This window comes from Lissotriton helveticus, chromosome 5_1, assembly GCF_964261635.1.
Source record: "Lissotriton helveticus chromosome 5_1, aLisHel1.1, whole genome shotgun sequence".
Lineage (NCBI taxonomy): Eukaryota > Metazoa > Chordata > Amphibia > Caudata > Salamandridae > Lissotriton > Lissotriton helveticus.
Genome location: NC_136065.1, coordinates 456,550,746 through 457,082,383, shown reverse-complemented (window position 1 = coordinate 457,082,383; position 531,638 = coordinate 456,550,746). Strand labels below are relative to the sequence as shown.

At 44.9% G+C, this 531,638-nt stretch overlaps 1 protein-coding gene across 2 annotated transcripts; it reads left to right on the top strand.

Moving 5' to 3' along the window:
* The first annotated feature begins 45,958 nt into the window (after positions 1–45,958).
* Positions 45,959–531,072, top strand: ARHGAP22 (Rho GTPase activating protein 22). 2 transcript variants are annotated; one of them, XM_078642703.1, is made up of 10 exons: positions 45,959–46,427; positions 182,842–183,044; positions 208,927–209,014; positions 441,111–441,239; positions 453,874–454,081; positions 470,574–470,706; positions 474,600–474,673; positions 488,986–489,107; positions 511,759–512,629; positions 529,894–531,072. In XM_078642703.1, the coding sequence occupies exons 1-10, from the start codon at positions 46,394–46,396 to the stop codon at positions 530,114–530,116; spliced, it is 2,085 nt and encodes a 694-aa protein (XP_078498829.1). In that variant the 5' UTR covers positions 45,959–46,393; the 3' UTR covers positions 530,117–531,072. The 2 variants fall into 2 exon arrangements, with proteins under 2 accessions (XP_078498829.1, XP_078498830.1); XM_078642704.1 differs by lacking the exons at positions 45,959–46,427; positions 182,842–183,044; positions 208,927–209,014 and adding an exon at positions 366,341–367,012.
* Positions 531,073–531,638: the final 566 nt, after the last annotated feature.

Genomic DNA, 531,638 nt, shown 5'->3' with positions numbered 1-531,638 from the left:
TTTGTATAATTTTCAAATATAGCTTACAAGTGCCAATTCTGGCAATTTGGCCAATAACACTCACAATCTGGGATTTTTTTGCCCATAATTAAAGAGTTAAAATCAAAACTACAAGTTCAACAATGCAATATGCTGTTGACTGAAAAGCCAGAAATGGCCAATGTTATTGCAAGCACAGAAATCTGGTAAACATTTCCAGAAATGATGTCACTTTAAAACTTACTTAGAGAACCTGGAAGTTTTGCGCTATTCACAGTCGATGAATCTTTGCCACTGTTTTAAAATAGAGCTTTTTACAAAAATGACATTAGAGAGGGTAGGTGAAGTTTTAAAAATGTATTTTCTCATTTTAGTAGATTAGTCAGAATTGTTGTTCTTTACAGAAATAAGAAGAAGTAAGATTGGAACAACCACAGAGGAATGAGAACAGTGTGTTCCATGCAGAGTATTGTCCCTATTCTAAACTAAAGGACCCATTCTATCCTAACAAGTACCCATAAACAGTTTCTTATGGAAAAGAGCAAGTAGATTTTAGAGCAAAGTCAGATAACTAAAAGGAAGATCGAACGCCCCATAAAGGGTAGTTCTGGAGGCTGAGCCGAGTTCTCCGGATAATTGCAGTAGAAACTGTCAATGCAGGTGAGAAGGAGAGAATCACAGCTGTAGCTGATCAGTATAAAAAAAAACAGAACATCTCCTCAAAAAGCGTAAGGAAAGAAAATAAATCACTGTAAGCAGTAGCTTATGGCAAGTCAGGCTAACACAGCAACCTGCCAAAGAGGCATGGCAGGGTAGGGATGCATAGAATGAGAACATCTCTAGCTAGGAACACGTCCTATATCGAGAATAGCTAACATTGCAAAAAAAGATTAATGTAATTTCAGCGGCCAATGGTGAGAGGTCTTTCGATGGTCCAATGCTTTCGTCCTCGGTTCCTACGGTTAACATCCATGCCTGCATGAAGTCAGTTAGAGTTGGCTACAAAATATTACAAGAAGTTACATCTACCTGTATCCGTGTCACTGCCTCCACCATGGATGGAGGAAGGGGCAAAAAACATTGTTGCTTCGGATGCCACTAGGGCTAGAGCCATCCCTGCTACTCTTTTTGAATGGGGTAACAAGATAATGAAAGCAATAGCTTAGATTCAGGAGGGTTTAAACGCAATGTCCAAATCATTCTGGTGCAATCACTTATACTTTCCAGACTAGAATATGGAAATGCCCTATACCTGGGTGCCCCCACTACTATAGTCGCTAAACTCCAGACTGTTCAAAACAGTGCAGCCAGGTTATTTACTGGAGTTTCCAATAGACAATCGGCAAAACCGGCTCTCCATTCCCTTTACTGGCTCGCGGTGCAGGAACGAATCAGCGTTAAGGCCTTGTGCCTAGTGCATAAATCCATGCAAGGGAATGGGCCTCCTATTAACTCGGCCACGATCCGTCCCTACAAGGCTAATAGGAAACCACCGTCAGACGAGCTGCATCTGGCGGATGTCCCCAGGATCAAGAAGGCTAGAAGTGGTGGACAGCTTTTTTCTTATAACGCTGCCAAACTCTGGAACTCCCTGCCACTGTGTCTTCGCAGGGTACCCAATCATCTTGTCTTTCGAAAACAACTGAAAACATTCCTGTTCCCTTAGTTCTTTCTGCTTCTCTCGAGTCTGGCCTAGCGCTGGGATGCTCCTGGGTAGCCATGCGCTTTATAAATGTCTCTTTCATTTATTTTCATAGCACTGGTTCCAGACAGGCAAAGGAGAGGAGCAGCACTCACTTGAAGAATTCTGAAGCTGAAGTTCTTTCAGGCTCAATTGACTATAAGGAGGAAGATTTGCTGCTTCTCTTGAGTGGAGTTCCTTTGTGATTGGATGACTTCAGCATCAGTCATCCAATCACAAAGCAGCTTAGCCCCAAGCCATAAGCAAGTGCCAAAAGGAAGTGTTCTGCCTCAGGGCAGTGATTCTTTGAGTCTACCTGTAAGTATGATGAGCCTGGGAGCACAGTTCTAGTGAGATGAAGAAGCACACAGGCTCAGGACTAGGCTGACTTTGACCCGAACCCTTTGCAGGCCTTGCATGTCAGTCAGGATTAAGCATGATGTAGAGCAGTGGCAACTTTTGACTTCATGGCATTATCACATTTATGGAACATATGCATGTATGAATGCATGTCTTTTTTATAGCACGCACCCAATTAAAAGGCAGCAGAGCATGTACAGGGCCAAAGGTAAGGCTCCAATACATATCTGATTGGAGTGTAGCTGGTTTCTGGGTACAGAGGTATAGTGTGAGTGCATTGTGATGTGGTGATCATCAATTGGAGCAGAGTTGAGATAGTTCTGATGGATACAGGGATGTTGTTCAATGTGGTGGATGCATAGAAAGGAAAGGTGCGTTGCCTTGTTTTTACTTCTTTATACATCTTTGTGTCCAAATAGCATGCATCAGAGGTTTGATGTTTAGGCTGCATGGGCCTTTGTAGCATGGGGCCCGAGGTAGAATCTAGGCCAGACTCAACATTGTGTGATTCTGGACAAATCATTTAATTTCCCTGTGCCTACTTGTGTACAAAACGCATTTGTGCAATCCTGCCTTGATGTACACAATCTAGTAGATAGTCTACCATGCTTCACAAGTAGGTTTGCACAATAAAAGTACCAGTGCATACATACATAGGAACTTGTTGATCTCTGCATTTGCTCAGTAGGCAACATATGATTTTCCAATGTATGCTCACAAATTATGTAATCTGGACTTTCATTTATGATGAGTGCAGTTGGAAATAAATATATTTAAGTATGATAGCTGACAGCAATGCGTGTCAGACAAGAGGCGGTGTCATGTCCTTTAGGATAGTCCCATCATGTACATACCAATTACATACACTTTGTCCCATCCACACAACATAACGGTCCTGCACAGGTGACCTTTTACCTAGTAGCTTACTTCTGTCTCTTTGACACCAGGCTCTGGGTATCCTATCTTAATCCCTGTACCTGACGTACATAAACATGTCCCCAGGCACAGTAGATTTATTATGTATAAGGGTTACTACGTTTTTCATCCATGGCCAACAGCCAGCTGTGCATGAGTATTTTGTTTAGTAAAGGATTAGAGAATGTTTTCAAAACATATGGATTCTAGAAGAACCCCTGGAGTGACTATTTTAGTATAAAAGACCCTCACTCCCCCTTACAGACAGAGAGGAGAATTCCTTCCAGGCTGCATCAAGGATCTGCAGGCTTATCCTTCGACAGGCAGAGACCTGACATCCCTTGCCCTGTGCCATCCTCAATGCAGAGACGGAGTTCTTCATTCAGAACCATCAGGTGAGGCGTTAGCACTTCCCCACGGGATTCTTGGCTCCATTAGGATATATCCTAGCACTTACATACACAGGCTTCACCTACATATCTAGGCTAGGTACATTTAGGTAGGCTACGCATCGTAGGAGTACGCCAATGCTATTGTTTCATATAATCTGCTTTTACTCATCTTATTAGCACTATGGTAGAAATGTATCTACTATTTACGATATTGGTATTAGCGATCACATTTGTCTGCTCCTTTCTTTTGATTGTCGCAGCGAACATGTTTCATACTAGACGAGCACTTGATCAATAAATAATTATTGAAACCTTTCCAATTGTCATTCATGTGTATTCTGAGAAAAGTAAGCATGTGTGACTGAGCGAACGGTACCGCATTGTTTTCCACGATACCTGAGGAATCAGGGTTGTCATGTTCAGTGGGTGGCAGAAACTACACACACCGCTGTAGAACACAGGGGGTGGTAGTGGCACTGTAGAGCTAGCTGCAATAACAGCCGACTCATCCTTTGTGGTGTCCAGAGTCTGTCTGCACACCAAGCCCTCAGTTTAGGTCATCCAAAACACACAGGTCCTGGGGGTCCTAGGTACTACAAGGCAGCTGGGGTGAAGCAGTGATGATTAAAAAAGAAAGGATCAGAACGATGAGGGAGGAGAGAACAGAGTGAAGGGGAAGGAAGAGAAAGGCACATAGTGATAGGACAAGACGACAGAGAGTGTGGTGTTAGCCTGAAAGAAAAAGAATAGAGTGACAGGGTGTAAGAGTCAGAGGAAACTGATAAGGTGGGAGAGAGGAAGGGTATAGAAGGATAGGGTGTGAGAGATGGAGAGAAGTGAGTCAGAAAGAGAGAAAAGGGAATAACAAAGTAATAAGATAAGAGACAAGAAATAAATTGTTAGGGTGAGAGGCAGTAATACAACTGGGTAAATGGATAGAGGAGAAAGAGACTACAGAGGGAAGAGGTGGGGAAAAAGGAGGAAATTGAGGATGGATGTGAGAAAGAAAGTAAAAAAAGAAAATGGCAGAGAGATGGGGTGAGAGAGATAGGGTAAAGAATGATGAGGTTAGAGCACGGTTTATGTTTATGTTTATGTTTATGGGATTTGTAAAGCGAGTGACTACCCTTGGGCATCTCAGCGCTGAGAGATTCAGAGGTAGCAAACTTATTGGGTGAGGAGAGTTTAAGAACTGAGTTAAAGTGTGAAAGAGAAGAGGAGTCCAGAGCGATGTGCAAGGCAGTAGGCGAGAACCTAGAAATAAGGTGAGAAGGAACGTCTACTGATTGATAGCGTGAAAAAGAAGGTGACGGCAGAGAGACGGGGGAGCAAGGGTACAGAAAGATAGGAGAACTTAGAACAAAGTAATATAGGGAGAATGAAGGAGAGAGATGAATTATTTAGTACAAGAGACAATTTCAAACAATAAGAGTGAGGGAAGAATGCAATAAGAGTAAAAAAAGTGAAGTGTGAACAGAAACAGATGGGTACTGATGGGTGGGAGAAAAGAGGAGTCAAACTTTGCAGACAGAAGATAGACGAGAAGATCTAAATTGAGGTGAGAAACAGCCCAAGCTAGAGTAAAGTTGGAAGTGTGTGTGAATGGGTTTGGGAAGAGGGAGGTAATAGTAGACTATTCGATTAGAGGTAAAGGAAGAGTTAGGTTAAGATAGTACAGGTCAAAGAAAGCTGAGGATGTATGTGAGGTAGAGAGCTGAGAGCGGTAGAAGAGGAGGATGAGGGGGCAGCACATTGAGTCCCAAGCTGGAAGAACCAGAAGTTTATAAGAGTGAAGAGGGATCTGCGTTTGAAGGTGATTATACTTTTTATTGGACAAATACTATTAATCAGAGTTCAGGATATTGGTATATGCTTTCTGGCAGGAATATAGCTAATATTAGCGAAGTAGTTGCAGAGGCACTGTGGATCAGTAGTGTGTATGGGGTCCTCAGCATCTCAAATGGGATTGTCTTTTAATATGTAACCGTAGGGTTGATGACCCATTTTCCTTGCTTGCATTAGGACCCATGGCACCCTTGCCACACAACTGTTCTTGCCATACCTATGCTCTCGTAATTCTTTTTTTACTTCTTCTAGGTTCTTACATTCTGCCTCTCTGTGTCTAGTTACTGTGCACCATCCACATGTTTTCCCTGTTTTTTTCCTTGTTTTGCTTAATTAGCTCCTTAATTGTGAATGAGCTTCCGTTTCTTTAAGATGTGGGTAATCGCTAAGGATTTTTATGAAAGTGCTAAATGATATTGCTCACCACTTTATTATTTTTAGGAAGCTCCTTCTTGAAGCATATACATTCTGACTCAACATTACTACAGGGATGTACATATTATTTTTCCATGTTCATTGTGTGCCATATAAAGGAAAGGAGAGCGAGGGAGTTGGCCTAATAAATAGTATGTTCCATGGTAGGTACCCAATAAGAGAAAGTAATGCCTGTTGGGGGACATTCAAGAATTCTACTTGTAAACTAATCATGGTGCATTCTGATTCTGGACCTATTACGAGGCTTTGGCAAATAACATGCAGATGTTGGTGTTTAACGCAACAAAATCTGCATGAAACTGTTAATACCATATATTTTCCCCCTGTAATATTTTGCCAGGTATCACCTGCCACAATTGAATGAAGGTTGAGGTATTTAACCCCTTCGGCGCTCATGACGAGCGTAGCGCAAAAATAGCCGCCGCACGCATGCGGTTAACACACCCAGTAATTATTGGATGCAGGTATAGATAAAATAAAAGGTTACTAAAGAGTAACTACAGGAGGCTCTTTTGTAACCTTTTAATATACCTAGGACACCACTAGAATAAAAGGACACTTTTGTGGTTTAACCTAAGGTGTTTTTAACCAGTCAGCTGGATCTGAGTTTTATCCAGATAAGATAAGTAATATCTAAGAACTCCCTTGGGTAAGCCTCAGCCTGAGGTTGAGTCGCCCTTGTGTTACCATCTTACTAGGGTGGGACGAGGTGGCAAATTATGGCGCATGTCACATTACGTGAGTGAGCCATTCTCGTCCAATTCTTGGAATTGCCTGAAAATACCTGGAAAAAAAGTAGGCAGTGACTGCTGGTAGATCAATGAATCTCACGTGCATTTATCACTAAATAATGTATTGAGTGAAACACTAGTGTGTCACGCCAATTTTGTGATTTGATCAGTTACTGGAGGCTGGCCTGAAACCACTAACACCCTGTATCTCTCTCTGTGAGATATAATAAATAATTCAGCAAACCAGGGCAGGAGCAGTATATTGGTGATGGCAATCCTAATCATGGGGTGCAACAGCAGTCTAGTCCAAAAGGAAATCGACTGCCTCTTTGAGGTCAAATCGGAAGGTAAGGCAACCTAGATGCACTCGGTTCAAACAGTTAATCTGTAGTGGTTATTTCGTAGAATCAAATTCTTAACTCAATGTTCTATTGCGTGCAAAAGGCTAAAAGGTCCTGCAAACCTTTTGTCATGAAATATAGAGATGCACCAGACGTGTGTCTGGGTTACTGTTGTATCTACCAATGCTTAGTATTGTTCTGAACAGAATTCCAAGCTTGTCATCATGGCTTAATGTTCCAATTCCAAGTTATAACAGTTGAAGCCACTCTGTGCTTGAGAGTGGTGCGGTGGCTCGTTGCTCTAAGATTAAACCAAAGGTTTAAACATACTTCTCTTCTGAATTTATTTACAACCCACAACATAATTTTGGCGACGAGGACTGAAGGAAAATACGAGCCACTGCTGCATACAATTCGTTTTTTTGGAGAAGTGACAGCTTACTGCTTTACATCTATCTAACAGAAAAATGTTGCCACCCCAGTGACCCCAGCGGCTGTTGTTTTCGAAGGGAGATTTATTTTCCCCAGCGGCAGTGTGTATTTTATCTCCGGTGAGGAGGTCATAGGGTCGGTCGTTTTTTTGTTCGAGCCATTTGCTGTTTTAACAAGTATTTGACTGTGTAGACTCACCTTCAGTTTGCTCCGTGTTCAACCAAGGTTTTGGTTCTGTCGAGATACGCAGCTGTGGCTTAAAGCAATTGTCAGTTTCCAGTCCGGTCTGATCTATTTCTGCTGTGACCGTTGAGAGGAATCCCCAGTGTTGCTCGATCTTTACTCGGCTAGTATCTTCTCTGTCTGATGTCGTCTTGGAACGTGCATGGGAAGTTGGTAATTGCACTCCACGTCATTAGAACTTCAGCGTGTCTAACGTGCTACGCAAGCTCTTGGAATTCCGGTGTGAGGCCCTGAACTATTTACGCTGCAGAAACAAAGACATCCTGACACCGTGTGGAATTTTTTTTTATTTACGCCGCTGAGTGAAAAACATTGTGACATCGTGTGGGATTTGAAGCGCTGTATTTATTACGCGGTAACTGTTTCGTGATTCTTTAACGCAATAGTACTGCCTCGTAGCGTTAAAAACCATACTTCACAGCATTTTAATTTTATTTCCTCTAGGATGGTCAGCATTAAAAAGTTTCACGATAAACATCTATTTATACCATTGTAGCTAAGCACTTTAATTAAGGTCAGTTCTTGGAGTGGTTATTTTGCATCTTTTACCCTATATATTTTTTCTTCTAACGTTGACAGAGTGCCCTCAGGCATATTTTGATTCATGAATGTAATGTTATATTAACGTAACATTTTGTACCTGTTTTTTTGAGTCAATTTTATGTCACTTTCTTATGTCTTCTACAATGCAATCTGTTAATCAACCACCTCCCTTTTTAGAAACCCCAGGTCCGCCACCAATCCATTGGAGGCAATGGTTTGATACTTTCGAGACCTACATAGGTGCGATTGGTGCATCCAGATATGGAGCTGAGAGAAAAAAAAATTGTTATTAAATTGTCTGGGATTTGAAGGAAGGGAAGTGTACAAACATTTACCAGATTTAGTTCATATGGAGGGTGAAGTACTTGATGAGTACCAAGAAACTATAAAGAAACTTGTTACTAAGTTTGATGTTCAACCTAGTTTAGTTGTCTTACGACACAAGTTTTTTAAAAGGACACAAATTCAGAGTGAAGATGTTGATACTTATCTGAGTGCCTTACGTAAGTTATGTGCTGAATGTCAGTTTGGAGAGTATCGTGATCAATTGGTAAGAGACCAATTTATAGCTCACTGCAGTGATAAACAAATTCAACAGAAGCTTCTCACTTTAGGTAATCCCACATTGGAGGAGGTTATAAAGGTAGCTAAAAGTATTGAGCTTGCTCAAACTTCGATAAAGGAATTAAGCACTGTACAAATTAGTAAAGATAGTGTGAATGCTGTTGTTGCTACGCCTCCTAAAATTAACTTCCCCAAGAAGGAAAAGTTGAATGAGAGAGGTTTTTTCAAGAAAAACGTATGTCATAGGTGTGGTTATCCTCCACATTCAAAAGAGAATAGTTTCTGTCCAGGTAAAAATTCTAAATGTTATAAATGTGGCAAGTTGGGTCACTTAGCCAAGGTGTGTCAGGCAAATGTCAGTAAACCTGATAATGTTAATTGTGTCATTGGTGAAGCACAAGTGTCGGAGCATGTGTTAGAGTCTAGCATTGTTAAAGATTGCAAGAACATGATTGTTACTGTTACCGATGGTGATGTGGTAACTGGTGACCCCTCAGAGTGCATTGATCCTTATGTGGACATTCTGGTTGGGGATGTGTGTCTGAATTTGCTTGTGGACTCTGGTGCCAGGATAACAATGATTACTCTTGACTTATTTAAGCAATCGTGGGAAGATAGGAAACTATTCCCTCCAGATAGAGCCCCTGTGTCCTACGAAGGGCATAAAATAGAATTAGAGGGGTTCATTGAAGATATTTTGGAATTTAAGGGAAGAAGGATTCATTGGAAAATTTACGTTGCTGTCCGTGGTTTGAATATTTTGGGTTGGTTCCATCAGGGTTTGTTTGGGATGGAGTTGAGACCTGGTGCAAAAGAACAAGTACTTGTGGTTCGAGATTTCCCTGATCCACTGTGTCTAGAGAGAGGATTTCCTAGTGTTTTTTCGGATTATCTTGGAGAGATTTCTGGTTTTAAGCATAGAATAAAGGTTAAGGACAATGCTGTGCCTATAAAACACAAAGTAAGATCAGTACCTTTTAGTTTAAGAGCTGATCTTAAAGCGGAACTTGAGAGAATGGAAAAGAATGGCATAATTGAGCCTATTGAGTCGAGTCTGTGGCTTAGTCCATTGGTGGGAGCTCGTAAAAAAAATGGTGAGATTCGTTTATGTTGTGACCTTAGAAGTCTTAACAAAGAGATCTGGGTGGATGCTCATCCACTCCCTAAGATTGGTGATCTTTTGGAGGAGTTGAGAGAGGCGCAGTGGTTTTCTAAGATTGATCTGGCCTCTGCGTATCACCAGGTTGTTTTGGATGCTGAATCTAGACATTACACTGCTTTTAATTCTCCTTTTGGGTCTTTCCAGTTCTGTAGAATGCCTTTTGGTCTCGCTTCGGCGGCCTCAGTCTTTCAAAGAGTTATGCAGAATGTTCTTAAGGATGTTAAGGGTGTAGTCATCTTTCAGGATGATGTGCTGATCTTCAGTAAGTTTTTGGAACAACATGATCTCATTCTTAAGTCTGTTCTTTCTAAGTTTGAAGAGAAAGGTATTGTTGTGAAGAAAAACAAATGTGAATTTTGGAAGAAGGAGGTTGAATTTTTAGGACATCTAGTTTCTGGTGGCGGAGTTTCTCCCAGACCGGGTTTGGTCAAGGCTGTGGTTGATTGTCCTGTCCCCAAGAACAAGGATGAGCTGCGCTCATTTTTGGGTCTTTGTGAATTTTATGCTCGTTTCATTCCCGACTATGCTAGCAAAATGAAAGCTCTTTCTAATATGCTTAGGTCTAGTGTGACATTTGTGTGGGATGATGTCTGTCAACAGACTTTTGATTTAGTCAAATTGGAAATGACCAATGCAAAAAGTCTTAAAGCTTATGATCCTAATGTGAGTTGTACTGTCACTGTTGATGCGAGTAATTATGGTCTGGGTGCTGTACTTACTCAAAGGGTGGATGGTAGGGATGTTACCATCAGTTTTGCTTCAAGAATTTTAAGGGACCCTGAAACAAATTGCTCGGTGATAGAGAAGGAGCTTTTGGATTGCTATTGGGCTTGCGAAAAGTTTCGTAGCTACATTTGGGGAAGGAAGTTTGTAATTCAAACAGATCACAAGCCTTTAATTTACATTTTGAATGGTGATATGGTCAAATATGCTACTCCTCGTATTGCTCGTCTCACAACTAAGTTGCTTCAGTATGATTTTGTTGTAAAACACATTCCTGGCAAGGAAAATGTAACAGCTGATTTGCTTTCAAGACTTCCTTTAGCAGACGACAAGTGTTTAGATGTGGAAGAAGATAGGGAAGATTGTTTTATTGCGGCTTTAAATGTGTGTGAGAATGTGTCTGGTAGTGAAAAGGAATGGCTGGATGCCGTGAGTGCCGACTCCACCCTTGCAAAGGTCAAAGAGTACATAGTTGATGGTTGGCCTAAAAAAAGAGTGTTTCTTTTGCCATTCAACCTTTTTGGAAAGTTTCTGGTGATCTGTCTATTGAAGATGGAATTGTAATGAGAGATGAGAGATGTGTTCCTCCTTTGCAGCTTCGTTTGGGGTTAATAGATCGTGCACATGAAGGTCATCTTGGTGTAACCATGACCAAGAAACGTTTGAGGTTACATTATTGGTGGCCATCAATGGATCGCGATGTTGAGGAAAAAGTTAAAGAGTGTTGTGTCTGTTCCAGTGCAGAAAAGGGGTTGAAAGTTATAACACCTCCTTTACAGCCCATTCCTTTTCCTTCTAAACCATGGTTGAAAGTTAGCATAGATCTAGTGGGCCCTTTTAATTTCCTTCCTAATAATTTACATTTCGCTTTTGTGTTGATGGATTTTCATAGCAAGTGGCCCGAAGTTAAATTTTGTGCCAATCCCACTGCAAGTTCTGCTGTTCTTTTTCTTAAAGAAATATTTTTGAGGGAGGGGTTCCCAGAGTCAATGGTATCGGACAATGGGGTACAATTTTTTAGCTCTGAGATGAACACTTTTCTGTCAGAGTCTGGTGTGAAGCACTTGAAGAGCTCCGTGGGACATCCTCAAACGAATCGACTTGTTGAGAGAATGAATCGAGTAGTTGTGAAGTGCATAAAATGGGCCAAGAATAACAAATTTGATGTTGAAAATGCGGTGAAATCAATGATTTGGTTTTATTGCACAATATCTCATTCCATCACTAACATTGCACCATTTGTATCTCTTAGGGGTAGGGTACCCACTTCTACTTTATATCCTGCTTGGCTTTTGAGAACTGTTAAAAAGAAAATTTCTTGTCATATTGACAGTTCTGAGTTAGAAACTCGTGTTAAGAATGCCCAAGAAAAAATGGCTCTCAGATATGATGTCAAGAATTCTGTAAAAAAAATGGATATTTTGCCTGGTGACATGGTGCGTGTCAAAAACTATAGGGTTGTCAGGAAGGGTGGTGACTCTTTTGGTGAACCTGTTTGCGTGGAGAAGGTATGTGGCAATGCAGTCATGGTGAAGGGTGGGCATTGGTGGAATCTTGGAAAAATAGTTAAGGTGAAAAATTGTTCTAACTACACGCCGCTCTCAAATGATGTTCTTTTCAGAAATGTTCCTTTTGGAAGCTCTACTGGGAGTGTCTCTCAATTGGGGTCTGTCCCTCATATTAGGAGATCAACACGTGTGATCCGCCTTCCTTTGAAGTTACCCTGAGCGTTTCTCTAGAATATGTTCATGATTTATTGCTGTTTAGTTACGCTAAATGTTTCTCCAGAATATGTTCATTAATTTTGGCTGTTTCTTATGTGCATATTTACTACCATCAGCTTGTTGTTTTTTGCTCTTGTGTTTGGTTAATTTTCTTGTTTATATTTTTCTTGTTTTTGTTTATTTTACTTTATTTGGAAAAAAAAGGTAATGTTGTATCTACCAATGCTTACTATTGTTCTGAAAAGAATTCCAAGCTTGTCAAAATGACTTAATGTTCCAATTCCAAGTTATAACAGTTGAAGCCACTCTGTGCTTGAGAGTGGTGCGGTGGCTCGTTGCTCTAAGATTAAACCAAAGGTTTAAACATTCTTCTCTTCTGAATTTATTTACAACCCACAACAGTTACCTTATGCACAGCTCGGGTCACTCATAGGAGTGTAAATCAAAGATCCTTGGTAGTAATCAAATGAGTTTTTTTCAATTTTTTAGTGAAGTTAAACACAGTATCCAAACATATACGAAGTAAAACATCTAGTTCTCTTTCTTTTTCTTTTGATTGTATATCTTTTATATGAAAACTGAAAGTTTGTTCATGGAAAATGTTCAAATTCACAAAATCCAAGCTTATAGTGCACAGTTCTTCAAATACAATTCAGTAACAAATCCCAATGCATTTCGGGCTGAAAAGGTGGCCCTTCATCAGGGGAATCTAGGGAAACAATATCACATTTTAGTGATTGAAATCTTAAGCTGCAGATTATCTATCAACATAAGAGTTGAGGCGAGGAAGGGAGGCGAAAGGTGAGGTAAATGAATAAGAGGATCAAAGTAGGAATAAATTAAAGGAACTGAGTGATGAAGATAAAATACGAAGTCCTAAAGTGAAACATGAAGAGTGAAAAAAGCGGGTGATATAGTAGTGAATAAGTCATTTATATCTGAAACGAACACGGAGAATGTTGGGTGTGAGGTGATCTGAAGTGATCGTCGGCGAGGGTTCATAAGGTGAAGTAAAAGTGACTGTGATGTAGAAAAGCCAGATTTTGTGAACATGCAGGTATATTGTGCATGCGAGGTTATGCAAGTCACTTACGGAGCTGGGTGAATAATTCAAACGGTATGTGCCATCACGATGGTCATTAGAACCTAAATAATTAGAAGGATGAAATTCTCTATGAGTAACCACGCTTCTCACTAGAGTGAGCGTGGAATCAAAAAAGTGCATGTATGGCTTACCGTAATGGTTGTCGTTAAAGAGTCTGAGATGCCATAATCATAAGTAAAACGAAGACTATAAAAAAAATTAAAATAAACGGGTTGCTTGTAAAACGTGAAAGCCAAAAGTTAAATTATTTTCGTGCAAGCGTGCTAAACTTAAATCTTCTTACCGGTGTTTTAACACGAAACGGCATGCCGGAGACACGGTGGATACCAAACAAGAAGCGTTAACGTCATACGAGCCGAGGGTTTACGTTTGTGGGTGGTAGCTAAAAAAGAGTGGAAATGAAGATAGGACTATAGTTTGGAAAAGGAAAGAAAGTGTTCAGCCATATTGAAAAGGGGAAATATTCAGTAAATTAAAATGAAAAAATAGGTTAAAGCTCAGGGTGTAGAGATCCAGTTGACAACAGATAGGTATTAAATGTTTGGGAAGAAGAAAGAAATTCAAGTTGTGATCATAATGTTTGACTCAATATGAATTTAAATGCGAAAAACAGTAAATATTTACACACAAAGTACATATCCAGTATTAAGATACTAAAAATCCACTATTTAGAGAAAACATGCTAATTCAAATTTATCATTAAGCCCTAGTGGGGTCAGTGTCTGCAAAAACCATATCCAGTGTGTTTCACGCTGAGATAAATATTTGTTGGTGTCTCTGTCCGGTCGAGGATCTATTATTTCAAGTACCCCACATTTTAGTTGTGCTATATTGTGTTTCATATTACGTCAATGTTCTGCTGTTGGAGAGCTCGTGGTTTGAGTCCTAATGCGACTTTTGTGTTCAGTAATCCGAGTTCTCAGTGTTCTTTCAGTTTTGCCTACGTAAAATAGGCCGCATGGGCATTTTATGAAATACACCAGGTGATGACTGTTGCAAGTTGCATTAAATTTGAGATGAATTGGTTTTCCTGATCTTGGGTGGTTAATAATGTTGCCTTTGATCATATTCCCACAGTTAGAACAGTCCATACAGGTTAACATTCCTTTGTGTGTTACGTGAGGAGTCGGTGACTTATTCAAAATTTCTTTTAGATTACTTGCTCTTTTGTAAGCGAACATCGGTGTTTCGTGAAACATGTCTTTGAAATCTGGTTCTGATCTCAATAGAGACCATCTGTCTGTTATGATGGTTTTTAACATTTTTGATTGAGTGGAATAAGTGGAGACAAAATCTTCTCTTTTTGGGGTGTCAGTCTTTGTGGATTTAGTCAGTAGTTGTTCTCTTTTGAGGGTGTGAGCTCTGATTTCCGCTTGTTCAACGATTGAGGGTGGGTACCCTCTTTCCTTATATTTCTCTTTGAATTTTTCAATTGTCTGCATGCCAGTCCGTTCATCAGAGTGTATCCGCTTGATACGTAGAAATTGACTGTATGGCAGGTGGCGTTTGAGTGACCAAAGATGGAAACTCTGGTAGGCCAGAGCGTTGTTGCGATCAGTCTTTTTGGTTAACAATGAAGTGGTAATTTGCTGTTCTTGAATAGTGATTAGTACATCCAGAAATGGGATACTCGTATCTTCAATTTGAAAAGTAAACTGAATGCGTGGATGAATGTCATTCAGTTTGAGAATGTTGTTTTCAAGTAGGGCGCGTGGACCTCGCCAAATGATCAAAATGTCAGCTATATACCGTTTAAACAGTAATAGATGTTCTGACCATTCAACTTTTGACAAGATGTTTTCTGTTTCGAATTTCATCATGAAGATGTTTGCATAGCTGGGGGCTCCTGGAAATCCCATTGAAGTACCGTTTGACTGTACGAAAAAAAGATTTTTCCATTGGAAATAGCTGTGAAAGAGACAAAATTGTAGGATTTCAAGTAAAAACACTCGATTAGCTCTTAAATCATCAGTTCTGAGTAGTGCCCACTCAATGGCTTCTATGCCTTCTAAGTGAGGAATAGAGGTGTACAGGGAAACGACATCTACTGTGCTTAACCAGATTTCTTCATCAGGTGGGATATTGATGCAACCGAGAATATTGAGTAGATGTGTTGAATCTTGTACATAAGTATCACCAGCTTTAACAATGGGTTGAAGAAAGGTGTCTAAATATCTTCCTAGGTTATCATGTTTCGAATCACACCCTGAGACGATCGGCCTAAGTGGGGGATCTGTTAGGGATTTGTGGATCTTGGGGAGCATATACAGGCGGGGTCTGCGCGGGTACCTGTTGAATAAGTATTCTTTTGTTTTTGAAGTAATCCATTTCATTTCTAGAGCTTTATTGAGAATGATGTCAAGCACTTTCAAGAATTCGTTGGTTGGGTCAAACGTCAAAGGAAGATATGTGGTTGTATCTTTTAACATGTCCTCTATTTTGTGTTCATATTTTTCTTGGTCCATGACTACAAGTGCGCCACCTTTGTCAGCACGAGTAAAATGTAGATCGTTGTCATTTTGTAATGAGCGTAATGCATCCTTTTCACTTTTTGATAAATTTTGTTTAGAGTGAGATGTAAGCGGTAGTTTCGCAATGTCTTGTTTTACTAGAGTCTCGAAAAGATCAATAGCCTTATGTGAAATTGGCGAAATGAATGAACTTTTTGGTTTGAATTCTTGTAGCTCAGTAGATTCAGAAATTGAAATGGGAGAATCAATGGTGGAGAAAAAGTAACGTAGCCTTAATTGTCTAGTAAATCTGAACAACTCAATCTGAGCATCTAGGCTTCTTGCTTGGTTAGTCGGTACGAAGGAGCAACCTCGACTCAATACCGCCGTTTGAGTTTGAGTGAGCTGTTTTGAGGAAATGTTAACAACTAGTGTTTCTTCCTTCTGGTCTGTTTTCCTGACTCTGTGGCCTCTCCGGGTTTTTGAGGTGCAGGTTCCGTGGGCGGTGCGTTTGCAGCTGGGCTGGTGGACAAAAAAGACTTTGATGTCGAAGGAGTACCTTTAGCTGGATCACTTATGGATATTGTAGATACAGGCGGTCTGGATATTTGAGTGTTGGTGATGGAAACTACACTTTCATCAGATGACGCTGTGTCAGATTTTTTCTGCCATGTTCTTTTTTGTGCATATACTTCGGCCCAAGAGTAGACCTCGTCAAGTTTATAGTCGATTGTGTCTCGACGAAGCTTTCTGATTTTACGCTCATGGAGGTCTTTAGCATAGGAGTCCAACCTTTTGTTGATATCTTCTAAGGGGGAAGTTAAGGCTTCTGTTTCCATACGTTGGGTTAAAGTAGCTTGCAAGTCTTTTATTTCAGTATCTAAATCTACAAGGACTTGAGAAAGTTGTTCAACTATCAATAAGATGAGATCGAGGGAGCATTTATTTAGGACAGCGTACTATCTTTCCATTAATTTTTTATTCATTTTGAATAGCATAGGTTTTATTTCTAGACGTAGTCCACGGGGAATCCTACTTACTCAATGGTATTGAATGAGCGTTGTGGCGTGCAGACGTTGATTGATTTCACGTCGCATGAGATACTCTAGTTGTTTTATCTGTTGTTGAACTGGACCGGAGGAAACATCAAATTTCCTCACCTCTTTGATGAGTCCATAAATGTCTGCAGCTTCTGCTGGGGTGTAAGCTTTTGTTTGTGCTTTGTTTTCTGTAAGGTGAGCTATGTCGTCGAAAGATGTCATGATTGCGGTTTGTAAAGTGGAATTTTTCAGGGGTGGTGCAAGGTGGTTGCGGTGCAGAATATATTGAAATCGGAAGGTAAGGCAACCTAGATGCACTCGGTTCAAACAGTTAATCTATAGTGGTTATTTCATAGAATCAAATTCTTAACTCAATGTTCTATTGCGTGCAAAAGGCTAAAAGGTCCTGCAAACCTTTTGTCATGAAATATAGAGATGCACCAGATGTGTGTCTGGGTTACCTTATGCACAGCTCGAGTCACTCATAGGAGTGTAAATCAAAGATCCTTGGTAGTAATCAAATGAGTTTTTTAAAATTTTTAGTGAAGTTAAACACAGTATCCAAACATATACGAAGTAAAACATATAGTTCTCTTTCTTTCTCTTTTGATTGTATTTCTTTTATATGAAAACTGAAAGTTTGTTCATGGAAAATGTTCAAATTCCCAAAATCCAAGCTTATAGTGCACAGTTCTTCAAATACAATTCAGTAACAAATCCCAATGCATTTCGGGCTGAAAAGGTGGTACAATCAAAAGAAAAAGAAAGAGAACTATATGTTGTACTTCGTATATGTTTGGATACTGTGTTTAACTTCACTAAAAAATTGAAAAAAAACTCATTTGATTACTACCAAGGATCTTTGATTTACACTCCTATGAGTGACTCGAGCTGTGCATAAGGTAACCCAGACACACGTCTCGTGCATCTCTTTGAGGTCAAAGCCATGCCTAAGTTACCTGTGAACAAATGATCAGTATCACCAACAATTCGGACTCTCAGATATTTAAATGTTTCAGGCTCCGAAATGGAGTAACTAGCAGGGTCCCTAGCATTGGAGGGACATTGTCCCCTGAAGGATTTCCCCCAGTTAATTTTCAAGCATGACTTGCATTGCTGCAAGGTATCTCATGAATAGCAAAGTATAATCCACATGTAGCAAAATTATGTGTGAACCACCCAAAAGCTTTATATCCCATTACGTGGCTTTCGTTTGTAGCATGACCACTGGAGGTTCCATCGCCAATGCAAAGAGTACAGAGGATAAGGGCCAGGCCTGCCTAGTTCCTCTACAGATGGGCCGTTGTTTAGAAACTGAGTCCTGCACAAACACTCATTAATCACAGTGTAAATAATAAGCAGATCCATTGCAGCATATTATCTTGGAAGCCAATCTCCACCAGGACAGCAAACAAGTATGGCCACAGTACAATGTATAACTACTTTTCAATATCAAGGGAGGTTACCACCAGTGATAAGGTTCGCCTGCAACACTCAAGCCATAAAACAGAAAAGGCGACAAATATTTAAGTGGTTATTACGATCAGGGATAAACTCATTTAGATTAGGGTCCCTACTGCCTCCAATGCTCTATTTGCAAAACCTTTCACCAGGATCTTATTCTCTGTGTGTTGCAGAGATAGCAGCCTGTAGGTTTTCACACGCACTGGACCCTTGCCTATTTTCAGTAAGACCACTAAGAGAGATTCCCTATTTGACACAGGAAAATACCTCTTTTCTAAAGCCTCTGTGTACATTTCACAAATCTCAGCACAAACTTTGCTTTAAATGGGGCATAACATTATAGTTAAAGCCAGTAAATACCCAGTGTTTTCCCATTGGGCAACTCTAGTACGGCCCCTTGTAGTTCATTGGAGGAATTTGACCCATTCATATGTGCTCCCTGATGGGGAGACAGCCTCCTTAGTGGAATAAAGTCTAAATACTCAGTAATCTTGGCTATATTAACCAGTGAGCATGGATAATATAAGCTCCAACAATAATGAACAGAGACTCCGTTTATATCAGTCTGCGAGCTCTAAATCACACCCACTTCTGAGCTCATTGCTCATATCAGTTTTCTGTCCATGTCTGATCATACCAGCCTGGCCAGCAACCTCCTTTATGAGGCCCGACCATATAGTCATTGTAATTTACAATAGACCATTGTTCAACCATCACAGAACATTTCATTCTAGCATCAGTAAATTCACCTAGACATTGTTGGTGTTTATCCTCATATGCAGCACCTTTATTTCTTGGTCAAAAGTTGTTTTATACCGTTTGTAATCTTGATGCAAACTACCCTTATTACAGCTTTAAAAGTATCCCATTTGAATGCTTCACTTGAAGCGATACACTCACTTTTTTCAAAGTAAAGCTCAATTTGTTCTGTCACAATTGTGTGAGAGGCTGGATCATAGAGCGGTTTCGTTTGTAGGAGCCATAGTGACAATGCTGGGGTTACCTTCCCTCGATTGTGATCAAACTCACTCTGGGCCAGGTACTGAGTATTTATCCTTAATCTCGCAATCCCTCCCATTCCAAGACGTTTATCAAATCTCATGTGTAAGTAATGCAGGGGGAAAATAAAAATATTCTCTTTCCTCTGGGTATGTTCTATATTGAATGTTAACCAACTGCCCTTGCTGTAACCAACACAGAAGTGTTTATGATGCAGAATCACTCTCTGTTCCTGATAGCAGGGCAGGGGACCCATTGTGATCAAAATTTAACAATGTATAATAATCTCCAGATCACTTTTTTTCTCTGCATTGAACTATGTGTGGGGATCGAGGAGTCGAGAAACTGGATCCGCCCTGTGTTAGGAGCATACAAGCTAGATATGATCAGAGGAGCACCCTCTAGTCTACCGCATTTGACAGTATCTCCACCTTCACTGTCTGCTGAATCAGCGATCCCAGTGTCTACCCATATTAAGCTCCTGCTAGAAAACAAGAAGTATTTTGACTTTCCAGATTTGTCGGTATGAGGTGGGTCGCGTGTAAAAATGCTATGTGTACCTTCCAGCATTTCAGACAAGTCCCTTACATTCCATATAATACATATGTACACTTTATGCATTATACAAGGTGTGGATGCCTTTAAGTTTCCGGGCCCTTGCTCTAAAAGGGTACAACTGTTTCAAGCAATATTTCTGAGCCCCCTATGCCTTATAACTAATATTACAATCCCAGATTTTGATATGCTGAAGTTCCAACTAACCCAGCAGAGCAGAACTGGACAAGCACACTTTGGTATTTGTAAATGTCTGGTTGTCAATCGCCTCCCTTCACTGACACTTTGATATATACATACAAACATTAGCTGAGCACAACCTCGCAATCTATTAATATTTATTAGCATGACTCTGTTTGGACCAATACAGCACTTGCGTGCAAAAAAGGGGAAACATTCCATTGTCTACGAACCCGGGGAACCTGCTCAAATCCATGACCCAGTTTAGTGACACTTCCTCACTAGCACTGCGAACCCAGCACTTGTGCCCACTGGCACTTGATTCATGACCACCACCGTAATCATATACAGATACATTATAGTCTCTACTATCATAGGGGCTCTACATATGATGTCACTGTTTGGTCATAAGAAAACAATTTTATGATACATATTAGCACTTTTTGGACATTTAATAGTGCTTGTGTTGCCTTTCAGAGGCGGAAGAGTGCCAGTGCCTACTATGAGCTGGTGGTTTCTGATGCTCAGCATCGGCACATAATCATCAACAACAGCGCTTTTCATGAGCATCAATTAAGAACACCTTCATTTACAAGGAGATTAAATAATTTGCCCAGAATCACAGGGAGTTGAGCCACGGCGAGACACGAACCTGGGTCCCCAGCTCTGAAGTCTGCAGCTCAGGCCACCACATCCTCTCCCCCACTTTCATGGTTAGAAGTTGATTCTGTGTTAGGCGGCACTACAGGAGAAATGGGCTGGTGCAAGCTGCCTCCTGATGAGAGTCCAGCACTTATTTATTTTACATATTGACCACTGCTGCAGACATGGACCACATAAAAAGCCTGTAGGCCTTTGGAAAAAATGAAAGGTGCTACTTTTAAAGTAAATCAGCATTGTAACAGTTCTCACCCAGAGGCATCGATTTAGATGCAGCTGACATGCAACATGTAGGAAGTCATGGGCTGTGTTTGTGGTGCATACACTGTGAAGGGCTTTGGTACCCTACCTGCACAATTTAAATGAAAGTGCACAGGCAAGATTGCTTGACAACTTAACTTCTGATATCCATTTGTGATGGGGGTATGCAATTGCTGGTGTGTGTCTGTGTATGTGTTAATTTAATATGGCAAGGTCAGAAATAGTAGGGCCAACTCAGCCTTTCAGACTTACAATATAATTAACTGAGTGTCTGTGAAGTGGGTAATAGAAAATTGTAATTCTGAAGCTTATAAAGCGCATGGTTACACTTATCGGTGTGTCCCCGCGCTGAATAAACCGCTGAGGAACCCGTCCTGGCCTGTTCCTGTGAGGCACCCAACTCATGGGCACCCCTCTTGTGAAGCCAGGCATCCTTAGCGATTAGGGCCGGTGTGGAGACTAAGCAAGCTATTGCCCAGAGTTGCAGCGTGGGACCCCATGATTAGAGTAGGCACCGTGCCGAGAATTATCAGGTCCGCGGACATTTGAGCTCAAGACCCTGCCACGACGGGAATTGAACCCTGGTCCCGGGCCAGACCTCAGCATCAGGGTCTGCCGCTCTAATCAGTGAGCCACACTCCTCCACAATAGAAGTAACAGTGTTTTACGGTGTAGCACGGTTACAACGAATTTTTTACAACGCACTACCATTACATCGCAACTTTTACCACGCAAACCATTACAACGCAATGCGCTGGGGGGCGCTCTAGGATAGGGAATGTATTTAATATACTATCCAACACCTTCCCTGCTATCCACGGGGACTGGAGTTGGAATAGTAAATTAAATAATTCACTATCCAGCGCCTAAAAGCATTATGCGTTGTAATGGACTACGTGGTAAAAACCGCGTTGTAAAGGCATGCGTGGTAAAAGCATGCGTTGTAGTGACACCAATCCGTGTTTTACAGCACCTGTAAATGGCAATAGTATGATTGGAATTTTCATATAGAAAGCAAGTTAGCTTGATTAGTGTCATTGTTATTATTATTGTAATTTATCTTTGGAAGTGAATGCACATGATATGCAGGAGCGGCACGTGCAGGTACGACCGGTAGGGCGGGGTTGGGGGGAGGGGAGGACTCCACATGACTCCACAGACGATGACTAGGGAAAATTAAATAAATAATTAATGTTCCCTCGTTGTCTTCTGTCGAGTCCCTCCCCCCACCCCTTCCCACCTCCCCACTGGTCTTACCTACACAAACTGTCCCTGATGATATGACTTGGACCGGCCTGGCAGTTCGGGCTTGACTGTTCCCATGAGGCACAGGGTCAGGACTGATTTGCATATGGCTGGGTTTAAACTGGAATGGCATGGTGAGCAAAAAAATGATGGATTTAGGCCCAGATCTCTGTACTGGGGTGAATGTATGACATTGTTCTCATTCAGTCCATCAACTGTTGTTTTTGCATTTGTCACCCAGAGTGGGACGGGTATGCCCAGCCATGGGTCCCGTGCTCTCCATGCCACTGGAATTAAGCTATCCTGGCCAGTCTGAAGAGGGGTGAAACCCCGAAATCGGTCCTAGGATGCTTGTTTCCAGTCCAGGGAGGACCTGGCTTGGCAGTTCGGGCTGGACTGTTCCCATGAGGCACAGGGTCAAGACTTATTTGCATATGGCTGGGTTTAAACTGGAATGGCATGGTGAGCAAAAAAATGACGGATTTAGGTCCAGATCTGTGTACTGTGGTGAATGTCTGACATTGTTCTGCATTCTGTCCATCAACTGTTGTTTTTGCATATGTACACTGAGCATGTATGGCATTACAGAGCTGTGGATCCTGTGTATTTGAGCGCCATATTATTTTTCATTAAACATGTTACACAACAAAAGCTTGTGTATCGTATGCACCACTATGATAAGCAGGGTCGGACTGTCCTATGGGGCAATCAGGTAGTGCCCAATAGGCTAGTCTGACAGATCAGGGTGTTGCCCGTTTTTTTTAGCAGTTTCTGGGCCTGTTTTATGGACAGGTGGGCTGGTTTTCAATGTTATTTTCCCCGCTATTATCACAGACATTGCTTGCAGCAAACACAAATGCATGCAGTCTCCCATGTCTTGGAAAATACACTTAATAGTGTTTTCACAATTTTAAAACTGTTCTGATTTGCAAATGTATGCAACTTTTTTTTTAGCTATCTTGTTCACTAAAGGGGGCCACTTTTTTCTTGGTGCCTAGGCCTATTTTATGTCCCCGTCTGACCCTGCTGATTCAGCAGACTTGGCCTGCTGCCAAAGGTTACAGAATGCATTGCAACATCTGACTTCACTGCAATGTATGCAAAAGAAACAATTGATGGACGGAATGCTGGACAATGCAAACATTCACCCCAGTCACAAGGATCTTATTTTAATCCATAATTCTTTTGCTCACCACACCACCCCAGCCATATGCAAATCAGATTTGACCCGGTTCCTTATGGGAACAGTCCAGCCCGAACTGCCAAGCCAGGTCCTCAGTGGACCGGAACCAAGCATCCTGGGACCGGTTTCACGGCATCACCATTCATCAGCCAGGCTAGCTGGAACCCAGTGGTGTAGTGAGCACGGTACCCAGGTCTGGGCATACCCATCACGCTTAGGGTGACGTATGCAAAAGTAACAGTTGATGGACGGAATGCTGGACAATGCAAACTTTCACCCAAGTCAAAAGGATCTGGGTTTAATCCATCATTCTTTTGCTCACCACACCACCCCATTTTGGACCCAGCCATATGCAAATCAGTCTTGACCCTGTTCCTTATGGGAAGAGTCCAGCTTGAACTGTCAAGCCAGGTCCTCTCTGGACCGGAAAGAAGCATCCTGGGACCGGTTTCAGGGCATCACCCTTCGTCAGCCAGGCTAGCTTGAATCCAGTGGTGTAGTGAGCATGGGACCCACGTCTGAGCATACCCTTCCCACTTAGGGTGACACTGAAATGTAAACTGGCACCAGTAAAATCTTGAGGAAATGCTCTCCTTTGTCTGAAACAGAGTCTTAATATAGTGCAGACACTTTGATTAAAATGACCTTTGTGGTGAGATAGAGCAGATACTCTGATTAAAATTACCTTTATCCCGGCTAAACAAGTGAAACTTTCAAAGATAAAAGACAAGCTGTTAGCTGTTTATCCGAGCAATCAGCCTGTTCTTTCATGAAAAACAGGGTGTTACAGGGAGGTCACATGTTAAAAAAGCATTAGCAAATCTTGACATTTGGATGGTGTGTGGATCGGACATGTGCATGCCGTGCAAGTGTCAAATTTAGTGCCTTTGCAAATTTTTCTTTCCTCGCAGCAGTGGGGAGCAAGATCAGAATGAAGCATCAGAAAAATTAATGGTACAGAGAAAATTAGCTGTTTTCCTTTCTTAAGCATCAGTTTTTCACATGCTTTTTTTTCACTTTTCCTCCTCAATGCTACCGGGCCACTTGCCAGAAAATCCAACAAGAATCACCAATGACAATAGGGCTTGCTTATGGGACCTATTGGCTTTGTCCCTGCTTTTTAGCCATGTTGTACAGCAACCCAGCGGCAGCATGTCTAGATGACAAAAAAAAAACTCTGTGGGAGGAAAGCAACATGAAGGGATGGCGTGAGGGGGTGTGTTGTTAAAGAAGCAGGAATTTGGTTGTGGGAAGCAACACAAAGGGAGGCTAAGTGTAAGTGTATATATTTGAGGGAACTATTCATCTGTGCTTCCTCTCCCACCTGAAGGATATATAGCTGCTGTTCCTCTCTCACATGTCCCTTCAATGAGAGAGGTGACACACTCACTCAATCACTCAGCAAACTAGTATGCTTTGACACTTTTATCATGTTGTTTACCTTCCAAACATTCTCCCTTCCCCACATATACAGGCCAGCCATTCCTCGTTACTCATTCACTCAGTCATCGCAGTCCTCCACTCCTTAGGCCCTGCAAGAGGAACATGAACTAGAGGTATGTCAGCAAGCAGAAGAAAAGCCTCACTGTGCTCCTATGTTCATACTCCTGACCTCTAGTAATGCTACACGGCAACCGCAGCATAATAATGGGAATGAAAAGAGGGCTGTACTATGCAAATACTGTCCTCCCATTCTTACTTTCTTCTGAGACAGTCACCGGTTGCACCGGGATACAGCTTCCAACATATGGTCTTCAGTCAAATTCAAAAGCAGCCTTCCTATCTTAAACTAAGGATTTTGCCACTTGAATACCGCACATGGGGACGTCACCCTCATTTAGCAAGGTCTCAAACTGCCTGCAGTCATCCACTATACAGAATTTGGGTGTTTGAGGGCATTCAAGGGCTTCCTTCAAATGAAGGAAGGGAGTGTTTAAAGCCACAGCGCCTTGCTGCGATACTTCATTCCTTCGCCTGCTATAGCAGGCATGATGCAGACCTTCTGAAGCAAAGACCTGACTTTTCTCTTTTCTTCCTCTTGAAGAAAACAACTGTTTTAGCTTTTTGTTGCACCTAATGAAGGGAGTTCCACTTGCCTCAAACTTTACCCATCATTTAATTAGCCAGAGCTCATACCTGATCTTTATTCTTAGCCAATCTCACAGCACCCCAAGCCCTGATTTGAGAGATCTTCTCACACCAAAATTAAAAACTGACCACCATCCAACCTATTTTACTATCAGCGTAGCAACTTTCTTGAATTCTTGTGCTCAGTTATACCCCCAGGCCACATTTGTGCTCTACAATGCACCAACTTTAAAGTAAAAAGAAGGAATAGATTGATAAAGAAAGATAAGGCTTTAACATTATCCCCCAGTCAAAAGATCTGGGTTAAATCCATTGTCCTTTTGCCCACTACGCCACCCCAGTTTGTCCCTATTGCACCTACTGGAGAAGAAGGAAGTTGGGGGAAGATCAGGAGGGAAGAGATTTGTTATTCTGATGCACAAGTGCAAAAATAGTGGCCACTTTCCTCCTTTGTTTTTCCAAGTGAAAATAAACTTGGAAAATGAAAATAAAATCACTGTTTGAAAGTGTTCCACCTTGAGATACCTTGACAGCATTGGTAGGATTCAAATCCTTGTCCTATGAAAGTCTGTGCTACTAGAGATACAAGACTTACCATTGTGCTATAACTCATTGATGGTCTAGACCCTTGCAGTAGTAGCTATTAGCAACATACAGGCTCTTGTGTCATTGCTTGTGACTTCCATTGCTCATGAAAAGGATGACCATGATATAGGGACGATTTGCTAGGCTACTGACGTGGAAACCAGTGTGGTCCAGTGGATAAGTTCCTGACTTCCAGTTAAACAACTAGGGTTCAAATGCCTGGTTCGGCACCAGGTGACTGATGGTGGCGTAGCAGAGGTAAGTTCAAGATGGGCCTGCCTGGCAAATTGGTAAGTAAAATGTGTGATTGTAAGTAAATGGGGAAAATTCTTAGCAAACGTCTGGCACTGCCAAACTTTACATAATTCTTAGCAAAAGGGGTTCACCTGTTTTATAGAGGGTCTAGCCATTGACATACAGGCGGCAACCACTGCACACTTTGAAAAAGTGGGGCCCACTCCAACACCTGAGTGGTGTCAAGCTATATTGGCTTGGCACATCATTGGCTTTTTGAGCCAATCTGTGTGACAAATGACCAATTTTTTCCAACATTTTCTCTGGGGAGAATCCCCCGAGCCCTCCTAGCCGGAGTCTTAAAGTATGATTGAAGCCTGCACTGCTACAGCCAAAGCTATTCATCATCTTTGTGCCTCCCAGCCATAGTTGTTTCCTTTCATGGGGTGCTGAGGCAGGCATTGTGGGCAGTAATTTGACGCTGGGTCTGCAATTGGGCAGCATAGGATGGCCATCTGTCAGATGATGGCTGCCCCTTGGGCATGTGATGGTTTCAACTCTGATATGATTGCAGCCCTGTTGAAATATATGTAATAACTAAAACAGATGTGTACTTCCTCTATCATGTTTTTTCTTATTTTATTAACGTGGTCGTAATTTTGCTCTTGTTTGTTTTTCTTTTTTTTAACTTTGGTGGTGTCGCTACCAATGATAGCATCAGGATCTAAAGTCACATGGCATCACTTCCAGTAATGCTGGCAGGGATGATAATATGTGATGTCATTTCCTACGATGTTGTCACAGGTCAAAGGGCATGTGATGTCACTTCCGCTACCCGTGGCATTTTGGTGAATCAAAGTTCATGGTGTGCTCGTGAGTATGTTATATGTATCTTTGTGAGTAGAAATAGTTCTCCAAATACCATCCTAGAATGTGGTGGTGGTAAGATTAAATTAGCCAGTGTGCTTGTTTCCTCCAGAGCTTGAATATACTACCCATAAAAAATGCCTTTACCTTTACTTTCTTTAAACGTGCCTCCCCTGTCAGCGTACAAAAGTGGTTGATCTGGTTTTATGTATGTACCCTGGTAAACTAGGCAGTTGCTTTTAATTGGATCAGCTTCTTTTGCCTTTGTGCTCTAGTGTTGGTTTGCTTCTGAGAGAAGAATCCAAGCTTCCCTGCCTTTCTGTTAACACATGTCATAAAGGCATGGTTGAACATGGCACATACTGCATGAATTCACAAAATTGAAGGACTGCCCAGAATCTGTCATAGAACTGAGCTGCCTGAGCACCCAAATACTGTCTGAAACTTGGATATAAGGATGATGCAGACTCTTCCTGTTATTATGCCAAGATTTCCTGAACAGAAGTTTGGGGTCTCACACCAATGGCGACCAGGTGATTTCTTTGAGCTCCACCATTGGGGTACTGACCCCTAAATCCCCTTCACTGGCTATTTACCTGTAACCTTCAAGTAAGCCTAGCTGAACTTGCCAGAGGGCTGCTAGCATCCTACTACGAGGGAGAGAGCTGACCGTTCAAGAAGGACATGAGAGGTGTTATGGCATGAAGAAGATCCTCTCAGATGAAGTAGAGGCTGAAACGGCTAAGGTGAGGAGACTCTGAAAACAATGACATGGGACCTGACCTGCATCAAGAGGCTGCATTGAGGCCCAGGCCATTCTTTCTTGTGAAGGTTGCATTGACACCTGTGACTGACTGTGTCCCAAAATGTAACAAGAGTGTATTCCACAGCACGTCTAAGCACCTAGAGGGGCCACAGTGCTGACGCAACTGTAACCATAGACTAATTCCAAGATTCTCAGAGTGCTGCATTAAACCCAACAATATCTGGAAGAGTGTCACACTTGCATCCTGGGATGGTCATTTGCTTGTTTGGTAGGTGGGGCTTGAGTTTGGGCTCAAAAGTAAGATCCCCATGACTGCGAGCTCTGCTGCCACCCGATCACCTCCACCAGACTATAAGCACTGCAATACATCTGCCTTTGCTTACAAGTCGGGAGACACCAGACGTGCAAAATATACCAGTTGGGCATAGGCCCTGTCTGAAGTATCCTCAATTTATGTGCCATGCTGAATGCACAAGTGCACAACATCAGAGAGGCATTGCCTACCCTGATTGTAGCGCACATAGGTAGTGCTTGCAAAAGGACTTCATGAACGTCTCCTTTATGACAATGAAAGGTATTATAACTTTGTTGTCTGCCTTGGACTGTTCGACTTTGCTACACTGAGAGTCAAGTACAGAAGGGATGTACCGATTTGATCTTGTTTGGGTCCAACAATTAAGACTAAACCCATGGACTCCAGTGGTTGATGGTTCCAGTTTATACAGCCTGAGTTCAGTGACCCCTAATTGCCCATGGACCTCTGGGAAAAGGTTCTCACACATAGACAATCACAGCACATAAGCATTGTTCGGTGACCAGCAGACAGGGCAGAGTAGAGACGTGCAGGCAGGCACATCCTCTTGATGAATGTGTGACTACAGGGGAGCTCATCCCTGTTCTGACCAGTAAAATCCTGAATCACCCTTATATAAGGGTGTCATAAATGAGAAAACAAGCAAGGTATGAGAATATTAGGCCTCATGATTTATTCATGGCATGAGTGAGTAGATCGGCAGGGATTATTGGAGCCTTGACGAAGGCCAAAGTCCTGAATGGGCTTTCTGATGGGCCGAAACATGTTGGTTTAGGTTGCTGGATAGATAAATAATTATACCTCTTCAGATATTCAAAATATATGACTTTTAAACCATATCTAAGGTACCCAATAATTAAGGATATTACCTTGGGTTTACCTCAAGATATTTTTAACCCTTATCTGGATCCCTGGCATAATCCAACATTCATTTCTCCAAACATTTCCCAGCAATTTTTGAGTTCACCAAGATAGTATACACCTACCTAGGTCTGGGAAATCACCTTTGAATGAAGCATGCTATGATAAGTTGTGGGTGAGGTGATTGCTCAAAAATATTTTAAGATTCTTGTAGGGTATATCAGTAACCTTTCAATAAAAACCTCAGCTGCATGTACTTCTGTTATTACAAGGAGGATATGCCTTGGTTTATTTCCCCTCTCTCTCTCGGAGTATATATTCACAGCACATAAGCATTGTCACAAGCAGCCTGTCGGCCATTTTCCTTCAACCTTTCACTTCATTGATGCTAAATGGTAAACCGCTTTTCCTTTGCTTCATGTGTGTTTTTACTCCCCAATATGTGGGTTACATCTTTAGGGAATTTTGTAGTGTTTTTGCCTCAGCTTGAGAATATTTAGAGGAACCAAACTTTTCTCTGACGACGTTATTTTGAAAGAATCTTGTAAACTTTACCCTGTAGGACATATTGTGACCTCCGGTCCTGGGACTGGTCCTTCAGTAAATCTTGGTGACTTCTGTACTGTGTTTTTCTCCTCAGGAATGTTTAAGATTTTTTCATATCCCATTCATCCCTTCTTCACTCCGGGCACATAATTACATTCTTCAACTTCTCCTCATTAAACGTACAGTCAGGCAGTAATAAGTCTGCCTGAATCTGTTCAAAAGAAGTTCCACTTGACTCTGATGACAACATTGCATGTGCAACTCACACCCCCTGAAGCTGCCATAAGAAGACTTGAGGTACAGATGATATTTATTTGCTCACTTGCACAGAAGAAACTGCTTCACCTACTTACACCAGATTCCACAAGCACCAATTCGTTCCTCTAAGAAAATGGCTTACTCAGAGAAATGTATGAATTGATTGCAGTGCAAAATTTGTAAAAACAAAAACATATTGCCCTGCTATGCTGCCAATTATAGTAACAACACAATGCTGCCAATGATAGTAACAACACAACTACTACCCATCAAACGACTACAAATCTGACAATTCGTCACACCTCCAAAACTATAAGAATGGCTTGGGTGGCAGGTAATAGTCTTGTTTAATTAATATAGCATTAATAATGAACTGTTGTTGTGGTCATCTCTAAATTAACTAGATAGCGCCACCTTGTGGCTGGCTGTCACAAGCGCCGGTGCTGACAATTAAGTGCTGGTGCTGAGCACCGGAAACCTCCGGCTCAAATTGAGCACTGTCATTTTTTTTTTAGAAAGAATACGTTTAAATGCTGTTTAAATTATGTGTGTGTGTGGGGGAGATCAATTTTCAGCTCATGAGATCTTCCAGAGTAACTGTTAGAGAATATGCTCAAATCACGCAATTAGAGCCACGTGCTCAAACGTGGCACAGAATTGAAATTTAGCTACAGGTTAGTACACAACGGTTGCTGACAAACAAGATTAAGATGTCTGCCAAATAATGTGTAAATAATCCATGTGATACAGCATCTACTGCACCAAAAATTCTCGACTCAGATAGCAGGTCTGATCATTGACCTTGGTACCACTCAATAACCAAGTAATGGATTTGACTTTGTGTAATGTAATCTGGTGCTCATGTAAGACGCTTACATTCCCCTCGGGCAAGTTTCCGGTATATGAAGCAGCAAAAAATAAATACAAATATAAAAAAGAGCTTGTTCACAGGATTCAAATGTAATTGTTTTCTTTTAAATGCAAGCAATTCTCTTTTGCTTTGGTTACCTTTGTAATCGATTTACCGGTAAATCATTTTTTTGTGCTCGATTGTGAGGTACATGACATTTGTTCCCTGGTGCTTTTTGGGGGAAAGGGAGCAAGGATAGAGCTGTTCAGTAGAGCAAGAGAGAAGAAAGGGATAAGAGAGAGGCAATGTTGCTGCATTGCAGTTCTGTTTTATTTAATGTACACTCAGACAGACTTATTCCAACTTCCCATACACTATCTTCTCCTCTCTACCATGTCTTGCTCTCAGATTGTGTGCATTGAAGATTGCACAGGTTTCTTTGGGAAGAACAACATGCTCAGGAGCACACAGGGGCTTATTTACAAGCCCCTTGCACCACCCATATGTCACTTTTCCCATGTTAAAAATGACGCAAAAGTGGCGCAAGAGGCTTGTAAATAAGCCCCACAGAGTGTAAGGGGAGATGCTGGTCTATGTATGTTAACCTTCTTTTCTTTGGAGCGTGAGGGTTAGGAAGGATAATGAGGATAATGTGAGGATGAAAAAGAAAACCGGTGTGGCCATGTCCTCTATGTTTCCAGTTTTTATCTCAGGCTTCGTGGCTTCAGTTCTGCTTAGCAGTGCGACAAGATGGATGCTGCATAAATAACAGTGGCTGCATTACACAAAGTGCCCCGGGCTGCAACAGGAGTTAGCACCTGTTTCATGTACTCCCAATGCATTTTGGCAGTGGCACCGCCATAAACAAAGGGTGGTGAGGTGGGAGGGGTTAGAAATGCTTTATATAAAATTTTATAATCAAACCTTTATCCGCTGCCCGCCTTCAACGTTGCGTCGCACCGCCTCTCCTCTCCCTGCCAGGTCCCAGCAGCCCATGGGACAGACTTCCATCCAATCCCGTGCTCTGCAGCACGGGGATTGGCCTGAGCGGGCTAGAAAGACGCTCTGCTCAGGCCAGGGAGTCTGTGGGGTTTCTCTCCATGGGCTATATGCGCATGTGTGTTTTGGTCGGCCTGAGACAGCCGGCAAAACACACATGAGTACTTAGGGAGTGGAGTGCACATAGCACTCCTCCTCCCCCTTCCTGCCCCTCCCAACAGCACCTGCTCAGAGTCGGCTGAACATTGTTTTTTTTTTTTTTTTGCTTGCTCCTAGCTATGCAGTGGGACGATTCTCCTCAGTCATTGCGGAGGAGCCGCCACTGCATGTTGGTATTACAGATGGGGTCGCGGATGTCTCTGTGACCCATCCCGTAACAGGGAGCATTTTGACCTGAGGGCAACTCTTAAGTTAGTGGGTTCTCTCACACTGAATATGGAGCTGCAGTTTAAAACTCCATCCTTTGCTGATAAACACTTCCTAATGCGGGATGCTGTCAGAGTTTGCGTCTGCTCTGGGAATATTGCATTATAAGGGGGAACCTTGTCTAAATAGGGTATACACCGTTTTTGGGTTGCCGGGGTATGGAGTGCGACTTTGCGTCCTATTTGTAATTCGGCACCAGGTGGCATTGGAACCTGATGTCACCAAGATGACCCTGGCAGTATCTCTTCCCACAAGCCTGGAATCTTTGGTTTTATTTAGGATATACACGTCATATAAAATTCTGATCCTACATGCATTGTATAGTGCACAGTCTGACATTTCAAATTTTTCTGAGGTTTCTGTATGGAATTATTTTAGTACAAATATCTTGGTGGGAATGTATGCCTCAATGTAGCTGTCTAAAATAGATTCAAGAGCTTAGCCTCAGGCTGTACTAACATTATCAAGGGCTACAAGAACTGAGGCGATTGCCTACTTTTAACCGCCAAATATGAGGTATGTCAGACCTTGTATTGTTCCTGCTTTGAAAAGTGAAAAGCAAGGTGTGCTGGGCCTGACTGCGATTCGGGTGTCGATTGTCGACGTCAATAGTATGCTCTCTGTGACCCAAAGGTTTTGTGAAGCGCATTTACTTGAGAGCAAGTCCAGCTTTTAGGTGTCTCTCCATTCTTATCACATTGCTCTCTCTTCTCTCTAATTATGGCAGCAGGGCCGGACTGGCCTTCAGTGGCATACGAAATTTGAGGAGGCCCCCCGGATTTTATCAGGAGCTTTCGGACTAGAGGACTGTGCTGGGGGGGGGGGGGGGGGGGCTGCAGCTCGCCCCCACATTTCCAGGGCTGCGGGGGCCTGTTACACCCCTGCTGGCCGTAGCCGGCACCAGCCGTTTCCTCGGTGGTCCGCCATGGTGGGGACTGGTTTTGGGCCCCCCAAGGGCCGTTTTTGTTACCGGAGGACGGCAATATTGGCCCATTGAAACTGGCCCTAGCAAAAAGTTCGGCTGCACCCCCCTCAGGGGGTCGGAGAGCAGTTTACCAAGGCCGGTTTCAGTTCCCAGTCTGGCCATGTATGGAAGATATAGAAATGGAGTGTAAGATTCTCTTAAAACCGATGCACATTTTGTACCAGGAAGGTTTACACTAGAGGGCCCCCGTGAGTCATGTGGATGTATGACATTACAACGCACACTTTTACAACGCATACCTTTGCAACACATTTTTTACAACGCAACATCCATTACTACACATTCCATTACAACGCATGCCATTACAACGAAATTTTAAAAACTACATTTACAACGCATTCCATTATTTATTTATTTATTTATTTTTTACATTTCTAGAACGCTCTGTTACCCGGAGGTGTCCTGGCGCTAACCGATTAAACTGGTGTGTGGGTAGGTGCTTTAATGGATGAAGAGCCAAGTCTTCAGTGCCTTTCTGAAGGATAAGAGATCGGGCAATTGTCTAATGTAGAGGGGAAGCTTGTTCCAGGCTACGGCAGCTCCTAAGGAAAAGCTCCTGCCTCCCCATCTTGCTTTCTTGACTCTAGGGACTGATACCAATGCCTGCTGACCAGATCTGAGAGATCTTGCCGGCTTGTACCAGAAGAATAGTTCCTTCATGCAACTAGGGCCCAGATCGTGCACTGCTTTGAAGACCACACAAAGTGCTTTGAAGGTAATTCGTTTCCGCACTGGCAGCCAGTGAAGTTTTGCCAGGTCCTGAGCCACCGATGCGAACCTAGGTGTATCTGTTATCAGGCGTGCGGCAGCATTCTGTAAGGTCTGGAGTTTATTTAGTACGCCAACTTGGGTGTTCAGCATAAGGCTGTTACAGTAGTCTACCGAGATAGAATTAGACTTGTGACCACTGTTTTTCTATGCTCTTGCTCCAAAAATGGTAGCACTTTCCTAATTGTTTTAAGGACAAAATGGGTGGATGAGACAAGGGCATTGATCTGAGGTTTAAAAGATAAAGAGTCATCCACCAGAATGCCAAGATTTTTCACCTTAGTCACTGGGGCAGGCAGAGTTCTCATTTCTTCAGGCCACCATCTTGGGGACCAGAAGTTATCTTTTGAGCCAAAGAGTAGCACTTCTGTCTTCGAAGAGTTTAACTTAAGACAGTTTTGAGCCATCCAAACACCCACTTCTTGCATGCAGCCTTTGAACCTGTCCGCAGTGCTGTCTATGTCCCCCGGCAGCAGAGACACCACTATCTGCGTGTCGTCCGCATAAGCTGTAAGGTTAAAACCGAAGGTTCGAATTATCGGGGCTAAAGTGGAAACATAGACATTAAAAAGGGTCGGGCTCAAGGAGGAACCCTGGGGCACTCCGCAAGGGAGTGTAAAGGGGCGTGATTCAAAATCCCCCAGTGCCATCGTCTGAGTCCTGTTGGAGAGGAAGGCCTGCAAGATCTTCAGCGCCTTACCTTGAATTCCGCAGGCCCTCAACCGGTCCACCAACAACTTGTGATGGACCGTGTCGAAGGCCGCGGAAAGGTCCAGCAGGATCAAGGCGGCTCTACCTCCTCCGTCCAGCACTCTTCTGATGTCTTCCACCGATTTGATTAAGGCGGATTCCGTGCTATGTTCTGCACGGAAACCATGTTGGCAGGGGTCTAGATGTTCTCCTGTTCTCAAGAAGGTGCTTAACTGCGTATTTAGAAAGCCTTCCATAATTTTGGCTGGAAGGGGCAGTCTTGCAATTGGCCGATAGTTGTTTAAGTCGGCTATATCCAAATTGTTTTTTTTGAGGAGAGGTAAAATTGAGGCTTGTTTCCATTTTGCGGGGAATTCCCCACTATCCAGCATAAGATTGAGGAGGGGGGCGAGTCCGGCTGCAATAGTAACTGGTCCTAATTTAGCGATGGCGGCAGGGCAGAGATCATGAGGGGAGCCTGATTTTATCTTCGGAAGTCGGCTCCTTACCTCTTCCTCACTGATTTGGGAGAAACATAGAAGTTTTTCTGGACCGTTGTCTGATTTCGCGTTGTTAGTGGGAGGCTCCACCAAGGTTTTTATTTGAGTGTCTAAAGGAGAGAAGATTTTTTCAACTTTTTCACGGAAAAAGGTAGCCAGTTTCTCACAAAGAAGAAGGCTGGGGGGTACCTCAATGGTCTTCGGGACTGCCAGAGAGGACACCGTTCGAAAAAGCTCCTTCGGGGCATTGCTGGCTTCTTTAACCTTCGTAAAGAAAGCTCGCTTAGCTTGCTGGATCTTCTCTTTATACGCTCTTTGCTCAGTGTTCAGAATTTTTTTATCTGACTCGCTAAAGGTTGTCCGCCAGATTTTTTCCTTTTTCTTGCACACAATTTTATGGTCCCTGATCTCTTCGGAGAACCAGGGGGCGGAGGGGGTAGACCGTGTGGGGAAAAAGGTTTTAGGGGGAGCCAGTTGTAAACATGCGTCCTCAAGCCATCTCGTGTAGGCCCGGGTTGCTTGTTCCGTGTTTCCTGAGAGCGGCTCCAAGGTTGACTTTAGTACACATTCCAGCTCGTCTTGTTTTATGTCATTCCATTTCCTAATCTGTCGTGGAGCGAGTCTGGCTCTGGATGATCTCCCAGGTAGGGCTAAGACAAAGTTGAAATAGACTGCTGAATGGTCAGACCAGGATATGGGCTGGACTGAAAGCACATTAAGGCTCGGGTGATTTGAAAAGATACCATCCAGGGTATGCCTGCCTTATGGGTGGGACCGCTGACCAATTGCCTCAGATCCACTCCCTGTAGCAGGTCAGTAAGATCGCATGTGTCTGGGTCCGAGCCACATTCTAGGTGAAAATTAAAATCGCCTAGTAAAGTGAACGTTTGGGCAGTGGCAGCTGTTTCTATTATTTTACCCAGAGCTAGAAAAAAAGGTGCTTTCGTCCCAGGAGGTCTATAGACTAAGCAACCTCTGAACGTTTGGTGGTCAGATAGGGTAAAATTAAAAAGAAGAGTCTCATCTGGACCTATTGGCCCCTGTTGGAAGGACCCTCTGAGTGAGCGATGGTAAATAATAGCTAAACCACCACCTTTCTTTTTCTCTCTATTACAACGTATAATACCTTTACAACGCATACCATTACAACGCATAACATTACATTGCATGTTTTGGTAAGTATTGGATAGTGTACGGGTAACATTACTATTCTAACTCCAGGCGGTGCAACAGTAGGGTAAGTGTTGGATAGTGTAGGGGTAAAAATTACTATTCTAACTCCAGGGGGTGTAACAGTAGGGTAAGTGTTGGATAGTGTAGGGGTAAAATTACTATTCTAACTCCAGGGGGGGCAACAGTAGGGTAAGTATTGGATGGTAATGTTATGCGTTGTAATGGTATGCGTTGTAATGACTGAGTTGTAATGACATGCGTTGTAGTGGTGTGCGTTGTAGTGTCATGCGTTGTAATGGTTGCGTTGTAAATGCATGCGTTGTAATGGATGTTGCGTTGTAAAAGTTTTGTTGTAATAGTAGTGCGTTGTAAAAGTTGCGTTGTAAAGGTTGTTTCCCGAGTCATGTACCTCTAGGCCCTGCAGACACGAAGGAGAAGATATCAATTGCAGCTGTTCAACCAGATATTCCTGCCTGACCTTCAAGGCTTATCAAGTAGAAATAGACTAAACATTTCTCGGTGTATCCATCTGCATAGGAAGAAGGCCGAGAACATGAATAGGTGTATTTGTCATGTTTTAACGGAGTGGTTACTTGGTCAGAGTTTAATGTGATAACATTTGAGACAAAAAGAATACATTGATTTTAGAGAAACACAGGGGCATATTTACAAGCGATTATTGCCACCAGAACACTCAGTGCAACACACATTGCTACTCTTCTTCCACAACTAAGAAAGTGCGAGCCCATAAACTGACATTTACTCTTCCAGGTGCAGCACCTACCTCCTGTTTGACCATCCAACAGCAAGCTGCGTCAGGTGGGCTCATCTCTAGCCTGTCTGATCCAACCATCGGGTCTGGACTATGCTCTCCATTTGGCCAGTGGCTAGTGGTCGGAGAGCAGTGCTACTACTAACAGTGCAGTGTTCAAATCAGTTCGACTATCCCCATGGATACTGGGGAGTTTCTGAATCTCTTTAGTGGCCTCAGGGCACTCCGCTCATCCTCACTGTCAGAGACGTGGAGAAGTGCATGCACACAGGTAAGGAAGAGGTGCTGATGCACTGCTCCAGAACTTGGGCTGGTCTACCGAGTCACATAGAGGTGGGCGCACCGTCCCTGTTGCTGTTTTGGATACATGCCGGCCAGCCATGGCAGGCTGGAGGTAAACACACATTACAACGCATTTTTTACAACGCACTACCATTACAACGGAACTTTTACAACGCAAATACCATTACAACGCATTTATTTACAACGCATGTTTTTACAACGCAGGTACTTTTACAACGCATACCATTACAACGTAAGTATTGGTAAGTATATAATTATATTTAAAATGTTATATGTTAGGTTTTTTTTAAAGGGGTATTTTTAGGGTTCAGGGTCAGTTTTAGGTTTTTGGGTAAAGGGGTATTTTTAGGGTTCAGGGTCAGTTTTGGGTTTTTGGGTAATGGGGTATTTTTAGGGTTCAGGGTCAGTTTTGGGTTTTTGGGTAAAGGGGTATTTTTAGGGTTCATGGTCAGTTTTCAGTTTTTGGGTAAAGGGGTATTTTTAGGGTTCATGGTCAGTTTTCAGTTTTTGGGTAAAGGGGTATTTTTAGGGTTCAGGGTCAGTTTTCAGTTTTTTGGTAAAGGGTTATTTTTAGGGTTCAGGGTCAGTTTTCAGTTTTTTGGGTAAAGGGGTATTTTTAGGGTTCAGGGTCAGTTTTCAGTTTTTGGGTAAAGGGGTATTTTTAGGGTTCAGGGTCAGTTTTCAGTTTTTGGGTAAAGGGGTATTTTTAGGGTTTAGGGTCAGTTTTCAGTTTTTGGGTAAAGGGGTATTTTTAGGGTTTAGGGTCAGTTTTGGGTTTTTGAGTAAAGGGGTATTTTTAGGGTTCAGGGTCAGTTTTCAGTTTTTTGGGTAAAGGGGTATTTTTAGGGTTCAGGGTCAGTTTTCAGTTTTTGGGTAAAGGGGTATTTTTAGGGTTCAGGGTCAGTTTTCAGTTTTTGGGTAAAGGGGTATTTTTAGGGTTTAGGGTCAGTTTTCAGTTTTTGGGTAAAGGGGTATTTTTAGGGTTTAGGGTCAGTTTTGGGTTTTTGGGTAAAGGGGTATTTTTAGGGTTCAGGGTCAGTTTTGGGTTTTTGGGTAAAGGGGTATTTTTAGGGTTCAGGGTCAGTTTTGGGTTTTTGGGTAAAGGGATACAGGGTAAAAATAAAATAAAATTAAATTTAAATTAAATTAATTAAATGAAATTAAATTAAATTAAATTAAATTAAATACAATTACATTACATTATATTAATTTTAAATAATATACAATTAAAAAAAAAATATATACTTACCAATACTTACGTTGTAATGGTATGCGTTGTAAAGGTACCTGCGTTGTAAAAAAATGCGTTGTAAATACATGCGTGGTAATAGTATTGGCGTTGTAAAAGTCCCGTTGTAACGGTATGCGTTGAAAAAACATGCGTTTTAACGTCATATATCCCAGGCTGGAGGATGCACCCTGGCACCTTTGGCAAGGCGGATAGGTGCCCATCCTGCCTGGTTGATGAGCGTATACCTGCAAACCTAGTGTTCTTACCTTCGGGTAAGGCCTGCTGCGCACTTGCATCCATGGTGCTGGCGGCAAGGTGCCTGGGCTACTGTTGAGGGCCAGGAGAGTGCAAACATACTCATGAGGGGGTCCACTCGCATCTGACTAGACCAAGCAGGGTGGTGTGTGCGTACTGGGACCAAAGGTGCTTGGGCCTGGGCAAGCCATGTGCACAGCCTGTCCTTGTCATGTGAAAGTGCGCTCTTCCTTCCTATCTGCGTTGAGGAATGGCGCTGGTTTCATGTTCTGAAACACAAGCCAATTTGTCATTGCAAACCATTGAGTGCACCCTAGTATCTATTGTAGGTAAATTCATGAGCAGTTTGCCAGTTTAGGCCACAGTGAGTGCACAACCGCAACTATGGTACCCGTGATCATGCCTGGGCATAGTTCATGGAGTTTCAATATGCAGAACTCCGCAAAGTGACAACAAACCTCAGCGGAGTTCCACAAGTGGCGGAGTGCAGTGCAAACTGTTATTCATACTGATCTTCCTGCCTCACCTGTAGAAATTCTACCCAAGCGGCACCTCGCGCTCACCAACTTACTGTCCGCGAGCAGCAAAAAAAACTCTGCTGCACTACGCAGAGTGAAGTTTTCTGCACTCCGCGAGCTCCAAGGAGCGCAGAGTGTGGAAAACTCCGCAAACTTTGTTGCAGCTGTTTTTAGATGGTCATCACTCGATTGCACTGTGCCCCTCTATATAGTATATTTCTGCTTTACTGACAACTCTGGGAGAATGGACTACATAGGTTACTGGGGCACCTTCTCACTTAGAACCAAGCACCCTGCCTTCAGTATTGCAAAGGCCTGCTATAGGGGTGGCTTATAGGTTTTTAGTGCAGTAACCCTTAGATTTAGTAAACCTATGTCTTTAGTAAGTGGTGCAAGCACCAACTTACACAGGTTACAATGGCAGGCCTGTAGTTCCATTTTGAATGGTCTCTCATGCGTGGCACAAAACATTCTTCAGCCCATGGAAGCCCTCCAGGGTACCCATGCCCTGGGTACATGGGTACTGTTGGGCTTGACCCTTTTTGCAGGGTCATCCCTGAACTTTTTGCCTTCCTCCTGTATTTTGTCTGACCTGTGTTTGTTGGTTTTATGACTCTGGGCACTTTACCACTGCTGATCAGTGCTAAAGTGCATATGCTCTCCCTATTATAAATGAATGTATGAATTAGTGATTCCATGATTGGCTGATTTAGCTTACTTGTCAGATCCTAGTACAGTGCACTGAGTGTGCCCAGGGCTTGTAAACCAAATGCTGCTAGTGGGCTTGCAGCACTGGTTGTGCCACCCACAGAAGCAGCCTGTAAAAGTGTGTCTGAGGCCTGCCATTGCAGAGCCTGTGTGCAGTCTGGTACTGCCATGCTGACTGGGCAAGTGCACCCACTTGCCAGTCCCTAAACCTTCTCTTTTCTTCATATCAGACACCCCTATGGTAGGCCCAAGAGCAGGGTGCATTGTAAGTGTAAGGTAAGACATGCCCTGGTGTGTGTGTCCTAATAGTGAATTACAGCAATTTTCGTTTTTAACTATTGCAAGGCTACCTGTTCTCCATAGGCCAGAATGTGCAGTTAGATTATTACATTTTATAATCCTAACTGACTCAGGGAACGTGGTAGAAATTCGAGTTTAGTATGCCTGAACTCAGAATGATAAAATACATCTTTTAGTGAAGTTGGTTTTAACATTCTGTGTTTGTTTGAAAATACCACTTTTAGAAAGTAGGTATTTTCTTGTCTAACTATCCAAGCCTGCCTCTGCTAGGTTGTGTATTCCTTGTCTGGAGTTTGAGTGACAGGGCTGGGGGATTCCAGGAGACAGGATGAGTCAGTCCAGTGGTGAATAGAGAGATCTGCATGTAGATGGGCGGGAGGAGTTGCACTTGGCACCTGAATAGGGCTGTGCCTGCCTTCCACAATGCCGGCTCCACCCCCTGTGTGCATCTGATGTCTCTGCCCTGCACTGTCAAAGGAGAGAAGAAAGTCATGTCAACAAAGTGCTCCAGGGCTGTGCCTTCCCTCCACAATGCTGGCTCCACCTCCTGTGGGGTGTCTGATGTTTCTGCCCTGCACTGTGAAAGGAAAGAAGGAGTGATGTAAACAGAGTGCTCCAGAACTGGTTTGGACTAGACAAAGGCCCCTCTGTCCCCAGAGGACAAAGGATTTTGGGGTAGAAGTATTGGGACCCCGATCCCAAGAAATTAGATCACTTTTGGACTACAAGAAGAAACCTTTGCTGAGGAGAGGAACCTGAGGAAACTGAGGAGAGACTATCCCTAAGCTGAAGTTCTGCTTGGGGGATTGGCCTGCAGTGGTTGACTGACTGCCAAATAAAGGAGAAAGGACTTTGTGTGCACCTTATTCAACTTGTGAAGGATCTCCAAGGTCTTGAGAAAAGAGCTTGCCTCCTGCTGAATTCTCAGGGACAACAGACTGCTGCTGTTTTGGGCCTTCTGAGGGACTGCGTGTCGCAAGGAGCTGGATGCGTGACTCAAGAGAAAGAAGCGTGTCACCATCGCAGCCACTGCCGTCACATCGTGGATGTCGCCGCTGTAGCTGATGCATTGCACCGCATCTCAAGAACCGTCCCGCAACCCCGGAAAAGCGTGTCGCCATCGCAGCCACTGCCGTCGCATCTCTGAGTAAGGATGTCGCCTCTGTAGCTGTCGCATTGCACCGCATCACAAAAAGTGCCTCCCATCCACGGAGAAGCGTGCCGCCGTTGGAGCTGTTGTCATCGCATCACTGGACAAGGCTGCTGCAGTTGTCGCATCGAGCGGAAGCGTCTCGCATCGTCGAGAAGAGTGTCGCCGCCAAAGCCGCTGTTGTTGTATCACTGAACAAGCGTGTCGCCGCTGCAGCTGACGCATCGAGCCGAGACTTCTCGCAACATCGGAGAAGCGTGCCGCATCAGAAAGAACTTGACGGCTTTATTTCTTTGCACCGGATCTTTGCCGCATTTCCATCGTTGCAACACTTTCGTTGTCCTGCGTGTCGCATCTTAAAGTACATTGACTCAAAGTGTCGCATTTTAAGAACTAAAGAGAACCAAGCTAAAGCTACCATTTTAAGTACAGTATTGTGGATGTGTGTTGTTTGTGGTCTTGTGATAAGTCTATATAAAGATTACTTATTTTTGATATACAACCTGTGTGGTGTCCATCTGTAGTGTTGTCACTTGATTACTGTATGTGTTCACAAATGCTTTACACACTGCCTCTGAGATAAGCCTGTCTGCTCCTGCCAAGCTACCAAGGGGGTGAGCAGGGCAGAGGTTATTTTAGGAGTGTACCCCCTTACCCTGACTTGAGGCAAGGGTCCCTATTTGTCAAAAGTACCGACATGTGCCAACTAGAGACACCCAAATCTAACAGGTACCATATACTAGAGACTTATAAGGGTACCCCTGTATCCAATCTGGGATGTACCTAAGCACTGAACACAACAATTTAGGGGGACAGAAAATAGACTTGGGTCCTGATTGGCAGGCTCCCTGTCAGAGTAGTCAAATACAGCATCACATCAAGCAAAAAGTGGGGGTAACCATAGATGTAGATCCTACTTTCCTACACCAACCCTCTTCAATGCCTTCATAACACTGCTCGAAGACATTGTCAGCACCCACGGACTTAACATCATCTCATATGCCAACGATACGCAGCTCATTCTATCCCTCACAGAAGACTCCAACACCACCCAAGCCAACCTCCGAAACACCATGTCCGACGTCGCCACCTGGATGAAGTCCAACTGCCTAAACTTCAACTCGGACAAAACATAAGTACTCATCTTTGGGCACAAGCCCTCTCCCTGGGATGACACCTGGTAGCCCACCGAGCTCGGCCCCACATCAACCCCCACCAACCATGCATCTAACCTTGGAATCCTTCTGGACAGCCAACCGAGCATGAAGCAACATGTCAATGCCATAGCCTTATCCTGCTTCCACACCCTCCGCATGCTACGTGGAATTTTTCGATGGCTCCCAGCCTCCACAAGGAAAACAGTCACCCAAGCTCTCGTATCCAGCCGCCTTGACTACGGCAACACACTCTATGCTGGGACCCCCAAACAGCTTCTCAACTGCTTCCAGACTGTCCAAAACATTGCAGGAAGATTCATCCTCAACCTCCCCAGAAGAACCAGCGCCACCCCCACCTCAAAAGCCTACACTAGCTCCCTGTCCAGAAAAGATGCCTCTTCAAACTCCTGTCACATGCCTACAAAGCCATCCACAACTCCAGACCCACCTACATCAAACACCGCTTAATACTACACCGACCTACCAGTGAGCTCTTCTCTTCCTCCCTCGCCTTGGCACATACCCCCCGTATCCGTTGGAGCTGCTGCAGAGGTCGTTCCTTCTACCTCGCCGCCAAGTCCTGGAACGACCTCCACAGCGAACGGCCCCCTCGTCTGAAGACTTCAGGAAGAGGTTCAAGACATGGCTTTTCGACAAAGTCTCACAGAACCCCAGTGCCTGTAGTCCCCCAGGGGTGACCAGTCCCACTATACAAGACTGATTGATTGATTGATTGATTGATTGATTGGTTGGTTGATTGATTGGTTGGTTGATTGATTGATTGATTGATTGATTGATTGATTGATTGATTGATTGATGACTACAACTCAAATCACAAAAAATACTCCAATTACACTCCTTTCAAGACCAGTTCTAGAATAGTGTGTTTTATAAATATAATAAATACATTGGTACCCTCGGTCCTTTGAGTGGCAAAATACCCCCCAAAAATTGGATGGAGCCTGGCAATACAGAGACACAATCATACACTCACAAGGAGAAGCTACTCTTCCCTTGAATGACAAATAGGATAGGGACTTCCCTCCTATAATTCCCCACACATAAAGGGGGATTCGAAATTTGCCCTGAAGAAAGTCCTGGACCTTTACGGCCCTTGTGGACTGAAACATGTCGGCACTTACACTAGGGTCTTAGGACCATTAAAATCCAAAAAGACCAGTTTTTTATAATTTTTTAATAACCCGATCTGACCCAAAAATAAAGGGAAACCAGGGGTCAGTTTTAGGTTTTTTATATTTAAGTCCCCCTGTCTTCATCTTACTAAGAGCTACCCAACACTGTGGTTGAGCCCACCTCGACTTTTAGGGGTCGGGGTGACCCGATGATGAAGCATGACACCACTAGGGTGTGTGAGGGTAACTAAAAAGAACTAGTTGTTTTCCCCTTACACAGCAGGGACATGATTAGTATGATCCCATTTCCCTAAGTGGCTAGCTGCATAGTCCATACCACATTAGTTGATTATTATTTTTATAAAACACACTATTTGAGAACTGGTCTTGAAAAGAGTGTAATTGGAGTATTTTTTGTGATTTAGGTCTCGTGGGGAGGATATACTCCAGTCTCCTTCCTCTCAAAACCCCCCTGACCACTGGTGAATTTATCAGTGATCCCTTGTGTAATTGACTACAACTCAAAGACATTAGTTTGTCAAAGAAAAGTTCAAACTAGGAAACATGGCATCCTGACTACATGTGCCAACCTGGCAACCATACATTGGGGTCTGACTGAGTAGATTCACACTGGGAGACTGGTCTCATCCATGGGCGCCGGAAGAAGTCTGCACCATGGGCTGCCATCACCTGAAGCTGAATTTTAAAAAAAATGGTTTATGCCCATTCGACTCGGTTTTTTAAAACTATTTGGATGGCACTCCCACAGCAATTTTCGGCAGGGGGTACGCCACACGAGGGAGATGGTGTTCGAGAGCAAAATATAATTTCACCAATTGGGACAAAAATCCAGCACCACCTTGAATGTAGACAAGCCAAACGCACTTATGTCTCACAGATACCACTGACACCCGTTCGGTAATTTGGAGGGAAAAACACAGTCCTTAGAATATTGACCAATCACAATCACACGACATACTTATTGCTAGTTGCTTTCTAAGCGCGAACAGGCACCTTTCATTCTTTCAGTGTGTTTCTGAAATGCTTCCCATTGGACAGAGACCGCCCCAGGAGTAAAAGGGTGTCTTTTAAGGACTGCGCAGGTCTGCCTGCACGAGCCATGACTTGGCTCTTTTCCTGAGCGCTGGTCCGCACCTCGGAGTCTACAGACAGCAGCTTCCCAGCAGGCCGGGGAGGGGCTGCAGGCCCAGGGCGCCCTCAGCGCTGCGCAGGCAGATTAATAACCCCGATGCAGGGCCAATTAGGAGGAGCACCCGGCCCAGCTCTGGCTGCCTGCGACCCGTGATTTATAGATAGTATTACTCAGGCACTTAATGGCGAGTTGGAGGGGAATTAATTGCATGGCTGGATAAATAATGCAGTGAGGTGGATTTAGTAGAACGCTGCACGCCACCCGCTCCCGGGTCTGAGAGTGCAAGGAGGTGCGCGCAGGGGGGCTCCCCTGAGTCTTAATGCAGTGGTGTTTGTGAGGGGGTCTAGACGCGCGAAGGGTGGGGTGTCTGTTGAGGTCTGCTGCTGGGTGTCAGAGTACAGTGCTGCTGCCTATAGGAAGGAAGCTGCCATGGGGCGGGAGTGGCAACTCCGAGGAAATGTCTTTTATTATTTGTATTTGTTTGCAGTTTTATAAAGCTTGAACTCTACCCGAAGTTATTAGATCGTTTCACGTGAGCACCATTCGCATACATTACACAAGGACACATTCGATTTTGGTAGGTGGGGGAAGATTAACTGATTTATTTGCCCACAATCCCAGGATGTTGAGCCGACGCGGAGACTCCCAAAGTCGACAGCTCTGACCGTTACGCCACATCCTCTCTTTTAGGCCTGAGAAGGGGGTGCTCAGAGTCTGTGTAAGCGATGGACAGTGGGGTGGGGGTAGGGTAGGGGAGAGTGCTTGTTCAGGGGATTTCTGTCAATAGAGTAGGGACTGCACTGAACTCCAGTGAGTGAGGATGGACGGCTGCGTAGAGGGACCCATAGATCGAGAGGACACGTGGGAGAGGCTTCTAGGAGCTGTGAGTCCCTTTCATTTGGCGTCTCGTAGTTGTACCCGCGGATATTAATTTCTCTCACGTTTGAAGGGGATAGTCCTGTGCAGCGTGCTCCTCGCTCAGAGCAGGCAGCCCTGTGCAGCTAGCGCCTGCCCCCGAGGAGAGCTGCTGGTCCCCGGGGATCCTGCCAGTGAGAGGCGCTGACTGTGTAGGGCCGGGTCATGGAGTGGGAGGCGTCTGTGGCTCTGGGGGCTTCCTGGAAGTGAGCGGCGAGCGGTGCTTCTGCATCCCCTGGGATAGAACCAGTCTCGGATTGGACGGAAAATGGCTGTGTCAGGAGGAGCCGCTGCGGAGCACATGGAGGGTGGGGGTGGCTGAGTGAGGCGTCTGGCCGAGAGCATGCACATGCTGGCCGAGGGATGCTGCTGATAGCGCACATGGATGGAGCTCGCGTTCGGGGCGCGTGGTCCTGGGTGAATTGTGTTGTCACCGGAGCATAAGCACGGAGCATGGTCGCAGCCCAGAGGAACGATACAACAGTCGAACGACTAGCGCCTGGATCTGTGATTCTGTCTTCAAAGCGCAAGGCAGGGTGGGTCAGTGATACTCATAACGGAACCACAGGCGGAGGAGCATAGCTCTGCTGTCATGGCACATGGTGGTATAGTGATGGTGCTAGCGGGGCACAGGATGTCTGAATGATGCCAAGGCGGTGAAAGCAAAGCTCAGGAAAATGCTGAGTCCCAAGATGAGGCCGGTCAGGAGAGGTAAGTGGATCCTGAGTGCAATGGCGGTGGGGTCAGTGAGTGTGGGGCGGGATCAAAGGTGTCTAAAATGAACAAAATATTCTGTAACTCTTTTGTTGGTCTTTCAACATTTTTCAGTTAATTGCATTTAAAATAACGCACACCTTAAATGGAAACAAAATGCAGGCTAACCTAACCAGTGAGAGATGCACTACTTTACATTATGAAACCTCTATTGGTTAATGTGATCACTGCACATGCCTGCATTCGAGGTGGACAAGCAAACTAAAAGCTCGAGCCAGCCTCAAGCCTGAAACCCGGCTCTGGGTCAACTCGAGGTGAGGTCTTGTTGGAACCTCAAGCCCATAACAAGCTGAACTTTCAGGTCATACCTGTCATCTTCCCTGCAACCAGGATGTGGTGGTATGACCAAAGCTGCTGGCTTTGGGACTGGGTAACCAGGTTCGAGTGTCAACTCAATATTCTGTGATTTTGGGCAAAACACTTAATTTCCTTGTGCCTATAAATCTTGTGTAATGTAACTGGTGCTCAGGCGCGCAACACCTATTGGGCTTACCGGGCTTCAGCACCCCCGCCCCCCACCCCCCTGTTGTGTCTGTCAGCCCGGCTGAGACAGCTTCCCGGGCACACACACAGGTGCACCCAAGTACTTCACAGGTCTTTAAAAGACAATTTACTTGTTAATGAAGCTTTTGTTGTGTTTTTACCCCTTCTTAGAGTCACTCTGCCTATGACTGGAAGAATTAAGCCCTCCCTTCCCCCCCCCCCGAAATCTTTTTCAGCCCTCCGCCGAAATTTGGCTCTAGTTGCCCACCTGCTGGTGCTCTTGTAAAGTGCCCCAAAACCTTTGGCATTTGGGTCAAGTTTGCGTTCTATAAAATCTGCAGAAAAATTCACTAAGGTGGTAAACACAAAGCCTTAACATATGGCAAGACAATTAGATACCGATTTAGTGGCTGATTTGTACAAAGTGAAACCAGATAACCTGGATAAATCACGGCTTCACCACTTAACATGTGTGAAGTGAGGTAAATATTTTATTTCACCAAAACTCCTTTTTTCTTCATTATTGCGCATGAAAGCCTTTCACTCATGTGAGTTCAGAGTACCAGTTGTACAAAAACCTACGGTGTTTGATTTAATAGACTATATTGTCCCTCTATAATAATCTGGACCATATCCAGGGTTTACATGACAGCTGTCTTGCCTCTTAGTTCACTAATGGTTCAAGAACTGTCACTTTTAATAAGCACTTCTAAGCAAAGTGCTATAATTTTGTGACATATAAATGCCAAAGCTTCTACATATTATATAAATACACTTTGTTGAATTCTGAGGAGACCTTGTATTATTGTATTTGATGTTGTAGGATTTACATAGCAATCATTTCAGGACTGGCTCTTGAGTGGTCTCTAAGAGCTTAGACAGACCCTTGGATTAGCTCTGGCTTGGCTCTCCGTGTTAATTTGTTGGCTCGCATACCTCTAGTCTGTGTATTTATTTATTCATAAAGTTTTATATAGCACAAACAAGATCCCGACGGATATCAGAGCGCTTTACAAAAAGGATGGATGGGGGGTAACATAAATTATTGACATTAAGTAGGAATAAAAGCAAGAATAATCACATAAATACAAGACGCATGGGCCAAAGGAGGGTAACACAGTAAGCAGGTACATAGCGGACTAAACGGGGGGCACACTATGAGATAAAGAAGAGCAACATCCAATCATGGTCCAATGGTTGTAGGATCAATGATCTTGAGCAGGTGAACCTAGCCCAATTAAGGTAGGAATTTGTTCATTAAGAATTTTTTGACTTTCAGTTTGAAAGCAATCGTTGAGGAGATTCTGCGTATTTCTGGTGGAATGGAGTTCCATATCTCTGTGGCGCCGCCGGAGAAGGCTCGCTGGCAAGTTCTCTTTTTCCTAAAGATTTGTGGTTCAGGAGGAAAGTGTTGGCGCTTCTTGAGGCTCTACCCCCGCAGGATAGTTCAAGTGTTTGCGCTAGGTACCAGGGCGTTTTCAAGTGGAGGGCTTTGTGCGCTAGAACGGCAATTTTTAACTGAATTTGTGCTTCGTTGGTCAACCATTTAAGAAATTTTAGGACTGGGGATATCTGCACATTTTGTTTGGTACCTGTAACCAGTCTGGCCGTTGCATTCAGAGATGCCCATAGTGGAGTCAAGGGGAAAACAACAGGAGTATAACCCGTAGACCAAATTGAGATCTGGGTATATATATGTTTCAAGCAACAATATCTCAATCGGATTCACTGAGACAGACAAATATACGTGTATGTACAAAACATTACAAGGTCGCAAAAAAAAGAAGTGAGACTCTCGGTATCAATTTTGGAAAGTGTATGTAGCATCATATATTAAAAACATTTTACACAGGACAGTTGTAGAAGCACTGTTAGCATAAAATGCGATGGCAACCCAAGGGGGCTTTGTGCACTTTGTGCTCGTGAAACAAAGAGTGACGGCGCGAGTGACAGGTGGGAGAACACAGCAAAGGACACAAGGTGACAAAGTTAAAGACAATATTTACAAAAGCAATGGTTCTTCATCAATAAATGGGTAATAAATATTTGTTTTGGGAACCAAAGTCGAGAATGCGCCGTGAGTCGTGCTGTACGTAGGGTCGACGGCGTTTCGATCCTATCTAGTGAGGATCTTCATCAGGACCGGGTTTGACGGATTGGGCCGTGCTGTATGGGGAAGGAGAGGAAGAATGAAGCACACAGTGTTGTTTTGAATACCCCTCACACACCAACAGGCCCCTTGGTGTCATGCTTCATCATCGGGGCCTTCGCACCCCTCTACGGGATGCGGCGTGCTGCGACTCACGACTACGTAGGAGCACTTTAGGTGAACTATGTGTTGGTGTGTGTAAGAGGCAAGATGAGTGAGTGGTGAGGTGAAAAGTGATAGTTAAAAGATACCTGGCTCGTAGGAAAAAAATAATAAAAAGTTTTTATTAGGCCCTCGGCTGGTATCATTAAAAGGGTGCAGGGTGAGGTTATCTGTTATATGTTAGGGAACAGAAACCTCAGAAGTGCGTCAACATGTTTCGGAGTGTAGGAACTCCTTCTTCAGGACGAGAATATGCACAACTATCCTCACCTTACTCACATGGGGTGTAGATGTAAAAGTGTACTCTACAAAAAATGAAAAGGTGAAATGTACCTATTGGTGTTATTTAGCGAATAAGGTCTGTTGCGCCCAATTGGCGATAGTGGTACAGAACTTATGGACCAAGGCTAGCTGGCCTCATGAGCCAAAGCGTGGTTTTGGGGGTTCTTTCTTCCTGCTCAATGTGACAACGGATTCTGCAAGACCTGGTGGGCTGCCTTCCCCTCAACGCGGCTCCGATGATCGCTTTGGCTCATGAGGCCAGCTAGCCTTGGTCCATAAGTTCTGTACCACTATCGCCAATTGGGTGCAACAGACCTTATTCGCTAAATAACACCAATAGGTACATTTCACCTTTTCATTTTTTGTAGAGTACACTTTTACATCTACACCCCATGTGAGTAAGGTGAGGGTAGTTGTGCATATCCTCGTCCTGAAGAAGGAGTTCCTACACTCCGAAACATGTCGACGCACTTCTGAGGTTTCTGTTCCCTAACATATAACAGATAACCTCACCCTGCACCCTTTTAATGATACCAGCTGAGGCCCTAATACAAACTTTTTATTATTATTTTCCTACCAGCCAGGTATCTTTTAACTATCACTTTTCACCTCACCACTCACTCATCTTGCCTCTTACACACACCAACACATAGTTCACCTAAAGTGCTCCTACGTAGTCGTGAGTCGCAGCACGCCGCATCCCGTAGAGGGGTGCGAAGGCCCCGATGATGAAGCATGACACCAAGGGGCCTGTTGATGTGTGAGGGGTATTCAAAACAACACTATGTGCTCCCCACCATTGTAGGGATCACTACCACCACTTGAGTGGATTCCATTTTGTTTATGTAAATTGCCAGGGGAGACTGAATCCACTTCCTCCTCTCCCTCCCCCCTTTTGTTAGTTTGTTGAGGAAGAATGAAGGTCATTGCCCGGAGAAGCTGGGTGGGGCTAGCGCGATGTGTCAGGGGGTAGGGGAGGGCAGGGGGAACAAAGAACCTCCTGTGGAGCTGGGGGTAATGAGGAGCTAGGTCCGAAGAGGGCAGAAAAAGGAGGAGGAAAACGATCCAGGTCGGAAGGGTGGAGAGGGGAAGGGGGTAAAAAGAAAGGAGATTATTCATGGTCAGGGGCTTTCCCAGGGTGATTCCGAGAGATTTGGCTGAGTGTATAATGAGGGGGGTGCAGTTGAAAGCCGTGCGATGATTCAACCATAGATCTAGCTTGGGGATGTAGTTCGGAGGAGAGATGAGAAGGAATCCAGTTTTGGAGGTGGTGAGCAGGAGATGGTTCTCAGTTAGTAAATTTTGAGTAGACGATAGGGTAGAGTTGAGTTAGATCATGTTATCCAGGAAGGAGATTTTTAAGTAGAGTTACGTATCGTCTGTATACATATGGAAGAAAGTGTATGTTGTATCAGAGACCCACAGAATTAAATTCTAGTTGGTGCAGTGAGGAAAAGTGATGTGTGTTTTTAGTGTTATGAGGTCACAGCCTGTGACATACTGTGTGTAATGCAAGTTTAAAGTAATGACTTGCATGTTCACTGGGGATAGTGAACATGTAAGTCATTACTTTAAACTTGCATTACACACAGTATAAAATGGATTGCCACAAAATGGACAAAACGATTTAGCTATAAGATCAAAATAAATGTGTAAACCTTTTTTCTTAACTCTCTATTAAAAGCGCACCCTCCATTGGTTAGTTGATAACACTCTTACAGTACCGCTCAAAAAGAGTACATCTTTGTCCTCACAAAACTTCAAGGGATCTCCATCAAAGGCAATACCAACTTCTAAGCAGCCTTTATATATGAACATTTTCCAATTGCTCACATTTACATTTGTTTCAGGCAGCAGATACCCTGGCAAGAAGCTTGTTTCTTGTTTAGACCTCTGTCCTTCTCTTGGCTTCACAGCACTGGAATACTCCCTCTCTTCAGCTTCAGCTGAGATCTCAAATAGTTGCAATTAACTGTCCTGGACGGTTGTCTTTTAAGTAAAAGTAGGGGACTGTTTTTGAAAATTAAAAAAGAAGGGCTGGTCGAGCTCTTCAGACACTGCCCACAACGACCTCTGCTCTGGACCTAGCTGAGGAGTGGGCAGTGTCCTGCAAAACAGAATCCAGTTTTGGAGGTGGTGAGCAGGAGATGGTTCTCAGTTAGTAAATTTTGAGTAGACGATAGGGTAGAGTTGAGTTAGATCATGTTATCCAGGAAGGAGATTTTTAAGTAGAGTTACGTATCGTCTGTATACATATGGAAGAAAGTGTATGTTGTATCAGAGACCCACAGAATTAAATTCTAGTTGGTGCAGTGAGGAAAAGTGATGTGTGTTTTTAGTGTTATGAGGTCACAGCCTGTGACATACTGTGTGTAATGCAAGTTTAAAGTAATGACTTGCATGTTCACTGGGGATAGTGAACATGTAAGTCATTACTTTAAACTTGCATTACACACAGTATAAAATGGATTGCCACAAAATGGACAAAACGATTTAGCTATAAGATCAAAATAAATGTGTAAACCTTTTTTCTTAACTCTCTATTAAAAGCGCACCCTCCATTGGTTAGTTGATAACACTCTTACAGTACCGCTCAAAAAGAGTACATCTTTGTCCTCACAAAACTTCAAGGGATCTCCATCAAAGGCAATACCAACTTCTAAGCAGCCTTTATATATGAACATTTTCCAATTGCTCACATTTACATTTGTTTCAGGCAGCAGATACCCTGGCAAGAAGCTTGTTTCTTGTTTAGACCTCTGTCCTTCTCTTGGCTTCACAGCACTGGAATACTCCCTCTCTTCAGCTTCAGCTGAGATCTCAAATAGTTGCAATTAACTGTCCTGGACGGTTGTCTTTTAAGTAAAAGTAGGGGACTGTTTTTGAAAATTAAAAAAGAAGGGCTGGTCGAGCTCTTCAGACACTGCCCACAACGACCTCTGCTCTGGACCTAGCTGAGGAGTGGGCAGTGTCCTGCAAAACAGACTCCTTGCAAGCCTCAGACATCTCACACCCACTTTTTATACCTTCACCTCCCCAGACCCGTCCTACCCTACACCCTGGCCGTCGCGGTCTTTTTCTTCTCTTTGGTCAATCCTTTGCTCATCTCCCCCTCTCATCCGTTCTGTTCATGGCGTTCCTCTCTGCTCTCTTCCTCCTCTACTGCCCGTCCCTGGATTGCTCTCACCGCGTATGTCCCTCCCAGGAAATGCTTCCCTTGACACTGTTTTCTTGTTCCAGGAGTAAGGGTTAATGTTGTCCTCGGGGTGCCTCTTATCTGTCTCAATGAGCTGTGGTGTGGCTAGACCCTTGGCCGCCCATGGCGGTCCCTGAGTTTGCTGCCCATGGTGGCTGCAGTGAAGAGCAGGGGCAGTAGCGGCCGGTGGAGGGAGTGCTGTGGGGTGGTGGGGCGGGGCAGGGGAGGAGCAGGGTGAGAGGTAGTAAACTATGGAATATGGCCAAACGGAGGTAAGTAAACAAATAAATAAATAAAACAAATTTTGTTGCGCATGCTGAATTGCATTTTGCAATGCAGCGTGCGCAATGAACTTCGTTTTATTTATTTATTTGTTTACCTACCTCTGTTCGGCCGTATGCCGTAGTTTACTACCCCCCAACCTGCTCCACTACCACCCCGCAGCACTCCCACCACCGGCCGCTACTGGCAAGGGTTGCTGGTGATTCCTCGGGAAACATCACTTACAACGCAACTTTTACCACGCGATGCTTTTACATCGCAACTTTTACAACGCAAACCATTACAACGCATTGCGCTGGGGGGCTCTCTAGGATAGGGAATATATTTAATTTACTATCTAACACCTTCCCTACTATCCACGGGGACTGGAGTTGGAATAGTAAATTAAATAATTCACTATCCAGCGCCCCAAAGCACTATGCGTTGTAATGGTATGCGTTGTAAAACTCGCGTTGTAAAAGCATGCGATGTAAAAGCATGCGTTGTAATGTCGTACATCCGATTCCTCGGACTTCCACCCCGTGACGGTCTCACTGAATACTGAAGAGCAGGGGGAGGGAGGTCTGGTGATTGCTGCCCGGATATGGCAGGTAAGAGGGTGGAGCTGGATGCCCCCAACTATTGGACCCCCTCCCATGATACTGTCAATGAGGCCCATCTCTGTCTTTCCCAGTCAAAGCCCACCATGTTCTTTCCCCCTTAGGGTGCACTTGGACCTTCCCCCGGGCTTTAAGTGAGATGAAAAAATGGGGGGGGGGGTGCCTCGGAAAGGGAAGTGGCCAAAGAAGCGTAACTATGAATCCTTTCCACTCAGCATGGCTTATGAAATTAATCGCAGGGCTTAAAACATGTAAAGTTAAATAGTGTGCCTGACACCACAACCACCTGACTAGTATGTGAGTGCCTTTTTGTGAGCTATTATCGCATCCAGAGATATCACACAATAACAAAAATGCACCTAAAAGGAGCCAATCCTATGGCTTTGCAACGTTTGTTAGCAGTACGTAACTAACAATGATATTGTTCATAAAAAGTAGAATTGGAAACATTTAATTTCTGGAAATAAGAGACTGCAAAGTAGAATTGGAAACATTTAATTTCTGGAAATAAGAGACTGCAAAATAATCCTATCTGAATGTTGGTGGAAAAGATAGTGTTGTCACAATCACTCCTGTTCTCCCCTCACTCCACTTTCCTCCACAGTCTCGCCATGATACACACACACTCCTTTGTTTCGCACAACTTCCTGAAATACTTTCCTATTTCATACATATCTTTCGCATTCCCCACCGTCATTTTACTTTTGCCTTCTGCGTTTTCTTCCTAGAATCTTCTTCACTTTACCATTCCCACACACACTTTCACCTGGGCGCACTTTATTTTGTTTTACTTTTGCCCTGTCAATATTTCAACAGGTTTGTACCCCGTTCACAACATATACTCCCAATTACAAGTGACACCTGTCAACATCACTCTGTGGATTGGATGAGCATATATTGTGAATAGCTTAATGACTCCCTGGCAGGCTCTGGGATAACCTCACACTGACTTCAGCCTCAACTCCAGAGCTGTCAATCACAGCCCATGATGAACAAGCACCACAACCTGAACTCACACAGATATCTACAAACGACCCGGTTCACAGTACGCACAATTCAAGAGTAATATGCTGTGAACATGAAAAAAACCTAAAGAAAACAACTTCCTGGAAAAAGCAAATACTATTAGGGAAGTAAATTAAGTAAAACAAGTGAAATGTAAACAGAGCTACCTTGCTGACAAGGATTATGTTTTGTCAGTCATGGTTGAGATATCACTGTTAAGAAATGGATCAGTGTTTTTCCTTTAAAGGGCAGCAATATAGGTCCACATGGAAAAACATGGACGTTATTCAGTGGTTGCCATGAGTCGCAGCTGCAACACCTGGCTTGCCCGTTGGAACCCAAGTCTTCATATATGGCACAATCAGTGCCAAGAACACAGGGACGGCTCCGCATTCCTTATTTTCTGCCTATTTTTCATTATAATAATAGTGAATAAGATTGGTGTAATAACAAGCATTGGCATAGCCAATAGGTCTCGCTTTTGGGACCTTATAAGTATTTAGTTATGCAGCACAATTTCCTTGGTGCAACAACATCAACTGTTGCATGGCTAAGCATTTATAAGGCCCAGCACTTATAAGGCCCAAAGGCGAGACCTGTTGGCTATGCCAATGTTTGTTGTGTTTCTGTGCGTTTTGGGAGGTTTGACCACGCGTCCCAGATTTGCAGGGACAGTACCAAGGTTTCACCTGCTGTCCTGACAGATTTCCGGAAATCAAATGTCCCGGTTTTTAGAGAGAGTTGACTGAAAACGGTGGCAGGTGTCTGTTTATGTTTTACAAAGCAGGGATAGTTGTCAGCTGTTAGAAGAAAATGGTTTAATTAACAGGCATGATACTGGCTTTAAAATTTTTATTTTAATTATGTTCTTATCGCCTCTTCTGTAATTCTACAATGATGAGCGATATCAGTCTGTGCGCTCAGTTATAATAAAATTGTAGCCCTTCTATTTTAGTGAAATGTCCCGGTTTTTGGCTTGAAAATTCTGGTCACCCTAGTTTTGGGGTACACAAGAGGCGTCTCGTGCCAGAGGAATGACACTTCTTGAATACTCAACTACAGCGGGCTTCGAACTCCTTCCAGGTTAGTAAGGCCTGCAGTTGGCGTTCGCACAGCTTCAGGGAGCAGTACTTTTAATCACTAGCTCCTTGTGCAAAGTTTGAGGGACACATCGCACGCTTTGGTGAACAGGAACCCTTTAATCCGGATTGTTTCGGGAGTATTTCCCTTTTTGTTGTTAACGGTTCATAGGAAACAATAGAAGCAAAAAAGCTGTATAGAAACAACACGGTCTGGCTACACGTTTACCTCTGTGTGTCTCTTAACGCAGCGCCTTGACTCTCTTCGGAGCCTTTACTGCGCTACAAAAATCCGCAAAATAATATGAGAGGTCTTGAAAGTTAACAACCAACACAGGCCTGAGGCTGATAACACACATATCTTATTAAAACTGCCCCCTTCGCCTGGCCTACATAATATCCCACCCACTCGAAAAACATGGAAGAGAAGCGAAAGGAACTGTTTCCCTGCAGGCACAGCTACCACAGAAAGCACCTTGTTGTCTCTGAATATATAACAACTGCGTGACACGGAGAAGGGGGTCACTTGATTTGCAACCGCGAGGCGCGGAAGCAGTAACCCGAGCGTGCTGGAGATAGTGTTTAACGTCAGTAGAGTCGACTATAAATCTAAGAGCACACATTGTCACCTCCCAGAAGCTGAGCGCCGGGATTACGCAGGCACATTCAAGCCCTCTGTGTCACATGACACAGAGGGCTTGTCGGTTGTCGCACCAAGGAGCCATGACGTAGACAGACTGCAAGGACACACGTCTGTCGGGTTCACGGAGTACTCCCAGGAAATGAAACGCCTGCGGACATTTACAGAAAAGAGAATTAATTGTCATATATGCGCTCAAAACCCTGTCAGTGTCTTGAAAGACGGCTTCTGTCCTGGGCGAGCAGCACAGCCATACCCCGCCCTTCACTGGCTCCTCAGGCGATGCAGAATTTTGTGTAACAAACACGAGTTGCACGAAAACATTGACCAGATTATCTTAAAGTTCGATTTCTTAATTTAATATTGTCGGAGTAGGCGTAGGCCCAGACCCATTGTTCCTGCTCCCTAAAAGCATAATTAAGGTCTCATTTCCAATGTAAAGTACTATACACAGCGGTAAAAGTACATTAAACAAGGAGGGTCCACTGCAATGCCCCCTTCCAGCAAGGAGAACAAGGCAACAATGACGAAAACCGCACGCACAAAAAAAAAAGGGGCGGAAACAGCTACTGAATCCCTCCCCTCCATGACTCCGTGACCGGCCTCATGGTTGCCATAGCAACGTTTCTGGAAATCGGTTTGCGACACCAGAAGTCAGGTCACGGAGTCCTGAAAAGGAGGGATCACAGCCGGGCAAATCATCCGGACAGGGGCATTGTCCAATGGCAGGCCTCCGTTTCGCGAGGCCGGACAATGGCAGAAGGGGCGTGGTTTCATACCCCTTTTTGTTTACAAGAACTCTCGCCTGCAGCAGCGCATGCGCTGCAACGCAGGCTTCGACCTAAAAATGGAGCTCACTTATCTGAAACAGGACCTCATGTGACAGCTCTAGTGAGCAAAAATTGTTTTAAATGCATGCTATGGGCGTGCTTGCAGGTGAGACTACGTTTAAATGAGAGAGCATGTGTATGTGTGAGCAAGTGTGTCTATATGCGTAAGGAAGTGTGTCTGTAAGTGTAAGTATGCGTGTGAGTAAAAAGGTGTGAGAGGTAGTGAATGAGACTTTGTGAGATTGAGGCCCAGTTTTGCTATTCTTTGATGCTAGGCAAAGTCGCACCAAATTTGCTGTGCTGTCCTGTGTAAAAAATAGAGAGGAAAAATACATCATATCGACTAAGATATGGTTAACTTTTTCTCACCCCCTGCACTCCCACACTTTTGTCAGTTGTGCGCCAACACACAGAACTTTGTGGCATAGTACAAGGTTGTGTAAGTTGTCTGAACAATAGGTTTTGTACTGGTAGGGCTCCCGTCTAGCACAAAAACTATACTCTAAGGCTTTTTCCACTTTGTGTGCTATACAATGCAGCACACACATAGTTGGAAAAACAAGGAAAAATTAAAGCATTTCTCTACATAACACCTGCCTTGAGGAGGTGTAAGATTTTGACACAGATTCCAGTCTGCTAATGTTTGTAGAAAGGGATATGCATCAAAATCCATGGATGGCTGCACGGAAACACCCCTGCACTACCCAAAGGACAACCCCTTGACCCAAAATAATGCAAAGCAGAGCACAGTATAGCTTTGCATCACTTCAGGATACTATCCAAAGCAAATACTGGCTTGTGTTGGATAGTAAAGTCCACCCTAACATTTTGCACCAGGTTGGCATCACAAAAGGAATGGAAACCTTGTGCAAAGCATTAGATAAACCTGGGCCTGGATGGGATTAGGTATGAGTGAGATTAAGAGTGAATGCAAGTGAGTGAAAGAGAATGAATAGCTATGAGTCTGACGGTGTGTAAGAGAGTGCGAGTGAGAATGAATGTCAGAGTGAGAGTGAGTGACAGAATGAGCGTGAGTGAGTGAATGTGAACAAGAAAGTTATGTAATGCTTGCAAGTTTATCTTACGCCCTGGCATTCTGAATGTAATTATTGTCTCATTGAGTTACCTAGGGCAAAATACTGGCATACTTGAATCAATTCTTATCATGAGAGATACCTATGACAAAATACTGGCACAGTGGGGGTAAGTCTTGGCATAATGGGCACCAGTGGTAAAATACTGATACCGAATACTCAAGGTCATTGATGGCGTATAGGGCATCGGTAGAAAAATACTGGCACACTTGAGGAAATTCTTGGCATGTGAACACAAGTGACAGAATGCTAGTAATAGTACAATGGAGGTAATTCTTGGCAGAAAGGTGGACAAGCTGATATATGGGAAATTGGCAACCGTGAGAAAATGCTAGCCCTGGCACACTGAGGTAATTTTTCACACATGGGGCACCTATGGTATAAGGATGGTATAAACTCCAAAATTCTGGCACTGGTAAATTCTATATCATATAAAGGAGCACCAATGGAATATGGGGGCACCCACAACAAAATGATGGCTTCTGCACGATGGCAGTAATGTTTCATATATGTGGGCACCAATACCTCATTTGGGGTAAACTCCTGGGGAACATCAGGTTTTATTGTCTTAGCACACCATGTCAGCTCCACAGTATAGGGGGTGTCTAAAATAGTCATTTCGCGTTATGCTGTTATATTAAACATGCTGCTATCATGGAAGTTCAACTATGTCAATTGTTGTGGTGTTAGGGTTAAGTGACCTGACTTCCTGGAAAAAATCAGGGTAAAGGTTCATATGATGTCACTTCTTGTGACGTAATGAAAGTCAAAGGGTATGGGACGTCATATCCTCTGGGTGCTTCCCATGAGCACCCAACGATTGCCACTGCTCCATTCTTGACAAAAATCAGACATCCAGCATAAAAGATTGAAAGATGCCTACTCTGGCACAACCCTGAATCTATAGAAGTGTCTCTCATTGTTCATAAGGAAAACTCCATCTTCCAACACTTTCAAACAAGCAATCAAACGTTTCTTGATTTAGAAGTAGCATCACCAATTTATAGACCTGCTGATCCTGTGATGCTGGCATAGATCTTGTATTTTATTCTGATCACTGAACTCAACTCGATATATTCTGCAACTATCCAAATAAGATTGGTTTATTTACCTTTTATATTCATAACTGTGACATATATTCTATGGTGATAGCTGAATCATATAGCAATATAATGACCTGTCACTTATCGCTACTTGTCAACCAGTCTTGACTGGTTGTTTCTAGGGTATTGTATCATTTGCATAGTGCATACTACTTCTATTTGGGGCACTCAAGTGCTTATGCGCATGGGTAGCAAGCTCCCTTGTGTAGGGAGTTTGATTGGCAGGATGTTGGTCTTGTTTTGAGTCTATGTGGGAAGTGTTTACATGTTATGAGTGATGGCCACCTAGGTGACATTATTGTATTAAAGATGTAGTGCATGATCGGGTGATGGGTGAGGGTATGTGAGAGATGCAATTACTACTTCACTTTCTGCATGCATCCCCAAGGACTCTACATTGGTTCAACACTCAACACTTGAATCATACTGTATTATTATTGTCTGACAATGTTATACCGTGTTATTATTGACTGATATTGCTTAACAATGTTGTAAGGCACTCTGATACCGTCAGGTTTAGCAAGGGCTATAGAAAACTCTTAAATAAATGCACAGCTTATAATTGTAATAACGACTAAAATATGTAGGAAGCTACACCGCACCAGTTTGGCCATGAGGGAGAGGGAAGGTCAATGTTTGCACACCAAAAAAAGAGAGGGCAATCAGAGGAATAGGTCAGTCATCTATAAGGTAACATGTGTGAGGCAGAAATAATGTCTAATGAACAAAAGGATGAAAATAGGGCAATAATTGGTGATATGAGCAGTAGATTTAACAAGCATTGGTAAATGCATTAGATGTTCCCTATGTGATTAATTATAAGCTGTTTTTTGTTGTAAGTTGTAGCTTGCTGAGTAGTTGTACAATATAAGTTACAGACAGTCTGTTAAAGTTTTATGACTTGTTTATGTACAAAAAGACAATATATTGTGCTGTTACTAGTGGTATGGTGAGGGTAAGTAATAACAACATTTTGAAAAATGAAATGAAACCGGGAAATATTAGAATTAATTAATGTATAGCATTATTATGTGTTTAGAGGAGTTCTGACAACTTTTGGGCCTGGTGCCACTGCAGTTGCTGCACCATTCAAATCATGCCTAAGGTGCATGCAAGGTAACTGCATCTGTGACTACCTGTTTAGCACAAAAATATAGCAATATTTGGCGTTTGAACCCCAGTGTCATTGCGCCTATTGCACTATTAAAATCATGGCTCTATTGCCTGTAAGGTAATTGCACTTGTGACTGACTGTTTAGTAGTAAAATATTGCAATATTTGGTGTTTAGAAAGGTTCCTAGAGCTTTGGGCCTTGGTTTCACTGCACCTGCTGCACCATTGAAATCATGACCCTAGTGCCTGCAAGTTACCCCACCTGTGACTGCTTATTTAGTAGTAACATATAGCAATATTTGGTGTTTAGAATAGTTCTGAAAACTTTTTGCCCCTTGCCACTCCACCTGCAACACTATTGAAATCAGTGCCCTAGTGCCTGCTGGATAGCTGCACTTGTGACTGCCTGTTTAGTAGTACAATTTAGCAATATTCTGCGTTTAGTCGGGTCCCTTGAACTTTTTGCCCCGGTGCCACTGCACCTGCTGAGCCATTCAAATAAAGCCCCTTTTAAATGCAAGATAACTGCAATTGTGTATGTCTTTATAGTAGTAAATTTAGCAATCTTAGGTGTTTAGAGGAGTAATGACAATGTTTGGACCCGGTGCCACTGCACCTGCTGCACCATTCAAATCATGACCCTGGTGCCTGAAAGATAACTGCACTTATGACTGCCTGTTTAGTAGTAAAATATGCTAATAGTTGGTGTTTAGGGGAGTTATGAGAACTTTTGGCCCCGGTTCTACTGCACCTGCTGAATAATCTGGATTTAGTGGGGTCCCTAGAGCTCTTGGCCCTGGTGCCACTTCACCTGCTGCACCATTCAAATCAAGTCCCTTTTAACTGCAGGGTAACTGCAATTGCGCCTGCCTGTTTAGTAGTCAAATATAGCAATATTATGTGTCTAGAGGAGGTCTGACAACTTTTGGGCCTGGTGCTACTGCACCTGCCGCATCATTCAAATCATTAACATGTTGTCTGCAAGGTAACTGCACTTGTGGCTTTCTGTTTAGTAATAAAATATAGCATAGCTCTTGTATATTACATTTATTTTTAACATGCAATTTTTATTACAACATTCAGAATTTGGTCATGATAACCAAATAGATTAAGTTGAAAAAATCAATCAGATAATTCATACAAAGTGCAAAGAAATGTACTGCGGCATGAATAGGAAATGGCACAAATGTTCTAAGGCTAATGCATCTGCTTTACACAGCTAAGTAATAAAAAGCAAGCATACTGTTAGAAGCTGTCTGCATTTTCCGTGGAAAGAGACCCTATCTTGACAGTGAATGGGGCTTAAACAGTGTGAACAGCTTTAGTAGAAGTATCATAAATGCATGCAGCCACGGGAAATTAACCAAAAAAAGTTCCAGACAAAAGCGAATGAACACAGTAATTCTTGGCAAAAATGTAATGTACACCAGTGTAATTTGCTTAATTTGGGGATTTCCCTGTTACACTTGGCACACAAAAATCCAGAAATTACACCATTACATCACTTTGCGTAATTGCACACAATTCACTGTAAAATGTTACTGAGAACTTGCAGGAATAACAGATCGTTAGTGGCTGTTGTTCATGGTGTTTTTGTTCAAATGTATCATTGTGCCTAAAATTGACGTGAGGGCTCACTTAGTGCCAAAATATAGCATAAAATGTTGGATATTCATTTCATGTAATTATAAGCAATTTCCTGTAATTTTGAAAAATTACAGAAAAGCAAATTATGCAAATGTTATACACCCTAACTCCTGACCTTCTAGAATTATCTCCCAGACAGCTCCCACTTTCATCATTTGTAGTGAAAGTCATTTAGAATGAAAAGAGATAATGTGGTTAAAGGAAACCTACACTACTTCCGTTGTTTTGGCTAGGAGAGCACTATGGTGCTGGTTTGGTAGTTCTCAATTTGTTTACTCTTTTCCCAGCTCTTTTCAGAAAAACATGTGAACCTGGTGAAAAAAACACCTTTTATATGTCCCCACAAGTTAACCTTACTTTCGATCTCCTCTGTCCGGTCTCTTCCTTTTGTCCAACCTCTCCCCAGTGGCGTAGCTGGGGAACGTGGGGGCGGTCATTCCCGGATGGCACTGTTTTCAGGGGTGGCATTCCATCCCCTCCCCCCAGCTCTGAGAGCAAGTCATCTGTCGGGTCCACTGAGAACAAGTCGGCCATTGGCTGCCACTCCCCAGGGAGGCAATCTTAGGTGCTGCCCCAGGTAAAAGTACGGCTAACTAGGCCACTGCCTCTCCCCCATTATCCCTGCTCTCACCTTTAGCAAGAGGGCTTTGATCTGAAACAACAGTAGCCATTAAGTGTAATTCCCTAACCTGGACAACTCGTAATGAGCTTCTCTGAATGCCATCTACAGGCACCATAGCGTGTTGATTGAACCAGCAGCTCACCTCTGCCCTAAGAGAGGAAAGCCCTTTCTAGAATCCTTCATTCAAGAACTGTGGCCCTGTAGACACTTTTTACCCCAAAAATAAAAATGACACTGCACCATGCAGTTTTAAGGCTGCTCTCAGTGTGCTGGCTAGCCTTGCTGATGTAGGGAATTTAGTCCCATCCTGATGATCATTCACTGTAGAAAGATATGATCCTCAATTTGCCTTTTTTGGCATTAGAAGATGTCCTGCCAGCAAGAAAGTACTTATTTAATTATGTCCCTACACCTTACTTGTTTTATATAAATATATATGTAAGCCCTAGACTACCCTAGTTCAGGCAGGACCTCAAGATCTGGCTCTTCAGATGACCCCAGCACCCTACGGAGCCATCCCCCCCCAGCACCTTGAGACCCTGACAGGTGAGTAGTCATACTTGACAAACCCTTAATTGATTGATTGATTGATATGTGTATATAAATATATACACATGTGCAGTGCAAAAACATATTATAGACAGACATATATCACACGGTTTCAGACTGTGGTTTTCTGCTATTGCACGGATCTGTCTCTGTCTTCCTACAATAGCAGTGATACTTTATTTGCCTGATCATCTTTCACCACTTTAGCTTGTAACATTATGGGGCCGATCATGATGCAGCCCGTAAAGGCCAACACTGTTGGTCGGAGCCTTTCCGGGCCACATCTTGGTTTAATTTCCAACCGCCGCATTACAATGCTGATAGTCAGAAATTAAACCGGCCGGTCATTCCAGCTGACTTCCAAAGGGCTCAAGGAGCCAGTCGGCCGGTCTGAGGCCGGCCCATAATCCCAAAGGGTGGCCTTTCTGCCCTTGGGTTTATGATACTCAGTCTCTGGCAGGCTTTCCATGTCTGGCTTTCCGACATGGAAAGCCTGCCGGAGAGCGAGTATGGGGGCTCCTAGCAGGGCCCCTTTGCCTCTGTGGCCTCCGGTTGGGGGCCAAATGGGCACCTCTGGTGCCCCCCTTTTCATCCCTGCACCATTTGGCAGGCACCCTGACATGTCTGCCAGACGGTACAGGGATGAACACAGACTTCCATTCCTCTATGGGAGCTTGTGTTACTTCTGGTTTACAGCACGAACTCGAGCTCCTATAGCAGAATGGGAGTACTGTTCAGTCGCATCAAGATGAGGGGGTCAGGACCGCCCACTGAAGGTCGGTTGGTCCCGTTTACGAGACTGTGTCGGGCAGACTTCGTAATAGACCATTTATATGTATAGATGTCTGTCTATAATGATGTTTTTGCACTGCTCGATCATCCTATGCATTGCAGATGCTTTTTCTGGGCTGCGCCTCAGTGGCCTGGAAGTCCCTGGTCCGGTATGTATGTAAATTAGAAAAAATTAAACACCCAAGTGCATGTGTGGAAAGTAAATGAAGGCTTGGGGACACATTCACAACGTGCTTCCAGTGCTTCCTTGCCACTGGAGCCAAGCTATCCTGGCTGATGAGGGCTGAGAGCCCGAAACCGGTCCTAGGATGGTTGTTTCCAGTCCAGGGAGGACCTTGCCTGTCAGTTCGGGCTGGACTGTTCCCATTGGGCGCAGGGTCAAGATTGATTTGCATATGGCTGGGTCCAAACTGGAATGGCACGGTGATCAAAAAAAGATGGATTTACGCCCAGATCTTTGTACTGAGGTGAATGTATGGCATTGTTCTGCATTCTGTCCATCAATTGTTCTTTTTGCATTTGTCACCCCGAGTGGGACGCGTATGCCCACACATGGGTCCCGTGCTCTCCATGCCACTGGAGTTGAGCTATCCTGTCTGAGGAGGGCTGAAAGCCCGAATCTGGTCCTAGGATGCTTGTTTCCACTCCAGGGAGGACCTGGCCTGGCAGTTTGGGCTGGACGGTTCCCATTGGGCACAGGTTCAAGACTGATTTGCATATGGCTGGGTCCAAACTGAAATGGTATGGTGAGCAAAAAAACAATGGATTTAGGCCCAGATCTTTGTACTGGAGTGAATGTATGACATTTACTGCATTCTGTCCATCAATTGTTCTTTTTGCTTCCTTGAGAAAAGGCACCCATTCTCCCAGCAACTATGAGCAGAATTGGAAACTTTTATCCATTACATGGGTTTTTCTCTCACCACCCTCTCTAAATAGAACATAACATATGTCTTCTACCTCATCTTCCACATTTCTGTTTTAATATCAATCAGAAGTGATAGTTCATTAGACTCCCTTGGCCAATATGTACCAGCCTAGTAAAGAAACACAAGGTCAGCCCAGAGCTTGAAATAGGCGGATGCATCAGGATCACTGATTAGGTAGTAATTAAAAATAAACATTGAAAAGGGTCCCTATCGTGTCATATATTATTGTCCTTTTAAACTTACGGGTAAAAAACAATGATCAATTTTGAATTAATGTGAAAAACGTTAAGGTAATCCATGTTTGCATTTACATACCTATTTCTTTTTATATACTTTATATTAAACAGGTGACTATCATTGACAAAGCCAATAGCCCTGGCTGTATTAAGGTTTATGTCAGTTGTTTTACATACCTGGATGCAATAACAGAAATCTCATAGAGTCAACGAAACACCAGTTTTGTGGCACACTATAGGAGTCTCGGAAATGCAGTTTATTTGTTTAAGCCACGACCGTAATTGCATGGGCCACGCCTCTTTTAGAGACCCTCCACTTTTGGCATTCTACAAAGCCCCGGGACAGCCCAATGTGCCTTTAGGAGCCTGGGATAATTAACAGTATAGGAAAACATTGGTTCACTTAGTGCTCATTTATATCACAGATTGGTGATCGTAATAGTAACTTAAATACTTAGGCAAATAATGCAGAAGAAATCAACTGAACATCAATTATGTAATCTAATCACTCTTCAACCGTACGGTGCACTCAGTAAAGGCAAGTATTAATGTGTCTATACAATGAAACAAACAACTTGGATAATTGTATAGGCACTATGTCCATTAGTTTTGGTACATCAGGAAACTTTTCAGAGAACTGAGGAAGAGGACAGTCTGTTTGCAATAAAGTCAACGTTTCAACCTCATATCTTAGTTACAATGTCCCCATCATGGCAAAACAGTGGGGGAACCATTAGATTAATGCTGGTTCTAGGGATTGTGCCATTGAAACCAAATTGAAAATAGGGTGAGCAGTGCACATCTAAATCAGCAGAAGGACTATCTAAGTGTTAGCAGGACTATCAAAAAATCAGGCAGTTCTGAGCCCGACAGCACAACGTTCACTGTCCGGTGTGGAACAGCTAACTTATTAATCCTATTCTCATATAATAACCATTTATAACTGTTGATTAGCATATATTTCCTCCCTGAAACATGCTATTTCCTTCTTGTGTTCTTACTGTGAGTCAATGCCCCCTCTGATAACTCATGTTAGTCCAATTTGGTCCACTGGAATGGACGTTTCTGGATGCAAAACAGCCCTTCCAAAGGAAACAACCTCATCAAGAGTGACCAGGAGTGAGAGGGAGAGATCTGGAGGAAAATGTCACATAAGCGGCCAATGGATAGCTGAACTGTTAGTTGTTCACAGGGAAATGACTGAGCCATGTAGCTGCTTTAGGAGGCAAAAGGATCAACCCATAGGGAGTGTTAATAAGTGTAATGCAATAAAACTGAAGATTTATGAGCGCTATCTAGGAAACCTGAAGCACAAGTGGCCTCCAGAGACTCTTCCATGATTACCAGTGTAATACCAGGTGGCAAATGTTCTAAACTCACAAACGAAACCTCTGTGCCGACATCACGTAGATTCTGGATCCTCTAACTGGAATTGAAAAATGCGGTAATGATGACGTGAAACAGAGATTCAGGTTCATATGTATATGAACATTTTATAGTTACTTACAGACTTTCTATGCTCACAAATACCAAATCTAAAATTTATAGAGGTATCAGTAGCCTTGGGACTTTGGAAGAGGCAGTTACAGAACGTTAGAGACCAGTACCTTACAGGCACAGAGCTTTCCTCTGATATTGACATCCTGACTTAGAAATCAGGAGCAAATACCATGTAGGTTGGGTCCCAGTGTCCTACTAGAGTTAGGGAGGTGGAACAATTCCTGGACCTGTTCTCTCCATGGAAGTTGCAGAGAAATGAGAAGTGGCGTCACAACGTGCCACTCAAAGGGGGTGAAATTAATTCCCCAATAAGTGATCAGCAACTGTCCCTTCTCGTGATTCAATGACAGGACCTGTACATCTTGATTAAGTACATTGAACAAAAGGTCCTGGCCACATGATAGCAGTGCTGACAAGCCTTGTGATAGGAGTCTAGGTCAAATTTCAAGCTCCTGTACATAAGGGAAGTGGAAGTGAAGATGAAAGAATAACAAACTGGGTGGCTGAGAAATGAGATCGTTCCACAGAATTAGGCACAGTTGCGAATATGCTTCTTTGAATACAGAAGCACTGAACAAGTTCAGGACTGGGTCACAGAAACTTACTAATAGCAATGTGTCAATAGTCTAGGGAAAGGTCCACAGACAAGGGAGAGTTCCCCCAAACTTTGAAAACTTCAGCGGCATTGTTTGAACTTTTGCCACTCAAGTGATAAGCTGCGTTTGAACCCTGCACTCAGGGTCTCACTTTCCTTGTCTCTATGCATCCATGGCTGCTACTGGGAATCCAGTAAACAAATAGTGATCTCTTTAGAACATTACTCTACATTATTCATTTAATAATATCTTGAGGATAAAAGACCTAGGGCCACCAAATTCTCCTATAACTTTTGTTGAACTACAAAAATCCTATATCCTTGAAAACATTGAATTCTACAATTTCCTCAAATTAAAGGTCGCGATGAAAAAGAACCCTACCCTGCACAATTCGGACTGAATCCCCTTACTTCATAAACTATCTGCAAAGCCTCAATCACATCTTCGATTAATAAATCCTTCACCAACAAAAAAAATCACATCAAATATCCAACCGAAATGGATTGAGCCAATCAAATCACTTATAATTTTGCCTCAAAGGAGCTTCCATGGAAAAGAATTTGCAAATACTATCTTAAAAACAAAATCTCCTGCAACCTTTTACAATGTAAATATTGGTTACCTCATACAGCTTATTAGACCCCTGAAAAACTCTTCAAAGTAGTGCTTCTAGATTCTGACACATGCTGGATCTGCCAAAACTGTCTAGGTACCTGCTCACATATGCTGTTCTATTGCACATCTAAACCAATCAGACATGAGTTTTATGGACCTCCTACTAACTATAGGAATCAAAAACATTCTAGGCAAATGGAAATCCTTCCACAATCTCTCATATAGCACATGGTGGGCATGAATTTGCTTCTCATGAAGTGCAGACAATATCCTCGCAAACAATGAATACACCAGCCAGTCATCTCAGAAATTATGGAACAGTTTAGACCTTTACATGCAAAAAATAAAACCTCCTTTAACAACAACTCCCACATCCTCTAGATTGTAGACTACCCTACTTCCCTACATTCTCTAGGCTCCTAAATACACTACTCTACATACTGTCACATTGCCTACAGCTTTCCAATTTAGACTGATGTCTCTTCTCTCTCTCTCTCTTTCTCTTTCTGTCTTTCCTCTATCACTGTTTCTTTCCCTGTCCCTTTCTTGGGGTGCCCTTATGTCTTCCCTCTCCCGTATTCCCTAAGCACCCCCCCCCCAACCCTCGTGGGTTCCAGCCAAATTAATATCCTTGAATTCAGAAGTGGTCTTTAGATCTACAATTGGATCTTTATATTTGGATCTTTTCTTGAATGCTATGCTGTCTCACAAGTATTTTTCATACTGTGATTGTCAATACCCCGTACCTCTTCCGGACCCCTTTCTTTGAATCACCATATTACAATAAAATAATTTGAACCAAAAAAGAACTATAATCTACATTAGAAGTGAGGGGAAGTAATATACATTCTGTGAGGTCCATCAAGTCTTCTTGGTGTCCATCTTTATGCTTTTAACATAAGGCTGCATATCAGTATTAAAACCCATCTATATTTTTTCAAGCCATAATAATGTATTGGTCCTACACCAATCTTCATGCCACCCAAACGTATAAGGCTTCGGGAGCGACACTAGAATCAGAAAGGAAATATGAACGAAACGCCAATTCAAAAGATTTTCATGATGCCCTAACCATAAATGCTTAAAGGAAAGGTAAACTTTTCTGTCAAAGGCGAATCTTTGGGGAGTAATCCTGATACCTACGTATGCTAAACTAGATATTTTCAACGCACTATTTGAGGGTTTGCAGAGACTATATGAAAGAAGCTCCAAGTTCTGCAGCAAAATGCAGTCTTTCTAGTTTCCCATAAAGAGCTTTTCTTCATTTGGCATGTTGAGTGCCATCAAAGGGATGTATTGGTTTAATGTTGGAGAATAGGGCCAATAAAAGATTTCCATCCAGAACGTTTTATGTGGCAATGTCCAAGATTGCATGAAGAAGATAGGAAAAATCTGCAATGTACCTGTACACTTAATTTTGTATGTTTCTCTAGTGCAATTCACATCTAAAAGGATATAAGAGTTCTGCACCTTGATGCAATTAAAATACAATCATATCATGGGATAACCATATCACTCGTTAAGAAGAGCAGTCAGCGTCGAAGCTAGGGAACCGGGTTCGAGTCTCGGCAACAATGCTTAACATCCTGTGATTCTGGGCAAATCACTTAATCTCCCTAACAAAAAAAATGAATGTATTCTTGTGTAACGAAACTGGTGCTATGTAAAGCGCTCTGATACCCGATACCTTCGGGCCTAGTTCGCACTACATAAAACTCTATTAAAAAAAAAGGAACTACCAGAAATATTAGATAAAGTTCAGACATTTACCATAAGGAAAGTAGGTGATGCTGCTGTCAAGCAAGGGTTTTGAGGAGCCGGGTATTGAGACAACGAGCACCATTCACCAAAAAGTCCACTTAAGAGTTTGATGTGCAGCACACATTTCCAGGATAGGAACCAAAAGGATTCAATAATCTACATGATACAAAACATTTTCTGACAGATAAACAAGTCTGCCACAATCCATACGTTTTAAATTTAGCTATTGTCATTTCTTTGGATTTTGGAGTTGTTGGGTGGAAGAGCAGCGTACAACCACCAGGGACAGACAACAAGATGCTAAAAAATAAGGCTCTGGACATACATTTGTGGGACTTTACTCAGCAAGAAATTCTATATGTGTAGGGCAAGCTGGGTTGGACGCACTGTGTCATGTTCTAAATGAACAACAGGGTCTTGGAGTTTCCATTCCCCTTCAGGTCTCTGGGCCCATTGGTTAACAGGAGAGGCCAGTGATGTGAGGTAAAGAGGGGTGCTGTTCCTTGTAATATTGTCAACAGAGGTTTTCTTAGTTACCAGCAGAAAAAGTTGATGACAGTTGTTATCACTGTTTCTTTAATGATCTTTAAAGCAATACAAGAATTGACCAAGATTGTCTCTGTTGAGATCGTGTGTTTTAGGAAATCAGTAGCACAATCCTGAGAGCTTCTGAAAGATCTCTCAACTCTATTTGACAAAGTCACCATGAGTCATTTCAGTAAAAAAAAAATTAAAATGTAATTTGTAAATGAAGTTCCTCAACCTTAAGAAGGAAAGTTTCAATAACCTAAGTGTAATTTGCTATAGGAGATACCCATCAGTGTAATGGAAGAGGTACTTGCTAATGAAATACTGGAATGGTGCATATATTCAGCAGAATCTCTGTTTAGGCCATGGGAGCCCTTGGCTACATCACATCAGATGATGCTGCAATGGTTCTGGGTCAAATGATTCTAGATCAATCAATCAATCAATCAAAGCATTTATATAGCGCACTACTCACCCGGAGGGTCTCAAGGCGCTGGGGGGAGGGGGTCCGCTACTGCTCGAACAGCCAGGTCTTGAGCTGCTTCCTGAAGGCGAGGTGGTCTTGGGTCAGGCGGAGGTGGGTCGGAAGGGAGTTCCAAGTCTTGGCGGCCAGGTAGGAGAAGGACCTTCCTCCTGTGGTGGCTCTTCGGATGCGGGGGACGGCGGCGAGGGCGTGGCTGGTTGATCGAAGCTGGCGTTTGGGAGCGTAGAAGTTGAGGCGGCTGTTGAGGTATCCTGGGCCTTGGTTGTGTAGGGCTTTGTGTGCGTGGGTGAGGAGCCGGAAGGTGATTCTCTTGTTGACCGGGAGCCAGTGCAGGTCTCTCAGGTGTCCGGAGATGTGGCTGCGGCGGGGGATGTCCAGGATGAGTCGTACTGAGGTGTTCTGGATCCGCTGGAGTCTCTTCTGGAGTTTGGCAGTGGATCCGGCGTAGAGGGAGTTGCCGTAGTCCAGACGGCTGGTGATGAGGGCCTGGGTGACCGTCTTCCTGGTCTCGGTGGGGATCCATCGGAAGATCTTACGTAGCATGCGCAGGATGTTGAAGCACGACGAGGAGACGGCGTTGACTTGTCTGGTCATGGAGAGGGAGGAGTCCAGGATGAAGCCCAGGTTGCGTGCGTGGTCTGTTGGTTTGGGTGCGCTGCCCAGGGCGGGGGGCCACCAGGAGTCGTCCCAGGCGGAGGGTGAGGATCCCAGGATGAGGACTTCCGTCTTGTCCGAGTTCAGTTTCAGGCGGCTGTTCGACATCCATTTGGCTACGTCTGTCATCCCTTCGTGCAGGTTGGCTCTGGCGGTGGTGGGGTCGTTGGTGAGGGAGAGGATCAGCTGGGTGTCGTCGGCGTAGGAGATGATGTTGAGGTTGTGCTGGCGTGCAATGGCTGCGAGAGGGCTCATGTAGACGTTGAAGAGTGTTGGGCTGAGCGAGGAGCCTTGAGGAACGCCGCAGATGACTTCGGTGGCCTCCGATCTGAACGGGGGGAGGCGGACTCTCTGTGTCCTTCCGGCGAGGAAGGAGATGATCCACTCCAGTGCCTTCTCCTGGATTCCGACGTTGCTGAGGCGCTGTACTAGGGTACGGTGGCAGACAGATTGTTACTAGAAAGGAATGAATTGCTACTCTCATTAGGAGGTTTTGAAATTTCTGTCCTAAGAAGATAAGTTTTGCGTTGTCAACTGTAAACATATGTGATTTGGATTCTAATTAGATTCAGAATCGTGGAAATTACATCATCATAATTTATTTAAATTTGTGAATTTTTCATTATGTTTGTTAGGTGAAAATGTAAAAATTACACCTTTTGATGGAAGGACACTTTTTGCACTAAATGGCAGCTTTGCATTTCATGTAATTACGTGTAATTTTACTTAATTTTCCTGAAAGTTCATGTAATTAGGCATGGAGAGCAAAGTACACGATTTTCACACACCCTTTATGCTAATTCCCGCTTTTCCACTTACGCCAGTTCCATGATCACTGTGTCCTGTGTCACAGTTTCCACATATGCCAAAAAGGCGACTAGGAAATCGGATCCCACAGAATTAATCACTATGGGCAAGATGTAGGTAATTTCTATTTACCGATTCCTAAATACCGAATTTTACCGATTCGATATTTAAGAATCGGTAAATAGTATGTAGGTAAAAAATTGGTAATTTTTACCGATTCGGTAATATTCTTTATTACCGATACGGTATTTACCGAATTGGTAATAAGGAATACCTTTCCATTCCTTCCTTTGGGCCTGGAGGCCCATAGTAATTAATGGGAAGACATTCACTATTACCGATTCGGTAAATACCGAATCGGTAATAGGGGGAGCATATTCAAGGGTGGCAGGGTGTCACATTGACACCCCTGAATCGTGCATGTGTGCACATGTGGCACACATACATGCCCTTAGGGCATGTATGTTTGCCACATGGCACTTTTTAAAAAGCACAAAATTGCTTTGTTAAAGGTATTTGATATGTACCACCAACTTGTAGTTGGTGGTAAATAACGAATCCTTAAATCAAAAATGCACTCACTTGAGTGCTCCCTACATGGGATTTAAGGATTCGGTAATTTACAGATTCGGTATTTTAAGGATTCGGTAATTTACCAATTCCTTAAATTACCGAATCTGTAAATAACCGAATCCTTAAATCCAGCCACCTACATTAGAAAAAGCTAAATACCGGTCGGTAACGGCTAATTTACCCATTTTTGGCAACCTACATATGGCCCTATATTAAATAAAACAGAGGTGTGAATTTTCTCAGATTTTCAGACTGAACTCACTCACTAAGTAGGAGCTTCTATTAACTTCTGTATATAAATAGAGAATGAAGAGTGAGCAGCACTTCTGTCTGGGCGATCTCTATTGCAAGGGATTCTGAGGAGGAACCGACGTCCTATCTGAGAGGAAGTGTGCCCTATATGCGCAAAACTGGAGATTCTGTGAAGAGTGATGAAATGTCAGTGTGTATGCATTAGGGGGTGTGGGGCAATAATCTGAAGAATGTGCATTAACTCAGTTGAGAACGTGCCTTAGAAAGTTGTGGTATCACACTCAGTGGCGTAGCTAGACCTTCCGCCGCCCATGGCGGTTCTTGCGTTTGCCGCATGTAAGAGCAGGGGTGGGGTTCTGGCGATTCCTGTTTGCCGCCCATGATGCCGCAGTTAAGAAATTGTAGGGGGGTTGGCAACACTCTGGCCACTCGGGTGGACTGCCCCCCCTTCTCCTTGCTAAGCCACTGGTCACACTGGAATGTATAGTGGCATGTTGCACATTAAGCAGTAGCACTGTGCATGGTGTGCGATATGTGTGAGCACATTTCTTAATATTGCAGAACAAAAGTAACACACTCCACAATTCGAAGTAAACACTTAGTTGAGTGTGCAGTAACGCATTGAACAGAATGCATGAATGCATTACAAAAATTACGCAATAAATTTACGAGTGCTAAAGCGGGTAACACATTACAGAGTGTGCAGTGCAGCATTGCGCAGCATGCAACTGCACAGCACATGCAGTAAATCATTGATATGTGTGAAGTAACACTGCAGATCATGCAGTAATATATAAAAAGGTATGAAATAGCCACTGCAGACTTCAAGTAGTGAGGCACCATATGGTGTGCTGTAGCGCAATGGAGATTGTACAGTAACTCATTATGCACTACAGAGAAATGTAAAGAATTGCCAGAACTGTGAAGGGACACTCTATGGATGCAGAAGCATATTGCAAATGTCTAGTAACATAATTGAGGTTATGTGGTAACACAATACAGAGTGAGTACTAGCCCAATACAAAGTACAGAAACACACTAGCGAGTGGTCAGAACACAAAAACATCTACCTTGAAGGACATTAGAGTCTTAAGAAAAACATTGGCAGATATTCAACCATTTATTTATTTATTTATGGATTTATGTAGCGCTTGAACCACCCCCAAAGGGGTATCTCAGCGCTCACGGACCCGCAATAAGAAAGCTGTCACTTAGGGGCAAGACTAGAACAGAGCAGTTTTCAGAGCCTTTCTAAACTGCAGATGGTCCGGCCACTGCCTCAGTGAAATGGGTAGCTGGTTCCAGTAGAGAGGTGCCAAATATGAAAACGCTTTTCCCCCTGGCCTTAACTTCTTGACCTTAGGTATCTTGAGGAGGAATTTCGAACCAGAGCGGAGATCTCTATGGGGAATGTAACGATTAAGTTTCTCCGCAAGGTAAATAGGTCTTTTACGCCATACTGCTTTGTGTGCAATGCAGCAAAGCTTACATATTTGTTCGTGGTCAGGCAACCAGTGAAGCTGTTGGAGAAGGGGAAGTGAGGCTGTTCTGTAAGGGGCATTCAGTGTTAAACGAGCCACCGTATTCTGCACCACCTGTAGGTGATCCAGAGAAGACTCGTTGGCTGCAATCAGCAATGTGTTACAATAGTCCAATCTGCTCAACACTAAAGTCTGAATAAGAGACTTCCGTGTAGAATCGGGAAAGAAGGGGAAGACTCTTCTTAGCAGGCTTAGCACATGTAAGCATGAGCCAACCGTGTGGGTTACATGGTTCTTCATGGCCATGGTCTGATCAATACGAACCCCTAGATTTTTTACCATTGTCTTTGGTACTGGGACAATTCCCAGCTCTTTTGGCCATCACTCTGGGGTCCACAGCAGTGGAGCCTCTCCAAATAGCATGATCTCAATCTATCCAGCGTTTAGTTGTAAAAAGTTGTTATGCATCCTTTGAGAGACTGCCAACATGCAGGAGGAGAAGGTGGCTTGAGCTGTCTGGGAAGATTTCTTGAAAGAGAAGGTAAGTTGGGTGTCATCTGCATATGATATCGGGATGAACCCACTATTCCTTAGGAGTGCGCCAAGAGAGCGATATAGATGTTAAATAAGATGAGGATTAAACAAGAGCCCTGGGGCCCTCCCTTGGTCAGTTCCTTAGATTTAGAACGATACAGCCCCAGATTAACCGTCTGGAAGTGATTTGTAAGGAAACTTGTCATCCACTGCAGTGCCACTCAACCAATACCAGATTCCTCTAATTTCCTGAGCAAAGTCTGGTGGTCGACTGCATCAAATGCGGCGGAAAGATCTAATAACACCAGGAGAGTGGAATGGCCGCTATCGAGTGCTAGCCTGATGTTATCTGTGACAGCCACCTTGGCTGTTTCATTGCTGTGTTTCGGCTGAAAGCCTGATTGCGATGAATCAAGGTAACCTGCCGATTCGATATGGTCTGACAGGTGTTTATTAATATGCTTTTCCAGCAGTTTGCTCATGAGAGGTAGGAGAGAAATTGGACATAAATTAGAGCGGTCTTCCATGGAGGCTTTGGTATTTTTCCAAATCAGAATAATCTGTGCCGCCTTCCATGCCAAAGACAGCTGTCCTTCCTTCAGTGATAAATTAAGTAGAGAGCAAATTGGGGCTGACAGCTGTTTAACAAGTGAGGAAGAGATTCTGGCAGGTATAACATAAAGCAGAGAACCTGATTCCACATTGCACATTAAGGTTTCCACCTCCTCCAGATTTAGAGGAGGGAAACTCACCAGTGAGTTTACCTTCAAGCAAGGTGAGGGTTCTAGAGCTGCGGCAATCAGCTGTGAACTGCCAGCAGAGGTGATCTTATTATGAATAGTATCTATTTTCTGTATAAAATGGTCAGCTATTTTATCACAGAGGGTTGGAGATGAAACTTCCTCTAGATCACAGGCCTTAGGAATTGTGAAAGTTTTCAGAATCTGAAAGCTTTAGGTGTATTCTCTGCCTGATTTAGCTATTGGGTAATATAGGATTTCTGAGCCAGCTTTATGTTTTTATGATACTGGGTAAGGGCTGTCCTATATTTCTCTTTATCATTCGTAAAATGAGTTTGTCGCCAGCGTCTCTCCAAATGTTTGCAATTACTTTTTCCATCGTGAAGCTCAAGTGTAAACCTGGCTGCCTGGATTTACACGATCGAGTTCTTAGTGGGGCGATCTGATCAATGGCGGCTTTAGATGCCTCACTGAAATGAGCTGGGCCCTCCTCAACATTCCTGGGTTCCGTATCCCATGAAAAGGTAAAAACCGCTGAGGAGTCAGGGGTAATTTTGTGCCATTGCCTGTAAAGGAACTGGTGACCTGGGCTGGGTAACTCCTGTCGTCACATCAAGCTCAATGTACTATATACAAAATTCCTACTCATCTCCCCACCGCAGAGATCCATTTCAGTTCAATCCTGGTTGGACTCTCTTGGAACCATCACAAAGGCAATCTAAAAAAAATTGGAAGCATAGTAGGCCTGATTCCCAAAGGTATACTTAGATCTGTAGTCTAAGTTTAGGCCTGAAGTCTAAGTGCCCAATTCACAAGGGTAAACTTAGACTTCAGGTCAGGTGAAAAAAACACTTGTACCCTCAGAACAATTGGGCAATCACTAGTCATGCGATGGCTTAGCTTTGGAAATGCCCTACTTTCCGGCATTCCAAAATTACTCTTAGTCTCCACTGAAAGGAACCCTGAACATAGTAACACTTTACACACATAACACCCTTACTTACCAGTCAAACATGGCTCCCTGTCGAAGCTAGAAATGCCCTTAATGTAGTCTGCATAACTCACAAATCCTCCATCATGGCTCCACAAGATTCCTCTCACAAAAAGGGTCTCCTCAGTGGGGAGACTGCTCCCTAAGAAGTAAGAATCCATGCTGCTGGAATCTTTTAGGTTCAAGAAAAAAAGAACTATTGCACATTATCTCAGGAAACTCTCCAACAATGTGGAACCCTATTTCCCTTTCATTGCATACAGCCATTCTTGAAAATCTTCATTAGCACAACTGATAAAGACAATATTAATGCAGGTGTCATGTAAAATACAGTAAAAAGGGAACCCGTGACTATTACAGTTGGAAGTGGTTTTGCATTTGAATTCTCGGACAAATAAAGTAGGAAGGGGTTTACCACTGTAAACTCTGTGACATGCGCATCAGGGAGGGGTTTCATATTGTGAATTATGTGACAGATGCAATTTGATGGTGCCGATTCACAAATGTAATCTGAGACAAAAGTCTCACTTTACCATTTTTTTTATTCACAGAAGTCATTTACAGGTCGTATCTTTACGTCCGCAATCGGGCCGGAATCTCAGCACCCGGGCCCTACTCTCCGCACCCGGACCGTACTCTCCGGCTGGGGCTGTACTCTCCGCACCCGGGCCATACTCTCCGACTCGAGCCATACTCTCCGGCTCGGGCCGGGTGACGTGTAATCAATGGGCTAGAATGCAATGTTTACAAAAGGGAATATTAGGAATGTTTGAGGAGGTCATGAAAAACAGTTTGGGCAGGGAAAAGGGTATGGACAGACACTATATCATAACCCAGAAAGGTTTGCTCCATTGTATCATGGTACAATGTGCACTCCTCTCAGCCTTGACTCTAGTGTAAACACTACAGTGAACACTAAGGGTGCTTCCCTTCATGTTGACTGTAGTGTTGAAACCAGAATCAACACTGAGGGGGCGTACATTGTGCACTGCCTGTACCATGATACAAAGGAGCAAACTTTTCTAGGATATAATGTAGTGTCCGAAACACCCTTTTCCCTGCCCAAACTGATTTTCATGACCTCCTCTACCATTTATTACACGTTCCTCATGTTCAGTTTTGTAAAAATTGCATTCTGGCCCATTAATTGCACTTCACCCGGCCCGAGCCGGAGAGTATCGCCCAAGCCGGAGAGTATGGCCTGGGTGCGGAGAGTACAGTCTGCGTGCGGCGATCCCGGCCCGACCACGGACGTAAAAATGCAACTCATAAATGACTTCTGTGAATACCAAAAGTTGTAAAGTTAGACTTTTGTCTCGGATTACATTTGTGAATCGGTCCCAAACTGTTTTACATTTTAAATGACTTGACAAACACTATAAGCTGGACCACTGGAATTATGCAGTGGGGAGAGCTAAATTATGTGGCTGAGTTGACTAAATTATGCTGCTAGAAAAGGTAAATGATGCAATCTAAAGCGCCATCTGTGGTGATAGTATTACTTCATTATTTTGTCTTTTTTACACTTGCTAACAGCCTGTACAAAGTTTGTACCTCGTTAGTACCGGTTTAACACCTTAATATAGCAATAAGCAATAAAAAGGTGATCATTCAACCTTTGCAAAGGCTCTTCAAATACTGAACAACACGTGTTGCTGTAGTTTTAGTAACTTTTGAAACGTTTGAACAATATACAATTTTTTTTGATCTGGAAAATAAGCAGCAGGTGATGGATTATGTGGCAAATACTGCAAATCCATAATCATGCAAAAAAACGAAGCCGCTGCACAATCACATAATTCCAGTGGCCTTAACTATAAGTAGAGCTTTACAATGTTTTACACTGAGAAACCTTCTAAACAGATCTCTAGTCCAAGGACTACTGATGGCTTGTTTTCATAACATACATTTGCATTTCTGTTATGTTTAGTATTTAAATGTGTATATTAGATTTTTTTTTAAGTAAAGGTACTGTCTTCACATTGGCTTGTTGACTTATTAAGTGTTACTGTGTGCTTTGTCGAGTTTTGAGTACCTCCTTGAGTGAACCTCGGGCTGCACTGCCTTATTAGATTGAAGTTCAAGTGCCAAAGAGGTGTATTTAATGCTCAGCCGATAGTATAGAGTCCCCAGGTTTTTGGCTCCACCCCTTTATTGATTGTGTTTTTGATGGACATTTGATTGGGCAGCAGTTGTGTTAGCCAGGCTATGAATTTGTTTGATTGCACATAACTGATAGAGACATTCTTGATGCAAATGCTTTGTCAAATACAGTAAAAAGGGGAAATCATGTGTGCACCTCCCTGACAAATACAATAGGAAGTGGTATTTATTTATTTAATTTATAAAGCGCTTGAATCACCCCTGGAGGGGTTTCTCCGTGCTATGGGGAACATAGCAGACTGTACAGACCAAAAGACCAAGACTCAGAAGAACTCTGTTTAATAAGTTTTCCAAACATTTCTGAAAATTTCTGAACATTTTCGAAGATGTATTGGGAGTTGATTCCAGTAATGGAGGCCAAATAGAAGAAGGCTTTGCCAGCTGTATGGACTTTTCTAAAATGGTGAGTCACAAGCAGGGATTTTTCTCCTGAGCGAAGGGATCTGTTTGGCTGGTAATGAATATGATTTTCATTTTAATAACCGGGACCTCTGCCATTCCTAGCTTTATGTACAATGCAACATATCTTGAATCTGACTCTCTTGCGTATCTGTAGACAATGGAGTTGACGCAAGAAGGGAAGGGAGGATGTTCTAGTTGGTAAGTTCCTTACAAGATGGGCAGCAGTATTTTGTACCTCCTGGAGTCTATTTAGAGAAGAATCGCAAGCCACAATCATAAAGGCATTGTAATAGTCCAGAAGGCTCATTACTAATGCCTGACTGAGCATTTTACGCACACACAGAGGAAGGAGAGGAAAAACTCTGTGCAAAAGGCTCAACATATGGAAACAGGAACTAGCGGTGGCCACTGAGGTTCCGTGGTTTTCGGGACCGGACTCCATTTTGTTTGCGTTGCTCGAGACGCCATTTTATGTTGCCCTCACGTAGGCTTTGGAAGTAAACGAACGAACAAAGTTGCATGGGCTTCGTTGTCCATGTACATATTAACTTGCCCTTTCTGACCTGTGAGTGAACTGCAGGACGCTGACCTCTTCACCTGAAACTGACCCTTCACGAGGCCAATTTCCCTTGGTTTGATTCTTGTCTGAGATTGCCAATCAATGTTCAGGACCTCGTTAATTTTTAGTTTCCTTGCACATATCTTATCCTAATCAGCATCTGAATTGTTTCTTTCCTTACGACTTTTCATTACATGGGTAGTGCTTTTAATTATGGGTTTGTCCGGCTTGTGGAAATTGAATTTGGGACATTCCTAATAATTAACTTTTGGGTTGGGTTACTGTAAATTGGGTTTTTGTTAATGTGATACTCAGTTAGAAAATGTGTCCTATTGGTCAGAATTGTGTGCAGTGGCTGTGCATTTATAATGAGAATATTGTGTATAAATACTGATGTCTTGCTCTATGAAAATTGAACAGTTTCTTGAGTTGTACACCGTGTTGTATTGCTGAGATTACTGTTACTAGCTGCAGCTAATAAATTTGATCTCTGACGCCACCTAGAAGTATTCCGTGTCTCTGTTTGCCAAGACAGGTGAACTCGAAGACTTCGGGTGTGTCCCTGGCACCGCTGGGTTCTAAGAAAACCCGGTTCTTCAGTTGGCGCCCATCTGTGGGGCGACTTCAGCGGTACCAGTCCAAGCCTGAGGATCGTGAGGAGCCACGTGAGGAAATTCTGGAGGAAGGCCGCCACTTCATTGACCCCTGCATGTCGACGTGGACCGAAGGTCTTTTCTGCGAGGCTTCCCGCTTTTCCAACGGCTACGAAGGACTGCTGCCCTGACTGCCGCCCTGTCTTGGACCCTTGATTGATCCTTTGTAGAGCGAGACGATAGACGGTCTTCTGGTGGCGTGACAGATATTTGGTTAAGTATAAGTGGGTCGCTCCCACGACTTTGTTTTGGATCTTGGTTTTGATTTGATATTTGCAAAAATCAAAGCCGAGGGGCTCGTAGATTTACGAGTGTATCGATAGTTGATTACCCCTTGAAGTTTGAAGCTAGATTAGTGAGATGCCTGGTCTTAGCAAAATTAGGAAATGGTTTAGTTGTGGTTGCAACAGGGATTCCCGATTGGAGGATTCGTGTCCGATACCTCCGGTTGGAACTCCGACTTATGAGCTCTATTCAAAACACGGAGTGGGTCCTATTACTTATAATGAAGTGTGGGTCCGCTATACTAAAAAAGATGGTGTCTTACGATGGCCCCAACATGGTAGTTTTGAATTAAATATTTTAGATAATCTGGAAGTTGCGCTATTTAAGAAGAAAGCCCGGCCGGCAATGTTTGACTCTTTCCGCCTTTGGCGAAAGGAAGCCAAACAGCGAGAAATTAAGCAAGCAAAGAGAGATAGGAAAGATAAGAATATGTCAGAACTACAAGCTGCTAGACAGTTTAATTCAGATGAGGAAGATCGAGTGTGTGAAGTTTTAGATAGACAGTGTTGCATGGCCATAGATAAATGTTATCCGGCCTTGCCGTCTTCTCCTCCGAAAGTGACGGAAGACCTTGAAAAAGATCCTTTGATGTCTCATTTACTGAGATTACCACCCCCTTATGTGCAGGGTGCTACTGCGCCTCCATTATCCCCGGTTGTTCTACCCTTTGTTGTTCAACCTCCTGCTGTAGTTCAGCCACCCGGTGCTCCACAGATGGTATCGCCTCCTACTGCGCAACCCACTATAGGGTCGCAAGCTTTGCTACCAGCTTTGCCTCAAACTCCTTTGCCTTCTACTTCTGCATCTTCGACTCCTACTGCTCTTGTTCCTACACCTCTTTTGCCTCTAAATACTTATTATCCTGTTCTTATGTCTGCTTCTTCTCCTACTGCTCGAAAACGAATGACTGAGACTGTTGCTAATCTGTTGTCTCCATTGTTTAGGCCACTGAGTATGACCCCTGTTTCGGAACGTAAGTCGAGACGTAGTCAGCTTCCTAGTTCCGAAGAACGAGCAGTGTTGGATTTATTGGCTCGTAGATGGATTTTGAATGCTTCTAGGTACAATTTGCCATCAGTTATGGATGTTTTCTTTCAGTGGGAGCCGCCTAAGCAAAGGTATGTTTTTAATGTAATGTGTGCCTTTTTGAGGCAGGAATGGGAAGATAATGAGTTGGGTCAGATTCCGCAGGAAGTGCTTGATGTTCAGTCAGAGTTTGCTACAGGGGCGATAGTGGTATCTGATGTTACAGATGCTGTAGAGACGATACTTGCCTTCAGGTCTAGGTTACCGCCTCAGCCATTGTATGAACCTGATCCATCTGTTAGGAGGAAAGTGAAGCAGTATCCTATGAGAGAGGTACCCCCTGCCTGAAGAGAGGCAGTTCAGGCTGATGTTAATCTGGGTATTCAGGCTGCAGAAGCCCATTTTCAGCGAGTGTGGGTACATGTTCCTTGGAAGCGAGCAGAGGTCTTGGCTCTTAAGCAGACCTTACCTGACCCCCGTAAGAATCCTACTGGTTATTACAAGGAGTTGTCTCAGACAATTGAAGCGTGTATTATGAATTTAGCTGACATAGATATGTTGATGGGTAATGTAGTTCCTCAACCTTTGTGGGCGAAGATTCGTCATGAGAATCATGCGGCAGAATTAGGAGATACGTGGGCTAATATTGTTGCTGAAGATGGTCGACAGGTTGGAGGTGCCAAACCTGAACCTTTAGTTGCAGAATTACCAGGTAGGATTATTAATCTAATGAAAACTATGATGCCTGCATTACGAGTGAATTGGGACAAGTTAGCAGCATGCAAACAAAAGAAAGACGAGAGTGTGTCTGATTTCTTCACGAGGTTTGAAGAAACGTTTATGGATCATAGTGGTCAGGACATGAGTACGGAAGGTGGTCAAAGGTTGTTCGTGGACAAATTTGTCTTTAATTTGCTTCCCGAACTTTCTAATAAGTTAAAGGACTCTGAGAGTTCATGGGCTGTTTCTTCGTCGGCCCAGATATTGGCTACTGCACAATATTATGAGAATAGGGATAAAGATGAGAAGGATAAAGCAGAGAAGAAAACTAAAGATCTAAAGACGAAAGTTCTTTTGCAGCAAGCGTATCCGCCTCGTCAGACTCAGCCTCAGTTTCAGCAAACTCCACAGTTTCAGAGATTGTACACAGAAACCTGAGCCTTATGCTCCGCGATTCTTTCCTGGACCTAATCAGTGTGCTTATTGTAGAGAGGAAGGTCATTTCAAGAATAATTGCCCGGCTTTGTTACAGCGTGCGAATGGCATATCTGGTCAGAGAGGTCGTGGTGGTTTCCAACAAGCTCCATGGGGTAGGGGACGTGGTGTGTTACCCCAGAATGATCGTTCCTCTTCCCTTCACAACTCTGCGAATTATTTTGACAGACAGAAAGTTCAGAGTGGTCAGTCTGCACAGTACTATGTTGATGAATATTATGTCGATAGTGATAGTGCTAGTTATAATGATAGTTAGGACTGCCATGGGCAAAGAGAGGGAGTAGTATCAGTTCCAGTAAATCAGAGTGGACCTTATGTTGAAGTGAATACATCAGGTGTGGTACAACCTTTTCTTTTGGATACTGGTGCGACGAAGAGTTCTATTATGCACTCTAAACTTCCTGGCGCACCTTTGTCTGGCTTGACGAATGTTTCCGTAGGATTTTCAGGCGCCCCAGTTTGTAACCCGATTTCTAATCCTTTGCCCCTTTCTATTGGTCCTTATGAATTGGAAGCTCCTCTTATTTTGACGACTGGTTGCAATGAGAATCTGTTGGGTTTGGACTTGCTGAAACGATTGTATGCGACATTACATTGTTCTCCTTCGGGAGTACATCTTACCCTAGGTAAGAAAGTGATTTCTCCGATGTATGTGTCTAAAGATTGTCTTCCACTGGAATTGCGTTCTCTTCCTGATACACGTTGGGCTACAGGTCCTAATGAGTTGGTCTTTTGCAGATTGCACCTTATGTTGTCACCCTCAAATCAAATGCTAGGCTACCTCGTATTCCCCAATATAAAATCTCTAGCGATGGCGAGAGAGCTCTTCTAGCGATCGTCTATGATTTGGTTGAGAAGGGTGTGGTTGAAGAAACGAGAAGTAACGTGTGTAACAGTCCTGTTCTGCCTGTCCTTAAGCGTACTGATGCTTCTCAGCCACCTTTGTACCGGTTTGTGATCGACCTTCGAGAGGTCAACAAGATTGTGGTGCCACAGTTTCCTGTTGTCCCTGATATCACTGCTTTGTTGACTCTGATTCCTGCTTCGGCAGCCTGGTTTTCTGTTATTGACTTGAAGAATGCTTTCTTTAGCATTCCGATTGCTGAGGAGAGTAGGGATATTTTTGGCTCCTCTTTAGGAGGATGAAGCTTCCGCTTTAAGAGAGCTCCCCAAGGTTATTGTGAAAGTCCCGCCATCTATAGTCAGGCGTTGAAAACTCAGCTTGATAGCTTTGTGTTGCATACTGGTGCTACTCTTATCCAGTACGTTGATGATCTGTTGGTTGCCGCTGATGACAAAGAGATTTGTAAAGAGGCTACTCTTTCTCTGTTGCGGTATTTGTCTGACCTTCATCATAAAGTGTCACCTTCCAAGTTGCAATATTGTCGCCAAGAAGTAACCTACTTAGGTCATCTCTTGTCGAAGGAGGGAAGAAGGTTGACCCCAGAACGATTTCAAACTATTGCGCAAATGAGTGTGCCATCCACACAGAGAGAAGTACGTGCTTTCTTAGGTATCACCTCGTATTGTAGGCAATGGATCCCCAACTTTTCCCTGCTAGCGAAGCCTCTGTTGGCGCTGACTCTTAAAGATACTCCGCATCCTCTCCCTTGGTCTGATGAGTGTCAGAAAAGTTTTTCTGAATTACGTGATGCATTGTGTTCGGCTCCGGTATTGGGTACTCTGGACTACAGTAAACCTTTCACGTTGTATGTTCACGAGAGAGAAGGTTGTGTATTGTCAGTGTTGACTCAACAGTTCAGAGATAAGCAGCGTCCATGTGCGTATTTTTCAGCTACGTTAGACCCAGTTGCTGAGGCGTTACCGAGTTGTTTGAGAGCTACAGCGGCAGCGGCTGTTTCTATCCGACAGTCTGCTGGTTTGGTATTGGATAATACGCTGATTGTGATGGTCCCACATGCAGTGGATACTTTATTGAACAGGACCAAGACACAGCACCTTACTAGTGCATGTCTTTCAGGTTACGAGTTGACACTTTTAGCTAGTCATGTTCACATTAGAAGATGCAATGTGTTGAATCCAGCTACGTTGTTGCCGATCTCTACAGAGATGGATGCTCAAGAACAGCATGATTTTTTTCTTCGTACAGAGGAAGAAACGAAAGCTAGAGTTGATCTGAAGGATACTCCTCTTGAGAATGTTGATGGTACCCTATGGGTAGATGGTTCGTGTTTTAAGCTTCCGAATGGTGAAACGACTGCAGCATATGCCGTCACAACTTTATATACAGTTATTGAGACAGCACGCATAGCACAAAATTCTGCTCAAGCAGCAGAGTTGATTGCATTGACACGAGCGTGTGTATTGTCAGAGGGAAAGCGAGTGAATGTTTATACTGATAGCCAGTATGCGTTTGGTGTTGCCCATAGTTTTGGACGTTTGTGGAGAGAAAGAGGATTCCTTACTTCCCATGGCACAAAAATTCAGCATGGGCAGTTAGTGAATGAACTTTTGGAATCTCTTGCTCTCCCAAAGCAGATTGCAATTGTGAAGTGTAGTGCACATAAGAAAGTTGTGGATGATGTAGGTCGCGGGAATGCGTTTGCGGATGAAGTTGCGAAGGAAACGGCGAGAGACATGATGAGCCGTATGTATGTGGCCGGTCCTGCAAGATGGGTTGTGGAAAGTGGAATGTGTGAAGACACAATAGAAAGTGTGAAGATGATTCAGGCTGAAGCTACTGAGAAAGAAGTGAGTACGTGGAGAGAAAGTACGGGTAGGTTGGATTCGACAGGTTGTTGGGTTGAGTTGTCAGAACACCAGCGATGGTTGTTGTCTAATGCGTATGTGCTCCCAGTGGTTACTATGGCTCATGGAATGGCTCACATTAGTTCGAAGGGAATATGCAAGTTGTTGGCTCCAGTATGGCAGAATGCTGGAATTCCGAAATGTGCTGAGAATGTTGTGAAGCATTGTATGATTTGTCTGAAGTATAATCCTGGCAAGGGAACTTCAACTCCAGCTGGTCATTTTGCTTCTCCGACGTATCCATTTGAAGTGATACAGCTAGATTACATTCACATGGAGAGATGCAATAATCTGAAGTATGTCCTTGTGGTTGTTTGCGCCTTTTCCAGATGGATAGAGGCCTACCCCCTAAAGGATAATCCTGCCTTGTCTACAGCCAAGGTTTTGCTCAAAGAGTATTTCCCCAGATTTGGTTTGCCGAGAATTGTACGGTCGGACAATGGGAGTGAATTTGTGGGCCGAGTCATGAAGAAAGTGTGTGCGGGATTGGGTATCAGGCAGAAGTTCCACGCAGCGAATCACCCCCAGTCTGCTGGACTTGTTGAATGTTACAATGGTACCTTGAAGCTGAAATTAGCTAAGGTACAAGCGAGCACTGGTCTTACATGGCCGGATGCCTTGCCGTTGGCTCTTTTGTCAACAAGGACGACAGTGCATTCTCGTGTGGGACTTAGCCCATACGAAATAGTGTTTGGTCGTCCAGCGAATGTTTGGGGTGTGCCTCGTCCTAAAAAGTACAGTGGCCTTGAGTACCCTATGTTGGTGGATTACTTACATGACTTGACTGCTAAATTACGTGTTCTCCACCAACAGGTCTATGACAATTTGCCGACAGCTACTACAGATCCAGGCCACGCGATCCGACCTGGCGATTAAGTTCTCATCAAGAATTTTCAGCGATCCAAGAACTTGGAACCGAGATGGACTGGACATTTTCTGGTGTTGTTGGTAACCCGGGCTGCTGTTAGAGTAGCTGGTAAAAAGAATTGGGTGCATGCCACCCATACTAAGAAAGTTCCTTTGCCTTTACCGTATGATCAGTGGGTGAGGGGTGGAATAGCTGACACAGATTATGAGACAATCCCTAGATTCGTGCCTTTTAGTGATGCTCATTTGACATGGACTCAGTCGAAACGCGAGGATGATGATGTTCTGCAAGCTGCTGTGCCTCCGTCTCTGAGATTCGACGCGATGAATCCGGAACTCCTCTTTAAGGATCAGACTGTGCCTGGCAAAGAGCGCTACAATCTGAGATCGAAAAAGGACGTTTGAAATGGACAAATAAATCTAAAAAAATGTATGTAGTGAATTACACCCTGTCAGATCAAGAGACTTTTTTACTTTTTCTTTTTCGAGTCACCATCCGGACTCAGCTGCAGGGTCACGGTATAAGTTCTTAAGGGGTGAACCGCGTATTGACGCAAGGTCTGCGGTTCAGGGTCGTTAGTGCGATCTTGGCGCACACTTAAGTGAAGAGGGAAAATTGCCGTGAGCAGCACGTTAGAGGATGGAGTCTTTTGAGTTCAACAAGGGTGTTAGAAGATTTGATTTCAGAGTGCAAATGCGTATATTGGTTCGTAACAAATGTTTTTTATAATGTGTTTTCTAATGATTTTGAATATTACGACAGCTTGTGTGGGTTGGATTTTCTATGCATCACAACAGACATTTGCATTAACCTCCCAACCTACTCTTTCTTTTCCTACTGTTTCCCCACATGAGTTTCATACGTTGCCTGAACATGAACAGACACGAAGATTAGAATTTGTGAACAATTCGTTTATACGGATGTTACATCAGCATCAGCTAGTTGTAAATACCACGAATTGTTGGGTGTGTGGTCTTATGCCGCATACGACTGATAAGGGAATGCCATATTTGGTTTTGCCTTTTTCGCCTAATGGGTCAGTATGGGCACTCCAGTCAATGTTTATCTATGCGAATGAAGCATCTCCTGTACGTTCCGTCAAAGATAATGCGAATAATAATGCCTTGATACAGGGAATAGTAGATATGGTCAGAGATATTGATGCATATAATGCTATCCCTAAAGATGAGGTACGAGCATATATTGGTTGGAACAAGACTGAATATAGCATTAGTTTGACTGAGAAGGAGAGACGAAAAAGGTCTCCCCCGATTTGGATTGTACCCCACCGAGGTCATTTTTGTCTTGAAGGTAATGGTCAGAATCCGAGAGCTCAGCTTGGTAAGAGTGTGTGTGCTCACACCTATGTCTATTCGTCCCAGAAATCTCCACCGTTCATGCCAGGCAAAGGCATGTATTTTGTTTGTTATGATAGGGCATATACATGGTTGCCTTCTGACTTTTCAGGCACATGTTATGTGGCATTTTTGCTTTCCCCTACCTACACAGCTGCTTTCTACTACCAGAAGACAAGATATGGTGGAGGTGTTATCGATGCGAAAGACACTGCTGCACAAGAAGTTGGAGACTTCTTTAAGGGTTTCCTCCCCTTTTGGGGTCCTATGGCTAATGGTAGGACTATTCGTCAGCTTACGAGAGTGGTTGAGGCCACTATAAATGAGACTGCAGGTGCTCTAAGTAATATTACAGCTGAGCTTCAAGCGGATCGCCTTATGACATTACAGAACCGCTTTGCTTTAGATATTATACTCGCTGAAAGAGGTGGAGTATGTAAATTGATTGGGTCTAGTTGCTGCGTTTTCATACCAGATAACGCCCTGACAGTGTACCAAGCCATCTTGAGGTTACATAAGTCCGCTGAGTCTATACATGACAGTTTTGGGAACTGCTGTCCAAATGGGGATGGAAGATTCTAACGTTCCTTGGTATGGCTTTAGCGATCCTTTTCTCGTGTTGCCTATGCATCCAGTGTGGTCCCGCCATTTGTGGCCTTTGTGCTACAATCTGTGTGAGAAGTGAGAGATAATAAGATGATGTTACAGCAACACCTTAATGACCTGATGAGAATAGATATAGACCTGGATTCAGATTGACTTGAGTTTAGGTCATTGCCTACGTAATGGCAAAAGGAGGGACTAAGGTTCCGTGGTTTTCGGGACCGGACTCCATTTTGTTTGCGTTGCTCGAGACGCCATTTTATGTTGCCCTCACGTAGGCCTTGGAAGTAAACGAACGAACAAAGTAGCATGTGCTTTGTTGTCCATGTACATATTAACTTGCCCTTTCTGACTTGTGAGTGAACTGCAGGACGCTGACCTCTTCACCTGAAACTGACCCTTCACGAGGCCAATTTCCCTTGGTTTGATTCTTGTCTGAGATTGCCAATCAATGTTCAGGACCTCATTAACTTTTAGTTTCCTTGCACATATCTTATCCTAATCAGCATCTGAATTGTTTCTTTCCTTATGACTTTTCATTACATGGGTAGTGCTTTCAATTATGGGTTTGTCCGGCTTGTGGAAATTGAATTTGGGACATTCCTAATAATTAACTTTTGGGTTGGGTTACTGTAAATTGGGTTTTTGTTAATGTGATACTCAGTTAGAAAATGTGTCCTATTGGTCAGAATTTTGTGCAGTGGGAGTGCATTTATAATGAGAATATTGTGTATAAATACTGATGTCTTGCTCTATGAAAATTGAACAGTTTCTTGAGTTGTACACCGTGTTGTATTGCTGAGATTACTGTTACTAGCAGCAGCTAATAAATTTGATCTCTGAAGCCACCTAGAAGTATTCCGTGTCTCTGTTTGCCAAGACAGGTGAACTCGAAGACTTTGGGTGTGTCCCTGGCACCGCTGGGTTCTAAGAAAACCCGGTTCTTCACCACCACCTAATCCTTCATGGTAAGTTTCTGGCCCAAACGGACGCCCAAGTTCTTAACTACTGTTTATGGGGTGGGGGCAGTGCCCATCTCAGGGGGCCACCATTTTAGAGACCAGAGCGAGAGCGCATCCCCGAAGAGCATGCTCTCTATTTTCCCAGCATTCAGTTGGAGAAAATTCTCCATCATCCAAGAAGCGATTGCTGTCATAGCTTCTGAGAAAGGAGACTGGGTGTTTGGAGTATTTCGGTCAATTACAATGTGAATTCTGTAACAATGGAGTAAAAAGGGATTTTACATTGAAAACTCTGTGACAAATACTACTGGAAAGGTGTTTAACATTATGAACACTGTGACATTAACCTTAGGAAGAGGCTTTGCATTGTTTGACAGTGGAAGACCTTCTTACCCACATTTCTAGTTTAGGAGGTGATATAGACGTTTGGTTTTCATTATGTATCTTTGTAATTTTATGTTTGTTATTTTGTTACGCGTGAGTTAAAGTATTATTTGAACTAATAGCACTGAATGTAAATCCACTTGCATGCTTTGTGGGGGTTGTTGATTCTAACTAGTTCCCACTCACCAACCCTTTGACAGCTCTGCTTCACTGCCCTTAGAAGTGGGAAAGGTGTATACTTTGTGCTCAGTTTAGATCCTGTATCAGGGAACCCGGGACTTTGGTTCTGCCCCTCTGTAGTTGTTCTTTACAGATATTATATTGGCAGCAGTAGTGATAGCCGCCTACAAAGTACTTCCATTCTTCATAGCTGATGGAGACTATATCACTGTCTTTGTTTCAAATACACTGGTCTGTACGTTGTTTAACATAGTGCCAACTGCAATAGTAGGTGCTTTGCATTGTAAACTCTCTGACAAAAGAAATGAGAAGGAATTTTGCATGGTGGAATCTCTAACTAAAGCAATAGGAAGGAGTTTTAAAATATGAACCTAATAACAAATACTAAAGGAATAGGTTTTAAATCCAAAACTCAGTGACAAAAATTGAGTATGAAGCTGCTTACATTGTGTATTCCATGACAAATACCATATGAAGAGACTTTTCATTGTTAAACACTAAAAGACCCTCTTAGTCAAATTTCCAGATCACTGGGGGCTAAAGAGATCTGTTTTTACTATATACATTTTAGTGTCATGTTCTGTATATAGTTGTGTGTAAAATAAAGTGTTTTTTTCTATTTAATAATAAAAACATTAATATAATAGTGTTATTGGATGCTTTGTAGATTCCTGAGTTTCTGACCCTCCCTACCTACCTGAATACGGCTTGGACTGTTTGGTATTGCTACCATTGTGCGAGGTCCTCAGTTTGGGTCCAATAGTAAGATGGCTTCAACACACCAGATGTTAAGGACATTCTACATACGTGACTGCCATTTGACCCTCAAACCAGTTCCCTCATTCACACATAAGCAGTCCTGGTAGTGCAATGATATTACCCACTGCCTACAAGAAACCTGCCTTGTCACTATCCATCTGCCCCTGGACCCTCTGCCCTAGCAGTCCAAGCTACTCCATCTCCAATAGTGATGGTTGCTGCTGAAAAATAGCAATTGTGCATCATGCCGCGTGTGCGAGAAGCAGCAGGGCTGGTACAACCATCTGCGGCTGGGCAGGTAAGAGCAGTGGGCCGGGTGGAGGGAATTTCAACAGATGACGACGAGGGAAAATTAATTATTTATTTAATTTCCCCTTATGGTCGACTGTCGACTGTCGAAATCCCCTACCACTCTTACCTGCATGGGCCGCGGCTGGGTACAACTTGGAATGAGTGCTCTAGATTGCCTGTTCCTAAGATGGCCACATCACCAATATGTATTGACGCAGCCATGCATGAAGTGGGCTGGTGGGCAGAGCACGTTGCAGTGAACAAACAGCTGAGACCCTATGGTATCCTCCCACCGCTCAGTGATCATGTTATGAATTGTTTTGACCCCTCATGGGCGTCCCCTAGAGACATCGCCCCTCCATCCCAATAGACGATGACAGCAGTGTGGGTAAAGTGTCTATGATGGTTATTCTGGTTTATCTAGTGTGCGAGTATCGCACTCTTCAGCACATGATTGAGCATATCGTCTTCGGCACATACTTTGTATAGTGATCCAGTCAGGTGGCTGCTCCTTTCCAGCTCACTGTACCTCAACTGTGCCCTGCACATGATGGGCCTGTATTCTAATGGATATTTATGCATATGGGTGAACCTGAGTGGCTTCAGAAGTGGTGCACTGGGAGAGCAGCTGATGGAACCTGCTGAAGTGCTGTTCATGTGAGGGGGAGGCAGAGTTCTGTTGCGGTGTATCAGCATATGTAAGCATGGAGGAGGGATATAAGACTTTTTACTACGTAACTGATGCGTGTTGATGTCAATAAAATCAACCAGTTGTGCACATGATGAAGAAGTGGTCAGCGGTCCATGCAGGGTGGTTGGGGACACTATGCAAGGTTTCAGGTAAGTAAGTCCAAAAACAATCAATTACAAACACAGATAAATGCAAATAAATGCAAGAAAATTGATGGAGCCCTGGGTCATTAATGCCCACCCTAATCTTTTACCATCCTTTTTAAGTAAAACAGACAATCAAGGCTCACAAGTGGAGGAAGAGGACATTAAAATGATTGTTTCAGCGTTGTTTCAAGAGTCTGAATCATTCATCACTATTCTATTCTATTCTATTTGATTCTGTTGAATTTGTAGGGCGCGCGGCTACCCGAAAGCACCCCAGTGGTCATTCAATAAGTGCAGAGCATGTCTTCAGCCAGTGTCCCAAATGAAATACAAGTAGAACTGTTTAAACCCTAATTTTGGAAAAGCGAAACCATAAAAATACTGACAGCAGTCTCGCTGGCTAACACTCACACAATACCAGAAGCATTCTCGCCTCCCCATACCAGCACACCTGCGCTACCAACATCACTCCCACCCATTAGAGTAGCAGTCATTCAGCACCAGAGGCATCATTAAACCCAACACACACCAGTGCTCACGCCCCGCAGACAGCACTCACATCCCTGACACAGTAGCAGCCTCACACTACCAACAGCACTCACACCACCATCACACACTAGCAGTAACACACTACTGACAATACTCTCATCTCTCACAGAGCAGCAGACGTAAACCACAGACACCACTGTGACACCCCTCATAAGCTAGCAATCACAGTTACGGAAAACACTCTCATGCCCCCTAAGAGATCAGCAGTCACATCACTCCGTTAGCACACTCACAATGAGTAGAAGTTAGTGGGCGCGAGTCGGGGTACCATGCGGGTGTACGGCGTCCCCCAATTATTTTACCAGGAGCTCGATTACTGGAGCAAATGGAGCCACACATTCACTCTTTGGCCTCTCTGGGGCGAGATCGCAGCTCATTCAGAATGCTGGTCACTCGCTGGCTTCTCTGAGGGCAATCGCATCTAAGGGGTGAGCGAGGGGAGGCAATGAGTCTGATGGTGCAAGCCACCTTTCGTGACATCACTTCCTGTCGTGACGTCAGCATCCCCCCACTTCTATTTTTTAGGACTTGTACCCTGGAAGTTACTACAGAAAGCACCATACACCTCTCACAAACTGACAGCAGATTCAATACGTCTGGCCGATAATTAGCAGAAAGTGCCACTTCAATGATATGTAAGTTTGTGTGTGTGGTACAGTGGAAGTCCAAAAGGGTGATTTCAGGTGTGAAAAGATGAATGAGTTCAAGCAGGTGTGAATGAGCGCATGGGCAGATGGATGAGTGACTGCATGGATGCACCAGGCACTTTCAGGCATTAGCTAGAATTATTTTCCTTTTCGATGATCACATATACTGTCTGCACCACAAACATTTGTCAGCCCCAGTCACATTTTAGATAATGCACAAGTTTGCCATCTCAAGAATAATAATTTCTGTTTTTATCCAAGAAGACAATTTTAATTTCCTGCCATTTCACTCAGGGGGTTGTCAAGTAGGAAGCCTGGCTTTAACAGGTTATTGATTGTAAGAAATTGCCTATTGATTGATTGGTGGTCACATTTTCAGAGCGGGCCGAACTCACTGATTGATTTCGGTTGTACTAATTGAAATGGGCCATCACTTAGATGGAGACGGTGAGAGGGAGTGAAGTGGTGGAGGGAGGAGAGGGACGCAGGGAGAGCGGGGTGCCCATGTAGGGCGAGGAGGTGGGGGGCAGTGGCAAAATCATAGCCCCCACAGCCCTTGCGATGCAGGGGGGGTGCGACCTCCAAGGGGGCCCGAGCTCCACGGGGCCCCCTCCAACACTGTGCATGGGCGACAGGCCCCTGGCCTGAGAGCTCCTTACTGGGTCTGTAGCGTGGGGGGATAGGGGGCTCAATGTAGTTTGCAGGGGGCTCCCCAAGTTTTGTTAGCTAAAAGAGCAATTACTTATCAAGCAAGCCCCTCAAGTCTGCCCCCAACCAAAAGTGACCCAATGGACCAAAATATCTCGGGAAAGTCAAGGCGATTTGGTATAGCCACAACGGAGATAATGATTTATCCCCACAATTGTTTGTCCCCCTCGGTAAGAGAGGCAACATTGATCCGCCCATCAGCTGGGGCCTGCCCACCAGTGGATTAACGAAACTTGAGGGGGACATGCAGCCCCCCCATTACACGCTATGGAACCAGTCCAGAGCTCTCAGTGCCGGAGTGGCCCTCCCGGAGGTGCCCCCCCCCCCGCCCCTGCAACGCAGGGGCTGCGGGGGCTTGAGGTACGCCACTGCTGCCCAAACATCTCTGCATGCTGTGAGTGAATGCCTCACCTTCATGCAGAGATAAAACTGTGGGGGGGGGGGGTTGTCAAAACTAAGGCGCCAGGTAGGACATTACATTACGCGCAAAAGAAGAAAGTCCTCGCTGCCAGGTCTTTCTTCTTTTGCGTGTCACCTTCATGCAGGGCATGCTGAGAAATCAGGAAGAATTTACAGCAAGTTGATTGCAAGGGAAAGCACAAGCAGTTCTCAGCTGGCCTCAATAGGACAATACCAGACCTTTTCCAGAAGCGCCTCTATACTCAGAAATATACAATACCAGTACCTCTGAGCAGACCAGAGCAGCAATTTTCTGGAACCTCGGAGCTGCAACCAATGCCGAATAGCTCTGCTGAGACAGGGTATAAAGTTAGAGATGCAGGTCTGATGGTGTAGGCTCTGTTGGTTGCCCTGGTGAGGCTGGTGGAGTAGGCCGAGGAGCTGGGGATTCAGTTTGAGTGAGTGATGCCAATCCAGAAGGTGCAGCCAGAAGTAGTGGGACAGGTCCCAGAGGGAAAAGGGGACTGAAGATGCCACAATGCTTAACTGCTGACCAGAGGAAGAAAATCTTGTGAAGTAGTCAGTCATCCGATGGAAGGAAGTGATCCTGAGGCGAGAAATCAATGTAGAAAAAGACATGCACAGCTGAGGAATAGAAGTGGTAAAGGCTAATACAAACACAGGCCTGTGTCTGTGAGGTAAGATGCTGCAGGCTAGCTGTAACCAGCCAGTGAGGGATAGAGTGCTTTGTTAGCTTCACGGAGTGGTAGCGTAAGGGACATCACATGGCCTTTGACATTCGCTTTCACTCATTCGCACATACACACAATCTGCTTACGTAACATACACATTCACTAATACAAACACTCCGGCAAGCATGCACACAATATACATTAAAAAACATTTTTTTTAACTTACCTCATCTGTCAGGAAAAGTATTTTTCTAGCTATTTGTACTCCATTTTTATACCGCTAATTGTGAATAAGGTAACATTATTTGCTATTAGTATAAAAATATTGACAGAAAACAAGGAGAGCTGGACCCTAATCGATGCCCATAAGGACAAGCTGTCCCTGCGTTCCTGGCACTGATTTCACCACCTCTGAAGCTAACGGTCACAAAGGCATTGCCAGGGGTTGCGAGGGGCCTGCCAGGGGTTGCACGAGCGATTCCTGGCGACTCCTAAATGATATCCACGGGTGTAGTGCTTGGAAGTGCCTGGAGCTAGAGACTTCAAAGGTGGGTGTCCACCCCGTGTCTCTTTACGTGGACCCATCAGATGAGTGTCTGACCTGCTTTTTGGACTCTGTATACCCAGCAGCAATGTTGGGTGCCCCCTGGCGTGGTGTTTGATTGCTGTTCCCACACCCAGAAAGCGTGAAGTACAGCTGGGCCAAGCACCAGGGAAATTTCAGGGATGGCATGCTCACCCTGGGTGTGGCTGCCTGGAAACATTTGGGGCCTTGGAGTAGATTATAACTCAGCAACACTGCCGAGCCAAGGCAGGTCTTCTTGCGGCAACCCAGTATGGCAGGCCCTGCACTAACCCTGGGCAAAGCACTACGCTACGCTGGCGTAGTTTGCGAAGTTTGGGCTACTTTGGACTATGCGTACTGCACGTAGCACAATGCAAACACTCGTAGGATAGTGGAGCGGTAATTTTTTGCTTGCTCATGGTCCTCAACGTCAAGTTGGCGACCGCAAGCAAGCAAAATGACATACCGGCGAGACTTTTTCCTCGTTCGCAATCAGCAACATCAAGTTGCCGATTGCGAGTGTGGAAAATAAACCTCCCGGTGAGATTTTCAATGCGGGGAGGGCAGGTTACTCATTGCGAGTGGTCACGTATGCTCGCGACCGCTCACAATGAGAAACTACCAGTCCGCGTTGAGAAAGCTGCCGCTCGAGTAGAAATCTACTCGAGCGGCAGAAAACGACCGCTTGCACTGTGCAAGATGCAGTTTGCACTGATTGCACAGTGCGGACAAGCATCCGGCAGTGTGCAATCAGTGCGAACAGCATTTTGCACAATGCACTACGCAGTTCGCGTAGTTCGGGTAGTGTGAAGTGCACTACGCATAGCTGCGCGTAGCACCACTTCGCAAATTACGCCCAGGCTTACCCTGCACCAGGGTGTGGGAACAGGCCCTGAATTCAGAATTCATTGCAGCTATATGCTAATGGAGAAGAGTAGGAGTAAAAAGAGAACCTTGAGTAAAGGATGTGTTGGAACAAAAGGAGGCCAAGTAAGCCCAGGATAATCAGGGCCTGGTTGTGCTTTACTCACCTGCAGATAAGTTAATGCTGTCAGACAATGCAACTGCAATCACAAACAATTTTAGGCAACAGTCCAGTACATGGCACTCATCAACCTGAGGTGAGTATGTGTATATCATGGTATTTGGTTGCTGCTGTATTCAGCAATCAAAACTGAATAAAAAGTTTTGATTCTAAAGAAAGACACCCAGTACTTCATGGGATAATGTCTGCACTCATTATAGGTGAATATAATCACTTCTCTGAAGGGCCGCTATACTCACAAAAGCACAATGGTAGCACTTCTTGGTAGGGCTTCTATACTTATAGTAGGACAATATCAAGGCTCCCCAGGAGGGCTTCATAATAGGATGATGCCAGTACTTCTTACCATGGCTTCTGCGAAAACAAATGTACAATGTTGTCTATTATTATGCTGACATACTCTCATATAATGCTGTGAAAATACCTGTACATATAGCCACCATGAACTATCTACCATATGAATAAAATACAGATTTTGTTTTATATTAGTTTGAGACTTCTTGCAATCCTGAATAAGTTTGCTCATTTTCATGATTCTAGTGGGCTTAGAAACCATGGGGTTCTGGGTTTTACCTTGCATAATTCCTTGCAGCGTAACCTAATTTTAAAACCTGGCAAATGGATGCAGGATTTTGTGAGGTTAATGGGGCTAATATTATGTATATGAAAGATTGTTTCTCTCTTCAGAGCTGGTCTATTCTTCCTTGGGGAGAAGAAGACCCTGCAACCTGCACATTAGATAGTTTCTGTCACATGATTAGGCCCCATTTACTTGTAGTAAGAGAAACCCTAAAAATATACTCATCTAATTGTCTATGTATTTTAGCTTTTGGCTACAACTGACCCTTTTCTAGCCAGAGCCTTGGTCAGTTGAAATGATAATTGTCTTTGATCTTTTGCTGTGTGGCTTTCTATTTAGCATTAAATGGTTTTTGGATTTAAGCCTTTAAACTGTGTTTTGTCTTATTTTTGAGAATTCTAATCTTATAATAGGAGACTAGCAACCCTTGTCAGAAAAGCTGAAATGCATTTTAAGAAATGGAACCAGCAATTCTTAGCAGGTCTTCTGTTCTAAAAAAAAGGACAATGCCAGCATTTCACAGCAGCACATCTATAATCATAATAGGACTATACAAACACTTCTCATGAGCGCTTCTGCATTCGTAATAGGATAGTACAACACCTTCTCAGCAGACTTCCATACTCCTAATGGAATAAAATACGACCACTTTTTAGCAGAGATGCAATATGTTTAAAGAAACAGAACCAGCACTTCATGGCAAGGCTTTAATACTAATCATAGGACAATACAGCACTTCTCAACAGTGACCTACTTTTATTTTAAGTAGTCATGGGTGTAATTCAAATTAGGCCAGCTTAGTTGGTGATGTGGTTAACTGGGTTGGCACCCCCATCTTTCTCCAAATTATTTTGCCAACACAAAGACAACAAGCTAACTGGTGGAAATCTTGAATCCTGGCAAACCCTGCCAGGTGGTGCACCACTGATCCCCGGGGAGAGTAGGAAGCTCTGCCATGCAGGCTGGCACCACTGTCCTGAGGGGAATGGCCCTCCTAGGTGAAAGCCATAGTTTCACCAATCTCTGATTGGGTATTACTGGTACAATTTATCCCGACAGGAGCCCTAGATTCCTCCGCAGTGTGATGCCACCTTACCCAGCAGGTGTGGAGCCCTGGCTGGCAGTATCGTGGCCTCTCAGCCAAAAGTCATGGCTTCGCCCATCTCTCGCTGTGGATTATTAAAGCTGTTCAGCCTGCAGGGGCTCCGGTACAACGCAATTGTTCCCCGGGTAAGGAAGGGGGCCTTGCCTGGAGCCCTGTACAGCATGCTGGATGGTGTAGTTGGAGGTGGCTTCCAATAGGCCGAGATCCCGACCCTTCCACTGACAGGTGGCATAAGGATGCCATGGGTGGAGGTACACAGGCGTCCACAGACAGAGACAAAAGCTTAGCTCCGAAGAGGACTTTAAGTATCTAACAGAGAGGTAGCTGCTTTGCTACGTGCAAAACCCTTACCCAGAATTAGGTTATCTACAAATGATTTAGCACAGTGTGCCCACAAATATGCAGTGCAATAAGGGCTGAAGAGACGGCCCTCTTCCATCTGCACTCCAGACTCAAAGCGATCCACTCTGCCCACTGGCCCATAGTCTGGCTATCCAAGGCCAATCAGCGGAAATCTGACTCGGAGGCATTCAGTTATAATCCCACAGATGGTGGGTTTGCCATCTTTGCACCTCAGCCAAGGACATACACCAAATGTTTGAACATGTGGTTCCTCTCATCTCGTACCAAGCAGGATTACTATTGCAACAACTCATCATCAGTAGGATAACACTAACCAGTCTCACGAAGATCTTAACCCAGCTCATGTTTGGACCTTAATCAACTCTACAAAGGGCAGGGACTTAATCAACACAGGTTTATGACCCACACTTACTGGGAATTCCTTGTTCATAATAAATAATTGAAATCCTCAATCCCTATCATGAATGGAGTTTAGCGTGTTACCTGCATCTGTTGGCAAAGGGGTGAAGAACAGACACATGCTGATCCGTTGAGTGTAGCGCGCATGCAGCAGCGGCTAACTAAGGACATCACAGACCTGTTACTACTTGATCTCATGCGGATGAATGCCACTTGTCCCTCTAAAAAGTTGAACGGCAAACACTGGCGGTTGTGTAACATGTTAGCATAGAGTAGTCTTGTTAGTTATCAGAATTAACCAGCCAAATTGCTACACCATCTAAGAGCGGCCATGCACAGCAGGGCGGTAAATGGAGGCAAGGGCCGAGCAGGGGGAACCTTGGGCAGGCAGAGAAGGCCCTCCTAGTTGGACCCCGAAACAGTCTTTAAGTGACACAACAGGCTGGGAAGGGAAGCCAAGAGCTGGGGATTTCCACTCCCTTGTCTACTGGAGCTTAACCCAGACAGTCCAGGGAATCAATCCCAGGCTTGTGGGACCCCATCCCAGGCTCTAAGTGACACAGAAGGCTGAAGAACAGAGCCCAGGGCTCTCACCCTCCGAGCCTGCTGGAGCTCTGACACAAGGCCCGGTCAGAGCATCTAAACCTGGGAAGGCAGGCGAAGCCCTCCTGCGCCTGCAGGACCCCATCCCTGGCACTTTGTGACACAGCGGCGAGAAAGAATGGAGCAGAGGAGGGGTCTTTCCACCTCAGTGCCAGCAAGAGCTTACAACCAGGGCACGGTCAGAGCTTCTTCACACAGCCAAGCAGGGAAACCCTTCCCGGGCCTCAGGTACCCTGTCCTTGGCACTTTGAGATTCAGCCTCCTAAAGAGTGGGACCCAGGGAAGGAGGCATCCAGCCCTGAGCCAGCTGGAGCTCTGACCCGGGGCCCAGTCAGACCTTCTTCACCTGGCCAAGCAGGATATCCTCCTGGACTCTGTGTAAACCTGCCCCAGGCACTTTAGGACACTGCGGCCTGGACAATGCAGCCCAAAATTAGGGCTTCCACCCCAAGGCAAACTAGAACTCTGAGCCGGTGCCAGGTCACAGTTGCTTCACCTATCCAAGCAGAGGAGCCCTCTCCAGGGACACTTTGTGATGCAGTGGGCTGGCACAAGGATCCCTTGTCATGGGGCCCCTTACCCTTGGCCTGAAAGAGTACTACCCATTCTTGTAATCCATGCACACCAGGTTTAAGAAGGTGACATTCAAGAAAATATATTGGACTTCCTTGTGCCCTGACTGGGCTTGAAGCTTCAAATGAGTCCTTATTGGGACAATCTGGGCAGCTCAGAAGTCTGACCACTGAGTCAAGTGAAGAAAATTACACTTTTGTGTATTAATTGTAAGCACAAAATGTCACCGGTGACGTTGCCACTGCACACTTTGCTCCACCCATGTTGGCGTAGCCAGTGACCCCTAATTATCATTTCAAACATCCCTAATTTTAAGTACAAATTACTTAGTGCAGACATTAGTCCTTCAATGGGAATATTTTATTTTGTTCAGAGGTTGTTATTGTTTTAATTCGGCATTACCTACACTCGATAGGACTTGCTGACCAGAGAGGAAAAATCATCAGATTAGTATTGCTCACTGCTGCTTCCAGACTCCATAATTATCACATGAAACTGAAGTACTTCTAGCTCCAGATCAGTGCCTGTGAGTATTGCCCACATGCATCATTGTTGGTATTTGCGATTCCTAAATTGCGAAAATTAAGGAATCGCAATTTAGAAATCGCAAATACCTATGCATTAACATTTCGCAAATATTTTTGCATTTTCTTAATTTTCCTTAATTGCGATTCATATTTTGCGAATCGCAATTAAGAAAAAACCTTCCCATTGATTCCTATGGGCCAAACGGCCCATAGGAATCAATGGGAAGGCATTTTCCGAATCGCAATTTGTTGATGCATTTCAAGGGTGCTGAGGGGGGTCCAAAGGACCCCCCCCCCCTGCACCCTTGAAATGTTTTTTAAAGTGCAAGTTTCACACACACATGTCCAAAGGACATGTGTGTGTGTAACATGACACTTTCAAAAATGCATTTTTGAGCATTTTTTAAAGAGTTCGCAAATTAACACGAGGGTCAACCTCGTGTTAATTTGCACCTCCTATTTAAGAATTCGCAATTTTTTAAACAATCATGCATTGCATTTAAGGAATCGCACACATGCGATTCCTTAAATGCAAACGCATTTTTAAGAAGTGCAAAAAATTGCGATTACTTTCATGCATACCAAAAAGTGATTTTGGAATCGCAAACGGCCGAATTTTCCGATTCGCACCGTTTGCGATTCCAAAAACCTTTGATGCATGTGGCCGTATGTGTTTAATCAGTGCCTGCAGGTGTGAATCTGTACCTGCATGTGTTTATCCATTCTGCAACTTTAAATGTGTCCTCATATGTATATATCCTTTCTCTATAACTGTATTTGTATGAGTATATCCTTCCTTCAGGCCCTTATCAGTATCTGTGTCTGTATATCCTTTCTTCATGCCTGTATATGTATCTAAATGTGTGTGTCCTTTCTTTAGATACGCGACAGTATCTGTATATATATATCCTACCTTCCTCTGTATCAATAACTCTTTGTATGTTTACACGGTACCTACAGGCTTGCATCGGTTCCTGTGTGTTTCTGCAGCCATTGCAGAATAATGGAGCTCATTCATTACTCTTATTGATTTAAGAAACATTTTCAGCTCATTTGAATCCATGACTTTGTATTGATCCTATTATTGATTGAGCTGTGAAGGCTTTGAAGACAGCTTTCATTGATTACTATGATGAGCTGAAAACATGCATCCAACAATAGCTTGATGAGCAGGAGGATGGGAAGTAGGCTGACGTCTGACCTAGAATGTGACTGGTTATATTTTGGGCATTGACACAGATTTTGTCTCAGGATACTACATAATAGCTTTTCCTGTGCTCAGCAAAAAAGCTACTCTGTCTCGGACCAAAGATTTGATGAATCATCTATGACTATGGCAGACTATGACAGATTAGCATGGGCCTCTTACTAATTTCGTCACTACAAATAAGGGCTGCATTTTGATGTCTATTAAAGTAAGAGTTTGCACAGGGATCAGAATTACAAGTTGTTTGATAATTATCTCATTCTTGCAATTTTCCCCATATAGATTACAGCAGGTCAAGTTATCAGAGGAAAAGGTTGTGAAAAATAGAAACACATCCAGAATTGTTTGTTAAAAAAAAAATCTGTTCTACCTCTAATGTCTAATTTTTAAAAACTCAGAATAGGAGGGATTTACAATGTGCGACAAATACTTCATGCTAGGGTAATGGTATTTATCACGTCTGGCAAATATCCCACGTAATTTCTCCCAACTTGTAATGCGGACACAGAGTATGAAAAAACATCTCAGCAGCTGTCAAAGTGCATGATGAATTTTCCAAACCTGTGTTACAAGATAAGATGAGTCTGCTTTCACCCCCACTGATGATACAATGAGCCACTTCTCACCTCTGTCCAGCACATGGGCCGGTCTCCTTCCTACCCACACTATGTTGAGGTAGCTTTCCTCTTACCAGGATGTGATGCACCAAGTCTCCCCCCTCCCAGGATATGATGTGCAAGCTCTCTGTAATCTCAACTCTTCCATTGAAGCTAGGTATAATGAGTCCCCTCTTTCTTTGACACAAGAGATAGTAGTTCATCTCCTTAGGTTGTGAAGAATTAATGTTTGCTTGGAGGAACAATTTCTGTACCACTGAGGCAAGTCAGATCAATTTTTAGAGTCCCTGGAGAACCATGGATAATTCAGAGAAAAGATTATTATTATGATAGTTCTTATTGTAAGGATCATGTACAAACCCTAACGATGCATTTCAAAATAATAATTGCTGACTTAGGTTTTGTTGTTGGAATCATAGACCTACTCACTTAAAGGGTCATCAGTTGAATGAAATTATAGACTTTACATTACCACACAGAGGGGCATTCTTGAACATAACTACAATGGGAAAGAAACTGAAAACAAACGAAACAATTGGCTAATACTGAAGCATTACTTTCTACATTACTGGGGAATGCCATGATGTAGCACTTTGAAACTAGAACAATGATGGTTTAAGTACACTGCTTGTGTTCTGTTACTAAAATCTGAGTCAATCTAATCCAGTGCCTGGTCTTGAATGCCAGCTTCCACGAACTGGGATAGTAAGATGGAATAGGGGACCATGTTGAATGCAGTTGACAGATCTAACAAAACCAAGGCTGTTTATTCGCCCCCGTCCTTTATCATTCTGAAGTCATCTAATACAGATAGCAATCGTGTTTCTGTACTATGTTCTGAAGGAAAGATAGATTGAGCAGCATCAAGAAGTTGGTTGCCTTCTAAGTAATATAAATGGAAATGATTAAAGTAATGTAAAATGTGCCTATTCAAAGTTTTTTCAAGTATCTTGTGGGATAGGTAAGAGAGATCTTGAGCAGCAATTACTCATTAAAGATTGATCATCTGATGCCATTTTGAGTAAAGGAACTCCCATGGCCTGTTTCCTGATATTGATATTTGCAGAGTCACAGAGAACATCTATTGATTGTACAGATGTAGCAGAGCTGAGGTTGCTACCATAGGACTTATATGAAACACTTTGGAAGGACATGGGTCACTAGGTGAGCCAAAGGAAAACCTCAGTGAGAAGATTAGTAAACTCTGGGAGGGATATTTACTCAAATCTAGTCAGCTGAGAAGAACAAAAAGAGAAGTGGAATCAGTCGCAGGGCCCGAGCGACTGAGCAAGGAGCACACTTTTGCCCTTGAAAGAATAACGAATCATTTTGATTTTATCCTCATAAAAAAGGATAGTTCATCACACAGAGCTTAAGAAGGTTCAGGCTCTGTGGAGCTACAGCCTGCTGATCGTAGAAAATTAAAAATCCTAAACACTTCTCTTCATAAACTGAGTGCTCTCTGAATTTTAGATGCATATATATGCAAACATAATTAGCTTTAGTTTTTCTGAAATTTATATTTTGTCTAAAAAAGCCTGCATTCAATGTAGTATCAAAGTTCTTTTATTTAATTTTTGTCCTGAGTCTTCCAGTTATCAAACTGACATTTATGTTGTGTCAAGTTTCTCATTTTGTACATTTACCCTCAATAAAATAAAGTATGCCTGGTGCATGTAAGATCCTTTCCAATAATGCCAATAGGTATTTTGCTCTTGGGTGATTTAAGCTAATGAGCTGGTAGGTCTTACTGTGTTAATGCATGCTTTTGTTACATTATAGTTGATCCAAACAGCAGATTCTGCAAACATGCTATTTTCAAATAATATATTTGTGCCCATTAACTCAAACTTTGTACTGCTTACCCTGCACTCTTATGTTGATCTTATGGACTCATAAGTAGGTCAAAACGTATCTCTTCAACGCCCAAGCTTCTGGTTGAGCAGGCATTAAAAATTAGAACTCCATCAGTTAAGCGAGAGTTTGCAGAAAAATATAATCGGTCAAAGCTTGGAGTAGAGTGCTGTGCACTAATAAGAGTGTAATTGGAATTGTGTACAGGTTTACACATTTGCATTGCATATTCAGCATTTGACCCTAGTAAGATTAAGTGATTTTCCCCCAGTCAGACAATTAGGTGTGAAAGCAGGAAGAAGAACCTTGCATTGAGTATTTTTTTTTGTTTTAAAAGAAGTTTATTGATAATGTATACATAACAAACAACATTGGCATAGCTTGAAAGTAACATAGAACAAAGTCATTAGTATAATATGTTAAGGAGGAGGAATTGAGACAGAAGGAGAACACGGTATGTGAGAAGTGACATTTAATATTGCAAACACTTTGATTAACCAAAATGTGTATAGAATGATAGCAAGAAAATATGCATTCTATTATAACGTATCCATATAAACAAACAATGTGAACACTTCTGTACAATATACATCAAGGTGGCTTTGGCATTAGTTCACTTTATTTAGAATGCATTTTAGAGTCTTTTGAAAGTTTGGAAAGAAATTAAGTTACAGGAGTCGATAACAATTCTTGTTTGATGGTTAGAGTCAAGTGTGCTTTATATGCTCTATATAATCTATGATTGCAACATGCTTCATACATCAGGCCACAAAAGCAACTTTAGAACTATCTTTCCGGTGTTTCGTAATTTGTTGGAATGCAACAGCAATCAAAAGATGAACTATATGAACAATGATAGGAACATGCCTGAAATTGTTCCGATAACTACCTAAAAATATATTGGTAACAGTAAACAGTATGTTGACCTGAAAGATATAGTTAATTTGATGCTTACTTTATGCCAAAAATCTGAAATATGTTTACAATAATACAGCAAATGTGCTACAGTTGCATTAGAAGCATTACATGACCAACAATTATGTTGTAGGGAGGGATTCATTTTATGCAAGGACTCTGGTGTGATTAATCATCTGTTATAGGTAAAGAAGAGAGTTTGTGTAGCTGTAGCAGTGCAGGAAGATTTTTATTTCTACCTCCAAATCTGGATCCATAATGAAGGGGACTATTAGACATTTAGATCACGTTCCCAAAGCAGTTTATTGTTGGTCATCATCACAATAGGATTTACTTAATGATTTGTAGATGATGGAAGTCTTTGAGGTGGTAGAAAGTAGCTGTAATAAGGTTTTGTTATGTGTATTTGGTGAGGGACTAGGAGAATAGCTTTCAAGAGTATCAGATAATACTTGTGTCACAATATTGTATTTATGTCTGTATAAAACAGGGAGGTTCAGTAAGTATCTGGCAGCTGAGAAAAGAATAGATGCACATGTGAGATAAGCTGGTGAGACAAGATGACCAGTAATGGGATTTATGATTAACTGTAATTAATTTATTGAACCATATAAGTGAATTAAGAAAAGTTAGTCTGGCCATTTTATCAGGTAAAGGAAGTGGTTGAACTAGCGTAGGCATTTGTTTAAATATACAGTTAGATAGATGTGGAGGGGCTTTTTGTAAGGTGCAGAAATTCTATGAAAGAAAAAGGGAGCATGAACGATTTTTCTACATCTCACCATAAAGGGTAGAAAGGGTTATCAGGGTCAGAGATCTAATAAGAGTACTGTCAGTATGGGTAAGCTTTGTGATATAAGATAAAGTTTGGAATATTAACACCACCTTCATCTTTTGGCACTTCTAATTTCGATAATGGTCGATGCAAATTGTATTGTTTCATAAAACTCGAGAAAGAAGAGAGCCCATTTGTTTAATTAAGGAAATTGGAAAAGGTACAGGAGTTATGGCAAGTGCATATAGAATGATTGGTACCATCATCATTTTTATGGACTGAAGACTAGCCCACCAAGAAAGGAAAAGGTGATTCCATCTAGAAATTAAAGATTTTAGTTTATTATAAGTAGCATCAAAATTGAGTTTAAGAGTATCTTCACTAGACTTAGTAAGCCATAAGTCTCAATATTTATTTAATTAGGATTCCGAGCAAAATTTAAAATAGCCAACATTTGCTTTAGACAAAATTGTTTTCAGCTGCAGTATCTAAAAATTGTCAGAGTTTAATTTATAGCCAGAAACAGCAGCAAAAAAATTGACATCCATAAGAAAATGAGGGAGTAAAACTTCAGGATTAGACAAAAAATAGAAGGATATCATCTGTATAAACAGATCATTTTAATTGGCTTTCTCTATATAGAATGTCTTGTTTCCTTTTTGATGTGTTTTAATAAAAAATGGTTAAAGCCTCAAAATACATAGAACTGGTGTTAATGGGCATCCTTGTTGTGCACCTCCTTATAATGAAAACGATTTAGAGGGTTTGCCCTTAACAAAAATGACAAATTTTGGTCCCAGAAAATAGTAGCGAAATTAAAGAATACATTTGGGGCCAAAACCAAACCCTTGAAGTGAGTAAAATATAGAGTCCCAGTTAATTCTATTGAAAGCTTTTTCTACATCAACGGTGACAGCAGATAAAGGATTTATAAAAGGAGGATTTACTCAAAACATTAAAAAATCTAGTATTATCAGACGTAAAGCGACCTCTAACAAAACTCGACTATTCTTGACCAATTAAATAGGGGAGCTAAGGTTCTAAACACAAGGCTATGATTTTGACAACATTTTTAATTAGCTATGTTAACTAATGAAATTGGTCAATAAGTTTTACAACATTTAGGATCTCAGTCTGCCTTGGGTATTAGACAAATTAGAGCATCTTGGAAAGTACCTTGTAAATTTGCAAAGTGAGTAAAAGGAGTAAGAAGTTTGGGTAGTAAAAATGGAGAGCAGAGGACATACAATTCAATTAAGAAGCCATCAAGCCTGGGGACATTATTCTTTTTTAAATAAATATATTGCTGTGGTAATTTTGTCTATGGAAATATTATTTCCTGTTGAAATGAATATCTGAGGGGGAACGGTTTATTAATGGAAGAAAAGTATTCATAAATTTTGCTAGCTGGGCTAGGAACCACTATAGTATAGAGTGATTAATAGTATCAACAAATTACTGTGATATTTGTCTTGGCAAGTTAATGCTTCCATTTTGGTATAAACACTCTTAATCATCGTACATTGCTTTTTGACTTTTAAATAACTGGCTAGTAATGTTCCTGTTTTATTTGGGCCTCCATAGTATCTTGCACTAGATTTAAGTAAAAAAGCAGATGCATTCTCAGAGGAATATTTCTTAAATTTAAATTTTGCATTTACTAGAGCGTTCAAATGTTGTGAAGACCAATAAGTGTAATATAGATGGTCTAGATTTTTTATGGAGGAAAGTATTTCCTTTAGTTTTGTTGTAATCAGTCTTTTTCCCAGCAATAAACCTTTTAATGAAATTTCTGACTCTTGTTTTAAAAGAAGAATACCAAATTAAATGAAATGGCATGTCAGATGTAGTGTTGATGGTACATAAATAGCCAGCAGAAGACTGAAAAAATGGTGTGAAGATATGATCAAATAAAAGTGAATTATTAAGACTCCATTTTGGGACCCTTGTGAGGAAGGAACAAAATTCATATCTACTGTTAGTCGAACATAATCTGAGAATAGAACAGGGCCAATGTTGCATGAATTATTTGCTGGGTTAAACATTTACTAAGAAACATCTATTCTGGTTTGGGAAACACAAACCGGTGATTAGAAAGTGTATTCTTGTTTGCCTGGATTGGCAAGCCTCCAAGCGTTACTTAAGGAGCGTTCGGCGATGGCTTTGAAAAATTGTTTTTGCATGGTGTCGGGAATGTATTTAACCTTAGAATGTCTATCAAGAAAGAAATCCATTAATTGACTGCAATCTCCATTGAAAATAATGTTTTCATCAACATAGTCCATTAGATTAGAGGATATGCGATTCAGAAAACAAGTAACTGGCAGACAAAAGTATAAAACAAGTGGAGATCAAATTAAACTATGCTCCTGGAACGTGCATGGCTTCAATTCCATGGAGCAGGACCATGAAACTCTAACATTTTTCGACAAGTCGGACATAATACTTTTACAAGAAACATGGAACTTATCACAAATAGGAATCCCAGGTTTCACGGACCATCATATATTAGCAGAAAAACATACGAAATATGGACATCCCCGGGGAGGCTTATCAATCCTCATCTCACAGAAATACAACTGGACCCAAGAAACAATGGATGTTGGACTAAACTGGGTTCAAGCCATAAAAATCACAATACAGCCCCGGCAACAACTGCTAATACTAAACATTTACATACATCCAGATCAGAAAACAAAAAAGGAAAAAATGGAAACACTGTTAACCCTGATCAAAACCTTACAAAAAACTAACAAACAATGCTCCATGATAATTTCAGGAGACTTCAACCAAAATTTACACAACACCAAAACGACTAGAACGAACAGAGATGAAGGGGCAGCAGAAGCGACCACTCAAATTAACCAGAGGAAAATAGAAAAAATGGGCCTATCAATATTAAAAAATAAAAAAAGGAAGGTCTGACTCAACCGTGCATCACCTATGTGAGCGGTAACGTTAAATCAGCACTGGACTTTACACTAGTAACAACGTACTTGACAAACTTAATCGTGGAATACACAATAGTCCAGCGCCTGGAAAGTGATCATTATCCGCAAATTCTCAGGTTGAATATCATTGCACCCAGAGCCGAGAGAACAAGGTCATTAAACCAAGAAACAGAAAAATTAAACCTACGAAAAATAAAATGGAGGGGCGAGGACACACAAAAAATCATGACAACGGCTACCAACTTCATGCTGCAACGCGGGAGCCTCGACAACGGTGATCCAATAAAAATTTGGGAAAATTTGTTGGAGGTTTTAATTGAAAACCACTCAGCGCATCCGAGAGGTAATAGAAATCAAACAAGAGCACCAGCGACCTGGTTTAACAAGGATCTAAAACAAGAAAAAAAGAAACTAGCAAGGGTCCAGCGAACAGCAGTAAAGAGCCAATATACAAACATTGTAGATCTCAGAAATATGAGAAAGGAATACCTGCGAAAACTATGGGCAGCAAAAGGCCTATATAAAGAACGGGTTTGGACAAGGCTACTGATTTCCACCAAAAAACCCTCCTCCAGAGAGTTCTGGGTAATCATTAATGAACTAAATCTGGGACAGACACTACAACGGGATCCCGGGATCAGCAACACGGAATGGGAGAACTACGTAAAGAATCTCTACCTAATAAAGGATCCCAAAAGAACCGAAAAAAAAGAACAAGGGAGCCCAAGGGAGAGCGAGGATTATAGTACAAACCCACTCGTCAGTGTCACCACAGAACCAAATTTTAACCAGGAAGAACCAACGATAACCCAAGCCCAAATAAGAAGGCTACTACAGAAATTAAAATCAGAAGGGGCCCCGGGTCCAAATGGCATCCCAACCGCAGTCTACAAAACAGACACGGATTTCTGGGCGGACCTATTAACTACACTATTCAATGACATCTTAAACAAGCATTAGAAATGCAATCGGGCTCGGATTTATTTGAGTTTGAGCTAATGGCATTGTAAATGCCAATGTATTGTTGCTATGTGTTATGGAGTGTGTTCATGTGGTGTGTACTGCCAGTGATCTCCTTGTGAGTGTGAGAATATTGCACCGTTACTGCCTGTGATGTCTTTCTTGTGAGTGTGAGAAGCTTGCACCTCTGCTGCCTGTGGTCTCCTTGTGAGTGTAAGAAGCTTGTACTGCTGCTGCCTGTGATGTCGTTCTTGTGAGTGGGAGAAGATTGCACCTCAGCTGCCTGTGGTCTCCTTGTAAGTGTAAGAAGCTTGCACAGCTGCTGCCTGTGATGTCCTACTCACTACTCTACTCTACTCACTACTCTACTCACTACTCTACTCACTACTCTGCACTCACTACTCACTACTCTACTCACTACTCTACTCACTACTCACTACTCTACTCACTACTCTGCACTCACTACTCACTACTCTACTCACTACTCACTACTCTGCACTCACTACTCTACTCACTACTCACTACTCTACTCACTACTCTACTCACTACTCACTACTCTACTCACTACTCACTACTCTACTCACTACTCTACTCACTACTCACTACTCTACTCACTACTCTACTCACTACTCTACTTACTACTCACTACTCTGCACTCACTACTCTCCACTCACTACTCTACTCACTACTCACTACTCTACTCACTACTTTCTACTCATTACTCTACTCACTGCTCACTACTCTACTCACTACTCACTACTCTACTCACTACTCTGCACTCACTACTTTACTCACTACTCTACTCTACTCACCTCACTACTCTACTCACTACTCTACTCACTACTCACTACTCTACTCACTACTCACTACTCTGCACTCACTACTCACCTCACTACTCTACTCACTACTCACTACTCTACTCACTACTCTACTCACTACTCACTACTCTGCACTCACTACTCACTACTCTACTCACTACTCATTACTCTACTCACTACTCACTACTCACTACTCTACTCACTACTCTGCACTCACTACTCACTACTCTACTCACTACTCACTACTCTGCACTCACTACTCACTACTCTACTTACTACTCTACTCACTACTCACTACTCTACTCACTCTACTCACTACTCTACTCACTACTCACTACTCTACTCAAAACTCTACTCACTACTCTGCACTCACTACTCACTACTCTACTCACTAATCTACTCACTACTAACTACTCTACTCACTACTCTACTCACTACTCACTACTCTACTCACTACTCTGCACTCACTACTCACTACTCTACTCACTACTCACTACTCTGCACTCACTACTCACTACTCTACTCACTACTCACTACTCTACTCACTACTCACTACTCTACTCACTACTCTGCACTCACTACTCACTACTCTACTCACTACTCACTACTCTGCACTCACTACTCACTACTCTACTTACTACTCTACTCACTACTCACTACTCTACTCACTACTCTACTCACTACTCTACTCACTACTCACTACTCTGCACTCACTACTCACTACTCTACTCACTACTAACTACTCTACTCACTACTCTACTCACTACTCTACTCAGTACTCACTACTCTGCACTCACTACTCACTACTCACTACTCTACTCACTACTCTACTCACTACTCACTACTCTACTCACTACTCTACTCACTACTCTACTCACTACTCACTACTCTACTCACTACTCACTACTCTGCACTCACTACTCACTACTCACCTCACTACTCTACTCACTACTCACTACTCTACTCACTACTCTACTCACTACTCACTACTCTGCACTCACTACTCACTACTCTACTCACTACTCTACTCACTACTCACTACTCTACTCACTACTCACTACTCTACTCACTACTCTACTCACTACTCACTACTCTGCACTCACTACTCACTACTCTACTCACTACTCTACTCACTACTAACTACTCTGATCACTACTCTACTCACTACTCTACTCACTACTCACTACTCTGCACTCACTACTCACTACTCACTACTCTACTCACTACTCTACTCACTACTCTACTCACTACTCACTACTCTACTCACTACTCACTACTCTGCACTCACTACTCTGCACTCACTACTTTGCACTCACTACTCTGCACTCACTACTCTGCACTCAGTACTCACTACTCTGCACTCACTACTCACTACTCTGCACTCACTACTCTGCACTCACTACTCACTACTCTGCACTCACTACTCTGCACTCACTACTCACTACTCTGCACACTCACTCTGCACTCACTACTCACTACTCTGCACACTCACTCTGCACTCAATACTCACTACTCTGCACTCACTACTCACTACTCTACTCACTACTCTACTCACTACTCTGCACTCACTACTCACTACTCTACTCACTACTCTACTCACTACTCACTACTCTACTCACTACTCACTACTCTACTCACTACTCTGCACTCACTACTCACTACTCTGCACTCACTACTCACTACTCTACTCACTACTCTACTCACTACTCACTATTCTGCACTCACTACTCACTACTCTACTCACTACTCTACTCACTACTCTACTCACTACTCACTACTCTACTCACTACTCACTACTCTACTCACTACTCTGCACTCACTACTCACTACTCACTACTCTGCACTCACTACTCACTACTCTACTCACTACTCTACTCACTACTCTGCACTCACTACTCACTACTCTACTCGCTACTCTACTCACTACTCTACTCACTACTCACTACTCTACTCACTACTCACTACTCTACTCACTACTCACTACTCACTACTCTGCACTCACTACTCACTACTCTACTCACTACTAACTACTCTACTCACTACTTACTACTCTGCACTCACTACTCACTACTCACTACTGTACTCACTACTCGACTCACTACTCACTACTCTACTCACTACTCTACTCACTACTCTACTCACTACTCACACTCTACTCACTACTCACTACTCTACTCACTACTCTACTCACTACTCCACTCACTACTCACTACTCTACTCACTACTCTGCACTCACTACTCACTACTCACTACTCTGCACTCACTACTCACTACTCTACTCACTACTCTACTCACTACTCTACTCACTACTCTACTCACTACTCACTACTCTGCACTCACTACCCACTACTCTTCTCACTACTCTACTCACTACTCTACTCACTACTCTACTCACTACTCTACTCACTACTCACTACTCTGCACTAACTACTCACTACTCTACTCACTACTCTACTCACTACTAACTACTCTACTCACTACTCACTACTCTGCACTCACTACTCTACTCACTACTCTACTCACTACTCTACTCACTACTCTACACCCACTACTCACTACTCTACTCACTACTCACTACTCACTACTCTGCACTCACTACTCTGCACTTACTACTCTGCACTCACTACTCTGCACTCACTACTCTGCACTACTCTACTCACTACTCTACTCACTACTCTACTCACTACTATGCACTCACTACTCACTACTCTACTCACTACTCTACTCACTACTCACTACTCTACTCACTACTCTACTCACTACTCACTACTCTACTCACTATTCACTACTCTACTCACTACTCTGCACCCACTACTCACTACTCTACTCACTACTCACTACTCACTACTCTGCACTCACTACTCTGCACTTACTACTCTGCACTCACTACTCTGCACTCACTACTCTGCACTACTCTACTCACTACTCTACTCACTACTCTACTCACTACTATGCACTCACTACTCACTACTCTACTCACTACTCTACTCACTACTCACTACTCTACTCACTACTCTACTCACTACTCACTACTCTACTCACTATTCACTACTCTACTCACTACTCTGCACTCACTACTCACTACTCACTACTCACTACTCTGCACTCACTACTCACTACTCTACTCACTACTCTACTCACTACTAACTACTCTACTCACTACTCACTACTCTGCACTCACTACTCACTACTCTACTCACTACTCTACTCACTACTCTACTCACTACTCACTACTCTACTCACTACTCACTACTCTGCACTCACTACTCTACTCACTACTCACTACTCTGCACTCACTACTCTACTCACTACTCTACTCACTACTCAACTCACTACTCAACTCACTACTCTACACTCACTACTCACTACTCTACTCACTACTCACTACTCTGCACTCACTACTCTGCACTCACTACTCTGCACTACTCTACTCACTACTCTACTCACTACACTACTCACTACTCACTACTCTTCTCACTACTCACTACTCACTACTCTACTCACTACTCTACTCACTACTCACTGTACTGGTAGTACTGGTGGTGGTGGCGGTACTGGTAGTGGTAGTACTGGTGGTGGTGGTGGTACTGGTAGTACTGGTGTTGGTAGTACTGGTGGTGGTGGTACTGGTGGTGGTGGTAGTGGTACTGGTAGTACTGGTAGTGGTAGTACTGGTAGTGGTAGTACTGGTGGTGGTGGTACTGGTAGTACTAGTGGTGGTGGTAGTGGTGGTGGTGGTGGTAGTGGTAGTACTGGTGGCTGTAGTAGTGGTAGTACTGGTGGCTGTAGTAGTGGTAGTACTGGTGGTGGTAGTACTGGTAGTACTGATGGTGGTAGTACTGGTAGTAGTGGTGGTGGTTGTGGTACTGCTAGTACTGGTAGTGGTAGTACTGGTAGTGGTAGTACTGGTGTTGGTGGTACTGGTAGCACTGGTGGTGGTGGTAGTACTGGTGGTGGTGGTAGTGGTAGTACTGGTGGCTGTAGTAGTGGTAGTACTGGTGGCTGTAGTAGTGGTAGTACTGGTTGTGGTAGTACTGGTAGTATTGATGGTGGTAGTACTGGTATTACTGGTGGTGGTGGTGGTACTGGTAGTGGTAGTACTGGTGGTGGTGGTAGTGGTAGTACTGGTGGTGGTAGTACTGGTAGTACTGATGGTGGTAGTACTGGTAGTAGTGGTGGTGGTGGTGGTACTGGTAATGGTAGTACTGGTGGTGGTTTTACTGGTAGTGGTAGTACTGGTGACTGTAGTAGTGGTAGTACTGGTGGTGGTAGTACTGGTAGTACTGATGGTGGTAGTACTGGTAGTAGTGGTGGTGGTTGTGGTACTGGTAGTACTGGTAGTGGTAGTACTGGTGGTGGTGGTACTGGTAGTACTGGTGGTGGTGGTAGTACTGGTGGTGGTGGTAGTGGTAGTACTGGTGGCTGTAGTAGTGGTAGTACTGGTGGCTGTAGTAGTGGTAGTACTGGTGGTGGTAGTACTGGTAGTACTGATGGTGGTAGTACTGGTAGTACTGGTGGTGGTACTGGTAGTGGTAGTACTGGTGGTGGTGGTAGTGGTAGTACTGGTGGTGGTGGTACTGGTAGTACTGGTGGTGGTGGTACTGGTAGTCGTAGTAGTGGTAGTACTGGAGGTGGTGGTACTGGTAGTGGTAGTACTGGTGGTGGTAGTACTGGTGGTGGTAGCACTGGTGGTGTAGACACTATAAGGTTTTCAAGCTGGTTCAGAAGAGGAGACGGGACTGGCCTCGTATCGTGTTGTTGCATGAGTGAATCATTCCAGATACGTTCTCCTTTATTTCCTTTTTATTAATAACATATTACGCGGCTGAGACATGAAAATCCACACACTGACTGGTTTGACTTTGAAACCGTAGACGAAAAAGGCTGCCCTTTTTGAAAGGCCTTTCGTGTGCTGCGCCGGAAATCCTGCATTGATGCACACACCCAAGTTTATACAGAGAACCAGAAACTACAGACAAAAATAGTGCAGCGCAGCGTGCGAGGAAAGGAAGGAAATGCCCACCTTTGGAAATGAGAGTATTCAGGAAACACAAGAACTACAGTGTGGAGGAGCACGTATGAGTCATCTTCTGTGAGCCTCGCCTGCTGCCTCGCCTCTCGTCATTTTACATTGAACGCGCTCACCGCTCAGACCATCTGGATTGCATTACACGGGCACTCTGACAGCTCCTAATTAAAATTAATGGTCTGCCGTGAGCGTAACCGCACACAATATGCCAAAAATGGCCGCCGACCATTAGATATACCCTATGGCATCAAGACTACTAAAGAAACAGCACCTGCGACGACCAATCACTAATAAGATAATAAAATAGCGCACTGAAAATGCACGAGCAAAGAAAAATGTATCCAGCATGAACGAAAAAGCCGCTACAATACGGCTCGCAGCTCCTCCCCACTTCTGACGAAGTGGTGACGTCGCCGAGCCCGTAAAAAAGGAATCCTTCCAGAAACATGGAGAGGTAACATCATCCACCCAATTCACAAGAAAGGGGATCGGAAGGAGCCTGGAAACTATCGTTTAATTTCATTAATTGACGTAGAAGCAAAGCTGTATGCCTCATGCCTGTTGAAAGAACTGCAGGATTGGGAAACCTCAACAAAAATAATACCTAGGTTTCAAATCGGATTCAGAATGGGGATGGGGACAACAACCAACCTGGTTACGCTGTGCCTACTAACCGACAACGCCAAAAAAAGAAAACACCACCTATATGCGTGTTTCGTCGACATAAAATCAGCATTCGACCACGTAAGCAGGCCCAGGTTGTGGAGCAAATTAAGAGGTTGAGGGATGCCGGAATGTCTAATAAATGCAATTTCAAGACTATACAGAGAGACATGGGCCAAGGTCAAACTAGGTAATGGTAGCAGCCTTACCAACAAAATTGAAACACAAGACGGACTAAAACAACGCTGCGTCCTCGCACCCAGTCTCATTAACCTATATCTTGCCGACATCGGAAGAAAAATAGATGGAATAGAAAGTCATGCACCGAAACTAGGCAACGTTCCGGTACCTATTATGCAGTACGCCGACGACATAGTCTTACTAAGCAAAACACCGGTCGGGCTGCAACGCCTAGTGAATACGCTGGTTAAGTACTTAACTGAGGAAAACCTGGAGCTGAACAAAAACAAAAACAAAGTGCTTCGAATTACGGAGCGCAAGAAACTGAAATACACATGGACAATTAATAATTCTCTCCTTGAAAAAGAGGACTCGTACAAATACCTGGGGATGACCATCGAGCGGGGTAATACAAAAAAGAAGCACATTCAGGTACTAAGAGGGAAAGCGCAATCCTTAATATACGCATAGAGACAACTGCAAAAGACTGTGGGTGGTCCAATCTATACCCACTTACTAAAAGTCATGGCCGCCCAAATAATCCCTACCTTGTTTTACGGACTAATCGGATGGCTTGGGAGCGAATCGGTAATCTTAAACAGCCTTCAAAACAAAATATACAAAGTGGTGTTTGGGTTGCCAAAAACAGCATCGGCAGCCCAAGTTCGACTAGAATTCGGTTTCCAAAACCAAGACATTAGGTCAAACTCCACATTTGTAAAATTTTGCCACAAGATCCGATCCGCACCCAGTGACTCCTTGGACAACTTGTGCTGGGAGGAAATAAACCTTTTAGTAGAAAAGCCTAACACCACACATTGGGGAGAATTCCTTAACCAGAGTTTGTTAACCCTGGGACTCCACGAAGTGTGGAAAAAAAACATCGACCACAAGCAGTTTTGCAAAATAGCAAATGGTTCGGCAAAAAAGATCTCCTTGGTCAAAGACAAAATAATTCTAAGCAAACGGAGACATGCCTGGAAAGTAGTAAACTCTTATTCCATCCAATAACCGCAAGTTTACTTAGCCCAACACTACTGTCAGCACTTAAAAAAAACTCTAATAGCGTACCGTCTGGGCATGCATTTCACAAAAGACCTAATGCCTTCCTGGAAACGAAAAAAAGAAAGTGCAAACTGCAGACTATGCGGATACAAGAACGAAACAGTGCAACACATACTATGTGTATGTCCTGCGCTGCAAGCCCTAAGAAGAAGATATCTGCGGGAAATCTTCAACACACTGAAAATCCGCACATGCAGACAGGCGGTCATACGATGGTTAAGCGGTGCCTCCCCCACACTATCATGTTGGGGAATCAAATTCATGTCCATGGCAACAAAACAGATATTAGAAAAGGAACAGACTTAAGGAATACATAATGACTAAACTGAAACCAACAGACTTAACACGCTGTGTCCGGGGACCATGACAACTGTAAAGACTATGTATAGACAATTTGCAGACTCTACGACATTTTTTAACTCGTATTTTAAAACTTGTTGCGGTATTGTTTTTTATTATCTGTAAACATTGTAAAGATTTTAATTAATCAAACAATAAAATCATGATGATGATGATGATGATGATATGCGATTCCCGAAATCATGACCAGCTTGAGGTGGACCATAAATGTTAATCAATGTAACTGGTATGTTATGAATTGTTAATCGTAAAAATATAAATCTTCCTTCTGTATCAATTTCCTGGGCTGTATGAACTAATTTTAGCTTTTTGTAACAAAGAATAATAACACAATTTTTCTTCTAACTAGAAGGAGAGAAGAAAACATTACGTACCCAGCTAAGTTCGAATTTGGCAGATTCATTGACATTTGTAGGCGATTCTTGTAAAAAAGAAATATCAAATATAAGTTTATGTAAATTATCTGTAACCCTTTGTCTCTTTATAGGTGAACCAAGCCCCTTGACATACCAAGGGATTATCTTGAGTTCCATATGGATAAAACAGTATTTGATAGATACAGGCTATCTAATACCTTTGATAATATTTGAGAAGTAGTTGAGGGAGCATGAAGATACAGGTGATAGCATAAAGGGAAATACAAAGCATGAGTAATGAAAATATAGGTAAATACAACAGGGAGAGGGGAAATGGAGGATAGAATAGAAGGCGAGAAGAAAGAGGGTAGAAACATGAAGCAAGAGGACAGGAGCAAAAAATAAAAAAACAAACACATACCTACTGTGTACACAAACAATTAGGGATGGTGAAACCACAACATTTAGACAGCACTTCTTCACTCCAGGAGGACCAGAAAAGGAGTAGTATTGATATTCACAAGAAAGCGATAATACAGAAACAGAAATATATTGCTGTAAAAAAGAAACCTGTTTACAAGTAAATAAAGATGAAAACAGTACAATAAGAGAAATACTTCAAACAAAGAATTGCTATATTTGAGATGGAGAAATCAAAGTTAAAGAAATGGCAGATTGTGATATTTCTATAGCGTCATTTCTACAACTATTTAAGAATTGCTTTTGTTTTAAACGATCTTCATGGGTCATACTTTTATTCTTATAAGTTACTTTGAATAGGCACAGATGAAATAATGCATATTGAGCATTAAGAGCAAGGAGAGCAGGTCTCATATCTCGAAATTTCCTTCAGCGATCAGCAGTAGGTTTAGAGAAATCTTGGGAGAAATAGATCTTATGGCCAGAGCAGTTGATTTGTTGTTTGCTCTTAACTGCAAGGATGACTTTGAGTAAATCAGTGTATTCTTATAAAAGAAGAATAACTCCTCTTGGTTAAACAGGTAAAGTAGAGGTGCAGGTTTGTGGACCCAATCTGTGTGCTCATTGGACATTTAAGATATTGAATCAGGCATATCCAGGCATTTCAGAATAAAGGATTGAAAGAAAGCAATTGGGTAATTGCCCTCAGTGTCCTCTGGCAGGCCATATATCCAAATGCTATTTCTTCTATTCCTATTTTATAATTCTTCTGCCTATTTCTTAAGGAGGTAAATTTCTTGTTGTAGAGAATACATTCTCTGCATAGAGTCTTTTAAATCACTGACATGCTGTTTAACTTTTGTCACTCTTTGATACATGTGATTCCATTTATCATCCATCTCTAATTTCTTCCAATAGTAAATCCATTGAATCTGATGAAGTAGATGGAATGGGAGAAGGAGGATCCCTTTTCGGTCTTTTAGGGGAATTGTTTGCATACTTTGTAGAGGGTTTATTTGGAAAACTGTCCTATCTCAGATTGCCTTGATCCTCCATATTGTCTGAGTGGTGTTGTCTCTTGTTGTTGGGAAGGATGAGAAAAATGTGGAGAGAAGTATTAGATAATTTAAGTTTTCTTATTTTGCCCATGTGAGTAAATAGAATCCCACACAGAAAAATTCTACTATATCTGCAATTGAAGAACACAGCAAATTCTCTGCAAAGAAAGTTTATTCTAAAATAGTATGTGACGAAATGTCGAAGTTCAAATCATGAAGAGATTTGTCAGATATATCGCGAGGACAATCCCAGTGTGACAAACAGTGCAATGAAATGGTAGCCACTATGAAGTGAAAGGAGTAATGTACTGGAATAGGGTGCAAGTGCTTCCAGTGTGTAATCATTTATAATCATTTATATGTGACTGGCAACGCCAGTGGTATCAAAATAAAAACATTGTTTATCTTGACAAAGTGGCAGCCAAAGGAAAGAAATTAAAGTTAAATGTAATGGAAAGGAGATAAAATTTCTCACGCCTCAAGATGGCAGTTTTAAAGGTTTGTTGAAAGTGCGTGTTGCAGTATACAGGTGCTGACGTTAGGAGCGACATGAAGAATAATGGAAAGCGCGCTTATAGCAAAGCACTAAAATGGCAGCTGTCTTGAGGAGAAACACCCACTATCCATGAGGATTAAAATAAAAGCTTGCAAGTAGTCTTCAGAGTGACAACTTATTTGTGGAACCTGTATGGAGGCTCAGAATTTCTGTTGTGGAGAAGTAGAGACATTTAGGAGCTTTTCACATTCACATGAAGAAAGTGTTCTAGAACTTCAACTAAGGTGGCTATCTTCGTTGGCACCTAGCCACACCGGCATCGAGTATTTAAAGGTGGCGCATAAATGACAATCATTATTTTAAATGTTTATTTAACACTAGACTGGGGTCCCCATTCCAACTTTCTCAGAGAAGTATCCCTTGGGGGAAAACTGCTCCAGGCAACTCTCAGTGGTCTGTAGTTCTAGGGGTCAAAAATCCAAGATCACTTCCAGAAAAAATACAGTTGGGAGATTGGCAAGGGCTGTGGGTAGGTGCACAGCATGGACCCCACCCACCCTCTCAAGCATTTACCAACCCCACAGATGACTTCCCTGACCCACTCAAAATCCCCACTCTCATTAGCCCATCTACATACATCTACATATATCTACATATATTCACCACCTGCACTAAACTTTATGAAAAGTGGAAAACCTATGCAAAAGGTCCAGTTAATTCTGGTTAGAGCATGTTATTCCTCCTTCCAGGAGCTTAATTCATTATCCCTGTAGAGTCATGAGGAGATAACATCCAGAATCATTAATTCCAGATCAGTGTCCCACTACAGAATTAACAGTGAACTTGGAATGCACTCCTTATAGGTTTGCCATTATATCTATATATATATATCTATCTATATATCTATCTATATATATATATATATATATAGATATATATATATATATAAATATATATCTATATATATATATATATATAGATATGAGAAAAACAAAAAGCTTCTTCTGGAGCACTTGGAACCCGTGGAAGGTGGCGCAAATACCGGCGAAGCAGTCCGGTCAAATTAATGTAACTGGAGTCTTTCACGAAGTGAATTACATGCGCTCTCGGACAAGAAGGCAAGAAGAGGGTCAAAATAGTTGGTAATGCAGTTTAATGCACAACGCGTTTCAGCAAAGAAAGCCTTGTTCACGTGCAACCCCACACTCACAGACACCAAGTATAAATAAAGTTTTGCTATGCTGTAGGCTCATAGTCAACAACAAAGTAGGACTGGCAAACAGGTGGTTATGTGGCAGACATGTTGGAATGGTCAAACGGAATATACATCGTTCTACAATGCCTTACTCGTATTCGATGAATAGTACACACAATTAATTGATAATTCATGCAGTTTGCAAATCAGTAATTATAAAGGTGTAACTTGTAAACAAAACATATTTTGCGGAAAATCCCATTTTTTAGAAAAAACATATATACAACAATATCCGAATACCGGCTACTCAGTTAGCCAAGTGGCATGAAAAGGAGAAGTTGAAGCACATAATTTGCATCTATTGCCAGGAAAATATTTTTCAGCACTTGTCCCATTAGCTATGCTGTGACACATATATGTACATGAAAACAGCCCACGACTGCGGAGCAATCTCTGCAGTGTTGAATTCAGGCTCAATGCGCTGGAGAAAACAACACACAACTCAAAACAAAGCTAACAGCATCCAATGCTGCATAGCTTGTAAATATGATGGTTCAGCCTAAAAAGTAAAATACACTTTCGTAGCATGGATCTCTTCCACCAAAAATTAAATAAATATATGTATAATGAAAGTTTGTAAAGTCCATCAGAGGCCTCTGTAATAGGCATAGATCCGGGCAACGACTAAGGAGAGTGTTGCTAAGTCAGTGTCACCATCGACCCAACCGTGAAATTCAAACAATACCTGGTAGTTGTATCTGCCCAATGCTGTTGTTTTCTCTCTCTGCAATGGACCAAAATCTTATATAACTGGAAAGGTCAAACCTTAAAGCTATGGTGTCTGGACGTGTGGTACAAACTCGAGCAGTGATTCCAGGAGTGCAAAGGTTGGGTGCGCCCGTGCAGGTGTGATCCAGTGGTGGGCCCCACATTTCACTTTTAATTTTAATTTTATTTTTGTTCTGTTTCATTCCTTAGGAGGAAAGGAGGGGGCCCACCACTGGATCACACCTGCACGGGCGCAGGTTGCCCGGATCTATGCCTATTACAGAGGCTGTTTTCATGTACATATATGTGTCACAGCATAGCTAATGGGACAAGTGCTGAAAAATATTTTCCTGGCAATAGATGCAAATTATGTGCTTCAACTTCTCCTTTTCATGCCACTTGGCTAACTGAGTAGCCGGTATTCGGATATTGTTGTATATATGTTTTTTCTAAAAAATGGGATTTTCCGCAAAATATGTTTTGTTTACAAGTTACACCTTTATAATTACTGATTTGCAAACTGCATGAATTATCAATTAATTGTGTGTACTATTCATCGAATACGAGTAAGGCATTGTAGAACGATGTATATTCCGTTTGACCATTCCAACATGTCTGCCACATAACCACCTGTTTGCCAGTCCTACTTTGTTGTTGACTATGAGCCTACAGCATAGCAAAACTTTATTTATACTTGGTGTCTGTGAGTGTGGGGTTGCACGTGAACAAGGCTTTCTTTGCTGAAACGCGTTGTGCATTAAACTGCATTACCAACTATTTTGACCCTCTTCTTGCCTTCTTGTCCGAGAGCGCATGTAATTCACTTCGTGAAAGACTCCAGTTACATATATATAGATATATATATATATATATATATATATATATATATATATATATATATATATATGGCGAATCTTGTCACACAGAACAACAGAAGTCCGAATGCTTGTAACAAAGAGCCGACCCAAAAGGTGCTGGTGAACGGTGTTTATTTCATAGGAGCCAGCGCTGCCGCCATGACGCGTTTCGCCTCCAAGGAGGCTTGATCACATGACAAACAGCGTGCATCGAGCTGGACTTTTAAAGTGACAGTGCATTACATTGTGTCATAGAAATGAAGGAAATACTTCATAACGTGATTGCTGCAGACATATACAACGGAATAGTGGATAAAGCCCTGGTGGGCTACCATGATTCAAGATTAAGCAATTTACATATTTTCAACCAATTATATATATAAATTAATAAATACAAGATAAAAACATGTGGAAATTGCAAAACTTGATCAATAAGAAACACTAGCATATATATGCACATGATAAGTAAATTCATCTATGTACATTCTGAAGTATTAAAACCCAAATATTCCGATATGTATAAAAGAATATAATATTTACAAATAGTGCAAATAATGAGAATCCGATAGCAGCAAATGGATGACACAATAAAAATATGCATTCAGAATTGAGCCCAAGTGGGCAAGTCACAAAAATAGTCATAGGCATATAAAGTGCATAATGTAAAGTGCAAAGTTTAGCAAAGTGCAAAGTATTAATCATTGGTGATTCCAAGGTTAAAATCAGAAACGGTTATATACTGAAGATAAAAAAGAGAGAAATTCATCCTATGTACATCAGGAAACAACTTTACAGGGAACAGTTCAATAATTATTAAAATATCCGGACAGGCATGGGCAGGCATATAAGTTGATTCTAGAGGCAAGTATAAAGGTCTTCCCTGTCATTGAGGCCATTCGGATTTTTGGTGTTTAATTCCAGAATATATCGAGTCTCCAGGAGACGGAGCTTGGCCTCACGGTCACCTCCTCTCCTTGAGGCCTCAACACAATCAATTAAAAAGAATAGAAGTAAATCAGGGTCACCTAGATGTTTGTCCTGGAAATGCCTGGCAACCGGATAATTTTGGTCATGTCCAGAAATTGCCCGTATGTGTTGGAGTATCCGCTTGTGGGCGGGCAGCTTAGTGCTGCCCACATATTGTAGCCCACATGGGCACTCCAACACATAGACGACATATTCTGTTTTGCATGTGAGCCACTTAGAAATGGCGGTAGGATGCTCGAAAAAAGGATTTTTAAAATGTGTCCTATTGCTGCCAAAGCGGCAGGCCTTACATTGGGGGCAAGTCTTAAAACCCTTCTTCAATGCTGACCAGGTGGTAGAAATCTTGGGTTCTAGAGTATTGTTAACCAGAGCCTTGGACATTGAGGGGGATCTTCTAAAAGTAAGAATCGGTTTAGTGTCCACCATGTGACCAATCACAGGGTCACTGCGAACTAAATTCAAATTTTTATTGATAATTTTACGAAGAGCCCCGTGTTGTCGGTTAAATGTTAAAATAGCTCTGGAGGAACAAGTTTGAGCATCCTTGATCACATCATTATTCAGTTGAGCATTCCTCATTCTGGGTATTAATGCCTCCTGCCTGCTCACTGAGTTGGAACGTATGATAGCCTTGGCCAAAATTTCAGTGGAATAGCCTCTAGCCAGGAAGCGTAATCTGCATGCCTCCTGCGCAGCCGCGCATTCGGCATCTGTGCTGCAGATTCTTCTTATTCGGAGAATTTCCCCAAAGGGAATGCTCCGAATTAAGTGTGCTGGGTGTTGACTGTTGGAGTGCAAGATGGTATTTCCTGCACTCGGCTTCCTGTACAGTCTGGTGTTAAGACTAGTACCCTCCACAAGTACCTCAACATCTAAGAACCAGATAGACTCAGTGCTAAAGTTCGCCGTGAAATTAAGATTAATGGTGTTTAAATTAATCAAATCAACAAACTTTCTGGCCTCTTCTTCACTACCCCTCCAAATCAAGAAAACATCATCAATATAACGCAAATACAAAACTATATTGTAAGAAAAGAAATCATGGTGCTGACCGACTAGGACCTGTTCCTCCCATAGCCCAACGTGAAGACACGCGTAGCTAGGTGAGAAACAGGCCCCCATCGCCACACCTCTGACCTGATGGTAAATTGCTCCATTGAAAATGAAGAAATTCTGTTCTAGGCACATCCTGGTCATGTCAACCAGCATTTTATTGTGTGCCGTGGGGAGAGGTAAGTCTTTATTCAGGTAATGGCCCAAAGCCCTGAGTCCATCCTCATGTCTGATTGAGGTATAAAGGGATGAAACATCCAAAGTCATGAGTACCATGTTGTCCTCCCAGATGAAGTGTTCAATTTTTGCAAGAAAATCAAAAGAATCCTTAACATAGGAAGGAAGATTTTTAACATGGCTTTGCAAAAAAAAGTCGATGTATTTAGACACGTGTTCCAGAGAGCTGTCTATGGCCGAGATGATCGGACGGCCAGGTGGTACATGGGTGTCTTTGTGAATCTTGGGTAGTAAATACCAAGAAGGAATGACAGGATAATCTTTCTTAAGGTATTTGAATTCCTCATGTGTGAGTAACCCCGCACTTCTCCACACTAGTAATTTTTGATATTGTGCAGTCCATGTATTCTTAACAATCTGTATGTTACTTCTGCGGTAACAAGATATGTCATTCAGTTGTGAATCCGCCTGTTGTAAGTACATGTCCCTCGGCCACAGGACCACGTTGCCGCCCTTATCGGCCTGCTTGGCGATGACATTATTGTTCTTTTTGAGTTTCACAATTAGTTGTTTATAACATTGATTTTGTTTAGAAATGTGAAACTTTTTCTTGTTGATGGCGGTATAAAGATGTTTGATGTCACGGACCACGCTTTCCTGAAATGTGTCCAGATTGTCATGAACCATGATTGGTTGAAAGGTGGATTTCGGCTTAAAAGGGGTAACTCGCTGTTCAATTGATTCTAGAGGAACATCCCTCAGATTCCCCAAGGAGGACTGATTTTGTAAATCCCAGATTGCATTAAAGTTGGCCTAGCTTTGGCTGCTGGAAAAAGTGGGACTGGATGGAATTTCAGGTTCAGTAGTCTTTTTCGGATGTAGTTCAAAGAATTTTTTAAGTTTGAGTTTCCTTGTGAACCTGTAAATATCCATGCGGGTGTCAGCATAGTTCATATTGCATGGAGGGCAATATGAAAGTCCCAAATTAAGAACCGCAGTCTCAGCTGAAGTGAGTTTGATATTTGAGAGATTGACTACTGATTTTGTTTCTGCTTCCGCGTCTTCCGTTGGTTGCGATTCCAGCGTCCCGTTTTGCCCGGATTGTTGTCGTTTGAGCTTCCGGGCACGGCATTTCCGACGCTGCCAGCGTTTGTTGTTAGCCCGCTGTTTTTTTGTTGTTGTGCACGGGGCTTGTGTGATCTTAGGGTTTCGCGTCGATCCTGGCACAAACAGTCGACCTCCTGTGCCAGGGTGAGCTTGGTAAACCCCAAAGATGTTTCACGGTTTGAATCCGGTTCCGGATCACTCTCCACAGCTGAGCTTCAGCTGGAAAAAGAGGTAGCAGGTAGCAAGGTATCATCCTTTTGTTGGCGTGATATCATGTTTGAACGTGCTTTTGCCTTAACTGCATCATACCTCTTTGCGAAGGTGAAAACTTGTCCATTTAAGTAGTCGATCCGATCTCTCTCGAATTTAAAAGCTTTTCTTTTTTTTATTGTCTCTTCTTCCTTGGCCAAACGGGTCATCATATCGGTTCTCATTTTATTAATTGTGTCGGAGACTTCTATCTTGGAAATTTCCTCCTCCAAGGCATCAATTTCGGTCTGCAATTTGATTCGGTCACTTTCAGCATATTTAACTAATATGCGCAAATAAACGCTAGAGCAATTAAGGTTCGCTTCCGCCCACTCAGCTAACATAGCTGGGTCCGGATTTTCATAACTGGGGGCAATAGTGCTTCTAATCCCCCTGGGCACTCGGCCTACTTCCAAGTAGCGGGTAAGAGACCGATGCTCCCACCACTTGGATTGCTCTGCTCTCATTGCACGTTCCAATTTTTTAAATAAGTCCCGTGTAGTGTTTGTTCCAGTTTCCTGTACAGTAGATGTAACATTAGAGGACCCCCCAGCCGGGGAATCCAAAAACATGGAATCAGCTGCCTGAGCTCGATTTCGCAGTCTGTCGGCGGCCATGATTGTAAGCGCTATAGTTGGGGCTGCTGTTAAGAACACACAAACGACACACTGGTAATTGGAGATGAATGTCCTACCAGTAGTCGCTCACACTTCTCCCTGCCGTTTCCAAGGTGTTCTCCGGGGTTCAAGCTCAGATCCAGTCTCCGTGGCAATGAAGACAAAGGAACTCCGGCTGCTATCGAACCGGAACACATCAACGGTAAGGCAGGGGTGTTGCAGCGTTCTCCTCGCCGGAGAAAGTAAACGATCCCAGGAAACCCGGAAACAGCTTTCTGCCGCGTTGCCCTGTTGAGAAGGGGTCTTGCTCGTACCTGGAAAGCATAGGTACCATATGTGGCGAATCTTGTCACACAGAACAACAGAAGTCCGAATGCTTGTAACAAAGAGCCGACCCAAAAGGTGCTGGTGAACGGTGTTTATTTCATAGGAGCCAGCGCTGCCGCCATGACGCGTTTCGCCTCCAAGGAGGCTTGATCACATGACAAACAGCGTGCATCGAGCTGGACTTTTAAAGTGACAGTGCATTACATTGGGTCATAGAAATGAAGGAAATACTTCATAACGTGATTGCTGCAAACATATACAACGGAATAGTGGATAAAGCCCTGGTGGGCTACCATGATTCAAGATTAAGCAATTTACATATTTTCAACCAATTATATATATAAATTAATAAATACAAGATAAAAACATGTGGAAATTGCTAAACTTGATCAATAAGAAACACTAGCATATATATGCACATGATAAGTAAATTCATCTATGTACATTCTAAAGTGTTAAAACCCAAATATTCCGATATGTATAAAAGAATATAATATTTACAAATAGTGCAAATAATGAGAATCCGATAGCAGCAAATGGATGACACAATAAAAATATGCATTCAGAATTGATATATTCATGAATTATATATTACCTACTGGCGATAGCCAGTAGGTATATATAGTTAGGATTGTTTTCCATAGGGAAATTGCAACATTCTATTGGGAATAACTTTGGCGCCAGTTGAGGAATCTTCCTGAAATTTTTCTTAACTTTGCCTCGCGGCGCTCTGGTCCTTCCCTGAAAGTTTGGGGGGGATTCGTCAAGCGGGGGCCGAGATAAAAGGGGGTCCCAAAACGTGTTTTCCCCATGTTAATTTCCATAGGGCGGTTGGACTCACTTTTAGCCCGAACGGCTGAATGGTTTTCCACCAAACTTGGCAAAATTGTAGGGACTGGTAGCCCGATGTGCCTTTGCTATGTCTTAAGATATGTGCTCCAGTGGTTTTTACGAAAATTAACTTTGAAAAAATATATATTGGGCTACATTGGGCTACATATATGTTAGAGCCCAAATGTAGCCCAATGTAGCCTAATGTAGCCCAATGTAGCCCAAAGATGGCCACCAGAGACACAAAAAAACAAATGTAGCCCAAATATCAGCCAGATGTAGCCCAACTATAGCCCAATGACAGAATGTCCCAGAGTCAGTGATGTCATTTGAGATGTCATCAGTGACGTCACTGACCATGTCATGAATGATCTAATATGTGACATCATCAGCAGTGGATTGCGGGTGCGCGAAATATAGTTAGTACAACTAACTATATAGGAGCAATTTCAATGGTTTTGTATGAGTAAAATGTCCAGCTAACTATAACACCACTAAAACGTATAGTTTTTTGAGTGAATTTCAAAGGTTTTTTAAAAGCTAATTCCTAACTATATAACTCCTGAAACCTATGGTTTTTTCAGTGAATTTCAAAGGTTTTTTAAATGCTAATTCCTAACTATATAAGGCCTGAAACCTATGGTTTTTTCAGTGAATTTGCAAGGTTTTTTAAACGCTAATTCCTAACTATATAAGGCCTGAAACCTATGGTTTTTTCAGTGAATTTCAAAGGTTTTTTAAATGCTCCTCTCCCATAGCTATTTTATTGGATTTCTCCAATACCGTCCCACAGTATTACCCACCTGGGAGCCACTGCTGCATCCTGGGCAATGGAGTCCGAAAATTTCTGACCCTACGCATCATCACCTGGGGATCCTTTTACTGAGGGGCGGAGCTATCATTCGCACCTATCCAGCGCGAGTAGGTGCACTCTAACTGCAGAGCGTCAGGACTTCCGTTTACTCCACCGCAGGCGCTGATGAGGCCACACCGGCCGAAATGCATTCGCCATCAATCTGTTATTAAAGGCTCTGCCATTGAATTCCCCGTTGAGGTTCCTGCTTCTTTCATTGAGAGGAGACGATTACTTCATATATATATATATATATACACATATATGAACCATTAACAACACTGGGTGACAGAAACGTCTCTGCTTGTCTCTCACTAGCAGATACACCATGCATACACAGGGGTCGGCATCTTCTCGTACCTGGCCCCTAAAGCCTGAAATGACCTTCCACAGCACATCAGAGCCTCCTCCTCTTTTCTTGACTTTCGCAAGAAGCTGAACCCCTGACTTTTGCAATAAGCCTCTAGGGCTGGGCCAACACACCTTGTAGAGCGTGCCTTGATACCCTCATGGGTGGTTAGAGTGCTATAAAAACACTGATAACATAACAACATAACAAATGTGCACAGCAAGCAGAAGGGCCAAATGCCAGAGTAGGAATCATCCCTATCTACCAACTTAAAAAGTTTGCTAATTTTGCTAAGTTGTAAATATGTCTTTATTTTCACGAAGATTGCATAAAAAAACCTTTTGCTTTACCTCTGGCCCTACCAAGAATCTCACTCACAAGAAAAACAAAAAATACCACTTTAGGTACACTTGCCAGTTGTAGACTCTGCCAGCAAAGAAGCGCAGGATAAAATTCCAACTCTCCTCATGTGAAGAAAAATAATCTGTCTTATTTTTGTATGCACATTTATGGAGCACTATCTTCGTGACTCTTGATGTCCTGATGCCACTGGAGAGGACATCGGCATGGGCGGGGCTAGGGGGTGGGCGTGGCCCTGCGGTACTTATGATGGCTCCACGCCGTCATGAGTCATGGGTTTGTGCTCATGACGGCATGGAGTCGTCATGACCCCGCCACTCGCTAATTCGCCCGCACCAGCGGGCAATTAGTCCCGTGTGGGCGGAGCAGCAGCGGCATGAAGGCTCCACGCCATCATGAGCACACGCCGCCCGTGACTCAAGACGGCATGAAACCGTCATGAGCACGGAAAGGGTTAAAAGATGAGATCAGTTTAAAGACTTTTTAACTGAACCATTCTTTTACCTTAACATGATCTATGATGTCCATGCAGTACATTGATAGTCGCTGGTCTGAGGGTGTAGGCTGGAGCTTACAACAGTGGTGCAGCAAAACATGTTCAAATGCATGTGCCTCTGCCATCGGGCTCTTTCGGGTATAAGCCAAGGCTTTCTTCAGTCACACCTTTGGAGATACAATTCTGTGATCCTGGCACACTCATCTTCTAAAAATTGTATTGTGCTGTTTAAGTTCAAACTAATCATGATCTGTTCCATGTCAACTTATGACCTGACTTTTCTCTCCCAAGATTACTTAAGACCCTCTCCTGAGCCACACCCTCACTGAACAGATCTGGTTATCATTTGAAGTTGCTCACAGCTATATAATTTTGATTTTAATTAATTAGGACATAAAATTGGCCTAGAACTAGCTGGATCAAGCCCTCCAGAATATAGTTTTTAATAGTTGTATTACTGCGGTCTTGCTCAGGTGCCCATTTTATGCATGCAGAATGTAAAGGGGTTTTGTTAATTAGAGTGGGAGCTCCCCCATGCAGATCAGAGAAATCCTTTGCCTTTGCACCTGTTCAACTTTACAGATTGAGGAATTTGGGCAAAGAGGTCGTTGGGAAACACATTGTGTGCCACCAAGAGATGGAGCACAGTTATTGCACCCACAGGACTCCTTAGGGATGAGGCACAGACTGTTCTGTGACCTCCATTGTGTAGGAATCTGACAACCCTCCAAAGGCAAATTGGGATCCACCTTCAGTGAAACATGGAGAGGCAGTTTGTGCTTCCTTCCCTAAGTTTGACTGCTGCCCTCTCTTTAGCAACAGTGCTAACTTATCCATTGTGCTGGAAAGAGACAATCTTTGTAGGTTTTTGTGCACACTGGTTTTTGGGCTGCACTGGGATTTCTGAATGCCAGTGCACACAGATGCAAACAAGACAGTGGAACTAGTTATGAAATTTGGGCTCAAGTACGCATTAGGTCTGGGCAGAATTCCGATTACACCAGAGTAATCAGAGTAATTTCAGTAATTCCACATTACTGCGTCTATTGCAACAACACATTTAGCAAGCACAATCTGCTGCATTTAACTCTGCTTCATAGCACAAAAGGCTAAAAAAGTAGTGCTAAATACCAGTTGTAAGTTGGGGAAATTTCCTACCCCAAAAAAACATTTAGCGACCGCAAGAAGCTCCTCGCTATTTGTGTTCTTTTGCATTTAGCACTTTTTGTTAAGAAAAACAGAGCTAAATGTTACTACTGTTGGCCACATAAACAAGGGGGGACAGAGAAGAACGGTGCGTGGTAAGGAAGTGGGAGAGGCTTAGCCCTGGTCCAGATAGTACCCAATGGCAATACGTTTTTTTTAACATTGTGTGTAGTATGGTGTTCTACTGTATATTAAAGCACTTTCTTACTTGAAAAGATAAGCACTCAGCTGGAAATTCTCTTATTAGTTGATCTTAAGCTGAAAGCATGAGCACCCTCACAATATCTCCTTGAAAAGCCTGTAAGTGCTCGCCATGTTAGTCACTGAGAGCTACGTGTGGAAGGGGTTGAACTTTGCCGAGTATGCAGAGCCATAGTAGGACAGACCCAGGCTCATGAAAGACAAACTACCTCAAGGTCCATGATTGAGGACCAGCATCAACTGCTTGCCTAGTGACACAGTGGGGCTGATTGATTCCTGTTTGATTGTCCATTATATCGCTTGACCTACCAGTCAACAAACATTGCTACTTTCAAAGTTCTCCAGTCTTCACTGTAAACTCTGCAGGAGGACACTCTTCAAGAACACACAAGGTAATGCCAGTTTAGAAGCTGCATTCCCCATTGCAAGGCAAATTGTACTGGATTGATTTCCAAATAATGACTCTTAGAGACGGTGGACATTAAGGGTGCAAGAAAGAGAAACGCCCCCTGACAAAAAGACTGGTATAACAGGGGCATAGGGTGCCGCTAAAACCACCGGGCCGAAATAGCCCTGCACCTGCCACAGCATTGACGGCTACAGCCAGTAGCAGCCCATGGAGGGAGTTCCATGGGGCGGTGAGGTGGGGTGGGGGAGGCACAAATGCGATGTAGCGCACGCAAAAAAATTCATATTATTTATTTAATTGTTTACTTACCTCAGTTCATCCATATTCCGGTGTTTACTACCCCCCGCCCCTCCCCTGCCACGCCTCACCGCCCCACGGAATTCTCTCCATGGGCCGCTACTGGCTACAGCCATGTAATCAGTGTGTCGTCACAGTGCACTTTATGTTCTTCTGCAAAGCCATGTTGAAAATGTATCACTCCAAGACCCACACTTGGGAATCAAAGCAGACGCCTTCGAGTTAGTCCCCACAAATCGGACAGCCTGATTTAGAGGTGGCTGTTAATGATAAATTTGTCAGAAAATAGTAGACGTATGATAACATCATGCCAGAAGAGTAAGCATCAATCATAACTTTTGAAACAACAGATATCCCGTTGGCAGTAACACCTCTGGCACTGACATCTCTTCTGCCAAGGTAAAGAGATGCCTCTGGCAGAAAATGTTTCAAACAGCACAATATACAGAGATTGATTAGCCACTGTCTGGCAGAATTGCTTCCATGAAATAGTGCTACTTGGAGGTTGCCAGACATTTATAGGAGGGTCATTGAGTGTCCCCAACATGTTGGGAAACATCTGCAACTTGTTACGAACACTGGTCATGTGGACACTACCAGTGTATACTCTAACCCCACTTCCAGAGTGTGGTTCTAGTTTTCACAAATAATGGCAGAAACAAAAAGTGATAGATTTTCCTTGAGACATTTCATGATCAATAGGCCCTTCCAAAGAGATACTATTTAGGCAGAGAAACATCCTCCTCCTTTTTGGTAGGTTTTGTTCCTCTTCTACATTGACAGAGGAGGTAAACCCACCACATAAAACAGAAATGTCATCACCCAAATTCTAAATCAGAATAACAGTCATTGTAAAAGGAGTTCTCATAAGCTACTGTTGCAGCTTCAGGCTCCATGTCTGCAATCCACAACACTGTGCAAGCGTTACTCTTTTCAGTCACACACTCATGACCATGCCAAATGCCATGGTCCTCCACACCACCCCCAAGTTCATACGGTTTCAGAATTCCAGCAGCAAAGGATGCTGGTCTTGCATTATGCAACAAATCATGCACAATGTTCCAGTACCAGAATTTTGCCATGGATATTTCCCATATGTCATGGGTGGCCTGCATGTCAAAGGTTATCTCCAGAATTTCACAACCAGCATTTTATAGTAAACAACCTTTACAACGCAACTTTTACCACGCAAACATTACAACGCCTTGCGCTGGGGGGCGCTCTAGGATAGGGAATGGGTTTAATTTTAATGTACTATCCAACACCTTCCCTACTATCCACGGGGACTGGAGTTGGAATAGTAAATTAAACAATTCACTATCCAGCGCCTAAAAGCATTATGCGTTGTAATGGTATTCGTTGTAAATACCGCGTTGTAAAGGCACGCGATGTAAAAGTATGCGTTGTAACGTCATACATCCGCATTTTATAATGTTTTTGTGTCCCCCTCTCGCCCCTGCCCCTCCCACCACCAAGCATCAGCCGCAATGTTCCATGGCTGTCATATCAAAGTCAAACAATTGCTTCCAGTGTGGCAGAGCTAAAATTTTGCCAGAGGCGTCCCCTTATTTCAAGTTTTCCAGTATTTCAAGTCTACATTTTGCAATGTATGGCCTCCCTTGCCCCAAGAAGTACTTACAATGTCCCAGCACCAGCTTTTTCCCACGGGTGCCCCATGACAAGAATGTTCTCCAGTCTGCAAGCGCCAGCATTTTTCTACAGGGGCCCCATGCCAAGAATTACGTCTAGTATGTCAGGGCCTGCATTATGTCTTGGGTCTCTTTTTTACAGGGCCCGACTGGCCGTAGCAGGCATTGGGCATATCCCCGGAGGGCTGGAAAGGTGGGGGACAATTTTGCAGTGATGGGAGCAGCAGTGCTGCAATATCGACCCCTAGTAACAAAAGCAGCAGTGCTTCACACTTGTGCCCCCTCCTACCCCTGGGGACTGGTCTGCCAAAGGTGCCAGGGTTGCTCTGAGTTCCCAGTCCAGCCATGTTTCCTTAAGCTAAGAATGATCTCCGATATGCCAGTGGCTGAGTGACAGCATGTTACCCTGAGTGCTGCCAAAAGACAAGAGTTATATTGAGTGTGCCATGGCCAGCGGCGGACTCACAGTCATAAAATACACAAACGCACTCTTACTCACACTCTCTCACTCTCACTCATACTCACTCCCTCTCACTTTTACTGTTTTCCCACTGCCTTCAACTCACACTCTCTCACTTACTCATTCTTACTCATACTCACTCACATTCACTGTTGCTCTTGCACAAACAAACTCATGGTCACTAGTTCTTAGTCTCACTAACAAGCACCCTTACATACACTCACCTTTTCACACTCATTAACTCTGAGCCCTGGTGCAACTGCACCTGCTGTACCATTAATAGCTACACCCCTGGCTCACAACTGCACCCTCTCACAATCTTCAATCACTCTGGCACACTCACTCATTCATACACTCTCTCAAACTCAGATTCTCACTTTCACTCTCATTGACCCTCTTATACACCCTCACCACATACACTCTCTCACTCAGTCACATTCACTGTCATTCACTCACAAACACATACACACACATGCACAGAGAAACCATTTTCTTTTACTGACCTTGCTTCCTTCGCCGGCAACTCAGAGGCTTCATGGCAGCAACAGAGGAGGAATCTGCAGCTTGACATTAAATCCATCACGCCATAATTCCCAATGAGGAGTCAGTCAGAGCAGCAAGGTCTGCCCCTGCTGCACTTTGTGGCTCCTCATTGGCCTGAGGAATACACTGATGTGTGTTGCCCTGACAGTCACACTGCAGCAGAAATACTGTACTGACTGAGGCATGTGCAGTATGTCTGCTAAATAAAATGCTTGACTGCTTTAAGAGCGGATTGTAGATGAATGACTCACCTCAAAAGTAAAACAAACATCCATCTACAGAGCACTGTGCTTTTAACCCCTTGCATGCGCCGCGAATTTCCGTGCTGTGCGGGCGATTTTAAAAGTGGGCGGGATTCGGACGTCCCCCGGCCGTCGTCAGCACCTGCCCACCATGACGAAGCATGCAAGGGGTTAAACAACACTCTGTAGCTGGATCATGCCTCAGTTTCCATCCTTCTGGCATCAGGAGCCTTGAGACTGGGCAGAGAGGGCTGACCTGTGCACTGTCAGTAGTCAGTTAAAGACATTAGCAGCAGAGGGCTGTAAGTGATGCCTGGCAGGAGCAGGGCTGTGCCATAAGCCCCTGATAAGGAGCTGCTACTGCATTTTGCATTTTACATAGGCTAAAGCCATCCCCTTTCACTGTGTAACCTTACAAAGGCAACACACTGTCTGGTCACAGACAAAAGTCATAGTACATATCGTTCTCAGGGCCATACATCACAATAGTTCTCATTCACTAAATCATTTATCAGTATGGCAAGTAGTTCTGTTAAAAAGTCAGCCCCTATCGCACCCGATGCCCAGGCTGCTGGTGCAGGGCGACTCTTCGTTCTTACCTTGAATAATTACCAAATAAGGAGACGGGCACTGGAAGTAGGAAAACAAGAACAGAGTTTATTACTCATGAGGAGAGCATGTCCTTTGGGACACTCGCATGGTGTCTTCGGGAGGTGCTCTAACAAGTTTCTCTGAGGCTTCGTCTTTTATACACAGGTTTATGGCACACAGGCATCCTTTATTACAATCAACACATTGTATAGTATGGAGGTATTCCAACACGTGGCTACAGTAGGGCCCTTATTCTCCATGCAAATAGGAGGGGGCTATCATGCGGCTGAGTGTCCTGCTGATTCCATTGGAATGTGTGTGCCTGATCGAGTCTCAGGGGGTGGGGTGGCCATGATCAATAGTAGCTTCTTCCAAGAGAGACGAGTGCATAAAGTAGTGGGCAATAAACCGTATCCTCGGGCTAAGGGATGACCAGCGGTCCGTGCAAACATTCAGGCTCGGAGGAAGAGGTCATCAAAGGAGGGGTATTCACGGAGGGACAGGAGGTGTTGGTCAGGCGCGGGGTGCGATTCTTAGGGACAGAGTCATGCGGGAGGGGTGGGCTCATGACTCGCGCATGTGGGAGAGGGGGCAGTCAGGGTGCATGGGGGAATGCTTGCAGGGTCAGGGAAGTGCGCTGATGAGCGATCGTGAACAGGGAGACCATGGTACCTAAAATGGCTGTCATGTACATGTGTGCATGGATCTATGCTGGCAGAATAACACACTCAGTGCTTTCGCAATATCCGTTCTGCTTACAACAAGGGGAGCTATGAACACAAATGAACGCCGCTTATGTACATACACATTTGCCATTTTTAACAGTCGCCGCTTTTTACATAAGCAAGTTCAATTTCTACCTAGTCGATGTGATTGGCGGAATGCAATACATGTTAATTTACACCTGTCGGGTCCTTCATACAAGCCTAGAGATCGGCATAATGTTTAGTCGGTGTAGAACCAAGAAAAATGTTCCGATACATAAGAATCAGCTTCACATTTTCTCTCTAGTGACATCAACATACAGGAAGAACGCTCTGATACCTTCAGACTTGTCAGTACTAGAGGGGATTTTGGAAAACTAACCACATGAGCGACCGACGAAACATTTCTTAAAAGGCAATACAAAATGGTTGAGGGAGGTATTCAATTTGATACAAGTAATTTAGTCAAGGGGCGAATAGAAAGTTCTGGAAAGGGGGGAGGGTCTTTGTCGCAATGTCTTTTAACATAGTCCGTCTTCTTTTGTTGGCGCTGCTGAGCACCGGCGGTGGAGCTATAGGTCCAGCTCGGATTCGTCCTTACACGTTGCAGGGTGCGATCAGTCCTCTGCTGTTAGATCACAGTCCTGTTTCCTAACTTATTGTCTTAGGGGTGCCTTATGCTGGGCACCTGCGTGTCTTTCCTTTTCCGTGACAAAATCCCAGTCCATAGTCAAATTTTATATGAAAGAGTTTGTTGAACAATCGAGGGAGGAGAGGGCGGAGTGGGGCCAGATCTTCGAACACACCAAGGGACCAAGGGAGCAAAGGACAATGAGCAGGCAGGCCCATCAGTCGGAAAAAGGGACGGGGACTTCAGGCACGAGTGGGTCAGCAAGTCGAGGGCTTCAAGGCAGCCCCTTATTCCTTCATCAGCTGAACTTGAAAGTTGTGCCTCGTCCCGCGTCTCGTTGCTCTGCGGCTCCACCTTTGGTCGTCACACGTGCTCCATGATCTGTGGCCAGGCTGTGCGTCACGTCCAGCTCCTCTCCTTTGGCGATTGTATCTTTGAATGGGTGAAAAACAAGTTGTTAGACAAACTGGTCGGGAGAACAGATATACATCTCAATTCCTTCCCTATTCCTGAGTAGGTGGGGGATAGGTTCATCGGTCACAGTCAGAGGTCGTTATTTATGGAGTCTGTAGAAGGGCATTGCATATTGAATTCATAGACTTGTTTGGCGTTCATTTGCGATATATGATAAGAGAAATTGAACTTTTGTACACAATGTATTACGTTACAAAAAATCGAGTCCTTAAGGAGAGACTCGTTCTTCCCTTTAACCCAAGTATCGACAATATCACATCTCCTTTCGGGGTCGGCTAATTCTTGCAAGCAGGGGCATTATCATAGGGTTGATCGGGGGCGAGTGGGTGCTTTTGGACAGAGAGCTAGGGTCGATCGGGGGAAGTGGGGTACTCTGGACATCCGCACTTAGGTGCAAGGGGGTGGGGCAATCGGGACATTGGGGATCGCATTTTCTAACGAACTGAGAAACAGAAGACCATTGACGTTATAGTTCCCCTATAAAAGGCCAGATTAGGGGACATCCGTCGTCTTACCCGTCCTTTCCTTCATTACCAACTCGGGTTCTATTGTTTGTAGAAGGGAGGGGTAGTAATATGGTAAGTCTCAATCGTTTTGGGTTTGGTCAATTTTGCTGAACACCTTTGCGTTCGAGGAAACCCAATTATGTTTGTGTCGGAGGGACACAATGCCATCATACAAGAAAAAGAGGAAACGGGGGGCTTCTGGAGAGAGGGAGAGAGAGAGAGAGAGAGAGAGAGAGAGAGAGAGAGAGAGAGAGAGAGAGAGAGTCGTACTCTAAACGAACCATTCGGTACTCGTATGCCGTGAGGAGAGAGAGACGTGTACAATAATGGTCCATTCAGTGCGCACGCAACTTAGAACGGCAGGGGTTAAGTAATGCGTAAACACAAGCGGAGGGACGACGTAGATCCATACATCACGTACACACAAACTCAGACGGGGGAGACAGTACAGGTATTACATAAAAAGATCCAAGACAAAACATAAAACAGTTATTGGCCACAATTATCCTTTTCTGTGAGCTGAGCATCTTTATCATCCTAAGTTCTTTTTACCTTTTTCTTATCTTTTATTCGTTGGTTGCCTCTTACTGGTGACTTTGATTGTACACACTTACGCCTTTGGCAACTGGTCATGGACTAACCTGGTCGGGCTAATGCTCAAGGAGGTTTATTCGAGTCATTTTTAGCAAGTGCGTTTCCAGGCTGAGACAACAGTTGGTGTCAATTGGAGAGCAATGGGGCAGCTTTTAGTTATATGCCTATGAGGATGCGGAAAAGGAGGTAGTAGGTTTTCAAATATTGGCAATATCCCTAGTCCTCTCGGCGGAGGATACTTGTGTAACCCTACCTCGAAATATACCCTAAACTTTTCCCTATTTAGTTAAGCGTGGAGTGATTAATCATGTGTGCACGTTATTTTTGGTGGTATTATTCGGAGTGCATGGGCACCATAATCGAACGCCTTTTTCCCGTCTTCTTCGTCCACCAGATCACCATTTTCCTTCTTTGTATTCCTAATCGATGTTCCAAGGTGACCTGCAGAAAGAGGGAAAAAGAAAGGGTGGGGGCAGCATTTAAGAATACAACAGCGCGCATAAACCCGAAAAGGTTTTTACTTACTACATACGCGGTCTATCTCCCCGGAACGCAGTTCTTGCCAATTCGGCATTTAAGCCCAGATGAACCTTTTAGTGTGCGAGAGATGTTTATCGGAAGCCGGTGGATAGCATAGGTCACCCAAGTGTGGTATTACAGATCGTATGTAGGGAGGCCAGATGGCACTCCTTTGGAGCGACTTAGGGGCATTTTAGTACAATCTTTCTGATACAGGTAGCATATAAAGTATAGACTGAATTCCAGGATCTTTTAGCGGTTGCTTTAAGCTGTACAAAAGTGTGCAAAGTACATACAACAAAAACTGTACCATTCATTTTTGCAGTATCTCTGCGTACTATACCTTTTTAATCTTTAAACAGTGGTCATTTATTCGAAACTTACTAATTCACACGTGACAACTACGTTTGCTTTTTCCAAAAATCTTTAATAAGAATGTCAGTGCAAAAAAAATATGGGCCTACAACCCCGTGTGCCGGCCACGGAGCAGGCTAGAACTGTAGATGTGGGAATACTTTATTAGAAAAACTTTTAGTGGAGTCCGTTGTCGTTTATTTCATAAAAAGTGCGCCAAGTGCAATAAAAATCATATTGAATCTTTAGTGTGAGCGAATATCATAAGCATCGAAATTTCGAACTTTCAATAATCATGATGCGCCAAATTCAACAACAATTCATTGTCCGAATGTTCAATTAATACCCATCTGATGTCAATTTACCGTCTGAACACATAACCAGTACCCATCCAATATCACTTCATTGTCCGAACCTATAACCAGTACCCATCCCATATCAATTCATTTCCCGAACTGACAGTATACATCCTGAATCCATTAATTGTCCGAACATATAATCTGTACACATCCTATATCAATTCATGTGGTTAAAAAACCCTTTCATACATATCTCATGACACCAGGGCCGAACAATCGGGGTACAACAAGGAGTTGAAAGTTTCATTTGCATCGGCGCCATTTTTGAGTGCAGTCAGGCAGATTCAGGCATAGTCTAAATCTCTACTAAGTCATGGTTGGCCCAGAGCTTCCTTTGGCAGTCCAAAGTTCCGTTAAAGGGAAAAAGAAGGGATCGGTGGTTTGAACCATCAGTCAAAAAGAGGGGGAGGGAGGCAACAATGTTCCTACCGGGTCATACTGTGCTTCCACCGGAACTGATCCGAACTGTGGTCTATAGGACTCTAGTCTTTCAAACTGAGACTGGCGCCAGCATGGGAGCGCCGACGTCCTGCGGCTACGTTTCCATCGTTCCGTGGGCAATCATGGCAGTCACTCCCCATCTGGGGTATTTGCGGGAGTCGGGGACTCCCGTGGCTCCTCTAGAATCTTCAAGGTTGTGGAGAACTATGACAGTGGAGTCAACAAGTGACCGGGCCATTCCTTCATGCTGGGCCCGCTCTTGCCAGGTCGATCGCCATTTTGAGAGTTTGGCAGCTACCGGCGATCGCGGGGTCAAATGAGCGGACGGGCTCCCACCTGCCGGGCGAGGCGTTGCAGCATTGCCACAGTGGAAGAACCCTTATCCGGGCGCCTGGAGCGCTGAGGGTGCAGTTGGGAAGCCTCCACCTGGGGAGGCGGGAGAGGCCTGTTCGCACCGTCTCTCCCTCCCAGTGCACCCCACGGCGTCTCGCTTGACATTTGTTATGGCCGGACCAGGCGATGAGGACGAGGGGGGGTCGGAGGCATGTGCAAGACATCCCCCCCCAGAGTTGTCGCAGCCATTATACAAGAAAGAAGTGGCGCCTGGCGTGTTGTTGCTGCCATTACGGAAGAAAAAAGAAAGAAGTGGCGCTTGGCGTGTTGTCGCTGCTATTACGAAGGAGAAAAGGAAAAAATGTCCCGTCCGTCTTTGGGCCGGGCTTCCGGTGGATGTCGGCCGGACGCCCCTTGCTCTGGCCCCATGAACGGGCTCCTTGGCTCATCGGCTGCAGCTGGATCTCGTCGGCCCCGGCCCCCGGTCGTTGGTGGCCGGGCCGGGAGAGAATGTGGCGGGACTACCTGCAACTCTCAAGGGCCACCGCGGCCGGACTGGGAGAGAGAGGGGAGGGTCGAGGACATAGACATTCCCCCCCCTGCAACTCTCCGGCATTGTCAAGGCAATCCCCTGGCCGGGTCCCTTTGGCCTCGGCCTCTCCTCCGGCTATACCCTACGTGATGATCTCCAGCCGACTGTTGGCAGCAGGACCCGCCCTATATGTGTTGTTTCCGGCTGGGCGTGGCCGTAACCCTGCTCCACTTTGGAAGTTTCTAGAGTGGGGGCGGATGTTCTGCTGACTTGCATTTTCCCCAGTTTATCGTTCTTATTGTTTTCAGGTTTCTTATTACGGGTTACTAAATAGGTTTTACCATTAAGTATTGTTATCGTTTTCCTTGTTCGTTATTTAATAAAAAGTTCGTTTTTCATCAGTGGCCTACTGAATTCGTTTTCCTATTCCCTTCTTTCCAGGTTGTTTCATGCTAAAGTTTTTCTGTTAACAGGTTACAGTGATCACTTCGTTATTATTGTATATGTCCTTTTTACTAGAGGTGTTCTCTGGTCAGGCCAGGTGACCTACCTCCAGTAAATGGTCCGGGTGAGACTGGCGTATCAGTCAGTGGGGAGTAGATAGGTATGACAGATTACAACGGGGGACAAAGGTCCGCATTACCTACCCTTCACTACTTGCAAAGACTAGAGTATGGCGACTTCTGTGCTCGTTTGCAAAATAGAGAATACCTCCAAAAGAACCAATTCCGAACAGTCAATGTTCGGTCAATCAATCAATCAATGAGGAACGAAATAGGTACGACGTGTTAAAGGTTTGCGTTACCTACCCTTCACTCTCTGCAAAGGGAGAGAGAATATTCCTATTCTTCCCCGTTTGCAGGCAGAGAAGATTCCTAAGAGAACCAACTTCGAACAATTTAATGCTCGATTCAATCAATCAATCAATGGGGAGGAAAAAATAGGCACGACGTGTTAAAGTTTTGCGTTGCCTACCCTTCACTATCTGCAAAGATTAAACAGAGTATGGCGACTCTGTGTTTGTTTGCAAATAGAGAATCTCCCAGAAGCAATCAATAGGCAATACTAGTATTTTCAAACAATCAATCAATTTCGCAATTTGTCGTGTGTCACGACCTTACCCGGACCGGACCATGTGGACAGTTCTTCGCCTTCCTTTTTCCAGCGCCCGATCGTTCTCTTTCTCCATGTTTTTACCGCAGCATTCCTGTGGGATTCCAGTCAGGACAATAGGTCACTTGAGAGAGGTCCGTTCGGAATCGGTGAAGCTCATTCAATCGGCAGCCGGACGAGGGCCCTCTCAAGGCAGGTATACTCCAATCATTTAGATGTTCACCCCATCGTCTGGACCTCTCTTACCGGACCTTATGTCGCTGATGGGCCCCGCGTTTTGGGCGCCAATTGTTAAAAAGTCAGCCCCTATCGCACCCGATGCCCAGGCTGCTGGTGCAGGGCGACTCTTCGTTCTTACCTTGAATAATTACCAAATAAGGAGACGGGCACTGGAAGTAGGAAAACAAGAACAGAGTTTATTACTCATGAGGAGAGCATGTCCTTTGGGACACTCGCATGGTGTCTTCGGGAGGTGCTCTAACAAGTTTCTCTGAGGCTTCGTCTTTTATACACAGGTTTATGGCACACAGGCATCCTTTATTACAATCAACACATTGTATAGTATGGAGGTATTCCAACACGTGGCTACAGTAGGGCCCTTATTCTCCATGCAAATAGGAGGGGGCTATCATGCGGCTGAGTGTCCTGCTGATTCCATTGGAATGTGTGTGCCTGATCGAGTCTCAGGGGGTGGGGTGGCCATGATTAATAGTAGCTTCTTCCAAGAGAGACGAGTGCATAAAGTAGTGGGCAATAAACCGTATCCTCGGGCTAAGGGATGACCAGCGGTCCGTGCAAACATTCAGGCTCGGAGGAAGAGGTCATCAAAGGAGGGGTATTCACGGAGGGACAGGAGGTGTTGGTCAGGCGCGGGGTGCGATTCTTAGGGACAGAGTCATGCGGGAGGGGTGGGCTCATGACTCGCGCATGTGGGAGAGGGGGCAGTCAGGGTGCATGGGGGAATGCTTGCAGGGTCAGGGAAGTGCGCTGATGAGTGATCGTGAACAGGGAGACCATGGTACCTAAAATGGCTGTCATGTACATGTGTGCATGGATCTATGCTGGCAGAATAACACACTAGGTGCTTTCGCAATATCCGTTCTGCTTACAACAAGGGGAGCTATGAACACAAATGAACGCCGCTTATGTACATACACATTTGCCATTTTTAACAGTTCCACAGGAATACTCTTTTACATACTGTTATGTGCCTTTGCGAATCAGTCCCAATACCTCAAGCTTCCTCATAGTAAAAGTGTAAAAAGAACATAGTCTTTTCTGTTTGTATATCCATATTTCCTAAATATTCCTATTTTCAAGAATTTGGTGTCAATTCACAAAGGCTTATAAAAGTATGTAAAAGAACACAACCGACATACTGCTTTACATACTCCATAATGCCTTTCTGAGTATGCCGCAAAGTATACACACACGATATTTTAGAGCCAACATGGACCTGTCACCCCAACCCATGGCTGTAGTTTTCAATGACAATACATCTGAGATCATCACAGCAAGGTGGCTGTGATGTAGCCCATGGCTTTGAATGTTAATGTCTTTTTTTTAATACACATGTGGATGGAGTATTTAAAAGAAATAAAATTACTATTCAGCACAACGCATATGAGTCACCAAGATAACGATCATTCTCTTACTAATAGAATTTGCACCATCAATTCACTGTTAAACCAATTTAAACGGGAAGTGTACACTATAAAAAGGAAGTAGATTGTGTGTGTTCTCGAAACAGAAGTGGATGGTTTCGAACCCTTCCTGTGTCTGTTCTCGTTATTTATGTGCTTTGAGTCTCAAAAATCCACATGCTGAGTGCAATTACAAGTGTCTGGTTTATGTTCAATCAGTGACATCACTTTGCGTTATTCTTCATTGACAACAGCCTCCTTCGTACAGCTCCTCTCTCCAGGCAAGGCCTGAAATAATTGTTTTTGCTCTAACCAAGCTGATGGTTTCCTTGTGGAAATACCATATACCAGAACAGGGAATTTCGTTGCCTTCATTGTCTCTTTATTTCAAGCAAAACACTGTTCCTCGTGCTCAGTCTTATTGGGATCTTTTGATTTCATTGCGATGTCTTTCAGTAAAGACGCCTCTCTTCTCCTCTCCTCTCTTCTCCTTTCTTCTCTCCTCTCCTCCCCTCCCCTCCCTTTCCCTCTCCTCTCCTGTCCTCTCCTCCTCTACTCTCCACCTACCTTCCCATCCTCTCTCCTCCCCTCCACTCTCCTCTCCTCTCCTCTCCTCTCCTCTCTTCTCTTCTCTTCTCTTCTCTTCTCTTCCAATTATAGTTCACTTAGATTACTAGATATCATCAAAATGCGAGGTCTTAATCATTATATTAACCATTGATAACACTAAAGGTCTGATTATGAGTCTTCCAGTTCAAGGATAAAAAGACTCGCCGGGGTGCGGCAGTGGCAGGAACTGAAGTTCCCTGGTGGTTTTGTGGTGGTCATGGGCTGCAATATGCTTGGCAGGAACACCGCTGTCTGGCAAAGAATATTACAAGTTTCTTCTCTTCTGCTGGTGTCATAGAGGTTCCTCCTACAGGGTCCCCTGTGCCTCCTCCGCATGTGAATGCACATAGCGGGCATAACATGGCCCCCCTATGTGCATGCTCACCAGTTCCTGCATGACATGGACTTTCGAGTCCATGCTGTGCAGGCATCTTATCGTGCAGTTTGCGGTGCCTTTCGAAAGAGGCACCGCCGCAGAACTGCCAAGTCTTGGCGGTGCGAGAGCGCAGAAGTGGCACACCACCCGCTCCTGCACTGCAGAAACTCGTAATCGGTCCTTATGTGTGTATTTCAGTAGGATGCAACAACAGTTGCCGCCTCAGTAGCAACTGTTTTGAAAAATCATATGTGCAATAATCTCATCTTCTCCAGCTTTGAACTTTTATGTTCTTATCGTCAAAAGAAGGGATGTCCAGCCTATTTCAAGGAGGGCTGGACTCATGCCAGATTTTAATGATATCCACATAAGATTTATTTACATACAATGAATTTATTTGGAAAACAATTACATAGTCAAATGTTATCTTGCAAATTTGACAAGGACCCAGCCCTCTAGAAATAATGCTGGACACTCCTTATACAAAGTTTCTCAGATGAGTCTGATCTTCTCTTGCTTGGCACTCTCATGTGTATTATCTTTTAAAAGGTTGTCATGCCAGTCACATCCTCTCCATCTTTGAAACTATCACCTGGATTGTCTTTTTAAAGTTGCCAAGTCACTTCTAGGTCTGATATACACGTGCACATAAGGCTGTAAAGATTGCCAATTTTGCCTCATCTTCAGCAATTTTACCTAACTTATGTGCAGTGTCTGAACATTTTTAAAAGCTGGACTCCTCAATTTCTGTCCAAGTTAACACGTCGGATGTTTATCTGTAGGTTGTAAGGCAGGGCTGGCATTTCTGCATCACTAGGAAGCATGTATGCAGGATGTCTGCAGATGTCCTTGTTAGCTTTATTTTGTTTTGTCTATTGCATCGTTGCTTAGCTACTCAATTAACTTCAAGCCAAACAAACAAACCTTCATCAAGAGTGCTGTCTGCCAGGACATAATTAGGCAGATACCGCCTTTCCTCTAAATGTACATAACTAACAGGCAGCAACATGCCTTCACCCAGGAAACAACATCATGAATGTTGTACTCTGGCCACCAATCTACACTATTACTCAGGGTCAGCTTTAGCGAGGGTGGTGCCCATTGCGACAATCAGTTTTGGCGCCCCCCATGACTTCCTCCCCGTATTCCCTCACTACCATCAGGCAAAAGGGCCCCTCATCTCTCTATAGCCCCTCTCTCACATACATTTCATGGGTATATTCATGTGGAAATCCCGCAGCACAGCAGGTCACCTTGCTGCGCTGAGCTGTGTGATAGTGTAAGGTCAGGAATGCACCGTATTTAACCCCTTCCATGCTCATGACGAGCTGAGCTCATCATGACCACACCCGTTTTTATTGCTGTCCAGCACAGCAGGGGAAACTCTCTAGCAGCGATGAGGTTAAAATAATACCGCACATTCCTGCCTTTTCCCCGCACCAGCGCACAATGAACACCAATGCAGGCACACTTGTATCTGGATGCAAGTGTGCCTGTATTGTAAGCAGGATTGTTTTTGTGCAGAAAGGGGCACCTTCCTGCACAAACACAATCCACTGAGGAATTTTCCTCTTTCTATGTGTGCAGGAGAATACAGCACTCATAGAAAAAGGGTAACATGAGGAGAAATAAACATATTTCTTCTCATTACACCTTACCTGGGGAGGTGTAGCAGTTTACTCACTCTAAATTGAATCCCTTAAAGCTGTCTTTCCCCCCTGGTATTAACACAATTACAATATGGAGCAACATGAGGATCAAACGGGATCATGCAAAGATACATCACCAAACTACCAAACAACAATACACATCATTATCAGGTAGAAAACATTGGATACAATCAGGACATGCTCTAAAATCCCTTTGAATTAGACTACAACATCATTTTGATACTGGCATACCCATACTACAGTGTATCTGACTAGCACCATGGGACAACATATGTCCGCACACACAATTCTCCAGCTAGTGATAGTAATATTGACACAAGTACACACAAGAAAGCAATGGAGGAGAGAAGACCTTCATATTGGAACACCATCAAAGATCAGTGCGTAGCCTTGATCCTAACTATGCCGCCTCATAGTGCAGCTGAGGATCGTTCCCATTTCCTAACCTGTGCACTCATAAATACCCGTTATACAGTTAAACACAGCACATGAGTAAACATCCTTGATTTAGTCACCAATTTGCAGATTGTTTTTATAACAGAGACTTGGCTGAATGACTATTTTGTTCCTGATATCTCTTCACTGTCCTAATTTCCACATAACCCCCCCCCCCCCCCCCACACACACACACACACACATTGGACTTTCACAACCCCCTAAACATCGGTTTAGGACCAAACCACAGCTTAGGAAACACTTCTCTAGCCCGATAGAAGAGTCGTAATCTCTTCCCCTGAATGTTACTCTTAATCCTAAATGTACTATTAAAGCTCTTCTAATTTACCGACCCCTGGTTCCTTCACACCATTTTACCACGCATGCCATCCAAGCTCTACCATACGTTTGTTTGGAAACTAACAACTCAATTTTGCTTCTAGATTTCAATATGAAGAACACTAAATACTCAGCTACTGAACCTCAAGAAGAAACTAAATCTTGCTCTGCTCTTGAGCTCCCAAAAGTGACTGAACCCACTGACCAAGTTATCCACTCCATTGACCTTATCGTTGGCAACATCAGATTGGTCCAATTTGTATTGATATTCAAGGTAGCTTTGTTTGTCTACAAAGCAATATTGTTTAAGATCCCTCCTCCCTCTGCAGAGAGAAGTACTGGATCAAGCATTATCATCCCAGGTTAAACATCCTTGGTCTAAACTGAACAAACATCTCCTCACCTCAATCCTTGGAAACCTTATGCATCTTTTTAATTCTGACATAAATTTTAGCACTGAATCTTTTAACCACTGGATTGTGGATGCACTAGAAGTCACCCTTCCTTTAAACTTTTGTAAATATCGTTGACACTCTCTTTCTTCCACTTGATTTGCAGAACTACCAGCAGAAAAAAAGATATTACAAAAGTTAGAGTGACTCTGAGACAAGGGGAAATACAAGACAGAGCTCCAGAAAGGCAAAACATCTTATGAAACAAACACAAGAAATGTATTATTATAATTCTGTAATCTCACCAAATAATTCTTCTGGTGGATTGCCTGGGGTCCAGGTTTTTGATGGAAGGCCTTGTGGTGTTGTTGTTGCTGCTGCCATGCCTTTTGGAAAGAGCACATTTTTTTATAATTTAGTCCTTTACCTGCATTGAGGCAGGAGGTGTGCATGAGGGAGACCCTCTGAGTTGTCATAAATTATCAGAGATAAATAAATATTTGTTATTGCAAATTTCATAATACGTCTAATGTAATCATGACAGTCCATTGCATTCGGTTTTCTTTGGGGAGGGGATCACACTAAACTGGGATCTGACTTGCGCTTTAGTGCTAAAGGTTATTTTACATGTGTCTCTTAGTCCAGTGATGTATATTGTTGGTTTTCTAAGGGCCTATCACTTTGCTGTCCCCTTTTCATCTATCAGCTTCACCCCAAAACCATGGACATGACGTACAGACGTTGCCCTGCTTTGAACAAATATGAGTATATTGTGTACCAGTGATGGGCACCGGCACTCATTTTTTAACCAAGTCTTACGTTTCAGGAGACTATGAATGTATTTGCTCGTTTGAAATGCTTCAATACCAAAATAGCAACAGACATGTTGATTGACCCATAGCAATTTTGTATGCTATGTTATATAAACATGTTTGAGTTCTCTCAGCTCTGATGTGCACACACACCCTTTTCCTGCTTGGCACAGCAAAGTGAGAATTATCTATTAAGCTAGCACAGTCTATGATAGTCACTGTTGTTTCTTTGCACTCTTCCCTTGAGAAAACCCTGCAATTATAAAATTATCTAAATTTTCATATTCTGTCACGGTTCCTGCATAAACTCTCAAGTTGACGAACAGCCATTGAGGGTGAGGAAATATTTGCGTGGGGAATGAGCATGAATTAATCATATGCTTAGGGAGGCAAACCTCTGTCTTTCCGGCTGCGATATTGCTATTTTTGCATCATAAATATGTTTTGGACTTCAAGTGGGCTCAGAGCAAATGTTTTCTTCAAAGAGCAACAAAGAGAAAGATAGAGAAAGGGGAAAAAAGGTTTAGGAGAGAAATGGGAAAGAAATGCCAAACCATATATAGAACACTTTTGTATTATAACTTTTCAACATGCTGCACAGCAGCCACACTGCTCTACAACATAGATTAAAGACATTGTCAAAGCCAATAGCACTAGCTGAACACTTATAAGGTCCAAAAGGCAATACCTATTGGCTAATCCAGTGCTTATCTACAATAAATGCTTCTTCTTTGACTCCTCATCTCAGCTTAATTTATTCTCCCCCCGTTCAAAGAAGATTGCTCCAGGAATGTAGCTATCTCCTCATTCCATAGAAGCTGAGCTGTCAACAAGTTACAACATGATGTTGACATCTGAGTCCAGCTGTTACCAGGAGGTGGACACGAATATGTCAAGTCTCACAATCAATACAAAACAATCATTCTCATTGATCGTGACATCTAACCAATCAATAAGTGAAACTCACTGCACCAGGAGGAACATCTTCCCAAGGTGAACACAAATGTGATAGATTAGGAAATACAAAAGAGGCATTTGTTCAGCACAACGTTTTTCAGAGCTCAGTCAATATTTCACGTAAAATAAAAGCTACAGCACAGTGTTTCTTCTGTAATTGCACTCGTAAATAAATACAAGTGACTAGGCCAGGTTGTCCAACATAGATGCATGCTACCTTTTCAGGGTATCTACATAAAATGAATTAAATCTAAACAGAGTTATTTTTTTCCGCTATTGGTTATTCTCAACATCAAGCTTTGATCAGTCTCCCTGGCCTACACTGCACACCCCTCAACCAGAGGCTCATATGCCCAAAGGGTTTCTTCACTTTATGTCGTAAAGTTATTTACCTCTGACATCCTGCCTGTGCCATTTCCAAGCACAAAACAGTCCATATTTTTACTCTCCCTTTGTAAAATTGTATTTGTACACTCTTCTCCTTTCACTTACAATCTGGATTCTCCTTGTTCAGTCCAGAACAACTGCCAGGCCATGTCTTCCCTGAACCGGTCCTCACTGTGTCTCTGTAACCAAGCTATGCCTGGCTAAAGAGCCCTAAATAGGGTGAAACCAGTCCTAGATTCCTCTTCTGGGTCAGGGAGGACCTAGCTTGGCAGTTCGGATTGGACTGTTCTCATGAGGAGCAGGGTCAATACTGATTTACATATGGCTGGGTCCAAACTGAGGTGGCATGGTGGGGGAAAAACAATGGATTCAGATGTGGCCCGAGTGATTGCCAGTGTCAGAGCAATCCATACATTACCTTGTTTTTGTATTTATCAAGGGTGAGCATATCACCATATATAAAGCAGATGTGTCTTCTTTGTCCAAAAAGCACCAATAACGTTAGTCAAATGTGTATTTCACTATTTCACACAATGCAATGTTAAATAAGTGATTGTTGTAAAAAAAAAAGTTTTATTTAGAGAATATAAAACCAACATGTCGTTGAGTCTTTCTGTTGACATTTTCTAGCCTACAAAATGCAATCATATAAAAAAAACAGAATGCCTTGAACCTCAGCTGAAGAGCATAGAGCTCCAGCTAACAGTGCTTTAGAAAAATATGGTAAGCTCTCCTGAAGTAATGGATTTAATGACCCAGGAGACTTACTGTTTGGTTTTTGGTTTTTTTTTTGCTGGAGGGCTGCTGCACAACATTAACAAATGTTTGGTGGTGGCCCTGTCCTGCACCGGCAAGAAAATATATATTTTAAAAAAGCACTAGGGCATTAATGGATGATCCTTGTCGGGGCAGTGAATAATAAATGAGCGGGAATGCCCAGTGCATCGGGTTGGCTATGGGGGACTCCAGGTTTCAACATCCTCAGGCCCCTGGAGGCAGCCCTGAGTGCTTTCCCCACATGTGGCTGCAATTAGCTCTATAAAGCAGGTTCTTTAACCCTGCTGCACGCGTCTCACTGGGGCTTGTGCCTGGGCCAAGAGCAAGCTCATCTGCAGCCCGACGAGGTTGGGCTGTGCTCCGTCTCTTGCCTCCGAGGTTTGGTAAAACCCTTCTTGTTCCAGCTTTACAGAATTGCTGAGGATAAGGCAGGTTTTTTCATCCTGTTTTTCTGCTCACATTTAAAATATGGAAAAAGATTACTGCAGACATGAGGTCCCAAGGGGCTAAAGGGCTCCCCCACAGAGTTCCAATTACAACCTACCTTACCTTTGCAAAGGGGACACTTTCCTCCGAGCTGGAGATTGTGGAAATCCGCATAGACATGGTACAAAAGCTTACTATTTCAAAAGAATGTACTGGTTCCTCCGAACAGTGAATGTATGCGCCTCACCTAGTAACTCTGACCAAAACCAGGAGGACTTACTTGCTACGAGACCCCCTTTAGACCCTGTTGTGGTCATTCAAAGACCTTGCATCACTTTAGATGCTCATTTAAAAAACCTGCCTTTCAGTGACAATAACCCTGAGGTTCCCAAAGGGCTCATTATGTGCTAAAAAGCCACCTACAAAGCTCAGAGAGCCCTCGCTCTGCTTTGAATCTAATATTGTTCTCCACAAAGTTGCCCTATTGGAGGTGTACAAACCTTTTTTACAAATTTGGAATCTCCCATATTGGAGCCTCAGAATGAGATCTCTGCTCAGTTCAAGGCCCTTGGGGATCAAGTCCAAGCGCTAATGACCCAAAGTCCCTCCTTACAATCAAATCCAGGCAATCTACACCAACCTCATCCTTTGCCCATGTCTACTTCTTGTTCCAACCCAAGAGACACATCCCCGCTTGAAGCCAGCTGCTCCCAAACCACAATGCCTGCCCAGCTCCATAGTCTTAGTTCGAAGGCACTCACATCATCTACTCTGAATCATGCCTTGCCAGGCCCGCCAGTAGGGGTTTACTCATCAGCGCAAGTCCCCATACGAGGAAGCTTGGACCCAATGCAAGAATGCACGGACCATTTGCAACTCCCGTTGGATTGTACACCATATGTCGTTATCCTTGTGGGAGTTCCACCAGAGCAGACAGAGGACAAGAAAGCTGGCATAGTTTAAGGAATACGGCTGTCCATTGGTGCAATAGAAATACAGGCTGGGGAAGGGAGGAGGGTCTGGGCAAGCTCTGGTTCGGGGTTGGGTAAAGAAAGGGGGAAAAACTTTATTGCAGGAAGGCAGGATTGTTTAGATGTTTACAAACTAGATTTGTTTGTATTAATAAAAAATTTTGTGTGCAGAGTATAGACAATTGTATGATTAGAGGAAATGTCCAAAATTATATTTTTAGTTTGGAATGTTGCTGGTCTCAATAACAAACAGAAAAGGAAATTAGTACAAGAGGAAATGGATATGTATAAGCTTCATTTAGCACTTTTGTCTGTAACACACATTGGTTACCAAGACAGAAAGCTACTGTCTCAAATGGGTTATGATTTGGTTGTTTGCTCCTCTTTAGGAGCTTCGATCCATGGGGTTGCTATACTTAAACAGAAAATATTACCGATGGAAATTATTAAAACCGCTTCTGATGTACGGGGTACATGGGCGATTGCACAAATTCAACTGGAAACTAAGAAATTTGTTTTTTGTTTGGTTTATGGGCCTAATATTGATGATTCGAAATTGTAGGAGCAGTTAAATATTGAGCTATTGGAGTGGGAGGGGGAAATTTTGGTAATGGGAGATTTTAACTGCGCTATGGATAATAAAATAGACACTACTGGTTTAGGCAGTACAAAGAGGATGCGTAAGGTTAGGGCTGCTATTACGGAACTGGGTAGAATTCACAACTTAAAAGATATATGGCGCTTAAAACACCCAAAATTAGCTGGTTTCACTTACTATTCTGCGCCTCATCGATCTTGTTCTAGAATTGATATGGTGTGAGCTTCTGATCATATATTCGAAAATTGTACTATAGAACTATGTCCGAGGGTTACCTCGGATCACAACCCGATATTAATGGAACTTAAAATTACTGAGCAAAGTCTGGCTGCACGACTTTTTACTTTTCCAAGGTATTTGTTTAGCGACTCACAATTTGTTTTACTTTTAAAGGAACATATTAAAGAATATATAGAAATAAACAGTAACACTGCTCAGATAAATACAGTTTGGGATGCTTGTAAGTGCACCATTAAGGGCTTTGCCCAACAGTTTATTTTTAGGAAAAATGCTGAAAGTCGTAGAGAAACTAAGTTAACTATTTCTAATATTCTGCGGGTAGAGCAACAGCTAGCAGAAGCTGCCATTCAAAAAACATCCAATATTGAACTATTAAGGATGGAGCTGCTAAAACTACAATCTTCCATCAAAAAGTCATTAAGAGAAGGATACAGCGCTAAAATCCATAAATATAAATTGGCTCAGTATGAGGGAGGGGACAGAATTGGAAAAGTACTTGCATATAAAGTCGCTGATAAGAAAGCCAGAACTAGGATTAAACAAATTAAAGGCTTAGATCTATGCAACTATGTACAAACAGATCAGATTCTTGATCAATTTACTAAATACTATCGTAAATTATGCACACCCGATAATGTCCCCACCACTGCTAAAATACTTCAGTATCTTGATGAGCATATGCCTACACCTATAGACACTCAAGCTGTGCAGCTGCTTAACTCCAAAATAACAATGTCTGAAATAAATGAAGCAACCCTTGCCCTACCCTCGGGTAAAGCGGCAGATGAGGATAGCTTGCCTATAGAGCTATATAAAGTATGCGCACAAGAATTACTCCCTCTTTTGCAAACAGTGATGGACTCTATAACTGAGACTAGAACGGCTCCTATGTCTTGGAAAACTGCAAAAATAGCCTTCTTTTTAAAGAAAAATAAGCCCCCGGAAGAATGCGGCTCTTATCGGCCGATTTCTTTGATAAACTCCGACGCAAAAATATTTGCCAAAATTCTGGCCAAACGTTTAGCTCCCATAATGCCAGTTTTAGTTAACTCCCGGCAACATGGTTTTGTGACCGGGAGAGATACCACAGCCCACGTAAATATGGCAATTACAGCCTTCGATGTCGCCTCAACTATTCTCACCCCACTGGGGATGGTAATGTTAGATGCGGAAAAGGCATTTGACCGAGTGGGGTGGGAGTATCTGTGGGAGGTTTTGAAGAAAATTGGTATTGAGGGTGCCTATTTTGATTGGGTACGTTCGCTCTACGATGCACCTAGGGCGAAGATCAGCTATGGGGGAACGGAGTCATCTACGTTTTTGATAGAGAGGGGAACAAGGCATGGCTGCCCTCTGTCCCCTCTACTGTTTGCGATATCTTTGGAGCCTTTCTTAAATGCATTGATAGCCCAGGATAGTATTATACCTGCACAACACGGGGGTAAAAAACTGAAGATAACTGCTTACGCAGATGATATAGCGATATTTACTACTGATTTGGTTACAGCAATTCCGGCAATAATACAGGAGGCTGAAAATTTTGGAGACGTGTCCGGCTATAAACTTAACGTAAGCAAGACACAAGTTATTGTTAACTATAAACCACCCGAACCAGTTCTGGGTCTATGCCAAAGCGCGACTTATCTTGGAATCAAGCTAGCAGCCAATATAGACAAGGTGATAACTATAATTATGACTCCATGTTAAAGGAAATCACGTTACTTCTAAAAAAATGGCACACGATTCCGCTTAGCCTAGTGGGGCGTATTAATTTAATTAAAATGAAGATTTTGCCCAAACTACTGTATTTATTTAGATCAATCCCCTTGCAAATTAACAAACTTTTTTTAAGAAACTAGAAGGCATCTGTAGCAATTTTGTGTGGGGCTATAAAAAAGCTTGGAGATCTATCAAATTACTGAAGCTACCTATTGAAAAGGGATTCTTGATGTTTCCTGATTTTAGATTATACTTTTTTGCTACTTTTTTTTACGCATACGCAGCTTGTTGAAAAATGACAGTTCTTTATTTTACCACCATTATATGCTGGGACCTGACTGCAACCAATGTTTACTCCGCGTACATGATCCTAACTACTTCAAAAGAGTTCAATTCAAGACCGCGAGACATATTAAGAAAATCTAGGACCAAATTATGACTCTAGAAAAAAATTCTTATTATAATGCTGAGCTTAGACTGTGGGACAATCCTGGGCTTCCTGGTATTTTTTCAGACAGTTTAGGAAAGATATGGGCTAGGCATGGAATTATTACTTTGGGAGACCTTTATGGCCCGAATGGTTTTCTAGATTTTGGCAGATTTAGGCTTAGATTTGAATTAAATGAGGGTATGTATTTTAAATATATTCAAATCAGGGATTTTCTACTCCGTAAAATGAGGATTGTAGAAGTATCACACTCGGACTCTTTAATATGTCTCTACTCAGACAAAGGTAAATCACTTATAAGCCTAAGCTATGGCTATCTGATTGCAAACAAACGGGACGATAGTGGGAATCTAGCGGCTAAATGGTCAAGTAGACTAGGAGTTAAGATTAACCCTAAACAGATCTCAGCCTCATTATGCCAAATAAACCGGGTAGTTCAATCCTCAAATTTAAGGCTCCAGCTATATCGAACAGTTACTCAGCTTTATTATACTCCACAAAGAATATCTAGCTGGACACGCGGTAAACAGACTAATGATCGTACTAAGTGTCCGAAATGTGACATGGAAGCAGCAGGTATCGAGCATATGTTTGTTTTATGTCCGAAGCTATCTATATTTTGGAAAGGGATAACTGATGCTCTGTTGAAGAAACAAATTAATACTCCACCGATTTCGCCACAGCTGATCCTACTCGATATTCAAGAAAACCTTAGTCAGTATAGAGATCTATTAACAATTGTATATGCATGTGCTAGGCTAGTTATAGCTAGATCTTGGATCTTAAAAGATCCTCCTAGCGTATTGGAATGGTGGCGTTTGATAAACAAAATTAATGTTATGGAACTTTCCTTAGCAAGACTTAGAGGACCCAATGCCTTGAAAAAGAAAGAAAAAATTTGGTGAACCTTTTTTTCTATTGAACTATAATTATGTTTGAGACCAGTGTTAAATCTGATGTTTTAATTATGTTTTGCTAATAAGTACTTTTGAAACTATATATGTCTATTCCCTGCTTTAGCTGTTAAAGGAAACATTTTACTTTTTTTTTTTCTTCTTGTTGTACTTAATATTTGATGAAGATGTTCTTCCTGCAATAATAAACATTTAAAAAAAAAAAAAAAGAAATACAGGCTGTCCAATGAAACTTGCTAATGACATTATCATGGTCAGGAGGGTTGGTGTGTAGGGCTTTCCCAGAAGACGATTAGTGGGGTAGTAATAAAATCATCCCAAAGACACTAACGGTCCAAATTCGATCTGTGCACTACCACTGAGCTATTTTTATCACACCTTGCCATCTCCTCCCTCCTTACAGAGGCCCTTGCTTGTGAAGTGGAAGTTCTACATCTGTCCCAGCCTTCACCCACTCCAATCCTTTTGCTATCTCAGAGGGGCTGTTGGAGGTAAACTGACTGGTTGAACCATTGGCATCAAACTTTAACTCCCTCCTCAGAAGACCCCCCTGGCCCTTTATCAAATACTAATGGCATACCCATCATGGATCCACTCTGCTTTATTTCCTGAAACATTGCTGGCATCAAGAAAAAATAGGACAGTCCCGACTGGCTAGAGTTCATTAAGGATTTTGATGTGGTCTGCTGTCAGGAGATCTGGTCCCAGGATGACTTCTTTATAGAAGGATTCCAATCCTTTTGTTTATTGATCTCGCCATCTATTTCAGGTCAAGCAAATGGGGCCCGGGTCTCCTGGTCCCCTTAAAAAATGGATTCCTAAAAGTGGAAAAGCTATGATGTTCATCTTGTTCCCAAATCCTGCAATTCCAGGTTTTCGGATGTTCTCTTGCTTAATTTCTATTGTAACTATTTTCTTATTCACCCTATTGATTTGGTCAAGGATTTTTGTCAGATTATCTCTTTAGTCATCCGAACAGGAAGGCAATCCTTTGTATGGGCGACTTTAACTCTACCATTTGTCCTATAGGAAATAAGCAGGTGTGTGGGATTTTGGATGGGTCAAATGAGAACTTGACCCACTTTTTACACACCTTGTACCGGGACACCTTGAGCCAAAATATTGTGAAGTTTAACTTACCTTGTAGTACTGATTTTTCTAAGAAAATCTGTCCCTGTCCCATATTTACAGGTAAAGGAAGAAGCTCCATAATTGATTTTATTTTCCTTTCCTTCCATTTAGTCCTGCACCTACTTTACTCCGACACTGTGTCTTTGCTTTTAAGTGATCACAATCCTATTGTTATGGTTCTTTCATGCCCCCTTTGAAACTTCAAGGGACGAATTGCCCATCTGATTTAAAGAGCATCCACCTTATATGAGATAAGATTGACCACGGAAAATTTGGGGAAAACTTAATTTTTAAGAGCCACCTGGACATTAAGCCATTCTTAAATCTTCCTCAGGAAAGGCCCCAGGGCCAGATGGGGTACCCATTGATGTTTTCAAACAAAACCCCTGTTTTTGGGCGCCCTTATTAACAAATGTTTTTACAGCGTAGTGAAAGGCCAGATTCCCATCTCTTGGGGGCGTGGCCATCAGCATGGCGGACTAGACGTGTCCGACCAGCACTCCGACGGTCTAACATTAATCCTGTCAAAATCCTGCCTCGTGAAACTAATCCAAAAGCCTGTTGAAGGCGACAAAGGGAGAGAAACCACTGAGGATAAGAAATCTGGTTTCAAATGAAGCAGAAGTAATAAAAAGGGGGACTTATTGAAATTGGAAGACAAGGGATGGTGCAAACCAACATGGCGGTGAACGGACGGGTTCGCCCGCAACAAACAAACAAACCGGGAGAAAAACCATCGGGGCCCCTGCATGGAATGCAGTTGGGCCTTTGCCTATATCCCCCCCCCCTCACCCCCCTGAAGAGAGGCGCTGTTGGGAGGCCCAAACGCTGCAGAGGATGGGCCCAGGAACACCAGAAGGACCAACCTGGGGAGAAGTGAGCAAGGCCTCAGCCGATTGCGGCAGGCCACCTCCTCTCTTGCCCTCCCCTGCTGGAAGCAGGGTCTACAGCATCATTCAATGTAAAGACGTGAGCGGGAAGGGCCAGGCGCAGAGACGACTAGCCCAAATTAAATTTAACGGATCTCCCACCCCACCCCATCAGAGAGGGAGCGGGTGCCTGACTGGGGAGCTTCCTGAGACCGAGGGACGGCAGGAAGGCCCGAGAGGCCCAAGGGCCCGAGAAGAAGAGCCCTCCTGGAAGCCAGAGGGACTGTGGCCCACTACACCCGATAGCACAGAGAGGCCGAGCAAACAAATGGCCCCGATCAACGGTGGGCCTCACCCGCTGTTAAAGGTGAGGCAAGGGGCCCGGTACATAAACGGGTTGGACCCAGAACATTGCAATGAACCCCTGGAAGAGAGACATTGGTCCCCCACTCAAACCCAGACACATCATAACCAGGATATCCTAGTGGGGTGTCCTGGGGACCCGAGAGAGGGAGATAGACCCGGGAACGGGAGACACCCCTGCCGGCGAAAGAGACGAGGTGACATCGGGGGCACTGCAGGACACGGACGAACTCTCTTCTCCCCCGAGGCAGGCACAGAGCATGACCCCATCGGTGGTGGGGAGGTGAGCGGAGGGGGGCCTGGCACACGGGAGATCCAATCTAGCCCATCATGTTGGGTCCTTCAACACCTCTATAGCAGCTCCGGGTGTCAATCTTTGAGACTCCTGAGACAACAAGGCCACAAGAGGGTCTGCCGAGTCCAAGGGGCCGGCACAGAGGAGCCCGCTCAGTCTTGAGTGGGGAGGCAGCAGGGGCGGAGAACATCCGGACTGCTCTGTCTCCCCATGGGCTGCGGCCTAGTCAAGAGGTCGTGAAGACACAAACCGGACTAGCTGCAATCTGGTCGGTGGCTCCCAAGTGGACAGGGAGACAAAACTCCATTGGTGGTAGAAGTGTGCTCCCCAGCAGAATATTCACCTGTCCAGCAGGAGGGAACCCGCAACTTGTAATAGATATAGTAAGGATGGCCCGCTACCCTGTTAACTAATTGGAAACATACTTACACCATGGCATGGCAGAGGCAATGTCCCTTTGACTCGAGACAAGAACATGCATTTGGCCTCAGAGAAGCTGTGCTTGACCCAGAACAGGACGGTTGTATACAGACTTGAAGGGTGATGCCCGTGAGACTTAAAGACACAGCTACACTCCTGAGTAGGTGCCATACCAGGAGTGGGTGAGAGGCAAAAGCACAACTTGTGCCTGAAAGGAGGGAGGGTATTGGGAGAAGTGACCCAATATCAAGACTACAGGGCCTCTTCACCAGACGAGAATGCCAGCTGATCCCCTCACCAAGCCACACCTACAATCGCAGCTATCTGGAAAACATCAGGGTGCCGAGCCTGATAACAAAAGACAAGGAACCAACGTTGCAAAGATAGAAAAAAATGGACAACTACACAAAGGTGATGGGTGCTCCTCCAGGAACGGCAGGGGCAAAGGTGGCGGTAGCCGATAATACAATCCTTCTAGAAGCAATACTATCTTCCAGAGAAGCACTGGAGGGCAAGATTGATGAAATCTGTACCAATGTCACGCTGTTGAGACAAGATCTCTGCAATATTTCTGAAAAAGTCACGTTAGCAGAGCAAAGAATATCTGAAGTAGAGTACACTACTCACACCCTACAAAACGAGGTCCTGTCTCTCTCCGCTACTATGAAAGAAGTTGCTTGGAAGGTAGATGATGCAGAAAATCGATCTCATAGAAATAACCTGCGATTCATAGGCTTTCCGGAAGCCATTAAAGGATCGGATGCGGGAGCTTTTCTTCATAATTGGCTCATGGATTCACTCCAAAATGCACAGTTCTTAGTCTGCTTTGTGGTTGAAAGAGCCCACAGGATGCTGGGTCTGAAGCCCCCGGCGGGGGCACCTCCAAGACCTTTAATTGCTTGTTTTTTGAACTATCAAGACCGGGACCTGATATTCCAGCGAGATGAGTCGGATAGGGGAGATCCAAATCGCCAACACCACAATATTGGTGTTCCCAGACTATTCGAGAGAGGTACAAAAACAAAGGAGAACATTTGATTTGGGTTTAGAAAAACTACAGAATCTCCAGATTCAAAATATGTTACTTTTCCCAGCCAAATTAAAGGTTATATTTCAAGCCAAAACATTGTTCCTTCAAACACCGGAGGAGGCATGGAACTGAATAGAAGAGCGCCCCCTTAGAAGACAACCAAGGGCCCAGATTGATCCTCCGAAGGGGATTTGCGTTTTGGACAACAGGCGAGGTCACAAAGATTGACATTAAAACACGGCTCGGGACATTTAGGCGAGCTTAGTAGAGACACCCTGCTTAGAAGACGAAGAACCAGGGAAGCAGCAACCCAAGCCTCGGACTCCAAAGAAAACCAACCACAAGATAGAACTGGGAAAAGTCTCGCGAAGACCTGACCGAGAAGACAGCCCACCCCGGATCCCAGAGCGGGGACTCTCGACTGACTCTGAAAGCGATCGCCCGCTATTGCAGAAAATCGCCCGCATGGAGGAACTTGACCCAGGCATAACGGTGCAAGAAATACCTCCACAGACTAGGCAAAGTGGAAGCGAGGAAGGATGAATCACTCTGGGCCAGATGAAGGCCGAAGGGACAGTAAGCTGGCATTTGGTGCCTCTCCTCCTAGTGTGTTTATTCTTTCTACTATTTTTGTTTCCTTTGTTTTCCTCTCTTTTGCTTTTCTTTCCTTACAGAGACTCTCCTTGCACAAAGAGGGGACTCAAAGTATAATCCAAAATTATAAATCTAGTTAAAGTGTATGTTTGCCTCTGGATCGCAGGGTTAGGAAGATAGAAGCACAATAAAGTTCGAGGGAGGGTGGGCGACAGGCCTCTCCAAACCACCCACGGCACAGTTGGTCATGCTGACTCATAGGGGAAGAAGTGAGGGAAGGGGTAGTGTGGGGAGTTGTGTGGGGGGAAGTTGGGGAATTGAGAAACAGACAGATAGGCTAACGTTGGAAAACAGACAGCAACACAGACCAAGAGCTTAAAAGACAGATAGGGCAATCAGGAAACTCACTAAAACATGCTTTTCGACAGCCAAACAAGCAACTGAGTGATGTTTGAGCATTACAGATACTCTGTCATGTACTGGAACATGACGGGACTGGGAAACAAGGTGAAGCGAGGTCTAGTTGCAGTATACATTAAACGGTTGAAGCTCGAGGTGATGTTCCTCCAAGAAACACACCCAAGGGGAGCGCAATGTGGATTTTGGGCCATAGGGCATATAAGACATTGGCACATGCAGGTTTCTCCTCAGGCGCCCGGGGAGTGGCAATCCTAATTAGGAAATCTCCACTATTTAGGATAGAACGCACATGGATTCACCCCAACGGGACATATATGGCGGTTAAGGGGATCTGGGACAGGCGAGATATAACACTGATTAGTGTCTATGCACCCCACGCTTACAGACACATACACTAGTAAAACTTACTGATATTCTCTTGCAGGTAGGCTCTTGTACCGCTATCCACTTAGTCCGGGGAGATTTTAACGACGTAATGGACTGTACCACGCTGAACACTGGCACATACAGAGATACGCAGCTTAGACCTGTCCTCAATACAATGGGGTTGACAGATCTCTGGCGAAGGCACCACCCCCAGACATGGGCCTACTCGTATTATTCAGGGGTGCACAGAGTCTTCTTCAGAATAAATAATATTTTAGCTCCGGCAGGGGAAGTGACAGAAATAGAAAAAGTTGAATATTTAGCTAGAGCCCTCTCGGACCACTCTCCCTAGTGGCTTACAGTGGGCAAGAGAAGATAGTTGACTCAACTGGGCTGTACACTCAATGCCTGGGAGCTTAGAGATACAAAGGTAGCTCAAGAGATTAGACTAGATATGGAATTGAACTTTAAAGAAAACAGAGCTCAGCAGCATCCATAGTAACACTTTGGGAGGCATATAAAACAGTCTTGTGGAACAGGTCACAGAACATAATTGCACACAAATAGAGAAGAGAAAAGGAAGAGATGGAAGAAATAGAAACCAAATTCCTTCAAATCGAAAGCCAAATGTCAACACCTGAAGATACCACACAACTACAGACGATGCTAGTCCTCCGTAAGGAATATCAAGCGTTAGCGCAATGAGAAGCGCAGGCAGCAATTCAGGCCAGGTACCACCACCTATATGGCGCCGGAGACAAACCAGGCAGACTGCTAGTGTGGCTAAGCAAAAAAGAAACCTAAGCATGCTGAGTAACAAAAATAGCTTCAGAGTGGGGACATTAGTATAATGCACCCACCAACATAACCAACAAATTCACCCGATATTATGAGACATTCTATGCAGAGCACCCACTAGCAAAGGCTCCACAGATAGAAAACTATCTCTCAGAGATCAACACAACTAACTTTAATAAGACAGGTCCCCAAAAACTAGAACAGGCAATTACACTAGCGGAAATAAGTGAAGCGATAGGCTCTCTGAAACCTGGGAAAGCCTCAGGCCCCAATGGCATACCTGCAGAACTTTATAAACAGAATGCGTATTTGCTGGGCCCCTACCTAGCCAGCGTATTCCTAGAAGCCAGAGTAACTGGCACCCTCTCGCATGATCTCAGAAGTGCTACAATAGTAGTAATCCCCAAGTTGGCTAGGACACCCACGAGCTGTAGCTCATATCGACCCATGTCGCTATTAAACTTAGAAGCAAAAGTCCTGGCCCTCATTTTAGCCCATAGACTATCCAACCTAGTACAACACGACCAGGCCGGTTTTATGCCCAAAAGGTTAACCAGACTAAATCTACGCCGACTACATAAATGGCTAGGAGTGACAAACAATGGAATAGACCCACACTTGATACTGTCGTTGGATGCTGAAAAACTTTTTACATGGTACACTGGCCCTTCCTGAAGTTAACCCTCCAGAAATTTGGTTTTGGATCTAAATTTCGGGAATGGATAGATTGCCTATATGAAAACCCTTTGCCCGAGTGCGAGTGAATGGGAATGTGTCAAGAGAGTTCCCTATAGGTTGAGGTACCACACAGCGATGCCCCCATCCCCGCTGCTTTTTGCACTAATATTAGAGCCCATGGCTTGTGTAATTTTGGCACACCCTGGGATATCTGGCTTTCGAGGAGACCCACATAGGGCAAAAGACAAAACGTATATCACTCTACATGGACAATGTCCTCCTTTATGTTACAAACCCTAGTGATACCCTCCCATGCATTTTTGACATATTCGAGAGATATGGGGAGCATGTGGGGTACAAAAATTATTTGGGGTAAATCCTGTTTATATCTGGCAAATCAAAGTTTTGACCCAAGTGCCACTCTCGGGCAACTTAAGATCAAAAAGGAAGGGATCAAATACTTGGTATGTATGTCTCTGCAAATAAAACAGAAAGCCTTAGCCATAACATATAGAGTCATTGCAGAATTTAGTGAAGACTTCGAGAGCTGGAAAGCTCTACCCCTGACACTCCTCAGGAAAGCGGCTATGTAAAAAAAGATAACACTGCCAAAGTTATTATGTATACTCCAAAATACAGACTACCCCCTCCCCGAAGAGGTTTCCTTTTCTCAAAGATAGATGGGACACTAAGAACGTTCTTATGGAACACCAGCACTCCAAGAATGGCACTCAATACCATGCAGCGAAACCAATATGATGGTGGCATATCCCTTCCAGACATACTATTGGGTGGCACATTTCAGTGTCGTCAATGTCTGGGAACACATGCAGGGAGATCACCCTACATGTGCGCTGGAACAAACTCATTTTGATACACGTTCACACACCCTCTACCTATACGGAGGTAGAGGCGTTAATTAACGGCTAGAGGCCCACAAGTGAGGAAAATGCATGGAAGAGGGCAGAAAGGCAGATGAAATGGAATGACAGAGTAACAAAAGAAACACCATTGTGGGAAGGAACAAAAGTGCTAGAATTTGCCAAATTAAGTGGTTTTAAGAGGTGGAAGATTTTGGGCATCTCAAAAGTAGGGGATATATTAGAGAGAAAGGAACTTATTACTTTCACCACACTGCAGAAGGAATATGAGCTGCACCAGAACCAATACTACAAATATCTACAAGTGACCCATGCCTGGAGAACTCAAGCCGTTGACACAGAGAATATCTCCTCTAGAAGGGAGATTGCTCATGGGAAAAATTTGTGAAAAGGCTGCCTTGTGAACTTACAAAACTCTCATAAATAATAAGCCGGACACTCTGATAAAATTGAGGGCAAAGTGGGAATTGGAAATAGGAACCATGGATGACCTTGAATGGGAGACTGCGCTGAGGTTGCCATTAAATCTCGCCACCACCTAATACAATTTAAAACACTACATAGGGCATATTCTGATAGGGGCCGATTACAAAAAATGGGGAAAAAAGACACTCCAGAATGCCGCCGATGTAAAAGCGAGAGGGAAACTTTTGCACATACACTATGGGAGTGCCCAGTGACAAGAATTACAGGACCACCATAACGAAAGAACATAGTGCCATACTGGTTGAAACGGTACCTATGGACCCCAAATTCGTAGTACTGGGAGATCCCACTGAAATAGACCTCCCAGAGCTAAGCTATTGTTAGCAAATGTGGGTTTTGTAGTGGCCAAACGAGACGTAGCACAACACTAAGGAACACCTGAACCACCTACACTGCGTGAATGGAGAGGAGGGAAGGCTTAAGAACTTCCTTTTTATCTAGTATGCTAATTATTCTTCTGCTTCTTTCTCCACTGGGCTCACGCTGGGACACACTCTGAGTAGCTGTGCACGCTACAAATCCCATAAACATATGACATGTTAAAAAAATGACATATTAAGCCTGTGGATGCCTGAAGAAATTAAAAAAAAACATATGGGGTCCCAGGATGCAATATTATGGACTCAGAGGGGGAGGAACAAGGGACAACACAAGCTGAAACATAGGATAATGCAGAGAGGGCAGGGGACCAATACAGAGTACGAGGGAGGACGGGCTATTTACATTACCATGTTGGATATATGCAAAAATGAGAACAATGCCTTCTGTTGATTGCGCTATGAGATCACTTAAAATCAAAGTCAATGTGTTTGCTGTGACTGTAACTAAAAATAATAAAAAAAATGTTAAAAAACGCACACAAAAAACAATTGTCCCAAAGTTTTAAAAAGGGCAATAGGAACCTGCCCTCCTGTCACAGACCCATATATCTCTTGCATTCCTCTGTTACAATTCTAGGGAGGGTAATCTTTCACCTTCTTTAGGGATGGGCCAGCGACACTACTTCTTTCTCCGGGGCGCAATTTGATTTCAGCCCAGGAGTTGGAACCGTGGAACAAACATTGAACCTCTTCATGATCTCAGGCAAATACATGCAATCAAAGGTTGAGGCAATCCATATGGCATTTCTGGATTTATCCAGCGCTTTTGACCCGGTGGACAGGGAAAAGCTCAAGGTAATGGTGGGGAAAGCTGGGATCACCCAGCATTGATTGAACTTTTGAAAAGATTACACCAGGGGACAAAGACACGGGTCCATTTTGACATGCATGAAGATTGTACCCCTCAGACAGGCCGTATTTTAGCCCCTCTTTTTTTTTTTTTTTTTTTTACATTAATGCTCTAGAGAGCAAACTGGTGTCAAGAGATAAAGATTTACCCCGGATTGGGAAACATGTCATCCTAGTGGTTCTTTACGTGGATGACACTTTTCTATTATTTCGAACTGCAAATAGTTTTCAGTCGTTATTAGAATTTTTTTATGATTTTATGAGGAAGCTAAACTTGAACATCAACCACACAATGTCTTATTCTATGATTTGAGAGCCTAAAAAGACTCTTTCTCGCCCCCATACCATCACAGGAATCCCCATTGCAAAAATCCAGAACTTTAACTTTCTTAAGATATTGCTGTCATTTGACTTAAGATCAGATACATTTCTGACCCAAAGAGTTGACAAGATGGAGGGGACAATAGAGTAAATTTTGGCCATAAACCAATTAAAGAGCTAATCATCTTGTATAGATCCAAATGCACATCACAGGGCACATATGTGGCAGGAGTAAGGGGATAAACATCACCTGGTTTATGGCAAACAATAGAAAATAAGTTCTTGTGCATGCTCCTTGCTATACCAAAGAGCACAGCCAGCTTAATTACCCACCTAGAATCTGGACTTTCTTACCTTGAAAACATAGGGGCATATTATCAAGACAGGCGATAAAATGATCGCCATTATAGCGGCAGAAAACTGCCGCTAAAATGGCGATAATGGGCTTGATAATATGCTCTATAGAATTCCAATTGAAGCCCATGTTAGATGTCCTTCACATTTAACATGGGCTTCAATTGGAATTACATAGAGCATATTATCAAGCCCATTATAGCCGTTTTAGCTGCAGTTTTCTGCCGCTAAAACTGTGATAATTTTATCGCCTGTCTTGATAATATGCCCCATAGTTTCAGTTGCCCCCCTGATCTTGTGGCTTAAGATATGGAGTCTCCATTTACTTTGTTTTCTAAAGAGATATTGGAGGACTGTGTAAAGTTAGAACATACTACCTCTATCCCTTGGTTATTCTACATTATAAAGCCCTTTATTTACCTTGGACTGACCCATTTCTTTTTCTCTCCAAATGAAATTACTGGAAGTGCAAAAAACAATGTAAAATCTGTGTTCTTCCAACATTGATCCCAAATGAGACTCTCTAAACAACTTTCCTCATCTACAGTAACATGTTATTTAGATCTTAAACAAGAAGTGTGAGTGGAACATTCCCTCCTTTGGGTAACCAACTCTGACCATAGGTTTTATCAAGCCCGATTCGGACTAGGTATAGTTCATTTTTTTGGTTGCTTACCCTCAGCAGAGCTCATGGTTTTACAGTCTACCACCTTGTCCCTGTGAAGGTACTGCTAAAAAAACCTTTGCACACTTTTTGGTTTTCTGTGTTTTTTCTACTCAAACCAGAATGTTTTTTTGTGGCCTGTTAAGCACTCATTTGGTGCCAGTTCCCACAGTATCGGTTTGTCATGTCTTTTACGTCTTGAGTCGGAACAATGTTACTTTACCGTCTGTCAAGCCCTAAAAGTGAGAAAATCCTTTAAAAGTGAGAAAATCCTTGAGTTAAAAAGCATGTTAGCTTTTAGTACGTGTATGAATTATGGCTCTTCTTTTATTATCTTTTAACTATTGCCTGAAATCTGTATACATTGTTTTTGAGTACCATCCATAGTTGTCCAAATATTCATTTTAAATGTTTTACATTTTAACATTATTACAAAAAATGCATTGTGTCATTTTTTATTGCTCTGGTACTAATGTACTTTGATCTTTTTGGCATGTTCCTATCTTTAATGGTCTCATGTTGAATAAAGTTATATTGACTGACTGGCTGCTCCTTTATTATCCACTTTTTCTTTATGTTTAATTGTTTGTCAGTCCCCCAGGGCCCATCTGGAACACTCACAGTGTAAATCTTAGTTGGGGGCCGTGGGGGGGGGGGGGGAGGGAGGCCCCATTGTGGGTGCTGGCTGGAGCCTGCATTCTTTTACTAAATGGGCATCCCGAAGCCCGCGAGGGGCATCCATTGCTAAATTTTGTTGGGGTTACTGGGGGAAGCACCATGGCTCCAAGGCCCCTACTGTCTCCCCGTCCAACACCATACTGGGTGTTGACAGGAGTTAGCACCATTCCTTTGATTCTGCCCGGGGGATCAGCATTTGTACCTGCTACTGCCAGACCAGAGCAAACTTTTGTTCCCTACCTGAGAAGTATGCCCACACTCTCCTGGGCAGGAAACCACAGTGTCCCTACGTAAGCATTATGATCTGCACTAGGGGATGGCGTCTCCGGGACCAACATCGGCTCAGCAAGAAGGTCCACTCGCCCCCCTCCCATATATTTGAAAATTGGGCCTGGGGGATGGGGTACCAAGTGTAGTGTCTTGCAATATTTTACAATTGATACCTTTTGGCTCCTAAAGGACTTCATAGTGCTCTAATGTAAGTGTCAGAGCCCTATGCCATGAAAGCTTGTTTCAGAATGTTGAGTTCGCAGTTACATACAGCAGAATAAAGATATGTAATACTAAGTTCCCTGTGTGGCATGGTCATTGGAGGGTACACATATAGTTTGTAGCTGGTGCTGCTACTACTTTAATCTGTGACCAAATGTGTTCCCCCTAAAATTCACTTCTTCAGATAATACTCCTGGGTTTTCTTTAAGGATTTGTAACTGCCAAGCAATTACACATCTTGCCTCAAACAATATCTGCTTATGAGTCATCAGGTGCTCCTGGTTAAATAATCTAATCTATTATTGGTGGGATATAGGAGGTTGGATGCACTCCAGTTTCCTGTTTGGAATGTGGTGGATAACAAGGCACTCAACTACTTGTTCATCATATGCGTTTCATCATTCTCTCAGGTGACACCATTCTATGGGTGTGGGTTGATCTCCAGCAAGGTTAACTATCAGACCCTTGCCACCAGGCTTGGCTGCTAACTTGCTTGCTAGGATTAGCATTCAAGATGGAGCTGAGTGACTTTGGTACCGTAGAATTGCTCTTTATGTGCTTTTCTATGTTGGATATTTCCTTATTTTGCAGCTATTGTGATATGCTTTGTCTATTGCTCCTTCAATTTAAGGTACATCATTGAATACGTTATGGAATGGTGTTTACTCTTCTCAAGCAAAATTGAAACAAAATATAGTATTGGGTGTATTTAATCATATTGAATTCAGCCACAGCCGTGTTTACTTTATAACATGTTTGCTTTTAAATTTGGCATGTCCCGATCTGGCGACTAATGGGACAAAATAGGTATATCCACTAGTGCAGGTTTGACTGACCATCCCAATGCAGGGGTGGATCCGGATTTCTTCTGTCACAGTAATCTGAATTTCTCAAATTGCATACTACTGCAGTGCTACATTTCTGCTCTGAGGTCTGTCTTCTCTTGTTCTTTACTTGCGGAAATCTTTGAGAAACTCACATACAAACACATCTATCACAGAACATAAATGACTGATTTACAAATTCTAAACAGATAATAAATTCCCATATAAAGAACACGCAGCAATGCTTTGATGAAACTATTAGAGCAAGTTTGAAGAAACAAGGAAGCACTGCATTACAGATTGCGCCATCAAATCAAGGACTTTAAAAAACTAAGATATGATAAAAACATGTATATCCATAAACCCTAGTGTGAGTATAAAACACTTAAAGACCATGAGATATGCAGGAAAAAAATGGCACTCTACAGAACTGAACGTCATATGTGGACAGCGGCGTAAAGAGTGGGTGTAAAGGGGTGTTTTGTTTCATAGATACAAACTCTGCACATGTAACAATACTAATATTTCTATATGATCAACTCAGGTCCTACATATGTATAAGTTGTTGGAAGGTTCATGACGGTGTTTGTTGATGTGACTGGAAATGTTTCAGTGGTGTCTGGTGTTCCTGGCAGCTTTGCAGGGTTGGTTACTGTTAGATACTAGCTATCTTCTCTTTAATGGAGATTGTTGCAATGTTGCCTTCTGTTAGACACAGTGTTGCTTGCTGCCACTGACATGGTATATAAATATTTATTTCTGTTAGATACTGTTGTTGCCTTCAGGTTCCGACACAATGTTGCAGGATTGTCTTCTGTAAGACACAACGTTTTGAGTATTTTTTTATTTTTTATTTTATATGCTTATAAAGCGCCAGACTAGACCCCCGAAAGGGTATCTCCGCGCTATAACTGCAGGTAGAGAGAGAGTAAGAGACAGTGTCCAAGGATGGGAAGACAATTAATAGCTGGGAAACAGATGGGTTTTTAGGTTTTTTCTAAACACCATGTGATTGGTGATTGACCTCAGTCCGAACGGCAATGAGTTCCATAAGATAGGTCCGGTATGGGCCAGTGCACGGCCACCTTGCCTGGTTTTCTTAATTCTAGGTATTTTGAGTAGTAGCTGGTCGCTGGAACGCAAGGAGCGTCCTGGGATGTAGGGTTGAAAAATGTCTATGAAATACTTAGGGCCCATCCCCATTAGACTCTTGTGTATAGTGCACAGAGTCTTAAAATGAACTCGCTTCTTCACAGGAAGCCAGTGAAGCTGAGACAGTAGGGGGCAGGATGGTGTCCTGGGAGGAGCATTCATGACGATCCTTGCGGCTGTATTTTGAATGACCTGCAATTTCTTGATTTGCTCCTCATTGGCTCCTTGGAGCAATCCATTGCAGTAGTCGATCCTACTAATAACAAGAGCCTGCACCAAAGTTTTCCTATGGTGATCCGGGAGATAGGGAAAGACACGTCTTAGCATCCCTATAGCCCGGAAGCAGGTGCCGGCTACTTGATTGACATGGTCCTTAAAAATGAGTTGTTGGTCAAATAAAACTCCCAGGTTCTTGACCTTACTTTTGGGGGTGGGAACAGGGCCAAGTTCCAGAGGCCACCAGTCAGATGACCAGTGTGTCGTCGCTTGACCGAACAACACAACTTCAGTTTTCCCGACATTGCACTGCAGACAGTTAGATGACATCCAGTCTGCAATGGCTCTCATCCCCTCTGCAAAAGATCTTTTTATTGCAGGTGTAAGAGTTTTAAAGGGAAAAAGAAGTTGGGTGTCGTCAGCGTAGGATACAGGGGTGAACCCGAAAGATCTTGCTAGGTTGGCAAGGGGGGCCACATATATGTTGAAAAGTGTAGGGCTCAGACAGGAGCCCTGTGGCACCCCCTTATTGAGCTCCCGATGGGTGGACTTGTGGGAGCCTAGCCTAACCTCTTGGGAACGCCCGGACAGGAAACTCTCCAACCATGCCAGAGCCTCTCCCTCTATTCCCACCTCCTTCAGGCGATGGAGAAGCACCTTTTGAGACACCGTATCAAAAGCGGCGGAAAGGTCCAACAGCACCAGAATCATAGAGCAACCATCATCCAGTGCCATTTTGATGTTATTGGTCACTGTTTGAAGTGCTGATTCTGTGCTGTGGTTTGGCCTGAACCCAGATTGGGAGTGGTCCAGGCCTTCCGTCGCTTCAAGGTGTTTCGAGAGATAGGTGTTCACGTGCTTCTCCGTGATCTTGCCTAGGTAAGGTAGGAGGGAGATGGGACGTAGGTTGGATAGGTCTGTCCAGGGAGATGATGCCTTCTTTCTTATCGGGTTCACCACTGCCTTTTTCCAATCTGCCGGGACTTGGCCTGTTCTGAGGGAGATGTTTACCATTTCAAGAATATGGGGACCTAGTAATGGGATCAAAGGACCGACCATTCTAGCTGGTACAAGGTCATTGGGGGATCCTGTTTTGATATGAGTACAGAGAGTAAGAAGCTCTGTATGGGTAATGGAAGGGAAAAACGTCAAGGAGGTTTTATTGTCTGAAACGGAAGTTGCGGTGGGGCCGATTTTAGTTTGACTTTTGCTGGTATTGTTGGCAACTAATATCTTTTCGTAGATGATGTTAATTTTGTCCTCGAAAAACAGCGAGACTTTGTCACACAATTCCTGTGAAAAGTCGTCTGAACTTTCACACGCCGTAGGTTTTATAAAATTTTGTAGAATATTAAAAAGTTCTTTAGGGCTGTTACCTGCTTCTACTATTTGTTGTGTCAATTGTAGTTTCCTCGCTGACTTAATGTTTTTATAGTATTCTGATTGGGCCTTTAGGAAAATCAAACGATTGTTTTCAGTTTTGGTTTTTCTCCAGGCTTTCTCGAAACGTCTACATTTTTGTTTCTCTGCTCTCAGTTCTTTTGTATACCATTTTTCTTGTTTTGATACTAGGTGTTGTTTGTGTCTTTTTAAGGGAGCAATGGTGTCAATGGTTTTTTTGATAGATTCATTCAGTTTGGCTAAAGCAATGTCTGCTGTATCGGATTGCAAAAAAATAGGATCTGTCCATACCTCTTGAGCCGTATTGATATTAATTTTGTGCCATTGACGTCTCCAAGAGGGGGGGGAGGGGACATTCTTTATGGGTCTCGCAGGAGTTGGTAGAGTAAATTCCAACAAAGAGTGGTCAGTCCACGATATGCTAGTAGCCAAGGAACAATTTATTTTAGTAGAGTTAGAGAAAATAAGATCGAGCATGTGTCCTCCTATATGAGTAGGTCCATGATTTTTTAATTCCAAGCCCAGATTCAATAAATCTGTAATTAGAGCCATGGATTCGGTCAACATTGGCTGGTCAACGTGTATATTAAAATCACCTAGAAGCAGAAAATCTTCTTTTGATTTTATATGTGGGGCTAAGATTTCTTGAAGAGTGAGTGCAAAATTAGGATCTGCTCCCGGGGGTCGATAGACCAGGGCCCCTTTCCAGGTGAAATGATTAGTTAGGTGAAATTTAAAAAGCAGGGTTTCTAATTGTGCGTTTGAGTGTTGTTCAATAATTGTACAATGTATATGATCCCTATATATAATCGCTAAACCGCCTCCGGTTTTAATATCTCTGTCAAGGTGTTTAATCTTATAGCCAGAGGGAATCCCCATTGCAATGGCTGTAACAGTGTGGGGTTTTAACCAGGTTTCCACAAGGAAACATATGTCCGGTTGGATAGAATGTATTAAGTCCCAGACCTGATGCTGATGTTTAGGTAAGGAACGTACGTTTAATAGAAAGCTTTTCAAACCCTTGACTAAGGTATGACGGTCTGAGGGAGACACGTTGTTGTTAGATAGATGTCGACATTCAGGGCAAGAGTAGGCAGCCTCAATGCGATGCCAGGGTATAACTGTGCTACAACATGTGGCAGGTCTAAGGCTGCGTAAAAATAGGGATGAATATAGAAGGGGTTGGGAATTCTTACCGGTGACGGTTTGTGAGGAAGGACCAGGGTCCATCGCCCCTCGCCCCGTCCTGTCGCGGACGGGCGCAGACGGGCTTTTCTTCGGCGCTTCTTAGGCGCGCTCGAAGGCGCCCCCTGCGCGCAACCGCTGCGCGCTTGTGGGAAGGGCGTGGCTAAATAGCCCGGAGTGAGGTAGCCACTAGAGCGCTAACCTCAACTCCGGGGAAACCGGAAGTGCAGTCTGCCTGGCTCTTGCCTGTCCGCCCTCCGCACAACGGCACTATTGCCGGGTCGGAACGAGGCGGGCAGGCGGGAAATTGAGCCCAGGAGATTTAGAGGGAGAGGAGCTGATTTAAAAGAACACGTGAGTCTGTCCAATTTAAAAACACAGTAAAACACAGTTAAACAAATAAAATGTTACAGACTCTAAAATCAGTCTGTTTGTTTGGCGCTTCTCGCAGCCCCCTGAAATTACCACTTCTCTTACAAGTAATGACGCTCTCTTCGCACAGCAGCGGGTCTGGGAGACACTGCCACCGTCTCCCTACCGCGCCGGCTCGATGGTCAGAACGGCCTAAATAGCCCGGAGTGAGTAGGACCCACTGTTGTAGATTACTGGCAATACTAACACGTAGTTGTTCTTAAATTAAATTAGTCCATACATTGAGGTCACTGTACTTTAATAGGGAAATGTGTGTGGTTGCAGGCCTGTGCACCTTTTGTTGTGTTCGATTATGAACTGGTTAGAGTATGTAGCAATTGCACGTCACTAGATAGGGAACATTATCCATTTGATATGTGTGTGTGTGTGTGTGTGTGTGTATACACACATACAGAGGATGTGCAGCATATATTATACTATTGTTGTCTGTTTTTGAGTGTGAGAGGGGTCATAACTAATAAAACAGTAAGCCTTCATTAGGTCATAATGTACCTCCCCTCCTTAAAAATAATATAAAAAGCGAAAAGAAATAAAGATATTCTCCTTTTTTGCAAAGGTTGGGTAGGTGCATCGTTGTAACACAAACCAAGATTTACTGACTTTGGTCAATCTAGTTTTGCATCAAAATACATTGGTGGATGTACGGGAACACCCTGAATCCACCCATGTACCGCCTCCCCAATGCAAGTTAACGGAAGGCAACACAAGGCACTGCCTTACATTATTTTACAGGTGAAAAGTGATTCAAGATTTGCTTGGCTTTGTAAATATCACTTAAGCATGTGCATTGTCTTACGTCACAGGGACTGAGGCAATTCACTGCACTTGCACCAGGCTCAGTGTCCTTTCACATTCCTGTTAGCATTATAAGAGCACGCCTACTCCAGGCTTCACCTTCAGGCACTGACATTTGTGGAACCAGGTCGCATGACAGCATCATTTTACAAGAGAGACTTGTCTTGTTGCACGATAGTTCCATCTCATGATTGAGATGTTTCTTTACCACTTTCAGCAGCCCACACAAGGTTATGCAAGAATCAAGGTATTTCACCTGGTAACTTGTATTGAAATATTTGCATTTACTTTTACCCAGCATGTGCATGCTCGTTGACACACCCGAGGTCCCTGTTTGTCACACACGAGCAGGGCTGGTCACATAGACAGTATATATCTCATATACATGACCAGACACTGGGCATTTTCCCACTACATGACATGCTGCAATCTGTTATTCTTTTTTAAGATTGCCTCTTGCCTTTGCAATTGAACCTGCTGATTATAAGTTTGCCCATTATTATTTAAATTTATGTTTCAAGTGGTCACGGCACATATGAATTTATATATTTTTTTATACAATTTTATACACAATACAATGAATCGAATATACTATTCAGGCTGTATATTTAATTGTTTACAATTTGTGCCGTTTATAACGATTGAATTGTGAGTCACATCTATTAACTGTGGATACAGCATACCCTTTTGTGATCTGCATATCGTAAGATTATTACAAGATGGCCGACACTTTTTTACTTGCGACCTGAGTCCTTTGTTTATGTTTTCTGAAAAGTATTTACTTTGTTCACACGCTATGCACAAACTTACGTGATCAAGGCTTCGTGGAAGCCGAAACATGTCGTAAGGTGTCAATAAACATCCTTGGACTCTGCTGACTCGTTTGGTGTTTTTGGGAATCTGAGAGCGTGATACAGAACTTTGGAAAGAGATGGATTTATATATATATATATATATATATATATATATATATATATATATATATATATATATATATATATATATATATATATATATATATATATATATATATATATATATATATATATATATATATAATGAATCAAAGTTATAACAACTTGATAAAAAAATTAGATTCAAACAAAAATATAATTGTCCGACAAGCGGACAAAGGCGGAAATATTGTATTGTGGCCGCGCCAAATGTACATTAGTGAGGCGGAGAATCAACTACAGGACCCCTTATGTTACAAAAAGAGCAATTTGGCAGCAATAAAAACAGCTTGGCAAGATCGAAATTCCAAATTAGTAGCATGGAGAAGTGGAAATCTCATCTCCAAAGAGGAATTTGGTTTTCTCAAGAAAGAGCATCCGGAGATACCATCATTCTACCTGATACCGAAAGTTCATAAAAGTGTGGACAGGCCACCTGGACGTCCCATCATTTCCGCCATCAACAGCTCAACTGAGAACATTTCGAAGTATATTGATTACTTTTTGCAGGACTGGGTCAAAGGTTTAAGGTCATATGTGCAGGACTCCTCCGATTTTATTCGAAAACTAAATGATGTTGTCTGGAATTCAGAATGTTTGCTCATGACACTTGATGTGTCTTCTTTGTACACTTCTATAAAACACTGTGATGGGATAAAGGCAGTCAAGCACTATCTGAACAAACGTGCCATGAATTTTTTATCACACAACAAAATGCTTTTGTCCATGATCCAGGTTGGTTTAGAGCAAAATTATTTTTTGTTTAACAATCAAGTGTATCAGCAGATTAGGGGAGTGCCTATGGGGGCCTGCTTTTCCCCCAGCCTAGCATGCTTGCATATGGGATGGTGGGAGGAGCAGGTCCTCATGGGACAACATCTAGTCACTATGCAAAACCATGTTCCCCTCTACCTTAGATACATTGATGATCTATTTTTGATCTGGCAGGGCACCAGGGAAGAGGCACAACTATTTGTAGAGCAGTTAAACAACAATGATCTGAATTTACAATTCACCTCTGCAATAGACAATACATCTGTCTGCTTTCTGGATATAGAGGTGTATATAGCTGATGGAGGACTGGCTAATAGATTGCATAGAAAGCCGACAGCAGGCAATACTGTCTTGCATGCGGCAAGCCAACATCCCCACCACCTGATACGCAGCATTCCTTTCGGGGAAATGTTGCATATCAGGAGGATCTGTAGTACAGATCAGGAGTGCTTTAGGGCCCAAGAAGACAGTAAGAAGCAGTTCCTAGCCAGAGGGTACTCGGAGGAGGTCCTCAATAGGGGATGGACCGTTCCAGAGCTGTCACAAGAACTCAGGCTCTAACACCGAGAGAATCTACAGAGGGGTTGATTGAAGACACTTCATCCAGTCAACCTATGGCAATTGTTACATTCAACAGACAACACAGTGAAATCAGAAAGATTTTCTATAGTAATTGGAATTTAGTGACAGGGGATCCTGTCATCGGTGGGTTGGTTGCGAAAAAACCGGAGCTAACCTTTAGAAAATCTATGTCTATGTCAGATAAACTAGTCAACAACCATTTGGAGGAACCTGTTCTAGGGACTTGGATGGCACTGAGTGGAGGATTTAAAAAGTATTTTGTTTGCAAAGCCTGTCGATACGGCTGCAACAAGACCCATTATCAGGTTCCATTCAAAGAGGCACCAGTACCCATAAAGAAACGACTAACCTGCAAGACAGAATATGCAGTTTATGTGTTGCAGTGCCCTTGTGAGTTACGGTATGTAGGGAGTACCCGACTGCCTGCTCACAAACAGGTTCTGCGACACATCAGGGCCATCGTTGGAAAAGATCAAGCATATCCGGTGGCCCGTCATTTCGAAAGTACTCATGAAAGTGACCCTAAGCATCTGCAATACTATGTTATAGATTGTGTGATGCCATTGAACAGGGTGGTAATAGGGAGGCGTTACTACGAATACTGGAAACTAGATACATAATAGAACTCGACAGCAAGACTCCGGGGGGTCTGAATGGGAGTGAAGATTTGTACACTTGCATATAGATTTTACGGGGTCTAAGTAGTCTTGAGTAGTATGTATCTATGTTATCCATTTGCAATTTCCATCTCAGCATAGAACATTTTGATATGTAGTCAGTCCTATGAAACGCCGTAGCAGTTATTAACATCAATCAGAGTAAGAATGAATAAAGGCAGTTCCTCTTTACCCAAAATAATTTTTTAATGAATGCACTACACACTTTATAGCAACACTTTGCAAAATACTTGCACATTGATTCCTCACTGAGAGGGGGTACTATTAGTTTACAGCAAATTGATTGAATTCGATATGCACTTTACAAAACCCACTTGGGTTGTATTAGCACTTTGAAAATGGAATGGAAATCAGTATTTATATAGATGTTTTTATAAGTATGCTATTATGTATTATTTCATCTATATTGTGTAATTTGCACATATTTATTATGGTAAATATTGTAAATTGTCTATTGGTTGGATACGATTTTAATGCATTTTTGTCTTTTATTGTCAGAATGTTTAAATCCACCAAGAGTATTTTTTCAGTGACCATTGCTTCAGTGCAAGAATGGTGGTTTGTTTATCCCGCCTTCTATGTTTACTATAAGTACCCTCATCAGTGTTTGTTAACACATCATGTGATCAAGCCTGTGGACACAGGCAAAACGCGTAATGCCAGACAAGCTGGGCGTTAAGATGCACGAATAAAGCACCTTTGTTTGGCACCAGATTGGGTTTCAGCTCATCGTCATTTCAACCAGCAGCAAGTTGGTAGCGCTTGTGGCGTGTGGCGAGGATTTTTTCATATATATATATATATATATATATATATGCTTCAACAAATAATATGAGACGTATGTGCCTTTGAACATTAAAAACATATATTTTTTCAATGACCCCTCCTTCAAATAATCCTCCATTGAGACGAGGTGTTCCCTCACTTTCCCACCCTGGAAGTGAATTTATTTCTACTTTAACTATAGTACACTTGAGTGTGTTTCCAGGGTGGGGAAAAAGTACAGGAGATGTGTGATTGCCAACAAAGCAGTGAGCTTGTTGTCATCCATTAACTTTGCTGGTAGGTGCATGCAGGAGTTGGTCCTTAGCCTGTTTTATGGGAATTTCTGAATCCAAAGGAAGGTATATCCCTAGCTTAGAAGGAGACAAAAAAGTGAAAATAGTGGTCTCTGCAGAATCAGACAGTTTATACATGTCTACTAAACTCTGTGTCATCACAGCCTTCTGAATAAAATGTTATGAACTTGGATGCATGGTGAACTAGCGAACACTCCCTGAAACCCAGGATTGACACAATAATTAAAGCTTTCACTTTGAACTGAAGCAGGTGTTCCAACCTGCCAAAGAAAATGTATTTGGCTGTCCTGACTAAATCTAAATCAGACATTATAATTAACTCAAAATTTGCTTACCTGGGTATTATCTTTGAGAAATCGGGCTCATGGTCATCCGCTGTAAACGTGAGAAAATTGTCTTTCTCCAGAGCCATAGGTGCAGTTCGTAATTTTTCAAACAAATTGGGTGGCCGACCAGTTCCGGAGCTAGTGGACATTTATAAATCTAAATGTGTGTCCACTGCGACATATGGGGCGAGGATCTGGGGTATAGCGGATGTTCAAAAAATTCAACGCTGTGAGAACGAGTTCTTGCGTTATCTTTTAGCTGTCCCGGGTTCTACTGCTACATTTGCATGCCATAAGGAACTCGGCCTGGCCTATATATCTGATATTATCAAACGTAATCCTCTTCTGTTGTGGCATAAGGTGTGGTCCTCTGTTGAGACTGGTTTTAACAGAGACATAACTAAGGACTGTCTCAAATTAGAGAGGGTAGCCAGGATTTTATGGATTAAGTATGTGAAATAATTATCGTATGACATTGGTCAACCTGAATATTTTGATTCTCCTAACTGTTTAGAAAGCATATTGAAGAAAAATTTGAAAGAAACTTGTTTGAACTATTTAGAGAACAAGCGTTGGCTTTTTGAAAGAAGTGAGATCTCAGTTATTGAGAACAATTTGATGTTGCAATGTCATGGTATCCAACCTTATTTGATACAGGTTCAAGGATGTTACTCTCGTATGTTATTAACACATTTCCATGGGGGTCTTTTTTTAGAATGGTTACATTCCCAGAGGTTAATTCATGGTCTAAATATCTGGTACCATGCCCGTGCGATGATATTTCCACCCAATCGATGTTACATTGCATATTATTCTGCAAATTGTATGATTTACCCAGGAGAATATTTTTAATAACTATCTTGAAGAAATGGGGACTTAGACAATGCAGAACAGCATTCTTGAGGCTTCAAATGCTGGAAAACGAATTGATTGTGCTGGCTATGTCGTCTTTTTTAAAAGCTGTAATTAGGAATAGGAACTACATGTATTAATTTTTCATATTTACTGAATGAGCCCAATATTCTTATGTAAGCAATATAAGCTGCTTCTTGTCATATTAACGTGTTTGGTGTAAAATGTATAATGATGAACTATTTTAATGTTTATGTAATTGTGTTTGTCACTTTTAATCTTTTTTATTGTGCTTTTATGGTTTTTAAACAAAATCGAATAAAGCAGTTTTTGACTTGACTTTGACTTAACATTAGATTCCCAACTATCTGATATAATGTTTACTCTCTCTCAGATTGCTTATAATGGGTTGACAGAGGAATAAAGATCAAAGCACAGGCCTCGGATAGTATCAGCATTTCTTGCTCATCGCAAACCTGATGAGATTTTAAATTGTATCCCTAATGCACAAAGCTCTTTATGTGGTGGCTCCACTTTATCCTGTCAGGAAACTAAAAAGCAGGCCCTTACATTTAAATATGTATTCATGAGGTAGTCTTACAGAACACTGTGCTGTCCTTTACGGCCACTGATTAAAATGTTCTGTCCCCAAATTTAAGAAAACTGCTTTGGATAAATTCTCAGATTTAGAAAGTTATCAAAGATTTTTTTTTTTTAATATTCCTACTGTTCTGTACCTCGGATGCTTGTGCCCAACTCACTGAAGCTATTAACTCAGATCAAGCTATCCTTGCAACTGCTTTAAACTCCTTTCTCATTCAGTGGTATTTACGCTGAAGTGGTTGCTGTGATCTAGACAAGACACCCAAGTAGCACCAGCCTGCAAAACTACGGGGCATATTTACAAGGGCTTATTGCCACAGGAATGTCACTTTTTGTGACGTTCCTGTAGCGATAATCCTTTCGTCTTATTTACAAGGTGGCATTAAACCGCTCAACTTGGCTTAACGCTGCCTTGTAAATACGGCCCCCTTTCACACTACACTTAGCGGGAAAGGAGTGGGCAACGGGTGTTGTGCTGGGCGTTCCGCTGCAACACGCATTGATTTTGGCACAGCCACCTAGTATTTACAAGGGTGGCGTAAATATGGGGCAGCGCCATAATTAAGACCAAAAATAACCTAGTCTTCACATGGCAAAATGAGGAGAAATTAATTTCTCCTCATTTTTGCGGTTTCTATGTGTGCTGCATTGTGCAGCACACATTAATCATTTTTTAAAAAATGGCATTTTGCAACTTCTACGTGTGCTGCACAATGCACCATTAGTGATTGTTTATGTGCAGGAAGGGAAAAATTCCTGCACATAAATAATCAGTCCCTCAATGCAGGCATCCTGCACTATGGTGCAAGGGTGCCTGCGTTGGCGCTAAGCTGCTGAATTTAGCATAAGCGCTAGGAAAAACACAGGGGTGCACCGTATCATTGTGAATACAGTGCATCCCTGCATTTTCAGAATGGCAGAGCACAGCGTTTGCAATTTTAGCTTAACGCTGCACTCCGCTATTCTATTGTAATGATGCCCCTACATTGTTGCAAACCTAGATGGAGTGCATCCCAAAGGTCCAGGACCAAGTCCACATATCATTGTAGGCTTTAAACGCTGTGATGGAGTGGACAGGCACCACGGATTGCACAAGGGCCTTGGATTGCTATTTAGATGTAAATGGCTGCTGCGAAACTGGCAAAATATTCAAAGTGCACCAGACCCCTATATGTGCCCTATTATAGATTGTAACTGTGTCTATGCACTGGAAAGGAAGTCTTATGGTGTACTAGTGCCCAGCCCAAAAGATGCTATAGGCTAAGAGGGTTGCAGTAGCTGGGGTATAAGCCTCTAAAGTAGAAGCGGGTGCCATGCTTGCACTGGTTGGTAGGATTTAAATATTACTATTGTATTGTATTGTAATTGCATTTATATAGCGCTTACTACCCCTGACGAGGCGTCGAAGCGCTTTTTCGGCGGGTAGCACGCTACTCCGGGACCCACAGAGGATTAGTGTTGAATTAGTATAGTGAAACATGCACGTACATTTTAAGTGGTGGATAGGTTAATCAGTTAATTGGATTTGGAATGATAGCAGAAGGATAGAGTAGGACAAAGGTTAGTATTTATTTATCGCTCGCTTGTTGACGCATGCTATTCAGGGAGCCTATAGAGGATTAGTGGTGAATTAATATGGTGAAATATGAGGTAATTTCAGTGGTGGATATTAGTCTGTTACTTTGATATTGTTAGGGTACAATAACTGCCAGGGCCCAAGATGTGTAGTTTCAAAATAGTTGTACCATATTCTGTCGAATATACAGGATTCCTCAAAGGTTCCAGCTCTCTGGGAAGAGTACATGTGCAGAAGGCTGCTCGGCTAAGAGAGCATGTGAAGTGATCAGCCACTTCCTACAATGTCTGGAAGCTTTCACAATGCTGATCAAAGGAGGTAGTTGCATAAAACTAGTATTAGGAAAGTAAAATGAAACACTGTCTACTCCATGCCAAAAATATTCTTTATTGTGTGGGTGTTTTAGAGCATACTGAGCTGAGCCACTACAAGATCTATAAAACAAGTTCACTTTGACCAAGGTTTTCCTGGTACATGCAGGCGTCTTATCTTCAGCAGGTATATGTCAGCTATATTTACTCCATTTCCAAATGTACAGAAGAGCGAGCACATCCTGGGCTGCCACAATCTGTTATTGCAGCATCTGCACCCAATGAAATGAGTTTTGTGTCTTTCAACTGTCCCCTGACCGCTTGTCTTTTCCTCCTCCTTGGTTTGCAGCCCGATCGAAGAGCTTGGTGATGGGCGACCACAACAGCTCTTTCTCCAGTCGTGTGCCCTCCCCAAGCCCCATGGACCGAGTACTTAAGTCAGGATGGCTGAAGAAACAGAGGAACATCATGAAGAACTGGCAGCAGCGATGGTTTGTTCTCCGTGGAGACCAGCTCTTCTACTACAAGGATGAGGATGAAACCAAACCACAGGTAGGGAACCAAGCACATGCCCATGGAATCCTTCATAGGGGCTTCTGAAGTTTGTCAGATGTGGCATGTATCGACTTTGGAACATCTGTTAAGGTTACTATTAGAGGGTCGGGCAAGCTCTGGGAATACCAGATTGTGTTTAGAGATAAGTTAGCAGCCAACAATTTAGGAGTTCAGAACATGGCCAAGGCGTTCAACATCAGGATGGGGCAAAAAACAGGCTTCAGGACATATTCAAGGGATGAATGTAATTTCTGAATGCCGTGCTCAGGTGTAGAATTGACAAATGAATGAATGAATAAAAGAATTTGCATAGTAGGCTGCAACCAAACACACATTCTGCTGGAGCTTTACAACATTCATCTGCAAGTCAAACAGGCCAATGTACATCACAGGAGCCATTGAAGTCAGGCAAACATTTTTTTTTTAATTCATACTGAAACATAGCCTGAGTTTAACTCAGGAAGTGTCGCTTGCAATAGGGGTACACTTTCTAAAACCTCATTTCCAAGTTTTGTGGGGGTTTTTAAAACGAGGAAAGCGCAAGTAGACCCAGATCATTAGATCATTATCGCTGGGGACAGGCAAGAGTAAATCTTTGGATTCCTCTGGTTAGGAATTCATGAGCCCTCCCCATCAGAGCCTTATGGCACAGCAGGTAATCTTCAAAGTGACACTATCATCTACCACCAACCAATAGAGTGATTGACAGCGAAGTTTAGCATCGTGTCATTTTCATAGTGCACCCACTAAACTAACACGATTCAATAGAAAAGACATAAGCCATGGCACCATGCCAAAAGGGCAAATGTTGTCAGGTATTAATAAATATAAGAGGTTATTCCGATGACTCAGCTCTGCCCTCATCTCCAAACCCTTTTCGATCTGTAACCTCTCTGTCCTGTACCAGGGTTAATAGATCAACAATAGGGGAGAAAACCTCAGATCATTCACAAAAGAAAGGAAATAAACATGGAATAAGAGCGAACAAATCTCTATAAACTCTTCCTCCTTTACTATACAAAAGTCACGACAGTGATGTGAGGAGAACTACCATGATGTTGGCCAAGTCATCCGGGTGGTCTGAGCCATAAGTGATGATTGCAAAGAACTGAATAGTTTCAGTCTTTTCCCCAGATGCTATCATTGCAGAGAGCATCTAGCCCTTTTAAAGCTAAGTGCATACATTCCCTACTCACCAGTGTATTAGGAACTTGGTGTAAGAAAGCAAGATGGGCTTTCAATAGTGCCTTCACACTCCTTGGTTGGTACCTTAATTGAGCAATCAATACCTAGCTCATCGATGTGGTGTAAACGTTGAGACGGATACACTACTATTGGTCATCACCCTAATATTAAAAATGCATGTACTCTGAAAGTTGTTAGAACAATAATACTTTAATATACACCTTGAAGTCTCCAGTCCTAGCTGTTCTAGAAATAAGCATGGAAACAGTGTTAGGTAAGAAGGGTTATGTTCTGCTTTTTGATCCACAATTTAAACAGCTTTCATAAACTCTAACCAGTCAGTGTCCACCAATGAGAAATCAGCACCACGAGCAGCATCTGAGTGGTCATTGATTCTTAGACTTTCTGAGAGGGAAACCTTAGGAGTGCCCCATTGAGCACTGTAGTTCATGACAAGAAAAGGAAGATTCATATGACTCTCGATTATTTTATGCTTTCATTTTCTAACTAAATTTCTTGGCATAAACCTGAGTCACAAATCTATTATAAAAAGTGAATGCAAGTATACATTCAGCTTGCAAGGAATGTGGACAACAAATGGAGGTACTTAGGTCACATAGGGCCCCCTTTTTGGAGTCAGTGGTTAGTGCTGGCTACTGGGAATGATGTCTCAGGATCTACTGGTAAGAGGTGCTGGGTGACTGTGCTAGTGCTCAGTTGTCAGCGGCAAACATATATATATTTTTTTTATAATTATCATCAAGGTTGGACAAAGTCACTTGATTATCATTTGTCTAGGTATGGTTCCTAAACCCATGGGCACTAATTCTGGTACCATAGGCAATAGTCTCACCGTTCCAATGATGCTGGTTTCTAGAAGCACTCCTAGTGCTGGTGTAGTGTAAAGGGAGTGGCAATTCCCAGGAGTCAAATTTTAAATCTATAAGTAGTTTTGTACAAATTGGTCAGATCTTAAGGTTCTGTGGTGCAGTTTGGGGCAGAGCAGATTAGAATAGCCAGGTATCATCCGAGGTGACCACAAGTTTGGCAGGGGACACTCCTTCCAGATCCAGACTAGGAGCCATGATGCAGCTCCAGGATCCATTGAGGTTTTTAAATCCAAACAGATCAAGTTAGTAAAGCTGTTCAAATGGTCTCAAAGGGGTCAAAATATATGTGGTTGCATGTGGAGCTGGATAGTGGACTAGTTCTGAGTAGGCACAGACGCAACATGCATGGTTTGTGCACTCAGCCAATCAGAAGGCAACCCAATGTGAGGTCTTCTATATTTATCTGGTGTGATAATTACTGCCTAGCACCAGTTTTAGGGGAAAGCAGGCATGGTTTGATGCTTCCTGCACCAAAATCTGCATGTACCAGTAAATCTCTGCATTTAGTCCAAGATGAATTTTGTTAGGTTTGATCTGACAATAGTTATAAAAAACTCATAATTCAGATAGGAGTTAAACACATATTGTAGTTTATTGGCTAACTCGTAGTGAAGGGGTGTGCCAAACTTTGAAGTCAAGCAATTATCAACATCCAACTTTTTAAAATAAACTTTCCTAGCTTTGCGAATTGCAAAGTTTGCAATAAAAAGGGCAAACTCATAGGCTTTCACTGTATCAGCAAACAGTTCCAGCTGCATGCAGGTCGAGAGGTGGACTGCCATCACTGTGGACACTTTGAATCTCTAAACTGATACCTCCCTCTGCCACACAAACTGACCCATGTATGCTCATTTTGTACTCAGCCCGAGCTGCCCTCTGCAGCAGCACTCCAGACCCCTCTGCTCCCTCCAAACGCTCTCTACTCCCACCTCCCCGAGCTTATATTTATGCAAGGAGTGTTGCACAAGCCACCTTAGGTTTTTGTGCCCACAGATGTACCACCAAATAGGGGTGTAACAAAGGCCCCCGCAGCCCCGCGGTGTGGGGGGGCCCAGGCTTACCCATTCCTGGAGGGGCCCCCCTCAGCCCCTACTGATGTGAGTGGGAGAGGGCCCTTCATCATAATCTGCAGGTTGGGGGGCACTAACGTTTTCTTATGCCACTGCCAGCAAATAGACATCCTGCACCAAGAAATCTTGATTCCTGACCTGCAGAGGGGGTTTGTGGGTATACTTTCACTCTCGGTGAAGCGGAGTGAAGTCCGAAAACGTTAACACCCTGCAGGTAGGCAAAGTTCTACAACTTTGGAGATTATGGGAAAGCTTTGTGTTTCTTTAGAATACATGTAATTTCACCAGTGGGATCACTGCATTCAGAGAGACTTTAGAGGACACTTTGTATTTCGTCTTGAAATGTAAAATAGGCCTATTCATTTAAAGGAAAGGATATTTTAGTTTCGGTGACTTCACTTTCTGTGTCATTACTACATGCACCGTCATTGTGCATTGCATATGCTAATTAGCCTTCACATTATATTTCTTAAGATTGGCGTCCTGAAAAATACGACCACCAAACAACTGCCACTTTGCAAGGTAGTCGAAGCAGGATACTTCCTTAAGGAATGGTAGATGATCACGTGTAAGGCCTCACCTCCCCCAGAAACCCTTAAGGGTTCTTCTGACAGAGTTCTGGGACTGGTTTTTCAGTTGTCCATATAATAACCAGAGCTTAGACTAAAATATAAGGGAACATTAGGAGGGGTTGAGGGTGAAACAAAATCCAGAACGGAACAGCTGTTGATTGTTTGTCTCTGCACATCTGCAGTTGGGATAAAAAAAAATCTGTGACCCGCCCTGGTGAGAGATGGTTGGCTATGAACAGGTCGCTGGCCAGTTCCTCTGCCAGATTTCATTCCTGCATGTTTTACGGGAATCTCATCCACATTGAGGTAAGGGTGTCAACCTGTGTCCATGGATAAAGAATCTACTAATAGGTTACTTAGAGGCCTATGCTAAAAAGCTACAGGTATCTAAGTTACAGGTAACCCATGACCAGCTCACTGTGAACTATTTGTGCACGTTTGGTGAGCATCCTACTTAGCATGGTTCATGCTCCCAAGATCAACAGCTCACTGAGCACTGTCTTACTTCTCAGGAAATTTCTTTACTCCGGACTGCGCCTGCTCCTTATGTAACGCATATCCCACTGTGGCTGGTCTGTGCATCTTAGGAGAACGGCTCAATATGAACTGTTTCTATTTATAACCCAGTGACTACGTCAGAGTGCACTGTCTGTTTCTCCAGGTAACTGCTGACAGTGCTCTGTCTGTTCTCCTCAGGTGCGTAGCCCACTGTATTCTCTTGGTGCTTCCCAATGAAGAGAAGCTCAGTGTGCGCTGTGTTGGATCCTCATTTAATGCGGAGCTGACCAATGCTGCTTCTCACAAGTACAGCTCCCCGAGCACTGCCCAGGACCTTATTCATGATCATCCCACAATAAACCTTCTCTACAGTGGGATAAACAGCTCACTGCACATGCTCTTTTTCTCCATGATTGGTGAATGCTCACTTTGTTCTCATCAATGGCCAAGTGATGAAGAGCTCGAAATGCTTTGACGACTCCTCAGTGATGCACAGGTCAGCGTGCGTAGGCCATAGTCTTTAGTGATCTACACCTCAGTGGTGCTGAACATCTCCCTGTGCCCTGAATGCACACTCCTCAGTGATGAACAACTCATTATGCACTGTATTTGTCCTATAGAGACGCACAGCTGACAGTGCACTATTTATGATCCTCAAAGACAAACAGCTTATCATTGTGCAGTGTTTGTGTTCTTCAGTGTTGAGACACTAACTCCACCATCCATGCTCCTTGGCGCTTTACAGATCACCGTGCATTGTCTGCACTTTACAACATTGATGGATTATAGGAAGATCCAACCGGATTCCAGATCCAGCAGTCATTAGTGGACAGGATCCAGGAGCGGCCCAGTCCTAGCGAAACTTACTATGTCTAGTGCAATGTGTGGGATCAAGTCCTATGTTGGGGCACCGGCAACAAGGCGACATGCCTAGGGGGGCACCCCAACATTTCTAACTAGTTCACCAAGTGCCCCTGAAAACAATCTGCAGCTCCCTTTGAGGGGGAAGTCTCGGAGTCCTTGTCTGCCAAAGGATCACAGCGGGATCAGACCCCATCAAAAGAAGCAAAGGCACAAGGCCTGTCACTTTAAAAGTTGAAAAGCGACAAATTAAGGACTGGATGCAGATTTTCTCACTATCAAGCAACGTGTGTAAGAAGTGTAGGACTTTTCATGCCATGTAAAACTGTAAAATATATCTGTTTGTGTAATTATGCTTATAACTATTTATTTTTCACTTAGTAATAAAGGGGATATTATTACCTACAGAAAATCATTTTAACAAACTTAGAATAACAACATATTAAGAAAACTCCCTTGATGATACTTAACCTATGCCTTGCAGGTTACTAGCGGCTCTTTAATACAGGAGCATAACACTCTGGCCTATATTACCAGGATTGAACCTCATGTCCTTTATCTCTGATAAAACCACAATTAGTGCAACTGGGCAACTTCTCATCTACTTTTACTCCATGCTCTGGGCAGTCCCACAGGGATCATCATTGCACCTGATGTGGTTTAACCTCCATATACAACCTCTGGCTTTCTTGCTAAACATCTTCAAGGCACCAACATACCATTAATCAGACACTTAGCTGATCATCAGCATGCAATATGATCATTGCAATGTCCCAACAAGCATGAAAGCCAACATGACTACTATTTTTACATGGATTGGACACAATGTTCTTGAATTGAATCCTACCAAACATAATATCCTCCTAATTTTTATTACATGTGGGCAAAATTGGTATAATTAACACTAGCGTAACTAGGTAACATTTTCAAGAAATTATGCATGATTACCCGTAATTACATGAAACGCGTCTCCCTGTCTTTCATACAAAAAAAGGATGCAAAGTTCATTTTGCATTAAAAAAAGATAATGCAAAAAGGCATGCTGTGCGATGCACATGCATGGCCATTTAAAAAAGGAAGGGCCACTGTCTGCAGCCTGCTACTGGTTCTTCCGTACCCGTGTTCCCTAATCTAACCCCGTCCATCCCTGTTGCACCCATCTTTCTCATTTTTTGGTCGAATCCTACTTCTTGTGGGCATTCTAAAATCTTCCCTGTGAATGCCTTCCACTAATTGCTTACCATTGGTTTTGTGGTTTGCAGCTCATATTTTCTGGTTTTCTATTTCTATTAGCTGGCTTTATTTGCTTTAGGCTGTTCAGCATGTCTTAATTCATCCCTTGGGGCAAAGCTTGTTCACCAGAGTTCCTTGTAGTGTTCCAGGAGTCCTTGCTTTCTGTAAACAGCCCTTTATATTTTGTTCTTATGTTGTCACATTTGCTGTGTGTTCAATGACAGAGGTCAAATGTCAGGCTCCAATCTTGCCGGGTACTGGGTAATAAAATGTTTTTTCTAGCACACAACAAAATGTAAATGTCTGTAAATTAAGTGTGCAAATATTTCAAATGTATAATAAGAATTAGGAAAGCACTAATGAAGCACTTGAAGCAAATTTTTTTGTAATTCAGAAATATGGTGAAAACGAATATTTTAATATGATTAAAACAAATCAGTATTTATTTATTTTATTTATTTATTGTCATTTTTAAAGCGCGGCGAATACCCGTAGGCGTCTCGGCGCTGGCTGAGGGCAAAGGTCAACATCCAGGAGAACCAACCGAATCTTCCTAACTATTGATCAAACAACCAAGTCTTAAGTTGTCTACGGAATATTAGCAGGGATGGGCTCGTCCTGATATGAGAGGGTAGGGAATTCCAGAGTTTTGGGGCGGCAACCAAAAAGCGTCTGTCGCCCCAGGTGACTGTTCTAGTGCGTGGTACTCCTAAATGATTGTGATGGGTGGAGCGGAGAGAACGAGTTGGTGTGTAACGTACAAGATTATGTTTGAGAAAGTGGGGGCCATGATTGTTAAGTGCCTTGTAGACAATACACAGCGATTTGAACTTAATTCGACTGCGTATCGGGAGCCAATGAAGTTTCCTGATGGTGTTGGAAACAGGTGCAAACTTGGGAAGTCCCGAAAGCAGCCGGGCTGCTGCGTTTTGAATTGACTGCATCTTGTTTGTCACTCGATTTTGGGCCTGTAGGAAGAGGACATTGCAATAATCCAAGGCGGACAGCACCAATGAACTGATCAGGGTTTTCCTGGCTGAATCCGGTAGAAAAGGTAGAATTTTCCTTATCATTTTGAGTTTCATGTGAGCCGTGGCTGCAATTTTGTTAGCATGCGCCATGAAATTGAGACCCACATCGAAGGTGACGCCAAGATTCCTAACTTTAAGAGCTGGGCTGGGAGGCGTTCCAAACGATGTTGGCCACCAAACTGATGACCAGCCAGGAGAAAGGTGACCGAAAATGACCACTTCGGTCTTTTCTGAATTAAGCTTAAGACAATTGGTGGCCATCCAGTCACCTATGGCCACCATCCCTCTTGTGAAACGTGTGGCCACCTCCTCACCATCCCCTTTAATGGCCAATACCAATTGGGTGTCATCGGCATAGGAGGTTAGGCTCATCCCAAATGCTTTGATGACAATAGCAAGGTCCGACACATAGATATTAAACAGTGTCGGACTTAGGGATGAGCCTTGCGGTACACTAGGTGATGTCATTTCCACACATTACCGTGTGTGATGTTTAGTTTTATGTGCAAATGTAATAGTCATTTCAATTGAAAATGTGGTGTCTGAAATGGCAGTGCACCAACACATCATGCGTGCGGACGCCCTCACCAAGCTCCATTGAGGCCCTGGTGACCCCATCCTCTAGTGCAATTAAACATTTAAGGGAATGGGGCACATAAAATCATATTTGGGAGAGGACATGTGTCCCCCCAGAACCTCTAACGGCCTTGGGCCTCCATCACCTGGGTCCGGCTCTCCGACCTAGGAAAAGCTTTGAAAATGCTCCCACTGGGTGGAGGCAGGTTTTTGTTTACCTGACCATGCTCTTGCGGCTAGGGAAACTCAGAACATGCCTATCTTTTTGCCACCCCGATAGCAGTCTTGCAGTCATAAACATACTGTTAAAATGCAGTTTTATGCATACCAAAAAAGAGTAAACTTACACAAATGTGTAAGTTTACCTCTGTGGCCCAGGCCCAAAATGGCTATCTATGATTGACACACACAGACAGCCGCAACAAAATGCTCTTCTCTGCATGGCCAGAAAAGAAGGAGGCATGAAAAACAAAGACAAAAAGTACACCTACAAATTACCAAAAGATTCCCCTTTTGAGGCCACAAAAAAACAATCTACTTACATCCAGTCTACACACTCAACCAAATTTGCTACCGGGGTCCTTTATGAAAACACGTATACAGGATGGAATCAACAATACATAAAAAAATATTATGTAGAAACCCAACAGTATACCTTTATATACAACATAAAGAGTACAATCAATAATACATCACATATAAATGGCAATACATCACATATAAATAAAAACAATAGATCAAGTGTGGTAAAGCCCAAGTAGAGTCAAAGTACCTTTAAAACTCCAATCAATTATTCAGAAAGAGTTACACTCTCACAAAAAGTGTCGTTGGGCATCATAGAATAAGTACACTGACATATTATACTTGTCCAAAAACTGTGAGTTGTGATTGTACAATCCATCAACGCATTTCAGTGGTCTTAATTGGAATATACCACCTTTCTCAGGACAAATATATCAATTCACTCTCCCAAAACGAATATCTATAAAAACCTGTTAAGGCAACATTTAAACCACACATCTGTAAATCAAATCGTTAAACAATGTTAAAAGACACCAATAACACAAAACAATATTCATTGCTTAAACATATTCATATATATGTGCAGACTCAATATCCTGTGGCATAACATGATGGCTGTGGCACAAATACACCATCACATCCTTGACCAACAACTGTCATGGTTGGAGACTAACATCCATTCATCAGTATCCCTTTCATACCATCAGGGAACCTTCTATATCATCGCACTCAACAGGAGTGGTTAAGGACAATTGTTACCTTTTTGAAATAATCATTTGCAATGCAGTCGGTCTCTCCTTTAGGACCTTATATGTATTTAGCTATGCAGCACATTAGCCTGGGTGCTGAAACATCTACTGTTCTTTAACATGGAGGGAAAGTAAGCACCAAACTGAGTGACACGCCAGGAATGGGAACACATGGAGAGAAATATTGCCTTTCAGCGGGAAATGGTATAGTCCAAAGCTCTGCTTTTAATATAAAATCAGGGCTTTCGGTGGTCATATCATTGAAAATACAAGATTTGAAAAAAGTATTATTGTCTACGGGTACTCGTCGAAGACAATTTCTATGGACTGAAATCTACAGAATGCTAAAGTTATTCTGGTATTTTACTGACCTCTGCTGGTCGTTTTCTATCAAGAGATTTAAATAGAGGCAGTTCCCAAAAAAAGAAAAAAAAGTCCCTCAGCAGAAAACAATTTTGGTATTTTACTGACCTCTACTGGTCGTTTTATATCAAGACAGTTAAAGAGATGCCGTTGAACAAGCAAAAAGCAATTCTGGTCATTTACTGACCTCTACTGGTGGTTTTCTATTAGGACAGTTAAATAGAGGCAGTTGAACAGAAAAAAGGCCCTAAGCCGAAGCAGACAAATCCTAGGGCTAATATCCAGAGCCCACAAAGTACATACACATATAAGTGTATACTATAGTATATACAGGCGGTCTTGAATGCTCAACCTAAAAAATGAATCACATGTAATCTTGGATGTAGACATGAACACAATGCCTTGGTCTCCTAAAGGGAAATAGGTTTTGTACTTAGGATAACCGGAAAGCCAAATAATCCCTGTAGTATTAAAAAGCAAAAAGTGTCCTTGATACCATGTTAAGACAAATCTCATTGACACAGAAGTACAAACCTAAAACCATCCTCAGACATGAATTGTTCGCAATTATGAATAACATTCAGAACTGTCGGAGCTTAGAAATTGTTCCCATCACAAATGCATCAAAAGGTTATCTTCAACCAAAAAAAGGAACCTACAAACATATAATATATGTGCCAACTCAAAATCAACCCAAAACACAGTGGGTTATTCCACCTCATTCAATCTCTTGCCCACCCTAAAGGTCCCATCCAATAAGTGTCTGATGCATAAAGAACCTTACCAAAAAGGAGGGCAAGACTGCCGTCTCGTAAACAGAATCTGTCCTCGATAAATTTCAGGTTGGCCAGGCATCTTTATAATTTGCAGGTGGGAATCTATGTAAACCCTGTATTGGGATAATTGAAAAAGATAAAATAAACTAAAGAGGCCATTTTATGAAGAATACTTCTCTATGCCAATATAAATGAATATTTCTGCATTAGGCACACATGTGTAACAATTAATCTTTGTGTTAAAAATAGTCCCATTATTTATGGAAGGATCCAAATAAGGATTAAGCAATCAGGTACTGGGGACTCTACACAAAAGCAACGTAATGTTTGAACCAAAAATGCCCATGTGTATTTAAACACAAGTTCGTTTTTAAGTTTCATGGGTACACTTTTAAACACTTGAGTCCATGTGAAGTTACAGAAACAGACAATAATAAAGGAAATGCCGAGGAAAAATTCTAGACACTCGGACCCGTGTTTAATTAAACAAAAAGCCGGCAATGTTGCTGGTGCCAAATTATAGTCTTTATGTTTAATAGCGTGCCGAGGCAAATTTAAGAGCACTCGGCATGCACCTGAGCTCAATTTAACAGATACATACGGCCAGATTCATCAATGTCCCGTTTTGCGAGTCCTTAATAGCAATTATTAAGGAATCGCTATTAAAGACTCGCAAAACGGGATTCATGTAGAAATCGCAAAACAAATTGCGATTTCTACAGCTTCCTTATTTGCGATTAGCAAATTGCTAATCGCAAATAAGGATTGACTCCCAATTCATTCCTATGAGCCTAAGGCCCATAGGAATGAATGGGGAGTCAATCCTTATTTGCGATTAGCAATTTGCTCATCGCAAATAAGGATGCGATTTCAAGGGTGCCAGGGGTGTCCAAAGGACACCCTGTAGCACCCCTGAAATGTAAATGTAGCCTGATGTTGCGCACACACATGTCCAAAGGACATGTGTGTGTGTAACATACAACTTAGAAAAATGTACTAAAGTGCATTTTTCTAAGTTTTCGCTATTTACCACGAAGTCAGACTTCGCGGTAAATAGCGGGCAGAAATTGCGAATTTGCAATTTTTAAAAGGATCATGAATTGCATTTAAGGAATCTCTAATTGAGATTCCTTAAATGCGATTCTTCGCAATTTTGCGCTTTCTGTAACAGCGATTTTTGCATTTGGGATGATGAATCCCAAATGCAAAAATAGCGCTCGCAAAGGGCAGGATTCTCAGAATCTGGCCCTTTGCGAGCCGATTATACAATGATGAATCTGGCTGAAAGTCTGCAATTACAATAAATATAGAGACTAGAGATACACGTAGTACAAAGCATTTGATCGAAAATGCACACCAAAACGGCATCCCCGGCTTACCGTGTCGCATGGTATACATCTGTCCTTCCAAGATGCGATAATCTTGCATCTTCCAATTTACTACTCTTTTAAAGTCTGCCGTAACAAGCGCAAAACGGCACCGTCATCCAAGGAACTAGACTGTTACTAAGATTACACAGGAGCCAGTGTTGCATTGCAGCCATTTTTAAACCAATGCTGTCATTATTCACTAATTCCACTCAGGCTAACGAGAATCATATATTGTAATATATCAAAACTCCATCATGGTGTAATCCGGGATAATTTGTATTTAAAAAAACAATGGCTATTTGTTTGCTCCCAATTTAAATATATATTTCAAACAAAAACTACCCTAATTTATGAAACGTGAGGCCAAAAGTATGTGAATAGCTCCAATACGTTATAATTACTCCTGTGAAGCATGACGATGTATTTAGGTCAATAGAGTGCTGAGTCCTTATGTCACACACCATACAGTGCTTTCATCTTAACGCGTAATTGTCACAGTTGTTACCTGTAATCCAGTGGGTCCCTACACCCCCTACACCCTAACTGTACAGGAAGAACAGTCCCTACTACCTAGCTGTAAAGGAAGAACCCCATGTTCCCCATCGTGGCCTTATTTCAGACATGTGAGGTGTTCCCATTCTTCTCTACTATTAAGACCTAACCTAATAGTTGAATTTTGAAATGTAAGATTGTTCCCTCAGCTTTCTTCTGCTGTTCAGGTCAACACCTCTCATCCTGCTCTCGTGTTTTTCTAAATTGAACCAGTTTAATTAAGTTTCACTATGTCCAGCCTTTCTCAAATGTTCAACTAAGGGACCTGTAATCTTGCCTGACCTGATGGTTGACTTATGTCCATTAACTCTCAATTCACATCAGTTTCATCAATACACCTCTTTCAACAGGGACATAAAATTAGATCAACTATATTTTTATTGCGACAATTGGAGTGGAACTGAATCTCATGGGAGACCACATGGCAGGAGACCCTAAGGTCTCTTATGCAATGTTGGCAAATACTGCAATTGCCACAACTAAAGCTGCCCACTAGTCTCCTATTTCAGTCCACACCTGTTGGAATATGTGATTTTCCCTCTCTATAAGTGTGGACTAGAGTGTTCATAGAATTTCTATTGCGTCTGACCACAAACAGTGGTTTTTCAAATTTCCTCCCCGGTTCACTATTCAAGATTTTAGAGTTTCTGTTGGTCAGATTTTTTATCCTATTACTAATGCCAGAGAAATTGCTAACAAATTCCAGCTTGTCCATAGATCATTTGTTGCTTTCATTAGAAAACATGCTGTACCTATTTTAATACTTACCCATTTGTATGAATGTTTTATCAATGTATTAGTGTACCCTCTATCTTTGAGTTTATTTTTAAGGGAATTGGCATTGCTGTAAAAATCAGTAACTGCGGTAAAGTTTCTTCGAAGACTTAGAAATTGTCCTAAAGGTATATTGTCCTGCTGGCTTCTAGGATGGTAGCAGGAATAGTGTATTAATGTATTTTTTCTCAGTTGGTTTACAAAATAATTTCACCTTCTTTGATAATGAGATCTAAGAAGTTACATTTGGTCCTGTATATTAGCAGTAAAATGTAAATGAATGTCTCCCAGATTTAACAAGAAAATATAGTCCACTAAGTCTTTCTCTGTGCCTCTCCATTTGAGGAAAATGTCATCAATGAAGCGTGACCAATGTTTTAGATTTTTGAAGAAAGGAGCCACCTCATTATAGATGTTACTTTTCAAAATCACATACATATAGACCTGTGAGATTTGGGCCACAGGTGGCTCCCATGCTGGTCCCTTTTAATTGTAAAAAAAAAGTTAATCCTTTAGTAGGAAAATATTATTTTTTAGGATCATCCTGACACAAGATACAAGGAAATCATTATTGATTCCCAGTATGCTGGAGTCCTCCGGGATTCAATGTATGATATTGATGGTATTGTCCTGTGGAATGTTGGTATATAGAGCCTCGATGTCAAGGGTGATGGAAAAACACCCTGTCCTTATCATACTCTAAAACCTCAATTTTAAAAATCATATGTCCAGAGTCATTTATATAGTACTACTGTATCCTGACTAGGGGTTTAAAAAATTGTCACCATATCTACTAAGAGGTTCCATAAGGGAGCCAATATATGCACAAATCGGTCTGAGGGGGGGTTCTCTATACTTAGGACACCAATGACACATACATAGATGCACACAGGGTCCACAAAATGGCTGTTGCACATGGAGGCATGGAAAACAAAGAGCATTGCTGTCCTGGCTGGAGACCCTTCCTCCCCCTCAATAAACAAAATCTTGTAGGCTTTTAAGAAAAGTATTACAAAAGTATGCTCTCAAAATGTGACTGGGCCTATCCATGGTCCTGGTAAAATGCCAGCAATAAATTTAACAATACTGCAAAATGGAAACAGTGAGAACATTTTAAAATAAACCTTTAAAATGCGCCAAACAGCTCAAGGTAGCAGTTACACCTACAAAATACTTCTAAACGTTAAGCAAAACAAATTATTCAACCATCTTACACGAACACACACACAAATGATGGGCCAGGACTCCTGGAGCTACCTTGACCCTAGCCACCAACAGGCATATGATGGGAAAAAAACATGTTTGGCATGAATACAAGCCCATCCACAAACCCTAACAATAAGCGATATCCCAAGCACACAAGCAGTGAGAATGTGAAAAAACGTATTAAAAAATACATCCAAGGGCTACTACAGACTAGGTCTCAAAAAGTGCAACTCTCCATAGTATGCAGACAAATCTCGAAAAACATGCACAAAAAAGGGAAAAATGTAGTAATGTTAACTCCAGGCCTCCACAATCCAGAAATGTTAATTGAGCCTTAATATCACATGTGCCTGCCTGCACCTTCCCTAATTTGAACTCTAGGCCATCAGCAACAAACAAACAGACATTCTGCATAGAACAACACTGAATTTACATGATTTTCCAAAGGAAAGTAAATATTTCAACTTTTAAAGGTGAATGATACAGTGGAGATTGCAAACAAAGGGAGAGTCATGCTTTCCACACAAAATCCAAATTCAAAATAACCAAGAGCTGGACACAGGAAGAGTCTTAATAGCAGGAAGAGGAAGATAATTCTGTATGTACAGCAACCTCACTCTCTAGGGCATTTCCTCTGCAGAGCCCCTTCAAAACAAATGTGCACCAAAAGTAATCCAATAATCTACTCCCACAATAAGGGGCCTATCACAATGTTGGTCGGACTTTCCTCCGACTGACACAGTGGCGGAAACAGGACCGACCGAACCCCGGTCCACTGTCCCAACCGCCTAATTATGATGTGATCCCACATGGTGCGGTCGCATTCTCCCATTTCTGTATGTAAGCTTGTGTTCCAGCCATAAACCGGCAGTAACACAAGCTCCCATAGAGAAATGGGAAATTGTGTTAATCCCTGCACCCCTTGGCCGGCGCCTCAAGGTGCTTGCCAAGGGGTGCAGGGATTAAGAGGGTACCCCTCAGCCCCGAACCGAAGGCTGCAAGGAAAAGGGGGCCCTGCTAGGGGGCCCCCAAAAACACTTTACAACAGGGTTTCCCTATCGGAAAAGCCAGCATGGAAACCCCGCCGGAAATCGTGCATCGTAATCCAGGTGGCTTAAACTGTTTCCTTACGGAATGACCGGCCGGTTTCAATTCCGGCCGGCTGTTTCATAATCAGCCGGTCAGAATTGAAACCGACGATGTTGGTCATAAAGCCTCTGACCTAAGGTTGGAGGCTTTATGGCCAACATCATAATTGGCTCCTTAGAGTTTTCCCCCCGCAATGGACATTTCATTTATGCAAGGCAGCATAATAGTGTAATCTCGGACAATACATGCAATTTTTGCAAGCAAAATTTTCAAAATTCTGTTTAATTATGCTGGATTAATGAAACTCCACGTATGTCTAGTTTGTAACAGTTTTAATCTATTGGAAGCCTCATTCTGGCCATCCACACTTGATGAAAGTCCTCAGCCAGTTACTTGAGTTTAGGGCACTGGAGCAATTTTAGACTCCAATGTTAATATCAAAAAACAGATTGCCAATATGACGATAAAATGCAACCACCAGATTAGAATGACAAAACACATTTCTTTCTCATATAAAATCGCTGTTGCCAATGCCTTAGTTCTACATGGTCTAGACTATGGAAATTCAGCTATTTAGGTCGCCCAAAACAATTCATTTCAGAACTGTATTTTATTTAAGAAAGTAAGCAAATCTGCAACTACTGTGTGTCTACATTTCTTGGTAAAAATATCAAGAAATATGTACCCACCAGAACTGTAAGATTAATTAAGAAAGCTAATTGTGTACTACCCTCTACCGAATGGGGTGCCAGGACATTTAAGGTCCATGATGCACCCTAGGGAACAGAAAACCAAATCATCCCACAGTTTATGAACATCAGAAAAGCTGTAACCTGCTCTGTTTCTTCAGCGGATAATAACCTCAGTTCTTCACGCTAGCACTAAAATATACTTTTAGAGCGATAAATAAATATATAAATAAATACACACTCCCTAGACAACACAAGGCGCTCTGCAACAAAAGCATGAGCCCACTGAGTGATCTTATATAAAATACAAATCTATGATGTTCAGTTTACACTTTCTAAAGTAAGCACATAAACCACCTGTGCTATCTATGTTTTGATGCTTCTAACCTGTGACAAAAGAATGAATGTGTATCTTTCCAGCAATTTCATTAACCCTAAGAGTTAACTTGCCGCTGCAAAAGTGAGGGGGCCTCTCTGCACGGTACTTAGGGGGGCCCCCTCTGGGCTCAATCAGGAGCTCTCCCGGACAGAGTTCAGTACCAAGGGCCCCCCCCCCCCCCCCCGCGCACCGCATGGGCTGCGAGGGCCTATGTTACGCCCCTGCGTCTTGACTACACTAGGCACCCGTCCTGGCTACACTTTGCCTCCGCAAGAAACAAATGAGAGTTGAAAGTGGCACTTAAAGAACTCTGGGGCATATTATCAAGCGGCAGCGATAATTATCACTGGCCGCACTCAGCGTGAAAAATGTTATTGCCGGCTATCGCTGGTAATTATTGCCATGCTAGCACTGTATTAACAACGCATAGCGCAATGGCCATAATTATTCCAGCGATAGCGGTGTTTTCCATGGAACATCGCTGGTTTTTCAGTGATGTTCCATGGAAAATGGCGATAACCTTGCTGAAACGACCCTGTGGTTGTATCAGCATAATCCACCCCAATGGTAAGTAAACCTAAGTCAGCATTTTTGCAGATGTTCGTTTTTGGAGAAAACCGCGGTTTTCACCAAAAACTAACGTCTGCAAAACTATGTAGCCCTCCTTGTAAATATCGAGGTGTGCACATCAGCGATAATTTACAAGGAGTACTGCCCAGTGACACCCACTTTGCATCTCATTAGAGATGCAAAGTGAGGCATCAGGAAAACAGGTGCTAACATGTGCTAATGCATTTTAGCATCCCCTTGTAGATAGGGCGATGTCATTTTCGCTGCTTTTTTGGCTTTTAAAGCCAAATAAGCAGCGAAATGGCCCTTGATAATATGCCCCTCTCTTTTTATGATGTCCGCCCTGGCTCTCCACCCCCCGCTTAAAAATTCGGAAACTACAACAAAAAGAAAACAAAACCACAGAGACGGTCTTGAAGTCAGCACCTAAATAACATGGAGGACGATATGCTGGGTTTAGGACTTCTTGGGCGATCCTATTACGTACAGCCTATTCAAGTAAAACTGGGAGTGAGTTGGGTGCCTATCACACTCCTAATGACCGCCAAGGCTCAAAGCTCTAAGTACATTAAAAAGTGCAAATTTGGAATGCATGTGCCTCCCAAATTTGTTGTCATAGTGACGTTGGTCAGAACAAATAATCTCTTCTTGAACACAATATAAAATGCTTGTTAGGCTAGGATATGAATGTAATACTTCTGGTAGCAATCTTTTGATGAAAAGATGAAAAGTGCAACATTACTGTCTTGTTTTGAATTGATACAATATTAAGCTAACACGTGTTTCATACTGAGTGGCATTTCTGGCTATGACTTTCCCAAGGCATTAGTTGATAGATCGATGCAATCGAGTCCTGAGGATTTTAGGGAGGGCGCTTGCAGCATGTGCTGAGCGAGTTTGCACTGGTTAGCTCCTCATCAGTTTCTGACCAACATTTCAGACAGCAGTGGAAGATTCTTTATTTTAACAAATGTGACTTTGACAATAACTTTAGGGGTTCAGTAAAATTTCACTAACCTGGAGCAAGGCGGGAGGTTGTGGAGGGGACCACCAACAGTGGAACGAAGACCCGAAGAACTAGGATAACAACATGATCTGGACCATGAGAATTAAGAGAACCAGGGCCAGGATGATCAGCTCAGGAGAAAAGGGATCAGGAGGAGAAGGACCACAGGAACAGGGCCGGGAGTTCCACAGCCAATAGGACCAGGACTAGGGGTGGGTTCAAAGCAATAAAGGCCAGGTGGTCTGTGGTCAATTTGGCCAGTGCCAAACAGTGCAGGCTAGTCATCTTTAAAAGCGGTGAGGAGTAATGCCAGCCTCAAATTCCAGCGAGCAAATGAGCAAATGCAACTTCTTTTAGGAAGGATCAAACGGGTTCTTCCCAGAGAAAATCTTTTGAAAAATGTGGGGTCAAATATTGCATTTCAAAGCATATTTTCACACATATTTGCTAATGGTGTGCCAGGCCAATGAAGCATGATGTTCTACAGGAGTTGGTCCAGTGCTTTTCAAGATGTGCAGTAGGTGCCCTTCCGAGTTTGAGAGCCAGCAATTTGTCATGAATGCCCCACAGATGCCATTGGTTCCATATGTCAAGAACCTTTGTGACCCATATGTTAAAAATTGTCTCTAGTATGTTAGGGCCAGCATGTTCTCATGAACACCCCCCCCCCCACTTCCCCATATACCGTGAATGTCCTCCCTATACTAAGAGCCTCTAGATTAACCGCATGCGTGCGGGCGGAATTCCGCCCGTACGCTGGGTTTTTTAAAATCGCACTTTACGTGACGAGCTGGGCTCGTCATGAGCGTGCGAGGAGGCTACCTCATGACGAGCCCAGCTCGTCATCAGCTTCGAAGGGGTTAAACAGTGCCTGCCATTAGCCAAGAATCTCAGACAGCTTGCCAGTAACCCCTCATGCCAATAATTACCACCAATATGACACTGCTGGAATTTTTCCAGTGGTGCATAATATGGCAAGAATTAGCTCCAGCATGCCAGAGCAAACAGTATCCAGACAAGAGTAACACACTTAAACAACACCCCCTACTGACTTACTTTCATTCACTCATGTTCATTTGTGCTCATCTGCAACCACACGTCCTCACTCTTACTAGCGCTCATATTTCCTCACACTCGCTCACTCTCATTCATTCACACACATTCATTTTCACTGCTGAATTCACTCTCACTCACTCTCTTACTCTCACAGGCTCACTCTTTTATTCTCACTTATTCGTACTCTGACTCACTTATTCTCAACAACATTACACTTACATTCCCTTACACTTGCTAATTCTCACCCACTCATTCACTTTCACTTGCAGATTTTCATTCACTCTCTCTCTCACACACACACACATACTCTCTCTCTGTTACCCACAAACATTTGACACATGTTTTATGTACCTTCAGCTGCTAGTGCTGGATGGCCTCTTGGGGAAGGTGTAATGATTTCCAGGCTTGTTCCGCAGGAGCGTCAGGAACTTAAAGAGTAGTCCTCAGCCTTCCCCTACGGCCTTCAGACTCTATCAGCCTCTAGAGTATCGAATGGCACGCCAGGGGAAAACAGGGAAACAAAAAAGGAAAGACGGGGGAAATAGCAGGTCTTGACTGTGGAACGTCAGCGTGGACACTTGATGAGGAGGCAGGCTGTAAGGGAAGGAAGACGTTACAACCTATACTTTGCTACAAAACAGTGTACATGTACAATGCCTATATATACATAGATATCACCTACCACAGCTAATAGTCTGGGCTTTGAGATACCAATGGTGGGTAATTTCGGTGTCTGCTCTCTGTGCAACGAAAGACAAAGATTATAAACACTATACCCCAATTTATACTAGTATGTAAAAGAAAATGATATGTGAATCACACCACGCTAATCTTATCGAAATTACGGAGGAATACTTGATTTGGACCCCACTCTATTCCAGGGTGAAATGTGCGTGTACGAGCCTTTTTTTCTGACGTATGTACAAGGTATAATCTGCCAGAAAATATCACAACTTTGTCAAATACAATGTTAACCACATACAAGAATATAATAGAGGCAGCGCAACGCGCTGCTACCGTGATTCTAGTAGCTGAGCATCGAAACACACCATACACTGGTCCACGCAAGTGCCCTAAACAAAGATTATTTCCAAACTGCCAAAGGGAAGGGAAGGCTGATTGGGTGGTTCACCCAACGGGAGACAGCTCCGGCCAGTGAACCAAATAGGAATATGCGGCAGGCAGTTGCCGGCCGGATGATGGGTGGAGAACCAAGAACAGGGGAATATGTGATAGGCAGTACCCGGCCGGACGACGGGGAAAGACCCGGCCGCCGGGCGGAGCACCAGGAACAGGGGAATATGTGATAGGCAGTACCCGGCCGGACGACGGGGAAAGACCCGGCCGCCGGGCGGAGCACCAGGAACAGGGGAATAAACGGCGAACAGAAAATAAAACAAACACGAATTGCTCCAAACGTGTTTGTGGAGAAAAGCCAAAAGGAATCAGAAATGCCCCCACAAGGGTGAAAGAGTCAGCGTGGTAACGAAACCACCAAGGAGGGCTGCAGGATACAACAGAGTAGAACGCCCGCACGGAGGACGCAGAGCACCAGAACAGGAAACACAACTGACAAAAACCGGAAGTCAGGCAATTCCTACGGGGACAGAACAAGCAGAATAGGGAACTAGACGCTAGAACGCAAAGCGGCGTTCTGTTGAAGTGGTGCGTCATTTATAGGGACCAAGGCAATCAGAACTTCTCATCGAGTGGGACCTCGGGGCATGACAGAAGGAACACAGCTCCCTATCACCATGAGCATGAAACAGCAAACTGAAAGTTGGAACTACTGCAGAGATGCCTGGTTCCAGCTTTCATATTCCTTCTTTTGCACTTCACACTCTACTAACTCACCACTATGTGGGGTGGGGTGGGTTACAGAGGTTCATGACCCATTCACCCCACAATGAAAAGGAAGAGGGTGAGGTGACAGGATGATTGACAGTTAGCGCTGGACATGTACAGAGCTTAAACCTAAAGTGCAAATGGTTACTTGTATGGCTGATGCTACAGTTCATCACTAATGACGCGGCACTGAGGTGTGTCACACCCCTAAAGTCAGGGCTGGAACATCTCCAGCCCTGGAAAACCTGTCTCACAGCTGACACCAGCACCTCTATGCAACTGCGCTAGCTAACAGACAGAGCAACTTACCTGACATGGAGTTGCTCGACTTGGCGGTCAGCATTTTAATTATTAATCCAATAGTGAATAGTAAGCAAGTATTCGCTATTTGGTATAATATAAAAAGATCAGGAAACAGAACGGAGAGACCTTGGCAGCCCATATGTATGGGCCATTGCTTGTGCTGGGAAGAACAGGACCAGGGGGATCAGGAGGACCAGAATAATGGGGCTCAACACCAACTGGACTGGCATCAAAAGGATTTAGGATAAACAGACAAGGAGGGGTATGAACAGGTCCAGACCTATGTGTGCCTATAATAAGACTTGGAGGACCTGCTGAGGACCAGAAAGAGGAGCACCAGGAGGCTGAGCAGAAGAACTAGAAGAAGGATGACCATGAGGAGGACTAAGAAGAGAACCAGCAGGAGGAGGAGGGCAAGGAGACAAGGGGTGACAAGGGTCTAGAAGAACTAGAACAATGAATAGGGGGATTAGGACTAGGAGAAGCAAGAGCAGGGCCCTAAGGAAGACTAGGATTATGAGGAGGGTCGGTAAGAAATCCAAGAGAGGAGGAAGAGGACCGAGAGTAGAAAGACGAAGAGGAAGAGCAGAAGATAGTCCCAGAAGGAGGATGATCAGACATAACAGGAAGGGGAGAGACCTGGAGGAAGATGATGAAGAGATGAAGGCGGATCATGTAGAGGATGAGGGTCAGGAGGAAGATGACCAGAAGCAGGAGGGAGCCGATATAAGAACACACTCTTACTTACAGAGACCACACCTCTTATAAAAGATTCTTAATTACTCTTCTTAGGCCACATATCCTTTATGGACCACTTTATTTTTCATCTTACGCAAAACGTTGCTTAACACTCTCAGTTGGTGATACATTTTGCTTTGTTGACAATTTCGGTGGTATCAGAGTTTCCACAAAAAATAATGCATTGACTGTCATTGGTTCCAAATGCAAAACAACAGGTGATGGACAGAATGCAGAACAATGTCATACATTCACCCCAGTACAGAGATCTGGGCCTAAATCCATTGTGTTTTTGCACTCCACACCACCCCAGTTCAGACATGGCCATATGCAAATCAGCCTTGACCCTGTGCCTCATGGGTACAGTCCAGCCCGAACTGCCAAGCCATGTCTTTCCTGGACCGGAATCAAGCATCCTAGGACCGTTTTCTGGCTATCAGCCGTCTTCAACTAGGATAGCTTGACTCCAGTGGTGTGGAGAGCATGGGACTCACGTCTGAGCATACCCATCCCACTCGGGGTGACAAATGCAAAACAACAGTTGATGGACAGAATGCAGAACAATGTCATACATTCACCCCAGTACAGAGATCTGGGCCTAAATCCATCGATTTTTTGCACTCCACACCACCCCAGTTCAGACATGGCCATATGCAAATCAGCCTTGACCCTGTGCCTCATGGGAACAGTCCAGCCCGAATTGCCAAGCCATATCTTTCCTGGACCGGAATCAAGCATCCTAGGACCGGTTTCTGGCTATCAGCCGTCTTCAGCCAGGATAGCTTGACTCCAGTGGTGTGGAGAGCATGGGACTCACGTCTGAGCATACCCATCCCACTGGGGGTGACAAATGCAAAACAACAGTTGATGGATAGAATGCAGAACAATGTCATACATTCACCCCAGTACAGTGTCATTGGTTCCACTCCTCATGGCAGCGCCCCTCAAACTGTGCCCCTCAAAAGTTCATGAGATTCCAGACAGTGCTTTAAATCGGCCGGTACTGTCCTGTACAGAGTACCGGCACTTTTTTATTTTACGAGGGAGAGTACCAGTCCTTCTCAAGAGTGAGGTAATACTTTTAATTGGAGAGTACCGCACATCTCAGAAACACTTCTATTCTGCACTTCTATTGTTCCATTTCAAGCACTGATTCAAGAGTATACTTTTTTCCATTTCCAGCACTGTTTCCCAGTGATGGATTGCTCACTTGGCCCTGCCCATGCCTCTGAGTGTAATACAAATCCCAGAATGCACTAGGTGTGCATCGTGGCAGAAATGTCCCACTGTACACGGTCTCTGTTGCTTGATTTGGGAAACACTACCTGAACATCCCATGCCCTCGTCACTGAGTAACAGCCGCCTGTGCACTGCCAGTGGTTCCTTAGTGGTGAACCTCTGCGCATCCTGCTAATAAACAACCATTGGCGTTCTCCGTGCTCCCAGCGGGATTATAAACCCTCATTAATAAGGGAAGAGGCTGCACAGACCAAGAGAGTGCAGAGTAGGCAGAGGCCATCGATTCTGGTCATTGGATCGCATCATCATGAAATGTACAGAGCCACTTACGGTGCGTTACTGCGCGGGGTCAGAGGGCACGGAGAAATGGATTCCCTGAGGCACAGCAGAAATATTACTGCTGATAGACGACTCCACCGCGCTGTGAGTGAGTCATATGTGCAGGGTTACCAGATGGCCCCATGTCACCGACATACTATCTTGCGAGGCGTGCAGGCCTGCTGCAAATCATTTTAATCAGGTGGATTCATCTAATTACTTTAATTGAATTGAACCATGACTAAAGCTCCTAAAATTGATGCTTTCGCTATTGAATATCCAGGGTGGACAAAGAGGGTATGAGCTTTCCGATAGCCCTAGTTACAAGCCCTCTGTTAATGTTACACTCTTACAAGCGACTTGATGCTTTGCAAGCAATTTATACTGGGCAGGCAATGATTTTTATATTTTCCTTTCCAAATTCGTAAAATTGTCCTTCTTGTATTTGAAATGGATCAGCAATTTATTACATTTTACGGAATTGCCGGCATCTGCTGCAGAAAACTTAACTTACTTTTACGGATAAAATAGCTTGGATGTCTCATCTAATACCTGTTTCTTTACAAAAGTAACTTCACGGGTCCTGGTCCTCTAACCTTTACTCGGCCCTTGATGCTTATTTCTCTCAGTATCCATGTTCGTCCTTCTATCTTCCCATACAAACCTAGGATCCTCTCTTTGTCATTCTTCAGGCAGTGCTTAATTTGTGCAGGTGGTTGACGGTTGTAGGCACCAGCACCAGACGTGTTTTTCATTGTCAGACATTGTCCCAGAGTGAGAGAGAAAGGCAGGAAAAAAGGAAAAAGGAGGACGAGAAAGAAAGGAAAACACTGACATAAGGAGAAAGCAGGAATAAACAAGTATCTGCAAAGCCAATAGGTCTCACGTATGCGAGAGCATTGGCATTGACAATGGGTTTTAGCCATGTTGTGGACCAGTGTGGCTGTTCAGCATGGCTAAAAGTCAGTGGCATGGAGTGGGTTAATGTGGGGTGGGGTATATTGGAGTGGGGAAGTTTGGGGTGGAGTGGAATGGGGTAGATGGGGTAGAGTGGAGTGGGGTGGATTGGCGTAGAGTGGAGTTGGGGTAGGCTCGGGTTGAATGGAGTAGGTTGGATTTGGTAGATTACAGTAGGGCTGAGTGGGTAAATTAGGTAGATTAGTGTGGTAGATTGGAGTGGGGTAGATTGAATTGGGGGAGATTGGGGTGTTGTGGGATAGATTGGTGTGGAGTGGGATGGATTGGATTGGAGTGGAGTAGGTTGCGGTAGAGTGGAGTGGGATATATTGTGGTAGATTGGAGTGGGGTAGATTGGGGAAGAGTGGACTGGGGTGGATTAGGGTAGGTGGATCGGAGTGGAGTGGAGTAGATTGGAGTGGGGCAGATTGAGTGGATTATAGTAGGGTAGAATTGAAACAACAAAAAAAACATACTACACCCCTCCTCTTACATTGGTACTCACTTTGCAGTCAGAGAAAGAAAACGAAACACCAGGGTCTCTGGAAGAGAGATACTGACATTTGACCACTGTCTTTGAAAGCACAGCCAATGTGACAAGATAAGAACAAGATTTAAGGCCTATTTACAGAAAGCGTGCTCACGGAAGAATACAGTAAACAAGGTTGGGGCAACAGAAGGGACAAACTCGAGATGGACAACCCAAAGCAAATAAAGCCGGCAAATAGAAAGCCAGAAAATGGAATGTGAGTTACAAACCACAAAGCCAATGGTAAGCAACGGGCAGAATGCATTCCTAGGTCAACTTTAGAAAAAATACACAAGATGTCTTTAGCAAATCAGACAGCTGCGCTGTCTAGTAGGCCTCGACCTAAAAAGCACCCGCAAGAGTGACATAGCAAGAGAGAATGTGAGGATGGTGGAAGAAAGAGGCATGAGGTGAATCAAGACTAGGTAGCCTTGGTATTTGGCAACATTGACATTCAGCAATACGAATCACGGGCTCCTAAGAAAAACCTTGGCCCTCTGCAGTTAGTGTTTCTTTCACAAATTGCATAGAACTCCTTGATGCTTGTGCTTTCCTGTTGCTCTCCTGGTTCCTTTTGCGACAAACTACCTTTTTAAGAGTGTACCTCTCTCAGTATGCTTGTTTCATTCTACTAGCTTCCTTCATTCCAAGATACGTGGACTGGTTCTTTTTATGCAAAGCTTCACTAATGTGCATGTACCTATGCGTGCACGTGTGTATTAGTGCTGCTCGGAATCCATAATTATTGTAAAAGGTTGTGGCACTCCATGATGTGGTCCACTGCATGATGTGGTCTGGTTTCTGCTATCCTGTGCCAAGCTTCTTTCACTCCTGGGTTTGTGTTCACTATGGAGGCCTTCCACTGGAGTCTCCCTGGCTCCCCGTGTGCTAAGCTCCTCTCCAGATCATGGTTTCTTGTTTCTCTCTCCATAGGGGTGCATCCAGCTGCAAGGGAACCAAGTGACCGAACTCATCCCCAACGCAGAGGAATCTGGAAAGCACCTCTTCGAGATTGCTCCAGGTAGGAGAAGGTGTAGTTATTGTTGTTACACCTGTGCGTGTGTATTTCCTCATGAATTCTTGTCACTAATTTTCTTGCCATATTTTAAGCAAGTTTTAACATCCCTTGTAATAAGAAATTACATCACTTGAAATTATTATACCTAATTATGCTCCTCTATCCATTCAACCTCCTTCACTTCCACAGCTCTGGAGTCACACAACTCCCTCTCTTGTCTTCTCTCACTAAATTCATGGGGGACGAGAGATAGCCAATGATTGGCCTGGTTTCCATTTCTTTTATTTCTCTGAATGAATAACTTGCAATAGAAGCTGAGACAAAACGCAACATGATAACAGTCACATGTGATACATATTGCGCCAGAGGTGGATGTTTTTTCCAAAGCTGCGTCATCCGGACCTGTGAAGCCTTTGACTAGCATGTAAATGTGCAATACAAATAGCTACGCGTAACGTCATGTTCTTGTTACATGCGGTAGTCTTGGCTGGCATCCTAGTTTAGGATTCTATTCTGGAAAATGCTTAGATTGCATATTTTTTCACCAGGGCTGCAAAATACTTTTTAGCTTTCTACATTGACATTTTTTAATATAATTGATGCTGAAATCTTTATTTGTTATAGCTAGTTGGATCCATATGTGTCTATCATTGTATGTTCTATCAGAAGTACAACAAATGATCTATAAAACTGAAATTGCAAAATATACCTACAAACACAGGGGCATATTATCAAGGGGGCGATAATTCTATCGCCCTATTAGCAAGCTGTCGCTAACAGCAGTTAGCAACCGCATGTAGGCGATAGCGAGCGGTTTGGGGCCCGCTGTGCATGTCAGCGATATTCATCGCTAATGACATGCAAAGTGGGCATACCCAACCTGTTAGCGACTGAAAGCAGTCGCTAACATCGCTATCGCCTATTACCAACGCAGGCGTAGCGATGGAAATATTCGCGCTTAGCGCGAATATCTCCAAAAACTAATGCCTGCTCAGTCCAGTTCTTAGCCATTATATCCAATGGGAGATGGATATAATGGCTAAGACCCTGTTAGCGATAATGCGTGAATATCGCTGTATTCTCAGAGATATTCATGCATTTTGCCGCTATCGCTGGGAATTTTAACACTTTTGAGATAAACGTTGCTAATAGCACGTTATCTCAGCGATAAAATCCGGTGATGCGCTGCGATAAAAAAATTGCCGCTAAGCCTACTTAGCGATAAATATCGCTATTTGTTGGTAATATGCCCCACAGTTTTTTTCCCAGTCTGCATCAAGGGTATGCATAGAAGAGGTTCCAGTTGCAAAGAACCCCACCCCCCCCACACACACACACACACACAGCTCAGTGTTAACAAGCAGTGTAGTCTGTCTTCAATATCTTATCAGAAGTCAGATGGCAGCTGCATAATTTACTGACTGGTATATTCCAAGAAGCAATCTATGGGCCTGATTCAGAGTTTGGCAGATGGGTACTGCGTCACAAACATGAAGGATATCCCGTCCGTCCAATTACAAATTTACTATATCCTAATACTGGCGTAACAAAATTTGATGGCGCCCCTGAAAGGTACCTGGAGGGGCCCCATCCGAACACATTAAGGAGCTCTCGGGGCAGAGTACTGTGCTGAGGGGATCCCCGGGAACATGGGCCCCCATCGCACCGCAGGGGCCTGTGTTACGACACTGTATCCTAATTCAATTGTAATACAGTGGTCAGGCTATCCATCAAACTTGTGATGGAGTAAGCCGTCCGCCAAGCTATAAATCAGCCCCTATGTTCCTTGCTCATGGCTTCAACGTACATAGGCTCATGAATACTTATGAAAGAGAATGGGTGTGCCATCTGTCGGAAGGAAACTGGTACCCGCCTATACACGCTTATCCAATAGCCACTGATGCTGCTGTCATTTGTCCCAAGTGATGGCCTGAGTTACAAATAATAATCCACATTTGTAAAGCGCACAATCACCCGTAAGTGTCTCTAGGCGCTGGGGGCCGTCGGGGAGATTAAGCAAGCTATTGCCCAGAGTCACATGGTGCTGGGCTAACCTGCCACCGGAGCCGGGGATCGAACCCTGATCCCCAGATTCCAGCGTCAGTCGCCCTGGCCGCGGCGCCACACCTCTCCCTTAAAGGGCCAGATTGGCTAGTTTGGCATTTTCCCAAGGGGGCTGCTTTCTGAGCCACCGTTACACAATCATGAAAGGCCTCCTTCGTTCTACCACCTTTGTAGTTCATCCTGGTTTGCACATTTCTGCCAAGTTTGATTTTAGTTTCTACTCTGGCCCTGGTTAGGCCTGTAGGGCACTGAAGTTGGAAAACACCATTTTAATAATGAAATGTAGTGGGTTGGGGGGGGGGGGTAGCCAGGAGGGCGGTCATTTTAAATGTTTTAATTGTTAAGTGTGTTTTTTTAGAATGTTTTATGGACAAATGTCTAAATAAACTTGTTTTTGAACCTGAACCTGGAAGGCTGTGGAAACTGTTCCTGCATTAACTACTATTGTATTGAAATTCTATTTATGTAGCACTATATATATCACGGACGAAGCAACAAGCACTTTCAGGGGACAATAAGCATGTTATTCCATAGGTTTAGGACAGTAAGCAAGAGCTTACTGGCATGAACATGGACTTTGATCCCTGCTTTGAATTACAACAAATGTCACATTAGGCGCCTCTGTGTCCACTGGCACTTATGTGGGGGTTCCTAATAGTGTTTCAAGGTAAGGGGAGGGCAATTGAGCAGCTGGAGAGACAGCAAGTGGGCCACTGCAATTGGTCCATTTCCAATGGGAGGAATTCTGTTGAAGCATAGCGGGGAGCATTCATATATAGAGCAAGGCTGAGTATTCTCGCAAAGGAAATCCTGGAAATAGAAAACCTTTACTGATACTGTGCATACTTTAAATGTTACATAATGAGCAGTTCTCACAACAGCTGCTGTACAAGTGATAAATGCAAAAAGAACAGATGATGGACGGAATGCTGAACAAATCAAACATTCACCCCAAGTCACAGGTTTGGGTTAATTCCATAATTTGTTTGCTTGCCACGCCATTCCAGTTTGGACCCAGCCATTTTCAAATCAGTCTTGATATCAAAAAGTACATCTGATTTTCATGAGTGGAACACCCTAAAGGCCACATATCACACCAATTCAGTAATCTCCTTTCCACAATTTGTCCTCATCCACCATATTGGCACCACCAGTACTAATATCTGGGTCTGGTCACACTTGCCATACATGGGCACACCACACTCCCACCCACAGAGGCCGCAGTCCCATCCACTTCTGGGTCCACCCCTTATTCATACCACAGAAAGAATCTACAGTACACACATGGGCAGGCCAGTGGCAATACAAAGAAATGCTTAATTCAAAATAAGAATAGATGCAACTGCCATACCCTGACAACTCAGCTGAAATTGTTCTTGGTCTGACAAACCTCCTAAAAAATACATGTTCTGGCTCTTAAGAACTTCAAAAGACTTTTACGATTCCAAGCAAACTTCAGGCTCTAAAGTTTAATTAGGCTTTAATGCATGCACTACAGGCATCTACTGCTGTCTAAGATGGTATTTATCTCATTGGATAATGTACCTTTTTTTCTTCCCAACTGTCCCTTTGAATAAACCCTTCTCGCAACAAGCCCATTAGAGTGGGATTGTGTCCTCCATTTTGTCATCCTGGAATGGCAATTTCTCATGTCTCTGACAAGAACACATTTGCAAATCTTTACAGAGCGGGAAACTTCTCAATTTGGTATGCAATCAGTCAAGATAGTGATATCTTGTATTAGACTGGCTGAAAATAAAATATCAAGGTCGAACAAAACGCTAGTTTTTAAACCTTTTTTACAGGTGTCATTAAAAAAAAGATTTCAAAGATTCACGTAGCAGAATTGGAGTGTTTTTTCCACACACAAAAATATGTTTGCCACATGAGTAGAGAGATGTGAATTGAACTTAACAATGTCAGACTTGCATTTCAGAGCAGGAGGGAGGTGTCTAGAAATCTGCAAATTCTATTTAAAGTTTTCTAAATGAAAAAGTGCAAATAAATTTGCATTCAGAGACGGGCTGCAGATGGATAAAGATGTTATGTTATGTTATGTTAATTCCACTTGTAGCGCGCGCGGATACTCATGAGTGTCCCGGCGCGATGCCTGAGAGGTTGTACAAGAGGAGATTAGCAAACAAAAAGGTAAGCCTTAAGTTTCTTTTTGAATGTGGCAGGGTTCTGAATGGACCGCAGGGAAAGGGGGAGGGCATTCCAGGCTGCACTGGCCTTCACAGTGAGGGAGCTGCCACCCATCCTCTGAAGCCTAAAGCGAGGCACCCGGGCAAAGCATTGGGTCGCAGATCGAAGAGCACGAGCCGGGAAGTAAAAAGAAAACCGCTTCTGCAGATAGAGGGGACCATGGAGAGCACGGTTGGCCAACACTAGAGATTTGAACCTGATCTTATCGGCAACAGGAAGCCAATGAAGAGAGCGTGATTGAAGGGTCACGCTATTCCTTGCCGAGATACCCAATAGCAATCTAGCGGCCGTGTTCTGGACTACCTTAAGCAGATATCCAGGGGACCCAACAAAGAGAGCGTTGGCGTAGTCCAGGCGGGAGAGGATCAGAGCGCAGGTGACGGTTTCTCTAGCCGCTTGAGGAAGAAGCGGGAAAAAGGTCCGCAGAGACTTATTGAGACCGAAGCAGCAGCCAGCCAGTTTCTTGAAATGAGCGGAAAAGGAGAGGCTCTCATCGAACCAGACTCCCAGGTTTTTTGCCGGCTGTCCCGATACCAGGAGGAGCTGGAAGTCAGGGGGCCACAACTGCTCGCAGAAGTCAGCGGGAAATCTGTCAAACAGAAGAATTTCAGATTTTTGTTTATTACACTTCAGCTGCGCATCGGCCAGCCATTTAAAGATGGAGACTAGGCACTGTTGAGCTGCTGAGGCGGAGATGGAGGTCTTATCCCAGGTGAACATCAACTGCGTATCATCGGCATAGGCCATCACCTTAGCCCCATGCTCCTCTGCCAGGTGTAAAAGAGGCGTAACATAAATGTTAAAGAGGAGCGGGCTGAGGGAAGATCCCTGAGGGACTCCAGTGGTGACCAGCTGGGGGGAAGAGGAAAAAGGGCTGAGCCAAATCTGTTCCACCCGCTCGTCCAAAAAGGACCAAAGCCAACTCCAGGCCGCTCCCGATACCCCAACCTCAGCCAGTCGGGCCAGAAGGAGAGCATGGGCGACCGTGTCGAACGCGGCCGAGAGGTCAAGTAATATCAATGCAGCCCTCCCGCCCCGTCCAGACACTCCCCAATAGCCTCCACCACCTCCAATAAGACAGTCTCAGTGCTGTGGGAGGCACGAAACCCTGATAGTGCTGGGTGCAGGAGTCCCTCTGTCTCCACATACTCTGTGAGTTAGTTGTTAACAACCTTCTCACAGACCTTAGCAATGGCCGCGAGAAGGGAGATGGGACGATAGTTCCCAGGAGTAAGGGGGTCCAAAGAGGCTTTCTTAAGAAGAGGCAGTATCTTCGCCTGCATCCACCTTGAAGGGACCGCTGCAGTTTGGAGGGACAAGTTGACAATACAATTCACCTCAACATTCACGCTCTCTGCCACCGCAGCCAGGAGCCTGGCCGGGCAAGAGTCGGCAGGAGAGCCAGACTTAAGCCCCCGGAGGATTTTAAGAGATTCCAGGGGGGCAACGGCTCTAAAAGCTGAAAAAGAGCGGGCAGGGGCGGCAGGTTGACCAGCCAAAGGACCCATGCGGCTGCCATTGCCCGAGGAGAAGGAAGCCTGAATGGCCTGAATTTTCTCTCTAAAGCAACGGGAAAGTGTGTCACACCAGGCGAGGGAAGAAGGAATAACACTCGCCTGGGCCCGGGGTGAAGTAAAATTCTGCACTATAGAGAACATTTCTTTGGCATTGTTCCTAGCTGAGTCAATACGGGCAGCAAAGAATTGCCCTTTGGCCACGGCGATGGCCTCATAGTAGGTTTTTTGCGTAGTTTTCAATTTCCTCTTAGCCATAGGACAGTATCCACTCTGACGCCAGGCACGCTCCAGGACCTTGCAATCATGCTTAGCACCCTTGAAAGTCGCATTAAACCAGGGTTTGGACGGGGAGTCTCTGGCCGGTCTAAAAGACTGGGGAGAGGCTGCAGAAGCCGCCGCCTTGGCCACCCAAGTGGTGAACCCTGACAGACACTCCTCCAGTTCTCCAGGCAGAATAGGTCTAGAGAGGTCGAGAGCCAGTTTAAAATCCAAAGGATCGATCCTACCAGAAGTAGGTTTTTGGCAGGGTTGGACCCGTGGGGCTACACTAGATAATACCCAGGAAAAATGGGATTAAAAAAATGACATACAAATGAACGTGTGATATAATCATCCAATACCTTAGCCTTAGATTGAGGATGAATTTGTGGAAAATGTATTGTAATGTCTGTATGAATCGATTTAACCAGATGTGTTTGTTTTGTGAAATTCTATATAGTGAGGACTTTAGGTGGATTCAGAAGAAGACCCCAGTATAGAATGCATTCTTGCAGACCCAGCACCAGCCAAAAGCAGCCAGTTATGTGCTGCTTCAAAAAAAGTTGAGATGTATATGCACAGCCTCCGATTTTGGTGTACAGTACTTTGAAAAGAAAGGTTTTTGTGCATGCAACCATGCATGGATATTTAATCAAGCATTGGCAAAGCCAGTAGGTTTGATATTTGTACCGTGCGATACTGGCTCCCCAGTGCTTGTTTGTGTACTGGAGCACATGCACAAACAAAAGAATCTCAATAATGGATGCTACCGAACAAAGGGTTGTTTCCCTTTTCTGCAGCATTAATTTTTCATGTGTTTGTCAGCACGTGCTGCCCAGTGCTCCTGGGCTGCTTGCTGACTGCAAAATAGTCCCTCATACTTTAAAATGGAGGTCTCTCTCATGCATTACAATGGAGGTGGAAGAAGACACCCAAACAGCAAGTAGAAAAACAGTGAGACTAAAATGCACCTGTGGGCTGATCCTATCTGAAATTGATACTGCCTCAATCTAATCTCTCAAGTCTAATGCTAGGCTGGGACCACTGACAACTCTTAAACAAAGTAGATTTTTCTTTTTCAATGCAGAACATTTTTCTTTGTAAATGCAGTCCCATTTCCATTAAGGAAACTAGATGCATTAAAAAAAGATCTGCTTTACTAAAAAGAAATCACAGACATAGTGATCTTCTGACCCCAGCAGGCCACCAAAAGAGCCAGGTCTTTCGTTTTTTTCAGAATTCAAGAATTGAGGAGTAGGCCCTAATGTATAGAGGGAGGCTGTTCTAGGTCTTGAATGCTCTTTAGAAGAAACCCAGGCCTCCCGTTCTGTGGATGCAGGGGTTGTGTGCGATTGAGAGTGAGGCTGAGCGCATGTGTCTGGTGGAAATTAAGGCAGTTGTTATAGTATGTTGTTCCGATGTTGTAGAGTGCCTTAAATGCATGTGTAAGGAGTTTGAATTTGCAACATTTATGTATGGGAAGTCAGTGGAGCTCTTTGAGATGTGGTCCAGCATGTCTGCATAGTGGGAGGTTGAGGGTGAGTCCTGCTGCGGTGGGTGGATGGTCTGGAGTAGGTGGAGGAGATGGTTGGAGATCTTGGCATAGAGTGCACTGCTGTGGTCTAATCTACTTGTGATGATGGATTGGGTGATGGTGCATCTGATGTTCTGGGGTAGCCACTTGAAGATCTTGGTGAGCATACAGAGTATATTGAAGCAGCAGGAGACTGTGTTGGCCTGTGCTGTCCTGTTGAGCTGGTCATTTAGAATGATTCCCAAGTTTCTTGTGTGGTTGGTTGGTATGGGTGTGGGTCCGAGCTCTGCTGGCCAACAGATGGAGTCCCAGAGAGAGTTCTCGTTCCCGAAGACCAACACTTCGGTCTTGTCAGAGTTAAGGTTCAGGCGGGTGGCACCCATACAATCTGCTTCGCTGATCATTCACTTGGAGAAGTTGGTTCTGGTGGTGGTGGTGGACTTGTCAGTCAGAGATAGGATGAGTTGGAAGTCATTGGCGTAGGATATGATGAAGATGCCATTTGATCTGACGATGTTGGCGAGCACTTCAAAGTAGATGTTGAAAAGGGGTGGGTTGAGCGATGAACCCTGGGGAACTCAGCACATCATTAATATTCATGAGGTAAGTCAGATTCTGACCTACGAAATTCATATTTTTAAGAAATGATATATTAGCGCATAGGGTGATCTCAAAAATTATTACTGGTCATGAAATGAATGGTCGGAGTCTGAGACCAATTTTTTGCAGTCCGAAAATCGTACATCTGGCCTTTACTTCTTAGATAAGCCCATCCAGGAACATTCTCAAACTGAACAATCACCCTACAATTGCAAATGCTGCAGGTCTGAAATATATGTTGATTTTCCTCCTACAACGATGCACCCTATGAATGTAAACCCCCCAACAATTCTGATTCTGGAAATGATGACGAGCATTTAAATTTATAAAGGGCTTCTCTGTACACCAGGGTGCCATTTAGGTACAGAAAAGTGTATGTGTATCTGTTTTCCTTTAATTCACATCACTCTGTCCCTATCTTTCTCTAAATGTGATTCCTTCTCACTTTCCTCTTTTCCATTTCTTTGCAATCTCCTCCCGTCTCTCACCTCTCTTTCCACCACTTCTCTTCATTCTTGATCAGCCTCTTTTCTCTACCTCTTCCTGTGCATTATCCTCCTTTCACCACTTTAATTTCTTCTGTTCTCTTCATTATCACCCACTTTTCCCCACACAGATAGAAGTCTCCCTAATTATGCTGGTCTTCTGCCTTTAGAAGTTGTCTTACTCTCCCTCTTGCCCTAAAATACCAGAGAGCCTCTATGTAAATCCTTATTTATACTGTTAAGCCAAATTAATTAAATTATGTGTTTTAAACGCTTTTATAATCTTTACATGCAGCTTCTTATATGTATGTTCCATGATGCAGCCTCCTACTTTTAGCTGTCTATTGGAAGTGTTCTTAGCAAGTGTTGATTTGGAAATATTTCTGGATATAATTTTCATTTTTAAATCTTCAGTAATTCACTTTCTTAGCTCCCTTTACCGTCAGTATCATGCTCCCTAAACAAGAATCAAAAGCACTATCTTTCAATGTTACTCTATCCCTATTTTTACTTTAGTAAAGTTACACCTTGCCCTTGACACGTGAGTTATGCTCAGTACTTCCATCTCTGCCATTTTATCACCCCTCTTTCCAGCTCCCCCTTCTGTCTTTCTCCGACCTTCGCCTTCTCTCTGTCCCCCAAGTCCTTCTTTTATTTCCATGACCGGTCACAAGCCACGTCATTGTACTTATCCTTGATCATTCCGGCCTGCCTTCAGCTCCCCCGAGCTGCAGAACTCTGCTGGCTTGGCAGAACCAGTAGCCTGACTCTCGCCTCCTGTATCTGATCCGTGGAGGGGGAAGGGGGGGGGGAGGCTGGGGACATATTGAAGTCCCTCTTGCTTCCTCCTCTGCCCCTCTCCTAGCCCTGCCCTTGCGAAGCTGAAAAGAGGTCGGAGCATCTGCTGAGACTGCACATTTCCTGAACTCCGCCACTAGCAGAGGTCTCAACCTGGCGGCAGATAAACCATTGGATAACATCTGTACACACACCTCACTGTCTCTTTCTCTGTCCCCACCCTCCTCTCCTTGAAATGGTGAAGAAATGGGCCCACGAGATGGACTTTCCAGTGCTCCGGGTTGTTGTGAATGTTACCTACAATCTACTAAATGGAATTTTGGACTATGTGATTGTTTAGCCTCGAATTAATAATTTTGGAGTTGTTAATTCTTCCTAGACAGTACATTTAAATATTATGATGAGCAATGGTGAACACAATTATAGTTTTGCTTGTAAAATGTTTGCCATAGCGATAACCTTTCAAACTTCATACATTTTGGCTTTTGCACAATCACAGAAGGGTGAAATGCCTACAAAAATAAAGTTTGCTAAATAATTTTCCTGCAAAAACAATTTGGCAAAAAATGTCTTCTGATAAAGCTATCTTTTTGTGTGGGCTGCTTCCCACAAATCCAATATTTCATGTGCTTAATCCCCTCAGGGGCCTTTAAAATACTGCAGTCTTGTTGAGCTTTGTGTAGCTTGAGAACATTTGAAACAAGCATTTTCAATAAAAATATGTCTCGCAATTGCTAGATTTTGACCTATTGACATTGTAAATGACAATGCCATTTAATTTTGTGTTTAAAAAACACCTGCAAAAATAAAAAGGCATTGTCATTTACAATACAAATAGGTCAAAGTTTCTAAAATGCGAGACCTATTGAATTGCAAATGCTTGTTTACGTTCCACGTACGCCATCAGGAACTCCGAAACAGATTAGAAAATAGAAGAAAAATAAAACAGACCAAATCAAACACACGGCATGATAACTGTATACCATACCCGTCACTACACGTGGGTATCAATTAGGGTGGCATACATTTGAGCAAAGTTGTGGCCTTGACACGGAACCATTTATTGTAGTTGTTTGTGGAACGTTACTGCGCCGTTTTGCATTAGCTTGGTGCGCTCCTTTATTTGTTTGAGATGCATCAATATGGCACATGCAAAAATAGTCTTTTTCTGCTGTGTTGAAAAGCATAGTTTTCTTTTCCCGAATTGCAGCTGGGTGCGTGTTGTCTTGCGCTTATTACCCTTGACCATGGTGAAACCAACATTTGCCAGACAGCTGTTTGGCATAGAAGCGATTGGAGCACTGCCTCATAAATTATTTATTTATAAAGTTTTATATAGCACGAACAAGATCCCGAAGGATATCAGAGCACTGTACAATATGATGGAAGGAAGAACATAAATGCAATATCAACATCAGGTAGAGAGAAAAAAACAAAAAAAACATGAATGGCCGCAGAATGCAGGACAATTGCGCCCAGGAGGATAATACAATATTATTTTGTTTTGTTATGCCTCGGCAATTACTTACGCGCCACAGAGAACGTTCGTTTAAGTGCACAATGAAAATCGAATAGCACAGAAATCAAACCCTGCAAAATAATTAAAGCACAAAGGTAGCAAATTACATCTCTCCCAGGAGTTGGGAAAGTTGCAGTGTTTCTGGTTTTGTGAAGCAGGGCCTACTTTCAGTACTATAAATCTGTTTATCGAAGCTGGCCCTCTAATCTCTTCACTGCCAAAGTTTGCTGGGATCAGACGACAGGGCATACGTGGTGCAGGAAGGGTACACGACAGGGCACACGTGGTGGAGCCGGCATTCAGCAGTTGTTCTTTGTGTACCAAAACTGATAACCAGGAAGCGAAGTTCTAATTATGCGGTTTACTCCTTCTTTAACGTAATCTGCGAATGTCCAGCGGCCTGTGATTTTCTCAGAAGCCACACACTTTCTTACAGCCTGTTTACGTGCCAGTTTTCATTAATTCAGATTTCATAACTAGGGCAGTTTTGTGACATGCCCAAAGCGCAGATAAAAGAGGAAGCCCCTGTTTTTTTCTCCTCCCATCCGACGTCATTCCAGTTTCTTTTACCCATCAGCCCTAAAATTCTTCTAGCCACTAACCACCCTGTCCCCGTTTCACCTAACCCCCACCTGCCCTGCCCATTTCATCTCCCCCTCTCCCAACAGACAAATAAAAGTGGTATGATGCATCCAGCGCTGGTCACTTCATATCGCTTTTTTTGTATCCCGTTCTCTACCAATGTATCCCCCTTCACATTCACCACACCCACCAGGCTCACAAAGCTAATAGCTCGTCCATAGGCAAGATCTGTTGGCTTTGCCAGTGCTTGTTTGTTTTCCAATTGGTGCTTCTAAAGCAGGTAATGTGCAGACAGCATCCTCAAGAGGCTAAACCGTGAAGGCAGCCATTTATTTCTTTAGAACAGCATGGTACAGCTGTCCTGGAAGACAAAATAACGTGAGGATGAAAAACTACGACCCCCAGTACAAAAAAGAATTTGTGCAGCAATCGGAATTTCAAGTTTTGCGGTTAACACCGAACCCCGTGGAATTTCCACCTGATGAATGGAGCAGGTCAAACCTTTTGAAATTTAACAGTGGAAGAAGTGTGTGAAGACTTCAATACATATAGAATTATTTATGTGGAATAAATACCAACTCCAGGGAGAGCTCCCCACTTGTGCCTTAAAACTCAAATAGACAGTATTTGCCTTACTCAGTCAATACATCACCTAACTATACGGTATCAATATTTACTAAGTGGGATAAAAACAACACACCACACTATTCTGGATGACACCCATTCAAGGCTTTAGATAGTTACACCCCACTGATCACCAGACTATTGGGGTTACAACCAGATCAGAGTACCAAAACCACATTGCTGGATATATCGGATAACATTGAACACATGTTAAATTCAGGTCATCTAACTATACTGGTTTTGCTGGACACATGAGACGTGGACCACCCCATACTGCTGCAGAGATTACATGGTGGCAGGGTTGGGGAGTTTCCCTTTGGGCTGATTTAGATAGGGCAGTGCAAGAATTTTAAAAGTCCTGGGGAAAAAGTTATTGTGCTATTTGGGTGCTCCCTTTCCCACAGCAATGTGCCTATTTTTGAGGCAATTTGCTGCAATCTAGCACCTACTTATGGCAATTTATGGTGATGGTGCAAGGCAAAAGCCTACCCTGGCTCTAAACTAACCCATGACATCATAAGTTTACATAATGTAGTATCAGAACCTTCAACATATGTAAGACTAGTATCCTTTTATCATGTTTAATTCAGTCCAACTGCTGGGACCCACAGGCTCACAGCTCTCTTCCTCCTATTAAATGTTGACCAGAATCACGCTTAGCCATCATTCAGGGCTGAATTGCTTACATAGATCTTGGTGAGAAAGAAAGGCTATCCCCAAATTAGGTTCATGGGCTATTAAACTAAAGATCCACCGTGGGATATCACAAAAAAGGGAAGGAGGGATATTAAAGTCTAGAAATACAATCCCAAGTTACAAAGGGTGGTTTCATGGAATGCTCTACATTATGAATGTTAGAAGGTAGTAATTATTTCAAACTAGGAGTTTCATTTATTTAATTCACCACCGGAAGGATGTTGCAAGTACCTTATGCTATCAAACTTTTGCATTCTTTAATACAAATTTGGTTATCCAATATTAACATTGCCTAAACAATTTCAAATCGTCCCAAATAATGTGCTGTTTATTTTTTTTAAAAGAATTTCTTTATTAGAGTTTTTATCAGTTTTTGCATTTAACAACAATAAGACATCCATGATTCACAGTTGTCGACAGCAGTTGTAATTATAAATAGGGCTCCCTGTTTTCCGTTTTTACTGATTTTTGCAGTGCAGATAAATGCAGACAGAAAACCATGTATTTTCCTGTCTATATTTATTTTTAAATGTGGATAAAAACAGAAATTGGGTAGTTGTTTGAGTGATTCTAAATGCTGTCATTCATGACTACTAGGCCAATAACTCTGTTGATCAAAAGGCAAGGGTGTTACAAAAATTAATAGATTTTAGTAAAGAGCCTTAAACAGCAAAAGATATGCCCAACCTTAATATTAAAATGTGCATGTTTTCTTATAAGAGCATATTTTGTCGTCTGAGCGTGTTTATATCCCTGAAACTGGTCAGTCTTTCAGGCATGAGTACATATTTATCGGTCAAATAAATGTAGAAATATACTCATTTCAGATTCATTTTTTCACAGAACCCAAAATAAATATGGATAAATACAGATGACGTTAGCGAAAAATAAATATGGATAAATACAGACGGAATTGTCCAAAAAATAAATACCATAAAACCGGGAGCCCTAATTATAACCATTCCATCCAGGGCTGGCCTTGGACATGGGCGAGCTGGCCTGGGCTGCAAACGCAGGGACCCTCGCCCTACCCCCTGTCGTGGGGCGGCAATCAGACAGGTGCCAAAAGGTCTAGGATTTATTTGAAACACATTTTGACAGATCCCATGATTTTCAGGCGCAAGTATTTATATGAGGAGGCGTTGAAGTGGCAAAGCTACAAATGTTACAATCTTCCCAAATGTTTCCATAGAATTTTGCAGTTTCCATAATTTACAACTTTACACACCAAGAAGGCAGAAATCAGAAGCAGAGGTGGGCCTTTTCAATTTGATAATTTTTCAAGTCTGTAATGCAACGTGAAGACTGTGCTGAGAACAATCAGAAGATCGCTGGCGCCATCATGTGGCCATACCAGAGTAAAGCCCAATCAAAATTCATAAATCATCCGACTACGTGTCCATTGGAGAAACACACGGAAGGAATAATGAAACAAGCGTGGCCCTGGCCATCTACAGCGTTTACCTTACGGGAGCGAGCAGCAGTGGGCGCGATAATTGCAAACACATGGCGCCGCTGCTCGCTCCCGCAAGGTAAGCGCCACACATGCACGAGGGCTTATTGGGAACAGTGCAGTACATGCACGAGTTTCCCAAAAAGTCCTGAGCAATTCCAAGATGACATCTCCTATGTAGCACTTGCACGCTGTGTAGGCGAGACCTAAAAAAGCTTCACTTGATTTGAGATTTCTGGAGGATTGTCTTTCCACAGACCACTTCAAGCCGCCATGTTTAATGTCTCCTAGTAGGATGTTCAGGAGTGTTCGGGCAGGGTTGGAGTGACGATTTGTGACCCTCGGATTGGTCAGAGGTGCCTACCTTCCAGAGGTTTCCACCCCCGCTTAAAAACCCCTGCACCAGGGCAACCGGATAGGTGACACATTGCACGTAATCTCCTTGTATGCGACTGACACCCTCTTTTATATAGCCTCTCATCCCCTAGCTCCTGCAACGTCTGGAGGATTTTGCAGAGGTCTCTGGGTTGCGACTTAATCGGCGCAAATCCTCGATCTTCCCGCTTGCAGGCATGGCCACACTGCCTCTGAAGAACCTCCCCAATCTTGGGATATGGTTGGAGCGGGTGCTTTTTCGGTACCTGGGCGTGCAGGTGGCACATGACAACGCGCAGCTGATACACCTTAACGTAGACAGGGTCTTAGATATGCTCCGACGTTCTGTGACCTTTTGGAACTTGCTGCCACTCTCATTGATGGGCAGACTGACAGTTTCCAAAATGGTGGTGCTACCTTGCTGCCTGTATGTGTTACAAAACTCACTGTGTCCGGTTCCCAATCAGGTCTTTTAAGCAACTGAACTCTGTGATGTGTCATTATTGTGGGTGAGTCGGCGCAGTAGAGTACATTGGGCACATTAACTCGTCGGTACAAGAAGGGGGGTTTAGAGCCTCAAAGACTGGACCCATACTACTACTCGGCGCAAGTATAGCACGCGTCCTGTTAGTTACATGACGGAGACAATAGGGAGAAAAGATTGCTGGCAGGGCGAGCTCACCCAGACATACTCCCAGTTGCATTGGTGCAGGGCAGGGGGGCCCCTGACGATATGCCCTATATAGTTCGCCACACCGCGAATATTTGACAACAATATGTGGAGAAGGTACTGCGACACGCCCCGTTCCACAGGAAGAGTTCTATATGGATACTCGCCCCAGTGAGGGAAATGAGTTTACATATGTCCTTCCAGATGTGGAGGGAGGGAGGATGCGAAGTCTTAGCAGACCTCTATCCGAATGAAACACTCATCACATACGAGCAGGCCTGTGGCGATTTTGCATTAGGACAAGGGCACTATCTACACTACACCAGCCTGATGGAAATTGCAAAGATAACCTGGCCCACGTACCCTGACATACCGCAAACAACTCACACTCTGGATATACTGCTCACATGCAGCTCTGGGCGCAGGCAGATTTCCCTCCTGTAGAAAGCAATGAGGATGGACTTGTCTGGCCCTCTTCCTCGTGCAAAAGCAACCTGGGATGCAGATTTAGCTGGGCCCCTGGATGACAAGACCTGGGCAGCTATAAGCATCTTTACATACACAGTGTCCTGCAATGCGCGATTTAAACTGATACACTACAATTCTTTGCATCGCACCTATCTATCACTGGTGAGACTATGGGGCATCTCCCTGACCAGAGCTGGCACATGCCTTCAATACGATGAGGAGGTGGATTTATTACACTTAGCATGGAGATGCCCTGGGATGAAGCAGTTCTGGGATCGGGTGGTGGAGAGAGTGCGGAGGAGAGCACAGGCTTTCGCATTGAGGTGGAGCCATTGCAATCCTTGTTGGGCCACATCAAGAAACCCAAGAAGAGAAAAATGGCTTACAAGCTGCTACAACTGATGTTGGTACTAGCTAAACTCAGGGTGGCTATCACTGGGCTAGGACAGAGGGGCCGAGACATAACAGCATGGCTTAGGGACATACACGAGTGCACCTTAGCAGAAGAAGTCCACATCAAACTAAACTGTAGGGACGATAAACTGCAGGAAGACCTTGAGTGGCGGCAATTGTACAATGCTGCTCTGAACTCAGACCAAGATGGGGATGACCAGCATGAGTCAAATGCGAATGAGGACACGTCTGGGGGGGAGAAAAATGAGAGTAGTGAAATGTGATGGACGAATGGAATGTATTCCCTTGCTTTCAAATGTACCATGAATTACCACCTCATAGCTACTGGTATTGTATATGTGGTGTACGGAGTCCCCCGGCGTAATTGGTAACGTGCCTCTGATATCTGTATTTGAATGATTGCTGTGATATCTGTTTAAAGAAAAAATCAAGGTAAAAAAAAACCTGCACCAGGCAGAGGCTGTTGTGAACTTTTTGGACCCAAGAGGGACGAAAGCAAAGGAAGGCCCAGCTGGAAGGAAAAGCCACCTGAGTCGACTGCAAGGAAGGATTTAGGGACCTCTGGACTCCAGCTGGCATCCGAGGACTAGGAAGGTTTCTTAAGGGTCAGTGGCTCTGGCCCCCTTACACCCTTTGATGAACAGTAGAGGGATGGGCCTGTTTGGGGGACACTGGCTGCAGATGGGTGACCTCCATCAGGAGGGGGCCGCTGACTTAGCTGCTGACACACAGGTGGCATGCAAGATGGTCAATGCGATGGGGCATGAGTAGTACAATAGTGAGGGTATTCTATTGTTAGACAGTGGAGGGGCTGCTGAGGAAACCCCCAGTGAAGGCAGGTGCCAGGAGTCCAGACTGAGGACAGGGCCAGCATCAGGAACATTGAAACCAAGCTCAATGAAGAAACAAAACGTTTAGAGGCCAGAGGGTCTACAGAATCCCCCTTTGGTATCTAGACATCACCACTGTGAGTTAAGCAACAGCAACATTGTGGAAATTGGCCCAAATGGGCTTGAAAAAGCTGAAAAAGAAGTCTGGTCCCCCAGGGACGAGGCAGGAATATGCTCCACAATTTGCTCAAATCCCCCTCCCCCTTCAAATACCCAGGGATCAGTACAATTTCTTTTATTCCTTGTGGTGGGGAGGGAGGTGTGCTTGGGGCACCCTGCCGAGAGAAATGTCTTGCCCCTGGGTACCTCATCCCCTGGGGGCTGATGGAAATGTAAGTTTGTCTTAGGGCCTCGATCTCCCCAGGATAGAAGAGAAACCACAAACGGACGCTGCAGCAGTCACAAGGCCTGAAGCTCCTGGGACAGCCAACCCCTGGCCCTGTTGCTTGGAGTGCTTGACAAATTTGGCTTGGAGGAAGGGCATCTCTAGGTCGTGCATGAGCCTATGCACAGTACCAGGTGGATGGAACGCTGCACTCTGTGAACTTACTAATAAATGGAGAGAGGCCTCTAATAAAGACATGTAAGAAGTTGCATTTAATTTTTTTGTATACGTAGTCTTCATATTAGGAACATATCAGTAGACCATCCCAAGGCCTACTGCAACTAGTCAGAACGTTTCAACAAAACATAGATGGGGCTATTCTCGAAGTTGATTTACACTTGTGAGTTATTTACACATGTAAATTTACTCTTACACTTTTGAGCAACTTTTCTACTTATGGCTATTTACTAAATCAGAGTGTAAGGTTACTCAAAAGTGAAGACTTACACATCCCCACCCCTTGAAAAATGGGATGGAGTCTAACTGTTGAAATATTTTAATTTAAAACTGTTCTCTTTTGGATTTGATTTTGAGTTCCTAACTTTATTTTCTATGGAAGTGGGTTGCAATACTAATGGCTGTCCTTGTGTGGTACTACACTTACTAAGCCCTGAGCTGGAGTTCTATAATATGGTTTTAGGTCCTGTTTGGCTGTGGTAACTATAGAAGTGCATATTGTGATTAGCTGTGAGCATACCTATGTGTGGGTGGGTTGATGTCCCTCCCAAAACAACTCCCTGATCCTGCATGATTCTCCTCAAACCCTTCCTTGCTCCCCTGTGGCCATCCCAAATTTACTACTAAAACATATATCAATATGTGTGGAGATTCTGCAGTCAGGGAGATTTCCGCACGTAGATGTATAGAAGAGGCAGAGGCATAAACTCCTCTCCTACGTTTGCAAATAGCATGTTGTACTAAATTTTGCAGTACTACAAAATGCACTATAAAATGTAGTTTGTGAATGAGTGCCAATTCGTCCCAGTACTTATACATTTGTTCAAATGAGAACTACATGTTAATTAGGGCTCCCTTCTGCCTAGGTACCTAACACAAAAAAAAGATGCCCCTCTTAAAAATGTGTAAATAATACAACTTTAATTTATTTAGGTTTCCAAAATGTTTTATTCAAAAGGACTTAATCGTGATTCAGGACTGATCATTTAAGAGAATAAAAAATGGGTATAGCTAAGGAGCAGTATATATCAAGGTAGTGCGCTAAATATACACATCTTTTCTCATGTACTTTTTGTAAATACACTAACTCTTTGGAGGCATCTCATAACTTATATCTTCAAAGGTAGAAGTTGCAGGATGCACCCTGAGAGGTGCATGTTCTTGATGCTCCAGATAAATTACATCACATATAGGCCACCGAATAAAAATAAATATTGAATGCGAGATCAAGAAGTAGAATAATGTCTGTTGGGCCTGGTCGTCTCTGCAGGGTCACCTCCAAACCTTTTAACATCACCCTTCCTGTTTTCTGATCCCATTTATTTGGCTTTTAGGACTCTGTGCACCTTACCTCTGCTAACCAGTCCTAAAGTGCTTGTGTTTTCTCCTTTAATCATGGTAAAATTGGCTTACACCCAATTGTATTTAAATTTAATTATAAGCCCCTAGTAAAGTGGTTCCACAGGTGCCCAGTGCTATAAAGCAAAGCCTACTAGTAGACCTGCAGCACTTATTGTGCCACCCACTTAAATAGCCTGTTACAACACGTCTGAGGTCTGCAGTTGCAGCCTGTGTGTGTAGCTTTATATTGCCATTTTGAACTGGTAAAATAAACCTTTTGCCTTACCTAACCCTTCCTTTTTTAACACTTACACGTCACCCTTCGGGGTAGGCCCTAAACACTGATTTTAATATGTATAATATATGTACCATTTGTACTGTACTCAAATTATTTCTTTCGAGTTTTTCTAGAGAGCTGTGTGTCTCATTTACTTCAGAGAACAAATAAAATGAAGATAATACTTTTTAACGTGCCTAAAGGTACAGAATCACCCAAACTGGGTTGTTCTTTGAATTTGTCTTTCAGACATTCATGAGACATTTAATTTATTTTCAGGGGTGTGGAATGGTGAAAATAGTTGCTTTCACGAAAAGCATGATTAAGCTTTTGAGGAATATTACTTTAAAAAACGAAGAATCAGTACACAGACACTGGGTAAAAGGTCTGCTCAATTTCAGGTTGTCTTGATCAGCAACCAGACTGTCCCATGCCTCTTGGTAATCCCCTGGTTTCTCCGTGAATCTCGGATTTTTAAAACCATGAGGTTTTAATGTTTTGTACATCGCTTTCAAATTTTCAAATATGAATAATTCATTTCCTGTGTGTTGCTGTCCTCTAGTGGCCGCAGTGATGAATGTCCGTGTAGTCGTTGTCTCTTGGTAAGTCCTTTCACAAAGCGAGCTTTTTAATGACTCTGCATCTGTTGACATTTCCCCTCGAAGACCGGTACTTAGTAAGGTGACCAGATTTTCAGATGGAGAAAACTGGGACTGGCACAGACATAGAAAATGGAACTAAATGTCCTATTATGTCTCAGGATCATATATATGTATGTTATATACACACACACACACACACCCACACACACGTGTGTATATATATATCTATATATATACACAGTGGTGTAACGAAAGTTGAGGGGGCCCCCCTGCAAGGTACATGGAGGGGGCCCCTACTCCAGATTCAATCCGGAACTCTCAGGTCAGAGTACTGTGCTGAGGGGGTCCCCTGCTGATCAGGTGCCCCCCTGCACCACAGGGGTTGCGTGTTACGCCACTGCAATGGTGTAGTATGTAGAGCAGTGGTGGCAGCATAGCATGGTTATTGGTTTGATAGTTAAATATGTGACCAGACCTTTTTATCTGAGTCACTGTGTGGAGGCCTTCTCATCTACTTGTGTAAAGCTCTGCTTTTATTCACCCAGTCCTTTGCGCTAATATCCTGCATTGTGTGTCTGTGAGCCAGAGTAATGAAGGCCAGTTTGATCTTTTTTGGGTGTCCTTGGCCAGGCCCTTCACAAAATGAAGGAGAGGACTCTTTTCCTAAACAGTGAATGTGTATTGCTCACCATCCTGTAGGTGGAGAGTGGAGCCCTAGATATTGAAGGTTGGGGGAGAAGACAGGGCTCCTTTTGGTGTTCTATTAGGCCTTTTGGTTAGCAAGGAGCTGCAAGTAGTAGTCTTTCTGAATACTTCCATTTGGTGAATGGTAGCGGTGAGGCGTACAACTGCAGACTCTATTGTGAAGGAGAGAAACCTTTAAGTAAGGCCGGTCCATTAGTCTTTCCCTGATTTCTCCTTGATTTGGACTGATGATGAAAGCCAGGTGCAGAAACCGCACACCTCTTTGTGCGTCGATTGTGAGTGATCCACGTTGGAGAGTACCCTGCTGTAAGAGGCCTCACTCTACACAAAGGCTGCATATGGAGAACAGCCTGGAAAGGACAATTGAAAGGAAAACCATCCTAACTGCTTCTAGTGTCAGCAGTAGATGTACGACTCATGACTGCTAGTTGTTTATAAAAAAATGTGGGGCCTCACTTGTTCCACTTCAAAGTTCTCTATGGCCAAGGAAGGGCATGATTTTCAGAGTATGCAGATCGGTGCGGTGCAACTAGTGCTGGTTTTTGCCTGACAGCTACTCTCCCAGAGATGAGGGGACATCACCTTGTCAGGATCTCTTGCTGGAGAAGCTGTGCACTCGTCCTGAAATACCTGTAAGCCTGCCCGCCAGCTGAGAGAGGAAGGGAGCCTGATTACCTTGCTGGAGGGGAGACTGTCTAAAAAGGAGGAGGTGCAGTGCATCCCCCAATAGCTATGGGCATCCACAAAAACAGCCTGCTGGAGAGTGCTGGAGGGAGGAACCAGGCATTCAAGGGCCTCGAAGACTCTCCTGACAGATCCAAGCGTGAACCGTAACTCTGAGACAGCACAACCTGCCAAGTTATTTGCCATGTGGGTTTGAAACTGCAGAAGTTGCGTACTGCCAAATTTCTGATCAGCCCATGTGACGGCTGTAACCCCGGTGTGTCAGAAGGTCCAATTGCGGTGTACGTTCTAGGTCACCCGTTAGTGATGTGGGCCAATCGGCAATACCCAATAGCTCCAGACGCTTGCCATCACTCTAGTTGGGACCACGCTAAACCAGAACTGCTCCCTCTCTGAACATGGCCCATTGCTCTAGGCAGAGGAGTCCTGAGTATTGCCTCCCGGTGTGCTGCCACTCTTTGGAGCACGCAGACCTGCCCGAGGTGCTGGGATGGTCCAGCAAGACCTGAACACAACAAACTAAGAAACTCCAGTGAGCCGGTAAGACCTGAAAGACTTATCACACATACAGTTTGGGGTTTGTAATCTGCACCTGTGCCTGATTCACACCTTTCCTGTTTTTTCACTTAGAACTCGAGGGGAGAGCCTTGCAGAATGTAATAAACATAGAGTGCTGATGAAAGAGGACATGCAGATTATTCCCTCCACATAGAAAATTTACAAATAAAAAAGAAATTTTAAAAAGTTAAAATATGAAATCAGTTTTAGTTCTAAAATCTGGTGATATTGACTGGTGCTTATTTAAACATTTTCTCGATTAGATATATTTCAACCAGTTGGTTTATAATTAATCATTTTTTCAATGCTATGTTCGAGTCGGGTTAAAGATGCATTACATTATTTTAATGTAGCGTTTGCCACAAAAACAGTTCTAATGAGATTCATTGATGTAAAAAACACATAGATTCATGATTCACGCATAGGAAGCATTCAGAGCAGAAGGCATAGATTGCTTTACTTACCTTCATTCCATATGTATCAATTAGCGCGAGAAAAGATCATCAACGTGCAGCTACAGTTGAAGGCAATATAGAAGAGATCTGTTCCCTACAGTGACCAGCAGTAAAAATTACATTGAGATTGAAATGGAGCATTTTAAGCAGAACAGGACAGGTGTATTCCAGCACGGAGGAGATCTGATAGTAAGTACATTCTTTCACTGCACCTATATTGGTGTCCTTTCTTGTGCCATTCCAGCAAGTGAAAGAAAACGGCTTTCAGATGTGCTGCTCACCTGCACTTTTTGTTTTCCTGAGTGGGACGGGTGCTGCTGGAGGGTGAGACCAACATAACAATCTGTGGACCCACCGTTCCAACTTCATTTTTGAGTGTGTGTGTAAACTCGAAGTGTGGCTTATCTTGTTGTGTAGATTGCAGTAGTCCATTTTTATCTGTCCGCGCTGTAGTGATATTCCTTTTCACAATCATTATATTGCACGAAGCATGATTTTTTTACTAGCTCAACTGTGCTCAAATTGTTAATGTTTCATGATTGCATTTGATGCTTGACCCAGGGTCATCAAGTGCTAAGAGATGAAGCAAGTCAGTGGGAGCTGGAGACACGTGGGAAGATAATGGGGAAATTGAATTCGATTCACAGACACACACACACACTGCATTTTACTCAGTGCCCTATTAACATATTGTTGACCTCTGCTTCTCAGTTTCCTTTGGATCCTGGTACGAGCACAGGAAGCCGCTCCGGATTTAACCTGGAGCTCTCAGGCCTCCGTACTGTGCTGAGGGGGGCCCCCTGCAACTCTGCCCCCCCCCCGCACGGTGGGGGCTGCGGGGGCCTGTGTTACGCCCCTGCATATATATATATATATATATATATATATATATATATATATATATATATATATATATATATATATATATATACAACGAGAAAAAGAGCGCTAGATGCAAGAAAATGTACCCTGCTTTAATTGTTTGCGAAAGCAACAAGTGCAGTGGCAGCCGCCAGGGATTGGACCTTGGTTTTGGACCCCAGCAACTTGAAAGTCAGTATGCACTGGGATTACGGTGTAAAGAAAACAAGCAAGACTATTCATGCATTGCCCACTGAAGGGAAAGAATTGTGGGACTGAGAGCGTACTACGTAAACCAGCATGCTCTATTGATTTAGCCTATCATGGTGCCCACCAGGGGACAAACATTTAAAAAGGAGCTATTAGGTTTGATTGCTTCTCATTCTCAAGATGCCTCTGACTCCTCCTTTGAAAAGGTCAATGTGACCGAAATGCATCAGGAAAAAGAATGCCCTTTAAACCAGGACTGTCCGGTCAAATTCGGGACATATGGTCACCCTACCTGTACTTCGAAATGCACAGTGCAAGATTTCCAATCTTATGTAACAGCATTACTTATGTAAAGAACTTGGCTTTTGGTCAATTGTTTCTCTGTAATAATTCTAGAGCAGAAATAAAGGTATATGCATAGGATTAGGGCTTTAAGTGGGATGAAAAAACTGGGGGGTCTCCCAAAGGGGCGTGGCCGATGCAGATAAGGGTGTGGCTTAAAAAGCATAAACTAAAAATCTGTGCTTAGCATAGTGTGCCACCAGATATTTTGCTGCTTCTGTGATTGAATCCAGACATATAATACAACAAGTAAGATTGCCTACAACAAACCAGGGCTTTTGGATTAGTTAATGGCTGTTAGTTGCATAAGATGCATTAGCAACAACTACAGCTATGGCTTCGTTGCATATAATATTAAAAATGCTTCAGTTCTGAAATGATGACGCTGTGAAAGAACTATAATGAGTCTCTTTAAACTTACCTTAAAGGCAGTGAAGGGTGGTTCGGCTGCAGAGTTGAGATTTATTTTCTTCACCCCGAGGTTGAGGACAAACATGGAAAGCCCCATAGGGACCCATCTCAGCACCTGCTATTTAGTGGGTCCAGCCCACTTAAAGCTCGGCATATGCGACTTCATGCAAGCAACATGTTGAGACACACAATTTAAAATACATTAACGTTTCTGTGACAAAGTTAGTAAGTCTAGGGGCAATGCTTCTGATACTGGGTGCAGGTGCCAGATTAATCGTTGAAAAGAACACTGTGTGAGCTACAATTAAATGGGGTCCATTAAGTGATGTAATAAATATGTTGTTTTTTGTTGACATTTTGAACGTTGTATTTTTTGGTCATGACTATTTTGCAAAGGTTAACATTGCTAATATGTCATTAATATTGGACTTTCCTATACTTAGCTGTGCACCATGATGGTCCTGAATTACAAAGGTCGGGGAGTTCCTCGAGAAGAATGCTATTCCTGATCAACCCAGGAGGATGCCTGATAGGAGACTTTGGGCCTGATGTACTTAGTATTCCTTGTTGCAAAGCAGGGATGTGCGGTTTGCACACCGACTGTTTCGCAAATGGCAATGCAATTTGCAATGGAACCTATGTACTTTGTTGGATCACGATTTATACATTTACCGGGTGTCTCAAAAATGATCTGCCTAATTAATGTTAATTTAGCAGTTAAAATTTTGCAGCCTTCTGTCATGAAGTCCTGCATGTGACTGCGGACCTCTTTCTCTGTTTTGCTTCTACAAATTAGAACTATTTTGTTAAAAGAGTAGCCAATGTCCAATAAAGGGACATGTGCTGCTTTAAAAAACAAAACAATGCTTCCTGTTTGGGAATACATCTGTGGAAACAGATAGTGCTCCCTTAGAGAAAAGCCAGCACACCTCGAGGCTGAAGATATGATTCCCCAAGGAGAATCCGTCCCACGTGCCAGCTTGCCCTTTGCATATCGGTTACCACCTAAACTCATGGGTTGGTAACTGATCAGTGGTTTGCAATCTCATTGCAGTTACTCACCATTGAAACATTTCGTTGGGAATACCAAATAGAAGGGATAGGATTCTCACTTTGAATCATAATGGATCACAAAAGCCCTTTTAGTAGCCAGAAATAATGTTCTTAATTGTAAAAGGGTTTGATACATTTTAAAAATATGTGTTGCAGTTACAAACCCTGTGTTTTTGCAAATCACATGTGTCGCAACTGTAAAACATCTTCGTACATGAGGTCTATAGGTGAGAAGCTAAATAGTAGGCCTGGGTGTAGTTTGTGGAAGTCTGCCTAGCGTAACTCAACAAAGTTTCCAAAAAAGCGTGCCGCGCTACACGGAGTTCCACAAGCGGTGGAGTGTGTTAGATCCTACCATACGTGCTGATTACTGGCGCTGTGTCTTTCCCCTGCACTGGAAAATCAGTGTGAAGGACACAATGTGCAGCGCAAAAGGGTGCTGCTTTTTTTCTGCTGCTGGAGTAGATTTTCTACTCGAGCGACAGTTTCCTCAATGCGAACAGAAGTTTTCTCAACACAAGTGGTTTGCGGCCATCTGTAACCATCCACGTTGAGAAATCTTCCCAGGAGATGGTCTGGAATAAGATTTTCCTGGTTCACGCTCGACAACTTAACGCTGGCAATCGCGAGTTGGCGTGCGAGGAAAAAAGTTTGCAACTCTGCGTGCTGCATGGAGTGGGAAAAACTCTTTAAACTCCGCGAGCGGAGCAGAATTTCATGCCCAGGCTGACTAAATAGGTCCTCTTTATAGTATCCACACATGTGTGATAAAGCCATTGTAAAGAGAGCCATTGTTGGGCTCAGATGTGACAGTCCTTTCATGATTGCTCAGGAGATACTGTACAGGCTTTCAGTCAAAAAATGTACTCAGTTCAAGACAACATCCTTCCCTCACTGCATCATACCTTTCAGAACATCAGCACATAAACAGGTCTCTCTAAGGGATTTCTCCCTTGTAAACCATCTATCTCTGAGGTCAGTACCAGAAACTGGTCACGCGCCCAGCTAACTTCAATAGATTTTGAGACAGGCTCCCTTTTTCTACAAAGATCTTCACTCTTGTAGAAGACTTCTTCAAGTTTCACAAAGGGTTTAAAACTCCACCTCTTTTTATCTTGATCAGCATTTAATTGGGTGGAAAGGGGACAATCACCTTGAGGCATCCACTGCAATGCATTAACAGCCCACCAAGTCCCCATATAGCCTTATAGCTGAATATGTGACACAAACTGATGCAAACAAGAGGTTCATGCAACTTTAATGGGCAAAACGTTTTTGGTCCCGAAATTTGACACGAGTGCATTGCAAAAAGCTTTGTTTCACATTGTGCCAAACTCTTGTTAATGTACGCAAGGAGAGCAATGGGGGTAGGAACAACTCAAACACCGTAGAATACCCATAAAAGGTATATTCACAAATGTATTGACACTTGGCTTTGCATGAAATACTAGCGCCAAAGGAAAGTATGCACAAACAATGAATAAAAGTCAAGTTGTGTGATATTCCTATGCATAATGAACTTACACATCCATAATACACAAATGGCCTATGCATAATACCAATGCATAGTGCAACAAATGACCTATGCATAATGAAATTACACATATTACGCAATTTACCCGGGGGTAGTTGTCTGTGAATAGAAATTTGAACTGGGTGATGTTCCTTGAGTGCAAATCTCACTCAACACCACTCACTCGCCTTTGTGCCATGGCTCACCATGTAATGCCACTCAAAAATGCTTTTTTTGTGCAAGTGATTCCAATGCATCATCAGCACAAGTCTTTGTAAAAAAGGCACTGCACAATATGTTTTAGTCTGAGCACAATACAGGACTGCACAAAGTACTTTACAGTGAAACTAACACTAGGTTCTTTATACCTACATCTGCAAGTTCCAATATGGTGGGTATATGATGATTGCTACTATGCATACATGTGTGCTTAAGTCCTTTGTTTATGTTTACAAGGAAGTATATGTAAGACAGCATTAGCTTTACTCCGGTGTGTGATCAAGACAGTCAAGGTCGAAACGCGTCACAGAGGGTTTATGATGTTTAAATAAATCCCCTTTCTAAGTTGGAGACGTTTCTGGAGTTTTGTGATCAGAGTGCGCGTTATAGTGGATGGTTTGCTGAATATATATGTGTGTGTGTGTGTGTGTGTGTATGTGTTTCTATATATGTACATATATATATATATATATATATATAATGAAATTATTCATGTATAATACACACACATAAATATATAATTATTTTAACAAATATGTATAGAGACAATATCCACACATCTAATTAGGAAGTAATATGCATGCATACATATACACATATGACACCTAGTGAAGTATTAGTAGAAGGCATAAACTCCCCTACACACCCATATGCACAAAGAAGCAGCAATATTATCATGGTCTGATATACAAATGTATCTGGTGTCTTTTGCATTTCCCTCCCCCCATATTAACGTATCTGCTTAGAACTTCCACGTACAAGGACACATGTATAACAACCTCCTCTTCATACCTTGACAAGCATATTCTGTCATGACTAAGTATGCATGCAGTGTATATATACTTTACTCAAAATAATAAAGGGGTGTTTTAGCTAGGTGAAAAAGTCAGTGAAAACATACATTTTTAAACAAACATAACCACTGAAATTTCAGTTTCAGTGATCTCACCTATATAACCTGTGCCCCTCATGCACATTTTTGTCATCAATGATGGCATTTCATTTGTTTCAGTGATATTATCAATTATGGGATAAAACATGTCATGAGTGATGCAATATGTGAGGTCATAAGCAGTGCATGGAGAGGTTTATTTAGGGAATGAGTAATATGCACACATATATATTACATAGTGGCAGTTCTCTTTGTTTAGTTATAGGTAGGACCTAGCTACCATAATAAATTGTTTTTTTTTGGTTTACTTATACCTTTGGAGGCACTTGCTGACTCTTCACAAAACATTCCAAGACAAAAAAAAGTTCATCCACCTCAGCTCCTTCCATGAACGTTTCAGGGTTATCTTTCAAGCCAAAACGCAATGTCCCCATGATATATCCATAGGGATTTTTTAACAGCCCTACAGTCCAAACAGCTGAACAGAATTACTTAAAATTTGGCAGAAAGCAAGATCTTTATATAGAAAACCTAACTGTTGTGAATTGGTGTAATCAGCTCAGTAGTGTTTGAGAAATTTAGGTTCAAAATGGGAAACATCCTTTACAACGAAACTTTTACCACGCAGTGCTGTTACAACGCAAGTATTACAACGAAAACCTTTACAACGCATTACACTAGGGGGCGCTCTAGGATAGGGAATAGTTTTAATTTACTATCCAACACCTTCCCTAGTGTCCACGGGGACTGGAGTTGCAATAGTAAATTAAACTATTCACTATCCAGCACCCCAAAGTGTAATGCGTTGTAAAGGTTTGCGTTGTAATACTTGCATTGTAACAGCATGCGTGGTAAAAGCATGCATTGTAACGTCATACATCCGTTCAAAATATATGTATATCTGGAGAGTTGTGTTACCTAGACACTCTCTGGAGTCCTGTGGGCATGCAACTTCAAATAATAGAGTGATATGGGGGGGGCGCTAGAGGGCGCACTGCAGCATGGCCGCACTGCCGTGAGGCTCCTGCTGCCCGGAGCCTTCATCCGGTAATTTATCCTGTTTGGCCGTCGCCGATCCCTAATTTGACACCGGAATCTTCCCTGGAGGGCTACGTGCAACACTCGGTCCAACTCCTGGCCCGATTGATGGTTCCTGGCCGGAGATAGGAGGTCCGGAGTGTTCACCGGCAGGCGCGCTGGGGGACAGACGCTCCGCGACCCGGCGACTCTGAGCACTGTGGGCCGCTGCTTTGCACGTGGGTGGAGGCCTGTTCCCCTCCCCCCTCTGGGACTTTGCGGACCTGTTCGGCTGCTGTGCCGGAGACCCGTGCTCGCTGACGGAGTGGGCGCAGCGTCGCTATTGTGACCACCCTGAGCAGCGGTGGCGGAGCTGCTGCGGGGGCGCCGATCTCACCCCCGGGGCCGGGACATTGCTGCTGCACGAAAGGGAGTGGCGGGGCATATCTGCCTGCTCGTGCCCCCGTCGTTGGTACTTCCCTGAACACTTGTACACTGCGTGCTGCGACCGGATGCGGACAGTGGCTGAAGGTACGGTCCGGGGGAGGTCGCATTACTGGAGAGCCCTCTTTTGTTCCCTCATTTGGCGCCATAACTGACACGGGGGCTGCTGTGTGGCAGAGCCTGCTGTGCGAGTGCCTGCGACGGAACGCTGTACTGGCTATTGTGGGGCCGGTCCCGTCTACCTGCTCTGCGCACTAGTACCCCCTGGGGTGATTTAGCTGGACCGGCCAGTCTCGGATTGAACAGCACTGATCCTTGTTGACCGGCATAGCAGCTGTGGCCTGCGCATCGCTCCTGTTGCACCCGGTAAGCAGCGCTGCCCTCACCTGTCTCTGCTGTGCTGTGACAGACCACGACCATCTCCTCTCAACCCCCCCTTGCTTGATATTACGGTATTCGCCCCCTGCCTCCCTGGATGCAGCTGCGTGGGGTGACCATTGGGATCTACTGGTGAATCTGCATGCCCGCACCACTACTGCGCTCCGTTCCTGGGGTCTTTTTTTTTTACGCTTCCACCTGCCCCACTGATTTGTATGCGGGGACTTGTACCCTGGGATCCCCTCGCCTGTGCTTATTGAGGTGTCCACGACTGTCTGTGTTTGGTTGACCATGGGCAAGCCGGACAATAAGCAGCCTAAGCTCTCATTTGACTCTGCGGCCTCTAGGAGAGGCGCTCGCTCGGCGCAGGAGGCGGGGAGCTCCCGCTCCCCCCCCCACCCACTGCTGATGCCAATACGCAGCCCACTGCCCCGGATTTTCAACAGTTGATGCTAGAGATGCGGCAAGGGTTCGCTACCATTGTGGACAAAGTGGACAAACTATCCTCGCGCATGGACGCAGTGGTGCAAAAACTTGATGCCCATGAGGAACGCCTGACCACGGCGGAACAGCGCATTTCGGATCATGATGATACTGCGGCCACTCATACCACTCAATTGGCGAGAATGGACAATATCCTGCGGGTGATAGCCGCCAAGAATGAGGAGTTGGAGGCGAGAAGTCGGCGCAACAACATTCGCGTAGTAGGCGTACCGGAGTCGACGAATGTTGGAAAGATGGAAACGTATGTGGAGAGGCTGTTGGTTGGGGCAGTTGGAGCGGAGGCCTTTTCTACCCAGTTCATTGTGGAGCGGGCACACCGCTCGCTTGGACCGCGACCGGCCCCCGGTGCGCCCCCGCGCCCTATCATTGCTCGTCTCCTGAACTATCGGGATCGTGATGCTGCTCTGCGTGCGGCTCGCACTTCCCGCTCACTCTCCTTCGAGGGGGTGGACTTTACCGTATACCCAGACTTCACGCCGATGGTGCAGGAACAGCGACGCAAGTTTTTGGCAGTTAAGAAGAAGCTTAGGGACCTCCAGGTGGACTACGCCTTGCTCTACCCTGCGAAACTAAGGATCACTCATCAGGCGAAGCAGACTTTTTTCACGAATCCGCAGCAGGTGGAAGACTTTGTGAAGCGGCTGAAGAGGGAACGAGCTGCTGCTGGCCGCCAGGATGGACTGGGACAGAATGATCGCCAATCGGAGGGGGAGGAGGAGGTCTCCTGATCAGGTTTTTGATGTGATGATGACGATGGTGAACACTTCATGTTGGTATTGCTGTACCTGCCGCTGACGGCTATCTTTCCATAGACATGTGCTATTGTGGGCGGATGTACGATCCTCCGGACCTCTCCGAGAGGCTGTATGGTGTGTCTCTTGGGATGGCGATGGTTGTTTTTATTTTTTTCTATTCTTTGCTCCGGGCACCCACCCCAGCACTGTGCCTGCCTCGTGTCTTTGCCTACTCGGCTGGAGGGGCGGCAGAGTGTGAGTGGGTGGTGAAGTGCACCTCTGGTGGGCACCCCCATCGGGAATTCCCCTTCTATGTTTACACTTTACTTTGTTGTGAGATTGACTTTCTGGACGAATGGATGGATGCCTGGGGTATGGGGAGGGGGGGTGGTAGAGGGTCCTGACTGGTTGGGGTTGGTCAGGTGGGTGGTGGGGGGTGGGGACTTTTTGGTCTTTTTCCTTTCTCTTGCTGGTTGTGCTGCGGTCGGCATGCTCTCGAGTGGCGCTGCATGCCTGTTGCACGGTTGTGCTTTGTTTGGTTCTGGGAGAGGGGGGTTGTTTCTGGGTTTGGAAGACGGCATGGATGGATATACTTTTCGAGTTACTAGGTGGAGTGACTGTGTGGCGGCTACGGCCTACTGTTTTGGCTCGAGTGGTGTGCCTGTTACGGGGTTTCAGGGTTCCTTGGCACTTATTCCTTATGAATAATGTCGGTCGAAGTATTGGATAAGATATCGATTCTATCTTGGAATGTGCGTGGGCTCAATGATGCCAGGAAATGTCGTAATGTGTTGCAGTATCTGGACAGACATGCCATACAGGTGGCGCTTCTACAGGAAACGCATCTGCGCCGGTCGCCAGCACCTGCGTTCGGAGGGAGGTGGGCCGCTGTGAGGAAATTCTCATCGTACTCCTCTTATGCAAGGGGGGTTGCAATATTGATTAAAAAATCACTTGCCTTCCAGGAACTGGGATCACACTTAGACTCTGATGGGAGATATGTACTGTTGTGGGGGAGGATTGGGCAGATCACTGTGCTCTTTGTGAACTGTTATGCGCCGAATGTTGATACTCCTGCTTTTTTTCTTGCACTGAGGGGTCATGTTATTGCTGTGGATGCGTCCCATATTGTGTGGGGAGGGGATTTTAACCTGGCAATGGGGGCTCTTGAGGACAGATCGGAGGGGAGCCATCAGTACAACATGCAGGCCAGGGATGTCATGCAGGGCATTGTGGAGGAGGCAGGGTTGATAGACAGCTGGCGATATGTGCACCCCACTGCTCGGGAGGGCACTCATTTCACGACGCAGGCCCGTACCTGGGCGAGGCTGGATTATGTCTTCCTTTCCAGAGGTCTAGTGGCTGGATTGCATGGGGTGACACACCTCCCCAGGACATACTCTGACCACTGTCCGGTGCAGGTTGTGGTATCGGTGCCTGGATTGCACCGACCGCGCCCACCCTGGAGGCTCTTCCCATCGGCCCTCCTGGGCCCCGTCTTTAAGGCGGAGCTGGGCGAGGAAATAGAGGCTTTCTTTCCGAGGAATAGGGGGTCCGTGGACAGTGTGGAGGTGATATGGGAGGCTTTCAAAGTTACGATCCGGGGGGTCACGATTTCCAAAAGTTGTGGGGTACTCAGGACTATTGTTCGCACACTTACTGAACTAGAAGCCGACCTACGACGCCTAGAGTGTGGACTACTTTCTGGCCCTGACTCTGATCTCATGCACCAGTTTAGAGGTAAACTTTCGGAATACGAGGAGGAAGCGGCCAGGGAAGCGAAGCATAGAGGGAAATACTGGGTGGCTAGACGGTATTGTGAGGGCGAGAGACCGGGGAAGGTACTGGCTGCGCTTACGAGGCACCAGAGGGACAGCTCGGATGTCTTGCAACTGGTCTTGGCGGATGGTACCCCCTGTACAGACACGACGACTATTAGGGACACGTTTCAGCAACACTACATACACTTGTATACTTCCCAGCACTCGGGAGATGTGAGATATGGGGGATTTTTGGATGAGTTGTCGCTTTGCTGGCTCTCTGACGATCATAGGGCTTTTCTGGGTAGGCCCCTGGAGGTCGATGAGATCAGGAGCGCCATCATGTCGCTTAATAATGGCAAGGCTACAGGCCTTGATGGTCTCCCTGCCGAATTTTATAAATGTTACGTAGATATTATGGCCCCGGTGCTGCGGGAGGTATTCGAGGAATCCCTTGAGGTGGGGCGCCTGCCAGGGTCTATGAGGGAAGTTGCTATCACCTCGTTGCTCAAACCCGGAAAGGACCCCCTGGACGTGGGTTCCTATAGGCCTCTTTCGTTACTTAACTGTGATGTTAAAATTCTGGCCAAGGTGTTGGCAATGCGTCTCTCTGAACTTATGCCCGTCATAGTGCTGCCTGACCAGTCCGGTTTTGTGCCTGGACGGGCGACGTCCCATAATCTTCGCACTTTATTCTCCTTGATTCCAACCATATCCCCGGAGCTCCCAGTGGCTGCTGTTTTTCTAGACGCGACCAAAGCGTTTGACTCGGTGGAATGGGGTTACTTAATTGACGTTTTGTGCAGAATGGGCTTTCCCAGAATATTTGTCTCCTGGGTTAAATTACTCTACACGGACCCTATGGCCCGAGTGGTTGTGAATGGTGTGTTGTCTTCCCCTTTCCCGATCACGAGAGGAACCAGGCAGGGGTGTCCACTCTCTCCCCTCTTGTTCGCCATTGCTATAGAGCCTCTTGCATGTAGAATTCGACAGTTGCATCAACAGAGCGCATTCAATTGTCTTCAGCGACAGATTGGCATATCCCTGTATGCTGATGATGTTACCCTTTATGTGAAGGACCCACAGTCGAATCTTAATGCGTTGCTGCGTGAGTTTGTAGTCTTTGGCGGTATATCTGGTGTTCATATCAATTGGCTAAAGTCCCAACTCTTTCCACTCACTGCAGCAGTTCATCGTTTCCCACTAGACTATCCCCTTGAGTGGTGTGACTCGGAACTGCGGTATCTGGGTATTGTGGTGTCCTTGCTCAAGGAGGAGACGCTACGGCTTAATTACGGTGTAGCTATAACTAAGGTGGCAGACAGCATCACGAGGTGGATGTCTTTACCATTGTCTATGGCGGGTAGAGCATCTCTTATTAAAATGGTGATATTACCCCGCTTCTTATATTTGTTTCAAAACATTCCGTATTATCCTGGGGCTTATTTTTTCACACGTCTCCGCTCAGAGTTGCTTCGGCTGTTCTGGGGGGGCAAACAGCCACGAGTAGCGTGGACCACACTGACGCTACCTTATGTTGACGGGGGCTTCGATGTCCCAGAGTTTGAACTGTATTATCTCAGCGCTCAAGCGCACTACGCATACCACTGGATGCGCCCTACGCCGTTTATGCCTCAGGTGGCCGCTGAACGGTGGGTTGCTCATCCTCTCCCATTGGAGGGCATGGTCCTGGGTAATGCTGGGGACATTGACACACACCAAACGACGGTCACCTGCACTGTTGATGCATGGAAACGTATCGCAAAGGCGCTGGATGTTGTTTTTCTCTACTCGCCTGCATTGCCTCTGATATATCACCCTGCTCTGTCTCTTCTGCAGGAAACTGGGTTCCAACGCCTGTGCAGTCGCCTAGGGATACGTACCTGGGGGGACCTGTTTCGTGAGGGCACCTTCCGTACCCCGGAGCGGTTCTTCGGGGATGGTGCGTACTCCCCGCTGGAAATGTTTTACTATGTCCGGCTGCGACAAGGCCTGAGATCGCTGTTGCCTGAGTTCCCTGAGGAGCCGGGTGTGACCCTACCGCTTCATGTGTTGTTGCTTTCTGATGGACGTCACTTGGTGTCCAGATTGTATGGTGCCATCAGGAAACAACGTGCTGTCCCGCCCGGACGGGCGCGTGCCCAATGGGATACTGAGCTTGGCATTTCCATTTCTGATGACCAATGGAAATATTGTTGTGGTATGACCGCCAACATCTCCTCTAGCTGCCGCCTAAAGATCATACACTACAAGTTCCTACAGCGTTTTTACTACACCCCGGCTAGGAAGCTCAGGTTCCGGCTAGCGGAGGATGATAGGTGTGCTCGTTGTCATATGCCAGGTGCCGATTTTCTTCATTTGGCGTGGGAGTGTGGGGTAGTTTCGGAGTACTGGGTGCGAGTCCATGATGCTCTCCAGGTTATGACCGAAAATGGAGTGTCACTTGACCCTATGGTCCTGCTGTTGGGCTATACCAAGGCGGTGCCGGCGATGTATCGTAGGTTTGTGGATGTCACCCTGCTGCTGGCTAAAAGGCGCGTGGCCTGTTGCTGGGGGAGGGGCAGGATACCGCAGTTCGAGGACTGGTTGAAAGATGTCATTTATTGTCAGGACCAATACAATGTTTACGCAGAGATGATGCCTATGCGCTGTAGGCCCAGAGACTTTTGGAGCCCGCTGCAGGTGTACCTCCTTACCAGAGCTGTGCAGGATTCTGACTCTGACAGTGCCGACCGGGTTGGGGTGGGTTAATGGGGCAACTGTTGCTGGAATCACACGCTTCTCTACCACTGGTACAGTCTACACGATCTGAGTGCCCCTCTATTTGCACTTCTGCTCCTTTCAATACGGGGAGTACGCTATGTTCACCTGCGAGGGAGTGAGGATTTCCGGCCCTCTCCCCTGTGGTGCTACTTACGATGCTTTGCCTCAGGACCTACTGCACTGTGACTTGGTACCAGCAGCCCAGTAGCTGTTTTCCTCTTTGGACAGCTATATATTTGTTATTTGTATTGTCGTTGTGTTTATATGCTCTGTGATGATGTGTTTCGTCCCTGGCCTCTGCTGCTGCCATACCTTCATTTTTACCCACTGTGCTTCCCCATCTGGATATGGCGCCCGGACGTTATATGTATGCCGCTGCACTGCACTACACCTGAATCCTTTGTATGCTTTGTATATCCGTCATTGATGATCTCATGCTTGTCTTTCACTACTTGTTGCGAATAAAGGTTTAAAAAAAATAAAATAAAAAAAATAATAGAGTGATATGATCGGCCAAGGGGGCCTTTTTCCAGTCTACCATCGTGCTCCTGTAGGTGGAAGAGGCTCCCTCGAGATAGGTAAGAGCTCGTACTTTGATTGTCGGTCATCAATATGAAGAGGAATGCTTATGCTGCCTTTTCAGGACACAGGAACTTGGTCCCCTTGTCCTGAAAATGAAACAAATAGCATATGTAGCGACAGGGTAGTTGGTGCCCTGGACCCTGTGGGTGGAGGGCCAAGCGGAATCCCCCCCTAACCCCCCCCCCCCCCCCCCCCCCCCCACGGGCCAAATGTAAAAAATATTTTTTACGATCCAGCTGGTCTCCTGCTGAAGCCCCAACTAGAGATGCAAGGGAGCACCAGAATCCTGGACTGGCTTGCATGAGAGTCCTGCAGGATCACAAAACCATTTACAAACAAGCATTTGCAATGCAATAGGTCTCGCATATACGCAAGTTTGAGCTATTGGCATTGTAAATTACAATGCCTTTCATTTATGTTTTGGTTTTTAAAACAAAAGGCATTGTCATCTACAATGCTAATAGCTTAAACTCTTGCAAAAGCGAGACCTTTGCAAATGATTGCAAATGATTGCCGTGCACCCAGAATCAACACGTTCATCACATGCATGTGTCTGTTGTCTGTTTGCACCCCTTGCATAGTGTTTGCCTCCTTCATGTCTACATTGTCTGATGGTCTCAGTTAACGTAAGGCTACCAGCTCTCCAGATAATGGAGCGTCCAGGGCATGCATCAGACTACACCCTTCGAAGACCATTGTCGACTCGTTATCACTGAACCTGTCAAATAAACACTCACTTACCCATCGTTTTACGGGTTCTTTTCTCGTGGAAAACGGAGGCATCTGTTTACTCATGCCGAGCCTGAGAAAACAGGAGTACAAGGAGCAGTTCTATTGCTTTCCAATCCAATTCCAGCTATATTAAAACTATGCCCATCTCAATAGTCAAACAAGCAATCCCCCCAAAAAATAAATGTAAAAAAGCAAAGAAAAACCGGAAAAGCAAACTAATGAACTGGTCTTGTTACTCACCCATGACGTATGTTTTCTGTTTCTTGGTGGGGGCCCATGGAGTCGATTTTAGAGGGAGGTTTGATGGGGGTACCCTTTCCTTTGGAAGCGGTATCTGGGGTTACTGACCCCCCCCCCCCTGAATTCCTTTCCTTCCCGTCACACGAGCGCAGGCAGGTCATTTTCTATATCGCGCAGGCCGGCCATTTTCTATATCTCTGGACAGCAGCAGGAAAAAATTATGCCAAGACTGCATGCTTGGCTTTTGCACTGCTGCCGGAGAGAGGCGAGCTCGGGAGTCTAATGGGCCCAAGAGCTGCTTGGAAGCGGGTCCTGGGTTTGGTGGGATGTTCAGTGGGGCTAGGGCCCGCAGGCAGCAGAGTCGTGGATCCCAGCTCTGGAAGGGAGCAGAGAGCAGAGTTGAGGGTTGTACGGCTCGGAGTGGGAGGAAGCTTATACTTGGCAGCAGAGATGGGAGGAAGGTCAGCCATGGCCTCGGTTAAGGGAGGAAACTTGGTGGCGGCTGGGTCCCGAAGAACAGCTGGGGCGGACACAACCAGCTAGCGTGACACGTGTTTCTGAAATACTGTAAGATCTTAGTAAAAAACTTAACACATGGGAAGGATGTTGACCTAGTGTCTAAAACTACATGGTTACTGTCATGCTGGCCTTAAATGAAAAGAAAACCTCAACAGCTTCTTCTTAGATTTAAATGGCTCTTTTATTAATGATCACGTCATAGTTTTTGATCACCAGCACGCTAGGTTTATTTTGTGTGAGGGACGAGCCCGGATGTTGGTTTCGCGTTGTGGGGAACTCTGCGCTAAAGGCAGTAACCTCTGGAAGCTCACAGTCTGGACCTGCAGCGCTGCCCGGCAGGCATGTAATTTAAAGGCTGGTGGAAGCGCTGCCCGGGTATTTAGCCCTGTAATCTATAGGCGAGAGCACTGTCTGTGCACGCATTTACCAAAGGGCTTTCAATGAGTGGTCTTGAAAGCACACGGCGACCAGACTAAGCAGTACAACCACAGGGCTCCATCGCGCTTTCACTTTAATGAAACAAAGACAGCTGCTTGTTTATATTTGCAAAAAAACAAACACGCGAGTACGTGGGGAGGAAACTTTAAAAACAAGTTACATGTACTCAGAGGTGGGGGCTGAAGTGAGGAGAGGCTCCCTGAGCGGAGGTGTGATACGAGGCGAGGGGTGCGGGGATGAAGCAAGGAGAGGCTGTCCGAGCGGCCATTACGAGCGTGGGGACGGCGCTGCACACGAAAACAAGTTAATAAAAAGGCACCTTGAATTATAAAACTCTGCAATGCAAAAATATCTAATATTAGAACATAACCTACAGAGTACCGTTCCAACGAATTGCATTTTCTTTATCACTTCCGGATTTCATTAATCTGATTTATTTGAAAATGTAGTAATCACACACAAACATACAGAATTAGATTCGGTCATGAGACCTCTTTAAGAGGCTCACCAGTCTCATTAAAAACAAAAAAACAATCACCGCCGCAGCCCGTAGGAAAACACCGGAAGCAGATGTCCGGCCCGCCGCCTGGTTGTGGGCGGGGCCGGGAAGAGGTGGGTCCACTCCGACTGCCTTGCGGAAGCTTTGCCTGTTGTCCTCCGGTCTCCCGAGTCGTGAGGGAGACCGGAGATGCCGTGCCAGCCATGGCGGGGGGGGGCCCGTGCACAAGAGGGAGCCCCCGCGCAGAAGAGGGAGCCCCCGCTGGAGAAGGAGAGACCGGCCCGCCGCCGAGCGCCAGCCGACCCGGTGAGTCCCGAATAGAGAGGAGGGGCGTGAGGCCTCATGTATGCAGCGGCCGGGGGCGCTTCTATGTATGCGGCGGGGGGGGGGGGCGCGGTGCGCGGTGCGTCTGTGTGTGTGTGTGGGCCTTCCTGCCTGCGTGTGCATGTGTGTGTCTGTGGCAGGGGACGTGCACGGCGCCAGGCTGGGCGTGCGCGCTCACGAGGTCAAATCTCCGGCAGGAGAAGCTCGTGACAGTCTGCTGTCCACATTCCCCTAAAAGTGATTACATTAGTTGTCTCGAATAGACAGCAAAAGCTTTGCTTTTGCTTTCGTCTAGCGAGACCTAAAAAGAGGCATTTCGGTGTCTATGGTGGGCGGCCCACGCTCTGTGGCCAACCGCCCAGTGCTCACGGCCAAAGGTTGTGCGTAGCGTGGGGTTGACTGTATGGGGTGTTGACTGCAGGGTCTATTGCTTTACATTTCTTTTTAAACTAGAAATCCCCTGAAAAAAACAAGGGTTACAGTAACCTTTTAGTTAGGTGTGATAAAAAGATATGTTTTTATAGGTAGTTAGGTGAATTTATCAATGACAACGTTAACATTTTCAAAAGAAAATCCCAGAAATTCAGCCCTGCCATGCACTGCTTATGACCTCACATATGACATCACTCATGACATGTTCTATGACATCATTTACGAGATCATTTATGACATCTCAAATGACATCACTGATGAAATCATCAAATGAATGTGATAGTTTATTATATAGTTTATATACATATTTATATATATTTTCTAGATGCCTTGAGATTCTGAATGATGATGCAACACATGAAATTAAACGCCTTATTATGTATGGAGCAATTCAACTCTTTAATTATATTGTTTTATATAAATATATGTAGACATAGAAAATACATATATGTATGTCTTCACAGATGCAACCAGCCAATAATACAATCCTTATATGAAGTATAGATCCTCATATCACTGTACATGTACATACTGATAATACTATGTGAGATAACAAGGACCCCCTGATTCCTGGGTCAGGGAAAACAATGTGTGTTAACACACATACTGATAATACTGCCTCTATAACTATATATTACGTCTGAGCGGTGAACTCGACTCCGCTCGCGGAGTTTGTGGAGTTTTCCGCAGTCTGCGTTACACGGAGCTCGTGGAGCTCCGAAAAACTCTGTTCTGTTGCTGAAAATTACTGTGAACGCCATTTTCCTAAGTCACTCTGCTGCTTGCAGAGCTTCGCGTAGTGCAACAGGTTTTTTTTGGCACTTCGCGAAGCGGAACTCCGCGAACTCCGTCCAGGCTCACTATTTATATGCCTAGAGGATCCTTTATTGTATGTACTTAGTCATTTTTGTCCTGATGAACAGCAGTCCTTTGTTATGTATTGATTTGTAGGTGATACAAATCAGCTTGAAGATGGATCTTCTGGCAACTGCTAACCAGTGGATGTCCCTTGAGGCAAGGGAGACGTATACTTGTGTGTTTACATTTAGGAGTAGTCTGGCAGCAGAGTACTGAATTCTCTGTAATCTTCTTATAGTTTATAAAGGTGAGCCATGCTATAGACAATTTGCGTAAGCCTGTTTTTATAGGACAAGAGCAATTGTCACTTGGACCTTATGGGAGAGTCCCATGTGCAGGAAGGTGTGTTGCAGTGTTCAAGCTTGATTTGACTACCTTATCCACTCGGGTATTCATTGACAGCTTTGCACCCCTGGTAATTTGTGATTTCATGTCTCCTTACATATTTTTGGTGGTGGTACTAGCTCATCAGGCCAGACAGTGCAGAGACAGTCATATGTTTTCCATTCACCACAGTTGAGTATTTCAGTTTTAGATGCATTCAGTTTGATCTGACTCCATGTCATCCATTGATCAACGGCCCAGAGGCAATTGCAGATTTTGCCTTTTCCAATTTCAGAAGTATCTGCATATCATCTGCATAGTTATGGAAGGTGAAGTGAAAACCACTGATTAGTTTCACTAAAAATTTAAGGCATTTTGAAATGCATGGGTGAGGTGAGATTATTGCACTTTGAATGACTCCTGCTTTCATAATGTATGTTTTTTAAGAGAAAGGAGGCGTATCAATGATATTTGTTCTATTGTGTTGTACGATGTGATTCAAGCTAGAGCTGTGCCCTTGATTCTGGCTTCCTCGAATGTTTATATTAGTTTGCCCTGATCAATCGAGTCAAAGCCCACTGAAAGGTCCAAGAGAAGGACAGCAACCCCGTTCTGGTCTACTGTTTCTTTCAGGTCATCCCAGATTCATATAATGGCAGATTCAGTGCCTCTTCCTAAACTGAATCCAGTTTGAAAGTCAGAAATTAGGGAAATGTTTTCAATGAATTGTGACATCTGGGCTAATGCTGCTTTTCTATACGTTTGCTCTGGAATAGTAGGTTTGCTATAGTTCTGTAGTTGTTGGGGTCTTAGGTGTCCAGAGTAGTTTTCTTTAATAAAGGGCAAAATGTTGCCTTTTTTAAGTGTTCTGGGAAAACTCATGTCGTGAAGGAGTTGTTGATGAGTGTACTGACTGGGATGGCTACTGAAGTTGTTAAAAGAATGCTTTTGAAGATTTGAGGTGGATATGGGTCAGAGAGGCAGCCAGCTGTCTTGACAAGATACAGAAATTCAATTGTTGACAGTTCTTGTGGGAGCGAAGAGACTGTGTAAGCCTCCCCTGGAGGAGTCTATTGCAAATAAGGTGGGGCTGTTGTGTTTTTGCTGGCTAAATAAGGTTCCAACAAGTTTGTTTTAGTTGTGTAATGAATGGCCAGGTTGTCATAAACCTCTTGAGAAATTCAATTGATACCTTCTGTGCATTTTGGGTTATTGATGTGGTGCTGGCAAGATTTCAGTCATAAACCTATGTTGCTGCAACGACACATGATGCAACTGAATAGGTCTGTGACTGCGATGAGCTGAATATCAGCTAAGATTTCAGCATCCTGAGTTGTTGTTATCAACTGTGGTGATACCTGGCCACCCTGTAAATGGTAGGAAGAGATTGTAAACAAAACCAAAAGTGAAAAAACACCTAAGAGAAGGAGTACAGGATATGAAGCGGGCAACATTTTCAAATTAAGAGGTCACCTTCACAGGTGCAGTCGGCACCGTTCAGAGGTAGAGGGGCGGAGGCAGGAGGGGGAAGACGCATGAGGTAGGGGAGGACGCGCGAGGGTAGAGAATGTGGGTGAAGCAACTATGCAAAAATTAAATTAAACATTAAAAACGCACCTTTTTGACACCTCCTCATCTGTCTCTACTCCGAAGTCCTCCTTCACTCAGGCACAGGAAGCACACGCATGCTTCCAGTCAACTGGTCTGAGCGCTGTTTTTTGGCTCCCAGACGCTGAATGGAGGACTGGGCATGTTCTCCATGTAGGCTGTAAGCTAGCCTCCATGGAGAACATGCGAAGTGCCTGAGAGGGCCGTCCAAGCAGTCATTGAGCACTTTAAGAGGGTGCTACCACTCCTCCCCTCCCACTGCCACCTCACGCAAAGCTGTGGGCGGAAGCAGGAGAAAATAAAATGATAATATCGCAGGTATTATCATTTTATTTTCTCTGCCTTTCACTTCGGAAAAGCAGTGGGGCAACGCTCCTCTGCCTTAGCGGAGGAGCCGATACTGCACCTTCATAACAGTCACAAAAGTCAAAGATCTAGGGGTTTTGATTGATACTGCCCTTACTTTTGAGCCTCGGGCAAAGAAGGTGGCGGGCACTTGCTTCGGCCTCCTGCGTAGCCTCAAATCTATTCTAGGCTTCTTTGACGCCTCTACCCGCCAACTGATAGTGCAGTCGGTGGTTTTATCTCGTCTGGACTATTGTAATGGTCTACTGCTGGGCACTAATAAAACTGTCACGACCAGACTACAGCATGTACAAAATGCAGCAGCACGCATTCTTTTTGCTGTACCCAGGTTATGTCGCACTTCCAATCTTCTTCGCCGTCTTCATTGGCTGCCCATAAGACAAAGAATTCAATTTAAGACACTATGTGTCGCTCACAAGATCCTGCATAGCCAGAGTCCCCTAATTTTGCAGGAGTTTTGCACAGCCTATGTTCCTAGGCGGGCGCTGCGCTCTGCCAATCTACATCTGCTGTGCACTCCACGAGTCCGCCGCTGTAGAGCTGGTGGCCGTTCTTTTAAAGCTCAGGTGCCTGCACTCTGGAATTCCATCCCCCTGACTGTGCGCAGCACCAGCGACTATTGGATATTTAGGAAGCTGATTAAAACCTGGCTTTTTACATCCATCTAGCTTCTCGCCTTCCTACCTTTCGCTCCGCTAGCGCTGGGACGCCCTACTGCTGGGGCATCCATGCGCGGTATAAGTTTCTTTAACATAACATAACATAACGGCAGTTAGTTCCTCTTGAGAAAAGAGGTAAAGCATGTGTCAAGTTGTCGGTCAAAAGCACGAGGAGGGTAACTTAATGCCTTATTTTATTGGATTACAGTGGTAGCAAAAGTATGCACTGTGTCCTGTTCCATTTGAGATAAAGAACCACTGGATGTATTATTTATTGGACGGTTGGCAACAAGCTTGACACCAGAGTGTATGATTTATTACTCTGTTCCTTGATAAACGTACATGTTGAAAGAGAGACTGTTTATATAGTTTATAAAAGGTTCCTAAGAGCATCTAAACACCCGGAAGAAAAAAATATTTCTCCAGTTTCATCTTCGATTACACTTTGGACTTGATTGCTGATCTGGCGGAAGGCCCGGTTAGCATCATTGCACATTCATGGGTGCGCCTAGCACAGATTGGGCTGTATCGTGAATCAGCAAAAATAATGCGCTCTTTACATTGGATGCACTAATTCTCGAAGTTGGCTCATATGCTGTAGAGTGCGCCAGGAAAACATAGATCAGGGGTTCAAGCCGCTACTTTCTGATTCTCTGGAGGACTCCCATCATTTAAGGGAGAGGTAAAGACTGAGGGTGGGGTGCAGAATGCCCCTTCCTTGTTGTCACAGTCTTTGGACTCGTAGTAGATACCCAGATGGGTCACAAAAGCTCCTTGGCACCTCCTGCACAACATTCAACGGCAACGCCAATAAATACATTTAATGTGCTATCACGTACAACATAAGCACGTTAAAGCCTGACAATGAAACAGAATGTGGACTATATTGAAGGCTATATTTCATTCGATGCAGCCCAGCTTATGGTTTCGAGTCAATTAAAAGTTACATAACAAATTCACCTTCATTATAGTCCTTCTTTAGTTTCCATGATAAAGCAAACAAGCATTGGCAAAGCCAATAGGTCTGGCCGTGGCAAGCTGGTGCAATAGTTTATATTTTTTATTGCAAGCATATGCCCCAAATGTGAAATGAAAGCAGAAATAAAACATGTTGCTACCTAAACGTGGCAGCAAATAATTGCAATAAAGTTTTCCAATTTAAAAAGCAGTCAAAAATGTGGCAATATTACTTTTTTATATTTTTTTTTATAAAAAGCTTTTTATTGTGCCATGCATTTTAATATTTTTATTTGGGAAGAGAAAAAGAATGAATCGCAGCCTAATCAATAATTCAAACCGCAGGCAACTGCAATGTCACAAATACTTTTTAACAGCAAATTTAAATAGGAGGCAGAAAACAAATTAGCATCAAACTGGGCCCTCAAATTTCAAGCAAAATAAAGAGCTGGTATTCAAATAAAATGTTAACCAGCTTTGTCACTGAACAGAAAGAAAGTACCTTTATGTGATTGTTAATAATGTGCACAAGCATTATGCAGTCACTCAAAGCTAAGCCAGTGGGTAAAGTGGGATGATCCATTGCTCAATGAGGTACAGCTCCCTACAAAGCGGAGTGGTCCCCGACTGTCTAAAAATGGGACAAGTCACTCCTTTGCTGAAAAAACCCGGCCTTGACTCTACAGACTTGAACAATTTCAGACCGATATCCAACCTCCCTCTACTCGCCAAAACAATGGAACGCTGCGTGCTCCTGCAACTAACTCATCACCTGGATAACATCAATCTCCTGGACCCCCTCCAATCTGGCTTCAGACAAGGTCGTAGCACAGAAACCGCAATGCTGAACATCATAGACGACATTCACGGTTCTCTTGACGCTGACAAGTGCTGCCTTCTCATACTCCTCGATCTATCCGCAGCGTTCGACACGGTAGACCATAAGCTCCTCATCAAAACTATGCAAGTAAGAGCCGGCCTCGGCGAGGTAGTTCTTGACTGGTTTTCTTCCTTTCTCCACAACCGCTCGCAAATAATAAAACTGAAGAACTTCACCTCCGAAACACAGCAAGTCAACAAGGGTGTCCCCCAAGGATCAGTACTTTCTCCTCAGCTCTTCAACATCTATATGGAACCGCTCGCCAAACTACTCAGGAATGCCAACATCCTCTTCCACCTCTACGCGGATGACACGCAGATCTACCTGGAAACCTCTTCACCCAACGACATCCATAGACTAAATGCTGTCTTAAAAGATGTTCAAGATTGGCTGACAAAAAACCACCTGAAACTCAATCCCGACAAGACCGAAACCCTTCTCATATCAAACAAAGAAGACAACCCTCAAGTCACAGAGTGGCTGAAGTCGATCGATGCTCTTAAAGGTTCTCTCACGCCAACGGACTCCGTCAAATCTCTGGGTTTCACCCTAGACCCCAAACTCACCTTGACAAACCACATCAAGAACTCGGCAAAAAGTGCCTTCTTCAACCTCAGACTGCTGAACAAAATCAAACCTTTCATTCCCAACAAGGATCTTAAACTAGCTACACAATCTCTAGTCCTATCTAGACTGGACTATGGGAATTCAATCCTTACAGGTATCCCCAAATCACACTTGGCGCCACTAAAAACAACACTACATGCGGCAGCAAGAATGATCACAGGATGCAAAAAATTCGACCACATCTCCCCAGCACTCAAAGAACTTGAATGGCTTCCGGTGGAAATGCGTAGCTCCTTCAGAACGGCCTGCCTAACCCACAAAGCCCTCCACACCGGTAAACCGGAGTACCTGGCAACCAAGCTCAAAAAAGCAGGCCAAAGCAGATATTTGAGAAGCTCCAACTCCCTGCTGCTCATCCTTCCAAAAACCAGAAAGAAGAAAACTGCGGACTGCTCCTTCACTGGAAATGCCCCCAAAATATGGAACTCTATCCCTCCACATATCAGAACTCTACCGTCCTATGCGGAATTCAAGAACCAACTCAAATCCTTGTTCCTCATCCGCTCCCTAGGTCCCAGATAACCAGGATCTCCCACTGAACTATGTGTTGCTATGTATCCTTATACCAAAAGTCCTGCTGTTACGCACTTTCCCTCCCCCAATATTGGACTGCCTCTACTTGTTACATGTCTTGTTGTTCACCCTGTCACACCTGTTACTGTAAAGCGCTCTGCTACCTTCGGGTCTTGTTAGCGCTATAGAAAACTTGTAAATAAATAAAAATAAATAAATGAGTGGACCAATGGATGAATTCTGCTGACCTAAAGCCCCTCTCTGCATGTTTAATATATATGATTTGAATAGTCTGGTCAGACATCTAGAACTATCTCAAAGGACAAACCTAAAAAGTAATTGCCATAATAATCAATGCTTAGCTGTCTGGCCTGCTTTTGGCACAGAAAGAAAAACAGATGGTATTGAATGCTTTGCCACCTGGCCTTTCAGGATAAAAAGACAAACAGGGTGATGTTGAATGCAAGAAAGCCTTCAGTAAAGCCTGCTTTTCTTTTGTATTAAAAGAGAAAATAAATACCAGTTTCTTGTACTTTGGTTCTCCTGGATTGTTTTTGCAAATTTGTTTTTTGGTTCCAATTTCTATTTTTTGTAATGCTCCATTTCCTTCTGAGTAATACTCACAGAAGGTGTGTTGTTTCCTTCCAGTTATCAGCTCCACTGCCACTGCCAGTGGTTGGCTGCTTCTGTTTTTTGTTCCTGGAGGTTACGGCTTGATATTCAAGAACCTTGGCTCTAAAGAGAGATTGGGGATTAGTTCAAAATCATTCGAGAGAAAGGGTGTGATTTAGATCTTGGCAGATGGGTTACTCCATCACAACGGTGATGGATATCTTGCATGCAGAAATTCAAATCGCATGATATCCTATGGGATTTATGTTTCAGCGGACAAGATATCAGTCACTGTTGTGACGGAGTAACTCGTCCACCAGGATCTAACGAAATCAGACCCAAAATGTTGATGATTTGGATCCTCTTAGTTACGTTCCCACTCATATGCTTTGGTCACACGACTTGTTTGTTTACAGAACATAGACTTGTTTTTTGTTTTTGTATTTTCTGTTACCAAAATGCGTCATTTGTTTCCTCCATGACCTCTGTCCTACAGCTTGTGGTGTGCTTCAACTTTCATGGTCTGCCACACGTACCATTAAATCTGAACTGTGGATTTTCTCAGACAGTGCTTAATCAATGGACTTTTTAGAATTCCATTGAATTATGTTCCTTTATCTTTTACATTTCTCTAAAGATTTTTTAATTCTTTTGACAATGTATATGACCAGTAGAAGCAGTGATTCGTTTATTTTCCAGTCACCCTGTTTCATTTCTGATCTATTTGGGTTGCCCTATCTTTACAAAGCTTTTAATAGGAGGAAGCATCAATTTACATAGTTAATTTTGCCACAGTGGACTCTTGTATCCTGTAGAGATGAATCTGATATAACTGTAGACACATAAGGGTCATATACTAACCTTTTGCATGGGCGCTCGCATGGAAAGAAGCAATGAAAAGCATCGAGCTGAATTAGTTGACATTAAAAAGGCCCACAAATGCAGTGCAAAATTAAGCAGTGACATGCAATTGACTGTGTAAGTAAAGTGGATTTGTAGAGCGCTGCTTGTCACCTGTGGGGGTATCCAGGCACTGTGGAAACCTTAACAAATCTAAGCATAAGTGTCCAATGCTTTGCGTCCTTGATTTCTGTCTTGCATCTGATTAGGAGGCACTATGGCCGTGGCTGTTGGTAGAAAAGTTTCCCCGGTTGGGTAGGTTAGGGTAGGGTCATCCTTCCTCCTCCTCTGGCAGCTCTGAAGACAGATGCATCAGGACAGCAGTTAGAACTATTTTGTGGGGTCTCTACTACCAGGATGACTGGTCCGTGTAGGAATCTTCCCATTATTTAAACTGAAAAACAATGCCTATCAGTCTTACATCTAGCTCTCCTTGCCTCATCAGTATATGTAAAGGATTCAGTGACCAACATGAACAATGCCATATCAACGGTACGCATTAACAGATGGGTGACACGTGATCCAGGGCTTTCTCAGAGATGGATGTCCAGATATGCTCTTTGGTGCAGCAAAGCCTGTTTGATGTGTTATTTATCAGAATTTAGGAGAATGCTGTACAAGACTAACTGTGCAAGATCCACCCTCCAAATCTGGTTTCTGCCTATGTCTGGTGATATTTGCCCTTAATGCCTGCAATTGAGGACTACATTCATAGACTTCCTTCTATGAGTGGGGATGCAGAGCTTCCCCTGTTCAACACACAACTGCAAAGATGAGGGAGCTTTGGGGCTGTATGTGTTTTTTTGTCATTGCCTGAAGAAGTCCTTGTTTGTTTACCTGGTTTCCACAGCCCATGCATGCATGAAAACACTGGGAGGAGGTCTGGGCTATTCTGGACATTTCTTCTAGTAGCAAGATATGTTTGCTCCTGCTTCTGGAACAGGTATGTATAAAAATGGAATGGGAGTCCCTGGTTTCTCCGAGTTTCCTCTGGGCTTCAGTTCTCCTTCCACTCGCCTACCAGATACTGCCACCGTCAGCTTGTAAATTGGAAGACTGTGGATCCAATCGGTTTATCACTGACAAGTACAGCCTCTAAGATTCCTTCTACCTTGAAGGTCTATTATTGACCTTGCGTCCACTTGCGTACTTGGTGTGGGTAGAAAGTCTTTGCCCCTGGCACTGTGATCTAATCCAAGTCCCTCCCTTCCACCAGAATGGTGTGAAGTATGCCTTGGCCTCACAAAGGCTCTAAGATTGTGCTCGTGTTGATTCGTAAATGTTGGGCTGGAGAGGTAGAGAACAAAAGTCTGGACATCCACAATTACTTAAACCATTATATGTTACGACCTGTGATAGAAGGAACGCCACGTGTACGGGGCCCGTCTCCATAGAGCACGCCCACTGGTTGGGTAAAGGCATCGGGGACTCATTGCCAGCTGGAACTGAAGTGAGAAGAGCTGTAGACCATTTCAACACTCGTGTAGGCCAAATAAATGCTGTTCTGGTTTTTATTATAGACTATTAGCCACTGGTTTGGGGATATCCTGACTTATTTAAGCAACTGGATGAGGAGTATGACGAGGATGTTGCGTTTCGATTACTCTGACTCCGTCTTCCTCACCTCCATCCTTACAAGCCTCCCTTGTTAGAAGTGAGCACTTAGGGCTTCATTTTGAGAGACGTTGGTGCACGGACAGGCGTGGTGGCGGGTTATCCAGGAGTGGCCAGTTCAGAAGCGTGGAGGTTTCACAGAGGCTGGAGACCTCATGTGCACTTAGGTGCTATGGGCAGCAGGGAGCCTGTCTCATGAGGCGACAAACGACACATTTGGCAGACTGGATCCAGTGAGCTTCAATCGGATTAGCCAGATTACCTGTAAACAATCAAGGCATTACCAGTGTTGCATCAGTCCCTGAGAATATATGATATTATTACAACACATGCAATTACAACGCATTATTTACCTTGCAACTACCATTACATTGCATGTTTTTACATAGCATGCCATTACAACGCATTTTTTAAAACTACCATTACAACGCATACCATTACAACGCATACCATCACAATGCATAATACTCTTAGGGCAACAGTAGGGTAAGTGTTGGATAGTGTAGGGGTATAAATTGCTATTCCCACTCAAGTGAGTGCAACAGTAGGGAAAGTCCTGGATAGTGTAGGGGTAAAAATTACTATTCCCATGTACCTCAAAACCCATACCCACCCTAATACTAAAAAAATCTCCAATTACTTACCTTATATTGCGTTGCAATGGCATGCGTTGTAGTGACATGCATTGTAATGGCGTGCACTGTAATGGCATGAGATGTAAAGACAGTTGCGTTGTAACAGTTGTGTTGTAAAGGTAGGTCGTTGTAATGACTGCATTGTAATGGATGTTTCCCGTCCCTGACTTACTCTATGGTGGACTTTAACGCTGCTGAGTAGAAATCATAACTTCAATAGGAGTAACAGTATGGTGACGCAGCAGTAATCTGGGATGCTGAATATTGCATGGGATTTGCCTTAACCTGCCAATGTTGTGCTTTTTTTTTTTCTTTGCAGACTCTGGCAGGAAGCTTTTCATATCACAGTTAATGCTCCCACACCTCCTGGCTCCCACCACAGGAAGCCCAGTCCCAGAGCAATTAGAGCGGCCGGAGGATCCGAGAGTGAACGCTCCCCTCCCAAGTCAGCATTCAGAGCAGATGAGAGCCTGGCGTCCAGCCATCCCCACACTCTCAGAATCAACCTCAAATGTTTGGAGCGTGCTGTGGAAAAGAGCCTGCATTATCCAGCAGTCTGATTCCAGGCAGCGCAGTCAGGCAACGCCACGGGCTATGGAAACCAGGAGGGGGCTGATGTGTTCCACAAAGACAGTGTCCCACATAACAGCTGCATTCTTCTGTTCTGATGGCCGCAGAGACAGGGGGAAAGCCACACACAGTCCAGTGCTGCAACATGAGGTACACATACACTTCGGCCTACACATAAGGTTTGGAAAGTGCCCCCAGTGCGGCCCCCGGGGGAAGTGAGGTTGACAGACCAGTCTTCCCCTGGGGTGTTCGCGCGAGAAGGACAGGCAGGCGTGAATCAGGCTAGGGGGTGGGTCAGGGGGTGGGGGTTAGGGGCTGGTTACTTAAGGGGACAGGAGAGGAAGTCCTTCCTCTTCCTGTCCCCAGTGCCACAGGGATTAGGCTAGTTTTTGTCCGCCCTCCCACCCTACAGGTTTTTTAGGAGTGGGGTACGGGTGTTGTTTGTCTTGGCGAAAGGGTTCAGCGTGCCAGTTTAGGACGGGTTGACACTGGGGGTGTGTATGCAGGACTTGGGAGGGGTGGGGAGTCCATGATGGGCAGAATCACCCTTACGGGGAGGGGGTTACAGGTGCAGGATGGGGGGTGTGGTAGACGGGAGTGCGATGGCTGGAGATGCTCGAGGAGTGTGAAAGTGAAAGGGGAAGTGAATGGTATACGTGAAGAGGTAGTGGTGTGAATTGGGAGTGAGTATTGGAGTATGTGAATGGATGAGGATTGGAAGTCATGATGTTGGGGGGATTGTTAACTCTTATAAAGGTTATGTTGAAGTTGATTGTCATACCTGTCCTAATAAATGGCCTTTTACGCTAATCTAATTGCATGGAGTGGTTATTGCGCGACTTCCTGTAGAAATACAGCACAACATAGCAACAGAAATGGACAGCGCTGCTCATAAAAATCTTCCAATCATCCTTGATGTGGTGAACTATTCTAAGAGTGGCAGCGGTGTGGAGATTAAGAACATCAGAGAGGCTATATCAACAGGAAGAGGGACTATACCTAATGGAAACTTTAGAGACCTTTGTATAATGTTGATTCGGTTTGATTCTGGGGGTCGTTCTTGTTCTTCTGCCATGCTCCACTGAACAGCGTGGATCCATGAGAGCAACACCGGATGTGCCAGTGCAGATCTGTCATGGCAGGCTGAATTCACAAACTATTTCTTGACTCCTTGAACAGTGCTTTGAATGGGCCGGTACTGTCCGGTACTGAGAACCGACACTTTTTTATTTTGAGAGTACCTGCACCTCTCAAGAGCGACCTAATACGTTTAATTGGAGAGTACCGACACTTCTCAAAAACAATCAGGTACTCTGGTACAGAGTACCTACACTTCTATATTTCCATTTCAAGCACTATCCTTGAACCGTTCAAGGACTCAGCCTTAGGCCTGGGCAGACTTCTCCGCTCATCATTGGGTGAGGGTTTGGGATGAAGGTTGGACTGGGGTTCATGTGGGGGTGGGTGAAAGTGATTGAAAGTGGGTGTGTATGTGTACCTCAGCCCCTGTTGACAAAAGATGTTTTAGTGGCGAAAACACACTGACCTCTTGTATGGTAGGCCCAGTCTTTTCAATACTTATTTTTAATTGGTGATGAAGTCAATGTCAGATATTTTACATCTTTAATATAAAATCGAGATTTTCTTAGCCAGCGCAGAAAAAAAGATTACGATTTTATTTAAGAAAAGGCGGCAGATAGTAAACACAATTATGAATTGCAAACCTCAGCAGTAGTGCATCTTAAAGAAACTCATTGACATCAGATGTTCCCATACTTCTGCCTCTCTAGGCACCTTTTCCTTTCTTTGCTACTTTTGATGAGTTAGTTCCTTTTTATTATCCTACTTTCTGCTTTAGCTACCTCGCCAGTGGTGCTTCTGTCTTTGTTTTTAGCATTCTCCTGGAGTGAGGAGTGTGCATACATCTATATTCCCCTGTTTTAAAAATATATATTTTTGATTATACTTGTCTCTCAGCTGAGTTATAGCACTCTAGTTGTTCCCCGTGTTAGATAAGGTTGATTTCACTTGCTCCCAGTTTAGCTGGCCTTGGAAAAAGGTCATGGGTTATCCTGTGGGCTGACCATCCCAAGACTTAGCATCAGAGCCGGCTTTAGCGTTGGTGGCATCTGGTACAACAATCTTAGGTGGCAGACCCTCCATGGGACCTCCTTCTCCACGGATTCCATATACCACCCGCCAATGATGCCCCTCATCTCTCCTTAGCCCCTCTCTCACATACATTTATTTTATAGTGTTACTCGTCCCAATGTAGAGTCATAAAAGTGTGTAAATCAATGTATAAGAAATGTTACTTGAGACAGCGAGGACTACAAGGTTAGAGGCATATGTCCTCCATACTGGTAGGCATAAAATGTTAAGAGCTCTTGGTCTAAAGTGGCAGATTTACTAAATTCACGAAATAGTGGCGCAGTGCAGTGAAGCAGGTCACCTTGCTGTGCTGCACTGCATCACTGGGAAAGGGCAGGAATGGGCCGTGTTTAAGGCATATGATGCATTTCTGACTTTACCCCCTGCGCTGGCGCGCAATGGGCAGCCTAGCGCCAACACAGGCACCTTTGCAACATCGTGGAAGGGTGCCTGCGGTGCATGCTGGAATATTTTTGTCAGGAATACACAACTTTCTGTGCAAAAACAATCCAGAGAGGCATATTCCTCTATCTATAATTGCTGCATAATGCAGCACACAGAGAAAGAGAAAGTAATGTGAAGAGATAAAGATATCTCTCCTCGTTACGCCTCTCCTGGGAAGGCATATCTTTGTTGCGCATTCCCAGGTTTACAAGGTCTTCTAAATCTGGGAATGCATAAAAAACCATGGGAGTTCCACGAGAAGATCAACAAAATGCCAATGGAGTGACTCCCCAGGGCAGAGTAGCGCAACCCAGAGATTTGTGCCGCGTTACTCCAGATTTTTAGAGCAACTGAAAGCCATGCAAGGTGGCTTTGCGTAGCTTCAAAAATGTGACCTAAAGTTTGTGTCACTCTTGCACTATGTTGCATGGTGCAAGAACGACGCAAACCGGGTCATATATATGGCCTCATGTTTCAAAGCAACACAGTAACCAAAGTAACCAGAGCGCAAAACAGCTTACTTTTCAAACACAATATCCTAATTTTTGACAAAGGTTAACCCTTTAAAACTTTGTATGTGTGCTTTACGGTGCAGCACACGTACACAGATGGAAAGCTTTGGGGAAAACTCTTTTCTCTTATTGTATTCCTGCCTCGAGGCAGGAATACAATAATTATTTTATGCAAATCATTTTCTACCAAAGTTAGTAGATAGGGATTAGTGTCAAAATCCATGGGTGGGTGTATGGGAATGTCCATGTAGAACGATGGTACACCTCCTTGATGCAACTTTAAGCATAGTGCTACTTGGTGTTACTTTAGGGCTTCTTTCCAATGCAATGCAGGATTTGCATTGGAAAAAATGAACCCTAAAACAATACTTTGTGGCAGGTTTCACCCACTTTTAGAAACCTCACTATAACGAAAGATTGAGGGAAAACAATAAGGTTCTATGTTATGCCTCACAATTTGCATGCAGTGCTTTGATGCAAGTTCATAGCTCAATGTGCTTACTCAGAAGGATTATAACTTATGATTCCAAGTAACTCGTAAACTGTGCTAATGTCATATCACATCTCAATAACACAAGTCTATCATGAGGTGGATAGATAAAAAAGCAGCAAATATGGCTCAGACAACTTATCTAAACTTATCTAAACTCCACTTCAGTTAGGATGGGTTGTCAGTTTCTCAAAGATATATTTAAGTAGATCACCACATTCACCTCCCTTGTCTTTGTCCAGTCCTACATGAGAAGAGTCTTCTCGTTCATGGGGTATTTTGGGTTGGTCAGTGATACACAAGGTCATCACTGTCACCTTTTTGTGATGATGAATATGTCATATTATTAAAACAATTCATGCAAAATAGAGAGCATTGCTTCCCTTCAAAACTTTGGGCTACCACGTTTAAATTTAACAGAAAACGTGAATGTTGACTGGGTACTCCAAGAACTGGACATAAATTACCTTCTGAATCATATCCAATGTACAGCTTACTTCAATGAGCTCTGTGCACTTCTATAGTTGAAGGCAAGTAGGAGAGGCATAATTTGCGGCTTTCCCCCTTGTCCATCAGGAATGAGAAAGAAGCTTTTCTGCTATTGCTGAAGGAATCCAGGGGATTGGCTGCCCCGCATAAAGAGGGGTGACCCTGTCCAACCACAGCCTGAGTTCAGCATTCAGAACCTTGTCATGAGTATATCAGAAATGCTAAGCATACGAGATTGGAAGCTGAATATTTCTACCTAGCCCGACGTGTACCCTCTCATGTGCTGCCACTAATGCCTGAGGGCCTTCTTCTGCAGTTACTGTGTGTGACCATTCATACAGAAGATAATAGGAGACAAGTGCTTGCACCCTGTGTTGCCAAGCACTCATCCTCTGCAAAACACCGATGTTCATATGAGGCCTTTGTTCCTGTACTCCCATCAACATACCCTCAATGTGGTGGTGATGATCATGTGAGATCAGTATGTATGTACCCTACAATGTCATGCATTATTTTATCAAGCTTAGTTGATGACTACAAGAGATCTGTGTGCCTACATCTTGCATCTCAGAGTAACCTTTTCTCAAGCAACGCTGATGCACTGGAGAAGCCCATGAGCTGCACCACCTACAGGTAAAGTGGTGTGGTGCAGCAGCCAGGGTGCCTGACTCCGGACCACAGGGTTCATGGTTCGATCCCCAGCCCCGGCGGCAGGTTAGTCCAGCACCATGTGACTCTGGGCAATAGCTCGCTTAATCTTTCGACGGCCCCCAGCACAGGGACACTTCTCTGGAGGTAGCTGTGCGCTTTAACAAAAAAAACAGTCCAAATCCAGATGTTCTTTTCCTGAGCAGATGCACAGGCACATTGGTACGAGTACCACCACACACCACTGCTGCCCACTCACTCCTGCTAAACCCTAAATCTGCTGCTCTTTCCCTCAAAAGCAGGCAAACACAGAGTGAGTGACTGCTGCTGAGCAAGACAGTTGGCCAGTCCAGTCTCTGCATGTGGCCACTGTGTTCATATGCTGGAGGAGACTGAACAGAACTGAAATCATGTTTTGAACTGAGCCATAAGACCCCATAAAAAAAGATATTTATTTTCCTGGTGCCACCAACCCGCACACAGGCATCATGCTAATGGAGACAACCTTGCAGCACCAACACTCTTCGACTGGAATAAATTGCAATTGCCCACATGGCCCACATAATGTTGGATATACTTTTGGAACCCATCTGCTGGCTAGAAACATTTGTACCTACATGAAATGTATATTTTCTTCTACTGTTAGTTTGCTTCTGTTTCCTACTATACACTTAATAACGAGTGCCTCGTAATTTTGCAACCCATACGGAAACCCTTGTTTACACATGGGTCGCAATTATGAGAGTGAAGGTGTTAAATATGTCTGTTAAATAACTCAACCTCCGTTAAATTTCAGCAGGTCAAATTTGCCGACATTTAGCAGGGGGAAAAATAGCATTTAAAGTATCATGTGGATTTTGGTGTGTGAAACACTCCCATGTTTTCTCCATAAACTCATAATAGGTGTTATTTATTGCACCCCATACGTAAAGTACCCTGTGGTATTGTTATTTAATCGGGGTGATAAATAACGCCTCAGCTTGTAATCAGGGCCCCACGTTATATATAGGTACCTCGCTTTACATCTGGACCAGTGTAATTGTTAACGTATTATTGTATTTCCCTTCTGTTCCTCTCTGTGAAGAACTCTGACATCCTCTTGGATCCTGTCCACACTACAGAAAACTGTAAATCAATAAATACATAAATAAATATGCAGCCTTAAATGAAATGTGGGCAAACAGACTGTGCGCTAAGGCAGCTGAACATCCCCGGAATCTCCACAGGATTGTACATTATACACAGCCACAATTCATAGCTAAACAAGGGAAGGGCTACGACAAGCCCATGCAGACAATCACAACCTCTGACCCACAGCTGGACCCCACATTGAACTGAAAGAAGGGAGGAGTGCATGCCCAGCCCAAGCAAAGACTACTCCCCCTCTGACCTTAAGCTAGATGGATCCCACGCTAAACATCAAGAAGGAAGTGGGCAACAGGAGCCCAGGTATCAAAGATGCCCCCTACTAGTGTCGATGAAGCTGCTATGAAGGAGCAAGCTGCTCAGACTGCGGGGTCTTGCTTCCAGGTAATGGGCCTACTACGCCGAATCTTCCCTCTGCTCCCTGACTCCTCCCGGAAAACCATTGTCCAGGCACTTATATTAAGTCGGAAAACACAACCTTTCCCAGGCGGTAGCCCGGGGAGGGAACAAGAGGCAGTAGGGTACTGGGAGACGGTCAGCCTCCAAACAAATGTAGTGAACACAGTAGAGACCGCTCCCAGCTATAGACCAAATTAAAATTTACAGTGAGGTGCCTAATGATAATGAGGCATCTCACAAAAAGTGATAGACTGGCATCACACACCACCAGGTGTCATGCTTCATCATCTGCCAGTCCTCGCCCTCCAGAAACCGCGTTTGGTGGAGGGCGGGCATGCACCTGGAGACAGGGATGCACTTCTAAGTGGGTGGGGGCCCAAAGAGTGAGAATTAAAAGGCCATCACAGTACACCCATAAATCCTTTATTCAAAAGGGAGTCTGTGTGGGATTAAAATGGAAAGTGCGGTGAGTGAGGATCCTATCATCCCGTCATCGCTGTGAAATTATTTTAAGAGGTAGGTCAACATGTTTCTGCCAGTTGTCCCTGTGGGTACGTGGCTTTCGTCAGGACCAGAATTAAAGGGGCTCCAATCTTACCAAATGTTGTTGGCAGTACCACTGTGTGGGTGTGATCACTAATCACTCTCCACTGGCTGGGTCCATTAACCTATGACAAGAATATAAAGAATATTATTGATAACTCGTGATCAGTAAGATTTGTGATCAATAAAATTTGGTCTCAGGATTCATTAATATATTCATCCACATTCTAAATGAATACTGTGGATTACAATTCAATAAAGAAAATAACAGAAATCAGTAATTATGCTGAAAACTGGACTGACTTCCATGTCATATGTCTTACCCTTCAAGAAGGACGACTTGCCCCTTGGGAGGGGGGGAGTTTTCAGAAAGTCCCCGCAGTCACACTATGCTAAAGAAAGAAGACGGTGTATGATATATACAGATCTAAAAGGTATCTGAACAGTCAAATTGCCATTGTCTACTATCGAGCCATTAAAAAAGCAATATTTCAAGACTCACTGGTAAAAGGAACAGTTTCCGTGCGATCACCTACAGCCTGCATCTCTCCACCTCCCCGGCGATGCAATGATTCCGCGGTGGGCGGCTTTTATAGTCACGCCCCAAGTCAGCGAAATCATGTAAAGAGCCGCAGCTGATCGTTTAAAGGTTACAGCTGAATGTGCGCGTGTTGGTGACGTCGGGTTTCCTCTGTCTGCAAGAGAGCCCTCCTGGGGGCCGACCTCATTGGTACACATGCCTGGGCAGGGGCGTAAATCAAGTCCCACCAATAGGGAGACTCTTTCACATAGAGCTAGCACCTAGCGATGTCCGGTGTCCCACGGTAGTATGCCTGGCGTGCCTGATTGTGCATGCTCTTAGCGCGTGATTGGTTAAAAGTGGCCGCGTGACATGAAACGTGCACGCTGTATATGGTATTGTAATCATGGTGATCGGGATACAATGTAGCTCGTATTGTATTGGCTAGAAAAACCACGTGGTATATCACACGTAGTTTAACTCACGCGTTCTATTTATAAGAGCTAGTAATCAGGTGTTATTTTTAAAAACTAGTTATCGGGTGGCGCTTCTATAAAGCCAACGTGTTTCGCACATAGTCCTAATCTAAAGGGACGGTGTAGTGATGTGTATTATAACATCGCCCGGATTGGGGGTTTGTTCAAAAAGTGTATAAATTATTACCGGGACTATTAAACTCCATTTAACGTATTGGATATTTACCCATATAAATTCATGAGAATAGATGGTAACTGGTACGATAAAAGGTAAAAAGAACTCACTACACCTCATACCCGGTACGTTTGTAGTCTGAGACTATTTAAGGTTTGAAGTTTTAAGTCCCCAATGATCAAGGATATTACAATTGGTATGTGTATAATGATTTCAGGGGTCTGCCCGAGCTGGATGGAATGTAATTATCCTTAACCCTGAGCAAATAACCGACCATCTCTACACTGCTGGAACTAAGGTTTTTGGATACTGTCCTTCAGTTCATTTGAAGCCAAGGTATGTCATCGTTAAGGCCGTTTTTTGAGGTATTGAGTCTATATACCCTTCGTTGTTCTCTTACGTGAAGGGCATGTGAGAGGTTGGTTTCTCTTTTCTGTAGTACTTCAATTACTGTCCATTTTAAAACACATTCTGTGTGATTCATCTCAAGGAAGTGTCTGGTTAACTTGGTGTTGTCTTTCTTGCACCTCAAGGTGCTGCGATGTTCATTGATACGGAGCTTGACTTTCCGCGTGGTCATATCAATATACATCTTCCTGCATGGACAAGTTAGTAGGTATATCACATTGTCAGTGTTGCAGTTACTGAAATTGTTTAGCACCCACGGTCTGTTAGTGCCTATGTCAACTTCTTTCATCATATTGGTGAATTGGCATGCAACGCAGTCCCCGCATGGGTAATGACCCACAGGTCATTGGTGGCTCCAAAGTGTTAATTGATTTTCTTTTTCTTTTGTTGTATTTTTTGTATGCACTAGTTCATCCTTAACATTGCGACCCCTTTTGAAAGCAAAGAGTGGTTGTGCCCATTCTTTCTGGCTTGTATTTAGAATGTGCCATTTCTTCCTGATGATATTTTGAACCCTGTTTGAAACCGGGGTTAATGTTGTCACACACACAAGTCTGTCTGCTTTTTCCTTATGTATAGTTTCCAAAAGTGATTCACGATGGTTATTTTTTGCTCGTTTCTTGGCTTTATTGATCAGTTTTTTTGGATAGTGTCTAGCCAAAAGTTTTTTCTCTAGATCCGCTGCTTGTGTATCGTAGTCTGGTATTTCCGAGCAGTTCCTTTGTATTCTCAGAAACTGTCCTACAGGGAGATTTTGGGTGATAACTTTCAAATAGTAGCAGACTATTCTTGTCTGTTGGTTTGTTGTGGACTTTAGTCCGTATCCCTTCCGGGGTAAGGTCAATGTCTAAATCCAAGAAAATTGCATGATTTGTATCTGTTTTGTGAGTAAATTTCAAATGTGGATCGATGTTATTGACCCACTCCACAAACAGAAGTGCTTCCGAAATTGTACCATTCCATACTATAAGAACATCGTCTATGAATCTTTTCCAGGTTTTCAGTTTAGTGGAAAATGGATTGACGTCTGTGAAGATATTGTCTACCTCGAATTGATGGACGTAAAGACACGCCAGACTGGGAGCAAAGGTGCTCCCCATCGACGTGCCTTGTATTTGATGGTATTTCACGTCATCAAATTCAAAATAGTTCTCTGTAAGCGCTATTTCTGTGCACTCCATCACAAAATGCTGTGGTGTAATGAAGTTCCATTCCTGGTCCAGAAGTATTTGTCCAACCACCTCCAGTGTACGTCTTTGAGGAATACTTGTATAAAGTGCCTCTATGTCCATAGTAATGAAAATATCTTCATCATGGCTGATGTCCATATATCGACGGTGGCAGAGAACATCTTTTGTATCTCGAAGGTAAGATCTTTATGTTTGAACTATTGGTCTAAGAAACCAATCGCAAAACTGTGACAAAGGTTCTAACACAGAGTCAATACCAGAGACAATTGATCTGCCAGGTGGTGGGAACTTATTTTTATGTATTTTTGGCAAAGTGTAAAATCTCGGCATCCTGGGCTCATTATTCACAAGAAAGTCTGCTTCGTTTTTAGTTATCCAGTCATTTATTGTCACTTCCTGGACAATTGTCTTGATTCTATTCTGAAGGCTCGGAATGGGGTCTCTCTGGTAAATCTCATAGCTGGTTCCATCAGACATAGGTCTCAAGCATTCCTCTTGATACATGGCGGTATCCAAAATAACAGTAGCACCGCCTTTGTCCGCCGGTTTGATTACAATTTCTTTATTCTGTTTCAGATCCTGTAGGGCTGATCTTTCCTCCTTGGTTAAATTCTGGAATCCTTTCATATCCTGAAAATTGATTTTTCCAATTTCAGTCAGGACTGCTTGTTCAAACGTGAGGACATTGCATGGGACACTTTGTGTAGTCGGAGAGAAAGAGGACTTGTTCCTAAGGTTAGTATGTCCATTATCCTGGGCTCCTTCAGCATCCCCAAAAAAGGCTTTAAGTTTAACTTTGCAAAAGAATTGGGCCAGTTCGGCGAGAAGAACAAACGGGTCATTTTGTGGAGTTGGAACAAAGCCCAGTCCCTTCTGTAAGATAGATTCCTCACTACTGTAGAGCTGATGCTTGCTCAGATTCACGATGTTAGTTACATCCAGCTCGTTGATGGAGTGTTGCCTTTGCCCCTGCTTCTTGTTACGGCTCCCGGGATTTCTTCCACGGGAACCTCCCAATGTACTTTGGGGCCTCTTCGTCGCTTCTGTCTTCCTCGTCCTCTCCCCCTGCCCCTGGCTAAAAAAGGCTGGGGACCTGGTGGGAAGCCATACCCTACTGGATAAAATGGTTGTTGCCAGAAGCCATACGGGTTCATAGGTGGTGCAAACATTGGTTGGTTCGGATATCGTCTGGGTTGTTGTCCCTGATATGATGTTGTCCCATCGCCTTCGTCACTGCTACCAGCAGAGCTACGGTCATCCCCAGAGCTGAAAGACCAATTCTGAGGTGTTGGTCTGGCGCGTGGGTATCTCTTGGTAATCTGTGGTTCAGGTGTTTTGTCGTAATACTCGTCAGTGGTGTACGGGTAGACTGTATCTCTATTGAATTTCTGGACATCTTTCCTGAGTTTTGTAATCTTAGATTGTGTTAAAAATTCACTATATTCCGAGTGATCCTTGTTAATATCTTCCAGTTTTTTCTTAAAGATTTTAACGTATATAGTTGTTTTTAAGGTATTTTCACTCTGTTGGATCTCAATAAGTAGAGTATCCGCCAGCTGTGACAACACCAAGTTAACCAGACACTTCCTTGAGATGAATCACACAGAATGTGATTTAAAATGGACAGTACTTGAAGTACTACAGAAAAGAGAAACCAACCTCTCACATGCCCTTCACGTAAGAGAACAACGATGGGTATATAGACTCAATACCTCAAAAAACGGCCTTAACGATGACATACCTTGGCTTCAAATGAACTGAAGGACCGTATCCAAAAACCTTAGTTCCAGCAGTGTAGAGATGGTTGGTTATTTGCTCAGGGTTAAGGATAATTACATGCGATCTAGCTCGGGGAGACCCCTGTGATCATTATACACATACCAATTGTAATATCCTTGATCATTGGGGACTTAAAACTTCAAACCTTAAATAGTCTCAGACTACAATTGTACCAGGTTACCAGGTATGAGGTGTAGTGAGTTCTTTTTACCTTTTATCGTACCAGTTACCATCTACTCTCATAAATTTATATGGGTAAATATCCAATACGTTAAGTGGAGTTTAATAGTCCCGGTAATAATTTATACACTTTTTGAACAAACCTCCAATCGGGCGATGTTATAATACACATCACTACACCGTCCCTTTAGATTAGGACTATGTGCGAAACATGTTGGCTTTATAGAAGCGCCACCCGATAACTAGTTTTTACAAATAACACCTGATTACTAGCTCTTATAAATAGAACGCGTGAGTTAAACTACGTGTGATATACCTGATGTATGACATTACAACGCATGCTTTTACATCGCATGCTTTTACAACGCGGTTTTTACAACGCATACCATTACAACGCATAGTGCTTTTAGGCGCTGGATAGTGAATTGTTTAATTTACTATTCCAACTCCAGTCCCCGTGGATAGTAGGGAAGGTGTTGGATAGTACATTAAACCTATTCCCTATCCTAGAGCGCCCCCCAGCGCAATGCGTTGAAATGGTTTGCGTTGTAAAAGTTGCGTCGTAAAGGCACTGCGGTGTAAAAGTTGCATTGTAAAGGTTGTTTACCGTGATATACTACGTGGTTTTTCTAGCCAATACCATACGAGCTACATTGTATCCCGATCACCATGGTTACAATACCGTATACAGCGTGCACGTTTCATGTCACGCGGCCACTTTTAACCAATCACGCGCTAAGAGCATGCACAATCAGGCACGCCAGGCATACTACCGTGGGACACCGGACATCGCTAGGTGCAAGCTCTATGTGACAGAGTCTCCCTATTGGTGGGACTTGATTTACGCCCCTGCCCAGGCATGTGTACCAATGAGGTCGGCCCCCAGGAGGGCTCTCTTGCAGACAGAGGAAACCCAACGTCACCAACACGCGCACATTCCGCTGTAACCTTTTTACGATCAGCTGCGGCTCTTTAAATGATTTCGCTGACTCTATTGAATTTCTGGACATCTTTCCTGAGTTTTGTAATCTTAGATTGTGTTAAAAATTCACTATATTCCGAGTGATCCTTGTTAATATCTTCCAGTTTTTTCTTAAAGATTTTAACGTCTATAGTTGTTTTTAAGGTATTTTCACTCTGTTGGATCTCAATAAGTAGAGTATCCGCCAGCTGTGACAACACCAAGTTAACCAGACACTTCCTTGAGATGAATCACACAGAATGTGATTTAAAATGGACAGTACTTGAAGTACTACAGAAAAGAGAAACCAACCTCTCACATGCCCTTCACGTAAGAGAACAACGATGGGTATATAGACTCAATACCTCAAAAAACGGCCTTAACGATGACATACCTTGGCTTCAAATGAACTGAAGGACAGTATCCAAAAACCTTAGTTCCAGCAGTGTAGAGATGGTCGGTTATTTGCTCAGGGTTAAGGATAATTACATTCCATCTAGCTTGGGCAGACCCCTGTGATCATTATACACATACCAATTGTAATATCCTTGATCATTGGGGACTTAAAACTTCAAACCTTAAATAGTCTCACACTACAAACGTACCGGGTATGAGGTGTAATGAGTTCCTTTTACCTTTTATCGTACCAGTTACCATCTACTCTCATGAATTTATATGGGTAAATATCCAATACATTAAGTGGAGTTTATTAGTCCCGGTAATAATTTATACACTTTTTGAACAAACCTCCAATCCGGGCGATGTTATAATATAAATCACTACACCGTCCCTTTAGATTAGGACTATGTGCGAAACACGTTGGCTTTATAGAAGCGCCACCCGATAACTAGTTTTTCTCGATTCGATCTTTATTTCGACTGATTCAGCCATAAAAGATACATATAAAACACACAACATATCATTTTACACATATGTTACTTAACACAAATTAAAATATATCCATGATTTACAAAGTTTGTTAAAACCATCTTCAATAAAAAATAAACATACATGTGTACACAAGGACTACATTTTGTCACCATTTGCATCTAGTAGCGAAGGAAGGAATCATGCACCAATTTATTTAGAAAAATATACACATGGTTTAACTGCTCAGAATGGTTGGCCGAACTTCCTTCTAGCAAAATAAACTGAGAGAAGAAATCTGCTAATGCTAAATACGACAATTTGTAGGGTATTAGTTCTGGCAATCCTATATGCCAGGGAACATGTTCTTATTCCTAGGGTGTTGCACAGGGGTTTAATCCACTTTTTTCTTGCTTTGTCGTACGCTTGACAGAAAAAAAGAATATGGCTCTCGTCCTCCATATAGGAGCCTGAACACATTGTACACTTCCCCTGTGTAAGGTCAACCCCATCCCGATTTCTCTTAGACCAGCGTTCAACATTAAAGTTTGTCATAAGGTTCCCATACCTGAACTTCAAAAATAGAGACTTCGCAAGAGGAGGCTCTATCTTATCTAAGAATACCTCGAAAAGAGTCTCATCCTTGAAGCTTAAGAAGTTTTGAGTAAGGGAACCGATACTATTGCCATTTGCTAGTCGATTGGTGATGAGGGACCAAAACGCTTGTTTCACCATAGATTTTGCATTGAACGACAGCCCTTCTGGACGTTCCCAAAACTGTGATAGACCCAGGATAAAAAAACATTTTTTAATATGCTTGAGCCATACAACAGAATGTAGAGAATCAAGACCCAATATCTCCTGAAGGCCTTTCCTATAGTCAATCAATTCAGGGGTAGACCATAGTCTTACCCAAAACATTAGTGGTCTTAAAATTGTATAATTATCAGTTCTTTTGAGATTCAAATCCATTTGGAGTGGAATCAGAGGTGTACTGATGGGGACCCTTACGATTGATCTCATGAATTTGTTATCCAGTCCAAAAAAACTGTCCTTTGACCATGGCCCCCATATCTCGGCCCCATAAAGGGCAGCAGACTGGGTTTTAAACTTGAAAAGCTCAAGCGCAGGAGTAACGCTTTTGCTTGAGCAAGTATTTAGTTTACTGATAATTGGTCTAACATTATGGGCGTAGGACATCTTGCTTTTCTCAATTTGATCTTTCCAGGTTAGGTTTGAGTCTAACACTACCCCCAGATAAGAAAAATTGTCCACTATTTCCAAGGCCTGGCCGTCCAGACTTAAGGTCCCCCTATCTGGCCTGGGGGGATTTAGAGCCATACATTTGGTTTTATTGACATTTATCTCTAGACCTTTCTTCACACAGTATGTGCTAAAGGAGTTCAAGAGTGCCTGGAGACCTTTCTTAGTTTGGGATATCAAGATGGTATCATCCGCGAAAAGTAACGCAGGCACCCTCTCCCCATTAAGTTTTGGTGAATCACTAGCACAACTGTTCAAATGGTCAGGGATATCGTTAACAAAAAGTGAAAATAAGGTGGGAGCCAAAACACATCCTTGGCGTACACCACGCTCTATGGGGATGTCACGTGTCAGTTCCCCATTTGGTCCCCACCTGATGTTAGCATGGTTCCCATCATGTAGCTGAACTATTTGAGCCAGGAGACAGCCGGGTAAGCCAGCTTCTCTAAGTGACCTCCAGAGCAAGTTACGGGGGACAAGGTCAAATGCCGCCCTCAGATCTACGAAGGCGACATACAGGCGACCCTTCCTAATGAGTACATACTTCCAGTATATACAGCAGAATCTAAAGACCTGGTCTATAGTACTGATCTTGCCCCTAAAACCGGCTTGTAATTTAGTAAGAATAGCTTTTTCCTCAAGCCAATCATTCATCCGAAACAGAAGGTGTTTAGAGTAAAGTTTTTGCAAGATGTCCATCAAACTAATCGGTCTATAGTTCGAAGGAACAAAGCTGCTGCCCTTTTTAAATATTAGGACGACCTCCGCAGCACGCCAACTATCTGGAAAGTCACATTTGCTAGATAGAGCAATAAATAAATGGTTTATGTATGGAGCCCAAACTTCGACCTCATGTTTGTACAGGTCACCTGGTATTTTGTCGGGGCCAGGGGCTTTGCTACTTTTTAGTTCGGCAATTGCCCTTTCTGTCTCGTCAATTGAGAAATTCATACACTCAGTCAGTCAGTCAGAATATCTTTATTCGACTTATTCCAAGTCATACAAAGAAACAAAACAAATAAAAGCATGAGAAGAATGCATACATACATACATAGCCCTACATATCTTAAAAGCATCAATCTAGATGGACATTATAAATACTATATACAAGATTAAAGAAAAACCTATTACAATTCATATCCAAAAAAGAAACACAACAACACAAAAGTAAAATTTTTAAGGCGAAATTTGGCTACCCGCTTTTACCCTCGCAGCGGCCACTAAAAAATTAGCAATACAAAAAGTTGTGCGTGGATTTGTCAGGAGCTGTAAATAGAGCAGCGCGGGACGCACCTGTGTAAATCCCGCTTCTTTCAGGATGGGGAGCAAATATTTTTTCCTCTGCTCATGATACAGGCTACAAAACATGACAAAGTGCATTGTGTCCTGCACAGAAAAGTGATCACAACTGAGGGGCTAAATCTGGCTTCTGCCAGTGCTTGTAAGAACCTAAATAAAAATGAAGCAGGTTAAACCTAAACTTAGTTAATAAAAACCTGTGATAAGGGAATGTGACAAAACTAAGGTACGGTGCGAGGGAGGGTGCACTCACCAGAAGGTTGTGTGCCCTAGCTGCTGGCTTCAGCAGTTCAACTTCCTCGCGACGCGCTTCCTTCCTTTCCCTGAATGACTTTTTTATATTGCCTATATCCTGAGCCCTGATTTTTTCTGGGTTTAAAAAGAGTTCTGGGCGACCCAATTCAGTGAATGATTTAATTAAATAGGCCAGCCACGGGATACTGCTATGTTTGTCAAGTGATAGGACGTCCTTCAATATTGTGTGGTTCAAAGGAAGGTCTTCATTCAACCACATTTTCAGCCACAGGGTCAGGGGCGCTAAACTCAATAAATCTGACAGGTAGGGTAAGCCCACCTCTTTGTGGATGGAATAAGTTGGGGTTGACTGGGGAACAGAGAGAAGAGATCTGATAAATCTATTTTCAGCTCTCTGAATGGGGTCAAGATTTACGTACCCCCACAAAGGAGATCCATATAGTGCAATGGCCACTGGCTTACACTTATAGATTTTTAAAAGGGCTTCCATGGGCCTGGCTCCCAGCTTACCAGCAAAACCCAAGAGCGCTGAGGAAGATCTAATGACCGCCAGCCTCTTTGCTCTTATCTGTGGCCCCCACGTTCCTTTCTGGTCAAACAGTACACCCAAGTAGGGGAATGTGGTTACCTTAGAGACCGGGACCCCTCTGCAAAAGAATGATTTATGTCTTTTTTTGGTACATTCACGCCCCATTACCATCGTATGTGATTTGGCAACATTAACCTTAAGGTCCAAATTGCCCATGAAGGAGCCAAAGGCGTCCAAAAGACGCTGAAGTCCTACACCAGTGCGGGCAATCAACACGGCGTCATCCGCGTACAGGAGTGCCGGGATATGGACATCTCCTGCACGTGGAACGTCCGCGTCCTGGCCTCGCAGGTGTGCCCCCAGGCCGTTAATATAGATGGTAAAAAGCGTGGGGGCTAAAATACAGCCTTGCCGTACCCCTTTTAGAGATTTAAACAGTGGGGTACACCTGCCATTGTTTGACACTCGGACAGCTGCAAAGAGCTCCTGATGCAAAGTGGCCATGAACGTAACCAAGGCTTCGTCAATGCCCATCTCCATCAGGATTGACCATAATTTTGACCTGTTGACAAGGTCGTAGGCCGAGGAGAGGTCCATAAATGCCAGGAACACTGAGCCCTCCTTGGCCACCGTATACTTAGAGATGAGCAGATGCAGATTAATACATTGTTCAATGGTCCCTTTTCTCTCCCTAAAACCATATTGCAGGTCAGACAGCCCGCCACAACCCTCAATGTTCTCCCTCAATCTAGATAGAAGGACTCTGCCCAGGATTTTTATAGTTGAGTCCAAGAGGGATATGGGCCTATAAAAAGCGGGGTCGTCCCGCTGACCTTTGTTTTTAAAAATGGGGACAATGGTAGATATAGCCCACGAGGCGGGTGCTGGATTACCATTAACTGCATTGAATACATTTGACATAACCTCGGCCCACAGTTTAGGTGAGTACATAAAAAAGTCGTCCGGGACTCCATCAGGGCCAGATGCCTTATGTTTGGTGGTAGCCAGAAGAGCTTTTTCAACTTCTTGGGGGTTAAAGATGATGGGACATACAGCCATAATGGGCGATAAACCTTTTTTGATTCCCTCGTCGTCGTCCCCATAGACATTTTTGAAAAAGGACAGCCATTTTTCATCTGTAATCACGCAGTCCATGGGAGCATTACTATCTTCAAAAAATAGGGGCTGTTTGATAATCTCCCAAAATCTCCTACTGTCCTTCAGCACTGCCGCTGAAAGGAAATATCCCATGTGTCACGTTTGATGGTATCTTTACGAAATTTTATGGCTGCCTTATAAATTTTCCTTAGTCTCGAAATGTCATCTTTATCCCTTGGGACAGTTTTTAGGGCCACCAACAGTTCTCTGTGGGCTTTCGTGCATGCAGAATCAAACCATCGCTTATGTCCTTGTGCTCCCTGGGTGGGTTTGGCTAAAAGATCCTTAGAAACCTGATTGCATATTGCCTCAAAAGCTGCTACTATGTTTTTACCTTCAGTGCCCGGGTTTTTACAGAGCTCCACCTGGTCTTTAATTTTAGGGAAGCATTTTTCATAAAAATTTTCCGGGATCACTTTGGCCCACTTCAATTGTCTATCTTGGTCAGTGGTCCTCAGGGGATGTGCCGGTTTTGCGATTTTTGGCGGCGCCCCCATGTGGGCGCCCCAGGCCACTTCAAGTAGTACTGGGTTGTGGTTGCTGTAGTGTGTTGCGACTGTGTGATAGGCCATAGTACGATTTAGGATCCCAGATGAGATAAAAATATAATCAATAACTGTGCCATTTTGGGCACCAGTAAAAGTTGGCATTCTCAGGCCGCAATCAGGTTCATATAGGTCATAATTGGCCAATAAATCTTCTAGCTCCTGCCCCTCTGTGGAGTGTTCAAAGTGAGGTCCCTGTAAGGCCGCGTCGTCTACCTCATTCGCTCCTCTTCCCTTACAGGCTAAATTACATAAATGAATATTAAAATCGCCTAATAAAATTAACTCAAAAACTAACTCGATATTCTGTAATACTGTATTTAAAATACTGTCCAGACTGGCTATATTGCGCCCACTATAGTCACTGTTCCCAGAATTATAAAAGTTAACATATAGTGTCCTACTTGTTTTATTGATCACCCTTTCGACCATTAGGATGTTATCAGAGTCAGAGCTAATCTGCCTATAACTTCCTATCAGATCTAAGGAAAACAAAATCACCATTCCACCTTTTGCTCTACCCGCCCTGCTTGGGACTGCAGGTTTAGTAAAGCAGGTGAACCCATCCCACCAGAGATTGTTGGATGTGTCCCAGGTTTCTTGCAAGGCGATGATGTGATACTTTGACACGAAGCTCATCCAGGCATGATCCTGGCGTTTTGCAGTTAAACCTGCCACATTCCAGCTAATGATCTTACAAGAGTCAGAAGGTGACCTTAATTCGTTTATACCCTCTGAATCACATTCAACTGTTAGTTGCAGTAATGGTCCCTCACTGGTTTCCACTCGACAAAGACTCTGTGTGTCCTCTCCCAACGTACTCGTTTTAGCACAGGCCACAGTCCCAGATGGAACCAATTGCTGGGCGAAATTAATTGGAACTTGAGATTCTAGTGCTACATTGGGAACACGATTACTAAAATGCTCTACAATATTAAGACCACCACATTCTGATATTGGGTTATTCAGCGCCACCCTTTCTTGATCGGCTCCTGGTTCAAGTCAATCACAGGTGTTTAAATCAGATAAAGGGCCAAACCTATTTCCTGACGCAAAGCCCCACTCAAAGGGAGTGGGTGCCTGGCCCTGTCCATATAGAGCTGAGTTCCACATAGGTTGTGGAGTATTTGGGCGTATTAAAAACTGATCGTTCCTCAACCAATGTGTGGGCCTATTGCCCCGAACACTATGTTCGCGACCCAAAAGGTCGAAGCCCCATCCGTTTGTTCTTTGCTCTTGTGCAAGGACAGGCCTATTGTTTAGCTCACTCAGGTGGTTAAGTCTTCCTGGCTCCCGATATGCTATTGGTTGAAACCAGTCATTAAGATGTCGAGATCTAGTAACCCCTCCCCAGCTACTCGTGTTAATGTTTCTTTTATGACTGGGGATGTTAGTTAATGTTGCAAACTGAGTCTCATCATAGAAAAACTTAAGAGTAAGGGGAATTATAGAACCACTGCGACGTTGGGGTGGAAAAACATTACTCAGGATATCTGGGAGGACCTCGGCATTGGCAAAGTTTAAGATAACACAATCCCCTATAAACTTTTTTGGCTTGCTGCCAATCCAAGATACCCTCCTGGTCATAACAATATCCCCTGCCAATTTATCGAGCCCTTGTTGTGCCATGTGCATATTATTAGTGAGCCAATGTAACGCTTTGTCTTTTAGACCCTGACTGGATTCTGTTTTATTTTTTGATAGAACAGGGACATTTGCCAACACCAGTACTACGGGTGAAGCTTCCAATATAAATTGGGCTGAAACATCCTCTTGGTGTGTTACCACTGTAGCACCAGTAGTACTGTTGTGGGAATCTCCAACTTCTACATCTTGCCCAGGAACAGGTAATGAGGGTGATGTTGGCGGAAGCACAAGCCCTTGTTGGATGGTCTGTAAATTGCTTACAGTTGGGGTAGCCTCCACATCCGTGGGTGTTAGATTTGTCACGAGGGAGGATAAATTCTCTACCTCATCAACCAGTTTGCTATGTACCCCACCCAGCTTTTTAACCTCGGATGTTAATTTATCAAGTTTCCCGATCAGGGGTTTAATAATAGTCCTGATTTTGATGTCTATCATGTCTTGGATCCTATTAAAAAGATCGTCATCAGAAATGCGTATTGACTCAATGTCAGTGTCGGGATCTACATATTTCCCCGCCCGCCTAGGGGGTGGGGTGGCAGGCTTTTTCCTGCCTAATTGTTTTCCCCCCCTCTTTACTGGGAGTCTTCTACAAGCTCTAACGGCCCGTGTGGCAGGCTGCGGGGGTTGTAGATCTTCGCCCGAAGCGGCTATCTGGTGGTTTGGATTGATGATAGCGTTATCTGATAAATCTATTAGATCTATTCTATCTATTGGAGAGTCAGAGTCTGGAGCGCCCTCAGTGCCGTTGACTTGAAGATTAGAGTCTGCCAGGTTTAACGGCGGATTTTCTAACGGTGAATCAGGAGTCGCTGTACTTAGTGCGCTTGTGGAAGGACTTTCTGTAGATAGAATGGGTGATTGACTCAATCCAAGGGATTGCCTTCTCTTATTGTTTATACTACTGACCACTTGCACAAGATAAGAATCTAAAGTGTTCACTGACTCTACAGGGGCAGGAACCAGTTTTTTCCCCATAATTAGAGCTGTGACTTAGACAACCTATCCAAGCGTAACTCAAATGGGATCAGTAGATATTACCTGAACAATATGCTGGTAATAACAATCATACACCAGCAACGGGATGGCAAACCAATGAGTCTGTAGGTTATTTTCAGTATTAAATCAAAATGGGCACAGTACCTTGAAGTCCAAATGATAGGTGTCAGAGGGGTGGCCTAGCCTGGCCTTATCGTGCCTCTGAGGGCCACAGAGGGCCCGCCCTTTGCCCGGGCTTAGCCCCGGGCGCTCCCGCACGCTCCCGCGCAGCGATGTGCGCCGCTTCTTATAGGCGTCAGTAAAAGGGAGGGGCGGTCAGGGAGAGCGGGCCAGGTGACTTGGCCTCGGGGTAGCCGGGGCTCCTGGGAGAGCGAGTCCCGGTCCCAGCGCTCGCAGCCCTGTCACTCACACACTCACCCAGCAGGGGCCAACAATTGGATGGGCAGCCTCGGCGAAGCGGGACCCGCAGGGAGCGGGTTCCGCAAGCTGCTGGTAAGTCCTTCCCTTCGACGGTGGCAAATCCTTCCTTTCACAACAGGGCAGAAGTCAGTGTGGCGTCCCGGTTTGCTAAACAGGTGGAATCCTTTTCAGCTGTTCTGCTGGGCGGGGCGGTCAGGGAGAGCGGACCAGGTGACTTGGCCTCGGGGTAGCCGGGACTCCTGGGAGAGCGAGTCCCGGTCCCAGCGCTCGCAGCCCTGTCACTCACACACTCACCCAGCAGGGGCCAACAATTGGATGGGCAGCCTCAGCGAAGCGGGACCCGCAGGGAGCGGGTTCTGCAAGCTGCTGGTAAGTCCTTCCCTTCGACGGTGGCAAATCCTTCCTTTCACAACAGGGCAGAAGTCAGTGTGGCGTCCCGGTTTGCTAAACAGGCGGAATCCTTTTCAGCTGTTCTGCTGGGCGGGGCGGTCAGGGAGAGCGGGCCAGGTGACTTGGCCTCGGGGTAGCCGGGACTCCTGGGAGAGCGAGTCCCGGTCCCAGCGCTCGCAGCCCTGTCACTCACACACTCACCCAGCAGGGGCCAACAATTGGATGGGCAGCCTCGGCGAAGCGGGACCCGCAGGGAGCGGGTTCCGCAAGCTGCTGGTAAGTCCTTCCCTTCGACGGTGGCAAATCCTTCCTTTCACAACAGGGCAGAAGTCAGTGTGGCGTCCCGGTTTGCTAAACAGGCGGAATCCTTTTCAGCTGTTCTGCTGGGCGGGGCGGTCAGGGAGAGCGGGCCAGGTGACTTGGCCTTGGGGTAGCCGGGACTCCTGGGAGAGCGAGTCCCGGTCCCAGCGCTCGCAGCCCTGTCACTCACACACTCACCCAGCAGGGGCCAACAATTGGATGGGCAGCCTCGGCGAAGCGGGACCCGCAGGGAGCGGGTTCCGCAAGCTGCTGGTAAGTCCTTCCCTTCGACGGTGGCAAATCCTTCCTTTCACAACAGGGCAGAAGTCATTGTGGCGTCCCGGTTTGCTAAACAGGCGGAATCCTTTTCAGCTGTTCTGCTGGGCGGGGCGGTCAGGGAGAGCGGGCCAGGTGACTTGGCCTCGGGGTAGCCGGGACTCCTGGGAGAGCGAGTCCCGGTCCCAGCGCTCGCAGCCCTGTCACTCACACACTCACCCAGCAGGGGCCAACAATTGGATGGGCAGCCTCGGCGAAGCGGGACCCGCAGGGAGCGGGTTCCGCAAGCTGCTGGTAAGTCCTTCCCTTCGACGGTGGCAAATCCTTCCTTTCACAACAGGGCAGAAGTCAGTGTGGCGTCCCGGTTTGCTAAACAGGCGGAATCCTTTTCAGCTGTTCTGCTGGGCGGGGCGGTCAGGGAGAGCGGGCCAGGTGACTTGGCCTCGGGGTAGCCGGGACTCCTGGGAGAGCGAGTCCCGGTCCCAGCGCTCGCAGCCCTGTCACTCACACACTCACCCAGCAGGGGCCAACAATTGGATGGGCAGCCTCGGCGAAGCGGGACCCGCAGGGAGCGGGTTCCGCAAGCTGCTGGTAAGTCCTTCCCTTCGACGGTGGCAAATCCTTCCTTTCACAACAGGGCAGAAGTCAGTGTGGCGTCCCGGTTTGCTAAACAGGCGGAATCCTTTTCAGCTGTTCTGCTGGGCGGGGCGGTCAGGGAGAGCGGGCCAGGTGACTTGGCCTCGGGGTAGCCGGGACTCCTGGGAGAGCGAGTCTCGGTCCCAGCGCTCGCAGCCCTGTCACTCACACACTCACCCAGCAGGGGCCAACAATTGGATGGGCAGCCTCGGCGAAGCGGGACCCGCAGGGAGCGGGTTCTGCAAGCTGCTGGTAAGTCCTTCCCTTCGACGGTGGCAAATCCTTCCTTTCACAACAGGGCACTCAATTGGTGGAGGGGACCAAGGAGTGTCATCAGACCCGTTGTCGTATTTTTTGTAAAGAGATGTAAAGTGCGTCACCCAAGTCAACTCGTCTAAAAAGACATCCTTCACAACTCTGCCTGCATGACCCATTGGCCACTAGCCTCCAAAACCCAACATTGTCCTTCACTTTAGCCGCGGCCAGCATCTCTGCCCAGATCGACTCCTCCCATGTCTTTTTTGATGTATTTTGGATAAACTTATAAGTTTCCCTGGCTACTTTAACATCATCCTTCGTTTTGTTTTTTATTGCAAACAGTAGCTCCCTCTTGGCTGATCTACATGAGTGATCATACCATAATTTACCATGACACCCCATCCTCACATTTTGATGCTTTTTCTTTGGCATTTTTGTCAAACATATTTTTAGCTTTTTGAAAAATGTATGGTGTAATGCAATGAATTTATCATAACAGTTGGGTGAAAGAGAATAATCGTCTAAGGACCCAAAAATTGAGTCAAAGAGTGAGTATACATTTGCCAGTGTATTTCCATGTTCAAGTACATATGACCATTTCAGTACACGTCTATTGTTGCTAACGTGGAGCACATCACATGAGATGGAATTAGAAACCTCAATTGCAGATGGAAAAGGGGGTTCACTGAACAAAATACCATCAACCAACAATTCCAATGGGTAGTGATCACTTTCACCCCTATTGGCCACCACAAAATCCATCATATAATGCCAAATACTCAATGAAACAAATATAAAATCCAAATTGCTTGTAATATCGGACCTTACAAAGGTGGGGCATTTTGAGAGGTCTGTGGGAAAACGACCATTACATGCCCTGAGATTATGGTCGACCGTTAGTCTTACCAATTGTACGACCAATGCCGAACAATTGACAAAGTTTGTACTCTCAAGCTGAGGAATGTTGTTTGCATGGTCTTCCTCCTCAAGGACATCGACAAGCCCCAAGACGGGTTCAAAATTACAGTTGATATCACCTCCCATGATTACTGCAACATCACCGACCACCCTTCTAAAAAGACTGTCCAAAAGTTCAATGGTGGGGGAGTTTTTGGAGTGTACGGAAGGTCTGTTATAGACATTGATTAAATAACAATCTTCCCCTTTTATATTTGTGAGTTTCAGAGCCAGAATGTCCAGTGAGCCTGATTCAATAGGTTTGATCTTAATCTTCAATGTGACTTTGACCCATATGATGAGACCCCCCGAGGGTCTACCCCTATTTGACTGAACAGCCCCGATACCAAAAGTTTTGTATCCTATTCTATGTGGTATATCTATTGCCCAGGTTTCTTGTAGGAGACAAAAATCACAAGAATCAATATATTCCGCCCCCTATGGGTCCCTCAGATTTTTATTTACCCCCGCTATATTCCAAGAAGTTAAAAGCAGAGATGGTTTTACCCCTTTACCTATACAAATTGGATTTGCAGTGACTAATATAGAGGACTCTGGTCCTGTCATTATATCTTGTAATGGGGCATCTTCAGAGTGCGGATCTAAGCCAGAAAGCAGACCCACTACACCATTGATAGCTCCATCAACCGAACCACCTGATTTATGCCCAGAATTCCTCGTACTTACTACAATTATATGTTGTTTGTCTGGGACATCCCTGTTATTTTGTCGATCTTTACCTCCCTCTCCCACTGGCCTCATTACCTTGAAATTAGCAGATTTAGAGAAAGTACTTTCATCACCGGCTAGATGGTCGATGCCTTGGGAATTAATAGAACAACTTGTCTGGATTGGGAGTCAATCAACTCCATCCAGACAACTAAACCTATTATAGGTAGGAATTCCATTCCACGCATTGTTGGCGCCCTGTCTACCCAATTCAGTGCTACGCATAGAATGGTGATTAATCGTGGTCCAATTTCCTCCATAGTTAGTATGCCTCAGTGGAGGATAAAAAAAAGTTAGAGGCCTTGCTTCAATGGAGGATGTACCTGCATAGGTGATCCGTGTGCATATATGTTGGGCAGTGTGAGAGCCCTCGAATGAAACAACAATACAGTCACCCATAATGGTTTTGTTTATAGGACCAATCCAAGGCACCCTTCTTACCATGAGGATTCTACTTTTTATGTGGTTCGGAATAGGCTTGTTTTCATTTAGCCAGTAAATCACCTTGTTTTTCAAGGACAAAAATGTTTCCTCGTGTTGGTTATCTAGCTCAGGGACCCCAGTTAGTACAATTACAAAGAGACTTGCGTCCCAGGAGTGCCCGCCAGACCCAATTGGAAGCACCTGGGCCGCTCTCCCTGCACGCTCCGCCCCACCTTTCTTCTCCTTCATCGTTAAAGCCTCCCTACCCTTGGATACCTGCCGTGTCACTTTTTACTATTTGCTCCGAGGCACAGCGCTTCAGACCTTTGTAACCGGACTTCAGAGCCACTGCTCGCGGAACCCGCTTCGCGGGTCCCGCTTCGTTTGGGGGCTTACCTGGGCAAAGACAGCACCCGAAGGACAGCGACCTCCCTCTGAGGTAGGGACAGTGGGAACGCGTGCAGGGCTGCGAGCGAGTGCGGGCGCAGGACTCCAAGTCCCAGGAGCGCCCGCCAGACCCAATTGGAAGCACCTGGGCCACTCTCCCTGCACACTCCGCCCCTCTCACAACCTCCATTCAAAAACAAGCGACAAGACCCGCTGCGCGGGAGCGCGCGGGAGAAGCCCGGGACAAGGGCGGGCCCGTTCTAGCCAGTTACAGACCGAGCAAGACCGGACCGGGCCACCCCTTTTGGCCGGAGGTACCACTACTTGGTGTCAGGTAATAGTATCCTTTGCATATCCCTGATTAGGGTCTTTTCGTGAACGATGTCTGTGCGCGAAACCCGATACAGGGCAAAAAATGCTAAAAAAGGCACAGGAACTCTGGATGATTTTATAACAAGGACCAACACAAACATTGACATTGAGATTAACAAACTCCAGCTTAGAGTGTCCTTGGAGCTGGAAGCAGCTAGAAGACTATCTTCAGATCTAGGTTTGGGCAAAAAATCTTCTTTAGGCAGTATTGCCTTAGCTAAAACTCCTGAGCGTCCTGTTGGTACCAAACCCATTATTATATCGGCTGAAGTACATTCTGTCCCTGAAGAAACCTTACCTCCAGTCGATGTTACACTTGACCTTACCCAAGAAACACTTAAAAGTAATCCACCTGTAACCTCTCCTAAGGTGGATATACCGTCGAAGGACAATGAACATAAAGACAACAATGAGTCCAAGAGTACTATGTGCGCCACTAAGGCAATGTTAACACAAAAGAGAAAACGTCAGTCAAAGTCAGCGTATGTGAGGAAAAAGGCCAAAGTGGCAAAAAGACAGTGTTTTACAGCATGGTCTAAACCACAGGGGGGGCTCAAATGGTATGTTTCAACAGACCTTTTCCACTAAGGAGTTGCCTAAAAGTGGTGACGAGATTGAAGCGTTGAATGCAGTTAATGTAGATGTGCACCTTGCTCCAATGGATGAGAAGTCTACTACACCCCTGGTGGACTTGGAGGGTGGTAAGGAGGATTTTGTGAAAACTGTATGGGAGACACTAAAGAAACTTTTAAGGCCTCTGGAAGTCAGGTTATCCTGTATTGAAAACCAACTCCTAGAGGTAGAGAAAAGTATTATTACTCTGTGTAGCTTAAGCTTAAATTCATGTGGCAATAAGCTACAGTGTTCTGATGTAGTTACTAGTAGCTTACATGCCCCCATCCCCTCCGTATCTTCGAAGATAAAATCCAACGCCAGCCAAACCACTATGAAGAGTGTTCCAAAAGTATTTGACCACACTGTGAGCCCAGTTTATACTTTTTCTGCGACCCCTTTGGTTTCACCAAAAGGAAAAACTGTTAATAATTCGATCTGTAAAGGTTCTGTACCAACCACGAACAAAGGAACACCGAGTATTGGTAAAACTCATCCTCCTGTACATATTGTACCTACCCCTATTGTGCCCTCGCTAACCAAAAACATGAAAAAGAACGTACATAATTACCACACATCCCATGTTAGCAAAATTCCAAGGGGAGGATATATAGATCTCCAATAGCCACCCGATAACTAGTTTTTACAAATAACACCTGATTACTAGCTCTTATAAATAGAACGCGTGAGTTAAACTACGTGTGATATACCACGTTGTTTTTCTAGCCAATACCATACGAGCTACATTGTATCCCGATCAACATGGTTACAATACCGTATACAGCGTGCAAGTTTCATGTCACGCGGCCACTTTTAACCAATCACGCGCTATGAGCATGCACAATCAGGCATGCCAGGCATACTACCGTGGGACACCGGACATCGTTAGGTGCTAGCTCTATGTGACAGAGTCTCCCTATTGGTGGGACTTGATTTACGCCCCTGCCCAGGCATGTGTACCAATGAGGTCGGCCCCCAAGAGGGCTCTCTTGCAGACAGAGGAAACCCGACGTCACCAACACGCGCACATTCATCTGTAACCTTTTTACCATCAGCTGCGGCTCTTTAAATGATTTCGCAGACTTGGGGCGTGACTATAAAAACCGCCCACTGCGGAATCATTGCATCGCCGGGGAGGTGGAGTGATGCATGCTGTAGGTGATCGCACGGAAACTGTTCCTTTTACCAGTGAGTCTTGAAATATTGCTTTTTTAATGGCTCGATAGTAGACAATGGCAATTTGACTGTTCAGATACATTTTAGATCTGTATATATCATACACCGTCTTCTTTCTTTAGCATAGTGTGACTGCGGGGACTTTCTGAAAACTCCCCCCCTCCCATGGGGCAAGTCGTCCTTCTCGAAGGGTAAGACATATGACATACTCGATCTCCTAAAGACAAGAATGGGCTTCTCTGGGACTGTGCTTCGCTGGTTCACTTCCTTCCTACACAACAGGTCTCAAAAATTCAAGAGCAAAAACCTGATGTCTTCCCCAGTACCGGTATCGTTAGGTGTCCCTCAAGGATCCTGCCTATCCCCTACTTTGTTCAACCTAGTTATGGAGCCTCTCACCACCCTGCTACAAACATCCAATGTACACTTTCACATGTACGCTGATGACACTCAAATATATCTCAAGTTACATTCCCCCAAAGACATCCTGAGTCTGAACTCAACGATCAGAAGCACCCAATCCTGGCTGGCCGATAACCACCTCAAACTCAATGCTATGAAGACTGAGTTCCTCCTAATCTCACCTCCCTCGAAAATATCCTCCGCACAAACATGGCTTAAGCACCTAACAGCACTCAATGTCCAACCGACCATCGTGGACTCAGCAAAATCCTTAGGCATAACACTTGACACCAACCTCAACATGCAGCAGCATATCAGCAAGGCTACTAAGGGGGCGAACTTCCAAATAAATACCTTGAGGAAACTGAAACCCTTCCTTCCAGCAAAAGACTTCCAAACAGCAGTACAAGCTCTAGTCATTCCTCACATAGACTACGGCAGCGTGGCCCTCTGCGGACTCCCCCTAACGACAACTGCACCCCTCAGAGCGTCACTAAATGCAGCAGCAAGACTCATCACTGGATCAAAAAAACACTCGCATATCTCCCCTGACTTCAAATCCTTGAACTGGCTGCCCCTTGAAGCCAGAATACAGCTGAAAATTGCCTGCATGACGCACAAGGCTATTCACCTGAAATCACCCAGCTACCTCACTCATAAGTTGACAATTTCCGGCGGGTCCAGAACTACCAGGAGCACAAACAATCTTCTGCTGAAATTGCGAAGATTCCGGAAGGAAAAAACTTACAAACGCTCGTTCTCTGGAATGGCGCCCAGGATCTGGAACGCACTTCCTCCTGAAACGAGGCTCATCTCCTCCTCCCTTCTTTTTAAGAAAGAAGTCAAAAGTATCCTTATGGCTAAATACACCTGAACAATGCGTTTGACTTACATTGCGAACAGTATTCCAGTATTTTATTATGATATAACCTATATATTCCTTTGCAGGTGTGTTTTTGACTTATATTAGTCTAAAGTGCTTAGATCCTTTTTCTCTACCTCTGTATATTTACAGCGTTTTGTTGTCATACGCTCCAACTATGCCTTGCTACCTCATACCTGTACTATACGTAATATTTTTGCTATGTACATGAACTTGATGATCTTCCACCTGCCTGTGTAAAGCGCTCTGTTATCTGCAAAGATCTTGTTCGCGCTATATAAAACTTTCAAAATAAAAAATAAATAAATAAATGTAAGTCAGTCCAGTTTTCAGCATAATTACTGATTACTGTTTTTTTCATTATTGAATTGTAATCCACAGTATTAATTTAGAATGTGGATGAATATATTCATGAATCCTGAGACCAAATTTTATTTATCACAAATCTTACTGATCACGAGTTATCAATAATATTCTTTATATTCTTGTCATAGGTTAATGGATGCAGCCAGTGGAGAGTGATTAGTAATCACACCCACACAGTGGTACTGCCAACAACATTTGGTAAGATTGGAGCCCCTTTAATTCTGGTCCTGATGAAAGCCACGTACCCACAGGGAAAACTGGCAGAAACATGTTGACCTACCTCTTAAAATAATTTCACAGCGGTGACGGGATGATAGGATCCTCACTCACCGCACTTTCCATTTTAATCCCACACAGACTCCCTTTTGAATAAAGGATTTATGGGTGTACTGTGATGGCCTTTTAATTCTCACTCTTTGGGCCCCCACTCACTTAGAAGTGCATCCCTGTCTCCAGGTGCATGCCCGCCCTCCACCAAACGCGGTTTCTGGAGGGCGAGGACTGGCAGATGATGAAGCATGACACCTGGTGGTGTGTGATGCCAGTCTATCACTTTTTGTGAGATGCCTCATTATCACTAGGCACCTCACTGTAAATTTTAATTTGGTCTATAGCTGGGAGCGGTCTCTATTGTGCTCACTACTTATATTAAGTCGCCTGGACTATTGTAAGGGCCTGTTAGTCTCTGCCAATGAAGCCTCGCTGGACAGATTGCAGGTGGTTCAGAACTCGGCAGCTCGAATGGTCCTTAACGTTCCCCCGAGAACTCCCTCCCGTCCTCTCCTGATGAAACTACACTGGCTTCCCATCCGCCAAAGGGTCAAGTTCAAAATCTGCTGCACCATTCATAAGGCATTGTATTGCTCAGGCCCCTCATATCTATCTGGGAAATTCAAGCCTTACACTCCCCTGAGATCTCTCTGTTCGAGCACTAAACATATGATGGAGGTACCACGAGTAAGAAGAGCAAGACTGGGAGGTAGGGCTCTCTCTCCTCTTGGTCCTCACTACTGGAATGAACTGCCCTTACCTCTGAGACAGTGTGCAGACCACCTACAATTTAGGAAGCTGCTAAAAACCACTCTTTTCTGTACCTAATAGCCCACAGGGTCCCACACCACCTTCATGTGCTGTTTAAGCGCAGAGATACCCCTTTGGGTGTCGATTCTAGCGCTATATAAGGATATAAATAAATAAATAAATAGTGTCGATGAAACTGCTATGAACCCACCTCGGGTTGGTTGACAGAGAGAAGGCACCAAACCGAACAGGCACAGGTGCACTTTACAGTCCAAGCAAAGTGTGTGACAAACTAAAGGGTCTTTAAATGAAAAGTTTGAATTGTCATAGACATAATTAGGGGTTACTGATCTAGGAGGCTGATGCCTCCCCTCATGGGGTAAGAAATTGAACAAATAAGGAGATGAAGGCAGATTATGGAGGGTAGGCACATGGATGCTTATCTGAAACACTTGTGTGAGTAGATGGAGACCTCAGAGAACCTAACATCTGACACATTCAATGCGAAGCACACTTCTTGGAGTGCTGGAATGTGTGCTGGAATTCCTGCTCAACTGACCAGCAGCATTCTAGATATTAGTAGACCCGAGATATGTGTAAAAAATATAGTAGTTGGAATATGCTTGAATTCTTGTGGGTGCATGTCATATGAGATATATATTGATATCACTTTTAATCTGTAACTTATAGGTATCTGGGTATTTCTCCTTTTTAACCTATATTTCAATCTATTTATTACATTTGTGTACTTTTTTAAAGCAAATTACTGTATATATAGTGCTCATAATTTATGATCTGTATATGCGTGTCACTATTACACTATGGTCTATTTAATTAAACTAATTTAAAAAATGTAAACAAAAACATTCTAGATTTTATTGCAAGTTCGCTGAACTGCCAAGTACCTGTCTTTGGCCTATACATTTTGCGCGGACAGAGGCAAGGTCACACAATTAAGGTTCTATCTTGGAGGGTGGGGATAAAAAATCTGGTTCACTTAGCACAAGTATCTCTTACAATAAATAGAATACTCAAGAAGTGTTGTTCTTTAGAAACGAGAATACAACTTTATTTATATTAAGGAAAACATGTCCAGTTACTTCAGGAATCCATTAATCACTATTATTAGGTATCGCATTTCCTCTGCGACTATATCTGCAATGGGCTGCATGTGTTGAAGGCAAGAACACATTTTTTAAATGTTGCCTAAATCTATAGCCAAAGCGTAGTGTTGAGCTAGTGCAGCACAGTCACACTGTTCGAAATCTTACTCCATTCCTTGGGTTGGCAGTCTGGGTTTTGGCATTGTGCCATCCCGAGGTCCTTTTTGCCACTGGTTAGTCTTTTTTCCATCCTGGCCCACTCTAGAGAGACATCAGTTAGGGATTTTTAGCTACATCAATTGAGGGGCATCACATGTGGTGTCATGCAACAGGGGGAGCAGGATGATACTGTGGTAAGGGGGCAAACTCTCTGCCCTTCAGAGAGAGATGAATGACACTAAGGGGAGGTTGCAGGTGCAACAATGAAGTGCAGAGGATTATGGGTCCAGTGCCAACATCCCTTGGGTTGATGCAACATGCAATGATGTAGTGTAGAGTAACGTGTGCCCTCACTGCAAGGACAGAATTGTTCTGTGTTGACTGCACGTTCAGCAGTGATTCAGGCATACCGGCCCTCATGTATGTTTTAGCGCTTGTCATGAGTGATTGCCAGTATTACTCAAGGGTGATTGCAGGTATTGCAGTGGCCTATGTCACAAGGGCCCTTACTCCGGGGTCCGCATTACTCAGCAGATCCCAGAAAAAGCTTGGCAACTTCTCAGGCCTCTAGTCTCATCAGAATCTGACTGACCTGCTCGCAATGCACCGAGTTGATTGGCTTATCAAATTCTCTGCATGAATCTGGCAATCTTCTTCCTACTGTTCAGTTTGCGGCAGTGAAATCTCATTCACGAGATGCATATTCCCTGCCTCTCAAGGGAAGACACCCAGGATTCCTGTCTCTGGTCCCAGCCTTCATCCACACAGGTATGTAAATCAATCAATCAAATATTTGTAGAGCGCACTACTCAACCGTGAGGGTCTCAAGGCGCTAAGTGGGGGGCGAGGGGGGTGCTGCTACTGCTCAAACAGCCAGGTCTTGAGAAGTCTCCTGAAGGTCAGCAGGTCTCGTGTCTGTCGCAGGTAGATGGGGAGGGTGCTCCGCGTCTTGGCGGCGAGGTGGGAGAATAATCTGCCGCCTGTGGTCATTATGTGGATGCATGGAACGGTGGAGAGGGCGAGGTCAGCGGAGCAAAGCTGGCGGTTCAGGGTGTAGAAGGTGAGTCGTTTGTTGAGGTATGTTGGTCCGGCGTCGTGGAGTGCTTTGTGGGCGTGGGTGAGGAGCTTGAAGGTGATCTTCTTGTTGACAGGGAGCCAGAGCAGGTCTCTCAGGTGGGCATTGATGTGGATTTGGCGGGGGATGTCGAGGATGAGGCGTTGCGAGGCGTTCTGTATGCGTTGAAGTCTTTTCTGGAGTTTGGCCTTGGTTCAATCGTAGAGGGCGTTGCTGTAGTCCAGCCTCTTTCAAGTGAACAGTTGATAAACCAAATGAGTGAGCTTATATCTATTACAATGGGAGTCTGCCTTCAACTCAATGTCCATTCAGCTTCAAGTTAGACCCAAACTTGAAGAGGAAGAAATTTGATACAAAGTGCATTTCCTTCATGTGTGCCACATTATTCAACCAGCCATGGGAACAGTCACTGTCAGATTGTGGATTGAAAACAATGTGACGTCTCACCAATCAGATGCTGTTTCTGGATCCTGACTTTGCTGGCAGAGAGTAGGACACAGGATGCGGTGGAAAGGTCCATGAGCCTATCTCTTTATTTAGGGTGTGCAGCTTCGGACACATCCTTGATCACAGTCCTTATTCAAGTGTTGCTCCCAGAGCTTTAAGTGCGATGAAAAAACTTGGGGGGGGGGGGGGGTCTCTCAAAGGGGCGTGGTTGATGTACTTATGGGTGTGGCTTAAAAACTCCTAAGCTAAACATCTTTGCTGTGCCTTGTGGGCTGCCTGACTGGTATTTTGCTGCTTCTGTCACTGCATCAGGACATATAATACAACAAGTAACATGACACCTACAACAAGTCAGGAGTATTGGCTTTGTCAATGCTCATTAGTTGTGTAAGATAAATAAGCACCAACTATGGCTTTGGTGTATATAGTGTTGAAAATGCTTCCGTTCTGAAATGATGAGACTGTAAAAGTATTATAATGAGTCTCTTTCATGTTACATCAAAGTCTGTGAAGGGTCGTACTGCTGCAGAATTAAGATTTATATTGTTCATCCTGATAGTGAGGGCAAAAATGGAGAGCCTGATAGGGACTTGTCTCAGCACCTGCTATTTAGAATTGCTGGTGCTGAGCACCGGCAGGACCCGGGTCAATTAAAGCCCTGGTGGCTCCTCTCAAGCTTCAGAAGGACAGATACAATTGGCTGGCCTAGAGGGGGTGAACATGAAGGGATCTCCTCACTCCCATCTGTGGCCAGGGTCAAACTGCCCTATAGGGAATCAAGCAGTGCATGGTGGGCTTTCCTGACGGGTCAGTTAGTGCTCTATTTTTTCACTGTTTGTGGGCCTGTTTGATGGTTTGCTGGGCTGTTTTTTTACTGTTGATTTTACAGATATTTAAAAAATATTGCCACCAGCAAGTTCAAATCCACGCAGGTTTCCATATATTGCAAAATACATATGAAGTGTGTCTTTAAAAAAATTAAACTGACTCAATGTGCAAATATGGGCCACAATTTTAGTTTTCTGATTCATTAGTAGGGGCCACTTTTATTTGGGTGCCCAGACCTATTTTCTGCCCCAGTCTGACCCCGTTTGTGGCTAGGATTTCAGACGCATGCATACACAAGACTTAACAATAGTTTGCGAGGGGGAAGGTAGAGGTAGGAGAAGAGAACCTCGGGGGGGACAAAGAATTGGCAACAGCGGCAATGACTACAACAAAATAATTAGTGTTCTACATCTTTAGAGGATTGAAACATTGAGGGCCGCAGTAGTACCCCACTCGTAAGCAAAGTCCATACCGCGCACTCCATTCTCAAGAAGAAGAATGCAAATCTGAATTGGAAGCTTACAAGCAACATAGGTATGGGAGAAGACTGGGTGAGAAGGAGGTGTGTGAGGCACGTTTATTTATTTATTTATTTAGTTATGCGTTTTTATATAGCGCGGACTTTACCCGAAGGTGTCAGACCGCTTCACAAAAGGAACAGTAATGTTACATGTGCCCAGCAGCACAATATGGTGAACAACAGGCGCTGGGTAACGTCAAAAGTTTAATGTCAGCAGTATTTGAATTTGCCAGTAGTGTTCGCTTGCTCACTAATCAGTTTTATGTCGGCAGAATTTGAATTTGTCGGTAGTGTTGGCTTGATAGGTAATACGTTTTGTTTCAGCGGCATTTGAATTTGTCGGTTGTAAAAGCTGTTTGTTGGCTGTATTTTAATCAAGCATGCAAAAACATATTTATTGAAATGGCACTGGAAAGACGGAAAATGAATGTTATAGTGCTAACATGAAGGACTGCACACATTCAAATCCCATAGGCATAATATTAATGTTTAGGTTATCCGTTCCCAGATAAGCGAGTGTTTCTGGGACGTTTGAGTTAAAGCAATGACTGAAATCTACTAAGTAGGGACCATGGAATTTCGGACTCGAGCTGAGCAAGAAGCTTTACCCTGGACTGAGCTATTCACGCATGGAGAGACTTCGACGCTCTCCATGACGGGTGAAATTCGGAGACCAGGTTTTGGTGACGCAGTGAGTGGAGCTGATGGGAAATGAAACTGCCTCCTGAGCTAGTTTCTAGAAGTTACACACACTCGGTTAGCCAGGTAACAGGGGTAAAGGAGAAGAGACTGGAGGGAGGATGGAATTAACAGCATTAGTCCGCACACGTGGTCCAGGTGCTAGTAAATGTCAATATTTATTGTCGGCTAGGATGAGAATGCTAAAAAACAACACGTCGGTGGCAGTGTACACGAGTAACAACAAGAAACATCGTGGTATGCAAGAAGCAATAACAACGCTCCCAAGAATGCGGGTGTGACATAACGGGCAGGGGGTGAGGCCTGGCCGGCCCAGCTGCCCCGGACAGGCCCAAACAGGCAGGACAGTGTCAGAAGGAAGGGCGCGCGCCTGGCGCAGCGCCACGCGCTCTCTGTGCCCTGCCGAGGGCTGCCCAAGGCACCGAGAGCGGATGATGCGCTAAGACCGGACTATCCATGGCAATAGGTCACGTGCACGTTGGACGTGCAGAGACAGAGCAAGGGGGGTGGGGCTTGCACGACGGGAAGAAGATGGCATTCTGGAGGCTGGTGAGGGTAGGGAGTTCAGACTAGAAGAGCAAAGGTGCAGGCAACAATCTTCAACTACACAAACTAAGAAATCCAAGCGACGCCATTCACCGGCATCTACCCTGGGCAATCACAGCAGTGATCACGAGTACAAAGAGGTCTTCAAATGGACACAGCAGTGCTCACTAACCCAGCACAGGCCTCTCTATGCACAGTGCCAGCACCCCCCTTATAATACCCCTTATCCTTCACCAGGCCTATGCCTGACGCTGTGTGGCAATAACCAGAGGGGTGAACACTCTGTACCTATGGTGGCCCTACTGGGACACACTGCTCATCCCCTTCTAGCAGGGGAGCAACACTAAGATGCGCCCCCACCCATGTCGCCCTGCAGGTGATGGGCCAGCAGCATTCCAGGAGCCCAAGCCTTGATAATTTTTATTAATGTAGATTGGCACTGAAGCATGACAGGGAGCCATAACGTCTCTTAATGTATGTTATAGCTTTTTTCAACGGATTTCCAAAGTATATAGACTGTGACCTGGGCGTGGGCCAAGGTCGTGGACCATGTGCAATGTACATTGGCATAGTAGGCACATGACATGGCATTTACCAGGCCATGTGCGCTTTTTATAGTAACTGGCCTGCAAACATTACGTGCGCGTAGCTTACTGTTTATCTATAGTATGTTATGATATGGTGGTTGTTCACAAAGCACTTAATGCAGTCCTGACCTATCCATATTTATTGTACTCAGGACATTTCTTGCAGACATGCCCTACACGCACTATGTTACATGTACACACTGTGCAGAATCTGATACCCCTGCGTGCACACCCACATCTTGATAAGCAGATCTGAATGTGGACACATGCATCCAAAATACTTTCCCCAAATTAATACCAGCATGTCATGCCTTGGCATTTCAAGGTGCTCGATTCGCAACTTTATGCTTATAATTCCTATTTATGCAAACATTTTCTATCCAGAACCTTTGATCCATTCTTGTGAAAACACTCTAAAATAATCTGCCAATCACATGTCAGGCCTAAAATCTTAATACTGTTCAGGACCCAGGCCCATAAGTCACAACATGATTTTCTTTGGTCGCCTCTTTTCAGTGTTTGCTCAAAAAATACAGAATGGTTTTAAAACATTCCAAAAAAATGTACAAGAGGTGGACGGTCTCTGCCTGAATGCTACATTTGGTGCAGACCTGTACTGCGGTTTTTGCGCCTTCCCTTTACTTTGGGTATCTAACTTACCTCTCTTACAGTTCTCTCTCTTTTGGTTTCTGAGCAGGTTATCACGCAGAAAGTGAGACATTAACAACTGCAAAGCAGTAATTGATCAACAGATATCAAAGAAAACAATAACCAGGTTGCAGAGTAATTACCCTTCAAAATGGATTTTCTAACATTTTTCTGCAGTCAGAAATATTTATTTACGGTTCTAGAAGTAGAGCTTACACCCACATTCACAATGGCCCACAGGCCCCAAAGAACTGATTTTGCCACCCTCTGTCGCAGTTCTAGGCCTAAATGTCATCTTTTAGACCCCTGCTATCACAATGCTTGGTGCAGAAATCATAAGTATCAAATTTTCTTTTCTTTAGCATCACCACTTCTTCTCACCTTATCAGTTTTACTTTTCCTCTCAATCAATTATCTTTCCTCCATAATCACCTTTCTCTTATCTCCCAGACAAATACTCAGTCCCTCAGAATCAACATAATTTCCACTGATCACCATACTGGGCTTTTCTGATCATCACATTCTTGTTTTCTTATCGCCTTCCCTTTCTCTCCAGATCACACACCAAAGCCCAGTCAATCATGTCCCCTTTTCCCGTCGTCAATTTCCCTTTTCCATCTCATTATGTTTCCAATCACCCTTATTGCATTCCTATACCTTCCTGATCATGCACTCCACCCAGACTGCCTCTAGGAGTACAAGTGCATTGCACCCGCTGGGTGCCGTATCCAGCATGCTAAACTTCCCTGGCAAACTTTATACCCATGGGGAGGAGGAGAGAGGATCTATGGCAAGATGGCTGTCATGACGCTCTCTTCTTCTATCACACGTGTATTCTCAACTGGGGATCAATAGCTTATTTATTTCTTAATGACCTAGTCCTAACCATCTCTCCATGCGATATTTTTTCCAAGACATTTACCATTTGTTAGGTAACCATTATATCAATGTGTGAAAGAGTAAAGAATTTCATGGGGAGCGGTAATTTTATTGACCAATTAAATATTTTTAAGCCTCATGTTTCATACAAAACATATAGAAAAGCTCAAGAAAACATTTCAATATCACAAGTGTTGCATATTGCATAGTCCTTGTAGACATATACTCATTGGCAATTTACATTGATGTGTCAAATGAGTCCTAAATGCTCAATGGAGACCCTTTTAGTCCAGAGAAAAGCCAGTTATAATCACTCAAAGTCCGCATTTCAAATGTCTTCTAGAGAATGAGTTGCCTCTCCTCCGACTGCTGATGCGGTTTGCCCCTATACCATTCCTGGCCATCATTAGGACAATTTCGATCAATGATCTGTAATTTAAACATAATGCCACTATATTCCATTTTCGTGATATTAAAAATGTAAATATACATTTGAGGGATCTCTGTTATTTGAATCTTACTCTTCTTGAGACAAAATTATTTCTTGTGGCTCTTCGCCAATCTTTGGACATCACTGCAACGTCCTTGCACAGTATTATAATTTCAAACTAAACAGTAAGAAATAACAATCTCTATATAACTTTAGAAGAGCATGCATTCAATTAAACAAAGGCACCATTACCTTTAATCTGATCCAAAACCAGAATCATCATCGGGAAGAATTGGGGTAAAAAGTCACATTGAATCTTCCAATAAACTTGAAGCAATGCTGTGCACCCTGAAATTCACATTCCAATCCAACATGTTATACAACAATTCTCACCTGATAGAATTATTGGCTGGCATGATGCGTGACACTATGGGAACAATATGGCATTGTCCTCAAACACCCTTTCTTATGCAATTACACAGTAAGTATAGTGTGTACATATCCCCTAAAGCAGCATAGCCACAATCTTGTGTTCTTGTGTGTTGCTTTGTAAGTACCGGGTATGCAAAGGCGAACTGGCTGCATCAAATTCTATTATTCCTGTTGCACCAATGGCTCGGTGTGATTGCCTTCATCCCAGAACTATTTTATCCATCGGGGTAACTTGAACTATCTTGGGGCTATCCCCCTTTCAACATCAACAATCCCCCCCCCCATTTTAAGTATTGATTTGGATAGCAATTCAGCATGACATTTTCTCCCCTTCACCTTTTCCCAACATCCCCCCGCATCAACTTCTGGTTCTTCCAAAGCCATAGCAACTGGACATAAAATTGGGAATTAGCCCCTACCACAAGACAACCATCACTTTTTTTGATGGGAGTGGCCTCCTGTTCACTTTGGCCAAGGCGTTTTTTGGCAGTCCTCACTTTATTGGCGAGTTATTGTAGAATCTGAGCCTCTTAGGCTCAAGTTGTCAGGCCTCACAACCAGGACCAGGCAGAAGCTAGGGCGAAGGGCAGACCAAATACATACAGTGTGGCAGCTTCGTCTCACTGAACGGGCCTTGTTAACAAAGCCCAGAGCAAAAGGCTTTTTCTGAAAGTAACCCAGGATGCAGAACCTTTAATCTTTGGACAACATTGGCCAAAGGTTGTGTTATATCTACTTAAAACTGAGATCGATAATTACATTTGAGCTGTTTTATTATTTTATATTATTGATGTATCTGAGGGTGCAACTCACCCACTCAGACATAATATGCGCATGGGTTACCTGTGTTGCCTTCCATGGATACTGCCCAGTGATCAGTAGGGAGACTGCATAAGAAGCATAAAAGAAACAAAGGGCGGTTTCTCAGAGTCAGGCAGTCAGGCACACTCTAGGGGGGACAGCCTAGAGAGGAGCCCCTGCGCGCGTGCAGACTGCTTGGGAAGGAGACAGCCGGGGAATGGGAAAGACATGAGATCGGGGGCAGGTAGATAGCGCAGGGCATGAGAGGACAGCTGCTCCTCCTTCACTCTGGTGTATTCTGTTCCTAAAGCAGCCACGGCTGTTTATGGGCCTTGAAATATTTCAAAACACTGCTGGAGGGAGCCCATAACAGCCTATGGAATATCAGGGACAGAGGTTACCCGCCCCTCCGGCCCTCGACCTTGCCTCGCAGCTTTCTGTGTACAGATGGGAACTATTTACATAGGGGAGGGCAGTGAATTCCTAAAATGCTCCTGGATGCACAGGAGTAAGCAGGAAGCTGAAGAAAGACTCTTCCTTGGTAGCATTGTCTTCATCTTTAAGAGGGCGAGCTGCAGGAAGAGAGACTCACTGACAGAGACGCCCCTTTAATACAGAGAAACCTCGGGAAAAGTATCTCTGCACACAAGTAGATGGAAACTCGTGATACAGAGACCTGCGTGGAAAGCACAGTCACTAATGTACCCCAAACTTCAATATTGGGAAGAGCAGGGGGGTAGTCTCGCTATAGGTCCCCCATCTGTGCCACTGGACTGACTGGTATCAATAGACAGGGCTTAACGGATGGTACCCTGGTAACACGGAATTCTATATCGCGGTCGTAAAGGAAGAAGGATGGTAATGTAGTACTTACTACCTGCATAATTCAGTTGAATCAAACCCCTCAACTCGCCCTTATATGGATGGTGCACCCTCCTTGGACTCATCTTCATCCTCCAGTTGTATTCTGGAATATTGAGTAGGGAACATTGTTATACCTTAATATAGTAACCAAAATATGGAGAGCAAAAATCTCAAAAAGGTAAGTGAATAAAGGGGAAGCATATATATACTATTCTTAACTCCACCTCTATGTACCTTCTATCTATCTATCTATCTATCTATCTATCTATCTATCTATCTATCTATCTATCTATCTATCTATCTATATTTTTTCAAGGTACTTAGAGATGGAGGTAGGCATAGAAAATGTATATATACTTTCTTGATGTTATTTTGATTTTGATATTACGATATTTCCTACTGGGTCCTCAGGATCCGCATCTACACTCTAAACCAGTGGTCTTCAAACTTCTTAATGGCGTGCCCATCCTGTTAAAAAAAAAATCCTCAGTCTCCACCACAAGTTTTTTAGAAATATTCTGCTAAATTGTCAATGTTTAAATATGTTCAAACATTGCAGTTAAGTTCTGCTACCCCTTTTACACATTCTCCTAGTTAGAGTATAAATGACAAAAGATGTTAGTGATGAACCATTACAAAGTGCCTTACTGCCATTCATGATTTTATCACTTAAAACAAGGAATTATGCTTTTCTTGGTCAGAGCCTGGTGCGCCCCTTTGAGATCACTTAAGGCCCCTTCAGGTGCGCTCGTCCACCAGTTTGAAGATCTCTGCTCTAAAAAAACAAAACACCTACCATAGCAGTGGAAACAGTAATGAAAAGGGCATTACCTACTCATTATTTATATGTCGTAAGAGTCCTTTTAATACATTGAGTGCCACATCCAGTATACAAATATGGAGTACAAGGGACATGAATGCTGAGGCTTCCCTCGTCAAAAAATTTATTCTCTCAAAAATAAGACAAAACATTAGTGCAAGCGTAAGAACTCATTGGTGGTCAGACATTACTATTCTTCATTTATAGAGCAATTACAAACCAGAAAAAAAAATTCAATGTAGAGCTTAATGCAATGCACAACGCCACTCTTCCACAACCATTGAAGGCAATCTGTATCTTCAAACAATTACTGGGGATGAGGAAAAAGGGTCAAGCAGATCAGGTCGATTACCCCTTTTCAAGGTTTGCCCGGCGTTAGCCGCCTCTCACCCAACTCACGGTTACCAAATAAAGAGGCAGGCGCTGGAGACTGGAAGGCAGGAAACAGAAGTTTTATTCCGAAGGAGCAGAACACGTCAAATCAGACAACAGGGTATCTTCTCGAGGTGCTCTAACCGCATCTCTGAGGCCTGGCCTCTTATACACAGGTTTATGGCTTTATTACATTTATGACATCCGTGGTATTGCTTTGAAGTTCAAAAAGGCATCTTTGGAATCCCCGGTTCAGGCCCGTTCTCACACATATCTACAGTAGAGGTCCCCACCCAAATCACAGCATGATGGCTATCGCGCAGCTGGACATTCCGCTGGGAACAGGAATGTGGGCGATCGGTCGGATCTAGGGGGGGGTGAAGGCATTGATTAATCTCCGCTCCTTTGATGTGGGGCGAGGTCCTACTGTAGGGGGCAATAAACTGCATCTGCTGAGCTAAGTGATGGCCTGGGGTCAGGCCGGACAATCGAGCAGGGAGGAAGAGGTTATCAAAAGGGCCTGTTCTATGAATGAGATGAAAGAGTGAGGGGGGTTCAGCACGGGATGTGGCTCGGAGGCAGGGTCGCGCTGGAGGTGCGTTTATGACCCAAGCAGGAGAGACCGGGGGCTGTCGGGGATGCTTGCGAGGCTGGGGAGTGAGGGGGAGAGAGAGAGAGATGCTGGCTATCGGGAGTGGGCAGAGAGGCCATGGCAGTCAAAATGGTTGCTGCTTACGCGCACGTATGGATCTGAAAAGGACAAGATGGCGCCGATAATGTTTACGCCACAATCCAGATTTTAACAGTCCTCCCTTTTCAACATATCGAGCCAGCTTGTCAATTTATGTCTATCCCCATTATATTACGTATTTCGATATCGTACAAAGCTTTCATACGTTCAGCTTCGAAATTCGGAGTCTTAGGGCACATGCAGTTAGCAATGAGTGAACACAAAGGTGGCAAGCATTGAATACCTAGGCAACACCCACACAGTACCACGACCGGTATCAATATAAATGTAAACAACCTCCATCCCCAGTCCTTCAAAGTACCCCAAAACCAGCTCCCAAGCGACCATCCTTCTTGCTCCTGGTGAACCTCTGAGGAAAGTCTGTGGAGGTGCTCGATTGCTTTGTAGACTGAGGGCGAGTTATCTGGCACGTAGGTGCAACAGCTGGATCCGATGATGCGGCATGCTCCTCCACGGTCAGCTAGAACCACATCTAGAACAAGGCGGTTCTGAAGAGCCACCAGGCGGACTGCCTGAAGCTCGGCCGTATTGTTAGTGAGGATGCCAGCCGTGATGTTCATGGTCGTTTCTACCGCCTGGGTCAGGTGTCGGATGGCGCGGCTGTTTGCCACTGGGCCCCACAGAGGAACAAGTCCCTTCACTGCATCCAGGAACTGTGCTCCGGTGGAGTCGGCTTGTTCAATGTCTCTTGCGCGCTTCTGCCGGTGATGGTTTGCTGGGGCCACGTACGTTGGAGGGAGAACGAAGGCGATGTAGCAAGTACCCCCACAACTTTTTGGAAGCCAAGTGTAAGCTTTGGTGCCACAAACAAAGTACATATTCGGAGAAGCAACAAAGGAGGGGGGATCAATTGAGTCCAATGTTCTGGTGATGTGGCAGGAACTGCGACCCACCAGCTGTGTTCCCAGGCCTTCGAGGCAAACGAGGCCCGTGACATTGATAACAGACAGAGGCACAGTCAGAGTGGCAGCAGTTCGTTTCCGCAGGTAGGAGAAGGTGGGTCTGGCTGGATTATGGAACACCTGCATTTCAACTCGTTCCTTGGCAGGGATGTCCATATGGAAGGAGGAACCAGAGGTCAAAGGACAAAAGGGAGCGGATGTCCTCCCGGTTTTGTTCAGCCAGAACCCGTGGTAGAAGTGTGACACTGTTTGACCAGAAGTGGCGTTGTCCTTGTAGCTCTCTTGCAAGAGGATCAACCAGGCTAGGCAGGAGCCATGAACTGAGAAAGGGGAAGGGATGAAAGGGATGGAGTGTCCGGTGGCATGCGGGAGCAACCCGCAGATCCAGCAGTTTGTGGCGTTGGCGGCAAGGTTGTGTTGGTGCAACAGTTGCACGAAGGAATTGTTCCAGAACTCCTTACGCCTTTCTCGGAGCTGAGGCGAAAGGGAGATCAGGTGATGCTCTTTCATAGTGGTTGGCTGTGCAGTGGTCAGCAGTATCTGATGAGCGGGTGCGCTCTCTTCCACGATCCAGAAGGAAGTCATGAGGAGGAGGCAAAAGAGGAGGACAATGAAAAGGGCAATTGTCTTTGATTTGTGCATACTGTCAGTCTTTGGGTTCCTATAGTGGGTATTTCCGGTTGCTCCCATCATTTTCTTATCTGACGCTTCCATCATCTTCTTATCTGGCGCTTCCATCATCTTCGAGGTGCTCGGTAGTGGGCAGAACCGCAGACTTCGTTTAGCTTCTCTCCGGGTAACCCTTGATTGTGTTTAGGCTACCGTTCAGAGATTCAACTTAGTCTGTGGTCTACTTAGCCGAAGCTCCCTCCTTTCGACGCAGGAAATACCCTTCCCTGGATGGCACAGTGGGATCAGAGAATTTAAGTTCGAGTGCCTCGGTATCAGGATAACAGTTCAGTGATGGCCGGTCTTTGTTCAGTAGCTCTTCTTGGGTGCTGACGTTTTCTGTCGTGGCCAGGGTCGAGGAGACCTTCTTACAGTGGTGTGCGTGCAGCCAGTGTCGTTTCCCCTCCACTCGAAGAGCCGTCCGGGTGGTGATCAGTACTTGCCAGGGGCCCGTCCACCGGGGTTCCAGACTCTTTGCCCGTTGGAAATTTCGGATCAGCACATAATCCCCCGGTTGGATATCGTGACCCGGACCCCTGGAAGCATCAGGGATGGCCTGCTGCACCTGCTGATGAATGACAGACAACGTTTTAGTCAATTTGCACAAGTAATCAGACAGTAGGACATCCGGGACGTCGTGAATGGAGGTCGGTTTAGGGGCAGTCCAGAGGTTCATCGGTCGCCCAAATACAACCTCGTAGGGGGTCAAATGGTGCTTAGTGGGAGTGGAGCGCATCGATAGCAATGCCAGTGGGAGGGCATCTGGCCATTTAAGTCCTGTGGTGGCCACTATCTTCGACAGTTTTAGTTTCAGTGTGGCGTTGTGTCGCTCAACTAAGCCAGCAGATTGGGGGTGAAAAACTGCATGAAACCTCTGTTTTACACCCAACCCTTTCAAGATTAGTTGGATAACTTCAGCTATGAAGTGGGGGCCGTTGTCGCTCCATAGAATTCGACAAAGACCGTAGCGAGGGAAAAACTCTTTCAGTAGTACCTTGGCAGTGGTCATGGCAGTGTTATCACGGGTTGGATAGGCTTCTACCCATTTGCTGAAGGCACACACAATGACTAATACATACTTCAGGCTTTGGCATCTTTCTAGTTGGATGTAGTCCATCTGGAGGACCTCAAAGGGATGGTCGGGGACCCCAAACCCTCCCCGGGGTACCACAGTTCCTTTCCCAGGGTTGTGTTGCAGGCAGATAAGGCATTGCTGGACCAGGCGTCTGGCTGAGTCGGGAATTTTGTCGTTGTGCCAGACCCTGGAGATGAGTTCGATCATGGGGGCAGATCCTATGTGTGCGGGGGAGTGTGCCATAGTCAGTATGGGGATCAGGTACGAGTCAGGCAGCAACCATTTGTTTGTGTCTTTTGTCCGCCAGCAGCCTTCATCGTCTTTCAATCCCACCCGTGCCCATTCAGTCAATTCGTGTGGTGAGCTGGCCATCTGGATGTCCCTAATCGTTTCCCTAGCGTCAGTCCATTTTTCTGCTTGTGACCTGGTCACATACATGCGTGTCGTCATCCTATTCTCAGCTGTGGTTCGGGCAGTGATGTCGGCCAGTGCGTTTCCCTGTCCGACTAAGTCTGTCACCTTCCTGTGTGCCTGGCATTTGATTACGGCTAATCGTTTGGGGAGGAGAACTGCTTCAATCAGGGCGGAGACTAGATCTCCGTGGAGGATGGGCGTGCCGTGGGACGTCAGGAACCCCCTTTCTCTCCACAAGAGTCCAAAATGGTGAACCACTCCGAAGGCGTACTGGCTGTCCATGTAAATGTTTGCCGTGGTCCCTGTCGCTATAATACATGCTCGTGTGAGGGGAATCAGTTCTGCCACCTGTGCGGATCGTTGTGTGATGCGGGCTGTCTCAATTACTGTTCGGGCTGTCGTTACTGCATAGGCAGCTGAGGTGGTGCCGTCGGAGAGTTTGATGCAAGAGCCGTCTACCCATAGCTCTCCGTCAGGGTCTGTGAAGGCGGTGTCTCGGAGGTCAACTCTACTCCTAGTCTGTTCGTCTGTGAGGGTCACACAGTCATGTATAGGGGGGACATTTGGGTCGTTTTCGGGCAGAGGCAACAAGGTGGCTGGGTTCAGTGTGGTGCATCTTTTCAGCGTGATGTGGGGTGCAAGCAGAGTCAGTTCGTATCCAGTCAGTCGGGCGCTAGTCAGGTGTTGCGTCTTAGTCTGGTTCAGGAGGGTGTCAACAGCATGGGGCACTAATACCGTGAGGGAATTCGATAGTACGATCCCTTCACTTTGTCGGATAGAGACAGCAGCGGCAGCTACGGCTCGAAGGCAGGCAGGCAAGGCTCTCGCTACGGGGTCAAGGGTGGCAGAGAAATAGGCGCACGTTCGTTGCTTGGGGCCAATAGTTTGAGTCAAGACAGACAAAGCGCACCCCTCCCTTTCGTGAGTGTAGAGAGAGAAGGGCTTGGTGTAATCGGGTGTTCCTAGGACTGGTGCAGAACAAAGTGCGTCTCGAAGTTCTTTGAAGGAAGATTGGCATTCGGGGGTCCAAGGGAGTGGGAAGGGGACATCTTTGGCTAGTAGGGAAAGTAGTGGCTTTACAATGAGGCTGAAATTTGGCAACCACTGCCGGCAGAAGGAGGTGAGGCCTACCAGGGAGCGGACTTGTTTCTGGGTCTTTGGGACAGGGGTTTCTAGAATGGCCTGAATTCGATCGGGTGTAAGCTTTCTCCCGTCTTTGGACAAGAGGTGGCCTAGGTAGGTGACCTGGGGTTGGCAGAATTGCAACTTCTTCTTGGAGACCTTGTGGCCATTTTCCGCAAGGAAGTGCAAGAGTTGGATGGTGGCTGTGACTGCAAGTGGAGTGGTGTCGGACGCCAAAAGGATGTCATCGACGTACTGTATCAACACCACTCCCTCCGGTAGCTGAACGGCGTCCAGCTGTCTCTTGAGGGCCTGGCTAAAGATGCTGGGACTTTCTGTGTAACCTTGGGGAGCTCTACAAAATCTATATGAGCGGGATTTTAACGTGAAGCCGAAAAGGTAGCGGGTGTCTGCGTGGATGGGGATGGAGAAGAAAGCGTTCTTGAGGTCTATTACAGTGAAGGTGGTGGCTGTGGAAGGAATCAGGGTCAGAATGGTGGCGATATCTGAGACTACGGGGTACTGAGGTACAACTACCTTGTTGACCTCTCGAAGGTCGATGATGAAGCGGTACGCTTTCTCATCTCCCTCGCCCTGCTTCTTCACAATGGGTAGGATAGGGCTGTTGCAAATATTGGTGACTACTTCCTCTACCACTCCTGCCTCTACCAGGGACTGGATTATCATTACCAATGCCTTCTCACCTTCGGGCGATATCCGATACTGTGGGAGTTTTGGGAGTATCGCATCTTGGCGAACAGTTATGTGCACGGGGTCGATCATCATTCGTCCTACGTCAGCGTCAGTTTTTGCCCACAGATACAGAGGTAGAGAGTCTGATAGAGCGCGCGAGGCCACCCGGCCAATTAGTTTTCGCCGTTTCCGGCTTCAGGGCCCATATACTTTTCAAATCACCATATACATCGATCGGGTGACTTCACGAGCTCTATCAAGTTGGTGTGTGTGTGTTCCCTGCTACCAATTTTCAGTGCACCCGACTTACCATCCACCGATGCAGGTGCCTAATGACCACAATGAATCAGGGAGCTAGCTGTAAAGGAAAGGCAGCAAAATACAAACCCAACCAATAACATTCAAATACTGTTTTAAATGACCACGGACAACTGGAAGTTTTAAAATGTTTATCTAAAGTTCAATATTTTCTTGCATGAGGTACAGTAAAATAAGGCAATCAATAACCAAGATAATGTAAAACACATATGCATAAAGAAATAATGACAGCGTAATCATCAAAGTACTAATAAATTGTAACGAGAAATGATACTATATAAGTCAGTATTATCTAGACAGTGATAGACTAAGTGTGTGTGACTATAGAAGAGCTTATAATGAATAACACGCTTCACTTAAGGTGAAAGGGCCTTTGAACAATCTAGGCAACGAAGTTCTAGACCATATCAGAAAATGACACACTGCTATGCAAAATATAATTTCTAACAAATGAGAAGACATAGGAATAACTTTGCAAAATTATAAATGACTTTCAATAGTTGCGGAAAGGCATGGAAAATATCACATATGCAATGTTTAACTTTATTAAAGCAAAAGTTAGAAATTCAGAAGGTGCAAGAATTTTCAAGAGGTTCAGAGTAATATTTACCTAGAAAAAGGTGTGGAAACCAAACCCTGGCCACGGGTCAGTTAAGGACAGGAAACCCTCAAGGAAGGATACCCCTCAAAGGACAGCAGGTGCAGAATGGACACCCAGGACAGGACAGGATACCCTCGGAAAAGGAATCAGGACAGGACCTCAGGACAGGACAGCAAACCCTCAGGACAGGACCCTCTTCAGGACAGGACCGGAACCCACAGTTCGGAAGCAACGCCTGCGCTCCACCCGCACTGCAGCTATCGATCAAGACCCCGATTGGGTCAGCAAACTCCCAGCTAAGTGCCTTGCAAGCACTTTAAGGTTCAGTAGAACCCTAGTCTATGGTCAAATTCGGACAGAGTGCTCCGCAGCGCTCTGTATCTTCAGTCACCTATTGAGTGCGTTGGGTCAGTGACAGGTCAGCTAAACCAGACAAGTCGGACGGTTCACTAGGTGAACCCAGGGTAGATATACAGTTTGGGGACAGTGTACCACCCCCCAATGTTGCAAAGTGTCAGAATCCCTCAATTTGGATTGGTCCTAAGGTAGGGTTTGGGTAACACACCAATCACAATACACGATTTGAAGCCTTCATTTACATATTTGGGTACCGCCTAACGGGTTTGGGGTTCCCATGAGCTAACAGTAGCGCAACAATACAATGTATCATATAAGGAGCCACATTCGCTGTTCTCGCAGGGCAGAGGTGACTTTCTCAGGAGCATCTCGCCCATCACTGCCAGCTGGCTATGTTCCATCAGCCAAGGTCCCTCGTGCTGCCGAATGTCGCACAGGCGCAGAAGGGACCTCCAATATGGCTCTCCTCTCACTCAGACCCCCATTTCCCGCGGTACATGAAAAGTAAGCGAAAACAAATTAATACATAATAATGTCATTATGAAAAACACATCACAGGGTTTGTACCTTTGACTCATCATCAAGAAATAAACTTATGCAATTAAATGTTAGCTACATTTAGACGAAACACAAGAGCAGTGGCACGAGCAGTACCACATGATAAGCACAGCTATGAATTACGCATGCGCATAACTTTCCCTCCACTTCTGCAGACGCGTCAGGACACGTGAGTGTGGCTGACGCATGCGCAGTAACTAAAATACAAGCGGCGGCCATTTTAGGGGACACGAGTAATTATTTTAGTAAAACACATGTGCAAGCTTCACGGTCTTTCTCCAAACTAAATAAAAATGTTAGTAAAACATACACGGGTTACCTTGTTACACATAAACGAGGTTCTTGATTTCGGCAAGCCGCAAAATATGCGAAGCTTTGCTTCATCAATCCCCTCTTTGATGATATCTACTATCATCACAAATTATAATGGAACCAGATGCCAACTTTCTTTCACACTTTATAAAGTTCTATTTCTTCCAGCAACCGTTCTAGCTTTTCTCTTTCAGTTTTAGCAGGGTGAGAAGTTTTCACCTTTTTGTATATCTGATCATTCACTTCCTCTAATTCCATCTCATCCACACTTCGTTTCACTCCTCTTGCATTTATTTCGTGCTTTTTGGTACGCTTGCGGTATTTACAGCATAAGAAAATGGAAAGTATAATAAGACCTATAATACCAATTGGTATCAGAATTTTGAATAATAAGCTTTTACCTATGCTAGCAAGCCAATGACCTACATTTGAGAGACCATCTGCCAGTCTCTTCCAGGCACTATCAACCTCGAGTGGTTTGAGTTCCTTTGCCAAATTAGTAATGTTTTTCACATATCTTTTGATCTGTACACTTTTGTCCGGAATATAAGTGCAACAATGTTGCGCCTTCAACATCCGGCAGACTCCGCCCTCTTTCGCTAATAAGGTGTCAAGAGCAAGTCGATTTTGTAAAACCATTGATCTGATCGCAACCATTTCGGTATTGACCAGCAGAAATCCATGAGCTGTTTCAGTAGACAGCACATCTACTATAGTAGACAATTTGCAAATTCTGTGAGTGTTCAGAACCACTCCCACTCCAGGTATCAGTGCACTGAAAATACTACCCATAATTTCACCTATACTTTCTCTTTTACTACGCACTAAGCCATTAGTATCTTCATTGCTTCCAGCTTTTCCATTCACATGGTATACTTTCGGGAAAACAATGCCAAAGTAGCAGCTTCCATACCAGTGATCCGGCAATTTGAAATAAGCCTTGTCCCCACAAATATAATAAATTCCAGGAAACACAGGCTCTGACCCATTTTTGAAACCCCAACCTCCAATTACCTTGTAATTATGTTCGCATTCACTGGAACCAATGAAAACATTGTTATAATAGCTAGTCTTCTCGCGGTGAAGACATAGCTTGCCTTTCTTTTCAAAATCCAGCAACAGAGCAGGACCCGCTCCACCAGATGAGGTGCCTTCCATGTTTTCTGCCCACTTTGGCTTTTTCTGACTTTCGTCATTAGCCTTCTTCTGAATTTTAATTCTCCTTTTCTCTGCCATGTTCAGGAACATCTTTTCCTGCTCACGCAAAGAACAAGTCAAGTTATCTCTGTGTGCGTCTGCTATGTCAATGTTCCCTATAGTCAGAAAGTAGTCTCCCATATATCTTATGGTGTCAGTTTTGGTATGTACAGGATTCAAGTTCCCACGTATAGGAAGTTCAGAAAAGATCACGTCATTGTTAGAGTAATAATACTGTAACGGTCCCCTTTTGTAAAATAAACTAGCTAAAATGCTACAGGAAATTCCATATGTCAATGGCAGATGATGGTATGTCACGCCTTCAGCCACCGAAGTAGGTAGCTTCATGCAGACATAGCAATCTTCAATTTCCATAGTCTCTACATAGTGTATTAACAAGTTTGCGAAAACATTCAAATGTGTCCTGTTTTTCATTCCATGGTAATGTAGTCCTTTCTCATCTGATGCTTCTAAGTCTCGTTTAGTTTGTCTCAATGCTCTCTCATGTCTTTCTACACTCTGTGTTGTCAGCTCCTCATTGTCAGTATTTACAACTTCAGTAGGGACAATGTTAGTATCTTTACTTACAGCAAAGGGAATGAAAATTGTTAATCCTATCCAGATAACTATCAGTACTACTATACTACATATACACACCTTGCAACACGTCTTAAAACGGCTGCAACTAGGACTACCATTCACTGTTGAATCAGACATTTTAGCTCAGTAGGAGTGTTCTCACCCCTCTTTTTTACTTTTTACACAACTAGCTTACTTTGTGCAAATTCACGGTGGCTCGTCTTCCTCTTCAGCTGAGTACTCTGGGACAGGTTCTCCGTCGCTCACGTCAGTTATATCAAGATCTTCAAGTTCTTCCAAAACCAGTGTCCATTCAGGAGATTTGTACTTTTTGTTTTGTCTTTTTATTCGCTCACTCCTTCTTTTGGAAGAGTCTTCTTCTTGCTCTGCTATTCGAGCACTTCTTCTTGCTTCTGCACGTTTTTCTTCCACTGTCTTTATCCTTAGTCTCAGTCTTTTTACAAACCTAGGCTCAAGGTTGTTTCTTTTCTTTAGTCTCTTAGTCGGTACTTGGACTTCACTTTCTTTTCTTATTCTCTTATTCTCTTTATCTTGTGGTAATTCTTCTCCACTTTCTTCTCCTACTTCCCTTATCTGACTAGTTCCAGGGCTAGCATCAAATTCTTCTGCCTGGTTGCTAATCTGGCCTTGTTCAGGAATATTTTGTTTTTGGCTTTCAATTGTCTCTGTTCCTGTTTCTGTTTCCTGAACCCGTTTTTCTAACCCTATCTGATCCTGTTCAAGCACTTCGATCTCTTGATTTTCTTCTGCTCGAACTATTACTCTATGTCTAGTCTGTCCCTTATCCACATCAGGAGTCAGTGGAGGAGTATCGAACACTTGTTCTGTATCTTGCACTTGTTCAGTATCGGGCACTTGTTCAGTCTTATTCACTTGATCTGTATCAATCACGTGCTCTGTCCCTGTCTGACCTTCTCCTTCCTCAGTTTTGATTTTAATCTCAAGTGGCTGAGGTTCTTCGCCTGTGCCTTGCTGTTCCTGACTAGTCCACTCTCTACCTTCACTAAGTCGTTCTCTTGTTCTGATAGGATCTTCGGTCAGATCAATCATCGGTATCCATTCTTCTGGCCATATGCTTGGCAGCTCGTCTTCAGCTACTCCTGGCTCAGTTTCCTGGACCTCTTCAGCAGGCTGGTTTCTTGGCAGTTCGCAGTCAACTACTCCTGGGCCAACGTCTGCTGTTCCTGCAACCTGACTGGTGCTGGGCTGCTCGTTGTCAGTTGCTACTGGTCTGGCTGCTTCAGGGTCCTCTGCTGGTTGCCCTGGTTCTTCAAATCCTTTGTCTGGCAATACCTTCTGGGTGTGTCCGGCGTGGATCCACTGGGGAACACCTGCGACTTTCACTGCAGTGGTTGTCACCAGGATTACTTGGCGTTTCTTTCCCCACCTTGGTGCCAGACAGCTTGATCGAGTGTGCTTCTTTATTTTGACCCAGTCTCCTGGAACCAAGCTATGGAGAGGAGTCGTTGGATTGAGGATGCCGTCGTCTCCAATCTGGCGAGAGATAGAACGCACTTGGTCACCCAATCTTCTGCAGTATTCAAGCACCAAATCATCAGTAATACTCAACAGTTTGCTTCCTGGCACCCATGCTTGTCTCATCACTCTTCCCATAATGATTTCATGGGGACTTAGGCCTGTCTTGCGGTCTGGAACACTTCTCAGTCCCATCAGGACCAGGGGCAGGGCCTTCACCCAGTTCATGCCAGTAGCATCTGTCAGCTTTGCTAGTCTGTTTTTGATAGTTCCATTTACTTGTTCCACTATTCCAGAAGCCTCTGGGTGGTATGCACAATGGAGTTTCTGCCTTATTCCAAAGGCCTTACAGAGTTCAGCCAGTATGTCATTCTGGAAATGTCCACCCTTATCTGATTCAATAATGGATGGTATTCCGAACCTAGGTATCAGTTCTTTTAGTAAACACTTCGCTACTGTCAGTGCGTCACTTTTGGGAGTAGGGTAAGCTTCTACCCATTTCGAAAATACGCACACAATGACAAGGACATATCGCTTTCTTTCACAAAGGGGCATGGTGATGAAATCAATCTGTATTTTTATAAAGGGACCCCCTGACCTCCCAATCTTGCTCAGTTCAACCATTGTCCTCTTGCCTGGGTTCATCTGTTGACATGACAGGCACCTCTGGCAGAGGGACTCTGCTACCTTCCTGAACTTCTTGCTGTACCAAGTCTGTTGAAATACCAGAATCATGGCATCCCTACCAATGTGTGATCCTTCATGTATTAATCTTGCCATTGTGCCAAGCAAGTGTCGGGGTAACACAGGCATACCAGTTGGACCTATGATGACACCATCCACACGTCTCGGTCTACATCCATCCTCCTTCCATTTCTCTCTTTCTTGCCAAGGAGCCGACTCCTGCCACTCTCTCACCTCATCCCATGTAGGCACTTCCTCAAACACCTGAAGCTGGCAGCTGGTTCCTGGCCCCCCTCGTTTTGGATTTACAATATACCGATCTTTGGCACACCATTGAGCCACTCGATCAGCATAATCGTTTCCCAGAGATACTCTGTCCATGCTCCTTTGATGAGCAGTACATTTTACCACTGCCAGTTCTTTGGGTAACTGGATGGCCTCTAAAAGGTCATGAACAACTTTTGCATTCCGAATGGGAGTACCTGAGGAAGTCATGAATTCCCTCTGCAGCCATAATTGGCCAAAGTCATGCACAACGCCATAACAGTACTGACTGTCAGTATACACTGTTATGCGTAAATCCTTCCCAATTTTACAAGCCATTATCATGGCTATCAATTCGGCTACTTGTGCAGACTTGATGTTATATAGGTAACCTGCTTGTTCAATTTTTGTGAAAGACACCACTGCATAAGCAGCACTCAAGCCTCCTAATTCATGTCTTGGGCAGGACCCATCCACAAATAGTTCTTTATCATGCACAGGCAATGGTACTTCCTTTATGTCTGGGCGTGGCTTGGTACTGAACTCTGTCAGATCAATACAATCATGTTCATCATCATCCCCACCTTCCATTTCCAAGGGGTCGGGGAGTAAGGTGGCAGGGTTCAGAATACCGCACCTAACAATGCTCACATTTGCTGCACCCACAAGAATCCTCTCGTATTTAGTCAGCCGACTAGGGGTGAGATACTGTGTTTTAGTTCTAGTCAATAGGATTACCACTCCATGTGAAACATACACGGTCACAGGATGTCCCATGACAATGGACTCACTCTGCTCCAAACTTGCACAGGTAGCAGCTACTGCTTTCAGACAGCCTGGTAACCCAGCGGCTACTGGGTCCAATGTGGCAGAGAAATAGGCCACAGGCCTTCTAGTCGTGCCATGTTCTTGAGTCAGGACAGATAATGCGCAATTATCGCGAGTGTCACAGAAAAGGGCAAACTCTTTGGAATAATCTGGCATTCCCAACGCAGGGGCTGTACACAGACAGTTTTTCAATCTTGTGAAAGCCATTAGACTTTCATCGTCCCACTGTACAATATCTGGCATTCCTCTCGTGGTCATTTTTATCAAGGGCCTGGCTAAGGCTGCAAATCCCAGAATCCACTGCCTGCAGTACCCTAATACACCCAGGAACATTCTGACTTCTTTTTGAGTACGGGGCAACTGCATTTTTTGAATTATTCTCACCCTTTCTGAAGTGACTTTTCTGACACCTTTTTCTATCTGGTGTCCTAGATATTTCACTGATTTTGCACAGAACTGTAGTTTGTCAGGGGCCACTTTATGCCCTTTCTCACACAGGTGATTTAGGAGGGCAATGGTGTCAACTACACAGTCCCTGTGACTTTTAGACGCCAATAGAAGGTCGTCTATGTACTGCACTAACACAGAGTTCCCAGGCAAGGTCAAAGTCTCTAGACATTTTTTCAAGATCTGATTAAAGATAGAGGGACTCTCTGTATACCCTTGAGGGACCCTGTTCCAACAATACACGTGACCCTCGAAGGCAAATGAGAAAAGAAATTTGCTGTCGGGGTGCAGGGGTATCGAAAAGAATGCATGACACAAATCAATCACAGTGAACCACTCAGCATCCCAAGGAATCTGGTACAGAATTACTGCAGGGTTCGGGACAATAGGGCAGCAAGGAACTACAATTTTGTTAACCTTTCTCAGGTCCTGCACTACCCTATACTTGCCACTAGGCTTTTTGATGCCCATAATCGGTGAGTTGCATGGGCTGCTCATCACTTCCTGTATGATGTTTCCTTCCAATAATTTTTGTATTTCCAGAGTGACACCTGCTTTCACTTCAGCATTCATTCGGTAGGGCCTAGTGTTAGGATATACTGCATTGTCCTTGATGGCTATTTGTATGGGGTCCACATCTTTCATCAACCCCACATCCTTTCCAGTGAAATCCCACACCTCTGGCTTTACGGCTTCCTGTAGTTCTGGGGGCAAGTCCTGCAGGGTCAATCTTTTAATTTCTGAGTCAGGTTTAAGCAGCAATAATTTATAAATGCCGTCTTCATCTGGGGTCTGTATTTCAACACCTTTTGGTGTGCAAAAGATGGTACAGTTCATTTTGCACAGCAAATCGCGTCCCAGTAAATTTACTGGACTGGTGTCACAGACGACAAATCTATGCATCTGTTTAAAATTTCCAATTGAAATCTCCATTGGTTCGGTAACAGGAGTACTAATCAATTGATTAGATACACCTACTACTTGGATATTTTCTCCCGAGAGGGGTAGGTTTGGAACGTCCACTGTTCTTACAGTAGAACGGGTAGCGCCAGTGTCCAACAGAAAGGTGACATCATTTCCGTCAACCTTTCCTTCAATATATGGTCCAGACTGGTCTACCGGCAAGGAAGCGCCAAGTACGCACTCCTCGTCCTCCCCTCTCAGGCCCCGTCAGTCCTGATCATTACAAAGGAAGGTATCATTCAGCAGATACTGCGAAGTTGCTGTATTTCTGTTCTCCCCGCTTTCCCAAACCTCTATCTCTTCATTTTCTGCCTGTCTTCCCCTGTATACCTGCTTGGGTGCTCGAGGCACCTGAACTGTTTTTACCTGGGGTTGAGTCTTTCTTGGTCTTTCTTTCTGCGTCTGTGGAATTAAATCAGGAGTTTTCTCATTAACATCGACTAATTGGGGACACTCGTTTCGCCAGTGTCCAATTTCGCCGCACTGATGGCAGGGAAATTTTTTCATAGCCTCTTCCCTGCTAAATTTGGGCCGGGGCTTTCCTCCACCCCCTCCCCCAGGACTTTTGTTCTCAGCATTTTTAACCATGTTACTCAATTGTTTTTCCTGTTGTTCTGCGAGCTTCACCTGAGCCCACATAACCTTCTCCTTAAGGGCCTTTTTCTTTTCTGCCATCTCGTCCTCGCAGTACTTAGCGTACCGCAGGACCTCATCCATTTTCTTAGTATGCCAACAGATTTTATTGTCTTTTATCCACTGACAAATTTCAGGTCTTAAACCATTTACAAACCTGTAAATAAAGTGCGTCATATCCTTCAGGTCGATGTTGTCAATACCACTGTATGTTTTAAATACCTGCAATAACCTCTCATAGAAGGAGTGCACTGTTTCGTCCCTTTCCTGTGTTGTTCTATCTATTTTTGTCCAATCAGTTTCCTTGGCGGGCACCTTTTCTTTCAAGTGCTGAATTACCTGCTCATATTTTCGCATGACTTCCTTTGATGGCTCCCCTGTTTCCTTGTTTCTGGGATACTCTTCACTGGGCCAATCTATGTTTATTTTACACTTGGTCCATAAATCTACTGGAACCACAATGTCGAAAAACCCATCCAGGTCTTTCCACAGACATTTCTGTACCTTCACGAACCTCTCCACCTGCCGGTACCAGTCAACTGGTTTCTCTCGTAATTTTGGAAAATCGTTCGTGAAGGACACAATATCCTGCCTAGACCAGGGGACATGTACATATTTCCCCCCTGGAACTTCGCGCATGGGGCATAACTGCTCATGTTTTTCTACCTCTCTTAAAGCAAACTCGGGAGTCACTTGTCGGGAGCGAACCTCTTCCCTCTTTTTCGCCCACCTGCTTCTCCATTTTTCCACATCTCCCCATTTCTGCAGTACCCCCATTAATTCTTTAATCTGCAACTTCTTCCCTGCCACATTCAGGTGTTCTATATCTTTGTCTGAGAAGTCTGCTCTGTACGGTTTCTGTAAGGGCTTGGATTTTGAGATATCTACCCCCATACTAACTGCTGTTTCGGTCAGTTTTTCATGAAGCACTCTGGTGTTCCTTGTAAAGCTTTTACATATGAACGACAATTCTTCCTCAGAGTAGGTATTCAATCGATCCAACCCCACATTTCCTGCCATTAATTCTTCTATTTCAACCCTCAGCTTGTAAAGGTCTAAAGGCTTTGTTTGCGGAGTCTGCTTTTCTAATTCACGACTCCAACTCTCAATTTCATCCGGAGTTACCAGAGAGACATTCCTAGTACCTGTTGCTGTCTCTAATTTTATTATTTCCTTTGTATTAAAAGGGTTATGCCTCTGCTGCATTCCCTTTCCAGTCGGTTTGTTTGGCAAGTCCAAAAACGCAACTTCAGACTCGCACTCACTGGACTGATCATCTATGATGATCGGTTCCTGTCTCGGGGTTGCCATGACTGGGGTCATGATTGGAGTAATCGGATTTCCCTGACCATTTCCGTATAACGGGACCACCGGTCCAATAGTTACTGGAATAGTCAATGCCTCAGGACTGGTATTTATCTGAGAAATTTTCTGAATTATTTCTGTTCTTTGTCTAGCTAGAGCCTCTTGCTCCTTTTCCACTAGTACCCTTCTTAGAGTTGTGTCATGTAATATCTGTGGGGTCAATGGAGGAGTAAAACTCGGGGCAGTAGGATGCGTTTCACTTGGTCCTCCCCCATAATTTGGTTTCGGGAATAAAGTTCCAGTATTAAAGGACCTGCGCTCTTCCCCATATGGAGGTTGAACAAAAGGCAGTCCTGAATTCGATGGTTTCTCTTCGCTTTCATACAAGGGTCTGGGAAAAAAGGTTTTCGTACGTGAATATTTTTCTTCCTGACTTGCGGGCACTTTGGGATATATGTCCCTTGTTTCCGTCAGTTCAGGTTTTTCAGGATAGGGCAATACTTGACCACCCCCTCCCAATCCCAGGGACCTGTCTTCTTCCTTTAGGAAGGGGCGTCGGGGAACATCTCCTACACTGGAAGGTCGGGTTCCCTCATTGTAAGGTGGCGGACTTCTGGTACAGATGTCATCTATTAGTTCATCATCTGAATCCCCCAGGGCCCCCCAATGCTTACATTTTTCAGTACTTTTCTCACCCGCTCCAACGTTATGACATGCCGGCATCATGGGAAACAGACCCTCAACAATCATGCTCTGCCTCCACTGTTTCATCCTTTTATCCCTGGACTCCTGTTTCAGCCTGGGGTACCACTTGGTCAAACCCTTGTCCATTCGGGGTCTTTCTCTTTCAAAAGCCTCAATCTCCCATTCCTCCAATGCCTCATACTGCGTTAGTCTCGGTCTGGGATGCAGTTCATTCATTCGGGTTCTTAAATTAAATAAGATCCTACCATTGAAAGTACCATCTAGCGGAAAAGCCAATACTCCGTCATCTTTTGTATACTTCACCCAATTCTCCAGCCACACACAGGTATTGTACCCTCGGTCAAACATCATGAATGAGGCGGGAGTATTGGGTGCTGGGACAAGAACACCTTCCCTTGATTTAATTGGTTTGTCCGTTTTAAAATAATTTTTCACCTTATTTACAAGGGACATTTTTCTCTTGGTTCCGTACATAATATCGTATCTGTTAGCCTTCCACTGATCCCTTTCAAACCCTAGATGCCTTGGATCAGGTCGCGTCTCTGTAGTCCGCGAGTGCCACATACGACTTCTGTGCTAACTTTGTTTACAAACTACCTCCAATCAGAATATGCTTCAGAAAAATTCGTGCAACCAATGGGTGCGCGACACAAAGTAAGCTCCGCCAATGGGTGCGCGGCCCCTTCGTGAGACAGTTCCCACGCTCTGGCGCTCACCCCTCCTTTACGATTTTCAGCTCCGCTACCCGCCCGCTGCTTCTACCAATCCCAGCGCGGCACAGAGTGACGTCAGAGGCGCTTCGCAACTGACTCCCTCCCTTCACAAGGTAACGGAAACTTTCTTTCTTTAAAGTACTCAGTGCTTGGTTATTTTACAACAAATACACATTCGCCACAGTGCTCAAGTGTCTAGACAGAGAAAGAATTCCTTTACTGCAAGTAAACTACTTCCATTTACTTTTCACGCGCTGCGGGCAGAGCTCTTCCGCCTACCCTTCACTCTAGCATCGGTGAACCTGTTATTCCCCTAAACTCATCCACTTCTTTCCGGGATATATTCCGAGTTTAAGGTTTCTCAGCGGACCCCTCTGCTTTCACGCTAGCTCCGAGGAACCTGCTACTTTTCCGATGTGACCCTTACTAGGTTACGCCACTATGGGAATTTTGCCAATGAACCCCGTTACTGTCATTTATTCACACATGTATTCAGAAAACCCTAGTTAGTGCTTCCCGGTTATCCTAACCTGCACCTAACTTTCCTTGAACCTGTGACCTCAGGACAATGGATTCTATTCACCACTTGCCCTTTCAATTCCCCGGGGAGTTCCAGACGACATATAACAATTACGAACGCATGGGTTAATACATATATCAATATAACAGTAAAAACACAGTTTAAAACATTTCATGAATTCTCAAAGCAAACATTTCAAGTGGGTGATCAATCCTCCCGAAGTGCCTACTCTTGTAGCAGCATCGATATACTAGCAGCTTCCGACTTAACTAGCCTAACTAGTCCCTGCCTTACTCTCAACTAGTCCAACTAATCCTACCTAACCTTTAGCTAGTCCCTAACCATCCTTTGATCTACCAGAAAACTGATAGAGCGCGCGAGGCCACCCGGCCAATTAGTTTTCGCCGTTTCCGGCTTCAGGGCCCATATACTTTTCAAATCACCATATACATCGATCGGGTGACTTCACGAGCTCTATCAAGTTGGTGTGTGTGTGTTCCCTGCTACCAATTTTCAGTGCACCCGACTTACCATCCACCGATGCAGGTGCCTAATGACCACAATGAATCAGGGAGCTAGCTGTAAAGGAAAGGCAGCAAAATACAAACCCAACCAATAACATTCAAATACTGTTTTAAATGACCACGGACAACTGGAAGTTTTAAAATGTTTATCTAAAGTTCAATATTTTCTTGCATGAGGTACAGTAAAATAAGGCAATCAATAACCAAGATAATGTAAAACACATATGCATAAAGAAATAATGACAGCGTAATCATCAAAGTACTAATAAATTGTAACGAGAAATGATACTATATAAGTCAGTATTATCTAGACAGTGATAGACTAAGTGTGTGTGACTATAGAAGAGCTTATAATGAATAACACGCTTCACTTAAGGTGAAAGGGCCTTTGAACAATCTAGGCAACGAAGTTCTAGACCATATCAGAAAATGACACACTGCTATGCAAAATATAATTTCTAACAAATGAGAAGACATAGGAATAACTTTGCAAAATTATAAATGACTTTCAATAGTTGCGGAAAGGCATGGAAAATATCACATATGCAATGTTTAACTTTATTAAAGCAAAAGTTAGAAATTCAGAAGGTGCAAGAATTTTCAAGAGGTTCAGAGTAATATTTACCTAGAAAAAGGTGTGGAAACCAAACCCTGGCCACGGGTCAGTTAAGGACAGGAAACCCTCAAGGAAGGATACCCCTCAAAGGACAGCAGGTGCAGAATGGACACCCAGGACAGGACAGGATACCCTCGGAAAAGGAATCAGGACAGGACCTCAGGACAGGACAGCAAACCCTCAGGACAGGACCCTCTTCAGGACAGGACCGGAACCCACAGTTCGGAAGCAACGCCTGCGCTCCACCCGCACTGCAGCTATCGATCAAGACCCCGATTGGGTCAGCAAACTCCCAGCTAAGTGCCTTGCAAGCACTTTAAGGTTCAGTAGAACCCTAGTCTATGGTCAAATTCGGACAGAGTGCTCCGCAGCGCTCTGTATCTTCAGTCACCTATTGAGTGCGTTGGGTCAGTGACAGGTCAGCTAAACCAGACAAGTCGGACGGTTCACTAGGTGAACCCAGGGTAGATATACAGTTTGGGGACAGTGTACCACCCCCCAATGTTGCAAAGTGTCAGAATCCCTCAATTTGGATTGGTCCTAAGGTAGGGTTTGGGTAACACACCAATCACAATACACGATTTGAAGCCTTCATTTACATATTTGGGTACCGCCTAACGGGTTTGGGGTTCCCATGAGCTAACAGTAGCGCAACAATACAATGTATCATATAAGGAGCCACATTCGCTGTTCTCGCAGGGCAGAGGTGACTTTCTCAGGAGCATCTCGCCCATCACTGCCAGCTGGCTATGTTCCATCAGCCAAGGTCCCTCGTGCTGCCGAATGTCGCACAGGCGCAGAAGGGACCTCCAATATGGCTCTCCTCTCACTCAGACCCCCATTTCCCGCGGTACATGAAAAGTAAGCGAAAACAAATTAATACATAATAATGTCATTATGAAAAACACATCACAGGGTTTGTACCTTTGACTCATCATCAAGAAATAAACTTATGCAATTAAATGTTAGCTACATTTAGACGAAACACAAGAGCAGTGGCACGAGCAGTACCACATGATAAGCACAGCTATGAATTACGCATGCGCATAACTTTCCCTCCACTTCTGCAGACGCGTCAGGACACGTGAGTGTGGCTGACGCATGCGCAGTAACTAAAATACAAGCGGCGGCCATTTTAGGGGACACGAGTAATTATTTTAGTAAAACACATGTGCAAGCTTCACGGTCTTTCTCCAAACTAAATAAAAATGTTAGTAAAACATACACGGGTTACCTTGTTACACATAAACGAGGTTCTTGATTTCGGCAAGCCGCAAAATATGCGAAGCTTTGCTTCATCAAGTCAAGTAAGGATGTGTCAGCGTCAGAGATGGAGAACATGTGTCGTGCGGGATGAGGTCTGAGCAAAGTCGGGTTATCGTACAGAATGACTCGAACTCCGTCCTGTGAACACCTGATAGTAGCTCGGAAATGCTTCAGTAAGTCAAGTCCCATAATGGCATCGGGGGTGTTAGAGGAAAGCAGAAACGTCGTGTCAGTGGGGTTACTGTCCAAGTCGAAGGAAACCGGTGCGGATAAGGGGTTAGTGGAGGGCGTTCCATCAAAGCCTATTGATGTTATGCGTGAGCCAGACAAGGGTGCCCTTGGAATCAGTCGTTTAGATAACGCACTACGTGTCGCGCCAGTGTCTACCAGAAATGGAGACTTCGTACCTAGGACCTTAGCGGTGACATAAGGACCTTGCTGGTCAACATAGAGCTCGACTGGATCCCTCCCTTGTCCTAGGCAGTCCTATGCAAAGTCGCGGGCATCGTCACAGTCAGTCTGCTGGCATTGGTTCTGTCGGGGGTGGTCAAAAGTGTTCGGTCTGCCTGATCTGTCATTTCTGGCGTCGTTTGTGTGCCCTCGTCCCTGTCCTTTATTTTTCGGCCCACCCGCTACGTCTTTTGCGTCCCTATTTTTGTGCATTTCTAGCAGGACCGGGCACTGGGACTTCCAATGCCCATATCCTTTGCAAAACGCACACTGGTTCTCATCGAGGTCTGTTCGTGGAGCGCCGGGTGCGGGTGTGCGGTCTCTAGGGGGTGGATTTCTATGAGCATTCGACTGGTAGTTTCCTCTATACTGTTCCCTTCCTGTCGTCACTCCTTGCAATTGAGCAATCATCACTCGTTCTTTCAAGTCCTTTTTCTTTTTCTCAGTCGCCCTATCGTTCTCGTTCTTTTGCCGTTCGTAGTATTGAGCCATCTGAAGGATAGCCGCGGGTTTGGAGGCAGCCCAACTACTTTCACTAGTCTGCAGTTTTTGCGAGACTTCTGGTGTCAGGCCTTTTACAAAGTTCTGGACGAACAAGTGATGTCCGGTCGCAGAGGTCATGTCCTGGCCACTGTAATCGGAGAACACCGTTTCGAACCGGGAGAAATATTCTGAGGCGTCTTCCTGTGGTTTCTGGCAGCAGGCCGTTACTACCGACCAGTGCACCTTCTTTTCTGGTACTATGGTTTTCAGTTTTAGTACTATTTTGTCTGGCAGGTCTAGAATCGATTTCAAGGGTTTCTGTCCGGGTTCTCGCTGTTTGTCTATGCCATCGAGTTGTGACCAGGTATGTCTGAACAGCTCAAGGTGGTCGACTTTCCGGATTTGCTTCCACACATCATCTGGCAGACATAGCCCGAAAAACAAGTCGATGTCCGCTAGGGTCATAATCGTCGAACCCAAGGCGGTACCTAATTCTGTGTAGAAGGCAGTGGGGTTCTTTCATAGATCGGGCAAGGACTTTCGGAAAGTCAGGATGTCTTGCCGATCCCAGGGTTGGTAGACCCAGTTGTACACTACCCTCCCTTTCGCATCTTGGTGGTTAATATCGTCGTGTGTTCCTTGTCCTCGTGAGGGGACCCAATAAGGTGCCGCTTCTCTTATTGGCATCATGGTGTCAGTTCTCTCGGTTTGAGGTTCAGTTGCTACAGGGGTCGTGGTGCCGGCCTCTAATCTCTGTTCAGTGAGGTGGCGGAAGACTTCAAGCGTGCGCGAGAAGAGGTCCGTCACATCACCCTCGCCCTGCTCTCCAATGTCGACTTTTCTATACAGAGTCGTTAGGCTTTCAGGACCTTTGTTACGATACCGGTCTTCATAGGCGTTAAGGGTGTGGTAACAGAAACGTGCAACAAAGTGTCGTTTGTGGTTATCAGCATATGTATTGCATATATCTGTCACGTAATCTTCGTTTTCTTTCCGTTCTACTAGCGTCTTTGCGATCTTATCAATCCCTGCTCGTTCATCCTTACTCAATCGATGGAGCCTAGCAGAGTCTTTCTTCTCAGTTTTGGGCTCATCTAATGTTGCTGCTTGCGCTGCGCTGAGTACAAGGGGCTCGGCCGGCGCGGAGGCCGTGAGGCCCGAGGCTCTGGCACTGCTCTCATCTGTGCTAGGGGGTTGCGTGCGTGGCACTAGAGGTTGGGAAGGGGCGTATGGAGGGGGCATGTAGATGATCGGGGGACCTAGCAGTAGATCATCGTTCGTTCGCTGCTTCGAAGGTAGCTCAGGGTAAAGCGTAGAGGGTGTTCTAACGGGACATTAGCTCGATGTCTCTGATTCTTGCTTCAGTCTAGCTCCCTCTCTTTCCTTTATCTCTTCTTTCAACTTGCTCGCGGCTAAATGAGCTGCTTTTCGCAATTCTTTCTCTAGTCTGACTTCGTTTCTTTTCTTTCGTTGTTCCGTCTCCTTGCGCCACATGCCGAAACTATCAAGCATAGTGGGCGTTGTTTTATTGTTACAAAGGGCTGTTTCCAGCACGCTTATTTTTGCGTCATCGAAGGATCCTATCAGTGGCCACTGACCTTCCTGATCCTTTTTAGTATATTTATGCCATAACTTACTATAAGCTACGGCGACTAGTCCATACTTTAAAAACATATCCTTATTAGGGGTGCCCTCCAGAGGAGCCGGATGATCCACCTTTAATAAGCGGTCCGGGCTGAACCAACTACTGAACAATGGGGAGAAGATAGGCATGACGGGTTACAATGGGGACAAAAGTCTGCACTACCTATCCTTTCACTGCTTACAAAGACTAGACAGAATATCTCTATTCCACGTTATTTGTTAGCAGAGAATACCTCCAAAGAACCAATGTCGAACAATTAATGTCCGTTCAATCAAACAATCAGTGGCGAGAAAGAAATAGGCACGACGGGTTACAACGGGGGCAAAGGCCTGCGTTACCTATTCTTCACTATCTGCAAAGGAGGACAGAATACTTCTATCCTTCCCCGTTTGTAGACAGAGAATTCTCGAGAAAACAATCCTCGAACAAACAATGTTCGGGCAAACAATCAATCAGTGGGGGAGAAAGATAGGCACGACGGATTACAACGGGGGCAAAAGCCTGCGTTACCTACCCTTCACTACCTGCAAAGGAAGAGAGAATACTTTCTATTTCTCTCCGTTTGCAGACAGAGAATCTCCAAGAGAACCAACAATTCGGAGAGTAATACTAGTATTTTCCAATCAATCAATCAAATATTTCACAGTTTGTCGTGTTACACGACCTTACCCAGACCGCATGGACAGTTTCCTGTCTTCCGATTCCAGCGCCCGATCGTCCTCTATCTTCTGTCGTGGCACTCCTGATGGTTCCCAGTCAGGACCGTAGATCACTCGAGAGAGGTCTGCTCGGAACTAGTGAAGTTCGGATGATCGGCTGCCAGACGAGGGTCTATCGGGCAGGTGCACTTCCCGATCGTTGCAGTCGTTCACTCCGTCGTCAGGACCTCTCCCACTGGATCCACGTGTCGCTGATGGGCCCCACGTTTGGGACGCCAATTGAGGAAAAAGGGTCAGGCAGATCAGGTCGATTACCCCTTTTCAAGGTTTGCCCGGCGTTAGCCGCCTCTCACCCAACTCACGGTTACCAAATAAAGAGGCAGGCACTGGAGACTGGAAGGCAGGAAACAGAAGTTTTATTCCGACGGAGCAGAACACGTCAAATCAGACAACAGGGTATCTTCTCGAGGTGCTCTAACCGCATCTCTGAGGCCTGGCCTCTTATACACAGGTTTATGGCTTTATTACATTTATGACATCCGTGGTATTGCTTTGAAGTTCAAAAAGGCATCTTTGGAATCCCCGGTTCAGGCCCGTTCTCACACATATCTACAGTAGAGGTCCCCACCCAAATCACAGCATGATGGCTATCGCGCAGCTGGACATTCCGCTGGGAACAGGAATGTGGGCGATCGGTCGGATCTAGGGGGGGGGTGAAGGCATTGATTAATCTCCGCTCCTTTGATGTGGGGCGAGGTCCTACTGTAGGGGGCAATAAACTGCATCTGCTGAGCTAAGTGATGGCCTGGGGTCAGGCCGGACAATCGAGCAGGGAGGAAGAGGTTATCAAAAGGGCCTGTTCTATGAATGAGATGAAAGAGTGAGGGGGGTTCAGCACGGGATGTGGCTCGGAGGCAGGGTCGCGCTGGAGGTGCGTTTATGACCCAAGCAGGAGAGACCGGGGGCTGTCGGGGATGCTTGCGAGGCTGGGGAGTGAGGGGGAGAGAGAGAGAGACGCTGGCTATCGGGAGTGGGCAGAGAGGCCATGGCAGTCAAAATGGTTGCTGCTTACGCGCACGTATGGATCTGAAAAGGACAAGATGGCGCCGATAATGTTTACGCCACAATCCAGATTTTAACAGGGACACCTCAATGGAGTGCCCCCTCCAGACAGGCATCCTGCTCCCCAGAATAGAAAGCTAAAACATTTTCACCAGTTCACCCTTTCTCCCTTAACCATGGGCTGTAAAATTCCAGTCCTCAGTTACTTCTGGGAGATGGGATTTGACAGAGAGTTTTACACATTGGTTGAGCCGGTGTCCATCGCAGAGTTCCGTCACAAAGCACAATGAGGTTCTCCTCATGGGCTTGTTGAATAGTAATTCAATGATGTTGGGTTGAGAGGAGCAACTGGATGCCAAGCCAATGTGTACAGGCATCTTTGACTAGAGAGACTGAGCCCGAAGTATCCTAATTCCAACTGATGGATATCGGGAACTTTGCTCCAGGATAATGTGCTTGCCTCCCTCTTTCTTCACTCCCCATGAGGAGAGATATTTTTGAGCGGTCCCAGGGAGAAAGAAAAAGACTATTTGTTCAGCAAGATGGACAAATGACACATAAACAAGCATTTGCAATGCAAAAGGTCCCGCATTTGCAAGAGTTTAAGCTATTTGCATTGTAAATGGCAACAGCTTTTATTTATCTGTTTTCATAATTAACGCATAAATAAAAGGCATTGTCGATTACAATGCCAATAGCTCAAACTCTTGCGAGACCTATTTCATTTCAAAGTAGCAGCTGCCGTTGTCCCGGGCTGCTTGGAAAGTGGAAGTGCGCATGGCGTGCTGAATGTTGCAGGAAAAGCATGTTGTGCCGGCAATAGGAGAAACTCATTATAGAAAATAGTGCTTACAGACTAAATAAGACATACCGTGTAAAAACAGAAGTAAAAGGGCCAGTCCTCATAGGAGGGTACAAATGAAGACAAGGCGGTACTAAGGAGGGACTAACAAGCCTATTAACGAATCAGAAGCCAGCATTTACGAATGACAATGGCGCAACCCAATGACAAATATGGGCTGAGCTCCAAGTCCTTACTCGGATACAGCATGCCTCGCAGAGCAGTGCATGCTCTGCCTAGGCTCGGCCTAAAAACATGACTGACCTTCTACGCACCCACCCGCCAGCTACGATCGACCAGCCTCGCCCTCGCCGCCGTACCACGCATCCGCAGAGCCACCGCCGGGGGAAGATCTTTCTCCTACCTGGCGGCCAAGACATGAAACTCCCTCCCCATCCACTTTCGACTGACCCAGAATCACCTTTCATTCAGGAAGCTCCTCAAGACCTGGCTCTTCGAGCAGTAGCGGACCCCTCCCCCCCAGCGCCTTGACAACCTACCGGATGAGTAGCGCGCTATACAAATGCCCATGATTGATTGATTGAGAAGTGAAATATAAGAATTTGGAATAGACCCAGAGCATGTCTTCGTTGTTGAAAGAGAACATCAAGGCAACAATATGTAAGGCCTTAGAAGAATTCCAAAAGGAATGAAAAAAAGCTGAATATGTGTGAGAAAAAGAGTTCTAAAAAGTATTCCCTATTCAGTTTAAAAATATGGGTCTGACCTCTAGTCTAGCTGCAAATTCCAATTGCTCAGCAAACAGCACATTTCATATGAATTACAATTACTAGTTGTAAGCTAATTATTGCACCTTGACATATTTCATTAGGAAAAACCTTGCAAATATTGGGGAAAAATACAGAGAAAATAGGCAAAACAAGCAGATTTAGGAACAATAAATATTGCATCCTCATATTATGCCTCGTTAGCAGGGCTGAAGCTTGCAATAGGAAGCAATTGCGGTGCCCTGTAACTAAGGCACCACGGTTAATAGTACTCACCAAGCATATTCAATTTCCCTTAGTTTTGCCCAACTCATATTCAGTCTCGAAATGCATTACTATTTAAAAAAACATACAAATTGTAAAAAATGCACCTTCTTGGTAAAATACACATTTCTATGCAATCAGATAGAAACGAAACTACATACAATAAAAAATAGTGTTGTTTGGAATTCATATAAAAATGAGTTATTGTTTATCAAAGCTTTGAAAGTCCTCAAGACAGATCTTATGGCACTTAGCATGTAGAGCATACCGTGCTTTCACAATGAAGCATTGTGTCAACTACATTCTATTGTCTTTACACAAAATATACACGTCAGTTTATCTTAGGGGTGCACAACCATCTTTGATCCTGATCAAAAGTTGGTATTTGGTTGAATCTGCTTGGCAAACGAGCACTATGTGATGAATGTTAGAAATGGGGGTCTCTAGTTGGCAATGGTTTGCAACTTTGTCCACGTAGGGACCCTTCTTCCTAGTCAGAGTAAGGTGCATACAATTCTAAAATAATCCCTGCTCACCCCCTTGGTAGCATGGCACGAACAGACAGGCTTATTTCAGAGGCAGTGTGTAAAACATTTGTGCACACTTACAGTAATATAGTGAGAACACTACAAATGGACATCACACCAGTTTAGAAAAATAAGAAATCTTTATCTAAACCGAACAAGACCCAAATGCCAAAAATCCAACATACAATAATCAAAATATGACTTTTAGAAGGTAAAAGCAGTTCTGTCCATAGCAAACTATAGCTGTGACACTTTCAACACAAGGTACCTTGGATGAGTCCAAATCATAAACAAAAAAAGCTGCAAGGAAGGTGATGCATCGGTTCCTTATGCCCAGAGAAGGTGATGCGTCGGTTCCTTACTCCAGGGGAGGTGATGCGTTGGTTCCTTACTGCCATGCAGGGGAGGGGATTGATTTGTTGGTTCCTTACTGAAGAGGAGGTGATAAGTTGGTTTCTTACTGTGCGGGGAGGTGATGCATCAGTTTCTTACTGCGGCCCCGGTGTTGTTGTAGACTTGGCTCCCAGGTACAATGCATGGAGATTCGGGGATGCGTCGCTTCTTGATGTGGGGGTAATGGCGCTGCGTTAATCTCTCCAGTCCCGGTCCCACGACGCAATGGTTCTTGAAGCCGCATATCAGGGCGTGCATCAGAATTGGTGTGGTGATCTCGGACTATCGAGGATCAGTGCACGAGATTTGGGGTGCAGTGAATTCTCCAGCCGGGAGCAGGCGGTGAGTCTGTTTCTGCAGTAGCACAGCAGCGATGCATTGGAAATGGGTGGGTGTGCGGATGCGTCACGCTTCTTTAGTTGCTTCTCTTTTCCCAGCTCTCAGCAGCAGGACCAACCTCCAGAGGCCCAACACAGGAACAAAGCGGTACAAAAGGGGGTGGTGATGGACGGAGCATCTGAACCAATCAAACACTCGCACCCAGTCAACAGATCTGGGTTTAATCCATCACCGTTCTTTAGCCCACTCTGCCACCCCAGTTCAGACATGGCCATATGCAAATCAGTCTGACCCTGTGCCTCATGCCTCACTGCCAAGCCATGCCTTCCCTGGACCGGATTGAAGCTTCCTAGGACCGGTTTCTGGCACCACCCCCTTTTGCACCACTTTGTTCGCCATAAGTTGGCAGGGTATGCTCAGACGTCAGTCCCTTGCTCACTTTGCCACTGGATTCAAGCAAGCCGGGCTGAAGATGGCTGAAATGCCAGAAACCGGTCCTCGGAAGCTTGTTTCCGGTCCAGGGAAGGCATGGCTTGGCAGTTCGGGCTGGACTGTTCCCATGAGGCACAGGGTCAGACTGATTTGCATATGGCCATGTCTGAACTGGGGTGGCAGAGTGGGCTAAAGAACGGTGATGGATTTAACCCAGAACTGTTGACTGGGTGTGAGTGTTTGATTGGTTCAGATGCTCCGTCCATCACCACCCGCTTTTGTACAACACAGGAACAGGCACCTCTTGGCAGGTCAAAGCTCCCAGCAAGGAAGTTCAGGGGACCTGGTGGAGAAGTCTTTGTGTCCCTGAAACTTCAGAACAGGAAGCAAGCTCTACTTCAAGCCCTTGGAGATCTTCTTCAAGCAGGATACACAGCACACAGCAAACTCTTTATCCTCTTTTTGGCAGAAACAACCACTGCAGGCTAACCCTAGACAGCACACAGCAAAGGGGCAGAACTTCTCCTACCGTTTTCCCAGCTCTTCTCCTTGGCAGAGGTTGCTTTTGAGTTCAGAAGTATTCTAAAGTTATGGGGTCTGGGCCCCAATATTTATATTCCATTTCTCTTTGTTCTCTTGTGGCAGTAAGGCTCTGTGCTTAGTCAAAATCAGTTCTGTCCTCTCTGGTCCAGCTTCCTGGCAGGAGGTAGAGACAGCATTGTGTAAGGCAGACCAGGCCCATTCAGGTGCAAGGAAATCTCCTCCCCTACTCTAAATGCAGCCCAGGTCTATTCAGCCCGGCCCTGACTCATCCAGGAAAGGCAGGACACACCTCACCAACCCCCCAGTGGCTGTCTACAGTTAATGTACATCCACAGCCCCTGTCACTCTAAAGCCAGACAATCAATCCACAAACCAGGAGAGGCAACTGGATGGTTAGGCAAGAAAGTACCCACTTTCTAAAAGTGGTATTTTAAAAAAACACAATATAAAAATTGTCTTTAACAAAAAATGAATTTTTATATTCCGAGTTTAGGCATACTAAACTCCATCTTTCTAACTTGCCCCAATGGGAAGCTATTCTTATAAGATGTTATAAAGAAACTCCAATTCGATCCTATGAGACAGATAGCCTTTCAATAGTGAAAAATGAAATACACTGTATTTCACTATCACGACATGTCACACACATCAGTACATGTCTAACCTTTCACATACACTACACCCTGTCCACAGGGGTAACTTGGGCCGACCTTAGGGGTGACTCACATGTAATAAAAGGGAAGGTTAGGGCCTGGCAAGTGGGTGCACTTGCCAGCTCGACATGGCAGGAGAGACTGTGTGCAGACACTGCAGTGGCAGGTCTGAGACCCCTTTGAAAGGCGTCTTGTGTGGGTGGCACAATCGGTGCTGCAGGCCCACTAGCAGCATTTGACTTACAGGCCCTGGTCACCCACAGTGCACTGTACTAGGGACTTAGTAATAGGTCAAACAAGCAAATCATGGAAACACCAATCCATATTCACAATTTACAGACAGGGCACTTGCACTTTGGCACTGATCAGTAGTGGGAAAGTGCCCAAAGCTTCTAGACCAGCAAAAACGAAATTCAGCAAACTTACAGAGGGCAGATTCAAAAAGGCAGGGGAAAACAACGCCAAGGATGCCAGGTCTAACAATGAGGAAACTGTTTATCAAATGGCTCCTGACATAAAGTCTGCAATAAAGACAATAAGGTTTGGTAGCTATATAAATGAAGTATGCTTACAGTGACCATGCGCTGATCTATTCCCTAACAATTAACTCAAACATACATCTACTAGCTAGGGGCTAACTAAATGCCCCCTTACTCAAACTTTTTCCTACCAGTTTGAAAACATCAGATCATTTTCATCTAAACCTCAGACTTCATTCCAATTAGTTAATTATTTGCTAATTCGGCTATACTACCCTCGGGAGAGTGGAACATTGAGAAACACCAGGTGATGATGTCATGTGTCAGGCTCATCTAAGATGATATCAAGTTTAGGTTTAATCTTGATTCTATTATGATTCTTTGTTGCAGTTTAAGGAGGCGACGCAAAATGGAGCCTTTTGATGATTCCACTGCTTTGGAGGGTACAGGGAACCATAATTGACACCCTTATTTACAGATGGCGTAACCTTCGCTGTCCTTAGATATTGACCTCTCCTGAATTCTGAGTCCTGCTATCCAGTGTCCTGCCATGATGAAACAGAGCAGGAGATAACCTATAAATATTTGATGAACGTCAATATTCTTTACCAAAAGGCAAGATGGTCGATCATTGGATTTCTCACAAGGTCCTTTTGAATCCTATGCCCCAGATGCTTTAGGAAGAGGTGAACACAACTGCACTTTAAATTAGCCTAAATACCTGTCCCTGAGGGACATTCCCATTTTAGGTCGAGCCTAGTGTAGGAAGGTGGATACCTGACTATGGTTACCCCAGATTTTTTTGCCTAGTGTTTAGCTGGTTTTCGACTTAGTTGGCCTGGGATCCTGCTAATCAGAGCCCGAGGCTATCTGCTCTCACTGTAAAATAGACTTCATGTACTTTAGGTACATCTCCAATTGGATGTTGGGTCACCTTGTGAGCCCCTGTATAGTGTACCATAGGTACCCAGAGCATAGGTGCATCCAAAGCCTACCAGGGGCTGCAGCATGAATTATGCCACCCCTGGCTGGCCATCCAAATTGACAAAACTGGCTGATCACTCAGCTGGGGCAAGGCCGTGTAATGACCCCTTGCTTAGGTATAGTATTCCTATACCTGCCATTTTATATAGACACATATATACCTATAACTCCCTCCTATGGCAGGCCTTAACAATCCTGGAGGCAGAGTGCTTGGTTTTATGTGAGATGGTGCTCTAGCATGAGCTGAGCCTGTCTGCAGCTTTCAGAACCATGTCCTTATAGCTGTTCTATGATATACCCATACCATATACTCTTAAGTGCATTATAATCTTCGCGGTTAAATGCTAACTCTGGTTTGGCATTATCAAAACATGTCGTGTAAGGTGTCATACGCTTTGGAATAACCTGTCCGGTTACTTGGCCGTTGGCTAGTGACCTCTGTGACGACGAACCTTTGAATCTACACCACTGGTCTGGTTACTCCAGGCTAGCCCCTACTTCCCTGAAAAAGAGAAGCCCCTCAGACCTTGCTGGTCTGCAACAGAAGCCATATTCGATTCCTGCGTGGATTGCCTTTGTCAAGGCTTGTTGATTCCAATCCGGAAGCCGACACTGCCGACAGCGAGATCCTTTGTGGGACAGTCCGTGCCCAGCTCCTGGATGTCGTCGACACCTCCTCGTCCACGTGGCTGCAGAGACAAGCTTCACAACATCACCTGATTGCTTCACGACATCGCCTGGTTCCTTCCGTGTTCCTTCCTGGTCACTGGCTAGTAACCCAGACTCTGTCCCCTCTGCTTTAAGGTACTCTTCATCCTCGATCCGCCCTTGGATCCAACCGGACACTTCTCTCCTGGTCGCCTGCAGCATCTTTTCACAGGTCTCCATAGGATTCAGCGACGAAACCCGACACACTTCGACACCTATGCACCCGGCTCCTGTGGGTGAGGTAACGCGAGTACTCCGGTGCTCCTGTGGGTATTGACTATCCTAGTGTCCTAGTTTTCAGTAGCTTTCTCCTAGTCCATTCGGAAGTGTCCTAAAAAAACTAGTTTCCATTTCTTACGTTCCCATTATATCTCTATGGTAACTTGCGCGTGTGTGTAGACACTGCACACGCTTCCCGAGGGCCTCCTGCTTCCTAACTCTTGGTAGTACAGCGTAAACCCCAGCAATTTCCTAGGCCCGAGGCCTACTCCCTGTTCGTTACGTGGTTCTTATACCACTATTTTAGTATATGGTTTTACGTGCCCCTAGGGCTCTACTGTATATTGTGCAACTTATTGTATGATAATTAAGTATCTTGTTATGTGCTTGTGCCTCTGACCTCATAAAGAGTTCAGAGAGGTCGTGTTAGTAATACATACATATATATTTTATATATAACCTGTGTGGTGTCCTTTCATTTGGTATTCAAGGGGTTACATATGGTAAAACAGCATGCTTCACATGCTCTCTGAAGTTTTAGCCTAAGACTGCTTTGTTCATGCTACCTCTAGGATAGCTGGTCTATAAGGTTGACTTTACAACCATAACTATAAGGGTTGTTTGGACTGGTGCAAGGTGCTCACTATAATAGTGAACATCATATACCAGGCCAACTTCTCACACATAGCGGCAGCGCACACGCGCTGCTTGCTCTATGAGACTGCTGTAGCAGAGTATGGAAGAGAAGCCAGTGCCCACTCTCCTCCCATATTTTTCATTGGCTTGTGTCATTGTCTTTCGTTAATGCTGCCTTCGGATTCATTAATAGGCTTGATAGTTCCTCCTTGGCATGGCTGTGTCTTCATTTGTAACCTCCCATGGCTACTGGCCCCTTTACTTTGTTTGTTACACAGGACCTGTTATTTAGTCTGTAAGCACTATTTACTTTATTGAGTTACTCTCATTACAGGCCGAACATGTGCTGCTTCAGCTGAAACCACTTGTGGGTTTTTTAAGCAGCAGGGCCACCCGTAATACGGGCACCTGCTTTCATTCACTTTATCCAGTCATTATCTCGTGTGTGTTTCAACCCCCCGTTGCCCCCCCAAGTAAAATGGATTTGGAAATGATTAGCGAATTAAGTCATGTGAAGTCAAGGTAGCACATAATCGTGTGCTAATGGGCTGAAGCTGACAATAGCAAACCTGTTTTCCATGTGATCTGCACTAAAGCCACCTGACGGGTTGTTTTCAAAAGCCTGTTTTTATCAACACCACCACCAATACCACCACCACCAACAATACCACTACCACCACCAATACCTTCACCAACAATATCACCACCTCCAATACCAATACCACCATCACCAATACCACCACCACCACCATCAATACCACCACCATCAATATCAATATCATCACCACCACCAATACCACCACCACCAATACCACCACCAATACCACCACCATCAATATTAATACCACCACCAGTACCACCAATGCCACCGCAAATACCAATACCACCACTACCAGTTCCACCACCAATACCACCACCAATAGCACCGCAAATACCAATACCACCACCACCAGTACCACCACCACCAGTACCACCACCATCAAAAGCAATACCACAATACCAATATCACCACCACCAATACCACCAGAACACCAATACCACGGCCACCAATACCACGACCTCCACCAATACCACCACCAATATCACCACCACCAATACCATCACCACCAATACCATCACCACCACCACCAATGCCACCAGCACCACCAATACCAATATCACCACCACCAATACCCCCACCAATACCACCACCAGCATCACCACCAGTAACACCACCACCAATACCATCACCGACAGGTGACATCGCCACCAATACCTCCACCACCAATACAACCACCACCAATACCACCACCAGTACCACCACCACCAATACAAATATCACCACCAATAGAAAACCACCACCACCAATTCCACCACCAACATAAAACCATCTCAAATACCACCACCACCAATACCAATACCATCACCACCACCACCAATGCCAATACCACCACCGCCAATACCGCAACGAATACCACCAATGCCACCATGTAACGGGGACGCCCGGTCGTCTCCGTGGATGACGGAACGTGTACCCCCTCCGGGGGATTCATGCGACAACACCCCTCTCTTCTCCCCTCTACAGGGGGAACAAACGGCCCCGGAACTATCGTACGGTCCACGAGAGGACGACGAGGTGGCCTGTCCCTTTAACTGGGAGCGCCTGGAGGAGTGGGCGGGCCCGTCTGAAACCACGCAGACGTCATATGCGGAAGTTGGAGGAGGCGAGTCGTGCTTGTACACCGGAGGTCTTGAGGAGCGGATAAGCATTGAAGAGCAGAGGAGCCTGGAGGAGCGGAGGAGCGGTGGAGAGTGGAGGAGAGAGTCTCGAATAGTGTATCCCGAAGAAAGCGGCGAGACACCCAGAGAAGACCTGAGGGTGAGAGGAGCCGACCCGTCGACGGCGCGAAAGCCAGGAGGCCACCGTCATCACGAGCCGCCCAGCCACACGCCCGGGGGAGGTGTGTGGCTTGCTCAGGTACGGGGACGAATTGCGGGTTGGGTCGGGAGAAAGGGAGGGTCGGTAGAGTGACCTGGTATCTCTCGTCCTAGTGTACCCTTTACCCCGAGCACTTATCCTCCACGGTACGGAAGAAGAGAGTGTGCCACTGAAGGGGTTACCTCACTCCCTTTCCCTGCACTAGTTTGTTCCCAAAACCCCGTCCTGACACTTGCCTTTTGTTTATTCCTTTGGTGACAGACCTTCGGCCAGCATCACGGATCCCCAGAAACCCTTACCCAGAAGGAGCCAAGAGGGGTTGAAGAGGACAGAAGCCGGAAAGAAGAAAATCACCCGGACCAGCCGCAGCAGATCACGCAGGCAGACTGTCTCTTCCCGGAAAACCTGTACTGACTATCTGTACTCAGTAATAAAACCTTCTGTGACTCGTACTCTCCTACTGCCCATTACTACCGCCCGCTCTACACACCACCACCACCAATACCACTAATACCACCTCCACCAATACTCCCAATCCCAGCACCACTAATACCACCACTAATACCACCACCAAGACCACCACCACCAATACCACCACCAATACCACCACCACCAATGCCACCACCACCAATACAAATACCACCAATACAAATACCACCACCACCAATACCACCACTTCAGCGCCTATCACTCTCTAGTAATGACAGGGGCACTGTACGAGGCCGGAGCTGCAGCCAAGACCATCCCTCCCTCCATGTCTGCCATAAAGCACAGCCCGCCCTGCACCAGGAGGTGAAGACAGGGCCCTACTACAGCTGGAGTGTTTTTTATTAGGCCAAAGATAGCAATGACATTATGCAATGCCACACTACACACTCAAATCACTGAGAGGGCAGGAGATACCCACCGCTCTTCCTCCTGTGCCGCAACCGGCTAATCACAGAGCGAAATGTGTGGAGCGCTTTGATAGTGTTTATAGCTCGGATCCTATGTAACTCTCACTTCACACTTTGTGTCTGTGTAAATTGCAACACTTAAACATCTTCACAGCACTATTTATCACTACTTTGAAGATGTCGCAGGCCGTTCTCTTCCTCTGATATTTACAGTCTAACAAGCCGTTGAGAAGGCCCTTTATTGCAATGCAATAGGTGTCGAATGTGCGAGAGTTTAAGCTATTAAATGATAATATTTATGTTTTAAAACCCGAAACGTAAATAAAAGGCATTGTCATTTACAATGCCTATAGCTCAAACTCACGTGAATGCGAGACCTATTGCATTACAAATGCCTGTTATACTACCACTTGACTACACTAAGGAGCCGATTACGATGCGGCCCGTAAAGGCTCTGACCGACAGTCGGACCCTTCTGGGCCGCATCTTAATCGGCCCCTCGATTTAGTTTCCTACCGCCGCATTACAATGCTGGCGCTCAGAAACTAAACCAGCCGTTTATTCCGGCTTGCTTCCCAGGGGCTCCCAGAACCGGCAACTCTTAATCCCAAATGGCAGGCCTTTTTCCCCCTTGGGATTAAGATGCAGGGTGTCCGGCATGGTTTCCTTGCAGGCCTGTCCGACATGGAAATCATGTCGATAAGCGTGTTTGGAGGCCCCAGCAGGGCCACCTTGGGTGTGTGGCCTCTGGTTGGGGCCCGAGGGGGCACTTTTGGTGCTCCCCTGTTGATCCCTTCACTCAAGGTTCAGTCCAGATTTACTAACAAATTCAATATAACAATGTCCCCTTTTCAGTGCCTTATTACTTCCAGATTAACGCCAGCTGTAACATTAAATTCAGTCCATCACAACCCTATATTTGGTATCATTTAAGTATAGATTCAGTCCATCTGTACCATGAGATTTTCCCATACTTTACCTTGGAGTCAATTAAATAACATAACAGATTTAGAATAGCATTCTCATTACCCCCACGTATGGTCCTCCTCATCCAAGTACTAACCCAGGAACCATGTGAGCTGACTAGCACGAGCGAGATTTGGCATCCCCTGCTGTGACTTTCTAATTCTGGTGGTGCCCACCGTTCCCAGCAGGGCCGGTTCTAGGATTTGCGAGGCCCTGGGCCAAAAGGGAATATGCGAGGCCCCTCTAATTTACATAAGGGATCCCTTGCAAGGAGGCCATTCAGAGACACTGCAGGACGCCCATTGTCCTGCATTTTAGCACCCCCACAGTTTTTACCTTTCAGCCCAAAAGCAATTCTCACACCCTCAGCCCAATAGGTGGATAATTGCTTGTGGGCTAAAAGTTAAAACTGTGGGGGCGGTAATAGGCTGGACAATGGGCGTCCCGCAGTGTCTCTGAATGGGTCTCCTTGCAATTGGGACAAGAGGAAGCATCTCCCTCCCCTAGGCCTCCAGACACAATCCCTGAGAGGCCCAGGGAGGGGGTCCCTCCCCTGGACGCTAATTGCAAGGAGACACCTTTCATCCAAATTGATTGCTAGGGAAACAACAGGACACACCACTGGTGCGGGCCCCATGCTGGTGGGCTGAGTGCGAGGCCCTGGGCAGCTGCCCATGCCTAGCGCCAGCCCTGGTTCCCAGTACTAACCATGGAGGCCTTCCTGCCTACAATACGGATCGCTTACACAGGACAATCAAAACAAAGTAAAACAAGCACAATTAGCTCCTGTAATAATCCCTCCACCCCATTTACTTCCTGTTTTTCCTTCCTGTCCTCCGGACTGTGGATCGCTTTTGAGTTGGGGAGAATAATTAGTCTGGACCCACAGGTACCCGTCTCCCTTGAGGCCAGCTTTAGCAGCCGCTTGCTGCTTTGCCTTGTGATTGTTCTCTTCTTCCTGCCCCCGTACCATAGATTTGCTGCCACTTGAGTAGATTTTCCACTCGAGCTGCAGCAAAATCTACTTGAATGGCTGCACGTTTTTGCCCAAAGCATGTTGTCATTTGCGCTGATTTTCAGCACTACTTACGCTATTGGCGCTAAATTGCAGCACAAGCTGCGTATTATCCCCCAGTTGGCGTAATTCCGCAGAATCTGACTGATCTTTTCTATAACTCTGAGGAATTCCACAGAGTGAAATGCAGCGAGTTCTGCTCACCCCTAGTTTACACTCCAACATGTTGCACCAGTTCTCCCACGACGGGTTGTATGACATCACAACGCATGCTTTTACCACGCATGCCATTACAACGCAGTTTTTACAACAAAAGTCGTTACAACGACTTGCGTTGGGGGGCGCTGGATAGTGGAATAGTTTATTTTCTATTGCAACTCCAGCCCCCGTGGATAGTAGGGAAGGTGTTGGATAGAAAATTAAGCTATTCCCTATCCTACAGCGCCCTCCAGCGCAAGTCGTTGTAATGACTTGCGTTGTAATGGATGCGTTGTAATGGTAGTGCAGGGTAAAAGTTGCGTTGTAAAGGATGTTCCCCCCCACAATGCAATGCCCACAACGCAATGTAGTACATAGACTCTAATTTACCTACAAGTCAGTCATTTTTCAATGTAGATTACTCCCATTTTAATTATTTTAGAATTTACAAATTGCTGGGTTAGTGCTAGAAATCTCCTCGTACTTGTTTCATGGTTTTACCATTCATGCAAAGATGCCGCTGCTAGGTTCTTGGCCAGCTTTCCTGTACCTCTCTGTCCCGTAGGCAGGGCTTTAAGTGGGCCAGGTCTCACTGGGTCCGAGCACCGGCAGTTTTTTAACCCCTCCTGTGCTCATGACGAGGTCAGCTTGTCATTAGCCAGGGTGCTCCGGTGCTCATGACGAGTTGAGCTCATCATGACCGCGCCCGTTAAATGGAACGCTCACATGCTGGGCTGATTCCCCTGAGCTGAGCGTTCCATTGGAACGGGCGTGGTCATGACGAGCTCAGCTTGTCATGAGCACCAGAGCGCCGTGGCTCATGACGAGCTGACCTCGCCATGAGCACCGGGGCGCTGTGCGCGCCCCCGCCCCCCAGTGAAGGGGTTAAAGGGGGTCTCGAAACTGGTCTCTATCGGGCTCTGTTTTGCACCCTGGCACAGGCGGTCCGTCTTTTTTCCGGACTGCAGTGACAGCAGGCACATCGATGTGCGTGTGCTCACACGGTTCACTTCTCACTAGTGGAGAAGTTACGGAATAACGTCACGCCAGGTGAGCGTTGTAGGGGAAGGGAAATCCTTTAAAGAGAGTCATCTTCTCTCTGGATTTCCCTTCTCTTATTGAAACTCAGGAGCAGCAACATTGTTGTGGTGTCACCAGGGATTTAAGTAGAAGCTTTTTGAATATGATATAAAAAATCCATAGTTGCTGCTTATTTATCTTATGCAACTAACAAACATTGACAAAGCCAATAGTCTTGACTTGTTGTAGGTATGATGTTACTTGTTATATCATATATCTGGATGTGATGACAGAAACAGCAAAATACAAGTCGGGTGGCACACTATGCTAAGCACATATTTTTAGCTTACATGTTTTAAGCCACGCACCTGATTACATTGACCACCCCCCTTTGAGAGACCCCCTCCCAGTTTTTTCATCCCACTTTAATCCCTGCCCGTTGAATTCAACTACACCGTGCATGGCTATTTACAGAGAGGAGAGAAATGTGAAACGATCAGACGTGATGCCTCGCCTGCTTCAGTTTCCCACTGCAATAGACATGCTATTCCAGCCTCTGTTGACAGTAAACTGCAGTTAAACCGGAGAAACTGATGTTTCAGTTCCGACACGTGCCGCTGCTGATTCAAATATCAGCAAATCAGAAAGCAGTGCCGTTTTATTCAAATACGAACTGCCTTTTGAAAAACGACAGCTGGGGAGTCTGTCCTCATAATTTACAAGTGTATAGACAAATAACGAATCCTGAATGTCCCAGAGCACGAGGCAGACGGGGGCTGATCTCTGGCGCTGGGCATGCGCCAGCTGTAATTTCCTGGAATGCGAGCCTCGTCTGAAGCACAAACACCAGCAACTGATCTAACTGACAAATCAAACCTGCAAGCCGGGTTATCTGTGCCGAGGTCGGTTTAAAGCATTTGCACACGTTTCTTTAGTTCGAGACGGCTGTTTTAAGACCTGAACGTTAAAGTTTAAAAGTTCTTGAGGTGCTGTGAAGCAGGAACGTTGTGAGCTAAGTCAACGCTGTGATCTACACAGGGCACAAGTCGTAAAAAAAAATAAAAAAAAAATGTGGGGGACTAACCTAGTTAATCAGTATGCAAGTGGCATTGCCAGCGCTTGGCATCGCAGCGTGTGACATCACGGCGTGTGACATCACAGCACGTGTCATCACAGGAACTGACATCGCAAGACGTGATATCAGATCTTAAGCCCTCACATATATGTTTAGCAGGTGTATCATGAGTACATTTGAGCACATTTCGAGTAAAAAAGAAGTGGGAGGACTAACCTAGTATGCAAGTGGCATTGCAGCGCGTGACATCCAAGATGTAATATCAGATCTTAAGAAATCACATATATGTTTAGCAGGTGTATCATGAGTACATTTGAGCACATTTCGAGTAAAAAAAGAAGTGGGGGGGGCTAACCTAGTTAATCAGTATGCAAGTGGCATTGTAGGGCATGGCATCGCAGCGTGTGACATCACAGCGAGTGACAGCACGTGACATCACAGGAACTGACATGACAAGACATGATATCAGATCTTAAGCCCTCACATATATGTTTAGCAGGTGTATCATGAGTACATTTGAGCACATTTCGTGTATACTTGCAAACTCTCCTGATTTAGGCAGAAGATTCTCACTTTTGTACATTACACATAAAACAATGTAACCTTTTGTCGGTGTTAAGCTTTCTAAAGCCATAGTGCTTTAAAAGAAATAGTGATATTTAAAATATTACAACGGCTCCTCAAGGGTAGCAAGCGTATATAAATGCTATTTATTTTGTGCAAATACTGGGAAAGAGCAACACATCTGATGTTCTAACAGTGCATGCACATCTCCTAAACAGAGCCTGAACAAAGTGAAAAGCTGCCTTTCTTAAGTATGTACGAAGTTCTAACAAGATGCGAGCCTTTGTTTCCCCTCTGCTGCATTTAGATCAGGTGTGAGGCTCCTGACTGCTGCCAGCCAGGAAACTCCAACAAAAGGAGGCCTGATGACCCCTGAGACTCGGCCTTTGTTAAGGGCCAGCAGGAGTCAGAAATAAGAGAGCCACTGGCCTAACGAAAAGTGAGGGGGCCTCCCTGCACGGTACTTAGGGGGGTCACCTCCGGGCTCAATCAGGAGCTCTCCTGGCCAGAGTTAGTGCCGAGGGGGCCTCTTGGAGCTAGGGGCCCCCCTGCACCGCGTGGGATGCGGGCACCTGTGTTACGCCCCTGAAGAGAGCCCCGTCCCCGCCTGCACCTTGTTGTGATCGAAAGCAGACAACAACGTGCAGGCGCTGCTGAATGTGTCCCGGTGTTTGGAAATTACACCGGGACGAATTCAGCATCTTTTTTAGTGGGGCCTAACTTTTTGGCAGGGTGGACGGCATCCACCCTGTGAAAGAAGTGGGGGGACGCCGTCCACCCGCGTGGACCCCCGACTCGTGCCCTGGTTCTACAGATTATGAAGGGGGCAGCTCAGAATGGTCCTTTTAGGGTTCGGGTCACTTAGATTGGTGCTCTGCATATCACACCCGCAAATGTGGTCTCCTTTACGCCCTTTTTGGAAGTGCTCTATTTCTAGATTTAGACCAATCACAGCCAAAATAAAGACCTCACAAGCCTTGCCCACTGATTCAATGTGTAACCCTGAGATTCAATTGTTACTCTTACCCATGGCCACTAAAATTATATGACAGAAGAGGAACAAATTATGCGTCAGGGTTAACTAAATTATGTGGCTAAAACAAGTACATTATGCGGTACAGTGCAACACTTTTTGTGATAGTTGTATTCCATTATTTTGTCATTTTTACACCTGAAAACAGATTTCACCTTAGTAGTACCAATTTAACACCCAAAAGTAGTAATACAATTCAATTCAGTAATCTTTATTTCGGTCATAAAAGATATACAAATATACAAGTAATTTCCATCATAAAAACATTTGGGCTTATACAGAAAGACTCATGATTAAAACTAATTACTAAAAAACATTTATAATACAAAAAGGGGAAAGAGAGGGAAAATAGAAGTATTTCATACAGCTTTAGTATTCCTAATAATCAATGCACGTGTTCGCCACATTGCCGTCAAGAATTTTGCCATTACAAACACAGTAGGGGGTGCTAGATCTGTCTTAAGGACTCTATAGGCGGGGGCAAAAGTTCTAAAGCCCAAATTCCTTAGGTAAGGGACCAACCAGTACCTCCTAATTCTGTTGTAGGCTCTGCAGAACAAGGCCACATGAAGGTCACTTTCCAGTTTGTAATTGCACGCAGGACATGCCCCTGATTCCAAATTACCTTCCCAAGATTTAGTAAGGGATCTAAGTGGGAGACAACCGTACCTCCATTGCATATAAATCTTCCAGACAGACACAGGTGTCATACTGTCCAGTACATATTCAGGGCTGTAAGAGTCTTTTATTTTAATAAATGAGTCAGATAATGATCCTTCCCGGAGTGAGGTCATAGTTTTCTGGAGCATAGCGCTGTAGAATAAATTTGAGAGTTCTTTCCTAGAAACCCTTACAGACGCTGCTTCCGGGTTGGACCATAGTTCTGGGACTCCAAGATGGAAGCACATATCCCTGATGTACTTTAGCCACGGAATTTTAGTGGCATAGGTTGATCTAAGTAGTTCCTGCAGTTCATTTTTATAGTGTACCAGGTCCTCACTGCTCCACAGACGCCTCCAATAGGCCAGAGGTTTTAAGCCCAATTCCTCCGAAATAGGTCGTAGAGCCAGATCCATTCTTAGGGGGAGTAGTGGGGTACTCGGTGGGAGAGCAGCCAATTGTCTAATAAAATTGTTTTCTGCAACCTGGACCGTGTGTAAAGATGTATGTCCCCATAACTCACCCCCATAGATAATTCCCCCCCTGGCTTGTGTTTTATAGATATGGATGGCAGGTGTCAATGGACGTAAAGATGATTTTTTTGCAATTCTTGTAATGGCACCTGCCCGCTGGACCAGTTTAGATGTTGCTTTAATTTTGTGTGGCAACCAGGTCATATCCTGGTTGAGTGTTATACCAAGGTATTCTATTGATTGGACTCTCTCTAAAGTTGTAGATCCCAGACGAGGGTTTGGGCAACTTTTGGGTTTGGGGCTGAGGATCATGAATTTGGTCTTAGTTGGGTTTATTTCTAGACCTCTCTCATTGCAAAACCCCAAGAACCCGTTCAGGACCCTTTGAAGCCCCATTGATGTTTTTGACAGCAGCAGGGTGTCATCTGCAAACATAAATGCTGGCACCCTGCTGCCATTCAATTTTGGAGCATCGGTGTTACTGATCCTGTTCAGGTACTCTATCACCCCGTTCACAAATAAGCAAAACCGGGTCGGGGCCAGTACACAGCCCTGCCTCACCCCTCTGAGAACTGGGAATCTATCAGTCAGCTTACCTCCCTTTCCATATCTGACTCGGGCATAGTTGTTTGAATGCAGCCTGACTAGGATGTGAAGGATATCTTTCGGGAAGCCAGACAGTCAGACAGCACCTCCCATAGTCTAGCCCTTGGGACTAAATCGAAAGCGGCGCGGAGGTCCACAAATACCGCGTACAGTGTGCCCGCTTCTAAGTACACTGTCTTCCAATATATGACACTCAATCTAAGTATTTGGTCAACTGTTGAGACTCCCTTTCTAAATCCCGCCTGCAAGGGGCTTAAAATATGAGTCTCCTCCATCCAACTCAATAACCTATTAAGAATTAGTCTTCCAAACAACTTTTGGGACACATCAATGAGGCTGATTGGGCGATAGTTGGCTGGGTGCAGGGGCGGCCCCTTTTTGTATATCGGGACCACCTCCGCACCCAGCCAAGTATCTGGTATGTTCATTCCCCCCAGCACTGCATTGAATAAAATCATGAGATAGGGTGCCCAGATTCCCGGTTCGTGTCTGAAAAGGTCACCCGGCAACCCGTCCAGGCCCAGTGCCTTCCCTGAGGATAGCCCAGCAATCGCCATCCTAATATCTTTAATAGTAAAGGGTTCAGCAGTCTGCCCCGGCTGGATAGACGGCAGTACTGCTTCTACCCCCCCATTCTCTAGGGAGTATAGCTGCTCAAAATGTTTTTGCCAAGTATTTGCAGCAATATTGGGTTCAATAGCCGTGGGGAGATCCCCACTTCCATGATTAACTATTCTCCAGAATCTACGGGAGTCCCTTGCAGCTAAGGACTCTGATAGATTCTCCCAATGCTGTGTATCCCACTCTATTTTGGCATTTGCTATCAGTAATTTGTAAGCCTTCCTCCTTACCGAAATCTCTTCCCTCGTGCCACCTACTTTTATAATAGATAAGAGGTCATGTTTTGCGGCTCGACAGGCCGTGTTGAACCAAGTGCCATTATTCTGTCTCTGAATTTTAGGTGATCTAGTGCTAAAAAGATGTACTTGAAGGTTCCTAATTAAGCGATCATGTACCTGTACAAGATCCTTAGTAGTTTCCCCAGTGGAATCCAGATTCCATAAATGGAAGGCCTCCTCAAGGGTTGGGATTATTCCGGCATATAGGGAGGCTACTTTATCTTCACTGCATACAAGTTTTCCCCATTTAATCCTCCTCCTATTGTTTTCCAAGAGGTGTCCCGATCTTGGCTCGTGCCTACATAACACACTTTCCTCCAAACAAGGGATGGCAAAATCTAGCATTAGTGCGTTATGGTCACTATCCTGTCTTGGGATAATTCTAAAATCCATCACCCTTTTCCAAGTATGCAATTGTACGAGGATGTAGTCCAATCTGGATTGTCTCCCGGCTTTGTTAAACGTGCATTGGCTCGGGATATCGGACCTTGTGCGGCCGTTACAAGCTCTCAAACCGTAGTTGAGATTTAATGTATTTATTTGAACGGCCAGGGGTGTCCAAGCTCTAGGAGGTGGGGCCTCCGTAGAGGGCACCTGTCAACTTGAATCCTCCTCTAGGGAGGGTCCATCAAGTAGTCCAGGTAGCGGTTCAAAGTGTGAATTAAAATCCCCTCCTATTAAGTATGGTGTATCCTCTGGGATAGTTTGTAAAAGACGGGAGAGTGCCTCAATGGTTTTAGAAGAGGCAGCTATTGGAACTGGTCTAGAGTAAATGTTTATAACGAACAATTTATAAAGTCCTGGCCATTCAAGTAGAACGGCCAATATATCCTCCGATTCCACAGTATGGCATGAAGCTGAACAACCCAGGTCAGAAGCTATCCAGGTTGCCAGCCCTCCTGATGGTCGACCTCTTCCACCCCAGCTAGCCTGTTTCGAAAATATCTGGAAACCCCTATATGTAATCTCTTCCCTTGCCCATGTCTCTTGAAAGAGACAAATACTTTGCAGGTTTATTAGTTCAGCCCGTGAGTCTGAATCTATTTTGTTGGCCATACCTGCCAGATTCCAAGAGAGTATTTTAATTATTTGGGGGGCATGGTTCTCAATCAACGCCATAGTTTGATTTGGCGTGTCCTTGTCATTAGCAGCATGTGCAGTTAGTAAAGGTAACTCCTCCTTTCCGTCATCAACCCTTGCTTCTCCAGGCCCTCCCCCTTCATTCTCGATGTTGTCACCGTTGGTTGAATCGATTAGCTCTATTCCAACATTTGAATCAGGTTCATTACAAACACCGTGATAGTTTATGTTGTTTCCTCCCCCACCCATATTCCAATGCTCAAAGGGTGGTCAACATCCCCATACTGGATCTTGCCGTCCAACCAAAAGGTTAGAGGTCTGGCCAGTGAGGTGGATTTGGCGTGGTATCAGTGGAGCAGGTTGGGGGGTCCTTGGCCAAGGTGGATTGGGAAGACGAAACTGCTCATTGTTCAATCCAGTCATGATGCTAATGGGGCGTGGATAAAAGAAGGTAAGATCGACAATGTTGATCCCTCCATAGTTTTTGTCCCAGCCCAATCTTGTTATCCATGCTGCCACCCTTGAATCTTGGAAATTGACCACAATGCAGTCCCCCCCCCCAAAGTTTTGAGAGTACAACCTATCCATTCTATTCTCCTCACCCCCAATATTAATCCATCCACCTCCCCTGGTAGAGGCCGGTTCACCCTTAGCCAATGCATGACCTTGTTTTTGAGTGTCTGAAAGGTTTCTCTCTGCCCCATTAAGAGTGGGGGGACATTAGTGAGAACGGCTACATAGGGGAAGGAATCCGGCGTAAGGTTCATTGGGGGTTTCTTTTGGGGTGGTTTTATCAGTGATGGAAAAGACATTTTTTGGACTATAGAAGCTGGACAGGGTACAGATTTACTTGCTATTGGCTGATTACTTGTGGAAGGGATGGTAGGTGGAATAGTGCCTGTATCGAGAAATGCATTACCCCCGGCTCCCTCTACGCACGGGGGATTGAGGCTAAGTGGCCTAAGTTGCGCCGCATTCTGGGAAGTTATTACACTATTGGGACAATTATCGATGATACCCGGTGGGACTAAATCGTGAGGCTTGGGTGTGCTCTTCCCAACCGCACTTCCCGCCTTAGAAATCAGTGGGGAGTTGGTTTGTATCCTTCGTCCCTTTTCCTGCATTATACATTGGGTGTTATTCTGGGGCTTATTATTTTCCACCAACCTTGCTTGGGTTTTTACAAGAGCCTTTGTTGAGAAGAAGTTATCTAATGTGACCTGCTCAAAGTGGTCTAGACGGTCAGATAACTTACTAAGTTGCTTCTCTATTGGGAGCAACATTGACCGTAACAACTTTTCTAGGTCAGGAAACCAGTTGGGAGGAGATGGTAGTTTGGCGGCCGTTGAAAGGTCAATTTCCGGGGGATTGATAACTGCACCGGAATCTGAACTGTCAAGTAAAACAACCTCTCCTTCTTGTATGCCCTTCCCACTGTGATTGACTTCAATATCAGCCTTACTAGAACGCGTGTTTCTACCTACTTTCCTGAGTTTCTGTGGAGGTTTTGTTACATGACATTTTTTGGGTACTGTACACCTTTTTCTTTTTGAGCCTAGTTTATGTTGGGGCAGGGAAACCGGGGCTCCTACCTCTGTAATACTTATTGTGGGGTCGTTATGACTTGAACCCGAAGCTATTATTTCTACCGCAGTCCCCTGGTTTACTTCATTAGTGCAGACATTAGAACCTAATTCAGCTAAAACAGGTAAATTAAACGATGATAAGGGTGTGGCCAGTGCAGGATAGATTTGTGCTGGGCGCTTGTCTACAGGGATTTTAAGAAGTTTGATGGACAATCTACGCTCAGCACGCCTCTCAGCAAGCGTAATCTCTTTGTCAATTTCTGAGATGGGCCGGTTAAAATATTTATCTAACGGACCAATGACTGCATACCCTGGATCGACTGGTAGAGTCATCGGGATGGTACTGGTAGGAGATGTAGACATCCTTATAGGCTCCAGCCTGTTCACCAACCTTGTTGTCTGGCACTTATCTGACAAGCCCTTCCCTGCTGCAAAGTGTTCCGTTCCGTTAGAGCTCTTGACAGAGGGATGGCCCGGCCCGGCCCGGCCTCCCTCGGCCCCCGACGGTCCCGCCCTTGTCCCGGGCTGCTCCCGCGTACGCGGATTCTACTACCTAGTTATAGCGGGAGGGGGCGGGAAGAGGACCAGCTGCGGCGAGTCAAGAACACAACGCCTGCTGGTCCGCGCAGTCCCGCAAGGGTGGTAGGCGTCTCCAGCAGCTCCTCTCCCGGGGGTGTGTCCCAAATGTCAATGCTCTCGAGCGGCACCCGCGAAGCGGGGGCCGCGAGGAGTAGGGATGGCAACAGCAGGTAGGGATTCGCAACCCACGAGGCAAAAGCACGAACAGCCGCAAAAGACCGTGACCCTCTCTGAGCACAGGAAGCGCCGAGGTCCCTGCCCGCAGTTCTTTTTAAATCCAGGCGGGAGGGGGCGGGAAGAGGACCAGCTGCGGCGAGTCAAGAACACAACGCCCGCTGGTCCTCGCAGTCCCGCAAGGGTGGTAGGCGTCTCCAGCAGCTCCTCTCCCGGGGGTGTGTCCCAAATGTCAATGCTCTCGAGCGGCTCCCGCGAAGCGGGGGCCGCGAGCAGTAGGGATGGCAACAGCAGGTAGGGATTCTCAACCCACGAGGCAAAAGCACGAACAGCCGCAAAAGACCGGGACCCTCTCTCAGCACAGGAAGCGCCGAGGTCCCTGCCCGCAGTTCTTTTAAATCCAGGCGGGAGGGGGCGGGAAGAGGACCAGCTGCGGCGAGTCAAGAACACAACGCTCGCTGGTCCTCGCAGTCCCGCAAGGGTGGTAGGCGTCTCCAGCAGCTCCTCTCCCGGGGGTGTGTCCCAAATGTCAATGCTCTCGAGCGGCTCCCGCGAAGCGGGGGCCGCGAGGAGTAGGGATGGCAACAGCAGGTAGGGATTCTCAACCCACGAGGCAAAAGCACGAACAGCCGCAAAAGACCGTGACCCTCTCTCAGCACAGGAAGCGCCAAGGTCCCTGCCCGCAGTTCTTTTTAAATCCAGGCGGGAGGGGGCGGGAAGAGGACCAGCTGCGGCGAGTCAAGAACACAACGCCCGCTGGTCCTCGCAGTCCCGCAAGGGTGGTAGGCGTCTCCAGCAGCTCCTCTCTCGGGGGTGTGTCCCAAATGTCAATGCTCTCGAGCGGCTCCCGCGAAGCGGGGGCCGCGAGGAGTAGGGATGGCAACAGCAGGTAGGGATTCTCAACCCACGAGGCAAAAGCACGAACAGCCGCAAAAGACCGTGACCCTCTCTCAGCACAGGAAGTAATACACTAAAACCTGACCAGTCTACCTATGTGAACAGAGACTGTAGTGTAGTTCCTATCTTCCCAATAGGCTCTGCGCATTGGAATAATACCTACAGCAGTAAAGGCCTAGGCCAGACGTTAACTAGGTCTACTACTGTCGATACTAGACTTAAGTTTTGGGTTTGCCAGCGTAGCTCAGAGTTCGCTAGAAACTTTCTCGAATGTTCAGGAAAGAATTAACTCCCCTGATTAGACAAGAAGGGATTTAGTTTCTGACAACCATAGAACATGACAACTTTGCTCTCCCCTAATCAAGAGTCAATCTCGAGAGTCGTGTGAGCACAAGGCAATTATTTTACTCAGTCAGTACGTGCATTCTTAGTCTCATCAGATTGTAGAGAAAAGGAAGAGACGGGCGTGTTCAATAAAAAGGTGTTATTTATTGATCAGTCTCTTTTCTCGTACAAGAGAAATGGATTGATATTATTGCAATACTTATAGTTAAGTAAAGTGCATACATTAAAAGCAATAGTATAAAATAATACTGTAAAAACATTGATATGGTTTCTGAGCCATATGATGTTTAAAATGATTAAAATATATTTACATACACATATACATTTGACTAAACGTACTCAACTGGTGTTTCTAAATACGCCTACCCCGTGTACCTGACCTAAGTCTAATGCGTGGGCGGGAATAGAAAGTTACAGTTTAAGTTAAGTTTGTTTTTGCCAAGTGAATAACTAAAGAATTCTCTGTGAGGGGTTATTCAGTTCTGTACCTGGAAGTTAGGATGAATGAGGAATGGTATCTCTTTCTCTGCTCTCGATATTCCAGGCTGCCTGCGAGGGCTGCCCAGAAGCGCCGGTGCTGGGTCTCTCGGCTTGAGATAGCAGCGCGTCTCTCAGCGCGTCAGGAAGGCGGGGCTGCTGCCAGCGGGGTCTGCTTCTGCTCTCGGCTTCGGCAAGTATGGCTGCTCCGTCTCGTCACCACGCGTGTGTTTGCATAGGGCAAGATCGGCAATATTTATACCTTAAAGGTGCCGAGATTGACGTAAGGATGGACATAGATACGTCAATAAAGATGTCATACGACTTGCTCGTTAGCACATTCTTTACTAAAGTTCTCTGTGAAATCAAAACAATGGCCGCACGGATTTTCCAGGTTGTCATAGGTTTGATTTGTTATGAGAACGTCGTATGCCTTATCAGGGGCTGGAGGAATGTCGCTTGTCTAATTAGATCTCAAGCGTTATGACCTAATCAGATAACACGTTCCTGTGCCGTAGTGTGACTGCGTCAGATAACGGTATCTGCATCATGGGGGCTTTTCTTGCCTCATGGGCTGACTGTTAGTTAACTTGATAGTTAGTTTAACCAGAATAGGGTCAGGAATAGGGGGATCGATTCAGAACCTATAGGAATACATGACACCCACTCCACGCTAACTATGGTCATATTTACTAATCTATGCATAGTATAACATAGTACAACATACTATAGAGTATAGTGTATACCTTACCACCCCAAAATACATTAATGCATTTTGAAATTTTCAAATATACTGAAAAATTGCAGTCATATATATTGTATGCACTTAAGCTATGAATTAAACGCTAAAGTAAACACGCATTGGTATGCATTATTGCTTATTTGGTATATGAGAAATACACATGAAATGGCTCTTAACATAGCTATACAGAAAGGAAGTGCGAGACCATTTCATCACATAATAAAATATTCGTGAACATCCCAGCGGGCAACTAAAGTTTATAAAGTATCTAAAAATAGAAATCTTAGTTCTCTAGGAATAGTTTCTTACTTTAAGCAGAAGATAAGTGTCCCGAAAATTTTGTAAAAAATAATTTGGGGCTGCTAAAAAATTGTTGTCCGTGAACTGGTGGGAAAAATTGTTCATGTGACTTTATTTTTAAAGTTGAAGGCCGAATTCAGGGAACGCCGTGTGCGAGCTTGCTCAAAAGTCTCTATTTCTGTTCTGGAGAGAACATCATATCATTAAGGCTTTCGAAAAAACTGTCAACAGCTTCATGGGAAAGTTCCACTAAGTCGGAAATAGGTGTAACCATGCATTCGTGCGCATGATTGTCTCCATTGACATTCTGATTCGCATTGCTGACAGAAGGTCGTACCTGTTCAATGCTGCTTTCATCTCGAACTTCACTACTCTTCAATCGTAGTGGTGAAGATTCCACGAATGCCGTCATCAGGATTGGCAGCCTTTGAGGGCAGCACAAAGCGTGAACCTTGGTAGGAACTAACAATGTATCTGCATCCACTGGCGCATCCGATTGTAGCGTCAGACAGGTGTCTAACACGCATTCTTCTCCGCATAGCAGACATCTCAATACAGGTAAAACACATCTTTGCCACATTGGTCGAAATGATAGAAACCAAGTCATGTTTAGGTCTCTAAGCCGGGAGAGTCCCAGGATTTTTGATATCCGGTCCCGGTATCCAATGGCTCGGATTGTATCTTCCATTGTCGCGAGAGTTTGATCTGTGACATGGGTTGCCATAACGAAAAATAAGGACTAAAAATAGGATTCCTGCAATTAGTCCCAGGATCAGGGGAAGTCCACCAAAAATCGAATGGACGAAATCTGGAAAAATACCCAGTATGGCTTTGAATGGTGTTAATGCCATCGAAAATATTGTCTTAAATACCTTTGAGACCCCAGTGGTATCAGAAATATTTAAGATTTCGCTCAGGATTTCCGCGAAATGTACGGGGGAATTAGTCGATAATAATGTATGTATCTCTGCAGTCGTCCTTGCGACTTGTAGATCATACGTTTCTTTTGATGACGTGAGCCTTGTAGGCGTCTGAAGAAGCACTGTTTTCATTCTGCTTAAAGTATCTATTCGAATAGAAGTAATTTTCAAATTGGGCCATGCCCTTGCCTCCCTGTCTGGAAAGGAGCTGGGGAACAAAGAACGTCCACAGCACTTGACCTTCGCAGTCGTAGTGACTAGATAAGGAGTCCCGGGCATAAGACTACAACATTTGCGGTCTACAATAAGAATGTAACTCCCATTATAGAGTCTTTGAAAGAATGGTTCTATTTCAGTTGCAGGTGCGCCTTGCTGGTGACATGAAAGGTTGTATGAATTCCCTTCACAGGCTCCATGCAAACTAATTCCGTTACACAGAAGCGTGCCGCTTAGTGACATAGCACAATTGTTGCCACTAAGAAACACTTTCTGTCCTTTATTACTGACACATGCGTGTGAATAGGGCAGGTTCCAAGTTGTTTTAAGGTACCCCTTTCCCAATTTCTCGTACATGCCTGCCTGTATATATTTTTGGCAGTATTGAAACCTGAAGGTTGAGATTGGAATATTTATGATTCCGTGGATTATCCATTCACTGACAGGTCGTTCTGACATTGTCATTGGTAATCTTTCTAGTTTTTCAATGCTCAAGATTGTATAATCAGCACCCTTTTGCGCCATACCGATTTGTCTATCAGTAAGGTTAAAGATTTGGAATAGTGACGTTGTGTTGATTAAACGCCAAGGCACATAGCCTGAACGCAGATTTTGTAACGTCCAGCCAAGCTGTACAATAGAACGCAATTGTGACTGACCATGTTGTAATAACAGTAAGTCTTGCGATAATATGTCGATTGCTGAAGACACAATGCTGTCCAAAGAAAAAATTCTGGAGGACAGAGTCATTAACCCATTGTCCACTACAGAAAGTGATTTTTCCAAATTAATACGGTCAATTTCCCGTATTCTCTCTGCTGTCTCAATTTGAGTACCCTTCCAGGCCTCATTGTATGCTGCATATACAGAGGCTGCTATGAAACGCTTTTGACGCTGTTTGCGTGGTCCCATTATGAAATCACGCAAGTCAGCACCATCAGTAAGTAAAGTTAGGTGTTGCTTAATTTCAGGCAGTGTGGAAGTTTGTAGCCATTGAAGGCATAATTTGCCCACACTGTAGGTTGTTATTATCCCTGGGTGATGTCTTTGGGGATATCTAGGGTCTGGCCTGGTCATTTTGAAACCCTGTGTTTTGTTCAGGAATCTATCTTGACAGTTATTTGTATCTGTGGGCCAGATCAACCATTGTTTCCAATCAGGATGTGTTCTGTTTTGGTTTAATATATGGTTTACGTCTATCTCTTCATCTGTATCAGAGTTATTGCTAAACATTGTTGGCTTTGGAATAGACGGTTTATTTAAATCTTTGATTTTGGCTAAGCCAAGACAGGTGGTTTGTTGAACAGTGTCATTTAAAAATATCATTTGTTCTGGGATCATGCAGGCTCTTAACAAAGCTTCTAAACCCTGTACTTGCCAATCTTTTGTACCCCAAACACTTTTCAAATCAACATTTTTGTCCCAATAATCAAATCCAAAAGTATTCATTTTTTCGAAGAATGAATCTGAATATAACAATTTTGTGTTGGTTATCATGGTTTTCATCCCTGTCTTGTTTGACAATTTAAAATAAAATGTTTCAGCATTACTTGTGTTAAAACCTGAAAAATATGAATATTTGTCGTAAACGGTTCTTGAGCTCCCTTTTGGAGGTGTAGCACAATGTTCCCATTGATTATAATTTAAAACATTTCTAGGTTGTGCAGATTTATGTAAAAAATGGTTACCATAGTGGTTATAGCAATACATACTGTCATAATTTGTAGAACCTTGCAAATAATCATGTTTTGTAAATTTAGCAGACATTACTAAGTCAGACATCATGTTATTAATGTTTTCGAAGTCCCAATCATCAGCAAATGAGTTTGGTTTTGCAAAGTCACTCAAGGAGATCTTGATTTGGTGTGGGTATTTCAGGATCTCGACCGGACCATAAATTTCATAGTCAGTGTTGTCCCAGGCTACCCCACCAGGTATCGGATTGGCTGTGAAGTTGGCTGAAGAAAGTTCTCTTTTCTCGACGTGTGAAGATGTGTGTGGTTTGAGGACCAAGTTGATGTTCTGACTTGCTGTGTCCATTTTAGCATATTTTCCCTCAATGAAGCGTCCCAAAGTAAATACCATGATGAGCCAAAGTATGAGGATAAATGCACCAAAACCCACCCAAAATTCAATCCATGGAGAAATCAGATATGTTTCTTTCAGTTGGTTCAAAAGTTCCTTAGCTTTGTCTTTAAAGGATTTTGATGATGGCTGTGTCTTTGATTCACTGAAGCCTTCAGAGGAATCATCGAAGTTGATGAAGTACCCGGATGCAGTTCTGTCAATTGTTCCAATTGCTTCAGGATTTTTGTTTCTTGCATTGTCACTTGGTACTTCATTGTAGATTGGTGTGTCTCTGCTAAATGTTTTTATTTGGGTTGTCAGAGGTCTGAGTTCTATTGCATTGTTGCATAGTCCTTATTGTTCTTCTGTAGGCGTTTCGAATGTGATGAGCCTCTTTGTTAGGACCTCTGTACTGGTAGCAAACCTTGGTGTTCTGCTACTTATTGGGAGTCCACTTGGCCTACTGTTTGTTATCGGCCACATGTTGTGGTTTTACCAGGTCGATGGATACAACTCGGTTCTCCTTTTTACCAGCAAGTGGCGGTAGTACAACTGATCTTGTCCCGTTGACAGACAAGACAGGAACTGCTTTTCTGTAAGAAGGCCCAAATTCCTTCTTTACCGCGATCTTCTCCCTGACTAGATCCCCGACTTTTGGAATCCAGACAGGTCTTGCTGGGACAGGTGGTGATTCTTCAGTGGTTGTTGGCTGTTGTTTCAACTGTATGTTGCTCAGGTCTTTTCTTGTTTTGTTTAAGTCCTGCAAAATAGCCAAACGGTCTTTGACATCAAAGCTTTTTTCTTTAACCACTCAAGTCTGACTGTCGAGGTCAGAGATAATCATTCTAGTTCCAAATAATAATTCGTACGGACTGAATCCCTTCAGAGAATTTCTTGGCAAGTTATTTAGACTACGTTGGACACTTATTAGATGTTTGACCCACGCAGCTCCCGAACCTAATATCCTTTCCATTATAGATTGCTTTCTGTCTTGGTTTTTTCTTTACACCATCCCGTACCCTCAGGAAGGAAGTGAGAAGATTCCCGCTGGACTGTGCTCATTCGGCCATGTTTCCCCCCAGGCTGGTGGGCTTGAGTGAAAACAATGGTCGAACGTAGCATGCTCTTAGCGTATATGCCATTTAGACTCGCAAATCTTTGTATAACAGTCCGGACGTCAGCCGAGTGCTGGTGATCTACATTATAAGTGGAAACTAGCCTGTATATGTTAATCGCAAGCCCTGCTTTTTATTGGTCATATTATCTGCCTTGGTACGACGAGGTATTAAACTGTTTCTCTCCCCACTGCGATCTCTGTTGCAGTTTGGGCAGTTTTTTACAAACATGGTGTAATGCAGGCTCATGCCTGGCCACCAGTACCGTGATTGTAATTCTTCCAGAGAATCTTTCAGTTTGAGGTGTCTGAGACCCTCGCCCATGTGTGCGTCTGCGATTAACAAGTTTCTCCTGTCCATGTTTGGAATCACTCTATCCCCCACTCCAGGGATTCGAGCAAAAGGGACGGAGTTTGCATCGATTATGTATGTATAATTGAGTGGATAGTTGATCGGTAACGCTGAGCAGTCGCCTTTTGATGACGTTTTCACTGCCAGCACTGTTTCACCGTCAATGTATTTTAATGTACGCTTTTTTCGATCTACGGGAGCCGGTATAGTGGCTGCCGCTGCGGCTGTTTCAGCCAATGAATTCCCTACAACGTGAACGCCATCACGCTGATGACTCAGTGAGTGTGTCACGTGAGTCTTTGGTAGTTCTTTTTGTAAAAGAGCTATTTGTTCCCAGAGCAATTTCTGCTTTATTGGTGCATCTGTGTCATCTTTGTAACCGTTCTGAATCCATGTCTGCAAATCCTTGTTATATGCTTTGACGCAGTAATATGAATCTGACACTATAAGTGTCGGGAATTCGCGATCCGCATTATCCAGCGCCATTTTTAATGCTATTATTTCAGTTTGTAGTTCTGAATTAGTTTCTACTGAGTGTGATTTTGTTAATAGAGGTCTTAGTTTACCTCCGCGCCACACTTCTTTTGTAATCTCACATGTGGGGTTGTATGCATGTTCTCCCCAAACGGAGGGTTGAGCATGTCCGTCTGTATAGATTACACAGGCGTAATGTCGTAGAGGCAGAATGTCGATTGGCAGAGGATACGTCTTTTCATATTTTAGATTTTTTAATTCTTCTAGTTCTTTAGAAAATTGTCAACCAGGCTATACTTGATAACTCATATCCTAAGAACAGGACTGTCAGATGGGCAATTCTGGACTTTTTAAAGTTGAATTTGTAACCCTCTGCTGCGAACCCAAGTATTATGGTGTTCACTCTTTTCAAGTGAGTATCCAAGTCATCATCTGTTAAGTAAATGTCATCGACATAAGATAATGCTTCATCATCATATAGTTGTAGTAATTCTGTTACTCTCGCTGAGAATACCCCCGGGCTGTTCTTGTACCCCTGGGCTAACCGACAGAATTGTTTTTGAGTGCCATTTACTGAGAATGCAGTTAAATATCTGCTCTCTGGTGCTATGTTTTGACAAAAGAATCCATTGGAGATGTCCAAGGTTGTTTTGTATTTTTTGCGCACTATGTTATTCATTAGTGCAGCACTGTGTGAGTTTTGCACTGCAAAGGTTTTGCAACATGTGTTAAGGTGTCGGTAATCCAAAACTAGACGATATGAATTGTCTGGTTTGGAGACCGGAAACAAAGGATTGTTCATTTGTGAGGTGCAAGTTTCAATCACCCCCTGGTATTCTAGCTGATCTAGTATTTCATTTACCTGTTTTTTAGCTTCTTGCTTAATTGGGTACTGCCTTTGTGCAGTAGGTTGTGATTTTAACTGGATTTTGTGAGGAGGAGAATCCTCATCCCATCCTACATGATTTTTATATAAAGCAGGTGCTAAGGCCACTGCCCACTTTCTAGCAAGTGTGTATTTTTTATGAATCGGGATTTGATTCGAGAAGGCAGGCATAATTACTTCTTCGCCATGAGGGCACTACCTGACAAACTCTGGTGGCCAGTCTTTTTCAGCTAGAAGGATATCATAGCCCTTGGAGAGATTATCCCAAAATAGTCCCCTTATTTTCCTAGTCTTATCTCCCTCTATACGTAATGTTATCTCGTATATCTTGTGGGGTTTGCTAACTCTGGTGTCTGCAGTTTCCACTTGAAGATATTCATTCGTGTCCACTGTCTCCAGATGATTCATAAGGACTTTGCGAGCTATGCTCACCTCTGCTGCGCTGTCTAGCATTGTCTGAGCCCACTCTCCGTTTTTTAGTTGTGTCCTCAGTATTCTCGGCATTGTTAACTACCTTGATACTGGCTACCTTCTTTTTTGGAAATTGTAATTTCTTTTTTAGCTGAGCAGGTTCCTTGTCTTTGGACTTGGCGTGCTCTTCTCTTTGTTCTGATCGTCCTCTTCTTTCCGATTTCTGCGAGGAAGTCTGAAAAGATTGAGAGGGACGTGTATCAATGTCTTGATATCTATCAGGTTTTTTAATATTATCCCTATTTCTAAGGTTATATCTATTCCCAGAGGGGTCACTCTGCGGTGACCTCTGTCTTCGGTTTGGAGATTTTTCTCTTCGCCTAGGAGACCTTCCTCGGGACTGGAATTTCTTTTCTTTTGGATTGGATTGTTTGTTTCCATCCCAGTTCTTTTTTGGTGAATTATTATTAAAAAATATTTTTTCTGGACTTTCAGTCAGTTGCGGTTTTACTGGTATTCCACCTAAACTATCTCTACCTAGTTCCTCATAGGATTTTTCTATGATTCTGGCAATTTCAGCTGGTTGGTCTGCTATATCTGTCTCTTTTAACCTCTGGCGGATCGCCACGTTTGCTGCTTCACCTTTTATGTTGGCTAGTAATATAGCCGAGACCTGCTTGAAGTCTTTCAGTAATTTCATACCAAGAGTTAAAGCTGGTTCTGGACCGTATTCATCTTGAATTTGTTTTAGCACATCTGGTATCACCGAAATGGATGGAACACCGTGCGTTTTTGTGTAGATGGAAGCAAAGACTGTACCCCAAGTGTCACAGTCCTCTATGTGTGGTGCGATTCCCATTGGGAGACATATAGTCAGAATCCTGTGTTTTTCTAGCGGGGTGGTGTCAGGAAACACCGCCTCTATTTGGGTGATTTTCTGTGCCAACCAGAATGGTATCTGTTCCCGTTTAGCCGGAACTTTACCTAGGCAGGATTGGATGTTCTGTGGTGTGATTTTATTTGTGTTCCCCTGGTGAGGGGTCAGCTGTGGTAGTTTAATCGCTGGCTGAATTGTTGAAGTCCGCATTACATACTGGACTAATTGTCTATGAATTTTTTGTAATTGTTTTAGCTGTATTAACAGCTCTCCAGTAGACATCCCTTCGATGTCTGGGTGTGGTGTGTATCCGGCTAAGACCGGCCACGTTGCTCCTGGTCTACCTAAAGGACCGAGTCTTGTAATGTGATTGTTATGTTTTAGGGCGCCATCAAATAAGAGCAAATGCTCTTGGAATTTGAGTGGTACTTCCACCTCCTCGAAAGGAGTGTAAATGTCGGGTGGAACCTCTATTTTGTAATAGTGGAAGTACTTTGTTACAGCATTTGCTGCTGGAAAATGTATCCATGAATAGTATACCTCTGTCTGCCGATATTCGTGTGCCTCAATTACGAATATGACTGTGCCACCTCTAGGTGTCAGTCCATTTTCTATAAGTTTTAAGGTTATAGATTTCCTTTTGGCGACCGGGATGAGTATTATATCCCCGTCCGCATCTAGTGCTGCAGTATCAGCTGCTACTATTTCAGCTGCTAATCTAACTGCCTCTCTTTCGTCATCACTTCCTGACATTTTACTGTTAGAAAGGTTATTCTTTTTGTTTGCAGATCAGGTTTCTTATGGAAACAGAGATTAGATGCACAATATTTTGGAACAGTGTATCCTTCAACGTTGACTATACCAAGAACCATACATAGGAGTTCCCTCCTGCGAGGTTTTGGAGGATATTACCTTTCACCCACTCCAGACGTCTTTGGAGTATTTGGGAAAAGGGGTCTGAGTGAGAAAGCACGACTGAGTTACTCTAAATGTCTTACGTTAGTTTTATCGCCCTTTCCAAACGCGTTGGGCGCCATGTAGTGTAGTTCCTATCTTCCCAATAGGCTCTGCGCATTGGAATAATACCTACAGCAGTAAAGGCCTAGGCCAGACGTTAACTAGGTCTACTACTGTCGATACTAGACTTAAGTTTTGGGTTTGCCAGCGTAGCTCAGAGTTCGCTAGAAACTTTCTCGAATGTTCAGGAAAGAATTAACTCCCCTGATTAGACAAGAAGGGATTTAGTTTCTGACAACCATAGAACATGACAACTTTGCTCTCCCCTAATCAAGAGTCAATCTCGAGAGTCGTGTGAGCACAAGGCAATTATTTTACTCAGTCAGTACGTGCATTCTTAGTCTCATCAGATTGTAGAGAAAAGGAAGAGACGGGCGTGTTCAATAAAAAGGTGTTATTTATTGATCAGTCTCTTTTCTCGTACAAGAGAAATGGATCGATATTATTGCAATACTTATAGTTAAGTAAAGTGCATACATTAAAAGCAATAGTATAAAATAATACTGTAAAAACATTGATATGGTTTCTGAGCCATATGATGTTTAAAATGATTAAAATATATTTACATACACATATACATTTGACTAAACGTACTCAACTGGTGTTTCTAAATACGCCTACCCCGTGTACCTGACCTAAGTCTAATGCGTGCACAAAGAGATACAGGTGGTAGTGTTCCCAAAAGGGAAACGTCCGCACAACACTCTATACAGCAAAAATAATGTCTCCAAATTCAGTACAAATCCAACAATGTATGTTATATAGCAACAGTAATCACAAAAGGGTGCTAAGGAATCTCAAGGCACCTACCACCTCGAGGTGCCGTTAGTGAACACAAAAGTGATACACATACAATCAAGCAAAGTTTTGAGAAACTATTGACAGCACTCCTGTAAACAAGTAATCATAACCGTTAGGGCATAAATAATAAGCCCTGATTTCCAATGTTACAAGCTCTATTGGTTTTAGAGTTATACAAAAGTTATTTAAATTAATGACACAATAAAAATAAATCTTAGTCAACACAGGGGGTTCAAAAATATAGTCCACTTATTTCTCTTTCTTCAATCTTTATTCTTTCATTTTTTCATAAAACAGGTATTCCCAGCAATAAGTAAAGATCACCAACACGTGTTTCGTCCTACACAAGGACTTTTTCAAGGCTGGAAAAAATGTATAAACAATATACAATATAATAACAGGTTAAAAATATTTTTATACATATATATACATCTTATGAAAAAAAGTTAAAATTAAAAAGACCTATATATAAACGTTAGCACATGCTAACAATGCCTATAATAAATAATACACAAAGTTTCCTGAGATGTTGATAAGAAAAACGAATTGCTATATCATTATATGACATTTGAATTGTTGTAAACCTAAATATTTTGGCGACATAGGACAAAATATTCCCCGTTAAAAACAGAATGTCACCTAGTAACAAACCAAACCCTAAGGGGTAACCATGTAATTTACATATCCTGTTTGCGAATTTTTAGAAAACACATTTTGATAAAACATACAAATATGCATAAGCACACCCACCATAAGTAGGATAACCTGAGATGAATTAGTGGCATCAGAGTGTAGCAGAACCAATCATCGTAAGTTAATGAAGCTTAGTATCTGAGGAGATATAATGAGTTACAAAAAAGGGTAAGAATCAAACTTGAAAACCTGTGATTGCCGATACCTGTGTCAAAAAGGGGCCTCTTTAAGTCTAATGAGTGGGCGGGAATAGAAAGTTACAGTTTAAGTTAAGTTTGTTTTTGCCAAGTGAATAACTAAAGAATTCTCTGTGAGGGGTTATTCAGTTCTGTACCTGGAAGTTAGGATGAATGAGGAATGGTATCTCTTTCTCTGCTCTCGATATTCCAGGCTGCCTGCGAGGGCTGCCCAGAAGCGCCGGTGCTGGGTCTCTCGGCTTGAGATAGCAGCGCGTCTCTCAGCGCGTCAGGAAGGCGGGGCTGCTGCCAGCGGGGTCTGCTTCTGCTCTCGGCTTCGGCAAGTATGGCTGCTCCGTCTCGTCACCACGCGTGTGTTTTTGCATAGGGCAAGATCGGCAATATTTATACCTTAAAGGTGCCGAGATTGACGTAAGGATGGACATAGATACGTCAATAAAGATGTCATACGACTTGCTCGTCAGCACATTCTTTACTAAAGTTCTCTGTGAAATCAAAACAATGGCCGCACGGATTTTCCAGGTTGTCATAGGTTTGATTTGTTATGAGAACGTCGTATGCCTTATCAGGGGCTGGAGGAATGTCGCTTGTCTAATTAGATCTCAAGCGTTATGACCTAATCAGATAACACGTTCCTGTGCCGTAGTGTGACTGCGTCAGATAACGGTATCTGCATCATGGGGGCTTTTCTTGCCTCATGGGCTGACTGTTAGTTAACTTGATAGTTAGTTTAACCAGAATAGGGTCAGGAATAGGGGGATCGATTCAGAACCTATAGGAATACATGACAAGACTTCCAGTGCTCAGGAACGTGAGTTGCCATGTTTTTAGTCATTTTTGATCCATATGAACAAGAAACAATGTTTTTGTTAAAATATGCAGAAGATGGGATATGTGGCTAATGCAGAAAGTCCATAAATATGTGAAAAACACCACAGCCACCGACTCACATAATTCCAGAGACCCTTCCCTTACCCAAGCTTCAGCTTCAAATCAGCAGTACCCCCAGATCCAGCCTGACCAGTGCCGTCAGTTTCAATCTTATTTACTCATGAGATTCCACCAGGGGCAGATCCTCCGCTAAGGCGGAGGAGCGTAGCCCCACTGCTCTATGAGCAGAGCAAAGACAAAATAATATGATAATAACAGAATGTTATTATCATTTTAGTTTTAGTCTGCCTTAAGCTCCATGTTGGGGGGGGGGCTCACGTGACGCCAGCAGAGGGAGGAGTGGTGGCTGCACCGTAGGTGCGCATTACGGTTTGGCCTGCTGTCTGGGGCCGGCCAAACCGTCATGTGCACGGTGCATGTTCTCCACCGGCTGTATTGTACAGCCTGGGTGGAGAACATGAAAAGGCCCCCAGTCCCACTCCGAGCGCCGAACCACGGTGCTCAAACCAATCACAACACTGCTGTAAAGCAGCGTCGGGATTGGCTGGGAAAGTATCAGAACCTGGGTGCTTCCGTTTCTGAGAGAAGAGGATGGTGGAGAGGCGGCGGCATTCACAGGCAAGTCTTTTTAATTTTTTCTCCTCCCGCCACGGTCTCCACAGGGGGATCCGCCTCTGGATCCACCCAAATTTGCTTCTGGCTAAACTCTACTTTGCGAATCAAATTCAGTTTAGTTCTGTCCACTGATTTCATGTAGCATAACCATTCGGCAAATTTGATATACCCGCTCAGGTTCAATTCAATTTAAATATCAAAATCAAGTTACCTTTACCGTCATGTTAAATTTAGGGTTACCTTCATATTCAAAACAACCTTACTCCCAAATTCAGAATTGTGTCCCACAATATAAGTAAGGTTTAACTTCACATGCAAACCAAACATACACCAATATGTTATCCACTTTTCTCTTTCAATGAAACACGTCTCATTCCTCAGATTTAGTCCACCCTTACACTCAGATTCGACTCTGCGTTGCTATACCTATCAATTCAGATTTGCCCAAAAAATCCATTTAGCTTACTTAAGACTAAATCTAACTTTATTATTTTCTGCAACTTTAAGATATCAGAGCAGTTTATTTTCAAGTTCAGACTAGGTGTGAATGTAATATCGTATTTATTAGTTTACCCTTAGATCCAAACCGGGTTTACTGTCAGTTTTAGTCCATGTATTGCCTTCAATTCAGTAATATTTAACGTACATAACCAGTCCAGCTTCACTCTCAGCCTTGGTCATTGTTTACCACAAGATTCACTTCAGTCCTGCTTTACGAACACATTTAGCTCAGCTTTTTTATCTGGTCTTTTTTCTAGTTCATCCTATCTTATCTATACTGTCAGTATAGCTCTGGTGTCATATCCACTGCATCAGTGTGGCTACATGATATTAGCTTGGCCCTGCCTGGCAGTTCGGGCTGGACTGTTCCCATGAGGAGCAGGGTCAAGACTGATTCACATATGGCTGGGTGCAAACTGGGGTGGCGAGGTAGGCAAAAGAACAATGGATTTAACCCAGATCTCTCAACTGGGAGTGAGTAGTTGGAAAGTTTCAGCACTCCGGCTATCCATCCATCATCTTGTTGTGTTTGCTAATTTAGCCCTAAGTGACCAAGGGTAAGCCCAGACATGGGTCCCTTGCTCACTCTGTCACTGGATTCAAGCTAGCCTGGCTGATGAGGTGATGATACCACAAAAACCAGTTCCAGGTAGCTTGTTTCTGGTCCAGATAGGACCTGGCCTGGCAATTCGGGCTGGACTGTTCCTATGAGGAACAAGCTCAAGACTGATTTGCATATGGCTGGTTCCAAACTGGGGTGGCATGGTGAGCAAAAGAATGATCTCTAGACTGGGAGTGAGTGGTTGAAAAGTTTCAGCAAAGTATCATCTTGGTTTACATGATATTCGGCTCACCCTTACATTCAGATCTCAGTATATCTATATGCTCGTACTACCATTGTACCACACATGGAGTAAGCCAGCATTCCCTCCTCCTGCATTCTTAGACTGAGACATACTTTACCCTTCTATTAACCTCATCTGTTTTTTTAACTTTAAGTCAATTTTTACAATGATCCATTAGCCCCAGTTGATTTTGATCTGCAGAGCTAGATTATTGTATTCTCTGATTTAACCCACCTGAGTCTACAGGTTTACTCGAGCTCCAGCACAGACCTGAGCTGAACTTCACCCCAGATTCAGTTCAACTTGAGATTCAGTCTGTTGATGCTCTTAGTCCAGATTTTCTCCCTGATTTTGTGAAACTTTATTTTCATAGTGTACCCTAAAAATCTCCTTACACTTAATAAAACAATGAAGCAGTAGCAACGAGTGTGAAATGGTAGTGGTACCCTTTGCTGAAGTCAGGGTGCAGTGGTACTCAAAGCAGAGGCAGGAGCAGTTCCTATAAGGCATGGGAATCTAGTGTTCTACTCTGTGTTGAGTACATCATGTGGAGTCTGAGTACAGCAAGGTAGCATACACTGACTATAAAACCTGTAGTGGTAACCCATGCAGAGTGGAAGTCTGGGGCAGTGCCACATGAGGACCGGCAGTCTTGAAAGTGCTGTGCGATTCCATGATGGCACCCCCTGGAGCATTATGTACACACTGCTGAATGCGTGTTAAAAGCTATGCCCCTACTAAGTATTAATCTGTTTAAGTAATCAAAAAGTTATTGGGTGAAATGCCTAAATTAATCTCCGCCACTGGTAATTACTGGGGCCGCATCCCAGTCTATCTGTATTTTGCACACCATGTCACTTCAGTTTGAAACCAGCCATATACAAATCAGTCTTGACCCTGCTTCAATGGCAACAGTCCCACCAGAATCGCCATGCCAGACCCTCTCTGAACCGGAGCACAAACAAACTAGGACTGTATCACCCTGATTGGGGCTCGTCAGTCGAGTGCACGTTGGTTCCAGTGAGTACCGGACTCATGTCTAGGTACACCTTCTCACTTAAGGTATTGCACTGAAGTATACAAAGAGTGATGGACAGGATGCTTGAATTAATCTCAGCCTCTAGTAATTACTCAGAGCTGCATCCCAGTCCATCATTACTTTGCCCCCCATGTCACCTCACATATGCAAATCAGTCTTGACCCTGCTCCAATAGGGACATTGCAGTCCAAACTGCCAGGCCAGGTCCTCCCTGAACCGGAATACAAGCAGGCCATAGAAGACCACAGGCTGCAATAGTGCCCCATGATGTATGACTCCAGAGCAGCTCCTGTGCGACCATAACAAATGCCCCTTGCTGACTGGTGAAAGTCCTCCCTTGAGTGCTCACTGGGCTAAGGAGGAGTCGGGAGCAGCGCCCTTTCCAGGCGGCTGCCAGAAGTGGTGCCCATGCATGGGTTCAGGGAGAAACAGCACTGTAGAGTTGGAATTCTGAGCAGTGCCCTGTGTTAATGCGAGTGCACTCACCAAGTGAGGCGCAGAGAGCTTTTTGAGAGTAATACTCCATGTGGAAAGAGGCGCTTGAGGGAGCCTTGCTCTCTGTGTCAGGAGTGGTACTTCTGGCGTTGGGCTTTGGGGGCGACCGCTGTTGCTGAACCCAGTAATGGGTGCTGTATAAACCCTTAACCAGTGCTTCAAATGTAGAAATAGCAGTGCAGGTACTCTGTACCGGGATACCTGCTTGTTTCTGAGAAGTGCCGGTGCTCTGCTCTCCTTTTCAAAATAAAAGTGCTGGTAGTCAGTAACGGACAGTACCGCCAATTTAAAGCACTTCGGCCTTAACAGACGAGCGCTATATGCTCCATGTGGAGCCTGAGTCTGGACTGGCTGTACTAAGTGAAGACAAGGACTACAACTACCAGAATGCATTGGTGCTTAATGTGACCCGAGCAGATCAACTCTGGGTCAGTATACCAGTAAGTCTAAATCTGCTGAAACTCGTTCTGCCCAGCCTCTTGGACTAATTCTTTAGAAGTTAGAGCTAGCAATGCCTTCGGGAGATATATCGTTTTTTTGTTTAACTATTCCCGTGTTTCCACTTTGACCTAAAAATAACTCGTTTCAGGGCTCATGGTCCTTGGCGAGACGCCCGGCTCCCACGCTGCTGCTTCCCGGGCTCTGCTTCCGATGAGCGGAGAGTGACTCTGGAGGAGCCGGGGTGCAGGCAGGGTCTGGGTGAGCCAACTGGGACGGGCCAACCTCTCCCATCTTCTAAAGATTTAAATAAATTTAAAAAAGGGGCATTTCGGGTTGTACAATGTTCCGGGCTAGATAGACATCGCTTTTAATGCACTATAAAGAACTGGCGTGGAAGAACAATAGATGGTCTTTGTCTGGAAAAATATCCTAAAGCGGGAAAGTGTCCCTTAAAGCGAGAGCGGGCACCTTAAGGAGGGACGGCGCCTCCTAAATAATCTCCAAACCTCGTAAAGGGAGACAGCCAAAGGGTAAAGGCTGCGAGGGCGGGGTTTGCCCTGTGATTGACTGGCCGGCCGGGGCAGCGCCGGCCGCTCTGGGGCTGCGAGCAGCCTCCTGGAAGCAGAGTGCGAGCTGTGGGGGTTTCTAGGCACAGCTGTGCCACAGGAGCCAAGACCCACGGGGCGGACGCAGCACCCCGCTGCCAAGAATGCCGCCCGCCGGCTAGGTGCACTCTGGACCGGCCGCAGCGCTCTCACGGGAGAGGAAGTGCTCCGTCGGAAGGTCCTGACAGCTGCGAGACTTCCAGCCCCCGCGGGAGCAGACAGACATGGGGCTCTGCTGGTGTCACCGCTCCCCGCCGCGGGAGACAGCAGGTAACCCTCCGCCACACTGCACACCGTGCTGCCCCGGGTGTCATCCTCCTCGCGCACGGCAGACCCCATAACAACAGCGTCTGTAGTTCACTTTCTGCCACAGGTTAGCTGCTCTTCTTTCACCTCAGCACGCTGCTTGAAACCCCTGCGCATTACATGTCCAGAGCGGCGCGCGCGTATAAACTTCCAATCCATTCCAAGTAGAACCCACATGATAACCATCCTGTCAAAACTGTAGTTTACAGGTAGCCTCCGACGTCACTGCTACTGCCCACGTGCCAACATGGACCGGCTGGGTAAACTGCACCGACGCTCCACCTTAATTGTGAAATGTCCATTATTAATCATTGTTATGAGGGACATTGTTCTAATAAGTGTAGCTGAGCTGCGTATCTTGCTACAGGAACTAGACTGCATTGATTTTTTTAAGCAATGCCCAGAAATGGAAATTTGGTGTTCTGGAGACAATTTGGTGTTTCCCACCTCAGTTCATGTGACCATAGACACAATTTCCAGTGCTGGGTTTTTTGTGTGACTTGATGTCGCATTCTGGGTGTTGTAGTCTTTGTTTGCTTTCATTGACCAAATTACACCAACAGACCTGAAAGTAATTGATTTGTATCAGAAAGGTCCATGATTGGAAACAGTTTGCCTGTTGACAGGGAATACGTTGGCCACCAGAGGGGACATGATAGATTAACACACAGCTAACCATTTGACGTCAATGGCCACGGCACACAGGAACGTTGTGTCCTTAGACAGCCCTTCTTGCTAGCTTCACGTCCTTAACTTTACTTCCTGAGTCACCAAAACCAAGGAATCCTACGTTTTCCACTGCCCTAGCCCTAGAGTAGGTTTGCCACGTTTTTGTTCTACACATAAACAATGCATGTTTTGCTATTATTACGTTTGGTTCGATTACAATTAACCCAGAGAAAAGTTATATTTAAACTTGTAAAAACAATATCAAAATGCAAAGCAAATACGTTTGTCAATTTTTTTTAAATTCTGCTAACAATAAGGTTAAGTATGATCGTAGTTGCCTTCTTTTAAGAATACATTTCAAAATGTCTTAAATAATGCAGTAAATTTATAAATCTGCCTACTGCATTTCCAGTTAACTATTACATAATCATTCATCTTGAACAGCGCTGTATAAGATATTCACTAAACTGGAGCCTAATAGAGGCCCCAATTGCAATAGTGTTTCCTCTAAGCCACCAAAGATTTATCTAGACAAAACAGTATAAGGGTCCTTAAGAGCAGATGTTTCCTGTTAGCTTAAATTCCAGTTGTTCTTTTTAATCCCAGACAGATGGCAGCCCTACACAGCGCATGGTTAGCCGAACTTCAATGCAACAGAGAGGAAAGCCTACTTCCTCACTATTACCACCCGAATGTACATGGCCATTAGGTGCCCCATTTCACGTTAAACCTTCGCTTACGCTACACCCATGGGGACCCACTGCCATCACTGTCCAGAACATGACAATCACCCACCTTTCTTGCCTCAACACACAGATAACCATCTTCATTCCCTGACACAGTATGGTGGTAACCCTCACCCATCACTGCTATACCACAAATGTAAACATCTAGGACATCCTTTATAACCCAAAAGTAATTCCTCACTTTCCATGCAGGTAAGATTTCAAAATCATAGGTAGCCAATTACAGGTAGCCTTTCAAAATTCACTGCCTCAAAAGAAGGTATCACATTACTATTACATCTGCGCACTTGGGTTTTTTGTGTTGTGCTGTTTGGCATTTGTATAGTACCTTACCATGGCCCTATAACACTGTTGGCAGATTGGGCCTACCTCAGAAATTGGTTCCTGGATTTTGCATCCCTGTCTAGAGTCTGGTTCATCCAGTGATGATGGGTTCTGGGTATACTGTCAGTTTTTAGTTGGTGTTGGCTTCACGTTCAATGAGCGGTGATTTTGTTGTCTAAGACCCTGCCGGAGCACATTTACTCGTTGTTTTTGCACCCAAGATCCCTCCGCTGTTATGGTAATAGGGAACCCTCTACCTTCATTGCTAAAGGTTGGTGTTTGTTATTTGTATTTGTAACATCAGATTCTCACCTGCAAGGGCATTTTGCACAGAATAGAAAGTTATTGCCTGGATGTTCAAAACTAAGCTAGTTAGAACAGCCACACTTTAAGTTTCTTTCTAAATTCCAGTGGAGCCAATAGAGAGAGGAAGCTATTTCCAAGAATTAGAGCCAGGTAGGAAAAGCAGTGCCCTCCTCGTCTGGCTCGCCATATCTAAAGCTGGCGAAGGAGCAGGTGAGGTGGGGAGCGAAGTTGTCTGTAAGGAACACAGAAGACTATGGGGAAGGGTCAAGGTTGTGAAGAGCCTTGTAGATAAAAGCAAGAAGCTTGTAGAGAGAATGCTTATGGGCAGGCAGCCAATATAGATTGTGTAAGTGGGCGCTGACGGTGGTACCAGGAGGCAGCTTGAGCCTGGGAAATGTTTTCTGGACCACTTGAAGTGTCTTGATAAAGTCTGCAGAAATGCCAACTTATTGGGAATTTCCGTAGTCTAGTCTGTTTGTAATGAATGCTTGGGGCACTGTTTTCCATGCCTTCGGGGGTCAGCCATTTGAACATTTTTCTGAGCATTTTGAAACTGTTAAAGCAACAGGCAGACATCGCAGTGACGCGGTTTACCATAGAAGGCTTTCATCAACAAGAATGCTCAGATTTCTGGTCATTTCCAAGGGCTGAGGGGAGGGTCAAGGCTTGGCAGGGGGGGGTGGGGCATGCAGTGGGTCAGAGAGACGTAAATCTCCCAAATAGCGCAAGCTCTGTTTTCTTACTGCTTAGCTTCAGGCAATTACAGCTCATCCAATCAGCAACTGCATACATACAGTGCATGACATTAGTCTGGGTAATTGATATGTCTACTGAGAAGGGATCAGCTGACTATCATCCACATAAGAGATAACATAAAAACCGAAAGAACTAATGCTGAATGTCAGAGGTGTAAAATAAACATTCAAAACTGTGGTGCTCATGTAACCTCCCCAGGGCACACTGCACAAAAGTTTGGAAGCATCAAATTGAGATAGTGGGAGACGCACCGATTGGGTTTGGTGAGAGAGGAAAGAACTAAACTATTGAAGAGCAGAATTACATGCAAGTGCATTGAAAAAGGCACCCATGTTCAGTGTTGTGAAGTTCTCGGTGAAAGGCACCACAAGATCTAAATGAATAAGAGCAGTAGTGACACCTTTATCATTGATAAGTCAGATATCTTCCATGGCGATAATGAGGGCACCTTCCATGCTATGATTGGCGCTGAAGCCAAATTGTGAGGGATCGAGTTGAAGGTGATACTCTGGGTAGCTTGTAAATTGCTGATTGACTAGTTTTTTCAGGCCTTTGTTTGGGTAATGAAGAATAAAGTAAGGTCTGCCCTTGGAAATGGTCATAGGAGCAGCAAAATGCTTTTTAACCAAATGCAAGACAGTGCCATGTTCTATTCAGTAGGTAAATGGCAGTCAATAGCAATAGTTTAACAAGCATTTGCAATGCAATAGGTCTCGCAGTTGTTAGAGTTTGAGCCAGTGGCATTGTAAATGGCACTGCCTTTTATTTATGTTTTGGGTTTTAAAACGTAAATAAAAGGCATTGTCAATTACAATGCCAAAAGGTTAAACTCTCGCAAATGCGAGACATTGCAAATAACAATGCCTTTTATTTACGTTTTCGTTTTTAAAACATAAATAAAAGGCATTGTCATTTACAATGCCAATAGCTTAAACTTGCGTAAATGCGAGACCTATTGCATAGCAAATGCTTGTTTGTTGTTCTTTTTAAGTTATGTATGCTTGCAATAAAAATTAAAGATTTTAAAAAAATCACACCAGTTTCCAGGGCCAGACCGATTGAGTTTGCCAATGCTTGATTTAAAATGTAATTGGTCTTCAAATCACCTTGAATTTTAAGAACATTGTTTGAAATGTAAAAGGAGAAAATAATATTTAACTAAATAATGGAAACAAATACATAACATGAATATATCAAGCGCTAACAGAATCAACTGCCCGATCTCCTAAGGAAAAAAAATGACAGCATGTATAATTTAATATTTTTCATTTGCAAGCTGTTTCCTTCTTCTTCTTAAATTGTTTTGTGGCTTTATAAGTAAAAATCTGCATTAGACAATGATTATCAGTTTTCATTCCTTCCAAAATACACAGTCTATAATTTAGAGTACAAAGAATATGGCAATTGACCTTCAAAAGCAGGTTTATGAAGATAAAATGTACCGCGCTAGTGAAATGGCTATGTCTCTATCTATAACGAGATGAAAGAAGCATTGGCGGCCAAGCGACTAGATCTTAACTCTGGGACTTCTTGGATTGTGAATGGTTTTGGCCATGCTGTGCAGCATGGCAAAAAAAAGGAATACAAAATAGCCTATGATGCAACTGAAACGTGGTTTTGTAGGCATGTGCACCACACACGCATGGTCCTGTAAATTATGCCGGCACCTTTTGTCTTATTTAGCGCTCCAAGTTGGATAGGTAAGTAAATAAAATAATAATAACGTGCAAAAGCTTTTTTAAGAGTCGGTGAGGGAGGCAGCAAGGGGAGGGGGGCTATAAAAAACTATTAAAGGGTAGGCAGTGGTCCACAAAACTACTAAAGAAACAAACAAAAAGTAAACTTTTCATTTTAAACGCAGTCCTCTTTCTTTTAAGTACATCAGACTGCAGTAAAACAAGTCTACTCTACTGCAAGTCAATAACAGACATGGTGTTCTGCTTTTCCGACCAGGCCACCATCCCTGTGATAGCCTCCAACTATAGTGCTCCGCAATTTTTGTGACAGGATATTCGGAGGGGAAAGGATGTGGCTTAACAGCTAGAACAGACGACTTTGAAGCTGGGGCCCAGGCTCAAGGCTGATGGGAGACTCAAGCATCCTGTGATTCTGGGCAAATCACTTCATCTCCCCGTCCCCGGCCTAGAAGTTAATGTGTCCGACTGTCACGCAACTGGTGCTCATGTAAAGCGCTCTGAAACCTTTGGCTCAAGTTCGCGCTATATAAAACTGTAAAAAATAAAAAATAAAGTACATCCGGCCCGTAGGCACAAGAGCACATATTCACCTAGACATGCACTCCGTGCCTCTCTTGAGTGACTTTGTTGCTGACGTAGGAACAAGAAAAACAGAAGACGGAAAGAATCCACGGACGGAATACACGGAGGCCGCCCCGGAAGTCAGGCACGGTCGCCTGTGACGGGGGCGGGGCCACGTCCAGACCGGAAGAGGAGGCAGGCGGAGTCGATGCGTCTCGCGGCCCGGGGCTCCTGTGAGCGGTGTGGAGACCCGGGGCCGCGCTAGCAGGAGGTTGGGCGCCGCGTGCTGAGAGAAGAGTCCCCGACATTGCCCAGGTAAGTTTCAAAAGGCTGGGGGGGCTTGGTGCACTTGTGTGTGTGTGTGTGCGTGTATGCTCGTGTGTGTATGCGACGGCGACGGTGACGGCGGGGGAGGGGGGAGGGGGGGCCTCGGTGCACTTGTGTGTGTGCGCGCGTATGTGTCAGGGGGGGTGTGTCTCTGTATGTATGTATGTATGTGCGTGCGTGCATGAGTGCTTGTGTGTGTATGCGCATGCGTGTGTGGTGCTTGCGCTTCCCAGGAGACAGCGCCTGGCCACAGCGCGCGTTCCCGTTTCAAATCGGCTCCAGGGATGCGCGCGCCCCAAACTGTCTCCTGGGGAGCACACTCCCTAACATAAGATCTCGGCGGAGACGCGCTTCCGCGCGTCTTTAGCCGAGACCTAAAAAGGGTATATGGAGTGTGGAGTCAAGGAGTTCATGACCGAGAGAAAAGATGTAGTGCGGACACAGGTCAATAAGGGAGCCAGACTTAATAAAACTCATTAACCTCATAACCTCTTTCATTTTAGATGAGTCGGACTGGACATTTCTGGCCCCGAAGATGTAAAGGGGGGTGGGGGGGGCATACTAATGAAGTACATATAATCTAGAGGGGGTTGTGGGGAGAAAATAAGATACATTTGCCAGATTATATTGTAGAAGTAACACAAAGGTCAAAGCAGAGATCCTGGGATGGGGTGATGGAGCAGGAAGAGGGAGTGGTAATTTCCTTTACGGTGGTGAATATTTCCTTGGTGGAATTGCCGCTTTCCTGGATCTGGAAAGTCATGAGAGGCACATGTTTTGTTTTGTTTTGTTTTGTTGAAACATTTGTTATTTAATTTTGCATTGGTAGTAGTAATTCAACATTGACAGAGTATTGATACATGGTCAATCCACCCATAGAAGGCTGCCACAATGTAATCAATAACTTCCAACAGCCCACCCCTCCCCCCCCACATCCCCTACACCAACAGCAATCCAGTCCAAATAGCAATTTAGTGTCAAGATATTCTGTGATAGACAAACCCAACACTATGGTTAGCATAACAATCACGCCATGGTCTAGTCTCGCTCATGCTCCCTCCCCCTGAGCCAGATCTTCCAGAGAATAGTAGGAAATCCATTTACCCCATATTTTATGGAACTTTCTGGGGCAGCCCTTGTTGAGATAAATCACCCTCTCCGCTATCATAAACATGTCCGTAGTATTTCTCCATTCCTGAGCTATGGGCTCTCCGCTGAGCCCCAGTGACGGGTATATCCCTTTTTGTCACTACCAACGGAAGGTTACAGAATAACAGCTGGGGTCGTGGCAGGTCAATATTACCGGGAATCCCCAGAGCAATAAACCTAGGGTCCTTAGGGAGGGGATAGTCGATTATAGCAGAGAGTTCCCTGGTGATGGTTGGGGTCGTAGCAGGTCACTATCACAGGGAATCCCCAAAAAAATAAACAGCCGAGGTCTGTGCAAGTAAGTTCGGTGGGGTTGGGCGGAGGGGGATTTCGACAGACGACAATAAGGGGAAATGAATTAATTATTGAATTTTTCTTCATGATCGTCTGTCGAATCCCCCCTCCCCCACCAAACCCGGGCCCATCGCCCACCGCTCTTACCTACATGACCGCGGCTTACAATAAACCTAGGGTCCATAGGGAGGGGAGAGTCAATTATAGCAGAGAGTTCCCTCGTGATGGTTCTCCAGTATATTTTATTCTGTTGAAGCTGCAGACTGTACGGAAGAAGGCGCCCTCGTAAGCAGGAAGGTTCAGGCACTCTCCCCATGGCTTGAAGCCATTGTCTATCATTGTTGACTCCATGCAGGACTTTAAACTAAATCAGCAGTAGCCGTGCCTTTATTGCTGCTTCAAGGGGATGCATCAGGGCTGCCTCTCAGTGAATATCCTCCTTTCCCCAACATCTATCTCCCATTTCTCCCTTAAGCATTTCATTCATTTCAGATGATCAGGTTTATTATTGAGGAGGGTTTGATACGTAGAGGAGATTGCTCCCCTCAACAAGTCCTCTATAAGGAGATTGCCCTCAAGTGGTGCAAACTCAGGGATTCAATCCCCATGGAGCCCCTTAGCTAACCATGCATGCCTGAGCTGCACATATTTCAAAACCTGGGTACAATGCATGCTATATTCATGCTTCAGTGAGTCGAACGACATAAGGTCGCCCCCTTCCAGAAAATCTCCTATTTTGGTGATCCCAATCAGATCCCACCCTCTGAAACCTTTCCGTTTACCATGCTCGGCTAACCATTCCCTTCCCACAAGAATATTTGCCTGTTGGGCCTACCGTACCATCCCATAGCTTTCGTAGCTCTGGTCCAGCTCTCTATTGCCACCCTAGTGGCAGGGAGGAGGCACAAGGCCCCCTGACCCCCATATAGGTGATAAAGGCAGGATTGGTGGGTCCACTGTGAGCATACCAGGCTAAAAGTGGGATGATCTGGGGTGGCATAAAGCCAGTCATTGATGTTAATGAGATGGGAGGACCAGTGATATCCCCGAATATCAGGTAGGATGAATCCGCCATTGTATGGATCACGCTGGAGTGTGGTCAGGGCAATCCTGGGGTGTTTATCATCCCACAAAAATGTACAGGGCCCCCTCTATCGTCAAAAAAATATCTGGGGAAATCGGATAATACGTATGATGAAGGGCTTAGAGTAGCTTGGGTAGCACTATCATCTTTACCATTGCGGTTCTCCCCCAGTAATGTAATTGGAAGCCCCTTCCACCTGCCCATGTCCTCTCGGCAATTGCGCACAACCCTCCCCAAATTACGTTAGTGGCAGATTTCTTTGTGGAGTATCAGGAATACGCCCAAGTACTTAAATCAAGTGCTGCAAATCAATTGTTGAGGGGGGAAAAAGGGTAGTTCCACACCGTACGGAAAGTACAGGAATGACTTACTCCAGTTCAACCAATATCCAGAGTATCTTCCGTATTCATCCAGCATTTCAAATAGCAGGGGATGAGATGGAAAAGGTCGAGTCAAATAAAGGAGAAGGTCGTCAGCAAAGAGGGATATTTTTCTCCCTTAAGGGCATACCCACCCGATACACCAAACCCACGAATCCCAGGGTGTTTGTGGATTCTGCATGTCAGTGATTCTGTTGTGAGGGCAAAGAGTAGGAGAAAGAGGGGACATCCCTGTTGCATTCCAAGTATTATGTCAAATTCAGTGGATATCACCCCATTCACCCTCACAGATGCCTTTTGTTCCTGGTATAGTAGTTTTACCCATTTTCTGCAATTAGGGACAAAGCCAAATTTTATTAAAGTAAGCTCCAGAGAGGGCCAATGAAAGGCATCAAACGCCTTCTCTGCATATAGGCTAGTAGGACATGTGGCTCCGAATGCCCCTGTACTTCGTCGATTCAATTGTGGGCACCTCTCAGATTGTAGCTGGTGAAAATCATGGAACGCTGACTTAAAGTGACTTTTATTATGAATAATATTGAGCTACACCAGTGCTGCTCAACTTGTTTGCAATGGCATTTAAGCTGCCTGAGGTCCTCTGTACAGCAACTAGCTTCGGGGATATGCTGTGATGTGGAGTATTTCTTTGATGGGTAAGGGCATTAGCTGTATTTATAAGCCAAGTGTTAAAGTTAATGATGACAGTAGACAGTTCAATTAAAGAAAGAGGAAGAATTTGTTAAACTTTAACCCAGCGAGATTCTCTTCCACCACCGTGTTTTATGCGGGACTGCATTATTAGGTTGAAAGAAGGGGATATTGAAGATAATTAATAGGTGACCTGTGTTTGTCCGGGCAGGGGCCTCTCTACCCTAATATGCGGAAAAGTTGGTGAAGATAGCGTACGGGTAACAGTCCTACTTTACTACATAATGCATTGCTAGCTCTTCCTCCAGACCTTCCACTGCTCTCTTATAAACATTCCGCAATCAGAGCCACAAAATCGGTAAACACTTTATCATTACTGCCACAGTAGAAACCTGATCCTATGTCATGACTCTTCATTGGACAAAGGAAGTACCAAATTTTCTCCTGTGGAACAAAGCACATTTAAATTGAGGCCAGCTTAGTATTTGTTTTGGCAAATCACCTGACATCTCAATAACAAATGAAGATAGATCAGGTTAAAAAGAATCCTATACTGTTGCAGAGGGATCAAAATCACATCCCAGCAAAATGGTGTTCTTATATAGAACTGTTGATGTAAGACTTGTAGTTCAATTGATATCATTCATTACTAAAACTTTACATAGTTTGCAGTTTTTAGCGTAGAAAATGAAAAGCAGAGTCACATAAACATTTGCAACTGGAACCATAGGGCGAGCTGCTATTAATACAGCAACTAAAACACAGTAAAACACCCCCAGTGTAGCAAAGTAGGATCTGCTTCTCATGGTTATCCCCACTTTTTGCTGGATGTAATGCTGTTTTTGACTAGTCTGATTGGGATCCTGCTAATCAGGTCCCCAGTCTGTCTGCTTTCTCCCTAAACTGTTATGCTACGTATTTAGGTACACCCCAGATTGGATACTGGGGTACACTTGTCAGTCCCTAGTATATGGTACCCAGGGCGTAGGTAGCCCAGAGGTCTCCCATGGGCTGCAGCATGTATTATGCCACCCATGAGAGACTATTCAAAATGTACCTACTGGCCTGCCATTGCAGCCTGTGTAAGTCGGTGCATGCACCACTTAATTAAGATATAGTTACTATAGCTAAGGGTCACTGCACTTAAAACCTATAAGTCACCCCTATAGCAGGCCTTTACAATCCTGAGGCCACGGTGCTTGGTTCTAAGTGAGAGGGTGCCCTGCATGAGCAGGAAACCCCTGCAGCTTATGAAGTCCATTCTCCCGAGTTGTCGGTGAAGCAGCCATGTACTAATATAGAGGGGCATTACGCGACTGCGTGATGACCTTCTCGAAAACAGCTGCAACAAAACCCTATCGTGTTTGGTGTCAAACTTGTTAGAATCATACCCCCACACCGGTTACTGGTGTGGGAGGTATGATTCCGAGCACCAGGAGCGCCATCTGTGGGGCTCGAGGTGTTCAGGTACCAGCCTTCTAGTACCGGACAGCACAAAATAGTTGCTGCCGACCAGAGACACATTTCTGCCCTCCTGCTGCTGAGCCAAGCTTGAGCAGGGGAAGGCAGAACAATAGGCATCCTGTCACAGGGAGGTGTGACCATCTACCAGACAGGATTTAGTGTATTAGGGCTGGGTGGGTGCGTTTGCCAGGACTTGAAAACCTGCAGGAGGGGCACATTTGGTGTCTCTGTGCGTATCCCAGTTCAAACCAGCCCTGGGAGCCGTTGGCTCCCGCTCAGGTGCGAAACTAGAAAAAGGTCATGGGAGTAACACTCCCCTGTCCAGACCCTCCCCTGGGAGGGTCCCCTGAATCGTTCCAACCCTCTTCCACGGGTACTTAAAGGTTTACCTGGTTGTAGGACCTAAGATTCGTCATGGACAAGATTCAGAACGGAAACCACTGCACTTCGTCCGTCTGGGCACTCTGGACTTCGTTTGGGCCTGACTTCATCCCCCTCTGGGTCTGCTGCTTCGTCTGTGCCTGTGCGCCATACAGTATCCATGTAGGGCCTGTGAAGCATCCAAGACACCTGAAGATAATCTCCCTTGGAGTGAAGGAGTCACTCCCCTGCATTCGCATGTACCGCAACACTGCTGAACGGTCAGCTGATCCCGAGCCCTTACAGACTCCGAAGGGTTCAACAACACAGGAGGTGGGTTTCTATGTCCCTTGAGGCCCGAGCTGACCCCTCACCCAGGTTGAGGTCCGAATCCCTCGTGGGGTCAGCAAGTGCATTGGGCTCCAAGTAGCCCCAACCTCTTTCAACTTCTCCTGCAAAGATCTTCAACCACATCGCACCGTGTGCTCTGTGGCCTGTTGTTTTGTAAAGCTCCCCGCGGTCCTCCTGCGACTCCAGTGTCTTCGACCTGTGGGTCCTGCGAAGGGGTCAACTACATCTTCTTTGGGCTCCCCCGATTGCCCTACACTTGCCCTGACACTCCTGCGTGTGGTGAGGCTCCTTCATGGGACAGCTTGTGTCCGACTCCTGGTCGTCCTCAGCATCGCCTGGTCCCCACAGCTTCTACCTCCACTATTTGACTCATCTCAAACTCCATTCTACTACTATGATCCACAAAATTACCCTTTCTAGACTCTTCACTCTTTTATCTCTCCTTGCATCATGTTATACCTCATTTACTATTCAGATCTCCCAACCATGCCGTTCTAAACCCTTCCCTCCGACTCTCCCCCCTCCCCCACCCCTTTAATCACCCGAAACCCCCTCATAAAGCTATGAACTCTAAAAAAAGAAACACTTTCTAGACCCTTCCCTCTTCTATCCCTCCACTATCCTTTTCAATCCAACTCGCATGTCTACAGGTCAAATTAATTTCATATTGCGCTATAATAATTTCCCACTAATCCTGTTGGCGATCCGGAGTGCCGTGCAACCCACAGAAAAGTGCTTCGACACCCCATCAGCGCTATATTAATGCAAACCCTTCCTTCCTCTATCACTCCACTATTCTTTTTTAATCCAAATAACAAACTCACATGCCCACTGCTCAAATTCATTTCATACCTCCCTATACTAATTCACCACTAATCCTCTTTGGGTTGCGAAGTAGTGTGCTACTCGCCCAAAAAGCACTTCAACGCTTCGTCAGGGGTAGTAAGCGCTAAATAAACGCAATTACAATTACCTAAACCCTCAAATCTCCATTTCCTGGAGGTGGCACAGGGCAAGTTTAGAATTCAAGTATTTAAGGTAGCACAGGCTAAGCTTCATGAGCTCCCTCTTTAAGAAGATTTGTGAGTGTAGAAATCCGGGAACGCATTTGCAATTCCATTAAAAGACGAAGTACAAAAGTTCTACTCTCATTTTTACAAAAATAAAAATTATTACTTGTAGTACACTAGAAAGATGTGAAAACAATTATACAAAAACTCCAAATGTTACTCTTTCACATTACACAGTAAAGTCAGTGGTTGTTCACGTTGATGTGGAAGAATGTGATGGATCATTACATTACACCAAAAAGACAACCACATTCCACATGGCACTTTCAAGTGGAACAAAGCCCTGGGATAAGTTGAAATGTGACTGAGCGTAATTGAGACAAGATGGGACATTGGGTCCAGTTGGGAATATTACCCTTGTACTTAAGTCACTTGCATAGACCAAAAACCCTACGCTCTGGGTCAGTTTGCAGGCGCTCGCCTATGAGGCTTCCAAAACTTCAGTTTTGAGAGAAAGCAGAAGAACATCTAATTTAAAGGTCATGAAATACAGCAGGGAGTGGCAGTGTCTTTTGGTGGTCGGTGCTCAATACAAAGTCATTGGGATGGTGAGGTACCATTCCTTTCTTGTTTCACTGATTACAAAGCCCAGTCCAGTGCCTTTTCTTACTGTGATGATGATGAAGATAATGAGCAGGCCTGATTTTGTGAGCAGAAAACCCGCAATGTTGGGGTTCAGTGCAGTGACAAATAGGGCGTGTCAGATTGGTTGGAGGGAATTGAAAGTGAGCACGATTACCAGAAGATATTGTAGATGTGCCCCAGCCACTTCAATGAAGTTAAAGAAGTAATAAACTCTTTTTAGACTGTAGAGTAGCCGGTGTGTCATGGACCCCTGTGAAAGGAAAGAAATGGGCCACCTCGCTGCTGTTTGGATTATAAAATACAGCAATACTCAGGGTTCAGCAGAACCCTCAGGCCACTAGGCTAGTGCAAATGCTGCATTAATTGGAGGTAGGCCCCTCCCTTTCGAAGGATTTCTTCACCAAATCCTACACCTTGCAGGCTTTCAATCACACAAAAGAAAAATATTTTTTAAATGGTCGCCAAATGACCAAGTTGATAGACTGTCTACGGGCCAGCACTACAGGTGATGCACCAGATGCACCTACCACCTGCCCCTGGTAAGTGAAGTGCATTGAAGATAGTCTGTTAGGTGCTCAGAGTTTTCTCTACTGGGCTTTTGTATGGTTCTGTATTCACTTTCTGTGGCACTCCACCGCCAAGCACATCCAATAGTAACCCTGGGATCTACACACTGTAGCCAGACCAACCACAAGAAATCGATGTGCCTTACATTAATGTAGTCTTAGCATTGTTTTGACATAACCTAGACAGAAAAGCACTGGCAAAGCCAATAAGTTTCGCCCTTGCAAGAGCTATTGGTTTTGCCTATGTGCCTTAGCCATGTTGTACGCCAGCATGGCCGCTGTTCAGCATTGCTAAGTTAGTGGCATAAAGGAGAGTGGCATTGAATGTTCTAGAGTGGAATGGCGAAGATTGGAGTGGAGTGGCATAGAGTGTTGTGTATTGGAGTGGCATAGAGCGGAGTTGCATGGAGTGGTGTGCAGTGGAGTGGCGTAAAGTAGAGTTGACTGGTGTAGAGTGCATTGGTGTGGGGTGTTGTACAGTATAGTGGCGTAGAGTCCAGCCGAATATAATTCAGCAGCGTAGAATGTAGTGGTGTACATAAGAGTTTGCACAGTGGAGTGCAGTGGTGTGGTGCCGAGTAGAGTATAGTGTCATAGAGTGCTGCGGCATAGAGTGGAGTGCTGCAGAGTAGAGTAAAATCTGAAATTATGCTGTCCGGAGAAGCAACTGTGAGATGGTATCCCAGCTGATGGCGGCTGAGGAACTAGGATCAGCCCCCCCCTAAACAGGTAGTGAAAAATGTAGGGGTGAAACTAGACCAAAAACTTACATTAGAGGAACATGTGAACAGCACAGCCGGGGCATGCTACCACACACTTGGCCTCCTCTGTAGGGTCTTCACTCTCCTGCCAACATCTGTACATAAAACTCTAGTTCAGGCCCTAATCCTCAGCCGTTAGGACTATTGCAATGCCCTGCTGATCTCTGCAAAGGAATCCTCCCTCAGCAAACTGCAAATGGTCCAAAACACTGCGGCACGCCTGGTGACCAATGCCCCCCCAGAACCGCATCTACCCCGTTACTTCGAAAACTACACTGGCTCCCAGTGAAAAAGAGAATAAAATGTAAAGTCTGCTGGATGGCATACAAATCGCTAAACAACATGGGTTCTAGCTATCTGACTAAAAAGCTGGTCAGATATATACCATCCAGACCCCTGCGGTCGGGTCACCAGGGACTCCTCCATACTCCGCGCTTCAAACTAACCCGCATGGGCAGAACAGCATTCTCCCACCTTGCCCCACGATACTGGATCCAACTTTCAATCCAGCTACGCCAATGTACCAACTTCCTGGTCTTCAGAAAGTTGCAGAAAACTGCACTGTTCTAAACTATCTCCCAGGGTCGGTCACTAGCAGTCACATCGCGGAGATACCCGGATGGGGGTGATACGGGCGCCATAGAAATCACATTAATAAATAAATAGAGTACAGTGGAGTCATGCACAGTAGAGTGGTGTAGAGTGCAGTGGCGTAGAGTGCATTTGCATAGAATGCAGTAGTGCAGACTAGAGTTGCGCAGAGTAGTTTAGGAGAATGCAGTGGTGTAGAGTGGTTAGAGTTCATTGGCATACAGTACAGTGGTGTGGCGTAGAGTGCAGTGGTGTACAGTGGAGTGGCAGAGTAGAGTGCAGTGCAGTGCAGTGGGCTGGCATAGACTGGACTGGTGCAGAGTGCCTTGGTGTTGATCAGTGGTCTTCAAACCTTTTAATTCACCCTCCCTCATGTAAAAAGCAAAAGAAGTTGTTACCGGGCCACCCTAGAAGTTTTCACAATTATTCTATCCAATTGGCAATGTTTAAATAGGTCTAAACATATTTAAACATTGCAGTTAAGTTCAGTTACCCCTTTTAAAAAATGCAAACATGTTTGCCAAACATACTATTCTGGTCAATGTATTGTTAGCAGCATAATGCTTCTCTTGGCCATAGCCTGGTGCCCTTCAGGGCTCAAATAAGGGCTCCCCAGTGGGTCCTGCCCCCCCCCCCCCCCCACCCCTCCCAATTTTAAGATCTCTGGCGCAGAGTGTTGTGGAGTAGAGTGCAGCAACATAGAATTCAGCAGCGTAGAATGTAGAGGCACACATTAGAGTGCTGCATACTTCAGTACAGTTGTGCAGAATAGAGTGGTGTAGAGTGGCAGGGAGTGAAATGACAGAGTGGAGTACTACAGAATGAAGTGGCGCAGAGTAGAATAATGCATAGTAGAGTGTCATAGAGTGCATTGGCATAGAATGCAGTGTTGCAGAGTAGAGTGTCATAAAGTACGGTGGTGTAGAGAGCATTGGCATATAGTGCACTAGCGTAGAGTACAGTGGTGCAGAGTAGAGTGCGTTGGCGCAGAGTATAGTGGTGTAGAGTGCAGTGGCATAAAGTAGATTGTTTCAGAATAGAGTAGAGTGGTGCAGAGTAGAGTATAGTGACATACAGTAAAGTGGCATAGAATAAATGAGTGGTGTACAGTGGATTGGCATACAGTTGAGTGGTACACAGTAGAGTGTATTGGCATAGGGTGTATTGGCATAGAGTGCAGTGTTGCAGAGTGGACTACAGTGGTCTAGACTGGAGTGGTGTAAAGTACAGTGGTGAAAGAGTGCAGTGGTTTAGAGTAGAGTGGCTGAGAGTTCACTGGCATAGAGTAGGGTGGTACAGTGTATAGCAGAGAGGCGTGGAGTGCAGTGGCATAGTGTGGAGTGGTGTAGAGTGCAGTGTAGTGAAGTAAAGTGGAGTGGTGAAAATTAGAATGCAGTGGCGTGGAGTGGTGCAGAGTACAGTGAAGCGGCATGGAGTGGTGCAGAGTGGAGTATGGTTGGTGTGGTAGCACACTGCCATTACAAATAACACATTTTCAATTGAAATGAGCATTACATTTGCACAGACATACAATTTTACTAATAAAACTATACAGTTTACAAATACTTCCACAGATCATGTAAATGTGTGCTAGAAAAAAACCTTTTCTACCCCCAGTATCCAGCAAAGCTGTCACATAAATCCTCTCACTTTGAAGTCAGAGAAAGAAAAGTAAGCGCCAAGCTCTCTCGAAGACAGAGCCTGACATTTGACCTCTGTCTTTGAATGCACAGCAAATGGGACAAGATTTACATGCTTGTTTACAGAAAGTTGCACTTGTGGAAAAATACAGGGACAGTTAGTGTGAAAAGACTGGACAGCCTAAAACAAATAAAGCCAACAAATGGAAAGCCTGAAAATGTGAGTTACAAGCCACAAAGCCAATGGTAAGCAATGGACACAATGCATTCCCAAGGAAACTGTCAGAATGTCCCCAAGATGTATTTAGCCAATCCGACAGCTGTTCTGTCTGGTTGCCTTTGACCTAAAAACAATGGTGTCTGTTCCATAGGTGCTACTAGCACCATAAGAAGGCATGCTACATGCATCACCCTTCGACTCTATAAGAGACCGCGCACACAAGGCTGACCTCCGCACCGAGCACGTGACAGTACCAGACACTTAAGAACTGAAAATAAAAGAAGCAGAGATGGAATATTAATATCGCTGCTCCTAGAGTCAAACACAGAGTGTGGAGCGGTTACAGAAGGGACAGCTCTGAAAGGCCCAAGCGCTAGAGAGAGCCGAGCCTACCAGAGGCGCACAAAGATAACGCCACGGCAGGAAACAAGAAAGAATCGTAACCAGATGGCAAGAAAGCCATTATAACTAAACGGCAGCTCCACAGCGGCATAGCTCGCATTTTCAAATAACAGGATTTACAGCGTAAGGGAAAGAACCGCATCAGGCATGTAAACTTTCAGATGTAGAAATGCAGCCTTCAGACCAGGAGCAGCGCCAAGCCAAAACAAGATAAGTGCTTCCAAGGTCGGGAAGAAATCTCCCTCTTCCTAGGGTGTCTGGCACAGTGATGCAACAAGCACAGGACACCGAGGAGAGCTAAAACACAGGACTGGCTCAGCATTAGAGTCCTGCAAGGGTGAAACTAGACTGTATGGGAGCTCTATCCTACTTAATGTCGATATTGTATGCATTACCCTCCTTCCATCCTGTTTGTAAAGCGCTCTGATATCCTTCGGGATCTTGTTCGCGCTATATAAAACTTTATAAATAAATGAAATAAATAAGTACAACGCTGGTTTCCATCCACGACAATGCTTATTCGAGCAACAATGCCTGAGCATTGCTTGAAAGACACTGGTTTGATGGCGCTCATCTTTAAAAAAAATAAAAACAACTAGAGAACATGTGCTTTCAGCCTAGAAGCAGATGTTCCCTCCTCTAGCCCGAGTGTGTTTAGAAGGTGTCGCATCCTGTCTATACAGGTCTTTGGGCATAAAGATTGCTCAGTACATTGCATCCTGGGAGCTGTGGTTTTTGGTTGCATAATCAGAGCCACTTAAAAACTGCTGGTGATCTAGTGCTTCTGTCTTGTGAATGGGGATTACCCCTGATAACAGACAATGGCTTCAGGCAAGCACTTCTCTTGGCTGCACAGTCCATAATGCTCACCCCAGCACCCCAGGGGCCAAGCTCAGATCAAAACATCAGAAACCAAGCAGGGCAGAAACCTCTGACATTGAGCGCTACCACTGCTCCCACTCTCCTGAGATGTGAGCACTAGTATACGACAGTAGAAATGTCAGCTGGGAAAGGTCCAGCCAAAGAGCTCTCAGGGGGTCTCCAACCTTTTCGGTACTGAGAACTACTTATGAAATTAAATCCAGTGTTTGTAAAGCCACAATTACCCTTGGTTGTCAAGGCGCTGGGGGCCGTCTGGAAGATGAAGCGAGCTATTGGCCAGAGTCACATGGTGCTGGACTAACCTGCCGCCGGCACCGGAGATCGAACCGTGAAACCCGTGGTCCAGTCAGGCACTCTGGCCACTGCGCCACACCTCGTCCACCTCTTATGTTCAATTAAATGCTATGAGAGCTACTAATATTATTAGTGGTGTATAATTTCAATTTTGTTATATGTATAATAATTGAACCAAGCAAACGTTTTCTAATTTAATAAGCTGGGCCGCACACAGATGAGCTACTCAGAGGAGCTGGAGAGCTACAGTAGCTCACGAGCTACTGGTTGGAGAACCCCTTCCTGTGCAAGATCCCTCTCCTCTCTGTGATAAAATGTGAATGGGTGACTTGTCGCTCTCATGTTAGGGGTATTTTAATCCCTGAGGGAAGACGTGTTTGGTGCGGGGAACAACTGATGGTCCTTTCAAATAGGTTCACCTTCCTGGGATAGTGAAAATACTAAGTACCCTTCAACAAAGCAGAGGCACCTTACACGGAGGAACGCAAGCGAGAAACTCCGGGCTGGTCCCATTAGAAGTAAAGATCATTTAGGGATAATCCTCTTTGGGAATTTATAAAACATATGGTGTTTATATATGTCCTAGTCTCATCTGAGAGATGTGAGTACAACTGTGTTATGTTTTATTTTAATCAGACAACGGCGACTGCCTCGTTTTATATTAAAATATACGGTTAATAATTCTTAAAATCAAAGGCTGCAATTTCCCCGTATCTGGGAAAATCGCCAATGTGATTGTTTGCATCGCCTTTGTACAACAGCAATTAATTTGGAAAGAATTTAGGAACATTTGACTAAATATTTCTTTGGTTCACAATGCCAGCTCATGACTTCATGCGCGGTGGGTAAATAAAACTGTCCTTATGTCACCCTTTGGCCTGCAGTAGCACGTGACAACAGGGTGCCAGGGCTGGAAGCTGCAAAGCCACTACAGGTACAAAGTTTCTCACATCATGGGAGGGCATGAGGGTCTGAGCTGGCCATCAGCTGAGGCAGTTTTTAGGTCAAGCCTGGGCAGTGCATGCGCTGCTCTGCGAGGCATGCTGTATTGAGGTAGGGACTTGAAGCTCCATCCACTCTCTTCCCATATTTTTTATTGACTTGTGCCATTGTCCACTGTAAACTGTAGCTTTTCATCGGTCAATAGGGTTAGTGGTCCCTCCTTACTACCGCCTTCTCTCATTTTGAAACCTCCCATGAGGACACCCCCTGTTACGGGTGTTATTACCTGGTAGGCTATAATTACAGCCTCCGAGCACTATTTATATATCTCAAAAAGCTTTGTCCTGTCTGCTGTTGCAGGCAGGACACACTTTCTCCTAACACTTAAAAAAAAATCTTTATAACACAGGCACATTCGCGATAGTTTGAGCTATTGGCATTGTAAATGACAATGCCTTTTATTTATCTGTTTTAAAAACAACACATAAATAAAAGGAATTGTCATTTACAAGGCCAATAGCGCAAACTCTTGTAAATGCAAGACCTGTCGCATTGCAAATGCTTGTTTTATGTACAAACGAGACAGAAAGGTTCCTCACAACAGCCAACCTTCCTCATGCCACAGCGCCCTATTAACCCACCCCGGTAACCTCTAGAGCACCCAAACATCGCTTCTCTATCACTGTCACAGAACCTAAATCTCTCAACACTGCTAGAGCACGCATGGTGTACCTCACGTCATTCCTTGGGTGGAATGAATTCAGCCCCCCATTTTCAGAGCTACTACATTCGGATAATTCCGCACAGCCGCAGCCTTGGCGAACATTTAAACCTCTGGCGTTGAGATGGCTTTGGGATGATAGCTTTCCAACAGTACAGGGAATATCCACCATTACTTTTACAAGTCCAGGGAATCATTTTTAAGAGCTTTGCTAAAGCTTAGACTGGGACTCCGCTAACACCTCTGTATCTGGAGGTTGAAATGTTCCAAATATCAGATTCAGCGCTCACGTTGCTGGCTCCTATTGAGTAGAAACCTTCATGCAGGAATTGTTCTAAAAGAATTAGTTGAAATAACCGACAACACTCTCTAATAATGCATGGGCACTTTATGCCAAAAGGAATTCGACTGGTTTAGGGGATTGGGTGGGCAGTTACTTTTGGTCCAACCTAGCCTCTATCACCACTGTTGCTAACTCTAATGTCAAGGTTACAGTTTTGAGTAAAAATTGAAAGCGCCATTGCACAGGCAGACTAGTGCTATTTGACTGCTTGTTACCTTCTGTCAAGCACATGTGGGGGTGAGAGCCTTGTCTTAATGTGGTATTGCCAGAGGCACGTCGCACTTTACATCTCAAATCACGTCTGGGGGTTTACCCTACCAGAGGGAACATGTCCACATTGTTAACTAACTCATCTACTGGTTAACTGTGCGATTGTGATATTGGGGAGACAAATTGTATTGCATTTTTTATTACTTTGTACTAAAACTCAAAACCCGCAGCAAAAAATTGCCCGTGCCGCTTTTTAAATTGTTTTTCAATTACAACATGTAATAATGCACTTGCACCTTGTCATAGAACGAATACGCCACTGATTCGTAGGTCTGTAGCAAGCTTCCTAGGAGAGCCATCAAGGCAGGAGACTGGAGTTAGTCTTATGTTATTTTTTCTGTCACTGGATTCACGGTTTATTTTGTAATCCTGATCTATGAAATAGGTGATGTGCATGTCTTTTAACTTTTTTTTTTTTTTTAAATAGTATGTTTAACTTTATAGTGATCATTTTAATTGTAATTGTTGTGACATGGGCTTGAAACCCGTAAACTATGAAGAGAATGTCAAGGAGAGTTCGTGCCAATTCAATTAATTTGTTTAAGGGGCAAGCAGATGTCAAGAAATATAGAAAATAATTAGGAAGGGGATTTTCTATTTTAGAGGTGCTGTGACTCCTCACCCTTTGCAATTAATTTACTATCTTGTCTTTTTGTATGATTCTATATATTTTTCAGACTATTGTATTGTTAGAAAGGCGACCCCGGGGGAGGCAGAAGATGTCTGACTGACCACCCCTAGGTCCACCTCTCCGTCGAGACGTAGCCGAGCGTTACCGAGAGGCCTCCTGGGGGAGGGCCCTCTCCTAGGATCGTACAGCAGAGTAATCACAACACTACAAACGGACACCACACAGGAGGTCAAGTTCTCAAGCTTTTATAAGGAATACGGGTTGCGGATTCTTGGCAGTATATACAGGCGGATCGAGGGATCCGTAAAGTCTCGAAAAGGGGGGCGAGGTAGCGGGACAGTCTCGCTTCTGGGGGGGAGGAAGGGATACCCTGCGCACAGCTCTCAATCCTCGAGCTGGGGGGTTCCGAGAGGTTCGAGCCGCGGCCGTGCCAGCAGGCTTACAGGATGGTTCAGCAAGGTAGGCCGCGGCAGCGCCAGCAGGCTCTCAGATGGTTCAGCAAGGTAGGCCGCGGCAGCGCCAGCAGGCTCTCGGATGGCTCAGCAAGGTAGGCCGCGGCAGCGCCAGCAGGCTCTCGGATGGTTCAGCAAGGTAGGGCGGCAGCGCCAGCAGGCTCTCAGATGGCTCAGCAAGGTAGGCCGCGGCAGCGCCAGCAGGCTCTCGGATGGCTCAGCAAGGTAGGCCGCGGCAGCGCCAGCAGGCTCTCGGATGGTTCCGCAAGGTAGGCCGTGGCAGCGCCAGCAGGCTCTCAGATGGACGACGGGTTACAGGAAGGATGAGTTCGTCTGGTGTCGGCCGTGACAGCGTCAGTAGGTCTTCCAGTCCAGGATACAACTGACGTCCTACTCCGGGGCTGGCCCAGATATAGGACGGAGGTCCTTTGATGTCCGGACCCTCCCGCCTGGGGGGTCAGAGGGGCCGGGATGATGGTGTCCAGACACCCAGCAGGGGGGTGGAGCCAGCGCCCAGTGAGGCCGGAGGGCGATCGATACCAGGCGTCCGGGGACGGCTGGAGGGCCATCGAAACTCCTCTCCCTCCGGGATCTGTCGAGTGGCCACTCGACCACCTGGGAGGATCTTGGTGCCTCGATGTCGGTGCTTTGCTGGGGCCTGGGCCTGGGCCGAGGCCACGTGGTCGTGACGTGGGGGATCCAAGATGGAGTCGGGCACGGCCTCGTGCTTAGGTCGTGATGGGCCTACGCCGGAGCCAGGCTGGTGATGGGGATCCGGGATGGCATCCGGATCGGTGGTGTTGGGGCATGCGGGGTCGGGCCGAAGGGGCCGCCCGAGGTCCGGAGGAGGGCTGGTGTCGTCCGGGGCCCGCCATGCGGGAGGGGTAGTACCACGCCATGAGGCCGGGTCCAACACGCGTCCCCCCCAGCTGAAGGCAGGGGAGAGTCACCCATCTTCTTGGGGATTCTCCTCGCCGAGGCGGAAGAATCTGGACAGGCCGTCAGCATTGGCGTGGTCGTTGCCGGGGCGATGCTCCACAGTGAAATCCATCCCCTGCAGAGAAATGGACCAGCGCAGCAGTTTCGGGTTCTCTCCCCGCATCTGCATTAACCACCGCAGGGGCTGGTGGTCGGTCTGGACTCGGAAGTGGGTGCCGAAGAGGTAGGGCCGGAGCTTCTTGAGTGCCCACACCACGGCAACGGCTTCCCTCTCGATGGTGCTCCATCGCTGTTCTCTTGCCAGTAGGCGTCGGCTGATGAAGGCCACAGGCCGGTCGATTCCTTCGGGGTTAACTTGGGACAGGACCGCCCCAATGCCGTGCTCCGAGGCGTTGGTTTGGACTACAAACTCTCTACTGTAGTCGGGGGCCTGGAGCACAGGGGCGGTGCACATGGCAGTCTTTAAAGTCTCAAAGGCTGCTTGGCACTCTGGGGTCCAGCACACCTTCTGGGGTAATTTCTTGGAGGTCAGTTCTGTAAGGGGCCCCACAATGCTCCCGTAGTCTTTTATAAATCGCCGATAGTATCCGGTGAGCCCCAGGAAGGCTCGGACGGCGGTTTGGGTGACCGGGGACTCCCAGGCCCGGATGGCGTCTATCTTTGGTTGGAGGGGAGCTACTTGGCCGCTCCTCACTTGGTGTCCCAGATAGGTGACGGACCCTTGGCCTATCTGGCATTTGCTGGCTTTGATGGTTAGTCCGGCCCGCCGGAGGGCCGTCAGGACCTCCCAGAGGTGGGTCAGATGCTCATTCCACTGAAGGCTGTACACCGCAATGTCATCTAGATAAGCGGCGCTGTATTCCTCTAGTCCGACCAGCACCTGGTTCACTAGTCTCTGAAAGGTGGCCGGCGCATTTTTCATGCCGAAGGGCATCACTTTGAAGTGATAGTGGCCATCAGGGGTCGAGAAGGCCGATCGCTCTTGTGCACCAGGAGTAAGGCCGATCTGCCAATACCCCGCCGTGAGATCGAAGGTGCTGAGGTATTTGGCGGCCCCTAGGCGATCGATCAGTTCATCCGCCCTGGGGATGGGATGGGCGTCGGTCCTGGTGACTGCATTCAGTCCCCGGTAGTCAACACAGAATCGGAGATCTGGAACTGTTTCGGGGGATGCGGCCTTAGGGACCAGGACAACGGGACTGGCCCAGGGACTGTTGGAGGGTTCGACTACCCCCAGGGCCAACATCTTGGCCACTTCTGATTGGATGCAGGCCCGAACCCGGTCGGGCACTCGAAAAGCTCGGTGTTTTACAGGTGGGCTGTCCCCAGTGTCCACATCGTGGACACACCACCGGGTGACCCCCGGCGTGAGGGAAAACAGATCCGCAAACTGCCCCAGCATCTTCCGGCAGTCTTGTTGCTGCTCTGGGGTCAGGGTAGAGGAGAGCCGGACCCCTTCGAAGGAGCCGTCTTTCTCGGTGGTGCTGAGGAGATCCGGTAGTGGCTCGGAGTCGTCTTCAGCTCCGTCATCGGTCGCCAGCAGCAGACTCAGTTCAGTGCGGGCAAAGTGTGGCTTGAGCCGGTTAGCGTGTAGAACCCGGAGGGGGTTCCTGGGGCACTCCATGTCTACCAGGTAGGTGACTGGGCTCTTGCGCTCCACCACTTTGAAGGGCTCCGTCCATTTGTCCTGGAGGGCACACGGTTCAACCGGGGACATGACCCAGACTTGCTGGCCCGGCTCGAACTCGATGGAGGAGGCGTTCTGGTCATAACAGCGTTTCATCTCCTCCTGGCTGGCCTCGAGGTTGGCCTCGGCAAGTTCCCGGAACTTCCGAGTCTGATTGCGGAGGGTCAGGAGGTACCGGTAGACATCCGGCGGGGCATCTCGAACTGCTGTCTCCCAGCCTTCCTTGACCAGGCTGAGGGGGCCTCGAACCGGGTGTCCGTACAAGAGTTCAAAAGGGCTGAACCCCAGAGATTTCTGGGGTACCTCTCGGTAGGCGAACAGGAGGCAGGGCAGCAGGACATCCCATTTGCGCCGGAGGGGCTCTTCGAGGCCCTTGATCATTCCCTTCAGTGTCCTGTTAAATCGTTCCACTACTCCATTTCCTTGGGGATGATACGGGGTGGTGAACTTATAGGCGACCCCGCACTGTTGCCATAGGGAGCGCATATGTTTTGAGATAAAGTTGGAGCCCCGATCACTCGGCCCACCACGGGGGCCGTGATGGTTCGGAGGGGGATGGCCTCAGGATAGCGGGTGGCATGGTCCACCAGGACTAGGATGAAGCGGTGTCCCTGCGAGGTGCGAGGGTCCAGGGGCCCTACGATGTCTATTCCTACTCGCTCGAAGGGGGTGGTCACCACGGGGAACGGCTGGAGCGGGGCTTTGACTTTCCCCCCGCTCTTCCCGCTGGCTTGACAGGTCGGGCAGGTTCGGCAGTGGTTATGCACATCGGTGCGCATTCTTGGCCAGTAGAAATGGGTCACCAGGCGGCTGTAGGTTTTGTCCTGCCCCAGGTGCCCGGCGAGGGGCACATCATGTGCTAAGTTCAGGAGGAAGTCTCTGAATCGAAGGGGTACGACCAGTACCCGGCCGGCCCCTAGCTCAGCAATCTTCTGCTCACTGTAGAGGAGGTCGTTGTCCCAATAGACCCAGTGGGACCCCGCGGGGTCTCCAGCGGCTTGAGTAGCGGCTTGCTGTCGAATCCCCTCGAGGGAGGGGCAGGTCTAATGTTCCTGCCGGAACTGGTCGCGGGTGGGGCCACCTTCTTGGCGCCATTGAGCGAGTTCTGGGAGGTGGTTGAGCTCGGTGAGGTCTTCTTGGTCGGGCCCTTGGGGGCCTTGTTCGGGGTCGGCGTCCTCGGGGACGACGGGTGGTGGAGGTGCGGGCCACTCGGGTTCCTCAGTCGGAGCTCCCCCCGCGGGGGTGGAGGCTCGGGCGGACATGGAGCGGGTGGTCGCACAGACCCACTCTGGAAGGCCTAGCATCCCCAGGTGCTCTCTTCGTTCGACGCCGGCCCATGGGGAACTTTCCAGGTCGTTCCCAAGGAGGCAGTCCACGGGGGCATCGTCGCGGACAGTCACTTTCAGCATGCCCGACACTCCTCCCCACTCGAAGGGGATGCGGGCCATCTGGCACAAAGTCTCTGAGTTATCTGCGGACCGGACTGGGCACAGGACGTTCGGAAGGATCTGTTCTGGGGTCACCAGATGGCAGCGGAACGCTGTCACGCTGGCTCCGGTGTCACGGAGGGCTTCGGTCCGGCGACCATTGATGGTGACCCACTGGCGGTATTTCTGGGTGTTGCCGGGGATCGGACCTCGAGGGATCAGGTCGTGGGTACCCAGGCATGCCAAGGTCATGGCGGCGGGCTCCCACTCGGCCTGTTCGTAGTCGTCGTCCTCTTCCTCACTTCTTTCTGCACCCAGGGCAGCCGCCGCGATCTGGCGGGCTGGGGGCCCGGTGGTGCCGGGTCGCTGGTTCATCGGGCAGAGGGGGTCGTTCGCATAATGACCTTGTCGCTGGCACCTATGACACGTAACGTTTGGGCGGGGCCCCGGTCTGGCTGGGGGGGCCCCTCTCCGGCCCAGGGAGGGCGACGTGGAGGTAGGGGAGGACCCCTGGGGGACGTCTCGACCCCGGCTCTGGCCTACCCCGCCGCCTCGTGGTCGGTGGTTCCCCGGGGATCCCCGGCCGTAGTCTCCCATCGTGCTCCGGGGCACTCGGGTGCTCGCCCATCGATCCGCCTCGACAGCAAGTTTTCGTGGCTCCGTCAATTTGCTGTCGAGGAGGTGCTGCCGAAGTTCGATGAAGCAGTTATTGGACAGATGTTCCCATAGAATGAGGTCGACCAACTGCTGGTAGGTGGTGACCTGGCAGCCCCGAGTCCACCCCTCGAAGGCTCTACTGTAATAGTTCACGTATTCCACCCACGTGGTACCGGGGATTTTTTTGCAGTCTCGGAATCGCTGCCGGTACATCTCGGGGGTGAGTCCGTAGCGAGTGAGGAGGGCGGTCTTCATGTGCTCGTACGAGGTCCTCTCGGTATCAGGGAGCTCCAGCAAGGCGTCTCTCCCTTCGTTGATAAACTTCCCCCACAGGCCGGCGCCCCAGTCCTTGGGGGGTACTCGATGGGCGGCCATGGCGACCTCGTAGGCTTTGAACCACTGTTGGATGTCGTCGTTCTTATAGTACTCTTTGACGACATCCTTGGGTATGTGCACCTTCGCGTCCACCGGCGGGGGTGAGGTCTTACTCCCGGCGAGGGCAGACTCGTTTGCCTTGGCTTTGAGTTCTATTTCTTTGAGGACGCGCTCGTGCTCGAGCATGAGTTTTTTTTCCTCGAGGGCTAGCTTCCTTTCTGCCAGTTGGATTTCTCCTTCTTGTCAGAGTCGAGCCAGATCCAACTCGTGGAGCCGGTTCCTCTCTCGTTCTCGGGCGTCTTCGGGGAAGAGGCCCGTGTTTGGGGTTGCGGGTCTCCCTCCCGCTGGGTTCACTTCAGCCTCCGGGCGTCCGTTCGGGCCCGGGTTATCTTCACTCTGAGGTGGCGCCTCGCCGGCATCCACCCAGGCCTGTAGGGCCGATTTAAAGTCTTCTTTGGTGCTTAAGCCAGAGGTAGCGATGCCTAGGTCTTTGCAGAATTGCTTTAGCTCCTTGTGACTGTAGTCTTCCATTTTCTCTTTCTGGAATTCTGTGCTCATGGTCGCAGTGGGTTTCTCTTGGTAGCGAGTGAATCACTCTCTGTACGATCTACGTGGGCTCGGATCCCGGCGCTTGCCACCAATGTTAGAAAGGCGACCCCGGGGGAGGCAGAAGATGTCTGACTGACCACCCCTAGGTCCACCTCTCCGTCGAGACGTAGCCGAGCGTTACCGAGAGGCCTCCTGGGGGAGGGCCCTCTCCTAGGATCGTACAGCAGAGTAATCACAACACTACAAAAGGACACCACACAGGAGGTCAAGTTCTCAAGCTTTTATAAGGAATACGGGTTGCGGATTCTTGGCAGTATATACAGGCGGATCGAGGGATCCGTAAAGTCTCGAAAAGGGGGGCGAGGTAGCGGGACAGTCTCGCTTCTGGGGGGGAGGAAGGGATACCCTGCGCACAGCTCTCAATCCTCGAGCTGGGGGGTTCCGAGAGGTTCGAGCCGCTGCCGTGCCAGCAGGCTTACAGGATGGTTCAGCAAGGTAGGCCGCGGCAGCGCCAGCAGGCTTACAGGATGGTTCAGCAAGGTAGGCCGCGGCAGCGCCAGCAGGCTCTCAGATGGTTCAGCAAGGTAGGCCGCGGCAGCGCCAGCAGGCTCTCGGATGGCTCAGCAAGGTAGGCCGCGGCAGCGCCAGCAGGCTCTCGGATGGTTCAGCAAGGTAGGCCGCGGCAGCAGGCTCTCAGATGGTTCAGCAAGGTAGGCCGGGGCAGCGCCAGCAGGCTCTCGGATGGCTCAGCAAGGTAGGCCGCGGCAGCGCCAGCAGGCTCTCGGATGGTTCCGCAAGGTAGGCCGCGGCAGCGCCAGCAGGCTCTCAGATGGACGACGGGTTACAGGAAGAATGAGTTCGTCTGGTGTCGGCCGTGACAGCGTCAGTAGGGCTTCCAGTCCAGGATACAACTGACGTCCTACTCCGGGGCTGGCCCAGATATAGGACGGAGGTCCTTTGATGTCCGGACCCTCCCGCCTGGGGGGTCAGAGGGGCCGGGATGATGGTGTCCAGACACCCAGCAGGGGGGAGGAGCCAGCGCCCAGTGAGGCCGGAGGGCGATCGATACCAGGCGTCCGGGGACGGCTGGAGGGCCATCGAAACTCCTCTCCCTCCGGGATCTGTCGAGTGGCCACTCGACCACCTGGGAGGATCTTGGTGCCTCGATGTCGGGGCTTCGCTGGGGCCTGGGCCTGGGCCGAGGCCACGTGGTCGTGACGTGGGGGACCCAAGATGGAGTCGGGCACGGCCTCGTGCTTAGGTCGTGATGGGCCTACGCCGGAGCCAGGCTGGTGATGGGGATCCGGGATGGCATCCGGATCGGTGGTGTTGGGGCGTGCGGGGTCGGGCCGAAGGGGCCGCCCGAGGTCCGGAGGAGGGCTGGTGTCGTCCGGGGCCCGCCATGCGGGAGGGGTAGGACCACGCCATGAGGCCGGGTCCAACATGTATTTAACTATGAAATGTATACGATTACAGTCTACAGATTGCACCTTCTTCAAATGAGAGAGCTTGTCCATAGCACTTGCTCACCACAGCATTAGTCATTGAGGAAACCGGCATGGGAATATATCATGTACATATTGGACTGGTATTCTAGCAATACACACAACTCAACTATCTGATGTCTCAGCCTATAAGATGATGATAACATGTGGCCTTCATCACTCCTAGCACCCGGAGCAACAGCCCCAGCAGCCTGAGCAGCCACTAACACATTTACCAACATGCTGATGTGGTTGGGAAACTTCTTGACCCACTTCTTTGCAATTGCTATTTGCTGGGTGTTGAGGCAGCCAGGGCCCTGTGGTTAGAAGAAAGAAGTCATCCGCTTAATGTGGTGTGGAGTGGCGGCGGGAACCACCATTTAATGCGCTCCTTTCTTGTTCCCCTGATGTCAGTACATAGCGTATTGTGCTACGTGTGTTATGTTACAGTGTAAAGGTCTGCACATATTTTCACATGACATATGAACATAGAACACTTGAATCTAAAAACTCAACAAAAGAGGGAAGCACTTTCCAACTTTCTCCGATCATTTTAAAAAACTCTAGGATGGACATTTGTAACAGACACAGCTCACCTTTCAGCCATCTAGTCAAATAGTACAAATTAGCTGTCCTTTTGCAATTCGTTAGCTCGTGAAATCTGAAACAATGTAACTTCAAACTTTCTGGTGGTGATTATGCCAGTCAGTTAACATAACATAACGTGTATTTGTAAAGCGCACGTTCACCCAAGTGTATCTTGGCGCTGAATAACAGATGTTTGATACCCAACTCAATGGTACTCATTTGATCGACCTCAGAAGGATGAGAGGCTGAGTGGACCTGCCGAGATTTGAACCCGTGACAATAAGGTCGAGCACAGACCCCTACAGTGGGCGCATAAGTCCTCTAAGTCACCAGAACCAGCTAGATTTAGAGGATGGAGTTTTATGGGGCATCTGCCAAATAATAGTGGATGCCCTCTGTGTCCACCTCTCACATCCTTTACCTCCTTCAGAAGCTGTGGGGTGCTGATGCTGGTTTTACCAATGATGAAGGCCACGTCAAATCTGTTGTTATGCAGAGCACGCCGAACCTTAACTGGTTGCCTTGCCCTATTTGGGTTGGGCCTTCCAACACCGTGATATGTTTCACCATGCCTTGCCTGGTGGCAGTCCGGGGCAAACTTAAGAAAAACGCCCAACATGTCATTGATCTTTACTTCCCAATGACTCTCCCCATCCTTCCGCTCCTCCTCCCCCCCAACCCCACCCAGCACCACTTTGCAGTTGCACTGGGATGTTGCTTTTGGGGTGGACCCAAACTGATTTGCATATAGTTGTTCCCCATGTGGAGTGGTTGTTGTAACCTGATGCCCCCAGTTATGGGCCTTGTGGTCACTGTCATTTCATTGACGAGGCCCAGCAAGACTGAAGCCAGTCGGTGGCCCCGTGTTTGTGCTAGATCCCCCCCCCCCCCCAAGCAGGCCCAATCTTAATTTTCGTATGGTTGCGCTCTTTGCATTCCAGCCACCTCTTTTCAAAGCTTTAATATGGTTTTTAATTGTGTCAGCCTGAGTATTTTTCACTTTATTGAGAATTTTCAAAAATCCTTTATGTGGACTGGGAGGTGATTCTGATCGCATTGCTGAAACGCACGATTAGCCTCAAAAAGACCAGAGGGGTGCTAGCATCGCGTGTCAAAGAAACCTTGCTTTGGTTCAGAGAGATTTCAGAACACATGGATCATTTCAAAAGTCCTCGGTGCACTGATATCTGTTAAGAGCCCCGCAGAACACACGGGGGGTGCCAAAGAGCACTGCCATTACTTCATAGGCCTAAAGGACCGACATTGATTTATAGGGGCCCCAGAGTAGCAACAGCATCATTCTGATGGTGTCTGCATGCACCCTGACTCAGTTCAGGGGGGCCGTGGAGCGCCTGGATCTATTCAGGAGGGTCACTCGGGCCCTTGCCTCTGTGTGGATGCAGGGCCGGACAGATCATTTATTCCACCAGGCATTTCCCCAGTGGATTCGAGCCCTTAAAGGCTGGTTTTGAAAGCCCGGGGCAGCTGCTGGTGTCTCTTTCACTTTCCTTAGCTACCCAAGGTTAATTATAGGGGTGTGCAAAGTTTGCTTAATTAGCTTTCAGGTAATTACATGACATTTCGTGAAAATTGTGTGAAATGCTAATCCATCATTCCTGCCTAAAAGTCCAAGATAAACATTTACCCCAAACAGCTGCTCGCGTCCTGGTCATTTGTGTTGTTCCTGTGCCCTCACGCTATATTTTTACGGACAGCAGCAGAAATACGCAAGTGGCCTCCCGACATAATTATCGGAATTTCGCGTAATGGCGTACCGCACCCCCACCCCCACCCCCGAATTAGGTATAGTGCCTCGGCGTAATTACAGTTTTGCCTCGTCTACTTGATTGCAGTTGACAGAGGGCTTTCAGTATAGAAGAGAGAGAGCAAGGGTGAGGAAAGAAGGCTAGAGATGAATGGATGAATGAAGAGCGGGGCTGGTTTGAGCAGTGTTGGGAGGGCTAATTTTGGTTCACCAGCCCGGCCCTGTGTAGATTTGACATAAATCAGGAATTCATTGGAGCAAACGAATATGTGTCTATGGGTTCCCGAAGAACCTGCATAGGCTCAAGTTGGGAGAACAAAAAGATTATCTGCATAAATTTGGCGGAGTTCCCTTTTAGCACTTGCATCTGTTCAGAAGGGCCTTCTGAGCACTTGCATCAGTAGAGAAGGATTTGAAGCATCTGCAGCTGTTCAGAAGGGCTTTGGCGCTTTTGATTTGGCTTAAAGAATGGTTTGAGAACCTTCATATTTTCAAAGGCTACCTAAAGTCCCTGCATTGGGTGTTTGGGGCTTTGGATGACCCATAATGATTCATTGAGGCCCGACCCACCTGCATTGATTTATTTAGGCCCTCTGCGCACCCAATTCCCTTCAGAGCTGGACCTGGAAACATGCATTTATTTTATGGGTACCTGGAGCCCCTGCATTGATTTATAGGGAACCCTAGAGCTCTTCAAACACCTCTCCATTGTCCCTGAAGTGCCCCAGACATCTGCATGGGTTGAGAGGAGCCCAAAGCACGTCTTGGTTGGCAGTTCCTTGCAAAGCAGCTGCTCTGTTTCAAAAGAGCCTTCCACCACCAAAGCTACGAGGTTTCAAGCATTCATCTCGGGCCCCAGGTATGTAAATCCTAGAGTGCAGCAATGTCCCCACCCTCCCAACTTCCATTTCCTATTGTTGGCAAGGAACGTCACATGTATGTGACCCGAGTCCTAGATGATTACTACAAAAATGTTAATCTTTTATGTAAGCCAGACCTAAATCGGTCTACACGAGGGTGTACGGTAGCTGCCTTGGGACAGACTGGAACCAACACACCTCAGTAGTGTGCCAGAGACGCCCGGAGCTCTGTATTGATCTGTTCTCTCTAGTTCTGGTGTGGCCTCTGGGCCGAACAGATCAGTCCAGCCTGGAGTATTCAGGTCATGTCAAGACGGTGCCGCAAGTCTCTGTCGTCTTTGGTGGGCTACTTTGACCATTTCCACCAGCACCTGCTTGTGCGAGCTGTGCTCTAGCTCTGAGCATATGCATGTGGGGGATGCTGTGATCCCTGCTCCCGTCACGGGTCTGTATGGAGGCATGGCCCATGACCGTGGCGCAGCTTCCATTGGTACAGTGGATGCAATGGCACTGGGCCCCAGAGGCCTGAAGGGCCCACTGGACCCTGATTATTGCTGTATTTCACATTTCAAACTGCTGCCACGGGACCTGTTTCCTTCCTAGCACTAGGGACTCAGCTCCTCTTCAAGCCCAGAAGAGTGTAGCCCACATCAGTGATCTTGCGGCCCTGGTGTGAGGAGGGAACCCTATGATGAAGCATGTCATCTTCGGGTAAGTGAGGGTTCTTGTCCTAAAAGAGATCTCCTCCCTTTGAACAGGGCATACTCTTTGCTTGTTACCTTCACTACACAACATCCAGGGATACTCCCCCCCCCCCCTTTTCTCATTATTTTGAGGCGTACTTTTAGTGAGTTTACATTCATACAGGGAGTGGTACAGTCTACCCTACAGGGCCTCTTCCCTGGATTACCATGGTATTTTTATAGTATCTAGTCATGACCAGCCCGAAGCTGGCTCAGCAACTCCCTCGGAGGGTGCCAGATCTTCTTTACCTGGTTCTACATTCGTTGTTGTCAGACATCTTGAGAGGGCCTGTATTCAGAAATTCGTGCCACCAAAGCATTTGGCTTGTAGCTTCCCTGAGTAACCAGTGTCGAGCCAGCTCTAATCTTGCCAGAGAAATGCCAACAAAATATGTCCCTGCAAGATGCAGTGGGATAGATGTAGAATGCCCTAAAACTAATAGCTTATGGCCCCAGACCACATTGACCTGACAAATCTGGTTAAGTTTTCGCATAAGTGTCTCCCAAAAAATACAGACAGACGGGCAGGTGGCAAAAGGTGCACGACTTCTTCTGGCTCAACCCCACACTGAAAGAATTTTGCATCTGGTCTAACCTTCATAATGTAAAGATGATAAGGCGTGTAATAAAAATCACTTACACAATTAAAGTGATGTACTTTGACCCTTGAAACATTACGAAGACTTTGCGCAAGCAACTTAGTAAACCTGATATAATCAAGAGTCATTCTTATCCCGAGGTGACGGCTCCACTTATCGGCCCGTAATTGAAATGGATCAGTCCTCTGCCCAATCATCAGCCAAAGAGACCATTATATAAGCAAGCTGATGTTCTCCATATGAGGACATTTCATCGGGTAATTCAGAAAGCTATTCTGAGAGTAGCGGATGTTGTCTGTCTTCATACTACCTAAGGTATGTTGGAGTTGTATATACCTAAAGAATCCACTATGGGGGAGGGAATTCCATTGATGCAGACTCTCATTTTAGAGAAGTTTGTCACCCTCATATAATTGCCCCAATGTGAGAAGTTTAGAGCCCTACCGACGGAACATGTCCAGAGCAACTTTCTAAGATAAGATCAGATGGAATGAAACAACCTCAGGGTCTTGAGATTAGCCCTTTAAAAATAAACCATGTAGATAATACTGGTGTAAAGCAAAACATCCTCCCCCTTCGGCAAATACTCTGGGAACGTATGCCCCAGAACCCACTGCTCCCTACCAAGGACCTTAGTTAGTCATGACATGAATGCAGACAAATAGTAGACCCGCAAGCCCGGTAGGGAAAAACCACCTCTCTCCCGTGGCAGTTGAAGAAACTGTATGTTGGATCTACATTTCCTACAACTCAAAATGACTTTTTACCAAAATGCCGTCATCTTATTTAAAAAAAACTTTAGGAAGATAGAGGGTATACACCTAAAAGGTAGAGATAACGAGGTAGAATGGCCATTTTAATGATGTTACAAATCCCAATTAATCCCAAGTGTAGTGACAGTCCCACCAGTCGTGGCTGGAGCTAGTGAGTGCGGTGGGGCTGGGCGGAGGGGGAAGTCTCTCCCCCCCCCCCCCCCCCCCCCACTCTCGCTCACACTGGCCGGCTCTGAATTCCACACCAAGATATGTTGCTGAGTGGACCCAGCGCATGTCATGATCTGGGGTAGAGAAGTTTGTCAAGACCTGAGTTTTGTCGATATTTAGCTTATACCCTGAAACATTGTGGCCACTATGGTTTGTACTGCCGGATAAGGCGATGGCAGAGGTAGGAGTCAGGATGGGCGCATCATCTGCGTAGAATTGAATAGTAAGCTCTGGCCGATGTATATGCAAAAGGCAAATGGCCTTTGCCATTTTAAGAGCTTGGCAGTAAGGCTCAATATAAAGCACAAAAAGCTGAGGGGAAAGAGGACACCCTGCTGGGTGCCCCGGTGATCGTCATAGGGTTCGAAAGAATACCCAGTGAGAGAACCCTCGACTTAAGGCCCTAGCCCCTGTAAGATCCTACCCTTCCTTCTCACACTATCACCCCCTCTTCCCACAGGCTGCATAGACTGCCTTGCAGACATTGACCACCTGCTGAGACCTATGACCAGTGTCTTCATTAAACAACAAGGAATTGAGAAATCTTTGTAAAATACCACCCAGTAAATCTGGGTCTGCACAATTCCTTCCCATTCTGCGGGGGTAAACTCTTAATAGGAATTTTTATGTATGAAAATACTGGGAGGTAACAGAAATTCCAACTTTCAGAATGTCCGCATATATGTCGGCCTGACTTATAAATAGGGTGTTGGTAAGGAATGAAGCACTAATTAAACGTATGAAGATGACAATCCTGCCAGAGTGGCTGTTAACTCATGGGAGGAGAGCCTCCCTCCAGTCATTGTAAATAGTAGTTATATAACTTTAACTACCCTTGACGAGGCGGGGAAGTGTTTTGCGGCTAGTAGCTGTCTCCTCCGTATTCTGAGGTAAATAGCTAATAGATTTGTAATATGTGCTTTCTTTTTCTTGTAGGATTAGTTATTTTATGTTTGGAAAGTTGCATTTACTGTAGAATTTAGAATATGGATAAATTAATTAAAGTGGAGCTAGTAAAAGGAAGGTGTGAGATGTTATTGGGAGTTGTGGACATGTACAACCTTTGGTTGAATGAATTGGATAGAAAGAGAGAAGAGTTTTGGGAAAACAAGTTTGGGAGATGACTGTAGTCAGAAAGGTTTGGGATAAGTTGGAGAGAGGAGGGAAAGGCAGAGGTGGAAATGAATATGTACATATATACAGACATACACACCTAGATATACTCATGTATGTATGTATGTATGTATGTATGTATGTATACATATATATATCTACACATAGTCATATCTCTATGCGAGGCATAAAACTTTGCACCGTCGAAGAGCGCCTAACATAACCTGAACCCGGGCTAAAGGAGAAAAGATATATATATATATATATACATATATTTAAACCTCCCCCTTTTTCTCGACCCCCGCTTGATGGATAACTCCGAAACTTTCCATGCTCAACTAGATTTACTGGCGCACTTTTTTGGGAAATATTTCTAAAGATTCGTCAACTGGCTCAAAAGATATAGGCAAGTCAAAAAATGCTTTTCCTCTGGAAACAAGATCTTGACTATAACTACCTGTTGGTGATCGCCAGTGGGATGGATGGATGGATGGATATTTATATTTAGAGTTAGGTCTATTTTTCCATTGGAAATGTCTTTTTAGGTTTGCTAATAACTTTGATGTCCCTTAATAAAACTTTCCTAAAAAGAGCTCTTTAGTGGGGGCAGGGGTTCCCAAAATGCTAAATCCTCATGCATTTTCCATAGACTTATCCGAACAGCGTTACCCAGAAATTGATTAATGGAATTAAACCAGTTTTTACAGGTAACTAGTTCTGTCTCCCGAAAGCGTGCTTTCGGTGTGAATTCGTTCATAGTTTTTGCGAAATTAAGGCACACAGAAAATAGCTATGTAGATGGTTAGGTGAGCCTCTCGCGACATCCCTGCAAGCTCAACGTAAAAAAACAGAGTATTCCTATTAGCCTAGATGGCTTGTTCCCCCTTTGGGCCACCTCACTCCCTCTGGAGTAAACCTCCCACAGGACCAGATGTTCTGGTTAGCTGGCCGTAGCATGAAAGAAAATGTTGTGGCTTGGGTTGATGATCCACCCATGTGTGTTTTTCTTGTATGATGAGATTTGGAGACAGGGTGCCAGTGGAGAGAATATGTTCCTTTGTTTTATGACTTTTGTGATTTTCTTCCTGATAAAAGGTGGTCCTTTGAGATTCATTGCCTTGTGAGTTATACAAAGCACCTTGAAGGAAGACCAGTGGAGGGTCTTCAAAGCAGAGGAGCTATTGGGTTGCGGTTTTGCATGTAGGAAGAGTCGAACAGCAGAGTTCTGAATTCACTGTAATCTTGTCATGTTGATAAAGTTGAGCCACAATGTGGACCATTAGTGTAACCTAGATTTGTTAGTATTAGAGAGATTGTCGATTTGACCCTGTGGGGGAATCCTAGGTGTGAGAAGATGCGTTATACCATTTTCATGGTAAGAAAGCTTTTCTGGATAGCTTATCCACTTGGGTATTCATGGAGAGCTTAGAGTCCATGATAATTCCAAGGTTTCTCACTTTCTTGGAATTTTCTGTGGTGGTAATAAATTGTCGGGTCCAGAGGAGAGAGGGTCATACGTTTTCAGTCACCACAGGTAAGTATTTCAGTTTTGTAGGCGTTCCATTTCAGGTGACTCCATGTCATCCGCTGGTCAACAAAATGTTGGCAACTCAAGATTTTTGAGTTTCCAATGGTCTTGATGCTATCCAATTTAGGGAGTGTGTGTGTTGTGTGCATACTTATAGCTGGTGAACTCAAAAACATTTGTCAGTTCTGGTAAGGATTTCATGTAGATGTTGAAAAGGAGGGAGGAGATGATAGAGCCTTGAGGGACTCATGCGTTTGAGCTACAGGGTGAAATGAAAATTGTATTTATAAAGCGCATTCTACCCTAAGGCCTCGTAGCGCTATGAATTGCAGGAAGAGGGACAAGGGTTTTGATGAGAATGGAGTAGTATGGATTACATATGTTTTATTGTGTAGGTAAGATGTGATGCAAATGAGTGGCACCCTCTATGCCAGCTTCCTTGAGTCTTCGGATTAGAGTGTCATGATCCGCTATATCATAGAGAGCTGAATGTTCCAAGAGAGGTAGCACAGCTACCCCATTCTGGTTCACTGTGTTTTTAAGATTGGCCCAAATGGAGTTTAGGGCTGATTCAGTTCCTCTCCCGGGACAGAATCCCATTCGTGAGTTGGAGAGTTTTCTTCAATGCATTGTGACATCTGAGTGAAGGCTGGTCTGTCTATAAGTTTGCCTTAGAATGGTGTGCTTACTGTAGGTCTGTATTTATTGGGGTGTTGAGAGTCCAGGTTTGTTTACTTTAATAATCAGCATATGTATGTCTTTTGCATCCTCTGGAAAACTCCTGTCGTTAAAGAGTTCTTTATCAGTGCTGATTAGGTGGGCCCTTAAAGTTGTTCAAGAATGTTTTTTAAGATTTAAGGTGGAAAAGGGCCATAGGGGCAACCAGCTGGCCTCCTAGCTTTGACAAGATGCTGAAATTTAGTTGGTGATATTTCTATGAAGGAGTTCAGAGGCTGAATTAACTGACCTGTAGGAGGATTTTTGGGAAATGGGTAGTGATGTTGGGTTTTGTATGTTAAGTATGAATCCAACGTCTGCTTTGGTTGCGTAATGCGTTGCCAGTTTTTGACAACATTCCTGGGGTATGAGATTTGTTCCTTCTGTGCATTTTGGATTGTGAGTGTATTTTAAAAAAAATCTTAATTGAGCTATTTTGTTTATTGGATTCTGCTTGAGTAGTAGCATTTTTGATTGTTGACTTGTACATTTGTATACGTCTATGTAGGCATATTTTGTTTCGAGGGTTGTTTGTTTTGCGACAGGCTATTTGAAGCTTTGCAATTTGTTAATCTTTTTAAAATCTGCATTCATCCAAGTGTTTTTTTCCATTGTGATATTTTCTGTGGGATTACTATATCAAAACCTTCATGGAGCCATCCATAGAGTTTTTGAACTGAGAGTATTGTGTCGAGATCTATGTTGGATGTAAGCTGGGGTTCTCAGTCTTCTAAATTCAGTTTGGTCGAAAAGGAGTTGGGGAGTAATCTGAGTTCTCCTGGGGTAAGTTGTGGTGTTTGTGTTGGAAAGCAACCAGCTGGCTGTCTGACCATGTGATGGGAGTAACCCTGTGGAAGGAAACTAGGTCTGAACTGGGCTGCAGAAAATTACATCGTAGGTGTCTTGAAATGTGTGTGGGATCGGGGGTGCTCTACTGTGCTGTCCTTTAATTTGTTAGCATTTTGGTCTCATCTGCTGCATGATTCATAGCCACAATTTCGAGACCTTCAATTTACAGTTAAGTACACCGTTTTCATTTGTTTAATGCACCTGTTCAATATTGTTTCAACATTACTAAAATGATAAAACACATGTACCTAAATTACTGAAGTGTCTTGCATTTATCTGTGCAGTAGTTGGAGAACATGGTCGCCTAATCATAACTGACTAATGCTAACTGAACATCATGTCACAAATCTTCCCCTTGCCCATGCCTGATTTATTGCATTCGTCCATCAAAGTTCCACCTGTCTAAAACCATAAATGTAAGTACAGGAGCGGCTGCTGATCTTTCAAAGTGGTGTGGCGAGCATGATAGCAGCGGCAGGATTGGATGGAGAGGGCTGGCCTAACACTCCTTCAGGTCCTAGAGCCTGTGCTTGGTCTCCACCCAGCTGTCTAAGGCAACTGGGTGCAGAACTCCAAAGTGCGCATGTCACATTGGCCGCACAAGGCCGCCGGCCAAAGTGACATGCGCACTTTGAAGTGTGTGGGCACGTCTGCTCCAGTCCTTCTACTGCCAATCGGTAGCAAAGGACACGCCATCTTGGCTGGCAGGTGCGACGTGCCGTGGTTAAAAATAAAATGACAATGAAATCATTTAATTGCCATTTTATTTTTAGCACTTCCAGCAGATCGCAGAGGAACGGGGGCAACGCTCCCCCCACCATCATAAAGAAACCGCAGCTGTGTAATTAATAGCCTTATTTAGAGTTTGGCAGAGAGGTTGCAAGCTTGAGGATTTTCTCTTACACTGTATTACAAGTGCCTTAGGAAATAATGCACATGAGAGTAAGGTGGGGCAGATATCTGTCACATTTATGATGGAGTAACCTGTCCAGCAAAGTCTAAATCAGGCCCTATATATTGTGTGTTCTTGTCACTTGACATTTCTGTAGTGTTCTGCTGCCTTCCGTGTGGGCTGAAACATGATAACACACTTACCATGATCGCTGTCATAATGGCTCACTACTCTCACTAGCACACAGCCGAGAAAAGCGTATATACAAACATACTGTTTCTGCATATATATAGAAAATAACTAGGAAAATAATTGGAGGGAACATTGGTCTAGGTGTACTTGTAAAATTTTTAATCAACAGGGGAGAGGGAGGGAGAAGCAGTATAGGGTCCACTCAGCTTCCAATTAAAATCTAATATAAATCAAGGGGGGTGCGAAATTCACCAGTCTATAGACCAGATTTTCAAAGAAATCGTCTCAAAGATCCTCAACCTAGTTGTCACCTCAAACAGTGCATATTATCTCCATTGATGTGATGTAGGGGATAGTGTCATCATCGGGTCTCTTCACTTGAGTGTTCAGTTCACCAAGTGAATCAAACCTCCACCTGGAAGAAGATTGTCTGGGTGTAAGACAATGGTGGGATCTGGGTGACATAAGTAAAATTACCTCCTATTCCTAAAAATATGATTTACTGGAAAAGACGGGATGGGATAAGACTAAAAATGTAGCGATGTTGGTTAGGACAATTAATGGGTTGTAAACATCTATAGATCTGGTCGACATGTTTCGGCCTTGTGTTGCCTCTGTGGGTGCATGGCCTTCATCAGGACTGTGTGTGGTAGAACCCAATATTCGTCAACTATTAGTGAAAATGTTTAGTAGGTATATCAACCTAAAATGGTTCTTCTCTATCTTGCCTCATTATGGCCCATGAGAGTTCTCTGTTATAGGCGTGGTTCTTGCCTATAACAAAAAAATGGGGTATGGTCAGCCCCATGGGTTTCGGGTAGAGTAGAGGGTTCCACCTGAAACCTATTCAGTATGTTCCTCCCAGCACCATCGCTCTCTACATCTTTCCTATTCCGGTCTATAGACTGGTGAGGTTCACTTTCCCCTTGATTTACAGTACATGTAAAATTGTCTGGCTGGTAGGAAGTAGCTGGCATCCTTTTTCTTCCTGAAATGTGGATAGCATGGTGATGCGTTTGATTGCAGTTCTTAGGAAGGTAGCAGGAAACAAATGAATTACAGCATCTACGATCCAAATGACAAGCTTATATATTAAGAGCATGAAAAGTATGAGACAAATTATTTTGCAGTGATTCCATACATTTACTTTTCATCCCAATTTATTCCTCTGAAATTATACATTGTGAAACAAAAGTATCAAGTTGTAGCAAACGTTAAGGAAGTTTCATGCGACCTGTACATTGAGTGCGGTTAGTGATTGTGTTATGTTCACCAGAGTGTTAGGGTAAATACAGTAACCTATGTGATCTGAGTCTGTGGAGTTGTTCTTGTACAGTGATAGGTGTAGTGTGTTGCTGGTTAGATGTGAGATAGCTTTCTTTTTCTTTGTTGCTTTTGCAATTGATAGATGTATGCGTTGCTATTGTGTGTATTTCCGGTTGCATTGGCATGAGCATCTTGTTGCAGTTGAGCGTCTTCTGGAAAGTGACTGGACATGAGAGCTCTGACTTTATTTTGTTTTACATGATGTGTAGTTCTACTTTCCATCGTTATTTTTCTACTTTGAATGTGCCAATTTGGAATTGACATGTAAACACCATGTTGGAAGAGGATTGTTGTAGTGTTTACGCCTCTTCTATGCTTATCCTCTTCTTGCTTTTAGAGTCTTTTATCTTTTTTTATTACAAAGTGTGAGGTTTTAGATCTGCAAAAATGTTGGCATCATGTCTGCTTACTACCTAAGCTGCCATATTTTATTGTTAATAATTATGGACACTGCCATAACATCATGGATGCTCACTGTATTAGCTGACATGTTTTTTTTTGTTTTGTTTATGGTTGTGAGAGCATACGCTCTATATGTGAGTCGGCATACGGTATGTGTCACCAACTTTGTTTAGTGCTGCAGCTACTTTACTATCTGCATATGCAGTTTTGTTTTATAAATCTAAGATTGGCGATCAGATACTATAAAAACCCATGCATCTGACCATAGGTGAGAAGGACTTCATGCAAGACAGAGGTTATGCTGGATTGCATCGCCAACCAGCCTCAGTCGCGGTTGACACCAGGAGCAGTGCAGAGAAGAGACCTTAAGACTGGTAGTGTTTTTCATTCTAGCGGCAAAGCTGTGATACATTTAATTAACTCTGCACTGCATGCTACCAACATGCTTTTTAAAATCACAGTTGTACTTGGAGACAAAATCACCCAAGAGACTAAATTGTGATGAAGAAATACGTGAACCTTTTGATATGCAACATGTGAGCGGTTATAGATAGGGACTTGTAATCCATGCTTTTGAATGATTCTTCTCAACTCTTGACTTGCTGCCCTCAATTGGATGACGGTGTAAACATTCTATTCCCTTATCACGTACCTAACTAGAAGGCTACTTTTTCCTCTTTGTTTAATTCTCAGTTGTGTCAAATGAAAGATACTAAGTAAAATATGAATGTGCTGAGCCAGGGCTTTAAGTGGGATGAAAGAACTGGGGGGGTGGGTGGGGGTCTCTCAAAAGGGGTGAGGCCTATGTAATTAAGGACGTGGCTTAAAAACACGTAAGGTGAAAAAATCTGTGTTTAGCATAGTGTGCCGCCCGACTTGTATTTTGCTGTTTGTCATTGAATCCAGATATATGATACAAGTAACTTCATACCTACCATTTGTCAGAACTATTGGATTTGTCAATGGTTGTTAGTCACATGAGATAAATAAGCAGCAACTATGACTTGTATATAATATTGAAAAAGCTTCCAATTAAAGCCCTAGTGACACCATGACAATGCTGCTGCTCCTGAGTTTCAAAAAGAGAAGGAAAATCCAGAGAGAAAAAGAATCTCTTTAAAGGATTTCCCTTCCTCAACAATGCTTACCTGGCATAACTTCTCCACCAGTGAGAAGTGAGCAGTGTGAGCACGCACACATCGGTGTGCCTGCTGTCACTGCAGTCTGGAACAAAACGGACCGCCTGTGCCAGGGCACAAAACATAGCCGGATAGAGACCCGTTTCGAGGTCCCCTATTAAAAAACTGCCAGTGCTCAGCACCGGTGAGACCCGGCCCACATAAAGCCCTGTGCTGCGCTAACTTTTTGATGCAATAGTGCAGCTTTTTTCTGTTCATCGTGTTAAACATGTTCTCAACAAACCTCACAGTTTCAACATCATTTCCTTGGTTCACTTGAAAGGTTTGCTCGCCTTACTTTGTGGGATTAGCGTTTCTCCCCACCTGGCGAGCTTCCCTGCTTCTTTCTGGCTTTTCATAGATGTTTCCACCCATGCCCTGCCATTTCTATGCACCTCCTAAATAAAAGAAATGCATACTTTTTTTAGAGTTTTTTTTTTTAAAGGCTGGCTAAGCAGGCGGTAGTTGGTGCTTGGTGTCAGAGATATAACCCGCTTTTTTATTTACATTTTCAATACTGTATTTAGACTACTTTTTGCTCCAAAAATCTCTTCCATTCATGCCTTGCAGTAAGACAAACGCATGGCCATGTTTAGTAAGTGGTACAAAAGGGGGTGGTGAAGGACGGAGCATCTGAACCATTCAAACACTCACACCCAGTCAACAGATCTGGGTTTAATCCATCACCGTTCTTTAGCCCACTCTGCCACCCCAGTTCAGACATGGCCATATGCAAATCAGTCTGACTCTGTGCCTCATGGGAACAGTCCAGCCCGAACTGCCAAGCCATGCCTTCCCTGGACCGGAAACAAGCTTCCGAGAACCAGTTTCTGGCATTTCAGCCGTCTTCAGCCCGGCTTCCTTGAATCCAGTGGCAAAGTGAGCAAGGGACTCATGTCTGAGCATACCCTGCCAACTTATGGCGAACAAAGTGGTACAAAAGGGGGTGGTGATGGACGGAGCATCTGACCCAATCAAACACTCGCACCCAGTCAACAGATCTGGGTTTAATCCATCACCGTTCTTTAGCCCACTCTGCCACCCCAGTTCAGACATTTCCATATGCAAATCAGTCTGACCCTGTGCCTCATGGGAACAGTCCAGCCCAAACTGTCAAGCCATGCCTTCCCTGGACCGGAAACAAGCTTCCGAGGACCGGTTTCTGGCATTTCAGCCGTCTTCAGCCCGGCTTGCTTGAATCCAGTGGCAAAGTGAGCAAGGGACTCACGTCTGAGCATACCCTGTCAACTTATGGTGAACAAAGTGGTACAAAAGGGGGTGGTGATGGACGGAGCATCTGAACCAATCAAACACTCACACCCAGTCAACAGATCTGGATTTAATCCATCACCGTTCTTTAGCCCACTCTGCCACCCCAGTTCAGACATGGCCATATGCAAATCAGTCTGACCCTGTGCCTCATGGGAACAGTCCAGCCCGAACTGCCAAGCCATACCTTCCCTGGACCGGAAACAAGCTTCCGAGTACCGGTTTCTGGCATTTCAGCCGTCTTCAGCCCGGCTTGCTTGAATCCAGTGGCAAAGTGAGCAAGGGACTCACGTCTGAGCATACCCTGCCAATTTATGGCGAACAAAGTGGTACAAAAGGGGTATGCTCAGACGTGAGTCCCTTGCTCACTTGGCCACTGGATTCAAGATAGCCTGGCTGATGAGGATTATGAATCCGAAACCGGTCCCAGGATGCTTGTTTCTGGGGGTGACTGGGGGTGAGTGTTTGATTTGCTCAAACGCTCCGTCCATCATCCCCTTTTGTATCGGCATGTTTAGTAAGGGCATGTCAGTAAACAGCCGTGGCCCCCTCAACTCACAGGAGGCTTCCTGACTGCCTAGATTTGTCCACAATTCTGATGGTGTCCTGTGAGGGACCTGCAACTGACCTAAACACATCAAATGAGCTTGAGATGAAGTCGCTCCCATCGATTAATGTTGGCATAGTGCAGAAAAGAAGCTTTTGGTGGGATGGTGAAGCATTGGATGTTTTCACAAGTTAAAACAAGCATTTACAATGCAACGGTCTCGCCTTTGCAAAAGTTAGCGCTTTTGGCATTGTAAATGACAAATGTTTTATTTATGTGTTGGTTTTGGAAACAGATAAATAAATGGCATTGTCATGAGCAGTAGAGAGTGAGTAGTAGAGAGTGAGTAGTAGAGAGAGTAGTAGAGAGTAATAGTGAGTAGTAGAGAGAGTAGTAGTGAGTAGTAGAGAGTGAGTAGAGAGTAGTAAGTGAGTAGTAGAGTGTGTAGTAGAGAGTAGTGAGTGTGTAGTAGAGAGTAGTGAGTGTGTAGTAGAGACTAGTGAGTGTGTAGTAGAGAGTGTGTAGTAGAGAGTGTGTAGTAGAGAGTGTGTAGTAGAGAGTGTGTAGTAGAGAGTGTGTAGTAGAGAGTGAGCAGTAGAGACTAGTGAGTGTGTAGTAGAGTGGTGAGTGTGTAGTAGAGTGGTGAGTGTGTAGTAGAGTGTGTAGTAGAGTGTGTAGGAGAATGTGTAGTAGGGAGTGTAGTAGAGTGTGTAGTAGAGAGTGTGTAGTAGAGAGTAGTGAGTGTGTAGTAGAGAGTGTGTAATACAGAATGTGAAGTAGAGAGATTGAAGTAGAGAGATTGAAGTAGAGAGATTGAGGTAGAGAGATTGAATTAGAGAGATTGAGGTAGAGAGATTGAAGTAGAGAGTGTGGAGTAGAGAGTGTGGAGTAGAGAGTGGAGAGTCTGTAGTAGAGTGTAGTAGAAAGTAGTGAGTGTGTAGTAGAGTAGTAGAGAATGTGTAGTAGAGTAGTAGAGGGTGTGTAGTAGAGTGTGTAGTAGAGCGTGTGTGTAGCAGAGTGTGTAGTAGAGTGTGTAGTAGAGAGTGTGTAGTAGAGAGTGTGTAATGTAGAGTGTGTAATGTAGAGTGTGTAATGTAGAGTGTGTAATGTAGAGTGTGTAGTAGAGTGTGTAGTAGTGTGTAGTAGAGTGTGTAGTAGAGTGTGTAGTAGAGTGTGTAGTAGAGTGTGTAGTAGAGTGTGTAGTAGAGTGTGTAGTAGAGTGTGTAGTAGAGTGTGTAGTAGAGAGTGTAGTAAGTAGTGACTGTAGTAGATAGTGTGTAGTAGAGAGTGTCTAGTATAGAGTGTGTCGAAGAGAGTAGTGGCTGTAGTAGTGAGTGTGTAGTGAGTGTGTAGTAGAGTGTGTAGTAGAGAGTAGTGACTGTAGTAGAGAGTGTGTAGTAGTGTGTAGTAGAGAGTAGTGACTGTAGTAGAGTGTGTAGTACAGTGTGTAGTAGAGAGTAGTGACTGTAGTAGATAGTGTGTAGTAGAGAGTGTCTAGTATAGAGTGTGTCGAAGAGAGTAGTGGCTGTAGTAGTGAGTGTGTAGTGAGTGTGTAGTAGAGAGTAGTGACTGTAGTAGAGAGTGGGTAGTAGTGTGTAGTAGAGAGTAGTGACTGTAGTAGAGTGTGTAGTACAGTGTGTAGTAGAGAGTAGCGACTGTAGTAGAGAGTGTGTAGTAGAGTGTGTAGTAGAGAGTGTGTAGTAGAGTGTGTAGTAGAGAGTAGAGTGCGTAGCAGAGAGTAGTGACTGTAGTAGAGAGTGTGTAGTAGAGTGTGTAGTAGAGAGTGTGTAGTAGAGTGTAGTAGAGAGTAGAGTGCGTAGCAGAGAGTAGTGACTGTAGTAGAGAGTGTGTAGCAGAATGTGTAGTAGAGAGTAGTGACTGTAGTAGGGAGTGTGTAGTAGAGAGTAGTGACTGTAGTAGAGAGTGTGTAGTAGAGAGTGTGTAGTAGAGAGTGTGCAGTGATTTGAGTTTTACATCAAATTAAAAACGGGAACGGAACAAACTCATCCTATACATTATTGTGGTAGGTGCCCACGCATATAGGGTTAAATGATGCGTTAGATGCCACAGGTCCCACCAACACGCTTCCTTTATGATAGGAGAATGCCCAACATCGCGGAGATTTGCTCTCTGCTCTTCCCGGATATTTGTATTTTCAAATGTATAATGTTATCCTGCTAAACGAAGACGATGCTCAAACTATAAAAGAAGAGGGTTTCACAGATATGTTAGTCCTTCCGGGCAAACGAAATGACCCAAAGAAAGATCAAGTGACAGTTTAGAGCTCCAAGTGAGTCTTAATAAAATCAGTGTCTGGAACGCATAGCATCAAAAAACGAGCGGGGCATCAAACTGCAGTGTCATTCAATCAAAGCTTCAAGGCTTCTGAGCGCTAGCCGAGAATTATTTTTTGTGAAGCACTAATCACTGTGGAAGGTGCCCCTGCTATCCCAGATGTGAGAAGTCAGTCTGATATGAAAATAAGCAGTATTTGGAATGAATGTATTTGGCAGGGGGAAGGTGGGGCGGCGCAAGACCGTACTGACGAGTGAACAGGAGCCATTTTGTACCGAGTGATTCTGCCTGTGTGCATGTAGACAAACCAGGCAGCAGCATGAGCATGTGATTCGGTAAAATAACAAGCATTTACAATGCAATGGTTTTGCCTTTGTTAAAGTTAGAGCTATTGGCATTGCTCTTGACACTCTGAAGCTCCACTCTGCATTCTGAAGCTCCACTCTGCACTCTGAAGCTCCACTCTGCACTCTGAAGCTCCACTCTGCACTCTGAAGCTCCACTCTGAAGCTCCACTCTGAAGCTCCACTCTGAAGCTCCACTCTGAAGCTCCACTCTGAAGCTGCACTCTGAAGCTCCACTCTGCACTCTGAAGCTCCACTCTGAATCTGCACTCTGAATCTGCACTCTGCACTATGAAGCTCCACTCTGAAGCTCCACTCTGCACTCTGAAGCTCCACTCTGAAGCTCCACTCTGAAGCTCCACTCTGAAGCTCCACTCTGAAGCTCCACTCTGAAGCTCCACTCTGAAGCTCCACTCTGCACTCTGAAGCTCCACTCTGAAGCTCCACTCTGCACTCTGAAGCTCCACTCTGAAGCTCCACTCTGCACTCTGAAGCTCCACTCTGAAGCTCCACTCCACTCTGAAGCTCCACTCCGAAGCTCCACTCTGAAGCTCCACTCTGAAGCTCCACTCTGAAGCTCCACTCTGAAGCTCCACTCTGAAGCTCCACTCTGAAGCTCCACTCCGAAGCTCCACTCTGAAGCTCCACTCTGAAGCTCCACTCTGAAGCTCCACTCTGAAGCTCCACTCTGAAGCTGCACTCTGAAGCTCCACTCTGCACTCTGAAGCTCCACTCTGAAGCTCCGCTCTGAAGCTCCACTCTGAAGCTCCACTCTGAAGCTCCACTCTGAAGCTCCACTCTGCACTCTGAAGCTCCACTCTGAAGCTCCACTCTGCACTCTGAAGCTCCACTCTGAATCTGCACTCTGAAGCTCCACTCTGCACTCTGAAGCTCCACTCTGAATCTGCACTCTGAAGCTCCACTCTGCACTCTGAAGCTCCACTCTGAAGCTCCACTCTGCACTCTGAAGCTCCACTCTGAAGCTCCACTCTGCACTCTGAAGCTCCACTCTGCACTCTGAAGCTCCACTCTGCACTCTGAAGCTCCACTCTGAAGCTCCGCTCTGAAGCTCCACTCTGAAGCTCCACTCTGAAGCTCCACTCTGAAGCTCCACTCTGAAGCTCCACTCTGAAGCTCCACTCTGCACTCTGAAGCTCCACTCTGAAGCTCCACTCTGCACTCTGAAGCTCCACTCTGAAGCTCCACTCTGCAGTCTGAAGCTCCACTCTGAATCTGCACTCTGAATCTGCACTCTGAAGCTCCACTCTGCACTCTGAAGCTCCACTCTGAAGCTCCACTCTGCACTCTGAAGCTCCACTCTGCACTCTGAAGCTCCACTCTGCACTCTGAAGCTCCACTCTGCACTCTGAAGCTCCACTCTGCACTCTGAAGCTCCACTCTGAAGCTCCACTCTGCACTCTGAAGCTCCACTCTGCACTCTGAAGCTCCACTCTGCACTCTGAAGCTCCACTCTGAAGCTCCACTCTGAAGCTCCACTCTGAAGCTCCACTCTGAAGCTCCACTCTGAAGCTCCACTCTGAAGCTCCACTCTGAAGCTCCACTCTGAAGCTCCACTCTGAAGCTCCACTCTGCACTCTGAAGCTCCACTCTGAAGCTCCACTCTGCACTCTGAAGCTCCACTCTGAAGCTCCACTCTGCACTCTGAAGCTCCACTCTGAAGCTCCACTCTGCACTCTGAAGCTCCACTCTGAAGCTCCACTCTGCACTCTGAAGCTCCACTCTGAATCTGCACTCTGAATCTGCACTCTGAATCTGCACTCTGAATCTGCACTCTGAATCTGCACTCTGAAGCTCCACTCTGCACTCTGAAGCTCCACTCTGCACTCTGAAGCTCCACTCTGCACTCTGAAGCTCCACTCTGAAGCTCCACTCTGAAGCTCCACTCTGCACTCTGAAGCTCCACTCTGAAGCTCCACTCTGCACTCTGAAGCTCCACTCTGAAGCTCCACTCTGAAGCTCCACTCTGCACTCTGAAGCTCCACTCTGAAGCTCCACTCTGAAGCTCCACTCTGAAGCTCCACTCTGAAGCTCCACTCTGCACTCTGAAGCTCCACTCTGAAGCTCCACTCTGAAGCTCCACTCTGAAGCTCCACTCTGAAGCTCCACTCTGAAGCTCCACTCTGAAGCTCCACTCTGAAGCTCCACTCTGCACTCTGAAGCTCCACTCTGAAGCTCCACTCTGAAGCTCCACTCTGAAGCTCCACTCTGAAGCTCCACTCTGCACTCTGAAGCTCCACTCTGCACTCTGAAGCTCCACTCTGAAGCTCCACTCTGCACTCTGAAGCTCCACTCTGCACTCTGAAGCTCCACTTTGCACTCTGAAGCTCCACTCTGAAGCTCCACTCTGAAGCTCCACTCTGCACTCTGAAGCTCCACTCTGCACTCTGAAGCTCCACTCTGCACTCTGAAGCTCCACTCTGAAGCTCCACTCTGCACTCTGAAGCTCCACTCTGAAGCTCCACTCTGCACTCTGAAGCTCCACTCTGCACTCTGAAGCTCCACTCTGAAGCTCCACTCTGAAGCTCCACTCTGAAGCTCCACTCTGAAGCTCCACTCTGAAGCTCCACTCTGAAGCTCCACTCTGCACTCTGAAGCTCCACTCTGAAGCTCCACTCTGAAGCTCCACTCTGCACTCTGAAGCTCCACTCTGAAGCTCCACTCTGCACTCTGAAGCTCCACTCTGCACTCTGAAGCTCCACTCGGAAGCTCCACTCGGAAGCTCCACTCGGAAGCTCCACTCTGAAGCTCCACTCTGAAGCTCCACTCTGAAGCTCCACTCTGAAGCTCCACTCTGAAGCTCCACTCTGAAGCTCCACTCTGAAGCTCCACTCTGCACTCTGAAGCTCCACTCTGCACTCTGAAGCTCCACTTTGCACTCTGAAGCTCCACTCTGAAGCTCCACTCTGAAGCTCCACTCTGCACTCTGAAGCTCCACTCTGCACTCTGAAGCTCCACTCTGCACTCTGAAGCTCCACTCTGCACTCTGAAGCTCCACTCTGAAGCTCCACTCTGAAGCTCCACTCTGAAGCTCCACTCTGCACTCTGAAGCTCCACTCTGAAGCTCCACTCTGCACTCTGAAGCTCCACTCTGAAGCTCCACTCTGCACTCTGAAGCTCCACTCTGAAGCTCCACTCTGAAGCTCCACTCTGAAGCTCCACTCTGAAGCTCCACTCTGAAGCTCCACTCTGCACTCTGAAGCTCCACTCTGAAGCTCCACTCTGAAGCTCCACTCTGCACTCTGAAGCTCCACTCGGAAGCTCCACTCGGAAGCTCCACTCGGAAGCTCCACTCTGAAGCTCCACTCGGAAGCTCCACTCTGAAGCTCCACTCTGAAGCTCCACTCTGAAGCTCCACTCGGAAGCTCCACTCGGAAGCTCCACTCGGAAGCTCCACTCGGAAGGGGCAAAGATCGGAGCATCACGGAACTAAAACAAATATAAACAAGGCAGTGAGTGCAGCACCGCCTTAGCAGTGGGATAGCAGCCTTGATAACATCGGAGCAGCCCCTGCGCCCGGCCTCAAAACAATAAAGGCAACTCTAGAATGCAGATTTACCTGTATCCCGCAAGTGATGTACGCAGATGGGAAAGAAACAAATAGCAACCTTGGAGAGCTGGCGGGGCAGGCAAACACAGCATCGGGAGACGCAATATAAATAAAATAACAGCTAGTATCAAATTATACAAAAGCCCAACGTAACGAATTGCTCAAAAAAGTCAAACATCATGTGTACATGAAGACGCAATATAAATAAAAAAAAAAAAACAGCCACCAACAGATTAAAGAAAAGCCCCTCCATAGCGGATCGGTAAATAAACTCCAAACGCATCTGTTTATGCAGCATCACACAACCCACATGCCCGTAATATTAAACAAAAAAGTCCAGAGGCAATAATTATCAAGAAATAAAGATTATTTCAAAGTTACCTTGGCGGGGCTTGCTGGGCTTGCTTGTGTGCTTCCCAGAGAGACAGGAGATTGGGAAACGCACGCGCGCGGCCGGCGCCGATCGCTTTCCAGAGCGTGCGCGTGACATCTCCTGTCTCCTGGGAAGCATAGCCGATGACTATAGTATCGCGCCTGCGCGATGCGCATATGGCTTCGCCATATGCATCGCAGGCGCGAGACCTAAAAAATGTAGATAACAGAACGTCTGCATTCCCTGCTCGTAAGTAGGGCGAGAGGAAAAGAGTGTGGGTGCTCGGCCTCCTGTGGGAGGTCAGTGAGAGGGTCCCACCCCACCCTGCGACTTCATGCTTTCAGACAATGCCTACTGTTGGACTTTGGGCCTTAGGGCAGGTTCACCCCTAGACTTTTTGCTGGTAATGGTGATCTGGCAATGGTGATTTTAGGGATTCTGCGCACTTTCACTGTGTCCCAGTGGAAAGTGCGTGCGCACTCTGAGTGCATGTGCTGAGCTAGGCCTGCCCGCCCATAGGAATGCATGGGGAATGTATGTGTCCCTGGTAGTTCCTGATGCGTGGGGTGTACAGGCTTGAGTCTGGTATGTGTGAACTCGTGTGAGTGAATGCTGCGCAACGGTGTATGCAGCATGTATGTGTCTAGTAGCGAAGCGCCATTTCTAGACATGGCTGTACGTGTGCTGTGAGGGTGCTGGCGTGTGATTGGCTGGAGCTGGCTGGCATGCCAGGCTCCAGGAAGTCTGGATGGGTCTGCCCGGTGGTGAGTGGGAGATTAGCATGAGTGATGGGTGGGAGGAGTGTACCTGTGTCCTGGATGGGCTGGGTTTTCCCCACACAATGCTGGCTCCGCCCCCCTGTGGTGTGTCTAATGACCCAAGCCCTGCCAGTGAATAGAGAGGGTGGTTGAGGTAAACAGAGTACTCAAGAACCAGCTGCGACTGGTTCCGCCCCCACTCAGACAAAGGAATGCACTGTATAAAAATGGGGCTGTGTCCCCACTGAAGTTGTTCTCTTCCAGGATCCTGAGGGGGCTGCTGCTGCTGCTGCTGGGCCAGAGGACCGCCACTTGGGGTGTCTCCCTGCCTGGAGACCCAGTGTGCTGGCTCTGGGCCCAGCCTTGCCCCCCCCCTGCCTTGCTGAAGGACTGTGGGGGTCTGAACTTTCCTCTAGCGCTTGATTTCGGCCCCGGGCGCTTAATAGCGCTTTATTTGCATTTAGCGCAGGGAGCGCTGCATTTGTTGCCCTGTAGCGCTTGGGAGCGCTGTGGTCACCCCTCTAGTGCTGAGAGCGCTTTGTCTTCAGAGGCCGGTGCCCACCCGGCATTGTCCGTCCCAAGCGAGTGCCACCTCGCTTATTTTTGATTAATTTGCCCCTGGCAGGAGCCCACCCTGCCAGGGACCTTGCCGCTGTATTTTGAGTTTACCACGAGGGAGCCCACCCCTCGGTAAACTCACCCCCCGCCTAGAAGTGCTGGACACGGGCCGCCGCGCTGCCCGCGACGACCCGGAAGTGTTCGGCGTGCCGGCCAATCACAGCGCGGCCCCGGGAGAAGAAACCGGAAGTCCCGCCTCGCCGCCGGGAGAGGAGAGCCCAGCAGCGAGGAGAGGCGGCGGAAAGGTGCAGGCGGGGCCCCGTGGCGGAGAGGAGAGCCCCGCCGCCCACAAGAGGAGAAGTGTGGTAAAGGAGCCCCCGAGGAGCGGGAGCTCCCGTGAAGAGCCGCCGGGCAGAGGAGGCCCCCGTGTCACGTCCCGGTGAGTGCTGGGAAAGAGGAGAGGGGGGCGTCGGGACACTTTGCCGGTGTCCGCCCCGCCCCCTCTCCATAGCGCGACCTCGCGCCTGTGATTATTGAGAGCCTGTGAGGCTCTTGGCAGCCAGTTATGGTCTAAAGCCCTGAGGGGCTCCGGGAGCATTTCGGAGAGCTCGAGTCCCCCGAGTGGGACTCCGGCGACCTGGGCATATCTGTCACGAGCCCAGAGAGGCTAAGGGGGCCATTATTTCACGAGCCCTGAGAGGCTCAAGGCGCCCCAGTGTTTAGAGCCTGCGAGGCTCTTGGCCAGCATTATTGCTTTGGGTCCCCAGAGCGAGGGACCCCCCAGCCCAGCGAGGCTGTATCTTTCTGTTGCTGGAGCCCTGAGAGGCTCAGCAGCCCCCCTTGCTGGTGAGAAAGCCTAAGAGAGGCTCACCAGTGCCACAGTGGTGGTTCTTTGAGCCCAGAGAGGCTCCAACTTTGCGCTAACTTTCCCTGCTCCAGTTGCCCAGCACTTTGTGGGCAACTGCCACGTTTAGGCCCTGACATTGGGACACCGGGACAGTCACAGGTGGTGACTGGTGAGTTTGGGGAAGTTGGTATTTGTTCTGCACCTCTGAATGTATTGATTATGCGTCATGTGCCTTACACCTCTGAATGTATTGTGATGCATCATGTGTTTTCCCCCTTACACCTCTGAATGAATGTTATGCATTGCATCATGTGTTATGCTCTTACACCCCTACAGGTATTGTAATACATAGGTGGTTGTTTTCTCCCTAGTACAGGTGGTGCTAGTGAGGTCCTGGTTACCAGTGATTACTGGTTGTGTGCTATTTTGTGCTATATTCTATGTTCTAAGTGCTATTTCTGAAAGTGCTACTTCTGATTCCTGACAGTGGTCCAGGTGGCCCTGTCTTGTACATATCCCCTGTAAATTCTGCCCGTGCCTCTGGCACATTGTAAAGTGTGTGTTTTATCTAATGTGTTTTGGTGTAATACAAAGGCTATTTTTTTATATAACCTTGTGTGGAGTTTCCTTTGTGGTGGGCCTTTGGGTGTTGTTGCTGGGGTGCGTGCGCAAATACTTAACCTACATCGCCTCCAAGTTTAGCCTTGCTGCTCGCGCCACGTTACCTAGAGGGTGAGTAGGGGTTATCTTGGCGTGTAACTCCCTTGCCCTGACTTGGGGGTGGTGGTCTCTGACTGACTTTGGCGAAAGCCCTGGCCAGCCGGGGATCCCATTTCCAACATTGGCGGCAAGCGGCGGGATAAGGATTTGTGTTTGCGTTGTACCTTAGTAGCAGCTGGCTGCACCACAAAACTCTGCATTTAGATGACCACATTTTAGGGGATTGTATTGTTTTGGAAGTTTCATTATTTTCTTCTCCTGAAGAGTGTCATTTGATTGTGTTCAGTACATTTGTCCCCCGCCCTGCTTCCAGAGTTTGGTACCTGTGTCGCTTTTGGTCAGGTTGAGAAGTCAGGGGTGGTAGAAACTGCCTTACCGATCCGAGGGGAGGGTGTGTGTGGATGAATGGTGTGTTTTCCTGGACGCATGAGTATGAGTTCTCTTTGATAAGGAGATTGTTGAAGTTTTGGAATTGTGTCCTCTTACTTCAGATTGTTCAGTCCCCTGTGTTGCACGTGTCTGTGATCATCCTGCCAAGATGGAGTCTGCTTTTAATGTCTGGGGTATGTTTTTGCATGAACTGAGAGAGTTTTGCGAAGAGAGAGACATTGCAGTGAATGAGTCAGACACCCAGTCCCAACTTAGGGGTAACCTGATCCAATGGCAGAAGGATGACTGGGAGCGTGAGCACAGTGCGGAGAGGGCCCGGGTCTCACACCATGAGGGTGGTGGGTCAGAGGGGAGCCCTGAAGAGTCTGAGGAGGAAGAAGATGATAGCACAGGGACGCCAGCAGATAGTGAGGACCCCATAGATAGGGAGTCCCTTGCTGGGTCCAGTTTAGGAGGCAGCGCCTCATCTCTTTCCCTGTCCCCAGAGGAGCTGGAAGATAGGAGGAGAGAAAGGGAGCACCAGCTGGCTTTAGAGAGGCTCAGGTTGGAGCATGCCCAGGCTATGGCACAGCTGGGCATTAGAAAGCAACAGCTGGAGGTTAAGAAGCAACAGCTAGAGACCGAGAGGGTCTTAGCGCAGGAAAGGATAGAGGAGGCTGAGAGGGCCACCACCAGAGGCGAAGTAGCTTTGGAGGGTAGACTATCCCCTGCGCGCAGTGTTGAGTTTCTGGATCCCCCAGGGAGGGTTGGGTCCAGTGGTGGCAGCTATTTAAATCTCAGTCTAGAAAGTCCCAGTTCCCAGAGTATGGTTCCTGTTTCCCCAGAGGAGGAGAATAGGTTGAGGTTTAGGAACCTTAGGAAACCGTCTCATCAGTCTTGGGAAGACTTTGAGGATGACTGTTGTGAAGCCCTGTGTGATTGGGTACGGGAGCCCACGAAATGTGATTGGGACCTATTGTTCGATATGTTTCTCAGAGAGCAGTTGCTCAGTTGTTGTTCACCAGGGTTGCACCAACACCTGTTAGGGTGTGGATTGTCTGAACCATGTGAGCTGGCAGAGGAAGCAGACCGCTGGGAAGGGACCAGAGGTTCTGTAGAGTCATTGGTGAGTGACTCCAAAAGTAGTGGGTCAGGGATCTTCCAGCCCAGCGTGGTGGAAGAGGCTCAGTGTAGCCCAGCTAGGTCCCTGGTTAGTGAGAAGGGTGTAGGGGCTGACTGCCTGGCTCAGTGGAGCAGGAGTCAGTGGGCGGCTGAGAGCCCCCAGAGGCCCGAAGCCCTGTCTCAGAACCTGGGTGGTTTCTTGAGGGAACACCAGGTTGGGGACCTAGGCTGTCCTGTTAACCCAGTTGAGGAGGATCTCCTAGTGAGTAGAGGACCTGGAGCGTCTGTAACCAGAGCTCCTGTGGTTCTAGAGTCTGGCAGTACCGCTCCGATAGGGAGGGTACAGGAGTCCAGAGTGAGGAGTGATTGGGGGAGTTCCCCAGTGGGTCAGGGACTACCCAGTTGGGCTAGGTTCCTGTGTAGTGACCATGGTGACACCACTTCTGGTCTGGGGGATCGTCACGCACTGTCAGGTGGACAGAGGGCGGGAGATCTGTGCCAGACAGACAGTCACACAACAGATGTGTCATTTGTTAGCCTCAGGGGGATTGTGTGTGAGTCCCCAGAAGTCCTGGAGTGCCAGGCAACTGTTCCACCGAAGGTTTTAGACCAGAGGTTGGAAGGCCAGGTTCAGGATCGGCCTGACCTGAAGGGTAGGACGACTGTAACCAGTGTCCTGACCGGTTCTTCTTCCAGAGGAACTTCTCCAGGTGGGAGAGGGCAGACCTCTGGAAGGGGGTGCAGAGGGTGGGAGAGCCCACCTCTGACCCCGGTGCAACCTGAGTGGATAAGTCCTGGGTTGGAATGGCGTTCTAGGGGTACCCCTCGCAGAGGGAGGAGGAACCCTAGGAGAAGAGGTAGGGGGAGGAGAGCCTTCCCTGAGACTCCTGGTCCGCCTGAGGTTGTAGGCCTTAGGCTGGAGAACCAGTGGCAGTCTAGTCCTGTCTTGCGGACAGGAAGAGTGGAAAATGGCTCCTATGTGCCAGGGGTTACTACCCCCCGCTCTGCGAATTGGCATGGACCAGTGGCACCTGGGTGGCCCAGGGCCTGGTCCTGGCCGCGGACAACTTGGGAGTACCAGTGGGGTAGCCCAGTTGGTCCAGACAGTGTGTTTAGAAGGAATCCCATTGGTTCACCGTGGCGTAGAACAGGAGGGTGTCCCTGCAGTTGTGGGCCCGCGTCCGTGTTCTATCGCCCCAAGCAGGGAAGTCCATCACGGTGGTGATTGGTCTCCCCTGCGTTTTGGCTGGAAGGGGGTTATGTTGGACTTTGGGCCTTAGGGCAGGTTCACCCCTAGACTTTTTGCTGGTAATGGTGATCTGGCAATGGTGATTTTAGGGATTCTGCGCACTTTCACTGTGTCCCAGTGGAAAGTGCGTGCGCACTCTGAGTGCATGTGCTGAGCTAGGCCTGCCCGCCCATAGGAATGCATGGGGAATGTATGTGTCCCTGGTAGTTCCTGATGCGTGGGGTGTACAGGCTTGAGTCTGGTATGTGTGAACTCGTGTGAGTGAATGCTGCGCAACGGTGTATGCAGCATGTATGTGTCTAGTAGCGAAGCGCCATTTCTAGACATGGCTGTACGTGTGCTGTGAGGGTGCTGGCGTGTGATTGGCTGGAGCTGGCTGGCATGCCAGGCTCCAGGAAGTCTGGATGGGTCTGCCCGGTGGTGAGTGGGAGATTAGCATGAGTGATGGGTGGGAGGAGTGTACCTGTGTCCTGGATGGGCTGGGTTTTCCCCACACAATGCTGGCTCCGCCCCCCTGTGGTGTGTCTAATGACCCAAGCCCTGCCAGTGAATAGAGAGGGTGGTTGAGGTAAACAGAGTACTCAAGAACCAGCTGCGACTGGTTCCGCCCCCACTCAGACAAAGGAATGCACTGTATAAAAATGGGGCTGTGTCCCCACTGAAGTTGTTCTCTTCCAGGATCCTGAGGGGGCTGCTGCTGCTGCTGCTGGGCCAGAGGACCGCCACTTGGGGTGTCTCCCTGCCTGGAGACCCAGTGTGCTGGCTCTGGGCCCAGCCTTGCCCCCCCCCTGCCTTGCTGAAGGACTGTGGGGGTCTGAACTTTCCTCTAGCGCTTGATTTCGGCCCCGGGCGCTTAATAGCGCTTTATTTGCATTTAGCGCAGGGAGCGCTGCATTTGTTGCCCTGTAGCGCTTGGGAGCGCTGTGGTCACCCCTCTAGTGCTGAGAGCGCTTTGTCTTCAGAGGCCGGTGCCCACCCGGCATTGTCCGTCCCAAGCGAGTGCCACCTCGCTTATTTTTGATTAATTTGCCCCTGGCAGGAGCCCACCCTGCCAGGGACCTTGCCGCTGTATTTTGAGTTTACCACGAGGGAGCCCACCCCTCGGTAAACTCACCCCCCGCCTAGAAGTGCTGGACACGGGCCGCCGCGCTGCCCGCGACGACCCGGAAGTGTTCGGCGTGCCGGCCAATCACAGCGCGGCCCCGGGAGAAGAAACCGGAAGTCCCGCCTCGCCGCCGGGAGAGGAGAGCCCAGCAGCGAGGAGAGGCGGCGGAAAGGTGCAGGCGGGGCCCCGTGGCGGAGAGGAGAGCCCCGCCGCCCACAAGAGGAGAAGTGTGGTAAAGGAGCCCCCGAGGAGCGGGAGCTCCCGTGAAGAGCCGCCGGGCAGAGGAGGCCCCCGTGTCACGTCCCGGTGAGTGCTGGGAAAGAGGAGAGGGGGGCGTCGGGACACTTTGCCGGTGTCCGCCCCGCCCCCTCTCCATAGCGCGACCTCGCGCCTGTGATTATTGAGAGCCTGTGAGGCTCTTGGCAGCCAGTTATGGTCTAAAGCCCTGAGGGGCTCCGGGAGCATTTCGGAGAGCTCGAGTCCCCCGAGTGGGACTCCGGCGACCTGGGCATATCTGTCACGAGCCCAGAGAGGCTAAGGGGGCCATTATTTCACGAGCCCTGAGAGGCTCAAGGCGCCCCAGTGTTTAGAGCCTGCGAGGCTCTTGGCCAGCATTATTGCTTTGGGTCCCCAGAGCGAGGGACCCCCCAGCCCAGCGAGGCTGTATCTTTCTGTTGCTGGAGCCCTGAGAGGCTCAGCAGCCCCCCTTGCTGGTGAGAAAGCCTAAGAGAGGCTCACCAGTGCCACAGTGGTGGTTCTTTGAGCCCAGAGAGGCTCCAACTTTGCGCTAACTTTCCCTGCTCCAGTTGCCCAGCACTTTGTGGGCAACTGCCACGTTTAGGCCCTGACATTGGGACACCGGGACAGTCACAGGTGGTGACTGGTGAGTTTGGGGAAGTTGGTATTTGTTCTGCACCTCTGAATGTATTGATTATGCGTCATGTGCCTTACACCTCTGAATGTATTGTGATGCATCATGTGTTTTCCCCCTTACACCTCTGAATGAATGTTATGCATTGCATCATGTGTTATGCTCTTACACCCCTACAGGTATTGTAATACATAGGTGGTTGTTTTCTCCCTAGTACAGGTGGTGCTAGTGAGGTCCTGGTTACCAGTGATTACTGGTTGTGTGCTATTTTGTGCTATATTCTATGTTCTAAGTGCTATTTCTGAAAGTGCTACTTCTGATTCCTGACAGTGGTCCAGGTGGCCCTGTCTTGTACATATCCCCTGTAAATTCTGCCCGTGCCTCTGGCACATTGTAAAGTGTGTGTTTTATCTAATGTGTTTTGGTGTAATACAAAGGCTATTTTTTTATATAACCTTGTGTGGAGTTTCCTTTGTGGTGGGCCTTTGGGTGTTGTTGCTGGGGTGCGTGCGCAAATACTTAACCTACATCGCCTCCAAGTTTAGCCTTGCTGCTCGCGCCACGTTACCTAGAGGGTGAGTAGGGGTTATCTTGGCGTGTAACTCCCTTGCCCTGACTTGGGGGTGGTGGTCTCTGACTGACTTTGGCGAAAGCCCTGGCCAGCCGGGGATCCCATTTCCAACACCTACATTAAGATTTATAAAAATCACGGGAAGTTGATAACACTTGTATTGCTGTGAATGCTCATTAAATGGCAAAACCCCGCAACAGTGAGAAGATTTCCGCGCACAAACATGCCTTCAGTTGTGTGAATACAAACCCTGCTTTCAGACGGGGATCTTGTGCCTGGACATGTGGCCGCAGCTGCCTTGCTGAGGAGGGGAGCGGGTGGCACGCAGCAGATGTGTTCACATGGCAGCATTCGGCTGGGGTGAGGAATGCCTTGGTTCCGGCTGTAATCCCAATTCAGGCCTGCACGTCTCCTATCTGTGCCCAGTTTTTTATGTTTTCATTATTTCTTTACCAAAAGCTGAACATTTATTAATTTAATAGGTCTCATTTGGTAGCACAGCTATCTGTTTGGCCTGTAGTAACCACTTATTCAGTGCAACAACCTTTGTATATCGCGATTCTCTCTGAAGCACTTTTGACCCCTCCCCCCCACCGTAATTCCGTATCTTCTGCCTCTCGTCCCCATGTTTCTCCCCCCCCCCCCCCACCTGTGCCCCGTTTAGCTTTTGGCCCTCACCCGTGCCCCCGTGTTGTTTGCGCCCCAGGTTCTTTACCCCCACTGCTTTAAAATCCCCACCGTGGTCCCCGGCTTTGCTTCCGGCCCTCTTTCTCCTTCTTGCTTCAGCCCCCCAGTGCCCTTAGTTGCTTCGGTCCCTTCCAGTCCCCCCTGTTGCTTCCGCCCCTCATCCCGTGCCCCCCTGTGCTCCCCTTGTGATTTTTCCACTCCACCGTTTTTTTAAAGTATTTTCCTTTTCAGTTACTGATCCAGCTCGGATCGGTAACTTAAAAGAATAGAAAATAAGCAACAGACTAAAAACGTAAAAAGTAATCTTTAGCCATAAGGCGCAGCATCGGTGATGCTATGCTGCATGGCGCACACACATTGGCGCAAAGTCGATAGGCTCCAAAGGTGAGACCTATTGGCTTTGCCAATGCGTGTTTATCTTTTTAGACTGGATTTAAAATGCAAGCCAGGCCTTTTGTCGTTGCCGATGCTTGTTTATTTAGGTTTTTAATATCGATCTTCAAGGTCCTCAGCACAGGGTACCAAAGTGTTTGTTTTACCATCTCTGTAAAGCTGAAACCAGACCAAAAACTGGGCCATACTAAACAAGAACTTAAGTATTTGGAAAGATGTGGATGTCTTTGTAAAACGGATATGGGGAGACCAGACACAAACGGTGGATGCATAGAATCAAATGGGTAGGCAGTGTCCCCAAGAGGTGAGAGGAGGAGGTAGACCACCCTATATGTTCTGGGGATACCCATAGCTGCACAGGTGCTTGGAGGTGGCATTCCTGAGTGTCCTAATGGAGTCACCCAATGTGGTGTGCACCTCTCAGCTGAACTGGTGCTGGATGGTAGCTGGTACCAATATCTTCACAACTAACTTAGATGTGCTGCGTCCGTTGCTATATTCTATTGCTGTGAAAATTGCAAGATTAATGATTTCAAGTCAGTGGAAGGTGAATGGTGCATGCAAGGAGTCACAAATTACCATGGATGACTGAGACGGATTCTCTTAATCAGGGAGGCGCAATCAGGTAGCATTGGAGGAGAGGTAGGCAGAACTGGATAGTCATTATTTTAAAATGTGTATTTTCAGCAAATTCTAAACATGAAAAATCACACTACAAAAATATAGGTGGGCAGTGTTCCCAATTCCCCAGGAATTTCGAATTTGAGTGTACTCGCATAGTACACCTTATAATACCCACAACTGCTCTCCCCCTGAGTTTCAGGTGCCCTGGCTATTGATGAAGATGGGAGGGTGAGTACCAGGTCCAGTATGTATGACTTGACTGGGATGGATGTGGGAGTGCATGGAGGGCCACTAACTCGAGGTCTGCAGAAGGGTCTCTCTGAGATGATGAGCCCCACTTGCTGACCGCTTTCCCTGGACAAATTTGCCCTTTGTACACTGGGATTTTCAGTTTTTTTTGGTTTCCAAAGACTTTATTGGAATTTAAATTACCATAGTAACGGTTCAAACGTGCATAGACCGTGCATCTAAAAAGATGCATAACATAGTACAGTATAAGGCTTTTCAGTTTTGACAGTAAAATAAGCTATCTGATAAGAGCCAGTGGTAAAGTATAAGGAAAGGCAGTAAGACAAAAGAGGAAGCAAGGGAGGAAAAAGCATGAGCGGTAGACCAAGAGAGTGTGGCCAAGAATTTTCTACCAAGAGAGAGGGGTGGAGCTATCCAGTGCAAGATGTACGGGAAGGGAGGAGGATACGGTGGCAGGAGCAGTGCTTTAAAAGTCCCGGCGGTACTGTTCGGTACTGAGTACCAGCACTTGTTTATTTTTGGTATGAGAGTACCTGCACTTCTCAAGAAAAAGTAATACTTTTAACCGGAGAGTACCAGCACTTCTTAGAAACAAACGGGTACTCTGTCACCGAGTACCTAAAGTTTTATTTTTCCATTTCAAGCACTGGGCAGGAGTGATGGGGGTCAGAATTGAAGCAAGTAAATAAACAGGTACGCTGGTTAGGCAAGAAACAGGAACACGAGTGACCTGAGATGAAAGGTGGAGGGAAGAGGACAATTATTGAAATAACAGCCTGCCATAGGAAGATGGAATCTGGAAGATGGATGTCCGAGAATGTTTGAGCTAGAGGCGAGGTAAGTGAGACTGTGGAAGAGAAAGATAGGAAGCAAGGGAGATCTAAAGCGATAGCAATATATTGATATATTTATATTTTTATTGAGGTTATTTAACGTACAAACAGGTTTAAACTATAGTTTGGAATTGGCGCTGTATGGCTTAGTCATTTTGATACTGGACATTAGAACTTGGATTCTGAGCCAGTGCCATTTCGCAAAGAGAGGTTTGGAGTGGGAGAATGTATCTCTTCCTGTGATTGCATTTGCTACGGAGCAGCCACTGTATATATTTTTGGTTCGGCCAAGGCAGGGGATTATTCCATGGGCAATATTGGGTCCACTGATCGCCTCAGTAATTGTGTGCACGTTTATCTCCTCAAATAACCCTAAATGTCCTGTAGAGTAGAGTCCGCTGTGAAACTGGGAGCCCCTGAGTGATGTATTTGTTTCTCTGTGTTAAAATGAGTGTATCTTTTTAAAACCTGAAATGGTGCATTGAACCTCCCTATAAGATTTTTTCACGCTGCTGGGGCTCAGCTAATTGATCATAGAGATATGGGTATGAATGGAGAAGACAGAGGACTTCAGAAACTCTGCTTTGATAATAAGTTATTCTAAAGGAGTGCCTCGTCTCTGTATATGTAAAAGTCAGCTCCATGTGTGGTAAGGAGATCATGGATGAGGTACACACAGATGTTGAATTGAGCAGTGTATATTGTTCAGCCCTGATGAACCCTGTGTAGTTTATGTTAAGGTTGCTACATTCTTCCATGAGAAGTTGTGTGTCTGTTTAATCGAAAAGAGGTAAACCAATTGAACATGTTTATAATTTGCCCACGGTTTATTGAAATCAGTGCCTAATGAGGTCATAAATGGCCAAGAGATCAAGGGGGAATAGTAATGCTGGTTCCATGTTGTCTCCAATAAACAGTAATTCTTCGCAAACGCCCAACCGCACTCATTTGGCTCTTCTTATTGATTGGTATAAAGATTACCACATGCCCAGACTATTGTGGTCCTGGGTGTGGTTGGCGAATTGGAAAATAATTGTAGTTTCCTGAAATTAGGTGTCTTGGAGACTCATACGTAACGTACCTGGTTGTCGGAGTGTGAGGATGTGGATGGTGACTCCATCTATAGATGTGTTTGCTGGGACTATTTTTGTAAATCTCATTGTTCCCAGCTCATTGTTCTCACATTTCATGACCACCCTGGACATGCAAGATCATTTTTATGGTAATGGAGAAATCGTTTGTGGAGACGGCTGGTACTTTTGTTGAATGTTGCCAACAATTTGTGGCATCTATATTGCTAGTGGTGTCAATATCAATACCTATTCTGATATTTTCGATGTGTTTGATCTGTGGGTGGGTGTTTTAGTGCATCAATTTGCTTGCTAGTGGAGGAATGTTCAGAGAAGACGCAGGAACTTCAGGTGTTTGAGGATCTTGGATAGTTGCCTCACTGATTTGCTTGTTGTAAGAATCATCTGTGCGTACCATTTCGATTCCAGAATTGCGCTATGGTATATTTTTTTACATTGCCTTTAGTCAAGCAGGCTTTTGTTTTCTGAAGTCTCTTTTCATTGTCCCTGAACACCAAATCAACCCTTTCTGCTGTACAATTTGGCTGTTATTCTAAAAGGGTTTGAGGGGGTGTTGTGCATGAGTGTTAATGAAAGTGTTTTATTATACATTTGTTTGAGCTCTTCCATGTCTTGTGAGTCAGTTGAAGAGGCAGGTGTGTAGCCAGTAGTGGGACAAAGCTGTCCCTTTTCGAATTCCTGTACCTCTTGATCATTCCTGGTGAGTGGACTGATGCTATAAGTGTGATCAGATTCAGATGGATGATTTCAAATTCCATTAGGTGGACGCTAGTCCAGCCATTTTCTTAACAGTTAAGGTTGTAATATTTGGAGTTTAAGTGAAAGCAACTTAAACTGTGGCTCTTGAAGTGGTGCCAGTCACTCACCATTTTGTCAATATTCCGTCCTATGAGATGAGCCTAGGTTAGCTAATCAGTATATCCTATTCTGTTGTGGTCAGAAACTAAAGCACTTCTTTGAGTGGAGGATGCCTTATAATCACAACTACTGAGTAAGTTAGTTTGTTGTTGATGTACAGTCTGCATGTTCGAGCTTCAGGAGTCTTGAGAGAGGATTGTTACAGGTGTTTGAATTTCTTGCAGTATATCCCACCCATTCTCCCCCTCCTCTCCTATTCTATCCGTAATTTGTGATGATTGTGTATAGTTTTCAGGGAAGTTAAGGTTACCTTTGTGCCAAAGGGGCATCTAGACCATTTTACTCAAGGAAACTCGTCAAGTTTGTTCCAATTATTCATATCCACATTAATAGCTGGATGGAATTTGACATTCAGATGGACTCTTTTTGGGGCGGAATTACTCGAGTATGTTTGTATGGAGTAGGAAGTTAGGTGATGGTGCAACTAGTGGGATGGTATTTGGAGCTATTTGTGTCTCAATTGTTTTTTGCCACAGGGTGCCAAATGCCTTTGGCTTCTGCTTCTTTTCAGGAGGTTCCCTTTGTGAGACTACAGTGAGCTTTCTCCTTGGCTTGAAAGGATTTGGCAGTGATAATTGTGTGATTGTTCCTACTTACTGCCTTCTCAACGGCTTGTCACATATTTGCCCTGCGGCTGGTCTAAGGGGGCAATTTCCCCTAAGGCTCAAATGTTCAGATTTCTTTTAGGATCTGGCATGTTTTGAATATGTTAAGATGTATCATTTACTTGTTTCATCATCATTCCATTGTTGAATGTTAATGGTGGTTTCAGTGCAGCAAGAGTTATTGTTAGCTTCTCAAACTAGGTGTTTCAGAGACCTCATGTGTAATGAAGAGGTGGCGGGTAGCATTGGCCATGTTGTACATATGTTGTGGAAGCTAGTTGTTGTTTATCCTTCGAGGTATTTAACGGATTGGAGGGTTTTAATGGGGTGCAAAGAAAGATTTACTGTTGCAGGTAGTGGGTAGGTAGTAAAGTGATAATATTTGCGTGTCAGACAGAGGACTTTATTTTGATAATTATCCTCAGGTTCAGGAATGTCAGGACTGGGAAGAACACCTTCCCAGCACTGAAGATTTCTGGAATAATCGGGAAGTCTGTAAGTGATAAAGGCTTCCCCACTAGGGTACAAACCACAATATTATGTGCAATCATAGAGACAAATAGGAGGCATTTCCATAGGTGCCTTCTTTTGAAAATTAGTGTGTTAGTGACAGACTATGTGATAGAATATTCTTAGGTTCCTATTAACAAGAGTGGCTATATTTCTTATTTGTGGTGTTGTGTAGGTGGTGTGGTCATTGAGAATTGATGAAGATTTTGAATGCTCGAGTGAAAATGCTTCATCTGGGTGTATCCAATGAGGAGCATCTCTAGCTTAGCACTACTTAATTCTATTGCGTTTCCCTCAACCCCTTTTTTTTTTGGTAGAGTTTTATATAGCGCGAACTAGACCCGAAACGAATCAGGTATCAGAGCGCTTTACATAGCACAAGTTATGGTTTTTTTTACATGAGAACACACACTTTCATTTTTAGGCCCGAACCGAATCAGGTATCAGAGCGCTTTACATAGCACAAGTTATGTTTTTTTTTACATGAGAACACACACTTTCATTTTTAGGCACGGGGAGATTAAGTGATTTGCCCAGTATCACAGGAGGTTTTGGCGTCGTTACCGAGACTCGAACCCAGATCCACAGGTCCGAGGTCGAGCGCCTTAGCTTTAATGATTGTCAGGCTGTTATTGGTGTATGTTAATGGGCTCTGTGGGAGGTGATCCTCAGGATAATTTCATGGAAGGTTGCATATATAGGCGCTTTTAGATGGACTGGAGTCTACTAGCCAACGTAAACGAGGCAATGAAGCCTCATTTTCTAGGTTCCATCTTTTATCAGCACCACTGGTGAAAAGCCTGGAGACATAGTGCAGGATCTGCCATATATTTGTTAGTGTGCCTGGAGAGTCTGAGAGTCTTATACGGATGTGTTACTGTGTTAATAGCATTCCCCAACATGCATCTGGTTAACTGCAAACACAATACTTCTCAGTGTATCACCGGGATTAAGAAAGTTCCTATTTTAACAGTCTAGCTTTTCTACCAGTAGGTTTCAATAGGACTGGGACTGACTGGATAAACAGTTGTGTTAGCAGAGACAGGCCTGCGGAGCTGGTAAGGGTGGATACTCAATAGCAAGCGATACTATGACTAAGTCTATGTTGGGGAAATCTGTCCATGATTTTCTAAGAAGCTTGCTCCTGATTGGGTGCTGAGCACTGCACATGGCCAGTAGGTGAGATGATGAAGGGCTTAACCATGGTGAGGCGAGAGGATTCCACATGTGCTGGAAGGAGCTGAGGAGGATTCAGGCATTTCATCCAGTTGCTTCTTGTACACTCCATAGCAATCACAAAACCAGAGGCCGGCGAGAAGTGATAGCGTTGGGTGAATCAGCAAATTTCACCAAGCCTGCCCAGCTGACATTCTGGCTGTTCAGACTGTCTCATCACGGCTGGCCATTGAGGAGACCAACCCTGAGAAGTGAGCGAATGCTGCTGAACTGCTAATCAGTAAAGCCATCTGCCCTCCAAAGGCAATGTGTTTTTACAGCTCTGTGTTGTCACCATCCAAGAGGTTCATATTGTTTTGTTGGGCTTGTTAAGGTGTGTGCCTTTGAACTTTAACCTAGCTTTCCCAGGTGCAAACTAAATATGAGTAAAGCAGAGCTGTTTGTGCATCTGCTTTATGCTGAAGTGCTTACAATAGCTATGTTTGGTTTAAGACCATATTTACTGTCTCTGTGGCTGCTAAATCTGCTGGTTTGGATTTGCATATCTTTGACTCCAGGTCCACCATCGCTGCAGGAATTTAAGGTAAACCTAAGAAAATTGGTTGTACAGGATTACGGAAGGTGTTATAGGTCTTTCATGCAATCCAGACACACTAGGGGAATCTCAAAGGTATTCCACAACCAAGGCTGGAGTAACAGGATAGATAGAAGGATACAAAAGATGTGAAAAGTACCCATCAGCCCACTCAATAGTGGAGGCTCGTCATTTGGGATTTTGAATGAAGATAGTTGGTGTCCAAATAGCACTGCCTTCAGTGAATACTGAGGCTAGCATAGGACCCAAAGGTTGGACCTTCAACCTAAACAAATGACAGCACAAGTGGCTGAAAAGGGCTTAGTTGCAGTGCTCAAAGATGTGAAAAAAGGAAAATGATCCAAGTGGTTATAAAAATGCCTATCTTGACGTCAATAAGAAAACTTTATTGGGTATGCCCGTCAAGATGGTATGATTAAAAACAGAGTGACAATAGCCAGAAAGATGGTTAGCTATTTATCCGAGATGTTATCTGGTCAACATGTTTCAGCCTGTAAAGGCTTTCGTCAGGACCTACGTATCACTACTGCAACACTTACTTAGTAACGTGTGAAAAAAGAAGAAGAAAGAATAATCTTTTCATGGGTGGTGTATCCCCTCCTGTTAGAAAAAAGAAACATAAGATAATATAGCACAAAACAAAAATGCAAAGCGTAACTGAAGTCCCATACAGTGACAATCACATACGCATGTACTATTCACACTGTTCATAGTATTTTCACTTACCCAACTTTGTGGGATCAGGAGCCTCACCTCACCTGGCGACAGCTCAGGCTAAAGGAGGCCACGCACTAAAAAATATTTACAAGATCAAAGTAAAAATATGTTCATCATATATGCAGTTATCTATCAGAACACCATCAGACTCAGGCAGTTGTAGGCCATGACCATTCTCTACTTGTGATAATGTGTTGACCTAATGTATATCTGGGAATATTCTCACACCCATTGGGATTATATATAACCTTAATGGTGGTGTGTATCCCTACTGCTTATTCAAAAAACTGTTCTGTTTTTTATATAGTTGACACACACATAGCCAAAAGGTATAAATACTGTGTCATCTGTCGCATAACCTCAACACTTGGCAAGCAATCATGTATCTCTCCACAAGCTAAAGGTTGGCTTTAATTTGTTACAAAAACTATCAACTGAGCAATCAGTCATATTTCTCACCACAAGCTTCAAATTAATCCTATCTAGGGTAGAGAGTATGTAACAACTATATACAATAATCTGGTATGCTGAAGGAGAGAGTATGTGTTCCTGAATCACAGACTCATCACACACGAAGAAAGCATCAACATTATAAACGTTTTGCCAAACGCCCCTGCAGCGCTTTCAGCCCCTCAAGAAAGGAAGAGACTCTCACCCATAGCAGCCCTGTCTGACCACCTACCTCTCCGTCGTTGCCTCTGGCTTAAACTGAGCCGAGGGGGAGGTGGTGTGTCAGCAGAGCCTGCACGGACATAAAGATACGTGGCGGACCAGAGAGAGACCCACTTGCTGTCTACTCTCCTATTGGATCACGCCCGCACACTAAATCCACCAATCACAGCAGGTCTCCGCCCGCGCCGGCTGCTACACCGTCCGCGATGCAGAGAACATGCTTTTATCAGGGCGGACCATGTAGAGGGCTTACATGCAAAGTGTGCCTATTGGTTCCTAGTCTTACAACCGGAAGCAGTAAAACGCAATGTACACGTTTCTTGCGCGCACAGCACACACCTCCACACCCTGTGGCCGCCCCTCATTGGTCCAGGCCGATTTGCCCGGATGTTTTATAGAGGAAGCTGTAAAAAGTTAAACAACTGCCTGAGTCTGATGGTGTTCTGATAGATAACTGCATATATGATGAACATATTTTTACTTTGATCTTGTAAATATTTTTTAGTGCGTGGCCTCCTTTAGCCTGAGCTGTCGCCAGGTGAGGTGAGGCTCCTGATCCCACAAAGTTGGGTAAGTGAAAATACTATGAACAGTGTGAATAGTACATGCGTATGTGATTGTCACTGTATGGGACTTCAGTTACGCTTTGCATTTTTGTTTTGTGCTATATTATCTTATGTTTCTTTTTTCTAACAGGAGGGGATACACCACCCATGAAAAGATTATTCTTTCTTCTTCTTTTTTCACACGTTACTAAGTAAGTGTTGCAGTAGTGATACGTAGGTCCTGACGAAAGCCTTTACAGGCTGAAACATGTTGACCAGATAACATCTCGGATAAATAGCTAACCATCTTTCTGGCTATTGTCACTCTGTTTTTAATCATACCATCTTGACGGGCATACCCAATAAAGTTTTCTTATTGACGTCAAGATAGGCATTTTTATAACCACTTGGATCATTTTCCTTTTTTCACATCTTTGAGCACTGCAACTAAGCCCTTTTCAGCCACTTGTGCTGTCATTTGTTTAGGTTGAAGGTCCAACCTTTGGGTCCTATGCTAGCCTCAGTATTCACTGAAGGCAGTGCTATTTGGACACCAACTATCTTCATTCAAAATCCCAAATGACGAGCCTCCACTATTGAGTGGGCTGATGGGTACTTTTCACATCTTTTGTATCCTTCTATCTATCCTGTTACTCCAGCCTTGGTTGTGGAATACCTTTGAGATTCCCCTAGTGTGTCTGGATTGCATGAAAGACCTATAACACCTTCCGTGTATTGAATATGTTGAGTTGGGGGACAAGGTGTATGTAGGTCTATAATAATAATTCCCCTTGGGCCCTACTCTACTCTGTAGTTCTGTGTGTACAGGATTACACCATGTTGCTGTGAGTTGGCTGAAGTTATTTCTTAACCGAAACCAGCAATAGAGTACAGTCGAGAATTATTCATGGGAATGTACTTTTGGAGACTAGGGACGGCGGGAGGCACAAAACCTCAAATAAGACAGCGAGGTGTCTTCCATACAGTAGACAAGGTGACGCTAGCTGTTTTACGTATCTGTGATTCTGCTTGCTTTTCCTTCAGGTTACCTCTGAGCCAGTGTATTTACGTGCATGTATGGTTCCAAATAAAACTCTGCGTCTAGGGTTCTCAAATGTCCAAGTATCTTCAAGCTGTTTTTTGTATGGTTGACAGACCATTCTCTAAATATTTTTGCCCTTGTCGTCTATTTTGGTTGTCAAATACTATTAGGTCTCACAGTTCACTGGGTAAATTGCACTACCTGTTTTTAACTCCCTTTTTCTTTTCTTACTGAATGGCTTGTAAATCATGCCCCAGATGGTACTGGTCGTGTTGTCTTGATTATGAGAGCTCAGGTAATCTGTCTCCTTGTAGGCCTGATGTGGCCAGTGGAGGATAGTTCTCTTAATGACTAATCCTAAAGGAAAATATCCCTGCTACTTCATATATATGTTGAAGGACACTGGGGAATTGCAGAAGTAAGTGATGGAGACGACCCAGATGTGAAAGAGCTTAATATTACATAGTGTTCTCGCCTATGACCAAGTGTAACCCATCTAACATGATGCCGGAATATATATTTCTGTGTTGTAGTCTTTTAGAGAGAGAGTGTCGTAGCAATTATGTGATTTGCCTTTTTCGTTGAGCCCCACTGTACTGCAAACAAAAAATAAATCTGTGCACTCTTTGACCAACGAAACAATTCAAGAGCAGGGAATCTCTAGCAACCCTTACCAAGACCAAGAACAAGAAACTAACACCCAGTTACAAGCTTTGGCAAAGTCTATAGGCCTTGCATTTATTGCCAGCCCTTTGACTTTGTCAATGCTTATGCTATTGTCTTGATTTTTGCAAAACTATATAGTTGGGGAGCTGCTGTTCCCTCGGTCATATGTTACAAATGGCTAAAAGCAAAGAATATGGTTTACGTCTCCAACACCACACATTGCCATAGCAGACCCGGGCACTGAAGGGAACTCTATATGCTTACGTTTCCCATGTAACAGACCAGAAGGCTGTCACTGAGTGAAGTTAGCCAGTGGCTGAAGTGGGCTGACCCATTGCCTCATGCTGTATACTGTAGTAGGCGGAAGAAAAATGTGAATGACACTACAACAGAAATGAGGGATAAAATGAGCTAACTGAAAGCCCTTATTAGTATTGTAAAGAAAACATATGTATGTATAAGATATTGTAGCACGTTTTGATGGATTCTAAAAAGGTGTATATTCTACTTTGTGAAATTGGGAAGATCCTGCTGACATCTCAGTTTTCTTATTGTCTTTATTTCTAGTTTTAGCCTATCTAGGCTTCTGGGGTTTTTATTGCTACCTGATATTTTTCTTAAATGAAGGAATGAACTGAAGATTTTGGAGGTGATAGACTTTGAAGGTCATGCAGTTCAGCTTGAAGTTTGTTATGGCTTCTAGCAGGAGCCAATGGAGTTTTTTCAGATATGAAAGGAAAACGTCCTTCCCCCTTTATGGCACTCGGACCCATGACATCAATTAATACAAAAGAAGATCAGCATGGCGATAAAAACAGAAACATTTTACACTATTTTTTGTCTTGGAATTAAGATTTTCTAATAAAGTGTTCTGGATTTTGTTATTGTTTTAAGCACTTTAGCATTTGCACTTTATTGCTGAAGTACTTTAGGGTCATGTGGTCAAGCATTTGGGAGGGCCTCTAATATTTTATTGCCCTGTACCATAGGCACTTTCTTTGAAGTATTCAAAATTGTTGTCTGAAATAATATGATGAATGGCTTTACATGCATAAGACCAGGAAATATCGGAAAAGTTGATGACAAATTGAATGTTATATTTGGCATTGCAGTTGATTGGTATTGTAGTGATTGATATCTAGGTCTCTAACCTATTTTATGAGATTTGTTATTTGAACGGTGTCAGTCAGTCAATGTCGGGTAACTAAATGATTCATACAATAATATTGGGCATTTTGATAGACTTTATTGTCTTGCTCCTGAGATAACATTTGTAAGCATTTTGTTTCCTTCTAAAGCACTTTAGCATTTGCACTATATTTCTGAAGCACTTTAGGATTATACAACCATAGACTCTAGATGCATTTTAATTCAATTATCATACTTTAGTATTTGCACTCTTTTGAGTCTTGAGAAATTACTTTTGGGCATAAAAGGAATAGTTCAGTATGCATAATACCAAGGAAATATCAGAAAATGTGTTGATGGACATTAGGAGTCAGGGGACCTGCATTCAGAGCCGTGAATACCAACTAAGATCAAACAGCCAAATGAGTTGTATTGACATTTTCAATATGTATTGCTTATGACCATCTGTTGGTGTTTGATATAAGGAAAAAGTTCTCATTGGGATGTAGGAAGAAAAATGGATAGGAAGAAAAATATTCAAAGAGATTGTAAGAAATTGTCTTCCTGGTGTAAGACCCTGCCCTCTATAATCGACGTGGAGATGGATCCTTTAATTTGAGGACACATGAGAAAACTACTTTACACTAATTTTATAAGTGTCTTCTGGAAAATGGTTCCTCTCCGATAATCGTTGCATTGGAGGATTTTGACTTTTTTTGCATTGTGGTATTAATTTATAAAGAAATGAGTAGTATAGACAAGAGAAAAGACTAAGTTAAATAATTTAACATTGAGCACGATGACAGCAGTGGAGAAAAACCCAATAACAATGCAAAGAAAGCAAATGTAAAGTGAAACAAAAATCATTGTTATGATGGGAGGAGGTGGACCATTCTAGTTGTTTTTAGCACTAGTAAAAGGACTTTTAAACTGTGTCTCTCTAAAGAGGAATGTCTGTACTTTTGGAATCTGTGGTCTAGTTGAAAGCGAAACGCTGAAACGCTTCGGCCATTTAATGCAGGTTTTTGCACTTTGTGGTAAAGGCTAAATATTGAGATTTGTAGTTTCAAAGTGGATCATGATGCTGCTTCTACTTTCTGAAGAAGAAACATAAGGAGATGTTATATATATAATAAAGACAAAGGTGAGCGCCGCTTTGTGACATATTTTACATCACTTTAATAAGATTTAATGAGTGGCTGGCAACAGTAGGTTAATGAATTGGGATTTCGGTACTTACTGACACATTGGAAAGCACTTCAGGAAAGGCGGCCAATACTCGGAACCAGACTAGATCACCCGGGGGGTGGCAGGCACGCAAAGCGGGCGCAAATGCATGTTCCGCCCCTGGGGCACCTCGGTAATATGGCCTCAGGATTTTGGAGGCGATGGACTTCAAAGGTCATAGAGGTCTGCTTGAAGTTTGTGATCGCTTCTAGCAGGAGCTAATGGAATTCTTTAGAAATGTGATCAAATTTTATCTTGAAAAAATCTGACTAAAAAAAGAGTTTGGCTGTAGCTGGAGATGGTTTTACAGTGCCATTAGGATGACAGTATACCCTGAATAACAAAGTGAACGTCTCCAAGTAGTGGCAAGGGTGTATTTCTTTCAGTGAATGTAGGGCGGGTCTCAAGGTTTTTGCTGTGTGTTCAATTTGAGTGGGCATGGGCAGATATGACTCAAGTCATGTGCCCAATGAGTTGACTTCGCTGATCATTGTGTGGAGAGGCCAGCAGTGTGTAGTTTCGAGTGACAATATTTATGGAATTTGCAGTTGTTTGGGTGGACTAGAAGAATGATTTCTCTTTTATTCAGATTGAGTTTGAGAAAATTCAGACATTAATTTGTTCAGACTTAAAGAGTGTTGAAAAACAGTGTTCGAGAGAGTGTTGAAAGTGAAAGAGGGGCCAACTAATAAAAGCATAGGATGCGAGTTAGAGTCTTTAGAGGCCGAGATGTCCTCCTGTGCTATGTATATAGGGTTTCCACTATATTGTTTAAGTATTAATTTAATTGGCACCTGTCGCGGATGAGGGAAGATGAAAGGAATTGCATGATTTTTATATCTAGAGAAGTCTGCCAGTGGTTTCAGACTGAGAGCTATGAATAGTTCTGATCCTCTAATCCCGGAATCCTCTGCTGGTTCCTCATCCTGGTGAGTGTCTAGGCCTCTCAGAAGTAGAAGAGGAGCCCACATGAACAGCCTTCCGTGTGCAAAAGAGAACTGATTGATTGGAAAGAGATACAGAAAGGGAGAGAAAGAAGCACCCAGCACCGTTGAGGCTTCATTGATTGACACTGACTGATTAAGCCATGGTACTGACACCCTAAGTACTTTATCAATGTAGGTTAGACCTCCGCTGAGACACTGTGACACCATGTCTGTTTCTTTCTTTGTAGTATGTTGCTCCAGCAGACTTCAAACGCTGGTGATCTCTCTGATTTGCTGTAAACAGGTCATTCGTTTGTTGTCTCCTAATACTGCACATGCTTCCCTATTGTAGATTTTGCTAACTGATGACAGCATGACAATAGCCACAACACCCTGTTGCAGACAATGCCTTCTAATAGCTCCTAACCTTGAGCCAAGAGTGTTTTATTGTGACCGGTGCTGTCTTCTGATGTTCCCAAACATGGCCACCATGTTGCATTGTTTCCTCGCAATAAACAGCAATCTTGAAGCCATATGTTCCCTTTTGTTGCAGGTGGTGCCGCAGATCGCGAGAAGATGCCTGTCAACCATGAAGCATTCCTTCTGATGGCTAATTCGCAGCATGAGATGGAGGACTGGGTGAAAGCCATTCGTCGGGTCATCTGGGCACCTTTCGGTGGAGGTATTTCTATGTTTTATCTTAGTCCTTGCTAGAGATGATACACATCACCTAAGTGGCCTCAAGGCACAAGAAAAGTTGGTGTGTGCTAAAGGGCACTAACACAGATAGTTCATTGGTGAACAGCCAAGGTTTGAAAAGGTTCCTTAATTAAAGATGGTTCACAAATTAATGAACTGTGATCTCCTGGTTTCTCAGAAGCATGGGTTTACTAGTGAGAAAGAGATTAAAGAACAGAAAGTGAGATGAGGGAAATGTCTGAGAAATTTATTCAGTGCAAGCGTGGGGCAAAATCCAGGAAATAACTGAAGTGTCTTAAATTACATTGTTTTGTGGACTGGAAGCCAAGGAAATGCTTCGAGACAGACCGGTGCTTAGCCTTGTCTTGCACCACAGTTAAGAAGATGGAGTACTACATATCAAACACATTTGTAGGTGCTTATTTGTGTAGAATCGCACCTCAGTCAAACTCACAGGCACACCCAAGAGAGGATAGCAACATGACAAACCCTTGGAGGGAGAGACCACATTGCCATAAAGAAGTTGTTTTTGCAAAGCGTCAGTGTATAAAATGCATACTAAAATCAGCTCCTATACTTCATTTACCTAAACAGCATTATAAATCTTATTCATTCAGTGATAAAATGCAAAACTAAAAGATATATTCGGCAGAGTGTTGTTACTATTCCTATTAGTATGCCTCGTACAATGTCTACTACCACAATAAAAAAAATTGAGGGCCTTCTACCACAGTTGGTACTCGGCCCCACTTATAGGAGTTATGTCTGAATAATTTGATTGTGATTCATTCCACCACACCCGGTGTAAGAAAGCAGGGCTTTTTGCTGATGTCCCCCCCCCCATTTTGACTACTAAATACTGGTTTTTGACTCTGACAGTGCACTGAAGCCTGCTAACCAGGCTCCAGTGCCAGTGCTCTCTCCCTAAAACTGTTATTTGTAAATGGGCAATCTCAATTGACAAGGACTTTACCCCCTTACTATTCAGTAGTATATGGTACCAGGGGTAACCAGGGCATGGGTGGCAAAGGGGTCCTACGTGCTTGCAGCACTGTTTGTGCTACTGTGAATGACCCATGTTAACTACTGACAGCAGGCCGGCCCTTGCAGACTGCAAGAGCAGTGCTAAGTGCTCAAACTCTACTGTGCCCTCACCATGTGTGGCACAGTCAATGCACTATTTTGTATTATATATCAGGCACCCCTAAGGATGGCCTTCTGAGCCCAGGAGGCAGGGTGCATTATATTAAAAGTGAGGACATATAAGTGAAAGCCTATATGTCTCAATAGTGGCTTTCCCCATTGGAAACTACTATAAGTGTCACCTGTCCATAGAATAACATGTGCTGACACCCGGGCATTCTTGAGGTTGGCATGCTCCATTATGGATCAGTCAAAACATGTCATGTTTGGTATCAAACAACGTGCATTTTCACCCCTGACATGTATCGAATGCCCTGGGTCATCTGGTAGGCACTCAGGTGGCTACCTTAGTTTAGAGGTTGCCGTCCTGTTTGGCCCCGTGTTTTCCAAGCCAGCTGCCACCAAAACAGGAGTCTGACCTCCTGCCAGTCAGTGTGATCCCTCCCAGGAGTCATGAGCAGTGCTAAGTGCTCAAACTCTACTGTGCCCTCACCATGTGTGGCACAGTCAATGCACTATTTTGTATTATATATCAGGCACCCCTAAGGATGGCCTTCTGAGCCCAGGAGGCAGGGTGCATTATATTAAAAGTGAGGACATATAAGTGAAAGCCTATATGTCTCAATAGTGGCTTTCCCCATTGGAAACTACTATAATTGTCACCTGTCCATAGAATAACATGGGCTGACACTCGGGCATTCTTGAGGTTGGCATGCTCCATCATTGGGGACACAGAAGGGACCCGGGTCATCGACAACATAAACTTGAACAAACAAAGAGGAGGATACTTTGGACCTGTGACAACACGTCTTGAAACTGTATGAATGAGGTTCTCCTAGGCTAAAGGTCAGTTTCCCACAAATGAAAGACCCCCTAAGAGAGCCAGGAGCAAACCCAGACTCCCGTGAACTAGTGGGACTAACCCCCTGCAAACTGCAGGTAAAACAACACTCAGGAACCATCTGGCCCTCTGAGGGACTGGCCAAATCCAGATGGACTAATGCATAGTGCAAACTGTAGTCCGGCCTACCACGAAGTTTCAAGCTGTGTCCGTCTTTCGTTGGACCTCCAGTTGTTGAAGTAGATCTCAGCTGAGCTTACCTGCTACCAAGACTTGTTGGTCGCTAGTTCGGTAACTGACCTGTTAATTCGATGTTGTAGCAAGAGGGCATTCCACAACACCTGCGACCAACGTCGGCAACCACCCTGCTCTGGTGTTTTCGAATCTTGTTTTCAGCAGCACCATGTAAAGTGGTAAAAGCAGCTCTCCCGCTGCTCCTATTCAGCATCATGGACTTCCAGGACAACTCTGCACTTGGCTCTACGGGCCAGATAAAATTAAACTGGAGGCTGTGGCTTGGTCCTGGGACCCGCATCACCTTTACCCTGCAAGAGTACAACGCAACGCGACCTGGAAGTAATCGATTGTCACTAGTGGCTTTTCCCCATTGACCGCAGTGTTACATTTTCACTGTATTATTTTGAATTGATTTTCTATTACTTCTGTCTATAACTCCAGTTTTATGTATGCAATTCCATTTGTTTTGGTGTCTAAATTAATATAAAAATGCACTAAATTTTTATAAATTGGTGACAGATTTCTCTTGAGTCGTGTCAATTACTTGTCATCCATGTTGGTACTGTGAAATGCTTAACACATGTCCCTATAATAAAGCCTGACTGCTCTTTGCCACTCTACCAGGACTGAGCGAAGGATTTAAATATTGTGAATCCAAGGACAATCTTTGGGGTATTGTAATATTTATTTATTTATTTATTTATTTGTGCGTTTTTATATAGCGCAGACTTTACCCGAAGGTGTCAGAGCGCTTCACAATAGGAACAAAACTGATACATGAGAACATTACAAGTGAACAAAATACAAAAGCAAACGTTACATTAAATGAAGCAATAATGTCAATCGTGAGCCAACAAAATACAAGAGGTAGCAAAACGGTGCATTACAAAAGTGACAATCGTGAACCAACAAAAGACAAAAGGTAGCAAACGGTGCATTACAAAAGTGACAATCGTTAACCAACAAAATACAAGAGGTAGCAAAACGGTGCATTACAAAAGTGACAATCGTGAACCAACAAAATACAAGAGGTAGCAAAACGGTGCATTACAGGAGGAAACAAACGTTACGTAGGCCATGGTGGCACTTGTGCAGGTATCGAAAATAAGCAAATGTGAGAGGTAGAAAACAGTGTGTTACAAGAGAAAGTGACGGGTGCATGTTACACACGAGTACCAAACACAGGTAGAAAGATAATACCGCAATAAATGGCCAACTCTCAAACCGCAAGAACACACTGGGAGGACACTTCCATAGTCATGTACAGTAGATTTTTCTATAATGGAAGGGCTTCCTTCAGCTAATAGAGAGGCCATGGATTACATTTGGAAGTGTCTTTGAAGGAGGAGAACTTTGAGGTTAGTTTTGAAGGCCTGGGAGGAGGTGGTGGTCCGGAGCTGCGGCGGAAGGGAGTTCCAGATTTTCACCGCGTTGCCTGAAAAGGATTGTGCCATCGTTCTTTCCTTCTTGAAAGTGGGAGGTTCAAGCAGAAGATTTTCCGCATTACGTGATGGTCTAGAGCCTCCAGAGAGTTTCAGTTTATTCGCCAGGTAGCAAGGAGAGGAGGAGTGCAAGGCTTTGTGGGTGATACAAGCAGTCTTGTAGATAGCTCTAGCCTCGATTGGAAGCCAGCAGAGGGTGGATAACATCGGTGTGATGTGGTCGCTTCTTTTGGCCCCATAAATGAAACAAGCTGCTGAATGTAAAACAGATTTAAGGGGGGACAGGTGGGATTTGGGGAGGCCAGTACGAAGAGAATTGCAGTAGTCAAGTCTGGAGAGGACCAGCGATTGCACCAGGGTTATAAGGTCCTGCTCCGGGAAGAAGCGACTGATTCCCCAAAGAAGGCGCTGATGGTATCGAGCAGACTTTGCAATGGAATTGATGTGAGGGGTTAGATTGAGTTTTTTGTCGAGAGTGACACCCAGGGATTTTGCGCTGTCGGCAATGATGGGATTAGTGTTCAGTAGATTCAACTGATTCATCCATGATTGCACCGGGGGAGGAGAGATTGAAGAGGAGAAGAGGAGGAATTCGGTTTTGGAGGGATTCAGAATCAGTTGATGAGTAAACATCCAGTTATGAATGGAGTCGAGAGTAGAGCTTAGGATAGAGAGATCGTGAGTGGAGGCAACCTTGAGGTAGATTTGAGTGTCGTCAACATAGAGATGATAGTGGATCCCGGATTTACTTAGGAGATTTCCTAGTGGTTCTAAATAGAGGTTGAACAATGTGGGTGCAAGTATAGAGCCTTGAGGAACACCTTGACCTACCGCCACAGGAGATGAGAGACTGTTCGCTATTTTGATCATTTGTGATCTATCAGAGAGGAAGGAGGAAAACTATTTAAGCACAGTGCCCATTCTCTGTTTAAGAATGTTGAGGAGGGTGTTGTGATTGACAGTGTCAAAGGCTGCAGAAAGGTCAAGGAGAATTAGAAGACAGGACCCCCCCGAGTCGAGGATCCTCAGCGCGTCATCAACCACTTGCAGTAGGGCTGTTTCAGTGCTGCAGTTTTGAAGGAAGCCAGACTGGAAATTGTCAAGAAGATCATTGTCCTTGATATGACAAGAGAGTTGTTTCGCTACACATCTTTCTGTAATCTTCGCAAGAAAGGGTAAGTTAGTGATGGGGCGGAAGTTGTTGAGGTCAGACGCATCAGCAGTTGGTTTTTTAAGAAGCGGGGTGACCTGCCCAGTTTTGAAGGAGACAGGAAGGGAGCCTTGATAAAGGGAGAGGTTGACCAGAGTGGTCCAGTAGGAGAGGGAAAGGGTATAAATGTCAATGGCACTGGGGATGGGGTCCAGATGATGGTTGGAGGGCTTTGTTTCGCAGATGCACTTGAGGAGGGCATCTTCAGAAATGGGATCGAAGTTTTGCCAAATGGCTAAGGATTTGCACTCCTCTGGAGGGGTAGGATGAGCGACCTGATCCACAAGTGATTTCACTTTTTCATCGAAGAATATAGCGAAATCCGCTGCACTCTTTGCAGAATCCTCCAGCTTGGAGGCAGGGGAGAGCAGTCAGGACTCTTGATGAGATCAAATAGTTTTTTGGGTCTATTTTTGGCTGAGTCAAGGAGGGTTTTGAAGTGCGCTGCTTTCCCAAGGAAGATGTGTTTGTGGCACTTGGACCTTGCGGAGCGAAACGTGGACAAGTTATCGATGGAGGGCACTTGCCTCCATTGTTTCTCCAGGAATCTTAGCTGCTTCCTTTCTTCATAGAGGGATTTGTTGAACCAAGGTGCTGAGGGGGTGGGCCTTATCCTTTTGCTTTTGAGTGGAGCGACATTGTTGATTTCATCTGCAAGAACTGTGAGGCATTGGGAGGTGAGATCGTCAACATCTAGGTTCAGATCTAGCCTTGGAAGTGATAACAAAGCTGATTCACAGAGGGGACCGACATCAATATTTTGAACATCACGGAACCAGGAGATAGCCCTCTTGGGTTGGCCAAGTGTTATAGCGTGTGATAGTTGAATAGAGAATGGGATGAGAAGGTGGTCAGACCAGTCTACGTGAATAGGGGTAGTGATGGAAAGCATGCCTGCTTTAGAAATAACAAGGTCCAGGATTGAGCCCTTAGAGTGTGTTGATTCTGTGCAGTGTTGGATGAGATCGTTGACAGAGAGGAAGGTGGCCAGGGAGTTTGCGGAGGAGTCTTGCGGTGAGCCCCAATGGAGATTAAAGTCACCCACGAAGGTCTGATTGTCACTTTGCGAGTACTGGTCACTGATGAAGTCAGTGAGTTCCTCCAAAAACAAAGGGCCACCACGAGGGAGGCGGTAAATGACATGGAATCTAGAGGGTGAAAGGTGGTGCACTTGTAGCTCAAAAGAAAGGCATTCAAAGGTGTGGAAGGAGCTGATAGGAGAGGCCTTAAGTTGAAGGGTGTTTCTAAAGATGACTGCAACACCTCCCCCGTGTCAGTTCTGTCATTCCTAAGTATAGAATAGCCTGTAGGTAATAGGAGATCAAACATAGAATGCGAGGTATCTTTGAACCAGGTCTCTGTGAGGAAGAGCATGTCAATATTGTGGTGGGTGATGGTATCTGAGATTTCAAGTTTGTGTTTTACTGCAGATCTGCAGTTGTGGAGCAGACAGCGCAGCTCTGTCAGGACGGTTTTGGTGACAGGGGCACTTGGGCTCTGAAGGGTGTTTGGGATGTTGTGCTTATGTGGGGGTGCTCGGGAGGGTTTAGGTGTATGCTTGGTTCTGAAAGAGGAGATGGTTGGAAGAGTGTAGATAGTAGGGTTGCTAGGGTATGCAGGTTGAGGAAGGGCGGCGTTCGAAGACTTGTGCGAGTTAACAAAGTTTGCAGCCTGATTGAGCTTGGCTAAATTGAGATGAGGGGGCGAGGTGCAACTCGTGGGAAGTTGGGAAGGGGAGGGGGTGCACGGAAAGGTGGAAATCTTATAGCCTAGAAGTGAAATTGCAGCTGTAAGCTGGGAGATGGAGGTGATAAGGCAACCTAGCTTATTTTCCAGCGAGAGTAATGCAGAGCACGGAAGGTTGGGTGGATCGATGGAAACAGGTGGGGGTGGAATTGGTGGTGGAATTGGTGGTGGAGGGCAGGGAGAGTTGGGGGGATAGGAGGTGAGTTGGGGTGTAAGGTTCAAAAGTGGGGAAAGATGGATGTTGAGAGCGGGAGTTAATGAGTCGGAGGTTAAGGGGATCAGCCGCTATGGCAATGTCCGATTTCCCTGTAGTCCAGTCCGTCTCTTTTAACTGCTAACACAAAGAGGTCTGTGCGGCTTTGGCCTCATAACTAAATTGCTCTATAGACACACACCTGAGGAGCTACTTTAAACCTTTGGTGGAAAAAACATAATGTTCTAGGTCACCCAAAATTGTTGACTCTGTCACATTTTCCAGGGGCTCTTTAGTATAGCCAGTGCAGAGTTACCCTGCACACAGAGTTGTGAGGGGCCCACTGCATCCTCAGTCATGCTTGTCATTTGCTACTACTGATCTGGGCACAGTGCATGTCACTGAGTAAACTTTCGTCCGGCCGAGCTAGTGTTAGGCTAATCAGTGGTGTAATGAGAAATGCAGTAAGTTGATAGTCTTAAGGGAAATGCAAGGAAGTCATTATTGGTTTGTTCCTTGTCTTTGCAGAGTTGAGTCAGCCTCTTCATAGAATGTGATGTCTGTTGGTACTCCTACTTTCCATCACTTCCCACAAGACCCACTTTTCATATCTGCACTACTATGCCCATTTGTGATTTCCAAGTACATAATCCCCTTAACCATGAGTGGGATCGATCACTAGCCACTAGAGCGGAGTCCTCTGTAGAGACACAGGGCGATCCGTCACTGGCTACCGGAGCCGAGTCCTCTGGAGAGACAGCAGGCAATCCATCCCTGGCCACTGGAGTGGATTCCTCTGGGGAGATACCATGCAATCCATCCCTGGCCACTGGAGCGAAGTCCTATGGAGAGACACCAGGCGATCCATCCCTGGCCACTGGAGCGAAGTCCTCTGGATAGACACCAGAGGATCCCTGCTTCTAGTTTCACAAACATATTTGGGGCTCCAGTGGGTCGCTCTCAAACTGAGGCCCCATCCCTGCAGAAACTGAGCTATTATGGATCACATTTTCTGAATTATTTCTTTCACATTTTACCTTTCTTTTGGTTGATCTACTCCATCAATGTCAATAACATTCCTGTTCTCTTTTAATAAGATAACCAGGTCCCTACTTATCCTTTATTCCCTGCTCTATTGTAGAATATAAAACGTCTCATAAAAATCCACTCTTCAGTTCTCATTATCCACTCATAAAGAGAATGACCTGTAAAACCTGTTCCCAGTGGCGCACCCAACGGGATATGTAGACTTTAGAGAAACCATTCGATATTTCTCCATCAAGGGTTGCAGAAAAGTCTCCGATGCCCTCCTATGTGACACTGAAGGAGGGCTGGTAAGTAAAGGTTGATTGTTTGCAGATGGTACGAAATCCTACCATACAAGCCTTGTCTGCTCTGGTCTCCTACTATGCTTTTAGCTCTGCCAGTATCAAGACTTTGCTGTGAATGGGATGCCTTGCTGGACACAGTGAAGGTATGGTCCATATTGCAGAAAAGGCTTGATGTGCCTTGCAAACTGATTGCAAAACTTTTCTTAGCCTTGAAACCTTGTAGCACTGTGTAACAAGATCATAACATACTCAGTGATGCTCCAGTAACAATACTTTAGTCTGGTACTTTGGCCAAATGCAGGGAGTGAGTTGGCTCAGAGACCATTTCTGCCTTGCATTGGAACGGAGTCCATCGATGCCTTGCCCTGGAGCAGAGTCCATCGATGCCTTGCCCTGGAGCGGAGTCCATCGATGCCTTGCCCTGGAGCGGAGTCCATCGATGCCTTGCCCTGGAGCGGAGTCCATCGATGCCTTGCCCTGGAGCAGAGTCCATCGATGCCTTGCCCTGGAGCGGATGCAAAAATAACAGTTGATGGACAGAATGTAGAACAATGTCATACATTCACCCCAGTACAGAGATCTGGGCCTAAATCCATCGTTTTTTTGCACTCCACACCACCCCAGTTCAGACATGGCCATATGCAAATCAGCCTTGACCCTGTGCCTCATGGGAAAAGTCCAGCCCGAACTGTCAAGCCATGTCTTTCCTGGACCTGAATCAAGCATCCTAGGACCGGTTACTGGGTATCCGCCGTCTTCAGCCAGGATAGCTTGACTCCGGTGGTGTGGAGAGCATGGGACTCACGTCTGAGCATACCCATCCCACTCGGGGTAACAAATGCAAAAATAACAGTTGATGGACAGAATGTAGACCAATGTCATAAATTCACCCCAGTACAGAGATCTGGGCCTAAATCCATCGTTTTTTTGCACTCCACACCACCCCAGTTCAGACATGGCCATATGCAAATCCGCCTTGACCCTGTGCCTCATGGGAACAGTCTAGCCCGAACTGCCAAGCCATGTCTTTCCTGGACCAGAATCAAGCATCCTAGGACCGGTTTCTGGCTATCAGCCGTCTTCAGCCAGGATAGCTTGACTCCAGTGGTGTGGAGAGCATGGGACTCACGTCTGAGCATACCCATCCCACTCAGGGTGACAAATGCAAAAATAACAGTCCATCAACTGTTGTTTTTGCATTTGTCACCCCGAGTGTGACAGGTATGCTCAGACGTGAGTCCCGTGCTCTCCACACCACTGGAGTCAAGCTATCCTGGCTGAAGACGGCTGATAGCCAGAAACCGGTCCTAGGATGCTTGATTCCGGTCCAAGGAAGACATGGCTTGGCAATTTGGGCTGTACTGTTCCCATGAGACACAGGGTCAAGGCTGATTTGCATATGGCCATGTCTGAATTGGGGTGGTGTGGTGAGCAAAAAAACGATGGATTTAGGCCCAGATCTCTGTACTGGGGTGAATGTAGGACATTGTTCTGCATTCTGTCCATCAACTGTTGTTTTTGCATTTGCCCTGGAGCGGAGTCCATCGATGCCTTGCCCTGGAGCGGAGTCCATCGATGCCTTGCCCTGGAGCGGAGTCCATCGATGCCTTGCCCTGGAGCGGAGTCCATCAATGCCTTGCCCTGGAGCGGAGTCCATCCATGCCTTGCCCCGTAACGGAGTCAATCCATGCCTTGCCCCAGAGCGGAATCCATCCATGCCTTGCCCTGGAGCAGAGTCCATCGATGCCTTGCCCTGGAGCAGAGTCCATCGATGCCTTGCCCTGGAGCAGAGTCCATCGATGCCTTGCCCTGGAGCAGAGTCCATCGATGCCTTGCCCTGGAGCAGAGTCCATCGATGCCTTGCCCTGGAGCAGAGTCCATCGATGCCTTGCCCTGGAGCAGAGTCCATCGATGCCTTGCCCTGGAGCAGAGTCCATCGATGCCTTGCCCAGGAGCAGAGTCCATCGGTGCCTTGCCCTGCAGCGGAGTCCATTGGTGCCTTGCCCCGGAGCAGAGTCCATCATCGGTGCCTGGCCCCGTAGCGGAGTCCATCATCGGTGCCTGGCCCCGTAGCGGAGTCCATCATCGGTGCCTGGCCCCGTAGCGGAGTCCATCATCGGTGCCTGGCCCCGTAGCGGAGTCCATCATCGGTGCCTGGCCCCGTAGCGGAGTCCATCATCGGTGCCTGGCCCCGTAGCGGAGTCCATCATCGGTGCCTGGCCCCGTAGCGGAGTCCATCATCGGTGCCTGGCCCCGTAGCGGAGTCCATCATCGGTGCCTGGCCCCGTAGCGGAGTCCATCATCGGTGCCTGGCCCCATAGCGGAGTCCATCATTGGTGCCTTTCCCCGGAGCGGAGTCCATCCATGCCTTGCCCCGTAACGGAGTCAATCCATGCCTTGCCCCAGAGCGGAATCCATCCATGCCTTGCCCCGCAGCGGAGAGTCCATCCTTGGTGCCTTGCTCCGGAGCGGAGTCCATCCATGCCTTGCTCATGCAGTGGCCTAAAGATTCTTTCTCTAGTAGTGACAGTATTGATGTCCTTCTTTTTGGTGAGTAGTGGAGTCCTTGCTCTGACAGTGACACCTTGCTTTGCCGTGCTCTGGCAGACAGACCGCCTCCCTTCCTCTCTTTCTAATCCAGCCAGTGAAGCCTTGCACTACAATTTGACCTTCTTGTCACAGTGAAACTTTGCTCTGAACTGTGGGCCTTGCTCTGGAGTTTGACTTGCTCTGGTATTAAAGACTTTGTTTATTGTAAGGGTCAGGCTTGGCATCTGGGCATCAGTGGTTAGTCAGGCTGAGCTCTGTTATCAGTGGGTCTAGCTGTACCAGCGGAGCATTGCTTCTGCTTGATGTGTCAACAGGCCTCGAACTGAAGCAGAGGGTCCTTGCTCCGGCTCTAAGCACAGGGATCCCGTGCTCTCAGCCACTAATGCTGGAGCCTCTGGGTCCAATTCCCCTTTGATGAGGCGTGCTGCTGTGAATCCTGTTTCCTTCTTAGCCCCCCACTAATAGCTAGACCCACTTCTCCTTCAGCAAAAGTGGAGCACGTGGATTCCATCAGTTTCAGCTGAAGTCTCTGGATCCAATTTTCTCTTCATTAAAAGCTGGAAACACTCAGTCTCACTCCCTTTAAAGAGAACCTGCATCTCTGGAGCTGTATTGCTGGATGCCGACAGCCTCTGTATAGTGACAGGGGAGTGTCTGTTGTCCTCATGTCACAGTACCCTTCCGGTGCCCTGCTTCTCACCGCAGTATCAGGACTGCTATGAACAGGTAGGCTCCTTATAACCTTGGGGCAGGCGTTGTTCTATATGCACACATACAAGGGTCTCTGTTACTAATGATTGCTGTCTTCAGCAGAGCTCAACCAGAGATCAGTGTACACAAACAAAACAGAACATCTTGATTTTATCTACTACTGATCTACTGTTGAAGTGGAGCATGTAATAGGCATGGTCCATATCTAGAGTGACATGTTTGGAACCAAAAGCCATTAGGAAAACATGTGCTTTACCAAAATCGGATAACATGGATTATAAGTGTATAGAGCTTGTGACATCTGACTGATGCCGCACTCTCACTTGCTTCCCCTTATTCCACGTGGACTTTAAAGATCGTCACATGTTGAGTATTTATGCTGTACCCACCCTATTGATGACAGGGTTTTCTATGTTTTAAAAATGGTGTACTATATTAAGTAATCTGATTGTGTAGTTTTAGGCACACTTGTATGCGCAAGCAACTGGAGGGGTACCTTTTTATCTGAACCTTGTTGAGGATTTTTTGATTGAAATAAAACGGGAATACATAGGGCCTCATTTATGAGGCTGTGCGTCACTTTTACGCCGCCGGTGCGTCACTTTTTGTGACGCACCAGTGGCGTAAAAAATGCCCCTTGTTGCGCCATATTTACAAAGTGACGCATCTAGGTAGATGCGTCACTTTGTAAACCCCTGCGCCACATTATACCTGCACCAGGTATAATGTATGCAAGGGGGCGTATTGACGCAAGGAAGGGTCGTAGAAGTGACGCAGTGAAATCTATGAGATTTCACTGTGTCACTTTTAGGACACAGTTGCGTCACAATCTTGCGCCTGCCTCACAGCATGCGTAAGACTGACGCAGGCCCTTTCACATGGGGCTTGCCCCATGTGAAAGGAAGCATTGCTGGAGTTGCGTCACTTTTGTGACACACTCCAGCAATGCGTCACTTTTGCGCTTACAGATACGTCAGAAATACTGACGTATCTGTAACTCCTTGCGACCTGATGCGTCATACATTAAATATGACGCATCAGGAATGTCGCAAGGACTGCGAACTGAGAAGTGACGCATCGCTGCTTTCACGCAGCGATGCGTCATTTCTCATAAATGAGGCCTATAATATTTATGTGAAACTATGCACACTGTTTAATATATTGGCTATAAATGGAACGTGTCCAAGTCTCTTGTGTATTTTTTTATCCTCAGGCATCTTTGGGCAGCGTCTTGAAGACACGGTGCGGTACGAGAGGAAGTTCGGGCCTCGGCTCGCCCCTCTGCTGGTGGAGCAGTGCGTGGATTTTATCTGTGAGCACGGCCTGTCAGAGGAGGGCCTGTTTCGGATGCCAGGACAGACCAACCTGGTGAAAGACCTACAAGACACGTTTGACCGTGGGGAGAAGCCAGTCTTCGACAGGTCTGTGGTTGTTCGTGCAAGGAGCAGAGCCATGAACTCGCTTTTCTTTTACACATGACAATTGCTGTAAATTTCAGTCTTCGGATTACCGAACAGAGGCACCGTTTTTCATTCCTCATCTTGGGTTTACGGTTGTGTCAAAACTAGCCGCACATCTAGTTTTGTCTTTGAGGATAGGCCGTGGCGCGTTAGAACCCTGGGGCCATCTTGATAGTCCTATTTGCTTAAGTGGAGTCCAGAAACTGGAGCTGAGTTTTCCAAGCCTTGGATTGTCCTCCTTTTCTGAGTATCAACGCCATGCCTAATGCAGAGTATCAGAGCTGCCCTTACCGACCTTCCTGGGCCTTCGTTTGCCCACGAAAGCCTGGGTGGCTAATGAAGCGCCTGTGGTTTCTTCCCTAGCTCATGATAGAGAATGGTGTTTGCTATAGCATGGAGAATAATCGAGGTTCATCACTTGGCCGGCAGTCACGCGTTGATGCATCATTGCACCACAGAAGATCATTTTTAATGTCATTGAGAGAGAGGAGTCATCCGCATTGAAATAAAACATCCTGAAGTAATGTGTTTGCTACTGTTGTAAGTTGAATGCTGAACCAGCTGGAGATAAGATTGTGTTGTAAGCCGTATTAATGATGAGATGTTGGGTGGTACCACACTTCAGGGTGTTGGATCCTGATATAAAGTGGTGATACTCTAATCCAATGGGGTAGATCTTTGTGGTGTAGCGCCTATGATACAACATCTCAGATGTTCGCAGGAGAGTCCATTAACAGGAGTAATGCTGGTGCAATTCACTGTGTTGCCAGTGTCATGTAGCCTGAAAAGGATGCTCAGCAAAAGTTTTTAGTGGTTTTTAGACTCTGTTTAGTGATAGGTAGTTAAATTGTTTCAGGGGTTTCATTGTTTTTTTATCTCTAAGACAGGTTTTCATATATGTGCTGTTGTGCAGAATGTTCCAAAGTCAAGGAGAGTTGAAGACTCCTGTGTCTGTGAAGAGACCATTGGGATGTTGGGGCTGCTTCCCAGGTAAAGGGAATGTGTGGAGTTCGAGGTAGAAGAGTTTAGGAACTGGAAGTAATGAGAGTAGATGTGGTGGTGTGGAGCACCAGTCGTAATGCAGCTAAGCCTTCATACCTGTAGCTTCTGGGGCGCTCATCATTATGAGCGTTACCTGGTCATCTCTCAAGCTTGTCATGGGAGAGATCCCTAAGGTGCTCTGCTGGCTGAAATGAGGGTATACTGGAAAGTAAATATTGAATGTATCATGCCAGAGAGTGTGCAGCTTACCCATGGACTGGAGCAAAGATGAGTTACCGAACTGTTAGACCTGGAACCTTGGCGTGAGTCTCCCTCCCACTTTTTGCTGAAGGGCCTCAGATGTTTTGCTGGTATTCGATGCTCAGGGCACTGCGCCACAGCCAATCCGTGCCGCAGTGCAAGTGCTCCCAATGTAAAATGTGTATGTAAGTGATTTCCACAATCGGCTTCTTTGGTTTACTGTCAGTCCCCAGTAACGTGCACGAGGAGTGCCGGGGCTTGTAGATACAAATGCTGCTAGTGGGCCTGCAGCGCTGGTTGCGCCACCCACAGAAGCGGCCTCGTAAGATGTGTCTCTGGTCCGCCATTGCAGACCCCGCGTACGGTCTCGTACTGTCACACTGACTGCGCAAGTGCCCACACTTGCCAGCCCCTGAACCTTCCCTAACCTTCATATCAGTCACCCCTATGGTAGGCCTACAGGCAGGGTGCATTGTAAGCGTAAGGTAGGACAAGTCTAGAGAGTGGCATGTCCTAGTAGTGAATTACCGCCCTTATCGTTCTTCACTATTGAAGGGCTACCTGTTCTCTTAGGCCAAGATGAGCTGCCGGAACTATTACACGCTATAGTCCCGGCAGGCTCAGGGAACACGGTAGCACGTCGAGTTTAGTATGCGTGAACTCAGAATAATAAAATACTTCCTTTAGCAAGGTTTATTTTAATATCCTGGGTTTGCAAGTGCTACATTTAGAAAGTTAGCCTTAGCTGGCCTAACTGTTTCAGCCCGCCTCTGCCAGGATGTATATCTGTTGTCGGGGTTTGTGTGAGTGACAGGGCTGGGAGATTCCCGGGGACAGTCTGGGGCTCCAGGTGGTGAATAGGGTGCTTACTCCAGGATGGGTGGGCGGAGTAGTCCTGGACTCTGAATAGGGTTGTGCTCCACCACCACAATGCTGGCTCTACCTCCTGCGGAGCGTCTGATGTCCCTGCCCTGCGCCCTGAAAGAAGACGGCCGCGTCCTGTCAACAGAGTACTCCAAAACCGGGTTGAACTAGGCTCAGGCCCCCTGGCCTGCAAAGACAAAAGAAACGCAGTATAAATATAGGAGCTCTGCTCCTTACAAATCAGATCCCGTTTTGACCATGACAAACCTCTGCCTGACTAGAAGGACCAAGAGAAGCTGAAGGACGGAAACCAGTCTGTATCCTGTAAGACTGGCCTGCAGTGGTGCCTTGCTGAGAACGGAGAGGACTTTGTAGACTTGTGCCTGAAACGCTCTCCAAGGGCTTGATCGAGAGCTTGCCCCCTGAACGGAACCCCAGGACCATTGGGTTCTATTCTGCTTGTGCCCGTCTGCTGTTGAGCCTTAGTTCTTATTCCCTTGCCAGAGTTGTGACTCGGGTGCCTTCGCCCCTCCCAAGGTCGTGACAGCTCGGAGCCGGGTCGCCCCGCCACAGAGAGCCCCGCTCATCCCTGAGCCGCTCTTCGCTTCAGTGCCGGGCCGCCCGCTCTCCTGTCACCTCGCCTGCTAACGGAGCGCGTTGCGTGGCTCTCATCTTCTCCAGCCGGAATCTGCACGGAGCGCATTCCATAGCCTCGGACGGTCCATACGTCGTAACGTACCTGTCTCGCTTTGCCCTCCTGCATACCAAGGCTCGTGCCGCACCTCAAGAAAGGCCTCCCCTACAGTGGTACCGGAAGCCTGGTGCTGCACCCGTCTGCCCGAGAACGCAACGCCCCTCACAGATCCACGAGTACGACCCGGCGTGCTAAGAAGTAGTACGTCCCGCAGGCCTGTACGGCGCCTCGCCCCGTGAGCTGCATCGACCCCGGATCGCCGGAACCCTCCACAGTCCTGCTCCCCCTCCTCGCACCTCGAGGGGGACCAATCCGGAGAGATCCTCTGGAGAACCGTCGGCCTCGTCCCGGGTCCGCCCTCACCAGTAGCCGCGCCTGAAACGCCTCGGACTTCCACAAGCAAGGTACACTTGAACTCCGTCTTGAGTTCATATCGGATCCAGGGTCCGCAATGTTCTTATTTCCCTGTCATCGTACCTTGCTGAACAACAAACATTTAAAGACTAATTGCCTATTGTAATCTGGTGGCCTCAAATCGCTAAACGTTATATGGTCTTGTGATAATCCTGCTTGAATATACCTTTTATATAAAGTATACGTATTTTTGATACAACCATACGACTGGTGTCCATTTGTGGTGGGTCAGGGGGTTTACTGTGCGTGATCATAAAATGCTTAATCGCCCTGAGGATAAGCCTTGTCTGCTGGCGCCACACTACCTAGAGGGTGAGCAGGGGTTATTCGAAGGAGTAGTTCCCTTGCCCTGACTGGAAGTGAGGGTCCCTGCTTGTCACAAGTGCATACCTGTGCCAATCAGAGATCTCCGGTTCCAACATTGGCGGCAGCGGTGAGGATATCGGATTTGCATTTATGATTTGTGTACAGTGAATTACTGATCACCACGTAGTGAGAGCAAACCTATAACAAGGCCACAGATTTACTTTCTTGTCGAGAGATCTCCAATCTCCAAACCATGCCTGGTTCACTCCCCGTGAGAGCACCCTCTGTCATCTCTGGACTCGATGATGTTGACTGGGAAGGGCTTGAAAATTGCAAAGCCGAGCAATTGAAAGCCCTCTGCGTAAAGTTCCGAGTCGCCCACGCCGGGTGCAAAAACAAAATCCAGACCATCAAGGCACTGAGAGCCTGGAAAGAGTCGAGAGAGCCAGAAAATCAGGTGGTAGTGGATCCACCAGATAGCCTTGTCAAGGTGCACGGAGGCCCGTCGTCAGAAGAGCTGGCGGACAGGGCCGCAACCAGAGCGCATGAAGTGAAAATGGCCAGATTGAAAGGACAGATGGCGATGGCAGAGAAGAAACTCCAGCTAGAGCATGAAATATGCATTAAAGAATTGGAGCTGAAAGCAAAGAGCTTGGACGCAGCTCCTGGTGGCAGCACAACGCCAGCCCAGGTAGAGTCAAGGGTCTACGTACCGAAGGATGTGGTTAAGGAGTATTTTAAGGGGGATGACATAGGGCAGTGGTTTCGGGCCTACGAGGTAGCCATGTCCTCCCACCGGGTCCCTGAGCGAGATTGGGGAGCGGGGTTGTGGGGACGGTTCCTGACCGAGGGGCGGGATACCCTGCTAGATCTTTCCTCTGAAGAGTCCAACTCCTACCAGCACATGAAAGATGCCCTGATGAATCGATTTGGGTTAACCCCTGAAATGTACCGACAGCGGTTTAGGAATTGTGTGAAGATTCAAGGGGGTACGTATGTGGAGTATGTGACCTTTTTCTGCAGAGCGCTGGATGGTTGGGTGAAGGGCAGTAAGATAAATGATTTCCAAGGGCTGCTTGATTTAATGGCATGGGAGCACTTGTCGCTTAATTGTTTTCCTGAGTTACACCAGCACCTGATCGATAGCAAGCTGTCCAACCCGAGGAAGCGGACAGCTGGCTCAGCACCAGGGTCCACAAGGGTCCAGTGGGAGACTCAGCCAAAGGTGGGCAGGGTCCCCAGTAAAAGAGTGGGGGGGACAAGGGAAAACAGAAAGGGTTCCACAAAGGCCCCCAAAGTAATACCCAAGGGAACCAAGGGAAAGGTTCTCAGCCTCCTCCACCCCCGATACCGACCGGGGCCCCGACAGGTAAACCTGTTCAAAGAGGGCCCATCACCTGCTTTAGGTGTGGCGACCTGGGTCACGTTGCCTCTTAACCTAAGTGTCGCTTGTTCGCAAAACCCGCACCCACTGGTGCTCCAACACGGCAAATAGCTAGTGTTCATTTTGGGGAGGAAGTAGCCGTCCAAATGGGTGGGGATCCCATACAGATGACCCTAGTCTCGCTAGGAGACAGTGAGATGGTCCCCGAGAACTACCTACCCAGTAACACTAAGAAATATGGGCAGGTAGTGACCATCAACGGTAAGAAGGCGGAGGCTCTTCGAGATACAGGAGCCAGTTTGACTGCAGTGAGGCAGCACCTGGTGTCTCAAGAGCAGGTGGTACCGCACGCCTACTGTAGGGTTGTCAATGCTGACAATTCTGAGAGCCAGTGTCCGATGGCTCAGGTTCCCTTTGAGTGGGGGGGGGGTCTCTGGTACTCTGCAAGTCGCTGTGAGGACCTCCATGCCTGTAGATTGTCTGCTAGGGAACGATTTGAAGAACTCACCTTGGGGAAAGGTGGAGAAAATGACTCATCTGCGGATGGTGGGTCTACCCGACTGGGCGTGCGTGACCACGCGGTCCATGGCAGCCAGTAGGGGTGTTGAAGAAGTCCTGGAGCCTGAAGGAGAGGCCCAGGAACCGGCCTTGGCGAGAGGGCACAGGAGGCGCGGACAGCCGGCCCCCGAAGTTCCCACGGCCCAGGAGGAAGCAGACCTCGAGGGGGATGCCCTGGAGCCTACCGGGGAACAGATCGCCGAACTGGGAGACCTGCCTGAGCTGACCCATTGGCAGCAAGAAGGAGGCCCCTCCAGGGAGGAGTTCTGCAAGGAGCAGAAAGAATGCCCTTCTCTCGTGGGTATGCGGCAGCAGGCTGCAGACCAGGCCAATGGTGTTCAGTCCGGAAAGCACTTGGTCTACTGGGAGAACGATCTCCTGTATTCAGAGCCTAAGGCTGCTGAACCTGGGTCAGCCCGTGCGCTGGTGGTACCCCTGAATTGCAGAGCCTTCCTACTGGGTTTGGCTCACGATGTGCCTTTAGCAGGACATTTGGGGATGGACAAGACCTATGACAGGCTTGTCACCCACTTTTATTGGCCCCAAATGCACAGGAGCTCAGATGCTCACTGTAGGACCTGCCCAACTTGCCAGGCAAGTGGGAAGTGGGAAGTGCGGAGGGAAGAACAAGGCTCCCCTCCAACCATTCCCCGTCGTCAGTACCCCATTCCAGCGAGTGGGAATTGACATTGTGGGGCCTCTGGACCCCAAGACAGCCATGGGCAACAGGTTCATCCTGGTCTTGGTGGACCATGCCACCCGGTACCCTGAAGCCATCCCTCTGAGGACAGTGACGGCCCCCGTGGTAGGACGAGCACTGATGGGAATTTTCTCACGAGTAGGATTCCCTCTAGAGGTGGTGTCTGACAGGGGCACCAATTTCATATCGAAATATATAAAGTCCCTTTGGCAAGAGTGTGGTGTAACGTACAAGTTCACCACCCCTTACCACCCCCAAGGAAATAGGTTGGTTGAAAGATTCAACCGAACCTTGAAAGGCATGATCATGGGCCTAGAAGGACCAATGAGGCGTAAGTGGGACGTCCTCTTACCATGCCTACTGTTTGCGTACCGAGAGGTGCCGCAGAAGTCGCTCGGGTTCAGTCCCTTCGAGCTTCTGTACGGTCACCCGGTCCGAGGACATCTGAGTCTGGTTAGGGAAGGCTGGGAGCAATCTCCCAGGAAACCTCCCCAGAATGTATACAGTTACATGCTGGCCTTCCGAAACCAGACCAGGCAATTCAGGCAACTTGCTGAGGCAAACCTGGAAGCCAGCCAGGAAGAGATGAAGCGGTGGTACGACCAGAATGCCACTCTGGTGGAGCTTCAACCTGGACAAAAGGTGTGGGTCTTGGCCCCAGTGGAGCCCTGTGCACTTCAGGATAAGTGGACGGGTCCATTTGAGGTTGTGGAGCGCAGGAGTCCTGTCACCTACCTGGTGAACTTGCAAACTACCAGGAACCCTTTGAGGGTCCTACATGTTAACCACCTTAAGCCCCACTTGGAGAGGTCCGAAGTGGGCATGCTGTTGGCAACCGATGACAGAATGGAGGAGGAGGCCGAGCCTCTTCCGGACCTCTTGGTGGCCTCTGAGCGAGACGGGTCAGTGTATGGAGTTAACCTCTCACCCTCCCTGACCCCTGAGCAGCAGAGTGATTGCCGCGAGCTGCTAGGGCAATTCTCTGACTTGTTCTCCCTGGTTCCGGATGTCACAGATTGGTGCGTCCATGATGTGGACACGGGAGACAGTTTGCCGGTAAAGCACAAGGCTTACCGCGTGACTGACCGGGTACGAGCCTGCATCAAGGAGGAAGTCTCGAAGATGTTTGCTCTTGGTGTAATTGAGTCCTCCAGCAGTCCTTGGGCCAGCCCAGTGGTTTTGGTCCCGAAGGCTGCGACGCCGGGAGCCACACCGAACTCCGGTTATGTGTGGACTATCGAGGACTCAATTTGGTCTCGAAGACTGACGCGCACCCCATCCCCAGAGCTGATGAGCTTATCGATCGGTTAGGGGCTGCACGGTACCTCAGTACGTTTGACTTAACGTCTGGGTACTGGCAGATCGCCTTAACTGACGGGGCCAAAGAGAGGTCAGCGTTTTCAACCCCAGATGGGCACTACCAATTCCAGGTCATGCCATTCGGGATGAAAAACGCCCCTGCCACCTTCCAGAGGTTGGTCAACCAGGTGTTGGTTGGACTGGACGCGTTCAGTGACGCCTACCTGGACGACATCGCACTGTTCAGCGGTACGTGGGAAGAATACTTGAGACACCTGTGGGAAGTGTTGGCGGTGCTGCGCAAGGCAGGCCTCACGATCAAGGCAAGCAAGTGCCAGATCGGGCAGGGTTCGGTGGTGTATTTGGGACACCAAGTTGGGAGCGGCCAGGTGGCGCCCCTTCAACCCAAAATTGAGACCATCCTGGCTTGGGAACCCCCCAAGACCCAAACGGAGGTGAGGGCCTTTCTCGGACTCACCGGGTACTACAGGAGGTTCGTCAAGGGATACGGCACCATCGTTGCCCCCTTGACAGAGCTGACTTCGAAGAAGCAGCCCCGGAAAGTGATCTGGACTGACGCCTGTCAGGTAGCATTCGACACCCTGAAGACGGCCATGTGCACGGCACCCGTGCTCCTGGCTCCTGATTTCTCCAAAGAGTTCTTGGTGCAGACAGACGCTTCAGAGCATGGGATAGGGGCTGTCCTTTCACAGACGACTGAGGAGGGCTGGGATCAACCTGTGGCCTTCATCAGTCGGAGATTACTTCCATGGGAACAGAAGTGGAGTGCGATCGAAAGAGAAGCTTTTGCTGTGGTCTGGGCCCTGAAGAAGCTAAGACCCTACTTGTTTGGGTCTCACTTCCGAGTTCAGACAGACCACAGGCCCCTCAGATGGTTGATGCAAATGAGGGGTGAGAACTCGAAACTGTTGAGGTGGTCCATTTCTCTACAGAATATGGACTTCACGGTGGAACACCGCCCTGGCATAGACCACACCAATGCTGACGGTCTGTCAAGGTTTTTCCGCCTTAGTGATGAGGAACTCCCTGGGGAAGGGTAGTTCTCCTCACGTTTCAGCTGGAGGGGACACGTGTTAGACCTGGCACCTTGGCGTGAGTCTCCCTCCCACTTTTTGCTGATGTGCCTCAGATGTTTTGCTGGTATTCGATGCTCAGGGCACTGCGCCACAGCCAATCCGTGCCGCAGTTCAAGTGCTCCCAATGTAAAATGTCTATGTAATTGATTTTCACGATTGGCTTATTTGGTTTACTGTCAGTCCCCAGTAACGTGCACGAGGAGTGCTGGGGCTTGTAGATACAAATGCTGCAAGTGGGCCTGCAGCGCTGGTTGCGCCACCCACAGAAGCGGCCTCGTAAGATGTGTCTCGGGTCCAACATTGCAGACCCCGCGTACGGTCTCGTACGTTCACGCTGACTGCACAAGTGCCCACACTTGCCAGCCCCTGAACCTTCCCTAACCTTGATATCAGTCACCCCTATGGTAGGCCTACGGGCAGGGTGCATTGTAAGCGTAAGGTAGGACAAGCCTAGAGAGTGGCATGTCCTAGTAGTGAATTACCGCCCTTTTCGTTCTTCACTATTGAAGGGCTACCTGTTCTCTTAGGCCAAGATGAGCTGCCGGAACTATTACACGCTATAGTCCCGGCAGGCTCAGGGAACACGGTAGCACGTAGAGTTTAGTAGGCCTGAACTCAGAATAATAAAATACTTCCTTTAGCAAGGTTTATTTTAATATCCTGGGTTTGCAAATGCTACTTTTAGAAAGTTAGCCTTTGCTGGCCTAACTGTTTCAGCCCGCCTCTGCCAGGATGTGTATCTGCTGTCGGGGTTTGTGCGAGTGACAGGGCTGGGAGATTCCCGGGGACAGTCTGGGGCTCCAGGTGGTGAATAGGGTGCTTACTCCAGGATGGGTGGGCGGAGTAGTCCTTGACTCTGAATAGGGTTGTGCTCCACCACCACAATGCTGGCTCCACCTCCTGCGGAGCGTCTGATGTCCCTGCCCTGCGCCCTGAAAGAAGACGGCCGCATCCTGTCAACAGAGTACTCCAAAACTGGGTTGAACTAGGACTTTGTAGACTTGTGCCTGAAACGATCTCCAAGGGCTTGATTGAGAGCTTGCCCCCTGAACGGAACCCCAGGACCATTGGGTTCTATTCTGCTTGTGCCCGTCTGCTGTTGGGCCTTAGTTCTTATTCCCTCGCCAGAGTTGTGACTCGGGTGCCTTCGCCCCTCCCAAGGTCGTGACAGCTCGCAGCCTGGTCGCCCCGCCACAGAGAGCCCCGCTCATCCCTGAGCCGCTCTTCGCTTCAGTGCCGGGCCGCCCGCTCTCCTGTCACCTCGCCTGCTAACGGAGCGCGTTGCGCGCCTCTCATCTTCTCCAGCCGGAATCTGCACGGAGCGCATTCCATAGCCTCGGACGGTCCGTACGTCGTAACGTACCCAACTGTCTCGCTTTGCCCTCCTGCATATCAAGGCTCGTGCCGCACCTCAAGAAAGGCCTCCCCGTACAGTGGTACCGGAAGCCTGGTGCTGCACCCGTCTGCCCGAGAACGCGACGCCCCTCACATATCCACGAGTACGACCCGGCGTGCTAAGAAGTAGTACGTCCTGCAGGCCTGAACGGCGCCTTGTCCCGTGAGCTGCATCGACCCCGGATCGCCGCAACCCTCCACAGTCCCGCTCACCCGCCTCGCACCTGAGGGGGACCGAGCCGGAGAGATCCTCTGGTGAACCGTCTGTCTCGTCCCGGGTCCGCCCTGAAACGCCTCGGACTTCCACAAGCAAGGTACACTTGAACTCCGTCTTGAGTTCATATCGATCCAGGGTCCGCAACGTTCTCATTTCCCTGTCATCGTACCTTGCTGAACAACGAACATGTAAAGACTAATTACCTATTGTAATCTGGTGGCCTCAAATCGCTAAACGTTATATGGTCTTGTGATAATCCTGCTTGAATATACCTTTTATATAAAGTATACGTATTTTTGATACAACCATACGACTGGTGTCCATTTGTGGTGGGTCAGGGGGTTTACTGTGCGTGATCATAAAATGCTTAACTTACTATCGCCCTGAGGATTAGCCTTGTCTGCTCGCACCACACTAACTAGAGGGTGAGCAGGGGTTAGTCGAAGGAGTAGTTCCCTTGCCCTGACTGGAAGTGAGGGTCCCTGCATGTCACAAGTGCATACCTGTGCCAACCAGAGACCTCCGGTTCCAACACGAACATGTTGGAGAGGAACGTGCTCCCAGAATGTGTAGTACACATGCACTAAACTATACACTAATAGACTATCAAGTAGTATCTTTTGAATAACTTATTCTCTCCATTGGGTTTTTGAGGTGGATTTCATATATATTTCTTTTTTCTTAACTGAAATGAAGCTAATTACAGCTCATATCTATACGTATTTTATTAATGGAATCGTAGGCCTGGTTACTCCTTTAAGGAGTAAATATCACCAGAGAAAGAAAACCTGTAAAGAGAGCTGGGTGAAACAGAGGCTTCAAACTCTTAATTTGTCTTTATGTAGCTTGATTGTTAAAATTAGGAAACAAAATAATATTTTATGCCTACTAAATGAGTGAAAAGTGTTTCATTTTTTTAATACCTCTTCATTGAATACATAGTTTGTAATTATGTTTTTGTCTGTCTTGTATAATGAAGTTTCAAGGTATTGAATCTATTCAGTAGGAACAGTGGAGGCAATATGTATTTGTAAGATGTTCCCTGACAGAGTGTAAGGTAATGTACGTAGGTAAGGTCTTGGAGTTGAAGTGCTCTGGTAAACTTAGCCATAGAAAAAATGCGAGATTGGGAACTTATCACCTGTGCTTACCAAATGACGCAAAAACAAGAAGTTGCTCAATATGAGTGGCCTCTTGATTCCATTTTGGGAAGAAACTCTTTGTTTCCTCCCAATTCAGAATCATGAGTCCTGCAGTGGTACCACTTTTGATAATACCACAAGAGATACTTCTGGCAAATCCACTGGTGCAAATCTTGTGGAACATGTACCCGTAAAAAAGGCAAGGATTTGGGAATTTCAGGCAGAAATTCGTGCAATAACACCAATTTCTATGTGATTGCTTCCTTTTCCACAGTTTTCACTAGTAATGGCTCTTAAGATAATACTGCCCGGAATCAGTTATACCGAGTGTGTAATTACTGCAAATTTTTACTTGTCCACTTGCAATGATGACCTAAATGGGAAAAGTCTTTTCTGCGCCTGAAATGGGTAAAGTGTCAGCGATTGCAAACTACAAGCTTAGGGGAATTTCTAGCAACATGACCTGGCCAGTGATTTCGCCTCCTGACTGTAAATGAAGAAAAATCCCACTGCAGTTTCAACTCAACATTGTGCTCTTGCACTAAAAGGATGGGGTCCTGATCTGAAAGGGTAGGACTCTAAATTAAAAATCTGTGACCCTGGCGTAGAGGGGAAAGATCCCTGTGATAAGAGAGGCTCACCCTAAGCCTCAGATATAGTATAATGCGGTAAAATGTCCTGAGCTTTAAGTGTCGTCTATACATAAGGGGCTGGACTCATAGCTATAGGAGCGAGCTCTTGAGTAGAGTGGTAGATCCGGTGACGAGGGAAGGCTTGCATATCCGAGTAGGCTTGCATGTGGAAAATACGCTCACACACTCTGAAATCTCTCATAAGTCACCCCTTTAGGGTGGAGCACAGGTTACATTGTTACCTAAGAAGCCAAGTAATAACTGAAGCTTAAGGTGTATAAAGTACTAAGAAAATGTATATTTGCAGTACTGGTTATCTGTTAGCACAGAAAGATGTCTAAATCCAGGCTAATGCTTAAATAAACCACATTAAGCCCCCATGCAAAAAACTCCGTGGGTAGATAAGAAAGAAACAAACCCTCATTCGTGGATAGATGGATGCATAGTTAGGGTAAGATAGATGGCCAGGATCCAAGGTTAATGAGAGAATTACTGCGCTTCTGGAGCAATTTCTAATGATCCTTAATGCAAGATACATTCATGTGCAGCATGGAAAAGTAGTCCAGACCCCTTTAAGTGTTTTTTAACAGACATCATCAACACATTTCATTCACAACCATTATAGACCGCTTCCCTTCACTCCTTTTTTTGGCATCAGTTTGGTTCCAAGTTGTCACTTCCACTCTGCTCCTTTTGATTTCTTTCTAAAGAGAAACCATAGCTTACGAAAAATAAAGGTGCAGCTGCACATAACAATGGAGAGATAAAGAGAGAGAAGGTGCCGCTGAAGGTTGTAAATTAATCTGGAGACTTTTGTTATCAGCAATAGTCCCTTGATGTGGCTCCATTACCCCTGTCTTTAAAGACTCTGCATAGAAGGGTCATCTGTTGTCTTCTTTTTTTTACATCTCCAAGGCAGACTTACTTTCATCTTTAGCCCAAGGATGTCGAGAAACCCAGGTTTATACCCCCATTAATCATTGGGTTCTTTAACTGCGAACATTCATAGCTATGCTAAAGGTCGTAGCTCTGCTTCTAGGTTTACAGTTTAAATTGATTGTGGCATTTATGGGTTTCATAAAAAACCCAAAGCATGCACATCTAAATCTTTCAAAAATTGTAGACTTGTGTGTGAATGCCTACCTCTACACCCTCTGTTTACGTTTATTCATAAGTTGCAAATCCACCATAACCAGTTTATTTTACCTTCACAAAAATGTTAACCCTGTTGAAAGCATTCACACCTCATAGTAATTCTGGGCGATTGTGTCTTTTTATTACCCATTTTCACACTTGCATTTATTAGAACTGCCCCTGTATTCCCACAAACTTTCAATATTGTGTCAAAGTACCAACAAGCAGCACCATATATATCTTGAGCTTGCATTATTACACTTCTCCACATTCAGTTTCAAAATAGTTTGCTAACGTATGCACAAACCAATGTAAAAAACACACCTGCACATCTGCACCTATTGTATTAAATAAACCGATTCAACCAGTAGTGTTTAAGTACAATGGTGGTCATGTCCTATTCGAAGTCTTCACATGACCTCGGTGAGCGGCAGGTATTTACCAAACCGTATGGTAAAGAGCTGTACCCCTTCCACTCGACAACAACTTTCAGTATATCACATGTGTGTTGCCAGCAAATACCCTTTCAAAGCATCCAGCAAGTAATCACTCTCCTCAGAATTGTGAGTCTGACTGATGGCACTACTGAGGCTCCACCATGTCCAGCAGATAGTGGTACATGGAAATATGTTAGGTTAGCATCACTTATTGTCTCTAATCGTTAATCTCCATGCTGTTTTAAGGTATCGTTTTACATCCAGGAACCTGAGATCTCCTCCGGTGAGTCTCTGGATGATAGACCCTCTCTTCACAACATGTTTGGTTTGGGTACTGTTTAATCTATACTTTAATATGTACTGTCCTAAAAGCCAATCTAATAATGCTTCGGCCATCTGCCTTTTAGTCTGTTAAGCTACATAATCGACTCTAAGATAATCGTGAATCTAAAATTCCATTTATCAAAACTTCAAGAATTCAGTCCTGTAATACTGGACCTCTGGTAACAAGAGAGACATCTTCTCTGATTCATCTACTACTAGTATACAACCATTGGGCGCGAACAGTCTCCAGATTCACCAGCAGGATAGGTCAGTGCAAGAACACAGTGGCAGTGATCGAAGAGATGAGGGGGCACCAAAGAGCGACAGAAGGCACCACCCACGCCCAGGTCTAATGGTGTTAGGCTGCCAGTATGTCCAGCACTGTCTGGGGCCATCAGATCATTGGTTGCGTGCTCGTTAGGGCCAACTAAGAATACCTAATCTGTTCTGTCTCCTCTATTAATCCCACCAACCATGTGCATGAGCTCACATTATGTTGTTGTGCTCTACCTAGTTCTCTTGCACAAGTGATGGACTAGGACCGGTGTTAATCTCTTTACAGACTTTGGTGCTCCTTTCTGAACCTATGTCTCATTAAATCCTACTGAATGACAAGTTCAATTTAGATGCAGAGAACCCATTTGGTCCTATAAAAAAAATGACAGACCGCGAAGGCTTAAACCTTTAAAGTTTTATTTTCAGATCTTCGTCATACGGAAATTAATAATATAGTCAAAATCAAGTAAGCAATACATCAGAGTGCTATTCTAAAAGTATAGAATCACTCAAAAAACTCGGTAAAGTTCAGGTCAGCAAATACAGAGAACACGTACCCACGTTCCTTCCACTTACCCAATAGGAACCTCCGCTCTGCCGACCTCGCCTTGGCAGAGGTCCCCCGCATCCGCAGAAACAGAGCAGGCAGGAGAGCCTTCTCCTACATCGCGGCCAAGACCTGGAACGAGCTCCCGGTGAACATCTGACGCTCTCCTCCCCTGCAAACATTCAGAAAGGAACTCAAGACCTGGCTCTTCGACTAATCTGGAGCTGCACCCAACCCCCACTCCCCCCCAGCACCTTGAGACACCCACTGGTGGATAGCGTGCTTTATAAACCCCTGATTGATTGATTGAGAATGGGAGAGCAATCCAACCTGAATTCCCTTCCAAGGGTCAGTAGGAAAAGGCCTCTCAACACATCTAAAAAGAGCACACTTTTATAGGGTCCTGAATAAAGGATTTCATACATTCAATACAGTTGTACATGGTTCTCATAAAACAGACCAATCAGAATTAATTGCAGTTGAACAGTTTCAAAGAAATGCATTTAGAAAGTCACTCACAATTCTTCAATATGGAGTTTCTTGCAAACACTACCAGTACTAGAAAAAATATTGCTACATTATGTTTGATTCTGCTAAGACACCTAGGTGACACCCTTGAACATGAGCAATTATACTGATAAAACATTTAATTTCCTCGCAAGGTAATTGTCATGCCTGTGAAAAGTACATTCAAGTATTATTCTACTGGGATATGAAAATATAAGTTTATCCTCGTTATACAGGACACTGGCAGTAAACGTCACAAACAAGATGGAGTATGAGGCCTAACATTTCTGGGTTAGCTAGAGTTCAGGTTTCATGAGAGCAGTGCATATTTATTGAGGAAAACAGCTCTATCAATACTACCCGGTAATGATCACTTCTAATTCCTACTAATTAAGTCCATCACAAAGACTGAAGTGAATGCTTGGAATGGTTTTCTTGTCCACACAAGAGTAATCCCAATAGTAAGAGTCACCAATAATACTGGACTAACCACTAACCTTGTGTTCGGGAGCAGCATGCTGCCAGGCATAACATGCTTCACGACCGTGCCAGGATTAGTAAACGCTATGTAAATTCAATTAAAATTTCAATTGGCAAAGCTCTTAGGTCAGGCAATGTTGAGTCCTGAGTAAAATATTATGAGAGACTCCTTCAGTATAAGACCAAAACCGATTGCTTTCTGTATGCAATACATCTATGAGATTATGAATTTAATGTGAGAGGACTCAGAAGTTTTAGGATGGTAAAAGAGTCACTAATGTATTGCAATGCAAGCACTCAAATTAGGCGTAATGATTCAAGAAACCGCCAACACCATGGGGTGAAAGATAAATACTTCTCGTAATATAGCCAAAGCCCATTCTATGTTTGCTGTAAAGAATTGGTGGCAATAGGTCTTGCAGACAGCTGTGTTGTCATTCAATAGCTAAAAAAACTTCAAAGTTTAGATCACCCCACCATTGTTGAGATATTCCTTGTTTGATTCCCATTGGAACCAAATGAGACAAATTTCTTAAGAAACCGAACAATGTGCAGGTTCCATGCTCTTTCCCACACCAGGCAACTTAGAGCAGAATATGTTCCAAATAGGCCACAAACATATTACTTTTGCTCAATATAATAAAAGGGAAATGTTTTATTTGTCTGTCTCCCTCACTCGCTCCTTTTTTTTCAATATTTTTGTGCCCAACCTGTCCTTTTCTTTTTCTGCCTCACCCTTATTTATCCTGCTCCTCCTTGTCCATTTTCTTTCTAAATCACCTTTATTCTCTTCCCCACCTACAGTAGCACAGATGTGCATACAGTAGCCTCCCTCCTGAAGCTGTACCTACGGGAATTGCCTGAACCTGTCATCCCCTTCACCAAGTATGAAGATTTCCTCTCGTGTGCCCAGCTGCTTTCCAAGGACCAGGAGGAGGTCAGTGACTCACTATGCCTGGGCTGCTCATTGCAAGGGGTTAACTTTTTTAGCATCAAATGCATCAACTCACATATGCACAATGCACCTCTTGGAATTTAGGGCGAGAGCCTCTTTGTAGTGTTTTCGATTGCCAGACTAATCGGCTTCCACTCTTATATACCCTTCCAAAATGCCTCTTCGTACATTTCACAAATGTTTAACCTTTCGCAGGACAACCTTTGAAATTTGCTGTATGAGACTAACACTCACATTCATAACACAATACCATTCTTTTCAATTTGCCAGAATCCTTCACGCCATTCTTTGTGCTTTACTCCATTTCATCTTTGTTATTTACAATGTTGACAGCAAAGCAGATGTTTGCCCGTATTACTGACTTCCCTTTTGGTTGCATTAATGGTGCATTTAGTGGCATATCTATTCCCAAACATAAACAATGTTAAGCAATCTTAGTGATCGTTTTCATGAGGATTTGATCTTACAAGACATTGTCAGAATGTATATGTCAAAATAGCATGTAATGTAATCTCAATGTTGCTGAATAATCCTCAATGGATTCATCATCACCTTGCTTACTGAAATAAAATGGGGATCTCTCCATAATTGAGTTAACCTTTTCTCTATCCCGCAAATCCATTTGTCTGACTAAGTATGGGAAAATCTAGATGTTACCCGGGTCTCTAAAGTTGGTAAGTTCTTAAACTGTTTTAGGCCTATTCACAAACTGTATTTTGTAGTCGAGACCGGACTGGGCTTCCCGGGCATCAGGCGTTTCTCCGGGAGGCTGGAAAGGTGTGGGTCCGGATTTGTCATTGGGAGCGTTTTTGGAGCAGTGTAGCAGTATTGAAAGCACCCACTGCAGAGTTCTTTGTATTTCCTGTGGTTTTCAGGCAACAATAAAAGTGTCAAGGTAACTCTGGTGATTAATGTACCTGCTGCAGTGGGATCTGACACCCTACGCTGGTCTGAGATGTTCTATAAAACAAATGAAATACATGTGAGAGAGGGGTTATGGAGAGATGAGGGGCACTGTTGGATGGTGATAGTGAGAGAATCAATGAAGAGCCCCAGCAAAGATTGTTGAAACCTGGTGCACTCTAAGGTCATCGTTTACTATGCTTAAAAACGAATACAATTAAATATATAATGAAAAATGTGTTGCGGAATGTGCCATTTTTGACAAACTTCTCTTGGGGGGCGCATCCCCCATTTATAGTGGTTAGGCTCACTCGCTGCACTCAGTATGCACCGTACAGGGGCTGGTCTGACAACATTTGACAGGGCTGCTTTGGGCTCCCAGTCTGACCTTGTTTGTAGTACATAGAGAAGTACTACTTGCGTACTTCAAAATGCTATTCACGTACCTATATGTGGAGACCCCCTTTCCGCCTCTTGATTGCTATCTGTGCAGGGATCTCCACAAGTTTCTGAAGTCTTAGCTCAGCACATGTTGGTATACGTTTTAGTTGTATATGTAGGAGGAACACGTTGGAGTGGCAGGAAAATGGGAAATACTATTGTCTTAATGGGAGAGGTTTATGAAAATATAAGGAGTGGCTTATGATGGGACATGATATTTCAAACACTCACCCACAAAACAGTAAGATCATGGCTAATTACAAATTACACTTCTAAAGTTAAATAATAAACTTTAATAATTTCTCCTATACTTTCTCAGAGGTAGATCTCCTCCATGGTGGAGAGTTCTCCATCTGAAAAACTACTAGCAGTACCTTTACACTTGTAAATCCTGTTTTAGAATGGTCCCACACCCTGATTAGCAGCGGTTGAAACATGTAAACCATGTTCCCGAAGATATGAGCCCCCTCTCCCCACCTATCCACTCCCTCTCCTCTCCCGGTTTCAGCCCAGTCCATGTTCATAAAGCGCGGGGACACACTGTTTTTAGTGTAACCAGGCGCTATACAAGAAGCTTTTATTATTATTATTATTATTATTATTATTATTATTATTAAACCTAAACGTATGTATAAATCGTCACTATAAAAATGGGAGATAGCAAAAACTGTAGAATTTCACCTAGGTGAAGTAACAAATATATGCAGGATTAAATGTATGAATATTCATTATTGATGAATACGTCACTATAAACTCAAATCTCAAACTACTTTAAAAAGGTAACGTTTTCTTTTGGTTCTACAATCATTCCCTGCCAGCACCTCCACATACCCTACAACGCATGGACCAAATATACCAGTCCATTAGCGGTTCCCCTAGAATTTGCATAAATGAGGGAGGTGGAACAATGCTGAACATATCCATGTTATGTACAGAAACACCTTCGCTTAAAGGATAATGCTTAATGTAATCTGGAAATGTTTGAAATTGAAACGATTCCGCAAGAAGCTTCAAACTTGCGAATCATCAAAATGATAACATTATATGCAATAATGAATTAAATTTTTTGTAATGCTTAACACAAAAAGCAGGATTGTGGCAAACTAAACAAAATTGCATGCACCCTTACATTCTCTACAATAATGCTTTTGTAATGGATTATCCACATAGACACGACAGTTTTACACAACAAAGCATAGTGTAAATTAACACTTTTAAGTACCTTAAAAATGCCATGCACAGCAAATTAAAATCTTTAGCAGCACTTAAACTAAGTGGTACAGAGTCATCTACCTCCTGATTCAAATCTATTGCAACAATTAAACCAAGTGGCACAGCATTCTCTGACTCGTCATATTAGTATCAGGAAAGAGCTGCAATTGCCAGTAATTCTGATCTGCACATGGACAGACAATTAAAGATGGCTGCTGTTGAGGTGGACATTGAACGTGATGACGGTAAGATAACGATGTTGCAGTCCAAACTAAAATGGCAGCCACATTAACAAAATGTGGTGACGAAGTACAAGGAGAGCTGCACCAGGCGTAGTGCAAAGTTAGGTGATTTCAGCTGCTATGTGCAAGTGACTAAATCCTTTGGTTTTCTAAAGAAAAAATAGCCTGATTTCAGCCACCAGCTCCAAACCGCCAATTCAGTGTTGCAGGATGCTCTCTAATCTCCTTACACCTCCTCCACGGGTCCCAGGATTTGCTTTCTGCAAGTGTGATGGCTCCCAATAGCTCCAGTCATTGCCACTGTTGAGTAGGTTAGAACCATTTTTTTAATAAGAAATGGTTTCACTGTAGGAGTCATTGAGTGAACAGCCTACCACTTCTACAATCCCTTCCAACTGCGTCCAACTCAAACCCTAACATTTTCATACCTCCCACATCACATTTCACTCACACCATTCCACATTAGTGCAACATGCTACCACATGAAGTGTGGATACTGTTTCTCCAAGGGGTAAGTGAAGCGTTGTTACTGATGCCATTAAGGGCCAGGAAAGAGATGGCACCAATGTAACTAGGGCCAAGGAACGAGTTGGCATTGATGTCACAAGAAACAGGCGAAGTGCAGATGGGAAAAGCGAACACTGATGTAACCAGATCAGGGAAAGTTGGCTACTGATTTTACAAGACGAGAGGAGACTCCTGCAAAGTGTCTAGTGCTGTAAAGTATGTTTTTATGTCACAAAAGGCATCAGTGGAGGGTTGAGTACAGATTTCACAAGAGATTTCTTAAGAGTGGGTACGTATGCCACAAAAGACATGGGTCGATTGGATACTGCTGTCACAATAGGCAGGGATTTTTTTTGGAACGATTTCTCATGCACTCTCCAGATTCACCACCCTTCTATAAATGGAATGTTCAGATGTCCTCTAGGATGCTCTTTAAGTATCGTGCTGTCACCATAAAAGCAAGCTGATACCCTCTCTTCAGGAGTGTGCAGCCACTATGAGACCACATTTGCGCCGCACACTCAGAGATGGACCTTTATCAACTCTTATCTTCTCCTTCTCTGTTTGCAGGGCACCCAGGAGCTGGGCCGACAAGTGGTCAGTCTCCCACATGCCAACTACAATCTGCTGAAGTACATCTGCAAGTAGGTGGTGAGTGGCCATTGACACGGTCACTGTGTTCTGCCGTTCACTCATTGCTTTCCTAAACATTTAATTTTGAAGCAGGACATAGGAATATCACTGCTGGGTGAACATTCACACCAACATGTGAGCAGGATCAAGGAGGTGCTGTCCTAGCGAGGTGGAAAACATGTCTTGTAGGCTATAATGTTAGTGGGAGGTGCAAGGGAAGAGAAAAAGAGTCTTATGGGGAGAGGGAATGGAGGACAGGAGGGGCATGGGAATCCTGTTAAAAATAATATTCTAAAAAGAAATTTGTGAATCCAATTTAGCCACCAAGCTGATTTTGTTTTTGACATTTTTGATTTTAATTGTTTTTTAATTTATATGTTAACATTAAACATGTGAAGTGTCCTACACTCTTCAGAACTGTATACACATACGCGCCATTTAGCATTGGAGACTACCAGGCTTGATTGAAATAGGGTAAGGCTAATTTTGTAAGAAAGGGTAGACTATTGTGAAGTTCCACGTATCAAAATAAGGAAAACTCAGTTTTTAATGAATTTAGTTTAATTAAATAGCGGAACAGAGGCAAGGAGAATGTGTCGCAAAATGGAACTGGGTGCTTCTGAGCAAAGGGGGTGATGATATAAACTCATATTTCAATGATTATACTTTAGAACCTGAGTATTTATTGAGTCGTATGTAAGTGAACATTCTTAATTTTGCTTCAGGAAACTTTGTGCTGTTGTGTATGGGTATTTTGGTATGGTGGCCTTGTCTTTTGGTGATGTACATGGAGTTAGCACTTGTGGGCACATTGTGGTGTATGCCATGATGTGTATGTTCACTTGATAATGGGGCATTTGTGCAGTGTAGTTGTTTGTTAGCTGGTGTTGGTTCATGTGGGCATATGGCAGCCTTGTTGACATGGACTTGGTTGTGTTTATTGTGCTTGTAGGCATTTGGTTGTACTAACTGCAAAAGATCGTGAGGTTGGTACTTATAGTTACGTGGTGGAGGTGATGACTTATTTATGCTTTGTGTGAACTGACACTTGGTTGTGGTGTTGATGAGTACTTGGAGTAAATGGTTCTATTGTGGTTGTTGATGCTTGAGTGTGAAAGCTCAGCATATACCGGAAGGCATCTTGGCATTAGGTTTACAATAAAATTACAACAGAAAATGTCTAACAAGAGAAATTAGCTTGAAGGGTCCTACACAAGGATCTGTGATTGGTAATTTGCTGAAGGGCAATTAGCACATGAAGGTGCTATGTTAGTACTTCGAAGGCCCTGCGCCAAGACGCCTGCACGGAAGGGTCAGAGCAGCAAAACCAGGTAATGCTCTAGACAACATAAGGTGAGAAGCAACATGACGGTGAAATCTTGAGTGAACAAAGCTCTGCTCATGACAGAAAAAGGCTTGATGAGCAAGGCATAGGGCCTTAAATTCTATCTTATTTACCACTGAGAGTCAATGGAGACTGCAGAAGGCCTAGATATATGATTACATTTACACAAGTTATACACAGGCCTGACCGACATATTCTGCTCAGCCTGTAGTTTCTGGATCATCCTAGAGAGGAGCGCAAGTTACAGTAATTCAAATAAACTTTTCTGGGGAGCCATCCTGCACCCACAGCTTGAGCTTGCAAATGTTGCAACACAAAAGGAAGGATCTTTCTCAGAAGCATAATCTGATTGAAAGGTGAGAGGACCACTGAGTTCTCCTGTTCATCCAAATTCTGCTGTTTCTCAATATGAGATCCACAGCTTTTATCCTTAAGCACTGGGAAAGATTGAACTCCAATGAGAACTTTTCACACGTTCCGCAGACTGTCGTGACCAAAGGTCAGGACTTTGATCATCCTGGTATTGAGCTTCAGCAGGTTCTTACTCATCTAGTCCTAAGAGCAGATGTTCAGAACAGACTGACAGGGCAGGACAGGAGGAATCTCCGACGAAGTCCTATCAAAGTGCACGATTATCTGGATATCATCAGCATACAATAATATTCCACCACAAAAAATCTTGATATACCAGCCAGATGTTGCATATATAGTTAAAAAAATGAAGGAGCTCAAAGGCTCTCTGAAAACTGACAGAAAGGAAGGAGTGAGGCCCCAGCAACAACACAGGTTGTTTATGGGCTGTTTACCAGAGCTGTCATAGACACTAAAGCACAAGAAATCACGAGCTGACCCCAAAGACTGTTCGAACCTGTGACCAGAACAGAAAATGACTGACACACGCATCTGCAGCAGGCACACTAACCGAGTGAGCTACATGCACAGGTATCAAAGCGACTTAAAATAAAGTTCACTTGGGCGTGGCCAAGATGGCGGCCTGAGCGGACGGTGGATTCTGTGGCTTCCCGTCCGATCCCCATTAATGCCCTTTTCTGCCGTATCCTGACCTCCCCCTACTACCCAGGAGCCTGTCTGTCCCTCAGAAAGCGGAGGGAACATACATCACTGGATACCTACAAGATCTCTTCTGTGAACTCCTGGGAGAGTCCGCCGACTTTGCCGTCAGGATAGACAGGGCGCATAGGGTGGGGCCCCCCCGACGTTCATCTGCCACCACCGGACATTTTGGCGTTCCTCCCTGACTTCCTGCTCAGAGAAAGGATTCTCCATGAGGCCAGGCGGAATCAACCTATTCACTTTCGCGGACATCCTATTGCCTTATATCAGGATCTCTCTGTTATCACTCTCCAAAAGCGGAAAACATTCAAGGTAGCCACGGACTTTCTGTGAAAACGAGAGATTCCTTACTCCTGGGGACACCCGTTCCGCCTGATATTCAAATGGAACGGAGCCTTACAACAGATGCGCTCACTCAGGGACACCTGCGCCTTACTGGGCATAGACCTACCGGAAGAAGACACATCACCATTGGAGTCCTCCCAGGGCCCTTCCAGGGGAGGTTGGCAGACGGTGAGACGCAGACGCTCTCCAGTATTGCGCTCCAAACCCGAGGCACACACTATCTCACAGGAGAGAGCCAAGGCCCTCTTAGAAGTAGCCAAAGAAACTTCATCCTCTGATTAACTTCCCTTGCCAGGGGGGATCTTCTCCGCACGTTGAAACGCTGGGCAGGGGGGATGGGCAGGGGGGCCACGATGGTTGCCACTGGATATCACCCCACTAGGTACTACTACCACAGCCCTGTGTTGGACTGGCAGGACTGGGACTTTGTCTTCACACAGTTGGGATGTTGGGGTTGGGTTGGGGAGGAGGGGGTTGGGGGCAGCCGGTGTGTCACAGGGGGTTCCTCAATCTGGGTTGGTCGCACTTTCCCTTGTTTCAGGGTGCGGCGCCGCCACCATTATACAGCGCCTCTCCTTTACCTGATTTGTAATGACTAATTCTGTTTTGAAAGTGTTGACCCTTAACGTGAAAGGCTTGAACAATCCCATCAAGCGGAGGGCAGTGATCTCTTATCTAGAGAACTCGGGGGCGGGGATTTGCTTGCTTCAGGAGACCCATTTGCTCACGAAAGACTGGCATAGAATGCGCTCCCGCGTTTTTCCACAGCAGTTTTTCTCCTCACTTCCATCGAAGAAGGCAGGGGTGGCCATTCTGGTTTCCAGGCACTTTAGAGGACGGGTAGGGGATAAAGTGGAGGAAATCATGGGTAGACTCCTTGCTTACAACTTTTACATTGGCGATCAACATCTTACCATCGGCTCCTTTTACGCCCCTAACACAGGTCAGGAGCCCTTTATGAAAAGTGCCCTTTCAGAGACGCTTCAGACCCCTGACCCTCTCTTGCTCCTTGGAGGGGACCTCAATCTGGTGCTCGACACTCATATGGATAGGTCTGGGCACAGGTATGGAGACGGGGGCGCCCTATCTAGCGCAGGTAAGGCTTGGCTACATGAGCGGGGCTGGGTGGATTTATGGAGGACTAAACACCCCACTGCATCCCAATTCACTTTTTATTCCCACGTGCACCGAACTTACGCCAGGCTCGACTACTTCCTGGGTTCCTTCGATCTGGCCACTTCTCTAATTGACGTTAACATTGTCCCTGCCGCTCTATCCGACCACGATGCTGTTGAAATACTGCTCGAGGCTTCCCAGCCCTGGTCGCCCCCCGGGTGCGTGGAGACTACGTGAGACTCTGTTACAACACCCAGAGGTGTCTAAACAAATCCGTTCCTGCATCACAGATTACTTAGCTATTAACGACACGCCGGAGATATCTCTCCCGGCTCTGTGGGGAGCGCTGAAATCGGTGGTCCGTGGCGACCTCATTGCCATAGCGGCGGCGGAGGCTAAGGCTCGTAGAGCGAAGCGAGAGGACCTCTCCGACCATGTTTCTGAACTCGAGAGAGTTCACAGTCGTACCGGGGTTTCGAGGGTGTGGAAGCAGTTAAAGGCCGCCAGGGCCCAATTAGCCAGCTTAGATACTGATAGGGCGGAATTCGCGGCTCTCCGACTGCGCCACTCGTACTACGTCGGGGAGAATAGAACTGGCCGACTTCTGGCCAGTGCACTGAAGGCCAAGTCACAACACTCGAAGATCTCTGGCCTCCGGGACGACAATGGTCCGGCGGTTGAGGGGGCGACGAGGATCGTGGAAACATTCAGAGATTTCTACGCCTCACTATACCACGCTGAGAATGTCTCGTGCGGGGATATTGACAGCTATCTGGAGACAGCGGAGGTCACCGCACTCTCCCCGGGAGTGGTGGACGCCCTGGAGGCTCCCATCCGTCTGGAGAAGGTGCTGGCAGCCATCTCCCGCCTCCGCCCTCTTAAATCTCCGGGGCCTGACGGCTTCTCGGACGGGTTTTATAAGACCTTTAGCTCACTGCTGGCTCCAATCCTGACTAGGCTCTTCAATTTCTTTACCGGCCCGGGCTCCATCCCCCCAGATATGCTGGCAGCCAAAATCGTGGTACTGCCTAAACCCGGCAAAGACCCTACACACTGCTTGGCATTTCGCCCCATTTCTCTCCTCAATTTGGACCTGAAGCTCTTCACCGGGGTATTAGCCGCAGGCCTCGGCCCGTGCCTACCTGGGATTCTGGAACTTGACCAATCGGGTTTTGTCCCGAGCCGCCACTGTAGTGATAACACCAAGCGGATCCTACACTTGATCGACAAGGCCCAGCTCCAGCAATCGGATTCGGCTCTTGTTTCCATTGACGCAGAAAAAGCATTCGACCGCGTTGACTGGACCTTTTTACAATGGGTGCTGGCCCGCTTTCGGCTCGGAGACCGCTTCCAATCCTGGATTGCGAGCTGTTACCACCGCCCTTCCGCACAGGTCTGCTTGGGTGGCTTCCGTTCCAGTCCCTTCGAAATCCAAAGAGACACGAGGCAAGGGTGTCCACTTTCACCCCTTTTATTCGCCTTTACGTCGAGCCATTGGCGCAAAAGATCCGTGACAACCCCAACATTCGCGGCATCACTTTTGGCGGGGAGCCCCATACGATCGGCCTTTACGCCGACGATATTATTGCCGCTCTCGATAACCCGGAACGCTCTATCCCCGCATTTTTGGAGGAGATTGACTCCTTTGGCGCCATATCTGGCTTTAAAATCAACAGGGGGAAATCGCTGATATTGCCACTAGGTGGGAATGCCCGAGGCCTGGCTGACGCACCTTCGTATGACGGAGGTTTGCAGATGACCACACGACTCCCTTACCTGGGCATTACGCTTACTTCTTCCACGGACTCAACGGTCTCCCTCAATTACGACACCCTCTCAGCCAGACTTCGAGCTGACCTCTCGCGTTGGGCTAAACAAGCGCTTTCTCTGTTGGGCCGAGTCGCGGCAGTGAAAATGTCGGCCCTGCCCAGGGTTCTGTACATCTTCCAGATCATCCCGGTAACCCCTCCGGCTGGGGTTATTGCTAACTTACAATCTGCCTTTCTCCATTTCATTTGGGGGGGGGAAAACGCCCGCGTCTAAACAAGCAACTGGTGTACCGCAGCTTCGATGAGGGAGGCCTCGGGATTCCCAATCTTCAGCAATATTTCCAGGCTTCCCAACTCTGGTACTTGGTGGAATGGTATAGGCCGGAATCCGAAAAACGCCGGTTATTTCAAGATAGAGCGATGGCCCGGACGTCCCTTTGGAAAATCACATTCCTCCGCCGCCAGGACCGACCGAAATATCTCCAGAAATCTCCCATCACTCGCACTATTCTACGTGTGTGGGACACGGTTGATGTTAAAAGAGAGCTAACGACCTTCCCCTCCCCGCTCACCCCCCTCCTGCATAACCCCGAATTCCCACCAGGCACAGACCCCCACGCCTTTTCGCAGTGGCGAGGCACGATCTGCAGATCGGCAGGCCATCTCTTTGACTTGCAGGGTTTTCTCCCTCTCTCCGAACTGTCAGAGGGTTACGATGTCGTCTCTCCCCACTTGTTCCAATACTTTCAACTCAGGCATTGGCTCACGCACCCAGATTGTGCTCCTTTGGTGAGCAGACATATGACCAGTTTTGAGCGGTGGCTGGTGACGAAGGAATCGGACAAACATCTTGTCTCGGACCTTTACAAAATGCTCACACCCCCCGACGCCCCGGGTCGGGCGGCTGTGGGGCAGCGACGCTGGGAGGTGGAATTGGGGAGGACATTGTCGACCAGGGAATGGAGCTCCATATACTTTAGGGCATCCCACACTACACGTAACACGGCGGGCAGAGAGGCGGCGGTGAAACTGGCCCTTTACTGGCATCTTACTCCTGTCAGGCTCAATAAGGGGAACCCAGCTCGTAGTGCGCTTTGCTGGAGGGGTTGCGGGGAACGTGGTACCATGACTCATCTCCTCTGGGAATGTCCGGAAGTCAAAGATTATTGGACTACAGTCTTGAATGATATAGATAAAACTTTTGATACTGAAATCCCACGTTTCCCTGCATATGCTATCTTAGGCCTTCCCAATGCGCTCACCTTCCCCCTGAAATCCATCCGAGGGCGTCAGATGGGGATCGCGATGCAGGCGGCAACACAACACATTCTGTCACTCTGGGGCTCCTCCACCAGACCCACTCACACGGGTTGGCTGCATAAACTTTGGTTTACGTTAGGCATGGAGCGCATTCAGGCTACACTCACACAGTCCGCAGACACGTTTCGGAAAGTATGGCTGCCACTGTTGTCCTACTTTCCACTGAATTCAATGATATCACGTGCCCTAGATATCTCCGCTTACTACACCTCACAGAGACTCCTGATGGTCCTCCACGACCTCCTGATGGATCACACTAAATCCCTCACAGGCGGCTTGGCGTTTGTTTCACTATTTTGGCACACCGGCTGGGGTGGGGGGGGGTGAAAGTGGGGGGGTACTGTTGTTGCAGTTTTATTTCTCTGCTATGCTTGGCGAATGTGATTCTTGCAACTTATTCATGGCATGGCTCATGCACCTTCCTTGTAGCTCGATTGATGGAGAAGCCTTGTATGTCTATCTCAAACGCTTCCCTTATATGATGCCTTTCTGTCACGATGTCTTGCCTGTCACTGCTTTTGAAACTAATAAAACAAATTTGAATTTAATAAGAATGAAGGAGAAGGAGGACCCTTCTGAAACTTCCAAATGACAGGCAATACTTTAGAAAGGAATGAGGCAGGCCTGGAGATAGACTGGACAATATAGAGGTGAAACGGAAGGAGCCAAATACTGCAGACTGACCACCACCAACTAGTTATTTAAGGCCACATGATCTGCTGTGTCTGTGGAAGTGGTAAAGTCAAGAAGTATAACGCTGGCAGGGTGCCTAACATCCAGGAAAATCCAGAGGGTCATTTAACACTGAGACCAAAGCATGTTTCAGTCCCATACCAGCATGAAACAAATATGAACGATGTCCTGTAAGTTGATCTCAGGATGGTTTGAGAGCTAGCAAGCAAAGTATTGCCTCCAGGTGGTGTCTGGAGATATATGTTCATTGTAGTTGTAAGTAAGTGATTGTATAAGTAGCATCTGTTGTTGTTTGCATACAGATGTTGCTTTGGGGAAAGTGGTGGCAGACCTTTAGGGTTTTAGATGCTGGTTGTTAGGACTGAATCTTGTTGGAGGCTGTTGGCCATCTGAGGTGGTGATTATTGCCAGTCAATATACTTATGGACTCTTCTGGTTATGTTTGTTGGCCAGTGATAGTAATTGTATGCACATTGCAATGGTAGTGCTTACAGGCATGTGGCCTTGAGGTAGGCAAATGCTTTTCGCGGTTTAGACAGGTTGTGCTATTACAATACACGTGTTTATCCATGCTTTCTCTCCTCTTTTCAATCCTTGTATGCATGTGTAGACTGATGGCATATCAATCCATCAAAAAACTTTATTTGATTAAGAGACTTAACCCTAAAGGTACGTGTTGCAACCAGTTGGTACATTCCGTCCACCCCTGTTACCTGACCTATATGGTATTTCCCATGGCGAAGCTTGTGGTAGAATGTTGGGAAGAGTCTCCAGTGAGGAGAGTGGATGGCCAATAAAAGAGTCGTACAACTTCAGCTGTGTCCTATTCTCTTTGTACTTCTCTACTTCCAACACTGGCGACGGACCTGCGCAGGGGGCAGTTGGGGCCATCTCCCCTTTGAGTGCTCTCTCCACACGGAAGTGCACATTTACTGGAATTGGAGGATTTTGTTCGCTCCTATGTGCACTAATTCCCGTTGGTATCGGTGCTCGTGAGGTGAAGCAACTGTTAAGAAAATAGGAGTTTTTCTACTGGGACGTGTAGGAAATCACGTCGGTCGGCGCCTTAGGAGGTCTCTACTGTCAACTTACTTGCGGGTGATGACAGCTGTATAACCCCGGAAGGTGACTGAGGATCCTTTTGGTCTCCGCCTCAGCTGTGGGGGGTGTCCGCCCTTGGTTTTCGTCGATGACAGCTGTATAACCCCGGAAGGTGACTGAGGATCCTTTTGGTCTCCGCCTCAGCTGTGGTGAGTGTCCGCCCTTGGTTTTCGTCAATTCCAGTCAGGGCGGCCGCATACAGCTGGTGAGTAGCCTCCTTGCCCCGAGCTGCGCATAGACTTGTGGAATTTTGCCGAAGATCCTTCCTTGCCAGCGGTTCCTGCGAGGGTGCGTGTGGAGCTGTGTCGAGACTGTAGTGTCTCAGCTCTGCGGCGCCCCGTTTTAATTTTCCTGTCAGAGTTTCCTGTGAGGGTGAGTAGGAGCTGTGCCGAGACGGTGGTGTCTCAGCTCTGCGGCGCCCCGTTCGAATTTCCTCCTGTCAGCGTTTCCTGCGAGGGTGTGTTAGGAGCTGCCCTAGACGGTAGTGTCTCAGCTCTGCGGCGCTCCAGTGAACTTGTCACGCCTCTTTTCTCTGGCAGGTTCAATTTACGAGTTTGACGAAAGCAGCGTTTCAGCTTCATGGCAGCCCAGTGAAGTCCGAGTGAAGCCTCACAGCCTGATAGTGCCTCAGCCTTGCGGCGGTCCAGTGAGTTATTTTTCCGCCCGTTTCCTTGCCTGGGGAAAGGGAGTAACGGGTTAAGGGCCTGTGTTCGTCTACATCTTATGCCTCAGAACTTGGACAGGAAGAAAAATCTACGTGGTAGTGAATTATAGTAAGAACTGCACCGGAAAGTGTTCTTCCATCTTTGTACAATACTGTTTCTCAATTTATATTCTTCAAATTGCAGTGACTTACTATTGTTGCAAACCTTCTGTTCAATATTAGTTGTATCCATAGGGGGCTGTGCTTATATCTAGAGTTCTATTTATTCCAGAGTGTATTCTAACATTTATACTAGAGAGTGGGTCACTTGTCCTAACCACTATGGCAGCTGCAAGCATGAATCAACCCCCGCCTTTTCTAAATGACATAGGAGAACCCGAGATAAGCTGGAAGGAATGGGTGAAGCTTTTTGAGTCTTACCTTATAGCAATTGGGGGGCAAAGATTCAACTCTATAAGGAAACAACATATATTACTCCACAATCTAGGTGTGCAAGGGCGTAAAGTATATGAGAATTTACCTGTACCTGAGCAGGATGCTAACGCAGTGGGAGAAGTAGATGTGTTTGTGCAGACTATGGAGAAATTAGAGAAACACTTTGGAGATAGGATCAATGTAGTCCTGGAGCGTCATAAATTCTTTAAAAGATGTCAAGGGAAGCAGGAGTCAGTACAAAATTATATTGCAGTATTGTGGGGTCTGACTCAACTATGTGAATTTGGGGATCTCACCGACTCTCTAATAAGAGATCAATTGGTGAGGTGTACCAATAATCCACGTATCCAGGAGAAGCTGTTGGCTAAGAATCCAGGGTTGAAAGAAGCTGTTGAAATAGCAAAGTCAGTGGAGCACACGGCAAGATGTGTCAAAGAGATGAGACCTGAAAGGGAGGTAGTAGCTACCATAAGTGATTCTGAAGAGGGTTTAGATGTCTACAAAATAAGGTATAAGGAAAACGCTAGTACTAAAATTGAACACAGAGAAAAGGGCCCTAAGTGTTACCGTTGCGGCAGTAACAATCATTTTGCCACCTATTTCCAGTGCCCTGCCAAGTATGTTACTTGCAAGAAATGTAATAGAAGAGGGCATTTTGCCAGGGTGTGCCGCGATGGCGAGTTACATTCAAAAGAAATTGATAGAGGAACTGAAAGGGGAACTAATAGAGAAGTAAAGTGTATTGAACAGAAAATAGAAAAGTTTATTTTGCAAGTAAAGGATGCTGATGATACTGTGAGTTTCATTTACCCAAAATGTGATGTATTAATTGATGATGAATGCATTGAAATGTTCGCTGATTCTTGTTCTCCTTTCACTTTGATTAATAAGGATGATTTTGTTGCCATGAAGGGAAATAAGATGAGTGACCTTAAGATTCCTGACATTTCTCCCTCAGGTTACAATAAGGGCAATATACCCATGCTGGGAATGAAGGATGCACAGATTCAATTTAAAGATAGGAAAACTTATGGGACAAAATATGTGGTCAAGTCTGGTTCCAATCTGTTGGGAATCATTTTGGACCCCAATAGTCCAGAACAAGTTTTACTTACTGCAAATTTCCCGGGAAGCGAAAAGATCTGTGATGAGTTCTACCCTCTTTTCAAAGAAGAGCTAGGATGCCTGCACAATTTCCAGCATAGGATCAAGCTTAAATTAAATGCCAAACCCGTGGTGCATGGTCTGCGCACTGTGCCCCTCAAATTGAAAGAACCACTAGAAAACGAGTTGCGTAAGCTGTGTGATTTGGATATAATTCAGCCAGTGAGTTGTTCTGAGTGGTTGGCCCCTATTGTTCTTGCAGCCAAATCCAATGGGGAAGGTATCCGCCTCTGTGTGGATTTACGCAGTTTAAATGACTGTATCTGGGTGGAAAGGCACCCTTTGCCAGTCATAAATGAAATGCTAAGTACCATGGGCCCTGCAAAATACTTCAGTGTTATAGATTTATCCATGGCGTACCACCAGATAGAATTACATCCAGATTCGAGGCCACTCACGGCGTTTATTACGCCGTTTGGAGCTTTCATGTTCAAAAGAATGCCGTTCGGACTTGCGTCGGCAGCAGCCATTTTTCAAAGAGTCATGCAGAAGATCCTTGATGGAGTAGAGCACACCATGTGCTTCCAAGATGACATTTTGGTTTATGGTAAAGACTCTGAAGAACATGATAGTGTCCTAAGGCTGGTGTTCAAGAAACTCATGGATGCAGGACTTACTGTAAAAAAAGAAAAGTGCAGGATCAAAGTGAAACAAGTTGAATACCTGGGCCATTCTGTTACAGAACAAGGTTTCAGACCAAAAGGTAGTCTAATTCGTGCTGTGAAAGAAGCTCCGAGCCCACGTAACAAAGAAGAACTTAAATCCTTTTTAGGGCTCATGGAATACATGTCGAAGTATGTGGACAATTTTGCAACAAAATGTGAGCCAATGAGGGAAATGTTAAAAAAAGACAAGGATTTTGTCTGGAATGAAGAGCAGGAGGCTGTACCTAACGCACTTAAGGAGGATCTGATCAACTCCCCAGCACTCAGTACTTTTGATCCAACAAAAAAAAACATCCTCGCAACAGATGCATCAAACTACGGGTTGGGTGCCACTTTAGTGCAAAAGGATGGTAGTGAAGAAAAAGTGATTGCCTATGCGTCCAGAAGCCTTTCTTCCCCGGAGAGAAACTACTCTGTAATTGAGCGAGAAGCTCTGGCGTGTTTTTGGGCGGTCAGACATTTTAAGTTTTTTCTATGGGGGGTGAAGTTCACTATACGATCAGATCACAAGCCGCTTATATATGTATTTTCGGTGAGAGGTCTGGAAAACTGTACCCCACGCATCAGCAGGTGGATTCTAGGATTAGAACACTATAATTTCAAAGTTGAACATGTGCCAGGCAAAGAGAATATCATTGCTGATTTCCTTTCGAGATTGCCGCTGCCAGAGGAAGAAGGACCTGAGGAGGCTCTGGACAGCCCTATAATGATGATGAATTTTCCTGCCATTACAGAGAAAGAGTGGGAGGACAATATGAGAAAAGACAGAGAACTTAAGACGCTAATGGAGCAGATCAAAGGAGGATGGCCGAATAAGAAAAGAGATGTTGGTGCAGAACTGGAAGAATTCTGGGAAGTACGGAATGAATTAAGTACCATCGGAGGAAAAGTGTACCGGAATAACAGAATAATTCCGCCCAGAGAATTACGGAAGAGGGTCATTGACTTGGCGCACGAAGGTCACCTTGGGCGTAGTGCCACAAAGGCTAGAGTGAGAATGAATTTCTGGTTTCCCAAAATGGACAACATGACAGAGGAAGCTGTGAAAGAATGTGGAGCATGCGCCAAGAGTGACAAGTCAAAAATTATACACAAAGCGCCACTTTCTCCAGTTGATGTTCCGACCAAGCCATGGAGCAAATTGGCTTTGGACATCATTGGTCCCATGCAAATGCTAGGCGCGCAAAAAAGGTTCATGTTGGTTCTGGTTGACTACACCTCTCACTGGGTGAAACAAAAATCCGTGCACAACATCAACACCAGAACAGTAATTCAATTTTTGAAAGAAGTGTTTTGTGAAGAGGGGTTACCTTCCACGTTAGTCACTGACAATGGGGTACAATTCACCTCTGAGGAAATGCAGAGTTTTCTGGAGATTTCAGGAATCAAACATGAGACCACTGCTCTTTACTGTCCCAAAGCTAACGGCATGGTGGAGAGAGCAAACAGGGTCATCAAAGAAAATATCCAGCTAGCCATTGTCAATGGACAAGATGTCGAAAACTGCTTGAGAGAATGTCTGTGGGCCTATCACACGGCGCCCAATAAAATCACCGGGGTCTCTCCTTTCGTGTCTTTACGTGGAAGGGAGCCTAGTACCAAGTTTAACCCCTGTTGGTTAAAAGGGGGTGATGTCAGGGACATAGATTGGGAGGAAGCAGGAGAGAAAGTCAAACAACATCAAACAAAGTATAAACAGTGGTATGATAAAAAACATGGTGTGAAGTCTCAAAAGTGGGAAGTGGGGGACATGGCGCAAGCCAGAAGGAACACCAAATTAGGGTCTGACATCAGCAAGTTCTATTCCCCCAATAGAATTGTTAAAGTGTTAAAAAATGTTGTACAGTTTGAAAATGGCCAATGGTGGAGTTTTGACCACATTGTAAAAGTACAGCCATAATAATTTTCCTTGCAGGATCTTTTCAGTTTAATTTCTGGAAGCTTAAAATGTTCATATGTCCTGTTGTTATATCCTGCTGGATACTCATTATAAGGAAGGGAGATGTGTTGCAACCAGTTGGTACATTCCGTCCACCCCTGTTACCTGACCTATATGGTATTTCCCATGGCGAAGCTTGTGGTAGAATGTTGGGAAGAGTCTCCAGTGAGGAGAGTGGATGGCCAATAAAAGAGTCGTACAACTTCAGCTGTGTCCTATTCTCTTTGTACTTCTCTACTTCCAACAGTACGGTCAATGTAGAATGTGTGTGTAGACTGATGGCATTTACATCATTTTGTTTGCATGAACAGATTTCTTTAAGCACAGAAAAGGTTTTGTTAACTCTGATAAGCCATTAGTGACGAGAATGGCTCCTGGTGGTTTACAAAAACTCTGCTACGTCCTTGGTGGCAGTATAGTTACTTTCTGGTACACAAGGCACTTTGGTGGATCAGATAGACCACTGTGGGAGAAGTTTGTAGTTCACTTATTTACACACAATATAGAGCAGTGCACGCCATTGCATGTGCAAGTTTGATTTAACATCCAAATGGGGTTTCCTTTTTCTCTGGGCTCATAGGTGTCTTTGTTGTCCGATTGTGACAACACTGAACCCCTAACCCCAATTCACATTTCCACTCTGAGATTATTGGTGTTACTTAAAATTGATTTCAGTATTGTCTCCTTTTACAGATTTCTAGATGAAGTTCAGTCTCACTCGAATGTTAACAAAATGAGTGTGCAAAATCTGGCCACTGTGTTTGGGCCGAACATTCTGCGCCCAGCGATGGAAGATCCAGTGACCATTATGGAAGGTATGTCAACACTGAGCAGAACTATGGCGTATGCAGCCAAGAAGTACTGTCTAGCTCTCTTTTACCTGAAAACGTGACCGTTAATAAACCTTATGAGATAAAGTAAGGAGAAAATATGTTCACATCAGAACAATTCAATGAAAAGAATATGTTTACGCTTTTGAAAAGTTAGGGGAATTGCTGGTCTTTATGTGAAAAATCTCCACCACTGTTAATAAAAATAGGGGGACCTATTTGGTATTCAAAGGCAGCCCTAATTGGCCAACACCCACCGTCCACATCGGTATGTGATACCATCAAATGAGCATCTCAGACATGGATGCAGGAAGACCTGACTCAAAATAGAACCTTGATAGTCCTCGCTCTCCTAATATAAAATGATGGTGAAGCTTTTACCAAAGCGGACATCTCCACTCCACTGACAACTGTATATTGTACCACTTAAGAAACAGATTCCTCCTAACTTAGAAACAAATACCCCTAGCTGAGTGGCTCTATTTATATGAGAGATAGTCTCCAGCCCTATCCACCCAATACAGAGATCTTCGATGCCACATATTATTCCATAGAAGTGGACCCTGCCCTTTACAGTTGGAATGCCAAAGAACTCCTCGCACCATAGAAGTCAAGCCTCTCTGTATATGTATGCATTTTGTTAAAATGAAGGATTAAAATGAAGATATTCCTAATGAAGAAGAGAAGTGAAGAACATTATTAATTAAGTTTATTAATTTTAGGTAATAATGAGATAAAAGATAATACTGCAACTTCTATTTGCAGAATGTGCTGCTGTATATCATGTCCTGTGAACACTCCTGTCATCATCCACTGTTGGGCGGGGATGTTGCAACTTTTTTTCAGATGTATATTCGAGTTATCCGGTACCACAGCACTACAGACGTTCAAAACGTCAGTGCTGAGGCGCTGGAATACCGACTTTCATCACGCGACTGTCTCATGTGGCCATCGAGTGCTTCGAAGCCGTATAATATCGGAATCCCAGGATAAGGTTGTATGAAAATGACTTGTGTGGAGGAGGGTGTGGAGAAAACATATTTTAGGTTTTGCCCCTACTATAACAAGTACCTGAAGTTGGACCCGCATTAAGTCTGTAACCTCTGATTGCCAAGGAACAACGACGTGTCTGCTTATGTGACCTGTAAAGCCTTTTGTGTCTGGAAAAGGCCTTCCTTACATGATTTATGGGTCTGCTACGTTCTTGTCCAGTACAATTCCTTTTCTGGAAAGTGTTCATCCTCATCGCAATTACTTCACTCAGTAGCGTTAGAGAAGTGTAAGCCTCAACAAGTGTTGTCTCTGTCTAGAACATACCCATTATCTCTGCCAAAAATCGTTTCTCCTTTCTACAACAATCAAACAATTTGCCTTCTCCCCTCCGCCCCCCCCCCCTACTACAGTCGGATGTGTAATGGGTTCTACACTGATGTAATAAAGCCTTTATGAACGACATTGACCATATTGAACCCTTTAGAGAAAAACGAGCAGCACTTAGCGCTGGTACGCCTTTTTGCCGAGGCAGCCATGCGCTCTATAAATACACTAATCTAATCTAATCTTTGTTGCTTTTAGCAAGCCCCAACTAGGAAATCCAGTTTCGAAAAGTGGGCCTTTCCAGATGGATCGTCCAATGCATGCAAGTTGCTGCGCAAATGCCAAACACACACACACACTAGAGTCTGCACCTAGGGCACATTCAGCTTGTAAGAAAGGGACCAGTATGGCTTTCCTAAGCAATATCCCACTGTCAGACATCCGTAAAGCTGCAACAAGGTCTACTGCCCCACATTCAGTAAGCATTACTGTGTAGACATGCAGGGGCATAGCTTGGTCAGTAGGATTTGGGGGTGGAGGGTGAGATTCAAATTTCCCAATAATCACGCTGGCATATCTTGTTAACATACATTATCTGAGAAGCGGGACATTAGGGGGGCTTAAGGGACAGGTACAGAAAGAGCTGTTCGGATTGTTAGTGATACTTAAAGTTAAATATTTTGCAAAATAACCAAAGATTTTTCAAGAACTTGAAAACAGAAAGAAGAGAGTGTGTGCATGTGTATGTGTGTTTTAGTCTGTGTGTGCATGTATAGATCCTACTTGAAATCCGACAGATACCTTACCATACCCGTCTGAAAGCACCTGTTTCCCACTGTTTAATACACAATGAATGTATTAAGGGGTTGTAACACCCGCTCCCCCCCCCACCTCCCTTGAAGCTATGCCCCTGTGGACATGCATGCTCAAAAAGAAGATAAAGTTGCACAAACTGTACTTGAAGATTTGTTCCAAATACCTTTAGATCCCAAGCCACAGCTCAAAGGAGATGGGTACCTCTGTAAAGTTTATGCATAGCAGGTGATCTACAGGAGCACATGCTGCAAATGGAAACCATTACTTACCTGTAACAAACTGTTTGCAGCTTGTAGTGTTGTAGATGGAATGACCCTCGCAGCCCCGGATGGGAGCTCACTGTACGTTTAACAATCACTATCTTTATAAATACATATTTCTCTACCAGTACACATAGACTTTACTGCTTGACATCTCTACACCTACGTATGTTTACAATACATAAAAAACACATTCTAAGCTGGGGTCTGTATAATGTATGATCGCTGGTTTCTGAGGAGGAATCACAAGTCACTTCAAAACCGAAATCTCTTTCTCAAAAGAAACCAACATAGAAGATTGTGTGAACAGCATGTGAATCTACAGCACTACTCACAGCAAACTGATAGTTACAGGTAAGTAAAGTTTTCCAAATGTTTATTAACATAAAAATGGTAAGCATTGTTAATAATATTAAAGAAAGGTTAGTATACAGTTTAATATTAGGGTAAGACCAGCGGTCTGAGTCGGGTTTCATTTTAAGTATGCGGGTTAACAGTGGGATTGGGTAACATTTGGGCAAGGGTTTCTGCAGCGGAATAGCATGTCTGTAATTGTTACATTTGTCCCCAACATTTTTTTTTTTTACCGTCAACTGGATATTTCGTCATAAATGGGTTCATCATTGATAGTTGTTCCTTACTGTTTTTTTGTATTATTTCAATATTCATTGTCACATAGCTCCCATTTTTACCTCTAAACTGCGCAAAGTGCAGATCAAAAACTAAGAAAAAAGAGACAGGTCCACTGCACCTCTTAAAGCATTATCAGGGCTCAGTACCATCTCTTACAATCTGTGATATAAATACCCATTGCCCATACAACTATACAATCAGAGCACAATAACCTCTTTTATACAGTATAGTGTCTCAGTATGGACTGTAATTGTTCTGCGTGGAGAGCTATGTGCCAGAAATCCGGTTGGATTTAAAGCCATTGTGCTGAAGTATTTCAAAATAAATCCGTCTCAATGGTGTGTTTTTAATAAATCTTTCAAGGTGTTTCTATTAAAAATACAACCGAATTCTTAAGAAAGAGATCATGACTATTAGTTTGTTGGCGTCCCTATTTTATAGAGAAATTAGATAGATGAAGGGGAAAAAAAAGCCGTCCCAGATCTTCTTTCAGAGTCGGCGTTTACATTTACTGGTCTTAGTGCATGCCTAAATCCTCTTAGCTAGAGTTACCAGATAACTTCATGTCAACGGGACATTTCCTGGAAATTTCCTTTTACAAATAATTGTTTCCTCTGTGTGTTAGACTAGATTGAATTGAATCAGTACTACAACTCTCAGAATTCTCTGTATTGTTAAATAAACGCCAGATATGGAATGCATGTGCATCACTGACAATAATGTGACAATCCTCCATTTGACTCAAAGCTAGGTGATGTCGTATAACCTTCTTTTCGATTCATATTATATTCCCAGTACCTCATCTGCAAAACACCAGTCATATATTTAGCAAATAATGAAAATATATTGTAATGTGGGCATTATCAGTATTACTACAACATTTTGCAACTCAATATTTACAAATTCTGATTCTAATCTCCACCGTGCCATGTTCACATGCTTTTTTGTTGAAGCCACTTTATTTTATTTCCTTTCCATTTGTAAGTTTCATCTTCTTAACATGTTTTGGATTCAGCTGTGATTATCTTAAATATATCGTTCTCATCTCATAGATGGCTTATGAAACTTTAATATATAAAGAGGCCCCCCAACTGTGTGTAGTTTAATTCAGTGAGTCATGTTGCCACCTGATTTCCCAGGTCCACGTATGACTTGCTGATCCATCGTGGTCTTGGACTTGATCCTGGTCTCCAGACTCCAACTCTGCGATTTCTATTGCAAGCACTTTGACCTTTGGCTTGTTGCCCATGATGGCTGCTTAGTGCATGAAGCTTCGGAAGGACCACCACACTGGAAAAACGAGCAAGGCTGTGGATTCTAGCGACCAAGCCATTCCCTCACACCCCCTCTCCAAATGACCTAGCTTCATTCTCCCAAAATATCAAAGAAGAGGGGGACATTTATGTTTCTACAGCTCCACAGTTGTTGCTTCTTGGCTGGGCCTTTTAAACCATGTCTAGCGTTTATCTCATTGTCCAAGTTGTGCACCCTGTGTTCAGGTTGTAGTATGTTCCCTTTCAGCAGCATTGCATGCAGCATTTGCGAGAGTGATCATTTTTACTTGGTTACGTTTTTACTCAGTTTAGGCCCTCGTATTAGTTAACAGGGATGGTAGACTTTCAGAAGTAGAATTTGTTAATTATGTTCATGACTGAATTAGGCTCTTGATTTAGAGTTTTTGAAGTATGTTCGAAGTTAAACATACATAAGCAACTGCCACTGTATTCACTCTTCGACAAATTAATTATTAAAATATAGGATGGCTCATTCAAGCAAACATTTTTGCAAAGTTATATGGGCTTTGACCGCTTACTTTAATTTTCTTTTACCACTGTTCATGCCATCACCTTTTCAAAACATCATATCCAGAATATCGACTACCGCATTATTGTAAGTATATTGTATTGCATATAGGTTTACACAAATATAGATTTACTATTCCTAACTCCGCATCTAAGTACCTTGTAGATAGATATAGATATATATATATATATATATATATATATATATATATATATATATATATGTTGTAGCAAAAGCCCGTGAGCTTGCGAAAAGGCACACACCGCTCTCTCGTGCCCTCCGGCTATTAGCGCCTCGCCGTTCCATGCCTTCCGCTTTCCTGTTAAGATTAGAATCCGACGCGTTTCGAGGCAGAACGCCTCATATTCATGGATGGGTGGAGGGGAGTGATGTCTCCATGTACTTTATTCACTTTGGTTGATGAAATTGTTCCGCCCTAAGTGGGCGTGGGCTTCTAGTTGCATGCTACGCATGCTGGTTGCTGAAGTCCATCTACATGGAGTATTAGTAAAAACCTTAAGTAGGCTCAGTCCCCCCTACTGTTTCTCTTCCGTTAAAACCTTGAGTAGGTTGGAAATGCAGAAGGCACCTCGATCTCCTATCGAGAGTGCGGGCTTCAGGGGAGTGGAACAGTTCGTCTCCCAAGCCGCTTCCTGTGGACTAAGAAGTCTTTGAGGATGCTGGTGCTCTTTCCCACGGCCAGGGCAGCCGTGTAAATGTTTGTTGTAGCAAAAGCCCGTGAGCTTGCGAAAAGGCACACACCGCTCTCTCGTGCCCTCCGGCTATTAGCGCCTCGCCGTTCCATGCCTTCCGCTTTCCTGTTAAGATTAGAATCCGACGCGTTTCGAGGCAGAACGCCTCATATTCATGGATGGGTGGAGGGGAGTGATGTCTCCATGTACTTTATTCACTTTGGTTGATGAAATTGTTCCGCCCTAAGTGGGCGTGGGCTTCTAGTTGCATGCTACGCATGCTGGTTGCTGAAGTCCATCTACATGGAGTATTAGTAAAAACCTTAAGTAGGCTCAGTCCCCCCTACTGTTTCTCTTCCGTTAAAACCTTGAGTAGGTTGGAAATGCAGAAGGCACCTCGATCTCCTATCGAGAGTGCGGGCTTCAGGGGAGTGGAACAGTTCGTCTCCCAAGCCGCTTCCTGTGGACTAAGAAGTCTTCGAGGATGCTGGTGCTCTTTCCCACGGCCAGGGCAGCCGTGTAAATGTTTGTTGTAGCAAAAGCCCGTGAGCTTGCGAAAAGGCACACACCGCTCTCTCGTGCCCTCCGGCTATTAGCGCCTCGCCGTTCCATGCCTTCCGCTTTCCTGTTAAGATTAGAATCCGACGCGTTTCGAGGCAGAACGCCTCATATTCATGGATGGGTGGAGGGGAGTGATGTCTCCATGTACTTTATTCACTTTGGTTGATGAAATTGTTCCGCCCTAAGTGGGCGTGGGCTTCTAGTTGCATGCTACGCATGCTGGTTGCTGAAGTCCATCTACATGGAGTATTAGTAAAAACCTTAAGTAGGCTCAGTCCCCCCTACTGTTTCTCTTCCGTTAAAACCTTGAGTAGGTTGGAAATGCAGAAGGCACCTCGATCTCCTATCGAGAGTGCGGGCTTCAGGGGAGTGGAACAGTTCGTCTCCCAAGCCGCTTCCTGTGGACTAAGAAGTCTTCGAGGATGCTGGTGCTCTTTCCCACGGCCAGGGCAGCCGTGTAAATGTTTGTTGTAGCAAAAGCCCGTGAGCTTGCGAAAAGGCACACACCGCTCTCTCGTGCCCTCCGGCTATTAGCGCCTCGCCGTTCCATGCCTTCCGCTTTCCTGTTAAGATTAGAATCCGACGCGTTTCGAGGCAGAACGCCTCATATTCATGGATGGGTGGAGGGGAGTGATGTCTCCATGTACTTTATTCACTTTGGTTGATGAAATTGTTCCGCCCTAAGTGGGCGTGGGCTTCTAGTTGCATGCTACGCATGCTGGTTGCTGAAGTCCATCTACATGGAGTATTAGTAAAAACCTTAAGTAGGCTCAGTCCCCCCTACTGTTTCTCTTCCGTTAAAACCTTGAGTAGGTTGGAAATGCAGAAGGCACCTCGATCTCCTATCGAGAGTGCGGGCTTCAGGGGAGTGGAACAGTTCGTCTCCCAAGCCGCTTCCTGTGGACTAAGAAGTCTTCGAGGATGCTGGTGCTCTTTCCCACGGCCAGGGCAGCCGTGTAAATGTTTGTTGTAGCAAAAGCCCGTGAGCTTGCGAAAAGGCACACACCGCCGCAGAAGAAACACCGCGTTCAGTCTGCCGGCACGAACTGCCAATGACAATACTATGCGTGCAACACAGACTTTCGCCTTACTCAAAGGTATTACTTTGGCAATTGACAGAGGGTGGGAGCCCACTCAGGGCGTTACTTACCTCACTGGGTCAGGACTACAAAGACCAGCTCAACTGGCGACCTTCCTTTAGCCACGCCCACTGAGGCGGTCCTTCCAGCAATAAAAGGCAGGAAATGGAGTCCCAGTGAAGAAACTCTTTTCCCTCTGTGCACAGTCCCTGATGAAAAGGCGCTGAAGCCTTGAAACGCGTCGGACATCGTCATTCAATTTGGAGGTTCGAGTTGCACGCATCCCAAGGCATGAAAACCGGATGGCTGGGAGTTCGTCGTGTGCCCTTTTAAAATAGCTCGAGGGCTTTTGCTCATAGATTTTCCTGCACGGCTGCCCTTGGCCGTGACTAAAAGAGCACCACCTTCCCTTTCGCATCTGATGTTTAATGAGGGAGAAGGGGCCGCAGAAGAAACACCGCGTTCAGTCTGCCGGCACGAACTGCCAATGACAATACTATGCGTGCAACACAGACTTTCGCCTTACTCAAAGGTATTACTTTGGCAATTGACAGAGGGTGGGAGCCCACTCAGGGCGTTACTTACCTCACTGGGTCAGGACTACAAAGACCAGCTCAACTGGCGACCTTCCTTTAGCCACGCCCACTGAGGCGGTCCTTCCAGCAATAAAAGGCAGGAAATGGAGTCCCAGTGAAGAAACTCTTTTCCCTCTGTGCACAGTCCCTGATGAAAAGGCGCTGAAGCCTTGAAACGCGTCGGACATCGTCATTCAATTTGGAGGTTCGAGTTGCACGCATCCCAAGGCATGAAAACCGGATGGCTGGGAGTTCGTCGTGTGCCCTTTTAAAATAGCTCGAGGGCTTTTGCTCATAGATATATATATATATATATATATATCCTCGTGGTACTTAGATGCGGAGTCCAGAATACAATAATGTTGTTATACACTTAAATTCTTGGTATTGTCTAGTTGATATGCTGGATGCAATATTACTGTGGAACAACATTTTGTCACTCAGTATTGTGGCATACAACTTTTTCCATAAGTAACGTACTGCGACAACACATGAACCCAAAATTGCCCCTTAAAATCTAAATTCTGCCCCAGAAAACAAAATATTTTAATATCTGCTGCACATTATCCTCCACATCACCGCCTCAAAAAGATAAAATTTGGTAAATAAAATAACATATGCCCAGTATTGTCAATAATTGCAAAAGCACAGGAGCATAATATTTCTGTAACTAGAAAGCCTTTGCAATTCCCAATCCTTATATGTGGATCAATGCTACTATGAATTTCATAAATTTCAAGCTGCTTTATTCCTTCTATTTACAGTATGTACTTAAATTAAATTTGTCCACTATCCTATCTTGTGCTTTTTCTCAATCAACTTGTCAAGTAAATTGATACATACTCCATTTAATAGGTTTTTATTGTTGGTTGGACTGAAAGCCTGCCAAATAAATGGTTAAATATCTGCAACACCTAACCTATCAGTTTAAGTTTACTGGCTGCACAGATTATCTGTGGTCTCTCATATAAAGGAGACCAAAGCCCTGCCCAACACTGAGCTCAAAGGACAATCCCCAACCTTTTGCCAGTGGCTGAATACCAGAATTGTTCCCATATCTCAGTGGCGGCTGGTGACAAGCATAAGTGGAAGGGCAAGCACATAAACCAAGTTACCGAATCGCAATTTGGGCTTTGTACATTCCAGATTCTGCGATTTAGCTAATTTGCAACTGGAAAATGCTTCATACATATGGCCCCAAGTGCCATTCCAGGAAATGCAGATAAACCACTTTAAACATAACGGAGTGGAGTCAAATTCCTTATGGGACAACATTTCACCCAACACCTTCCCCAAGCAAATTAGCAGTTCAAAAAGCCCTGCTCGTCATTGACCTCTCAGAAAGGAGCTGTTTGTTTACGCTTGTAAGGGCTTAAGAAGCTGATGGCATTTTTTTTTTTTTAACTTAAGATTTTATTGATATAAAAAAAACAGTCACGGGCATAATAATAATTGTAAAACCACATTCTGATCAAGAAATTACAGATTAGAGTACATGTCAACCCATGGATCCCACCCGGGACATAGCCAGTTCGACTGTAGGTGAGTCACACAGTTCGCCTCGAAACGCATTCCAGTGCCCCCATTTCTTGTCCCACACTTTAGGGCAACCTCGTATCTTGTAGACTGTCTTCTCAGCAATCATGCAGCGATCCATTTCAGCCACCCAGCCCACCACCAACAGCCCGTCTGGGCCTCCCCACTTCATTGCTATGGAGCGCTTAGCCAATAGGAAACCTAGTGCCGCCCACTGTAGCTCCTGATCATTCAAATCATTGGCCCCCCAGATGTTGAGGACACATTCCCTGGGCGATGGAGAGAGTGGCTTACCTAGGGAGCTGCTCATTTTACGAAGCGTTCCACTCCAGTACCTCTGCACCACCGGGCAGTCCCACAGGATGTGGTAGAAGGTGCTAGGGAGTCCGCAACCTCGCAGACAGTGTGTCGGGGCGTCGTCCAATTTTGGCCAGGGTGTGGGCAGACATATACGCCCGGTGTAATACCTTCAGTTGGATCAACCGAAACCTGTGGCAGATAGCTGATTCTCTCAGGGACATTAGTGCCGACCGCCAGTCTTCCTCGTCTAAGGGACCCAGGTCCGCCTCCCACTTGGCCCGCAGTATTTGGAAGGGATTAGGGAGTTTATTACATAGCTTGCGGTAGGTGAAGGAGATGGCCTTCTCGGGAAGAGGTTCAGATAACAGCCTGTCCTCCAGAGGGGAGGTCACGGGTATGGAGGTGAGATCTGGGACAGCAGCGAGAATGGCGTGTTTAATTTGCAAGTATCGGAAAGATTCGGTGGACGCAAGGGCGTATTTGGCTTGGAGGTCGCTAAAGGTCAGCAGTTTACCCTTGTGGACTAGATCCCCTACCTCCGAGATCCCAATCAAGTCCCATCTATCGAAGCCCTGAAGGAAGCCGAAGGAGCCCAGACTTTGTGCAGACCATAGAGGCGTGGCCTTGGTAAGTCTGCCCGTCCATCCCAAACACCTATTGGCCCTATGCCAAATCGCAACTGTATGCGCCATAGGCCCAACATATCTAGCCCTAGCCGGTTTACTGTACAGGGCCCCCAGGTAGCCTTCCCGTCCTGTTTGACATCTGTCTAAGAGAAAGGCCGGGTTCAGGGGCTAACCATGTATCCCCTGGTTTACAGCCACCAGCTGCGACGCCCAGTAATAGAGGCGAAGGTTAGGCAAGGCAATGCCCCCGTCATACCAACCCTTGAAAAGTTTGCAAAGGGCGATCCGAGCAGCTCCTCCATCCCAGAGCAAAAGACGGAGTTTATTTTCCACCATTCGAAAGTATGAGTCCGGAATCAGGAAGGGGCAATTCTGCAGGACGTACAGGAAGCGCGGGAGCGCCAGCATTTTGAACAACGCCGCCCTGCCCGAGAGAGACAACGGGAGTGATCGCCAGTGGGCGACGTCACTACGGAACCTACGCAAGGGGCCCAACAAGTTGCGATCGTAAAACGTCCTGAAATCGGGTGTAACATAAATACCAAGATACATAAAACCCTCCCTAGCTATTGCAATGGAGAACCCTCTGGGCAAGCGGGGCGGGGGGGCGTGCAACATATACAACACTGATTTAGTCCAGTTTATAGCGTAACCCGAATATTTTCCAAAGTTGGTAAGAACATGAAATAAACTATTGACAGAGGACCGGGGAGACGAAACGTATACCAGGATATCGTCCGCATAAAGAGAGATTTTATCCGTAACGTCCTCATTCCAGTGTAAGCCTCTAATAGAGACATCTGTACGAACCCAGTGAGCCAGAGGCTCCAGGGTGAGGGCAAATGACAGCGGGGACAGGGGGCAGCCCTGTCTGGAAGCTGATGGCATTGTTGACTTAATTTTGCCCATACCATTCTTATCAAAACCTACCAGCCAATTTCCAGCTCTGATCACCCTTTTCAGCTGGCACACAAAAGAAGCATTCTATTCAGCCATGGCCTCTTGAGTTCAGGTGACTGACAGTCGGATACACAAGGTCATTTCACCGGTACGTGGAAGGGCGATGTTTCACTAGGGCTCAGGGTACATGGCTAGTCTGTCTAATCCGTCCGTGCGGAACAAGCTTTGCCTAGGGTGGAATGGTAGCCTGATTTCCCAGCATCTCTTCTCCACCCTTGCTGGGAGGTCAGGACTGGACATGCATCACTGAATGGAAAGGGACACCGCCCTTCACCCCCACCCCCCACCACAACAAAATACTAGGGAGACACTTGTGAAGAATGGCTTGAAACGCCTGTAAGAATAGCTTCTGCAACCTGAGTACGCTGAAGTCACCCCGACCTTTAGATATTGACTCCGAACATAACAACGTAAACAGTTTTCTGAACCAGTGACAGGTAAACACGGTTATTTATTAATTATTCTCAATGTGAAATGCATGAATTTACCCGGAACCATGTATACAGAAGGACTCCCTGAAACCTTGAAGGACGGGGTAGTACAGTCTTTCATATGCACAAAAGTCACTGTAGCTAGCTCCGTATATAAAAGAGCAAACCCTTGTGCGGAATAACGAGCCCTTTTGTGTCTGTTAGGCACCTCCACTTAAATACCTTTTTAATCTCCTAGTTGTCTAAAGCAGGGCTGTCTTAATAGCATTATAGGCCCCCATGGGCCCGTTCTACACAACCACTCCCAGGAATGAAAATGTTTAACGGAACATTAGTGTTAAGTTCTGGTCTGCATTGGGCCCAATTGTGCTCGTGGGGCCCTGGGGCAACTGCCCAGCCTGCCCATGGGTAAAGACGGCACTGGTCTAAAGGGAGACCAGCAGTCGTTGTCCGAGATACACGGACAATTGATGTGAAACTGGGACATTTCTCAGGTTGACCTTGGATTGCTTCGGCGAGGGTGACGCTCGACCAACGAGTCTAAACTGACCACCTCCTTCTCCAGAGCAGTGGGGAGAACCAGGAGGGAGACCGTGCAGATCTGTCCGCTATCACATGGAGCTCACTGTTCTGGAGGCACCAGGCCTGTCAGACTGATGTCAAAAACAGCACGCAACTGTAACAAGCATTCATTATGGACCACATATGGTCTAATTATCATGACATCTGCGTTTGAAGTGTCTCTACACTCGCAGAGTTACCGAGGATGTCCTGCCGTGACGCTGGGACCAGGAGGAAGTTGGTAAGAAGAATTCACATTAAAGCAGACTTTTAAAGTGCCTGTTTCTTGTTATCTGTGTTTTGAAGAGTCTCACATTTCAAAAATAATTAAGCAGAGCAAAGAGACCACTCATTCCCAACCACTGCTTATTTATTAGGTGGTGTAACGGCCGGAGCTGCCTACTTTGGAGCTGTGGAACCAGGTTCTAATCGTGTGTTGGCTCAACATCCTGTGATTCTGGGCAAATGATGTAATCTTCCCGTGCCTACCAAATATGGATTTGTCCTTGTGTAATGTAATTGGTACTCGTGTAAAGTGCTCTAATACATTCGTGCGGAGTTCGCGCTATATAAAACTGCAACAGCAAAAAAATTATCATGTAGCACATTGTTTACATTTGTCTTCATTGTAAAGCAAGGTCACCTTGAACCTAAGTGGTGTCTTTGCAGGATTCCTGGAGAAGTGAACAGAGGAGACTTGCATGGCGGACATAGACTTAACAGGAAGACATTTTCGAAGTGCCTTCTAATACTTACACATTTAAAAAAAATAATTACACTGGCTTCTTAGTAGACGATAGAAACATAGGTTTTAAAAGGGGTCGATAAAAACATATGCATTCATTTTTTACTTTTTTGTGTGATGCGCACGCAGCTTAATCTTTTTCCCGTTACAAATGTTGCAAATGTAGACTCAAGAATATGAATGAGTTGAGGCTGTGAAAAGGAAACCGGTCTATGGAAAGGCGTTATGAATCATTATTGGCATACAGTTTCAATAATCTACACTCTTAGTTTTTGTTGGGTTTCATTTTTTATATCCTCGTACCTAGCATTTTGCTGAGGGTTTTTGAAGTGCTGACAACACTGGCCAGCACCCCACTCCAAATAATAGTTTCCAGGCCTCTGATACCAGTCCCAGGAAGTTTTTTGAACCACTAAGTGTAATGTTAGGATTCTTTCGCTGTCCTCCGTCCTCACTCTATTGAAATCCGGCTCTGGGCTTTGTTCTGTAGCAGCAAGCTCACTCAAGTGCTGTCCATCAGCTTTCTCCATCACTCCGATACTCCTCTGATGCATTCTACCTCCCTGCTGACACTGCCTCCTGCTGCCCTTGTGTTTAGTGCATCTCTTACTGGTACTGAGCCTGCATTCACCAAATAATTCGAGGTCAAGTTTGGCAATTTCTGTTGGTTTCTTTCTGGCATTGATTTGCGTCATCAGACAGTCACGTGGGGACAATGGCCTTCATGCCGCTTGCTGAGCCACGCGTGCTGTTTTCCCACCAGCGAACCACGCTTACCTTGCGTGGTTAAGGCAGTGTGTAGTCTAGATGCGCAAATGGGCGGGCACAGGAAGAGGAAGGATTGGGAGAGGATGCGGTCTGGTAAGTGGGGCTGGGGCATGGTTTTGGGGGGTGGGGGTAGTTTTTAGGGGTGGGGTAGTTTTTCGGGCTCAGGCAGGGTCTGGTTGTTTATAGGGCTGGGGGCTGAGTATTAGGGCTCAGGGCAGGGGGGTCGGGGTAGTGTTCAGGAGTGGGGTTCGTTTTTAGGGCTCAGACGGAGAAGGGACAGTTTCAGGGCTGGGGGCAGTTTTAGGGCTCAGTGAGGGGAGGCTGGGTCGGGGATGTTTTTAGGACATGGGGGCGGAGTTTTGGGGTTCAGGCGGGGAGAGGGAAGGGACAGTTTTCAAGGCTGGGGGCAGTTTTAGGGTTCAAGAGCGTATTAAGTATTAAAACGAGTTTCGTAGCGCGCACTGCATCGCAAAATGCGATGCTGTGCGCGCTACAAATTTCGTTTTATTAATTAAATTGTGTACTTACCTGCAATTATCCATATGCCAGTTTTTAGGTCCCTCCACCGTGCCCCTCCCCCTCCCCGCCTCCCTGCCCCACCGTAACTCCCTCCACGGTCCGAGGCTGGACATAGCAGATCAGAAAATAAAGACAGCAGCAGCAATTGACAAAGACTCTTAAGAACCACTACATATTGACATTAGACCATTGCAGCAAAATGACACTGATCACAGGTGAAATTCACATCCACGTCGGCAATATTAACCCCTTCAGTGCTGGCCACGTTCAGCGGATGTCGCGTGCACTACCTCCGTTGAACGTTCCGGCCCGCCTGCGCAATAGAACGTTCTGCACCAGCGCGGAACGTTCAGCGCAGCGGAGGGGTTAAGAAACATCATCTTCATCAGTACTATTCAGGGGCCGACAGAGGTCCCTCCTATACGCATTCCACTTACCCCATATCTTAATCTATTTATTTGGACAACCCCTCCCTGCCCATATCACCCTCACAGCGAGCATGCAACACCTCATGTCTCTCTTCCAGTCACCCAAACTCTGGCTCAAATCGGATCACCACATGCATGCCATGTTTCGCTTAGCCACCATCAGTCCCAAGATAAACCAGAGTTGGTCCATGCAATTAAGATGTGTTTCAACCAACGCATTGAGAAAGCATCATTTGGTCGACAGTGCCAGACCACTTCATTGACGCAAGCCAGTACCCTCCCCCAATAATGTTAGAGAGCAGGGCAAACCCACAGTAAATGGAAGAACGAGCCTTCCTGACCACACTTCTAGGACACTAAGCTTGGTACGATTTGCACATTTTAACCAGGGAAGTACATGCATAATAGCTGCGATGAAGAATTTTCAGTTGCACCAAGCAAAGTCTGGAGCGTATGGCCACCTCCCCTGGGCAGGCCAGAGCTTCCAGCCACTCTCCCTCCTCCAAGTCCCCTATGTCTTGCTCCCACCTCATCAGCAGCTTGGCCAGATGGCAACTGAAAATCTTTGATGTTCCATATCCTTTGGGCTTTTCAATTTCATAAGTGTTTGTGTACCATATGCGGCGTTATAGCAGGTAAAATCAAAACCATTGATCAGATGTGGTAATGATTACATGCAGATGTTGACAAGCATTGGTGAGATGATTGAGCCTTGAGGGACTCTTGCTTTAATGCTTTATGGTTTAGAAGAGAATGGAGGAGTATATGCAATATTTGTTCTATAATGTAGGTGCACTGTGCCCTCTATTCCAGCTTCCTCAAGTCTTGTGACTGTGTCAAAGGCAGCTGAAAGGTTCAAGAGAACCCTATTCTGGTCTACTGTGTTTTTAAGACCATTCCTGATAGAGATTAGGGCTGATTGGGTGCCTCTTCCTGGACAGATTCCAGTTTGGATGTCGGAAAGTATGGAATTGTCTTCAAGGAAACATGACTTCTGGATGAAGGCTGCTCTTTCTTTGCCCTGGAATGGTCTGCTTGCTCTGAGTCTGTAGTTGTTGGCGTTTTGGTTGTCCAGAGTAGGTTTTTCAAATAATGAGTCTATATGTGCCTCTTTTAAGTCTTCTGGAAAACCATCTGTTGGTATGAGTTGTGTTCCGACTCGGATGGCCACTGAGGTGGATAGTAGAATGTTTTTGAATATGTGAGGTGGACAAAGGTCAGAGGGGCTGCTTGAAGGCTTGCTCGCTTTTTACCAGATCCAAATGGTATTCAGACAGAATATTGGAAACAGAAATATTGTGGATCAAGATATTGTGTCAGAAATATTGAGGACACAAATATTGTGAAGGTAAGTTTCTAGTTTAAGCAAAGTTTTGCTATACATTACTCCACATATATGTACCTTTACGATATATAGATATCTTCAAGGTGCATAGATGTGGAGTTAAGAATCATAAATGTATACTTGCCTTCTCGATATTTTGGTCCTCGATATTTTTTACACAATATTATTTCCACACAATATTTCTGTTTCCAATATTCTGCCCGGGATCCATTGTGTAGCCAATTACATCCACTCACCAAGTATCTCTCTGAGAACAACAAGAGAATGATAAAATGGTGCACTTTTATAATTCAAGAAACACTTTAGTATGTATACCATTCACAGCCTAGCAGGTATCTGGATGCCTGCTCGGAAAATCATGTTGCCACTATACAAACACTGAACGCCCGCAACATATGACTAGAGCAAAATCAGCTATGCTCTGCACTATGATAAAGAAATGGGGCCCGACAAAGGGTGCAACCTATAAAATAAAAGGTGGGTTTGTACTAATTGCTTAGTGCAATTGCAATTTACTGGAAGACCCATTATATCGAATGACACCTGCACATACTATTTGAAATTCATAGAGATAAGATACTGACATTTAGAATCCATGTTTCTGATGGAAAATAAGAGGAACCTGAAATCAAAAAACAGTTACAAGCCTGGCAAATTGCAGTTGCACCAGAAAACTCTTATTGTCCCTACAGACTCTGTCACACACATAAGGGCATTTAGGGGCATGACACAAAAGTGCTCGATTCAGAGCATTTATTGTATATTAACATCATACCTGATAATTCCATTGAGGGCTGCGGTTTGGCAAATTATAAATGAAGTACACAGATATACTGATAGTCAAAGTTGGACTGTAAACCGATATCAGCCCTGGCAAAAATGTCCCAACCTCACTGTTGGACGCCAAGCCTAGAATTGGGTTAACAGGCATGAGTAGCTCATGCAAGCCCAACCTGATTTGAAAGTAGCCCGCTAGCCTGCAGCCCACTTGGGAAATGCAGAAAAGCAGTCTGGTCTTGCCCCTTAGGTTCTTTAAATTACATTATTAGAATTGAAACACAGTTTCTACTAAAAAGCTTAAAATAAGAGCACCTTGACAAGAAAATCGAGAGGTTCGTAAACGAACACGCCATTTTTCTCCAAACATCAGGCAAACGGTCTAAAAATCAATTACATTCAAAATGATGATATTTGCTTGTTACACCATGATTTCTGGTGCAGATTATGGTGGTGTAGCACAATAATACAAGATTTTACTGTTACCTACCTCAAAGGAACTCATTTAATCTTTCTAAGGAGGGTTCAAACTTGGATTTATCACCAAGACAGAAAGGTCAATGTGGTTTATTTTCTTCTTCTTCAACTTCTTTTGCCCTTTATTTCGATGCATTTCTGAAAGTTCCAGACTCTGCTACCCAGCATCTATACTTTATATTCATAATCCCTTAGTTTCCCTACTGTCGCACCTTTCAGCTTTCTCTTCCTGACTACTTTCCTCACATCCATCCTTACATGAGCTTTTTTGTATCCATCCTATATTAGTCCATCCATCATTTTCACTCTTTCTAATTCCATCTTTAGGGCTCGCACTGTGACGCAATCGCGAAGCGATTGTCGCAGTGGAGCCCTATTGTGATCAGTTTTCCTTTCAAGGAGTTCAAGGGGAGACAAGAGACTGTCACGCACAGCCTGCCGGAATCGGATCAGGTCGCGCGCATGAACACGCGCTCCGATTCTGGCAGGCTTATCCCCGTCACATTGGAGCACCCACGTAGAAAGACACACACTGGGGCACACAGACACACGAGCACACACACGCCGCCCCCCCTCCTCCCTAGACCGAAAACACCTGCGGGCACACACACACATACACAGACACACACGCCGCCGCCCCTCCCCCCCACCCCCGCACGCGCACAACCTCCCCCGCCCCCTCAACGGGTCTGTCGGGTCCCGCGGTGGTGGCGGCGGCGGCTGCACGGGGATGGTTGGCGGCGGGGACAGGCACCGGCCCCCTCTGCTTCTCCCCAGATTCCTTGTTCTCCCGGCAGGCCATTGCGGGTCAGTTCTAACCACGCTCTCGTTTAGCACCGTCCTTTCCCTCTGCACTGAAGACGTTCCCCTGACTGCCTTTCGAGTTTCTATTTTCCCGGCATTTACTGCGTTACGCCACAGTCACAGTGCTGTTTCCACATTTTATCTGGAAGGCGCTCTTTCTTTTCCCCGTCCGCCAGGTGGCGCGCTCTCGTTTCCGACTCGCAGCCTGTGTTCCTCCGCAGCACCGCCTGAAGCCCCCGGTGACCCTCTCCCTCCCTGCCCGGCCTGGCCCTTCGCTGCCTCTTGCTGCTCCCCGCGCCGCTTTTGGGCCGCCTGCCCCTGCGCTCCTGCTGCCCCACCCGGCCCCGCAGCCGGGAGCAGGGCCTGGGTCTACGCCGAGGTGAACAGCCTGAGGAGGCGCGACTACTGGGATTACGAGGCGCACGTTCCGAGCTGGGGGTGAGATTCCAGCCCACATAGGCCCTCTGCGGCCATGGATTTTGCTCTGTGTTATCGGCGGTTGTAGAAATTGATACCCATCTACTGCACACTGGCAGGCTACTAATGCCAGAGATAAATGCCAGAGATCGGAGGCGACGCTGATCACAGATAGGTTGTTAGTTGTTTGCAGCTCCCGATACCATGGATCATACTATGACAGACGGCAGCCTCCTACGATATCATTGATTTATATTGACCTTTTCTCCCATTAGCTACTATCAGTACTAGACGCGTGTCGAATAACTAGAGATGTTTAAGCAAGTGGGGACGCCGAATATCTCAAAATGGTCCCGTACTAGGTCATCGTGCAGCGTTGGTTTTTGAGAGGACGTTGTATCGTGCTATCAATACGATTCTGCCAACTGTTGAGGTTTTGAACAGGGTTCTAGGATTTTTTTTTTATCGGGTTATGAGACGTGATGGGATTAAGACACGGCGTCAGCCTTCAATTTAGCGAAAAGATGCCAGGGCACATCACCTAACAGGCATTCTTTTAGGCATACAGGGGTGAATTCATAATTTTTCATTAGTAGAAATGAAGAATTTTCGGGATCGTGTAACCCAGTTTACAAGTTCCAGTATGTATCCTATATAGATGATTGTGCCTAATTTAAATATTGCTGTGGAGACTTGTACACGAAGGCAGGTTTTTTCGAAGCAGGTTTTAAATAGCATTTCCTCGTTGCTGAAAATGTATTGCCATCCTTAACTCTAGACACACTTTAAAACAGTGAAGACATTTTACATCATGGCTTCCCAACCTACCTTGTACCACTACTCATCGCTCTGAAGTGGTCGAAAGGCAAGATTTGCAGCGCTTTTCTAAAACATCACATATCTATATATTTCATGACCATGGTGAGTGAGAGAGCGAAACCTTAGCAATAAATGAAACGGTTTGTGCTCCCTTGACATAATGTTTAACACTAAAGAGGACTCACATTTTTCCCTGTTCTAGTTCTCTTGTTTCCACAACTGCATTGCAGTTACTTTCTTGCGTCTTGAAAACATTTTTGAAGCCTCTGTGCTTGAGACAGATTCAACATTCTGCTGTGTATGATCACTTGTTTTGTACTATGGGTATCACCAATAAGACTGCTTTCCCTGTTTCTTGTTTCAGACCTATTGTGTCCAATACAGTAAATATATACATATTCTGAGAAACAGTGACATATATTCATAATGTGAACCTTGGGCCAGCCCTTTGCTTTTGATTGGATGTATTTTGTTGTCTCTCATCTTCTTGTTCAGTTGCTTTCCTTTCTCTCTTTGTTGGGTATCTGGAGTATGTCTTCTTTAATTCTCTACTGTGTTCTGAGTTGATGATTAGATGTATTAACCAATTGTTCAATTGTTTCAAATCGTTCAATTAGCTATCTATCTATCTATCTATATATCTATCTATCTATCTATATATATATATATATCTCAAAATTCAGTCACCGTCAGCTAAATCTCATGACTGGGAAACCTCTAAAAGTTCTCAGGATTGCGCCAGAGGCTAAAACTATACATAAATGACTTTTGCTCCCATCCTTCTTATGTCCATGCCATTTTCCACTGGATGATCTAGTCACTGTCAGATTACATGCCTCCCTCCACTGCTTGCGTTTAGGGAATAGCTTTTTCTTCTAGCACTCCATGGCAGTGCATGTGTTATATTGCCCTCTCTCTCGTGTGCTGCTTCCACCTTCAAGTTCCCCTGCTGTCCATTTTGTTTCCCTCTCCCACTCACAGCTATTCCATTGTTTCCCCATCAAATCGGCTTTTCAGTTTTTTTGCCGACCGGTTCGCTTTTTGCTTCATATTATATTTTTGCACATTTTTTTGTTGGAATTTTCCACTCCAGGATGGCATCCATTTTGGAGCATCATGATGAATGCACGCACATACCTGCGTGCCTACACACCATCATGCGACTATCTGTGATAATGCATTCACCTGCATACTTCATAACGTTTTTTTTTGTGTTTTTTTGTTCCCCTTGTCATTATTGTTCACCTTTTGGCAAAAAAACATTTTTTTTCTTTTTTTCAAAAGCTGGGCAGCATTGACAAAAACATTGGCAAACTCATAGTGTCTGCATTGAGAACCGTAAAGGTGAGATCTCTTGGCTTTGCCAATTCTTGTTTTGATGAGCGAGGTCTGTTGCATATGTCTGTTGTATGCTGTCATGCATCTTGGTGTTTAGGGTGTAGAAACCAGACCACATTGCTCTGTGAACTATTCATAATCCTGGAGAATTATTATTTTCTGCTGCAAAGTTGGAGTAGATTTCTGCATTTTAGAATGCCGTTGTTTATCGTATGTTTATCTTTTCAATCCAGTTGGCAGCTAAGTACATTTGTGCTATCAGTCATCGTTAAGGTCCTATTTTGTTGGTTAATTTTGAATTCAGCAGTCTTTTTCTGATGGATTATATTGTATCACAGTAGGCCCTTTTGCTTTGACAAGTTCAAAAAGATTTATTGATTTAGATTTCATATGCACTCCAAATTTTTAAAACAAGCATCTTTTCTAGAATGATTTAAAAGCTTTACAACATGCAAATGAATTCTCAGGAAGCATTAATACATTAATCCAGTTCATCAACTCTTTATGTTATATTTAGGATATGAAATAGATCTAACACAGTTGCATACTGCTGGACGTATGTTAAGTATATGTCGGAATTCTTGATTTCCACCTTGACTGAGGATACAATTTCCAGAATCATTGATAAATTTGACCAGTGCGCGTAGAGGAAGAGCACCCAACCTAAGAGGATTACTCTCCTAACACTATGATCCAAAGTTAGGGATAATTACTTTAGCAGTTGCTTAAACTCTATAATATCAGAGAAAGATTGTATGTAACTGTAAATTTCAGAGAAAGTTTTATATCATTTAAAATGTTTGCAGTGGGAGATGTAGGAGAAGTTTTAATCCCTGAATAGTTTTTTTTTTTATAAAAAAAAAGTCTTAAGTTGTCCGGGGGTCCATGCTAACGGATATTGTATCTTGCAGTCAAATACTCCTAGGACAAATTTTAAACTCCTAGTGAATGTATAAGGCAGGAGTTAGTAGCACATCCTTTTTCAGTTGATCTTAGAATATTTTTTGTATGAAGTAGGCTGTAAGCCCAACAGACTATATTTGCCTTTGCAATAACATAGGAACTTGAAAGTTCAAATTCTGGCCACAGTGCATTTACAGGACTTGCTTGGCTTGCTGACGACAACCGTCCCAGAATCTTCCCTTCATATAAATCAAGGAAACCCCATTTACTAATAGGTGTATTTAGTATCAAATATGTAAGAGTTGGGGGGATCTTTACTCAGTAAGTTTCTAAGAGGTGTTTAAAATGTCTCCTTCCCGATGGTTTATAAAAAATGTATTTAGGATTAAATCATTTTTTTTGCAGCAGCACAAGAAACCAGAACTTACATTGTATTTAAAGAAATATAAAATCTATTTAAAAGAATTGTTCCCTTTTGTTCAGTTCATGTTCCTAAGCTTCATTGCCCTCCAGCTTATATGTTGGGTGGTTTAATAACAAGCCACAGGGTTATCACTCTAAATACCTATGAGTCGTTTTTTTAGGGCTCGCACTGCGTCGCAATCGCGAAGCGATTGTCGCTGTGGACCTCTATTGTGATCAGTTTTGCTTTCAAGGAGTTCAAGGGGAGACAAGAGACTGTCACGCGCAGCCTGCCGGAATCGGATCAGGTCGCGCGCGTGAACACGCGCTCCGATTCCGGAATCAGCATGCTTATAACAAGCAAGACTAGCACTCTATATTACTGCCAACTTTGCTTAGCATAAGCAACAGCTAACCATTCACAAACAATGTTTATATACCAATTGCAAATTTTAAAAAATTCATGCAAAGCATTGTCATTTACAATGCCAGTAACTCAAACTTTAATGCTGCGAGACCTATTGCATTGTAAATGCTTGTTGTTTTCTTCCTTCTTGTTATCTTTTACCTTTTACCTTCTTCTGTAAAACTTTTGATTTCTGTCCTTTGTTTTACTCACTCAGCCACTTGTTGCCTGAGCTTCCTCGTAACTTGTTTTAGTCTGTTTATTAATTCAATACTGACATGTATTTCTGAAAAAGTCAGTTCGGATATGACCTCACTGTCCATATCTTTCTACTGCAGGTACCTCCCAAGTTCAGCACCTGATGACAGTGTTGATCCGGGAACACAGGCGGCTTTTTGCTACCACCAGGGCTGATCTCTCAGAACTCATCATTGACTCAAGGTCTGGGATTCAGCACATCAATGGGGTTTCAGAAAGAGACAGTTCCAGAACTGAAGACATTGTTGCGGACCAACCAGATATGTTAATCTCTAGAGCTCCTGCCATGGAAGCTGCCAATGTCAGGACAGTCAACAGAGCCACGCCTCAGTCTGCGACTACTCCGAATAAGAAGGTGCAAACTTTGCAAAGTTGGAAATGTGCTCTTAAACCAACGGGGGGAAGATCCCCCAGTCCCAAGTTTGGTAATTCCAACTTGGATATTCCAAGCCTGTCCCCTAGTGGAAACTGGTTGATGAATGGATTGTCCTCTTTGAGGGGACATCGTAGGACATCATCTGTTGAGCGAGTTAAAGACTCTGGCTCATCCCAAAGGTTCTCGACCTATGATAATGTTCCTTCTTCCAGCCTGTCTCTGAGCGCACACAGCGTGGGCTGCAGCACATGGTCCACTTCATCTTGTGAACTTTCCATTTCTGACTCAATCAGTAGCTGCCCCGCCTGCCGCGGCAGTGACTCTTCTGCCTTCATGGCCACAAAGACTGACTGGCCAGGGCTGTCTTCTGTGTCTCAGAGTGAGGTGAAAAGCATGGACAGCAGCTTTGAGAGGTTACAGGTGTGCTTCAGCAGTGACAGCAGCATTGAACAAAGCCACCCAGTGACCGCATCAAAAGACCCAGCACGCTACTCCCGAGCTCTGCAGGGCCTGGTATCGGAGTTAAAAAATGAGCTTGAAAGACAGAGATCCGAGTATGAATCCAGGATACAAAGGTAGGAAAACAAGATACAATTCACTATTTTATTCATTACTAATGATTTTCCAACGTGTAATTGGAATGTAAGACATAAATTGATTTTTTACATAATAAGGAAGTATGTTTGTAGTTCTCAAAACCATCCGAAATAGAAACAGTTGGCAGGAGTACAGGTGAGAAAAATAATTCCATTAGCATTTGTCTACTTAGGCCGTGATCACAAGTGGATCGGTGTTTGCGGACCGTTGAGTAAACCCATCTTCACAGGGGTCGGAATCATTAGTTTAGTGGCGTTTACAACATCTGATATTCATCCAGTGCATTAAATATCCAACTCTTCGTTAAATTTTGACAAGTCAAACCTGCCGGAATTTAACAGAGAAAAAGTGTACATTATTTATCTACACTTGCAGACTATGCAGATTTTGGAGCGGTAAGCAGCAAAATCTGCATTTAAATCCACAGAAACTCATAATAGATGCTATTTATTGCACTCGACTAACAACATATCCCAGGGTATCGTTATTTATCTAGTGTGATAAGAAGCACTGAGATTCTGACAAATTCTGCAGCAGTGGTTTAAGGTTAAGAAAATATTGTATATGTTATCTTGCAATTGATGACACTGTGAAACAAATTGGTTATATATGTGTGCCACGCTGTATTCTGACAACCTCAGTAAAGGCTGCCATATTTTTCACGATGGGATTCAATGTAAAGCAGATCCTAGGTTAATGGTTCTGTGTGTTGTGTTTACGGTTGACTATAAAACAAATTCAACTGATCGATGGCCAACCAGCCCCGTCCCACGTTAACATCTACCCATTCATAGATTTTCTGATTTCACTGACCATGCCAGATGGTTCACACCCTCCCCTCCCCATAATGTACACAAGTTCTTCTTAGGTGCCCGCCTGAACGAAGGGCAACAAAATACCAAGGAAGGTAGCCTAAACCTGATTCCACCTCATACATATTTCTTCCACCACCCTATGTTTCTTGTCCCTTCATCTCACTTGCTGTTTATTTTTCATCGTGGCTTTCATCCTGCGTCACTATATTCTTATGTGTGCCTCCTCCTTTCCTCTACACTTTGAGGATAGAAAATTTGTCTCGTCCCCCATCCGCAAAGATTGGTAAAAAGTAAGCATGGGTTTCCCATAAATCACTGTAATAAATCCCTGTGTACTTTTAACACTTACAAACACCGCACTCTACTGTAAACCATTAAGGCATGTGAATAGCAGTGTATTTGATGAAGGGGAACCACACGACCCTAACAGACTCAATACGAAGCATTTGGTTTTACTCCCTTGACAGTGGGCATTAACTGTACGCTAAAGTGTCAGTCAGAAACAGGGTACATTCGTCCATGGCCTTTACACAATGGCAGGCATAACATGCTCTCTAAAGACATATCGGAACAAGCTGATATCTGAGGGGAACAGGGACGTTTTAAGGCATGGGCAAAGTGCGCTCTGGCCCAGGGCTCCAGCCTTTTATGAGCCCCAGGACAGAGCCAGCTTTGTTCTGCAGACAGTCTTTGCCTTATGACCTTGAATAATTCTTAAACAGATTGTTTGAAATAACGTTTTCCTGTGTGGGGGATGTGTGAGCGTCTATTACAGACATTTCGCAGAGACATGCGTTTTTTTATGCAACACCCATAACAATGTTTCTTTTAGATCATAACAGGAACTTACATGTGAGAAATGGGAGGGTGCCACAGAGGATATTTGCAGTAATATTAGTGAGCTGCTGCTGTGTGTTACAATATTGAAAACACACGTTTACAATTTGGAGGAGTGTGCCTGTGCACTTTCAGTGACCTGGCCAGAGAGGGCATGAAAGAGTTGAAATTGGATCATAAATTCAAAGCTGTTTAGAACAGGCCCATCCCAAATAGGTTTGGCCCAGGGCCCCCCAAATCCTTAAGATATCCCTGGCAGGGGCGGCTCTAGGCTCACGGCGGCTCTGGGCAGGGAGCATAGGTAGGGGGCCCCGGAAGAGGGGGTCCGGGCGGGGTGGAGCCCGCCCGGGCTCAGTAAGGTGCGGAGGCCAGTGAAGAGGGGGGGTTCAGGGTGTTTGGAAGTGAAACAGAGTCGGAGGCCGCCACGCAAATATGTTTCCATCTTCAGAGGATTATTATATTAAGGATATATATTAGCATGGCGACCCCTGGGTTTTGGCCGCCCTGGAGGGTAGGAGCTTAAAAGAAGCGTGTTGCATACCGTCTAGGCATAGGCATACTTCCCCTCCACACTGCTGATCCTGCTCAGTTGTAATTCATAAGGCGCTACATAAGGCACTCTCAGCTCTTGTCTGCTTCCAAGAGGTTTTTAATGACATGATATTTTATTTGTGAATACATTTTTACCGAGGTACGTACCTCCCTTCATATTTATGCCTTCTGTAGCAAGGTATTTTTTTATGTGATTGACACACCTAAATGTCTATAAACATTCCGGTCTTTGGTCTTCACCAAATGCTTTAGGCTTACATTTTAAAGCGTCAGTTATAATACATAGATATCAAAACAGGGTTTAATTATTGCAAAAGGGGTTGCGCCCCCTTTCCTTTCATAGCTTCCTTGTATAAAAGGTTAAGTAAATATACACAATTAACACAAAGGTTATATTAGTAGATATTTTTGAAAGGTGTGCCCCTTCATGAAAATGTGCTCGATTCAGCAATTGGAGGGCTAACCCACACACAGCCCTGGTCTTTCCTCACAGCGCCGTGAAATCACTTTAGTTTCTCCACCTTCTTCTAGAGCGTCCATTAAAAACAGCCTCGGGCGTTTAGCTTCCAAGCCCAGGCTGTACGAGTTTGCATGCCACTCAGCAGCAGTTTACCCCACCCTTTAATAACTCGTCACTGGGTGAGGTGGAGCCAGCAAGCTTCACTGACCACACCCCACCCTGTGATGAGATGGGAAAGGGTGGGTTTAGGAAGCATGCGAAAGACGCCACAGACCAACCTATTACGTTAGTCTGTGATTTCAAGTCACTCTTGATTTTGTGGGTTTACGGCCGGGATGAGCCCATTCATACTTAGCACGGTATGTAAGAGAATCCATGATCCGATCCTGCACTGTGAGCTGCCCCAACCTACCCAACATGGGAAATAACTTAGGCAAATAAATGTGGGAGCTGCGTCACATAAGGTATGGGCAGTACAAGCATCTCCGCACGTTGAGTAGAGTTTCCCTTGTGAGGCAGGAAAGGCCCTAGAACATTTGTTATATACAAGGCATGAGTCGGGGTACCATGCGGGTGGACGCCGTCCCCCCACTTATTTTACCGGGTGAACGTAGTCCCCCCTACTCAAAAGCTGAGCTTTCGATAATGGCGTCACTTGCCCGCACGGCCGTCGCTTACTTTCTTAGATGGCGGCCGTTGACGATCTCCCAACGAAAGTTAGCGACGGCCGTGCGGCATGTGACGCCATCATAGAGAGCTCAGCTTTTGAGCAGGGGGATGGCTTTCCTGGCCTCGTCTGCTGTTTGACATGCATGACCTGCCCAAGAGCGAAGCGAAGAAGTTAAGATTTGCTGCTGGAGAGTGGAGACGGAAAAGTATTTTCGGCTTGGCGAAGGACGGACGGTTTTGTGAAGTCCATCACAAGGTTAGGTAAGGGATTTGCCGATCAGCTAATAATTTTGGACATCAGTTCTAAATTTAAGGGAAAGTCAGTGGTTAATGCTCCTGTAGAACAGTGTGCGCAACTTCACGTTCACAGGCTAAAATTGTACTGGCTGTAGTCAATAACTGGCTGCTGTTCAGTCCTTCAAAGTCATCTCACAGAGGTAATGTCTCCTGCAGCCTATAACCTAATTAGTATCAAAGAACACAATTCTCTGTGCAATTTCTGTTAAGCGTTGTTAACGGCCTGTTCCTTCCAAAGACAGCAACTAGGAATGTGCAGTTAGTCACTATCAGGTGCCTTTCTGGTCCATATTTTCATAGGTGTAAAATCAGGTTTTCAAAATCATTTCTATCACGTTCCTTGTATAACGCTGTAGCCTCTATGTGCTACATGCTTTAGATTCTTTACAGTATGTTCAGGTGCCTAACTCCCGTGGGCTGTGATACAGTTACTTTCATAATTGGAGTCCCTTTGATCTATGTTAACTCCTGTCTACCTGAATTTGGCCACATATGTTAACAAAACTAAACATTTTTTTAAATTTGGCTGCTAACTTGAATTTGATTTGCTTTATTTCATGCATTTACCTTGTGGACATGATTCTAAAGTTTAAGACATGGCCCACTGTCAGTCTGTGGTACCAGTTTGTTATTTTTTAAATGTAACTGAGCCTCTATTAACATACAGGACCTCTGCACCGAAGGAACCCGTTTTTTAATGATGATAAGTTCCTTTTAATTTAGCACTGCATGTCGACGCTCTCTTACTAAGTGCTGTAAATAGCTCGTATCATTATTATTATCCAAGTGATTGGTACTCGGTTTACCGGAACCGGGAGGATTAGTTGTTTTTTGCCATGATTTGAACTAGTAAACTACAGATTACTGTGTATCTTGAATGAGTAGTTGGCTCTCTGAGCCACCCTCCTAGTGAGTTTTGGAAGTAGGCTAGGATGGAGAAGGTTGCTCCTTGCATTTTTTTAATCATGGTCACATTGTATTAAAATTGTCTATATATTAAAATGTGGTGTTCTAGGTAGCGTAATAAATTTTATAGTTTTGATAACCACTATTGTAGTTTCTAGCATGTAGTTTTCTTTGTTTTTTTACAACGCGCAAACTCTGCTTTTGTTCATGGTGCCATGTTTTCGTATGCCTCACTTACAGCACATAATGTCTTTACTAATGTAGTTGTACACCAACCTTCATCCACATTTGGGCTGTTAATTCCTCTATACAGGGACCTTAAGTCACAGGCTTAAGTACTGAGCAGCTTCAATTGTTAAATCTTGCAATACGTGCAAATGATAGATCTGCTGCACATGTGATGTCCCTTCCTGTTGTGATGTCACTTCCTGCCGTGATGTCACTTCCTGTAACACCACCTAACTTGGAGTCCCCACCCCCACTTCTGTTTTTTAGGACTTGTGCCCTGGTTATATAGGTATGAATGTAACTCACAGAGAAGAACACGTATGTCTGAGGTGAGAAATGTACAAACCTGCATCCTGGACCTCTTAGATTAGTGATGTTAGACTGGCTTGAAACAGGTTTTCAACTTTATACTGTGCCACACGAAAAGCTGTGACGCTTGGAAATATAATCAAAGGTGTGGTGTAATGACTGTGAAACTGGGGAGTCAGGCTAGGGTCTTGAGGTCAGTTTAACATCCTGTGATTCTGGGCAAACCACTTAGTCACCCTGTGCCTACAAAAACGAATACGAATGTGCTTTTGTGTAATGTAACTGGTGTTCATGTAAAGGGCTACAACATGCCTTTGGGTCAAGTCCGTGATAAATAAAACTGTATAAAATGAAATCCCCATGAGTGTGACCTAATGTAACCTTTTCAAGGAAGATGACCGGGTCAACAGCTGCCTCAAAAAAAAACTGCACAAATAGGTTGGAGAAAAAAGTAAAAATCTATTATTTTCGTACTGCTGTGCTGTCTCCTCTGCAGCACCCATGGGGACAGTGCAAATCTTTTTACTGTTACAATTACATATATTTATTTTATCTCCCTTGCAGATCAAATGTGCTTATTGTTGTGACAGTGGAGGATAACACAAGCACTAACAATGCAACTTAGTGTAGCTTTTCATTAATGAAATTGCTGGCTACTCAATTAGTGATGTTTGGTGTGTGATTGTGAATGGGTGAGTGAATGTGGGGGGGTTGGCTGTGTTGATAGGTAAATGTGATGACTGGTTATATGAATTTGATGAATGATAGTGGGAAGATTGATGTTGATGGGTGAATATGAGTGAGTAAATGAAGGATATAAGGTGGGAGAAAGTGAAATAATTGTTGAATGTGGTTAGGTAGGGGAATGATCTGGTGGGCAGATGAAAGCTTATTAAAACACCATTAGTTGACTGGAATGCAACTTGCTGCCTTCAATAACCTATTTAAATAACTGACAATATAACAGTGAGTGGGTAAGGCAATGGTCATTAAGTGAATGAGTGTGAGAGTAGTTAGATGAGCATGTATGATTGAGTGCGTGAATGAGTATGCATGAGTGGGCAAAGAGCAGAATGGGTGATTGTGTCAGTGGGAGTATATGGTTCAGTGGGTGAATGAGAGTATGGGTAGATGGATGAATGTGAGTTGATGAGAAATTGTGCTGAACATATGCTGGTAATACTGGTGAAGGTTTGAATGGAATCTGCTCAGTCTCGGGCCTTTTGCCTCTTAGCAGGGTCTGAAGGCTCTTTGGATAAATGCATTCATTAGGCCTTCCAACATGGCAGAAGTTCTCCACTCAGCCTTTCACCCTCTCTAGGTCGATAAAAGAAAACTACTGACTTGTGTAAAAATGAACATCTGTGTTCACCCTCTCTTCCCAGCCAGACTTTCCCTGAGAAAATCAGGCATCGGTTGCTTGCTGTGCTAAATTGTGTAGTGCAATTCTGTGTATGGACTTCCCTCACATCACTCTTTGCAGTCATCAGCCACCACTGGAACCAAAGCTAAAATATTGATGTCTAATGAGATAAATGTTTTAAAATTCATCTGTACTTTATCAAACAGATAATCTATAGCACCAAGAAACCAATCGGTGTTAGCGCGCTTTATAAATTATTTGTTAACATAACATAACATAACATAACATATAGAGACCAAGCCTTATAAGGTATTTCAGATTATATGAAGGGAGCTACTCATAGCTGCACAATCAGGCCACAAACGTAAGCAATTTAACCGTTTATTAGGGTCTGTGACATTAGCATGTCTTCTATCTAATTCAAGAAAATCTTGGCCAAGCCAGGAATGGAGCAGAATGTGTCTCCTTGCAGATCTGCTCCGTTCCATAAAATTAAGCCCAGCATCAGTGTCTGTATGTGGCCTCCCCGGTACGAGAGCCAGAAAGCATCACCGGAGGATCAGGCGCACAGTGGCAAACAAAGTAGAACCAGTTGACAAGTCAAGGACCATAGCAAGAGAGAGGCTGAGGCCTGCGAGGAGGCTCTGGTGGTTGCTGACATCCATCTGCTTAGGCACACGTGACTGCCTAGGCTTGCTCAAGATACAGAAGAGAGGGACCTGGCCCTGAACCTCCCCTGGTTCTGCGAGGGCAGGGGTGCTCCCAGGAGACTGGCATACACAGAAAGCTCTATTGAAAGGCCCTCAGGAGGTGGAATGTAATTTTGATGATGTGGACACTAGAGGTATGGGAGAATGAAGGCTCGTGCCAACTGAGGACCTGTAGCGACCTGTGCCATATTAAAAAGAACAGATGATGGACGGAATGCTGAGTCAATCAAACATTCCCCCCTCAGTGACAGGTCTCGGCTAAATCCATCATTTTGTTGTACACCACACCATTCCGGTTTAGACCCAGCTATATGCAAATCAGTCCTGACTCTGTTCCCCATGGGAACAGTCCAGCCTGAACTGCCAGGCTAGGCCCTTCCTGGACCAGAAACAAGGATCCTGGGACCTGTTTCAGGGTTTCACCCCTCATCAGACAGGCTAGCTTGAATCTGGAGGTGTAGCGAGCACGGGACCTACGTCTGGACATACCCTTCCCACTTAGGGTGATAAATGCAAAAAGAACAGATGTTGGACAGAATGCTGAGTCAATCAAATATTCACTCCCAGTCACAGATCTGTGTTAAATCCATTGTTTTGGGCATGCCATGCCATTCCAGTTTAGACCCAGCCCTATGCAAATCAGTCCTGACCCTGTTCCCCATGGGAACAGTCCAGCGGAACTGCCAGGCCGGGTCCTCTCTGGACTAGAAATAAGCATCTTGGGTCCGGTTTCAGGGTTTCACCCCTCATCAGCCAGTCCAGTTTGAATCTGGTGGCGTAGCGGGCACTGGACCCAAGTCTGGGCATCTCCTTCCCACTAAGAGCTGCAAATGCAAAAAGAACAGATTGACGCACTTGACCCCATAGTGAGGTGAGCCATGTGCAGGCTGCTGTGGCTGGGCATATTATTGGATGACCTACAGGAGTGAGTCAGGGAGTGCACAGACACCACTGACTGAGATTACTTGAAGAGCAGAAAAGACTTGGGTGAAGATGCCCACAGGTGCTGCTTGGTTGGTATCAGACCTCCCAGGGGCCCTGATTGAGGTACATGACTGGCTCCCTAACCAGGAAAGGGACTAGGAACTGGAAGTGTGGGGAGAACGGAGAGGCTAGGAGGGATGCTTGCAACCCCCCCAAACTGTAGAACTACAGAACTTAACCCCAAATATCTAACGGGCCAGATGTGTGGCCGCCGGAATAGCCACAGAACGGAAGTAAAGTGAGTGCACAAAATAGGAGGCTGGGTAGTACGCAGGCTTTGGGAACAGCTATGTTGGAGAAAAGCCATGCTGAGTGTGAGAGTATGTTTATTTTTATTTAAAGATTTCTAAAGCGCATGGCTGCCCGTGAGCGTAGGCCGTGGTTGGCAGAGTTTTGCGTAGAGTCCCCTGAAGCAGCTTGCTGGAGAGTCAAGTCTTGCCCAACACACAACAAGCAATTAGGAGCCAGCATTGCTGTGAAAAAACAAGCAGTGGGGAGCTGGGTTTGATAGAGGTGCTGTGGGGCCTCACCAAGGAAACTGCGGAGGCCCTCCTCTTGCTGATAAAGGGGCGTTAAGATCCAATAGGTGGTAAGGAAGTGCGTTAGGTGGAGCACATCAGTAGAGCAGTGAAAGCCATGGCCCCCATAAGGAGATGTGAACGCGGTAACCCTTCCTCAAAACCAAATCCTGGGATACCCGTTCTGCTCCTCCCAAAGCCACCCTGAAGAAACTCTACTGGGAGTGGGTATCATCCAAACTCATTGGCAATCCCCGTCACTGCAACTCGACTACAGCATTCCTAAGGATTAAAGACGTTGTTGCATTTGAGCCCTATCTGGACCTCATTTCTATTCCAATGGACAGGGCTCTCTATTTTAAGCTCATAGTGGGTACTCTACCTCTAGGCAACCTGGTGTCTAGGTGGAAATCAGCTCTTCAGTCCTCACCCTTTTGCGCTTTGTGTTCAACGCGGGTTGAATCAGTGGCACACATTCTCCTCGAATGCCCGGACTATTGTGCTCCAAGGAGGCGTTGGCTCACACCAGTGTGCAGACTTCTAGGCACAAGACAGCATTTGGTGGCCCTCCGCATTTTATTGACTGATACATCATCACCCATTGTGTGTGGTGTTTCTAAATTTTTAAAATGGGTTTGGGTGATTCGTTCTAAAAGGCTTTCTATTGCAATTTAATTCTTTTTTTAAAAAAAATATTTATTACAGCAGTGTTGATTGTTTTATCTTTTTTAAACTACCAATTGTTTTTACCCTTGCCTTAAGAAATGTAAATCCCAATGTTTGTACTGCTTTTAAGATATTTATGTATCGAAATAAAGCATATATCAATCAATCAAAACCAAATCACGTGCTGTTGGAGACCCCAACGGCAGCAACATATTTGGGGTAAAGAGCAGAAAGACTACACAGTGAAACACATGGACCCACTCAGCACAGAGAAAGGAAAAACATGGAGGAGAGCAGAGGCTCCCATGAAGGACCGCATCAAAAACCCAGTTGCCCTGTCATCTCCCAACCATATCTAGAGAATTTCCTGAAAGAAATGGCGTTGAAGGTGAGCTCAGTCAAATTGGACCTGGAAGCCAGCCCAGATCATCTTCAAGAGGAGAAGTCTCTAAACTAGGTGGAAGAGAGTACGAAGTAGAGCAAGTGGTGAATGATAGATCAGAAGAATATGCACAACTACGAGCAAGAGTCCAATACCTTGAAGAGAAAACAATTGAACTTCAAGGCAAGGAGGTACCACTTCTGGTGAAACAACCTCAGAATCAAGGAGGGTCTCATGAGAGCTGAAGGCAACAGCATCAAAGACTTCCTCAGAGATCTACTGCACTTGGTCCAAGGTATGCCAGATGCTTACCCCTCAAAGCTCGATTGCACCCACTGAGTCAATATGAGAAACAACGAGGATTCACTGACTAGGGTGCACTACTTTGAGGATAAGGATATGATCATGCAGAGAATGAGACAGAAAGACAAAGTGACCTTTCAGGCCATTAACTACAGTTCTTTCAGCACTGTTCGGTAATCACATTCTCAAAACGATGAAACTACCAACCTGTGACTGAACATGTGAGAGAGCAGCAGGTGCCCTACAAGTGGGGGCATCCCTTCTTTCTTCAGTTTCATGGAAAGGCAAAGAAATTGCTCTGCTCTCCTTATGGTAGACAAAAATCCTCTTGATCCTGGGAGACAATGAGGAGGGTCAGAAAATCAATACTGTTTCACAATGCAACAGTTTCTCCTTTCCCATCTGGCAGATTGTACAGACCAGGAAGATAAACATTTAGCAATACACAAAAAACTTGGCAAAAGTGAGAGAGGAAGTGGTACAACAGCTAAGGAAGATCACAGAGACAAAAGAAGAGAACTCTAAGCCTGCAGCCACTGCGCATGTTGGGAACCCTTGGGAGGACTCCAGTTTGTGACACATGATGATGAATAGTGTGGTGGTTGAAGGGGGGGCACACTTGTACCTCAGTGGAGTGGAGGCAAGTAATAGATCAGGACGTTTGGTTGATGGTAGGGGGTAGTTCTCCTACCTCCGTTTAGGACAACCCCTATTGGCTGGGTCCACCAATGAGAACGGGAGAAGAGTGGGATAGATAACTACCGACCTCTTCAACAGATTGAGACAGGAATTAGGTTGTTAAGTTCAATGGGCCTGTGTCCTTTATTATTCCCCGTGTTCTTCCAAGGGAAGGTTTGCCGTAGACATGGAGTGGCAACTGAGATTCCGGATGGACTGGGAAGCAGCACTACTCATGAAGCAACTGCTCCATTTATTATCCATTAACATAAAAGGCTTAAACTCCCCTATTAAGTGATGTAAGTTCTGGAGCTACATAGGCAAACACAAGCCAATGGTGTGTGTCTACAAGACACATCTGCAGCAATGGGATCAGTTCAAAATACAGCATAAGAATAATCCAAATCAATAGTGGGTTTCAGCGGGCAAGGATGGCAAACTTATGCAACAAACTCGTGGGTGGAAGAAGATCAAAATCAAAAAGGATAAGTCGGGACAATACAATAGTATCCTTCTCATGCTGCCCACAATAGCCCCTATGTTTCCAATCTATGTTCCCTGAACACGGCTCTGGAATCGTTCATTCATGAGAGGATACCTGTCATGTTGGCAAACATTGAGTGGGAGATTGTGGCAGGGAACAATTTCAGTCTGGATTTGACCTGTGCCTAGTGAGAGATCATAAAACATAGGCGGGTGCAGGGATCTTGACAGTAAAATGGATGAGGAAGTTAACATGTCTGTTGGATGCATGAAGAAACCTATACCTGAAAAGACCTCTCCTCCGCCATGCTATTTGTTTGAAGGAACGAATATTTGCCATGTGTTAAGGTTTTGCATCATGATGGGGATATATTGACTGAATCTTTGAAAACACTGTAAAACTGTCTCCCAGACTTTTTAGTTAAAGTAGCAAAAAATTGGAGACGCTTGGAAATAAAGGTTGAAGGTATATGGAGAGGTTCCTACTTTGAAGGTAAGAATGGTGAAACCAATTATGAAGAAGTTGTGAAAAGTAGCATATCCTTTCTTGGAATTACAGTTAGCCATAAAAAAGCAGTGGACTACTGCTGCAAAAAGTTTTTGGGACGTTCCTTGAAAATCTTTGCAAACTTTCTGGATACAGAATTGCACTCAGTTGGAAAGAAATTTAACTTTTCTGATTTTGTACAAGGCAAATAGATTTACAAAATAGTGTTAAATATTAATAAGATTATTGTTTTTAATTGATTAATTAGGAAACTAAAATTATTTTACATTTGTACAAAAAAAGTCAACAATTTTGTGATTGTAGGATAGATTTTCCACAGATATTGTAGAATTTTTGTGATGCAACTTTGTATGTAATGCGAACAATTTGGTTAGTTTTGGGGATCTACAACTATGTGGGTTTGAGTCTCTGCAGGGTCACTGGTCTTACATAACTGTGTACTTTTAGTCTCTGTTAAAGAACCCCTATTGAGGACAGCTGTAGGAGTTGGAACAACTTGAAGCATTCTTGGGCTTTAAAGTCAGCAGACCGAAATTAGTCCTTTGAACCTATTGACCTTTCTTGAGATGGAAACCTATCTGCAAGCAAATTTCCCATTTCTATGGTAGAAATATTTCTTTGATATCTGTGACTTAACATTACTGCTTAAGATTAACAGATGGTGAACAGCCAATTAGCTGGCCTTTCCAGAAGCAAATATATGAGGACTTGAGAAGGTGGAAACCTCTACACCGATCATGGTAGGGGCACATAAACATGATTAGCAGACTGCCACAAATCCGGTATGTCTTCCAATCACCTCTAGTCATACACAGAACATATGAACCTTACAAACCACCTAATTGAGCTTGTCTCTAATGGGCAGAAGACACTATAATCTCGAAAAAGATCTTGATGGCAGCCAGGGAAAGGTAATTCCTGGCTTGCCCAGATCTTATCCTGTACTGCACGGCTGCAGACCTCCACATAATCTCTGAATAGACTGTCAGAGAGAGCAAGAAAGAATGGCTCTTCCTGGACAGGGCAGTAGTTGGCCGTTCATTGTGGGTCACGGTCTCTCTAGGAAGAGTCCTGCCCAATGAATACACACTCCTGGTGATCCCAGTGAAGACAGTCCTGGTGGTGTGTGACATTATAACAGAGAGAGGAGCCGTGACCACTTTCACATCTCTGAACACAAGTGTACATTCACACCGGTCATGAGAGGCAAAACTTTCATCAATAACAGAAGGGGAAATGCGGAATGTTGGCTGTCGTTATCAACAAGGCCAGATAAAGCCCTTCACTCAGTGTAGGTCCTTAGTTTGGCATGGGCCAACAGACTCCAGTATTGCCAATGTCAGCGCTGCACTCTCAGCCCTACTAATTCAAAGACAGCCACTAAACTGCTGAACCACTTTCAAAAGCGTATTCGAGCCCATTCAGGTGCCAAAGGTCTAGCCTACAACATCTATTGGGTCCTGCAACTTAAGAAGCCCATCGTATGATGGCCAGATCAATTGAGTTGAAAGGGAGACCTTCAAGATCCGCTTCTAGATGAGTTATAGGAAAGTCTCTGGTCTGATATTGCCATGGTTAACAGAAGCATCTCCAACATGCAGTCAGCCTATAAGGTAATGTACGGGTGGCACATTATGCAGACACACCTACACTGCGTTTTTCCATCCACCTATGCTTCCTGCTGGAGATGTGATGAGAAGAAGGGCCTTAGCTTAAGTTATGGTGGTCATGTAGGGGCATCCAGATCTACTCGGAGGAGGTCCTGGGGCACATCAAAGGAGTTGTATTGCTCCCAGTTCCCACCGACCCATCACTCGCAATCCTGGGCATTAGACTGGTACAACTGTAGGGAATGAAAACTTGTGAATGGCTGTATTACATATCTTATGTGCTGCAAAACAAGTGTTTGCTCTGTATTGGGTTTAGCCAATTGTGGCAGCTCCTGATGACAGCAGGGGGTTATACTATTTGAGGGTCTTTGTACTTGATGGTCAAAGTACCCACTGGGTGTACTGGGAAAGGAGAATATCTATATTTCCTGTCTTTGTATGGTTCATATAAAAACAATAAAAAACGATTCCAAACACAAAGAAAACTCAATGTTTTCAGGAGCTGCTGACTGTTAAGGAATCTCTTAAACAGCGGCAAACAAACTCCCTAAACTATTCATGTTGAGGTTGCAGTGGCATATTTTTGATAAATGCATATGTTAACCATACAGAAATGAATGAATGTGTTTGTTTAAAAATAGCTATTCCTTCATTTTTCATCTAGTGTGCATTTTCGACACAAATATCCTCACACATAGCCTCTCTGAACTGAGCACGGCAGGAAGGACCCAAAAGGTGTGTTTTATCTGCATTGAGGTTTCTGCTTTTAAATGTATTCATTTTATATTAAAAGGTGCAGTTTATAGCTACACAAACATTAGCAAACAAATGGAGTGGATATGTAAGGCTCATCGTGACTTGTTGATTACTAATATTATATGGTATGAATTAGTGCATGTTAAAAAAATGGTGACTGCTGTTAGTGTTAAAGTAAAATGTTTCTGAAGTCCCACAGCACACGTACTTTAGATACATTTAGGGCTTTATTACAATGTCGGGCAGACGCACCGTTGACAGAAAGGGACCGTCCAACCTTAGATCAGCTGTTCCAATATCCCAGTGTGGCCATTGGAAACATCCATTATTTAATGGATGGGCGGAAGAGGCCCATAGCACAAGCCCGCCATTGCCACTCATTTGCTATTTGCTGCCTCCAAACTGGACAGTGCGTGACGCCTCCAACTCCTCTTCTTTCGTCTATAGCATGGACCAAGTACTCATTGCTTCATCTTAACTAGGGAACTTCCGCTGTTGACGCTATGATTGAGATACTATTTTCCTTTTCCTTTTCTCCCTGTCTTGTTCCTTCTTTTGTTATATTCTTCTTCTCATCGTGTTGCTTCTTCCCTCCTACACCCCTTGTCAGTTTTGCTTCTTCTCTCCCACTCCAACAGTCCCACTTGTCCATTTTGCATCTTCCCTTCCTCGCCCACCCTCCTGTTGTCTGTATTACTTCTTCCCTTCCACGCCCCTTTGTTAGCGTTTCCTCTTTACTTCCACACTCCTGTTGTCTGTGTTGCCTCTTAACTTACACTTCTGAGTAGCCGACCTTTACAAGCCACCTGATTGATTGATTCTTTGATCTTCTCTCCAACTCCCTACCCTCCCATTGTCTGTTGCCCAACCCTACTTTAAGACGAAAAAAAAGCCACTACCCGTGTGTGTCATATTGTATTTGGGGGGTTTTAAATAACTTTAATAGACCTTTTTTATAGAACTATTTGCCACACTGCTATACAACATAGACTTTGGCAAAGCCAATTGTTTTACATAGGTGAGGCCTATTGGCTTTGCCAATGCTTGTTCTTTAGACAAGTGGCTCTAGCTGAAACATCCAGTCTCAGTAAAATGAAAGTAAAGGACCTCCTGTCTGATGGGCCACTTTCTTCTCATCGCACTTTCAGATTTTTTTTTTTAATTTGTAAGAACAGACAAGCAGAGGGAGTCGGAACTGTTAGAGAGGTAGGAGTTTGCCGATGTCAATTGTGTCCTGCATTATATTAGTACAAACGCCTTCGTTGGACGATTTTTCTTTCCCATATATTAGAAGGGATTGTCATCCAGCTTTAATGGCCATTTCAGAGAATTCTCTGAAAGGATGGTTAAGTCACCTTCACAACTTAATGTTTTCTGGAATGTAAATACATGGATCTGACCCTGCTGTAATCCATGCTCTGATTAAGCCAATCACTAGTGTTAGCTTCCATTCAGTGCAGCAAATAGGCTGCTGGTTAGGCTGCCTCAGGATTTTCTAAACTAAATTCCTAGTTTATTTGTTAGTACAAAGAAACAGTACTATCAACGTGTTATGTTTTTCTGTTACTATGTTGTTGTGTGGCAAACAGATCTAATGTATGCAAGTTTCTCTTTGCTTCTAAAGGGGTAGGTACACCTAACAATATTCCACCCCCCCTAACATGACACTCAGCCCCGAAAAGGGCCAGACTGGGAACCACAACCGGCCCTGGCAAAGTGCGCGGCCGGCCCACCCCTCCCACTCGGGGGGGATTGGAGGTGCCGCCAAGCTCTTTGCCGGGGCCGGTTTTCGACCGATTTTGGTACAAAGCCGATTTTGCAGAGGGAGGGGGGGGGGGGGTTGTGGGGAAGGGGGAGGTTGTTTACAAGTTCTACACTCCAATAACGTGATTCATGTGCAAGATGCTTTCAATGATTGATTGGTTCGATGGGCACCTCAGAGACCACCCGTAATGGTTTGATAACCCCGGACGGGGGAATGTATTACTTATTGTATGGGATGGTCCAGGTGAGGTACCTGTTTCCATGTGTAAAGTCTGATAAGAAAATTGCAATAAAGAAAGCTTTAAAAAAAAAAGAAAATAAAAAAAGTATCTTTAGGGGTTGTCAAATCCACGTTAGGGTGCATCTCTCCTATGGCAACGAGAACAACTGCAGACATAAGCCACGAATGAATGCGGCAGGTTTCCTGTCTAGGTTTAAGTACAAAGTTGTGAAGACATCGTATTTCTGCCCTAATTACGATGTCGGGTGGACACCACTGAGGGAAAGGAACCACCCGACCATGGGTCAGTGGTTCTGCATTCCCCATTAGGATGCGACTGAACATGGTGCGGTCCCCAACTTACATTTTTCAATGGGAGCTTGTGGGGGGGCTGACACTGCCCACAGCACAAGCTCCCATTGAAAAATGGAAGTTTGAAAACATCCCTGCACCGTGTGGTAGGCACCGTGTGTGGCAGGTGCCTCAAGGTGCCTGCCACATGGCGCAGGGATGTTTAGGCCCAAATGCGGATGCCCAGGGGAGGGGGCCCTGCTAAGGGCACTAAAAACACTTTCCAACAGCCTTTTCATGTCGGAAAGCCCAGCATGAAAAGGCTGTTGAAAAGTGCCAACATAATCCCCACGACGGAAACACCGTCCTTGAGGTATTATGGTGCAGTTTTGACTGGCCGACTGGCTCCTTGAGCCTGTGTAAACCGAGTAGGATTCCCCGGCAGGTTTAAAGTCCGACTGCCACCATCCTAATGCGGCGGTCGGAGTTTAAACCTACCATGAATAGTCGGAGGCTTTCCGACCACATCGTAATTAGGCCATTAGTGTTTGTGAATGTTCTGCCATGTGATTTGAATATCCATGTTCATTTCTACATAGTCGCTGATGGCCCCATTGACCGTTTGTTGTTGATAATGTAGACATCCCAATGATCTTGGGATCGAAAGGCATGATCATGGTAGAAGAGGATCACAATACCCCTTTGTGAACTGCTCCGTTTGCTGCCTACTGTAGCAAGATGCCATCCTGATCAACAATTATACGTATGTGTCTGATGGTGAAAAGTATAGAGTTAGATGTCCCTATTTGCTTTGATTAGCCTTGTACGTGGGTAATTTGGCACTCATTCTTGGCTCGATAAATCTCAATGAACCATGGAGCTTTATGCTGCATACTCTATAATAAAACCTATTATCTTTCCTTCTTCCTCAAGGCTGGAAAAGACAAGTGCTGAGCTGCGAGCCAAAGTCAACCGCCTGGAGGATGACATGGACCAAGGAAGAAGAAAGTACGCCATGTTGGAGATCAAGCTGCGGAATTCTGAGCGTGCGCGAGAGGACGCTGAAGGACGCAATCAGTTGCTCCAGCGAGAAATGGAGCAGTTTTTTGCCACACTGGGAAACCTGTCACTCGGGTCAAAGGAAGAGGACGTCTGAGCCCAAAGTCTATGAGAAAAGGACAAGCCTGGGCAAGACAAGTGAGGAGTGGAGAGTGGCTGGTCCAAGCATTCCTTTATCAATCTATGCATCAAATGTTGAATATGAGGCACTCTTTCCAAGCTGACCTCCCTTAAAATGCTCTAGGGAGACTGTACAGGCCTCCAGAGGCTAAGGCGAAGCTCGGTTTACTCCTGGGAAAAATCCATTCCAAGTATAATTTACTTTTTCCAAAGTCTTTTGAAGTTAGGATGACTTCCATGGACCCAACATTCTATGCACCTTAGCATCTCCACGGCTGGATCCGATGTAGCAAGCCATTTGATCTTAACTTTTTTTTAAAATAATTCATTGAAAACTCTAAAGCCTAACAATATTATTTTACACCGGTCCTTCGTTTATATTCAGAATAATTTTATTTAAAGAAGCCGGTAAGACGGACAAAATCGATTTGTACAGCGTTTTTCTTGTTTACATTATCGCTACAATGTTCCCGTTGAAAATCCTCAATTTTTTTTATTAACTGTTCCTAAGATTCATCCTCTCATTTCCCCATTATTTTATGTCCAACGAATCTGAAAATGTTATTGAAATCACCTTTTTGGGTCGTCATTCTTCAATCAGAGTGGTCTTTTTTCCTACGTTGCAGTGTTCCAAATGGAGCTGGACCAGGATGCCCCCGGCACTGGTTGCTCCCAAACAGCACAGTGACATTGTGATGAGCATGGACTCATAGTGGAGGAAAAACATGATAAAAGGGCAAGCAACTAGCCAGAAGAATGACATGAAAGATGAAGTGTGTGAGGGCTGATGCTGAGGATAACTCCCTCTTTTCCCTGTTGCTATATCCCCTCTTGAGGACTGGTTGCCCTGACCGTATTTGCACTGAGCATCATGTAGCTTATTCCAATTGTATGTGATTCATAATAAACGACTGGGCGATGGGCCTAGCTTGCTTTTGTGGCGTGGTGATGTTTGTCGGTACTGTGCCACTTTTCACATGGTACTTATGTACAGGTTTATTGTGTGAGGGTAGGCTCCATAACCAGAGCTTTGTCTCAAGAGCCCTGTCCTGCCATTACCTCTGATACCATTACCTATCCTACCATTGGCTTTACTGCAAATAACTCGACAATTTTATCTCATCTCTCTATATTCATAAATAATTTTGTCATGATCTCAACACCATTTCCATCTATAATATGCATGAGAAAATCCCTCTAGCATTAATGCTTAAACGCCAAGGGACATATGTATAAGCTCCTATCTCCACCGGAGCGTCACTTTTTTTTACCCTTTACTGGCCTACCACCGTTTCCCATATTTACAAGGTGGCGCTCACCACTTAACGTGGCTTAAAGCCACCATGTAAATATGTCCCTTTCTGCCGCAGTCCTCTGCGGCAAAGGGTTGTGCAATGGGCGTTTCACCAGACACCCATTGCTTTTTGACGCTACCCCAGATTGACAAGGCTGAGGCAGAGCCACCAGCAAAGGCCAGGGAATACTTTGTCTTGCCATGG

Bases quoted from the DNA above. Each gene is read 5' to 3' on its own strand.
- ARHGAP22 (XM_078642703.1), top strand. From the start codon at position 46,394: ATGCTGAGTCCCAAGATGAGGCCGGTCAGGAGAG. The intron at 470,707-474,599 runs GTCAGTGACTCA...CTCTGTTTGCAG, and splicing joins TTTCCAAGGACCAGGAGGAG to GGCACCCAGGAGCTGGGCCG. The intron at 512,630-529,893 runs GTAGGAAAACAA...TTCTTCCTCAAG, and splicing joins TATGAATCCAGGATACAAAG to GCTGGAAAAGACAAGTGCTG.